Here is a 576,716-nt window from a genome sequence, read left to right as displayed (position 1 = left end):
GAAATGCCCATATTAGCATTTACAGCGGGAGACATGCACCTCCCTTATCGCTTCATTTGTGGTTTACCAGTTATCCTCTTACCTCCTACTGACTCAAAGCTGTACCAGCAGCTAACCCCCACCTCCGAATGTAGTTCCTTCCTCAAGATGAGCCTCTCTAAAAAATGAGAGCCAATGCAAGTGGCAGCTGAGATGTGCAGTTTTCAACTTACACAGTTACTTGGAGCTTTTTAAAAATCTCTTTTCATCTGGGCATACTAATAAGGAAACAACAAATGAATTAGCAGGAAAAAAGTAACATTAAAAAAACTTAAGGGAAAGGGAAAATACTGTATAAATGCAATAAATATACAGATACTACAATAAAATGGCAGTCTTAATAGCGAAGAGGTGATTACCAAGAAGGCAGAGATTATAAATGCATTCATACTTGGCCTGGGAAATTAGAAACACTAATTAACACTAATTAAGATGGATGGAAACAAGTTGAGAAGAGAAAGGCTGGTGTAAGATGATTGCAAGTAGACTGTCACCAAATCAACTTTGATGATTCACACTAAAATTATTGGAAAAAGCATTTCGATGATTAAGACACTTTTTTCTTACATTAGTCCCTGTGAATGTAGAGAATAATGATTGTGAAGCAAGTCCCTCTTTTGTTCTAATATGGATTTTAAAGCATAAACCGACTCGCAGTACCATGGGCACACCCCAAGGGTTTTACTTTTCAGGCGCATTGCCCATAATCCGTTTGGCAGCAGGGGGCGCTCTTCTGTTAAAATCCGAAATTTCTTTTTAAAAAGCTTTTAGGGTAGCACTTGCTCTAGCATCCAACGAACAGCAGTTAAAGTATCGTTTTCAAACAACGAGAGTACGTTAGAGCTTTGAGCTTCATTTAGGGGAGAAGGGTAGCAAAGTGTAACGTTTATGAAATATAATTTAATGAGAGCGTTGGTTTTAGCGCATGCTTACTCTCTTCTGAGTAAATGTATTCATCCCGCCAATATTTACTGAGGTGCAAGATCCCGGCATATGGATCTTCCAGCAGCCATCCCCTGGGGCTTGGATAGTGTTGTTACAGGAAGGCTTGGAACTTCAGAAAATGCTGTGTGCGCTTTCAGGGAAGAACATCTTAAAACAAAGAGAAGGAATTAAGTCATCATCATCACCTTTATCCCACTCAGATGTAAAGAATTCACTGGGTCAAACAGATCCTACCCAAGGTGTTTGGAACAAACAGCAGAAAGTCCCTACCCTCAGTTCACAACCTGCAGAGATAAATGATTTTGAAACATCCGACTATGAATATATGACACTATCTGCATTTTTCTCGCCTGATCTACAGCTCTTTTCTGGACAGAACCTTCTGTGCCCTTCTACACTCCACAACATCGGACTGCTTCCTGGTTTGCAAACCGTGGTCTGTTCCTCCCTCCCTGACCTTCCCCACCACCGGCTCCCAGAGCGAACCAACCCCGGGCAGGGTCAAGTTGCTGCACATTCTCAATTGCTACAAGAGATTCTCTTCTGCAAGAACCGTGGGGAAAGTTTCCGGATCGCCGTTTGGATTAGCTAACTGGCTCATTTAAAAAAAACAAAAAACAAAAAAACTAAAGACTGAAACGAAGAGGCATCCTACATCTTGCATTTTCCGAACCCTCCTTGTTTCATTTTCAAGCTCATGAGGTCTTCTTAGTGATCATGTATGCAAAAGCCATTTTTGAACACCCCAAGTCGCAAGTCATTGGACAGGACTCTAGATGCGAGTCGCACTCCCACGTGGTGCCTCTGCGATCCACCTTGAGCGTTTGCTCGGGTTATACACCCTTAAGACTTGGTGCCTTTTCTTTCAGATAAAAGCAAAAAAAAAAAAAAAAAAAAGTCTAAAAGGGCGGGCCTTCGGCTTCCCCAAAGTGATCCTTCTGGGAAGCAATCGGCATCCCGCAGGACTGCTGCACCGCCCAAGACCTACAGGGCCCCGCAGCGCCGGCGGCGCCGCACGCCGCCCCGCCGCCCCGCAGCCCCTCCGCGTCCCCGCGCGCCGCCGGCGGAGGAGGGGCGCTCGCGGCCGAGGTCGCCGCCCGGTTGAGCAATCCGCCTATGCAAATAAGCAGGATCACGACAGCCAATGGGAGGCCGCCCCTGCCCTGACGCGCGCGCCCCGAGCCCGTAGTATTTATAGATCGTATTTAAAGAGCCCTTGGGAGTCTCCCCGGGCTCGGCTGGGCGGCGGCGGCGGCGGAGGTGCATTTAGCCCGGCGCGTGCGGTGGCGGAGCGGTCGCTGCTGGTCCCATCCCAGCGGGGGTGTCGGGCGTGGGGGGGCATCCGAGCACGCTCCGCGGCGGTTTTTACCCACTTCCCAGCCTCGGTGTCTGGAGAGGGGGAGGAAATGCTGCAGCTTCGGCAATAGTTTGACTTAAAACAAAGGCAGGGATGTGGGATCTCCCAGCCCCCGGGGCGAGGGGGGGTGGCTGAGAAGGGGGCAGAACGTTTGAACCGACCCCGCCCCGGCCCCACACTTGAGCCCCGAGCGGGCGCCGCTTCCTGGTGCTGGGCTGTGCTCCGCAGAGGGCGGCCTTCCTGGGGGGAGGGGAGGGCGATACGGCCCGAAAAGCCCAAAGTCGTGGAATTCGGGGGCGGGGCTAGTGGGCCAGTGCGAGCGTCCTCGCGGAAAATAAATTGCAAGATAGTGGCAAGGATGATCTCGGCGCGCGGTCGGCGGATCTCCAGGCTCCCCCGCCAGCGAGCTGCAGGCTGCAGCGCGAGAGCAGGAAGCTGGCATTACGTCAGAGGAGCGGAGAGACCCGAAGTGCAGCCGTTGCGTTTGCAGGGCTGGCCGGCTTCCTCCCCCACATTTCCCCCTTTGAGTTCTTGGAGAGGCCTGGCCGGCCGCGGCCCGGGGTGCTGGGCGCCCCGCCGTGCGGCGCTGCGGGGCTTCACCGCAAAAGGGGAGGGGGGCGTCCGGGGAGCCCCGCCTGGGAGCCCCGAGCTGCTGCACGTCGCCCTCCCCGGCCGGCTTCTTAGAAGCCACAGCCAGTTCCTTTCGAAGGTAGCCCGGCGCTTGGCTGGGGAGTTCCTAAATTCCGGGGGGGGGGGGCGTGCAGCGCGCAGGGCTGGGCTGCTGCCCTCGGGGCAGCGCCGGCGCACGTCGACCCCAGCGGAGGGGCTGCTGGTGGAGAAGGCCCGGCCACGTGTCGGAAGGGACGAGGGCCCCCCACCTTGTCTGGGCCTGGTCACAGGAAACCATCATCTGGGGCCCGGCCGGCGCTCCGTAGACCCCTCCTGACCGACGTGAAACGGGAGAGTGTTGTGAATTAGCACAGTTTTGCCTTTTGGCGTGTGGAGCGCGCCGCGAGCTTCGCCTGCCCCGCTGCTCCTCCGCTCCCCGGGTCGGGGTCATTACACGGTAACCTTGGCAACCGGTTCCAGGCTCCGGCCCCGCTCCACCCCTGGGCAAAGCTTAACACGCACAAAAAAAGGTGGTGACGATAGCTAATGATTGTTGACTGTTCTGTGCAAATGCAGCTTGCTCAGGGCTTTGTCCGACTTTATCTCCCAGGAGCTGGATGAGGTGCGTGCGTACTATTATCCCCGGTTTACAGATAAGGAAACCGATTCCAAGAACCCGTGCGTCCACCAGGCAGGGGGATGGGGACGCGGGCAGCCGGACTCCAAAGCGCACAGCGTTAGCCTCTCTGGGCCACCTGTAGGGTGGAGGGGAGACGACTGTGCTCTGGGGGAGCTTCCAGGCCCACCGCGCCCCGCACCAAGAAGGCGAGGCCTTCCTTTATTCATCCCTGATATCCTATGCACTATAATAAACCTGCCCTGGTCATGAGGCACCTGGCTGGCTTAGTCAGTGCAGCACGTGACTCTTGATCTCAGGGTGGTGAGTTCTAGCCCCGTGTTGGGGGTGAAGATTACTTAAAAACCAACCCAAACCTAGTTTTGGTTAAACTGGTGGGTGTCATGTGGCAGGCTTAGCAGGTTTAGTCTCTTTAAATAAGAGAGATCTTGGGAAAATCCAAGTTACCTAAGCTAATTTTCTCATTTGCCCTGTTTGCAGCAGTATCTTATAAACTGTTTAATGATTAACTTTATATAGCACCTCATTTTTAGCGCAGGCCATTGGATAATGTGAAATCCTTTTCTCCCCATTAAGCATATAGGGAATTGAAAGGACTGAGTGAGATTATCATGTAAATAAGGATTGAGGCCACGTTCAGAATTAGCACAGAACCTAAATCAAGGTCAGAGGAGTCCGTCTTTGTTTTCCCTGTTGGTTGCCTGATCCCTCTTCTCTAGCATCTGGGCAACGGATCGACCAGGGAAGGGAAACTGCCTGTGCTTTTGGAAGATTGTGATTAGTGTCTGGGAAGGGAAATCCAAATGAGGAAAGCCTTAGAGGGACCAGGTTGTACCTGCTTATACAACCACAACTGTGTACACAGCTATACTTGGGAGATACTGCAAATTCGGTTCCAGATCATTGCAATGAAGCAAATGTCATAATAAAGTGAATCAAATTAATTTTTTGGTTTCCCAGTGTACAGGGAAACAAACAGGTTATGTTTGCACTATACTGTAGTCTGTTAGTGTAGTGTGCAATAGCATGTCTAAAAAAACCCCAATGTTTTCACATTTAAAACTTAAAATATTCTATTGGTGAGGCACCTGGGTGGCTCAGTCAGAGGAATATGCAACTCTTGGTCTCGAGGTTGTGAGTTCGAGTGCCACGTTGGGTGTAGAGATCACCTGAATAAAATAAAATACTTCATTGCTAAAAATGCTAACCATCAAAAAAATAAATAAAAATAAATAAATAAATAAAATAAAAATGCTAACCATCATCTGAGCTTCCAGCAGGTTGTAATCAGTGAACACAGGTAACCACAACAAGTACAATAATTAAAAGGTTGAAATACTGCAAGAATTAACCAAAATGTGACAAAGACATGAGGTGAGCACATGCTGTTGGAAAAACGCTGCCAATAGACTTGCTCGATGCAGGGTTGCCACAAACCTTCAATTTGTATATATATATAAAAAAAAATTGCAGTATCTTCCAAGTGCAATAAAGCCAAGTGTAGTAAAACAAGGTATGCCTATAATAGAAACAAGTAATTTGAAAGCCAGACACCTGATAGAAGCTGAAGCTCATTTCTGCCCCATCCCAGCTGGAAGGCCTTAGACACGCTGTGAAATGTGGAACCCAGTTTCCTTGTCTGTGAAATGGAAGGTAACCTGCTACACTTCTTATAGCTTTGCTCCTCACATTCTCCTCTGCTACCTCCTCTTCCTCCTCTAGTTCTTTAAATGCTGGTATTAAAAGATCAAAATCCCTGCCTCTGCTAGGTCTCTGCTCACTTAACACACTCTTCCCAGATGATTTTATTCAGGCCATAGGCCCTGCTACCATTGGAACCCTTCTCTCTTGCCCAGCTCTTTTCTCTGAGCTCCAGATCTATGTCTCTGACTATAGGTAAAAGTCCCCACTTGGACACCTCAAACTTAAATGCTCCAAGCTACTGGTATCTGCCTCCCAGCCACCTATGGTAAAAACTCTGCCCTGCCTTTGTAGACCACCCCCCCCCCCCCGTTCAACTCAAAACCTACCTAATCCCTCTTTCCCTTAATCAATACATCCAATTAATGGCCAACTCCTACTATGCATCAAGCTGTTAGCTGTGTTCTGTCTACCAGCCCCTAAAACCTTCTTCACTGTGCAGCCATATCCTCTTCCTCAATCCCCTTCAGTGGCTTCCACTGCCCTCAGAATGAAGCAGGGCATGGGTTACAAAGCCCTTCAGATAAGATCCAGACCTAGGTACCAAGCTGTTCCTCTTTCTTACACTCCACCCTTCAGCCATTCTTAAATTGTTTTAATTCTTCGAATAGCACCTGATTCTTTTGTTGTTTTTCCGAGCTTTACCATAAGCTACTCCTAGAATAAATATTGCCATACCATGTTTTCCCATCCTCTTCCCTCCTAACAGCTCCTACTACTCTTTCAGTTCTCATTGTATGTTACTTCCTCCAGAAAGCTCTTTGACCTCCCCCAACTCCACTCTAGATGCTTCTGAGCTTGCTCAGTGAACTGCTTTCGCATCATAGCACTTATACACTGCATACTAAGTGCCTTTAAACTTTGCTGAATCTGTGTCCTTATTCATGTGGAAGGGAGAGACATCAGAATCAGGGTGTTTTGTCAACCTGCACCCCCAAACCCTACCCAACCTTCCTCACTCCCAATCTGCCATGAATGCGTTTTGAAAATCACAACACAGTGAGCCCCTGGCACTTATGACATCATGCTGTGCCCCTCAAGTGGGCTAGGATGGAAGAAAGGTTGAGAACTACTTGGATTGGCAGTTCCACAAGGAGAGGGATGGTATCTACCCTCTCCACCTTTCTTTCCTTCATGCCTGGTGCAGTGTGAGGCAGAGAGTAGAAAGTACTCTGGAAGGAAGTGCTTGTACGATTGATTGGGGATGTGAAGATTAGATAAAATATGTATATTGAATCACCAGAACCTAAAAGACATTGGGTAAATCTGAATTGTCTTTCCTTCCACTTGCTAAAATGAAGCTGAGGGCGCTTGGGTGGCTCAGTCAGTAGAGCATGTGACTCTTGACCTCAGGGTTGTGAGTTTGAGCCCCATGTTGAGTGGAGGCTGCTGAAAAAAAAATAACATAAATAATGAAGCTTAGGAGTTATCATTTGATGCTTTGTGCCTATTACTGTTAGCCTTTATCTTCCCCAAGTAAATGAAAGAGAAAGATATTTACAGTAGGTTCCTAGAATCCTGCTACATCACTAAACTTTTTTCTTATTTTTTAAAAACACCTAGGCTTGATTTTTGACTGAAACTCTGCTGTTAGCAAGCGAAGTGCCTCATATCTACTGTTTCCCTGGTGGTCAGGTATTTTGTTGGTTTTACAAGAGAATATATCTCCCCAAATCCTTTCTAGGGGGAAGCCATCTTCAGAAAAGGAATTTTATTCGGATTGTCTTTGAAGAAGTGGGACTGAAACTCAGAAGGGGTCAGACCAGAGCTAGAAAGCTGTAAATTGAAAGCTAGTGAGAGCCTTAGCACTTCTCTGAATGTGGACAGGGCCTCCATTCTCAGATGCATGGCTGTTAAGCGTTAGTGGCCTCAGGTAGTTCCCTCCAAAAGAAAACTGGGTACAGCTGGCTTTGAGTTGGGGCTGGATGTAAGTTTGGCTGTGTGGCCTTAGTCAATAGTACAGCCTCTCTGAGTCTTCCTTCCTCAGTAAAATAGGATTCCATTTGTCCTACAATATACCGCACTAATTGTCAGAGTCAATGGGTTGCATTTGCAGAACTACTTTGTAAGATGTAACTATAAAGTACTATATAAATATAGGGTGTTATTAATATACAATAATTATAAATATAGAATATTAATTTACAAGTTAGAAGTCAGCACCCATTTATTGAGGATCATGTGGTAGATGATAGGACACAAAGATGAGTGAAAAGGAAAAGGAGGGGCAGTCCCGGTGGCACAGCAGTTTAGTGCTGCCTGCAGCCCAGGGTGTGGTCCTGGCAACCCGGGGTCGAGTCCCACGTCGGGCTCCCTGCACGAAGTCTGCTTCTCCCTCTGCCTGTGCCTCTGCCTCTCTCTCTCTCATTCTCTGTGTGTCTCTCATGAATAAATAAATAAATAAATATTAAAAAAAAAAAAAGGAAAAGGAATTTATTGTGTATTGATCCTGCCAACTTCTATCCCAAATGCTTTACAGTCATTATCTCTTCTAATAGCACAAATATTCCGCTCTCAAGAGGCTCATAACAGAAAGGTGACAATAGGCACATCTTAAGCCTCATAGAAAGCAATAATGATAACGCCAAAGTTGTCAAATGGGAACACAAATGAGGAGGTTGTTACTGCTAGCCTCTGAGAGGTGGGAGGAAGGTGAGTGAGATGTAAAGAAATATTGATGTTGATGCTTAGGCCTTGAAGAATAAAGTAAGATAAACCTGTAAGAAGGGGAAGAGCACGTGAATTAGAGGGAACAGCAGTGGTGAAGAATGGAGCTAGGAATGTGTCTGCAAGAAGAAAGGTAAAAGTTGGGTGGTGTGATAGAGAGGGTGACGGCAGTGGGTAGGCATCAGGGTGAAAGTGAAGCTGTGCTGATCCTGGAGGACTTGATGTGTCCTTGCTAAGGAATAAGGATTTCATTCTACAGGTAGTAGGGAATCAGTCTCTTAGACATTTTTTTATCTAGAAGGAAAGTGACTTGATTAGACTTGTCTTTTTTAGATCGGTAGCTGCATGGAGACCAGCCTGGGGGGACAAGGAGGTGAGTTGGAAGTAATAGCAGTAGTTCAAGCAAGTGATCCTGAAAGCCTACACCAGTGGTTTTCAAACTGTGGCTTACAACCCATAAGTGGATCTTGAAATGATTTTAGTGAGTCACAACCTGCATTTAGAAAAAAAAATAGATTTGAATGGAAAAAAATTGAATCTCATGTAATATAAGGGTCAATGCTTCATAAAATTTCTTTTTGATTTACTTGTGCATAACTTTCTAGGCAATTTGAATTTTTTTAAAGATTTGTACTTTCCTTTATTTTATTTTATTTATTTATTCATGAGAGAGACAGAGAGAAAGGCAGAGATACAGGCAGAGGGAGAAGCAGGCTCCATGCAGGGACCCCGACGTGGGACTCGATCCGGGGACTCCACGATCACACCCCGGGCCGAAGGCAGCACTAAACTGCTGAGTCACCCGGGCGTCCCGCAATTTGAATTTTTAATAAATTCATTTCTACAAGGGATTTAAATAACCTTCAAAATGAACAAAGTTTATTTACTTAAAATTTAGCATGTTTAAGTGTCTATGTATCAACATAAGCACCATCACGTTGGATAGAAAGCATGACAGCTTGAGGCCATTCTATGTAATGTAGAATTTATGACCTGGAAAATAAAAGAAATGAAAAAAAAAAAGAGTGGTTAATTATTAGGTTTAAATCTTGAGTAAGTTTCCTCTTGGTTGCAAATGATATCTTAGAAGTGATTTTCTTAGAAATATGAACTACAGAATGCATATCCCAGGCCAGAATGCAAAATATAATTCTTACCATGGGGTTAGGATTCAAGAAAGCTTAAAAACATTGAGTTGGAAGATGAGGCAGTGGCTATCCGGTGAGATAGAAGGATCAAGATATCAGAGGAATTTTTGAGGTACAGTTAAGGCCAGTTAACCAACTAGATGTAGGAGTAAAGGAGAAGGAAATTAGGGATGATTCACAGGTTCCTAATTTGGGCTCCTGAGGCACATGGGGCTATAGTTCAGCTCAGTTCAACCAATATCTCTTGATAGGAAGTACAGAACAGACAAATGAGGAAGACATGGTTGAGGCCCTTGAGGCACACCATGTGGGTAAAAGAGATGCATAAGCAGGATATGTTAATAAAATGTGGTAACTGCACTCATAAGAGTATTCACAAGATGCTGTTCAAGCTCAGAAGAAGCCCAGGCTGGATCATCACAGAAGTTTTCTGGAGGAGACCTCTTTTGAGCTGAGTTTTGAAGGAGAGTTAGCCAGATATGTAGGAAAGAAACAGTCTGAAAAAGACCAAAGATGTGGAACAGAATGTTTGTGTGTGAGGAGCTATGCGCATACCTATGTGTGAATGTGAGCGTGAGGGAATGTTATAAGCAATTTGGTGTTCTTTTTTTTTTTTTAATCTTTTTATTTTTATTTTTTTTATTTATTTACGATAGTCATACAGAGAGAGAGGCAGAGACACAGGCAGAGGGAGAAGCAGGCTCCATGCACCGGGAGCCCGACGTGGGATTCGATCCCGGGTCTCCAGGATCGCGCCCTGGGCCAAAGGCAGGCGCCAAACCGCTGCGCCACCCAGGGATCCCGCAATTTGGTGTTCTTAAGACAAGGAGAAGCCAGAGATGCAGTTGGCAAAGGTAAAGCGGTGATGAAAAGTTTTGTCTATCATGCCAGGGAGCTCAGAACTCTTGTACGAGATAGAGAGCCACTGAAGGCGTTTTTAAAAAGGTTAGTAACAGAGTCACAATGGGGTGATTGCGTTTTAGAAAGGTTTCTTTGGCAGGATGTGGAAAAGGTCTTTACAGAAAACTAGATTGAAGTTCAAGAGACTAGAAATGAGGACGTTAGATTAGTCCAGGTGAGAGATGATGGCCCTACTTTGAGCCGTGAGAAAGAGATGAAGAGAAATAGAGACAAAAATTGGCAAGGCAAGGTCACTTAATTAGATATAGAGGGCTCTGTCCGGCAGCATCTAATCAGGGAAATGGAACCCATGCCAATAAGTTTCATAGAAGAAATTTAATGTGGGGAACTATTTTGGAAGGTGTTAGAAAAATGAAAAGGCTGATATGAAACAGTTGGAAAACCCAAGATTAGGAAGAGCAGGGCTATTACCCCTAAGACTGGAGGGCCCAAAGAGGAAGGTAGTGGCACCAGAGCCCAGGAGCTATGGCTGCCTAGAGGGAGCTGGACCATGAAAGAGGCAGTCTGCAGCAAGAGGGAAGAAATGCCCTCCCCTGGTCCTGTTATCTCCACTGGCCAAACCCGATGAGGAGCTGGTTGGCAAGGGAGCCTAAGAAAGGTAGCTTGCCTTTTGCAGGAAGAGCAAAGCAGAGGAAGGTAAGAAAATAGATTTGAGCATAAATAACAAATGAGCAAGGCATGAGGATAAAGGAGAAAGAGGAGATTGATTCCTCCTTGCTATCCGGCGTGGATGGAGATGGGGTGGTAGTGTCACAACCTGAGATTAGGAAACCGGGAAGATGGTGGGAGTGAGAGGGATGAGGGAGGGGAGACAGAGGACACAAATAATCTAACTTTTAAAGACTCCCTCATTGGGGCACCTGGGTGGCTTAACCAAGAGGTTAAGATTAAGCATCCAACTCTTGATTTCAGCTCAGGTCATGATCTCAGGGTCATGAGATAGAGCCCCATGTTAGGGTCTGTGCTCAGCAGGGAGTCTGCTTGGGTTTATCTCTCTCCCTCTCCCTCTGGCCCTCCTCCAAGCATGGTCACGCTTTTGTACTCTCTCTCTCTCTCTCTTTAAAATAATAAATCTTTAAAAAATAATAATAATAACTCCCTCATTGTAGTATTGTTATGTATACGCAGCATTGGTAGGTATGATTTATTTTAAAAGAACAGTTCTAATAAATGTTCAGAACAACTTTATAACTGTGTCTTTTAACATAGGGAAAGACCGCTATGCTCTGAAATGCACAATATTTCTGCCCCCTAGTACTTGATCCTTCCCCTAGGTCTCATTTATAATGTTGGTGTGAACTAACATTAGGAGAACAGGAGGAAGTTATTGAATCTTTACCAAATACCACTCACTATATGGCTTATGTAAAGTTTGCACACAACAGATTACATGTACTACCTCATTTAATCCTTACAATTGTTTTATATTCTTCCTTCTTTACATGGAAGAAAAGTGATATATAGGGAGGTTTGGTCCATCTTCTTCCTTCCCACCTAAGCCTCTCCACCAGTGAAGTGTGAGCTGGGACTGGGACTTTGGGCTACCTGACTCAAAACCCATGTCCTCCACCTCTGTACTATAAAACCTCACAAGCTCCAAAGTGTTTAAGTCCACGTAAATAAAATTGTGATAGTGTCATTGTGTCCATTTATATCCACTTGCTGATGGAGTAGTGAACATTTGGATGGGTTTTCCCACATCTTTTTCACTATAGATTTTAACAATTATCGTGCTTTTGTTTCCCAATCTGTAAGACAGGAGTGTAATACCACTCTTTTGGTAGAAGTGACAGAAATGTGAGCACACATAAATTAAAGAAAAAAGAAGCTTATGGCTCACTTCACATAAAAATTCCAGGAACTGGCTTATCTTCATCATCACTGGATAGGCTCAAACATTGCCACAGGATTGTTTTTCACTCTAGATCTCTTGGCTCTAGCTCTACTTTGGACTCATTCTCTTGCAGACTCTCTCCTGGTGGCAAGAAAGGTGGTCTTCCATCATCCTAGGTTTATATGGACTTGCTAGCCGGTTGTCCCAGAAGAAGAGGTGGCCTCTATTCTCCAAGAGCCACACTAATCTCCAAGGCTCAGTTAAGACCCACAGCCACATTGGACTAACCACAGTGCCCAGGGATGGGGTTTCTCTGATGCTCAGGCCTGTGGTCAGTCAGGCAGAGCTATGTGATTCGCTGTCCTATCAAGATCCCATGGAGCTGGAAAGGAAAGTACTTGCCCAGAGTGAGGCCAACAGAGCAGCAAAAAAGCCACAGATTTCCACTACAGGGAACTATGAAACTTTCATTTTGCCTTTTTATCCAAACAGAATAGTGGAACTATATCAAAATCACTGGATAATTGTGCATTCTGTTCTTCATTTGAACTAAGAAAACATTTCCTCATGCTTTTTTCTTTTTTTTCCTTTTTTTTTCTTTTTTTTTTAGCATTTTACTTAGAATTCTAAGCTTCTTTAAGAGGCAAAGTTAAAGCATCAAGGTTATATCTGATTGCAAAAACATCCAGAAGCTCTCTGGCAACACCACTTTTCTACTCCTCACTCTCTCCCTTCCAGATTCCTCCCACATCTTCCCACAAAGATTCTGAATCATGATTCTATAGAGGACCACCAGGTCTGTATCTTGATATATATGGTCATCAGGGTAGTCCAAGATCTATGGCATTGTACTGGCAATCAGTCATGCTTTCTTTTTGGGGGGAGGGGAGCAGAGTGCAGGGGTAGCAGCTGAAGACACTCATTATCAAAATATTTCAAAACGTTTCAAAAGAAGTAATTAGTAGCATTTGAAAACAGCCTTCTTCTGTTTTGCTATCTTTAATCCTAACCTGGTGTATATTAGAAACCAGCCTAATGACCGAGATTATTCTTTAAAACACTGAGTTTAGGGGATCCCTGGGTGGCTCAGTGGTTTAGCACCTGCCTTTGGCCCAGGGCTTGTTCCTGGAGACTCAGGATCGAGTCCCACATCGGGCTCCCTGTGAGGAGCCTGCTTCTCCCTCTGCCTGTGTCTCTGCCTCTCTCTCTCTCTCTCTCTCTCTCCTGGGCCGCTCGGGTGGCTCAGTTCTCTCATGAATGAATAAATAAATAAAATCTTTAAACAAACAAACAAACAAACACTGAGTTTGTGGCAAGGCGGGTACTTTGCAGAAACTAGACAGGGACCCAAGAGCCAGCAGTTTGTTTTTTCCCTGTCGGCATGGAGCCTAGGTTTAAGAATAAGTGTTACTACTGGAGATTCAAATCTGTCAGTACATGTTAAGTATGTCTTGTACAATTATTCATAAAACTTGCTGTAACTTGCTAATGCCAGCTAGCTTGTTGCCTATGTGAATGAGTTATCCTATGGAAAATATCTGCAACCGGTCCATTTGCTGGCCTCCCCATTAATGGTTTTCCCCATGACAATAATAGTTGGAGTATTTCCTCTTGTAATGAAATATTTAGATATTAATCCAGCAATCCCCAGATACCACAGAAGTTCTGTCATTCAGCCAGAGTTCCATTTTCCTGGCATTTTTTACATTGTGGAGGTTCAATTGATCTGGCTAGCTATTTTGGAATCAAAGGGTAGAACCAGTTCTCAATTATGTGATTGTCGTGGCAAACCTTATGTTCCTATTTCTTTAATTCTGTGCCATTACTGTCTGGATGGTTAGGACTTTTATCTGTAAGTTGTCTATATTTTATTTTTCTAGCCAAGAATGCTAAGTTGCATATTAATAGCGTTTAGCCTTCTTTTGGCTAAATAAAGCCAGTTCCCTGCCTTACCTTTTTTATGCCCTATTTTTTCTAGTTCCTTAATCAGTCTTTGTACTATGCTCTGTTCCCTTTCTAGTCTCTGCACATTCTTTTTTTAATTATTATTTTAAAGCCTCAAGGCATCTGGGTGGCTTAGTCAGTTAAGTATCTGCCTTGGGTTAAGCATCTTCTTTGGGCTGGAGTCATGATCCTAGGGATCCTCTGAGGTGGCAGTCTAAGTCCCTTCACCCTGGCCTTCTACCCTTCCCCCTCACTCATGCTTTCTCTCTGTGTGAAATAAATAAATAAAAATCTTAAAAAAAAAAAAAAAGAGCCTCAGACTAGATGTGAGTTTCTAATATGAGTTTGACCAACCCTGTATATATATAGGGAAACATTACTTCATGGTTTTTGTGTGTCATATTTCAGTTAGTATACTGTAGGATCGTGTCAGCACTTTTTAAATAGCAGTTCTACATTGCTAACATATTCACAATGGTATAATGATATGACTTGAACTCCTAGGTGGTACTGTAAGACTTCCTTTTAACTATTTTAAGGTAAAGCATCATGAAAATTGTTATGGTGGCTATAACTACCATTCAAGAGAAATATCCTTCAGAATAAATGATCATCACCATAGTCTACATTTGAAGGCTATTTTCCTCTCCTAAAAGTTCAAAATTCTCAACTGTAGTTGTCTAACACCAATTAATTATATGGTTTCAAAGTAAGATTTTACACATCTCCTGCGTGTAATTTTAGTCCTCCAAGCAAAACTTTTTATGAAGGGCTCCCCTTTGAAGCTAGTACCCTCAAATACTTGGGGGTCCCCTCTTTTGGGGAGGCCATTGACTTCTTACAGGCTTTGCTTAAGACTTTTCCTAACTAAATAAAATCAGTAGATTTTCATAAAATTAGCATATTTTAGAAAAGTTTCCATTCAAAAAATATTTTTCACATGCCTCCCTTCCGCTTCTAACTAATCATGCCTAGTATCAATTTCAAATCATGTTATCAAAATGAAAATATCATAAATCTACAGGTCCTGATCAATACTTTCTTATTTCAGCCGATGTTCAATGTATATGCAATATGTAGCCTTCTCTTTGGAGTTCATTAGATTACGAACAGACAAAGACTTCCCATCTAAACTTACAATGTAAATTCCTTCCTTTTAGCCTGGCTCAGGAGTCATTTTGGTCATTGTATTGATTGACAGAATAGTGCTATCATCCATTTAATTTTTGTCCTTAGATGACTACAATCCATTTCATTTCTCTACTGGTCAGGGTTCATTTGCAGAGAATAAAATCTACTTGAGCTTACTTAAGCAGGAAAGGATTTATTATGAGGTATTAAATGACTTAAACCATTGAAATGGCTGAAGAAATAGCCCTGAAGGTTTAGCTTTTAAAACAATTCACAAAGCCACTGCACAGAACCTACCACTAAAGAAGCGACTCCCTCTTCTGTAGTTGGGAAGTTGCAGCTCCAGAACAGCACTGCTAATGCCTTGATCAGAAAACCAGCACTATGGCTGCTGGCTTGAGCACCACTTCGCACTCATTGCTCTCCAAACCAGCAAAGCCCATGCCCCATGCCCATGAAGCTAGAGACTATACAGAGGGCGTGCTGTGCTAAAGCTGTCACACCAAAGCCAACACCTCCACAACTGTGCTTGCAGCAGAGGCAACAGAAGTGTTTGCTCTTCCAAAAGTGCATCTCAAAAACAAAACAAAACAAAACAACAAAAGTGCATCTCATTCACTGATCCTAAATAAATCCTCGGACCCAGCTGCAAGGAGTCTGGGAGCCTCAGCCGAACAGGCAGGCACATTAGAAGGATGATGGAAAGTATGCCCAACACTCATCTACAAAAGCCATCACAACCACAGTCAAGTGGTATCTTAAATTCATTGGAATGGAACTAAGTTATGCTTCCAAGCCTTGTGTAATAAGTGGAGATATATTTTCAAAAATAAAATGACTTTCAAGGATAAATTATAAATCAGTTTTGTTATTGATGTAGGAAGAAGCCCTTCCCCACAACTCTTTTTTTTAAGCTTTTATTTATTTATTTATTTGAGAGAGGAAAGAGAGAGCAGGGTGGGAGGGCCAGGGGAAGAGGAAGAGGGAGAAGCAGACTCTCTGCTGAGCAGGGTGCCTCCATAATGTGGGGATGATAAGGACGCCAGGAATGATGCAGGGCTCCATCCCAGGACTCTGAGCTGAGTGAGGGCAGATGCTTAACCAACTGAGCCATCCAGGTATCTCCCCCCCATAACTCTTAATATAAATATATCTCCAAAAAGATTTTGAGGTAAGACTAAATATTACAGCAGCATACAACTCTGTGATGACTATTGATGGGTCGGTTTTGTCCTTGTGCAACAACATATGAGTGTGTCTGTGTGCATTAGACTGAGGTCAGTACAGTGATGATCACAAATGAGGACACATACTGCATTGCCCCTTCCATCAAACGATTCACATACTAGTATAAAACAGAAATAGACATGAAAATATACATTTTTCCAATTGAAAAAATCTAGATTCAAATCTCTCCGATTTTATTTATTAAATGTGTAACATTGCCATGTACATATACCCAGAAAATTATAATGTGGATGATCTATTACTTCAACAAACAATAAAGAAGTGTCTGCGTCAAGGGAACGAAGTCAGGTAAGTTCTTTTTAAAAAAAGAGAGAACAGAGAGACAGAGAGGCAAGAGAACGGCTGGCATTTGGTAGGTGTTTAATGAATGATAGCTTATTCAATGGTTGTAATAATGAGAGCAAAAGATGAATTATAGAAGGATACATTAAATGATTAATAGTTGGGTGAATGATGAAAGTATGTACCATGTAAAACATTTGATCGTTTACGTGGTAGGAACTAATTTTAGCTTAAAGAGATTCTATCCAGACTGGTTTTAAAACCTTTTTCTCATCAAGTTTTCTATGATGAAGATTAAAAATTGGGGGCAGTCATAAAACCTCCAGTAACTATAGATTCAATTTTGTTTGATGCCATAGTGTATTTTCAGCATTAGTTAACTCTAATTAGTTAACTCTAACAACATACTCTGGTCAAAATACGTAGTTAAACCTATTATTAATATATTTATGTCAAATTTTGAGTTATAATTTACTTATGTTAAAATTCATCCCTTTTATTTTTTTTTTAAATTTTTTTTTTTTATTTTTATTTATGATAGTCACACAGAGAGAAAGAGAGAGGCAGAGACACAGGCAGAGGGAGAAGCAGGCTCCATGCCCCGGGAGCCTGACATGGGATTCGATCCTGGGTCTCCAGGATCGCGCCCTGGGCCAAAGGCAGGCACTAAACCGCTGTGCCACCCAGGGATCCCATTCATCCCTTTTAATTATAGTTCAATGAGTTTTGACAAATCCACAGTCATGTAACGACAACCACAATCAAAATACAGAACATTTCCATCAGCCCAGAAAGTTCCCTAGTACACCTTTGTAGTCAGTGCCCCTTCTCCTGCAGCTCCTGGGAAGCATTAATCCGTTTTCTGTCTTAAAGTTTTGCTTTTCCAAATATGATATACATGGAATCATGCAGCAGTAGTCTTTTCTTTCTGGCTTTTTTCACTATAAGTATTATATTTTGTTTTAAATATTTTTTCATTATACATTTTATATTTTTTATTAAAATATACAATTTGGCCCCAGGGATATTGAATAAGCTTTTAGTTAATTTGTAAATGTATAGATAAAATTATAGTTACGGTAGTTTTCATTATCTTTGGCCTTTTAATTAAGAACTAAACCTTTTCCCTTCAAAAAGCTTTTATATTATATAAGGCAGTCAACAAAATCTAATTAACAAGATTTTTTTGGTGCTTGTGGCAGTGCCAGAAGTAAAAAACTAAAACAAACAAAAATTGACTTGCCTATTTTAGAGCTCACTACTGTTATTTACATATATATATATATAGTAACCCAGAGGAAAACAATTTCTTTGTAACCCTTTGAAAGAATTAAAATGCAAACTATCTGGCATGCATTGTTGTGGTTACAGTAATGTCTTTGAAAAGCATGCCTTTTTCACCTGTAAGAGTTTCAGTTTTGCACTGTGCCGTTTGCCTTGATAGTAACTGCAAACAACTGCAGCTATCACCTCTTCAGTTCTGAAAGCAAGTTCAAAGTCTATCAAATTCATTGTCAGAGCACAAGGTGAAGCACACCTCCAAGCTTAAATAAAGCCTTTTAAATGGTTTCTTGTTAGAGAGGGTTTTTTTAACGTACCAGGAGAGCATCTTAAAATTTGATTTCAGCGTTGGTTATGCACATCTAACAGCTCAGAAGTAGGAAGAAAACATTTCAGCTAGAAGGCCTTCCTTTGGTGACTTTTTGCACACTGCTAATACCCTAGCTGAATATTTTCAGGCATTGACAATTTTTAAGAACAGTCTTACTGAGATATAATTTGTATTCCTAGTATACAATTCAATGGTTTTTTAGTAAATTTACAGGGCTGTACAACCATCGGCATAATCTAAGTTTAGAACATTTTCATCACTCTCAAAAAGAAACCTTGAGCCCATTAGCTGTCACTCCCCATCCTTTGCACCGCCAGCCCCAGACAACCACTTTCTGAATGACAATGACTTTTAGTTTGGTAGAATTTTTTTTATAGCCCTGCAGCTAAAAAGGAACCATATTTTCGTATTTACTCATGTTAAATTCTATCATTTTAGACGTGAACTTAAGACAATGCATTGTCACCTTTGTTCCAACGCCTAGGTCAATTTGAATTTTTCTAAAAATAGGTCTTTTTTAGAAAAACAGTTTTTTCTCCCTCTTCCTTCTTGCAGTATTTAAAGCTCTTTCTTTGACTCTTTTGAACATGTAGCTAAGGGACAGTTGGTGTTCAGGAAAGCAAATATTAGCATGAGTGTTTCCAGAAACCCCTTCCCTTAGCAATTAACAAGGAGTTTATATAACTAAAAATATTTCAGTAGCGTGCATTTTTCTCAACAAGTTACTTAGCGAAAGTAACAACAAAAAATTCTAAAATATATGAACAGCAGCACTTTTGTTAAACGTGTTGTTTATAAGGCGCAGGTCTGTTTAGCATTTAAAGGAAAACCTGTTGGGTGGGGTGGAGAGGTATTGCCCAACTGCTACTTTGTATTCTTTCTCTAGTGACCTCAGCTCTTGCCTGAATTTTTACTACTGGTAAAGAAAACAGGATTTTGAGTTTTCTCTTCAGCAAACATCTCATTGGCTGAAGACAAATGTTTAATTATTAGTGCCTTAGAGATATGTACTTCTCAGAACAGGAGCTTCAACAGGAAAAAGGAACCAAAAAACATATTTCATTTGCGGTAATGTGGTCTAATTTGACATCTCAAAATTGACTTAGAATTGCAGAAGAAAATATTGCTAAGTATACGGAAATGTATTTGCTAAATTTATTTTTATTAGTTTATATATTAGTTATTTTGTGTTGCGTAAGAACTCCCCCCAAAATTTAATGGCTTAAAACAATGAACGTTTCCTATTTCCCACAATATTCATCCAGAGGCCAGAATCAGGGAATGGCAGGGCTGGGTGATTCAGGCCCAGTCTTCTCAAGAGATTTTCTCAGGTGTCTCCTAAGAGTGACCTCATGTAAAGGCTTCACCAGGGTCAAGGTGGCCCACCCGCATATTGGCAAGTTGGTGTGGCTGTTGGCAGGAGACATTAGTTTCTTTCCACATATACCCCTCCACAGAGCAGTTTGAATATCCATGATGCAGCATCTGACTTCTCCCAGAGTGAATAATACCAGAGGACAAGCCACAGCTGCAGAGTCACCTAGCCTGGGAAACTATTACCTCTGTCTTACTTTATGGGTCACACAAAACGGCCTTGATTCCTCATGGGAGAAGAGTGTGCAAGGGCACGAATGCCAGGGAAGTGGGAGTCCCCTGGGCCCTTCTCGAAAGCTGGCTGCCACAGCTCAGGATAGAAAGGCGGGCAGATAATTTTTAAACATTACCAAACTGCAAAACCATTAACTTCTTTAAATATATATATATATATATATATATATATATATATATATATATATATATAAAGATATATTTATATTTAATATATATTTTATATAAATATATATAATTTTATATATTATTTTATATATTTTTATTTTTTATAAAAATTTAAATTTATATATAAATTTTAAATATATATTTTATATAAATATATATATATTTGCATGTAAAATCATAGATAATGAATGGCAGAGGCCCGATGAAAATACATACCAACTTGGCTTTCTGAACTTATATCCATAAGCCTTGACTAGTATTTCTGGAGATGGGGTTGGGGAGATTATTCCAACTTTGTATATTAATTGTCAGGGCAGGGGGCGGGGCTGCAAAGGATGGAAGCTCTATTTGAGCTAGAATAAACAGAGAAGGAGTTTTTTTGGGTCATGTTCCCAAATGTAGGAAGGGCATGCATGCAGCTGGCCTGAGGAATTTCTAGAATCAAGCATCTAAATGCCATAAACAATTTCTGCTGTTTTTCTTTCTGGATCTCACCTATATTCCTCTTTAACTGCAGGCCCGCTTTTTACACCCAGTGGGAATATGGCCATTGCTGCCAGATTCTAGGCTCACATCTTCCCAGAAAGTTCTTTTTCCCTCATCTTGGATTAGCAAGAATCTCAGGGAAGGATTCTGATTGGCCTGGCTTGGGTCACATGCTCATTCCTGCACCAATGACTGGGGCCAGTAATGTAGGTACTGTCATTGCCCAAATTGGTTCACATACCCTCCTTGTCCTGTAGCCTGGGATGTTCAGTCATGTAAGAACATGGCAGTTCTTATCTAGAAGCAATATCTAGAGTGAAAGAAAAGAAATTATTATTCAAAAGGGAGTGAAACTGGCTAGACAGGGACACTTGGTAAGTCATTACCAGAAGAATGGCAGTAGATTCCTAATTTTTTGTGTTTACCATAATTCCATATTGTTCATCTATTTTATAACACATAAGTAACACTTTGAAAAGATATTAAATCTATACTATATATTTGGTTTTATTTTTTTAAGATTTTATTTATTTATTTGAATGAGAAAGGGAACGAGTGGGGTTCGGCAGAGGCAGAGAGAGAAGCAGACTCCCACTGACCAGGGACAATCCCAGGACCCCTGGGATCATGACCTGGGCTGAAGACAGATGCTTAACTGACTAAGCCACCCAGGTAGCCCATACTTACTTGGTTTTAATATTAAGTGCTTTCTACCTAAAGTAATATCACATTTATAAGAAATCTCAGAAATCATAGGTTTGATTACTGCTAATGCAAAATACTTTTTTAAAAATTTAAACTCAAGTTAATTAACATATAGTGTAGCATTGGTTTCAGGAGTAGAATTTAGTGATTCATCGCTTACGTATAATAGCTAGTGCTCATCACAACAAGTGCCCTCCTTAATGCCCATCTTCCATTTAGCCCATCCTCCCACCCATCTCTCCTCCAGCAACCCTGTTTGTTCCCTATATTTCAGTCTCTTATGGCTTGCCTCCCTCTCTGTTTTTTTTTTTTTTTTTTAATTTTTGATTTATTTAAGATAGGCACACAGTGAGAGAGAGAGAGGCAGAGACACAGGCAGAGGGAGAAGCAGGCTCCATGCACCGGGAGCCCGACGTGGGATTCGATCCCGGGTCTCCAGGATCGCGCCCTGGGCCAAAGGCAGGCGCCAAATCGCTGCGCCACCCAGGGATCCCTCCCTCTCTGTTTTTATCTTATTTTATTTTTTCCTTCCTTTCCCCTATCTTCATCTATTTTATTTCTTAATTTCCATATATGAGTGAAATCACATGGTATTTGTCTTTCTCTGAATGGCTTATTTCGCTTTGCGTAATACACTCTAATTCCATCCACGTTGTTGCAAATGGCAAGACTTCAGTCTTTTTGATTGCAGAGTAATACTCCATTGTATATCTATACACCACATCTTCCTTATCCATTCATCCATCAGTCAATGGACATTTGGACTCTTTCCATAATTTGGCTATTGTTAGTGATGCTATACATATTGTGCCCCTATGAATCAGCATTGCAAAATACTTGCTTATGTTGTCCCGAACATCTTCCTATCTGCAGTGATGTGAAAAATAAGTGAAAATACATTTCTCTTGGAAAACACAAAATTGAAACATAAGAGTTAAAGCATAACCTGACTGAATAAGAAACTATTAATTGACCTGCAGTCATTGTATTATCTTGGAAAAAGGATTATCTCTCTGGTTGCCTTTTCTTACTCAAAAATGAAAGTAACCGGATCCCTGGGTGGGGATCCCTGGGTGGCTCAGCGGTTTAGCGCCTGCCTTTGGTCCAGGGTGTGATCCTGGAGTCCTGGGATCAGTCCTGCATCGGGCTCCCTCCATGGAGCCTGCTTCTCCCTCTGCCTGTGTCTCTGCCTCTCTCTCTCTCTCTTTCTATCATGAATATATAAATTTAAAAATCTTTTAAAAAAATGAAATAACAAACAATACTATTAATACTTTAAATACACCACAGGGATTAGGGAAGGCTCCACCATTTTATAAGCACAATCTGCAAGTAGTAGTTTTAATCATTTTCTTTTTACTGTTAGAAAAATAATACCCATTCTAGTAGGGTATAAAATTAGCCTGAAATGCTGAATGGCAATTTAAATTCAATTGGTATATTATTTTGTATTTATGGAACAGCAGTTTGTTCCAGGTCCTTAGAAGGGTACAAAATGTGGTTGGTCTGTCTTCTCCTGCACATTTGACTCCTTCAGTAAAAATTCGATTTGCTGTTCAGGGACACTACAGTCTTTTGTCAGTGAAGTGCTTTCCCCCGAAGTAAACTAAAATTTTGAGGTGTAAGTCGTATTCACAATTGAGAATATTTGAAAGGATGTGGATTGGGTATCTATCTGTCATGGGTGTTTAGAGAAATATGACCTTAATTATAAAGGCACAAAGAAGGTAAAAATCAATATGAAATAAAAATTAAAAAAGAGTGATTCATGCAACATAATGTTTGTCCTGCTTGAATATTCAGGCAAAATCATGATTAATAATAACAATAATTAATAATAACTACTGATCTCTGTAGGTGGGTATGAAAATCTGTTTCATTTCTGAAATTCCAGAGGAACTTTTTTTACACCTAAAACAAGCTGCTTCGAAAATGGCCTGGGTCCAAGGTAAGATGGATACTAGCTGGCTAGGATTTGCCCAAGTTTGCTCTTGTCTATACAGTGGGAAGGACATGGACAGGCATGAATTTCAATCATATTCCACCTATTGGCAGTGCGAATTTTGAGCTGTTTACTTAACCTTCATAGACTTCAGTTTCCACATCTATGTGTAAATATATACACACATATATATTTAGGTATAAAAATAAATTTAAATATATTAAATATATATATAGTAGGTTATAAAATTAGCCTGTACTATATATATATATACATATAATATATATATTGTATGTATATATATAGGAGTGTATATATATACATATATATACACTCTATAATAGCAGCAAATAATTTGCAGACTTGTGTGGGTTACATGAGATGACTATATGAGGCAGATTGCCTGGTATGTAGTAGGCATTCAATAGATATTAGCTGAATTGTACGTATATTATACGTATATTATTCTGTTGTGAGAATATAGCCTCACCTCCCTAAAGGATAATATGGTTTAAAGAGCAAACTGTAGGGTTGTGAAGATCGTGAGATCGGGAAAATTAATGGTTAGCAGAGCACTGCTGAATGAAGTAAAGGTTTTAGGCAGTGCTAATAGGTCTCCCTTCCCATGGGTGGGGAAAGGGGAGTTCAGACTCTCCTGGGTCTCTTTGTCTTGCTCGCTCTATGCTGCCTGATGGTCTTCTGAATATGTCTCAAGTCCATTGAAGTGCCCCCTATAAACCAGTGCTTCATCTGAATGCAGCCTGTCCCCAACTCAGCACCCCTCATCCAGAACCTTCAGGCTTCCATCTTGCTTTGTCCCATCCATCCAGCTGTGAGAGGGAGACACTACATAGCATGTTGCTGATGTAATGCTGTAGTTGCTGTGCGTTTTTATTTTGAAATGACATCAAAACCAATAGGATGTGGAACTAAGGCTATAAAATTAATTATGGTTAATTAGCAGAATGATACATTTCCCAATGTTTCAGTTTGAGGGTTTAAAGAGAGAACTTTTATTTAGGGAGAGTTTGTGGGGATGCAGCTCCTCTAATCTAGCAGTACCTGGCCATGGTCATTGCTTTGCAAAAGACTGGTCTCCAGCTATGAAGAGTCGCATGGTGACATGAGAACAAGGGGTCTAATACTGCTAACTAAACTGGCAAGAGATTGCCGCATTAAACAGAGCACCCAATTCTTCATTTAAATGAAGAGGAGAGATAAATAAATAAATAAATAAATAAATAAATAAATAAATAAATAAGGAGGAGGAGGAGAGCAAATGGAACAGAGGCTCCAGTTCATTTGCTCAGTGCATTCTCTCCTTTTGAGCAGCCAAATGCAAAAGGTAGGAGAAATGCAAAAGGTGAGGAGAAAAAAAGTGAACACAGGAGTGAGAAAGTCTGGAGAGGGATTGTGTCCAGGTCCAGGTGAGGTGAATGAACCACACCTGTCCCCCACGGAGAGCACCAAGTGTTTACCAACTAAGGTGCCACATTATTGCTTGTTAGAATCCCCTTTTCAAGGCTCCTTCTGTTTTTCTAAACACAGTCTTCCCTCATTTGTTGTGCATATACAGTTGTTTATATTTTGTCTTCCTTAATTATAATCACATCCATTCATACCTTCCTCAAATAATACCTTAAACACCTTGAGTAGGATTTGTTTTGTAAATTTCCCCCAAAAACTCTGTTCGCTATTGCCAGCACTCTCTTGAGTTGCTCTTATGTATCACTACTCTCATTTATCCTTTATATTAGGAAAATAATCTTTTTCTAGCTTCTAAAGCTTTAGAGAAACAACTTACTTTCCTCTATCGACATTAGTAGGAAGCCAAGTTATTACTTTATTTAATCTTCAAGGCTCTGGAAGAAGTAATTAGCTAATTTATGTCTATAAATTATAGTGGAATCAGGTTTTGCTTTATGGATTCTAAGTTGAATCGTACTGCGCTTGGATAGATTAGCCATTCAACAGCTGGATTGCTCATTTAGGTGGCTAGAATCATTGTCGTAAACAAACTTGCAGACAGGCTTCTTAGAATGCAGCTGAGTGACTTGGTACAAGATTCTTTTCCATTTGTGACTTTGTGGGGGGGGGTGGGGGGGTGAGGGGGTGGGCGGGGCAGGGGAAGACTTGAAAACTCTACTTATCAGTAATGATCACCATCACATAAGATTAAGTGGCTATCTTCAAACTGTGATCTATTCAAGATAAAAAGGATTCCAGGGGGGTTCCTGGATACTCAGCTGAAATTACCCCTTTACCAAAACAGCTATTTTTTTTTAAAGAGTTTTATCAAAACTGGGAGTTCTTAAACATTAGTGTAACAGATAAGAAAGGAACAAACTCTTGCTTCCACAGATTGTATAAATGTTAGCCAGCAATGGGTGTGCATTCTAATTCTTCCAAACTCGCTTTTTCTTTATTTCATATGAATATGTAATTTTGGCCAATTACTTACATTATTTTCCTCCATATCTTAATTTGTAAATTAGAGATCTAATAAAGCCTCACAGATCTCTCCAAGGTCTCAACTTATGGTTTGTTAGCCTTTTCCCTGGATCATTCAGTCTCTACCTCACTGCAGGATACTAGCTATTTGAGTAGATTCTGAGCTCTTCCATCAGAGAGAAAATCCTTAAGGCATACAGGACACCATGAGAATATCTCATTGTTTGACAAGTGAGAAATTGAATGCCAATAGTAAGTGGTCACATTTAGTGACAACGTTGTGATTCCTGTGACAGAAGCATGATAACACCCCCCACCAACTCAAACTGTGTTTTAAGAAAGATAGGCTCTTTCTTAAAACACAGTCTATGTAAATCAATTATAACAAATAATAAACTGAATGCCCCTTTGAAGCATTTTTTCCTTTTTTAACTTTATTATTAAGTTTAAATTTAAATTATTATCGGGTGCCTGGGTAGCTCAGTCTGTTAAGCATCTGCCTTCGGCTCAGGTCAAGATCCCAGGGTCCTGGCATCAAGCCCTGCATTGGGCTCTCTGCACAGTGAGGAGACTGCTTCTCTCTCCCTCTGCCTGCCGTTCCCCCTGCTTATGCTCTCCCTTTTTCACTCTCTGCCAAATAAATAAATAAAACCTTTAAAAAAATAACATAAATTTAAATTATTATTAAATTATTATTTTAAACTTTAAATGATCTCTTTTGAAAAATCCAAACTTACCACAAAGTTTCAAGAGTAATACAAATAACTCCCATATACAACTTCTACAGATTCACAAAATTTTAAAAACTTTGCTACATACATTATTATTCTTTACTATTTTTAAATATATATATTTTTTATTTATTTGAGAGAGGGAGCACAAGCAAGGCAGAAGCAGGCTCCCCACGGAGCAGGGAGCCAGATTCAGGGCTCCATCCCAGGACCCTGGGATCAGGAGCCAAGCTAAAGGCAGCTGCTTAACTGACTGAGCCACCCAGGGCCCCATTCTTTATTATTTTTTTAACCAGTTAAGAATAAGTGGCATATATCATGCCCCTTTATCCCTTAACTGTTCAGTGTGTATTTCCAAAGCATAAAGATACTGTTTATCACAGTCCAGTTATCAAATTGAGGAAATTCAATATTGCTACAGTAGTTTGATCTATAACCCTTGTTTGAATTTTGCCAATTTATTCGGTAATGAGCCATATCACATTTTCTCTCTTTGGTCTGGGATTTGCTCTACAATCATGTGTTAGACTTGTCATTTTTCTTCATTCTCCTTTAATCTGAAACATGTTCTCAGCCTTCTTTTGTCTCTCATGGCATTGACATTTCTGTTTTGCAGCTGTTGTTTTATGAAATATTCCTCTGCTTGGGCTTGTTTGATGTTTCCTCATGATTAGATTCAGGTTATGTATCATTATGTAAGTGATGTCATGTCCTCTTCAAGGTATTCCTCCATGGTGGACACATGATGTCCGCCTCCTCCTCACTGGCAATTGAATTCTGGTTATCTAGTCAAGGTGTAGTCTTTTTCTCCCCTGCGTAGTTACTAGCTTTCTGCCTTGTGAATAATATGCTATCTATGGAGTCACAACTACGTTTTAGATCAGTGTTTGCACCAAATGTCAGGACCATCATAGAATTTAAAATTTGTTTTCTCTAAGTATGTAATGATTCCTGTTATGTTTATACAAAAATAAAACCCAACATATTCATGTGTAACACTGATATATAACAGAGAGCCAGTATGATGTAGTAATTGAGACTACAGCTCCCAGCGTGTGATAGCTTGGGTTTGAATCTCCATTCCTCAACCTCCCTGCTGAGCAACTTTAGTAAGTTGCCTTATCTCCCTGGGCTTTAGTTTTAGCATCTATAAAATTTAGAAGGTAAATATACTGCCCTAGCTCATAGTGTTGCTGTGGGATTGAGTCGATAATATGTGTCTGGCACATAGTAAGCACACAATAAATATTGGGCTTTTCTATGTAATATATATTTCTGTTTTATATAAAATATATGCTTTTTCAGAGCACTCTTTAAAGAAATACAGGATAGTAACTACAAACCCAAATAATGAGGTAACATTTTTTTTTTAAGATTTCATTTTTATTTATTTGAGATAGAGAGTGAGAGAGAACGTGAACGGGGTGGAAGAGGGAGGCAGAGAGAGAAGGAGAAGCAGGGAGCCCAATGTGGGACTCGGTCACAGGACCCCAGGATCATGACCTGAGCCGAAGACAGACACTTAACTGACTGAGCCACCCAGGGACCCCAAGGTATCATTTTTATATGTAACTATATTATTCTTCTGCTACCAGATCCAAAACATAAACTTAGCCAGATAAAAATTTTTTTAATCCCTCATGCAAGAATTTTGACTTTCTTTTTTATTTCTTGAACAAATTTTTTTGTGGAGGTTATGTTCTAGTAGAGGGTAAACGTGATACACAACTAATATATAAATTAAGATAAGTTCAGGTAGTACCAAGTGTTCTGAGGAAAACAAGAGAGGCAATGCGATAAAAGCTGGGGTTGTAGTAGAGAAGCCTTTTTATGACATATTTAATGTCTTTTCGTTGTTTATCCAACAAAAATTTGTGTAGACTTATGATTTGATCTGAAAGTGGAACAGAGCTTTCCTAGCACACTAAGCTCTCTATAAATAAGATAATCTCACAGTTAAAGGATCTTTTTCAGTCTTGCAGTTAAGGCAATACATAAGTGCTGTTCTTAATTGAAAATATGCCCCTTTGTCATCATCTCTTATTAATTAAGCTGTTGATGTTGTTGATTACATAGTTATTTAGAATCTAGCTGCAAAAATACCTCTTTCCTTCCCTCAGTGAATTTTCTATCCTAGAAAATGGATGCAAGCTGTCTTTTCAAATATGCCTCAAGGGATGCCGGGGTGGCTTAGCAGTTGAATGTCTACCGTTGGCTCAGGTTGTGATCCTGGATTCCCAGGATCCAGCCCCACATTGGGCTCCTTGCATGGATCCTGTTTCTCCTCCCTCTGCCTGTGTCTCTGCCTCTCTTGTTGTGTCTCTCATGAATAAATAAATACAATCTTTAAAAAAAACCAACAAATACGCTTCAAGTGTCCAAAAGTAAACAAAACATTGATATTTACCTCGTAGCACACATCATCATTTCTTAATTTCTCACAATCTCTCATTTGCCCCTTTTAGAGCTACCTTGGCCTCAGAGATTGTAATATTCCTCAATTCTTTTTTGTGGCTTGCGAGATCTTACTTAGGGTTTCTTATGTGACCCCTTGGACGTGAGGTATTCTGGGCTTGAAAGACAGATTTTCATTTGAAACTGGGACTTAGTACTTACTGGCTGTGTGAGTTTGGGAGGTTGCTTACCCTCTTTGGGCCTGAAGGCTAAAATGTAGGATAATTTGAAGTTGGGATGAAATTAAATGAGATTAGGGATGTGAGAGCCAAATATAGTTTTTTTGCCTAGAGTTCAAGTTGTTCATTAAATATGAAGTCCTCCTACTCTGCTCATATTGTTGGTAACCTGAGTCTCTCCAAGGAGTCCCTGAAACTGGCCCTACTCTGCTCATGATAGTTTCTTATCCTGAGAGGACAGCAAATACCTGGATGATGAGGCAGGTTCCAAAACTACCTCAACAGGCTGGTCCAGGATTTCTTAACTTGGAAACCATAAACCTTAAAGCACAGGAACCCTGGGGTGTGCTGAAAAAGCTCAGAGGTGTGAAGCATGAAAAGCAAGCGTAGCCCATTCTGAGTTTTGTGTGATCTGTGTCCTGGTTGACACCACAGACATTCTTGCCCTTTCTAGCTCTGCTCTAGGAGTTGTGCCCCTGCATCTTCATGAAGCATTTATCCGGCATTGCTATTTAATTGCTAATAAGTTAAAATTTAATGGTTTCATCATAATCCTTAGTTCACAGCACTGATGCATCTATAAGCTGCATGTCTTTTTTTTTTTTTTTTTTTGCTTCTCATGATTGTAGTTGTGCATTAAGAGCCTGGCTCAAATAATTCAGTCTGCCTGGAGATTGGAGGAAGAGACTGAGCACCAACAGAGAATTCTTAATGCCCACTTGCGCATTTTTTAGAGACTAAAATTCAGCAGGAAATCTTGGGATATGTTGGAAGTTTTGCAAAGTATTTATGGTAGCCCAAGGCAGCAGCTGGAATAATTTTCTTTTTGTTAAAACTAGATGTTTGGTTCTGATTACAAAAATAATACAATCTCAAAACTGACAAAGTTAGAAAACAAGCAAAGTGATTATATAGTATTCCAGAACAGTAGTCCAGACAGTATTTCTTAGAAATGTGATCTGCTTCAGAATCTCCTGGTTGCTTAACTATGCTACTTCATGGACCCTCCAGAAGTACTAAGTCCAAATCCCAGAGGGCGGGACCCAGAATCAACACTAAATGAACTTCATACATGACTCTTCAGGTAGATGAAAGTCCTGCAGGTAGGCTCTTACCGTATATATAATATATTTCTTGCCCTTTAAACACTAGTTTTTTTTTTTTCCTCAAGTGTGTAATTGCAGGTAAGATTCTGAAAATGTCTGTTTTGTTTTATAAATGATTTGCAGGGCACCTGGGTGGCTCAGTCCGTTGAGTGGGCTGACTCTTGATTTGGCTCAGGTCCTGATCTCAGGGTGCAAGGATCCAGCCCAGGGTCAGGCTCCACACTCAGTGGGGAGTCTGCTTGAGATTCTTTTTCTCCTTCTGCTCTCCCCCACTAAAATTAACAAATAAATCACTAAAAAATAAATATATAAATAAATAAAAATAAAATGATTGCAAGCTTCTATAAAACAATTTGCATGTTTCTGGTGAATTAAAGCTTTACCAGATTAAAAACTTTTTTTTTTTAAAGACTTTATTTATTTATTCATGAGAGACATAGAGGCAGAGACACAGGCAGAAGGAGAACCAGGCTCCTCACAGGGAGCCTGGTGTGAGACTGGATCCCAAACTGAGATCATGCCCTAAGCCAAAGCTAGACACTCAACAGCTGAGCCTATAGGGAGGTGAGTGCAAAGTGTAAGAAAAACACTGATCAACTAGGCATTTAGGTGCTGGTTTACATAAATTTGCAAACAAACTCCACCCTCACTAATATGCAGCGGTCATAAAAGCCTAAAGGAGTATTCAATGAGATTGCTTGCATTAACTCTTTTGTTTGGGTTTTAGTTCCCATAAACCAGCTGAGAGGCTAATCCTGTATGCACTCTAGGTTTGGGCAACAGAGGCAGGGTCAGTACTCCACCCCAGCCTGAGGCATCTGCATTTTACCATGTTTGTTTTGGGTTCTGTGGCTTTGAAAGAGGTCTGGCAACCAGGATGAAGTTTCTGCAAGTGTGACAGTGGGCAAGCTTATATCTGGGTATGGCTTTGTCTCTGTGGATTTAGGACACCATGTACAAGCCTGCTGTTTTGAGCATCAGCACTCACCACAGAAATGGTTGACTAATTCTGTGGACCATTTTTTTCCCCAGAGTTGCATAAAGGAAGGTACTTAGAAAAAAGAGCTTTGGGGTCAGATAGACCTGACTTCAAGTTCTGAGCCCAACATTCCAAACTATGTGACTTAGGTCTCAGTTTTCTCATATGCAAAACAAGCACAGTTTCTAGCAGGAGATTCAGAGGTTAATGTCATAATGTAGATATAGCGCATGACACATAGCAGTCCTCATAAATGACGCTATAATTATTATCCTTCCGCATAAACTTTGAACACCTACTCAAATACACACCTAAGAAGGGACAAAGGATGGACTGAAGGCACCCACCAGCGATGGGTGGTTTTTCTTTAGGAAGGGAAGGGGAGCCTGCCCAAAGCTGCTGGTCTCCTGATAAAGACTGGGGGCCTGTATTCAGGTCCAGTCTCTGCGCCAGCCAACTGAGGACTTCCCAGCACTTCCAGACATTAGCAAAGGACACCTAATGGCTGAAGAGATGGAAGGAGCGGACATCTGAAGACCTGGGGCAAAGCCCTAACTAAGCAAGTGTGCCAAACAGAAAAGTTTGCTTTCAACTTCACAATATATACATGTTTATTTTTATAGAAAAATGACATTTTTACCCTCCCCAAATCTTCATGTTAAATTGGTACTCTAGGAAGCTGCACTATGTTTATCCTAAAGCCTCAAATGCCACCGGGTGAGTACATACAGGCAGTTTGAGAAGCAGCCATCTAAAGCCTAGAGAACAAAGCCCATATTCCTCCTTAAGGCCTTCAGAATCCAAATGCTATTTACTTCTCCACCCTCTGAGCCTTTCAAATGCCTCCCCACTTGTCAAACATAGGAGGTCCTCCAATGCCTCTTGCCTTTATTTCTGTGGTTCTACCCCACCTGAAATGAAGGGCCTTCTTTCCACCCCTCTGCTTCTCTGCTTCCCCACCCAGCCAACTCCCCCTCCCAGCTCCAGTGAAAAGACACTTGTGGGAAGCCTTCCCTAGTGTTCCCAGGCAGGTCACCTGGCTCCCCGCAGTGTGCTTGTTCAGTGCATTGCTGTTGTTTAGTGCATTGCTGTAACTCTCCCTGACAGGATAGACCTAGTTTTATTCATTTTTGTATCTCCTAGTGCAGGAGAAACTTAGGAAGTGTTCAATAGTTACAGACTTCATTGATTAACAGAAGGAAGATAACTGGAAAGGAAGCTATTTTATTTTATTTTATTTTTTTAAAGAGTTTATTTATTCATGAGAGACACAGAGAGAGAGGCAGAGACACAGGCAGAGGGAGAAGCAGGTTCCCTGCAGGGAACCTGATGCGGGGAGGCCCTGGGATCACGACCTGAGCCAAAGGCAGACACTCAGCCACTGAGCCACCCAGGCACCCAGGAAACTTTTTTAAAAGACGCTTCTCTTCCTCATACCCAGGATTGTCCTTTGTGTAAAGAGGATAGAATAAGCCCAACATTTATTTTATTTAAAGATTTTATTTGTTTATTTGAGAGAGAAAGAGACAGAGAGCACTAGAGACAGAGCAAGCACAAGTGGGGGGCAGAGGGAGAGGGAGAAGCAGGCTTCCTACTGAACAAGAAGCCAGATGCAGGGCTGAATGCCAGGCTGGATGCAGGGCTAGATGGCAGGGCCCTGGGATCATGACCTGAGCCCTGAGCAGAAAGCAGTTGCTTAGCTGACTGAGCCACTCAGGTGCCCTGAGCTCAACATTTTAAAGGGAGACATCCTGAATGATGTTAGCTCATATGCTAACATACGAGGACCCTGGAAACCTGTACAAATCCTGGCTTTGCATTAATTATGTTATTCTTCCCTTTCATATTATATATTTTTAGGGAAAGACAACTTTTAAGTTATAAGTTTGTAATTTTGCAAATGGATCTGGTGTTTGTAAAGTGAGGTAAGAGATGATTTGCCAAAACTGGTTCATTTTTGTTTTCATATTTTTAGTTTGTCAGAACAGACTAAACTCAGTTCTTTGGTGATTTTTCTCAGAACTCTTCCTCTTTAAATAGGTAGGTAATGATATAAAAAAAGCACACACACATGCACACATGGGCACACACACACACACAGCTGTTGAGAAAGGAAAGAAGCAAAGCCATTATAAGAATCCACTGCTCTGGGAATCTTGCTATATTTGGCTTTAAATAGACAATAAGCACTGAAAATTGTTGGATACAGCAGTTCAGTTCCTTTAATTGCAGATACTAGAAATAACAACAACCAAGAAAAAAACAGGGGAAAAAAATCCACTCAGACTACTTGGCTCAAAAAATGTGTCCCTGCTCTGGAGAGCTGCATTACATTCTACCTACTATTACCTCAGCAATTCTATATACAGTGCTAGGGCATCAAATATCTTAAAGAAATCCATGACCAGAATTAAAAGTTTATTTTAAATTTTCATTCCAATTCTTACTTATCCGTAGTCTAATTGCTTTTAGGGCCCATTTGAGAATCTAGTTCAAGAATTATTTATTGAGATTCCATTAGGTGTCGGGTCTGTGCATCCTTAATAATCTCAGTCCCTAATCTCTAGTAACTGACGGTCTAATCAGAGAGAGATGTAAAGAAATTCACACAAAACAACTCATTTATTAAGTCTAAGGACCTAGGGCCTTCACTAACTGACCTAATAACACATGCTTTAACTTTATTAACAAAACTGTAAGGACATATGTAAGCATATGTCCTTCTCAACAAATTTCGAATTTCCTTGAAAATGTCTATCTGTAAGCACTCAGATGCTGAGGTCTACATAGAGGCAACAAGAAGGATGGGGATTTAAATTTGAATTCGAATGTGATATTTTTAACTGAGAAATATATAAGATAAATTGTTACTCACAATCTAAGCCTAACTTTAAAAGAGATGTTCCTTCAGTTTAGACAAAAGTTGTAATAATTCTTTCCCATTAGAAAGCGTACTTCTAATTTTTTTTTTTTAAAAAGGACAAATTTTAAATCATGAATTATTTCCTCAATATTTTGCCCCTGGTTCAATGTCATTGAATTACTTAACATTTTCAAAAAAATTAGAAATTGTCAGCTTTTTTTAAGGGATGTTTTCTGAAGGTTACTTGTTAGCAGATAAGCAGGGAACTTTGAAGAGATTTGTTTCTCCCCTAAGCATGGGTCACTTCTAGGTGGCTCAGGGTGTTGCTGAATTTTATTTTTATTTTTATTTTTATTTTTTTGTTGTTGCTGAATTTTAATCATGATTTTCTTTTGTGTTGATGAGTATCAATTGGTAAACCTCCATGAACAAATATCACAGAGACCTCTGTGGTTGAAAGATCAAAGAGAATTCACAATGACCAGAAAGAAAGGTGTGAGGCTGTGAGGTAAATATTATCAAATTCCTCAACCCTAGAGCCCAAGATACATAAGCACTCAGTAAGTGTTGAGGGAGGCTAATAATCTACCTTGAAACTCAAGAGAAAAAAACCACTGTGAAATGGCTTAAGAGGTTATCACACACAAGAACTATATCCACTTGGAGATTTTACTTCCAGGATCCGCTGAATGTAAATAGTCTAGGAAGAAAACCAAAATACTTTTATGAGAATTGATTTCCCAGCAGGAAAATAGGATTGGTGTTATTTAGCCAAGACATTTATACTCTTGCACCTTTACAAAAAGATCTACAGAGAGATAATTTACTCACTGAAACTGTGGTTCAGGCTTGACTTGCAAAATGACTGTAATATCTATTCTTACTGTGGCTGGCCACGCTTGGGTTAGAGTCAGGCATTCATATTCACACTTCTGGTTGTAGAAATGAAAAGGAAAACTTTAATGATACTAATGAGGTAGTCCATTTCAAAGCTCTTTTTTAAATCATCTGCTTCTCATAAAGGGGAATTGTGACTTTGGAAGCTAGACTTCCAGCAAATGAAATCTCCAATGAGTTATGAAAGATTTGGGGGAAGTTTCTGGTGCTCTTGTCTTCCCCAGTGCATTGAAACTCCTCTTGTAAAATTCCTCATTCTCCACTTCAGTCTTCAATCTCACCATACAATAATCTTTTTGACAGCACAAATGCTATCTTATTCACCAATGGATTTCCAGCTGTTAGTGAACTACCCAGTATATGTTAAGTCCTTAAAAAATACAGTTGTTAAAGAAATACATGGATATCTATTAATTTAATCTATTGACTAATAGATAAGCAGGGCTATGTCAAATGTATGATGAAGCGCCAAGTTCCCTTTCCTCGAAAAGTCTAGATTTTTAGGGCCAGTCTGAAAAATTAACATAAATAGTACAAAATAGAAGAGTAAAGTTGATACAATTTAACCTACATATGAGAGCGGTTTCAATGATGCAAAGCATTACTATAGTTTCTTACACATTAAAAAGGGGAAAAAGATTGTGCATTTAATCTTTTCATATGTTGCCAAGATAAACTTGGAATACCCTCACACATTCAGTTTTTTGTAATTGCAAGTGCCATTGGGTGATTTCCTGGAATATATCTTTACACTCTGGTCCAGTGAACTTTTAAAAAAATAACTTCAAGACCATATCTGGAAAAAGAAATAAAGAAATAAATACCTATGGATTTGACAGTGTGCCCCCTGATGCTATACTAGATGTTTTCTTTATATCATCAAAATGATCTTGTGAAGTAGCTATTATATTCCTATTTTAAGAGTTAAGGAAATTGGGGGATCCCTGGGTGGCGCAGTGGTTTGGCGCCTGCCTTTGGCCCAGGGCGCGATCCTGGAGACCCGGGATCGAATCCCACATCGGGCTCCCAGTGCATGGAGCCTGCTTCTCCCTCTGCCTGTGTCTCTGCCTCTCTCTCTCTCACTGTGTGCCTATCATAAATAAAATAAAAATTAAGGGATCCCTGGGTGGCGCAGCGGTTTGGCGCCTGCCTTTGGCCCAGGGCGCGATCCTGGAGACCCGGGATCGAATCCCACATCGGGCTCCCAGTGCATGGAGCCTGCTTCTCCCTCTGCCTGTGTCTCTGCCTCTCTCTCTCTCTCTCTCTGTGTGACTATCATAAATATATTTAAAAAAAAAAGAGTTAAGGAAATTGGTGTCATTATTTGAAAACTCTCAAGGAACGGGACAAACCTAGATTGGATGATGTCTATGCCACAGCTACGCTCAATTCTGAAATATATTAGAACTGGAAGGTATCTTGAACAGGTAAAACAGATCAAAACACAGCTCCCCAAGGAATAACCACCTATCACATCATCCACTGTGATAAATGCATGCAGTACTGTTAAATATATCCCACAGAGTCTTTTAAATTAATTGGGTTGGAACTAGGAAATTTTAAGCCTTCTGAGTGAGGTTCCTACCTAGTGCAGAATAGGTAAGTCAGTCAACTTTGAGGAAAAGCTTCTCTATTTGGTTCACAGACAAATACTGGGGTACCACTCCTGCCTCCAAATCAATCCTTAGAATTCTTTATCCCAAATTTATAAACAAATTGAATATCTATTTATTTATTCCAAATTTATGGCTCCAACATGGACCTCACTTGAGCCTAGACACAAGGATAAACTGTTGGGTTCTTCATATTTTTTCCACAAATCCTCTTTTCCTGTATCCTCCTTTTCCATCAATGGCAAATCAGTTTATAAAGCCATTCATAACTGGCACTCCATTACCTCTTTTTTCTATTTGAAGATTTTTTTTAAAGATTTTATTTATTTATTCATGAGAGACAGAGAGGAGAGAGAGAGAGAGAGAAGAACAGATACAGGTAGAGGGAGAAGCAGGCTCCATGCAGGGAGCCTGACATGGGACTCAATCCCGGGTGTCCAGGATCACACCTGGGCTGAAGGCAGCACTAAACTGCTGAGCCACCCAGGCTGCCCTTATTTGAAGATTTTACTTATTTATTCATGAAAGACAGAGAGAGAGAGGGAGAGAGAGAGAGAGAGAGAGAGAGAGAGAGAGAGAGAGAGAGAGGTAAAGACAGGCAGAGGGAGAAGCAGGCTCTCTGCCAGGAGCCCGATGCAGGACTCAATCCCAGGACCCCGGGACCATGCCCTGAGCCAAAGGCAGACACTCAACCACTGAGCCACCCACCCAGGGGTCCCTCCATTACCTCTTTGAACTGCTCTCCCCTTTACTCACTCTATTATAGTCACATATCTTTGCTTGCTATTCTTTAAACATTCCTGGCAAGCTCCTACCTCAGGACCTTTGCACTTGCAGTTCTCTATTTGGGATGCTTTTCCCTTAGAGGACCCAATGGCTCACCATCTCTCAGATTCCTCACCATTCTCAAGTCTATACATGAATGTCACATGAATGAGACCTTCCCATCTAACATTGCAATTTCTCCCCTGCATCCTGATATCACCAGCACTTTCTGCCTCTCCCTTCTTGCTTTACTCTCTATTTTGTACTTCACACTAAGTAGGAACTTTTTATTAACTGTACTTCATCAAATCTATGATGCCTTTGATTATAAGATGCAATATTATTTTACGTATCACGAAGAGAGAAAAACGGCTGCCAATTGTAAATGTAAGATAGTGTTGAATAAGCCACATTACAATTTCAGAAATGTTGAAATGTGAGAAATTAATTGTGCATCTTTGGCTTCATGGAATTGGGCATTTTCTTTATTATATCTCTCTTCCACTAGAATGCAAACTCCATATGGATATGGATTTTTATCTATTTGGTTCACTGCTGTATCATTTGGCACATGGTAGATAATAAATATTTATTGAATGAATGTTAAAGAACTAATGAATAAATGAATAATTAGAAGCTTATATGAGTCATGTATGTCTATTCTAATTGCCTAGAAGATTGCAATCTAAGAAGAAAAAGATCATGGAGGATGTCAAATTTTGGTCTGAATTTCCTAGTTTTATGGAACCTCTAGAGACAATGAGAGCCCAGTATTACCAGGATTACTGGTATTCTTTGGATGAATTTATGAAGACCATCCAGCTTCACTGGAAGATTTTCTTGGAAAACTCTCTGCCCCAAAATATTTACCTGGCTAGTTCCGTATTACTCAGATTCTCAGCCCAAGTGTTACCTCCTCAGAGAGAAGTCCTAAAACTGCCCAATCAAGAAAAAGGAGCACATCCCCCACCATTCCCACCCACACTGGCTATCATGCCCAACCTTGCCCAGTCACTGTCTCATCACCATTTTGTTTTCTTCATAGTGCATATCACCATATGAAATTACAGTTGTCTCCCCTAAATCCCACTAGAACGCAATCCTATGAGAAAGAAATGTTGCATAACTTGTTCCTCTCTGATGTCACCATGCCTAGAACAATGTCTGGAACACAGTGTCTGGAAGTGCTTTATAACTATTTATTGAATGCATGAATATGCATGGAGTATTTAGATCCCTTCCGCTCCCAAATTTGCTTTTCCCACCCAGACCTAACAAAGTTCCAGAGAGTTCTATTATTGAAGCGATTTCTTTGAGTGAAGTTTTAAATACTCAGGACAATCTGATTATAAAGTAAATATATTTGGGCAAAGATCACTTTAGCCAAAGGGCATCTATTAGCAACTTATTAAATACTACCTCATCAGATGAGCAAGATTTTTATTTCATCAAAAACAAAGCCCTGAGGGCTGGAGACAGGGTGGTTAGAGAAAGACAAGTGTAGTTCAGAGCAAGGACTGTGACACTGAAGGTTCTGAGGAGCTAGTTTCCTGGGGCATGAACAGGAGGTAGGGAAGTTGGAGTAACTATAGGACTGAATTTGACATCTAAAATTTTGTCTAGGACTTGACTATGCTCAAGGGCTGCTTCTCCCTTCCTTTCCTTTCGCTTCTGCTCTGTGAGGTTTCCTCAACACCTTTTTCTGGCCATCTCTGGTCATCAAAGAATGGTGTTGGTTAAATTCATTCCTAAGTATTTCATTGTTTTTAACATACTGTAAGTAGGATCAATTCCTTTTTTCTTTTTAAGAAAATTCACTGCTAGGGTATAGAAATGCTACTGAGTTTTGTATGTTAAATTTGTATGCTCCAACTTTAATGAATTTGTTGATTAGATCTTTTGGTTGAGTTTTTAGAATTTTGTCAATACTTAGTATGTGAAATATGGTAGACACAACAGTAATATATTTACAGCTATAGACTTGTACTTAAGGGCTTAAAATATATAACAGAAATGTTCATGAAATATGATAATTTGGCACATTTACTATCATATTAGTTGACACTATTCTTTTTTTTTTTTTTTTTTAAGTAAGCTCTGCAGCCAATATAGGGCTTGAACTCCATATCCCAAGATCAAGCGTCACATGCTCTACTGACTGAGCCAGCCAGGCGCCCCCACATTAATTGACATTAAACCATCATAAAAATCAATTGTTTTGGTACATAACAAACAAGCGAACAAAAAGAATATTAATTAACTTATCATAAAGTTTGGTTAATTAAGCATAGAGGCATATGGATAGCCTTTTTGGTTTTTTTGTTTGTTTGTTTTTGTTTAGTTTTTTTTTACCAATAAGGAAAGGAAACAAATTATTTTCCAATACCAGAAAATTATTTAAAATAAGAAGGATTTAGGTAAAAAATATGCTACTGTCTTTATGAAAGGAGAACTCTAACAGCTCATATTTGTTATGCCTTCTAAAATAACAATAAGAACTCTTAATAAAGTGTAACCAACAATTAAAATCTAGGTGCATGCTAATTTAATTTAAGACTCTTTTAAATGGCTTGTAAATTAAGTGGAGAATCCATCCTGAGATTACCTTTTTGGTATTAGAGATATTTTAAGGAGGAAACAGGGCCTTTGAAAGTGTAGGTCATAGCTTCAGGTTATTGAAAAACAGTAATACTGATCATATGTGGGGTAGCATTTAGTGTAGTGGAGCCTTATCATTTCGTAAATCTGTACAGAACATAAACTAAATTTTCAGTTGTTAAAAAAATAATCACACTATTCAAAACAAAACAAAAGATTTCTATTTATTTTAGTTCTTTTTCCAGAAAAAAAAAAAGATGGTACATTATTTGTACAATGCTATCTTGAGATCTAAAGCTTTTTTTCCTAATGTCAACCTATAATCTTTTTGTAGTTGTGTTTTTGTTTATTTTGTTTTGTTTTTTAGATTTTACTTGTTTATTCATGAGAGACACAAAAAGAGAGAGGCAGAGACATAGGCAGAGAGAGAAGCAGGCTCCATGCAGGAAGCCCCGCTAGTGGAACTTGATGCTGGGACTCCAGGATTATCCTCTGGGTCAGAGGCAGGTGCACAACTGCTGAGCCATCGTCCCTTCTTTTTGTAGTTAAAGCAAATTCTGTTCTGGCACTATCTCAAATGGAAAGAAAATGTCTATTTAGCATATGATTCATAAAATGTCTCATCCATACTAAGAAAACTTCAAATTCTATACTTAATAAACCAGCTGATGAATTAAAAAAAAATCTCAGCTTCATTTGCTTTCATGTGTGGAGGAGGAGGGAGGTGTTTATTGGAAGGACTCCAGTTAGTATTTACAAGGCAAATTTAAACCCACTTTGTTGAGACATTTCAGTTTTCTCCAGTTTACAGATTGCAGATCTTTAAACTTTTTCCTGTGGGGCTTATATCACAAACCTTAATTATTTTGTGGTTCTTTCATAAAGTCAATTCTTTTTTTTTCCTACCTAGTAATATGAAAACTTAACAACCAGTAAATTTCTTTAGAATCTCTGAATTCTAAACATGCATTTTTATCCCTAGAACTTCTTCATGCCAGTCAGTTTATAAATCAGAATATGTGCCCTAGACCAAGATTGTTCAAACTTCAGTAGAATAAGAAGAGTAAAGTAAGTGATTAAAAAGAAAGATTAAAAATGTGGGGATAATGCTATGCACATGGTGGGGATAAATTAATCAGGGGTCGAGAATTCAAAACTTCAAACACAGACAACCCAATAGTTGCCAAAAGCCTAGACATTAATTTGTATGCATTTGTATTAATATGCATGCATTTGTACTTAAAATGATTTTGGAAGAAGGATTTTTGTATTCAGAAAAGATCATTCAGAACTTTTTAAATTAAAGTTACAATTTCTAAACAGTAGGACTTTTTATTAACATGTTATATTAAGTTTACTAATAATATTCTAAGTCCAAGAAATACTTCCAAACATATTTAAGGAGCATCAATTAATATTTGATCTCATTTACAGTTAAATGAATACTTTTGAACATCTTAAACTCTATTTACAAATTTAAAACCTTCATTTTCCTTTTTAATACTGAAATTGTCTGATTTAGGGAGACAAAATATTCCTGGTATCAAATAAACCATAAATCTAACAAAATAAATTCACAAGTACAATGAACTTTAACTTAACTATTCTGTTATATCAACTCAATAAGATTTTAGCTTAAACCACAAGCCTAAATCCAACACATACGACATGTTCTAAATTGTAACTAAAAAACCGATTTGTTAACTCTACTAGCCAAATTCCAAACATTGAAAGTACCAAAAATACTATGTACAGATTTCCTAACATCAAATATATTAATACCAAGAAAAATTCTCTGAATCTCTGAGTTGAAAGATGCTTAGCTACTAGTGAAGTAATTATGCTACCCTTCATAGTTTGGGGGACTACCTCCCCATTGCAACTTTTACACTGTTTTCAGCTTGCTGAAGCCTCATAAGGACCAGATGGTACAGACTGAGACAATACTGGGTCCTTGTTTGTGACACTAATGGGGCATACTGAACCCTACTTACAACCTGTAACAGAGAAGTTATCATTTAAAACCAAAGGTGGTCATTTAGCAAAAGATTTTAGATTTGAGTCATTTTATTAGCTAATTTTCAAGACATATTCGAATTTGTGACACCTACTCTTAAAAATGCCTCATTGGGGATGCCTGGCTGGCTCAATAGGTGGAGTGTGTGACTCTTGATCTTGGGGTTGTGAATTTGAGCCCCATGTGGGATGCAGAGATAACTTAAAAATCTAAAAAAAAAAAAAAGAAAAAAAAAAAAAGAAAATGCCTCATTGGATTGGATTTTTGTATTTCATTGGAATTTGAGGTATTTAAATGTCTTTTTAGTCAAATGCTTGCATTCTTTTTATATATTTTTAGTTTTAGAGCCATGCAACTCCCACAGATATCAAAATAATAATCCATTAAGTTCTATGTATGTCTCATGGATTTGTCTGGTTATTTCATCATAAGTTCTAAGATCACCAAATGACACCTTACAAATCCCCTTCTAAAAATGTATCCCAAGGAAATATTTATAGATGTGCAAAGGAATTTAACCACAGGGATTTCATCACAGTATTATTTTTAGTAGAAAATGACCTAAATGTCAAAGTCTTTTTGTTATTTAAAAAATTCCATAAAGGCAGAAACCAAAGTTTGTTTATTTTTTGTTTCTGTTTTCATCTAGAATCTACTTTATGGCATTGCACATAGAAGGTGTTCAATAAATGCTTATTAGCTGAATAAACAACTAGATGGCCCCTTGAACATTCCTCTGCAGCAGTTGTGGCATTAGGAGTATGGCTTGGGAGGATTTTATATTCCAGAACATCTCATGAGCCCATCTTTAAAATGAATAATTGACATATTCCAGGTCTTATGTCCTGGTGCTATGCAAACTCAGCCTCTCTTTTTAATAATAGGACATGGCCCCAAAGCCCCTCTGTGTAAAATTTTAGATATGCCATTCCTCTGTAAGATGCAATTGTGAAAAGAAAAAAAGGGAAAGGAACTTCTTGATACCCTTTTGTCTTTTTTTTTTTTGCCCACATTTGTCTTTTAATGAGAACAGAGGATGTGGAAGGAGTGGCCCCCAAATCAGCTAAGAGATGCTTCTGCTTTGTTGTCATTAATCATATCAAAATGCTTATCTTTTACAGAGTTTGCAAAATAAATATGGATTCCTTTTGTAATAAAGCAAAATAGGCTTTAAAATTGTGCATTATTCCATAATTTGCTTTAAACTTTTAAAAAAAGATTTTATTTATTTATTTGAGAGAGAAAGAGAGCACAAGCACATGAGCTGGGAGAGGGGAAGGGAGAAGCAGGTTCCCCGCTGAGCAGGGAGCTGAGCAGGGAGCTGAGCAGGAAGCTGGGCTGGGAGCTGGGCTGGGAGCTGGGCAGGGAGCTGGGCTGGGAGCTGAGCTGGGAGCTGAGCTGGGAGCTCCATGACATGCAGGGCTCCATGTGGGCTCAGTCCCAGGAACCTGAGATCATGACCCCAGCTGAAGGCAGCTGCTTAACTGACTAAGCCACCCAGGTGTCCCTGCTCTAACCTTTTTTCACCAATTATTGAAAAGCTCTTGTTGCTCCGTGGTAGGAGCACAGACACTATGGTAGTTGCACACCACAAGCTTCAGAGGCTGGGGCTCTTCTAGACACTGTGCTGATTGGTATTCATCGTCTTTGAAAACTCTACCTATGCCATGCTAAGAGTAAACTGGTAAGTCCAAGAGCAAAAGGGGGAATCTAGAAAATATCCTAAAGCTTCAAGACAGGCTGGTCTGGCTCCTGGGAGTTTTACTGCCCTCCTTGAAGTGGAAATGCTCACAGGTTTTCAAATTCAAGATCTTTCCCAAGTCTTCTAGTAAACTGGTCAGGCAGTTCTGCTGTGCAAGGTGAAGCAGACCAATAAGCAGAGTATACTCTGTGGAGTATAAAAGGAATGTAGACAGTGTTATTATCAAAGTTGAGTAAAAGGGTGAGATTTACTGAAAAAATGGAAAGATCAGAAGCCCTGAAGAGGAAGAGTGACAAGTAGGAGGGAATCACAGGAATTTACTATTGCCTATCTTGGGTGGAGTTGCTGGCACTCATGACATCTGTGGCGGTAGTCCTGGAAGGCGTGCTGGAAGAGGTGGGTTTTTAGCAGCCACTTTTTTCAAACAGAGTTATCATAGAAATCCATATATAACAAATTTTGCTGCCCACCCCCTCCCAATTGCAAAATCCTGTAAGTAAATGAGGAAACAAGAAATATATTTCTGGGGTCTCACTGTGAACCTCAAAAAATGTGAATTAATAGTACATTGGATTATTTTAGAAGATGATTGTCTGAGAGTCTCCTGCCTACTCAGTCCCCATTTCAATCCCGTGGCTTGCAATGCCACATCCCCACATCCATCCCAAGAACTCCAAATCTCCCTCCACACTTTGATTTTCCTACCCACTGTGCCCCCATCTCAGTTACTGTTTTGAAATTTAAGAGCAGTGGTGGAAAATCATTGTGATATGGGATAGAGATACAGACATGTATGTGATGTGCAACATGCTGTGGTTAAAGGCAAACAGCAACAACCCATGATCTAATCCTGGCTCTGCTAGGATCTCTGAACTTTTTTTGTCATAGTTAAAGTGAGAATAATGCACACTTGTCAACATTGCTGTCAGGGTGAAATGAGATCATGTCTGTGAAAGCACCAAGCCAATGCTTAACATAATATGTGATGGGAAGATAAACCAGTATATTTTTCAAAATATGAAAACATGGCCAATAACAGATTTCCCTGTTATTTCTTATTTCTGGTCAAAGAAAATTGCAGTCATAATAACCATACCCAACTTAAACATAGTGTTAAGAACAACGTACTATCCTATTGACCAAAAAAACGCAGAGATTTTCGATTTATAATCCTTCCATTGTGGCTTTAGCATGTAGTCCTAAGCAAGATCAAAGAAAGGGCTTCATTCTAAATCAAGTTTCTTCCCTCTCACCCTCATTGGTTGTCCACAACCTGCTCATGCACAGGTCTTACCTCTGCGAGGCCCGGGCCTTTCTTGGCTGCCTTGAGCTATCTCACCCCTTACTGACTATACCCGTTAGCACTTTCTAGCTGGGAAACTCCAATAGACACTTGTCCATAAAAACATTTTCGTCAATGGTCCCCAGTTTTTGAGCACTTTGTATGTGTGTAATGCTCACAACGACCCCGTAGACCCTGCAAAACAATTGCAATTTTTACAAATGTGGGCATTATGGCAAAAAGAGATTAGGTAACCATTCCAGAGCTTGGATTCAAAGCATGAAGTTTTTCACTACAGTGACTTATCTTCCAAATGTGCTTATTATTCACTCATTTGGGTGTTTTAATTTATGGGTTAATTTAATTTGTGCCTCCATCCATAAACCATAGCCCTTCGAATTGGAACCCAAGGACCTAAGTCAATGTGTGTTCATATTGACTCAGAAAGTACAACTCAGTGTCACCAATTTTTCAAATGAAAGATTTGTGTTATTTGTTTTTCATGACGAGGTGACCCAACGCAGGGCTAACTCAAATCTTTGCTTCTCAAGTGTTTTTTAAAAAATAAATTTAGAAGTTGATATTTAGTTATAGCCAAACATACTCAAAAGGTGGCAATGTTTTTTGTCGCCCAATTTTTAAAAATAACTCACCTATGTGTTAGTTGTTTAGACATTCAGATATTACTAAATATATTCTCTTACTAAAATGCTAACTGCCAAGATTCAGCCCACAGGCATATTTTTATAGGCAAGTTACATATCCCTGAAAATTTATCGTAGAAATACACAATAACGCCTACATCCCCAGGGCCAAAATCCACAAGCAGCTTCTACAGACCTGTGTGCCACAGGAGGCAACAGTTTTTCCCAACCGAAAAGAACTCATAAAAATCTCAAAGGAAATGAAAACATCTTTTTAAAAACATGAAACATCAAACCATCCAGTCTCATAAGAAGGGAAAACACAGGCTAAAAATACATCCTGTATTCTTTCCAATCCTGTTTATTGTACTCATAAATAAAAATGTCCTATATATTTTGTTTCTGCATAGATCATAAATATTTATTTATATTTATTCAACAGCAACAGGGCTAGAGGCCCCTGACAGTATCATGGTTTTGACATTTGTGCTCATGTGATTCGGCCCCTATGGACTTAGTTATTATCAACAAAAATTACCCCTGTGAATTATACCTGGGGCTTAGAGAAATTGCATCATCAGCCAAATATCAAACATTTAGCGAGTGTTTACAACACACAAGACTCCGTGGTAGATGATGTGGTCATATTCAGAATAAAAGATGTAATCCTTTAAAATGAGAGTTAAGTTGAATCCAGATATTATTACTATGTGCTTAATGTAGTATAAACAGCTGATTTCTGTAGAACTTTGAAGACTGAACCATGAAAAAAAAACCAAAAAAACTTCAGAAAGTCTGAGCTGAAAACAATTGGTTAGTCAATATTTTGAGAAGATCAGTCTTTGTATTATGGGGTTCTCTGTCAGTGTATTGATTCCAATACCCTGGGTATCATTGTTAGAGTGGCATTCGCCAAAATGCATTCTAGTTTAAACTGAGTGAAACAAAGTTAATGAGATTTCTCAGGTCCTTTAATATGGTAATGAGTTTCCCAAACATATTTGACTATAGAAAAGTGTTTTTTGTTTTGTTTTGTTTTGTTTTTTTTGTTTTTATAGCTCATTTACTAACCTCTACTGGTATCCATGTTCATGTCCTTGTTTTCTTAGCAGTCTGGACATTCAAGGAAATTTTTAAATTTTTTGTGCCTTTTTTTTTTTTTTTTTTTGTTCTCCAAGTGTCTTTTGGATCATCAGGACAATTCCTTTTTATCTGAGTGTTGTCGCGTGCTTTCAGGATCCTCTGTATGTTTATGACTGGGTTCCTAGCAAGCCAAATGAAATCATGTCATGTTGCACGAGCGAAGATTTCCCGGTCATTTGAATATAGGAAAGTGGTAGGAAAATTGAATCATTATCTTGAGCATGGTGTATAGACTTGTTGAACTTAAGAGAAACTGCTGTAGTTGACAATTTGTTATTCTAGAGTCGGTAGTGTATATGTCTGTATGCCTTCTGACTTATGACAGTTTATTAACATTAGCAGAGTTAAAATGATAAAACTTTACAAAATTGTCATAGTGATTATGTTTTGAAGGACATTATTAAAATTCTTAGCAGAACAAAATAGTAAATGATAGTCAAAAATTAAAAAAAAAAAAAGAACTGCAGGTTTAATGGCAATGCACCAGAGGATTAATCATGTGAGAGAGCAATCATGTAGACAAGTAGAGTAAAATCCACAAAACATCTTTCCATTATTTAATTTGACAATTTAGTTTCAACAAAATAACATAAAATTTCATATTAATGCTGTAGGTTTATATTCTATTAGTTTAATTTGGCTTTGATTTGTAAATTTGCTTTGGTTTTATTGTCATATGAGAGCCATAGTAATTAGGAGTTTTACCCTTGTCTTTCATTTTTTAAAACTGGGAAGTAAAAAGGATTGGGTTCAAACTCAACATTTAAATCTTTCTGAGCCAGTTTTCTCACCTGTGAAATTTTCTCACTAAAACCACCTTTCTCACATAGCCATTGGCTGAAGGTACCTAGATCAATGTGTGGCACATAATAGGAGTCCATAAAGAGCAGTTGATTATTCATCAGTAACAATGTCAAAATGTGTCACTATATTGTTTCTTTTTATAGGCCTAGTTTGAAATTATAGTTTCTACTAGACTAGTTAAAATAGCTGGATTGGGCAGCAAAGGTAATGGACCAAAGAACAAAAGAATGACTTAGCAGTATGATCTTTATGATTCTGTTTATAAGATAATAATAATAATAATACATTTCTGCAAGTAGATATATATACACATTTATATCACCAAATATACACAAGTAGCCAAGTGTTAAAATCAGTAGTTGTTGAAGCTGAAGATTAATATCACCATTATAAAATAAACTTCTGGGATTCAATAATAAATTTGGAGTATTGTTTTTTAAAACATTATTATTATTATTATTATTATTTTAAGTAAACACTATGCCTAATGGGCTCAAACTCACAACCCTGAGGTCAAGGGTTACATGCTTGGAGAGCACCTGGGTGGCTCAGCAGTTAAGCATATGCCTTCTGCTGAGGGTGTGATCCCAGAGTCCTGAGATCAAGTCCTGTATGAGGCTCCCCACAGGGATCCTGCTTTTCCCTCTGCCTATGTCTCTGCCTCTCTCTCTGTGTCTCTCATGAATGGATAAATAAAATCTTAAAAAAAAAAAAGTTGCATGCTGAGGGTGTCTGGCTGGCTCAGTCAGTGGAGTATGCAATTCTTAATCTCAGGATTATAAGTTTGAATGCCACAATGGATATAGAGAGACTACCTAAAAACAAACAAACAAACAAAAACACTTGCATGCTCTACTGACTGAGCCAGTCAGGGATCCTTACAGGTTTTTTTTTTTTTCTTTTTCATTTGTTTTTATTGAAGTTCAATTTGCCAACATATAGTATAACAGCCAGTGCTCATCCCATCAAGTGCCCTCCTCAGTGCCTGTCACCCAGTCAGGTTTTTTTGTTTTGTTTTGTTTCGTTTTACGATGAAATCATTGCTATTTTATTTCATTTTTAAATTTAAAAATTTTTTAAATTTAAATTCAATTAACCAATATATATCGTTAGTTTCAGACAGTGTTCAATAATTTATCAGTTGCGTATAATACCCAGCGCTCATCACATACATGCCCTCCTTAATGCCCATCACCCAATTACCCCATCCCTCTCCTCAAGTCCCCTCCAGCAATCCTCTGTTTGTTTCCTAGAGTTAAGAGTCTTTCATGGTTTGTCTCCCTCTCTGATGACTTCCCATTCAGTTTTCTCTCCCTTTCCCTATGATCCTCTGTGCTGTTTCTTATATTCCACATATGAGAGGAACCATATGATTGTCTTTCTCCGATTGACTTAGTTCACTCAGCATAATAACCTCCAGTTCCATCCATGTCAATATACATGGTGAGTATTCATTCTTTCTGATGTCTGTTTATAGTTTTATTATTAAAAATTAGATAAGTTTTCCAAAAAAATTAGATAAGTTTTCAAAGTTTGATATCACAGGAACAATAAGTTCTTAGCATAATCAGCTGTTAGTTCTAGAGACTACATTTATGTCAGTGGAGATATGCCCCCATTTTGAGTGATATCACTTATTTTTTTTGTGCAAAGCAGATGTTTTTCAGTAACATGTTTTCTAGAAGAAAATTTGTACCTAGGACTCACAGGGTAGATAAGTCTGAAAATCCTCTATCTTAACATAGTTGGCAAGCTATAACAATATTTTAAACAGGATTTTTGTTTAAATTTTTTGAATTCATGGACTCAAAACCAAAAGAGAGTTTCTTACTAAAACATTCCTACAAAGTCTATTGTTTTGAAATTTGAGTAGTGAGTACAGGATATGTTTTGAGTACCTTATCTTTTTCTAAGATTATTTTCTTTCCTTCATACATTTTATCTTCATCATGAATGTTATTGTACATTCTTTTAGAGCTTTTTATCCTTGTGGAATTTATAGATGGTAACACTGAATTATTTTAATTCATCCTCACAAGCTACAAAGAAATCCCAAATAGAGACGTTCTTTAAAAATAGCCTAAATGGAACTAAATAGCTAAAAATTAAATACTATTTTAAAAGATTATTGTTGTGACACCTAGGAGGCTCAGTGGTTGAGCATCTGCATTTGGCTCTGGTCACAATCTCAGGGTCCTGGGATCAAGTCCCACATCAGGCTCCCACTAGGGAGCCTCCCTCTGCCTATGTCTCTGCCTCTCTCTGTGTCTCTCATGAATAAGTGAATAAAATCTTTAAAAAAATGATTGTTGTTTAAAGTTATGAATCTCAGTTCATAAAACTATCAATATCAATATCCCCCATCCTCCAGAAGAATGGATAAATATGGTGTATGTAATATATTACCTTCCTGAAATTTGAATATTGCTGAATTCCATAAGATGAAATATGACAAAAGACCTAAATTTATAGTAACTGTGAATCTTTAACTATTTGAAAGTTCTTGGCCACTGAGGGCCACTTCTAGTGCATAAAATTGGTAAGCTTACAATTATGATCAGTTATTGCAGAATTTTATTCTCAGAATAGTCAAAATGAACTATGCTTCAACAGACAAAATCTGAACAAACACACAAGTGAAATTTTACTCTAAGTACTTTGTAGAATGCTTATAAGTATTATGTTTCTATAAATAAATACATGATAAATTTCATCATAAAATCTTTCTAGAAAGCTTATATTACAAATATATAATAATATAATATGTAAGCATATAATCACTTATATTTGAAAGTAAATATTCAGATATTAATATTAATCTGAATGACATACCTTGTTTGTATTACTGATATGTTTTGGCGTAGGCATTTAGCTATTCTGACTTATAGAAGCCAAGTTTAAGTCTGAAACTGAAGTCAAATAGTAAATTTTGACTGCGTACTGAGGTTGAAACCAGACTCCAGGGACACCTGGGTGGCTCAGTGGTTTAGCGCCTGCCTTCGGCTCAGGGTGTGATCTCGGAGTCCTAGAATCAAGTCCCATGTCAGGCTCCCTGCGTGGAGCCTGCTTCTCCCTCTGCCTGTGTCTCTGCCTCTCTTTCTCTGTCTCTCATGAATAAATAAATAAAATCTTAAAAAAAAAAGAAAAAGAAAAAGAAACCAGACTCCTGTGGGCCCTAATTATTTATATATATACATATATACATATATATATGTATGTATTTTTAAATTTTTCTCAAAATACATTATTATATTTTATTTTGAAGTAGTTTAGATCTTTAGTATTTAATACAGAATGAGCATTTGTAACACTGGTAATTACTTTTCAGAAAAGAAATTATGGATCTCTCTTCTTCATTACTTTTAGAGCACAGATTTACTGAAAAGCAAGATTTTTTTTTTTTTTTTAACCAAGGAAAGGATAAGACTATTTGTCAGGGGGAGGATGGTAATATATATATATATATATGCCTCTATAAAAGTAGAGGGTCCATGGAGAAGTGGCTTCCTAGGGTGTAAAGACCATGGGCTTTGTGTACATATAGTTTGTATTCAAATTTCAGTTCTACTTTTTTCTAGCTGAATGACCTTGGGAAAATTTCTTATTTTCCAGATACATGACATCTTCGTTGATAAAATTGAGGCAATAAAAACTACCTTTCAGAGTTGTTAATATTAGGCAAATTAATTTATGTGAATGAATAACACATTCCTAGTAAATAGTCAAAAACTGTGACTTCCTCCTTAGGGGAAAAAGTTTTGAAAAGGTCAAATGTAAGATGTGATTAAACCTCTGCCTTTACTAAGTGAACTAATGGATAACCCAGGTGCCTCCTCTGCCTTAGGCTAGTTACTATACCCATCCATATGTGGGAGTTCTCTGTAGGACAAAGATGTCTGAGCTCCTTAGATGAAAAGCGTGGTAACAGAGAGAAGTGGTGTTCTTTTTAAAATATTTTAATTTATTTATTCATGAGAGACAGAGAGAGAGAAGTACAGACATAGGTAGAGGAAGAAGCAGGCTCCCTACAGGGAGCCTGATGTGGGACTTGATCCCAGAACCCTGGGATCAGGACCTGAACCAAAGGCAGATGTTTAACCACTAAGCCACCCAGGTGCCCCAAAAAGCAGTATTCTGATCACTTCTAGGTGCATTGCAAATGCGCCACACAGAAAGTTTTCGGTTCACCAACCCCCTCACATGTTTTCTCCAGGATTCAGCTCTTCTCTGTGCTCTTCAGAGAGCTGCTGAGCATGGACCCGAGCAGCTACATGCCAACCCTTTCAGAACCACCAGGAAACCCCTGAGACTGCTCATATCTCCAGAAAAATGGAGGAGTGGGGGAATGCTTTGCAGGAGCTGGGCTGGAGTTCATCCCATTCTGACCCTTTAAAGTTCAGTCCCTGACCCACAGCTGGGAAGAACTAGAAATGTTTCTATTTATTGTTATCATCAACAGTGATGTTATTGTTACTTACACTATTCAAGGATGTTTCTTCTTGTCTTGAAATAGGACAAATGAAGTTACGAGGAACAATCATTAAAAGTAAAAATGTGTTTCCCATTTTCCTAGGCTAATGCTTAGAAAATGTAGAGAATGCAGTTGGCCATCAAAGACAAAGCTCAAGTGATTTAACCATCATTTTCAGGAAATTCATGGGAAATCTTATTTTGGGTTCTTCACTTGGGTGTTTTTATGACAAGAGTTGTCATTATATTTATTGTATCTATTTCTTGTTTTGCTACAATTGTGTCTTATAAAATGTTTACTCTTTTTCATAGAATGTTAAATATATTTCATAAGTGCCAGGAAAAACTGAGAACCACCTAAAAATCTGGAAACCTACTGTGTCTTGTGCTCAATGCCAGAAGAGACAACAACAAGAAGTCAATAAAAGGAAATGAGAGATGACATCTGGGATGGGCCATTCAACAATATGGCAGAAAAAGGTAAAAGGTAAGGGTCTGGATTGCTCCCTCCTCTCACAGCCCTGAGATATGCCTCTAGCCATTCAACTTCAGCAGATGATTATTTGTGTCAACTTTTTGAGGAAACAGAGATCTGGCCACATAGGCCCCCTTCACTCTGCTGCCTTCACCATGAGTTTCCTTGGGTCTCCGAAGAGAAGAGGACTTACTTCCTTTAGGAAAGACTCCTTAGCTACAATGTGATCCCATCCTTTCCAAACTTCTTTTTTTTTTTTTTTTAATTTTTATTTATTTATGATAGTCACAGAGAGAGAGAGAGAGAGAGAGAGAGAGAGAGGCGCAGAGACACAGGCAAAGGGAGAAGCAGGCTCCATGCACCGGGACCCTGACGTGGGATTCGATCCCGGGTCTCCAGGATCGCGCCCTGGGTCAAAGGCAGGCGCCAAACCGCTGCGCCACCCAGGGATCCCTCCAAACTTCTTTATGGCCTTGTTCTCCACGGTCATCTTTCCATGGAGTGTCGGTTATCCTTGCTACCTTGACGTCTCCTCAACCTATAAACATGTTCTCTTTCCTCATTCCCATCCAAATGTCCCACCTCTTTTCCTCCTTTTATTACCAAACCCTCACTTTTCAACTCAGGTCTGGTCCTTCCACTCTCCTAAAGGGGTTCTCCCGTAGGTCCCATGGCCTTCCTACACAGTAATCCATGGGCCTTTCTCCTGTTCTTATCTTCTCTGGCCTCAGTAGCATTGGACACTATTGACCATCTAGTGCTGGCTGAACTTCTCTTCCCAGAAGTCTTAGACTTTCCTTCCTGACCTTTGACCTCACTACACTCTGCAGATTTTTTCTCATCTCCCCATTAAATGAAATGTTACAAAGGGTCTTCTTGATCCTCTTCATCCCGCTCTCTTTTTGCACTGTCTGTTGAGAGCTTTTCAACTTTTTGTAAGTGATTCTAAAAGTTATGTTTCCAATCGCTTACCCCCCACCCTGCCCCTGACAATGAATCCTTGTGTTTCCAATCCTGACTTCTCTCCTAAATCAGCACCTGAATTTCCAACTGCCTGCTACATGCCTCTGTCCTAAGACAATTTAAAATTTAAAATCAAAGCAAAAGGAGTCATCTCATCTCTGAAACTTTCTTGCGCGGGTTTAGTGCATTTCTAGCCACTCAGAACATTTGGGAGCACATTCAGCTCCTTCTTTTCATTTCCTTCGTGAACTTAATCAGTGAGAAAAGACCAGACTTTGGAACCAAATTGACTTGGGTTGAATCCCTCTTCTGCTTACTAGAACTGTGACCTCAGGCTAATTGCTTAATCTCCCTGAATTTCTTAATCTGAATTAATCAAGTACCCATATTTACCCAACATAGATGTTGCACCAATTAAATGTTTTACAAACCACCTTGTACAGGCCTGACATATAATAGACATGCAAATAATTTTTCTGTTTTACTTTTTTTTTGGTTTGTTCCCAAATAGTGTCTATTGCCTTAGCATTTTCTCTCTCAATATTGCTGACATTGTCAACATCTTAGTTTCATATTGCATTATCACTTACCTATGTCATTGCAACTTTTTAAAAACTATTTTCTTGACTGCATCATCTCCCAGCATCCTATCCATCCTCCCTACATTTCCAGGATTCTTTCTAGAGCACTGACATAGTGCTGGGATGGCACATGGCACACAGAAGAGATTACAAACACCCCATCTGGGTGTTCAAGTTATTCCATAAGTTGGTCCTTTCAATTTTTTAAAATCACTACTACGTAAGCAGGCAGGCCCCTGGGCCCAGTACTTTAGTCAGACCGGACTCTTTGTTAGACATTCTTTTCTTTCCTACCTCCTTACCTTTGCTCCCTCAGTGCTCTTTGCCAGCCAGTGGTGTCCTAAGACCTAGCTAGGGCATGTGGCCATAGAGCCTATTGTTTTCAATTTAATAAACAGCACTAAGAGACTATCACAAGGAGGTAAGTTTAATTTAATACAGAAAACAGATGTCAGGAACCTTTCTAAGTGCTTTGGAAGTATTAATTCAGTCCCTACAACAACCCTACAAAGTAGACACTATTATAATTCTAGTTCAAAAGATTAGGAAACTGTAACATTAACAAGTTATGTCATGTGCCCAAGATAATAATAAGGAGCTAAGAAACAGCAGAGCCAGTTTTCAAACACAGATGGTCAAAGATAGTTCAGAGTCTGTGCTCTCTAACTCATCACCATGCCCTTCATCCTAAATGTTTGCTGGGGCAGCACCAAGGTAAGCAGTTCTAACTAGGGTTACCAGTCCAAGTGAAGCTTGACACCAACAGGTAGAACCAAGATATAAAGCCAAATGGATCCAGAATGACATAGAGTGAAGTGTGAGAAGGTTCAAAGTTGACAGTTGCAAGATAAGCAGACAGGAATTACATAAGCAACATTCAGGGGCTCGTGATCGCTATGAGTGGTTCAGGGATCCAATACAGGCAAGTCTGTCCTAACAGTCACTGTCCCCCCATGAGAGGTGAGCCTCCAGAGAGGAGGAATGATGTGTTTCTCACTTCGTAGCCTTCTTAGCATCTGGCACAGCACCTTTATTTAGTCGACAAGTGTTTTTCAGGTGCTTATATGTGTTGGGAACACTACAGGGTTTGGGAATATTTCATGGTCACTGCCCACCCCCCCCCCCCAACCTTGGAATTGCTTCTGTGCTTTTGCTCTGATTTGATCTATAAATTGTGTTTGTACAAGACATCTGATTACCAAGGGTTTTCTCCATGGTCTTTGCAGAAGATCTACAAATCACCTTAAAATACTGGGATATCTGGAAGTGAATTAGAGCTGGGGCTTAAAGATGCCACTCTGGGGAGTTTTAATTAGAACTGCAAATGCATCATAGATTCTTCGCCATTTGGTGAATCAAACCTGATCCCAATAAAATTGCCACATGGCTCAGTTACAAGCTTTGTGCCTTAGCCTTCTCTGTATTCCCCCTGGTGTCTTGCAGAGACTCTAAATATGGTAGGTTTGCTAGATCTGTTAGGTGATAAGTCATGCTAGTGAAAACTTTGTATTTGAACACTTTCTCTTTTTGTCTTTTGAGGATTAAAGGTGTTTTCCTTGGGGGAAAATTGGCTGTTACAACACAGAAAAATCTGGGTTGTCACAAGTCTCCAACTCTAGGATTTAACAATAGCAGAAAAAGAGTCCTGCTTTTTTTGAGATAAATGTCTCTATTTTAAAAGCTTACAAAGTAAAGTTCATTCTGTTTATTATTGACTATCAACCTAGACACACAATGTTTTGCTTCCACTTGGGTTAAAAAAGAGGTTTTTATGGGCATTTCCCCCCAAATCGTGTAATTATGGGGATTTTGAAATTACTGGAACTACTCTCTGACCTTCAGACAGAACTATGTTTTAAAATTTCCCTGAGCAGCTGAGAATTTGTCCTGTTTTTAGATATCTTTAGAGCAGATTGCACAACCACCACTAGTAACCTGTTGTGTTTAATGGCTCGAGTCTTATTTCTAATGTAATCTCACCTGTGACATTTCCCTTCCTCTTCAGTGGAGCTTGAGAACAGCTGGGTAACTTTGGGTAATTACATTGTGAAGTCATTTCTCTTAAGAAGAGATGTGAGAAACTTTAGGAAATGGAATTAGTGGAATTATACACCCTTGCATGTGGGAACTTCCTGAATAGTGATGATGCTTATATATAGAGAAGAGTTACTTGGATATATGGTGTGACTGCTCTTAGAGTACAAATACTTGAGATTGAGTCTTGGCTCCAACTCTTACAACTTATGTGACTTTAAAGGAATATAATATAATCTTTATGAGATTCAATTTCTTTATGTGTAAAATAGGATCATAATTACCCAACAGAGTGATGTTTCCAACACTCAAGTACTATGCGTATATGAAGCATGACTGTTGCACCCCAGGTATAAACCCCAAATCCTATCCATTTTGACTTCACCTTTATAGAAAACATTATGCTGTATCTTACATTAAACAGATCTAAACAATATTTCTTTTGGGATGGAAACAGCCATTTAGCTGCAATTCATTATTACTCAATTATCACAGAAGAATAGGAAATTATACTTGTGTGCCTACCTTTTTCATGAGGTTGTAAGTTTTTTAGGGCACGGATTCAGTGTTATTACTCTTTATAGCCTCCACTATATGCACAAAGTACATATTTAGAAATATTTATTGGTTTCAAAAATTGTGTGCTTGGAACATCTGGATGGCTCAGTTTGTTAAGTATCTGCCTTCAGCTCAGGTCATGATCTCGAGGTCCTGGGATCCAGGCCTAAGTCGGGCTCTCTTCTCAGTGGGGAGCCTGCTTCTCCCTCTGCCCTTCTCTCCCTGCTTGTGCTCTCTCTCTTTCTCTATCAAATAAATAAATAAATAAAATCTTTAAAGAAATTGTGTGTTTGAATTACTTCTAATGCTTTAAATATTAGCTGGTCACCTAAAGGGAGACTTGATATGCTATTAAGTACTAGTAACTTCTTCCTATCTTCAAGTATATAAAAGATGTTTTCCTTCACATACTCCACATTTATCCTCATAGAGATCCTTAATATTGAGTAATATAGCATAACCCAAATCCTGGAAATTCTTCTTTGACCTGAAACTGTATGTTTATCCTAAAAGTGAGAAAAATTTGATGATTGCATATTGGGTAAATGAATTATTAGACAAATAAGTAAGATATTAAAAAATAGGCACGGATGAAAGAAGCAATGAACATTTAAATGACAAATATTTTACTTCAGGGATTTGGCTAAATCATTTGAAAATCTTGGGGCCAATTATGTGAACTCTGGAGACTGTTGGGAGGGTAGTTACAGCTATGTGGGTGCTGGAAAAGAATATGTCTTTTCTTTACACAAGCTTCCAGAACTAGTTCTCATGAATGCCTAAAATATTTGGTGTGGTGTTTTGTAAAGTCATGTCAGGAGGGTTTTTTTCCCTCCCCTTTGCTTTAAGAGAAACTATTGTCCTCTTGAGCTTCTTTTCAAACACAATTTGCTTCATGTTGGTGTATGTTGTTGAATATTTGCAGCAACTTCATAAATTCTTTTAAGCTTTTCAGTTTAGCTATATGATTTAAACCTGTTCCATTTAAAATGCAAATTTGCCAAAAGGGGGTGCAAATAAGAATAATTTAGCTTTCTCTCTCTCTCTCTCTCTCTTTTTTTTTTTTTTTTGGTTGACCTTATTAAACAAAAGAACTACTTGAGCTCACCTTCTTCCGACTGGGGGAGGGAGTGAATAAACACTTTCTCTCCTAATTGGAATTGGGCATCTTGTACATTTGGCTTAGTTGGGCTGATGGTCAGAGATCCCACAGCCCACCAACTAGACAATGTTTTTAGGATAGCCACAGCCTTCCAAGGCACTTGGGCTACACAAGACCACCCAAACCCAGCTGCAGAAATTTCTGATCAATTATAGAGACTCATTGCTACTACTCAGGAGTATAACCTTATTATTTCTCCTAGTACAGTACTCCAGGTCCTTGATAGGAAATCCTCTTGCCACCCTAGGTATAGAGAATCCTGACACAGTTAAGTATGTGATTTGAATGACAGGTATCATACAAAGGAGAGATATACCCTGAGGGTTCCTCTTCACAACATGGAGGGGGGGTGCTGTGATTAGAGCTGTCCTCCAGAACTTTCAAAAAAATTTGAAAGTTCTAAATGCCTTTCCTATTATTAGTGTAAACCAGGAAAATAAGCCAGAGTTAAATCATGAGATTGGAAATTAATTTGGAATCTATACTTCACCTCTGAAAGGATGTCATGTTAAATTTAACACCAATCCTAGTAGGACAAATGATAAATGTCTTCTGTCAATATTTGTTGTAGCCATTTTCTGATTTACTCTGGGAATTATCCTCTCAGCATGAATTGATTTGAATTGAAATTACATCAATAATTAAAATAATTGATCATTGTAGTAGTTGTGAGAAAACAACTTCCAGTTTCTGCATTATGTATGCAAATATCAGGTCACCATGCTTGTTGAGAAATGGCAGTCTGGTTAAGGATGATGGAAGCAGAGCTACAGTCTTTCAGGTTCGAAAGCAGTCTTTCCCCTGAAGGGTATGTGATATCTTTCCTGACAGATTCATGAGAAGAGAAAACTCTGGAAGTAGAAAAACTGTAGGGGTGACTTCTCTGTTCACAAAGAGCTCTGTCTTCATCCTGGCTAGACAATAAGGAATGTAAGTGTCTGGGAAGTGGGCCCTGCTGGCTGGAATTAACAAAGGCCTTTTCCAGGTAGATGCAGGGAAGTAGCTAGGAAGGATGGACCAGAACTTGCAGGTTGAATGCAAGATGAGAGTCTCATCTACATTGTTAGCAATATTTTCTAAATGCTTTATTCTCTGTGTTATCTTTCTTTGTGATTGTTCCACCTTCCAGTGAAAACTTACGTGACAGTTACAGATTTGTTAGGCCTTACAGATTATAAAGAGAAGAAATGGGTGAGTTTTGGAGATGATATCACAAAGCTTTAACAGCAGAGCGGTGGCAAGAAATAATAATCAGCAAGACCCTCCCAGGCAGGAGAAGGAGAACTGCAAGACGCATTGCTCTAACTCTCTGCACTGACCCTGGAAGATGCTGAGTTTTACCAGATTGAGAAAAGTGATTCTACCTTGCAGACAGGACTGGGGCACGTAGCTTATTTATGAATGAGATGTTTCCATAAGCCAGTGAGGTTGCACAAACAGAGAAGATTAGGGGACCAGCTTGGGGCATCCATGATCCTTTGCATTTGAGCAAGTCTTACTTTATGACTAAATGCCGACATTTAGGAACAAAGAGTAGAAAAAAATGTATCATAACACTAGAATGTTTATTGTCAACAAGAAAGTATTTGTTGGTGTGGCAAAAGCCATGTAATAGGGAGAAGAGAGATCTCTCAGAAAAAAAGGATGATGAACTGACCAGCACAAAGATCATAAGGGTAGGCCATTTAGGGCAAAGTTTCTAAGAATGCTCTTAGAAACTTAAGAAAAGTATAACTGGCATATGGGAGACAGCCTCTAGATGGCCCTCAATGAATCCCACTTTCTGGTAGTCACACCTTTGTGTAATCCCCTCTTGCACTGTACCAAATTGGGCTATGTGACCCATATCTTATAACAGAAAGTGATGATACGTCGCTTTTGAAGTTAGCCTATGAAAAGATTTTGGCTTCCATTTTGAGATTCTTTCTTTCTTTGTTTGTTTCTTTCTTTTTCTTCTTTCTTTCTCTTCCTTCCTTCTTTCTTTCTTTTTCTTTCCTCTTTCTTTCCTTCTTTCACCTCTATCTCTCTCTCATAGATCAGTTTCTCTGAGGGAAGTCATGCCATAAGCAGCCCATGGAGAGGCCCATGTGGTAAGGAACTGAGGCTACTTGTCAACAGACAGGCATGAGCTTGGAAGCAAATCTTTTAGCCCCAGTCAAGTCTTCAGAAACTCCAGCCCTGACTGATACTGTGAATGCTGCCTCATAAAAGATCCTCCAGAATCATCCAGCTAAGTCAAGTCAGATTCTTGATCCTCAGAACTATGTGAGATAATAACATTTGCTGTTTTAATCTGCTAAATTTTGGGATGATTTGTTACACAATGAGAGATAATGAAGGCATGGCAGAAAAGAGCCAAGAAGTCCAGAAGGAATGTTAAATGGGTGAGGCAGATTTAGATCTTACCAATATAGATCTCATTCTCAGCACATCTTCTGATATGGTGGGCTTTGGGTTGAACACAAGTTAAGGGATAAGATGGTGGATTAGCTTGTCCTCATCAAATCTTCCAACAAAGTGGAGAGGAAAATGCCTACTCTGGTCAATAGAAACTTAACTGGGGAGGACCAAGTAGAGTCAGCATCCAGACAGAGAGAAGCTTCTGGGAATCTGTTCAAGAGTGGAAGGAAGTACTTATAACATGGAGGAGAAATGGGTAAGTGGAGAAACTTGCTTCCCACAAATCTCTCACTTCAAAGGGAAAAGGAGAATGACCATTCAAAACAAGAAGGGCCTCAACTTATTTTTCACCAGCAGAGTCAGAGATCATTTGGGGAGGTGGGGTCTGAGAACCAGGCATTCATGATGATCATTTCCAAGTGATCTTTTTGCTTCCTAGAAAAAAAGGAGAGCACAGAGGTCCATGAACAGCCTCTTATCAGAAGGAAGCATACTCAGGGAAGGTGACTTTAAAATCCCAACTCTGAGTAGTCATTCCCTTATTTTGATTTATCAAATTTCTATGTCAAATTTCCATATGGGTGAGGTGAACAAAACAGCAAATTGGGCTACATGTCTTGCTATAGGAAACCTATCCAGTTAAACAGAAGACTCCATGGAAGCAGTGAGGAAAAAAGTAACTTTGGAAGAAATTACCTGACACAATCAACCCCAGGAGAAGTATGTGGCATGCTCTTGGAAAACTAACACAACCATGGTAAAATAGGAACTTGTTGAGATCAGGGCAGTTAGTGTGTGGGTTCCAAGAGGTCCAATGGATCCCAGGGAAAGAGGAGTCATCATGGTAGTAGACCGTCTCTAAGATCTGTTACAAGACACTAGGTAAAGAAAGTCTCCCACAGGGAGGGAAGAAGAGCAAAATCGTTCTGAACCCTTTGATCTTGGAGAAGCTGATCAAGCAGTGAGAAGTGAATCGGAGGGAAGAGACCAAGACATTAGAGATTGAACTACAGAGCGGATTACTCTGCGAGTTCCCTCTCCAACCGAAGTCTATTCCAGAAAGAGATAAGGGAAATGGAGAAATCAGACACTAAATAATAACCTGTAGCCTCTTCCAAGAGGGAAAGCAAATTATGGGAAAGAGTTGGAGATAAGTATCCTTTTGGCACCAAAATGTGAATTCTTGATTTACTTTTTTGTATTAGAGGAAGTGGCATCACTTACAGGATTCCTCATCTATTTTTCACATTTGCTAGCCAATAATTTACTTAGACTTTAGACAATAGTTGATTGTATTATAGAACAATATGAATGACACATGTTAAGTGGGAAATAAAAAGTAGATTACAAAAAGTATATGTAATATCATTCAACATTTATTTATTTATTCATTTATTTATTTATTTTTAAAGGTTTTATTTATTTATTCATGAGAGACACAGAGTAAGAGAGAGAGAGAGAGAGGCAGAGACACAGGCAGAGGGAGAAGCAGCCTCCATGCAGGGAGCTTGACATGGGACTCGATCCCAGGTTCCCAGGATCGCCCTGGGCTGAAGGCGGTGCTAAACTACTGAGCCACCTGGGATACCCTCAATTTTTGTTTTTTAAAAGCATAGATGTTATATAAAAAGATGCTCAATATCATAGTAACTAAGTTAATGCAAATTTTTTTTTAAGATTTTATTTATTTATTCATTCATGAGAGACACAGAGTGAGAGAGAGGCAGAGGGGAAAGCAGGCTCCATAGAGGAAGCCTGATGTGGGACTCGATCCCGAGTCTCCAGGATCACACCCCAGGCTGCAGGAGGCGCTAAACCGCAATGCCACCGGGGCTGCCTAGTTAATGCAAATTAAAACACAAATGAGATATCACTATGCATCTATTGGAATACCTAAAGTGTTGTTGTTGTTGTTGTTTAATGTTATAATACCATATGTGGGCAAGGATTAGACCAACTAGAACTCTCATTCATTGCTGGTGCAAATGCAACCGAAAAACAATTTGGCAGTTTTACTTTCAGGGTTTTTGTTTTTGCTTTTTTTTTTTTTTTTTTTGGTTTTTTAACTGTATGAAGTTAAGGGCATTTTTATACTTCATTTTTAAATAATTTATAAAGTTTTATTTTATAAAGTTAAACACATCATGTTTTCTAGTAATGTTATTCCTAGGTATTTCCCTAAAAGAAATGGAAAATGTATGTTCACACAAAAATTTATCATATATTTTATAGTGGCTTTCTTTATTCATAATTGCCAAGGCTGAAATATTCTTCAGGCGATGAAAGGATAAACTTAATATATCCAACGGCACATCACGTAGCAATAAAAAAATAAAACCTACACAGTACCAATATAAGCAATAACATGGAAAAAGCTCAATGAGTAATGTTGAGAGAAAGAAGGTTATGTACTGTATGACTCCAATTATAAGGCATTCTGGAAAGGCAAAGGTATAGAGGCAGAAAATACATCAGTGGGTGGAAGGTGAGATTGACTTTAAGGGGGCACAGATAATTTGTGTGGGTTCTGGAAATGTACTATATCTTGATTGATTGATAGAGACTTTACTAATGGCCTGAATTTCACTTTTAAAACTTCTTTTTTAAATTATTTTTTTAAAAGATTGTATTTATTTGAGAGAGAGAGAGGGAGAAAGAACGCAAGCAGTGAGGAGAAGCAGATGGAGAGGGAGAAGCAGATTCCCCATATAGGGCTCCTCAAGTTTCCATATGGATGCAAAGCTACATATGATACCACCTTTGCTGGGTAAAGATCCCACTAGATTTAAGAAGCATCCAGAGTTCCTATAAACAGTCTGGGAACTTCCCTTAAAGACTTCTAAAAACTCTGGTTGCAACCCTGCTCGCTCACTGGGAGCAAAAGACGGTACCGACCAACTCTAGTATGTCCCTAACATTATTTTGTACAACTTATTTTGACATAATTTTAAACTTGCAGAAGTTGCAATAATACATGGATCTCCCATATGCCCTTTATGCAGCTTCACTAATTTTTTGCATATTGCCCTATTTGTTTTATCTTTGATCTATCTATACTGAATATATTTTTTTTGAAGCATGTTAAGCATGAATTGGAGACATCATGTCAACTTTCCTCCTAAATACTTTGATATATTTCCATTATCAACATCAGGACATTTAACATAGATTTAATACTACTATCTAATCCATAGTTCAAATTTTATCAATGATCCTGTGATACTTTAGTTCTATTTTTTCCTAATTAAGGATCCAATCCAAAGGTAGGAATTGCATGTAGTTATCATATCTCTTTGTCGCCTCTAAACTGAAATGGTACCTTGGCCTTGCTATGGTTTCCTTAACCTTGTTGCATGTTTTGCGTACTTTATTATATGTTCATTATATTTCATAATAAAGGGGTTAGCTTTTATTTTAAAGGACTTAATTCTATCAGCCATATCTATATCAAACATCTGTTAGGAGTCAAGTAAGAAATGTAAGGACATTTTTAAAACTATAAGTTATCCTGTGTCTACAGTATCATTATTTTTAGTAATAACAATAGGTAAATACTTATAAAGAACCGAAGAGTAGTGTATCCTCAATTGAAAAATCACATTTCTAAGGGCCTAATGGCTACTAGCCGAAAGTTCTGTTAAAATAAATTCATCCTGTCTAGACCAACTCAGCATCAAAAGTGAAAACAGATGACTTAGCTATTTCCTTTTCTTTTAACATATGACTGGTAATGCTCACCGATAGGGCTTTGGGGCTAAGTATGTGAAGATTAAGTCAAAAGGCTCAGGGTAAGAACTGAAAACCAAGGAAGAAAATTTTAATTGAAAATCTGGAAGCGCTCCTGAAAATGTTATGTTTCTTTTGGCTTCTTGTGTATAGCTGTTTATTTTAAATATTTATTATTTATTATTATTGATAACATTGAAAATCAGATTAATAATAAATACTAACTACACTGAATTTTAGAGAATGTTTGTTTCATTTAATATCATTCACTTTGTGAATTTAGTGAGGATCTTTTCTTCAATTCTCTACACCCTACCATGTCTAAAATCTGTTACCTATTATTATTAATAAATTATTAATGCATTACTTTCATAATGCTTTTCTGTCTTCAGTGATTTAGTGACATACATAAACACAGGAGCTTTTATGGAAGAAATTATTTGTATATCTCCTTGGAGTTTTATACTATAATTCTTGGAATAATCCTCAACATTCCCTTTTCTCCCTCCACAACTAATCAGTCACCTGATCCTCCTGATTGTACTTTTGTTTCATTTCTTAAAAAAAATCTCTGGATTCTGTATTTTCGTTCTTCTCATTGGATATGAGTTTAATTCTCTCCAAGGAGCTATTAAGATAGCTCCTAACTGGTTCTTCTGCTTCTAATCTCTCTCTCCACAAATTCATTCTTCTCATGAAACACTTTCCAAAACACATGATTCGATCATGTCACTCTCTCTCTTTGGGTTTCATCTCTTGCCACCAATGCTCCCCTGACATCCCCCATGGACTCCAGAGCTATAAAGCTATAATTACCCTGAACCTTGTCTCAACCCAGACTTCCTATGCCTGTGTAAGCTTCCCATGTCTCTCTACTGGCACACAGTAGGCATTCAATAAGAGTTCATGAACTCTAAGGCTATTAGACTTACAGGGAAATACATGTGGTTCCCCTATGCATTTAATCGCCTTCTGCTTTAGACTACTAAATCGACTTGTTCCTATCTTGATGATTGTCTTGCAACTCTTTCTGCTTTAAGAAGAGTAGCCCTATTTTATTGACCTTTGTATTGAAATAATACCTAGCATATAGTCAGTGTTCAGTAACATGTAACTCTTTCTTCTTCCTTTTCTAGTCTTTACAGACCATAAAAACAATGGTAGCAAATAAATAAGGAAACTCCTTTGAGGGACCTATCAATGGCTGTTGCTAGAGGAGAATCAACCCCTTCATTTCAGCCTTTCCATTGTATGTATATTCAGCAAATAACAATTAGATGTTTCTTCTGTATCAGTCACTGTGGCAGGTACTGGGACACAATGAATTATAATCCTGTTGTCATGGCACTCTATACGTGATGAATAATGGAGCTATCATGATCTGGTCCAAAAATAATAACTTCTCATCTGCCTTCACTCATAGATGCTTGGAATATCCCATTCAGAAAGGATCAGTTTTTCTTTTTTTATCTTAGCCTTTAAAATAGCTCCTTTCATCATAAATGCTCATAAAAGCATTTCTCAGCTTCTCTGTCACTTGACCTGAGGTTTTCAAAGTATCCCCTGAAGAATCTAATTTGAAAAAAGAAATCTTCAGTTGTGATGATGTGAAATTGATCCTTGGTCACATGTTCTCCTTACTCAGACAGCAATATTAACCACCATCCTATTAAGTGGCGCCAATTATGTTTGAGAGCCCATCATGTGTCCATGGCGTGAGCTAGCCCCATTTGAATGAAATTCTTCAGATGTACAGGCCTTGCAGAAAGTAAATAATCACAGTAAGCTTTATTCTTTGCAGTCAGTTCTAAGCGTGGACTGTACAAGATATGATGTGAAACTATTCCTTTTGTTTAAGAAAGCGATTTTCTTCTTTTCTAAAGTAATTCATTTCATATATTTTAGCCTTAACAAAGAGGAAAGTTATATGTTCATTATTAAATATACACATTAAATTTGCATCCTCCAGACCAAGTTGAGAATAGAAGCCAAACACTCTGGTTAATTATATTTCTATGTATGTCACTCATAGATGATCAACATTCCAAGATTTAGAGTTGAAAAAAATCCACATAACATTAGACACATGTTGATATAATTTAGCCTAGCCTCAAGGAAGAATGAGTTAAGAGCCAACTTCAGATATTTCCTCACGTTGCTTGAAATTCTCTTCATTTTGTCACTTTTCCTAAACTTAAACCAATCCAAGTTTTATTTCAGTGAACAAATTCTGCGTTGGGAATATGGATGCTCTAAGAGGTCCAGTTATTCTCAGCTTAGTATGACTCAGCATCAGATTGGTTGTCTCCTGGAAAAATTTTAGTGAAAATTAGCATCAGATAGATTTTCCTCTAGAATCTAGCTGAAAATAGAGGCAGTCAGCTAATTGCAGTTTTAATGAATAATGAGCTAAAAGAAGTAGTAATGTAGAGCTCTGGAGAAACACTGTGAAGAGTAGATTGGATGGTTTTGGGTACCAAAGGAAAACATGAGAATTCCAGTACTCAGAAGAAAGGTTAAGGTGCTTTTAGCAGCAAGTGACAGAAAACTTCAGATAAGATTGGCTGACACAGAAGTCAGGTAGACCACATAGAGCTCAGATCCATTTCTCCTTAATCTCTTGCCTTTGTCTTTCTCTGCATGTTGGCTTCATCTTCAGCTTCATAGCAAGAAGGCCATAAGAAGTTCAGGTGCCAATGCCAGATATAGCAGAACAATGTCCAGAGGACAATGATGCTATCTGTTCCTGTGTGTTACGAGATGGCTAAATCTTTCCCCAATGTTCCCAGGCAAATTTCCCCATTATGTTGTACTGGTTGAAATTATGTCATAAATGAGTGCCTATATTAGTCTCTGGCCAGGGGAATGAAAATGCCATGGTTGCCTCTGAAGCCAGAGGTGGAGCCAATATCCCTTCAAGCACCTAGCCCTTATAGGCAGATGGATACCTAAATAAAAGCAGAGTTCTATTAGAACAGAAAAACCAATAAAATTGGGTATTGATTATACAGCCAGTGTCTGTTATAAGGGGTGAAGAATACAAGATTCTATAAAGTAGAAGAGAGAGAAGACACAAGAGGGGAAGGCTCCAAATATACAATTCATAACCTTCAAACTGTTCCCTGGAGTTCAACTCTGGTTTTAACTTCTTTAATATCCATTATCATTGTATACCAGTCACAGCAACACCTGTCAATAGCATCTGTTAATAGAAGCAGTCTATTAATGGAATTATTGGGTATACTACCTAGGGCATTATGCTTTCTTTTCCCCACCAGAGCTAGTATACGACAACTATTTTTTGTAATAACAATTTCACAAATTTCAACATGACTCCTATAATTTAATGAAATGTAATTTGGTACATGCATGCATCTCTAGTGTTTTATGATTTAATGTTAAGAGGGGATTATATGTTGTTTAATTTACTATTTAATGCATGGTCATTAGTTGCATTTTCTAGTATTCTGGTATCACGCTTGGTATCATCCACTTATTTATTCAAGTAATATTTATTATATATATATATATATATTTATGCCAAGAATTAGTCAAAACTCCAAGAATATAAAGTTTGGCAAGAACAGAAAGAGTTCACATGAACAAACGGATGTTTCACTAAGTGGGCTCAGATGATTTAATCTCTTCAGAGATACTCATATTTTAAAAGTCATTCAGATGAAAACAGATCTTGTGAGAATAAGCAAAAAAAAAAAGAAAAGAAAAAACAATAAGCCAAATTTTCTTTAAAGGGAGAAATTGCCTGATGCATAAGTAATATTGTGTTTTAAGAATTATTTTCTTAAAAGCCTCTTATGGATGTGAGTTTGTATTTTGGAGGAAGCTATTGGGAAATTTAAGGCTCACTCAGTCTCTGTTACCTTATCTCCGTAGATGGTAAACAATGTGCCCAAACCGATGACATCATCTATCATTACACCTTTGCAACTAGCTATCTCATTATCAAATGCGCATAGAAAAATGAAAGGGGGAGGGACACCTGAGTGGTTCTGTGGTTGAGCGTCTGTCTGGCTCAGAGCATGATACTGGAGTCCCGGGATCAAGTCCCTCATAGGGCTCCCCTGCATGGAGCCTGCTTCTCCCTCTGCCTACGTCTCTGTCTCTCTCACTCCGTGTCTCTCATGAATAAAGAAAATCTTTAAAAAAAAATGAAAGGGAGAAAAACCCACAGAATCTAGCATCAAAGCATGTATTTTAAAAGATTCTATTGGTGTTTCATAAGACGTAGGAATTTTGACTGTCAAGATCATGGAGGCAGGAGCTATTTTTTGATAACTAGATAATTTATTCCACTCCCTAGTGTTTCCTACAATATTTCATATACAAAAATTGCTGGAGTTTTTTTACCAAGATAAATTTAAAAATTCATTTCTTAGGGTGCCTGGGTGGTTCAGTCAGTTAGGCAGCCAACTTTTGATCTGGGCTCAGGTCATGACATTGGGGTCCTGGGCTCCATGCTCAGTGGGGAGTCTGCTTGGAGGATTCTCTCTCTCTGCCCTCTCCCTCTGCCCCTTCCCTCACTTTCTCTCTCTCTCTCTCTCAAATAAATAAATAAATAAATAAATAAATAAATAAATAAATTCTTAAAAAAGAAAAAGCATTCATTTCTCACTGTCCAATTGTAGAACTTTATACAAAGTTTGTTTCTTGCTTATTTGGGGAAAAATTCAAAGTAAGGCCCTAAGGGCTAAAAACAAAAATACAATTTTGAAACTACTCTGAACTGGAAATGTATTCAAATGGCAATTTCTTTTTACATACAAAAATCTTAAAGTTATCTGATATGAAAGCAGGAAAAATCATGTAAACTCTGAAGAAATATAAGTGCATCTTTCATATCTGATTCAGTTCAACCTGATTTGATTAAATAAATATGGCACCAAAGCCCAGATGAAGGTTAATGAGGGTGTGACTAAAGACACTAGCAGTGAGAATAGCAAGAAAATTAAGCAATACTGCTGCACAGGATAAAATATAAGCTCCTCATCATGGCATGAAAGGCCCTTCACAGTCCTCCTTGGGATTGCCTTTCCTGCTTCATCTTTTGCCACACCACTCCATGTTCCAGCCATTGAACACCATCTGGGATTCCCTACATCTTTCACATATCCCTGATGTTTCCCCTAAAATTTTATTTTGAATATTTTCAAGCTAATGTTTCAAGAATTTTACAGTGAGTACCCATACCACAACCTAAAGTTTATCACTAACATTTTATTTTATCATGTATCCACCTATCTCTCTATACCCTGTATCCATCAAAGGAAATTGCAGTGACCAGTACGTTTCCTCCTAAACATCTCAGCATGTTTAGTCATTTACAAGAGATCAGTACTTATTTATGGCCTTTTATTTTCCTGCTGAGGTAAAATTTACATATAATAGTAAAGTGTACAAATCTTAAGTATACCATTCACTGAATTTTTAAAAAAGATTTTATTTACTTATTTATATTTAGAGAGAGACAAAAAGAGAGTAGGGTGAGGGTCAGAGAGAGAGAATCTCAAGCAGACTCCACGCTGAGCACAGAGCCCATGGGCTCCATTTCACAACCCTAAGATCACCACCCCAGCTGAAGTCAAGAGTCTGATGATCAACAGACTGAGCTACCCAGTTCCCCCATCATTCCCTGAACTTTGACCAATGCCTATAATATAAATCTCTATTGAGATGTAGCACTGTATCATTACTCCAGGAATTTCCTTCATACTCTTTTCCAGTCTATTCCAGCCCAGCCTTCCAGAAGCAACCACTACTCAATTTTTTTTCCACCAGAGATGAGATCAATTTTTCCTGTCATAGAACTTCACATAGATTGAACTATACAGCATATACTCTTCTCTTACTGTTTTTGAGTGTAGCTGAATGTATAGTAGTTTATTTCTTTTTCACCGCTGAATAGTATTCTTCTGCACAGATATCTCACAGTTTGATTATCCATTTTCCTGTTGTCAGAAACCTGAAGTGTTTTCAGTGTGTGACTATCACAAAGAAAGCTGCTTTGAACATTCTTGGACAACTCTTTCTTTAGACATGTTTTTCATTTCTTTTGGATAAATATTAGTGGAATTGCTGGGTCATAAGTTAGGTATACATTTAACTTTATAAGGAATAGCCACATTTCTTTCCTGGGTGGATCCTGCGGCCACAGAGACCAGCAGGCAGTGGCTGGTGGGACAGACGGGATGGGGGGTTGGGGTGGGGCTCCAGTTGCTGTTTTCCTTGGTGGATTGTTATGTTTTCTAAGTTCTCTGTTCTGGTAATGTATTGCTTTTACAAGTGGGGAGAAAAATAAATGGCACATTTTATTAAAAAAAAGTAGTTGTATTATGTTACACTTCTCTACCAACATATGTATGAGAGTTCTGTTGCTCCACATACCTATCAACATTTGGTTAATTTTTTAAACCATTTTTAATTTTAGCCATTCTGGTGGGTGTGTAGTATCATCTCGTATTGTTTAATTTGCATTTCTCTGTTGACTGATGATGTCGAGCCCTTTTTCATATGCTCACTGCATCTATGTAACCTTCCTTTTGTAATGTATCCAAATCACTGGCTTTTTAATTATTGAGTTGTAGGAGATTGTTATATATCTTGGTTACCAGTGCTTCCTCAGATGTGAGTTTTTAAAATGTTTTCTTTGCTATGTAGCTTACCTGTTTCTTTTCCTAATGGTATCTTTTGATAATCAGAAGTTTGCCATTTCATGATCAATTGTTTTCTTTTATGGATATTGCTTTCCATATCCTAAGAAACTTTCACCAAGTCACAAAGATATTCTTCTATGTCTTCCTTGAAAGCTTTATGAGTTTAGCTTTTATGTTTAGGTCTATAATCTTTTTTTTTTTTCAGATTTATCTATTTATTCATGAGGGACAGAGAGAGAGAGAAGCAGAGACACAGGCAAAGGGAGAAGCAGACTCCATGCAGGGAGTCCGATGTGGGACTCAATCCCAGGACTCCGGGATCATGCTCTGAGCCAAAGGCAGACGTTCAACAACTGAGGCACCAAGGGATCCCATTTAGCTCTACAATCTAACTGGATTTACTTTTTTGCATACGGTGTGAGATAAAGGTTAAGAATATATATTTTTTCCATATTAATGCATCATTACTGCAGAACTATTTGTTGAAAAGAATTTCTTTTTCCATAGGGTTACTTTGGTATTTTGTCAAAATCAAATGACCTTCTAAGTGTAGATTTTTTTTTTTTTTTTGGTAAGTGTAGATTTTTTGGGGGGTTTTCAATTCTGTTCTATTGATCTTGTTGATATTTATGCCAGTACCATCATTTATTGATTATTATAACCTTATAGTACGTTTTGAAATAATATAGTATAAATGCTCCAAAGCTTTTCAAGTTTGCTTTGTACTCCAAGTCCTTTGTGTTTCCATTTAATTTTAGAATCAGCTTGTTGATTTCTATAAAAAGAAAAAAAAACTGTCCTGAGACTGTCATTTACATGGCAGTAATCTATAGATCGACTTTGTACCATGCCTTTTCAAAAAAAATTTTTGTTTCCATGATTTTTGTATGTTAGTCCATCTGCCCGAAATATACGTTTTCTGTCTTCACTAAAAGGTAACTCCTGCTCATTTTTTAGGACTCAGTTCAAATACTACTTCTGTTAAGTCTTCCCAGGCAGCCTTCTCTGTGGGTAGAATTAATTACTTATTCCTTCTTTTGAGCTCCTTTAACAACTAATCATATATACATCAGTAGAACTTATCATATTGTATTATGATTGTTTTTGCTTACATACCTTTCTTCCAAACTAACCTGAAAGGTCATGAGCAGAGTCCAATATTTTATTCAGTTATTCCCTTTACCTAGTATAGTAACTGGCACATAGTAAAGTATCTTTAAATTTTTATCCATCCAACTCTTTATTGTGTGTCTTACTGTATACCAGAAGTTACATCTTACCTGGGGGACACAGAAAAAAATATGTATACGGATAAGTGAATAAAATTATTGCAAATAATGCTAAATGATATAAAGACAATAAAACCAAGAGAAGGGATAGAGAGAAGTGGGAGCACAGTGCAACTACTTTACCTTAGATGGCCACAGAAAGACTCTGAGGAAGTGACTTGAGCTGAGACATAAATCATAAAAATGGAGCATCCATAGGATTTCTGAGGGTTAGAGCCTTTCAGGCAGAAAGAACAAGAAATACAAAAGCCCTGAGGTGAAATCAAGCTTAGACCAAGGAAGGAACAATTATTGAGCAATTGTATGTCTAGCAGAGAAGCGTGTCTGGGAAAACCTCATAGAGCTGAGGCTTGAGAAAATGAGTAGGTGTTATTCTGTCAGAGAAGTCAGAGAGAAAATATTCTAGGCAGAAGGAACTATATATGGCAAGAAGAAATATACAGTCAGAGTGGTAAGAGGTGACTTTACAAAGGTAGGCAGAGGCCAAATAATGCAAATAATGTACATCTGTGGTAGTTTGGATTTTATTCTGATTGCAAAAGAAAGTCATTAAAGTCAAAAGTCAATCTGGTATATACTGTGTGAGAATAACTATGGGTCTTAAGTAGCAAATAGACATGGGTGGTGAGGCAAAAGCAGATCCCTGAGACTAGCTGGGAGACTATTGCAGTGGAGTAGGTGGGAGATAAGGATCAGAGTTCCCAGTGGAATGGATGGAAAGTTGTCACCTTCAGGCTATACTGAAGGTGTCACAAATAGGACTTGAATATAAGACATTAGAAAAACAGGATCAAGGATGAGTTCCACCTTCTCTGGCTTGGGTGTGTCATGGGACCATTTACAGAGATGAAGGGCACATTTGGGCAGGGGGAGTGGGAAGGCAGAAAAGCCAGGAATCAGAAGTTCCACTGTGAGAATGTTAAGTTTGAGATGACTGGTAGATATCCATGAAGAGATGTGGAGTAGATGATTGGATATATGAGTCGAGAACGCAGAGGAAAGGTCAGAGCGGGTGTACTTCGAGTCATATGCATATGGCAGGTATCCAAGACCATAGACCTGAATGAGGTCACTACAGAGAAAAAAAAAAGGACTGAGGAACAAAGGAGATTGGGAAAGAGGAACTACTGTGAGAGGATAAGATCTGGAGCCTGTGATACCAGGGAAGACTGGAGAAGGAAATGTTTCAACAGAGAATAATTGAGAGATCAAATCAAGTGATGGGTAGAAAGTTGGCCTGTAAGAACCTTGCAAAATGAAATTATTTGGTGACACTCATAAAATCCATTTCGGTAGAGTGATATTCACAAAAACCTGATCACAGTGGTTTGAGGAGTGATCATAATGGAGAAAGAAGGAGGCAGGTTACATGGACAATTTTAAAATTTTGTCCTGAAGGTGATCAAAGACATTTATAGTACCTAGAGATGACTTGAAGTCAAAGAATGTGTTTTCATCATTTATTTTTTAACATAGATGACGTTAAGCCTTGTTTGTCCGTGAATGGAAAGAACCTACCCTTAAGGGAGAGGGTAAAAGAAAAGGAGAGAATTTGGATTCGAGATCCTTGTTAAGTTCTAAATAAATGAACGCATGAATGAATGAGTGAATGAGATGAATATATTCATTAACTAGACGGTGGAATCTTTCATGAAGTATATGTATGTCAAATCATTACCATGCCCATTTAAAAAATATCACAATGTTTTCATTTATATCACAATAAAGCTGAAAAATTTTATTAAATATAGTGACTACTTTCTTTCAAAAAAAAGCTTTCTATAAAAATAAAGCAGAAACTAAAGGATACTTAATTTATATAAGGAAAAAGGGAAATCAGGAAGCCTGTCAAATATGTATCCCCTAAAACAAAATATAGTGATTTTTCTGCTATTTTCCAACTCTTTTGTGTCAGGCATAATTGTAAAGATCACCACAATATTACTGATATTTAAAAATATACAGTCCTGGGGAGTCTGGTTGGCTCAGTTGGTAAAGCATCTAACTCTTGATTTCAGCTCAGGTCATGATCTCAGTGTTGTGAGATGAGCTTGGCCTCCCGCTGCATGGGAGTTTCTCTTCCTTTGCCCCTCCCCCTTTCTTTAAAACACACACACACACACACACACACACGTGTGTGCAATCTCTAATTAGTTTATCTATCATTGCCATCTCAATTTGCTATCAGTATTTCCCTGTTGACATGGACTGAAACACTGTGAATTGCTGGCGTTCACTAAAATGCTAATGGTTCTGAGTGAAAAAGTCCATCTTCATACATGACCCTGGAGAACTGAGAAGGTATTCTAAAAAATTGTATTACCGTAACTCACTTTTATTTTATTATTTAAAACAGTTTTTTAACATCCTAAACATGAATAAATGAACAAATAAATCTTATTTGATTTATCAACATATAAGCCAAAGAAATATCCTTGTTAAAATGAGGAAATGAAATGAGAGCACAAAATGAGGGCTTGGCCTCAGACAGAAGGGACATTTATTGCTTTGTAAGAGGAAGGCAAGCAGAGTACATGGGTACTAAGGTAGGTGATAATTTTGGTGGTGGAAAAACAAAATAAAATAAATGAAGAGGTGAAAAGCTACTAAAAGTCTCCTTAGGATCTGAGGATTGTTTGGATGTTAGTAATGGAATTGGTTTGAAAAGCACTGAAAGGTTTCCAGAATCATAGATAAACGGGGGGGGGGGGGGGGACGGACACACAGGTGCTAACACATTGATCTGTTCATTCATTATTTTATTTTATTTATTTTATTTTATTATTTATTTTATTTTATTATTTTTTATTTTATTTTATTTTATTTTATTTTATTTTATTTTATTTTATTTTATTTTATTTTATTTTATTTTATTTTATTTTATTTTATTTATTCATGAGAGACACACACACAGAGAGAGAGAGAGAGGCAGAGACACAGGCAGAGGCAGAAGCAGGCTCCATGCAGGGAGCCTGACATGGGACTCGATCCTGGGCCTCCAGGATCAGGCCCTAGGCTGAAGGTGGCGCTAGACCCCTGAGCCACCCAGGCTGCCCTGTTCGTTCCTTCATTCCCTCATTCAACACGAGGCAGCATGAACAAAATGGACACCAAAGGAAATTCCAGTTGAGTTTACATACTAGTTCTTGACTCCATTCTCAATGAGATATTATCAGTAAATGTATAACTAAATGTTGTTCTGGGGTCATGAATAAGAACGAATGCTATTTGTTGTTCCTGAGATGTGTTCTTTAGTTAAGATAGCTTGAAATACTCTTTTATATTATAAGAATTGCTTTTTATGGTGACTGCATCATAACATTTGTAGACAGTCTCACATCTTTCTCCTTAGTTACAGGGTGGGCACATTATTCTTTCCATAGGCTTTTTTTTTTTGACCCTATCTCCTGAACTTTACACATATTTTGATTACATTCTTTCTTTAGATATGCTGATATAATCATTCAAGTTACTGCAATATTCTAAATTGAGATACAATAGAGCTTAATGATTAGAAGTATGGACTCTGGTGCCAGATTGCCCGGATTTAAAGAATGGTTTCACCGCATACAAATTGAGTGACCTTGGGAACATTACTTAGCCTTTTAGGCCTCAGTTTCCCTATCTGTAAAATGAGAATAAAACGTAGAACTTGTGCAAGTGGTGAAATCTGAATAAACTCAGTGGATTATACTAATGACAATTTCTTGGTTTTGATATTGCATGTATATGTGTAAGACGTTAACATTGGGGAGTCTGGAGGAAGTGTGGGTGGGACTTCTCTATACATTTCTTTGCAAATTTACATCAGTTTATAATTATTTCAAAATATGTGGATAGTAATAATACCTACTTCATAAAGTTTTAGGAGGGTTAAATTATTTGATATAGTTATATTAAATGCTTAGAATAGTGTCTGTTATACATAAAGCATTACATAAATGTCAACCATCAATCAAAGGTGATTTTCATCTGCTCTGATTCATTTTTATAGTTTAAGTCCCTGAGGGGAACCATATTTTTCTTATTTAATAGCTCCTGGGAGAAGTATGCATAATATGAATATTACATAAGTGATATATGTATTATTTAGTATGTATGTAATACATGTATACATTATATAATACATGTAATCTACTTCAGGATCTAGTCCAGGATAGCACATGTCATTCAGTTGTCATGTCTTCTTAGTCTCCTCCTATCTGCAACAGCTCTTTAGTCTGTCTTTGTGTTTCATGATCTTGATAATTTTGAAGAGTACTAGTCAGGTATTCTGTAGAATGTCCCTCAGTTTAGGTTTGTCTGATGTATCTCCTGATTAAACCAGGAGTATGGATTTGGGAAAGAATTCCACAGGGTGAAGTGCCATCCATATTGCATCGTACCAGAGTGTACATAATACCCACATGTCTTATCGCTGATGATAGTAATCTAGATCGCTCTGTTAAGGCAGTGTCTGCCAGTTTTCTCCACTATTAAGTTACTTTTTTTTTTTTTAAGATTTTTAAAATTTATTCATGAGTGACACAGAGAGAGAGGCAGAGACACAGGCAGAGAGGGAAGCAGGCCCGATGCAGGGAGCCCCATGTGGGACTCAATCCTTGGTCTCGGGGATCAAGCCCTGGGCCAATGGCAGATGCTCAACTGCTGAGCCACCCAGCCATCCCATTAAGTTATTATTTTTTTCTTTCTATATTCCTTTTTCCTTTCCATACTTTGAAAGTATGCCACAAAGTCCCGCTCACACCCAAGGGACAGGGAGTTAAGCACCACCCCCTGGGGTAGCAGTGTTTAAATATATTACTTGCAGTTTCTCATAAGAAAGATTTCTCCCTTATCCCCAATTTATTTACTTATTCAATCATCTGTTAGTATCAGTATGGACTTATAGATATTTATGTTATTCTTTGAATTATAAACCAATACTACGTTATTTATTTTGTTGTTCAAATTGTCCCAGCTTTGGTCATTGGGGGTTCTTATGGGCTAACTCCTGTGTCTTTCTGACATGCTCCCAATCTTTTATGCTTTTAGCCATTCTTTGGAAGCATAATAAATGACAATACACACTAAAATGTGTTATATGCAAATTAAATACATTGGCATCCTCTAGAACATTAATTTGTGTTGGTAGGTACGTTTGTTATGGCATTCTGCAATAACTGCTTCCTGATATCACTGGTTTTAAATAAACTTTTGTTTTAGAAAGTGGGATTCCTTGAAATTTTTCATGTATTGTTCTACTAAAAAAAAAAAAGAACTTGGAAACAACTGAGAATATTTTGTGTTTCTTATGCTTTTTTTACTTTCTACTCATTCTCTTAAAAAGTGAGAAATATAAAAGAATTCTTTCATAATTTTAGTTTTTTAATTAAAAATAATAGTATGGTACAGTAAATAGATCTGCTTAGAGTGAGGAGGGGCCTCATGATCTTGATATCTTGTCGCTTTAGAAATTCTAGAATAGAATTGCCAAGTGCTCTCATATTGCCTTTCTAAATATTTGTCTGAGGGGTTCTTGCAGAGGCTTTTCTGAACTATTAGGCATTCATGAACATGACTATACTGGCAGTAAGGAAATTTTCTGGAGAGAAATGAAAATGTGATGAAGGTCTTTGTATTATCCACAAATTAGTTCAGAAAGAAGCCAGGACACTGAGCTGAAAGAGGAACAAATTAGTTTATTTGGGATCTTACAGAGTTAAGTGGATTTGTAATTTTAATATACTTAAAAAAATAACCAACCTAACAGTATAAAGTACTTACTTGGTACTAGCCATTAGAACAATCATTTTTACCTTTCTTATAACCTCAATGTCTTTTTTTTTTTTTTTTTTTTTTTTTTTTAAGAATCCTTGTTGTAAGTGACAGAAAAGCCAAAGCTGAAGTGGCATATATAAAAGTGTAACTGTCCATGAGCTGGTTTGGTGCTTCAAAGTATGCATGGCCTTGATCTTATGGTCCAAGATGGCAGTATATGTGTTCTAAGTAAGAGAAAGGTAGAAGAGGTCAATGAGGGCTCACAAGAGGGCACACATGCTTGGAAAGATTCCCAGAACCCTCCCCATGAATCTTCTGTTTACCTATTGGTCAGAACTTAAGCATGTAGCTACCTCTAGCTGCAATCAGATTACTCTGGAAATGTAGTAGTTCTTTTCCTGAGTGGTTTTTCTATGTCTACCGCTAAATTTTCTATGTCTACAGAAGGGCAAGACAGGTATTGGGGACAATTAAAAGTCCCTGCAGCAGCCATAAGTGACAAAGATGGGATTTGAACTCAGATATGTCTTGCTCTCATGTTCTTTCTAAATCAGATTTGTTCATTGGAGAAAAATGTAGAGAATGCGCTGAATGTTAGCTATCAATTTACTGAAAGAAAGGAACATGCATATGACAGGGAATGCAAAGAAGCTGAAGAATTGTGCACTGGTTTCACAGCTTCCTTTACATGGGCAAAGAACAATCTTGATAAGTTTTCAGGTCCTCCTGAAAAGGAGGAACAATACTTTGAGAACCAACTGTCCATAATTCTGGACTAGAGCTGTACTGTCCAACACAGCAGCCACTATCTATATGTGGCTACTGAACGCTTGAAATGTGACTAGAGCTGAAATGTACTCTAAGTTTAAAATATATACATACTTAGTACAAACAAAAAATGATGTGTAGCTCAATAATTTGTATATTGATTACATGTTCAGAATATAGCATTTTTGATAAATTGGGATAAATAAAATATGTTATTAATTTCACATTGCTTTTTACTTTTTTCAATGTAGCTATTAAATTTAAAATTATATGTGTGATTCACATTTGTGGATTGCATTATATATCTATTGGGAACCAATCTGTCTAGGAGACAATGAATTGTCTTACAGAAGCCCTATCGTTGGGGCTTCGTTGTTGAAACAGTTTTTCAAAATGCTCATAGTATCTGTGAGAACTTATCTCTAAGTGTTCTGAAAAAAAGGATGTAGCAAATCTGGCTAGAATAAATGACCCCAGATTCTTCCTGGGGTCTTTCTCTCATCTTCAATGAAATGTGAATGATATTGACTATCCTCTGGGTAACTTATATGGATTCATGCCAACCTGTGGATTGTACTGAGCCTCTCCAGTCCACATTTCTGAGGCATATGGCCATTGTTATTATTAGATGAGGTGATTTATTGAGATTACTTTTCGAAAGCATCTCTGGTTTATTCACATCCACGAGGAGAAATACTTTTAGTTTAGACACAGTAATAACAGCTGGTCAACATAGCCTACTTGAAGAACCTTGTGATTTCTTAAAGATTGCTGAAATTGAGTCCTCAAGCACATTTGCAAATTATGTAGTAATTTAGTAAGTCCTTGGCTGGCTCAATATGAATTCATTAAAGCAATTAGTTGCTCTCTTGTTATCTTTTTATCCATCTTTAGCTTGAAGTTTCCCTTAGCAGTGTTTGATCTATACTTCTTGGTTGAAACTTTAGTATTTTCTCTGTAGAAAAAAGAAGGAGAATTTGAGGAGTTCTGCATTTTTTTGGTCCATTAATATTTTATCACATATTGTTAAAAGTGAGTATATCTGTTCCTTGTTCTTCTATTATGGAAATGTTATATAGATCTATATATATAGAATATCTTCTTACTCTAAATATTTATGTATGTAGGTAGACAAAGAGGTAGGACCAATATTTTATGTTCCTAGCATTTTCATCAGATTCATCTCATTCCAGATTACAAATATTCTGTTTGTCCAGTCTACCAATGTAACTATCTTTTATTAACTTCACATTATTCAGCACCTGCATTGTTTATTTGAACTATCTGCAAATTATACTGATATCAAATTAAAATAATGCATAATCTATAGCTTTTAAGATGAGCCTTTAAAAATGATTTTAAAGGGCTTTCTTGGGGCACCTGGGAGGCTCAGCGGTTGAGCATCTGCCTTCTGCTCAGGACCGTGATCCAGGTCCAGGGATCAAGTCCCACATTGGGCTCCCTGTGGGGAGCCTGCTTTTCCCTCTGTCTATATCTCTGCCTCTCTCTGTCTGTCTCATGAATAAATAAATAAAATCTTAAAAAATAATGATAAAGGGGTTTCTTGTTTAATGAATACTGTCCTTGATGGCAAAAAATTGAAAAGTATATTAATGATAAAAGCGAGTAAAAGGAAATAGTGGCAGTGAAAGAAGGTAGCTGTTGCCTACTCAGAGTGGATTAGTTTTTAAAAAGTGCCAAAGTGATTGTTTTTTAGGTTACTTAAGATATTTAATTTTTAAAAAATATTTATTTATGCTATTTGAAAGAGAGCATGTGGGGGCGAGAGAGAGAGGGAGAGAGAATCTTCAAGAGGGGCAGAATGGACAGAGCTATAAGGGGTCTTGATCTTATAGCTCCAAGACCATGACCTGAACCAAAATCAAGAATTGAATGCTTAACTGATGTAACAACCCAGGTGCTTCAAGATATTTAATTTTTGTAGACCCCTATTATTTGATTGTCCCTCAAATCTTCTCTTCTTCTGGGGACAGCACCATTTATTTTGGGAAACTTGTCTGCCTTGCATTCCAACCTAGTGGTTCTGGTATGAACAGCCAACTGTAGTACCCAAATCAATGGCCAATAAAATGACCATATGATGCCAATGAGTTTTTTCACAGGACTTTTCTAACTGAATTAAGGGAAGACAGTCAGCTCTTCTTTGAAGAATGCAAAGGTAAAAGGGGTATACTTCACCATGTGATAGGTTTGAGAGCAAACACACTACTGATATGCAAAAAGGAGCAGATGCCTGGAATAGACAGAGTTCTCAGAGTGCTTGTGTATCTGGTTTCATAAATATTTAAGGGACAGACACATATCACCCTTAAGGACTATTCAGTTATGTGAACCAATAAATTCCCCTTTGCCTAAGTAAATTTGAGTTGTGTTTCTGCCACTTGAGGACCAAAAAAACCCTGGCTAATACATTATCCTTTTGGTAGCCAGTCTACAAGATGACCCCCAATGATTTTAAACTCTAGGAGTCACAGCCTTGTGTAATATCCTCATAGGTTGAGTAGAAGTATGATTGATAAAGTATATAAGGCATGTTGATGTGTGGCTACTCTAGCTAGGTCATAGAAAATATTGAGGCTTCTATCTTGGCCTTTTTGATTGCTTGCAAAGGAGGAAGCCAGCTGTCATAGTTGTAAAGTCATCCAAATAGTCTCAAGAAGAGGCCTATGTGGAGAAGAACTAAGGCCATTTGCCGATAGCCAGCACCAACTTGTCACCGTGTGAGTGAGCCACCATTGAAGCAGATCCTGCAGACCAGAAAAGTCTTCAGATGACTGCAACCTCATGAGAGACCTGATTTAAAACCACCTACCAAGCTATCCCTAAATGCCAGAGACATAGAAACTATAAGAGATAATTGTTTTTCTGAGCCACTTGTTTTCAGGTAGTTTGTTAACTTAAGCAAATATATTATCTATATAACAACCAATAACTCATACAGCATTGTGGGGATATTGTTAAGAAGAGTGAGAAGCCTGGGGCACCTGGGTGGCTCAGTGGTTGAGCATCTGCCTTTGGCTCAGGTTGTGATTCCAGAGTCCTGGGATCGAGTCCCACATCAGGCTCCCCGTGGAGAGCCTGCTTCTCACTCTGCCTGTGTCTCTGCCTCTGTATGTGTGTCTTTCATGAATAATAATAATAAAAAAAAGTGGGAAGCCTAAAACAATGATATGGTTCTTTCCCAGAGACATGGTCACTAAGTTGACAGCCATTAATATCCAGTATTTCTATCTACTATCTGCTTTATATACTTACCTTGGTTATATATATTAGCACAAACCATCAGAAAAAGTAATATCTCAATATAGAAGAAAAATAGCAAATCAACTCATCTGAATTCCATTTCACAATCTGTTAGTTTAAATAAGAATCTATATTGATGCTTACTTAAACATATTAAATCTCAGTTGCTGTTACTCATAGAAAAATAAATATTAACCTGTAGACATTTAAATACATTTTCCCACTGCTTAATATAATAAAGGTAAGACTTTCTTTCAGACAAATGAATAATTGAGCATTTCTGATACTATCATCTAAAGAGAACTCTGATCATTGGATTTTCTCATTGACTTTTCTATTAGAATGCTGGATTTTTAGCTTTAATGGAGAATAATTTACAAATACAATACAACTTTTTGGTTTTGACTTGTTTAAACTTGTTAAATAGCATTAAATTTTTAGTCTTTTTACTACTTTTATTCTCTATATTTTTCTAGTTTTAATCATTATTACATACTTAAAAAATAGACTAGTTCAACTTCCTGTTCAAATGATAACTCAGCAAATGGTTCACTGGTCTCAACGTGAGGCAGAGGGTTGAGAGCCAATAGATCTACATTTGTTTGTGGCCCCAGCATTAACTATGGTATGGCTTTCCATACCTTCTCTACATTTATTTCCCTCGTTTATCAAATAAGTGCCTTGAACACGTACAACCCTAACATTCTATAAAAATGGGAAAGTCATCAAATATTGAGACTTCAGTTATCCAACTTATATATTGGCAAGTCAAAAAAATCAACATTTGTATTGTGTAAGGCAATAGGTCTTTAGTCACATTTGTGTTCTTAACACCTAGAGTTGCATTTTGTACAATTAATATCACTGTTGTAAAGATTGTGAAAAGGAAACATTATCAATAAGATAAAATTAATGTTTTAAAATGCTATTAAGAAAAAGTACATAGAAGTCAGGAATGAGTCATAATTATAAAAATGATAATACTTTATATTTGAAAAACACTATTTTCAAGAAATTATGGCTTATAACTGAATTATATATTAAATAATACGTGTGAATAATCCAATGGGATAATGTTTCTTCCTTATGTTCTCCCTAATTTGTACAATGCAAAGTTTTTGGAACACTTGATTTTTACAATAGTATAGTTTGGTATCTTTTAATACAATTTTGAATATTTCTACATCAGACACTGTAGGTAACACTCGGTCAACATTTTATGGAGCTGCTGAAAAATCCTTCTTGAAACGAGTAATGAAAAATTAAGTCATGACCAGTAGAGTTTCACTGCTCAGTGTTTGATGTGGACAGAACTAATGTTTATCTAGTTAAACAGTGATCCTGGAGCATAGCATGCTGTATTTCAGTAGATCACACATCAAACCTGTGAAAGAGCTACTGTTAATCCCAATTTTCAAAGCAAAGAAAGAAAAGCAAAAGAAGGTAATTAACTTAGCACATTTTGACATAGCAATAAAGAGGAGGAACTGGGACTTGGACATACATCTCCAAAAATAGCTTCCAAAGTTTTTGTCAAGCTGTGGAATCTTTTCTTAAAGCCAAAGCTTCTATGCATGTGGAAAATAGAAAACAGACATACTGGAGGCTCTGGTTGAGGAGCTGATTTCGCTGCTCTACTACTCTTCCTGCCTCTGACCCCCAACTGCCCTGTAATACCCTCAGTTTGAAAACTACTGGGTTATGCCATTGTGTCTTCTTACTTGACTTTTTCTAAAAGTAACAATCCTCAGCGTTCCAAACCGTTCTCTACTAACAAGAATATTTGACAGAGTAGCACACTTATGCAAGGTAATATTTGTCAAGCTTTAGATATTATTATGCAAGATAGATATGATGACGTTGCTAATGGTATGGTGAGGATAGAGTTTATATAAAAGTTGTGCATTTGTTTGGTTTCAAAGTTAATAAATAACATATATGCAGGCCTTTTAAGGCACCTAGTCAGTTCCATTCCTCTTTCTCCTGAAAAGCATCAGAGTAATTCTTTGTGAGAGGTTCCCTAAGGTGCGTGAACCATGTGTTTTTGTCATGTACTCTGCCAATTCAAGAGGGATTGACATGACCTAAAGACTAATGGCCTACAATGAAACCTGGTACAAAAGGAATGCCTTTTCTTCTCTCTTACAGAATTTGAGTATAAAACATCCAGGGAGGGTCAGTACTGGGTAAATGCAGAAGTGGAAAGAAGGGAGACAGGAAACAGAAGCCATGAGTAAGCAAAGCCATGAGGCAGGGAGAAAGTGAGTGGAGTGCAGTCAGTAGCAGTAGCTGGAAAAATAAGCAGGTAGACAGAAACAGAGACAGAAGAGCTGAATCATGTGCATGGCAGGAAGCCAAGAGTTCCTGTGAGGTCACCAAAGGGTAGCTTCTACTACTAGACTATGAGCTATTACTCCGTTATTGCTGATTGACTGTAACAAAAATCTAGTTTGTCACAAGCCTGCCAGTGAGACCTTTACTTATCCTTCCTACTTCTCTAGATCATATCCTTTTTAATAAACCTACAGTAATTAAGCCACATGATCATTTCTCTGTTCTTTGCACCCCCAAATAATCAAATTAACAGAATAGTGAAAGCTTGCACAGCTCTTAGAACATAACAAGAGCTCCATATAGTGTGGCTATTATTTTAAAAGTGGTCATTTAAGCAAAAGTAAGAACTGCACACTAACACTCAAATTCAAGAGTCATAGTTGATTTGGACTTGGAGCTTGGTAGCTTTTTTTCCCTCCTGCTTTAAAGGTTTTTGTTTTGTTTTGTTTTTTGTTTTTAATTCTAGGAGAGGCCCCAAATTGGATAAGTTAGGTGTGGAAGTAAAACATATGTTCTAACAATTTTGGAGAGATGAATGAATCTCTTGGGATATGAGGTTTCACAAAATATTTCAAATTATTTTTCAAATATTGTTGGCTTGGCAAAAACAAAATGATTTTCTAAAAGAATTTCTCTTTTCAACATTCAAATGGTCTCAAGGGAAATGTAATGTACATATCTCTAACTCATTTTACTAAACTCAGTATTGTTTAATAGGATTTGATTGATGTTTAAAAATTCAGTAAGTTTTTTAACTAAGGGGTGTTCTTGGGCGGTGAAACTGCCTTCTCAAGAGAGTTGAATTAGATGTTTTCTTAAAAGGGTCTTGGAGCTTGGACTCAAACCTTAACAAATATTTTCCCTTCCTTTGTACACAGAAAAAAAGTAATCTTTGAAAAATCTCCTTTCTTTCAGTGTGAACAAAAAGACAGTAATTGAATTCCAGCAAATTAACAGACAATAGGAAAAAAACTGAACTTTAAAAAATATATATTTTATTTATTTATTCATGAGAGACACACACAGAGAGGCAGAGACATAGGCAGAGAGAGAAGTAGGCTTCCTATGGGGAGCCTGATGTGGGACTTGATCCCAGGACTCCAGGATCACGCCCTGGGTAGAAGGCAGGTGCTAAACTGCCGAGCCACCCAGGTGTCCCCATTATTTTTTTAAAAAGATTTATTTCTTTACTTGAGAGAGAGAGAGTGGGTGCAGACAGAGAATCCAAGCAGATTCCTGCTGAGCATGGAGCCTTTGGTGAGGTGATCCTATGACTTTGAGATATGGCCCAAGCCAAAATCAAGAGTTGGCTGCTCAACCAACTGAGCCACCAGTAGCCCTGAAACCAAACATATTCTTAACCTAGGTGCTTAAAGGAAAGGAAAAAAAAGGAATAACAGGGACGCCTGAGTCCCACGTCAGGCTCCCTGCATGGAACCTGCTTCTCCGTCTGCCTGTGTCTCTGTCTTCTCTGTCTCTGGGTCTCTCATGAATAAATAAATATTTTTTTTAAGGGAAGAACAGAGACAGAAAGAGGAAAAGAAGGAAAAAGGCCTTCTGAGATGATAAAGAATTATAGGTTTGTGAACTAAATGACGTATCATCAACAACCCACATTTTGCTATGGAATGCAGTAAGTCTCAGAACTATCTGGAGAGCTCAGCTGGTGTAAAATTATACTCGAACTCTGTTCCCTTGGCACCTTGTCTTCTCCCATTATAATAGTCATCAGACTTTACTGAAATCACTTCATAATTGACGGCCTTTCTTCTGCACTGTAAACTGTGTGAGGATAGAATCCATTTCTGTTTGCTCCCATTACTCCCAGAACCTAGCATAATACAGGTGCTCAAACTATTTGTTGAATAAACCATTATAATACAGTATGTCTAAGGGTTAAAATCACAAGCTCTGGAATCAAATTTAGTGTCATTTTTGAGATCTGAAGAGTACATACAATACGAGTGTCCACCCCACTAAGTTGTGAGGATTATGTGAGGAAATATGCATACAGCTCCCAGTAGGATGCTTGGCATATTGTTAGTGCTCAAAAAATGTTTGCTATAAAAATAATCACTAGTATTTCCCATAGCAATGAATCTAAGTATTTTTATTTGAAAAAGGTTTTTGTAAAAGCCACATAAAGATAGATTTTTAAAAACACACATTGTGATTTAGTCACGCACATTTTATCAGCACAGCCTGAAGCATTACTGGTGACACTCTTTTCAAATTTCTTTTTTCTCCAATTGGCTGATTGGGCATTCTTACCATTAGTGAGTCATTTGATCTTACTCATTTCTGGCTGAATTCAGTTGGATGAAGCATTGTAATTCTAGATTCTTCCAGCCTAATAAGTATGTCAATTGTCTAAGAGGATGACCATGATTTAATGGTTACATAATCAAGAATTCCTAGAGTAAGATTTTTCTTTTTCCAACACTGGCATGACTCTGACCCTGAACAGAGCGTACTTGGGTCACTCTGGATATGTGGCCACTGCTCAAGTGTCCTTGGACAGATGACACAGAGATTGAAAGCCCATCAACGACTGGACTGTAAGTCCAGGAATGGCATTAGCCTTTAGCTGAACCCATTCACGTGGCTGGAGGACAATAATAAGAGCTAAAAGTTATTGAACATTCACCAAGTGTGAGATGTTTTATAAATATTATTTCTAATTGTTACAACAGACCTATGAAAGTTACCCTATGTTCCCCATTTCACAGATTAGGGAACAGACTCAGTTAGGTTAAGTCAGTTGCTCAAAAGTTCACAGATTTAAGGGGCACCTGGGTAGTACAGTTGATGAAATATCCAACTCTTGATTTTGGCTCAAGTCATGATCTCAGGGTCCAGACCCAGGCTGCTTTGAGCTCCTTGCTTGCACACGTGTGTGTGTGTGTGTGTGTGTGTGTGTGTTCTCTCTCTCTCTCTCCACCCCCTGCCAAAAGCTGCTGAATTGTACTATCTCCACAATTTTTATGTAAATCTAAAACTGTTATAAAATATAAAGCTTATTTTATTTTTTAAAGATTGATTTGGGGAAGAAGGAGAGAGAGAAAGAATCTCAGACTCCCCGCCAAGCACAGAGCCCAATGGGGATCCCACAATACTGAGATCATGACCTGAGCTGAAATCAAGAGAAATCAAGAGTCTAACACCTAACTGACTAAGACACTGAGGTCCCCCAAAATATCAAGCTTATTTTAAAAATAAAACAGAAGCGTTTCCTTTGTAAATGGAAACCCTCAGAAGAAAAAGTTGATTAAATATTATTTCTAGACATGTAAATAAAAATAATTTCTAAAACATTTCTAAAACATGAAATCTAAGGAGGAAGAAAAAAAAAAAGACAAAACACTGGACCTGAGATTAAACCCAGCTTTGAGCTTTGCCTTGAATTCAATGTAAAAAGCCTGTGCTTTGCTGCCTAGCATTTGCATATGGGATTTATAAGATAGAACCCACTGTGTAGAGAGTATCTTTTGTTTTACACCTGGGTTATATACTTTGTGAGAACAGGAGTGTTGTCTATCTTATTCATTGTTCTATCTTTGCCATTTAATCCAATTCCTGGAATAAAATAGTCCACAATAAATGTGTATTAAATGAGTGAATACACTCCCCCTTCTCTCTGGTGGCCTCTGAGAAAAGCAATGAGTAGCTATCACTAATTAATCAGACATATGTCATCAGGCATTGTTTTCATTAAGGTCTTCAATTAGTAAACTGTACAGGGACTTACTGCATTAGGGACAGGACTGGCTTTTTGATGGGAACGCAATCTAAGGGATGCATCCCCAGTCTCACCACCATAGCTCTTGCACCCACATACACTTTTAAATGCTCTCCATTCAATAGCTATGCTCTCTAACTTGCACCACTTTAAAAATTTCTCCATTAAGTAAATAAATGCTCTTTTGAGGAAGGTGATAAGAAGAAAGTGTCTTACTGCATAGTTACCCTTAATGGAAGAAGAACTCTAATAAAGGGGATTGTGACAGCTAAAAAGAACCTCCTGGGGTACAGGCAAGGAAGGCCAGGGAGCATGCTTCTAGAAGGTGGGGGTGATGATTATGCACCAGTGGATGACATGAGGCCAACAACTCATGACCGAGTGACTGACTGAGTTCTTCACTCAGCTTTCTAGGCAAGACAGCTGAGCCCTCTTCTGCCAGATTCAAGCCAGGCCTCGAGCTACTCCATTATAGAATAGACATTGGCAAACTGTTAGCACAGTTCTGCTCCTCTGTTTGGAATTTGGTGAGATTAGGAACTACATCCGACCTGTTCACTTGTGCACACTGAGCATCTAACTCAGTAGTGCCTGCACAAAGTGGGTGCTCAGAAAATATCTGTAGCCTGAATAAGTAAGCTTGTTTTGTTTTAGGGATTTCACTTCCTAATCATTTTTGGGGAAAAAGGGATATGGGTAAAGAAACCCGCAAATTGGCAGCTATAAGGATTGCAAAGCCTTTATAAGAGCAATTCTTATTCCTAATTCCTTTTACATTTCATTTCTATTTTTAGAAGTCCTGTATGGTTTTATTACTTTATAAGCAACAAACTTAATGCTAAAATTTAAAAATAGTTTAAGACTTTTCATTTCACCACCATTTTTCTCCATTAATATTTCACTGAATAGCCTTCTAAACACATATGTAGATATTTATTTCTTATTATAGAAACAGGATCATACAATTTTATAATCTACTACTTCCATTTAATAATATACTAGCAAAAATATTGCCAGTATATAGTATAGCCACTTAGGAATGCCAGATAGCTGCTAAGAAAGGTGACATCGAAGTGTATTTCTTATAATTTATTCCCAATAAATACACTTATGCTAAATATCTATATTACTTGTTTTTAAACACTGAAAGAAGTTTTACTGAAGGCTCAGGTTAACAGGAGAAAATAACAATACGGGGGCACCTGGGTGGCTCAGTGGTTGAGCATCTGCCCTTGGCTCAGGTCGCAATCCCAGGGTCCTGGGAACAAGTACCGCATCAGGCATCCTGCAGGGAGCTTCTCCCTCTGCCTGTGTCTCTGCCTCTTTCTCTGTGATCATGAATAAATAAATAAAATCTTAAAAACAGAAAAGAAAAGAACAATATAGAAAGCAGTTAGTGCAAAACTGGATACTAGAATTGGTAACTCTCAGAGTCTAGAGGCCCAAGGCCCTTTGCAGGGTTCCCCTAAGGCCTGTAGGCCATCTCTTACCTTAGGCATACCCTGCTACCACACTATAGAATTTCCTCACTTCCATCCATGTCCTTATTTAATTTTGAAATATACCTCTACCTCTAATTTTTTTTGGAAGGCCTTATTACCTGTTGTCCACCTTCACCTCCATTCTCCCTTTATCTTTACTCCCAGTCATTAAATGTAACCCTAGTAGGACAGAAAGTTTTTTCACCAGTTCAAGGAGAAGAGCTTCTCAGGGCAATTTACTCAGTTAAAATAAGCTCATTGACTTCTGCCCAGTTCTTTAAGGCTTACACACTTAGGCGATGAAAGAGAATTTCCTGGTACCTTTTAAATTACTTTCCTATGTCCTTAGCCACCCCCATCACTCTCAGCCAGTATCCTGAGAGCATCTTGCACAGGTGCAGGCCATGCCACAGTGACCTTGTGCCACTCCTTACCTTCTGCATGCTTGAGTCACCACCACAAACCTTTCTCTGCAGGTCCCACGTCACCTGCAGATGGGCCCCACAACAATGTGCTGATGTTTTTTTAACTTTGGGAATGCCATAGGCTATGTCTCCATAGAACACAGAGAAACAATGATTCAGTGCAACAAACATCTCTTGAACGCTAGACACTGAGCAAGACTGAGTCAGATCAGGGACAAGGAGTAAAGACAGGGAGGGGATAAGAGACATCAAAGCACAGAAAACACATAGGCAAGTAGGTCTGAAAAAGGCAACGCAACACCGAACCTCTTAGACTATAAGCTGTAGGAGGGCAGAGAGTTTTGTTTTGTTGGTTGGTTCTGTTTTGTCTTGTTAGTTTGGTGTTATTTGGGTTTTGCACTCCTGTCTTCCCAGCGCCCGAAATAGTGACTGGCACATAGTAGACATTTGATTAATATTTGTTGTATAAATGAATGGACTCACATTCTAGTAAAAGAGACAAAGACTGTGCCATAGCACGTGTTCCTGTAGTGCCATAAAAAGTAAAGGCACCAAATCCGCTCTTGAGGTGATTTAAGACTTTGGTCTTCCCAGTGTGCCCAGGCTACAGAGGAAGACTAAGAGGGTGCTAAAACAAATAGTTCTATCTCTTGGCCAAATGGTTCTGCTCAAGAAGCAAAATATTGAAGAGTCAAACTTTTTATTCTCAGTTTCTTACTAGTGTGTAGCTGTACCTTTAATTTTTCTTCACAGCTGGATGTGTGTTTAGTATACCTATTTATTTCCATTTTATTGGGTATCATTGGAATCCAAATATACATTTCTGTGAATAATTTTATGTTTTTTAAAAGATTTTATTTATTTATTCATGAAAGACACACAGAGAGAGGCAGAGACACAGGCAGAGGGAGGGACAGGCTACCTGCAGGGAGCCCTCTGCAGGACTCGATCCGGATCCCGGGGCTCTCGGACTCCCGGGATCACGCCCTGAGCTGAAGGCAGATGCGCAACTGCAGAGGCACCCTGGCGTCCCATAAATAATTTTAATATAACCTCCCTTTGTATCCCTGGGACAGGTGTTATTATTCCTGATCAAATACTGAAGTGAAGTAGAGAAGAAGAGAAAAGATAGCGGTGGAGTCCCCCAGGAACAGCAAAATCAGAAGGAGGGAGTTTATGGATTACTGAGTTACTAGGGGGCCCTATTTTCTAAAAACTGCTCTTAATACTTAAAGGGAAATTTTCCTATCACAGAACAAAGTAGAAGTTAAAAATAAAGTTACCAAAGCCTTTCACCACATCATTCTAATCTAAATATGCAAGCGAAAAATTTGATGGTCAGGCTCCACTGCTAGCTGTGCATTGACTTTACGCAGTCATAAAATAATTGGTATTCTAGCTTGAAAAACCCCTTGGCTGAGACCTGAAAAGAAGACAGTATTCCTTTAGGAAGGACCATTATCTCCTGAAACGAAAGTATGCTGTTGAACATTACTTTCTGGGTCCTTGTTCCCAAGTAAACACAGAAAAGGATTTTCTAGCCGAGATTTTCAACTCTGAGTGTACCTCTGACTCTAAACATATCGTTGGCTTCCACAGATTCCTACAGGACCAAGGCACAGATGGCTTATTATATTGAGATTCTTGAAGGGCTCTCTGTATGTTGATGATATTAGTTTTATGCACATGAGTGACATTGCTTAATTTGCAAATAATAGACAACAAGAGCACTTAGTGATAAAATAGAATGCCATTTGGACCATTAACATTTTCATCATGGAAAATGCAGAGTGGTGTGTAAAGTTTGGGGTGGATATGTTTATCTCTGTTAATGGTATGGATGCTTTGCAACAAAGACTTGCTGAATATAAATTGAGGCTGGTGGTGGTCATACATTATGTATAATATTGAAGAGCTAATGCCACAAAAGCCTGCATTTCCTGGGTAACAAAACATTTAATATAGAATCTGCACATATTATTTCACAAGTCAACTCAAGAGGTTAAAACTGATAGATAATAAATTGAGGGAGAGTGGTATAAAGAATTCATCCTGTTTTATTTTTCCAGTAGACAAGCAAAATATTTATTTCTTTAACTTGTTAATGCTTTAGACTAGAATTATTTTCTAAACAAGACTGGTGCTGTTTCATAGATCCATAAAGTTTTTTCTCACTACGCATTTAACATTCATTCTTCTCATTTTTTTCAGTTCAAGTAGCAATGCTTCTCATGAAAAATTTTCACAATAGATGTCTAATAAAATAATTTTGTGTTTCTCTTTTTAAGCACTGAGGAAATCATGCAGGAAAAGCACAGAAATCATTCTGTTTTGGGGTGAAAGCATTCATATTTGATAAGTGATTTGAAAGTAAAATGAGATTTTATATGAAAATTTTACGTTTTTTATGGACTTATCTTTATTGGTATTCTTTTCAGGAAAGAGTCATTACTAAAAGAAATATGAACATATCCAAAATATGTGTGACAAAGTACAGTTATTGATAATTTGTGTTAGAGAAATAAAGAAATCTTGCAAAGTGAATATGAGAAAGATCCTAGTGATAAAAAGCTTCCAGGAGAGTAGTATTAAAGACAAAACCCGAAAACGTTTTCCTTTATGTGAACATAGGACTGCTACCTAGAAATACAATCCAAAAGATATAAAGGAGAAACAACAAATTACTTGGGGAAAAAAAAACCCAGAAAATTCCCTAGTAAATCTCTGTTTTCAGAATGTCATCTATATCATAACGTGGCCCTCTGGATGGCTGCCAAATCACTGGACTAGAAATGTGGTTATGGGATCTAAGGCATAATCTTTGTTTCACATTCTTGTTCCACCCCTGAAATTCTTTTTACCACATTTAAACCATCAATTGGCAATTAGTTTAACATTTCTTATGTATATGTGGGGGCCCTGGGCTCTAGTGAAATCTTATAAAACTGTTTTTAACATATTCCACAGTGGAGAAAAAAAGCAAACTAACTAGCCACTCCACCTTTAGCTTTGCACCCTTCTGGTAGAATTATATGCAAAAACCAGCACGACTATGTTGGTCTGACTGCTGCTGAGAACAGGGGCAGTGCATATTCATCTTAGAGAATAAGCAAAGCCAGATTGCACTTTTCAGCATTTTGTAGGGAGGCACAGGATTTACATCCAGGGTATAATCTTGGCATATATTAATGTATATTTATTGAGTATCTACTCTGTGCCAGGTACAGTTCTACTCACTGGAAGATGCAAAGATGAATGGAATACAATTATGATTTTAAGGGGCTTACCATAAGGAGGGGACCTGAAATATTATACAAACAGCTATCATAAAGGTAGGTCTGATATGAAACTTTGATTGTCCGATATACTCATACACACCTTCAAAGAAAAATAGATTGAAACTGTTACTTTTTGTATACTTTCTGCACCCCAAGGCTTTAAGATTCAACCTGAGACCAACACCCAAATCCAGAAAAGGTCTGGAGCAGAAGCTGTGCCCAAGACAGGAGTCCAAAATTGAGTGCCTTGCTGGCCCCTTGATTAAGCGCACCTTCCAGAAGTTTGAATGTGAGACAGGCAGAGAAAATAAGTTTGTTGGTAATGTAGCTGAAGTTGAAGAAGTAGAGATAGATGCTTACCACACCACTGTGATTAGCAGAAAATCAGAATAAGGAGCAAGCAATGAGGTGCTTCTTGAGTGGAAGGAATGGGGATGGCTAACCGAGCAGAACCCTAGAGCTCCTCCTGAGGCCGGAGGGTCCCAAGCACTGCTGTGTCCTGGAATCAGGCTCTGTTCTCCATGGCTTTGCCTGTTGAGACTATGGTTCTATCCTAGGTGCCCTGGGTATGCCTATTCCTCACATACTGAGAAGACCTCCCAACACAACAAAATGTGGGAAGTTTAAAGGGTTATTTATATGCACAGCAGTAGAATTGTTCTTACCTTGAAGTTTTGGCATCACGCACTTAGAAGGTTCACAGATATTGCAATGAGTATTGTTGAATAAGATAAGTGGGCAAAGTACAAAGAAAGGTAAGAAGAATGGAAAATTTCCCTTGCTAGGAGAATCAGAGACCAGCCTTCACAGAGACATGGTCATTAGAACAGAGCCTCCATGTCAGAGGGTGTTTAGTTGGGAGTGAGGGGAGAGACTGCTCCCCAATGTACTCTCTTAAAAGAGAATATTTAAGCTGTTCTTAGGGTATTCCGTGCGTTGCGATAGTTTTTAAAGCTACAATAGAAATACATTGATGAGAATATTATGAAAAGAGCAGTTAAAGGGCTCAGATTTTTTTTTTTTTTTTTTTTTTTTTTTTTTTTAGGGCTCAGATTTAAGGACTCGGTCTTACCTCACACTTGTCTTTGCAAATGCGTGAGAGTTAGGGAGGATTCAGACTTGGAAGTAAGAATTATAGGCAGCAGACAACGTCTTGGAGGTAGGGCAAGGAGGGAAGTAGTTTAGCTTCAAATCAACACCAAAAGAGGAATATTCGTGGGTAATGAGGTTGGAAAAGCAGATCCAGATTTGAACTTTATTCTGGAGGTATTTATGATATCTAAACAAGGCGGCAGGGTGGGGGCATGGGATGTCATTGTTATGCTTCAAGAGCATTCGTCTAAAAATAGTATATGAAGTAGATTTGAAGAGTCAGTGGGGGCAAGTTAGGAACCCAGTGCAAAAGCCCATCTGAGGAGTCATGTGTATTATGGTCAGTGTAAAACTAAATATACTTGACAGTGTTACTATTCAGTATCTGTGTCAGTGTCTTGAATTGATAACATCTTCATTATTTATTTATTACAGATCTTTATGGTAAGTCAGTACCATAGCGATACTACACATCTTTCTTCAATTTATAGCAATAAGATTGCATACAAGATGCAAAATTCCAAAGCAGCTTGTTTCTTCAACAGCACATAAGGAAAAATAACAACCATTCCATACATTATTTACTATTTTGGGTAGAGATGTTACTGAAACCTAATACGTCCCATTTTTTTTTTTTTTTTTTACAAAGTGGATGCTTTTTTTCTTCTTCTTCTCAGATACTTTGTGAATTCTCAGATTTGAGAGAAAACCAAAAGCAATCTACTTTTTGATATTGTTTTGTAGGCTAATGTCTTAGGGCATAACATTGCACTATGTAAGGATTTTTTTAATTTAAAAAATTTTTTTGTTTATTTATTCATGAGACACAGAGAGAAAGGCAGAGACATAGGCAGAGGAAAAGACAGGCTCCCCACAGGGAGCCTGATGCGGAATCTGATCCCAGGACCCCAGGATCATGCCTTGAGCCAAAGGTAGACACTCAACCACTGAGCCACCCAGGCATTCCTATGTCAGGATTTTAAAACTCACATCTCACCATGTGTAATTACACTCATTGCAGCAGCCTACCTCTATCTGAAAGCAAGCTCATGATGAACAGCTTTCAAGTGTTCTATTCCAGAAATATATGAGGAAGATAGCCCAACAGTCTCTTGATAATGGCATCAAAGCTTTTCTTTCTTTTTTTGCTTTTTCTTGGAGAATTTCTGATTTTCCTTAGAAAAAGAACCAGACCAATGGATTCTCAATCTTTTCCATCTGAGATACGAAGGATTGGAGCTAATCACAGTCATCACATACTTCCATGGGAACTAGCTGCAAGTCCTACTCAAGAGAGCATAGGAACATGCACTTCAGTTTGAGAAGCATGTACTAGGGTTAAACCTGACCATAAATTAAAATTTTAAAGTCAATTCAAGTATGAAATGCTTTAACATTAATTAGAAATGACTTATGGATATCCTCACCACTAAATACATCTTAACAACCTTGTCAGTTGAAACCTCTAGCCTTGATGATCCTGTCACCATCAAGGATTATTCAGTGTTGGTAAAGCCCACACATACAACATACTTCCCCACCATCCACACACGTGCGTATTCCCAATCTTAACTAGACATAGACTTTTTCTTTCTTCGTTCTTACCTTTGTTTTCTGAACTTTGATTTTTCAAACTCTCTCAACAATTATATACAATTGCACAGAATTCACTCTTTAATTTTAGATACAAATACATTTAATAATAACAAATTTTCATTTGGAACACTAGATGGGTTATTGAGGGTTTGTTTTGTTTTATTCATTTTCATAAAACTGATTTCAGGCTTGTAAGTATCCTACACCATAAAGAAAAAAGCACAAAATACACAGAATATGTTTGAAGGTACTTAAGTACCTTCCCTCCTATAAAATCATGAGGAGAATTTGTACTCTGTTCACATTTTTTTTTTCTATTAGCAGAACTCCTTTGGGTAATCCTATCATTAACTTTTTTCTTTAATGATTTTATTTATTCATGGGAGACACAGAGAGAGAGGCAGAGACACAGATAGAGGGAGAAGCAGGTTCCCTGCGGGAAGCCTGATGTAGGACTCGATCCCAGGACCCCAGGATCATGCCCTGAGCCAAAGGCAGATGCTCAACCACCCAGGTGTTCCCTACCATTAACTTTTAAAAATACAAGCTGTATAAAATTCTGAAACCAGAAAAAACAATGGAGTAGACTGTCCACTTGTCCTTATTTGTTGATGTAATAGCTTACTTCAGGATGGTTTTTTGGAAGTACATATTAATTATATTTTGGCATATTTTCTTTGTTGGCCACATTCTCATCATTCTGACACATGTCAAAATTTATTTTAGGATTTCTGTATTTTTTACTCAACAAATATTTTTTTGACTGTCTACTATGTATTTTGGTGATGGGGATTCACCAGTGAATAGAACAGATACCAATCTTAGCTCACATATAGCTTAGTTTCTAGTGGGGAGAAGACAGACCGTGAACAAATAAAGAAGTTAAACATATCGTGTGACAGATGGTGATCTGAGGATAAAAGCAAAGCACATAAAGGAAAGAGAGTTCTGGAGTGGAAGGTGCAATTTTAAATAAGGTGGTCAGGGACCTCATTGAGAAAGAGGCATTTCAGCAAAGACCTGAAGGCAGTGAGAGAGTGAATCATGTGGTTACCTGAGAAGAGGAGCCTTCCAGGTAGGAGGAACCCTAAGTGCAGAAGCCCTGAGGTGACTGTATGCCAGTCTGTCCAAGGAACAAGAGGAGGCTGGTGTGACATCAAAAGAGGAGGAGGAGCTGATGTAATTAAGATCCCTAATCACTTGACTGAATTAAAAGGGAAATTACAAAAGAGTGCCTAAAGGTAAGTGTGCCATAAGAAGCAGAAATTGCAGATGTGCTCTCCTGTTAGCCTTCAGGCAAACTGCCCTGATGTGGAGAGGGTCATGGCAGGCTTAGCAGAGCACCTCACTACCACAACCACAAGAACTAAATTCTGCCAACAACCAGTGAGCTTGGAGTAGGACCCCAGCTCCAGATGAGATCACCGCCCTGGCTGACATCTTCACTGCAGTCTCAAGACACTGGGAAAGGGACCCATTATGCTATGCCTAGACTCTTGACCATGGAAACTGAGGTAATAAATGTTTATTGCCTTAAGATGCTCAATCTGTGGTACTTTGTTATGCAGTAATAGAAATTAATATAGCTAGTAGAAAGTGATGAGAACTTTAAAGACAATGGGAATAGGAGATAATAAGGAGAAGCCGCTACCTCTAGGGCTGAGACACAGCACCCAAGGAAGGGACACTCTACAGTCCCCTAAACCCCACAACCCTGGGCTGAGATCCACACCCTGTGCGAGAGGGCAGGTGTGGCTCACTGAAAAGCAGAGGAGTTGCTGTGGTGCAGCACTGGTAGGGCTTGTTGAAAATCCGCTTTAGGGAACTTGCTGGAAATCTGCCCTCTGGGACAGGAGTCATCAAACTACAGCCTGCAGCCTGGCCCACCACTTGTTTTCATACTGTCTAGGAGCTAAGAATGGTTTTGCATTTTTAAGTGGTTGAAAAAAATCAAAAGAATATTTTCTGGTATGTGAAAGTCACATGAAAAAAGGTCAATGTTTATAAATAAAGTTGTATTGGAGCATACACACACACAAAAAAGAAGGAGGATATACAATGAGGAAATTAGGAATGACCTCCTTATAGATCATTTTGAGAGTTCTGCCTTTGAATGAAATGGGAAGTTATTGGAGGTTTTGAACAAAGGAGTGGTGAGGTTTTATTGTGATTGAACTGAACATCAGTGTTTGAGGTCACCTAATGATGACTTCAAGAAAACCAAGGTGTTTTATGGAGCTAAGCTAAGATTTAGTGTCTGAGAAGTTTCTTTTTTTTTTAATTTTTTTTTTAAATTTATTTATTTATGATACTCACACACACAGAGAGAGAGAGAGGCAGAGACACAGGCAGAGGGAGAAGCAGGCTCCATGCACCGGGAGCCCGATATGGGATTCGATCCCGGGTCTCCAGGATCGCGCCCTGAGCCAAAGGCAGGCGCCAAACCGCTGCGCCACCCAGGGATCCCTGTCTGAGAAGTTTCATAGTTTTGGTTTTGTTGTTGTTGTCCTTGTTGTTTTTATTAAAAAAAAAAAAAAAAAAAGGAAGGAAGGAAGGAAGGAAAGAAAGGGGACTCCTGGGTTGCTCAGTGGTTGAGTGTCTGCCTTTGGCTCAGGGCGCCATCCCAGGGTCCTGGGATAGAGTCCAGCATCAGAGGGCCCTGCCTCTCCCTCTGCCTATGTCTCTGCCTCTCTGTGTGTCTCTCATGAATAATAAATAAAGTCTTTTTAAAAAATTTTTTAAGAAAGGGAAGGAAGGAAGGAGGGAGAGAAAGAGATCAAGTATTGTTGAGACATTGAGAGTAGAAACTTTGATTATAACATTATCCATACTTCTGATGAGGCTGATGAGTTAAAATAATCTGGAGAATATATACAGACGTTCCCCAATTTACCATGGTTCAACTTATAATGTTTTACTTTTAGTGGTGAGAAGGCCATGCACATTCAGTAGAAGCCATACTTTGAATTTTGAATTTGGACCTTTTCCCAGGCTAGTGATACTCATTATGATCCTCTCCTGTGGTGCTGGGTAGTGGCAGCCACAGCTCCCAGTCAGCCATGCAGTCAGGAGGGTAAACGACCAGTATACTGACAATCATTCTGTACCTGTACAACCTTTCTAGTTTTTCACTTTCAGTACAGTATTCCATAAATTACATGAGATATTCAACACTCTAATTATAAAATAGGCTTTGTGTTAGATGATTTTGCCCAAGTGTACGCTAACGTAAGGGTTCTGAGCATGTTTAAGCTAAGCTATGGTATGTGGTAGCTTAGGTGTATTCTTTGCATTTTTGACTTTAGATATTTTCAATTTATGATGGGGTTACTAGGAGATGTAACCCCATCATAAGTTAAGGAAGATTTGTAGTGTGTTTATAATCATAATAAATACATGGTAATTCTTTGTCTCTACTTACAGCTTTTCTTCAAGCCAGGACAAGCCCTGCCATTGTGTCAGTTAAACCACCTGCAAAATGCACAAAAATTGTATTTGGAAACATTTCCTTGGCATTCTGGGAAATTCAATTAAGTAATGTCTGTAAAGTACTTCAAAATCCTGAAGAACACAAAACTGACCTAAAAAAAAGATTTTTCAATTATTGTAAGGAAGTACATTATTTGGGGCATCTGTTTTACCTTTTTATATTATCTTAGTGATAACTTCTTCCAAATACTATTATCAATGGATACTCAGCCTATTCTGAGACATAAAACAATAATATTGGAAAAAGCTAATTACTAAATCTGGCCTTGTTTTACTACCAAAAAAATTGAACAAAATTTCTTTTGAACAGTAGTTCTCAAAGTGTGGTCCTGGCACCTCTGAATGTTCTAAGACATTTTTAGGAGGTCTGTAAGGTCAAACATATTTATAATAACACCAAGCTATTATTTTCTTTCTTCATCTTCATTTCTCTTATGAGTGTACGTTGGAATTTTCTAGAGGCTGTTTCATTCTAAATAGATAGAATACAGGAGCAGATAGGAGAACCTATCTTCTTGTATTAAGCCATTAAGACATTACAGAGATTTGCAAACATGTTAAAATAGTGCTATTCTTTTCATTATTTTTCAAGATATAGGCTATTTTCATAAAAATGTTTTTTTATGTTAACATTCAATAAGTTTACTACTGTTATTTGAAATGAATAGACAAGGAACTCCATAATTTTTTTTAAGATTTTTTTTTATTTATTCATGAGAGACACAGAAAGAGAGGCAGAGACACGGGCAGAGGGAGGAGAAACAGGCTCCATGCAAGGAGCCCGATGCGGAACTCGATCCGGAGTCAGGCCCTGAGCCAAAGGCAGACACTCAACTGCTGAGCCACCCAGGTGTCCCAAGAATTCCATAATTTTTAAGTGTGTGAAAGGATTCTGAAATCAACAAGTCTGAGAACCATTGTTTTAGAATGTGATTTACAAGAGAGCAGACGTTTTTTGTGTTGTGCATCAATGCATCAGGTACTCCAAAGAGTACCTGGTTTATTAAGTACTCAGCAAACACTTGCTAAATGAATACATGAATGAATGAATGGTTACTAAGTTGTCAGATAAACTAACACAGACTTCTTAAGGGTCTGAAACAAACCGTAATATTTGAGTTGTTGAGGTTTGTACACACATTAGGATAGACTTATTTTATGCATGCACTAGAATTATTCATGAAAATAATTCAGAATAATGTGAAATAATCATTTATATTTCCATTTACATCCTCTCCACACATTCAAAGACCCCTGATAAGACTAATAATCACCCTTGGGGCACCTGGGTGGCTCAGTGGTTGAGTGTCTGCCTTTGGCTCAGGGCGTGAATCAAGTCCCACATAAGGCTCCCTGTAAGGAGCCTGCTTCTCTCTCTGCCTATGTCTCTGCCCCTCTCTCTGTGTCTCTCATGAATAAATAAGTAAAATCTTAAAAAAAAAAAAAAAAAAAGAAGAAGAATCACCCTTTTAATGAAAACCAAGTTCTTTTGAGTTTTCAGCATCTGTGACTGGTCCTCTTATCTTTTTGGTACATTCACAAACTCCTATATCTTAGCTTTCACTGGACATTTGACAAGGCAAATAATCTTCCATAGAAACTAGAATTGAGCAAAAAAACGTGACTTGCTTCTTTTAGCTGAGGACATGTGGATACTAAATTAGAAGCCTGGTCCCAAAGGGTTAATGCTCCTAGACTCCAGAACTAATGTTACACTATAATAACTGTAATTAGGGAGAAAAGACAGAAACTAGGAAATTCAGGTTTGTAATTAATAGTAGTCCAATGAGCTGAGCTCCTCCTTGGAGAACTAGAAGAGAGCAATTAAAAAATAATAATCTGACTTTTAAAAATTATTTGTTTTTTGTTTGTTTGTTTTTTTAATTATTTGTTTATTTGAAAGAGTATGTGGGCATGCACAAGCAGGAGCAGGGCAGAGGGTGAGGGAGATAGAGGATCTCAAGCAGACTCTGCATCAAGCATGGAGCCGGAAGCGAGGCTCAATATCAAGACCCTGAGATTGTGACCCCAAATCAAGAATTAGACAAGTAACCAATTGAGCCACCCAGGTGCCCCCTGACTCTGAATATCCTTAAAGACAAAACAAGCATTATGTAAAGTACTATTGCATTAGGTAGGTAGAAATAAAAACAAGAGACTTAAATTGATTTGCAAAGACCTTACTTAGAGTGGATTATTTGTCCTATTATTTTCTCTAGAGCAACTTATCAGTAAATCTTTATTAAAGTAACTACTATGTGCTAAGCTCTCCCTGGCTCATAAAATCTGAAAATTCAGTAGTCCTTGGCTCATAAAATGTACATTTCAGCAGAGAAAGAGACAAGCAAACAAATAAACAACAGAGATAATTTCAGGTATGAGCACTAAGGAAAAGAAGGAGACAGGCCATTGTGTTAAAGGGTGATTATTTGAAGGGTCAAAGTGAGGGAACAGGGTGGGGAGCTACGATGTAGAGTGGATGCTGGGGAATCTCTCACTGAAGTGGTGGTTTCAAGCTGACACCTGAAAGGCAGGAAGAGGCTTGCTGGCAGGAGCTTGCAAGGACAAGACCTCAAAGAGTTTGGAAGAAAAAGGTGGCTAGTGTAGCTGGAGCCCAGAGAGGAGAAGGGTCCTCCTATATGGTATGGTCAGAAGCCAGTAAAAACAATGTCATGAAATAGCTTGAAGAAATTTGAATTTTATTTTTGAGTGCAATTAAAAGTCTTTGAAGAGCTTGTTCTAGTCATGTGATTCAGTTTGCATTTTGAAAATCAGTCTGAAAAAAAATTTAAAAAAAAAAGAAAAAAAAAGAAAATCTGTCTGCTTCGTGGAAAATGGATGACAGAGGAACAAGAGTAGAAGCAAGGAGACTTGTTAGAGATGACTGTCCACCTGGGATGGGGACAATGGATGGTGGTTTGGACAGCAGTGGTGGCAGTGAAGAAGGGGACAAGTGGACAGATAAGGGATCAATGTGTTCTTTGTTTAAAATTATGCATAAAAAATAATAAAATTATGCATAAAACTTACCTTGCTTATAAGAGGAGTTTAGCAAATGGTAGCTTTTATGTCACGGCTCTATCCTTAAGCAAGAAGCTTGCAGAGATGAACAAATTTGTGCTAGCTCCCAGGACTAGTAAATTCAGCCAGTGCACTGTCACTAGGTACTGTTACACCATTCACAAAATGCCTTACCTGCAGTCTTTTTCCTTCCAATCTTTTATGCATTTAGCTGCCATCCTGGTCATCCTTAAACATTGCTTTCATCATGTTTATCTTGCTGATAAGCACAGTATATGTATTCATGCAGTTATTGGGTAATTGCAGTGAAGTAGGCTTACATGGCTGGTGGGGGGAGGTTCATACACGTAAGGTAGGGTTTTTGCCTCTGGGATTTTATAGAATTTGCTTGGGGAGACATGATTAACTCAAATGAAATAATAGAGAGATCAAAAGAGATGGCATAATTAGCAAAGCTTTCATAACAGAGGTAGGACTTCTAGATCTTGAAAGGGAAACTCTTAGTAAAGGGAGAGGCAAAAAGATGCTAGGTTAAAAGAAAAGCAAAAATAACATCCTGGTTTTGTGGCATAGAGTAGGGATGTGCTTGAGAGCTGAGTGTCTGCTCTGGGAAAGTGGAAGACAAAGTTGCAGGGCAGGATGGTGCCAGACCGTGAATGTGATCAAAAGCTGGGCATCAAGGATTTGGACCCGATTCAGCCAGATATAAAGTGTTATTAAAGATTTGTAAGTAAGATTCGGTTGAGTGAAGGCTTTACTGGGACCAATGATCATTTCTCCCTCTAATTTCTAAGGTAATTATCATTATCTTTAGGTACTCATTAGGTACTTAGCTTATAACTCTTTGCACTTTAAAACTATATAATCTGTAATGACTGCAGCCTGTATGGAGTAGGTGCAGAGTAAATGTTTGATGATGATGAAAGACATGTGTAAGGAAGATGAATTTGGCAACAGCATATGGCCTGAATTGAAAAGAAGAAAGCCAAGAGGTAGGGAAATCATGAGGACGTTGTTCCAGAAATATAGGCATGAAGGAAGGAATGTGGAAGAGACAGATATGAGAAAATACTTAGGAAGTATAATTAAAGGGAACCGAACCAATTTGAATGTGGAGTGCGTTAAAAATTAATTTAAGTTTTCAAGTCTAAGTGTTTTGAAGGGTCACGACGCCATTCGGGTAAGATGGAAAACTTTCGGGAGAGGGAATTGGTTTGGGGGAATAAAGTGAAGAATTTGGTTTTGGACAGGCATCCAGGATGATGACAGGATATTCATTTAGAAATGGCCTTGGAATTTGGCTAGATGAGAATGAAGTGACTATGTAGATACAAGGCTGGAGTTTTGTTATAATTTTATTCACTTCAGCAAATATTTATAGAGGCCCCACTATGTGCTAAGAGCTATGGGATATAGAGTTAAATGGGGCAGAGACTTTGAGGAATTAACCTAACAGGGAAAACAGATATGCGAAAGAGAATATAAAGCCTAATGAAATAAGTGTCCAGAGGAGATTATATACTGAGGAGGTGAATTAAATAGTGCTTTAGTGGTACAAATTTCTCCAGAGAAAACTGAAGAGTCCATGAAAGTACCCATAGGTAACTCTTTCTGCTTAATTTTTCCTCCCTGTGTCCTGCTATTCTGGCCACCACTGTCTAGTCTCAAGATTGGCCCTCAAATAAAGGCAATCGTCTCTAAGCTGGGCATGAAGAAGACCAACAACCAATCAGGTGGCCCATCAGGAAAATTGTCTTCCATAAAAGCCCTTCTTACTGAATAGTGAATGACAGATACACTTAGATCCTCTCTCTTGGGATGTTTTAAGTGTAAGTCACAGACAGTAGTCACTAGAAGCAGACATAGCAGTAGAAGTTGGGACTGTATATGAGAAAGAAGCGGAGAGATGCTGATTTAGAATGACAAAATTACTAGAGCATGGGCAATAGATGCTTGTCAATGAGGGAATGAGCAAGGCACTAGAGCCTGTTGTGGAATCATAAGAACTGCAGTTGATTTCTGGAATCAACAATAGTTTTGGCTGCTGATATGTTTTTCTAAAGTTTCCTTATTTCCTTAAAATAAACCCTCAGTATTTGTAGTGCTCTGAACACGTCCTGGCAGTTTGTATCTCATAAGAACCCAGCTAGCACAAAGGAATTCCTGTTGTTTTGGCTTTCATTATATCTGCAGAAAAGGGTATCTTGTGAAGGATAGGTCAGTATGATCTTCATAAAGCAAGATCAAAAGGATGTTCACAAGGGCACGTGCGTATGTGGCTGCCTTCCCAGAAGAGTGTAACAGTAGAGGGTAAAAACCTCAGTTATATCTTAGAGCAACTCTGAATCCCCAAATTTATACTTTTTGGTATTCCTTCTCTCTTTTCTCATCATGATCACAGTATAGGTCTTGGTGCTTGACCTTGGGGAGAGCAGAGAAAAGGAGAGCCATGGAGACTATTCAACGCAGCCACCAAGCTTAAGGAAGAAAATCCCAGAAGACAGTAGGCAGTGTAGATGCCAAGAGCAACGTGTCAAGATCAGAGTTTCTGAGTGTGCAGACGGCTAACCACCAGTTTATGATCACATGATTTGTTAAAAATGAAGATTTCTAGATCACCTTGCCCCAACTGAATGGGATCTTTGGGTGGGAGACCGAGGAACTTGCATTTTCATAAGTATGCAAGCTGCTTCCCTTTGAGACTCACTGCTGTGAGCCTGGTATCAAGGAAAGAAAGAGAATGTTGGCTTCTGAGGAAGCACTCAGGACTGAAGGGTGGAAAAGCTTGGCAGAGCATACGCATACATTGCTGTAGGAGTGAAAAGGAAGGAGAGAAAGTGTGTGAGGTAAAACTGGAGTAGAGGGTGTGCAGAAAAGAGAGTGGGATGCAGGTTTGCTCTGGGAATGATAATTGAGACCATGGAGATGGATTAGGTTTCTGCTAATGCCAGAATTTTCACCATCAGCATAAAAGTGCTATATAACGCTTTCCCCTCCTCTTTATTATAGTCCTTTTAAGATTTATGGAGCACCAACTACAGGGAGAACATTGTATTAGCAGCTGTCAAGGAAAACAAGAGCTTATCATGTACTTAGAGTTGGACAAAATAAATCTATAATTTATATTTAAGAGCGACTACAGAGCAACATGCAAGTAAGTGCAAATTCACTCATTTTACCAAAACTCATTGTGTTCATTAAGTGCGGATACTTTCCTTGACTCCGCAGGGTGTGGTTTATCAGAAGGCGACCTGGGTGAGTTTAAAGGCAGATTTTGAAAGAAAGTGAAAACAGATTACAGTCAGTTTAAGGCATTCTAAGTAAGGATTTAGAATCATAGAGTTCAGAAAGAGGGTACATAACTTCATTCATTTAACATTCCATAAATATTTATCAAGTGCCTATTGTGTCATAGACACTGGAAATACAGCGGTAAGTAATAGACAAAAATCCCTGCCCTCCCGGTGCTTAGTATTCTGGTGGGAGAAAGACAATAAAACACAATAAACAAATTGTACAGTATATTTGAAAATGGTAAGTGATTTGGAAAAAAAAATAATAAAGCAGGGAGAGAGGATTTTGGAGGAGGAGGGAGAGCCGCAATATCAAAGATGGTCTTTTGGGAAGAACTCACTGGAAGGAGACGTTTAAATAAAAATTTTTAAGTAAGTGTCAGGAAGATTTGTGGATACGTAGTGGACATGTGTTCTGTTAGAGGCAGCAAGTGCAAATTCCTCCACGAAAAGCCTGCCTGGCATTTTCAAGGAACAGCCAGGAACCAGTGTGTGTGTGTGTGTGTGTGTGTGTGTGTGTGTGTGTGTGTGTACACGCACCCCACCCCGCACGTGCAAGTGAGGAACGGGGTAGTAGGATAGAGGTCAAAGAGGAGAGGGGTGAAGGGTGTTACATAACCTAAGGCAGTAGGACCTGGAGATTTTTGCTTTTCAGTCAAGTGGAATGGGGAGCCACTTGAGCAGGATGGGAGCCTCTAGAGCTGAGACCAGAGAAGTGAAACGTGAACTGACACAGACACTTCATTTCAGCTGAGTGAACTTGGGCCCAATTCTTAGCCTCTCTAAATTTGTTTCCTCTTCTGTAAAATAGTGAAAAATATTCCTCCTTATGAGGTTGTTGCAATGATTAAATAAGATGATTTGTGCAAAACTTTTTAAAGATTTATTTATTTATTCATGAAAGCTATAGACTGAGAGAGAGAGAGAGAGAGAGAGAGAGGCAGAGACATAAGCAGAGGGAGAAGCAGAGTCCTCGAAGCCCAATGCTGGACCCCGGGATCATGACCTGAGCAGGTGCCCAACGGCTGAGCCACCCAGGTGTCCCTGTGCAAAACTTTTAGCAACGACCTGACATAGCGTAGACACATTTTTTTCCCTTCCCTGTCTTCTACTTCCTCATTTCTGTCTTTTCCACCTGGTACTAGGTGCTAGGAGAAAAAGACCAGAGTAAGCCTTGCAGGTAACAGCCCACATAAGGGGGAGGTAGAAAAGGGTGACAGTTGGTGTAAGGCCTATGTTAAGTGAGGTAATAGCTGAGATTGAAGGACAATCGTTATGTCGTGTTTTACGGTGTGGATGAGAGAGAGAGAGAGAGAGAACTGCAAGTAGAGATTCAGATAGGTGGTCCTATTAGGTACAGACGCTGGTCGGCCAGGCCTCGCTCTTTATTTTTTTTAAGATTTTATTTATTTATTCATGAGAGGGAGAGAGAGAGAGAGAGAGAGAGAGAGAGAGAGAGAGAGAGAGAGAGAGAGGCAGAGACACAGGCAGAGGGAGAGCAGGCTCCGTGCAGGGAGCCCGACGCGGGACTCGATCCCGGGACCCCAGGATCACGCCCTGGGCCAAAAGGCAGCTGCTAAACCCCTGAGCTCCCCAGGGATCCCCCGGGCCTCGGTCCTTTAAAACCCACCCCAACAATCTACCTTTCTAGGTAGTTTCTCAGACTCTGGGATACGGCAGCAGTTTTAATGGCTCCGTTGTCGAACGTGTTAACGCCCTGAACGTCAACCGATTAATCTCGGGTCTTCTGCTGAACGTCTGAGTGATTCTCCCCAGGTCTAAACTATCACGGGGGCTCTTCTACTTGAACAGTTTGTCTTGTTGGTGCCGTCACGGGGGTTGGCACCTTCGAGGTCGCTGCCTAGAGCGACCTGTGATGACTTGGAAACATCCATGAAGACAACAACAGAGAAGCAACAGACCTCCTCCCCGGGAAAGCCGGTGTCACTCACGCCCGCTCGGGCTTGGGGCCGGGAAGCTGTAGCCGCCCCCGCCCCCCCCCAGGTGCGGAGGCTGGTGAACCCCCAGGCGAGCGGCGGCGGGGAGCTGCCCCCGGAGGTCAGGGTCCCTGAGTGCCCGGAGTCGCCTCCCACATTTGCTCGCTCCCCGCATGTCTATTTACTCGCGCTGACCCGCGGTCGCTGAACGGGCCCGAGTGCAGCGGGCGCCGGGGGCGGCGGCCTCCTCGCGGCTTCTCCGCGTGCACCCGGAGGGCGCGCGGCGGGGTCGCTCCCCGCGGGCTCCCGGTGCGTGCAGCCCGCCGCCCGCCGCGTGGGTGCCGCCCAGACCCCCGTGGCTCCGCCGGCCCGGCTCCCCCTCCCCCCCCGCCCCCGCCCCCGGCGGCGCTCGCAGGCTCCCTCTCTTCCCTCTTCCCACACCGCCCTCAGCCGCTCCCGCCCCGCACGCCGGTCTGGCGAGGAATCGAGCGCCGCGCGCATCGATGGCTCTGCCCTCTGCGGCCGCCAGGCCCCGAACTCATCGGTGAGCTCGGAGCTCGATTTCCCTAGGCGGCGGCCGCGGCGGCGGAGGCACAGCGGCGGCGGCGGCGGCGGCGGCGGCGGTGGCGGCGGCGGCGGCGGCGGTGGCGGCTGCCCGGCCAGTACTCCCGGCCCCCGCCATTTCGGACTGGGAGCTAGCGCGGCGCGGGCACTGAAGGCGGCGGCGGGGGCCAGAGGCTCGGCGGCTCCCAGGTGCGGGAGAGAGGTACGGCGCGGACCACCCCTCCTGGGCCCCTGCCCCGGTCCCGACCCTCCTCGCCGGCGCCGGGCGGGGCCGGCGGCGAGTGAATGAATTAGGGGTCCCCGGAGGGGCGGGGCGGGGCGGGGAGGGGGCGCGGGCGCGGAGCCCCCGCGGGCGGGCGGGCGGGCGGGGCGGGGGCGTCTGCAGGGGGAGGCGCGGGGACGCGGCGACGCGGGGAATGAGGAATGGGCGGTGCGGGGCTGAGGAGGGTGAGGCTGGAGGCGGCCGCCGCTGGGGCTGCTTCCTGGACGGGGAACCCCTTCCTTCCTCCTCCCCGAGAGCCGCGGCCGGAGGCGGCCGGGCGCGGAGAAACTCGCGGGCTGGGCGGGCTGCCCCTCGGGGCGGCCGGGTGCGGTGGAGGTTACTCCCGATGCTCGCCAGGCTCCCCTCCCCCTCCCCCTCCCCCTCGTCCGCTCCCTCTCTCCCTCTCTCTCCCTCTCTCCCCCCCCCTCCCTTCGCTCCCGCACCTCTTCCTCCCTTCCCAGCCGTCGGCTGCCTCGGTTACTGCCTCCTCCTCTGCTGCATCTAGCATCTCTAGGACGGAGGCATAAACTTCTCCCTCGAGCGCAGACCGGACGGACAGTGGTCCTTTTCAGAGTACAGGGTGGGTATGGGAGTAATAGGAGAAGGTCACGTTTCGGAAGAGCCGAGGAAAGTGCTGAGGAGACCACTGTTGGTGGTTATTGTGTTTGGGAGAAAAAAAAAAAAAATGCATCTGCAGCCGAGTTCCTGACTGCTCCCCTCCCCCATGTATGGGCTGTGACATTGCTGTGGCCACAAAGGAGGAGGTGGAGGTAGAGATGGTGGTGGAAGAACAGGTGGCCAACACCCTGCAACGTAAAGCCCGTGACTTCGTGAAAAGGAAAAAGTTAATCCCAGAAGGTCTGTTTTGCTTTGTCAAGTTAAAACACACACACACACACACACACACACACACACACACACAAAACCCGCAGAGCAGAAACAGGGCTTTTTCCTTGCTAGTTGAGTGTAGGCAGCAATAGCTAAAATCCTAAAGTTTAATTTGCCTGTTCTTGTCCTTTCCCGTATCTCTTGTATATTACCTTTGTCCTCACAAATTTGACCCCCCATCCCAAGAAGTACTACTAAATAGCACTCACACACATTTTTTGTTTTGCTTTTTTTTTTTTTTTTTTAAACTGACTTGCAAAGAGGAGTTAATTGTAGCAGTCTTCCAGCCAACTGCCTGAAATACTCTTAGGCATGTGTATGCTCTAGCAGAAGTCCTAAGCTACCTTCTTAAGTCTTGGCATTTATCAAAATAAGAGTTAAAGCAGAAAGGTACTTTCTGATTTTTATACAATATACATGTTATATTTGTAGTGGGGAAAAAATCATTTACATAGAAATCACAAAGGGAAAAATTCTGTTCCTAATCATCATCTCAGAATCAACCATATGAGTGATGTCACTCTTAGGTGACTAAGGTCCAAAATGCTGACTCGACCATATGATAGACTATAGACATCAAATACGGTTGATATCAATACTGTTTACTTTGAGACTCTAGGCATCCACAGCCATACTTGATTTTAAGAGACTGTAGATGAGAGGATAATTCAGTTTTATGATTCAAGTGACTTTCTTTTTCCTGTAACAAAACACTGGGTTCTAGTCCCACTTTACCCCTCTGTAGCTGTGGGTGAGGGGGGCTCTTTCTGGGCTATGATCTTCAGTAAGACTCCGTGGGAACCCAGTTCTGTCTAGTGGATTTAAATATTATTTGGTTTCTAAAATCCAATACAGGGATTTTTTTTTTTTCTTCCCCAGAAACAACGGCTGCATAAACAGGTAGACACCAGAAGGTGTGAGTGTCTCAGAATTCACACAGTGAAGCTCTAGTCTGGCATCTGTCCACAGTATCTCCTAGGCTATCAAACTTTTTAGTTGAAAGGACACCTTATACTCTTGAAAATTATTGAAGATCCCCCATATGGGGTGTGTCGATACGTACCCTAATACAAATTAAAACTGAGAATTTAAAAAATTGGTTAATTCATTTAAAAATAGAAATAATAAGCCTGTTACTTGGTAACATAATAGCATTTTTATGAAAACGGTTTTTCAAAACAGAATAGTGGCATTGTTTCACATTTTGCTAATTTCTTTAACTATATTGCTTAATAGAAGACATCTGTATATCTGGTTCTGTGTTCACTGTATTGTGATCACGCCTGGAAAACTCTGCACTTGTGCAAAGAGTGGAAAGGGTAAATAACATTGTGGTAGTAATAGTATTGTTACTATTAGTGGTTTTGACCTCTTGGACCCCCAAAAGTTTTAGTAATGCTACTGGATTCTCTTGGATAACAGTTTGATTAACTACTGTTCTAGGCTATCCAAGTTGTTGAGTGGGAAGGATAGGCAGAGAGGTAGCGTACATTTTGGTGTGATTCTTCTCATTGTTCCCCATTTCCTATGGCCTGTATTTGGAATAAAAAGTGGGAGTGAATAGGATAAGATACATGCTTGTACAGGCTCCCATGATGGCCTAGCACATAAGGCTAGGTGGCACAGAATAGGCCACGGAGCTGTAATATAACAGTTGTCTAGCCTGACTGTTCTTTGTGAGAAGACCGAAAAAGCTTAAGGAGGTAACGGTTAATATGTTATCATTTGGAAAATCATACTACCTTTCCTTTGGGGGTGGGGTACTGCCTATTTGGATAATTCTTGGTCTTCAGTGACTAGGATTCTACTTCTATAGTGTTTATATCTGCACATTCGTTAATTGAGAATGACTTATCCTGTAATAAATTATTGTGAATATACTGCCATTCTTTCTGTAATTCGTTCCTTATTTTTAATAATATGTAGTTATAGGGGGAAAGGAGGTAAATTAAATAAATGTACTTTATTTCAAAAAGTTTGAAACAGCTGATTAAGAAATATTTCCTCTCTTGAGTTGTCAATCTTACAAGTTGCCAGTATTTATGACAACTGTTGAGAGACTACGTACAAGAAGCAGAGAGTAAAAGTCACTGAGAAGTAGTCACTTACAGATTTTAAAGTTTGTCTCATTAAAAGCAGTGCTTATTTTTGAATTTTATGTAATTATATTTTTCTGGTGCAAAGTGCTTTTCTCAGCGCTAATGTAGGATTATATATTGTGACACGATGAAATCATACTGAATATGAATAGTTCAAAAATTTTTAAGTTCTCAGTTTTTATACACTGTTACTTTCCCTAGCGGATGTGTTATAGACCGAAATGTTATCAGATCTGCTTTGGTGTCTCAATTTTTATTTCCCCACTATACTGTCCAGCTTTATTTTGACAGTGTTCCCTTCACTCCCTCATCTGACTCTTGCTAATAACTCCAGGAGAACTACCGTGATGATGCTTTTTAAAAAGGTTTCTATAGCTGTTGGCTCCGACAGAGACACTCAGCATATCCACTTGTAACTCTTAGGGGCCAGAGTCGACTAGGAATACTGTAGAGGTAGCTGTCAACAAGTTTTGTGTGGGTGTGTCCACAGGGTATAGACACTTGTACTGAGTGAAGTCATGGCATGTTCCTTTGAGAGCCATTAACTGCTACAGAACAGCAGACTGGCTGTTTAGATAGAACAACCTGAATATAAGATAAAAGAACTTTGTACTCTGAATGCATTTTTCTCAAATGTTGTTGGGGGAGTTTGTTAACAAAATGCAATTCATTATAATACTCATCTGTGGTCAACTGAAGTTTTTGTCACTGAATTTTCTGAAGCATTTTAAAATGATTTTTTATATAAAGGTAAATTTGTGTTAAAAGGTATTGATAGAGTGGGTTATACTAACCTCATGTTCTAATTTATATTAACCACATGTTCTAACCGAGTTACATTTTCATTATTTTTATTATAAGGCCTGCTGAAAATGACTGAATATAAACTTGTGGTAGTTGGAGCTGGTGGCGTAGGCAAGAGTGCCTTGACGATACAGCTAATTCAGAATCACTTTGTGGATGAATATGATCCTACAATAGAGGTAAATTTTGTTTTAATATTATATTGATTTGTGCAGGCCCATTTTTTTGGCACAAAAAATAGATTTCTCTGATCATTTTTTGTGACTACTCATTACAAGGCAATTATACTGCAAATGATTTTACTGAATTTTCTGAAATGTACTTGGGTTCCATTGGCTTTATTCTGAAGTTATATATACAACCAGAGATCTGGAGAGCTCTTCTGCTCTCTAGAGAATATTAAGATATATAACATTCGTTCTATGTTAATATGTGTTTTTTGATTGTCAGTGTATTTCACAGTTTTGTAAGAGGGTATAAATGTGAATTTACAGCTTACCTAACAGTTATTTTTTTAAAAAAGTGACTGTTATTTTTATGGGGTGGTTTTTTGTTTTCTATTTTAATGTCATGTTTAAAAGATATAGTTAAAAAAAGATATAGTTGAATTATACAGGTAGAATGTAATCATTTGGTGGTTGGTTTTTAAAAAACTACTTAATTAGTAGCATTTTCCCGTTTTCTCTTCACACTGAAGTGGTGGAGAACCCACAGCCACCTGATACATTTTAAAATCTCATTATTTGTATATTTTTATTGTATCTATATCTGGTAGTATATAAGGGTACCACTACCAGTCCTTACCTTTGCTTTGCAGCCCTCTCTTAACTTACTAAAAGAAATGTTAGAATTGATTAATGAATAATTTTTAAACTTTTTAAACTTCATGAAAAATTGCCAAAGTAAAGGCCAACAGGAAAATAAAAGAGTAAAGGCCTGCAAGAGACCTTGAGGGGTCACATATTTCCTACTGCCTTCTGGCAGCTCTAAACTCAAATTATCTCAAAGCAGATAAGGATTTATTTAATCCTAAAGACCTGTAAGAGGGGGTGTCACATCACTGTCCTTGTTAACTCACTTCCAGTATGTAATTATAAGCATATTTTCTACATAATCTGAATATTCATGTTAACTATAACATCAGTGGAGATGGAAATAAATATATCACCTCATCTTTGAAAGAGACTTATGTTGTTAGATTATTTCTTAGACTTCTTTACCCCAGGTAAAGATTTTTATTATCCCTTAGCTTTTATTCTGGATCTGCAGATCATAGCAATTTTTAAATCCGCTCTGAAAAATTTTCCAGAACTTTCTCTGAGTTTCTTACCGTGGAATCTAGAACAGGTTAAGGTGCCCTGCCAAGAAACAGACATATAATGTCTTCAAAAACATTTTGACTGCACTGAGGTAGATTCTGAGGGCATTGGTGGCCTTGGCAAGATGTTTGTGCAGCTAGGACTTTGAGGATTGATTAGATGACTTCATAAGGAAGTGTCAAATATTTTTGGTATTGCAGGGAAAAAAAGAGAGAATACTTATTTGCAAAGATTTGATTTAAACCTAGCCTGCTTTTATTTGGCATGAGTAAAGGAGAAGACTAACTGAAGTGGACCACCTGGATAATAGTCTTCTATATTTCCTCTTGACAGATCAGTTCAGTGCTGTATGGTGGTTTTTCTTTTTCTTTTTTTCTTTGAGGAGGATTAAATAGTTTACCCAATTCTAAAACCGAGGTTATATGGCATATACTCCATTTAAATCAGACTTAAAAGGAAATTTTAATAGAATTCAGGCTAAACACGGAAGTTTTCCTGGGATTTTGAAAGGTGATTTTAGCAGAAGTGCTCTCCATCTTCTCTGAAAGGCCTAGGGATACCATTACACTCTATTTCCTATATACTGATAGTGTGATAAAACATGTTAGGAAGCCTTTCTTTTTTTTTTTTTTAAATATTTTTATTTTTTTTTTAATAATTTTTTTTTAAATTTTTATTTATTTATGATAGTCACAGAGAGAGAGAGAGGCAGAGACACAGGCAGAGGGAGAAGCAGGCTCCATGCACCGGAAGCCCGACGTGGGACTCGATCCTGGGTCTCCAGGATCGCGCCCTGGGCCAAAGGCAGGCGCCAAACCGCTGCGCCACCCAGGGATCCCTAGGAAGCCTTTCTTGTTAGAATTGTTAAAGTACAATATAGATCTAAAAGCCAAAAGTTAATCCTTTATTTTGAACAAAAGTGGAACATTTATAAATTCAAACCTGTAACTCTGATTGTAATTTCTGCCAGACTAGAAGACTTGACTCTGGGAAGCATTGATTACCTGTGAACTTTGAAACCTTGACACTCCCTCACTAGTTTAGCCATCTGGGAAAAGCTATCAGAGATTGTTTCTTGTCTCCCAAATTACAGTGAGTCTCAGGGAACTGACACATTAAATTCTTGGTGTAGTCCAACTACAAGAAAGACAAGATAATTTAGTAGCTTATTTTAATAAACAGTAGTTAAGCAAAGATGCTGACTTGATGTTTTTATAAAAAGTTAAAAAGGAGATTTGGGGATATCACTACTGCTCTTAGGTTTTGATTGGTGAGTAATGTAGGTCAGATAAAAATGAGAGGACATAGATTGCACATTTGGAATTCTCATCAGTTTTCCTGCACTAAAACAAATGGAAAGAAATTTTTTAAAAAATTAAGTAATATCTTTTCCTAGTGTTTAGAATTTACAGAGATACCAGGAGAAAGATAAGGAAGGTGGTCATTATTTCTTTCATTTTATAGATAACAGTAGTCTCTGAGAGGTTGTAACTTGCCTGAGAATACTTAGTAAATAGTGGAATTATGAGTTTTCTGAGACCAAGTTAAGTGGGATTTCCACTGTACCCTTGTATATAACTTTAAAAATGAAAAATTGATCTTTAAGCTAGGAAGATATTTAATATTGGAGGCTGATTCAGATTTATTCATATACCAAAATTTGAACTTATGTTACAAAATTAAGTGTGGTGTATAGATAGAGCATGTTTATATTTGAGGCTGTGCACATGATAATCAGCTTCTGAAACATTTTACCTTATCTTTTGTAAAGTTCACCAAAGAGTTCCAGAAATAATGTAGTACATTGTTAGTGGTACAAGAATATTAAAAAGTCAAAGCAATCTCCAGGTGCAATACCAGGCTAGAAATAATATATGCTTTTACAGTTTAGAGATCGCTTGTTATTAAAAGACATTCTCTGAGATGTATTTTCCATGGTAAAATTTAGTAGAAGGAGAAAACTTTGTTTAAAAAAAAATACCAAATAGTTATAGACATGGAGATCAGAATGATCATTTGATCGATGAGCAAATATATTGTGTATCTGTTGGATATAATATACTAGTAAAAATAGATACAGTTATATTTATATATATAGATATCTATAGATATAAAAGTATTTTTTTTTAGGTTCCAATTCATTGACATTTGCATGCTTCTGTTAATGTGACACTTAATTCAGTCTAAGTACTGTGCCCTTCTTCGATGAAAGTTTCCTACTCAGTAAGATGATGGATCCATGATTGGATTGATCTTTATCTCTCTGAGCTATGGAGTATTTATTCAAGATTTATCAGTTCCTCTGTTTTTTTACTTTTTGTCTTAATTACGGAATTTATTTTACTTGCTGAATAAGGTGTTATAGAGAGAACATTTGTAATATTAAACCAGTATTGAAGAGTGGTGTGAGAAAAGAATTGTATAATGTTGTAAGCTGTTATTTTTCTGGTTTTATACATTACATATTGGTAGTTACCAATGGTATCAACTACCATTGGTAGTTATCAATGAGGGGTGGGTGACTTTGCTTGCCAGGGGACATTTGGCAATATATAGAGGTATTTTTGGTTGTCACAACTTGAGAAGGGGGATGCTATTGGCATCTGTGATCTAGAGGGGGAGGCAGGGATGTTGTTAAACTTCCTACAGTGCACAGGACAGCTCCCACAACAAATTAGCTGACCTCAAATGTCAGTAGTGCTGGGATTGAGACCCTCCTATGTGATAAAGCTTTAAACATCTCTGTCAATTTCAAGTCTTTGAATAAGCTTAATGATAGATACTCTAACATAGCACAGATTTAAACCTTACTTTTTCTAAACTAATAATACATTAACTTATTCTAACATTCTATTAAAACATTGTTTTAAAAATAAGGTACACAGTAATTTTGTAAATGGATTTCTCTTCAAGGCTTTGGCCAGCTCTTCCCCCCCCTTTCAAGTGAGTGCCCTCTACTGGTCAATTTATATGGTTTTGTAATAAATAACAATGAAATACCAGGTTTGAGTAAATTTCCTATTTAAACTGTGGATATAATCAGTTTTATAAATATGTAAGTTTTATTTAAAAGTCCTATTTTATATACTTAATTTTTAAAAAATCTAAAGTCAGTTTTATTCTTTGCTAATATTAAGATTACTTTGTGGACTAATTAGACCTAATTAAATATGTAGGTGAATATTTTTAACTAAGAAGGGAAATGTGGCAGGGAAGGAGAAAAGGGGTGGTTCTGGAGTTAACCCTGATTGGGTTACCTTGCCTAGGGGATAAAAAGTGACACTTTGAATTTCTCTATATGCGCAAAGGAGCAAAGCTAGAGTTCAGAGCTAGGGATGTGCTGTGCTACATGGGGTGTGAGGAAAGGGCCTATTGGAAAGTGGCAAATTGTAAAAGTTCACGTTGTGTAGTTTTTTTTATATATATAGTATTGTAGAATAGTTGTGAACACCTGATTCTTAGAATAAAGTAACACAAAATTCAGGCCCTGTATTTGGGTCAATTTATGAATAAGTATTTACTTAATTATAACTGCTTATTTAGACCTGAATATTAAAAATTATCAGACATGTTTTATTCTAACTTGGATTTTTATAAATACAAAGCTTTACAAACATAGAAATGAAAGTTGGCAATGAAAATAAGTGAAAGGAAAAAAATGTTTTCATAATTTGGCATCTCTTAAGATTCCAGTTTTAACAATGCAACTAATTCCTTCATAGTAATTATTCAGTGCTCACTGTGTACCATGCAGGCTTTTTGGGGGCTGGAGATATGTTGAGGAACAAAGGGACCAGATCACACTGCATTCATGAAGTATACTGGCCTCAGCTGTATTTTGAAGAGCAGTCCTTCTAGACAATGATCCTAATTCTATTTAATATAATTTAGAGGCTATATGCTTTAGTAAGGCATTAGATTTCTTGCATCTCCTTTAACCATATTGTCAAAGAGCGTCTAGGTTTATGGAACAGTTATATTTTTGTTTTATGCTTTTTTTAAAATTTTATTTATTTATTCATGAGAGACAGAGAGGCAGAGACACAGACAGAGGGAGAAGCAGGCTCCATGCAGGGAGCCCGATGTGGGACCCGATCCCAGGACTCCGGGACCATGCCCTGGGCCAAAGGCAGGCGCCAAACTGCTGAGCCACCCAGTGATAATCTTAATAAAATTAGTAGAAATGGGTAGTAAAAATAAATATTTGAGAGGATTAAGTAGGGATACAGTGCTTATGTTAGATAATTTTTCATCTCCTTATTTTGAAAATTTCCAGCCAATGGAAAAGTAGTGAAAAGTAGTACTTGTGAATACCTGTTACCCTTAAACAGGTTACGTCTATTATTTGGTTAAGGTGATGTCTGTCAGTTTTCTCTCTTTATGTAAAGGTTTCTTCTTTATCTTTAGTACATATCTTGTGGGGAGATGCTTTGAGACTGTAACTTATCCTATTCTCCAATGTACTTATACTCAATGGGATGTAGCACCAACTGAAAACTCTTGCCATAATAAATTACTACAATAGGGGATCCCTGGGTGGCGCAGCGGTTTAGCACCTGCCTTTGGCCCAGGGCGCGATCCTGGAGACCCGGGATCGAATCCCACGTCGGGCTCCCGGTGCATGGAGCCTGCTTCTCCCTCTGCCTGTGTTTCTGCCTGCCTCTCTCTCTCTCTCTCTCTCTCTCTCTCTCTCTCTCTCTCTGTGACTATCATAAATAAATAAAAAAAATTAAAAAAATTACTACAATAGTGGTTGCAGAATGGTAGGTCATCTTATAACCCCGTCATTACTTCTACATTTGTTAGTTGACAATTACCATAAATAAGGGCTTTTTCTCTTTTCTCTGTCCTTATTTGTTTTTTTCTCTTGGACACATGGATTCTTTTTTTAGTCATTGTATTCAAGCCTATTACTGTAATTTTTGAGTTTTGATCTCAATTTTGTTTTTGATATGGCCAGTGAATCCCTTTCAAGTTGGCCTCTGTATCCTTTTGACATATCTCCACCAGATTCTTTTCTGGCACAGTGTGTTCCAGGTTCATGTTGTGCTTTGCCTTGGATTCAGCCATTTGTCCAAAGAGTCCTAATTCATTTTAGTGGGGAATGATATTTAGAAATTAAGACCCAGATGTTAGAGGGGCATCTGGTTGATTTAGGGGGTGTGGTGAGTGCTTAAAAAAAAAAAAAAAAGAGAGACCTAGGTGTCATATATGTTTCTTGCTGCTGAGCTGTCACTGCTTCTAGACCCTTTTCAACGGACAGACTGAGAAACGTATTTTATTTAAAAATGAGTTCATTCTTCCTCACCCTCCTCCATTATCTTATTCTCCTGTGGGAGACCCCTGGTTCTAGTCTGTATACATTTTATTGTTAAATATCAGACAGCTGTTGAAATAAAATGATTATCAGTCTTCAGTCCTGGTTCTTGCAGTGTTATTTTAAGTAATACAGATTGAGTGAATTAACATTAGGTTAGTTTCTATATTTGTGGAATTGGGATTATTCCTTTTTCCCCACTGATGAAAGAAGGGATCCTTTCCATTTTCAAAATATTCTTAAACCGCTTAGGAAAACATTTAGGAAAAGATTGAGCTGTTTGGGTACATGAAAATTAAGACATCTTTAACAAAAATACAAGGAAACTTGGGAAAAGTATTTGCATCATCTATCAGGAAGCTCATATATAAATTAGAAAAAAGCAAACATTCCGATGAAATAAAAAAGAGGCTAAGGATATAACCAACTTATCCATCAAAAATAAATAACTGAATGACATATATAAAAAGATAGTTCCATAATATAGAAATACAAGTTCAAAACAATAAATAATGTTTTTTTCTTTGATACTGGCTAAGATTATAATCATAGGGGTGTTGGGAAGGGTGTGTAGGCAAGTGTACTCTTTATGAGGTAGTGAGAGTGTTATGTTCTTATAAACTTTCTGGAGGTCAGTTTTGTAATATGTATGCATGTTCTTTGACCAAGTAATATCACTTCTAGGAATTTATCCCAAGAATTCAATTGGGTAAATGTTTAAGATGTATAATATATAGGAATGTTTCTAATAGTGTTGTTAATGATTTTTTTTTTTTTTTGGTTAATGATTTTTAAAAATGGAAATAATTCGCACAGCTACCAATAGGGAATGCGTAAATTATATATCTATACAAGTTATATTATACAATTGTCAAGAAGATGCAGTAGATCTATATGTACTAACTTTGAAAAATACTCATTTTGTAAGTTAAGCTGCATCACAGTACATTGTGTAGAATGTGATTCTATTTATATAAAAACTGTGAATATGTACATAAACTATGGTAGTTTAGTCAGACTCATTCTCTGTAGTAGTTGGTTTTCAAAAATGAGCATATACTTTTTTTGAGAGAGAAATGTATTCATTTTTGAGAGAGAAGAGTCACTGACATTAACTACCGGATTTGTTAATATTTGCTTCTCCCTTTTTAAAGCCTCTACAAATTGGACAAGGCTGAGATATCTTGGATAAAGAAATTGGTATTAGGCCAATTAAAGAAGAGCTGAGAGAGATAATACAAAGCATGAAAATTATATTGGCATCTGTAATTATTAAAATTGGATCCATGCTCAATCCTGCCTCACATTCTGACCTTGGCATCAAGTGATAATTTATGGCAGGATGCCACATGACTTCAATAGGTTACAGATGTATGCTTATTATATCTTTATTTTCAAAATCTGTTATGCAAGTTTTCCTTGAGTTTATTCAGATTTTTAAACCAGTTTTATCTCTTGGAAGCAGTACACATTTTATTCTCTCCAGTCTTAGGCAAAGATTCATCATTCTCATAATTTAAAGTATACTTAATATAGTAAAGAAATTTTTGTTTACTTTTCATGAATGGCTTAATCAAAACTTCTGTCATGAGAACAAGCTCTTTTAACACCCTTTCTGCCTAATCAAAACAGATCCTTTGTAATCTTCAGGGTTTTAGCTCTCCTTCCCTGGAGCTTGCCCAGTGCCATTGTATTTATTTTGATATTTAGTGACCAGTTTTGCAAAAAGTCCAAGTGTAGATGTTCAGTGATCCTATAAAGACAGAATACTACTGTTGTCATATGGTTCATAGTAGCCAGTGGCCTGCCCCCTAACCTTTTTGGCCTATAATAGCATGTGCAGTGTAATATATGACATGATACAGTTAACTTTTTATAGCACTTCTCATTTTATAAAGAATTTTTATAGTCTTTAATACTAGCCTGTATACAGAGTCTTGTATGATACTATTTACCTACTTTTTACTGCTGAAGGAACAGTGGTTTAGAGCTTAGAGTACAGGAGACAAGTAGTTTGCCCGCACTCACACCACAAGTAAGTGAAGTTCTGTGGTGCCCATAGACTGAAGATTTGGGTATATATCTCTAGCCTAGTTTTCTGTCCTAGCATCAGATCTGTATATCAAGCTGCCTCTGGGTCATGGCCACCAGAACAACCTGTAAACATAGGGAATTTGCCCAGATTGAACTCATCTTTTCCTCAACTCTTCCCCTTCTGTTCTTATGCCCAGGCAGTAAGCTGCCATTAAAAAAAATTGAGATATAATTCATACAGCATACAATTCATTCTTTTAAAATACACAGTTCAGTGGTTTTTAGTATATTCATGAAGTTATACAGCCATAACACTTTTGTCACCTCAAAAAGAAGCCCCAAGCCTTAGTCCCTTCTCCTGCCAGCACCGGGCAACGGTTAATTTCCTTTCTGTCTTTGTGGACTTTCCTGTGAATATTTCATATAATTAGTATCATACAATATGTATCTTTTGTGTCTGGGCTTCTGTCATGTAAGAAGTGTTTTCAAGATTCATCCTTATTATCACATGGTTCAACATTTCATTCCTTTTTATGGTTGAATAATATTCTGTTGTATGGATAATACCATACTTGGTCAGTTGATGGGCATTTAGATTGTCTCCTCTTTTTGGCTATCGTGAATAATGTTGCTGTAAACATTTGTGTGTACTTTTTTGTGTGGACATATATTTTCAGTTCTCTTGGGTATATAGCTAGAAGTGGAATTGCTAAGTCATGTGGTATCTTTATGTTTAACTTTTTGAGCAGCTGTCAGACTCTTCCACAGTGGTTGCAATGTTTACATTCCTACCAGCAATGTATGAGGATAGTTCTGCCAATTTTACCCATTAAATATTTCTCAAAACTAATGTTCTCCATCTGCTGCTATTGCTGCCTTCAGGTTCTATCATTTCTTATAATAGCTTGCTCACTCAATTTCCAGCCTCCGACCTGGTCCCTTTCTATAATTTTTCATACTGATGCTAACAGTGAATCTGGTAAATGTGATCTTTCCTTCCTACTTAAAAATCTTCCACTAATTTAAGTGTAAGATGAAGTTCAAAATTCCTTAACGTGGCATACAAGACCCTCCATAAGCTGACTTCTGCTTGATTGTTCAATTTCTCTTCTACTTACCTAGAATCCCTCTCAGTTAAAGTTGTATTGAACGCTTTGGTTCCATGTACTCAATGTAATACTTTATGTTTTTATACATTCCCTTTGCTCCTTGTTGCCTGGAGTGGCTCTATCCTCCCTTGTGTTTCTTGCCTCATATAAGCAAAGTTGATCTCTCCTTTCTGTATTCCACCAGTGTACTTTTTTTTTTTTTTAAAGATTTCATTTGTTTATTTGTGAGAGACACAGAGACACAGGCAGAGGGAGAAGCAGGCTCCATGCACGGAGCTGGATGTGGGACTGGATCCCGGGTCGCCAGGATCACACCCTGGGCCAAAGGCAGCGCCAAACCTTTGAGCCATCCGGGCAGCCCCACCAATGTACTTTGTCCTGCATATGGCGTTTGCATTTATTTCATAGTATTTTAATAATTTATATACCGTATCTCTTCTGCCAGACCTAGCTCTTTGAGTTCAGAAACATTATAATTCCTGGTATAATATATGACACTTAGTAGGTGTTTGGTAAATGTCCCTGTGCTTCAAGGGAGAATAGGGTGAGTGGGAATGAACTAATAAGCCTGTGTTTATAGCTCCCATATTTCTTCCCTACTACAATTCCAATATACCAGGCTATTATACATGATTCTGGCTGTCTTTGAAAGCTAGCTGTCTACAACAGCCTTTGATGGGTATAACCAATAGTGTGGAACACATTATTCAAATAATCTTCTGGAAGAGTAACAAAATACTTGAGTATTAAGAGAGTAAAGTGAGTTTCTCTTTTCTATAGGTGTTATTTAGCAGTATGTGAAGAGTACTTATGACACTTAATGCATTAAGAAAACCTTATAAACATTTCGAAAGTAAATCCTCAAATAATACTTTAGCTGACATTTTCAGCAATCCTCTTCATATTTACAAGAGCATCTGATGGAATCAGCAGCATGAAGATGGAGATTAAATGGCATAATGCTTGTAATATGCTTATCACAGTATCTGGCATATTTTTTTGTTTGTGTGTTTGTTTACTATAGTGCCTTCTTATGTCATGGTTTCACTGCCTGAGTTGGAAAACTAAATTGAGTGTGTTAAAAGGTGAACATACCGAGCAACTTGGTTCCTATTAATTATAATAGAAAATTGACAAAGTGATGTCCTGGTCAATGAGTTTATCTGATCTTGAATGATTTAGTGTTAATTTTCAAATTCCTCTAATGGGTCTACAGATAAGTTTCTGTACATAAAACAACACTTAAATGTGTGGAGTTTTTTAAATTAGCTAATTTTTTTTAGTAATCTCTGTAATCTGATGTGGGCCTCGAACTAATGACCCTGAGATCAAGAGTCACATGCTCTTCCCACTGAACCAGCCAGGTACCCCTTAAAGGAGTTTTAATAAACTGGAAAACACTTAAAAAAATTATACAAGTCAGCAAAAAAAGGTGAAATTCCAAGTGGGCAAAGGACGCAGGTGATGGGAATAAATATGGAAATATGAAAAAACCCTATATGACATTATTAGTCCTCAAATGGATATTAAAACAATAAGAATTTTTAGCTTAATAAACAGAAATTTAAAGGAAAATAAAATTATAAAATTCATAATGAATGGTGATGAAATTCATACATTCTTAATGCCATGGAAAATTAATAAATATAATGAACATCATGTATACACCAGCCAGCTTTTTTGTCTCTTAACATTCTGCCATTTGGTGTAGATACTTTTTGTTTTTCAAGATGTAAAACTTAATACAGTTGAAAGCTGCTTTGTTCTCTGCAATCTTATTCTCTTCCCTCCCAAAAGTCTTTTTAATTTTTCTCTTATATATTACTTTCATATTTTTACATTAAGGTTTCATATTCTATAAAACTTGCTTGAATACATTTATTAAGATACTCTTTATATATTATAATTTTAAAATTTACAACTTCATTGTTTTAATATAATTTACAGTATCTTAAACTCGTGCTTATTTTTATAAGACTGTGTTATAGTGTATGCATATATTTATATTGAATGGATTCATTCATTTATTCATCAGACAGTACTGATTGCCTACTGTATTCAAGATTTTACACATAGAGTGTATAGTGAGCAGAGCAGATGTGAGCCCAACCATCATGGAATTCACAGCATAGGAGGGGGTATGGACAGTTACACAAAAAAACGTAGTTACAAATTATAATACATTCTGTGAAGGAAATACAGAGGTGCTGAAGAAGAAGAGTGGTAAATCCTTTGGATTTTGTTTTTAAAAAGGCAGAGATGTTATGAGAAGGCTTAAAGCAAGCAAGCAACATGGTCCAAACTACATTTAAAAAGGATCACTGGGGATCCCTGGGTGGCGCAGCGGTTTGGCGCCTGCCTTTGGCCCAGGGCGCGATCCTGGAGACCCGGGATCGAATCCCACGTCGGGCTCCCGGTGCATGGAGCCTGCTTCTCCCTCTGCCTGTGTCTCTGCCTCTCTCTCTCTCTCTCTGTTTGACTATCGTAAATAAAAAAAAAAATAAAAAAAATAAAAAAAGGATCACTGGCTGCTCTGTGGAGAAGTTATCTTAAGAGTAACAACAGGGATCCCTGTTGTAAGCAGTTGTAAGAAATTACATGAAAACAGTTGTCAGGGACTAGGGTGATAGTGGTGGTGGTGGATGCTTGGATTTGCATTATATTTTGAAAATAGATAAGTGGCATAAGATTGTGCATCATGATTAAACGCCTATGTAATTTTTCTTTGTAAGACATTTTAGGATGCCATGTTTAGTGTATCTCTATTATAACTATTATTTAAAAACAACAACAACAACATGTTTCTTCAGCATCGTTTACCATAAGTGGCATTACTGTGAACATTTATATGGCTCTTGAAAAATACTGTAATTGCTTTCCGAAAGGATTGTGCCTTCAGCAAATTAAAAAATAGCACTTTGACCAGGAGTGAAGGAAAATATATGGAATAACTTTCTTTCATTTAATGTTATATTGAATTCATTTAAGTAGCTTTATCCTCTTTTGCAAAGGATATTAGTAACCTATGTACCCAACCTAAAAGTTTATTCTGTTTGAAAGGCTGGAAATAATACTAATTAAAAATGTAAGGTCTTGGGACTCCTGGCTGGCTCACTTTGGTAGATCATGTGACTCTTCATCTCAGGGTCCTGAGTTTGAGCCCTACTTGGGCATAGAGCTTACTTTAAAAAAAAAAGGAGGGGGGTGATCCCTGGGTGGCTTAGCGGTTTAGCGCCTGCCTTGAGCCCAGGGCGTGATCCTGGAGTCCGGGATCAAGTCCTCACATCAGGCTCCCTGCGTGGAACCTGCTTCTCCCTCTGCTTCTTCTTCTGCCTGTGTCTCTGCCTCTCTGTGTGTCTCTCATGAATAAATAAAATCTTAAAAAAAAAAAAAGTAAAGTCTTGATCATTTTCTTGCTTCATTCTTAACTAGTTTAATTACAGAATCTGTGTATTTAAATTGGTTGGGTTTTGATAACTCGTACTTTCTCAGAGGTGATTTTTTTTTTTTAATATAAAAAGAATAGGGCAGCTGGGTGGCTCAGTGGTTGAGCATCTGCCTTTGGCTCAGGTCCCAGGGTCCTGGGATTGAGTCCTTCATCAGGCTCCCCAGGGGGAGCCTGCTTCTCCTTCTGCCTATGTCTCTGCCTCTCTCTGTGTGTTTCTCCTGAATAAATAAATAAAATCTTAAAAAGAAAATAAATAAATATTGAGAATACTTCAGATTTGTGAAAAGTTATTTTATTAGCTTAGAGCAGGGGTTGGCAAACTTCTCTGTAAAGGACTGCATTTTCTGTAAAGGTCTTCATCACATAATCTTTGCCATTATTTTTTAAAATTACCATTTAAAAACACAAAAACTATTTTTAGTTTGTTGGCCATGCAAAAACAGGTGGGCAGGATTTGGCCTGTGGGCCAGTAGTTTGCTGAACCCTTATTTAGACTCTAATCCTGGGAAAGAGTCTACATTGATGTAAATTTTTTCTGCTTTCATAAACTTCTTTTCTTATGGCTAACCTGGAGTTAGAATAAAATGTTTAGTATTTGTATGTTATTTTTGTTTTGCTTGCTTTCTGCTTTATCACCATACCTGTCAATTATTTTCAGATTATACTTTGCCATTTAACTCTTTGTTCTTAAGCTTTCACCAAGTTGCACTCCCTTTTTACATAGCTCAGTGCCTGATTGCACTTCTAAGGGGGACTCTAGTTAGAACTAACTTTGGAAATACTGAATTTTTAACCAAAACTATTATTTCTAATAAAGATATTCTGCTCATTGCTCATAAGTAGGTTGTAGATTAATTATTTCAGTAACTGAGTGAGTCAGAACTTTGCTGGCAGTTTTTTTAAGGTTTAGAAGGAAAAAGGTAATGGGAATGAGATTTGTTGGTGAATAGGGACTGTTTTTCCAGTTTCTCAGTCCCTTTGGTGGAGAGTATTCATCATGAAAACATGTTAATGAAATACACATAATATTCCACATTATATACTTTTGAAACACAAAGTGTTTCAAAATTTTGTAAATGAGAATTCATTGAGGTACATCTTGGAGGTATTATATGTGCGTGGATGGTGAATAATCCAGTAGCTACACCTTAGGTATAGACTGTGTGGCTACAGAAACTATGGTCTTTAACTTTATTGTTGGTAGAAAATTTTAGATGTAAAGAGTAAGAAAACTATCACTATAAGGTTAACTTAAGTTAGCATTGATAAGTGAAGATGTGAGGTGACAGCAATAGGTAAGGAAAGTCTTTAGTGTATAGCCACACCTGGATAACGAATGAATGGATTGGCTCTAAGACACTCTCCTTTGCTTTTAATTCCTGTTCTTCAAAAACACTGGTTTTCAATTTATAATATACAAGAGTTCTTTTAAGTGGTTAGTTAAGGGAATAGGTTAAAATAATAAAATGATGACCAGATGTTCTAATCTTTAGTAAAAAACTTCTTGTTTAGAAAATAAATATCCTTTTTTTCTGACTGATGGAGAACTAATTTTTTATTATGGACAACTTGGAAAATATAGTTTACTTTAAAAAATAAACATGAGATCAGAGTCTAATATGATAGTTTTTCACACTTTTAAAAATTAAAAGTCATAGAAGGGAAAATGTTCTAACATAGCATCTAGTACCAAAAATAAAAAGATAAGAGACAAGTTATTTCTTAAATTAACTCCATCAACAACATACACTTTTAACATTTGATGTATATACCACCAGTTTTTTTTTGTTTTTTTTTTTATTTATTTACGATAGTCACACAGAGAGAGAGAGAGGCAGAGACACAGGCAGAGGGAGAAGCAGGCTCCATGCACCGGGAGCCCGACGTGGGACTCGATCCCGGGCCTCCAGGATCGCGCCCCGGGCCAAAGGCAGGCGCCAAACCGCTGCGCCACCCAGGGATCCCCATACCACCAGGTTTTAAATATATATACAGATACATTTAAATAGGTATATACATATATTTGTGGTCATGCTACATATGTATCTTTGTGTTCTATTATAAAGATTTTTCAAATATTTTACCAGAAACATGATTTTTAATGACCATTCTTTTTTTTTAATGATAGCGTGGTCTATGCAGAAATTCATGACCTAAAGGCACGTTAATACTACAGCCCACATGTGGAACAATAAGGAGGATTCCTTGGTTTACACCTTATACCCATTTTCAGCCCAGTCTCTTTTTCTATGACTTCACATTGCACCATCCCTTTTCCTTATTTTTTTGAGTTCTATTTTAGCAGAGAGTACATGAAGCCTTTTAGGCATAATCATTAACAGAAGAGGAAAATAAGATTTTTATCTTAAGATTCATTATAGTTCCCCATTCCCTTTCTTTTTATTCAGTCTTAGAGTTGCACAGCCATATTCTTCTGACTGTAAGTAAAATAGATACATGACAGTTATTTGTAAATTGACTGGTTTTTCTTGCCCTAAATCATCTGAATAATAGAGTTGGTAGAGCTATCCCATTTCTGTAAGAATTCTTTTCTTTCATAGAACATTTGGTCTTTTGTTAATAATATGAACACTTGCATTGTTGAATCTCTGCATAACACTATTTTGTAAATTTTTAAAATTGTGGTAAGATATCTATCTATCTAATAATACATATCTTGCAGCTGTTCTTAAATGTACTGTTCAGTGACATTAAGTAAATTTACAATGTTGAGCAACCATTAGCTCCTTTTCCAGAACTTCATCATCTCAAACTGAAACCCTGTATCCAATAAACAGTAACTCTCAAATCCCCTCTTCCCTTGTCCTAGGTAATGTCTATTTTACTTTTTGTCTCTGTGATTTTACCTATTTTAGGTACTTCATATAAGTGGAATCATAAATATATGCCTTTTTTATGTCTGGCATAATGTTTGCAAGGTTCTTCCATGTTGTAACATGTATCAGAATTTCATTTTTATTTATTTATTTATTTATTTTTAAAGATTTTATTTATTCATGAGAGACACAGAGAGAGGCAGAGTCACAGGCAGAGGAGAAGCAGCTGAAAAATATTCCACTATATATATATATATACATATATATTCTACATTTTGAATATATATATATTCTACATTTTGGCTCTTCGAAATAATGCTGTAATGAACATTGGCATACAAGTATCTGACTTCCTGCTTTCAATTCTTTTGGTTATATATGTAGGAACAGAATTGCTGGGATCATATGGAAAATCTGTATTTAACTTTTTGAGGAACTGCCAAACTTGTCCACAGTGGCTGTACCATTTTACATTCCTGCCAGCAACGTATACCTATCTTTCCACATCGTTGCTAACTCTTGTCTTCCTTTCTTTTTTTTTTTTTTTAATAATAACCATCCTAATGGATGTGAAATTGTAGCTCCTTGTGGTTTTGATTTGCATTTCCCTAATGATGTATTGAGCATCTTTTCATGTGCATAATGGCCATTTGTGTGTCGCCTTTGGAGGAATGTCTGTTCAGGTCCTTTATCCAGTTTTGAATTGGGTTGTCTTTTTGTTGTTGAGTTGCATATAACACCTCCTTAAAAGTAAAAGGTGCACTGTAATAATTCAGACTGTGTTTCTCCCTTCTCAGGATTCCTACAGGAAACAAGTAGTAATTGATGGAGAAACCTGTCTCTTGGATATTCTCGACACAGCAGGTCAAGAGGAGTACAGTGCAATGAGGGACCAGTACATGAGGACTGGGGAGGGCTTTCTTTGTGTATTTGCCATAAATAATACTAAATCATTTGAAGATATTCACCATTATAGGTGGGTTTAAATTGAATATAATAAAATGACATCGAGGGCTAATTATATCTTTTCATTTTATTGAGTCTTTGCTGATTACCATGCATAAATTGTCTAAATTTTAAAATAATAATGAGGTATGTAATGTACCCCTGTTTTACAAATGGAGTTGTTGAGGATTAGAACAGTTGAGTAACTTGTTCCAGATTGTGTAGATAGTGGTACTGGAATTGAAACCTCGGCTTGTTTGACTTCAAAACCTGTGCTCTTAACTGCTGTACACTGTGGTCACAAGGCTTTAAGCTAGAGCCATCATAAAAATGAAAACCATCAACATGAATATGAAAAAGTCATAGAGGTGGTACCACTCAAATAGCCTTAAAGATAATCGAATATAGTGTAGAATTTCTTGGAACTGGATAAACATTGGCTTTAGATAGTTAAGAAAAACTCTGGAGTTGTAAAAGATTGAAATATTAGAACAATTACAATCTGTAAAGAATGACAAATCTGCATAAAATTGACTACTTTAAAATAATTGTTACTGTATTAAATATACTTTATATTCTATTTCTCTGAGGGTTTATGGTTTTCAAAAAAGTGCATATTAAATATCCCATTCATTAACTATGTTCTATAATAGTGAGTTAGCCTATTTGAGAGGTATGACATTTTATTAAATACATTTCTTACAGTGTGTTTTTTCTGTAGTCTAGTGATAGAGAAAAAGAAATTTGAACAGGTGACTTTTTTTAGAATAGTAAATAGATGTCAGTATGTTAAGCTGTAAAGTTAACTTAGCTATTGAGTAGAGGAACTGGGAATTTGAAACAGTTCTGACTCCATTGTTCCTATTTCATGCTGTATCTTTGAAATTCACCTAAAATTGTGAAAGAATATAATTTTACCCCAAATTAAGAGTTTATGCACATCTTATAGAAAAAAAAAACCCAATTTGTAGAAGGATTTGTAACAGAATAAACAGTGTAGTAAGGTCAATTTTAACCATGTAGAAATCAGAGTCTTTCCACTTGGTGCTCTTTTTTGAGAAAGATATGTGAAAATTATGTCATAAAATTCTATATGTATATAATAACATTTAATATAAGTTTCTAAGATTATAATTTTAAAAATTAGGCACAGCACATTTTAGCCGAATTTTTCAATATTTCGTGTTTTATCATTGTGACCTACCTGCATATGGACCTATTAAGTTGTAGTTTTACTATATTTCTGGGTATTTTATCTTTTAAGAGACATAGAAATTCTCTGTTTAAGTTGGAGAAGAAAACAAAAGGAAAATTTGGTGTGGTTGGAAATTAGAAATTACATTAAATCTCTTCTTTCAGCCATGTTTTATAACACAAAATTATGGATAATTTTTGAGAGATTTATTTTGTTACTAATGTCTCTGCTGTAACTTTTTTTTTCCTCCCCAGAGAACAAATTAAAAGAGTTAAAGACTCTGAAGATGTACCTATGGTCCTAGTAGGAAATAAATGTGATTTGCCTTCTAGAACAGTAGACACAAAACAGGCTCAGGACTTAGCAAGAAGTTATGGAATTCCTTTTATTGAAACATCAGCAAAGACAAGACAGGTAAGTAAAATTTTAATAAATATGAGTCGATTCTCCATAAACTATATTAAATAATTTTAATCATCAGTCATAATTTGCTAACATATATTCTGATAACATCATTTTGAGGGCAGGAAGGCAAGAACATTGATAAATGTACATACCTGATTGCATAACTGTTATATCATTTCATGTAACTTAATTTTTCTTCCCATCATGCTAAAATAGAGAATAAAACAATGTTTATTTAGCAAATGTTCTCTTAAGGATAGGAAAGGGCAGCATTTTTTAATCCAGTGTCCATGGTATTGCTTTTGGCTTTGGTTTCTTTCCACATATGAATATTTCTGTTCAACTCAGCACATCTTACATTAAGCATTCAAGAAATGTAGGGATTTGTTTTTCAACTGTTATATTTATAAAGTCAAAGATTGGGAAGAAATACTGAGTTTCCTATTTTAGAAGTGTTTTGAAGAGTATTATGTCATGTGTTTCTAGATTAAATTCTATTGTATTTGAAGAATTTTACTTTGCTAGAATTATATTTAGATACATTTATTTTTGGAGGAAGTTTTCATTAAGCAAAAAATATTTAGAAAGTAAATAGAAATTCTCAGTTATTCATTTACTGTGGTGTTCTGAGAAAAATTAATGCTAGATTGACTCTGAATTTTAAAAATTATCTTCATTTTTAAAAGTAACTTTTTCTCTAGGTAAAATAATTTCAGTTGACATTATTTAACCTGTTTGTATGAAATGAGAGTTTAACGTATAGAAAATTCTAGAAAGGAATACATAAAGATATGGAATATAATTTTCATATATTAAAAATTGATCAGTTATATTCCCTTCAAGACGAACATTTATTTTGGGCTTTGCTAGTTATTTGTACCTGTGAACCCACAAAGCCAATTTTGTGGAATTTAACTTCCTAATGCTAGGAATTAAGAAAATTGATGAATACATGTTTAAATGTATAAAAACAGGTATTCTGTAACTTTTATTGAATTTGTAAAAGGGTAAAAATTTTAAAGTAAGCCATCTTTTAGCTAATATATGTGTCCGTTTTCTTAGTGGAAGATCATATTTACTGCTTCCTGATTGTACAAATTTGATACACATTGAAGAAATAATGAATTCTCTTCTTTAGGGATTAAAAGCTAAATTTCTGTAGCTTGATTATAGTACAAATATCTCATTCTAAAACCTGATTTATAGGTTAAAGAATGATGTTGTATACAGTTTAGTGGAATTAAGATTTCATTCAAATCTATTCCCAGGTCCCAAGGACTGGGAAAAGTTTAGTTTTTTTCTTCTTTTTACTGGTCTTCTCTAACCAGACCTCTTGATTTCTCCTATAGAGGAGGTATTCATAAAACATGACTATAATATCGATAGCTTTTCTCCATTTTCTTATGAAAATATTTCAAATGTAAAATAGGACTATTATTAAAACCATTTATCAACATACTGCCTATTACTAAATCATATCATTAACATTTTATTAACCTGCAATATTGTAACTTTTAATACTTTTTAGACAACATTAGTTAATATTTTAATTTACATTTTATAAAAAAAAACATTTTGCCTTATGTTGGTAAAGGGCTGCAAATATAGCAGGGCTTCTTATGCTTAATATGCATATTCAAATCCAGATTCTAATTAGTGGGTGGGTTCAGGTTGGGACCTGTGACCCTGCATTTCTAACAAACTCTCAGGTGATGATGATTTTGGTACATGGACCACACTTGGGGTAGAAAGACATCAGAAGAGACAGTAAAAGGGTGTTGTCTGTTACTCTGACATTGTTACTCTCTACTTAAGAGCCTAAGATAGCTGTGTTTTTTTCCTTATTGTATAGTTACTACCTAAGAAGTACTAGTTTATTCTAGTGCTTGATGTTAATGCTTTAATATACCACAGCATTCATAATAATCAGAAAATTACCTGGATTCCTTTTAAAGTAGATTTGTTGGTTTTATACAGTTTTTAGGGGGAGAGGGTAGGGAAAGTGACTGTAGTATGTATGATATGGAAGTGGATTAATTTAAATTCGTTTTGTAGACATTTACGTAGATCATCTAATTAAAATACAGAGTAATATAAAGGAATACTTGTACTTTATTTTAACACTCAGCTTTTCTTATATTTGTTAACTGTTTTATTTATATCTTTATATAGTTTTTGTTGCTAAACTGTAACTTAGATATTTTAGTTTCTGATCTTTGATTTCTTTTTATTTCATGGACTTATTGATTTGCCTTTCAAAAGTTTATTCATCTTCCTCTGTTGAAATTAATTTGGTATTTGCATGCTTTTGGAAGACTTTAAAGAGCTATTCCAAGTGATTGTGGAGATTATGATACATGTAAATTTTTATGAATTTTACATTTCCAGTTTTTGTGAAAATTTGAAGCCCTATTTTCTGCAGAGTAGTTACTTATGTGCTATTATTTGTTGTTTGAACAAAATATGCATACTCTTGTTGTATTTTATCAGTAGCTACTTATTTCATACCCTAAGTTTTAGTCTTGAGCATGAATGTAAAACAAACACAAAAAAGAATTATATATTCCAGTTGGCAGGAAAAGGACATTCACGTAGAAGGACTTAGTATTTTAAGCTTTGGGGTCCATAAAGGGTTTCTGTTAGAAATTTTTTTTTCTCATAACTCTTTAAAAATGCAAACATCGTTGTTAGCTTGTGGCCAGTACAAAAAATAGGCTGTGGCTACATTTGGCCTTTGGGCTGTAGTGTGCTGATCCCTGATTCTCTGGGGAACTGTATTGTTTGGTTTGATGCTAGAAGTTAGGTCAGGCTTTAGACTTAAATTTTACAGGCTAACATTAGTAATTTTAAAATAAAACTTATTCTGTGAAAGGGAAATAGGAGTTTTACTCTAGTACTTTTTAAGATAGAGTTGCAGAATGTATATTTTATGAAATTAACTTGTAATTTTAAAAAGCCTATTATATGGGCTAGAATATAAGAAATTATATATTTTTTACAATAGGTTAGTCCACATCTGAAAGGTCAGAGTAATTTTTATTTTCTGCTAGTATGCTTTATGTGGCATGGCTTCTATATTCCCAGGATATAAAGACTGCTGCCTATTTCACATTTATCTGGGTAGTTTAGTAATTGCCAGATTTCTCTGGATTCATTGGGCTGTGCATGCAGTGTTGGCAAAGATTATTGAAACCAAAACATTGACACCATGGTAATCAGCTGTGTGTTTTCCAGTCTGCTAAAATCAGAATTGGGGAGGGTTCAGGAAAGTGGTTGACAAAAGCAGAATTAGCATATCTGCTACTCTTGATTCAGCTTTTTTGCTTTCTGGAGGTCTCAATTTGAGCATAATGTGAAAATTAGTTTTATAAATTTAAAAATGTCATTAATTTTCTAGTTTTGTTGTTAATTTCTCGATACTTAAAATTAGTTGTTAGAAGATCTCCATTAAAAAAAGATTTTGGTCAAATTGTTCTGAAACAAAAATAAACTCTCTTATGTGCCATATTTCTTTTGGTTAGTAGTTGAGTTTTTGTACATCAGATAAATATTTTGAACTTTAGTTTTTTCAGGAGTTAAAAATAAAACAGTAACTGAGCACCTGCTGTGCACCATGCTAACCTCCCAAGTTAGTGGTATTGCTGCATTTCAGTAGTACCTGAGATGGACTACAGTTTGGCAAGGTTTCTTGAGAAATTCAGCAATACAGAATTTTTTTTTAAGAGTACATCTAGTTTCTCTCATTCCTGTCCCCCAAGAAGGCTAGTAGTATCTGTCTATACTGAGGGTATTTGAAGTGTTATTTCCTTGAAAGTGTTTTCAGTAATTTTTGCTGATAATAAGCCACTCAACAGGAACTTGTTTAGAATGAAATCACTTAGTTGAAAGCATTATAGGCACCAGGATATAGGATTATGCTATTTATTGAAATTTCCTTTTCTGGTATGGAATGCTCTTTTTTTAGTCTCACAAGTATGTTTTCAGATAATAGCTGAGCTGAAATTATTGTCACATTTCTTGATTTAAAAACAATTTGCATATATGAACTTTATACTTTTGTTCATACATATTTTCAATTGTTCTGAGTTTTGTAAGTGACATTTGAAAATGAGTATATGTGGCAATAAGCCATATTCTCAAGAATAAATCATTGAGTGACAGGAGCTCAGCACCTCACTAAGTGGGTATTGAAAATCTGTTTCAGCTACACTTTGTCTTCAGAAATTACCCACACATTTAGGAGCATGAAACCAGTGTTCTTCAGTAGTGCCAGTGGTTTAAGGTGCACAAAGTTAAATAATGTTCTCTTGATGTTGTATGACTTTAAAGCATATTATCAAGAAATGAGAAGTAATTTGAGTCTGAGAAAATATGGTAAATAACTGACTTTAAAATTTAATATAATTTCCTCTTAATAAAAGTAGGAAGTGTCCAGAGCCACTCTGGAATAACTATTTCTCAGTATTACCTTAGCCACTCATATCCTAATACTGAATTCTTGGTGGTGGGTAGTAATCTCTTCTTTTAAATTATTGGCCTCCAGTTCTCTCTCTGCATTGCTGGAAACAAAAATCATATATTCTGTACTGGTGATGGGGATGTGCACATTTAAAAAGTAGACACGGTTCAAACTGATTTTAGAATAAATTACAATCAGAATTTGCTTCTGCTAAATTAGTGGAGGACCAAAACCTGTCTCTACCCCCAGCATGTTTTCCTACTTCTTTTATTGAAGTTGTAACTTTTTTAAAAATAGGAATAAGAGTTTACATTCTTAAAAAATATGAGCTTTTACCTGGTTTGTTTAATTTGTGTGTGTATGTGTGTGTGTGTATTTTTAAATTTCTTGCATTGATTTTTGAATTGAAAGATAATTTATGAAAATATCTTCAATGCCAGCTCATACTTTACATTTTACATGTTTTACAGGAGCCATTTTAATGCTTTAAATTACTTATTTAATGAGGATTTCTAATATATATATATTTTAAAGACTTAGTATCAAAGATATGCCTGTATACAGGCATAAGTGGCTATCTAATTTAAAGTACCAGCGTATTTAATAATTTCAGAAAATGGTTAAAAATTTTTATTTTGTAGTTGACTTAGCTAGCTGACTAACTCGTTGAGTAAATTGATTCCATTAAAAGAGAGCTGCAAGTTTTCTTAGGCTGTTAGGATTTTTGTATTAGATAGCTGAATAGAAATATATCACTGGATAGTTATAAATAACTTGATGTACATTTTAATATCTAAACTATATTTAAATACCTATTTCTTAACTGAAACTTAATTTTACGAATTTTAAAGTTTTACTTTAAAGGTAAATTATTGAACTCCACTGAAGCAGTTCTTAGTATATTCTTGAGATTTATAAAAATTGATATACCCTAAAGAATTGAGGTGTCTTTTTTTTTCCCCTTAACTGTTACAGGTCACGAATATGTGATGACTTTTGCATGCATTAAACCTTAGCTTTTGGTTTACCTCAGTTAATATTTAAATGGCCAATTCTCTGTGCCAAATCGTATTTTTGATATGTATTAGCTTTCTAGGTATTGGGTCCATTTTGTCACATTTGTTTCATAGAAAAACTGATGTTAAAAAAAAAAAAAACTGATGTTTTTCTAAATATGCCAATCCGCATAGTAAGTAATTCATTTTAAAAATTAAAAACAGATTAGGCTTAAAATTAAATGTGCAATAAAATATATCAGCCTTTCTAAATATCTATATTTTTAGAAGAATAAACACAATTATTAATCTCTTAATCTGCAGTACATGTAGATTAATACTTATGTGCATTTATCTTTAGATGTAAGCTTCAACTTTTGGTGATTATATTTTTCTAGATAAACTAGGAGTACAGTTAACTGAATACTGTCCCCCTTGGCTACTGCTTACTTTTCTGAACTGGAGAAAACCTTAAATACTTTGTTGATCTCCATATAGCCATATATGATTGTGTTTGCTGTTACAGCATTTTTACTATAGCCTGAAGCAGAAGTCCCTTTAGAGTATTTAAATTAGAATAGAAGGTATGAAGCCAGTATAATTGGATACTGTTCTAAAAATTATTTTTAAGACTTTTTTCTAATAAGGAACCAAATTGAGTATTACTATTTTGTGTATATTCTTTAAACAATTCATGTTGTTTTCATATTATGGCAAACAGCCCTCACATAGCATTTTTATTTAAATAATGTAGCTATCCACCCACAAAAGTCTGTCTCAGCTCCACTTGTGGACTCTAGAAATTGGCTGGATAGTGGTTTTTTTTTTTTTAATTTTTATTTATTTATGATAGTCACAGAGAGAGAGAGAGAGAGGCAGAGACACAGGCAGAGGGAGAAGCAGGCTCCATGCACCGGGAGCCCGACGTGGGATTCGATCCCGGGTCTCCAGGATCGCGCCCTGGGCCAAAGGCAGGCGCCAAACCGCTGCGCCACCCAGGGATCCCCTGGATAGTGTTTTAATTGCACATAGAACTCAAGATTCCAGTCTCTTGACCCAGCTTTATTTTGAGGTACTGTGTGTGTGTGTGTGTGTGTGTGTGTGTGTTTTAACTTTAAACATCCCTTTTGCACCATTTTTCTCCTCATTCCCCACGTAGGGCAGGGTGGGAGAGGTAGGGATGCTTGTTTTTCGTTAAGTCAAATAATTTAAATCTAACTTCAGTTTAAGCTTTGATTAATTCCATGACTCTCAAACTAAAATGATTGCATTAATTGATACACAGATACTAATATACATGCTTTGGCTTTTCATAATCTCTCCTAATTCCTAATTTAAATGTTTTAAAAAAATTCTAATTCCATTACAAAATAAAAATGATTTTAAAGAACAAACCAGGACTCAAGCCCATATTTTAAAACTGCATCCCCAGTTTTATTCAAACAACCTGATGCCTGTTGTAAAAATAAATTCTCAAGGTCATAATTTCAAACTTCTTGCACAAGGCTCTCCCAGTAAATTACTGTTCCCAATGAAACAGACTTTAAAGAAGTTGTGTTTTACAATGCAGAGAGTGGAGGATGCTTTTTATACATTGGTGAGAGAGATCCGACAATACAGATTGAAAAAAATCAACAAAGAAGAAAAGACTCCTGGCTGTGTGAAAATTAAAAAATGCATTGTAATGTAATCTGGTAAGTTCAGCATACTAATTTTGGCAGAAAGCAGATGTCTTTCAAAGGTAACAAAGTAGCCACTACTTTAGAACTACCTAGGTGTGGGATTCTGATTTGAAGTATTAAAAGATAAGAAATTGGTAGTTTGTTTCCATAATTAGAACATTTATTTTTTAATCAAATGTGTATTGATTATAATTGACACAGTTTTGATAGGTGTAGACTACATTTGTCATCAGGTCTAGAAAGAAAGAAGAGAAAGAAACTGTGTAGAGTAGTCAGGTTGAATGCCCAGAAAGTAGGGAAGGGCCCGCTTTTACAATGTATTCTTTCTGTAGTACAGTCTACAAGCAAATACTTGTTCTGCCCGTGTTCTCTAACTCAGTGGCATCATCATTTTTTTTTTTTTACCTAAGTAAGAAACCTGGGAGTCTTGGGATGACTCCCATCCCTCTTTTGCACCCCCATTTGGAGGCAACTGCAGATTCCCTTGATGTTACATTTTGACTTTTGTCACATCATTAGTTCAGGTTCCTGTCATTTCTTGCTGGGCGTGTTATATTCTCTTATGTGGTTTACCTATCGCTGCCTTTATTCACAGTGCAGCCTGAGAGATAGACTTAAAAGAAAGGTCATCCTCTTTTCTTTAAGTCCGGTCACTGACTTCCTGTTTGCTATGGAATAAAATCTCAAACTTCATAGTATGTTATGTATATCTTTTAACATTTTCCTACCCTTCTAGCCTTTGGCCTTATCTCTAAAAACTCCTTGCCTGAAGTTTTTTGTTGTTCTTATGTAGATAAACACCATGTTATTTCATACCTTCCCTTGAGTCTTGGCTGTTGCTCTTGGTTGGAATGCCAGTATCTTTATCCATAGTGTTATTAATAGCTAACATTTCTATCATGATTCTCTATTGTCCAAGAATCTTTCTTTATAGCCTTAGACTGGACATAATGCCCTTCCTGTGTATTCCCAATATACTTTTTTTAACTGTTACATACTTGTCATGTTAAATTGAAATAATCTCTTTTATATTTGATTCCTAGACAGGATTCTAGCCAGAATTCTGTATTTTTAATCTTTGCACGACAATGGGCTAACAAGGTTCCTGGCGCATTGTAGCTGGATTTAATTGAGTGGAATTTTTCAGTTTCCTTTTTGTGTGTGTGAGATTCACTTACTTATTTTAGAGAGAACGTGCATGTGCGTGTGTGCACATGAGGGGAAGGGCAGAGGGAGAGAGAGAATCTCCAGCAGACTCTACACCGAGCAAGGACCTTACACAGAGCTCCATGTCATGACCCTGAGATCATGATCTGAGCCCAAATTAAGAGTTGCACACTTAATCAATTGAGCTACCCACTCATCACAGTTCATTGCTAAACCAACTCATATTAAGTTTGGTTTTGCTCAGGAAATATTTCACTCTGTAGTTTTTATTATATGGCTTTAAAGTCTGAAAAAATTAGTGTATCTCCCAAAAGCAAAATGTACATCTGAATAATAGACTCAGTCTCAAAATATCTATGCTATACTAATCTGCTAAACTCAGAAGAAGAAATAAATATTAATTAATTTTATTGAGTTTATGGACTCAATATTTTTTGAGTATCATTGTATAGAGCAATATCTTAACTTAGAAGTTGTGATAAAATTTAACATTGCAGGGCAGCCCAGGTGGCTCAACGGTTTAGTGCTGCCTTCAGCTCAGGGTGTGATCCTAGAGACCTGAGATCGAGTCCTGTGTCAGGCTCCCTGCATGGAGCCTGCTTCTCCTTCTGCCTGTGTCTCTGCCTCTCTCTCTCTCCCTGTGTCTGTCATGAATAAATAAAATCTTTTTAAAAAAAATTTAACATTGCAATGCAATTCGAAAAGTTAACCTTTTTAAATAACAGTAGCCATGACCAGATTTAAGTGATGGGTTTTTAAATTTTTTCCCTCTTTTGTTTTATCAGTAGGTGATTTTTAAGGTGCAACTATTTAGAATAAAGTAGTTTTACACTTTAACTTTTATTTAAAACTAAGGTGGAAGCACATGCTTTTCTAATATTTCCTATTTATGACTTTGTAGTATGAATGCCAAATAATTAGTGGGCATGATGGATTGCATCCTTGTTTTTTCAGTGGGTGTGGACAGTATTTAAATAAAAAAGTAGTTGGTAATACTTAAAATTTTAAATAAAAATAGTCTTACAAAACTAATTTGACAGTAATCAATATATACAAATGAGGTTTTTTTTTTAGTCCTAAGATGGTTGGATTTAAACAAAATTATTGAATAATATTTTTGTCTTTTGTATGTGTACATGAAAATGACTATTTCCCATATGGAAAAAAAGGAATTCAGTGCCTGGTTTGACTAATTATAACCTTTCCCTAACCATTGAAATTATTTAATTTTAATAAGTTACATTAAAGAGTTCAATATTAAGAAAGAATGTAATATTAAAGTATGTCAGAATCTTAGCAGAAGGTAATGTTAACAATTTTGTTTTCATTGTCTCCTAAATACTTGTGTCTTATTTTCACCTTAGAATGTGTCTTCTCTATATCCATTTCATGGTTTCTCATTTTATCTGCTTCACCATCTTAGTATCATTGACATTTTCTTCATTATAAAAGTAGTTTAAGTGGAGTAATCTACATAAGCTTGTGTGTGTGATCAAAGGGAATTTGTGAAGGGTGGGAAAGTTGGACTAGATCCTCTCTTAAGATTTCATACCATTCTGAGGGTTTATGATTATAAATTAGTCAAGAGTTATGGTCAAGCTATAAAATAATTATTCTTTATTATATCATTAGAAGTTTTTGGTTTTTATGTAAGAGGGTTAGCTTGAAGGTTATGTATATATTAAGCCTTGATTATATTGCTGATAAATTATATTTTATCACTGTTCCTCTCTCCTTTGGGTAAAGGAAAAGCATATATGTGTCAGTAATGAATGCTGTCAGAAAGTGGGGCACATCCGTGAATGCGGTTTCAGTGTTTTATTTGGGGACTTTTTTCACTAGACTTCTTTTCACACAAAAATTCTGGTTTTTATTCTAGAACCATTTATTTACTTATTAAAAGATTTTATTTGTTTATTCATTTTTATTTTTTTAAGACTTTATTCATGAGACAGAGAGAGAGAGAGAGAGGAGAGGGAGGGAGGGAGAGAGGCAGAGACACAGGCAGAGGGAGAAGAGATTCCATGCAGGGAGCCCAGTGTGGGAATCCCCGGGTCCCTGGGATCACACCTTAGGCCAAAGGCAGATGCCCAACTGCTGAGCCACCCAGGAGTCCCAGATTTATTTTTTAAAGATTTATTTATTTAGTGGGGAGGGACAGAGGAAGAGGGAAAGAAATCCTCAAGCAGACTCCCCTCTGAGTGTAGACCTTAATATGGAACTCGATCCCATAACCTGGAGGTCATGGCCTGAGCCAAAATCAAGTCTAACGCTTAACTGGCTGAACAACCCAGGCACCCCTTATTTATTTATTTATCGAGAGAGAGAGAGAGAGAGAGAGAGAGAGAGAGAGAGCAGGGGGAGGGGCAAAAGGTGAGGGTAAGAGAGAATCTCAAGCATACTCTGCTCAGAGTGGAGCCTATAGTGGGGCTCTATCCTATGACTCCAAGATCATGACCTGAGCTGAAGTCAGGAGTTGGATACTTAACCAACTGAGCCACCTAGGCACCCCTACAATTAACTTTATTTAACCCCTACAATTAACTGTTTATTTAAACCTGAGCAGGCCTCTGATTCCAGCTCTGTGCTTCTTTAAAATGTTGATAATATTTTTCTGATTTTTAGATCTGTTGTGAAAATTAGTTAAACGTAATTTGAATAAAAATGCCTTAATATTATTATTTTTAAATACTGATTATAAAAGATCTTAGTATAGTAAAAGGAGAAATCATATCACTGTTAAATTTTTATGTTCTAAATTAGATTCAAGATAATTTAACTTAATGAATGGGTTTATATGAATATTCAACAAATGGTTAAAATGAATAGAAACCCAATTTTCATTGTTCTCAAAGTGGCTTGATTTATACAACTTTATTTCTGGGCATTTGTTCCTAGAACTCCCTCTAGTGTCTCCATTTGAAAGCATCATTAGGTTAACAGGCTTTTAAAAAATAATTATTTTTCTGTTGAACAGATTTTAAAATACATAGAGGATCATACTTTTTAATTATTTTGTTTGTTTGATTCAATATTTTATTTTGCTTTTATATTTAATTTGGTTTTTAGTGTGGTCATGACAGGAATTGACTTCTGTAATCTTGTATAATTTCAATATTGCAGAGTTAAAATCTCCTGTTCTGTTACCACTTGCAGAGTGCCATTTTCCACTTTATGAATTATTAGGCTAAAAATTATTCTGACTTTAAATTACTTTCAGCCATTACTTATTTATATACCTTACTTTAATCAGGAATAGGTGTACCAAAATGACAAATGGAAATTTCTTTGAAGATATAGCATTTGGCTTTATATGGCAAACTTTTTAATACATAATACATTAAACAGAAACTAAAAGAGAATCTACTCTAAATTGGTAACAGTGTCACCATTTAAATGATTTAGCTCATTTCTCTACAAATCTGAGGTATTACATTTTTCAAACTATTGTGTCTTTGGGGTAACTTTATTTATGTTAGGTATATGAATTGAAATTAATGTCTTAATATATGTTATTTGAAAGTTGAAAATATATTTGAATACTGTTTACTTCCAGGGGATTAAATCTAATGGATTTAAATAAGTAAGTATTGACCTCAGAGTTCAAATACTGTTACTTTGAATATTTAAGAAAATAGTATGTACTTGATTGGCTTAGATCTCATTTCTAGAAATTTGGGGATAATTAAGTATAAGTGTATATTCATACCCAGAAAAACACATACAAATGCATTTGGATTTTGTTGACAAAATATGCCAATATGGAAAAAAGTAGCAAAGTTTTGGGAAAAAGTTATTTGTTCAGCTTATGTAAGATTTTGTACATTGGTTTTCTTTGCCTTTTGTGAAAATTAGTGTTCCTATTTATAGTATTGATGAAATATTCATAAAAATGACATTATAAGAATCCTAAAAGTCTGAGAATATATTCAGTTTCCTAAAGACAAATGTAAAGTAAATGTAAAGTGTCTTTATTCTTTCTACGTACTAGTGTTTCCAGTAGTCTGGTATCTTTTCTGTTATCCGTATACTTCAGTCCATCATACATACTCACATTTAAATGCTTATTATGTGTTTCAGGGTGTTGATGATGCCTTCTATACATTAGTTCGAGAAATTCGAAAACATAAAGAAAAGATGAGCAAAGATGGTAAAAAGAAGAAAAAGAAGTCAAAGACAAAGTGTATAATTATGTAAATACAATTTGTACTTTTTTCTTAAGGCATACTTAAGTAAAAGTGGTAATTTTTGTACATTACACTAAATTATTAGCATTTGTTTTAGCATTACCTAATTTTCTGCTCCATCCAAACTGTTAGCTTTTATCTTGAATGCTTATTTTAAAATGACAGTGGAAACTTTTTCCTCTAAGTGCCAGTATTCCCTGAGTTTTGGTTTTGAACTAGCAATGCCTGTGAAAAAGAAACTGAATACCTGAGATTTCTGTCTTGGGGTTTTTGGTGCATGCAGTTGATTACTTCCTATTTTTCTTACCAATTGTGAACTTTGGTGTGAAACAAATTAATGAAGCTTTCGAATCATCCCTATTCCGTGTTTTACCTAGTCACATACATGGATTAATTACTAATTATAACTTCAGTTGATATTTCATGATTGGTTTTACTGAAACATTGAGGGAACATGAATTTATGGGCTGCTTCTTATAGGTATAATGATGTCCTATAGTTTCATTCACCCTTAATGAATGTAAAGCTACACTGTTCACAAAGGTTTTCTCCATCTTTTCACTGCTATTTGTCATAGCCACGCTCCCAAAAATATTATATTTTTTCTATAAAAAAGGGAAAAAAGAAAAAAATACAAGGCAATGGAAAATATTAAAAGGCATTTACTTTCCATATTAGATAAATTCCTATAATACTCTGAATAGCTTTTCCTGTTAAGGCAGACCCAGTATGTAATGAGGATTATAGCAACCATTTTGGGGCTATATTTACATGCTACTAAATTTTTGTATTAATTGAAAAAGTTTTAACATGTATAAAAAATTCCCATAGGAATTAAATATAGTCTCCCTGTGTCAGATTGCTCTTTCTTAGCATAACTTTAAATCTTTTCTTGATCTTCAATCTTAGAAAATAGTTTTAATTCTTGTAGTGATGTTAAAGATTATTTGGGCCAGTTAGTTTTAATAGATGTGAAAGAGACCACAGTTCCAAGGCCAGGCCTTGTGTGAACCTTTAAGCTTCATTAAGAGTTTCATAGTACAGACTGCATCCCTGTGGTCTCCCAGTGTCATCATGCATTGATTGGGTGGTCAAAAGTGGGGACAAAGAGTGTTTAGATAAGATGCATCCTCACTGTGTGGTGGTCCTGCTGACAGATCAGGACCATCACTTTTTTTTAAAAAACCAACAGAGCTTTTTAAAAACATTATTTAAAATGAGATTTTGGGGTAGGGGGTGGCAAGACTTGAATTTTTTTTAAACAATGAAGTAAAAAGGTTTCAAAATCTCTAGTGTTGGCTAGTTCTCAACATTGGCTAAAGTAACATTTCATAAACACTTTACAAGTATTGGTCCATATTTAAGAATATCTAATGCTTAAATAATAGATTAATAACAATTCTTTCAGTGCATTTAAAATGTATTTTTAAATATCTGAAGTGAGATGGTATGTTGAGGTGAAAATATCACTGGACTAGGAGGAAGGTGACTTAGATTCTAGTTACGTGTCTTTTACAACTTCAGTTTTGGGCAAATCACTCACTATCCATTTCTTCATGTTAAAAGAAGTCATCTCAAAGGCTATATCTAGCATCAACTATGTGATTTACATTCAGTTTACATAAGGATATACCTATTTGTCAGTCTCAGCACAATCTGTAACTTTTTACCTATGTTCTCTTCAGCGCCAGTCTTAGGCAAAGTTGTGCAAGAGGTGAGGTTTATTTTTGAGAATCTGATCTCCGGTAGCAGGTACTCCTCTCCCACGTTAGTGTCATCTTGCCTGCCTACCTTCTACATGCCCCATGACTTGATGCTTTCTAATTCCCCGAACCTCAAGATGTAGTGCTGCTTTGGATATCTCCATGAGGTAATCAAGTCACATTAGTCAGGCTCAACATAATCTGACAGATACTGTAGTGGGATTTGACCTAATAGCTAATTTTCAGGTGGTAACTGTATCAATTTAATTTTGATCTTTTGAACATCATCTCTGCTACCTGGTCCATTAGTGACTAAGTAGGAAAAGTAGGAATTTTCATATCTGCGATGTGTAGACAGACCCTATCCAGTAGAAGAATTTAATAAATTTAATTAATAAATACTGAAAGATTTCCTTAGATAATCCAAAACTAGGACTAGCCCTGGTAACGGTGATACATTCCATTATTTTAATAAGTAAAATCTTCTTACAATGAAAAATACTTTAAAATTTAATTCATAAAGCTTACTTTTTAGCAGAATTCATTTATTCAACAAATACTTGAGTGCCTGCTAGATGCCAGGTTCTACACAAGGCACCGGGGATATTATGGTATTCCCAACAAGGGACATAATCCCTATCCTTAAGTAGTACTGTTATTTTAGAGTGGTCTGTAGTATATTAGTGAGGCATTTGGCACATGACCCAGAGATAATATAATGCATATTTTAGTTTTGCACAGAAGGGATATGGTCTCTAAGGTTTCTTCCAGCTCTAAAATAATTGTTCGCTCTGATTCCAATAAACTGTTTAATCAAGCTACTTTATATAAATCACTTTACTTCATTATTTTAAAGAAGTAAACTTGACCATATTGTTTTTTATTTGGGATAATTACGTGATTCTGTTGGGATACTTCTATAGTACACATTAAATTGTATGTCAGATGATAACATTAAAATTCCCAAGTGTGTAATATTCTACTTGGTCTCTGTGTATCATAATTAAAATAGATTTAAATATTGAGTTCAAAAATAGTTTTATTTATCTGGGTGTGAATAAACAGATGCCTGAACTAATTCACAGGAAAGGAAACTTCTGTGTAAAAAGTCCAATTTCTGAAATGCTATGCTAAACTACAGGTTTATGGAACATTAGATAGGGTGTTAAGACTTTATATAGTACTTCCTCTTGTTTCTATACAAGAGAAAGAAATGGCCATACTTCAGGAATTGCAGTGCATAACTGAGGGATTTTTAGGACTCTTGAATTTTTTGATGTAGCCGGGCAACTTTTTTTAGGCAGTGGTAATTATCCTTTATTATGTGAATTTTAAATGGTTTGACAAAACGTTTGTTTTTGTAGAGATTTTAAAAGGGGAGCGATAATCCTAGAAATAAATATTATGTAATTATTACGGCCTTAAAGATAAAAATCCTTGTTGAAAGTTGAAAAAAATTGCTAAATTACATAGTCTTAGACATTAACATGTTTGTGGAAGAATGTAGCAGAGGTATGTAGTAGAATTTGAGTGAATATTCCCAATTAGGAATTCTAGGCTCTATTTTAACTGAGTCACACTGCATAGGAATTTAGAACCTAACTTATAGGTTATCAAAATCTTTGCCACCATTGCACAATTTTGTCCTAATATATAGAGAAACTTTGTGAGGCATGTTCAGTTGCGGTTTGCACAAGTTCATCTCATTTGTATTCCAGTGATTTTTTTTCTTCTAACCATTTTTTAAAACAATATGTACACATTGTTTTTTTTGGTAGGCAATGAAAACTGTCATTTCCATTGTCAAACAGTAATTCCTTGATAACTGTATTAATGGTTTTTAAAAAACCATCAGTTACTTTAAAACTGAATTTATATTTAATAACTTCTGTATTAGTATTGGGTAGCATGAAATCTCTATTGAGAAATTGAACAGCATACAACTGGTAGCTGTAAATTCCTTCAGAAAGTGAAAATTATTTCTTCCTAAAGATATCTTGACATCAGTTCTTGAAGAATAGTCATAACTAGATTAATAATTGTTTTAGTTAAACAGTTTTAAGTGCCTGTTTCAGATGATGATAGGCAATTTAGATGAATTTAGGAAAAATCAAAGTTTTTACTTGCAGAAATGTCCATTATAGGGGGCCCCCCTCCTCATAGAGCTGAATGGGTTATGTAGTGTTTTATCCAAAAGTTTCCAATTCCACTGTCTTGTGTTTTCATGTTGAAAATACTTTTGCATTTTTCCTTTGAGTGCCAATTTCTTACTAGTACTATTTCTTAATGTAACATGTTTACCTGGAATGTATTTTAACTATTTTTGTATAGTGTAAACTGAAACATGCACATTTTGTACATTGTGCTTTTTTTTGTGGGACATATGCAGTGTGATCCAGTTGTTTTCCATCATTTGGTTGCGCTGACCTAGGAATGTTGGTCATATCAAACATTAAATTTAAAAATGACCACTCTTTTAATTAAAATTAACTTTTAAATGTTTATAGGAGTATGTGCTGTGAAGTGATCTGAAATTTGTAATATTTTTGTCATGAACTGTACTGCTCCTAATTATTGTAATGTAATAAAAATAGTTATGGTGACTATGATAGTGTGTGCTTCTTGACAGAAATTCGAAACATTTGCCCCATAGTTGATACGGAATACTTTATAAGCTACAGACACTATAGTTTATTAGTGAATCTTTTGCAGCTTATATGTTAGATATAGTCTTTATTTGTGAAAGGTGCTGTGAACATTATGTAAAGGTTTAAGTGTTTGCTTAAAATCATGTTAGATTTAGGTCCATTACTATGTTAACTCATTTAGAAGTAGATGCAAAACAGATCTGCCTTTATGATGAAAGAACAGAACATTATTTATTACTTTTGATCAGTAAAGGTAATTAATACACAAAGGTAACTGATACAGGTGATTTAAGACCCAAAGGGAGCCAGCAGCAAAATAATGGAAGGTACTACATAGGTATGTATGTAATGCCAATCACTGGCAGCCTACTTCAAGATCAGAAATAATCTTACTCCATACATGTTATTTCTGTAACTGCACTTAAATCATTACCATGTGCTATTTGTTTTGTAGTGAACCTTGAATGTGTGCTACTAATGTACCAAATAGGATCAAAAATAAGGTGGTACTCCTTCAAAAGTTAAGGGAAATCAATGTGCAGGAAATTATTTTGCTTTAACTAAATGCATTAAGTAGTATTCTCTACTCAGTGAAATGGAGAAATGGGCTAAGAATAATTGGTAAAAACTTACTGAGTTAAAATTATAATAAGTACACTGTATTTTCATTCAAAATTGAGTATCCATTAATTTTTAATTGGTATAGTTGGCTATATTGCTGATTTTGTATAAAAATTAAACATAAAGGGTTGTTGATAAAATAAAGCTTTCTGTGAACAGAAGCTGAAACCCATTAATTCAATAAGGCAGCTCAGGTATTTTTTACATAACTATATCTTGCCATTTTAAGTTACAGTTACTTTTATCATAACTGTTATACATAATCAGCTGGCACTGAATTCCAGTCAAATTATAGTAAGAGTGATCAGTTAGTTTTGTTGGTATCTGAATAATAGCGTTGTTTCATTGCTCTGTATTTCCTAAGGAAGTATAAGGCTTCTAGCTCTTTCATTACAAATTCACCCCGTCCAATAAGTTCTTTGATCTTCTCTGGGTCCTTCACATCTTTGTTTTTAAGGAAAACATTCTTCAGACGCCTTTTAAAATAGTCTGCTCCTTTTGGATAGTCTCGTCCAAGATACAGCAGCTTAAAAAACAAAGGTTATATGTTTCTAAATGATCTCTATCTCAATAACATGTATAAAACTGGCAACATAATTACTTACATTTTTATAAAGATTCAGTACTTCTCCTCTTAAAGAGTTGGCCATTTTCATTTATTATGGAAAGTATCCACTTCTATACATAACATACCTAAAGAAAAATAAAAAAAAAATTGTAAATATCTGCATTGTAATCTCAAAAAAGAATCCGTTGTAACTTTTTTCACTCAGTAAATACTTATTGAGCACTTTTATGTTCCAGGCACTGGGATATAGCTATGAAATGTCAGGTAAGATACCTGCTCTCACAGAACTAACTTCTCCTGGGGGAGACATAATAAACCAACAAGAGAATTAGGAATTGTGTAAGTCTTATGAAGGAAAAAGGGTAATGAGAGAGAAAATGAGTTGTCAAAGATAGTTATATAGATGAACCTTCTTTTATAGAGTGGAATGAATTAGAATCCCAGCTACATAATGTTATAGAAATTACTTATGAGCTTCAGTTTCTTTACTGTTCAAAGGAAGACTGTCTACATTGCTCTCAAGGCAAGGCCAGATTCATTTGGAGAACACTGGAAAGAGGCCCGATCATACCTAGAAGGGTGCTATCCTAAGGAAGATATGAGAGTCAAGCAGGTTCATGGCTAATGGTAGATGGGCAGTAAGAGTGGTGGTTAAGGAGGACAGTCAACAACTCCTAAGTGGGTACATAGGTGAGAAGCAGGCAATATCCAGTGGAGTAGATTATACTTTACATATAACTTGTTAGTGCTAGTAGGGAAAAGTGGCTCCTTAAAGGTACCAGGAGAGCCTAAATATAGAAAATAATTCTCATTATGTGTTATAGTCATGGGGATTAAATCATAAAATTCCTAACACCATAAGCATTTAGTTCATGATAGGCCCAAAGCAAATGTCCATGTCATTTATAACCTACCTTAAATTTCTGTTATTTCTATTTTCCCAGTGACCTAAGAAAACTTTTATACTTTATGTCTCCCATTAACATAATTATTTTGAAATAATTTCAATCTTGCAAAAAAGTTGCAACATTTTTCCTTAGGAATTTGAGAGTAAGTTTGTAACATGATAAACAGTGGGAATACTTTGCAGTGCCATCCAACAGAATGTAATTCAAGATGCCTATGTAATTTTATATTTTCTAGTATTAAAAAAACAAGTGAAATTATTTTAATATATTTTGTTCATACTCAAAATATTATTTCAATGTGTCATGTTAGCTACATTTCAAGTGCTTATAGGTATCAGGGGCTTAATTGGCACCATACTGGACAACACAGCTTTAGAGTATATTTTCCTGTGAACATAGACTTTTTCCTACAGAACAGTACAAACTCAGAATCAGGAAACTGAACACTGTTACATGACTACATCAAATCCACAACTACATGTTTTGGCAGTCATCCCAAAGATGCCTTTTATAGCAGAAGCTTCCAATCCAAGATTACACATGGCATTTAGTTTTCATGTTTCTTTAGCCTTCAGTCTGAAACAGTTCCTCAGTTTTCCTTGACTTTTATGAACTTCATAGTTGTGAAGGTCACAGGCCACTTATTTTGTAGAATAGCTGGAGACTACTACAGATATTTTAAATGCTCAGAAATAACAGAGTAGCCTGGGAATGGAAGCAAGGGACTGGAGAACAGGAAGGGAGCAAAAGGCAGGAGGAAGTCCTTGGGCATAATGGAGATGTTTATTATTGTGATAGTTTTATAACTATGCATATGCCAAATTTGTCAGATCGATTCACACTTTAAATAAGTATAGCTTACTGTATGTCAATTGTACCTCAGTAAACTTTTTAATGGTGTAAATATGCTGGGAAAATGTTAAGAGTAGGGCTGGGAGATAGTGAGGTAGGTACACATGGAAATAGAGATCTATCTAAACCACAAGGCTGCCAATTAGTGGTCAGGGTATGTGGTTAAACCAGCCACCAGTCAAGCTGCATAAAACCAGGTATGCCTTGCTGGAGTGGGAGCTCTGGGTGTAAATACATATCTTAAATTTTTAAAAAATATACTTGGAAGACTTCCCCTGCCAGGATGGCAGCTTAATGAAGACCTTTTAATTTCTTGCTAAAAAGTTTAATAAATCTGATTCTTTGGCTTCACTTTGTTAAGGGAGAAATAATCACATAGGAACATTGTTTCCATTTTAATTCTTATATAATTCCCCTCTTTACTAGTAGCTTTTGAGCTAATTCACATAGCAAACATACACATTTGCTATTAACATAGCAGAACAATTATTTTTTAGCTTTTTTGCAATTTTTTCTCCAAATTGCTTTCTCTTCTTTATCTGGGTTGCTTTCTTCCCAAGTCTTTCCCCCTGCCCCCCTTTTTATGAGGACAAAAAAAAAAGTTTTAGAAGATCTGTATACATAGTTGCAATTTACAGACTCTGAGCTTCACTTATGATAATCTGAATGAGCCCTTTGTTGGGGAACCTCTAGAAATCAAAGTGTCAGATCATTCCTCCTGGGCTGGTCATTCCCCAGGGAAGAAACTTCGAATTTGCTGAGGATTTGCCTATTCAATCTTAAGAAGTGGAAGAATGGGAGCCTTGCATTCAGCATTCTATATACCAAATTTACTTAATTTGTTTCCAGTGTGGTTCTTACATACTTAGTATAAGTGAGGACACTCCAGTGCAGAGAATAGTATTATTTGGTCAGAAATAAATCTCCATGCTTCTATGGGAGTGAGAAGTGCAGTCCCTCTAGAGGTGTTTTTCAAATAGTTTTCACTTAATCTCTGATTTACTTCATTTTTCATTTCCAATCCCATTGTCTTTGTTCCAATGCCTTTGGAGAATTATGCAGTATAAATTGGGCTTTTCTGGTGTGTTGAGTCACATTCATTCATCTGGTTTGCAGCTCCCAAAATTTTACTGATGTCATCTTCTCTCTCATTTTTCCAGTTTATTTTTATATCCCTTCACTGAAGATCAGTGGAGTTTTGAAAGGGAATGAAATTAGAAGGGTGCATTTTTAAACTACTATATTAATAGCTAATTTCAATTCAAAAAAAATTTTTTTTTCCTGAGAGCCAGTTGCCAGTGGTTTAATCTTATTGAAGAATGGCTCTTAAGAATTACATGCTTTAAAAATGATTCTAAATCTACACAGACATACTGTCAAATTGCAAATTATAGCCTGTTTAATTTTCTGGCAAGGAACACAGCTTTATTTAACTCCAAATTTGTAATTTGTTAAAGCTTAAACTGTCCTTTTAAGCTATTGCCTTTTTAAAAAATCATACATAGCAAAAAAGTGTAGCTGGTTTGACTAGTGAAAAATTGTCTTGTTCTTTGATATGCTGATTTACAGAAATTAAGGCAGTTTATCATTATTATTTTATGTTGTCCTTCAGGCATTTAAGTTTATTAGCCATTCGGAGAAAGTTCACTCCGGGTTCACAATTGGTGAAATTAAAATGCAGCAGGGACCTGGGGCTGCTCCTTAACCCTACATGAAGTTATGGAGGTTACTTGTAAAGAGCCCAACTATTAGGGACTGAGAGAAGCCCCCTATCATTCGGAGACAGTGTGTGGTGCGCAAGGGGAAGAAGCAACAATCACCACTGATAGCTTTTTTCCAATGACTGTGAGCTGAGGAGTTCAGACTTCACTAACTCCAGTCCTGGGTTAACTAAGAATTGTCATTTAACTGGTGGCCAAAGCTGTTGTTAATTATTCCTCATGAAGTTCGGATGGCAATAAAAGCTGAAGGAAAACGGGCAGAGAAAAGCAGTGCAATGTTACTGTTTATTGGTTTCTGGTAGATTTTGACTTCAAACAGGAAAGTGTGTTTTCCCGAATTAGTTAAGCCTAAAAAAGCTTCATGTAAAAAACTCTAACACCAGATCCAAAGGATAGGTCATCAGAAGTAGGTGTCAAAAAATTTTTACGCCTTAAGACTGGCATTTGGCTTGGTCAAGGCATCCTAGGAAGCCAGATTATAGGAGTTGAAAGGAGCATAGTATCCAGAATGGGTGGATACCCATTCTGAAGTCAGAACAGGAAACCGCCCTTTCACTTAGCAGCTTGCAAGAGAAGTCCTAGAGGAGAACCAAAGTCACGGGGATAGTTTTTACAGCATAGTGTCCCTACAACAGTCTAGTATGTTCTTTTTTACACATCGCTAGCAATCCCTCCTCCCTAGGAGGGAGGTGGCTTAGAGTGAGAGCGTGACTAAGTCCTCTTCCCTAGAGGTAATTTCACCCATCAATCCAAATTGAGTTGACTGAGGTTTTATAAACACTAGAACAAAAACTTACTTCCATAGCAAATGGCTTCAAAACTTTATATGAAGTGGACATTAAGATGTTTTTTATTTTGCAGGGGTTTGGGGATGGGGTGTCATATTTTACAACCTGGATTTCTGTTACAATGGGGGTAACAACACCTCAGCCCACAAGACTGGCTCAATAATACTTATTTACTAATACATGTAGTCAATAAAGTTGAAAGGGAGAGAACATTATAAAACTACAATTCAGAGATAAGAAACGGGTGCCAGTGATTTTAAAGTATTCCATGTTGGAACGCCCGGTGGCTCAGCGGTTGAGCGTCGGCCTTTGGCTCCAGGGCGTGATCCTGGAGTCCTGGGATCGAGTCCCACATCGGGCTCCGGGCATGGAGCCTGCCTCTCTCTCTCTCTCTCTGTGTCTCTCATGAATAAATAAATTAAAAAAAAAAAAAGGTATTCGATGTTTTGTCTTGCTAAAACATGGCCCTAAAGTCAAAGAATAGAGATTTTGGAGGAGCTTAATTTCTTAATTTCTTCTAGTTTTCCTGCTGGTCTAAGTTGCCAGTGGTTTACTCATGTGGGGAGGAGACTGAAATTCTGAAGGTTATGCTCCTGGCTGGTACAATCAGCCTGTGACCTTGGGCTTTAGGAGTCTTGCTAGGCCTCAGTGACCTCCAACTGTAGGAAATCCTTTACCCAGGAATTGCTTCAGGTAATTTCCAGTTCTTGCCGAAGAGCCGCCCTGAGGAAAAACGGCATTACATAGCTTTGCACAGAAAGTAAACTGAACCCTGTGCAGAGAGAAGAATCCAAAGGTCATTAATTCCAAAGTAACCAACCCTCTCAGAACCAACTGGTTTGCCTCCCTCCCTAAACTGCCAGTCGGGCCCATCCCCCTCCTCGGGCGTAAGCTGTGGTGGAACACGCAGCCCACTCGAGTGGGTGTCAGTCACATCACGCAGTCGCGTAGCCGCCGGCTCCCTTCCTTCTGGAATCCCTCACACCTGTCCAGATGCGTCCCAACACACTCCTAGTGAGAAAGAGACCATCAGCGTCGGAGGACGTTCAGAACCCCCCATGCCACACCTGCTAGGCCCTGCCCAGACCATACTTCACCGCCTCCAGACCCCAGGATCTGGGAAAAGAAAACGCCCCGGCGGCCGCACTCACGCACTTTCCGGCAGGCCACAGCCTTTACGGCCTCCGACCGCTTCGACTCCAGGATCCGTCAACCGCAAAGCAGGGTGGGTGTGGGTGTCGGGGAGCCAGTCAGGGAAGGGGGCGGGGCGCCTCCCGGAAGAACCCCAGCGCGATTGCGCGGACCCGTACGTGAGGATTTGCGACCTTTTCCCTGGGCGCGAGTGGGCGGGGCTTGTCGTCCTGACAACGCGGGAGCGTTCGTCCACACGACTCTGAGCTCGGATTTGGCCGCCTGCAGAGGTTGTGCTCGCTGCAGAATGGTGAGCCAGGGAAAGAGTGTGTGTGTGTGTGGGGGGGGGGGGGAGGTGAAGGGGCGAGCAGTGGTTCACCCGTGTTAAATGGCGTAATAAGAGCCTGACATATTTTAGAGGGGAGCGGGTGGGTTTAAGAAAGAACCCTGACCCCTGTGGGGAATCAGCCTCCTGATGTGCGGTCTTCCCGTCCGGGATGAGTCGCAAACCGGCGCTTGCACACGGGATGGTCAGTGCGGTCCAGTAGTGTCCTAACCTCGCACTGCTGCTACGTTTCAGAATTGGCCTCACCTTGCTAATTTCTGAGAATGCTCGACGTTTCCATTAAATTGCCTTTTCCACTGGCAGCTTGGCGAAAATGTGTTTTTGCGCCTCCTCGGTAGTTCATCAACAACCGTTGGAATTAATGCTTCTTTGAAAAGTTATTCTGTGTGGTCTTTTGTGGGAATTTGAATTGCTTTGTGATTCGAGTTACTCCGCTTGCCTTGGATTTATTTATTTTATTTTTATTTTTTTTTGCCTTGAATTTATTAAATATAATAAAGCTGCTTGTCTTAATGAACTCCTCAGCTCTCATGTTTTTTTCCAAGAGCACAGACCAACCTGCCCGTATGAAATTATCTCTGTTCCCATTTTCTTAAACGTGACTTCCGTTTTCTATGATTAAAACCAAAGGAAGTAGGAAATGTATTTAATTCGTTAACTGAGGGGAAATACGGGGTACATTCTTTGCATTTGACACTAGGCTAGAAGTACGGATCTAAAAATGAATATTACAAACCCTCCCTACTGTTGGAGACAGGCTAAACAAGTAAGAATACAGTATTTTAACTGTAATACTGAAATGTCTACAATGGAGTAGGATTAAATTGGAAATGATGAAATTGGGGTGGGAAAGGGCACAGAAAGGGAAGAACAATGCTTTTCAAACTGTGTTTTAAAGTATGAATATGAGTTTACCAGAATTGATGGAGAATGGTCATGTGAGAAGAACCAGAAGTATATGGACATTAAGCTGACTTAAAGCTGCTGATAAATTGAGGGAACAATAAGCCTCTAGTTTCCAATGGAACACAAATTTCATCTTATCATTCTAGCAATGTTTTTCAAAATGTTCCTGGAACATTTGCTTCTACCACATGTGGAATACTTGTTAAGATTCAGATTCCAGCAACATCCTGGACTCCAAACAAATCTACTGTATTAGTTTCCAGGGCTGCCAAGTAACAAAGTGAAACAAAACGGCTTAAGCAGTAGAAACTTACTGTTGGCTGAAAACTCTGGTGGCTGATAAATCCAAGATCAAGGTATTTCCAGGCCTCTGCTCCTTTTGCAAGTGGAGGCATCTGTTCAGACCTCTTTCCTTGCTTCTGGTAGTTCTTGGCTTGTGACAACATACCCCCACTCGTTATATGGTGTTCTTTATGTGTGCATGTCTGAGTCCATATTTCTCCTTTTTATAGGGATACCGGTCATAGTGGATTAAAGGCTATCCTATTCCATTTTGATCTCATCTTAACTAATTACATCAACAACAACCCCAGTTCCAAATAAGATAAAATTTGGAGATACCGTGGAATAGGATTTCAATGTACAAATTTTGCGGGGATGCAGTTCAATCCATAATATCTACTGAACCACATTGGGGAGGGAGAAGTGTGTACACTTTTACTGCAGAAATATGCATTTTTTTTAACAAGCTCTCTGAACTTTGAGAGCTACCGTTGACTCTTGAATAACACTGATTCACTCTGAACCGCAGGAATCCACTTATAGGCAGATATTTTTGGATAAATACAGTCTAATACTGTTAATGTATTTTTAATCATTTTGTTAATAATTCTTTTCTTAAGCTTATTTTGTCATAATATAGTATATAATACATACAACATACAAAATATGTGTTAACTGTTTATGTTATGAGTAAGTCTTCTAGTCAACAATAGGGCATTTAAGTTAAGTTAAGTTTTGGGGGAGTTAAAAGTTATATGTGGATTTTTGACTGCATGGGGGTCAGCACTCCAACCCCTGTGTTGGGGGAGTTAAAAGTTATATGTGGATTTTTGACTGCATGGGGGTCAGCACTCCAACCCCTGTGTTGTCCAAGGGCCAACTGTACTCTACTACATGATGCTTTTATGATTTGCAGGAGGGGTTAGGATAAGGACATTAAAAGCACTAGTGAGAGACAATAATTTGCCCATCTTAAAATATGGCTACTTGAGAACAGGAACAGCATATTCTGCTATATAGTACTTTTTTCAAGATGTAAGTCTATTAACTATTAATTGATAGTAAATATGATAATAAAAATAGAACCCAATTGTAAAAATTTTATGAGAGCAAAGTCTCTACTATTCCTCTTTATATCATCTCCAGTGTCCCAGAGCACCCTGTGTGCAAATCACTAATAAATACTTGCTAAATGAATTAATGAAATAAATGTACTTTCAAGAAGATAAAATCTACTGGTTCATGTCAGTTTCAACAATTATATTTAATACAGTGATAATCTTATAGCTTGAACCAGTAATTTCTGCTGGATAGGTCTTCAGATATGGAATGCATATAATCTCATAGTCACATGATTTCCTACATCTTTTCTCCCTATTAGAAATCTTACGAACTCATGAGCCTAATCAGGAAATTACAAGTAGTATTAATTGAAAAACACATGTAATGATAATCCTAATAAATATTTATTGCAATCCTGGGCTTTCCAAAATAATTTCCAAAGAGGAATAGATCTGCTTTAAAACACGTTGCTGAACAGAATCATTTTATCATAGCTTTGCCTGATTTAAATAACTGACTCTTTGTCCGTACAACCAACAATCTAATTTTACAGAAAGATTATTTATTTATAATTTCCACACTTTCAAATTTGACATCAGTGCCAATATTTAGTCAATCACTTATTGTTCCTTGGAGCCTTTTGAATCAGTACCTCCCTGATTGCTACTCTGGTAGCAGGTAGTGGTAGGTCATTTCATTATACATAAGACACTGAGTGACTGTCAAAAAAGAGTGTAAGATTTAAAAAGTGTATAATTCAAAAAGGTGCTTTAGTAGGTGAACTATTTTAGTTTCACCTAGACATGCTTATAGTTTTGTGTAAATTCTTTTTAAAAAGACTTTGTTTTGAGGTAATTTTAGATTTAGACGAAAGTTGCAAAGATGATGCAGAGAGTTTCCTTATGCGTTTTTTACCCGGCTTCTCGTAATTTCACATTTAATATAATCTTGGTACTTTTGTTAAATATCTGAGGTTTTAAAAATTTATCAATCCTTTTGTCTTTTCCAACCTTTAGGGTCCCAAAGCAAAAAAGGTAGGTAGAAATTATTTTCTCAAAATAGATAGTTTTATAAGCACTGACATTGTATGAACAGAGTTTTTAAATTTTTTAAGTTATTTTTACTATAATTTAAATAGGATTTACTAAGCTTACTTTTTAAGATGTTAATGCTGTTTAAATCATGGTTAATCCTTTAAAAACAGGACGTACTTCAAATTTGACGTAAAAAGATACTTCTAGTTTCACAGTCTTTAATTTTTACTTGTACCTAGAGTTTGAGGCTTTATTAGTTGTGCTCTAGGAAGTGTTAGATTAGGAATCCCTTTTCTTTATTCCAGATAAACACAAAAATTTAGCTACAAAACCTTAAAAGTGGACCCTAAGGTAATATATCTTTAAATGGATTGTACAGTAATGCATACTTGATTTTCTTTTGTACTTTGTAGAAATTTGAATTTAATAAAGGATGTCTAGGATGCCTGATTCTCTCCTTTTCATTTAGTAGCTTTATGCTTCAAAGCAGAGATGATAGTATCCTGACTGGCAAGCCATATTCAGTTTCTAAACATATTTTCTTTGACCTGAAACTTTTTTTTATTAGTTGCCAAATTATTTTCATAGAAAAATATGATTTCCATCTATTCTTGAAAAATCGGAAACCTGATAACATTGAGTCTATAGTACCCTGAGGCAGCAGTTGGCTAGACTGAGTAGCAGCCACCCCTTTTTAGAAATGCATAAACTCTTCAGATTGCCATAATCTTGACTATAACCAAATTCCTTACTTTATTTACCTGCCTGATCCCAATAGGAGTTTGAATTTGAAATGCTGACTTTGAGGCATATTTCATAAGGTCATGTCTCTGTAAAATTTTCTACTATTCTTTCTTCCACAATCAGTTATCCTGTGTGTTCTCATAGCACCTTCATTTGCACATACATCAGTTATAACCTTTATATCATTTTATTGTAATAATTTATAATTGTGAGATGTCCAAGGTCAGGAGCATTGTCATATTAATTTTTATGTTCATAGCATTTAGTGCAGTGCCTGGCACATAGTAGAAATTCAATCAATATTTGTGTATCGAATATGTGAAGCCCATTTACCCTGCCATTTAAAAACATCTATTTAAATGAATTGCTTTTTTTTAAATGTGTATTCAGTATTTATACAATTAAACATTTCTTCAAGAGACACTTTTGAGTGCCTCCTCTGTTTGCTTCTCTCAGTAATTTGGACCCACTACTAACCTGATACTGTTTTAAAGGCCATTTGTGAATATGACTGAACAAAATTTATGAAGGCTCTGGGCACATTTTCATGGAAGTATTCTGGAGGACTACAATTATTTGTATGTGGGTCTGTAGTTATTGGTTTGTGTGGATTTTCAATTTTGGCTTTAGATTGTGAAATCTTAGAGGCATTTGTTCTCAATGTGAAAACTCATTGTTCTAATTGTGTATGCATGGGTGCTAAATAAATACTTCTGGATTATTTTGTTTAAGAGTGTTGTATCCCTTAGAGAATGGTGATAGGAAGCCGATGAAATTTGAAACCAAACATAAGGACCAAATCACTCACTTTTTACTTATTCCATTCTTAAAGATTGTGGTTGGGGGATAAATTGAGTCTGTAAGGGAAATTACAGTATAGTTAGGAAAACATTGAAAGGTATATTTTATTCTTTCTGATTGGTCATAAATTTTTAAGGGGAAACTAATAAATGCACATGGTACAAAATTAAAATAGCATAAAAATGAAAAATTTCTGTTTCTTCAAGAGTGGAAGAACTATTGTGTATCTTTTCATAAATTGTCTAAGTGTTAAAGAGTACACACACATCCCTTTTCTCCCCACAGACAGGAGCATTCTGCATCTTCTATTTATCATTTAATGATACTGTTTTTCATTAGTTCTAGGATACTCATATTTTTACATTTAAAATTTAAATGTAGGGATCCCTGGGTGGCTCAGTGGTTTGGTGCCTGCCTTTGGCCCAGGGCGCGGTCCTGGAGTCCCGGGATTGAGTCCCACGTCGGGCTCCCGGCATGGAGTCTGCTTCTCCCTCCTCCTGTGTCTCTGCCTCTCTCTCTCTCTCTCTCTCTCTCTCTCTCTCTCTCTCTCTATCATATATAAATAAATAAATCTTTTAAAAAAATTAAAAAATAAAATTTAAATGTAAAAGTTAAAACATTACTAAAATTGGAATGTGTCTTATAGTCAGTATCATCTTATAATCATTGTAGTCCTGGATTGACATCCATTTCTTCCAGAGAGGATGTTTGCTTCTGCCAGTCACATGGGCTTACTCATATCTGATATTACTTTCAGTTCTCTGCCTGAGAGTTTTGGGACCATCCTAATGGTATCAGTCAGACTGTAAATCCACATGAACTGGCTTGTGATTTAAATTTTCAGGATTTTCTTCTTCTATCTATTCCTTTTCAGGATTATGTATCTTTCTGTGCTGTGGGCTCATTTCCCATTACTCAGGTTCCAGCTTCATACAGCCATCTCCTATTAGACCCCCATCTTGGGCATTCCCTTTTTTGGTAGTATAATTTAAAGGTACATCTTACATTTGATGGCATCATAGGTTGGATAGAATAGGTATGTCTTTGGACTTTCATGTTTCAGCACTTTGAGATTGTGTCACTTCACAGCTGCATCATATTTCACTGAAAGTATATACTATGATTTTTATGTTGTCCCTCTTTTTTGCTACCACAAGCAAGGTAAGGATGAAGATCTTTGTTTATAATGTCTTGCAGTTATATAGAAGAATGCTTATTTTACTGATTTAGCAGTGTCCTAGACATTAAGAAAACAGTAGCAAGACAGTCCCGGATCTCATGAAGCTTACATTCTTTTTAAATTTAGCTTTAAGGAGATATGATTGACATATTGTATAAGCTTAAGGTATACAATGTAACAATTTTATGTATGTATGTATGTATTATGAAGTGATTACTAAATTCAAGTTAATTACACATCTTTCACCTCACATAATTGTCATTACTTATGTGTGTGTGGTGAAAATATTTAAGATTGATAAGAGTTTATGCCCTCTTCCCCAATGTCTCCCAGCCCCTGACAATCACCAATTTATTCTGCTTCTATGAGTTCAACTTTGATTCCCCATGCTAGACCATACAGTGTTTATCTCTGACTTACTTCATTTAGCATAATGCTCTCAGGGTTCATCCATATTGTCACAAATAGCAAGATTTTCTTCTTTTTTATGGCAGAATAATATTTCATTTTTATGTATTTATCTATTAATCTATGGATGGACACTTTGTTTCCATGTCTTACAGTGCACACAGGGGTGCAGATATCTCTTAAAGATAGTGGTTTCATTTTATAAGACTTACATTTTATCAGCGGGCAGGGTGGGGAGGAATATAATTTCAGATAGTTTTGGAAATGCAGAAGATCAAGAAAGGGGTCAGTGAGAAATGTGTGGTAGGCAATAGTGGCGATGCTGTTTCATATAGGGTGATTAAGTTGGTCCGAGGGCTGTGGGTTATTGTTAAGCTGTTTATCATATAGGGTGATTAAAGAAGTAAAGTTTGAGAAGAGACTTAGATGAAGCAAATTAGTCAATAATTACCTGGGGGATAAGATTCTAGAAAGAAAAAATAGTTATTGCAGTAATGGCTAAGTAGGCCATGGTGAAATGTTTGGGTTTTATTCTGACTGCGGTGGGTAGCCTGAGAAAGTTGTAAGCAGAAGAGTGGTATTTACGTTTTTATTTTTATTTTTTCTCACATTTTATTATTATTTTTTACCCCATCCCCATACCCCTCTCCCCTCCAGCAAGCATCAGTTTGTTTCCTATGATTAAGAGTCTCTTATGGCTTATCTTCCTCTCTGATTTCATCTTGTTTTATTTTTTTCTCTGTTTCCTTATAATCCTCTGTTTTGTTTCTTAAATCCCACATATGAGTAAGATCGTATGATAATTTTCTTTCTCTAATTGACTTATTTTGCTTAGCATAATATCCTCTAGTTCCTTCTACATTGTTGCAAATGGCAAGATTTCATTTTTTTGGTGGCTGAGTAATATTCCATTGTATATACACCACACCTTCTTTATCCATTTATCTGTTGATGGACATCTGGGCTCTTTCCATAGTTTGGCTATTGTGAACATTGCTGCTATAAACATTAGGGTGCAGGTGCTCCTTCAGATCGCTATATTTATATCTTTGAGGTAGATACCTAGTAGTGCAATTGCTGGGTTGTAGCAATTTAACTTCTTGAGGAACCTCCATACTGTTTTCCAGAGTGGCTATACCAGCTTGCATTCCTACCAACAGCATAAGAGGGTTCTCCTTTCTCTACATCCTTGCTTTTCCTATATGGCTTTTATGATATCGAGATATATTCCCTGTATCCCTATACTGTGAAGAGTTTTATCCATTCATGGATGCTGTACTTTGTCAAATGCTTTTTCTACATCTATTGAGAGGAACATATGGTTCTTATTCTTTCTTTTATTAATGTAGTGTATCACATTGATCAAGTTGCAGATGTTAAACCACCCTTACAGCCCAGGAATAAATCTCACTTGAATAATTCTTTTAATGTACTCTTGGATCCTATTGTCTAGTATTTTGGTGAGAATTTTTGCATCCATGTTCATCAGGGATATTGATCTGTAATTCTCCTTTCAGGTAGGGTCTTTGTCTGGTATTGGGATCAAGGTAATGCTGGCCTCATAGAAAAATCTTGGGAGTTTTTCTTCCATTTCTATTTTTTGAAACAGCTTCAGAAAACTATTAAATCTTCTTTAAATGTTTGGTAGAATTCCCCTGGGAAGCCATCCAGCCCTGGACTCTTATTTGTTAGGAGATTTTTGATGACTGCTTCAATTTCCTTGCTGGTTATGGGTCTGTGCACGTTTTCTGTTTCTTCCTGTTTCAGTTTTGGTAGTTTATATGTCTCTAGGAATGCATCCATTTCTTCCAGATTGCCTAGTTTGTTGGCATATAGTTGCTAATAACATGTGCTTACTAAGTGTTTATATTTCTTTGGTGTTGGTTGTGATCTCTTTCATTCATGATTTTATTTATTTGGGTCCTTGCCCTTTTTGATAAGCCTGGCCAGGAGTTTATCAATCTTACTGTTTTCATTTTTTAAAAGGTGAGTGGAAAATTTATTGTAGGTCAGCAAGAGTAGAAGCAGGAGGACCAGTTATGAATCTTTTGCAGCAGTTGGGATCAGAAGTCTTTCCAGCAAAATAAACCTACAAGTAAAAAGATACACAAAGAATGCCAGGACACAGATTTTTTTTTAATATTTTATTTTTAAAATTTTTATTTATTTATGATAGTCACACAGAGAGAGAGAGGCAGAGACACAGGCAGAGGGAGAAGCAGGCTCCATGCACCGGGAGCCCGACGTGGGATTCGATCCCGGGTCTCCAGGATCGCGCCCTGGGCCAAAGGCAGGCGCCAAACCGCTGCGCCACCCAGGGATCCCTAGGACACAGATTTGACACAGTTTTATGGAAATCAATTTCCAGTTCATCAACTTCCATATTTCCCCTTTTCTGGGAAAAATCTACTGTCTTCCCTTTTCAGAATTACTCTCCTTGCTTTACGAAACCAAAGCAGATCTAAATTTTAGTGCTTCATTGCCCCAGGGCCTGGGCTATAAAACTAAGGGACAGTTCAAATACTGATTTTTGGCAAAGCTTTCTCTAATCAAGGTACCAAGGGACTTTTCGTCTTTTGTTCTTTGTGGTGAAATGTGACATTAGTAGGAATGAGATAGTCTGAATTTCTTATATATTGTGGTCTGGAGTTGTGGAACTGGTAATACTTTGTCTTGACATTACCTGTGAGATTATTGTGAAACGGTGATGCAGAAAATCCTCTCACAATGTAATTTATTGATAAAACATCGACTTCAAAAATAATATTAATTTTTTAATGAAGAAAGGTTAAATGTATCAGAAAAATGTAAATAGGCTTAATGTTTTCACTAAAGATGCTTGTGAAAATTTACTTAAATCAGTATTAGTCATTGGAAAAGCTAGGAAAATTGTACAAGACTACAGAAAAGGTACAATATTAGAAGGTCTATCACTGCATTTATAGCATATTTTTTTCCCAGAAAGTACTGTACTTCATAGAATATATGTAATATCAGAAGACATTGGTTAGATTGTAGGGGAAAATTGCCTCTTAAGTTGATGAATACATAGATAATTCCAGTTGTTCTAGCTAATAATTATGACTGTTCTTCCAGTAAAGAAAATGATATTGTTAATAAAATTTTGATATTTGAATTCTTTTAGTAACACATCAATGAAGAGATTTTACAGGACTTAGAATACTTTTCTTTGAATTGACTTTATTTGAATGGATTAAGAGTGATGTCCAAGTACCAGCCAGCATAGATAGAACTGTAAAGAATGGACAAAGGGGGGGGGGGGGGATCCTATTGTTCAGATCTCTACTTTAAATCCTATTTTAATTTTAGAACACTGTATGTATGGTCCCCAAATTATAATGGTTCTACTTGAGATTTTTTCAAATTTATGATGGTGTAAAAGTGATACATATTCAGTAGAAACCATTCTTCAGATTTTGAACTTTGATCTTTTCCTGTGCTAGTGATATGTGGTATGGTACTCTCTCCTGATGCTGGGTGGTGGCAGTGAGCCACAGCTCCCAGATAGCCATCTGATCAGAAGGCTAGCCAACCAAAACACTTATAACCATTCTGTACCCATACAACCATTCTGTTACTCACTTTCAGTACAATATTCAATACATGACATGAGATATTCAGTACTTTATTATAAAAGAGACGTGTTAGATGATTTTGTCTAATTGTAGGCCAATATAAGTATTCTAAACACTTTTAAGGTAATGTAGGCTAAACTATGATGTTTGATAGGCTAAGTGTATTAAATGCATTTTTGGCTTACCGTAGTTTCATCTTAAAATGCGTTGACTGACATGTAACCCCCTCTCAAGAAAGCTCTATATTCACGAACAGGCTTTGGTTGCCTAAAATTTGAGTCCTGATGTCTATGGGACATTCAGTGTTGACCCTAAAATGTACGTGGTGTTAGGATCAGAACATTAAAAATGCATCTTTTTAAAACAATGCAGGATTAGTTTATACCTAACTCATTATGAAACATAAAGTAGCTTGAAGATTTGTATGAGCACATTTATTTGTACTGAAATCGTTTGTATTTCTGTGGTATTGGTTGTGATCTCCCCTCTTTCATTCCTGATATTATTAATTTGAGTCTTTTTTCTTTTCTTTTTAATAAGGTTGCCTAGGGGTTTATCTATCTTATTAATTCTTTCAAAGAACCAGCTCCTAGTTTCGTTGATCTTTCTACAGTTCTTCTGGTCTCTGTTTCATTGAGTTCTGCTCTAATCTTTATTATCTCTCTTCTCTGCTTGGCTTAGGCTTTATTTGCTCTTCTTTCTCATATTCCTTTAGGTGGAAGTTTAGCTTGTGTATTTGAGTTTTTTCCATATTTTGAGGGAGGCTTGCATTGTGCTGTATTTCTCTCTTAGGACTGCTTTTGCTGTATCCCAAGATTTTGAACAATTGCATTTTCATTTTCATTAGTTTCCATGAATCTTTTTTAATTCTTCTCTAATTTCCTGGTTCACCCATTCATCCTTTATTAGGATGCTCTTTAACCTCTATGTGTTTGAGTTTCTTCCAGATTTCTTCATTGTGTGATTGAGTTCTAGTTCAAAGCATTGTGGTCTGAAAATACACAGGGGACAAACTCAATCTTTTGGTATCAGTTGAGACCCGATTTGTGACCCAGTATGTGGTATATTCTGGAGAAAGTTCCATGTGCACATGAGAAGAATGTGTATTCAGTTGTATTGGGATGAAATGTTCTGTGTATATCTGTCAAATCCTTTTGGTTCAGTGTATCATTCAAGGCCCTTGTTTCTTTGGTGATGTTCTGATTAGAAAATATGTCTTTTGCTGAGAGTGCTGTGTTGAAGTCTCCTACTATTAATGTATTATTATCTATGAGTTTCTTTACTTTGGTTATTGATTGATTGATATACTTGGCTGCTCCCACATTAGGGGCATAAATATTCATAAATATTAGATCTTGTTGGATAGAGCCTTTAAGTATGATATAGTGTCCCTCTTCATCTCTTATTACAGTCTTTGGTATAAACTCTAATTTATCTGATATGATATGATATATCTGATTGCTACCCCAGTTTTCTTTTGAGGACCATTTGAATGGTAAATGGTTCTCCTCCCCTTCATTTTCAGTCTGGAGGTGTCCTTAGGTCTAAAATGAGTCTCAGCATATAGATGGATCTTGCTTTTTTTATCCAGTCTGATACCCTCCATCTTTTGATGGGATCATTTAGTCCATTTATGTTCAGAGTAACTATTGAAAGATCTGAATTTAGTATCATAGTATTACCTATACAGTCCCTGTTCTTACGGATTGTTTCTTTGGGCTCCTTTTTTCTTTTACAGGGTCCCCCTTAATATTTCTTGCAGAGCCAGTTTGGTGGTCACATATTCTTTCAGTTTCTGTCTATCCTGGAAGCTCTTTATCTCTCCTTCTATTCTGATGACAGCCTCGCTGGATAAAGTATTCTTGGCTGCATGTTTTTCTTGTTTAGTACCCTGTATACATCCTGCCAGCCCTTTCTGGCCTGCCAGGTCTCTGTGGATAGGATAGGTCTGTTGTTAATCTGATATTTCTCCCCTTATAAGTTAAGAATCTCTTGTCTCAAGCTGCCTTTAGAATTCTCTCTATCTCTGAAATTTGCAAGTTTCACTATTAAATGTCAAGGTGTTGAATGGTTTTTGTTGATTGGAGGGGGGGATCCTCTCTATCTCTTGTATCTGAATGCCTGTTTCCTTCCCCAGATTAGGAAAGTTGTCAGTTAGGATTTGTTCAAATATACTTTGTGGTTCTGTCTCTCTCTCTCTCTCTCTGCCTCTCCCTCTCCCTCTTCTAGAATCCCAATAAGATGAATATTATTCCTTCTCAAGCCATCATTTTTTCCCCCTAAGCCTTTCCTCATGGGCTCTTGTTTTCTCTTTTTTTCCTCAGCTTCCTCCCTTTCCAGCAACTTGTCTTCTATGAGACTCTCTCTTTTCCACCTCATTAACCCTGGCAGTTAGAGCATCCAGTTTAGAATGCATCTCAGTTAAAGTATTTTTAATTTTGGCCTGGTAGGTCTCAATTCTGTAACAAGAGAATCTCTAGGGTTCTTTATGCTTTTTTCCAGAGACACTAGTAATTTTATAATTGTACTTCTGAATTATATCTTTTACATGGTATTTAAATCTACATCCAGCAAGTCTGTGGCAGAGTATTACTTCTGGTTCTTTCTTTTGTGGTGAATTTTTCCTTCTAGTCATTTTGTGCCATGTAGAGTGGCTGTATGAGTGAGCAGAGTACAAAATATCAACCATGACCTAAGTAAAATACATCCTAGACAATTCTGAAGAGGTCAGAGACCAGAAAATAAAAGAAAAGGAACAGAACAAAATAAAAGAACCGCTAAAGTGAAAAAATTTTTTTTTTAAAAAAGTAAGAATAAAAAAACAAAAAACAAAGAAAAAAGAAGAAAAAAGGGGTGATGAGGAAGTTATGGTGGAGAGAGAATATAGTTTCACTGAGGGGACCTAGAGGGTGATCCTCTTGGTTCCGAGTGTATTTTGTTCTGTATGTTAGAAGATGCTCAATTCCAATTTATATAAACCAGGAAAACTTATATAGAGACCCAACATCAACCACAAAAATAGAAACAAGATAAAAGAGAGAGGCAGAATGGGAAGGAGGAGAGAATATAGTCTCACAGAATGAACCAACATGGTGTTCCACTTGGTTCTAGGTGTATTTTGGTCTGTGCATTAGAAGGTACTAACTTCCACCATTATAAAACAAAACAAGACAGAAAAAGCAAAAACCAAAAAAACAAAAACTCATAACTCATATATCTACCAAAATTAAAATGAATACGTTGAAGGGAATCCAAAAATGAAGAATATATCTAAGACATGTAATTGTAGAAATAGGAAAGTCAAAAAGGAAAAGGCTTAAGAATGAAGAGTTGGTAAAATATTGTAGTTAAGGCAAGAAAAGAGAAAAAAATACTGGAAATTTTTAACCTGAGAAATGAATTATAAGGAAAAAACCCTCTAGTTCTGTATACTATATTCCCTCATTCCTGGAGCTTTCCAGGCTGTTTGGTCAGTAAACTGGCTCTTCCCCTGTTCTTCCAGCTAGTCTTCTGGGGAAGGGGCCTGCTGCATTGATTCTCAGGTGTCTGTGCCTGGGTAGAGATGCCTCACCCATTGCCGGGTGGCCCTGCTCAGTGTGAGCTGTTTATCCTGTGACGTGTTTGTTCCCTAGAGGCCCTGCCTCTCCCAGGTGAAAGGCAAAAGGAAGAAAAAAATAAATGGTGGCAGCCAGATCTCCAGCTCTGGAGCAAGAGCTCCCCACGAGTACCAAACCGCAGTTTCCCAGTGCACTGGCCTAGATGCTCCTGGGGGCAAGCGCAGGGGCAGTGATCTGTAGGAACCGAAGGGCGCCTAGCATCAGGAGAGGTCCCTCCCAGGGTCTGTGTCTCCCAAAGGGAACAGAGGACAGCCATCTCCATCCATTGCTGGGTTCTAGGGTAAAGGGAGCTCCTGTGCTGGCCTGAGTAACTGGCTGGCTTCTCCCAAGTGCCTCAGAGGGTTGCGCATTCCAGCCCTTTACCGCGATCCTACAGTGGTTTGTGGAGCTTTCTCCTGGGTGCCCCCATAGTGAGGCTTCACTGCCCCTCCTGCAATTCTGCCCTATTACCCTACTGAGCACTTTTCAGTCAGGGAAGACTCTTCCAGGCACAGATTTCTAAAGTTCCCACTTGTCCGGGGCTTGGCTTTCATGCCCCAGTTTGCCCCTCCCCCATCTTTTATCTTCTCCATCTTCTTGTCAGAAGCAATCACTTTTCTCTCCGTAGCATTTCAGCTGTTCTCTCTTTATAGCTCAGGTTGAACTCAGGTGTGTAGGATGTTTTGCAAGTTATCTAGGTAAGTTTGTGGGACCAGATGAATTGAGAACCCCTATCTTCCTCCATCTTGCCTCCTCCACATTTATTAGTACTGAAAAATGAAGTCAGACTGGCCATCTTAAGATTCCTTGGCGGGAGAGGTTTTAATGGAGCAATAGAAATGAAGTGAAAGCCTGATTAGAGTGAGCCATGCAGAAAACAGGAAAGTAGGCAAGCCTTTTAGGTGGTCTGATATAAAGGATATCAGATATATAAAGGATAACAAAATTAGAGCAAAAATGGAGAGGGATGTGAAATCTGGGAAGGGAAAAATTTATGAAAAACTGGAGGTATTAATTACAGGGGCCAAGGCTTGTCAAATAGGCCATAAAGGATAGGATCTAGTGTAAAGGTGGCAGAAGGTACATATAGACCATACCATAAAGGGAGGAAAGGCAGACCAGGTACATATAGACCATACCATAAAGGGAGGAAAAGCAGACAAAGATTTATAGGTAGGTTCAAAGACTTAGGTATCTAACTGAGATTATTCTTTCCAGTGTTATGAGAGATAAAGTCAATAGCTGAACATAGGAAATAGGAGAGGATTTTGTAGGCTTGAAGAGTGAGGAGAATGAAACAGTAGTAGGAACACTGGATGGTACAAAGTCTATTTAAAATATGTGCTCCAGGGGATCCCTGGGTAGCGCAGCGGTTTGGCGCCTGCCTTTGGCCCAGGGCACGATCCTGGAGACCCGGGATCGAATCCCACGTCGGGCTCCCAGTGCATGGAGCCTGCTTCTCCCTCTGCCTGTGTCTCTGCCTCTCTCTCTCATTCTATGTGACTATCATAAATAAATAAAAATTAAAAAAAATTAAAATATGTGCTCCATAAATTTGAGCTCATGTATTTTTCTCTGACAAGGTTCAGCTGCTCATATTGCCAGCGCAGAATAAATGGAGACTTGAGTTGAACTAGATAGAACTAACCGTTTGCCAGCTAAGCTTCTCAGAGGGACAGGAACATAAGGGAAGTGAAAATATATAAATTAGTGATTATGGTGATGAGCTGTGAAACCTAACCTGGGTAAGGAAGTGAAAGAATGAAGGGCTTAATGATCAATGAAGAAACGGTAGGGCTAATGGATTGGAGATTCCAGTGGAGCATTCTGCAGTAAGTGGGTGAGCCAAAAGGAGAAGATGGTCATCCAAAAGTCTGTATATTCTGGGGATTAGCCACTCTATTGAGTAGTAACTTTAGATAGTGTTCTTTTCTTTATATACTTTCTTTCCCTTAGGGAAATGAGGAGGCAGTGGTTATCATCAAGACAGTTCTCATTTGTATTCTGTAGCCCTGACCTCTTTGCTAAACCTCAGTTCTCCAGGTTCAGTGCCTGCAAATATTGCCTGGATGGATGCTCTACCAGCACCTCATACTAATTATATTTAAACTCCTTTCAACACTATTTCATCCAAATTTACTTGTTCTGGACTGTAGTTTTGTTTTGTTTTGTTTTTACTCTTATTGCTGTCCTTGCCTCCAGTTTCAATCATTATCAAATAAGTTAGCTTAAATAATACTTATTGGATTGATTCTGCTGTGTTTATTACATTGTCATGACTTTAGTTTTAGTAACTACTCTTAATAGTCACCCAAATGATATCCTCTTCATAATCATTTTTTTTCTAATACAAGATTCATTTTCAAAATTATGTTCTTAATAGCCTCAGCCTATCTCAATAGCTTTTTGGGTTACCATTTCTTTTAGAATAATGTCATTTATAGCGTGGGCTCCAGTCTTCTTATCTATTCTCATGTCTATCACCTTTTCTTGGAATCTCCCAGGATCCATGAATTTGTTGGCCTTTCCAGTGCAATCCCATTTCCATATCTTGTTGCCTGAATTTCCCTCTTCCTGAGATACCTTCCCCTTATATCTGAATGTTAAAATCTTTTGGGCACAAACTTAAATATGACCTGCTCTATAAATTTTTTTGCTTCATTCTAGGTGTTGAAAATAATTTTTCATTTCTCTAAACTTGTTAAATAACTCTCTGTATATTTGTCAGTCATAAAAGTCAGTCATTAATCTTTCTAGGCATCTAGTAGTATTAAAACTTTTTACATATATTTTATTTTGATCCTTACAATAACAAAATGAGGCCTTTTTTTAAAGATTTTATTTATTTAGTTGAGAGACAGAGACAGAAAAAATGTGTATGTGAGTGGGAAGATAGGCAGGGGGAGAGAGAGAATTTTAAGCAGACCCTACGCTGAACACAGAACCTGTCTTGGGGCTTGACACACAGTCCTGAGATCATGACCTCTTCTGAAATCGAGAGTTGGACACTCAACCGAGTGACCCAGGCACTCCAACATGAGGTCTTATTTGCCACCATTTTAAAGATGTGGAAACTGAGAATGAGAAAATTATTTAAATTGCATATTAGTTGCATAGTATTAATTGTATAGTAATTAAATTGTCACTGTCACTCTTGCCTTTGAATGACTTATATACCTTTTTTTTTTTTTTCTTTTTACTTGTTTCCATACTTTGTCCTTAATGCATTGGGTCATGACTTTGTACATAATGGATAGTCTTACTTGAATGAATGAAAGACTGGATTCATGGAAGCAAAAGTGTTTTTCATAATTACTATTTGAGGAATATGTGTTTTAAAGTAATTTGGGTGCATATTAATAGCCTTTTGTTATGTTGTGACATTTAAGTCTGACAGGAAGAAGAAGAAAGTCACCAAAGCTGAACGATTAAAGCAGCTACAGGAGGAGGAGGAAAGACGGCAAAAAGAGGAAGGTACAAAATATTTTCATATGCAGGGAATATAACAATAGGTTGATGTTTCTACATCCCAGGCAATATTTTTAAAAAGAATTTTCAAAACTCTTCCAATTTTTCAAATTTAATTTGTTTTATAATAGATATCTGCTGTTTAAAGGACACCCAGAAAGTTGTTAGTACATACCAATCATTTTCAGGTATATCTTGAAATGGAGTTGATAAAATACAGAATGCCCAGTTAAATTTGAATTTCAGATAAACAGTGAATATTTGGGATAATTTGTCTCATGCAATGTGGAACCTACTTAAAAAAAAAAAAAAAAGAGGCAATTCATTTATCTGAAATTCAAGTCAACTGAGCATCCTGTATTTTTATTTGCTAACTCTGGCAACCCTATCTTGAAGCATTTGTATTTACTGATGAACTTAGGGGAAGTAGGGCTAATTGTACAGTAAGAATTCTGAAATTCAAATGCATTAAATATGGGAAATAGATACTAGCAAGAATTGTACACAGTAGCCTAAGTTCTTATAGTTTAATAATATTTATTTGCCAAATTTAAAGACGATTTTCATTTGTAAAAAAAAAAGTCAATTAAAAATTTATAAAAACATCAGTATTGGGATCCCTGGGTGGCGCAGCGGTTTAGCGCCTGCCTTTGGCCCAGGGCGCGATCCTGGAGACCCAGGATCGAATCCCACGTCGGGCTCCCGGTGCATGGAGCCTGCTTCTCCCTCTGCCTGTGTTTCTGCCTCTCTCTCTCTCTCTCTGTGACTATCATAAATAAATAAAAATTAAAAAAAAAAAAAAAAACAAAACATCAGTATTTAAAATACTAAAAGGCAATTTAAAAAATCTGAATATTTCGAGTGGTTGTAACTTTTAGCATTAAGAATATTTATGGATTCAAATTCAGGTTTTAAAAGTCTGTCCTCAGGTTCCATGTTGATTTTTTATGTATAATCATTATAAACCCTTGTTAGGTGACTTGTGATAAGAATACAATCTCGGGATCTAGATCTTGGGGAAAGTTTTATTGAATTAAACTCATATTTTTCCACATGTATTCGTATTTTGTTTTTAATAGTGAAAGCAAGAAAAGATTAAGGTAATTGCTTCTGATGATGTCGACGTCATAAACTTACAGAAATCTGAAGATTTTACACATAAGAGATCTTAATTACTCATGATAGATCTGTCCTCTTTTATTGGTTATAATTATTATTGGATTTCTATAAACTTTTTGGGGAAGATAAATATCATTATACGGCTATTTTCTTGGCTGGAAAGTTTGAGTCATGTTACTTTTCTTTCTTTTTTTTTTTTAAAGACTTTATTTATTTATTCATGAGAAACACAGAGAGAGAGGGGCAGAGACACAGGCAGAGGGAGAAGCAGGCTCCTTTTGAATAGAGAGAGCCCAATGCGGGACTCGATCCCAGGCCTCCAGGATCATGGCCTGGACTGAAGGCGGCGCTAAACCACTGAGCCACCTGGGCTGCCCTCATGTTACTTTTCTAAAGAAATCCAGTATTTGTCTTATTTCTACTCCATGACATGGGTTGTGACTTCTATAAAATATTCCACTATCCTTAAATCTTGAAAATATTTTAAGTAACCTTAATGGCTTAAAAATAGATTGATTTAATCACTAAGAAAAAACTTTTTTTGGTTCTTTAGAGGAAGCCCGTGTGAAATATGAAAAAGAAGAAATGGAAAGGCTTGAACTAGAACGGATTGAGAAAGAAAAATGGAATCAACTCGAATCAAAGGTATATAAACATTAGTATTGTTATTAATGAAGACAAAACTATATGGCTATCAGATCTGTAATGTCACTCCCCCATATCTATCACTAATGTTTAGGCCTATATAACCTGATTTAACTCATTTAATCCTACCAGAAAGTTAGTGAAATTATTACCCACATTTCACAGATAAGGAAATTGAGGAATAGAGAAAGTAAGCGGCTAATAAGTTGCAGAGCCAGGATTTAGGCATAAATAGTCTTGCTTCAGAGCCCTTGCTTGTAAGCATTAAGTTACTTTTCTCAGTCTGTTTTGTAGATAATTAAACAGGAAACCCCCTCCCCTAAAATTCAAATTCTACCTCTCTTTTTCTAGTTTTACTTCTCTTTTTCACCAGAATTTTTCAGCTCTGTAGTTCTGAAATATTTTGATCAGAGGGCAACCTCATAAGTATTAAAAATTGAAGACCCCCAAGGAGATTTGTTTATATGGGTTATATCTATCAATGTTTACCATTTTAGAAACTCAAACTGAGAAATTTTAAAACATATTAACAGACAGTAAATATTGTTAAAGATAAACAATAAAAATAAGTAAATATATTATGTATTTATGTTATAAAAAACAACTATATATATTATATAAATGTTTATTGAATTATAATTGATATGTAACATTAGGTTCAGGTGTACAACATGGTGATCAATACTTGTATATATTGTGAAATGATTATTACAATAAGTCTAGCTAACATCCATCACGACACTTTATATATTTTTTAAATTTGGGAAATAAGTGGCATTGTTTATATTTTTAAAATCTCTTTGATGTCAGACTTAACAAAACACAGCTGGATTCTCATAACTACTTCAGGATTCTGTCTGTTTCAGTGTTTTTTTTTTTTTTTTTTTTAAAGAATTTATTTATTCATGAGAGACACACACAGAGAGGAGAGAGGCAGAGACACAGGCAGAGGGAGAAGCAGGCTCCATGCAGGGAACCCAATGTGGGACTGGATCTTGGGTCTCCAGAATCACCCCCTGGGCTAAAGGCAAGCACTAAACTGCTGAGCCACCCAGGGGTCCCTCAATGTGTTGTTTTGATTGAAGTATATGAAGAAAATCTGGCCTCGTAGATTCATAGTTGGAAAAAGGAATATTTAATAGCCTTTCAGATAATTGTGAATATTCTTTTTGATACTATACTAAAACTCAGTAAGTCATTGTTTCTCAATAAGGAATCTGAAGTCATATCAATGATGTTTTCATGCTCTGTTACACTAAAACATTGGTTTATTTTACCCTTTAAATAGATTTATTTTACCATTTCTTTATCATGTATGATTTTGTAATATGTATTCATTGCTTGGAAAAATTTGGTTTACTGAATTATTTCGTTTTAAATGTTGATACAGGGCAGCCTGGGTGGCTCAGTGATTTAGTGTTGCCTTCAGCCCAGGGCCTGATCCTGGAGACCCAGGATCGAGTCCCACGTCGGGCTCCCTGTATGGAGCCTGCTTCTCCCTCTGCCTGTGTCTCTGCCTCTCTCTCTCTCTCTCTCTCTCTCTCTCTCTCTCTCTGTGTCTCATGAATAAATAAATAAAATCTTAAAAAAAATAAAAATAAATGTTGACACATTTATTATTATAAACAATCACATGCATTAATGTCATCTCTAATCAAATCAGAAAGGAGAAAATGTTAAGCTCACCATGGTAGATACAACTTTCTTAAGATGTGAAATTTTTTTAAAGATTCATTCATTTATTTGAGAGAGAGTACAGAAGACAGCAGAGAGGTAGGGAGAGAATCTCAAGCAGGTTCCCTGCTGAGGGTGGAGCCCCACAATGTGGGGCCTGGGGCCTGATCCCATTACCCTGAGATCATGACCTGAGCCAAAACCAAGAGGTGGACGCTCAACCGACTGAGCCACCCATGCGCCCCTTTAAAATTTGAATTAAAAAAAAAAAAACAAATAAATAAATAAATTTTTAAAAATTTGAATTTATTTGAAAACTTGAATTTTATCATTGGTAGTAAATACTTTTACTTGTTTCCTGAAAGTTACATGTTTATTTCATTCATTTTTGAGAGTGTCTGCCAAAATACAAAATAATTGCACAAGTATTTATTTCTCAAGACAGCCTTGTCCTTTGATATGCTGCAGAAGTGCTTTATACATACTTCCCATTTTATCACACAGAATAACCAAAAGACATATACTGATGAGTTGACATTTAATAAAATTTATAATTTTTCATTTCATCAGGTCACTCTTATGTGAAACTGGCTGTTTACCACCCCTCTCCTCCAAAGAATGTGATTCCCTAATACAGCTTGTGCCTTGATTTGTGCTGAGGCAACAGCAATTTTATACCATTTTGCACCATTAGTACAAATGTATATGCTGCAAAAAAGGTGAATAGTGTTTTAGTGTTACTATGAAGACAGATTTGACCTCTCATATCCCTAAAGAGTCTTTCTTGGGGACCCACCAGGAGTCGCAAACCACTGTTGCAGGTGAAACTTTTTGGAAATACCAGGTACATACAAGCTAACTTTAGTGTTCATTTTGAAACTAAGTATTTTACCAGTAAAGTTTAGATACTACCTGTGAAACATAAAGCTAAAATTGAAGAACTGGCCAATGTATCTATCCCCATGCAACAGGATCTAGAAAGGAGAAATGAAGAACTTGAAGAACTTTCTTTATTAGAGAGGTGTTTTCCTGAAGCAGAGAAATTGAAACAAGATACTAGATTGCTTTCTCAGGTAAGACTGATTTTTTTTTTTAAAAGTGAGTTAATACTTTTGTGCCACAAGAGGGAGTTATAATCTGATATCCTTTGCAGTCCTTCCCAAACTAAATTTGTGTGTAAAACATGTGTAATCTGACAAAGTTCTCATATTGCATGTAGCAAAGTAAATTCACCTAGCTTTGTAGAAAACTATTTGTCAATAATAAGACCCTTGAAATTTTTACATATTTTGACTCTGATTTAATTTTGTGGAATCTATACTGAGGAAATTATTCTAAATTAAAATAGATAACTGAATTTAGGGCAATCTAGTGTTGCTCAGAATAGCATAATTTTGGAAATAATAAAGATTATCAGGAGTAAAAGGAAAAACTAATAATATGGCAAAAGATTGTGGTATAATTTTAAGCAAAAAAGTGTAAGTACAAATGTAGAATTTACATAGACTACAAAATGAATGGAAGAACTCACACTAAAATGCCAGTGGCATTTATAATTAGTAACAATTTGAGAAGTAGAAATTAGCCCATGTTGGCTGTTGTAAATATAGAAGTTATATGATTAGAGAAGAAAGCAAGACAAAACTGACTTATAAATACTGTTTTAAAAATATGACAGCTACTAGAATTGCTATTTATTTGAATTATGGAAGCTTTTAAATTATTTTGATGAAGAGAATTTTGTTATTTTAGAGATATTTAAAGTCAATGTTTTTTGCCTAAATTGGGAAAACTAGATTATGAAACTGATACTTTGAAAAAAGTTACTTAATCTTTGAATTTTCATCAGTGTGAACTTTCAGACATTTTTATTCCACAGTGGAAACACTACATTCAATGTGATGGGAGTCCTGATCCTTCAATAGCCCCAGAAATTAATACTTTCATTAGTCTATGGAAAGAAGAAACAAATGAGACCTTTGAGGAAGTGATTGCAAAGAGTAAACTAGTGCTAAATGTAGGTACTGGAATATTATTCTATTATTTTAAATTATTTAAATTACAAATTGTCTAATATTGACTTCAAAATAGAAATAAATTGAATTATGATACTTGCCAATTAATAACACTACTACTTGCTTGGCTATGGAGAAAAAATATTTGCTAATCTTTTCCTTTTCTTTTTTATTTTTACAACTTCTATTTTTATTTTTTATCTTTGCCACCTTAGATAAGGTCAGCATAACATAAATGTGAAACATTATGTGTGTTAATCCAAGCAGGAAAAAAAAGTCAAGTTGTATCCATTTATTTAGATAACTTTGGGGAAAAATGCATGATTTTATCCTGAGTTGAAATTTTTTACTATTCTATGATTCATTACAGATGTTTTTCAATGATAACTATGTGCCAGGCACCTACTTTTTTAAGCATGAAAGTACAGAGTAAGAATATTGTACCTTGTACTTCTGTAAATAGGATGAATAGGCTACCCTGAGGAACTACCATTTTATGATGCACTTAAAAATGCTAAAAAAAAAAAACCTTTTAAAAATGATACTTAAATTAATTGCCTAGGGTTGTCTAGGTGGCTCAGTTGGTTAAGTGTCTGACTCTTGGTTTCAGCTCAGGTTCTGATCTTAAGGATCATGAGATCAAGTCCTACATTGGGCTCTGTACTCAGCAGGGAGTCTACTTGAAGATTCTTTCCCTCTGTCCCTTCCACTACTTTCATGCTCTCTCTCACATGTTGTCTCTCTCTCTCTAAATTAGATAAATAAATCTTAAATAAATTGATTTCCTAGTTCAAAACCAAGTAAGGGAAAATCTTTGAGTCTATAAAACAATTAAGAAAAGTGGGCAAGTCTCAGGACGCCTGGGTGGCTCAGTGGTTGAGCATCTGTTTTGGGCTCAGGGCATGATCTTGCAGTCCTAGGATCAAGTCCCACATTGGACTCCTTGCAGGGAGCCTGCTTCTCCCTCTGCCTATGTCTCTCTCTCTCTCTCTGTGTCTCTCTCATGAATAAATACTCTGTGTGTGTCTCATGAATAAATAAACAAAATCTTAAAAAAAAAGAAAAGTGAGCATGTCTCAAAGTCAGTGGCTTCCCAGAGAAGCCATATCCCCAGAGGCTCTTCTCTCTAGTAAGTCTTAGGTTAGCATTAGTTTCAAGGACCATCAGGAGGCAAAGTCTAGAGCACATAAAAGGTGGCAACTTGAATCAGAGATTCCTTATATGGCTGGGAGCCTCGAAAAGTTACTGTGGATAATAGGGGAAATGCCTAATCTGCAAAAAAAAAAAAAAATGATATGAACTTGTTTGGCTCATCTTTAGCTTAGAGAAGGGAAACAAAAAAAAATAATTCTTAATCACAAGTGAATCAGAAGTTGGATTGGAAGAATGTACCAGAATATAGCACAGATATAAAGAGATGGAAAATATGAATGAGCAGTTAATGGACATGTATGATAGAGGAAAAGAGGCTAAAATACACTGAAAAGGAGTACCAGGAGGAGATGCAAAAGACTGAGGGAATGACAATATTCAAAGAGAAAATGGCTGACATTTTCCAGAATTGAGGAAGGATACAAACTCTCAGATTCAGGAAACCCAACAAATCCTAACTTAGATTGAATAGAAGAATCTACACTAGACTCACCTGTATCATTGTTGAAACTGGAAGGAATTCACTGCTCTTGGTCCTGTTGTCCTCTAATGCTTTTTGTTACAATTCATCACCACGTTTTGTGTTTCTTGTCACTGTGATTTACTCCACATTTACGTGTTGTAAGATTGAGTAACTCCAGACTCTACCTAACATGCATTTGATCTGAACATGCTTATGAGACCCATTTTACATATGAAGAGAGAGAAACTGTGACTTGAGTCAGAGATTTTTGATGGATCTTACTCTGACTTTCCAAAGGCTCCACGGAGCCTCCCATACACTGTGAGGCAGTCTTGCCATTGCACATCCTCTCTGCCAGGCTGCCATGGCATGATGCTGGTCTAGGGATCCAGTGCTCTGCAAAAGCCAAGAGAGAGGGGAAGTAGAAGAAGTAGTAGAGTTTATCAGTGATGAGCTGGAAATGACATCTTCCTATTATGAGAATGGGTTACAGAAGTAGAAAAAAATAGTAGGGGAAAATGAGAAAAAGATAAGTAAAACAAAACAGGAGACAGAAGTGGGGGATGATTATAGCAATAGGAAACTAAAGCAGGCAGCACACGAGGAACAAATAATTGGATAGCAGTGATGCCATCCATGGCAAACACAGAGTTCCAAATGATCAAATTTATTCATTTGGCAAGTTCTTAACTAATACTATGCCAGGCTTTAGAAATAGTAACTTGCTGAATTCTTATAATAACCCTATGAGGTAGGCACCATTATTCCTATTTTACAAATGAAGAAGGCACAGTGATGCATAGAGGCACAAAGACATTACATACCTTGCCCAAGATCACACTACTAATAAGAAGTGGTTAGGATTGAAGCCTTGCATTTCTGACTTGAGTCCACACTGGCCTAGACCACTATGCTGCCTTTCTTAATTTAGAAATTGTTTAGGTATTATCTGTGTCAGTGTTCAAAACTAAATCTTGCCACTTACTTGTTGTTCCTTGATCATGCTATGCCTCTGTTTCTCCCAACACTTTAAATATCTTCACTCTCTTCTTGCTTGTATGGTTTCTGAGATGTTAAATTCAATTCTTAATTTTGTTCCTCTAAAGGTAGGGTATTTTTTTACTCTGGCTCCTGTAGGGATTTTTTTCCTTATCTTTGATTTTCTGTAGTTTGAAAATGATATGCCTAAGTGTAGTTTTTTAGGGCACTTATCCTTGCTTGGTGTTCTTTGAGCTTCCTGAACCTGTGGTTTGGCATCTGATATTAACTTAGGGAAATTCTGTTATTATTATTTCAAATATTTATTCTGTTCCTTTCTCTCTTTTTTTTCCTCCTTCTAGTATTCCCTCCTTCAAGTTCCAACCCTTTGTAGTTGTCCCACAGGCCTTGGATATTTTTGTCTGTTTTTTAAGTTGTTTTTTTCAGGTTTTTGTTGTCTTTGCCATTTGGTTTTCAAGGATTCTATTGCTATGTCCTCTGGCTCAGAGATTCTTTCCTCAGCTGAGTCCAGTCTACTAATAAGCCACCAAAGGCATGCTCCATTCCTATTACAGTATCCGATGATCTAACATTTCTATGTGGTTATTTCTTAGGATTTCCATCTCTCTCCTTTACATTGCCCATCCATGTATGCTATCTATTTTATCCAGTAGAGCTCCTAGCATATTAATCATAGTTGTTTTAAATTCATGGTCTGGTAATTCCAACATCTCAGCCATGTGTGGTTCTTATGTTTGCTTTGTCTTTTCAAATTGTGGTTTTTGCCTTTTGGTATGGCTTATAATTTTCTCCTGATAGCTGGACATGATGTACCAGGTAAAAGGAGGTACTATAAATACTGTAATAATGTGATTGTGAGGTAAAGTAAGGGGAGGGGAAGAATCCTATAGTCCTGCAATTAGGCCTCAATCTTTTAGTAATCCTATGCCTGTGTCTCTGTATAGAGAACTTCACAAGTGTTTTTAATTTTTTTATTCCCTCTTAGGTGGAAGGGAATGGCTAGAGACAGCTGGAGTTATGTATTTTCTTTCCCCCAGGTGAGTTAGACTCAGATAAAATTCCTGCAGATTAGGCTCTAATTAGTCCCCCCCAAGATTAGGCCTTGTTAAGAACAGAGTACTCTGGCATATTTCAAAATCATTCCTTTCCCCTTTCCTCTGCTAGAAGTAGGAGGGGATTTTACTCCTGTAGTTATTGTAAGAATCTGGTAGAGTTTTTGGAGGTAAATCTAACAATATTGTGGGCTCTTTTCCTTCCAGGACTGTGCTCTCCTGGAGTTTTTAACTCTCAAGAGTTGTCTACACTGAGCCTCCAATAATTTGTCATTTACAATTCAGTTTTTAACTCTCACTGGTTTCTGCAGTGGCTTTTGCTCCTAAGTATAGGTCCCTCCAATCTTGAGGGCAGGTGTTTGCCCTTTCTCCTCCCCTCTGTGGATCAAAGAAGACTTGCTGATTTTTCAGTCTGTTGAGCTTTTTACTTGTTAGGATGGGTGGGATCTCCCAAACTCCTTACAGTTGAAACCTTGTTTTCCTTATCTATAAAAATAGACACAGTAACAGTATCTAGCTGATAGAGTTATGATGAAGACAGAATGAATTAAAACATAAGCATTTAGAACAATTCTTGGCATATAGTAAGTGTAGGAGAGAAAATTCTCCTACCCTTCAAGGTCTTTCAGCTGGACTGAAAATTCAGTTCGCATGAGACAGGTTAATGGGAGAAAAAAGACAATTTTATTCCATGCATATGGATATCCAATAATGAAATTGTGACCCAAAGAAATGACCAAGGCAGGCACATTTTAAACAAAGAAACAATAGATTTGTGAGGAATTTACAGGATAAGGAAAAGAGGTGTTAGTGAACTTGAGTTAGTAAGGAATTCTAAGTGCAATTTGGGCTGAGATTAGTAAAAATTCAATTAAAAATGTTAAATATTGTGTCTTTTTGGTGCATTTGAGGGTAGCCTGCCCTGGGCTCCTACATAAACATTCAATATATATTAGTAACTCTCTTCTTAACTTCTTGTTGTTATATACTGTTGTTGTTATACTATTATTTCTACTGTTCCATAGTCATAGGTATCCAGGCTGTCCCTGTTGTATTAACTTGCTAATGAAAATACTGTTACACATAGTCGGGAATTCTTACAATGGAGTTCCTGGAGGAAATATTTTATTTTTCCATGATCTTAAATAATACAATAAATAAATAAAAGGTTTTTATCATCATGTTTTACTGATGATGTGTTTTTCAATTCAAAAGATAGAATATCCCCTTTTCACTCTTTCTTTGAGTAGTTTTCAAAAGATTATTTTTTAATAAAGTTTTTACTTTGTTTTTATTTTATAGTTAATTGAGAAATTGAAATTAATTTTATTGGAAACGCCACCATATTATTTGGAAGATAAAAATATCATACAATACCAAGGATCAGTTCTAGAAATGCAGGAGCTCCTTCATCTTAAGTTTAATATAGCCACGGAAATACTTCTCAGAGTAAGTGTTATTATTTTGCCTCTAAGTTATGATTAACTTTTTTGACTGTTAAAATTTTATACTATATGATAAAAATCAAGTATATTTTTAATTAAAAGGCTAGGAAAAAGTCATAGGTATATATTTATCCAGATTTAACAATCATAAATATTTCTAAAGAAAAAAAAAACATTGTTAGTATAGTTAAAGTCCAGTTTTTTTCTTATTCTTGCTAAGGTTTACTAGGATCACTATGAAAATAAATTCACGAAACATTATATGTTAGACATTCACTACTCTAGAAAGTCAATTGATAAAGATCATAATTATTGGTAGTCAGTCACTCTATTTTTCCCAAATATCTTGTCAATAATAATAATATCTATATAACTGTAAAATCATTATTATACCTTAGAAAGTACTAATTCCATAATCTAATGTCCAGTTCATATTTAAATTTTGGCTAATATCCTATCCCATGAATGTCTTCTATGGCTATTTTTGTTTTATTTTGTTCTTTAAATCAGAAAACAACAAAGTTACACTTTTTTTGGGTGGGGGGCATATTTTATCTTTTGATTTATTTTGGTCTCTGTATAGCCTTAGTAGAATATGTTCTAAATACTGCAAAGAAGGATTGAACTTCACTAAATTTATTTTTAGTAGTAATATTCATAATGTAATTTTGGAACTATTTTGTTTATATTGTAAGAAAAGCAAGGAAATGTATTATAATTATTAGTAATTGAGATTATTTTAAGATAAAAAAGGATACAGTATGTAAAAGGAAAGGAGATTAGAATAAAATACTGTAATATTAAATTCGAAATGGAAAAATCAGTATGAACCAGGTTTCTTTTTAATTCATAAAATGGAATCAGTTGTAATTGGGGTAGACAGCCAATTCCAGGCTGGGAGTAGGGAAAATGAAAGATGAAGTGGAGTTATCTTGTGCTAAAAAGCAAATAAATGCTCAGAGACTACATGGAGTCATATCCAAAGGGACCGAACTAGCTTAAAGGGGCTCCCACTGGTCAAATTTGGAATAATTTGAATATCAGAAAGAATAATTGTAATTGATTATAGTACATTGAATAAAAATCCATAGATCTAAAGTGTACTTCAAAAAAGGAAGGGGGAAAAGAGGGTTGGGGGAAAGAATAGTTCTTTATTGAAGAATGCCGTCTGATAAATGTAGAAGGAATTGTCAGAAAATCACCATTTTTTAATCCTCAGTGTAATGAATGATAAGAATCACTTTCACTTAAGTAATTAGGTGAAAAGTTGTTGAGGAACAATTACTTTTTAAAAACTACTAAACTGAAAATCAATGACTTTTTAAAACTTGGCAATAAATTCAATCTCCAGTACTTCTCTAAGTTTTTTTTTTAATTTTTATTTATTTATGATAGTCACAGAGAGAGAGAGAGGGAGAGAGAGGCAGAGACACAGGCAGAGGGAGAAGCAGGCTCCATGCACCGGGAGCCCGACGTGGGATTCGATCCCGGGTCTCCAGGATCGCGCCCTGGGCCAAAGGCAGGCGCCAAACCGCTGTGCCACCCAGGGATCCCTACTTCTAAGTTTTTATATTATGGCAACTAAATACATATAATATTGACTTAGTTAAGCCATTTTAGAGAGTTAATATGCATCAAGCTATATTAGTCTTTACTAAAACATTTTTAAGAACATCCATAAATTGTACTTGGTGTTGGACATCAAGTATTACTAATAATGACTCATTTGGATTTCATAAACTGGATATTTTGTTTTCTAAATTTGATAATATTCAGAAATAGACTAACATTTGCAGTAGTGTGATCTACATTTTAAGGTACAGATAAAGGGGATGCCTGGGTGGCTCAGTGGCTGAGCATCTGCCTTTGGTTCAGGGCATGATCTTAGGGTCCTGATACCAAGTCCCGCATCAGGCTTCCTGCATAGAGCCTGCTTCTCCACCACATCAGGCTTCCTGCATGGAGCCTGCTTCTCCCTCTACCTGTGTCTCTGCCTCTCTCTCTCTGTATCTCTCATGAATAAATAAATAAAAACCTTTAAAAAAAATAAGGTACAGATAAAGAAGCATGTGTATAGTTAAAGTCATGATAATGTTAAAATTGGAAAGGGTAATATAATAGTAATCCTAGGAATATAGGAACAACGTTAATCCTTAGACACAGTTGTGGAGCACATTTAGTTAAGTAATGAAATATCATTAAGATAATTTTTTAAACAATTTTTTTGTTATTTTGATACTTTTACCCAAATTACTCTCTTAAGTAATGAATCTAACACCTAAGTGATGAAATAATTCATCTAAGTTGCATAATTTATGAGGCCTCTCATCTTTTATAATGTTTTCTTTTTCTTCTTATAGCAAGCTAGTACATTAGCAGATCTGGACAGTGGAAATATGGAAAAAGTCATTCAAGATGAAAATGTTACTCTATATGTGTGGGCAAACCTCAAGAAGAATCCAAGGTATTCCCATGGGTGATACTGTAGGTTAAAATATATTGGGAGTCGCCTCATGATGACTAAACAGATGGCTGTTGCATACTAGTATGGTATACTTGGAAAAAACCTATGTTAGGAAGTCAACCAACTGGAGTTTGTATCACAGACCTGCCATTTGTTTACCTTAAGCATGTTATTTTTAGCTAATAACATCTTTCTGAGAAATGATAGTGATAATGATAAATTCATGATCATTTCTGTTGCTTAATCTTCAATATTTCAAATTAATTGAGTTAGTATGGCAGTGTGTTTTAGGGAAAAAAAAAAAGAAAACAAAGTAAATGCTAGGAGGCCTAGGTTCTAGGGTGCCAGCTCTGAAAAGACTAGTCATATGAGAATGGAAAGAATTGGACTTTAATTTGGTATTGAGTAACAGGAAGAAACAAAATATTTTCCAAGTTACATTTGCTTTAAAATATTCTGTCTTCAAATCTAATGAGACAATATAGCAATATATCCTTTTTAATCGTAAAATGTGTTACATACAGAAGAGTAAAAAATTAATCTGTATAATTTTAAAAGAAGTAAAATGGATAGCCCTGTATTAGCTACCAGGTTTAAGAAGAGAATTAGATGGTGTCCTTTTACTAAGATAATGAATAGTGGAGGCAGAAACAAATTTTGTTTTATTTGATAGTGATAGTGATAGTGAGAGGGGTTGCAGGGATGGTGTGTTCAATGTTGGACCTGTTGAGTTTACATACTTATAAAATAGCAAAGTTCAACTGTCTGAAAGCATTGAAAAAAATCTGAGTTGTAGATCTGTTTTGAGGAGACCTATAGATCAGGACTTTTTAACTTTTGGGGAGTCATACATTCTTACGAACTTTATCACACATACTTATCATAGGTAAGGGCATGTTTGGACCTCTTAAAACCCATTGAAGGATGCCTCTTCCCCTGCACCCCCCCCCTCAGGAAACATAGAACTCATGTTAAAAATTCCTGTTAACCTAAGTTATGATTGAGGCCATCAAAATAATAATATCTAAGGAGAGTATGTGGAGGGGAGGGCCTGGGTAGAAAGCAGAGTAATGTCAACTTTTAAGGGACAGTTAGGAAGAAGACCATCCAGAGGAAGCAGAGAAGGACTTGCCAGAAATGGAAGAGAAGAGTATGGGGTCATAGACACCAAGAGAGTGTTTTGAGAAGTACAACATTAACAACTGGGTCCAAATGCCACAAAGCAAGCAAGCATGGATTGGGATTCCAAAGTTTGGCAAAATTCAAATGAAGAGAAATATTGCTTAGGTATACATTCTCAACAGACTTAGTTTCATAGGGTCTCCTCCTTTTTGTTGAAATTATCAACAGGTACAAAAGTGTCAGATTCTCTGAAACACAAACTGGATTTGAAATTCCAAGGATTTTGGCAACAAGTGACATTGCTTTGCGACTCCTACATACACACTATGACCATGTCACACCACTGCGCCCCATCTCAACATCATTCCAAGGACATACTACCAGAATACCACAGTTTGTCAAAGATGAAGTCAAGAGTGTAGAAGCAGCAATCAGCAAAGAGCTCCCAGAAGAGAGTAAACAACTAGAAAATGAGTCTAAATCTGTTCACGAAGAAGAAGAAACAAAATGTGAGGAACAAGGTGATATTGAAGTACAAACGGTAGGACACATTTTTTAAAATTTTATTTTTTATTGGTGTTCAATTTGCCAGCATATAGAATAACACCCAGTGCTCATCCCATCAAGTGCCCCCCTCAGTGCCTGTCACCCAGTCACCCCCACCCCTGCCCACCTCCCTTTCTACCACCTCTAGTTCTTTTCCCAGAGTTAGGAGTCTCTCATGTTCTGTCTCCCTTTCTGATATTTCCCACTCATTTTTTCTCCTTTCCCCTTTATTCCCTTTCACTATTTTTTATATTCCCCAAATGAATGAGACCATATAATGTTTGTCCTTCTCCAACTGACTTATTTCACTCAGCATAATACCCTCCAGTTCCATCCACGTGGAAGCAAATGGTGGGTATTTGTCATTTCTAATTGGCTGAGTAATTTTCCATTGTATACATAAACCACATCTTCTTTATCCATTCATCTTTCGATGGACACTGAGGCTCCTTCCACAGTTTGGCTATTGTGGACATGGCTGCTAGAAACATCGGGGTGCAGGTGTCCCAGCGTTTCACTGCATCAGTATCTTTGGGGTAAATCCCCAGCAGTGCAATTGCTGGGTCGTAGGGCAGATCTATTTTTAAGTCTTTGAGGAACCTCCACACAGTTTTCCAGAGTGGCTGCACCAGTTCACATTCCCACCAACAGTGCAAGAGGGTTCCCCTTTCTCCACATCCTCTCCCAACATTTGTGGTTTCGTGCCTTATTAATTTTCCCCATTCTCAATGGTGTGAGGTGGTATCTCATTGTGGTTTTAATTTGTATTTCCCTAATGGCAAGTGATGTGGAGCATTTTCTCATGTGCTTGTTGGCCAGGACACATTTTTTAAATACACATTTTTTAAGTATACATTTTTTCTTTGTGTAGTCAATGTTACTAGATTCCCCTGGAGCATTCTTAAGATGTTTTCCTAAACAACTAGAACTTGTCTGATAGTCACTTTCTTGCCAATTGCTCAACTTTGAATGTATCAATTTCCTTCTTGCCTTCTATCAATAGTCACTATTCAGAGTTAGTTCAGCCTGTTGCTTCAGTATTCTAAAGTTCAACACAGGAATTGCTCAGTTTTATTTTAGGGTCATACCTGAACAGCTTTGAAGCAAATTTATATTTGTTTATTGTATTTCAAACTCAAGGAAACATGCCATTACATGGAATCTTGAAGTAAATACCTTTACAAACTAAGGGATCATCTTACATTACTTTCTTACAAAAGTAAGAAAGAATTTTATAAAGTAAAATTGATTTTCTTTTTTTTTTTTAAGTAAAATTGATTTTCTTAAAATATTATACTGCTCTCTTAAAACTTGACATCTTTAGATATAGTAACATATTTGGGCAACTTAATAATCACATTCCCGTAATTGGTTCCTGTTCTTTTCTATTTCTGGGATTTTCAAGCTACTTACTTAATACGTTAGCACTGTCTCTGTAGAATTTTTCAGAACTAAGTACCCGTTTTGTTTGGCCATAAACAATCTGCATTTTAGGAAGGACCAGAAATAGCAGGTTTTTCTACAAGTGCCTAAGATGTGTATTGTTTTATTGGTTTATTTTCTTTGAACACAAGGATGGGTTAAGAATTAGATTGAATACAAATTTGAAATCAGAATAGGAATTATTAGATAATCTAAGAATATATGGAATTGCAAAATTCCATTTCAACTATTACATCATAATAAAAAATTATGAAGGTTCTTTAGCAAAATAGAAAATGGCTATGACATAATGTTCAATACAAAGAATAGTATTTAGAGTATGATTACAACCATGTAAAAATTAAAAGGAATAGAGAAGAAGAACCCAGAAACCTGCATGTAACTGGTATTTTAGAGAGATGGGAAGCAATTTGCTCTTTAAAAACATGTCACTTGGGATCCCTGGGTGGCTCAGCGGTTAAGTGTTTGCCTTCGGCTCTGGGCGTGATCCTGGGGTCCGGGGATCGAGTCCCACATCGGGCTCCCTGCATGGAGCCTGCTTCTGCCTCTGCCTGTGTCTCTGCTTCTCTCTGTGTCTCTCGTGAATAAATAAATAAAATATTTAAAAAAAACTTGTCACTTAAAATAAATGTTCTGTGAGCAATACAATAGCTTTTAAAATAATAATAATAAAAAAGATTTTACCTCTCAGGTGACGTGGTAGCTCCCCTAGATAGAGTTCAACAATATTTCTAGTTCTGCCTTTTGTGAACATATGGGATGATTACTCTCCTCACCCCCCTGAAGTTAGGCATGACTAGGACTTGCTTTAGCTAATAAAATGTGGTGGATGGAAATACAGATTTCTGAGGGGACAAAAATAAAGAATGAATAAATGGACCCTGACTTCACAACAGCAAATATATAGTAAAAAATAAAACAAAAACCTATCAACTCAAAATTTGACAGGATTTGTGGTTGAACATTCATGAAAACAGGACAAATTAAAAAACAAGGCAACAAAATTGTATGAAACAAGTATTTAAAAATGTTTGGTCTTGATCTGATTCAAAATATTGGACAAGTTCTCCCCATAGTCAAGACCTTTGATTATAATTAATATTTAATGAAAACTTATCAACATTTTAAGAATTTCACATTATTTAAAAATTGTGAAATAATAATTAGAAAACATTATTTGATGGATTATTTGAATTTACAGGACTAACCATTCTTTCTTATGCAGTAAGGATTATAGTTCTGTTAATGTTGAAAATAATTTTATATTAAAAATATAAGCATATAAATTCACTATCATGCCAGACAGTACAATTATAGATTTTTCTCAAGGTCTGTTCTTTGTTACAGTAAGGACTTATTTCCTTTACTCTCAGCTAGTGAGCTCAGAGGTACCAAACTAAGCTTTCCACAGTTCAAATAGCTCTTACTATGTGATCACATCTGGTTTTGCTGTTATTATTTAATGTTTTCTAGAATAGTTTCAACCTGTAACTAAATGTATGCCAATGGCTGATGTTGATAATGCCACAATAGTATGTCCAGAAAAAGCATTCTACCTAGTGGTAAAATTCCTGTGTCATGGAATGTTGAAGCTATCCTCAAATAAGTAGTCTAGGAAATCCAGAGTAAAGATCAGCAGGATTAGCAGAAGTAGTTTTATTTTATGGAACTTTACCACAGCCTGGGGAAGCTTGACCAACAGTTGTGTGAATGGTACACAAGGAAACCTGGCTGGAAGTGATAAGAGAGAGCTAACTAGGTTCTTGTCTCATGGAGTCGAAGAAAATCTCGCGGGCAATGGAGAGTGAGCAAAGCAATAGAAATTTATTAAGCAAAGATACAGAGAAATCTCTCAGCAGTGAGAGGGGTCCCAGCAGGGTTGCCACTGAGGGCTTTTAGTGGCAGTCTTTAATTGAGAACCTAGCCAGGGAGCCTGGACCTTGAGATTCTTGTGCAGTCTTGGGGACTATTGATAACACCTTAATGAGTTATTTCTTTGTGGTCTGGTGAGTTTTTGTGATTTCTTTAGTAACCATCAAAGGGAGATACTCCCTGACATTTTGGAGCTAGGGATATATATATATATATATATATATATCTGGCTTTATCTCTGTTTTTGCTGCTTTATTTCTGTTTCCTTGGAATGGGTAGAAGCCTGACTCTTGGGCCTCTTGGTGTCCTTGGGGTTTATGGGAGCCCACAGATTCCTGGGAACCTGACTTTGGGCCCTTATCTTTCCCCGCCTGGCCCCATCTACCCCTAATTTGTTCCTACATCAGAGGAAACACGGTTATTAAGGGAGTTGAAAAGAGAAAATTGTCCAAAAGATGAGTAATATTAATTCACTTAGCACCCCTAATTCCAGGAACCACTCCTTTTATCACACCGAACTGGCATGTCTATAGATATTTATGCACATGTGCTCTATCATCCTTCCAAAACCTCCACAGCATTCTGAGAATGTTAATATGAATAATGCTAAAGCATGTATGATTTCCACAGAAGCAGATGAATCCCATAATAATGTTAAGTGTGCCAAGGCAGGAGGGAAAGGCCATCTCCTGTGCTGAGGGAAGATTGATGGGGCAAGGGCAGGTCTGGGGAGCAGTAACTGCTTACAACGAAGAATCCCCCAGGCGCTTGCTGTGGTAAGCTGGGTAGGAAAGGAGAGAGAGCAGATTTTAACAATGGTTAGCTGGGCCTATACTTGTCACTAATTCTGAACAGTGTAAACCACCTTTTGTAAGTGCGAGTAATCTGCAGGGGGCAAAAATCATTGGATATATAAAGAGAATCAGCAGCTTGAAAGAGGAGGACAAAGAAAATTTGATGGAATTTATGGGGGTGGGGAGTAAAAGAAAGGATGGGAAGAAGTAAGAGGTTCAAAATCTGTATAAAAGAAGTTCCAGAAATTGAGAAGGGAAAGGAGTTTGATATAATAATTGGCGTAGAATCTGAAATCAATTTTTATTTGTATTTCATTCTACAGATTAAAAAATAACATTAAAGTTTTATTTTTATTTATTTATTTTTTTTTAAAAAAGATTTTATTTGAGAGAAAGCACATGAGCAGGGGGAGGAGCAGAGAGAGGGAGACATGCTGACTCCCCGTCAAGACCTGAGCCAAAGGCAGACATTTATTACTGAACCAACCTACTGGTATAGAGGCATAGTAACAGAGAAAATCATTCCCTTGATAAGACATGTCTATTGGCCAGGTAGGAAGGATGTTTCCATATTGATAGGATAGGAACATGTGATCTCCATGTGGCTTAAATATGTGTACCAATTATGTTTGCTATTTCATGATGTGCGATGCTTCCTCACAGACCCAGCTTGGTTCTTCTCCAGTGTCTCCTCTTGGAGTTGTACCTGATTTTATTACCAGTTTTCATCCGAATCCACTGGGGAATAGGACGATTCTGCTTTTGTTTCTTGGCCAGGAATCGCTTGATTCTCAAAGTCTTGTGAGAAGACATGGCGATCACAGTCAACGACACGCAACCAGGATGGCGGCGGAAAGGAGAGAGAACATTAAAGTTTTAAATAGAAAAACAAATTAATCAAAACTCAACATGATAAAAATATATGAGGAGAACATAGGAAAGTTATTACCTTTACAGGAAGATCTTTCTTATCAGTGCATCAAAATCAAGACCATAAAAGGAGATTCACTGGATTCAACCATTTGTATAGTCAAATAAACCTCACTATGAACAAAGTTGGAAGATAACAAAATGAAAAAACTAAATATATAAAACAAGGGGTTAATATTTTAATATAGAGAGCTCTTACAAATTGGTAAGATAATTTCCTAATAATTAAGCAAAGGACTTGAGTAGGCAGATGAGAGGAGATATGCAACTAGCTAATGAAAAAATTAAAAGATACTGAATCAAATAAGTGATAAAATTGGAAGCATCATAATAACCTGTCTTCTCAAATTGAACATGAGGGGGAGGAGGCATTTTCACATACTGTTAGAAATGTAAACTATTACAGTCTTTCTGAAGGGCAGCTTGCTACTATGTGAATGTACATATCAGTGATTTTAATTTTAGTAATTTATTACGAAATAATAGGACAGGTAAAAATGTGTTACAGTGTTTTTTGAGATTTAAAAAAATTTTATTTAATTTTTTAAAAAGATTTTTATTTTTTATTCATGAGAGAAAGAGAGAGAGGGGCAGAGATACAGGCAGAGGGAGAAGCAGGCTCCATGGCGGGAGCCTGACACGGGACACGATCCTGGGTCTCTAGGATCAGGCCCTGGGATGAAGGCAGGTGCTGAACCGCTGGGCCAACCAGGGACCCCCGAGATATTTTTATAGTAGCAAGTATAGTCCATAAAGTAATTACCAAATAGTCAACAGTCAAATATTAGTAGCCATTCAAAATAATGATACAGATTTTCTATATTTTTTTAAATTTGAAATTTTTTATTGAGATAAAATTGACATATTAGTTTCAGGTATACAACATAATCATTTGATATCTTTACTAATTAACATCCATCATCACACATAGTTACAAATATTTTTTTTCTTGTGATGAGAACTTTTAAGATCTCTCTTAGCAACACTCAAATATACAATACAGTATTGTTAAGTACGGTCACCATGCTGCTCATTACAACCCCAGGACTTATTCTATAACTGGAGTTTTGTATTCCTTAGCCATCTTCACCCATTTTACTCACCACCACCCCCTCCACCTCTGGTAATTACCAGCCTCTTCTCTGTGTCTAAGTTTGATTTTTTTTTAAGATTTTATTTATTTATTCATGAGAGACAGAGAGAGAGAGAGAGAGAGAGAGAGAGAGAGGGGCAGATACACAGGCAGAGGGAGAAGCAGGCCCCGTGCAGGGAGCCTGATGTGGGACTCAATCCCGGGTCTCCAGGATTGCCCTGTGCTGAAGGCAGGTGCTAAACCGCTGAGCCACCTGGGCTGCCCTCTAAGTTTGTTTTTGTTGAACTTCCACATATTAGTGAGATTATCCATATTTACCTTTCTCTGACTCATTTCATATGATACCTTCAAGCTCCATCCATGTTGTCACAAATGGCAAGATTTCCTTTTTTATTGCTTAATAATATTCCATTGTCTATATGTACCATAATTTTCTTTATCCATTCATCCATCAGTAAACACTTACGTTATGTCTATGTCTTGACTACTGTAAATAATGCTGTGGTGAACATAACAGTGCATATATCTTTTCAAGTTAGTGTTTTTATTTCCTTTCTACCCAAGAGCAGAATTACTGGATCATATGGTAATTCTATTTTTAATTATTTTGAGGAAGCTCCAGACTGTTTTCTATAGCAGCTGCACCAATTTACATTCCCACCAACAGTGCACAAGTGTTCTTTTCTCTCTACTTCATTGCCAACCCTTATTATCTTTTTGAAAATAGCTATTCTAAGCTAAGAGGTGATATCCTTTGTTTCTTCATTTTACTTGACTCTCTGTGTTGGTTTCTGTGCGTTAAACAGCCATCTCCCCCAGTCTTGGAATGGCTTCATGTAGCAGATAAAATGTATCATTCAACCCTTCCCTAGCTCTTCGATGTCTCTTGATCTTTTGTGATTGTCCAAAGCAGCCTACAGTCTTTTTAGTGGCTCTCAGTAGTTGAGGATGCACCAAGATCTATCAGTTTCCCAAACAAGAGGGTCTCAGTCAGCACCTAGGTTCAGGCTAATTGGAAACCAGGCTTCAGGCAGCAGCTTTTAAAGTATGCAAATATACATTTTTCAGGGGAATATTGAGAGAAGGATATTTTTGTCTGCTCCCTCTGAGCTAAGCCCTGGGGTGATAGCCAGTTAAGAACTCTTTCATTCTTTGCAACTGTTTTATTGAACTCCTGAATACAAGCCCTGTTGGCCACCAGACCCCGGCAATCAAAGCGGCATCCTGTGAGCAGCAGCCACAAAAACCAGGGAACTAGATGCAAAACTCTGGCACCAGGCATATATGCAAGGGCTCCTCTGCTAAATACTGGTGCTCTAGAGTGTAGCAAAGAGAGACCAACCACCTTCTGCAGTCTCTAGGGAGGATTACAGTTAGCCCTTAGATGTGTGTTTAATTGGAAGCCTGCCCCTCAGGCCACAACTATGAAGATAAGCTAATAGGCCTCTTTCACAAGTGACTTAGCTCCTGGGTCTGTTGCCTCTCTGCTGTGCCCTGGGGATGGTAGCCAGTTAAGAACTGGCTATTTGTTATAGTCCTGTGGGAGTCGTGAGTGAGTCCTATTGGTCAGAGAGCCAGGCAATCTAAAGTGTTCCCTGGGTGGTGGCTGCAAAAATCACACACAGAAAAAGGTTACAGGCTCCTCTCTGGGAAATAGTGGAACCTGGAGCTAGACGGAGGGAGAACGGAGATGGTACCCACTGGCCTCTGTTTTTTAAGAGTAAGTTAGTAGACCCCTAGATGTGTATTAAATTAGATGCCTGGCCCTTAGGTCTATACTTGAAGATAAGCAAATAAACCTCTTTCACAGAAAGTCTGGGTGATTTTCAGTCAGCTGCTTCTGCCTGGGCCCTGGGGCTGGTAAGTCCTACACCAGGAACCTTTTAACCCTTTCTCAGCTTGCTATAGCCTTGTGGGTTTTGTGGATGCAAGCCCCATCAGCTGTCAAAGCTAAGTGTTTAGGGGCTGGTCTCTCAATTGCAGGTTTTAAAAGTTAGGATGCTAGATGTGGGATTCAGATACTTAAGTCCTAGAGAAGATAGTGTTTATGCTTTCCCTCCTGATTGTGGGTCATTGCATGGAGGTGGGATTCATAGCAAGATTGTGTCTCAGCCTTTCTTACCTCATTCACCCAATGTGTAGGAGTCACTCAGCTAGTTTTGGGCTCCCCACCGCTTAGCCCCAGAGGAAACTGTTCCAAGTAGCTGTAGTTTTGATGTGCCTGTCTAGGGGTTGGTTCAAGATCCTCCTACATCTTGAACTGGAACCTGTGTGCTGTTATATAGAAAGATACCAAAAAATGTATTAAGATATTTGTTCAAGTTACTAAATCGTATTAGCCATAGGATTCTGTTTTGTGAGTGAATTTCTGTTACTTGTTAATGCATAGAAAAAAGTCTGGAAGCCTAGTCACCAAACAGTGGTTATCTTGGTGATCAGGTTGTGGGGAGTTTGAGAAAGGTGAGATGATTCTATAGCATCAGTAATTTTTAAATTTTCTTTATACTCTGTATTATTTGAATTTTCAATAAGCAAGTACTAAATACACATTACTTTTATTTTTTTATTTTTTCACATTACTTTTCTAATAGAAAATGAAACTAACTTTCTTTCTTTCTTTCTTTCTTTCTTTCTTTCTTTCTTTCTTTCTTCTTTCATTCTTTCAAAGGGAGAAATTTCATAAGCCTCTGTGGTGCCCCATTTGCATTTTTGTCATTGTGAAATTCTCTTCCACCCATCATCCTCATCCACTGTACCTAACTTCTTGTCTTTAAATGCTTACCTTAAATTTTGCTACCATAAAGTTTTCCCCTTCAGGCCAAATTAGATGTCTCTACTCCATTTTTATTATGCTTTATTATCTTAATCTTAAACAATAATTATGATCTTAAGGACAAGAATATCTTTTTTTTTAAAACAAATAAATCTTTATTTTTTTAAATTTTTTTTATTTATTTATGATAGTCACAGAGAGAGAGAGAGAGGCAGAGACACAGGCAGAGGGAGAAGCAGGCTCCATGCACCGGGAGCCCGATGTGGGATTTGATCCCGGGTCTCCAGGATCGCGCCCTGGGCCAAAGGCAGGTGCCAAACCGCTGCGCCACCCAGGGATCCCAAGGACAAGAATATCTTGATGGAGTTTGAATTTACTGTAAGCACAGGGCCTGGTATATGATAGGGACTCAATGAACATTTCTTATTGAATGAATGAGATAAGTGAATGAATGTATGGTTAAGTGATTAAAAGTAGGCCCTGACTTGAGTCTAATTTGTTGTAAACAACCTCCATAAGAACAGCCACCCATATCAAGGAATCAACCACTATTCCCATTTAAGTTATTCTGTATTGGATATGCTTAACTTAAGACTCTTTCAATTACAGTTGAGTATGTTGGGAACCACTTATGCTATCTTTAGGGAATCTTCAAGCTTGTCACTAGAGATTCTTGGGACCCTCTCCTCAGCAGTTCTGATCCCAGTAGTGATCTGACATAGTACAAGTGGTGTGATAAGGAGGCCTTGCTTTGGGATCCCTGGGTGGCGCAGCGATTTAGCGCCTGCCTTTGGCCCAGGGCGCCATCCTGGAGACCCGGGATCAAATCCCACGTCGGGCTCCCGGTGCATGGAGCCTGCTTCTCCCTCTGCCTATGTCTCTGCCTCTGTCTCTCTCTCCCTGTGTGACTATCATAAATAAATAAAAATTAAAAAAAAAAGGAGGCCTTGCTTCTACTCCAAAACCTCAGGAAGTGTGCCCCTTGCAGTCCAGTTGGAACTCAAGAGTGAAATTGAAGTAATACATACGGAGGGCAGTTAGGTTTGTATTCCTTTATAATCACAGCAGTACAGGGACTACCATAACCCTCATTGTCATTCACAACACTCATTTGTTTGGCAAGTATATTCTAAATTTTTTAAACTGGCAGGTAAATTCATGAAATTTAACTTATATGTATCTGTGTACATGTATTTATGTAAGCATATGGGTAAATGAGAGGCTACCTGTAGTATCAGTAGGAAAACGTACTATATTTTGGCTTCACAGGAAGAAATTTCTGTATTTTTACAACTTTTTTCATTTAGGGTAAACTGCTTATCTTTAAATTTTTTGGTTGGTATATTTTAATATAGATTTCCCGTATCTTTTTAATGTTTTAGAGGCTGATTGCAAGACAGATTATTAATATAATAATGCAGGAATTACCCAGAGTACCTGAGTTGTGCATGATATGTGATATGATTACAAATAACAAGTATTTAGCACCTTGTCAAAAGAATTAAATCTTAGATTTAGAAGATGATCCAAATTTTTTTTTATAGATCTATTAAGAACTTTGCCACTAGAGGGCTCTTAATACCATATTTTAATTAATTTAAATATAATAATACAATAAAATTGTAGGTATTGAGTAATATTGTCTTCCCAATTTATATATTTTACAAAATTTTTAGAAAAGCCTAATTTAAATATCACACATTTTAGAGAAATGTTTTTTTTAAAAAAGATAACCACCTTCAGAAATATTTTAGTGATCTTGGGGATCCCTGGGTGGCTCAGTGGTTTAGTGCCTGCCTTCAGCTGAGGGCATGATCCTGGAGTCCCGAGATCGAGTCCCACATTGGGCTCCCTGTGTGGAGCCTGCTTCTCCTTCTGCCTGTGTCTCTGCCTCTCTCTCTCTCTCTCTCTCTCTCTCTCTCTCTCTCTCTCTCTCTGTCTCTCATGAATAAATAAATAAAATCTTTAAAAAATATATTTTAGTGATCTAAGGGACATGCATATGTGGGCTTTTAAACTTTTGAAAGTTCAGATTAAAAATAGTCTTTTTTTTAAAGATTTTATTTACTTAATAAATATTTGGGAGAGATAGAGAGCATTACCGAGGTAAGGGGCAGAGGGAGAAGCAGACTCCCCACTGAGCAAGGAGCCCATTATGGGGCTTGATCCCATGACTCCAGGATCATGACCTGAACTGAAGGCAGATGTTAACCAACCGAGCCATCCAGGTGCCCAGAAATAGTCTTTATCTTTAAGATACTTTAAACAGATATAAAATTTAACATAAATATGAGTACATATAGTATATATGAAACATTATGAAGTAACTATAAGAAATTCAACATGATCATTATTTTCAATGAGCTAACCATCTTGTAACAGTTGTTACCATATATTCAGATATGTGTAATGAGAGAGATTACAGGTGGGAGTTAAGAGATTACATTTAATCCAAAAGAAAAATAGAATGAATAGAAATGGAAGTCTTCTCTGATGAGGTAGCATTTGGACTAAATCTTTTGATAGACATGGAGAAGTTTAGATGAGAAGGAAAGGAAATTATTCTAGTTATGGGGAAAAGTGTGAGGATGTGAAATATTCTTAGAGATTCGGGTACTTCTTGGTATCATTGTGGAAAAATTTTAAATCCATGAGAATAACTCATGTAAAAAATATAGGATTAACATTCAACAACCTTCAACTTCCCACAAATTTACTTCAGCAACCCATTTTCATGATCACATCATGGACCTTGTACTTATTTCTTTACTCAGTAAATATCTATTGAATGCCTACCTATGTATGCTGGTACTGTTCTGCCCTCAAAAGATACTTATGAAAGGACAAATGAGATTCCTGCTCTGATGATTTATACCCAAGTCACGAGAAACCAACAATAAATTTTAAAAAATGGAAAACAGATAGTAATAAATGTCATGCACCGAATTAAACAGGATTATGGGAGTGACTGGTATAGAGACTAGATTGGGTGGTAAGGATACAAAAGAGCTAGGTTCTTGTCTCACGGAGTCAAAGAATGAATCTCACAGACAATGGAGAGTGAGTAAAGTGATAGAAGTTTATTAAGCAAAGAAAGAGAGAAATCTCTCAGAAATGAGAGGGGTCCTGACAGGGTTTCCACTGAGGGCTTTTAGTGGCAGTCTTTTATTGAGAACTGACTGGCTTATGACCTTGAGAGTCTTGTGCTGTCTTGGTTTGAATTAGGACTGGTGATAATATCTTTAATGGTTTACTGCTTCTTTGGGGTCCAGTTATTCTTTGTTGGTCACAGATGACTGCCATAAAAAGACACCCTCCTTGCCCATACCTAGGGCAGGGTGGCCTGGCTTGCTCCCTTATCTCTGGTTTCCTTACACCTCAGCATTTTGGGGATTTCTGTGAGCCTGACTCTATGTCCCCCTACCTAGCCCTTCCTAGCCCTGTTTGTCCCTAACTCAGTTAGGGAGAGCTTGTATGATGAGTTATTATTTAAGCTGAGAATGACTAGAAGGAATCAGATATGTAATAGGGTAAATATATTCTAGTCTGAGACTACCAGTACTGCAAAGGTCATGAACTGAGTGCCAGGTAAGAAGGCCAGTGGACTGACATATGGTGGCAAGGAGGAAAGTGGTATGTGATGACATTGGAGAGGAAAGCAGAAGCCAGAGCAGGGTCTTGCAGACCAGAGAAAGAAGTTAAGATTTTATTGTAAATGTAATGGAAAGCCATTAGAGGATTTTAAGTGGGAGGGTGGCACGATCTGATTTATAGCTTTGGAAGGTTTTCTCGTTACTATGCAGAGAATGGATTGTGTAGGGCCAGAGTGGAAGCCCAGCATCTGATTAAAATAGCACTGGGGAGGCATGAGAGGCAGTGGTGCTTGGTTGAAAGTGGTAGTAAGAGACATGGAAAGGTGAATATGGCTGGGATATGTTTTGCAGGTAAAATAATCCTGCGGAGTTTTTATTTTGGGAAACTAAACAGATGGTAGTGCAATTTACTGAGATGCACAGAACTGGGCTGAACTGGTTGACAGTGACAGTAAAACAAAAGTTTTATTGTGGTCATAGCACTTTTGGGACACACAAATGGAAATGTCAAGTGGGCAGATGTGAACCTGGAGTTCTGAGCCAAGTCAGGCACAGCTACATGTCCGTGTGCAGATTGTGCTCTGCACTTGAAGAGAAGTACAGATTGTGTGTGTCCTAAAGAACATCGTTAGCATAGATTTGGAAACCCCTGGCCTACAGATGGTATTAAAGCCACAGGAATAAGTGAGATTTCAGCAAACTCAGGATAATCATTCTTAGCTTTTAAACAAAATGAAGCAAATGATGCTGTATTTTCAAAATTCACTTTAATTCTGTATGAAGAGCCAATTCAAACAATTTATTCTGAAGCGCTAAATTTAAATCACCTTTTGATGAAAAAAAATGGATTTCAGATCAGTGAACTTCCTTTATATAGATGTTCTTCTTTTGATGGACGGCAGAATTCTAGATGAAGTTGTATCAGTGCTGATGTTTGGCAGATGTGCAATATATGTGTAAGATCGCCTGCTGCACTAATAATTGTTGGTATCAGTCTTTTGTGTTCTTGTTAAATACTTTCATGATTTTTGTGGCTTTTGATTGGTTATGTTTTTTACATTTAAATTTTTTATCCATCTGGAATTTATTTTGGTGTAAAGTAGGAAGAATCTAAATTTATTTTATTTCAAATCTTAGCCAACTGTCTCAGAACACTTACCATATGAACCTAGGCTTTTCCTATTGATCTGAAATGCCAAATGCTAAATTCCCAAGTGGATCATGAGATCTGTTTCTGGAATCTCTATTCTGTTTCCATGGATCTTATTCATGATCCAGGTCATTTTATATCAAATTCAAATCACATATGTATTAAAAATTTTCCATGTTACAATATCTGCTCATTTATCAAGTCACAACAAAAAATACTTTGCTAGTGTTCTATGAAGTTCTTCCCATATTATAAGCCAATTGCAGTATCTACTGAGCCAAGGTGTCATTGAAAAGTTATACTTTAGCTACCTTCTCTATCAGATTCTGTCAATGTTTCCAGGCAAACTGGAATTCTTTTTAGAAAGTATTATTTTTATAGATTTATTATACATATAAATTTAGTACAATTCAATAAAAATTCCAGTTGGTAATTTTTGAAACTTAATAAAAACACCCTAAAAATTTATTTGGAGAAGAAAAAAAAATCCATGGAAAATAGCTGATTTTATAAAACAATTATGATGAAACAGGATTTTTTATTATCAGATATAAACATGATGATAATAACATGAAGAAAGAAGCATTTTTTTCTTTTCTTTTAAAATGTTATTTATTTATTCATGAGAGACACAGAAAGAGAGACAGAGACACAGGCAGAGAGAGGAGAAGCAGGCTCCATGCAGGGAGCCCGATGTGGGACTTGATCCCAGGAATCCGGGATCACACCCTAACCCAAAGGCAGACGCTCTACCCCTGAGCCACCCAGGCATCCCAAAAAGCAATTTTTTTCAACTTCATTGCCAACTAACACAAGGAGCTTTATAATGTATAAAACTATGATTATATTGTCAACAGATGCAGTTTGGAGCTTATGTTTTGTGCAGGGGTTATATTCTGATGGTGCAGCTGCAATGGCAGGAAAACGTTCTGGAGTGGTTAGCAAGATTAAGGAGGTTGCACCAGAAGGTAACCTGACATATTGCTTCTTGAATAAAGAAGTCTAGCTTTAAAAAAGAGTCAGTTGAGCTAAAGAGTACCATAAAATAATAAAAATTCTGAAATAGGTAAAGTCAATGTGTTAAATACAAGATTATTCTACTATGTGATAACATAGAAGCTGATAAATTCCTGTTGTTTCATGCTGCAGTACTATGGCTATCAAGGTAAAAATTCCTTTCAGAAATCTAAATTCTTAGTTTTCCTGCAAGGTAAGAAATCAGTTTGGTCTAAACTCTGAAGAATCCTTAACTTTTTGAAGATGTGAATTGGAAAACCTGCCTCGCTTATTGGCCTGGTATCTTTGGTATTTTTAATGATCACAATCCTTCCTGTAAGAAAGAACTGCAACTGGCTTGTTAATGATAGTGCTAAAGGCCATCTGGATGTCCATGGGCACCTGAAATTCAACATATCCACAGCTGAATTCATTACTTTTCCCCCAAACCTGTCCTTCCTCCTTGTCTTTTCCTGATAATTGTATCACCCACCATCCACCTTATTACCTAAGCCAGACACCTGAAAATTGGCTTTCACCTATGTCTTGTCTTCTTTATCAACTTGCCTTCCAAGTTATGTTGATCCTACCTCCGTGTCATCTATGTGTCATCTCTGTGTCATATATGCTCCTTCCAGTGAATCTAATTACTTCTACCTTGAGGTAGTCCCTGGTCCTCTTACCTTGGGCTTCTTACTCTCCACCAATGAATCCATTCTTCAGCTGGCCACCAGAATACACTTTCCAAATACAAACATCTTTTTTTTTTAAAGATTTATTTATTCATGAGACACACACACACACAGAGAGAGAGAGAGAAAGAGAGAGAGAGAGAGAGAGAGGGAGAGGCAGAGACACAAGCAGAGGGAGAAGCAGGCTCCATGCAGGGAGCCTGACATGAGACTTGATCCTGGATCTCCAGGATCACACCCTGGGCTGCAGGCAGCGCTAAACCACTGCGCAACTGGGGCTGCCCCAAATACAAACATCTTCATGTCACTTTCCTATTAAGTCTTTTCTGAGCTTTCTTTTACCCACAGGAGAAACTGTACTCTTTAGAGTGTCATCTTAACCCTAAACTCTGGCCCCTGCCTCTCTCCAGCTTCAAATTTTTACATTCTCTTAGTATTTCTCACCCCAGCCATACCTGAGTACTTGAGGTGCTTGGAACTCTGTTTTGCTTCATGCCTTTCTGCCTTTACGCACACTTGGAATTCTATCCCATTATTTTTCCTAGTTATCTTTCAAGATTTAGTTCAAGCTTTACCACCTTTGGGTAGCATTTCCTATCTTCATCCTCTCATGTAATATTTTTTTTGCCACAGAATCAATGGTTTCTCCTTTATATTCCTCTTCTGGAGGACTTTTTAACTATAGTACCCACAATACTGTATTATAATTATTTGTTTACCGTTTTCCTTAATAAATTGGGAGCACCTTGAATCAGGGACCTTATCTTTTTGTTGTTGTTGTTTATTCCTAGTATTTGTCAATACCTGTACAATTTAGGCAGTCTGTTAAAATTCTTTGAATGAATGAGTTAGTAAATGAGAAGTTTCAGAGGTGCAATGAAAAGGGTTGGCAGAGAATGCAGTAGTGTTAAAACTGGTCAAGAGGAAGACACAGGGAAATGCAGCAACAGTAATAAGGGAAAGGATAATTTATTAAGGGAGACTTGGCTTTGTATGGTGGTTGAGGATAAGAGACGTGGTGGGGTTAACTAGCTTTAAGCTTCTCACTAAAAATTCTGGTACAAGGTTTTTCTATTGCTCTAGAAGTATAGATGGTATCTGGGGTCAAATGAAGTTTGGTGGATATCATTCAGTTTGCAAATATTAGCACATACAAACTAAATCTTTACAGTAACAACACTGCATTTATATAGTGCTTTACTGTGTACAAAATCCTTTACTTCTATTATTTTGAATCTTAGAACAGTTATTTCCCTAAGCTTCAGTTTTCTTTTTTTTTTTTCTTTTTTTTTTTTTTTTTGTAAAATGAAGATAATAGCCATCTCCTAGGATTGTTTACAAGATGTGTTGTTATGTCTGGCACACAGTTTAGTACCAAATATGTTGTTAGAGCAGGAATTTGAGGCCCAAAATGGGTCAATGACTTGCTTGAGGTTACAAAAGTAAGTTAGTGGCAGATTTAGATATACATTCCATATCTTATGGCTTCCTGTTAAAATATTCACTTTACTACACTACACTATAGTATTTTTTACATTACTTGGTGCATGACATCTTTAATTTCCTTGAGAGGCTCACCCAAAAGCAGGCTTTGGAATTACTCTATCAGAGAGCTGATTGCCAAAATCAAGCAAAGTCTAAAAGATGGCTAAAATCAAAATGCAAATATAAATAATTTTTATAGCTTGCATTGTTTCCTAGTCTATTTTATACTTGAAGGTTGTCATCAGAGAATCTTAGCAGACTCGCTCCTGCCCTCGTGAAGTTCTGTGAAGATTTGCTCTCATTTTAACTGATTTTTAAAATACTGTTTTTGAGTCCAGTTTTTCTGCCAGAACAAGTGTCAGTTTGGGGCCCTAGAATTAAGGTAGCAGGCATCTGAAGTGGGAACTGGAGCAGAAAGAGAGTGAAGAGTGAATCTGGGCTACAGCAGACACTGACAATCATACCCATCTGTCCTTGTGTTTTCTGTAGAGTTTTGTCCAGGAAGAATCTGACGCCACAAAATGTGAACTGGAGATGAAATTATTAAGTGAAACAGTTTTATCAGGTATTCTTCTAAATTACATTTGTAGAACTTAACTTTATTGGGATTTTTCTGCTTAAACAGAAATGCAGGGTCATTATTTAAAAAGTTCGGATATTGCAGAAATATATTTAAAGTGAAAATTCTTCATAATCTCTCTTCTGAAATAGTAAATATTAACAAAAATTTCTCCTATTTGTATTTCTTCTCTTTGTAGCTCTCTTTTCATTTTTAATGAAACCATGATATATCATTACAAATGTTTGAAAATTACTTTTTTATCAGTAATATTTGTTATTTTATGTAACATATTCTGCATACATACATAGAACATACTACATATTCTACTTAAATGAATTATAGTCAACACTATCCTAAATCAGAGCACATTATAACCTTGCTTTTTAGTAGCTGTATATTCCATCCTGTAGTGGAACATTATTTAAATCTTTATTAATATACAATAAAGTTCTTTTTAATTTTTTTATTACAAACAATGTTGTAATGAATATTCACAAACACATATACAATCATAAATTTCTCAACACTTTTGTATTCAGTCCTGGAAAATCGCAATTGGAGAGAGTTTTAAAATGTCAAAATGATAGTGATGTCTAATTTGCAAATCTTTATTTTATTTTTTTCAATGCCTTAAAATAGCAACTCTCATTTATTTTATTTTTTAATATTTTCTTTCAATTCAATTTGCCAAAAATAGTGTAACACCCAGTGCTCATCTCATCATGTGGCCTCCCTTAATGCCCATCACTCAGTTACCCCATTCCCCACCCACCTCTCCTTTTGCAACTCTTTGTTTGTTTCCCAGAGTTAGGAGGCTCTCATGGTTTGTCTTCCTCTCCCATTTTTCCCGACTCAGTTTCCCTTCTTTCCCTTATGTTCCCTATCACTATTTCTTATATTCCACAGATAAGTGAAACCATATGATAATTGTCTTTCTCTGATTGACTTATTTCACTCACATAATACCCTCCAGTTCATCCATGTCAAAGTAAATGGTAGGTATTCATCCTTTTTGATGGCTGAGTAATATTCCATCATTTACATATCTTCCACAGTTTGGCTATTGTGGACATTGCTGCTATGAACATTGGGGTTGTTTCATTACATCTATATCTACATCTGTATCTTTGGGGTAAATACCCAGTGCTGTAATTGCAGAGTCATAGGGTAGCTCTATTTTTAACCTCTTGAGGAACCTCCACACTGTTTTCCAGAGTGGTTGTACCAGTTTGTATTCCCACCAACAGTGTAAGAGGGTTCCCCTTTCTTCACATACTCCCCAACATTTGTTTCCCATCTTCTTAATTTTAACCATTCTCAGTGGTGTAAAGTAGTAATATCTCATTGTGGTTTTGATTTGTATTTCTCTGATGGCAAGTGATGTGGAACAATTTTTCATGTGTTTGTTGGCCATCTGTAGGTCATCTTTGGAGAACTGCCTGTTCATGTCTTCTGCCCATTTCATAACTGGATTGTTTGTTTCTTGGGAGTTGAGTTTGATAAGTTCTTTTTTTTTATTTTTTTTTGAGTTTGATAAGTTCTTAATAGATCTTGGATATTAGCCCTTTATCTGATATGTCATTTGCAAATTATCTTCTCCCATTCTAAATGTTGCCTTTTAGTTTTGTTGGCTGTTTCCTTTGCTGTGCAGAAGCTTTTTACCTTGATGAAGTCCTAATAGTTCATTTTTGGTTTTGTTTCCCTTGCCTTCATAGATGTGTCTTGCAAGAAATTGCTGTGGCCAAGTTCAAAAAGGTTGTTGCCTGTGTTCTCCTCTAGGATTTTGATGGATTCTTGTCTCACATTTAGATCTTTTAGCCATTTTGAATTTAGCTTTCTGTATGATGTAAGAAAATGGTCTAGTTTCATTCTTCTGCATGTGGCTGTCCAATTTTCCCAAAACTATTTATTGAAGAAACTTTTTTTTTTTTCCATTGGATATTCTTCATTGCTTTGTCAAAGATGAGTTGACCATAGAGTTGAGGGTCCATTTCAGGATTCTCTATTCTGTTCCAATGATCTATGTGTCCGTTTTTGTGCCAGTACCATACTGTCTTGATGATCACAGCTTTGTAATACAGCTTCAAGTCAGGCATTGTGATGCCCCCAGCTTTGGTTTTCTTTTTCAACATTCCTCTGGCTATTTGGGGTCTTTTCTGGTTCCATACAAATCTTAGGAATATTTGTTCCAACTCGGTGAAGAAAATCCATTGTATATTGTTAGGAATTGCATTGAATATGTAAATTGCTCTGGGTAGCACAGACATTTTCACAATATTTGTTCTACCAATCCAGGGGCATGGAATGTTTTTCCATCTCTTTGTGTCTTCCTCGGTTTCTCTAATAAGTGTTCTGTAGTTTTTAGAGCAAAGATCCTATACCTCTTTGGTTAGATTTATTCCTAGGTATCTTACAGTTTTGGGTGCAATTGTAAATGGGATTGATTCCTTAATTTGTCTTTCTTCAGTCTCATTGTTACTGTATAGAAATACAGCTAATTTCTGTGCATTGATGTTGTATCCTGCCATGTTGCTAAATTGTTGTATGAGTTCTAGCAATTTTGGGGTGGAATCTTTTGGGTTTTCTACATACAGTATCATGTCGTCTGTGAAGAGGGAGAGTTTGACTTCCTCTTTGCCAACTTGAATGCCTTTATTTCTTTTTGTTGTCTGATTGCTGAGGCTAGAACTTCTAGGACTCTGTTGAATAACAGTGGTGAGAGTGGATATCTCTGCCATGTTCCTGACCTTAGGGGAAAAAACCATTTTTCCCCGTTGAAAACGATATTCACTATGGGCTTTTCATAGATGGCTTTTATGATATTGAGATATGTTCCCATTATCCCTACACTTTGAAGAATTTTAATAAGGAATGGATGCTATATTTTGTCAAATGCTTTCTCTGCATCTATTGAGAGGATCATATGGTTTTCTTGTCTTTTATTGATGTGATCTATCATATCCACTGTTTTACGAATGTTGAGCCACCCTTGCATCCCAGGGATAAATCTCGCTTGGTCATGGTGAATAATCCTCTTAATGTACTGTTGGATCCTATTGGCTAATATCTTGGTGAGAATTTTTGCATCCATGTTCATCAGGGATATTGCTCTGTAATAATTCTTTTTGGTGGGATCTTTGTCTGATTTTGGAATCAACGTAATGCTGGCCCCATAGAACGAGTTTGGAGGTATTCCTTCCATTTCTATCCTTTGAAACAGCTTTAGTAGAATAGGTATTATTTCTCCTTTAAGGGCAGCCCAGGTGGCTCAGCAGTTTAGTGCCACCTTCAGCCCAGGGCCTGATCCTGGAGACCCGGGATCGAGTCCCACGCCGGGCTCCCTGCATGGAGCCTGCTTCTCCCTCTGCCTGCATCTCTGCCTCTCTCTCTCTCTCTCTCTCTCTCTCTCTCTCTCTTTCTCTCATGAATAAATAAATAAAATCTTAAAAAAAAATCATTTTTCCATTAAATGTTTTGTGGAACTCCCCTGGGAAGCCATCTGGTCCTGGACTTTTGTTTCTTTGGAGGTTTTTGATGACTGCTTCAATTTCCTCGCTCGTTATTTGTCTGTTCAGGTTTTCTATTTCTTCCTTTTTCAGTTTTGGTAATTTGTAGGTTTCCAGGAATGCATCCATTTCTTGCATATTGCCTATTTTTTTGGCATATAGTTGCTCATAATATGTTTTTAAATTCATTTATATTTCCTTGGTATTGTTTGTGATCTCTCCTCTTTCATTCATGATTTTGTTAATTTGAATCTTTTTTCTTTTTAATAAGTCTGGCCAGGGGTTTATTTATCTTCTTAATTCTTTCAAAGAACCAGCTCTTGGTTTCGTTGATCTCTGAGTTCTGCTCTAATCTTTATTTCTCTCCTTCTGCTTGGTTTGGGATTTATTTGCTGTTCTTTCTCATATTCCCTTAAGTGGAAGGTTAACCTGTGTATTTGAGATTTTTCCAATTTTTTGAGGGAGGCTTGTGTTGAAATGTATTTCCTTCTTAGGACTACCTTTGCTGTATCCCAAAGATTTTGAACAGTTGTGCTTTCATTTTTGTTAGCTAATTCTTCTCTAATTTCCTGGTTGACCCATTCATCTTTTAGTAGGATGCTCTTTAACCTCCAAGTGTGAGTTTCTTCCAAATTTCTTCTTGTGGATTGAATTCTAGTTTCAAACCATTGTGGTCTGAAAATATGCAGGGGACAATCCCAATCTTTTGGTATTGGTTGAGGCCTGATATGTGACCCAGTATGTGGTCTATTCTGGAGAAAGTTCCACGTGCACTTGAGAAGAATATGTATTCTGGTTGCATTAGGATGAAATGTTCTGCATATATATGTCAAATCCATTTGGTTCAGTGTGTCATTCAAAGCCCTTGTTTCTTTGGTGATGTTCTGCTTAGAGTATCTGTCTTTTGCTGAGAGTGCTGTGTTGAAGTCTCCTACTATTAGGGTATTATTACGTATGAGTCTCTTTACTTTGGTTATTAATTGATTGATATACTTGGCTGCTCCCACATTAGGGGCATAAATATTCATAATTCTTAGGTCTTCTTGTTGGATAGCGCCTTTAAGTATGACATAGTGTCCCTCTTCATCTCTTATTACGGTCTTTGGTATAAACTCTAATTTATCTGATAATGAAGATTGCTACCCCAGCTTTCTTTTAGGGACCATTTGAATGGTAAATGGTTCTCCTCCCCTTCATTTTCAGTCTGGAGGTGTCCTTAGGTCTAAAATGAGTCTCAGCATATAGATGGATCTTGCTTTTTTTATCCAGTCTGATACCCTACGTCTTTGGTGGGATCATTTAGCCCATTCACGTTCAGATACTATTGAAAGATCTGAATTTAGTATCATAGTATTACCTATACAGTCCCTGTTCTTACGGATTGTTTCTTTGGGCTCCTTTTTTCTTTTACAGGGTCCCCCTTAATATTTCTTGCAGAGCCAGTTTGGTGGTCACAAATTCTTTCAGTTTCTGGCTATCCTGGAAGTCCTTTATCTCTCCTATTTTGAATGACAGCCTTGATGGATAAAGTATTCTTGGCTGCATGTTTTTCTCATTTAGTACCCTGTATACATCCTGCCAGCCCTTTCTGGCCTGCCAGGTCTCTGGGGATAGGTCTGCTGTTAATCTGATGTTTCTCCCCATATAAGTTAAGAATCTCTTGTCTCAAGCTGCTTTTAGGATTTTCTCTTTATCTCTGAAATTTGCAAGCTTCACTACTATAAGTCTGGGTGTTGATTGGTTTCTATTGATTCTGGGGCGATCCTCTCTATCTCTTGGATATGTATGCCTGATTCCTTCCTCAGGTTAGGGAAGTCTCAACTATGATTTGTTCAAACATATTTTCTGGTCCTTGCTCTCTCTCTCCACGTCCTCTGGAATCCCAGTAAGACAAATATTATTCTTTCACAAGCTATCACTTAATTTTCAGAGTCTCATGGACTCTCATGGACTCTTAGTTGTTTTCTCTCTTTTCCTTAGCTTCCTTTCCATCAACTCATCTTCTATGTCACTCACTCACTCTCTCTTCTGCCTCATTAACCCTAGCTGTTAGAGCATCCAGTTCAGACTGCATCTTGGTTAAAGTATTTTTAATTTAGGCCTGATTAGTTTTCAATTCTGCGGTAAGAGAATCTCTAGAGTCTTTTATGCTTTTTTAAAGAGCCACCAGGAATTTTATAATTATAATGTTGAATTTTGTCTCTGACATCTTACTTAAATCGATATCCATTCAAACTGTGCCAGAGAGTATTACTTCCAGTTGTTTCTTTTGTGGTGTATCCTTCCTTCCATTGTTATTTTGTCCAGTGCAGAATGGCTGTATGAGTGAGTAGAGTAAAAAAATATCAACCACGACCTAAGTAAAATACACCCTATCTGACTGTGATTTGCAGTTTATAGCACAAGTTGAGCTTTCTCCTGGGCACTCCTGTTTTTTATGCATCTCCAGGAATATTGAGACTTTGCTGCTCCTTCTGGAATTTTGTCCTATTTCACCACTGAGCACTTTTCAGGCAGGCAAGACTCTCTCAGGAGCAGATTTTAAAGGATCCAATTGCATGCCCTAGTGCTGCACCACTTTCCTGCAGTGTCTTACAAAGCCTCCCTCCCCTACACTGTTTATCTTCCAATATATCCCCTCTGTTTCTCTTCTTCACACTCCTACTTGTAAGACATGATCACTTTTCTCCAGCTGTAGTGTTCCAGCTGTTCTTTCTTTACATCTCAGGTTGAATTCATAAGTGTTCAGGGTGGTTTGAAAGTTATCTAGCTAAATTTGGGGGACCAGATGAAACAAGGATCCCTACTCTTCTACCATCCTGCCTCCTCTCCACTGTCATTTATTTCGCATATAAATGCCAATTTTTGACAAAGTTCAGCAAAGATAGCTCATCTCTGCTTCATATAGCATCAGCTGAGGTGGCGATACAGGGGCCTGGAGAATCTACATTCCAGGCAGCTCACTCACCTGGATGGCAAGATGGTCTAATTTGCAAATCTTTTAGTTTGGGATTTATGTACACCACTTCCCACTAACTCCAGGGGAATCCATTTTCTATAGATTTCTTAGCATTTTTTCATAACATTTCTTGTCTACTTCACTTTTTTCCAACACACTTTTATGTCAGCAGCCAACTAGGTTTATACCTTTATAACTTTTCTATAATCCTAAGGAGGTAATTTTCCTGTTTAGAGTTAAGATAATATAGTCAGTTCATGAACCTCTGTCAATAATACCTAGGTTTTCTGCATGGTGATCCCTGAATAGTATATATTATAAATGTCTGAATTTGGATACAATACTCTTTTTCCTTTTTAGGTTAAATGGATTCTTAATTAGATACATTTGAAAATTAAAGTCTGCTTTTTATTGAAGATATACAAGGGAAAAGGGGCAATTGCTTAACAGGAACTTTCTTTGCATGTCATCATTAATTCTCAGTGTCTGATCTCCATGGGTTAAACTCAGTGGTTTCTCAGTGTTTCCTTTTATGGGAGAGGGAAATTGTAATGATAAATAATAAGAGTAACAGTTTCTAAGATTTACTATGTGTTTGGCACCTGTTTTAAGCTTTTTACATGTATTAACTTACAACTTCCCCAAATTCAATAAGGTAGATACTAATATCTCTTTTTTAGAGGAAGGGAAGAAAAGACATGTTAATTAGCATATACTGCATAAGGTCACACAGCTAGTAAAGAGTGAAACGTATATGAGGTCTGATTTCCCTTTCTTATCCATCACACTACATTGAAAGCGTTTTGGTGACAGTTGGGAATGGTCTTAGTGATATGTAACTTAAAATATTCCCTTGATTATGCACTGACAATCATGGAATTATGGAATTTCCCCATAAAATTTCTAAACAGAAGGGATTATACAATACAGTTCTTCACTTTTAAGCCTCAATCCCCACCCCAACCCCCCTTTTTGTAGTGAGCTGGCCCTGTTTTTGCTGAAAAAAAAAATTAGCCTTAATTTAATGTATGGACCAAAATTTATTTTTTTCATGATTTTACTTTCTTCTTTCAGATTTTTAGCCCCATAAGGTCCAATTAAAAAACATTATGTCATCAAATTTTGTGTTAAGCCACTTTTTTGTTATTTTATAATGAGAGGTAGTGGAATATGCCACCCCAAAATATGCTACTTTGGCATAAGGATATTTTAAGTTAAGAGCAATTGAAAAGATAAAGATGTAAGAAAAGCTGCCTACCCTCCCCCTATTTGTCTAAAAGTAGGACATAAAATTTCAAAGGTGTCCCTCCTCCCCTCTTTACCAGGAGAGACAGTGGTTAATGACCAGAGACAGCTTCAAACCCTGTCAGCCTGGAGAGGGGACAAGGGGAATCTGCATAACAAACTTTACTAACTAGTCCTTTTCTCTACCCTCAGAAACTGCTTTCCTTTGTCTTGTCAGTTCTCCATAAATTTGTTGTTCTTGGTTGAAGATGCTGTATAGGCCAGGATTCTGAGCCATCTCTTCAGGTTTACTCATTTTTCTCTGGGTATCTCTCATGCATGAGGAATACATATTAATAAGTGAATGGGTTTTTTTCTCTTGTTAATCTGTCTTTTGTTATAGGAGTTTCAGCCAAGAACTCAGAAGGGTAGAGGGAAAATTATTTTCCTCTTCTATAATGCAACATATTTTTATACTTATTTTATTAGTAGCATGCTTATTATATGAAAATTCCTAAAATGTTGGTATATAAAATATAAATGGAACCTTCCCCATTATCCTACCACTATACATCCCTATTACTATTTTGAAGGTTAGCTTTGTGAATAGTTTTGAATTAACTACTTTTTGAAGATTTAGTAGCTAAATAAAAACTTTGTTTTTCAGTATCAGATTTTTTTCCTTTCCCTCCTAATACCAAAATGTTACAATTTATTTAGAAACTGAATTAATCTGATTAATTTTAGCACAGTTGTTGCTGATAGAGAATGCTACTGAAAAACCGACTTTCTTTGAAGACAATGAGGTCGACTTATGCCAATTTACAACCCTGGGTGGAGTGTACCATTTGGATATTTTGGAGCTTCCCCCACAGTATAAACCAATGAAAAGCTGGATGATTGTGGAAGTAGGTTGGTTTTTGAGTCAGATTTATGAGTAAAATAATTTCTCACACTTTTATCTTAAATAATCTAACATCTAGTGAACTTTAACCTTTAACCCTATTAACCATAAAGGAAAAAACTAATTTTAAACTGTCTTGAATTTATATGTTTAGATTGTGCCAATTTGGTCTTAATGATAGTCTATTTAAAAGGCTTTCAAACTTTTTCTGTAAAGGGTCAGATGGTAAATATTTTCATATTTGTGGGCATGCCAGCTCCGTTGCAACACTACCATTGTAACAATACAACAGCCATATGTAAATAAAAACCTTATTGTCATTTACATATGGACCAGATTTTCCAGGGACCATAGTTTGTATACTCTGGTCTAGATCAGTGGTTCTCAACATGTGGTCCCTTGGCCAAAAGTATTGGCATCATCTGGGGATTTTCTAGAAATGCAAATTCATGGGCCCCATTCTAGTTTTACTGAATCAGAAAGTCTGGAGATGAGGCTTGGCAGTCTGTATTAGCAAAACACACCTTAAAGTTTGAGAACCTCTGGTCTGGATCCTTGATGTGTAAAGTATGTCCATGAACCAGCAACATCAGCATCACCCAAAAACCTGTTAGAAATGCCTAATTTGGTAACCTCAGTTCAACTGAGTCTGAATTTTAAAAAGACCCTCAGGTGTTTCATATGCACATTTAAGTTTGAGAAGCACAGATCCAGGTTATGGCAATGTTGCTGATGCATGTTCCATGCTTTTAGTAAGGATGCTGATGACAGCAGTTGTTAGATCATTTTTGAAGGAGTTCCTCACTCCTGTTTCGATAAATAGTAGCATTTTCCCTAGCTAGTCACTTTGTTTACTTTAACTTTGCTTCATGGTGGCTTATGTACCAATTATATCCTGTTATGTTGTCACAGCTCTTTCCTCCTTCCTTCCCTCCTCTCCAGGCTTTCTGTTTTCTCCCCCTCCCTCCCATTCTCCCTGTTTCTCCACCTCTTTCACTTTCTCCTCCAGCACATCATGTACATAGACTGACAGGCACTTCTCACCCACAGTTCTACCCATTAAAGACCTTGGTACATTTTTGTATTAGAGTGGTATTTCTCAGCATTCCCCCCCCCCATTATTACCCCTCTAAGGAGACTTTGTAGATATTTTCTTTCCTAACCCCCCACCCCATGAAATTTTAATACCACAGTTATATAGTATTTTTGTGTATGTAATATATCTATATCTATCTGTGCTTTATACCTAAACAGTATGATTTATGCCCCCTAAACATTTTCACCCCTTTGGGATGATATTGCAGTTCTTTTCCCATTCTCCCCACAAATGAGAATGCACTTACTAGAGCATGCCTGGGGAGATAATCTGGACTGTAACCACTTTAAACAATCTTTTTAAAAAATTTTTTTAAATATTTATTTATTTATTTATTTATTTATTTATTTATTTATTTATTTATTTTATTAGGGTTGAATTTGCCAACATAGAGCTCATCCCATCAAGTGCCCCCCTCAGTGCCTGTCACCCAGTCACCCCCACCCCCTGCTCACCTCCCTTTCTACCACCCCTTGTTCGTTTCCCAGAGTTAGGAGTCTCTCATGTTCTGTCTCCCTTTCTGATATTTCCCACTCATTTTTTTCTCCTTTCCCCTTTATTCCCTTTCACTATTTTTTATATTCCCCAAATGAATGGGACCATATAATGTTTGTCCTTCTCCAATTGACTTATTTCACTTAGCATAATACCCTCCAGTTCCATCCACGTGGAAGCAAATGGTGGGTATTTGTCATTTCTAATGGCTGAGTAATATTCCATGGTATACATATACCACATCTTCTTTATCCATTTATCTTTCGATGGACTGAGGCTCCTTCCACAGTTTGGCTATTGTGGACATTGCTGCTATAAACATCAGGGTGCAGGTGTCCCGGCGTTTCACTGCATCTGTATCTTTAAACAATCTGTTTGAATCAGCTTTTCCTATCCCACGGTTACTTGAAGGACAATGGGGAGTCCAAGAAAGGCATCCCTTTGGTGAAGGTAGGCTTTCAAAAGTCTTTATCCATAGAAAGGGCCCAGCCAGAGCTGGGGTTTCCAAGAATTCATTCAAAGATCTGTTCTTGAATTTTGTTGGTGTCCTGATATCACCATTTCATATTCTCCACTTGAGCCCAAAGTATCCTCCTTTACACTTGTTTTTCTCTTCTGCAACAGAAGTCTTCTTCCTTTTATTCAAGTCTCTTTTCAATAATCTCCCACCTCCTCTAGAGTTTCTACCAATTCTCTGTTTTTCCTGTTTTGTACTATTCTTAATCTTCCCTACTTCTCCCTCCCTAGATCCTTTCCTGCTATGTTCAGATAATAGACAAATCTCCCTGATCCCAGAGATAGCTGCTGTTGGCTTAATTTACTTTCTCTTCCCAGCTTTATTGAGATATAATTGACATAAAGCATTGTATAAGTTTAAGGTGTACCAACGTGATGATTTTTAATTTACTTTCATCCATTCATTTCTACACTTCTCAGAAGTTTGCTAATACTACTCCTTTCTCTCTTTACCTACACACCCTAACCAAGGTATTAGAAAATGGTATTTGGGGTCCTATAGCTCTGTTTTTGAGTTGTGATGCCTCCTTGAAGTCATTTGTAATCTTTGGCAAATTATTTGATTTCTCTAAGTTCTAGCTATCTCTGTTAAATATATGTCTTGTAGTATTCCTTGGAGGAATAAGATAATGAGTAAGTCCCAGCATAGAACCTGGACCATAAGAAAATTCTGTAATTCAGATTTAGTGATTTTACCCCTTAATCAGTATGTCTTAAGTTTGTTGTGACATTTTGTTAATCTGTAGTTAAATGAGGCCAATCTTCAGTGCTTATAAAGAATAATTATATATAGCTTACTCACCATTGTTTACATCTTTAATTGTTGCCAGTCAGCTTCTAACTAGATGTTATTTTGGTCATTTTTGAAAAGATACTCAAAGAAGGATTGCAGAAATACATATATCCTCCAGAAACTACTGAAGATGTAGAAACAGAAAATGCTTTCCCACCCATAAAGGTCACGCTTGAGGTTCAAGAGAATGTAATCTTTTTTGAGGATCCTATGGTTGCAAGGTGGGATGCTGAAGGTACAGCAAATCGTTATTCAGCTTTGATAATTATGTAATGAAAAGAGCTATAACACAAATCCTTAAAACAGAAAATACAGTGTGTAAACTCTGAATTTCTAATCTTCACATTCCTGTGGCAATTCTGGAGTCTTTGTTTGCTCTTGATGGAAATGAATAGAGATTAGAGTTTATTTATAGTTTTGTAACTGTTAATTCCTGAAGTGTTATATCTCCCATCATCTCTGAACAATTACTTATATCATGCTTTAAAAAAATAACAGAAATATCAAAATAACACATGAAAAACAAATAAATGAAAAACCTACTCTCTCCTGAAATGACTACACAATTCAGATTTGGGTAATTGAAATTTACTTTAATAATTTAGAAATTGCAAATCTTATTACAAACAAGTACTGGAGATCGGGAGTGGGCCATTGGCAGACCTGAGATAGAGGAACACTAGCTGCTTTCTGCCTCTTTATAACTTGATTGTTGAACCATGGGAAATTATTGCTTATCCAAAATGTGAAATAAGTAAATAACAAAATCTGAAGTACCAGCAGAATTACAAGCTAATGATTTACTAATTACTAACAAATACTTCATTTGGGGTTGACTGGCTCAACTTTGAAAAGTCTTGTTCTAAAAAAAAAAAAGTAAAAAAAAGTCTTGTTCTTGTGAATTAATGTACATAGGCTTGAGGCTGCTATAGTTTTAAAAGTTAAGGCCTAACATACCATGCAGAGGAGTTTGGACTTGATCCTGTGGACAGGAAGAAACTCCCAGCAAAATTGGCTTTTTGTAGAGATTCTCTTCCAAACATAAAAGATCAATTTATACATATTTTCAGTTGAGTGGTTTCATTCATCTTATTTTTATATAGAAAAAGTGAAACTGTTACTTTCTTCCTTATTATGAAGGTAAACATTGGCAAACTGATGGCATCAGCAATGTCTCTTATAAATCAGAAGAAAGACTTATAACATTCAGCCTAGAAACGTTTGGCCCTGTTACCTTGATTCAAGATACTCATGTTAATATGCCCTTCCAGTCATGGGAACTAAGACCACTTGGTGTGAATAAAGTACTTTTGACCGTGACTACAGTATTTACTGAAGTTCAAATACAAATTAAGGTAAATCCCGGTTATAGTAAGTCATATGAAAGAGGTAAACTGCTTTGATGACAGTAAAAGTATGTCAAAGCAGTCACTGGTGGTTTACATATTGAAATGTCTTTTATAAATATATTTAAAATATACTTTGAGCCATAATTTCTAAATGAAATAGTATTTGGATAGGTAGTATCATGTAATAAGTAAGGTGCAAATTTGTACCCTAAAGCTACAATCCTGGTTGCAGTGTGACTTCCAGAGAATTTTTGATCCACTCTAAAGAGGCTTTTTCTTCAAAACCAGATGAGAGATTTGGACTCTGTACACCTTCAAATTGCCATTTTGCAAACTTTAAAACTGGATAATTTTGCAATATTATGTTAGATCTTATATATGTAAAAAATTATCCTTAAAAGTTGCAACATGAATAGCTATTAAATAGCTACTGTAATTCAATGTGACAATATTCAGTGTTCTTAGATCATACTTCACAATGAGAGGAGACCTAGGAGATCTTTTAGTCCCATGACTGTTCAGATAAAGCCCAAAAAGACTTGACCCACTGGGTGAGATAACAGGGAGACTTTGTGGCAGAGTTCTCAGAGCTAGCCTAAAATATACCTGTCTTGCATTCTTTTTTTTTTTTTAATTTTTTATTTATTTATGATAGTCACACAGAGAGAGAGAGAGAGGCAGAGACACAGGCAGAGGGAGAAGCAGGCTCCATGCACCGGGAGCCTGATGTGGGATTCGATCCCGGGTCTCCAGGATCGCACCCTGGGCCAAAGGCAGGCGCCAAACCGCTGCACCACCCAGGGATCCCCTTGCATTCTTTTTAATACAGAAGGACATAAGGCTAAAAATACATACATAATATACATATATGTATATTATGTGGAACCTAAAGGCTGGAAATGGAATAATAAGGTAATAATTTACTTATACAAGTAAAAAGCTGCTTTCTTCTTCTTGAAACTAGGAAAACCTCTGCATGTTAACATCAATCAAACTAAGTGACAAAAAGCATTCATCTACTTTGGAAGGAAAATGGATGACTCCGATTTCTTTCATTTTTGCTTTGAAAGAAACTGGATTAAATATCTTCCCTAGTGGACACTCTCATTTTTATGTTATTATAAATTATAAGGTAAGAACAAATCTTTCCAAATTTAATGTTATAGATATTTAGAATGTTAGCAAGTATTAAATGTTCCATAACTCTTCAGATGTGTTTTATTTAGGTTTTCTATATTCACTTATACAGAATTATAGTTAGGAAGGAATAAACAACAAGACCAGAAATCCAGGGTTCTTTCAAGTTTAATAATCCTCCCCAAGAAAGTAAGTCTATAGAATGATCTTCATATTGACAAATGGAGCATTATCCACAGCTGGTCAGTTTAGTGCAAAGGTAGGTAGAGCAACTCTGCATTTTGTGTATTTTCTTTCTTCTTCCAGGCTGGATATATAGATTTCTTAAAAGAGTAAATGACTCAGCAGTTTCCCAAATATGACAAATTAGGCAAAATTAAATACATAAAAGGACCACCAATATACAGAACCCACTTCCTTCTTTCTTGGGAGAGGATCCTTGTCTGCATACTGCTTCATGTTACTCATAAGGTTTTAGTTAAATAACATCCTTCCATATTAAACTGTGTGTCCCTTGAGGAGGGGGATTATTCTTTCATCACCTATGATCCTTCTGGCACCTAGAATATTCCTTGAATCAGATGTTTTGTAGATATTTGATATGTAAATTAAGCCAAAGTAGGTTCTAATCATGAAAGATGTATTGGGCAGAAAAGTTCTATACCCCAAAACAAGTTTACAATATACCAGAAAATGATAATCTAGGTAGACATGTAACACATGAAAATAGTATCACTGAGATACTGTACATATGTGTAGAGAAAAAAAATACTTTGGTTTTTACTAAAAACCAAGCTGGCTCAATTGCCAGCTTCTCTACAAAGGCTGAATGTAGTGTACTTTTCATCTCAGAATATTCAAGAATTTTTTTTTCTGAACATATATTCTAGGCATTGTTTTAGATGCTTAGGATCCATTAATGAATAAAAAAAGTTTCCTGCCCTTGTGGAGCTTACATTCTAGCAGAAGAAGGCAAAAATATACTAGATAATCTTATATTTTATGAAAAAGAAAAAAGGGCAGACCAGGACTCATGGGGTTAAGGCAACATACAAATAGGGTATTGGAGGAGGGGTGTTCATTGAGAAGGTATTAGATCTAAGCAAAACTCAAAAGTGGGGAATTTAGCCAAGTGGAGCTGAGAGAGCAAAGGAAACGCAAAGGCGATGATAATGGTGTGTGTGTGGGTGGGTGGGTGGATATCTGATCAGAGAGGCCGTTGTGGGTTAGGACTTTGGTTTCTCTTCTGAGAGAAAGGCAACACTATTGCCCAGTCTTAGCAGTCATGTAATATGACTTACATTTAAAATGGATTTTTCTAAAAAATAAAAAATAAAAAGTATTTTTCTGTGTTGAGAAGTGACCGTAGGAGGCCAAAGATGGGAGACTAGTTGAGAGGCTCTATGATTAATTCTATTTTATATTGACAGGATCCTTTGGTGGAATTGAAAGCTTATCGACAACTGGCCCTGCTAAGTTCTGCTTTTGCATTTGGTTGGAGCAAGTGGAATGTAGTATGTACTTCAAAAAAAGTTATAGTTAAGGTATAGTATGTAAAATCTGTAACAATGCTTTGTCCTCCAAAAGTAAGTACTCCAAAGTTAAATGAATGTAGGCCATGGCTTCTCCTCTTGAAAAGGTGAAAAAAATTAACATTCAAAATAGTTTTAAAACTTCACTTTTATTTTGTCAAAAATATAAAACCAAACTATATAAAGGTTATGCCTTCATTGTCCATTATGGTATCAAACACTCTTGACTTCAGGCTAGCGTCCTTTAGCTCTTTACATCAATAGGAGAACAAATGGAAGCTTTTTATGTGAATCAGATTTTTTCCTCAGAGATGGTTAGGCCTCCTAGTTAACTTTCTGGCACTGCTAAGAAAGAGATAACATTCTTAAAGCTGACTGATGAATTGTTTTAGTATAAGCGAGCCACCATATGTACTAGTGTATTGTGTGTTTCTCCCACTTGAAATAAGCTCTTTGAGGATGGGATTTTATTGTTGCAATTGTTAGTATGTTTTTGCCCTTCGTTGTTATATCCCCAGCACCTAGAATGTTCCCTGGCACATGGTAGCTACTAAATAAACCTCTGTTGAGTGAGTTAATACATTTTAATAAGCTCCATAAAAACATGGTTTAAGAAATGGAACACTAAGAATGTTTCTTTTACATTAGAAATTTTGGGGACCAAATTCAAATTATACTCTGCCAAAATACCCAATAGAAGAACTATTAACGAATTTCTCTAATTTTCTTTTTCATTAGCTGAGTGAATACCTTACTGAAGAACCTATTCAGAATCCTAATTGGACCCTTTTAATGTTTAGTGGTAACAGAGCACAAAGGCTCAAGATCAACGAAAACAGTGAGACATTCTCTGAAGCCCTTAAAGAAGAAACTGAGTTTCATTCTACTTTATATCACATGGTTAAGGATTTTGCTTCCAAAGAAGCCATGGAGAAAATCAAGAGCTCCAACTGCCAGTTTATTGACTCTGTGTGTTATATGCTACTCTCCACTAGATTACTCAGCTATTCTTAATCCCCACTATTAAAATTGATAAATTTTATGCAATATGAAGAATCAAGCAACTTGGAGCAAAATCAGGTATTTCTTCAATAAAATGTAATGAGTGACTATATTTCAGGACGTTATTAAAATCTAATAAGCATTTTATTCTCAAATTTTATTTTTTAAAAAGTAGGTTTTTTTCCCTATGGATATTTAGCCTACTGAAACTTTCACTTTTCACTCTATGAAGATTTGAGTGGTTCTTTATTTCAATACATTTTAACAAACAATATATATCTCCTCCTCAAAAAAGCTCATTAAAAGATCATAGGCAGGCTTCCTCACCATTGTGTTTTAGAGAGGAAATCACAGAAAGAGGGAGTATAAAATATCTTACGGTCCTTCTGAGACCCTCTGGTTCTAAGCTATAATTTCCCAACTAAAAATGACTTAATTTACGAAGTTCAGATACTGAAACTTTAAAAATCAAGACACACACACACAGTAAGATATGCTGTAGTCACACTGGTGGTGGTCCATTGTGTTGGAGTCTGGTGAATGGCCACAAGATTTGTTCTAGAGACATCCAGGAGTCCCCATCTGGTGTGGGAGCAGCATCCACAGACTTTTGGAAAAATCGTCCTGTGAGGAAGCTCATCAAAGCTGCAAACAGTACGATGAATGCAACAGAAAACCAGAGTGCCTTATTTGCTTTTGTGATGGAAGTCGTGAGATTTGTTGCCCAGGAAGCTATTGTGTCATAACTATAAGGAAAATACAAATTCAGAATTTGTTAATAGCAATATTAAAGAATATTGCCAGCAATATCAGTCAAGTCATCGATCTGCCCTACATACCACAAACATTGCCTTGTGATAAGCTATGTAATGATCTGCTCTCTTGGTTTGGGCCACAATTTGCGCCGCCCCCCCCCCCCAATAATTTTTAGAATTAGAGAAATGATTTAGACTTAAATGCAATGGTGATGATCTGAAAATTGGGTGACTCAGGTATTATATTTGAGTATTTATCTCATTGTTTCAATCAGGTAAGGCAACTTAAATCCCTACAGTAGAAACAAAAATGTTATTTAATGGGTAGAGTATGGTGTGTGTGTGTGTGTGTGTGTGTGTGTGTGTGTGTGTCACTTATTTCTCACCATAACCTGAATTTTTGCTCTATTGAAATATTTAAACTATTTTTAGAAACACCCACAAGAAAAACTTATAAGTCTTAGCATTTTACACATGCTACTACTATCATCCCTATCTTCTAGATGAAGAAATTGATGCTCAAAAGTGGATGAACTATGCCATCTGGCTCTAGAACCTAAACTGTGACCTGTCACAGGTTCAGGGATAACTCCTGTAGACTATGTGAAGTTTGTTTTTTATCTTAAACTTAACCCTGCCTCATCTTTTCCATTCCATAAAAATGGTATCATTAGCAAGCAGACAACTTACATTGAAGAGCCATCCCATTTTGATGGATTATTTCTCTTTTCAGAAAGACTTGGCTTTCTTGTCCTTTCTACTATTTCTTCTCCAGGGAGTTCTGAGTCATCTTTAGTTCTGTAAATAAGTATTATTTTTAAATATTTGAAACTATGGATAATATACTATTTATAAAATATTGCTAAATTTTATTGTATTACTAAAGAGGCTTACAACTATTTGTTTTGCTTTAGAAAGATTTGCTATATATCTAATTCTAAAATTCAAATCACTCATCTTTTATTTATGGAAATTTAATTTTAAAAACTTGCTATATAGAAAAATGTTTGTTGTAGGAAGTTGAGATACTAGCCAAAGGATAAATAAAAAGGAAAAATTTACAAAGACCATGTAGAAGTTAGTCAGTTATCACCACTCCATAATTAACCAGTGTTATTAACCTGTGATTTCTTTCTCTGCTTGTGTATAGTTACTATGCTTTAAAAAACAAAGGTGAATATTTCTTGCTCTGTATTTTCTTATTAAACATGTGGTAAAATTTTTTTCCTTCTACCACAAAATTATTAACAGTGGATTTTATGCTAAACTGGAGTAATATCAAAGTGTCATTTCTTCTTTAAAAATCTTAATTTTAAAAGTGTTTATAACAATACATTCAGTACAATGCTAGCTAAAATTAATATTTAATGAGCTGGGAAATAGAAATTGGAGCAAATATATTTTAAATAAAATCATCTTGTCTTTAACCTGAACAAAACTTGTTTCATTATCATGTTCATTGATAAGTTCCTAGTTGGATTTGAATTTTGAAATTCCAGGCTCATAATGCCGTCACTATTACCAAAGGCAGCTGTTTCTCAAAGTTGTTTTTTTCTTTTCTTCTTGGACATCTAAAGGGAATGTGTTTGTCTGGTTTTAGTTTTTAAGGGAAACATGGGTCCCTTGGTGGTATGTATGGTCGGTTGAATGACTGACTCTTGATTTTAGTTCAGGTCATGATCTTAGGGTCCTAGGATCCAGCCTGGTGGCCAGCTCCATGCGAAGTGGGTGTCTGCTTGTCCCTCTCCCTCTGCTCTTTCCCCAGCTTGCTTGTATCGCTCTCTAAAATAAATAAAATCTAAAAAAATAAATAAATATAAACAAGGCCTTACAAAAATTCTTGTAAGATTCTCAAGATTTCAATCTTTGGTTCACTAAGACTTCTCAATAGAAATCTTACCATACTAACAAAAAGCAAAAAATAGATTTTAATCTTTTGAAGAAAAATTGATTTTTTTTTAACCCAGATCAGAAAAATCCATTATGTTAACTGAAAAGAGTTTTGACACATGCAGTGGGCTCCCAGGATTATTTTAAAAACAAAAACCTGAGAGTAGGCACTATGTCTCATTCATCTTTATACCCCTTAGGATTGAGTTTAGTACCTACCACATAGTAGGCAGGTAATGAACATGTATAAAATGAACATAAAATCGTTTCATTAAAATCTCTCTAGATGAGGAAACTGAGACCAAATAAACAATTTTTCCAATGTCATTCAAGGACTTAGAGGCCACATTTCTTCATGTCCCTCCTCCGCTGCCCTCTACCTGTTGCTATGAAGTATAGCAATATAGAGTTTTGTTTCCCCTACTGTTCATTTACATAAAGAGTAGATAGATGCATATACAATACACATATATTACATATATACCTATATAATTCATGTTTTGCTTTTTAATCTAAGTGGATGGACGTTTCTTCTATGGCTCTTTACTGACCTTTCTCCTTGATGACCAGATACTTATAGAGGAAAAAAATAATATTCACAATTCTGGCACACTTCAGGGTCTTCTAACTTAAGACCTCAAACCCTGCAGTTTTGAGTGCTACAGGAGTGCATATGTTTTGCAATAACATTTATATAATGCTTTACAGTTTATAAAAGTTTTAATTATCTTTTTAATAATGTAGCAATGTCTCATTTCCATAGAGTAAAAGTGATCCCCACTATTTCCCAGCTCACATCAAGTTAACACACACACACACACACACACACACACACACACACACACACACCAAACTTCACCTACTTTAGTTCACATTTTTCTTCTTCAGCATCTGCCCAGGAATAGGTGCTAATAAATCGGTGTAATGAGGGACGGTGTTCACTCTGCTTTGACCCCAAAATACGCCTAAGTAAAGATGATTATAGCCACTTGTCAAATTAATACATCTGTAGCCATTATCAATTTATTTTCTACTACCCAAATTAATACAAAAATTGTATGTTCTATTTTTTTGGCACATTCACATTATACTTCCAGGAAATTTCATGGTTATATACCTATTTTATAATTATTGTACATACACTATGTGCAAATCAAAAGTTACTTTCTTACTTATTGCAAACATTTACTTCAGTAAGTTACAAAGCAGTAGGTTTCCCAAAGAGCAACCATAAAATTAAACTTACCAGCTGCTTGACCTCCTACTGAATCGGTCATTTTCCATCCCAGCCACCTTTAAATTTCAGATGTTAAAGAAATAATGAAATATGAATTTAGTGAAGTTTATGTTTTTGTTACATGAAAATTAATTTGCTTTTGACTAAGAAAGAACACTTAAGAATTTGCTCACCATTCCTGCATTTCCAATATTTCTGGGCAAAGAGGCAATGGTCACCCTTCGGAGAGAAGATGGCTATCCAAAGAGGCCAAAGGTACATTTAGAAAACTACTAGTATTTTATTATTGTATACAACACTAATATATACCCTTGTACATACATATCCCTGCATCTGACCACTGCTGAGTAACCAGCAGACATATTTTGTTATGGCCATAGTGTCTTCCAGAAATATTGTACCAGTTTATATTCTACCTTCTCCAAAACCTGGATGAGGGCAGCCCCGGTGGCCCAGCTGTTTAGCACCACCTTTAGCCCGGGGTGTGATCCTGGAGACCCAGGATGGAGTCCCATGTCAGGCTCCCTGCATGGAGCCTGCTTCTCCCTCTGCCTGTGTCTCTGCCCCCCTCTCTCTCTCTCTGTGTCTGTCACAAATAAATAAATAAATTTTTTAAAAAAACAACAACAACACTGGATGAGTATAATTTTTGCCAGTCAAATAAGGTTTCTTGTTTAGTTTTTCTGGTAACATTGAACACTTTTTTAATGCTGAATAATCACGTATATATCTGCTCTGGAAACTATGACCTTTGCCCATATCAATTTTATTAATGATAATTCTGGAAGAAATTTTTTCTCATTGTTAATGCAGCCAAATATATCCTTCTTTTGCTGTCATTTCTTTTATGCTGAGCTTTTCTCAACTCAAGAGGAGATAAATGTGCACCTATATGTAGCTTTTGTTTTCATGGTTTCATTTTTTCCCATTTAACACATTTAAAGATGGATATGATATTTTGATAAACTGATGTGTTTATCAGCCTTGAGATTTGCACAGGAAAATGTTGTATACTATTAGGTGATTCTTTTATTAAAAAAAGATTTATCTAAAAAAAAAAAAAGACTTTATCTATTTCTTTGGGAGAGAGAGAGCATGAGTGGGGTAAGCCCCCCACCCCCAACCCAGTGATGGGGGCTTGATTCCAGGACTCTGGGATCATGACCTGAGCTGAAGGCAGACACAAAGAGCTGAGCCACCCAGGGGGCCCTACTATATGATTCTTAAACACAACTTTAGGAAGTAAAAATATATTAAATGTAGGAAATTAAAGAAGCTTAAGATTAATTCTTTTATTAAACCAACATTCCTAATTTAATTTCATAGGTTAGCTGAATATCAAGAATTTCAAATTGCAATCCGAGAAATTTGGCTTCTCACCATGGTTCTGCCCACTACATGATCATAACTAGTCACTTAACTTCTGTGAAAGTGATTTTCCTCATCTATGAAAGACAGAGATTTGGATAGAATGATTTTAAAGTCTCTTGCTTAAAAATTCTGTGAAATCCTGATTTTCAAACTGGCAAAAACTGCTGGTTGACTTTCAATATCCCATTTTCCTCCTTTTTATTTGGTAAAGAACTCCTTGATTTTTATTTATGCCGCAAAACTCTAGAATTAAAAATGGATTTTCTAGTCTCATTTTCAACCAAGAATGAAAAGGAAATGTTAATTGGGAATTCTAGGAATTCTCATTAGAGGGAGAGGGAACACTTGTTTTTACATCTTCCTTTTTCTTAGAATGTGACTTGATGTAATGACCAGGACTTAGCCTTCAGCACTGAGGAAGCCACCCTAGGCCATGAAGTGGAAGCAAAGGGCTGAGGGTGATGAAACAGTGAGAGAATACTGGACCCTGTGGATTCTGTGAAGCCTCTCTACCATTTTTGTACTGCATATTTCCAACTCCAGTGTTACATGAAAGAGAAACTATCTGGCTTTCCTCTTGCTTTCAGAAAAACTTAAAAGATATACAAAGAAGTACAAAAGCATACATACATAAACTTAAACACATACATGCATATCTACATAAACATATATGATTTACATTTAAAACTGTTGTTTCAAATAGCATTTTAAAACCATCTCTTCTATAACATTTGATAGACTGTTAAGTCCATTAGTAATTACCTTGGAGTTTAGAGAAGATGAACGCTTTTTAATTTGGCAATCATCTGAAAGGAAAAACATATTTGCACATTTTAGGAATTACATAACCAATTTATTGCAATGGTCTCAAATCTTTTCAAAGAAAAGCAATAGTCAGAACATATTTAAGACCCTAGAGACTACTGAGCAGCAAAAATATCCAGTTATTATTGGTTGATTCATAACAATTACCATCTTAACTGATGAAATACCGTCCTCTACATCACTGTATATGTCCGCAATGCTTCCCCAGCACATGGGAGACACTAAATGAATATATGCTGAATAAATAAATCCAAAACTACACATCAGAAGGTTATTAAATATGATTACTTTTTCTAGAAAAGGGAACAGGTCATTGAAATATTCTTTTCAGAAAAGTTAATATTTTTTTAAGTTAATATTATTTAAAATAAAACTATTACAGGATTTATATAAAGTTTATATTTTAAGGGATTTTTTTTATGATCTCAGATGTGTTGGGCTCACTTCGGCAGCACATATAACTAAAATCAGATGTCTTCTTATTTTCTAATCCATCTGCCTGCTTACTAAGCCAGAGTCACTCCTCCTTCAAGAAATAGAAAATCATTGTTGATGAGAATGGCTCATTTAACTTAATTTACTATGCTTTATGTGTGGAGAAAGAGCCAATTCTAACATACCCTAAGTTGGAGAACATTAGAGTCAACTCAATAGGTTGGATGAATATATTCTCTCATCTCAGCAATCTAATGAATTTTTGGTGTCATTACCAAAGAATCCTTCTTGTCTCGCAATCTGTTTTCTAGCTAACATTTTCCTTTGGGCTATATAAATAACAGGAATGAGTTATTATTTGTAACATAATCTTAACCTAAGGGTTTTATACTAAAGACATAGTAAGAATTAGTAAGAGAGTGAGAGAAGAGAATGTTAGAAAAACTGACCCTATTCAACTTTTATTACCTTCATCTTCAAGAGGGTTAAAAGACCTTTCATTTTGCAGAAGAACTTGTTTCAGTTCTTCTAATTCAGCATGCTCTTTGGCATACATTCTCTTCAGGTTTTCTACATGCTGAATCATCACTTCAACTGCTTTACTAACCCGGCTTTCCTAGTAGGAAAGAAAAAGAATTAATTTACACTGAAAATACTATTCTTCATATCCAGTTTAAAAATGATGATTAGACACGTGCATCTATCTTCACTTCATCCCCAAATCTCACCAAAATGACAATAAAGGTTTTTTTAAAAAAAAAGAAGACACAGAAGAGAACAGAAGCAGATATAACAAAAGTTTGAAAGCTTGCTAAGTAGAAGAACTAGCAGAACTAGTGGTGAATGACAAAGACCTGAAAAAGCTGAACCCTTAAAAAAAAAAAAGTAAGAAAGCCTACAAGCAACCTGGACTGCACCACAGAAAGCCACACAGGCTCAGGAATTAGTGGTGCCTCTAGAATTAAATGTGAAAAAAAAATAAAAAAAAAGAATTAAATGTGAAGGTAAATATATGAACAAAAGAAATGGTAAAAAAAAAAAATCTGCATAAAAAGTGATTAGATCCACAGATGATCTCCCTTACTCAAACCAGCTGAGCAACTTCCCTTCATCACTTTGCTGAAAGACCACCAACGTTGGATATCTAGAGAGAGAGAGAAACAGCCTGTGGATTGGGCAGTAAGAGATCATTGATAGTGAATGGATTGTAGAGAAAAGAATAGATTTAAGCAAAAGTCTGTATACATAATTGAATGCTGAGATACATAGCCTGATTTCTCCTTCCAGCTTGCAAACACTGATAGCCAGGCTTATCCTTGCAAACGAGGTAGTTGGAAGATTTTCCTCTGAGGAATCTAACATAGCAAGATAAAAGTCAAAACTACTGACATTAAGAGTATCCCAGTGAAACATCCCAGTTTGTGTGAAGCTCAGAGCCAACAAGAAATTTCTCCACCCAACATACAGCTCCCATTCAGCTATATAGTGGATCATCACTAGTCAGAGGAAAGTTTCGACCATGAAAGAGGAAAATCACAGAAAAAGAGCAAGCTGGAAGAGGTCAACTACAGGAAAGCTTCAAGGAAACTAGTAATATCCTCAGAGAGTTAAGAATAAATGTTGCATCCATGAAATAAGAACAAGATAAAAAGCTACATGCTGAGAATAAAGAGTCTAGGAATTAAAAATATGACAAAACATAAATCAATAAAAAAGTTTCAAGGTAATGTTGAGAAAATCTCCCTGAAACTAGAGCAAAAAAAACCTCAAAGGTAGAAAATAGATGAAAAAGGATCTGTTCAGGAGATCCAAAAGGCAAAGAACAGGAACTCGAAGCATAGAAAAATTCCACAAAATGTGGAAAAGGAAATAATTCAAAAATGATCTCTAAGAATTCAAGAACATAACTTGCCAACTTATATCCATTAGGAGCTTACCGCAGTGAATGAAAATAAATCCACACCAAGAGAGGACAGTAGGGATAAGAGGATGTCTTAAAATATGGAAAGTAAGAAAAGGTATAAACGAAAGCTCATGGGTCAGAATGGCATCAAACTTTGACAGCAACACCAGAAGGTAAGAAGGAAATGAAAAAAGTGAAAGAAAGATTCTAAAGAAAATAATCTCTAAACTAGAATCTTTCACCTAGCTAGACTATCTATATTAAGCATAAAAATGAAAACATTTTTAGTTCTATAACATCTCAAAAAGTTTCTCAGGATTTTTAAAAAAAATTATAGTTGACATACACTTTATTAGTTTCAAGTGTACAATACAATGATTTGACAATTCTATACATTATGCTATGCTCACCATCATAATAAATGTAGTTACCATCTGTCACTATACAACATTATAATAATATTATTGACTGCATTCCTATGCTGTACTTTTCATCCCTTGACTACAGGGCATTTTATAACTGGAAATTTTTACCCTTTTATATATTCTTGACTCCTTTGTTGTAGATTATTTGACTATATATACATGTGGGTTTATTCCTGGGTTTTCTGTCCTATTCCATTGATGTATGTGTCTATCTTTGTGCCAGTACCATGCTCTTTTAATTACTACAGCTTTGTAGTATATCTTGAAATCTGGGAGTATGATATCTCCAACTTTGTTCTTCTTTCTCAAGATTGCTTTGTCCATTCAGGGTCTTTTGTGGCTCCATATCAATCTCAGGATAATTTATTCTAGTTCTGTGAAAAATGTTGGCGGTATTTTAAGCGAAATTGCATTAATTCTGTAGATTGTTTTGGGGAGTGTGGATATTTTATTATTTATTTATTTTTTGAGTGTGGATATTTTAATACCAATTCTTTCAGTCCATGAATATGGACTGTCTTTCTATTAGTGTCATCTTCAATTTCTTTCATCAGTGTTTTGTAGTCTTTAGAGTAGAGGTCTATCACCTCCTTGGTTAAATTTATTCCTAGGTATTTTATTACTTTTGGTGCAATTATAAATGGGACTGTTTTCTCAATTTCTCTTTCTGCTACTTCATTAGTAGTGTATAGAAACACAAGCAATTTCTGTATCTTGATTATGTATACTACAGCTTTACTGAATTCATTTTTTAGCTCCAAAAGTTTTTTTTTGGTGGAGTCTTTATTTTAGGGTTTTCTATATATAGTATCATGTTATCTGCAAATAGTGACACTTCTTCCTCATTACCAATCTGGATGCCTTTTAGGTCTTTTTCTTGTCTGATTGGTGTGGCTAGGACTTTCAGTTCTATGTCGAATAAAAATAGTGACAGTAGAGATCCTCATTCCTGATCTTAGAGGAAAATCTTTTAGCTTTTCACCATACTCAATGTTAGCTTTTTCATATATTGCCTTTATTATGTTGAGGTATATCTAAATCCACTTTGCTGAGAGCTTTTAATCATGACTGGATATTGAATTTTGTCAGATGCTTTTCCTGCCGCTGAAATGATCATGTGGTTTTTAACCTTCATTTTGTTAATGTGACATATCACGTTGAATGATTTGCAAATATTGAACCATTCTTGCACACCTGGAGAAAATCCCACTTGATCGTGAGGAATGATCCTTTTAATATACTATGGGATTTGGTTTGTTAATATTTTGTTGAGGATTTCTGCAGTTATAGTCATCAGGGATATTGGTCTATAGATTTCCTTTTGTGCAGTGTCTTTGGTTTTGGTATTAGGGTAATGCTGGCCTCATAGAATGAATTTGGAAACTTTCCTTCTTCTATTTTTTTGAATAATTTGAGGAAAATAGGTACTACTTCTTCTTTAAATATCTGGTAAGGATTTACCTGTGGAGCCATCTACTCCTAAACTTTCAAGTTTTTATTTAAATTTTAGTTCAACATATAGTGTAATATTTTACACTATATGTTATAGTTTCAGTAGAATTTAGTGACTCATCACTTATACACAACACCCAGTGCTTATCACAAGTGCCCTCTTTAATACTCATCACTCATTTACTCTGTCCTCCACCCCTGCCCCTCCAGCAACCCTCAGTTTTTTCTCCATAGTTAAGAGTCTCCTTTATGGTTTGCCGTCCTCTTTTTTTTTTCTTTCCCCTGTGTTTATCTGTTTTGTCTCTTAAATTCCATATATGAGTGAAATTATATGGTATTTTTTTCTGACTTATTTTGCTAGCATAATAACACTCTAGTTCCATCCACTCCATTGTAAATGGCAAGATCTGATTTTTTTGCTGGCTGAGTAATATTCTATTGTGTATGTATACCACATCTTCTTTACCCATTCATCAGTCCATGGACACTTAGGCTTTTCCACAATTTGGCTATTGTTGATAATGCTGCTATAAACATCAAGTTGCACATAACACTTTGAATCTGTATTTTTGTATCCTTTGGGTAAATACCTAGTAGTGCAGTTGCTGGGGCATAGAGTAGTTCTGTTTTTAACTTTTTGAGGTAGCTCCACACTGTTTTCCAGAGTGGCTGCATCAGTTTGCATTACCACCAACACTATAAAAGGTTCCCCTTTCTCCACATCCTCCCTTACATTTGTTGTTTCCTGTGTTATTATTAATTTTAGCCATTTTGAGAGGTGTGAGGTGGTATCTCATTGTAGTTTTGATTTTTATTTCCCTGATGATGAGTGATGTTGAGCATCTTTTGTCTGTTAACCATCTGGATGTCTTCTTTGGAAAAATGCCTATTTATGTCTTCTGTCCATTTCTTACCTGGATTATTTGTTTTGGGGGTATTGAGTTTGATAGGTTCTTTATAAATTTTTGATACTAACCCTTTGTCAGATACGTCATTTGCAAATATATTTTTCTGTTCAAAAGGTTACCTTTTACATTTGTTGTTTCCTTTGCTGATTCAATTTCATTACTTCGCTGATTCAATTTCATTACTTCGCTGATTCAATTTCATTACATCTTTCTGTTCAGATTTTCTAGGTCTTCCTGATTCAGTTTTGGAAGATTGCATGTTTCGAAGAATTTATCTATTTCTCCTATGTGGTCCAATTTGTTGGTATATAATATTTTATATAGTCTCTTATCCTTTGTATTCTTGTGATGTCAGTTGTCATTTCTTCTGTTCCTGGATTTTGAGCCTCTTTTTTTTCTTAATGAGTCTGGCTGAAACTTATCAATTCTCCTTATCTTTAAAAGAAACATCTCTTGGTCTCATTGATTTTTTTTTTTTTGGTCTCTATTTCATTTATTTCTGTTTTGATCTTTATTGTTTTCTCCCTTCTACTAACCTTGGACTTTGTTCTTTTCCTAGGTCCTTTAGGTATAAGATTAGATTGAGATTTTTCTTGGTTCTTGAGGTAGGCCTGTATAAACTCTAAAATTCCCTCTTAGACCTGCTTTTTCTACATCCCAAAGATTTTACATCATTGTATTTTCATTTTTACATGTCTTTATAAAGTCCTCTTTGATTTCTTTGTTGGCCTGTTGATTAGTTAGTAGCATGTTGGTTAGCCTTCAAGTGTATTTTTTTTTAAGATTTACTTATTTATTCATGAGAAACACAGAAAGAGAGGCAGAGACATAGGCAGAGGGAGAAGCAGAGCCTGATGTGGCACTCGATCCCAGAACTCCAGGATCATGCCCTGAGCCAAAGGCAGACACTCCACCACTGAGCATGTCGCTGTTTGTATTTTTTCAACTTTTTTCCTGTAATTGATTTTTGGTTTCACACTGTTGTGATCAGAAAACATGCTTGATACAATTTCAGTCTTATTAAATTTATTGAGATTTGTTTTTTGGCCTAACGTGATACAATGTGGAGAATGATCCATGTGCACTTGAAAATAATGTGCATTCTTCCAGTTTTGGATGGAATGTTCTAATATATGTCTGTTAAGTCCATCTGTCTAATGTCTCATTCAAAGCCATGGTTTTCTTTTTTTTTTTAATTTTTATTTTTATTTATGATAGTCACAGAGAGAGAGAGAGGCAGAGACACAGGCAGAGGGAGAAGCAGGCTCCATGCACCGGGAGCCTGACATGGGATTCGATCCCGGGTCTCCAGGATCACGCCCTGGGCCAAAGGCAGGAGCTAAACTGCTGCGCCACCCAGGGATCCCAAAGCCATGGTTTTCTTATTGATTTTCTGACTGGATGATCTATCTGTTGATGTAAGTGGGGTATTAAAGTGCCTTACTAAAATAAATAAATAAATAAATAAAAAATAAAGTGCCTTACTATTATTATATTATTGTTAATTTCTCCCTTTATGTCTGTTAATTTTTGCTTTAAGTATTTGGGTGCTTCTATGTTGGGTACATAGATATTTACAATTTCATATCCTCTTGTTGGATTGATCCCATTATCATTATGTAATACCTTTCTTTGTCTCTTGTTACAGTCTCTATTTAAAAGTCTATTTTGTCTGAAAAAAAGTCTGATTTAATAATAATATTGCTATTCCAGCTTTTTTCATTTCCATTTTCATGAAATATTCCTTTCCATCCCTTCACTTTCAGTCTGTACATGTCTTTAGCTCTGAAATGAGTCTTTTGTAGGTGACATGTAGATGGGTATTATTTTTTTATTCAGTCAGTCATCCCATGTCTTTTGCTAAGCATTTAGACCATTTGCATTTAAAGCAATTATTGCTACATATGTACTTATTGCCATTTTGTTAACTGTTTTCTGGTTGTTTGGTAGTTCTCTCTTCCTTTCTTCTCTTGCTCTCTTCCCTTGTGATTGATGACTTTCCTTAGTGTTATGCTTGGATTCCTTTATTTTTTGTGTATCTATTATAGGTTTTTGGTTTGTGGTTACCATGAAATTTATACATAACATCCTAAGTACATAGAAGTCTATGTTAAGTTGATGGTCATTTAAATTTAAACACATTCTGAACTAACTACACGTTTACTCCTATGTTTCATGAACAGAACAGAGATCAGTATGGCTGGAATGCAATAATTCAGGAAGATAATAATAAGAAATAAATTTCAAAAGGTGAGAGGGTAGGAGAATCATGTAGATCTTTTTAAGCCATCATAAGGACTTTGGGTTTTATTCTGAAAAAAAGTGAGGAGCTACTGGAGGACTTTGAACCCAAAAGAAATATGATCGCCTTAAATTTTAGAAGGATTATTCTGGCTGTTTTATGGAGAATGGACTATGTTGCAGAGAGTAGAGGGTTTGAATGGAAACAAGGCAACCATTTAGGAAGACATTGTATTAATTTGCAAAAATAGAATGGTAGCTTCGATCAAGGTGATAGCAGAGGAGAAGAAAATAAGCAGCTGAATTCTCATGGTGGAGTAAACAGGATTTATTCTGATGGTAGAGTAATTATGATCTTCTGTAGGATTAGAGGTGAATTGTGAGAGAAAAATTTTGAGAATTATTCCTAATGATTTCCAATCTGATCAACTTTGACTAAGATAAGATTATGTGTGGAAAAGGTTTTGGAGATACTTTAAGCAGTTCATTTTTGTATGTATTGTTTGAGTTTGTCAAACATCCAAGTGAAATGCTGCATCCATAGTAGTATATCCTAGTTTGAAACTCAAAGCAAAGGTTTAGGATAAGCATGTGAATTTGGGAGTCATCAGCTGACAACACTGGGTGATATGGGGATTGAAGGAAGATGAACATCACATGTACAAGGGTAGTGCCGTACAGCCCATGGATATTATGAAGCTAGGGAGAACAGTGGGACCCATCCATATAGGAGCCTGGACAGGCATGACCCATAATGTTGAGAAAAAAAAAAAACAGGAGAATGTGGTACTTGGATGTCAAGGGAGGAAAGTATTTCCAGGAGGAGGAAGAGCTCAACCATGATTAACATAGCAGATCAACTAAGGAAAATGAGTATGTTAAGGCCAATTAGAGTAGATTTCAGAGTGAATGAGAGGAGAGAAATTGGAGACAGTGAGTACAATTATGCTGAGGAAATTTGCTATAAATGGGAGCAGAGAAAAAGGGTGGTAGAGGAGAAAGGGTCAAAGATGATTTTGCTTGTGTTTATGTTATTTTTCCAATCTCAAAAACATCATATTTGTGTACTCATGGGAATGGTTCGATGTAATGGGGAAAATTGAAGATGGAGGAAAGTAAGGAGAATATGAGCCCCAGATTCTGAGTAAATTAGGAGGAATGGGTTCTGGTATATTGGTGAGATGGTTAGCCTTAGATAGAATTAGAGACAACTTATAACTTGTACTTCAAATTTGTAATTTGAAGAAGGAAAAAGCATGAGGGTTCAGATGTTACTAGGTTTGGAATTTGTGGCAGTTCCCTTCTGAATGACTCAATGTTCTCACTGAGGCAGGAAGCAGTCATTATTTGACAGAGAAGATGGGAAAGGACATGATGATGATTTGAAGAGAAAGGAGAAAGTATGAAACTGATATATGGAAAAGATTATTTGGATGATTGTCACTGACTAATGCTATTATGAGAGGTTTTTTTTTTTACATTTTTATTTACAGATTCCATTTTCTCTATATTAAACACATAGTGTCCTATACAATACAGAAATCGTTTTTAAAACTTTTTCTTAGTAATCCATAGAAAAAAAAGAAATATAATCCATAATCTCAGGGAAAATAAAATCTTTTTAATAATTCCAGTTAGCTAAAGAAATAGAAACAGATTACCTGATTAATGGCTCCCAGCATCTCAGCCCTACTGGCCACTCGTGCAGTGCACTGACTAAGGAATGTTATACTCTTCTCCAGCTTCTTAACAATTTCCTGGGCATGGTTGTCATCTTCACAAAGTGGTGTTAAAGACTGTACAGAAAGCAAAGTATTAAAATATATCCAATACAAGTATTCAGCAAGTGATTCTAACAATGACTATATTGTTAATGTAGATGACATCTCATTTATCTTTGTATAAAGTGAAAAGGATCAGCAAATACCGATAATGAATAATGATATTGAAATATTAATTTCTTTGTTGGCTATTAAGCAGACCTATGCAGATGTTCACAAAACCTTTTATATCTAGTATCAATCTCTTCCTTCCTTCCTGAATTTGCCATTTCCTCTTGAACTTTTACATCACTTTCCACAATTAACAGATTGGGATATACTTAATTGGTAATGATAAAGAAATTATGCTTATGAATGAGTCGAATGTATTATATGAGGAGCATGGTTTGAACTTTTAATTAAAGTGGTGAAAACATACTAGATTTAGATATGGCTCTGACTACTCGCTCTTCCATTGATGGCAAAGCATTATTGAGCTAGCTAGATGGGTATGTCTTCACTGCCTTTGAATATTTCTTTTAAATTGGTGCCCTTGATCCAAGATGATGGCTGTCCTAATGGAGAACCATCCATCTCACTAGGGTGGAGACAGAATTAAGGGGACAGCAGTTTGGGAAGCAAACAAGCCACTGCTTATCAGCTATGTGACCATGAGCAATTTTCTAAGACTTGCCCAAATCTAAAATACTATAAATTTTGTATATTATTTTAAAAAGGAAAAGTAGGGGCACCTGTGTGGCACAGTCAGTTAAATGTCCGACTCTTGGTTTTAGCTCAGATCATGATCTCAGGGTCATGAGATTGAACCCCATGTTGGGCTCCACACTCAGAGCAGAGTCTACTTAAGACTCTCCCTCTTCCTCTGTCCCCCCCTCCCCTGCCCCCATGGTTTCTCTTTCTCTCAAATAAATAACTAAATATTTTTTAAAAAAGGAAAAGTTGTGTAAATAAAATTATAAAGCATCATTGACTCTATGTTGAATTCTAAATCTAAAAATACTAAGTCATTTCTGATTTGTTCTTCCCTCATCTGCCAGATGGAGACAATTACAGGAATTCCTTTCCCGGAATACTGGACATGAATGATAGTAGATGCAAATTATTTGTCACACTCTAGATGCTCAATAAATGTCAGCCACTTCTGAAACAGACAGATATATATGAGTTGCAGCTGAAGAGTTACTAACCAACTAGAGTGATCACTGTCAGACACACAGTTTCCTATTGGAGTTAAGTAACCATATTCAGTTGGGAAAGGAAGAAAATATGTTAGTTGTTAGCCAAATAAAATATGGTTTATCAAAACTGGATCATGAAGAAATAGAAATTTTGAATAGGCCAATAACTAGTAAGGAGAGGAAAGCAGATATCAAAAATTTCCCTACAAAGAAAAGTCCAAAACCATATGGAACCATATGAATGGTTCACCTGGAGAATTCTACCAAACATCTGAAGAAGAATTAAAACCAATCTTTCTAAAATAACAAGTGTTGGCAAGGTTGTGGAGAAAAAGGAACCTTTGTGTACTGTTAGTGATGCAGCCACTGTGCAAAATGTGTGGAGGTTCCTCAAATAATTAAAAATAGAACTACCTTACAGTCTAATAATTGCACTACTGGGTATTTACCCTAAAAATACAAAAACACTAATTCAAAGGGATATATGCACCCTTATGTTTATTGTAGCATTATTTACAGTAGCCAAACTATGGAGGCAGCCCAAGTGTCCAATGATTGACAAATGGATAAAGAAGATGTGGTATAAAGAATATTATTTGGCCATAAAAAGGGTGAAATCTTGCCAGTTAAACAACATCAATAGAACTAGAAAGTGTAAGCAAAATACGCCATTCAGATAAGACAAATATCAAATGATTTCACACATACGTGATATTTAAGAAACAAAACAGATGAACATGTGAAAAGGGAAAAAAAGAAAAGGAAAGACATGGAGGCAAATCATAAGACTATTTATTTTAAGATTTAATTTATTCATGAGAGACACAGAGAGAGAGGCAGAGATGTAGGCAGAGGGAGAAGCAGGCTCCCTGATGTGGGACTCGATCCTGCGACCCCAGATCACGCCCTGAGTCAAAGGCTCAACCGCTGAGCCACCCAAGCATCCCAAATCATAAGAATATTTTTTTTTAAGACTCTTAATGATAAAGAACAAACTGAGGGTTTTGGAGATAAGTGGGGGGATGGGCTAAATGAGTAATGGGTATTAAAGAGGGCACTTGCTATAAAAGCACTAAGTGTAATATATCACTTAGTAATAAATCACAAAATTCTACTCTTGAAACCAACATTATACTATATGTTAAGTAACTAGAATTTAAATGAAAATTTGGAAGAAAAAATTTTTCTGGGTAAATAAATGAACAACAATAAAAAAAATTCCACTTATAATACAATCAAAAAGAATAAAATACTCAGGAATAATCCTAACAAAGGAACTGAAAGACCTGTATTCTAAAATCTATAAACAGTGCTGAAGGAAATTAAAGACATAAAAGGAAAGAAAGGCACCCTGTGTTCATGGATTAGAAGACTTGATTTTTCTTAAGATGTCCATTCTACTCAAATCTATCTACAGATTCAATGCAATCCCTATCAAAATCTCAGTGGCATGTTTTGTTTCATAAATAGAAAAATTCATCCTGAAATTCACCATGGGGTTTCAAAGGACCCCAAATAGCTAAAACAATTTGAAAAAGAACAAAGTTGGAGAACTGACACTTCTTGATTTCAAAACTTATTACAAAGCTGTAATACAGCCTTGAGATAATGATGTGGTTGGTGTTGAGATGACTTGGATGATATACATAACTCAGTTAAGACCTCTATATAAACTTCATAGTTTTGGTGGGTGGGTACAAAGATCTACTCATCTTGCAGCCAACCAAGACAAGCCTCATATGTAAATTCCTTTGCTTATTAAATCTGCCATCTACCAACCTGAAGTGACCTGCCTCTTTCTTCAGTTTCTCCCTGCCTTTGAAGATGAGGGCCAATTTCAGATTACATCTGGGAAACTCCTGAGGATCTTGCAAACCAACAATATCCATATCCATATCCATGTCCATATCTAATATCCATATACAAAAAAGTGAAAGTAGACTCTTATCTTACACTACATTCAAAAATCAACTCAAACTGGATTAAAGATCTAAGTGTAAGATCCAAACTATGTAATTTCAGAAGAAAACATAGGAAGAAATATTCATGACATTAGATTTGGCAATAATTTCTTGGATATGACACCAAAAGCACAGGCAACAAAACCAAAAATAGACAAATACCACTACATCAAGCTTAAACACTTTTGTGAATCAAAGAACATAATCAACAAAATGGAAAGGCAACCTATGGAATAAGAGAAAAGATAAATATCTTATTACAAAATTGGCAAAGGGCTTGAATAAACATTTTTCCAGAGATGATATACGGAGGTGGTATACATGATGATAAACATGAAAAGATGCTCAACAATACAAATCATCAGAGAAATGCAAAGCAAACCACAATGAGATACTACCTTATACCCATTAGTATCACTAATATCAAAAAAGCAGGAAAAAAATGTACATATTGGACAAGATGTGGAGAAATTCGCACCCTGGTGCACTGTTAGTAGGATTGTAAAATGGTACAATTGCCACACAAAACAATGTGACAGTTCCTCAGAAACTTAAAAAAAACTTTCTAAAAGAATTAAAGGCAGGGTCTCAAAGAGACACACACTCATGTTCATAGCAGCAATCACTCACAATAGCCAAGAGATGGAAGCAATCCAAACATCCACTGATAAATGGATAAATGAAATGCAGGATATATTACAATGAAATATTTTATTCAGCTTTAAAACGGAATCCTGCCACATGCTACAACATGGATGAAGCTTGAAAATATTACGCTAAGTGAAATGAGCCAGTCACAAGAAGACAAACACTGTACGATTTTACTTATATGAGGTATCAGAAGTAGTCAAATTCATAGAAATAGAAAGTAAACTGGTTAGCAGGAGCTGAGAGGTGGGGAAGAGGGGAGTTGTTTAATGGGCATAGAGCTTCAGAATGCAAGATGGAAAAGTTCTGGAGATCTGTTTTACAACAATGTGAACATACTTAACACTAGTGAACTAACTTACACTTAAGATGGTTAATATGGTAACTTTGGTGTTACGTGTTTTTTATTACAATAAAAAAGAATATGGTTCCTCAGTTTTTATTTTCTTTATCCAAAAATAACCCTCTTAATTTTCCAGCCAATCTCTATATTTATGGTGATTTCACAAAATGGAAAAATCATAGTTGTTACTTATGTACCTAGAGAGGGCTTGGCTTGCCCATCATCTGACAAGACTAAAATTAATCACCATTTTCTTTTTTCAGTTAATTAAACGGAACTAGAATTTTGATTCTTTTCTTTGAAACTTAGAATTAGATATTATCTCCTATTGCTCAGTTTCCTGTATGATGACTCTTCTGCCTGAAACCTATGCAAACGTCTAGAGGGAAGGCAGGTGACTCACAATGACTTTAAAAGGCATTTGTTTTATTAGTAAATCTTTTAGTTTAGCCTGATCCTGAATATTTGTTTCCTATTAATTTACATTTGAGTCAGGCAGGGCTTGGTACCTGGTGTTGGTTTAGTCATAAAAGTAAACTTGTATCTAATTTTGAAAACATTATTAACAGTATGATCTTCAAATGTGTAGTTCCCAAATGTTAAGATTCTCACCTCTAACAGCTTTAAACAGTTAGTTATTTCTTTTTTCAGATTTTCTTCAGCCAAGTCTCGTGATCTTTCTTCAAGCCTCACTCTTTTCTCCAAGGTGAACCAGTCACACTTAAATCCCAAAGATAATCTGAGAAATTCGGCCTGTTGTCAAAATAATGTGAGGGTGAAGGGAAAAAATTGGACATAGTGAAATATTTCAGTTTAATACCAGATTATGCTGATCTGTTTCTTTTCCCTCCCAGCAAACATAATGCTAGCATGCATTGGCTTTACCTGCACTTAATCACTGCCAAGCCAGCCAGACACCAAACACCAAACGTATGACAGCTTATGTAAAAGTATGAAGTGATTATAGACAAGGGAATCAGAAAAACTTTTTTTTCTAACTTAAAGGGAAAAAACTCACCTCCACCTCCTTCTCATTAGCAGAAGTGCTGTAGGGTAAGACAAAGAATTTATTCAAACACAATTCAATAGAAAAGCAAAAGCTGTGAGCATGCCATGTGAAGAACAACTTACTTGTCACTTTGTCTAAAGTTAACTGATTTCACAGTGGTTACAGGAACAGAGGAAACAGCAGTGTCTATTAAAAGGTAATAAAATAGTAGTAGGTACAAAGGTTCCCAGCTGAAGGCACATTCAATCAAATCTCTACTACACAAAGGCATTTCACTGAAGAATGTCTGAAATAATAGCCAGTTAATAATGCATTTGCTTCAATATAAGATGATGTTATGCTATGCTATTGGGACCACAATGTCATTAAAATCATTGGCTCCTGGCAACAGCATTAAGGAGGGCACACGATGTGATAATGAGCACTGTGTGTTATACTCTAAGTTGGTAAAATGAATTTAAATGAAAAAAAAAATCATTGGCTCACACATCAGTATGTGAATAGTCTGAAGCCTGAAGATATCTCAGACTCCAGGAACAGTCCAATTATTCTCTTTGCATTTGAATGTTTATTTGACTTGATTCCATGGTTAAATGCATACCTTCCTAGTACCCTAATCCTTCAGATCAATGGTTTAAGATCATCATCAGCAGCAGACATTGTAGTAGTGGTAGTAGTAGTAAGAGGAGGAAGAGTATAGAATAATAATAATAATAATAATCAGCAACAATAAGCATTGTATCAACCACTTGTCACAAGTTTACTATATGCCAGCCCCAAAACAGGGCTCTTTACACATCTTAATGATACTCTTCGTGGTAACTTCATAAAGAAGACAATATATTAGTTTATTAAGGGTATTAGATTTGAAAAAAACCTGGTTTAAGTCTCATCTTTGATCCTTATAGCTTTGTGACCTTGAACAAGTCAAAACATCATCAAACCATCTACAAAATAAGGATGATACTATTCTTCTATAGTAGCTTTTAGAGAACTTTGCCAAGCAATTTTCTAACTGCTTTATACCTAATTTATTCAATCCTCAGAGCAAACCTGTGGTAGGTACTGTACAGGCTAGGAAATTGAGCTGCAACTTACCTATCCCACATAGATATTTGGGTGAACTAAATGAAACTATATATTTAAGGAATTTAGTCTAGAACTTAGCATATGATATATTCTTGTAAAGGTTAATTTTTTTGACTCATCATTTCCATTTTGCAGATGAAGTTGACACTCAGGTTTAATAACCTTCTGAAGTCATAGCTAGTCAGAGAGTAACCCAATAGTCTGTGTGACCTCAAGGCCTCAACTCTACCCATTATTCCATCCTAATGGAGGTGAAATTGGGAGGGAAGCATATTAGCATATATTCTTTAAATACTGTCTTATTTACTTTGGGATGGGATAATAAAAAAGATCTCAAAGCAGAGCTTAGAATTGACTACCAATATTGGCATGGTTCTTTGATCACAATAGTGTAGTAGTTATCACAAGTCCTTTGGGGCTTAATGGTTAATGCAACATAAATGTGGCTTTTCATAAATGACACAAATTGAATCAAGAAATCAGTTTTATTGGCTGGATTTTACCTAGAGATGAAAAATTATAGACACCATATTTTTACTCAGAAAGATTTCACCCATAAAAATATTAGCAGGAATAAAAGTTTGCATGGGGGTTGGGAGAGAACATTCCTTACCTCCTGCAGCACATTCTTTTCTATGCTCATCTATTGTTCCTGGTTCCTCTTTGGCTTCCTAAAATCATAAAGAGATTTTTTTTTTTTGCTGTAAATAGAATGGAAATCCTTCATAACCAATCATTTCCCAACTTCCCAACTTCCTGTCCTCTCTAAACCTACTCTATCAAAAACATTGTGGTATTCAAAGATCTAAGCTAGGGGTTAAGAAGAAAACAGGACTGGCTCTAAGGGAGTTTCCAATCTAGATGAGCTACAAAAGACAGAAGCATATGAACAGCTGCAAATGTGACACAGGTTACCATGAGGCAAACTAGCATTGACTGCCAAATAAATGAGATATGAATAAATAAGTGCTCTACAAAGGGAGGGGAGAGACATCATGGCTAGAGAAGCATAAGAAGTCTCTACAGACAAGAAACATGCTGGCGCTTCATAAAATGGTAGGATTAGATGGATAAAGAGGTAGGCATCATCTAGGACTATCACACGTAGCCTTCTAGATGGACTCTTGGAGAACTTGTAGCAAAAACTGCAGCTAGGACTGTATTATGTTAGGCTTTTACTCCATATAAATACATTTAAAGGTCACTGACCAAATATCCTACAGATATATCGATACTTTGAGAAAGACCATACGAGGGTTGTACTATACTACCTGGGGAAAGCTAATGAGAAAGCTATAGGTATAAAATAATTTTTATGGTGATAATTATTCAACATTCTTAGAAGCTTTCCATGAAAAAAAGTCTAAGACAAAATTCCTTGGTAGAGCCAGTGATAACATGTCATGTAACTTTTAGAAAATTGAAGCTAAGATTTTGATAAAAAATAACAAATGCAATAATAGAGGTAAAGCATTGGATCATTCTTATCAACACCCAAATATTCTTAAGTTTTCTGAATCCTCCCTCAACACCCTGACCTCTTCCAGATACACCATCTTCTTCCAATCCTATCCTTTATGATCATGCTTCTTCTGGGAAGAATTGTCCATGGGTTGCTATTTCCAGTTTTTCAGCTTTTATCTGTCCCTATAGGCAACACTCCAAGAAAACCTCCCTCCCCAGTTATCAGGGAACTCTCTATCACCAAATTCAATGGAAAATATTCACTCTTTATCTTACTTGACTTCACTGTAGCATCTAAAATAATCTATAATCCTCTCCTCCTTTAAGATTTTTCTTTCCTTGATCTTCATTTCCTGATGTCCTCCTATTGCTACAGTAGCTCCTTCTGAATTTCCTCTACCATTGCCTTCTTTTGTCAGATGATGGAATCATCTAGAGTCCATTATTGTTAGTACTCTCTTCCTGCCTGCCAGAGTCCTTTGCACCCACGTACTTGTTTTTATTCGCTGGTAACTCAAAAATGTGTGTCTGCTCCTAAAAGTCCTAGGAATGAGTTTATGAATATAGGTATATAGCTATCTATATAATCTTTCAGAATACTGGGGTCTCACATCAAACTGAAATTTGACTTAAACTAATCTTATTTTACCCACCCATCCCCCAAATTCTACTCTTCTTACTTCCTCCCTATTCTCGTGATATTCTATTCAGTCTGTAGGATAAGCCATAAGCCTAAATATTTATATTTTCCCATGCATCCCCAGCCCCTACCCTGGTAATTGGTCACCATGTACTATAAATTCTGTCCCTTAAATCTCTCCCAAATTACTCTTTTCTTCTCCATCCACACTAAATTCCTACTATCTTCATCTCTTGTCCAAATTGTTACAATAGCATCCTAACCAGTACTCCATCTGCATCTCTCCATTTTCTAATCCATTATTTTAAAGTTTATTTCTATCTTGTTTTATGATGAGAAAAAATTCTTTTTCTCAGAAGACTACCATGAAAGATTAGAGGACTCAAATATTTCTCTATTTTTTAGAAGGGGTAACCACTTTTGGCATGCTTGCTAGTCAACATTATACTCTATATATACTTTACACTACAAAGGATGATCCCAAATCACATACCCAATCATTCACTCCCTTCAGACTACAATATTATAACATTTTTATCTACCCTATTGCCACAAATGTATCTATGCCACAACCATCTATTAACTTGAGTTAGCTTTCATGAGTTTCTGTTTCTTCAAACCATATGGGTCTAATTAAAGCAATGTTTATATACTGAGGGGAAAACAACAATACACACACACACACACACACCTCTATACATATAATAGAAAGAGACATTAATACATAAATAAGACCCTTGAAGAAACTTGTAGACTATGGATCCATGGAATTGGATCCATAGTCTACAAGTTTCTCCTCAATAATTATAAATTCATATTAGTAACAATGAACCTTCTCTTTAAGGAAAGGAACTTAACTTTTTCTATAAACATTTTATTAAAAAAGATTTTATTTATTTACTCATGAGAGACACAGAGAGAAAGGCAGAGACATAGGTAGAGGGAGAAGTAGGCTCCCTGTGGTGAAGCCTGATGTGGGACTCTATCCTGGGATCACGACCTGAGCTGAAGGCAGACGCTCAACCACTGAGCCACCCAGGTGTCCCTATAAAAATTTAAATAATGTTTTAGGGGATCCCTGGGTGGCACAGCGGTTTGGCGCCTGCCTTTGGCCCAGGGCGCGATCCTGGAGACCCGGGATCGAATCCCACGTCAGGCTCGCGGTGCATGGAGCCTGCTTCTCCCTCTGCCTGTGTCTCTGCCTCTCCTTCTCTCTCTGTGTGACTATCATAAATAAAAATTAAAAAAAAAATAATGTTTTATAGCAGTTTTCCAGGTGCCTGGATAGCATTTGATACCATTCACAAAGTACTTCCTTTATGACACCTGGCCTCTTATCCTAAACATTTTTCTTTTATATCACTAACCACACTGAGTAGCTATATATTCCTAAGTAATTGTATGTTTCTTTCTTTAAAGCTTTATTTTTTTTCTTATTTATTTATTTATGATAGTCACACACAGAGAGAGAGAGAGGCAGAGACACAGGCAGAGGGAGAAGCAGGCTCCATGCACCGGGAGCCCGACGTGGGATTCGATCCCGGGTCTCCAGGATCGCGCCCTGGGCCAAAGGCAGGCACCAAACCGCTGTGCCACCCAGGGATCCCTGTTTCTTTCTTTAATTACAACATGTTCTCTTAATTAGAACATATCTTTAAGGTAAATATTACTGTCTTATTTAATCTTATTTATTAATGCATTTATTTACTTAGAAGTCCTCTATTGATAGATATTTCCAGTAGACCTTTGATAAATAAATGAATGAAGGGATAAATGAAAAAACAATGTGGAGAGACATCTGGGTGGCTTAGTGGTTGAGCATCTGCCTTCGGCTCAGGTCATGATCCTGGGGTCCTGGGATTGAGTCCCATATCGGGCTCCCCACAGAGAGACTGCTTCTCCCTCTGCCTGTGTCTCTGTCTCTCTCTCTGTGTCTCTCATAGATAAATAAATAAAATATTTTAAAAAAAGAAAAAGAAAAAACAATGTGAGTCAGGAGGTTTTAGCTTTGACTCTATTGTGTGACCTTGGACAAGTCACAAGGACTCTTTGGCACCAACTTTCTCATCTATAAAACACTGGGACAATTAAATTCTATTAACTTCATAATATTTTGACAGGATGAGATAGTGCTTTTAAGAGTATTTTGCAAACTTAAAGGGTCAGTTCTACCATTGTAATATATCATTATTCTTACTGTTAAAATATGCATATTTCCTTACCAGGTTTAACATGGTTTTGTCCTCACTCACAGAGCCTTGGAATGCAATATTCTCAGGAACTGGACTTTTGCCTATGAGAAAATGGGAACACACTAAATAGTTGCCTGAACAGTAACAAGTAAAAGAGGAAGAAATAGTGAGGGTGCAATATGAGCAGACTAGTAAGTGGCAAAGACCTTAACATGTGAGACAAATTATATATTAAAAAACTTTAAATGTGTCCACTGATTAAAAATAGGATTAGAACAGTTAAGGTTCCCAAGGAAGCTAGCCATATAAGATTTTTTAATAGAAATGAATAACCGTGTAAATGGCCTTCAAATAATTATTTTAAAAATCTTTTTAAAGGCTGTTACTGCTTTTTAAAAATCAAACATATTACTAGTATACTTATAGAAACTGAATGAAGGAAGGATGAACAATCAGCTTGACAAACAGGTTTTTTTTAAAATTACAGATGTAAGACTAATAACCAAGTGTGATATCCTCATAAAACATGGTATCTTTCTAAAAAAAAAAAAAGGTCATCAAACTAAGAAACAAAGCACTTTTAATTTATGCCATTCCTCTTTGTAATTTCCCTTTATTTTTGTGTATTTGTACTGTAATGTACTTGATAATGATTTTCCTCTTTACATGATCCATTGTCTTGAATTTAGTTCAGTGCAAGCACAAAGGTCAGCAACTATAAATAGGTTTTGTTTCTTTTTAGGAAAACAAAATAAAGAGTGTATTATACTTTCAAAATTTATATGGAAATAATAACAAAATGGTAACCATTTCCTTCAGAAATAAAGTGTCTTTTCCTGATGAATATTTTAATTTTTCATTAACTTTTAAGACAGATAATAGATTCATAAGGTCCATAAATTTTAAAGTGTAAGACGTTTTACAATAAGAATTTTCCCTCCCATCCATGCCTACAAGAAACCTACTTCCCCTCTCCATAGACGATGTTACTTAATTTTTGGTTAGCCTTTCAGAGATACTTTATGCATACCTAAAACTTCTTTCTATCATTTTTATTTTCCCACAAAATTTTACATGCAATACATGTTCTATATTTGGGTTTTTTAAAAGATTTTATTTATTTATTTGAGAGAGAAGGAGAGAATAAGAGAGAACAAGCCAGGGAAGAGGCAGAGGAAGAGGGAGAAGCAGATTCCCTAGTGAGCAGGGAGCCTGATGCTGGACTTGATCCCAGGACCTTGGGATCATGACCTGAGCTGAAGGCAGACATTTAACTGACTAAGCCACCTAGGTGCCCCTTGGGGTTTTTTTTTTGTTTGTTTGTTTTTAAGAGACAGTAATTCTTCGATATCTTTTTTGTAAAAGATTTTATTTATTTATTCATGTGAGATACAGAAAGAGAGGCAGAGACACAGGCAGAGGGAGCAGAAGCAGGCTCCATGCAAGGAGCCCAATGTGGGACTCAATCCTGGGGAATCTGGGATCACACCCTGAGCCAAAGGCAGACACCTCACCGCTGAACCATCCAGGCATCACTCTTCGATATCTTTCTAAGAAAGTTTCCTTATATACATTTTATGGATGGATGTTAGCATTCTATTATGTGGAGATGCCAATATATACTAACTAGGTTTCTTTTGATAATTAACTTATCTCCAGTATTTTGTTCTTATAGACAAAACTGAAATATAGAAACTTCTACAAGTCATTTGAGTATTTAGATCTATAGGATAAATTCCAGAAAACAGATTTTTTTTTATCACAGGATATGTACACTTAACATTTTGGTAGATATTAGCAAATTCCCCTTCCTATTAATTCCAATAATTTACATTCCCTACAGAAATGTATGAGATTTGCTTTTTCCTCTATAATCTATCCAACAGAGTGTAATCAAATTTTTGCATCTTTGTCTACATGACTGGTTAAAAATGGTATCTTGGTGTAGTTCTAATTAAAATTTCTTTTTCAGCTTAAGCTGAAATATGAAGATATTCTTCCATTCATAAAGAATGGATTCCTTTTCTACAATTTTACAACTCCCTTTAGTTTAGCATCTATATCTCAACTGAACTGTCAAGATCAAACAATAGAATTATTTTTTGGGGGGGTGGGGGTGGGAATGGGAACCTATGTGCTTCCCATAAGTGTCAACTGTAGTGATGTCTCAATGTGAATGGTTGAGAATAACTACTTTGTTTTCAGACTCAAGTAGTTAAAAAAAGGATGCAACGTATTATCTAGTTAATTTTCCCGCCTCCTTAGTGGACCATCACAAATTTGCCCAACCTTTCAGCCAGATTCTAATTAGGATTCTGAGAATTTTTTTTTTTTAAGAGAAAGTGTGCACACGGATGTGAGTGTAGAGTGGCAGAAAGGCAAGGGAGAGGGAGAAAGGAGAGAGAGAATTTTAAACAGGCTCAATGCTCAGAGTGGAGCCCAGTGCAGGGCTTGATTTTATGACCCTGAGATCACCACCTGAGCAAAATCAGGAGTCAGACACTTAAACAACTGAGGCACCCCAAGATTCTGAGAATTTCCTAAGCAGGTGATTCTACATCTGTGCCACAGTTAAGACCCAGTTGTCTCCAGTCAATCTTTGCCGTGAGGAAATACTTAAGTCCTATCAAAATATATTATAATTTTTGTTCTATCAATAGAACTGGGGGAAAATGGCAACATTATAGTATATGAAGACTACAATTACCTCTTGGACTTCTTTTCCCCAGAGTGTATCTTCAATTTTTAAAATAAAATAATATTACTTAACTATGAGGATAGTTGCTCCAGTAGCTTGCAGGTTTGCTTGCTGCTTTGGAATGGAAACTATATTTGAATACTTCAATAGCTTACCTGTGATCTCTATCATAGCAGAAGCTGATCTTGTATCTTCCTCTTTCTCACAGAGTGATTTACAGTCAAGGTCACCAGAAGCCATATTCAAAATTTCTGACCCAGAATCTATCAGCAGGAAGAAACTAACAGCATGAACACTATGCAAAAAATTATTTGCCTATGTTCTTTTCATTTGCACTTACCTCAACAGTTCACAGAAACCAAACTTGTAGTTATAATAATAATACTCTATTTTTATATCTTTTCCAAGTCACTCACCACTTGAAGTCACAGCACTCTCTGTGGATGAAGCATGTCCAGGAGATGACAGTGTAGAACATTCTCTATCAAAAGAGTGGAGGAAATATTTTAGAGTGTCAGGTCCAAAGAATTCCTTAAAAATTAACCAAATATGCATTCAAATTCACATTTACAGACAAACAAGCAAACCTGGACTGTGGCACACTCTCAGAATACAAGCATTCAACACCATTATCCTAAGGGGGGGGGAGAGGAAAAACAAGTTCAACAATTTGACATTTTCCATTCCAGAGAGGTTGTTTTAAGCAAACATTTTCATACAGTTTTAAATGAATCTATATTTACCTTTGCTCTTTTAAAGAGGATATGGGAATGGATGGGATAGGGCAGATTGATATACATACTTTCTCAAAGCTGTACTTGCAAAATAAAATCCAATTTTAAATATATTTACAAGTCCAATATTTAAAGAATACCTGATAAATTCTTGGGCAAAACAAATTCTAAACGTAAAGGGCAGATAGAGTTTATTTCATGAACTTAAGTCAAGTTGTCTTTAAACAGAACATTTTATGTGGGCATAACACAACATTTCTATTTATGGAAATATTATTCAACCTAAAACTTTTGACCTGGTGATTTAAAAATGGTTTTCAATTTTCTAGCTAGACAAATAATACCTTTTAAACTTAATCCCATTCTCAAAGATCTGAGGGATTATCTCAACGTCAGCACCAATTATTTGGTGCTCAAAAGGAGCTTAACAGAATTGTGGTCCTAGCCTGCCAGGGCAAGCGTTTGTAAGTCTTATTAGAACTTCTTAATCTTGATTAGAAGTTCCTAATTTAGGGGGAACTTTAGGACATTAGGACTGATTAGTTCCTTACTCTCAAATAATATAGTGGGAACATGGTTTACCCTTTAATAATATGTTTCTAATAAGTATATTTTCATTATTATTTGGTTTATGTAGGAATTTAATATTGAAAACTGAAACCATTTGAACATATCAAAAATCTACACAAGCAATGAAAAGATGAAGACATTCAATATTCTATAATCAAGCAGAGAACGCATTAACAGTCACAAACCAGCAACAGGTTTTAATGGAAGGATGCTGTGTATCACACACAGTATTTAGAATCTACCCCAGAAAATATTGACTATCATCAAAAAAAACATAGGTTCAGTAAGAGTTTGCAGAATATGTAGTTATGCAATATAAGGACAGAATTTAAAATGTACAGAAGCCCTTTTATAAATCATCTTATTTAATTCTCCCAACAACCATTGGAAGTGGCTTTTGGCAAGAAAATATTTGCTTATTTCAGGTAAAGAAAGTAAAGCCAGTGAATAATTTCCCGGGAGTATTCTGAATATGGTGTCACGTCAGTTCAACTAACTACAGTGTCCTCTCCACCATAAACAGAACTGTCTCTGAGATACCCTAACCCAGGCTGTTGGTGAGACTTCCCAATTATTGTCTTACACTAGTAGATGATTTAAACATAAGCATTTAAAATGTTCAACTCTAATGTTTAGAAAAATCCACAAACTTGCAAAGCAAGAATTTATACCTAATCTTCCTACATATCAATGTTAAACCATCTCTATTCTATTTCTTTTTCTCTCTGCTTTAAATATCTTTGAGTCAGACCCTGTGTGCTTGAAGCCCCTCATGACATCAGCCTGATTTAATTCAACAACTTTCATCAAAGGCCCACTTTGTCCCAGGCGCAGTGACAGAGGCTGGAGACTCACAGAAGTATAGTCCTTGTCCCAGAAGAGTTTGTGGCCCAGTCAGGAAGACAAATATATAAAATAAATCGTAAATTATAGGCAGCATTCCACAGAGGAAAGTAGTATGCACAAAACAGAGTGGGGTAATATTTGAATTACATTTTGAAGAGAAATTGTGCTTTAGAACCTACAGGTAAATGATGATAGCCTTATCATTAAAATATTTAATAGATTGCATTAGTAATTAATATAGTCTTATTTAACTATATTCCAATACATAGGTAATAAATAAAGCTATAGGGATGACTGGGTGGCTCAATGGTTGAGCACCTGCCTTTGGCTCAGGGCATGATCCCAGGGTCCTAGGATGGAGTTCTGCCTCAGGTTCCCCAGAGGGAGCCTGCTTTTCCCTCTGCCTATGTCTCTCTCATGAGTAAATAAATAAAATCTCTTAAAAAAAAAAAGAAAAAAAAAAGAAATGAAGCTATAAAAATCAGAAAATATTAATCTCCTTCAGTTTCATCAAGTATTATACTTCATAAAAGTCAATAAGGATTTATTCCTTAATAAGAATTTAACAATCAGGCCCACTTAACACCCCATAACATATAAAAATTTGATTATATATGTCTTGAAATGACACTACTGTACTATCATTAATACATATATAATAATTATATTGCACTAAAAAGCTAATTTCGTCAGAAAAATACTTCTTTCACCTATGAGGGTTACAGATATCCATATCTGAACTTAAGAGGTATAAAAGAGAATGCAGTCATTTTCTATTTAATTAAACTGGCTTCTAATATGGGGGGAAAGGAAACACATTATTTCTACAAACTTAAAAAAAACAAAGTAAAAATAATAAATACATCAGAAATAAAGTTTACCTCCATTATATTAAAAATGAAGTCTCATTTACTATAATGCTCTGTGTAAGCCCTTCTATTTAGTACTTTATATGTGAAATATTTTAATGAGAAGCTTTTTGATAAATATAAAATATTTATGGATTAAGTAATAATTCTGTAATTTTAGAGAAATGTCATATATTTACTAGTCACACATTACTATATTGTTCTGGAACAGTTGCAAGGTAAGCAATTGGATATTCCAATTCATTAGTCTTTATAAATCTCACTATCAGAAGACACCCCAATATACAACATATGTCAATCCTACGTTTTCACATTTGATCTAACAGCATTTTCCCCCTTCTTACAAATATAACTAGACAAAAGAAGTTTTCTTTTTTCAAATTTAGAAAAAAAAAACAAATTTAGAACTATAATTAATGAAATTGGAAATATAACTCTTCAGGGTGTCCGTGCATATGGCGTGGGGGTGGGAGATAACTCATCAAAAATTTTCCACAAATGCGCTCTTTTTTTTCCAGCATCAAAAGTCACTGCTATTCAAACCAGTATCCCAGACCCACAGGAAAGCCTAACCCCCACATAACAACCATTAAGACCTGGACAGGTCATGAAAAGATAACCTGCTGGATATATTTTAAAAACCAAGGAAAGTTAAGAAATTGACTAAAAGCAAGAAAAAGAGAGTTCAGATGACAGACCTACTTACATGAAGAAGATTGGTTCAAGTCAATGAGACTAACACATGTCGATAGCACAGGGCAGGAAAAGGGTTCTTCCTGTCTGAGCCATTCAAATATCAACCTGAATAACATTTACATGAAAATCTGTGGTCCAGCCCATTGGCTTTTGACAATAAGCATCTACTGTAGGGTGGGGTAGGCAAGGTACTCATGGAAAAAAGTGAGACATATTCTCCCATGGGCTGGGTCAGCAAACACAGGCCGCACATGCACATGCCCATGCACACACGCGCACACACACCGCACACACAAACACACCAGTATTTTTCAATATTTAAGTAGAAAAATATGAAGAATAATAAGAAATAGCTTTTAAGATATTAATGGGGGTAATTAATAGGCATAGATAATTTTCCAGGGTTACTTTATCTTTTTCTTTTTTTAGATGAAATGTTTATCTATACATTTTATGATCAGAAACCCTTCCAGTAAGCTACATTCACGTTACCAATGTAATTTTTGCTATTGGATCTATTTTAGAGGATTGGTGTGACTCAAGCAAGGATTTTCTGAGAAAAAAACTGCAGAAAAGTCTATATAGACCAATTTCATTCTAACTTAAAAATAATGCCCTTGACTCAACGTCAGTTTCAATGTTCTAAAAAGAGAAAGAATATAAAATTGAATGCCAAAAAAATCACAGCTTACTGTAACCTAAACAAAACTGAATTTCCTCATAAGTTTGTAACTAAAAAGACACCACACCCTCAGATCTACAGGACACACCCACCACTCTGAGGTTCATTTATAGTACAGTTATCAGTCAACTTCTACATGTCCCAATTTTGCAACTGGCAATGTTATTTATTCTCCAAGGTTATTAATGCCGCAGCACACACAGCCCGAGAGAACAGAACAGACAATGGCCAGAAAATCTTCTGAGATATTTCAAAACTGATTCTGTCCTTTGTCTCATAATTCACCTCCTCCTAGTGATAGCACTTCTCAGACAAAAACACGTAATAACATGAAGAACACCTCAAAGGGATGGCAAGACATTTTTTTTTGAACAGCCCAAGTAAAAACAGAGAAATTCATCTTCATATCCCGACTGTAACAAGGTATCTTCTGCTGCTTTTTTTCTTTTTAAGTAGGCACCATGCTCAGTGTGGAGCCCAACAAGGGGCTTGAATTCACCATCCTGAGACCAAGACCTGAGCTGAGATGAAGAGTCAGATGCCCAACTGACTGAACTACCCAGGTGCCTTTTTTTTTAATTGATGTGTAGTTGACACACAATGTTACATTAGTTTCAGGTGTACAAGATAGTGATTTGACAAGTCTACACACTACATAATGCTCATGACAAGGTATATTCTGAGCTTTATACTGCTGATCATTCTGATTCTGGGTAATAGTTACAGCTGCTATTTTCTGAGTTTACTAGGAACCATGTACTTTGCATACATTCTAAAGTGTCTTGGTGGGGTCAGATCTAAGACTGAAGTAGTTAGAATAATCATTTTCATAGTCAGAATTTTCATGAAGCTCCTTAATTCTTGGAGTAACTGGGGACATGCCCAGCTATCTAAGCACATGTCCAGTTTGGCATTTGGGCTGCTGTTCAGACTCCATGGTTGGAGCAGTGCCTAAGGAAAAGAAGACAGACTATAAGGAGAGACAGTTTGGTCCTGGAGAGAAACTGCCAAGAGTGCAGAAGAGGTGAGGAAGTCGGGCTAAATGGACTGCTAGGCCTAGCTACTGGAGGAAGCTGCAGTACTTGAAGTAGTGGGAGGCAACCACTGACCATTATTCCTCCCAGCCCACTGGATTGTCTATGTGCCTTGAAGCTGAGAGGGTAATTTTAAATCCCATCACAAGCAGTCCACCTAACACCGCAGTAGGACCTCACTCTGAAGTACTGAGACAAAAAGGGAGAATCATCTCTCCACCAGCCAGGGAGAACGTCACTGAGTCATCAGACACAGAGCTTCAAGGTCAGCATGGAGGGCCTGTGGATGGTAGGGATAACAAACAAAGAGGACTGCAGAGATTTGAGCGGTGAAACTAGCTTCCTTTCCCCACAATCTCTCAGGAGGTCACATGACCTTCCCTGGACCCCCTAGTTGGTGGGAACCTGAAGGACATTAGGAGATATTGGTATATGCCCCTAGAGATTCTTGAACATGTTGAAAAGGGACCGCATGGAGGAGAAAGACCTTACTATTAAGCAGCAAGTAGACAAACAGAATTAAGACCTGTCTTTTCTCTAAATACAACCGACTTGGTTTTAATGGACTGGTTAGGCTAGAACCGAGCCATTGCAGATATATGTATGCATACATGTAACATATGTATGTATTTGAAACATCAAAAGAACCCTGAAAAGTAGTATCTCTCTTTCATGGGGGGTCACAGGCAAATTCAGAGAGGTTAGGCTTGTCCCGGTTCACAAGGCTAATGAGTAACAGAGCCAGCCTTAAATCCAGGCCTGCCTGATTCCAAAGCCAATGCTATGTAGCTAAAAATTCGAAGTCGTTACTGGAAGATTTTTTAAATACAAAAGTAACAGAATAGAATAAGTCACCTTTGTGTACCTATTCTGCAGCTATTAGCTATTACCAACCTGTGGCCAATCTATTCTCTCACCCACTAAAACCACGCCTGCATTATTTTGATGCAATTCCCCGATATCATAAACATTTCTTCCATAAATATTTCAGTCTGAATCTTTAAAGGACTGAAAATAATTCATCTTCTTCTTTTCTCTCTACACTATGATATTCCAAACAAATGAATTTTCTGGGAAAAAATGAATTTTCTGGGTCAATAAAGGAACTCTGCTTTCCCCAAGAATGTCCAAAACTGGATCCCAAATTATTTTATTATGAGATATTCTTTTTGAGACGATAATCTTATTAGAGTCCTTTGCTCACTCAAAAAGATCCTTTTAAGAATACAGATGTTCACTTTTACCTCCCATTGTACTTTCTGACAAGGATACTAGAATGCAGCTGCTTCTGTGAATATGGGAGATGAATAAAAAACAAATCCCAAATTCTCAGGAATACCAATCCAAAGAAGGAGGCAGAAAATAAAGGGGCAAGGACTCAATGATTTCATTGAGTCCTCAGCTTCGATGTTTTAAATAGGCCCTTTAGGGACTAGAAGAATAAACAAATAGGCATTCAACAGGTATTAATAGGCAGCAACCATATACCAAATTTATGCAGGGTGCTAGATGCACATCAGTTAACAGCCAGCCAAAGGTACTCTCCACCAAGTTTCCGATCTACTACAGAAATAAATAGAATAAAACAAAGAATTATAATGCAGCCAAAGTACAGGTGACAACAAGGAGGACTAGAGTTGCTGGAGTCCAAAAGAAGGGAGCAAACTCATTTTTTCCTGAGTGGGATAGTTGAGAAATGAGGAAATAGGGCTGAAAGACATGACTTTTCCATACTTAGGCAGAGGGAGAAACAGGGAACAACCTGATTTCTCAACTTCTAATTATCCTGATTTCCACCTCTAGTCTGGAACAACTGGAGATACTTGACTGTAAACACTTCTTGCTACCAAAAGAAAGGTTTTATGGAAGAGCTGGTTTTCAAATAGACCTCAATAGTCAAATAGAATTTGAGAAATGGAGAAGTGCATGTGTTCTGGGCAGAGAGAAGTGTACAGGCAGGTTTTTGTGATATATCCCAACAATAAATATTACTTGATTTCACTGATGTTCAGGGATAAACATAGGCAACAGGGAAGGATAGAAAGGTAGGTTGTGACCAGATTACAAAAGGGCTTGAAAACTAAATCAAGTTGCTTGTCATGAAGGCTCTCTAGGGTGACAAAAATCCTAAAGTTCAATCCAAAGACTTAAGAAAACACCATAATTTATGGGTCACTGGGGTAAACACAGATTATGTTTTTTATAATTTTTATCTCATATTTCATTCCAATTCCCTGCACTTATTAATGAGAATGCTTAGATAATTGTTTTCTAAGGAGAATTTTCTATTTGTTTAAGATATGAGTTTGGGGAGTTTGAGAGGTAGGAAGTGAAGGTCTATTCAAGAAACAGGCATGAGAGAGTGAATCATGAAGTGAACAGGCTGCAGAGATTCTTCAGTGGAACAGAAACCTGAAAAGAGAATGGTGAGAAGTGGTGATATCAGCTACCAAGTACAGCTGACAGACTAGTTTCTGGGGACTCTAGAAGAAATGGCACAGAAGACAGTATGAAAACCTTCAGGGAACGTGTACATTTGCCCAGGGACATTTGATAGGAGTTTCTATTATGGTCTATTAGCTCCTGTTTCTTAATGGTGTCAAGACAATAGACAAAAAACTGTCACATATCCTAATGATGGTGGATTAGGAGATCCTTTTGGATGGCACATTTCTTAGCCAAAAAACTACTTTCAAGGTAATTATGAGTAATTATGATCGAAAGGTCTAAATTCAGTGTTCTATGAGGGGCTGTGAGAAAGGCTTATCCTTTGAAACTAGACAAATCTGAATTTGAATCCCAGGTTTGCTAGTCACCAACTGAGTGATTTTAGACAAGTTATTCAACCTCTGTGAACTTCAGTTGTCTCATCTGTAAAAGCAAAGAATACCTACCACTCAGAGTTGTGGAGAAAATTAATAACATGGCCTATGGAAGTGCTTTCCCACAAAGTACCTGGTACACAACTGATATGTGTATCTTCCCTCTTGTTGGTGAAATCAGTGTCAGATAAAAGGGAAATTACTAGTAACCAAACATCCTGTAAGCTTCCAAGTCCAACTTCCTTTATTAAACTTTACAAGAACTGCTAAGTAATAGCAAAATAGATTCATTTCCTTTTTCTTTCCTTTTCTTAGCTACTCAATAGGATGGGTATTAAGGAACAGAAAAATGTCAGATACACACACTTTAAAGGAATAATGAGAGCAATTCATATAGCTCAGTAGTAAAAAGAACCCCATTTTAAAATGATTAAAGATCTGGGTTGATATAGCTCCAAAAAAGATGTATAAATGGCCAAGAAGTGCACAAAAAGATGTTCAATATCATTTGTCATTAGGGAAATACAAACCCAAACCATCAAAACTACTTCATACCTGCTAAGATGGCTATAATTTAAAAAACAGACAAATGTTAACAAGGATGTAGAGAAATTGGAAGCCTCATACATTACTCGTGGGAATGGAAAATGGGATAGCCGCTTTGGAAACCTGTTTTGCAGGTCTTCAAAATGTTAGAATTACCATATGATGTAGCAATTCCACTCCTAGGTATGTATCCAAAAGAATACCCATATGTGTACACAAAAACTTATACACTAACATTCATAGTAGCATAATTTACAAAGCCAAAATATGGAAATAACCCAAGTGAATCAGCTGATGAGTGGATACACAAAATGTGATATATCCATACACTGGAATATTATTCAGTCATAAAAAGGAATGAAATACTGATAACATGCTACAACTTGGGTGAAACTTGAGGACATTGCACTAAGTGAAAGAAGCCAGTCACAAGAGGTTACATATTGTTATTCCATTTATATGAGATATCCAGGTGAGGCAAATGTATAGAGACAGGAAGTGGATTAGTGATTACCTCGGGGTGAGGGTTTGCGGGTAGGGAGAATAGGGATAGACTGTCAATGGGCATGAGGTTTCTTTTTAGGATTGTCGAAATATTCTAAAATTGATTTTGGTGATGGTTGTGAAATTTTGTGAATTTATTTAAAATCATACAATTGAATAAACTGTTCAATATGTAAATTACATATCAATTAAGCACTAAAAGAAAAAGGAAGAATGATGGATTGTTATACCCTGAAACAGAACTGTCTGTACCATTTGAGAAAATTATGGAGCTCAAGCTGTAGACTGAGGGAGGCACTCCATACACACCTCCAGAACCTGAGGAATTTGCCTAAATGATAGGTTATTTAGTTGTTTTGCTTTGTTTTTTGGGGGAGAGAAGTACCACTAGCACCCAACTGCAGCAATGAGTATTCTCTGGGCATTGCTCTTTGTGCGTTTTTACAAAGTACCAGCACATCAAAGAATATCTAGGCTTGATTTCAATTCTTAGACAGACAATGATACCTGAGACTTCTTGGGGTCATTAGTGAATTTTAAGTCCCAAGTCAGCCTGCGTCTTAAGCAAAATGTTCAGTGTACTTCACCAAAGTCTCCTTTCGGCATTATATCCTTGGGCTTACACTACAGAAGGGGCTGAAAGCCCCCAAGTGACTGAATTTTAATTTCATGCCATCAATGGTTAACATTTTCATGCATTTATGTATGTCTTATGGTATAAGATTCATTACTTTCTATAAGAGTGCCCATAATACTTCTAAAAATATATATACCCATAGAAGAAGACATAGTTAAAGCAGTACTAAAAATAAAGTTAAAATATAGTCAAATGCTCACTTCCATCCTTAGGTCATCATTCATCCTGATGCAACCTAAAGGATCCGTTCCTGGGTGGGGGCCAACTTTAGGGCCTGGGGACCTGGCAATAGAAAACAAAGTTCCTTACTACAGGTGGAAAGACTGAGAATTCCAGCAGATACCAAATATTTCCCTTCCCTGCCTCAGCTTAACCAAATTTCTAATTAAGTTCATGGTTTTAGTAAGGCATAAGGAAAGAGAGCTCCAACCTTCAGCAGAGACAGGACAGAAACCAGAGAGAATCTAGCCAAAAATGAAAATAAAGAATTTGCAATTCAAAGCCTTGCTTCCTCACCCTAGATACAGAAAGGAAATTTCACCAAGGTGGATAGGGTTCATGAACTCCACTGACACTTTGAAACTTTTCCTAAGGAAGGTCAGTCTGTGGACTCAGAAAGGTGAGTACGGACGAGCTTTGAGCTTCGGGAGAGGGTAGGTGTGGGGACATGGATTTGCAGAGGCTCATTAACCTTGAGGAAGAAGGAACAGAATATGATCAAAGCCTATCTGAATGAGTTAACTTAGCATGTACAGAGTATATTCCTAAAACCTGGGAAACATTTCAGGCAGCCTAATCTGTCTTTTACATCTTAGAATGGACATTAGGGAATTCAAAGAACAAGAAAAGTCACTTCAAAAAACTATAGAGGTACCCTTGTTTTAAAATTTTCAATTTTCAGAAAGTCAGAGGAGTTCTATCACAAAAATTCCATTAATAAACATGTTACGGCCTCAGGATACCAAAGTCTAAGTGATTAAAAGTTTAGGCAATAGGAATAGGCCACCCATGAAGAATACGGTAAATATATTTGCTCTTTTAACTTACTTGTGTCTTCTAGTCACATCCAAAGCACCATCCTCTATTTCTCCATAGTTGGGGCTTTCACATGAAACCTGGATTTGTTTGGCTACACCTGAGAAGAGTGTCAATTCCAGCCGTGGAATTGCTGTGAGACTCTCTAGATGCAAGGCATCTGCAGAACAGAAGAGAATAGAACCAAATTTATTTCTGGTTTAAACTATATTTATAGATACATTTACATAAATACTATAGATATATAAATATTATTTATATTTACAAATATATATATTTATAAGCATATATTTATAAACTTATAAATTATATATATATAATTTATAATATATAAATTCTTTTCCTCTTTAGAGATTGGACCACTGCTGAAAAAGCAGAGGTCAATTCAATTCTATTAACCCTTCCCCTCCTTGATGCCTAGTTATATGAAGTGAAAATGCTTCTTTTTTTTTTTTTTTTAAGCAGAGTGGAAAGGGGGCAGAAAATCTTTGCCCACTAAGCAACTAGAAGGGTCAACAATCTGCAGTCAGAGGGTAAAATTCAGCCAGCTGCCTGTTTTTGTCAATAAGGCTTTACTGTGACACAGACACACCCATTCATTCAATACTGCCCATGGCTGTTTGTGTGATACAACAGCAAAACTGAGTAGTTGCTGCAGAAACCATAGACTCTACAGAGCTTGAAGTATTCACTGCCTGGCACTTGCCAGAAACAGCTTTTCCAACTCCTGAAGAGAAATGGTTAGACATTGTGATGGGGACCTGAGAAAAGACAAGGGAAATAGGGTAACAGACGATGTTTTCTGGAGGAAACCATCTTGAGTCTAGGAAGCAGCAGAGTTTAATAGAAAAAACACAGGCTTTGGCATCAATCAGAAATTTCTAGTTCAAATCCTGGTTCTGCCACATACTAGTTGTGTAATTTTGGATAATAAATAAGTAAACCACTCAGAGCCTCAGCTTACTTACATTTGAGGTGACACAGGACATTAGGCAAATTACTCAGTGTTCCTCTGTTTCGTTTTTTTTAAAATGGAGATTACATTAGCACCTACCTGGCAGGGATGTAGTGAGGATTAAATGAGGTAATAGTGATGTTAAGAGCAGAGAACTCTGCCTGGCATATAGCAGGCACCCACAGACACTGTCAGCGTTGTGGTTGTGTTATCACTCGTGTGGTGTGAGTAAAATCATTGCTATAAAGCACCCAACTGTTGCTTGATACAAAATGGCCATTCCCATTAGTCGTGGTAATAGTTTGCCCTTCTCCAGTTGAAATGATCTGTAGATCAGTATACTTGTTATTTATTTCTTCTTAACTTTATTTATAAGGATACTTTTTTATTTTATTTATTTATTATTAAAGATTTTATTTATTTATTATTAAAGATTTTATTTATTTATTCATGAGAAACAGAGAGAGAGAGAGAGGGAGAGAGAGAGAGAGGCAGAGACACAGGCAGAGGGAGAAGCAGGCCCCATGCAGGGAGCCCGACATGGGACTCGATCCCGGGTCTCCAGGATCACACCCTGAACCTAAACCTAAACCGCTGAGCCACCTGGGCTGCCCCTTAACTTTATTTTGATAATCATTCCATTTCTTTTGTTGTTTCAGAACCAGCCATTCACTTTTGCTTTCAACCACATCTAGGTTGTGATGAAAGATGTCACAACCCTGAGCATTTCCTAAGACAAAGCTCATTCTCCTTAGCCTGGCACTGAGTTATAGCCCATAATTTCACCTACAACCTGTTCCAAACATATTCTACTGTATCACAACCAAACTCCTCTTGCTTCCAAAATGACTTGTCTGACTTTGATCCTTCTTCAAACACTTGAGATTTTTGCATTTTTCTGTTTTATTTTTGTCTTCCCCAGTAAGAATACGTTTTCCGTGCTCTTTGTTTTTCCAAATACAACCCGTCTTTCAAAGTCTGGTTCAACTCTCATTTCTTCTGTGGAGCCTTCTCTGAGTCCACTCTAATCTCCCTGATAAGCTGTGAGCTATTTTAGGATTTATTCTCTGTTATACATAATATGGTGCCTTGCACACAGTAGGTGCTCAAACGTAAGTTGATTGATTGCATTCAGGGATAAATATCCAAATATTTAACAACTTTTCCTGTACAAATATAATTGTGATTAATTATTTTCCCTTTCGAAAGAACCCTACTCCCAAGCCATGCACAATAGGATGGATGTAAGGGGTGGGGGGGATTCTCCATGCTTACCTAACAGAGGCGTGTACCAGCATGTATGTTTGAAGGTCAGGAGTGTCTGATGTATTCGTGCCTCTTGACCACTATATTGTTTATGGCTACACTGCTTCTGAACAGAAAATTAAATAGTATTAGATATCTAAAGGGGTGTAATATAACATTTCATTATCTATTCTCATCTCCAAAGGTATAAAGAATATCACTGGTCTCAACCCTGTGAGAGAGGTCAAGAAGAAAATAAATGATTCCAAGTAATAAAGCTTTCAACATTTTGGTCAAAAGCTATACCCTATAAAGTATAATTCTCAATAAAAATCACAGTTCAATAATTTAACAGTATTTTATCAATTACCAATAGTCAACATTCTCATATAAACAAAAGCCTTGAGGAGAAAGGTATATATGAGAGGGAAGCTTAGTTAGTTATACAATACTTCTTCATGATACCACAATTAAGTAATTTAACATATTACTATATTGTAGGGTCTACCAGAATCGTATGCATGTGTGTGACTAAGAAAAAATAGGGGCTCCTAGGTAGCTCAGTCAGTTAAGCATATAACTCTCAATTTGGACTCAGGTAATGATCTCAGTCTTGAAATCGAGCTCTGTAGTGGGCTCTATTGGGCATGAAGTCTCCTTAGGATTATCTCTCTCTTTCTCTCCCTCTGTCCACCCTCCCCATTTGTACGCTCTCTCTCTAGAAAAGAAAAAAGGTAAAAAAAGAAAAAAGTACGTATCCATTGCTTCATCTAATAATCTCTCAAAAATGATCTGGCTTAGAGTTCTAAGACTACTAACACATACTGGACATAACTTTCTCTTTTGCAATAGTAGTGATTCACAACTGACACTCAAATCATTTCAAAAAGCTTAAAACTTACCAGTTGTTCTTGAAATGGTTGTTGAATTCCATCTGTGCAGGACAAGGGATCAGAGTGAGGAGATTTCTCATCTAAACAGCTCTGTCATGAGAAAATGGTGGAGCATATTCAAAAGCAGAATGATGACAAAGATACAAATCATACTACACTTATGAGAAGATATGATACTACCTGAGGAGGGTCGTACTGGCCAGTTTGGTCAAGTGTTCAACTTTAAGGGAAGGTTTATGACTGTAAAGTTTTATTGCATTTCCCTCCTTGCTTCTTCTAGGAATGAAATTTAAAGATCAGGGACAGGAAATGCAATGGTTTTGTCATTGAAATCTTTAGGCAGAGGCCAAGGAAGCTTGTTGGAGACATGTCATGTAGTGAAGATGGTGCCTGTGAAAACCTCACAGCAATCGAATTGTGACCTTAATCCAGGAGGCAGAAACACACCTATCATAGTTATATTGTAATAGAAAATTGTATTGGTGTTGCTAATAGGATTAAAGCATATTTAGATGTGGAGGTTTTCCCACTTCAATTTATTGTAGGGGGCTTTTTAGGCACTCTGCCTAGCTTAATCTCCCACATGAATAATTTTTTTTCTACTTAAACAGATGTGCCTGCATTATGCCCTGGAAACAGATAGATACAGACATCACCCTTCTATCTTCCCTTCCCCAGTCCCTTCCCCCAGTGCCAACCTTACTGTTCCTTATGTTCCTCATTTATGAACAAAAAAGGAGAAATTTGGCAAGCATCATAAGGGAAAGAAATACACTGAACTCTACCATGGATATATTGAGATAAACAGAAAGAAGCTGAAAGTTTAATTCAAGTAGGAGGCAAAAGAGACAGTAACCACCCCAGCCCATCTAACAGTGCAGAAAGGAGGTGCTGAAGATTAAAACATTGGCCCTTTGCTAATAGATGCAGTAAATTCTAAAATGCTTCTTCCCTGAAAGATGTTATTAGGAGCCACTGACTGAATGTGAGTTCTCCCCTCTTATTTTGCTAAATGCTTTCAGTGCAAAAGAGACAAAGTCCACCAGAGCATTTTCTTCTAAGTTGGTTATTTAATTTTATGGTCAAAATCATTGTCTATTATAAATTAGCTTCCAATCCTTATACAAATTGGACCTCTTCCCCACAGTAAACACACATCACAGGTGGTTTTTTTTTTTTTTTTTACCTGAAACAGCAAGCCATGGAGGCGTCCTTTAATTAATTTCTTTCTCAGTGATTCAGTTGTTGCTATAAAGAGAATTCATAATCAGCTTAATATGACAATTTGTAACCCCCTTTCCCTTCATTCCTTTTATAAACTTTTAACAGTTTTAAATTTGGGGTCTGAGGAAAAGAGAAGGTAATGTCTTCTGAGAATGGCGTTCTCAACTCACATCTTGCAGAAATGGGAGAGCAGAATAAAGGCTAGAGCAGCCAAACCACGACCACCTCTGGGCATTTAAAATTAACCTTGACAGGTGCATGTGAACTGTCCACTAGACATGAGTCACAGAATTATTTCACCTTAACATAGAAATATACCTTAGAGGTCATTCAGTACAACTGCCTAGAATGCAGAAATCCTCTCTCCAAGAAGCCTCTGCTTGAGCTGGTTGTGATGGCAGCCTTAGAAGTGGAACCCAGAATCCTATGGGTAGGTCTCAGATGATGAGAACACTATTGTCCAGAGGATTGATTGATTTCTTTCTTTCTTTTTAAAATTGTATTTATTCATGAGAAATACAGAGAGAGAGAGATATAGGCAGAGAGAGAAGTAGGGTCCCCATGGGAGCCCGATGCAGGACTCAATCTCAGGACCCTGGGATCACACACTGAACTGAAGGCAGATGTTTAACCACTGAGCCACCCAGGTGTCCCTTCTGTAGCATTTCTATGTCTTAACAGGGATAGAGGATTTCAATGATAACTGTTTTTTTGTGGAGTTAGAATCAGACTCTTAGGAGAATGCTCAATTCAGTATACTTTTTCATGAAATTAAAAATGTCTTTCTACTTAACTGAAATCTGCCTCCCAATAACTTCAAATTCTCATCTCTGGAGTAACAGAATGAGGGGGGAAAATACCTTTTTAACTCTCTGAGTTACACACTGACATATTACTTACCTGATAATCCATACTCTTTGAAATATAGCCAAGGACCAGAAAATAGGCCCAAGTCTTTTGAACTAAAATACATGTTGACATTCATGCCCTTTATTCCTGTGGCAATTCCTCACATTTCCACTCATACAGTAAGCTCTGAATTTATACATAATTCTCACAAGCTGGGACTGTTTTCTCAGCCCACAGATGATTAAAAACAAAAATTACAGGAGGGTAGGAAGCTCTGCTAGATGGAGACATATTAATAGCTACCACTTTTTTTTTTTAAATCACTAACAGCAAGGAAAATTAATAGCAAATACTCTGGTGTCCAAAACAAACGAATCTGGTACAACAGTTTTATATCTCAATAGCCTGAAAAACTCTGAGCCACAATACTAATATATGTGAAAGTACATAATCTAATTTTCTATTATATTGAATTTTATTTATTTTTTTTAGTTTTATTTAATTATGATAGTCACACAGAGAGAGAGGGAAGCAGAGACATAGGCAGAGGGAGAAGCAGGCTGCATGCATGAGCCCGACGTGGGACTCGATCCCGGATCTCCAGGATCGTGCCCTGGGCTAAAGGCAGGCGCTAAACCGCTGCTCCACCCAGGGATCCCTATTATATTGAATTTTAGATAAGATAGAATATATCTACTCTATTTAATCTTTCAGTTATATTGAAAATTACCCCTGTAAAATTCTATTTTTTAAGAATTTTTTTTCTAAAAATAACTTATTTCACAATTAAACTTGACACAGTGCTACCAGGTCCACTAGGAGGGAAAATATTTTAAAAATTTTTTTCTAACATATTTAAGTAATAACATTATTTAATTTTTAATACTTAAAACTCCAGTAAAGATTCTATTTTAGAAAATTCTGTTAATTCTACTAAATAAGGCATTATCCTTCTCCTGACCTACACTTAAGCAACCAAACTTTTCAGAAGTGGCGAATATTATGTTTCTGAAGGTCATGTGTCTCCAAAACACTGCCTTTGGATTTCCAAATTAAGCTTGTGTTTCAGAAGAAATAATGAGTTAGTATAAGACTGTCTAAATTGCCCATCTGCTTTCCCACCAGGCAATCTTGGATTTTAGGAATAGTCCATCTCATAACATTTAAATCGTAAACCTTATTTCAACAGATGTTTTGTGCAATGTGTAGCAACTATTTCCATATGTTCCATAAGGCAAAACGTTGCCTTATGACCCTAGTTTGCATTCACCTTTGCATTCTTTGTTATGTGTTTGGAGTTGGACCTGCTATGTCTCTAGGACATTTAGATTTCACATGGAAGCAAATAAAACAATGGCCACTGTATTCCCTGCTGTTGCCATCTGTGATATAGAATGAGACCAAGTATCTTGGATACATTGCCTTTGAAGGAAGCTGAGGTAAAACAACTTTCCAAATGACTATACAATGAGCTTTTCAGGCAAAGGCCCTGCAATTAATTAGCTGTTGATAATGAAAACTATAGTATTAGAGCTATAATAATGCTAACTATCAATGATAGCTGACACTTATGGAGTATGGACTTTTATAACACAATATATATGTTACCTCAGGTACTATAAAACTGTATATTAAAAAAAACATCAATTTCATTGAAAACAACAGACCAGAAAAAATAATTTGCAAAACAAATACATATGTCTGTCAAAGGACTTATATCCAAAATATGTAAAGAAATCCTACAACTCAGGAACAGAAAGACAAACGTCTAATTTGAAAATGAGCAAATGACTTAGATATTTCACAAAGAAGATATACAATAGCCAAACAGCACAACAAACGAAAATTGCAAGATACCCAGAAGAATGGCAAAAATGAAAAAAATTGACAACCCAAGCACTGATGCCGTAGAAAACCTGGAACTCCCACACACTGCTTGTGGGAGTGTAAAATGTTACTGACCCTATGGAAAACTGGCAGTTTCTTAGTTACAGCTATACTATGACCTAACAACTCTGCTCGTAGATCTTTATCCTAGGTTAAAAAAAAACATATGTCCACACAAAGACCCATACACAGATGTTCAAGTAGTTTGCTCCATAACAACCCAAACTGCAAACAATTTAGATGTCCAATAATAGAGAAAAGATAACCAAATTTTGGAAAAATTTCATTCAAAGAAATAGGATTCAATCATGAAAAAGGCATACCACTAATAAACACAACATATTAAGATAAATATTATGTTTAGGGAAAGAAGACAGACACATACAAAAGCACATATTTTATATCTCAATTCTAGAAACTAAACTAACCCATCAGTGATAAAAATCAGATCAGAGGCTGATCCTCATAGTGGTGAAAGTGGGGGAAGGGCAGTGACTGGAAAGTAGCACAAGGGAACTTTCAGGGGTTATAGGAGTGTTTCATGCTTGCTCCGGCAGCACATATACTAAAATTGGAATGATATGGAGAAGATTAGCATGACCCCTGTGCAAGGATGACATGCAAATTCTTGAAGCATTCCATATTTTTGCCATGATGTCCTTTGACAGATAAAAAGATAAAGAGGATGTAGGGGCAGCCCGGTGGCTCAGTGGTTTAGCACCTGCCTTTGGCCCAGGGCGTGATCCTGGAGACCCGGGATAGAGTCCCATGTCAGGCTCCCTGCATGGAGCCTGCTTCCCCTTCTGCCTGTGTCTTTGCCGATCTCTCTGTCTGTGTCTTTCATGAATAAATAAATAAAATCTTAAAAAAAAGAGGATGTGGTATATATCTATGGTGGAATATTACTCAGACATCAGAAAGGATGAATACCTAACATTTAAATTGACATGGATGGAACTGGAGTGAAATAAGTCAATAGGAGAAAGACAATTGGCATATGGCTTCACTCATATGTGAAATATAAGAAATAGTGAAAGGGGCCATAAGGGAAGGGGGAAACTGAGTGGGGTAAAATTAGAGAGGATGACAAACCCTGAGAGACTCCTAACTCTGAGATGCAGAAGGGGAGGTGAGTGGGGGGATTGGGTAACTGGGTGACCAGCATTAAGGAAGGCACAGAATGAGATGAGCTCTGGGGGTTATACTATATGTTGACAAATTAAATTTAAATAAAAATTTTTTTAAAAAGATATTAATCACAGGTATACCATTAATATGTTGAACATAGGCTGTCTGGGTGGCTGGGTTTGAATTCTAGTTCTGTAACTTGCTAACTCTGTGACCTTTGGTTCATTATTTACTTATTCTGAGCATTAAGGTCTTCATCTAAAAAAAGTGTCAAAAAAAAGTTCTGTGTTTGGATGTGCATTTGGCAAACTGGAGAAACAATCCACTTAAGATCTGAACATTTCGTGATGTTAATTATGCATCAATAAAAGAAGGAATGTAAAAATCACAATGAGAACAAAAATATCAGAGTTTGAGATAAACACAGTTAGGGAGAGACCATTAAAAATGTATACACAACACTGTAAGCAGAGTACTACCAAACACACTTATACACTATTAGTGCCCAGGAAGATAACTTGGATCACAGAGACGTGCATCATGAAATGACCAAACGCTGCCTCACAGAATAATAGAAATGCACAATAACAAAAGCGTAGAGATGCTGGTGACATTTAAATGGCACAGTGCTCGTGGGATGCTAAGAAAATGCAGATGGAGGTGGAACTCAGGCAGTGGGACTGCTGAATTGAACGCAAGAGGGAGTACGGTCTGCCACAAGCCAGAGCTCTGCAAGGCTGGGAGGCAGTTCGCTTGGGGGTGGGGGAATGGCCCAGGTGCAGACACTTGTTTTTAATTTTCTTAAAAGAAAGCTAAAAGGGCTTCTGCTGCCTGTCAGCAGCCAAGCTGAACACTTTCTCCTTCCCTGCTGAAGGTCACAGTTCTCTTCCTACCGTCCCAGATCTTATTCCCAGGAAAATCATGAATGAAACGATAAAACTTCCATATTACACTCACGTCATTATCCATTGGCTAGTGGTAAATGAGGTAATGCATGTGGCAGAAACGTGCTCTAGCAGAATAGACTCTGCCGAGTGTGACCAAGCACTAGCTTATTGCTTTGCATTTGTTATTTATAAATTAGCTACTGCATTTTCTGGAAGGGGATACTGAGACCAGAAAGATAAAGTGATTTGCCCAACTTTATCCAGTTTCGCTTTTTTTTCTTTCTTTCCAGTTTTGCTTTTGACCTAGAATCAGAAGGTAGGTTTAACTTCAAACACCATGCCCTTAATCATTACGCTATACTGCCTCTGGATTATTTTATCCATTTCTGCATCTTACATTTGGGAAAACTTAGACCCCCATCCCATCAGAGCTGTTGAGCAAAGCTCTATCTGATTTTGGGTTTTTCCCTTGGTCCTCAACCCAACACCTATCTTTAAGGGTCTCAATCACCTGAACCCCCGTTTCTAATCTCATTTCCCTCTTGTGTACTGACTGTTTAAGACATGTGGCTCTCATCTTGCATCCATCCTCAAAGCCATAAGGTTCTTATCTGTCCCATACCACATGCCCTCCGTGCTAACTAAGGACAGCAAGTTAGAAGACAGTCTCCAGTGAGATCATCTAGGTGAAGCCCTTCTCTAAACTACAAGATTTATACAGAACTATGTTTAAGGAATTACGATATACAGGAGTGTTTCAGGCTCTTTTGCAGGGAAATATTCATAGTTTCTAAAGGTAATAAATTTCCTCATTGTTGATTAAATCAGGGACTCAATGAAGATTTCATGTTAGGGGCAATAAGAAGATGAACAGCAAAGAGGTGATGTATTAGATCAAGTGGTCTATGTTTCATTAGATTCACTCTAATATGTTGAGTGAACGCCCTAGATCTAAAGCCTTTTTTTTTTAAAGATTTATTTATTCATGAGAGACACAGAGAGAGAGAGGCAGAGGGAGAAGCAGGATCCTGGGATCAGACCCTGAGACAAAGGTAGATGCTTAACCACTGAGCCACCCAGGTGCCCCTAAGAAGCCTTTTTATTTCCTTTCCAAAACAAATATCCATTTATACACCTAATACTGCCTTTCTTAACAAGATACTTAGATACATACATAGATAAGCAGAAGAAAGGAAATATGTACGTAACCATTCAAGAAATTTAGCAGTACTAATGGGACATTTCATGGAGGCTAGCATGTACACTGACAGCCTCATAAATCAGTCCAGTCCTGGTGGCAACTGAAAACTTGAACAATAGTACTTATACAGTATTAAGTTCAGGATTTCTAATCAAATGTCATAAAAAATCTTCTGAGGTCCAGTTTATGAACAGTGTCATTGACCTGAGCATTTGGACAAAATAACAGAATCCCCACCCAATTTGCTAATGAACCATTCTCAGATGCAACAAAAAGCAATTGCCTTAAACACTTAATAGTTTATTAAGCTAACCAGAAAGTTTCAGAAGAACTAAATGGATTTGAATATTTTTGTTTTCTGACTCAGAATTCAAACGTCTGACTCAGAATTCAAACAGCATGTGGTGGCAGTGGTAATGGTAGAATGTGCCAGGATGTGTTTATGTGATAACTGTCCTACCTCACTGACATTTATTCACAGTCTATCTGGAAAATCTGCTCTACAGAACGTTTCAAAAATATGTGCTACCTAAATTTCCCTCTTGTTGCAAAGGTTGATTTTTAAGGGCATTGTTAGAGAAATCCTCATAAGCAAATGGGCTTCAGAGCAAAATCTTGATATGCATGCTGCTTCTGGGCAGCAAAAGATACAAACAAGTAACAGAGTTCAAAAAGGCAGGCAGGTTGTGAGCAACTCAAGACAGAAAGGAGGCATCCATTCTACTCCAAAAACAGGGGAAAAAAAAAAAACACATGCATGCAACCCAAGAAGCTTTCACCTTCTGTTTTTAATATATTTGGACCAATGAACTGGGAAGATAATAGCAAGTTCATATGAAAAAAGTGTATTTGGGGATAAGTTACAAAAGCTGACTCTTCCAAGAAGGTATGGGGGGTGGGGCAGAACTACAGAAGGAGCTAAATTCTTAGTTTTATAAAACTATGGGGTATAATGTTGATTGAATCAAAGACAAATATAACTGAACCAAAAGATTAGTCCTCTAAGCACAGTATCTAAAGCAAACATACCATAAACCAAATCTGGAGTGCTTTATTATTCGTGTCTCAACAGGAACACTTCTAATCACAAGGGAACCTTTCCCAATACCCACTGAGCAATCAAAAAATAACATATAGATTATGTAATTTAAAGCTTTACACTGTTTGAGGGAGTCAACGGATATTTAGGATTATTGAAACCTAGCAAGTTCTGCAAGGTTTCAAAATAATAATAAAATATGGAATAATTACTATTACGTTAGAATCAGCCAAGCCTTTTTAGACTGCATTCTCAGTTAGCAGGAGAAAGGATATAATAAATCCAAAACAAACCCAAGTCTGAAAATCTCCACCTCTAGCTTAGCTTAAACTGGTAATTCATTTGTTTGTTACCCAAATCAGTAGCTTTCTCTAAAAATGCATGTAGGACAGCCAGGGCAAGAAGCTGGCAAAACAAAAGCAATTGTCTGATAAATGGCCAAATAAGCAAGTTTTATTTTTACCAAATTATGTTTCCAGAATAAAGTATGCTTACGAATAATCTGACATCTGTCATCTGACAATTGACTTTACACCTAAACACTCTCAGATAATACAGAAAAATGACAAATACTCTAATTTTTTAAAGCAAAATATATATGTAGAGAGCACATTAATATTTTAAAAAGATTTTATATATTTAATATTTTGATATACTGAATTCATAAGTATTTTGCACAACCCTAAAATTACTACTTAAAACAAAATAGAGAGGCAGGTCCTTTTCTACCATATAATGGTTACAAGCTAGCTAATAAAATCAGGATGGAATATGTAAGCCATTTGCAAGTTCAAATACCCCATGCATATAAGATTTTTTTGTTTACTTTTACAGATATTGAGAACTTTTAATATTTAAAGAAATAACAGCCATGAACAAATCCAGCTTGTAATAATTAAAAAAAATAATAAACTGAAAGGGAAAGTTAGTCGTTTGAAATCAGTCTACTTGGCCACTAGGCAAACCTCTCTGGAAGCCCCACATTACTGCCTTCTGGAACCATCTTATTGTCATAAATGTGGGCAATAATGCAGCAGCTGTCATCTACAAAAATGGCTGTAGTCCTTTCGCCACACCTCAGAGAGGACTGAATTGGGACATAACACATATTTGCTACTCACTTTTCAATTTTCTCGTCTTCTGCTCAAGTGTCTGGCAAGTGTTCACTAACTCAGTATTTATAGTCCAGAGATTCCGTTGTTCCGAGATTGCTTCCTCTAATTTATGCAGCAAAGACTTAGCTTTTTCACGGGCTGAGTGGGCTGCTGGATCTCGATCCTCAACCTGAAAACGTACAGTTAATACTGGATTTTAGCAGGGTGGCCAGGAAAGAAAGCAATTGAGCGCTCACTGTTATTATGCATACGAAACTGAAAATGTGCTTTTCTTCTCAGGGAAGTGATAAGCCTCTACTGAACTTCTGCAATTCTGTGTTTGCATGGGCTTTGTATGCCTGAGCTATTTCTACAGTGGTAAGAGTCCTGATATGTCAAGTTGCCTCTTTCTGCAAAGATGCCTCTTTCATCAGCAGGCTGTTGACACCGCCTCTTTTACAACTCCCCCTTTACTTCCTCCGCTCACTGCTGGTCGCCAGGGACTGAACTTCGCAGTTCCTCTTTGGTTTTTTTTTTTTTTTTTTTCTTCTTCTTCTTCTCTGTTCCTCCTCCGTTTTTTACTTCATGGTTTCAAGTACATCTGAGGAAACTTCCCCTTGAATACAAAGCAGTCAAAGGCTGCCCTACCTGCTTCTCTCTGTCCCCCAGCCATTGGCTGGTTCCTTGGACCATCTTCCTAAGGACAGATTCCTGGTTGACAGCATCTTCTTGCAGTTGTTCAAGGGCTTCTAGTCGTTTCTGTCTGGCATTAAAAAAAAAAAAAGTTCAAACCACAAGCTGTCAGTGACATTTCAACTAAGAGCCACCCCTGGGAAGTTGTGACAAGTTCAAACTTAATGCACTGCCTCAGATATCAGAGGAAAAAGTGAAAGTGTTTACTACAAATAAATGCTTACCCAATACCGAATTTTAATCAAAGCAATCATATTGATCAGTTGGCCTGATACTCTCACTTTGCAAAAAAGGGCATTTGGTCTCCTATTTTACACTGGAATATTCAGTTTCCCAAGCTACCTTCATAGTAACTAGCATCAGTCAGCAATTGCCTAGAAGATGGCACTGTAATGAGGTCACCATGATAGGTGCAGTATTTACACATCACAGCTAACTGTTTCAGAAAAAGAAAGGAAAGGGAATGACAAGGAAAAAAAAAAGAGCCTTGTGTCATGACCTTGACCTTTTCTCTTTATGAGTTGTCAATCAGCACACGAAAGGCTGTGCTACACCCCAAGCACAGATGAACACTCCATGTTAGTATTTCTACTGCAGTCTTATCTTTCCTGAAAAACTCGACACCTCCTCCCTTTCTTCCTTACTCCAAATCTTAGTGTTATTGTGTTACCCCTCTTTTGGATCTGAACCTAATCTTCCAAAATACATTAAACTGAGAGCACCTGCTTTCAGTTAGCTGATGAGATTATTTAAACCATGCTATAGATCAATATGTCAATGACTATCTGGAAAACAGCTTGACCCGAATAAGGATGATATCTTTAGCTCAAAGGGATGATAAACTTTGGGAGCTTCAAAGCAGTGAGGAAGACATTGTCAGGTTTAGGCCTTTTGCATGCCTCTCAATCATTAGCACAGAATCACATTGTAAATTGGATAAATCTAGACCTAACTACAAGAAGAAAAACTGCATGAGAGACAAGAGTGGTCACACAGAATGCTTACCATCATGGGAAACTGGCACACAAAACTCTATAAACAAAAATAAAAACTACCTAAACAATCTATTGAGCCTTGTTCAATGCCTTATAGTCAGTCTCCTTTTTTTAAATTGTAGTTAAGAACATTTGAGATCTACACCCTTAACACATTTTTAAGTATATAAAATTTAACTATAGGCACAAGGTGGTATAGCAGATCTCTAGAACTTACTCATCTTGCATAACTGAAGCTTTATACCTGTTAAGTTGCAACTCTCCATTTCTTCTTCCTCTAGTCCCTAGAAATCACCATTCTACCCTCTGCTTCTATGAGTTTGACTATTCTAGATACCTCATAGAAGTGCTATCATGCCATATTTGTCCTTCTGTACCTGGCTAATTTTACTTAGCATAATATCCTCAAGATTTATCCATGCTATCACATGTGGCAAAATTTCTTTTTTAAGGCTGAATAATATTCCATTGTGTGTGCACACTATATATATACATATATATATACGCACACACATATACATACACCATATTTTGTCCATTTACCATTGATAAACATTTGGACTGTGTCTACATCTTGGCTATTGTGAATAGTGCTGTAATAAACATGGGTGTATAAATAAATATCTCTTCAAGATTTTGCTTTGAATTCTTTTGGACACATATCCAGAAGCAGAATTGCTAGGTCATATAGATCTATTTTTAATTTTTTGAGGAAATTCCATACTGTTTTCCATAGCAGTTGCACTGTATTAAATTCCCACCAACAGTGTACAGAGTTTTAATTATTTCTCTATTTCTTTGCCAACACTTAGTATCTTTGGTGGTTATTTTTTTCCTTTGGCTTTCAATAATAGCCTTCCCTAACAGGTGTGATTCATTCATCATTGTGAATGACTCATTGTGGGTTTTATTTGCATTTCCCTGATGATGAGTGAGGTTGAGTATCTTTTCATATACCTGTTGGTCAATGGTATGTCTTCTTTGGAAAAACATCTATTCTATTCAAGTTCTTTGCTATTTTTAAATTGGGTTATTTGGGGTTTTTTGTTATTGAGTTGTTGTAGTTCTTCAAGTATTTTGAATATTAACTCATTGGATATGTGGTTTGCAAATATTTTCTTTCATTGTATAATGTACATTTTCTCTCTGCCAATTCCTTTGCTGTTCAGAAACTTTGAAATACAACATAGACTCACTTATCTAACTCTTCTTTTTTTCTTTGTTCTTTCGGTGTCATAGCCAAGTCCAAAGTCATGAAGACTTTCCCCATAAGTTTTCTTCTTATAAGACCAACTTTAGGTCTTATATTTAAGTCCTTAATTCATTTTGAGGTGATTTTTGTATATGGTATATAACAAGAGTTCAACTTCATTCTTTTGCATATGACTATCCAACTTTCTCAACACCATTTGTTGAAGACTATCCTTTCTCCATTGTATATTCTTGGCACCCTAGTCAAAGATCAGTTGGCAATTTATGTATGAGCTTATTTGTGGGCACTCTATTTTGTTCCACTGTCTTTAGGCCAGTGACTATAGTTTTAATTACTATAGCTTTGTAATATATTTTGAGATAAGGATGTGTGCTACCTCCAGCTCTATGTTTCTTTCTCATGATTGTTTTGGCTGTTCAGGATCCCTTCTGGTTCCACATAAATATTAGAATTATTTTGGGTTGCCTGGGTGGCTCAGTTGGTTAAGAATTTGTCTTCAGCTCAGATAGTGATCTCCAGGTCCTGAAATTGAGCCCTGCGTCAGGCTCCTTGCTCAGTGAGAAGTCTGCTTCTCCCTCTGACCCTGCTGCTGTGTTCTCTCCTCTCTCTCCTCCTTCTCAAGTAAAATCTTTAAAAAATATATTAGAATTTTTTCTATTACTGTAAAAAATGTCATTAGGATTTTTATCAGTATTACACTGAATCTGTAGATGACTTTGGGGTAGCTTGAACATTTTTTTTAACAATATTAAGTCTTCTAGTCTACAAAAACAATATGTCTTCAGTTTGTATCTTTTTAATTTCTTTCAGCAATGTTTTACAGTTTTCAATGATTAAGTCTTCAACTCCTTAAGGTTCATTCCTATTTCATTCTTTTGGGTGCTATTTTAAATGAGATTGCTTTTCCAATTTCCTTTTTGGATAGTTCATTGTTAGTGTACAGAAATGTATCTGATTTTTGTATGTTAATTTTGTATGCTGCAATTTTGCTGAATTTATTGATTATAACAACTTTTTGTGGAGTCTTTATAGAGTTTTCTATATAGAAGATCATGTCATCTGCAAATACAGGTGATTTTACTTCTTCTTTTCTGATGTGGATGCCCTTTATCTCTTTTTTTCTTTCTTGATTACTCTGGCTAGGACTCCTGGTACTATGTCTTTTAGAAGTGGTGAGAGTGGGCATGCTTGCCTTGGTTCTGATTTTAGAGAAAACATATTCAGTCTTTCATCATTAAGTACATTAGCTGTGTGTTTTTCATATATGGCCTTTATTATGTTGAGTTAGTTTCTTCCTATCTTGAATTGTATTTTGAATATGTTTATCATGAAAAAGTGTTAAATCTTGTCAAATGCTTTTCTTCGTCAATTCAGTTGATCATGTGATATTTATCTTCAATTCTGCTAATGTGGTATAACAAATTAATTTTGTATGCTGAACCATCCTTGCACTGCAGGGATAAATCTCACATGTCATTGTGTATAATCTTTTCAATGCATTATTAAAGTTGGCTACTAGAATTTTGTTGAGGATTTTGCATCTATACTCATCAGGGATATTAACTTATAGTTTCTTTGCTTGCAGTGTCTTTGGTTTTGGTTTCAGGAGAGTACTGACCTCATAAAATGAATTGGGAAGTGGTCTCTCCTTTATAATTTTTTGAAAGTTTCAGAAGTTTTCAATAATCTCCTTCTATTAATCTTCAATTTGGAAGAATTCATCAGTGAAGCCACCCAGTCTTGATCTTTTCTTTGTTGTGTTTTTGAATACTGATTCAATCTCCTTACTATTTTTGTTCCATTAAGATTTTCTTTTTCTCACTGATTCAGTCTTGGTAAGTTGTTTCTTCCTACATATTTATCCATTTCTTCAAAGTTATCCAATTGTTGGTATATGACTGCTCACAGTGGTCTTTTATGACCCTCCTCCCCTACCCCTTCACTGTAGCATCAGTTGTAATATTTAATATTTCCTCTTTTGTTTTTTATTTCATTTGAATCTACTTTTTTCTTAGTCTAGATAAATGTTTGTCAATTATATCTTTAAAAAAATTCAGACTTTCAGGGAAGATGTCGGAAGAGGAGGGTCCTAGGCTTACCCTATCCCACAGATACACCTAGATAACACACACATCACTGTATATAACCCAGGTCATTTCCTGGGAGCATAGACTCACCACAGATTAGTTGCTAATCTCAGAGCAAGTGCTGGAGGGGCAAAGATCTTTGTAAGACTTCTTCAAGAACAAAAGAGATGGAAGGCACCATTTCCCTCCCCTCCCCTTCCTTCCCAGTCTAGATACATTGACACCAGCGGGAACCAGCACAGAGCAAACACTCTGCCTAGTTTGATAACAGTGCATCCCAGCCTGCATTCTCCTTTAGGTGCTCCTCCTCCACCCTGGACTAGGCAGGAGTTTTCATGCACCCTCCCACAGTAGAGCAGCACAGACTTTGCTGGCAGTGCACCCCACCCCTTCATTCTCCCTCAGACCTGTCTCCCAAAAAGTGGCCTTGGCAGGAATCCATTCAAAGCAGTGCCACAAGCTTGAAAGTGTACAAGCAGACCTAGCAGGGGCCAACACTCCTCCAAACTGGCTAGAGGGAGAGGGGAGAGGAAAAGATAACCACACACACTAGTTTGATTGTGTCCCTTGCAGTGTGCTAGGGGTAGATATCCAGTCTGATTGCAGTCCCTGCCTGTCAATGAAGGCTTCTCATGGAACAACACAGGAGAACATTCTGAAGTTTGATGCTACTGCAGCTCTGAGAAAAGCCTGGTCTGACACAAATCAAGCCCAGGATGGCCCAGACTGGCCCATTAACAATGCAGGGATCAAACTGTGTCCACAACAGGTGAGGAGAGCCACTGCAGATGACTGTACTGAAGGCCCAGTCACAATAGCAGTATACACATAACACACATAGGAGACACCTCTAAAAGACCAGGTCTGGTGAATAGGGGACATGGCACAGCAGGGCTCCACTGGACCTCTTTTCTCATAAGGCCACTAATTTTAACATCGGAAACCTACCTGACTTTCCTCACATATAAACAGGCACAGAGAGTTAGACAAAATGAGGAAATAGAGGAATATGTCCCAAATGAACAAGTCAAAAATCACATCAAGCCAGGTAAACAAAACAGAGGTAAGTAATATGCCTTTTAGAAAATTTAAAGTAATGGTAAGAAAGATATTCAATGGATTGAAGAAAAGATAATAGGATCTCAGACCCTCAACAAAAGGATAGAGAACATAGAAAAGAACCAGTCAGAGATGTAACTCAATAACTGAAATTTAAAATACTGTAGGGGAAGGAGAATGGATCAGTGACCTGGAGGACAGGGTAGTGGCAATCTAGGTGAACAGGAAAAAGAAAAAAATGATAATAAATTAAAATAAACTAAGTGAAATCAATGATTGGTCAAGCCTAATAACATTCATATTACAGGGATCCCAGAAGGAAAAGAGAGAGCAAAGGGGGAAGAAATATAAATATATAAGAAATATATATATGTAAATATAAATTTATATATGTATGTATATATATGTGTGTGTATATATATATATATATACACACATATTTTTTGAAGAAATAATAGCTGAAAACTTTCTGAATCTGGAAGATGAAACACAAATCTAGATCTGCAAGTCACAGGAAGTCCCCAAAAAAGTCAACCAAGCAGATCCACACCAAGGCACATAGTAATTAACAATACAAAAAGGAGTAATAAAGAGAGAATTTTAAAAACAGCAAAAGAAAAGAGTTGCATACAAGGAAAACCCCATAAGGCAATAAGCTGATGTTTGAGCAGAAACTCTGTAGCCCAGAGGATGTGGAATGATATATTCAAAGTGCTGAAAGAAAAAACAGGCAACCGGAAGTTCTACCCAGCAAGCCTGTTGTATAGAATAGAAGGAGAGACAGTTTCCTAGGGGAAAAAAAAAAGTTAAAAGAATTTATCCCCACTAAAGCAGCCTTACAAGAAATGTTAAAGGGGACTCTGAGTGGAAAAGAATGGCCGTAAGCAGGAGTAAGAAAAGTAGGATGAACAAATCCTCAATAAAATACTATTAAACAAAATCTAGTAATACATTAAGTCATTCATCGTGATTGAGATTTAATCCTAGGATGCAAGAGGGATTCAGTAGTTCACAAATCAATCAACATGATACATAACATCGACAAGAGAAAGGATAATAACTATATGATTATTTCAATAGATGCAGGAAAAGCATTTGGCAAGCACAACATCCATTCATGACCAAACCCTCAACACAGTAGGTTGAGGGAACATATCTCAACATAACAAAGGTTTCATATGAAAAACCCACAGCCAAATTATGGAAGCAACCCAAGTGTCCATTGATTGAAGAATGGGTAAAGAAGATGTTGTGTGGTGTGGTGTGGTGTGGTGTGGTGTGAGTGTGTGAAATGGAATAATACTCGGGCATAAATAAGAATAAAATCATGCCATTTGCAACAACATAGATGGATCTAGAGGGTGTAATGCTATGTGATATAAGTTCACCAGAGAAAGAAAAATACCATATGATTTCACTCATACGTGGAATTTATGAAACAAATGAACAAAGGACAAAGAGATACCAAAAAAAAAAAATGGCTCTTAAGTATGGAGAACTGGTGGTCACCAGAGGTGGATGGGAGATGGGTGAAATGGGATAAGAATATAAGTATCATGGTGAGTACTGAGTAGTGGATAGAATTATTGAATCACTATACTGTACACCTGTAACTAAAATAACAATGATATTAATATACTGGAATTAAAATTACAAATAAATTGAAGATATTTAAAAATTTAACTAAAAAACCCAGCTCTATTTTACCAATTTTATTTTATTTTATTTTTTTTAATTTTTTTTTGTTTTTATTTATTTATGATAGGCACACAGTGAGAGAGAGAGAGGCAGAGACACGGGCAGAGGGAGAAGCAGGCTCCATGCACCGGGAGCCCGACGTGGGACTCGATCCCGGGTCTCCAGGATCGCGCCCTGGGCCAAAGGCAGGCGCCAAACCGCTGCGCCACCCAGGGATCCCCCAATTTTATTTTTTAATGAGTTTTTCTATTCTCTATTTCATTTGTTTCTCCTCTAATTTTTATTATTTCTTTCCTTGTACTAATTTTGAACTTAGTTTGTTCTTATTTTTTCTGGTTTCTTGAGCTATAAAGTTGTTAATTTGAAATCTTCCTTCTTTTTAATGTAGGCATTTGTCACTCTTAATTTCTCTTTTAATACTGCTTTTGCTGCGTAGGTTTTGATATGTTCTTCCCACTTTTGTCTCAAGATATTTTCTAATTACCCTTTTAATTTCTTCTTTGTGGTTTTTTTAGCAGTGTATTGTTTAATTTCTAAATATTTGTGAATTTTCTAGCTTTGATATGTTTTGATATGTTCTTCCCACTTTTGTCTCAAGATATTTTCTAATTACCCTTTTAATTTCTTCTTTGTGGTTTTTTTAGCAGTGTATTGTTTAATTTCTAAATATTTGTGAATTTTCTAGCTTTGATATGTTTTGATATGTTCTTCCCACTTTTGTCTCAAGATATTTTCTAATTACCCTTTTAATTTCTTCTTTGTGGTTTTTTAGCAGTGTATTGTTTAATTTCTAAATATTTGTGAATTTTCTAGCTTTCCTTCTGGCATTGATTTCTATCTGTTTCTATTCCATTGTAGTTAGAAAAGATACTTAGTATAATTTCCATCTTCTAAAAATTTTTTAAGACTTGTTTTGTGACCTAACATGTGATCTATCCTGGAAAATGTTTCATATGCACATGAGAAGAATGTATATCTGTAGCTATAGGGTAGAATGTTCTGTATGTGTCTGTGAGGTCCATTTGGTCTATAGTGGTGTTCCAGGGTATTGCTTTCTTATTTCCTATTTCAGTGTTCTATCCATTATTGAAAGTGGTACAATGAAGTCTCTTACTATTATATTGCTTTCTACTTGTTCCTTCTATTCTGTCAATATAGGCTTTATATATTTAGGTGCTCTGACATTGAGTGCATGTATAATTGTGATATCTTTCTAGTGAACAGATTTTTTTTTATCACTGCATAATGTCCTTCCTTTGTTTTATGACTTGAAGTCTATTTTCTCTGATATAAGTATCACTACCCTGTCCCTCTTCTGGTTAGTATTTGCCTGAAATATCTTTTTTCATCACTTCACTTTCAGCCTATGTGTGTCTCTAAATCTGAAGTGAGTCTCTTGTAGACAGCATACAGTTGGATCTTATTTTTTAATCCATTGAGCCACACTCTATGTATTTTGATTGGAAAGTTTACTCTATTTACACTTAACATAATCAATAGAGTAGGATTTTATCATGGGCATTTTTTTTCATTGTTTTCTGTCTCAGAGTACTTTAGTTCCTCTTTCCTCCCTTCTTGTCTTCGTGTTTTCCTTTTTTTTTTAATTAATATTTTGACTCTTTTTTTTTTTTTTTAAATTTTTATTTATTTATGATAGTCACACAGAGAGAGAGAGAGGTAGAGACATAGGCAGAGAGAGAAGCAGGCTCCATGCACCGGGAGCCTGACGTGGGATTCGATCCCGGGTCTCCAGGATCGCGCCCTGGGCCAAAGGCAGGCGCCAAACCGCTGCGCCACCCAGGGATCCCTTGACTCATTTTTCTTTTGTGCATCTTCTATAGGTATTTTCTTCATGGTTACCATGGGGCTTACATAAAACCTAATAGTCTATTTTAAGCTGATAACAATTTAACTTCAATTACATACAGTAACTACAATTTTACTTCTCTCCTCCCCCCACTTTGTTATTGATACCACAATTTACAACTTTGAATATAGTGTACCTTACTATGTTTTTACCATTTTATATACTTATAATTTTTAAACTTTTATCCTAGAATTAAAAGCTATTTACCCATCACTGCTATAGTTTTACAGTATTCTGTATTTGTCTATATATTTACCTTTACTAACAAATTTTATACTTTGATATGTTTTTGTATTAAGATCCTTTTGTTTCATCTTGAACTCCTTTAGCAATTCTACTAAGGCAGGTCTAGTGGTAATGAACTCTTTTAGCCTTTGTTTATATGGGAAAGTCTTTATAGCACCTGGATTTTAGAGGGACAGTTTGCAGGGAATAGTGCTCTTGGTTGGTAGTCTTTTACTTTTAGTACTTTGAATATATCTTCCCACATACTCCTGGGCTGCAAGGTTTCTATGAGAAATCCACTGATGGTCTCACGGTGCTTCCCCTGTATATCACAAAACTTTTCTCTTTGCTGTTTTCAAAATTCTCTATTTTTGGCTTTTGACAATTATTATGTGTCTCAATGTGAATTTCTTGGGTTCATCTTATTTGAAATCCATTGGATTTCCTGGATCTAGATGTCCTTCCCCAGCTTTTGGAAGTTTTGGGCCATATTTTTCTTTGTTTCTGTTTTTTAAAATTTTTATTTATTTGAGAGAGAAGGAGAACAAGCATAAGTCTGGGGGAGAGGCAGAGAGAAGCAGACTCTCCAATGAGTAGGGAGCCTGATGCAGGGCTTGATCCTGGGATTCTAAAATCATGACCTGAGCCGAAGGCAGATGCTTAACTGACTGAGCCACCCAGGCACCCCCATATTTTTCTTTGAATAACTTCTTTCTCTCTTCTCCCTCTGAGACTGTAATAATACATACAGTGATCTACTTTATGGTATCCCATAAGTCCCTTAAGATTGCTTCACTTTAATTTTTCTTTTCATTTCTTTGACTAATTTCCAGAGACCCATCTTAAATTCACTGATCTTTTCTTCTCTTTAATCTAGTCCATTGTTGAACTCTTGTAGTAAATTTTTCAGTCTATTTATTATGTTCTTCTGCTCTAAGATTTCTGTTGGGTATTCTTTTAATACTTTTATTTTTTATTGATATTCTCATTTTGGTTTGTTTTTAAAAATATTTTATTGATTTGAGAGAGAGCAAGCATGAGCAGGGAGGGGCAGAGGGAGAGGGAGAATGAATCTGAAGCATACTACTCACTGAGCACAGAGCCTGACATGGGGTTCAATCCTACATACATGAAATCATGACCAAAACCAAGAATCAGATGCCTAACTAAGCTACCCAGGCACTCTGATATTCTCACTTTATGGATTGTTCTCCTGATATCATTGATCATCTTTATGACAGTTATTTTGGATCCTTAGTGAGGTGAATCATTTATCTATGGTTCATTGGGGTCAGTTTTTGGAGATTTTGTTCCTTTGGATGGAACATATTTCCCTATTTTTTATCCTGACTCCTTTTGTTGGTATCTGCACATTAGAAAAAACAACCACTTCTAGTCTCCACTGCCCGGACTTACATAGGAGAAAACCTGTATCAATCAGTTTGGTCAGAGGTTCTGAGGGCTCTCAAATCTTCATTCTAGTTCAAATCACCATTTTTGTCCTTACTGGGCCCTAAGTGTCTAGAGTATGATAGTAACATCATTGCTCTAAGATGGTGTAACAGAAGGGAGTCTTTTAGACAACTCCCAGAAAATGTGTAGTCCTATTCTTTTCTTCCAGGAAAAAGCAAAGATCTGGGGTTCCACCTGCCATTATTGTTCTCAGTCTCCCTTAGGCATCTACAGTACACCCAGTTCCATCTGCACTCTGAGACAGATGAGACAAAAGCCAGTATTTTGTTAAGTCCTCAGAAAAGTTGAAACACGGACACACAGTCTAATTCTTTCTCCCCAGGGAAAAACTGGGAGCTGGGGGATTCCTTCTGACCACACAGTCCTATGTTGGGAGCAGAAATTACACTGACAGGGCATCTAGAATTTTCCAACCAGTATTGATGTGGCTGGTTTCACAACTACCCAGGGTACAGGAGCCTTTCAACTAGTTTCTGGATTTCTCACAAAGTGAAGGCGTCCATATATTACTGTTGAATCAGTATATCCCTTGGGGGAAGGAAAGCCAATTTCTTGCTGACATCACCTCTTTTTTTTTTTAAGACATTAGTTTTATCAACTTTTCTCTTTTTTAAATATTTTATTTATTTATTCATGAGAGACACACACACACAGAGAGAGAGAGAGAGAGACAGAGACAGAGACAGAGGCACAGGCAGAGGGAGAAGCAGGCTCCATGCAGGGGGCCCGACGTGGGACTCCATCCTGGGTCTCCAGGATCATGCCCTGGGCCGAAGGCAGGTGTTAAACCGCTGAGCCACCTGGGCTGCCCAACTTTTCCCTTTTGTAGGAATAGTCTAAGCTATCAATACTGTACATTATGTTCCAAGGGAAAGCAAAAGGACTGTAAGAACCAACAGAAATCCACATTTAATAATATTACAACTTTTAATCCTGTATATTACATATGTATATGTATTTGTACCTTTAAGATAATTTTATGCACTTTTTGAATCATAACAGTCTTAAGGAGAGCTTTCTAAGAATTATATAGTACCATCTATTAAATATATTCAACAGATTTTAAACTTTTGAAGATTTTTCTTCCATAGAGACTTACATTATCATATTAATATAGTATTATCTTTGAAGGTGTTTTTAAATTCAGTAAGTCTCCTTGTTAACATGTCCTAATGCTAAATCTTGGTTTCTACACCTGCCAAGTCTGATTCTGAAACTTTGCCATTTAAATAGAATCCCATTTACCTAGTTTTCAGACCAAAAAGCTGTAAGTCAAAGATGACTCCTTCTTGCATTCCCACAACTAATTCACTACCATGTAAGATCTGACCCATCCTCAATGTTTGAATCCAACCGTTTCTTACCAACTGGCTCACTCTGACTCTTGTTAACACTCCTTCTCCTAGACTATGGAAATAGTTTCTAACTCAGTGGCTTTTTTTGACCACAACTTAGCAAATATTTTATATTTCAACCAAGTACATACGTATACACACACACATACACGGCTGAATTAAAATTTTTATGAAATATTACTCTTACTATATGAAATGTACTCTGATATATTTGTTTTTTAAAATGACTCATAATCTGGTAAATTGATTTCAAGAGCTCTAATTGGTGACCTGTTATTGAAAAAACTATTCTAACTGGTGTCACTGCTTTCACCTTCCCCCTCTATAGACAGTCCTCTACCAACAGCTAGAATAATTTTTCAAAATATGTCATATTACCTTCCTGTTTATGATCCTCTGATTTCTTCCAATCTATTCAGAATAAAATACCAATCCCTAAGCATGGACTGTAAGATCATGAATCTAACTCCTGCCTATCTCTCTAACTTCATCTCCTACCATTTGCCTAGCATTCACTCTGCCCCAGCCATGCTGGCCTCTTGCTGCTGCTCAGACATACTAAGTTCATTAAAACCTCAGGGCCTTTGCACTAGCTAATTCTTCCAGCTAGAATCCTTCCTAGATCATCTTTTACCTCACTCTCTCACTCCACTAAGCTCTCCATTAAATTTGTCAATCACAGGTCTTTCCAGGCCATTTTCCTAAAATTAGGTTTTCCTGCCCCATCATTCTTATTCTTATCCTCCTTTTATTTTATTTTTTATCACTTACCACTCTCTGGCATTATGTTATATAGTTATGTGTTTATTTGTTCACTATCTGTGTCCCTTAATAGATAATTAGTTTCATGGATGTAGAGATTTTGATCTTATTTAATTTTCTAGCACCAAAAAGAAAAAAAAAGAACCCGGCAAGGAACTCATATTTGGGTGTTGCACAAATAACATGCTTTTCTCACTGAGACCGTCAAGAGCGATTTTTTCTTTCAATATTTCTCCTTGACTCACTCAATTCTTTCCATTCCTCAGCACTGAAGACTATTTATCTTGCAACAGAATGAAAGCCTTCTCCTCAGCAAACAGCCCCTGAAAGTTACCTTTAATAAATATTGTCTATGGGCAGCCCGGGTGGCTCAGCGGTTTAGTGCTGCCTTGGGCCCAGGGCGTGATCCTGGAGACCCGGGATCGAGTCCCATGTTGGGCTCCCTGCATGGAGCCTGCTCCTCCCTCTGCCTGTGTCTCTGCCTCTTTCTCTCTGTCTCATGAGTAAATAAATAAAATCTTTAAAATAAATAAATAAATAAATAAATAAATAAATAAATAAATAAATAAATAAATAAATAAATATTGTCTATCTTACCTAAATTCTTATACTCATCTCTACAAAATAATACACACACACACACATTTTTAAGTAGGCTCCACACCCAGTGTGGAGCCCAACACAGGGCTTGAACTCTGAGATCAAGAACTTAGCTGAGACAAGAGTCAGACACTGAACTGACTGAGCCACCCAGGTGCCCAACTCCACTTATATTCTTATTCATTGCTAAAACTGATAGTTAAATCATTTTGTGTGTAGCCAATAAATGACTTTGTCTGTTTTAAATTATATCTAGAAGGCACAGGCTTTAACTATCCTTACAGTGATGAGTAGTATTTTGCCTGGTGCCAGGTTCCCAGAATATTTTTAATGAATATTTTATTTGATTTTAACAAGCAGATGGTGGGGGATTAATAGTTGAAAGAACACAAGTTTTGAAGTTACACACATCTAGGCCTGCTCCCAGCTGTCACTTAATCCCTCTTGAGTAACCTTGAGTGAGTCACTGAACCTCTCTAGAGATAAAAGTATGTCAAATTCTTAGCACTACCTCCAACACAGTAAGCTCTCAACAAATTGCACCTACTGTTACTTAACTTGGTTGCTTGTGTGTCTTGTAGAATAATACAGAAGATTCACTTATTCAGAAATGACTCTAGTGCAGGATCCTCTCCAAATAGTTCTTTGTGGCTAACTAGAAGATTTCAATGCTCCCTTTTGTGGAGATGGTATCCATGTAAGGAAGCTGCATATCCACTTAACCCACACCTTTACCCCTATGGGGAAGTCTGGGCTCCCTACTTCCTAGGGAAAGCAGAAGATCATTTTCTTGAGTGTTTCTTCTGGTATTAACCTCTCTCTGGTATCTGGGTTTCTTATTTAGGGGGAATAAAATAGTTTCTTTTGGCTATTTTCTTTAAGCAACTTCAATCTCTAACTATATATATATATATATTTACTTTATATATATTTACTGTATATATATATATATTTACTTTACTCAGATTCAATATGAATTTGAATCCATGTTCATTCACTCACCAAAAAAAAAGCATTTCTTAATGGAATGCTTACTATGGTACTAGCGGCTATATAAATAGTGGTCAATAAAAGACAAAATAGCTCTCCTTGTTTATTATGTGGTTTACAGAGTATACAAATTTTAAGAATCTCTCCATAATTATAAGAATTAAGGTTAAAGGAACAGTAAGATAGTAAATTATTTTACATTTAGAGTCCTCTAATCCCCTGACTTCTTTACTTGAAATTTAATTGACTAGTGCCTAATACAATACACTGTATACTGAGACAGAAAATGAAGCCCAATGGTAAAAGAGTCAATAAACTCAGCAAATTCTTCTGTTAATAGATCACTTCATAGATTTTCCATTAATAACTCTCAGGTCTTGATCAATTCACTTTATAGCCTTAATGCCTCAGTCCTCTGTAAAATTATGAGGTTTTACTAAATGATCTCTAAAGACATTTCTGGTTAAGAGAATTCTATATTCTGTAATTCCAACTTTCTTCTTTAGGGAAAATAACTCATTTTATGGGTTTCCAAAATTGCTAAAGTTCACGATTTGGAATTTTTTAAAGATTTTATTTATTTATCAATGAGAGACCCAGAGAGAGAGAGGCAGAGACACAGGCAGAGGGAGAAGCAGGCTCTATGCAGGGAGCCCGACATGGGGCTTGATCCCAGGGCTCCAGGATCACGCCCTGGGCTGAAGGCAGCGCTAAACTGCTGAGCCACCCAGGCTGCCCTTGAGCCATTCAGGCTGCCCACGATTTGGAATTTTGAATACATAGGTCTATTTCATAACTTTTGAGAATTCAAAATTATCAGACAAAATGCCTTCTTTGAAAAAGTGTCATTTGAAATCAATGTTTACAACATGAAAAAAGTAAACTGAATGCCAAAGTACAATCTCAAATGTATTATGAATTTAAAGCATGGGTTTCTTACATATAAATGACCATCACCTGGAAAGAAATTCTTTTCTGAAATAAAAATATTCCAGTCTGAATCTCTTCAAAATCTCTATTAATTTGACAAATTCTTTATCAAGAGACTCTTTGTGGTTTCCCAAGCTGTTCAGCATTAATATGCAAAGATTTAGTTTCTCTTCCATTATATATTTAAATTCCTACAAGAAAAGTCACAAAAAACTTCCACTATTCAAGTGTTAAATATAAAATAAATGCAATACAAAATACTGTGGTCATCCTATCTCAATAGTATTCATGGTTATGAAACCCAAAAATTTTAATTGAATAGATACCAATTCTCAACTGCCCAAAGATTGATTATTCTTTGAACTGATTATCTCAATTTAACAAGCGCATATTGGGTACCTGTTATGTGCCTAAAATTGAGTTTTTTCTAATATAAGTGGTCCATGACCATTTATTTCATCAGTCAGAATTGCTTTAGAATGGGATGAGACAAGGAAATCCAATAAAATCAGTATTTGTTGGTTAGCATATTAAAAAAAAAACTTTAAAAAAGAGTTTGTTAAAGGTGTTGAAATTAATATTCCAGAGTCTTCAGAGTTTGTTCCTTGTTGTAACTTTACTTAGGAAAGCTGATGGATTTTAGAAAGTTGTCTGGCAGTCAAGAAGTAGAGGATGTTAGAAAGTTGTCTGGCAGTCAAGAAGTAGAGGATGTTAGAAAGTTGTCTGGCAGTCAAGAAGTAGAGATAAGTAATAGATAAATTAATTTCTTTTTATATGCTTCCTTTATAACAAAACTGGAAATAGCTGCTTAAAGTTCTCATGTTCTGCTAATTTCTGGGATAATAAAAATGTCAGAATTTCAGGAATAACCATTTACACAATCATTCCATTGAATTTAGAGAATTTTAATAGGTCAAGGAAAAATTCAGGCTTACTAGCAATTCTCAAAGGATGCAAATAATATACTTTTTCATTAAATCATTTTATCTATTGTCTCTTTAACATATATCACATGTCCTCACTCTCACTTTCTTCCTCACATTCACACACTTATCCTTACCCTCACACACAGCTGCCCTCATCCTCAAGTTCACACTTATTCTCACCCTTACACACACTTGTCCTAACCCTCACACACACTCACCTTCACCCTTACCCACACTTATACTCACCCTCATAGTCACACATACTTATCCTCACCCTCACATTCTTACTCTCACCCACATACACACACTCACAAACATCTCCAGACATACAATCCATATATACCAACAGACCAAGATAGCAGAAGGCTACAATAAAATCTTAGAAGTGGTACTGCATATATAATGAGTATTACCTGGGTTAAGAAGGCAGAAGAAAAACCAGGAAAATCAAAAATATAAAACACTTACAGCAAGCTTGTTCTCCCACTTCTTTTTCACAGTAATTTCTGGATCAGTTACCCACTGCAGAGAGCTATCCATGAGAGTTTCAACTTTAGAAACTTCTTCATGCTGCAAAAGTTCCACATGTTCAACTAGGAATTCAGGTGAAAGGCATAGGCTCTTATATAAGAAGTAGTTTAGACCAAAGTTCTACTATATAATTAAGACACCGTACAAAATGTGGCCCCCATGACTTTCCTTTATCCCAGGATGTTTCCATGTGTAAATGCTCTTATCAGGTGTTCTATATATGCTGAATATATAGAAATAGAACCATTTTTCAAAACAAAATGTATTCATCTTTATTCCCCTCTCAAATAGTAGGAAACAAACATTTTCATGGATTTTTTTTCCACTCATTAAACTAAATGCTACCTACTATATGCTAAGCACTGTGAAAGGCACTAGAAATAGCGTCATGAATGTGTTCTGTTTTCTCTGGTCATCTTGCTTCCAGTCAAAAATCAAAATGGAGTAAGAGACTAGCTATTAGCCAGAAGGAAACTGTTTAATAGATATGTCTTCAGTCCTCTGAAACTACAGGGTAGCCTGTAGGAAAAATAAGCCCAAACAATTCCTATCTAATGATCAACCTGATTGAGGTTGAACTGACTTGAGCCAGAACTAGATCAACCTCAGGGAAGTTTTAGGAAAATCTTCTCTTTTCATATTATGATTAATTTAGGTCTCAACAAAACTCAGATATGCCTGTATTCAGCAAATAGGCTGTAGATCAGTTATCTACAGATATTCCTAGTCAGTGAATCACCACAGTACACATGTTATACGATTCCAGCTTTTTGAAGCATAGCTGCGAATTCCACTCCCTTTTGTTCAAGTTTTCTTAGTAATAGCAGCATTTCTTGGTCCATCATGATATCCAGAAATGACAAGATAAATAAAGTGCACTGCCACTCAGTTTCATTGTTATGAGACAATTATCAAATTTTCCACAACTCTGTCATTTTAATAAAGAACAGTGTTTTTATTTTATGAAAATAATGCTCATGGGTCAATATAACTGTCCCCATCAAAGAGTTCTAAGTAGTCTTACAAAATCTTCCTATGCTACCAAACAATGGTTTACATTTTCTCCCTAGGATGGCTTCAACTTAACATTTATTCATTCTTAAGGAAAAGCATTTACCCAATAGATAACATTTACATGTGGGTAATATAAACTGCTATGGCTCTAATTTTATGAAAAAGGGGAAGGTGAAGAAATTCACAGGAAAAAAAAACTGTTGGGAGGGTGTTCAATAAATCTTACTGAAAATAGATTATTTTCTTTTGTCTTCCCCTTTCTTTCATAAAAGAAATTCTCAGATGATGTTTACCAAAGAATATTTCTTATAGTTCTCTCAAAGCATCCATGTCCTGTATATTTTAGATATATGACAACACCACATTTAACTTTCTTTTTGTTGTCTACTGGAAAACATTTACAGATTTCTTATTTCTAGACTCCAATTAGAAGACAAAATTCCTAATCCAATATTGGGTAAACCTCAGAGTTAGAACTTTGCTAGCTGCTTAACCCCTGTTTAGAAGTATAGAACTTTACAGGCTGGCATCTTGACATCATTATTATCTCAGAGGACTGCTGTGGCAGATTTGCCACCATTTCATTCAGTCTGGCAGATTGGCTTGGTTTCAAAAACACAGTAAGATGATGAGTATTTGAAACAGAATGTCAGGAAAGCACAGCCCTCAGCAGAATGTCCAAGGCTGCCTGAGACAGCTTTAGATGAAGGCAGCATATGTTGCCCCTGAATCTTTGGCAAGAGAGATTCAAACAGCATTTGCCCCAAAGACATTTTTCCTCTCCTTTCAAGGTCATATCACAGCTGTCAGGAGGAGGACATTCTAACATATCCATCGTCCACAGATATGGAGAGACCATCAAAGTGGTAAAAAGAAAGCTAATTTTGCTAATAAGCCTTTCCTAACATAACAAGCACAAACTGGAAAGCACAAAGAAGTGAAAATAGAGTATTGAGAGGGATACCCAACATTTCATCCCCAGAAATGCTTTTGATTATTTCCTCATATGCTGTAAAAAACTGGTTTTACCTAAAAAACTGAGAGTTAAATAATAATTCACTTGCATCTTAAAATTAACCAAAAACATGAAAATGCTAATTTCTGTTTAGAATGTAACAATCAATGCCATATATATTGGGCTGCTACAATTATATTTTAGAGCAGCGCAATTTTGTGTTGTTTCTAAGCATTTTTATTTTTGGCAGATACATTTACTTTGGGGGTTTAGGAAAATACTGAAAAATAGTTCATGGATCTCTATTGTTACCTTTAGGACCCCAGGCTGGGGATCAACACAGGTACTTTCTCCTAAAAAGTATCGAGAATATAAAGATTTCTAAAGTCTGGATTCACTGAACACATGCTTCTTCAAATTTAGCCTTGAGCCTCACTATGGTTTTCAGCCAGAATTTGAAAAAGATCCTTCTTTTTTTTCAGGTTAAGAGATTTTAGACTTAGATTCTAAAAACAATCAACAGATTCCTCAAAATGTCACAGGTACTCTTCAGCAAGTTTGGACCTTCACCTAATAGTAAGCTATTGCATATGGTATTATTGTTTCAAGCTTTCCATTTGATAATTACCTACCTCTGCAGACTGAGCAAGAACGAGTTCACAATGTAAAGATTTTTCTTCTTCAGAGATGATACTATTACACTCTCCACTAACATTCAACTGGATCCCATTTCTTGAAAAAACAAAAGCAATAGTCTAGTCTGGTTAGATGTGATTATGTTAAAAGTCACCAAAGTGGGATTTATCACTAAACACAGTAAGCCCTTGTGTGCCAAAGACTGTATACAGTATTCAGGAATAGAGAAATAAAAAGAGAGTCTCTGGACCCTCCAGGAGCTGCACCGACTAGTGACTCTAGGTGGTTGAAAACAACTAGGTCATGCTTGCTTGCTTGCTTATTTATTTATTTATTTGAGAACTGGATCCAATAGTTAAAAATTAGAAACTTTCAATGAAAATCTAGATTTATGGCTTTTCTTTAAAAAAGCATGATACAGCTACACTGGGCCCATATATTCTTTTTTAAAAAAGATTTATTTGAGAGAAAGAAAAAGAGAGAGAGAGAACGAGTAAGCATGCATAAGCAGGTGAAAGAGTAGAGGGAGAGGGAAAGAATCTCAAGTAGACTCCCTGATGAGCCTCAGCCCAAGATCATGATCTGAACTGAAATCAAGAGTCAGATGCCCAACCAACTAAGCCATCCAGGTGCCCCAGGCCCATATACTCCTGATTAGCTGGACTTCATCTGGGTAATGCATTTTTTTCATTTGTCATTCTCATAAGTATGTGCTCTTACCCCCAACGATTTTACTTACTTTTGTTATCTGTGTGGCTCCTGTAGACTCCTGGATTATCATGTTTTGCATATTAGAAAACAATTATAAGATGATGTGTGTTAAAAGGTAAGAATAGCATGTCATGTGTGTACTCAAAGGGATTGCTCAATTTCAAGGTAAAAGAAAAGCAAGACAGGGTCATAGAAAACTTGAGAAGGAGTTCTATTGGAGAAAAGCAGAGAAAACATCACTTATAAAAATACAGAAGAAACAAATGTGGCATGTTCAAAGAATTGTATATAGCTCAGCAAGTCAAGAATGCAAGCTGGAGGCACATAAGAAAATGCTGGTGAGAAGTTGCTTTACTCACATGATAAGTTCCTGTTGCAAGTGCTGTAATTCATGAGTCAGTTTGTTTTTATCCCCTCGTAAATTCTAGAATCACATACAACATTAGGCTCTTTGTGTTACTTTAGTGGGGGATTTACATTAAAAAATTCTACTTCACGAACTGTGAGATTATTATGGTATACCTCTATAAAGTTTCCATATTCTATGATGGTTGACTTAAGTTCTTCTATACTTAAATCCTTCTGAAAAGTAGAAGAAAGAATAGCAAATAAATGTGTGAGTCTACCAAATCTTATTTAGTAGACTACCAATCAAAGCCACAGAACTGTAAATCCCCAAAGATGATAAAACCTTCTACCAATATTTTTTGAAAACTGAGCCAGTCTGTGTTTATGATTAAAAACACAAAAAGTATGGGACAGCAAGGCAGTTATACCTAATTGGTGCCATTATATTCGTATTTGCCTGGTTCAATGGAATCAAAGTCTGACAGGTAATTCTCAAGTTCAAGTCAAAATTATATTATCATGACATACTTAAGGAAAAAAAAAGTAGTCTACCTGCAAATGACTAATGAATTATTAAAGCATCCAATTTTATCCAGTTCAAATGATATGTTTTTTTAAAAAATATTTTATTTATTTGAGAGATATTGAGAGAGAGAAAGAACATGAGTGGAGTGAGGGGCAGAGGGAGAGGCCAACTCCCTGCCAAGCAGGGAGCCCAACATAGGACTCAATCCCAGGACCCTGGTGGCATCATGACCCAAGTCAAAGGCAGATGCTCAACCAACTGAGCTATCCAGGTGCCACTCAAATGATATCTATTAAAATCATAATTTTATACTGTATTACCAGAGGGTATAGTCAGTGTCTAACCTGTAATTTTATCTCATGACTAGCATGGCGCTTGGCAAATGGGAAGTGCTCAATGAATACCTTATGAATTTGGGGCATAAATAAAAAGTGGTGGAAGGACCAGAGTTATGGAGGAGGTGAGCAGCTACCACTACCATAATGTCACTATATGGAGAAAAAGAACACCCACGATGCATAAAGAAAGTTGGTATGATATTCAGTAATATGGTCGATGTTCACAACTCATAAATGACTCCTTTGAAACTTTATAACATTCAGAGAAAGGAAAAGAGAAACACTGCTTTTTATTTACTTTCATGTCTTAGGATATGGAAGTTTATTAACTTAACTCTATGTCCTTCCTATGTCTCTTAAAGCCACCATAAGGGCATTTCTGCAGCCAGAATCTTTTCTTATCACATAGGCAATGATCACAGGATATAAAGATAAAGAGAATGGTTATCTATCTACCTACCTACCAATCAAATCAATCCAAATAGATAGAAAATAGCTGAGGTAAGTATTCTTCTTATTCCCTAAAATAAATGAATGTACACTCATTTGTGTTATTATGACTTAAAACTACATCATCATGCCTAGCCAGTACTGGCAAATTGGCACACTAATATTTATTACATAAATGGATAAATACCACCAAAAGTTAGAGAGGATATGTTAAAACTTATCCCAGATAAAGAAGTCAGTATTCTTTACTCAGAAGAACATTTTTGTGAAGTATTATAAAGGAAAGTCTTGTGACAGAATAGTAGAATCAGGTATCTTAAGGGAAGTGAAGTTATATAAATGGCCATATTCATTATGATTTAGGGAGAGCTAGCATTCCCATGGGCCTTCATAGAAAGGAACAGTACCAACCTTCTGCAAACTTGCATCTTTATTAAGCAAGGTGTTCTCATATGTACATAACTGCATCTGAAAAGAGACAAATTTAGGGATGGCCATTGGGACATTGCTTTGGTAAAAAATGCCACAAAATCATTACAATAGGGGGACATGTTTCTCAAGCACCTTTAATGTGCAGGTGTTTCTTACTTTATAAACAACTTTCACATTAGCCTCACAACAACTTGAGAGGCCAGGTTTGTTGCTCTCACTTTACCATTGAGGAAATCAAAGCTCAGCACACTATTGGGAGACTTGCCCAATGTCACATACAGTAAGGCTCAGAACTGAGCCCACAATATGAATCTTCGCCTCTAGCCAAGTGTTGTTCCCACTATTTTAGCCTTCCTATAATAAGATGACCAATTGAGTCTTTGTTTTTTTGGTGAAAATCTAGATAGGACATGAACATAGAGTCCATGTGGACATATAAAAGGCTCTTCTTCTTGGACAACAAGTACTATAGAAACCCACAGATTATCTGGCAATATAACCTACACTTGCCAAAATCTGATTAGCTAGATTGCAAGGGGAAAATAAAAAAGACTCTTCCTCTTCTAAGAACATAGTTTAAAGTGTTTAGATATCTTTTAGCAAAGTGAATATATCAGCTTATTCAAATCAAAAGCAAGTTTGTTGGCAAAAACTTCTAATATGATTGATAAATATGTAATAATTGAATTGAAAACTGAGAAAAATAATCAACATAGACAGAAGTAGAATTATCATATATATTTGATATCCCTTCATAGTTATAAAGATATTTTCACATAATCATTTCATTTGAGTTTCCACCAAGCTTTGGGATTAGGTAGAAAAAATTATATCCATTTAGTAGATGAGAAAATTGAAATAGAGGTTAATTGCTTATTTAAGGTCATAAAACTTTTAAGTAGACAAGACAGGATTTGAACCCATGTCTTCTCTTTCTACTACTAGTTTATAATAAGTGTGTTTTCCAAAAACAGTCATTCCTAGAATAAAATTAATTTGAATGTCTAAACTATGATTGATATATATATGTAATAATATATGTATATGTATACATACATATGGAATTTAGGTATCTGTTAGGAAACTTGAAAATTCCACATACAAACATGAAATTTAAGTACATTATTACATACATATACTACATCAAAAAATATTGCTTAGAGAAACTATTAGAGATGACATTAAGTGTGATACAAATTCCTAAGTGTATTAATATTCTTTCTTTAGTTTCCTGATAAGAATGTATGGAATGTATAACAAAAATATGCACTAGATATAGACTTTTTAGATATAATATAATTTAAAAAATCATTTGTGTAGGCTCTCATCCCTTAATTCAATCAAGGATAGATTTTTCCCAGCTCTCATTTCTTGCATTAGAAAGTATAACAGCTGAAATCTTTACTGATTAAGGGATTTACAAAACTAGATACTCTTAAATTAGAAATTGCTGCTGTAATAAAAAAATATAAATAGTAACAAGTGTTGGCAAGAATGTGGAGAAATCTGAGCCCTCCTGCATAGCTGGTAGAAATGTAAAATGGTACCGGAAGAGAGTCTGGGAGTTCCTAAAAAGGTCAAACTTAGGGGCACCTGTGTGCCTCAGTCAGTTAAGCATCTAACTCTCGATTTCAGCTCAGATCATGATCTCAGGTTCATAGGATTGAACCCTGTATCAGGCTCCATGTTGAGTGTAGAGCCTGCTTAAGATTCTCTCTCTCTCCCTTTTTCTCTGCCCACCCCACTCACATGTGCACACTCTCACTCTCTAAAAAAATAAAAAGTCAAACACAGAGTTATCATATGACTCAGTAGATCCACTCCTAAATGCATACTTATGAGAAAATAAAGATTGACACAAAATATATATAAACAAATGTTCATAGAAGCATTATTCATGACCGTCAAAAAGTAGAAACAGGCCTTTTTTTTTTTTTTTTTTTAGTAGTAGTAGAAACAGTCCTAATACTCATCAACCAATGAATGGATACACAAATTTTGGTGTATCCATAAAATGGAATCTTTTTCAATAATAAAAGGAAATAAGGTATTAATATAAGCTCTAACATAAATGAACCTTGGAAAACATTATGCTCAATGAAAGGAATCAATCACAAAAGACCCCACAGTGTATATGATTCCATTTATATGAAATGTCCAGAATAGGTAAATGTCTATTATAGAGACAAAAAGTCTCTATAGTGGTTGTCTAGGGTTGCTGGGGAGTGGGGAATGACTGCTAAAGTTATTTCTTTTGGGATGACAGAAATGTTTTAAAGTTGGTTTTGGTGATAGTTACCCAATTCTGTGAACATACACTAAAACCATTGACTTACATACTTTAAGTGGATGAATTTAATGGCATGTGTGTTATATATCAGATATCAGTAAAGCCATTACATTTTGAAAAATAGAAACTGTGTTTCATACACTGTCATTCAGACATTTTGAGGAATACAAATTAAAAAATGTATAATCAAACATTATTTTGTCAATAAGTCATATGCACTTTCATAAAGTAATATTATTTTGACAAAAGAAAATATTTTACCAGTATTTGGGAAGTGCTTACTTGGTACTCTATCTCAGTTTTAGACAATTCCTCAATCTTCTTTTCCAATTTATATATATCCATAATGTTCTTAGTATTCTGATGTAAAAGAAGATAATATTCTTAGATTTAGACAAAAAAAGAATAAAAGAACATCACAAAGTTTTTTTTAGGAAGTGGTATTTTCATCATTAACATCACAATCTATTTTAAACTAAGGGACAAAACTGTAGACTTTATCCAAAAATAACATGGTCCTTTTAACAAAACCATCCAGGAATACTCTTGAGAGATCCTTCTTATCTTCCATGGTCACTCAGCCATTCACTGACCAGTCACATCTTTAAACTTGTCATTCCCAGCAAGTATGACCCCACCATGATTTTAATTACAAATATTTTACTCTTGAACCACCACTTTCTCTTTCCAGATTACTTTTTTGAGAGCCACCTAAACTTCAGTCCCTACTGAAGCCTGCAATCCGTTGTTTCTACCACATTCTCATTATCCTTCCATCTCCCTATGAACTCAGTCCCCTCTTTATTCAGCTTAAATTCATCCATGGTCAATCATTACAATAACCTCTCTTCCACCTCCCCTCAATTCCCTTGCCTCTCCCCTACCTACTTCTTAGTATTTGCTTAATTTCAGCTTGCTACCCACTCCATGACAGCACCCTTCCAGATAAACATTGTTAAAGAAAAATACAAATGAACCACCAGGTCACACATTCAATCCATAATTTTTAACTTCAATGTTTACTGGTGATCATATCATACAATTCTAGTCCATTCACGTGGCCACTGGCTTAAATCAGGGAAATTACACCAACTTCCCCACCTCCACCCCCACAACTGCGGTTGACCACCTGCTTTGTAAACAAAGCTTTTTCAAAACACAATGGCCTATTTTTTTCATATTGTTTATGGCTGTTTTCATATGACAATGGCAGAAGTAAGTGGTTACAGAAAAGGCCTTTTAGCCAGGGAAGCCTAAAAAAATATTTACTATCAGATCCTTTACAAAATGTTTACCAATTCCTGACCTATTTCATCCCTTCTCTCTCCTTGAGCTTCCCATACTTCCTCCAACTTTCTCAGCATCAGCCAATGACTTTGCTTTTATCTCACTGAGACATTAGCAACAATCAGAAGAGAACATCCATATCACCAGAACATATAATAAATACCCTTGGATAGGTTATAAAGCATTTGCTGATCTAACACTTCTCTCCACCTCCGCTCACCTCTGCATCAGCCTCTGTAAATTCATGCCTGCATGTTACAAAGCCTTGTAATTGGTCTCCCACTTTTTTCCTTGTTCCACTACCATTTTTAAACCCAGAAGCCAGAGTTATCTTGTTAAAATAGAAATTAGATCACATTTCTGTTCTGCTCAAAACTGTCCAATGGCTCCCATCTCAATCAGCAGAAGCAGCCAGAGTCCATACAAGGCCTCTATGAGACACTGTGGGTCTGGCTCCCTGCAACCCTCGTCTGTAATTCTTGTGCTTGTTATCTCTGCACTGACCACACTGGTCTTGGTGTCCTTCAAAAAGAGCATGCAGGCTGAGCCCAAGGACTTAGAGCTTATGGCTTCCTCTGCCTGGAATGTTCCTTCACTGATAAACATCCTTTCATTTTTATCAAATGATTAACTTCATAAGGCTACTTTTCCTAACCACTCTACTTTAAATTGCACTGTCCCACAATTCTGTTTTCTGCTTTTCCTTCCTCCATAGCACTAATCACCACCTAATATGCTAGTTCCACATGGGCTTTTGTGCATAAGCTCGTATCCTCAACACCTAGAATAGTGCTCACAAAGGTCTCCCAATGAGTATGTTTGAATGAATGAATGAAGTGAGTGAAAGTAACTACCAAGCTATTGTGCTGTTACTTTTCACAGTGCATCAGATTTTTACCACCTAAAGATATATGCCAATCTCAGCTAGTCATGACATTGATATGCTTTTTATAATGCACATCAATAATTGCAATGCTCTCGTGATTAAGGGCTCCACATCTTCGTCCTAATACCTCAGGACGTCCTAATATCTAATACCTCTAAATTCAGTTCTGTACAATTCTTTGATGCTAGTCAATCATCTTAAATATGAGGAGAAAAATGTCTTACACTGAGAGCTTAACCATAAAGTACTAGTTTCATGAAAACCTGGCCTTGTTGCTATACCACGTCTAAATCTAAGGTAGGGTTTCTTGACAGTCTTTTAATTGTTCCTTTCCAACCCACTATAAAATTTCTTTAATGTCCAGTTGGCCCATATTTGAGATAATGCTCCATCAAACTGTTCATTACAGCTTAATGAATACCCCTGATAAACCCAAATAAAAAACTGTACATAAATTTAACATTTAAAAGATAATTATAGAGAATTTTCTTCCAAAATCATAACTTATGAGTAGCTCTGTTACCTGTTGCTTCAGTGCTTTAACTCTGTTGATTAAAAAATTTAAGGCATAGGCTAATTTTTTTTAGAGATTTAACTATTATTTCCTAACATATATGAAGTACATTACAATTCATCAAATAGCTTCACATGTATTATCTTAATCCCTAAAGTAGCTGTAGGGAATAGATATTATTAATTCCAGAAAGCTAAATGTTTTTTCTAAAGTCAGACTTTCAGACAGTGACTGGGTCTTAGATTCAAGACTTTTTCCATCTATTTCAGTGGAATAATGGAAAATTATTAGATAATGTCTACCTTTTCTTTCTTGATTTGTATACTTTTTTATATAAGTTAATTTCATTTCATTTTAAATCTGAATTTCTTAAACCCCATTCCTTCCATGGATAATTACAAGGTAATAATGTATTTCTGTTCAGACATGAAAGCCCTATCCACTCTTCCTCATTTGACAAAGCAATATGGTCTTTGGTTCATAGGATCCTGAATATTCACATGATTTCTATTTAATCCAGGGTCCGAACGCATGCCTATATGATTTCCATATGTTTATCTGTACCTGTTTTTAGTAATTTCAACATACCTCTTCTTGGAGAATCCGAATCTTAAGAATCAGAGCCCGGTTTTCTGTCTCCTGATTCATTGAGAGAAAGGAATCAAAATCACTTAGAAATTTATTAAAATACTTCATATTTATCTCTAAGACTGACATTCTTTCTCTTTCTCAGCTTTAAACATGGTATTGACAGATCACAAATGAGCCTAGTCTGAAAATATTCTCAATATGAAGCTAAACCTTTGACTTCTAGTTTCTTGGAATTTGTAAGAAATCACTCTTCTCCTTGGCTCAATCTGACAGGGAGGGAAAGAGAGAAAAACAAAAAAGGAATAGCCTGGCTTCTTTCCCACCCTCCACTTACGATAGGTAGTATGAATTCATCTATTTAAATGGCACCTTGAAATCACAAAAAGTTCTAGCTTTCTACTTGAAGCTATGGATATTCTCAAATTCAATATTACCAGAACATATGAATTGCAAAAACCATTTTATAATTAAGAGCATCAAATTCAGAACCACAAGAAGAAAAAATATTCTAGGACAAGATATATGCCAAATGTTAGCAGTAAATCTCATGGATAGGGTAAGTTAAGGATTTTTTTTTAAGATTTTATTTATGTATTCATGAGAGACATAGGGGGAGAGAGAGAGAGAGAGAGAGAGAGAAAGAGAGAGGCAGAGACAGAGGCAGAGGGAGGACCAGGCACCATGCAGGGAGCCTGACACGGGACTTGATCCTAGGTCTCCAGGATCAGGCTCTAGGCCGAAGGCGGCGCTGAACCGCTGAGCCACCTGGGCTGCCTGTAAGTTAAGGATTTTGTGGGATTTTATTTTTTCTTTGTTAATATGTACTTCCTCATTTTTTTGAGGGTGGGGTACGATGAGGGGTGGTGCAGAGGAGCAGAGGGAGAGGCAGGGACAGTATCCTATGCAGGCTTCATGGTCAGTGCAGAGCCCACAACCCTGAGATCATGACCTGAGCTGAAATCAAGAGTTGGAGCCACAGCTGGCCAAGCCACCCAGGCACCCATGCATTTCCTCATTTTACAGAGCAGACAGGTATTATTACTCCTATAACATAAAAATAAAAGGGGAAGCAGCACAGGTTAAGATGTCATTGGTACAAGAATGAAAGGACACACACACCACGTAATTGGAATCTGAAGACCTGAGTTCAGTTGTAGCTCTACATTTATTAGATAATTGACTTTGAATAATCAAAACATCTCTGGTCTTTACCTATAACTATTAACTTTTTAAATTGAAGTACATTAACTTCTATTTTTACCTCATAGAAGTTCTATGACCAATGAGATAAAGTAGTAAAAATTCCTTTGAAATTGTAAAACACTATAAAATGCAAAAAGTTAGGGTTGTATATCTAGGACTCTGCACTTTTAACAATAGCAGCTAACAATATTGAGCCCTGGGAGGAAAAAAGACATTGTTTGCTTTACATGTATTAACTTATTTAACCCTTCCAGCCCTCGGGTAAGTAGTACAGTTATCTTCATTTTATATGTGAGGACACTAAAGATTAAGAGGTTATGTGGTTTGCCTAAAGTTACGCAGGCATTGGAGTCAAGACTTGGATGCCAGCAGTCTGACTCCCAAGAGTGGCTACTTGATCATTTCTCAATATTTCCTCTACATACAAGTTCCTCTGTGGTACCAAATTGAGCCTTTCCTGTACCACATTCATAGAGACTTGCAGAGTCACCTGACACTCAATGAGTCTAATCACCACATTTTGCTACTGAGGCAAGAGCTAAGCTAATCTGTGTTGGTTGTAGGAATGACATAGATCTGGAACCCAAGTCTCCTGATGGCTTATAGATCTAAAAATGAATTAGTCTGAATGACTTTAATCTGACTTCACCATTGTTAGCAATGCTAAAATACTGCTGGAATTTATCAGGATTTTGAAGATTATTACCAAAGCTCTAAATAATAGTTTAACATTCTTAATTTAAAAAGACTACTTTTTTGGCAGTTGAGGTAAAGCTAAATCTAAATGTTTTGCTCTAAAAATTTCAAGCCTGTGTTTATTTAGTGTAAGAACTTAATTATGGGGTTTCTTAGTAACCTGTAAGTACTATGATAATGAATTTTTCTTTAACCTGAGGAAAAGGTGAAAATTTGAGAACTTTTTTTAGGAAATTAAAGTGGTTTTTAGTATCAGGTATTCATGAATTCACCTATCAACTTCAGGAGGCCTTACAGAGATCTTCTAGATCTTCACAAACCATTGTGAATATGACTAATTTGTAAAGAATTGATTGAAAAGAAAAAGTTTATCCTATTTGTGTTTACTTTCCTAAGGTATTACAAATTCATTCATCAGCCTACTGACTTCTGATTTCTGCTTCCAAATCAGCCCTCTTGGATTTCAGTTATGTAAACTATATGCCAATTTCCAAGTACTTGGATGACTTACTAATTGTTTGTTCTGGGCTACAGTAATGGTCTTCTGCTCTTCAGAAGCATTCATACTAACTTTCAGTTCCTCCAGTTCTTCTTCTAACAGATTTGTTCTCTTAATAGCCTGGTGGGCACTGTGGGGGTGGGGGGAAAAGGCAATGAGCAAAACCTCAAATATAACTGTCAAAGACACAAAGTAAAGTCAAGGACTATTTTTGGACCCAAGCTTAAAACCACTAAAGGCTTAAACCAGATGCCAACAATATTTATAATATACCCGTGATCTTTCACAGTATAGAAAGGAACTTAGAAAAGGAAGAGATTTAGGGGGGTATGGTGGAAAAAGAGAGATGGAAAGAAACATTTTCTTGAAGATAAAGATTTGGAGTCTCCCTTTAAAATTAATCATTGGCTGAATCACATGGTTCTTCCTTCCACTAAGATATAGTATTTAGTTAATGCAATTCTACAAGTATTTATTGAATAATACCATGTTCCAAGTGCTGTACCCTATAAGGAGGCCTGTGATGGTGAGCAAGAGACACAGTCCTTCTTGTCATTGTAGACGTTACATACTAGTGAAGGAGAGGACAACTAAACAATTAAAAATAGTGTCTATTTATTTTACTTTAGAAATTTATTATTTAGCATTGTTTACAATACCAAAGCATTGGAGACAACCTAAATATCCAACGAAAACTATTAAATGAATTATGATAATCTATATCATGGAATTGCTTATTTGTATTCCCACTGGATTATGAACTACTTTCTGAGCAGAGTCTCAAAGATGATACATTTTTTTCCTTATTAAGGAATTACATTGATCATTCAACAAATGTTCATGGAACTCCAAATTTATGCCAGGCCCTGAAGAAGACAAAAGTGAATCCAATCATGAGAACTCTATACTCCCGGATCTTATAGAAGAGTAAATAGACAATTATAGTTTTAATACGGTCATAATTATAATACAATCATAATTATAATACAAGATTGGAGTGAACCCAAGTTCTGTAGACACTGTATAAAAGGCAGACAGGTCAGATAATGGAGGGGTAGGGAGGGTGGGTTGGAGGTGGAGAACAACCTGAAGCCCATTGAGGGGCTACAAGCAGATATTGTTGGAGCCTAGAGTGGAAAATAAGAGTAGAGATAAGCAACAGAAACCCCATTAGGAAGGACTCTGCAAATTGAATGTCATCCTGATGTGATAGGGATCCATCGGAGTGTGTAAAGCAGGGGCATGATCTGATCAGACTGGCATTTAGGGAAAGCATTCCTGCCCATTTTGGAAACGCGGGGAGACTAGTCAGGAGGTTGCTGTAGTAATCCAGGTGAAAGATGATACTTAGTTGAAGTAGTAGATATAGAAATAGAAAGTAAATCTTCTTGAGGGATAATAAAGGCGGTAAAATTAACAGGGCTTGCTATCTGATTTAGAAGTGAAGGTAGAGGAAGACAAAGAAGATACGGATTTCTGGCTGGCAAACCACTGAAAGGATGAGGGAGCTATTCTATGGCAGACATTCTACTGAGCACTAGGGTAATCAGGATGAGTAACATCCACACAGTGGATGGTTCCACCCATCCACACAGTCATATACACATTTTAAAACTGACTTATCAATGAATCTCTCATAATATATTTGGCCCTTGAACAACATGGGTGTTATGTGCACCAACCTTCCTAAAATATCTATGTATAATTTTTGACTCCCCCAAAACTTAACTACTAATAGCCTATTGTTGACCAGAAGCCTTACCAATAAGATAAATAACACATTTTTTCTATTACATGTATTACATGTTATAATACATGTTACATGTTACATGTATTATACACTGTATTCCTGCAATAAAGTAAGCTAGAGAAAATGTTATTAAGAAAATCATAAGGAGGGACACCTGGGTGACTCAGCAGTTGAGCGTCTACCTTTGCCTAGGATGTGATTCCAGAGTCCCACGTCAGGCTCCCCACAAGGAGCCTGCATCTCCCTCTGCCTATGTCTCTGCCTCTCTGTGTCTCTCATGAATAAATAAAATCTTTTTAAAAAATCATAAGGAAGAAAAATACATTTACAGTACTATACTGTATTTATTGAAGGAAATCCATGTATCAATGGACCCATGAAGATCAAATCTGTGTTATTCAGGAATCAACTGTACTTAGCATGGGAATTTGCATAGAGTAGGAGTTCAACTGAACCACAGAATGCTTTGGATACCCTTCAGGTCCATCCATGCAAAGCAAACGGTGGGTATTCATAATTTCTGGTGCCTGAGTAATATTCCATTGTGTGTATATACCACATCTCCTTTATCCATTCATCTTTTGGTGGACACTAAGGCTCCTTCCACAGTTTAGCTATTGTGGACATTGCTGCTATAAACATTGGAGTGCAGGTGTCTTGGTATTATGCTGGGTGAAGTAAGTCAATTGGAGAAGAACAATCATTATATGGTTTCACTTATATGGGGAATATAAAAAATAGTGAAAGGGATTATAGAGAGAAGGAGAGAAAATGAGTGGGAAAAATCAGAGGGTGACAAAACATGAGAGACTCTTAACTCTGGGAAAAGAACAAGGGGTAGTGGAAGGGGAAGTGGGCAGGGGTGTGGGGTGACTGGGTGAGAGGCACCAAGCACTTGATGGGATGAGCACTGGGTGTTATACTATATGTTGGCAAATTGAACTCTAATAAAAAAATACATATAAAAAAAGAAAGAAAGAAATAATTTAGATACACACAAAAAAAGAAGACTTTGGATAGATCCACACTTCATCAGTAGGCTTGTTGGTCTTCAATCAACAACTCTACCTTGATTGACATAAAGAATATCATTGCTAGAAAAGAACTGACAAACATTGGTGGCAAAAGTCTAAAATAGTGCAGCTACTTTGGAAACAGTTTAATAGTTCTTCAAAATTCTAACTATAAGTCAGTGAAGGGCAATTTCACTTCTAGGTATATATCGAGGAGAACTAAAAGCCTATGTTCACACAAAAACTTGTATAGAAATGTTCATAGCAGTGGTATTTGTAATAGCCAAAAAGTAAAAATAACCCAAAACAATGGATACCATTGATTACCATTGTAATTCATTCTCTGAACAATGGATAAGTAAAATGTATATGCCCATACAATGGAATATGATTTAGCCACAAAAAGAGAAGAAGCAGTGATATATGCTACACCAAACTCTGACAACATGCTAAGTGAAGAAGCCAGGCACAAAGGTCACATATTGTATGATTCCATTTATGTGAAATGTCCAGAACAGGTAAATCCATAGAGACAGAAAGTAGACTAATGGTTGCCAGAGCTGAGGGGAAGGGAAATGGGGAGTACCTGCTAACAAGTATGGGGTTCCTTTTTGGAGTAATGAATTAGATCATAGTAATCGGCTGCACAACCTTCCAAACATACAAAAAAAATCCCAATGAATTGTACATCTCAAAGGGTAAATTTTTACCCTTTTGTGAATTATAACCCAATTTAAAAAATAATTATAATAAAATAAAATAATATATATTATATAATATAAATATAATATAAATATATAATATAAATAATATAAATATGTAATATATAATAAAACTAATTATAACCCAATTTAAAAAAATGAAAAAAGAACAGAAAGCTCCCAGCACCCTGGACCATTCTCTATGGTTCACCTTTTTATCTGATGGCACAATTCAGTATAATCCTCTGATAACTGGCAATTAGCTTCTTCCAAGGTTTCTAATGCCAATTTAAACTTATTATTTTCTTCTTCCAATTTCTGCTTGTTAAAATGCAGGTCTGCTACATAGGTAATCAAATCAGACATCTCTCTGTAGGTGAAAGAATGAATGAGAATAATCTTCAACATCTCCAATTCCTTCCAATCAAAATAAGGCATATATTCACTGTCAGATTTTCTGCTTTATCCCCTTCCATCCTCATAAGTGTAGTCCATTTATACAATAAATATTTATTCAAGCATTGCTACAGTAGCAGATTTTTCCAAAATTGCCCAGTGTTCAGCATCTGCCAGTTGTGAAGTCAGCTGGCACAGCTTTTGTTAAATCTTTTCCACTTCACTCCTTACATTTGCCTCTGCCTACAATGAAGAGTTCCCATTTTGCCTGGGTTATGAGAGTTTCTGAAATAAGTTGACACATTGTTACTCTTTCAGCCAAGGGATCTTGGCGGGTTTTAATAGGCCCTTAACTAGGAAAGAATTCCTAGAGACTTACGTTTGTAGCCTGTAGCTCACGGTGTAGTATTCATCTTTTGTAATATTTTCTACAGCATGTTAGTGTTTGTGTCACCCTGGACCCTGATATTACATCACAGACCCTTTGAGAGTCTAGACTGCATGTTTCATGGAGTCCCAGGCCTTCCCTCCTCTTTGCTATATTATCCCAGTGTTTAACACAGCTTGGGTACATGGTTCCTACCACAACTTTTTGCATGAGCAAACCTAAAGAGACAGAATTGCCCCTTCTTGCTTAATGACCCCATCAAAAGGCGCAGGGTTTCAGACTGGATAAAAAAGCAGGACCCATCTATTTGCTGTCTACAAGAGACTCATTTTAGACAGAAGGACACCTACAACCTGAAAATAAAAGGTTGGAGAACCATTTACCATTCAAATGGTTCTCAAAATATACCCTAAAAACTATAGAACACTTCTGAAAGAAATTGAGGAAGACACAAAGAGATGGACAAATATTCCATGCTCATGAATTGGCAGAATTAATATTGTGAAAATGTCAATGTTACCCAGGGCAATTTACACGTATAATGCAATCCCTATCAAAATACCATGGACTTTCTTCAGAGACTTAGAACAAATTATTTTAAGATTTGTGTGGAATCAGAAAAGACCCCAAACAGCCAGGGGAATTTTAAAAAAGAAAACCATATCTGGGGGCATCACAATGCCAGATTTCAGGTTGTACTACAAAGCTGTGTTCATCAAGACAGTGTGGTACTGGCACAAAAACAGACATATAGATCAATGGAACAGAATAGAGAACCCGGAAGTGGACCCTGAACTTTATGGTCAACTAATATTCGATAAAGGAGGAAAGACTATCCATTGGAAGAAAGACAGTCTCTTCAATAAATGGTGCTGGGAAAATTGGACATCCACATGCAGAAGAATGAAACTGGACCACTCTCTTGCACCATACACAAAGATAAACTCAAAATAGATGAAAGATCTAAATGTGAGACAAGATTCCATCAAAATCCCAGAGGAGAACTCAGGCAACACCCTTTTTGAACTTGGCCACAGTAACCGGAGAAGGACAAACAGTGTATGTTCTCATTCATTTGGGGAATATGAATAATAGTGAAAGGGAATATAAGGGAAGGGAGAAGAAATGTGTGAGAAATATCAGAAAGGGAGACAGAACATAAAGACTTCTAACTCTGGGAAATGAGCTAGGGGTGGTGGAGGGGGAGGAGGGCGGGGGGTGGGGGTGAATGGGTGACGGGCACTGAGGGGTACACTTGACGGGATGAGCACTGGGTGTTATTCTGTATGTTGGTAAATTGAACACCAATAAAAATTAATTTATAAAAAAAAAAGAATTGCCCCTCCTTGATATATAAAACTCACATTTAGCAGAAAACAGCTTTTCTCATTCATATCTAAAAGTATCTATTAAAGAGGTGCTTTAAAAGCAATCCCCAAAGAGCTTAAAGTCAATGTCATAACTCTACCTCAAATGAATTTGTTTTCCGTGGAAAACACATAAAAAGTTAATGTAGGAGAAGGGTTTTATTAGTGTGAAAATGTTGATTTATATAAAACTAGTCTTATATAAATCATGTTTCTAGTGAAATTTCTTCTGATGCAATTGGGACAGAGTAGTCAAGAGTTAAATGAAACATTGATTGGCTCCATCACACATACACACACACACACACACACACACATACACACACACAAACCAAGTGGTTTTATCATAAGTAAAACATGTAGCCCTATGAAATAAATGAGAAAAATAAACAAGAGAAAGCATTAGAAGTAAGAATGCTTACAAGACTCCTTTAGACATATCTCCACCCAAAGCCTCGAAGCTCCATGACGTAGATTCTGTTTTATCTGTGGTCATCTTAACTGAAACACATACAAGAGTGTTTTATGAAAAATCCATTTCTCCAAACCACAAGAAAGTGGCAAAACAAAGCGCAAGAAACACATACTTACTTGCCCTACTTGATTTTATGATGTCCTGTTCAAAAACAGAATCATCGATCCTGTCACTCGATTCACTACTCATTCTTTCCCTGCAACCAAAACAACAAAACCAATCAGTTAGGATTCTTTGTCAGCCCAAAGTTTAGCTTATTTTTCATATGTGCTCTGTAGCTTTTCTATTCAGGTATTTCTTTCTGAATTTTAAAACTATCTATTCCTCAGCAACTCTTTGGAGCTCGACATTGTGCTTAGGGTAATAGAAAAGAAACATAAGGCTGTACCACTATCTTCCATAAACTTTTAATCTAACATGAAAAAGAAAATGTGCATGAAGAAGTAGACAGATGATGATGCGCAGCAGCTATGATTGGGGATGTGAAGTCTCAAAGGATTAGGAAGTCAACATAGTTTGGAGTAATAAGTGAACATTTGCTGAGATAACAAGATTGTGGGATTAAAAATTGGGAAGGATGGGACACCTGGGTGGCTCAGTGGTTGAGCGTCTGCCTTCAGCTCAGGGTATGATCCTGGAGTCCTGGGATCAAGTCCCACATCTGGCTCCCTGCATGGATCCTGCTTCTTTCTCCCTCTGCCTATATCTCTGCCTCTCTCTTTCTGTGTCTCTCATGAATAAATAAATTAAATTAAATTAAAAATTAAAATTGGGAAGGAAGAGGAATGAACAATTATTACTTCAGGACACATTTACGGTGCTATCATTTTTCCTTTCTCATGGAAAACCAAATTGAGCTTAGACAAATTGTACTTTGAGCATTTACTCCCCAAATTTGGGGAGTACGCAAACTCTAGCTCTAACCCTAAAAATAAATATATCAAAGTTTTCAACCATTTCCTTTTTAAGAGCCTCTATACAATAATTTAAGTTTTACTTAATCTTCCTAAATTACAAATACCTAGACTATCTCTCTGAAACAGCCACAAAATTCTCTATATTTATACTTACATCTCATTGTGTTTCAATGTGAGATGTCTATCAGAATAATTCATGTACCATTTCACTATTGAAAACTACATACCCATTGCCATTTGAGTCTCTGTTCTTATATTTTGTGTTTATATCTTTCATTTTTTTTGTTATAAAAATTGGAGTTTTTTTCTTTTGCTGTCACACCATTTTATAAAGGATTATTAGTACTTTTATTATACAAAGTTAAGTATTTTAGAAAAATGAGAAAACGCATAAGAAAAAAACAAAAAGTTGAAACCATTATGGAAAGATGATCATTCTGGAATATATTCCTCCTGACTTTTTTATGCATATTTTTTCTTGAAAAAAAAAGGGTTTGTAATTTTAGTCTGACCCTCCATTTAAAAATATTTAAGTTGCTTATATTTATCACTATCATAAACACAACATATTAGGGTATAAGATTTGTTATTTTTCTTAAAGCTACATGACTAGTCCAAATATATCACATATTTTTAAGGGTTTGATACATATTCCTAAATCATTCTTGAAAAAACTATGCCAACTTGCACCACCACCACCAATGAATGAGAGGAGGCTTATTTTCTCTACCTGCCCTGACAACATGGAGTAGAGTTATTCTTTTAAAACTTTGCTAAATTGATGGGCAAAACTGATATGCTGTCTTTATTTGTATTTTTTTGATTACTAGTAAAATTAGATATTTTTATATATGTATCTTGCTTTCATGATTAATTCAATTTTGGCAAATATTTTAGTCATCTTAGTCATCTAGACATCCTAACACTATGTGAAATCTAGCAAGTTTTGTCACTTTTTGGACTTGCAGTGTTCTTTAAGAAAATTCCTAGTACATATAAACTAAAAACTGGAGATTGGTGGTTGATTAAAAGCCATAGAAATTAAGCTTCCTGTGAAAGAAGGTAAAATTTCTCTAGGTTCCACCAGGGGCACCTAATATCATGCATAAATATTCTCCTTATCCATCTTTTCCCCCTCAACTCCACTAATTTTTTTCCTTTTCCCTTTAGCTTCCCTTTATCCTAGGTTTCCAAATTATATTCACTGCCTAATTATCCCCACTGACCTCTAAAGGGCACTCACTCTGTGTGTAAATGCATTTGGACATTTGCCGGTCATTATCAATAATTTGCTTGACTCCTATGTCAGCTCACTTTTTTGTGAGAATATAATAATATGTTCTGCCCCTAATCACAATAAGTGGATGTTATTAGAATTAACATAATTAATATGATACATTCTCAAAGTATACTTATCACCCCCATGTGCACATATAAACTCATCAGCATCATTATCACTTGGAAATATGTTAGAAATGCAAATTATCAGGTTTCACTCCAGACCTCTCGAATCATGGTTAGGAGGCAACAATCAGGTATAATAAATAGTTCAGGTGATTCCAGTATGTGCTAACGTGTGAGGAGCACTGGATTATAGTACTTCCATCAACATGAAAAACAGTGATTAGTTTTAACTGTAATCAGTTGTTAAAACAGAACCTGGACATGCACCCTGCTAGGACTATGATTACCATTTGTTTCTACAGCAAGCCATCCATTCTTCCATGGTGGCAAGAAAAGTTTCCAGGCCCACATGCAGGTCTCTTTTTTCAGGATCAAGCATGTCCCACAGCTCCTCAAGTCCAGTAGCTTCAGAATTCAGACTAGTTGCTTGTCTCAAGTAATCTATTATTTTGGCAACTTCAACTGAACCTTAGAAAGAAAGGCAAATTAATTTTGAAATACATGTCAAGATTATGTTTTCAAAGTGAAGAGTGAAGTACTCAACTCTTTCAGGATCCTTGGGTCTTAGAAACATACCATATAACCTTCAGAGTCCTGCTGAATTGGCATGGTAGAGTGATAAGAGGACTGGCCTTGGGCTGAAGTCTAATGGGCCTAGTGTCAAATCTTGGCTCTTATATCAGCTGTGTAGATTTGGGAAAATTTCTTAATCTATTTAAGCCTCAGCTTCCTTATCTCTGGGATGGGAATGATAAAACCTGCCACAGACAGTTGTTAGGTTTAAATATGCATGACATATATAATCAATAATCATGTGTGAGAGTAATCAAAAGGCTACCTTATTTTTGTCTCCCATTCTTTCCTTAAAAAGCATTCAGTGAATACTAACAGCATCTTTCACAGAACTAGAACAATCCTGAAACATGTATGGGACCACAAATGATCCGAAATAGCCAAAGTAATCTTGAAAAAGAGGAACAAAGCTGAAGGCATTACAATCTCAGATTTCACATTATAATACAAAGCTATAGTAATCAAAACAGTATGGTACTGGCACAAAAACACACACATGGGTCAATAGAACAGACTGCAGAGCCCAGAGACAAATCCATGCTTATATGGTCGATTAACTTATGACAGAGGAGACAAGCATATGCAATGGGAAAAACACAGTCTCTTCAGCAAATGGAAAAAAGACAGTCACTTCAATAAATGCTGCTGGGAAAACTGGACAGCTACATGAAAGAGAATGAAACTAGACTATTTTCTTACACCACAAACAAAAATAAGCTCAAAATGGATTAAGGACCAAATTGGTGAGAGACAAAACCCTAAAACTCATAGGACATCTGGGGGAAGATGGCAGAGTAGAAGAATCCTAAACTCACTTCATCTCATGGATGCACCTAGATAACTCTCACAACAGTATAAATAAACCAGAGAACAACCTGAACACTGGCAGAACAGAATCTCCACAGCCAAATGTAGAAAAGAGGCCACATCAAAAAAGATAGGAAGGGTAGAGACATGATTGGGAACCAAACTGATCCATGAGACTGTCAGTGGGACAGGTGGACACCACAGACACAGAGAAGAGAAATGAGCACACCCCACACCAGGCATCCCAGGCATGGTGGATCCACATTGGGAAGACAAATCCCCATAACATTTGGGTTTGAAAACCAGAGGAGCTTAACTTTTCAAGTTCTTAAAAATCAATGGGGCTTAGCACTTAGAACCCTAAAAAGCCACACATGGCTCTGGAAGAGCAGGAGAGTGATAGGAAATGAAGTTCTGCTCTTAAAAGACAGCATAACAAACAACCCTGCTGAGATATAACCAAGAAGCAACAATTTGAAAAACACCTGGGATATACAGGAGGATTTACTTACTAGTTTTATAACATGTGCAGAAGGGACAGGGACCATTGGGAAACTCCTCAAAGAAGGCAAGCATGGTAAGTACCATCCTTTCCCTCTCCCCAACCTAGGTATGTGGACACCTTCAGGAACCTGCACAGTAGATTAGAGGAAAAAAAAGAATGGATCAGTGACATGGAGGGCAGAGTTGTAGAAAGCAATCTAATTGAACAGGAGAAAGAAAAAAGAATAATAATGAGAAGAGATTAAGGGAATTCAATGACACCATCAAATGTAATAATGTTGACATTAAAGGATCCCAGAAGAAGAGAAAAAAAGGGAAGAAAATTTATTTGAAGAAATATTAGCTGAAAACCTTCCAACTCTGGGGAAGGAAACACAAATCCAGACCCATGGGGGCACAGAGGGGGCACAACACAACCAAACCAAGCAGGTCCACATCAAGACACATAGTAATTAAAATGGCAAAAAGTAGTGATAAAGAGAGAATTTTAAAAGCAGCAAGAGATGGGCACCTTGGTGCCTCAGTCAGTTAAGCACCAGACTCTTGATTTCAGCTCAGATCATGATCTTAGGGCCAGGGGTGGGGTGGGGTGAGGTGGGGAAGGTTGGATAATGACATGTTCTGCGATTGAGTCTTGTGTTGGCCTCCATGCTCAGCTAGGAGTCTGCTTGAGGATTCTCTCTCCCTTTGCCCCCTCCTCCTGTGCATGTTTTCTCTCTTTCAAATAAATAGATAGATAGATGATAGATAGATAGATCTATCAATTTTTTTAAAGGGCAGCAAGAGAAAGAAAACAGTTACATACAAGGAAACCCCATAAGGCTCTCAGCCAACATTTGAGCAGAAACCATGCAGGCCAGAGGGAATGGCATGATATATTTCCAAGCACTAGGAAAAAATTCCAGCCAAGAATACTCTATCCAACAATTCAGAATAGGAGAGATAATGAGTTTCCCAAACAAAGTTAAAAGAATTCATGACCAATAACCAGCCTTGTAAGAAATGATAAAGGGAATTCTATAATTGGAGAGAAAAGCAGGAGCAGGAGTAAGAAAAGTGGAATGAACAAAAGCACTGAAATTAAGTATATCTATAAAAATCAGTCAATAAAAGTATGAAACTATATAGCAAAAATGTGGGTGACAGAGGAGTAAAAATGTATTGCTTTAAGACTGGGTTCAAACTTAAATGACCATCAGCTTAATATAGAGTGCTATATGTATAAGATGTTACATATAAACTTAATGGTAATCACAAATCAAAACATAAAGAGAAAGGAATCCAAATATATAACTAATGAAAACCAGCATGGAAAGAGCCCAAACATCCATTGACTGATGAATGGATAAAGAAGATACAGTGTGTGTGTGGGTATTATTTATATATGTATATAATATATATAATAGAATATTAGTCATCAAAAAGAATGAAATCTTGCTATTTGTGATGACATGGATGGAGCTGTCAGAGAAAGACAAATACTGTATGATTACATTTGTATGTAGAATATAAGAAACGAAAAGATTAACAGAGGGGAAGGGAAAAAAATAAGAGAAGGAAGCAAACCATAAGAGACTACTAAATATAGAGAACTGAGGGTTGATGGAAGGGAGGTGGCAAATGGGTGATAGGTATTAAGGAAGGCACTTGTTGTGTTGAGCACTGAGTGTTGTATATAAGTGATGAATCACTAAATTGTACTCCTGAAATTAATATTACACTATCTGTCAACTAACTAGAATTTAAATAAAATTTTGAAAAAAATATCACACACAAAAAGATTAAAAACAAAACAAAGCCCAAAATAAAATGAACAAACAAATAAAAATGTTAATTTCTTCCAGAGACACCCTTATAGACACATCCATAAATAAAGTTTGACCACCATCTGGGCATCCCTTAGTCCAATCAAGTTGATACATAAAATTAACCAGAACACTCTGTTGTATCATTAAGAAAACATTAAAAGTAGCCAATATTTGGGAGAGTCATGTGCTTTCTATATCTGAGAAGAAATGCCCCTTCTTGGAATTCTTAAGCACATGTAGTAGGTAAGCTATGAGAGTGACCTTAAAAAGATGACCAAATACTTCTTATCAGAAGGGTATAGATTTGTATAGATTAAGATAATGGGCAAATACTTCTGGGATGTCACTATAACCAAATATAGAATGCATATTCTAAGCTTACTTGGATGAATTTTTGTCATTTCTGTCCCAATGTAACATTTATTTGAAGCACAAATTTTGATTCCTAAGATTTTTTTTTTTTGCTGGAAATCATAATCCATGTCCTTATGGGAAAATAAAAGATTGTATATATGGGGAAAAAAGAAAATCAGCAAACCATGAAAGAAGAGAGCAAGAGAAGGACCAGAAAAGAACTATAAAAACAACCATAAAACAAATAACAAAAGGACATTAAGTACATACTTAACAATTACTCTGAATGTAAATGGACTAAATGCTCCAATAAAAAAAAAAAACTAGGGTGACAGAATGGATAAACAAGAACCATTGATATGCTGCCTGCAAGAGACTCATTTCAAACCTATAGACACATGCAGATTGAAAGTGAAGGGATGGAAAAGCACTCATCATGCATATGGAAGTGAAAAGAAAGCTAGGGTAGCAATACTTATATCAAACAAAATAGGTGTTAAACCAAAGACTGTAACAAGAGAAGAAGGATACTACTAACGATAAAGGGAGCAATACAAAAATATATACCCCACTTACATCAATGGATAGATCATCTAGACAGAACATCAACAATGAAACAGTGGCTTTGAATGACACATTGGACCAGACAGATCTAACAGATATATTCAGAGCATTCCATCCTAAGACAGAAGTCATATTTTTCTCAAGTGCACAGGAAGCATCTTCCAGAATAGATCACATAAAACCACAAAATAATTCTCAACAAATTCAAAAGGACTGAAGTCATACCATGCATCTTTCCAGACCACACAGCACTATGGAACTAGAAATCAAGCACAAGAAAAAAAAATCTGAAAAGGACACAAATTAAGGAAGCTAAAGAACATGCTACTAAAAGATGAGTGGGTCAACCAAGAAATCAAAGATAAAATTTAAAAATACATGGAGACAAATTAAAATAGATCCACAATGACCCCAAATCTTTAGAATGTAGCAAAAGCATTCTAATAGGGAAGATTATAGCAGTACGGGCCTAATTCAAGCAGCAAGAAAAATCTCAAATAAAAACTTAGCCATACACCTAAAAGACTTAGAAAAAAAAAAAAAAAAGAACAAAGCCCCCAAACCAATAGAAGAAGGAAATAAGAAAGATTAAAGTAGAAATAAACAAAATAGAAACCAAAATAACAATAGAACAGATCAATGAAACCAAGACCTGGTTCTTTAAAAAGATCAACAAAATTGATAAATCTTTAGCCCAGCTCATGCAAGAGAGTGGTGGGGGGAGAGAAGGGAGGGAGTGAGGGAGGGAGAGAAGGAAGGAAGAAAGAAAGAGGGGAGGGAAGAAAAGAGAAAAGAACACAACAAAAATACAAAGGATAAGGATTATAAAAAATATTGTGAAAACTTATATACCAACAAATTGGACAAATTAAAAGAAATGAATAAATTCCTAGAAACATAATACCTCCCAAAACTGACTCAGAAAGACCATTTGAACATATCAGTTACCAGCAATGCAACTGCATCTGTAATTTAAAAAAAACAAAATTCCCAACAAACAAAATTTCAGAATCAGATCACTTCACAGGTGAATTCTACCAAACATTTAAAGAAGAGTTAATATCTATTCTTCTCAAACTATCCCCCCGTCCCCCAAAAAAAAGTAGGAGAGAAAAGAAAGCTCCCAAATTCATTCTATGTGGCCAGGATTACCCTGATACCAAAAACGGATAAAGATACTATAAAAAAAGAGAACTTTCAGGCCAATGTCTCTGATGACCACAGATGTAAAAATCCTCAACAAAATACAATCAAACTAAAAAAAAAAAAAAAAAAAAAAAAAATACAATCAAACTGAATCCAACAATACACTTAAAAAATTCTTCTTCATAATTAACTGGGATTTATTCTTAGGATGCAAGAGTGGTTCAATATTTGCAAATCAACCAATGTGATACATCACACCAACATGAGAAAGTATAAAAACCACATGATTATTTCAGTAGATTTGGAAAAAGCATTTAACAAAGTACATCATCATTTATGATAAGAAAAATAAAACCTTTAGCAAAGCTGGTTTAAAGACAGCATACTCAACATAATAAAGGTCATATATGAAAAACCCACAACTAACATCTTACTTAATGGGGAAAAACAGAGCTTTTCCCCTAAGAGCAGGAACAAGGCAAGAATGTCCACTCTCACCACTTTTATTCCACATAGTATTAAAAGCCCTAGCTACAGCAATTAGAAAGGCAGACAGACAGAAAGAAAGAGCACCCACATTAGTAAGGAAATAAAACTTTCACTATTTGCTGATGACATGAGACTATAGATAGAAAACCCAAAGACTCAACCAAAAAACTACTAGAATTGAAAAATTCAATAAAGTCACAGGATACAAAATCAATATACAGAAATCCATCACATATCTATACACTAGTAATGAAGTAACAAAGAGAAATTAAGAAAACAATCCCATTTACAATTGCACCAAAACCTAGGAATAAATGCGACCAAGTGCATGAAAGACCTATACTCTAAAAACTATAAAACACTGATGAAAAAAATTTAAGATGATACAAATGAATGGAAAGATATTCCATGCTCATGGATTGGGAGAACAAATATTGTTAAAGTGTCCGTATTACCCAAAGCAATTGATAGATTTAATGCAATCCTTATCAAAATGCCAACAGCATTCTTTTACAGAATTAGAATAAATAATCTGAAAATGTATATGGAACCACAAAAGACTTCAAATTGCCAAAGCTATCTTGAAAAAGAAGAACAAAACTAGAAATATCACAATCCCAGATTTCAAAAAATACTACAAAACTGTAGTAATCAGAACAGTATGGCACTGGCACAAAAACAGACAAATAGATCAACAGAACAGAAGAGAAAGCCCAGGGCTCCTGGGTGGCTCAGTTGGTTAAGAGTCTCCCTTTGGAGTGGCTGCACCAGTTCACATTCCCACCAATAGTGTAAGAGGGTTCCCTTTTCTCCGCATCCTCTCCAACATTTGTGGTTTCCTGCCTTGTTAATTTTCCCCATTCTCACTGGTGTGAGGTGGGATCTCATTGTGGTTTTGATTTGTATTTCCCTGATGGCAAGTGATGGGGAGCATTTTCTCATGTGCATGTTGGCCATGTCTATGTCTTCCTCTGTGAGATTTCTCTTCATGTCTTTTGCCCATTTCATGATTGGATTGTTTGTTTCTTTGGTGTTGAGTTTAATAAGTTCTTTATAGATCTTGGAAACTAGCCCTTTATCTGATACGTCATTTGCAAATATCTTCTCCCATTCTGTAGGTTGTCTTTGAGTTTTGTCAACTGTATCCTTTGCTGTGCAAAAGCTTCTTATCTTGATGAAGTCCCAATAGTTCATTTTTGCTTTTGTTTCTTTTGCCTTCGTGGATGTATCTTGCAAGAAGTTACTGGGGCTGAGTTCAAAAAGGGTGTTGCCTGTGTTTTCCTCTAGCATTTGGATGGAATCTTGTCTCACATTTAGATCTTTCATCCATTTTGAGTTTATCCTTGTGTATGGTGAAAGAGAGTGTGGAGGTTCCTCAAAGAGTTAAAAATAGACCTGCCCTACCACCCAGCAATTGCACTGTTGGGGATTTACCCCAAAGATACAGATGCAATGAAACGCTGGGACACCTGCACCCCAATGTTTATAGCAGCAATGTCCACAATAGCCAAACTGTGGAAGGAGCCTCGGTGCCCATCGAAAGATGAATGGATAAAGAAGATGTGGTTTATGTGTACAATGGAATATTACTCAGCCATTAGAAACGACAAATACCCACCATTTGCTTCGACGTGGATGGAACTGCAGGGTATTATGCTGAGTGAAGTAAGTCAGTCGGAGAAGGACAAACATTATATGTTCTCATTCATTTGGCGAATATAAATGATACTGAAAGGGAATAGAAGGGAAGGGAGAAGAAATGTGTGGGAAATATCAGAAAGTGAGACAGAACATAAAGACTCCTAACTCTGAGAAACGAACTAGGGGTGGTGGAAGGGGAGGAGGGCGGGGGGGGGGGTGAGGGTGAATGGGTGACGGGTACTGAGGGGGGCACTTGACGGGATGAGCACTGGGTGTTATTCTGTATGTTGGTAAATTGAACACCAATAAAAAATAAATTTATTAAAAAAAAGAGTCTGACTTTAGTTTCATATTGTGATTCTGGGGTGCTGGGATTGAGCCCTTCATCAGGCTCCTTGCTCAGTAGGAAGTCTTTTCTTCCTCACCTTCTTCCTCTCTCCTCACTAATTCTCTCTTTTTTTAAAGATTTTATTTATTTATTCATGAGAGACAGAGAGAGAGAGAGGCAGAGACACAGGCAGAGGGAGAAGCAGGCTCCATGCAGGGAGCCTGATGTGGGACTCGATCCTGGTACTCCAGGATAACGTCCTGGGGTGAAGGCTGGCGCTAAACTGCTGAGCCACCCAGGGATCCCCTCAAATAAACAAAATCTTTTAAAAAAGGAAGAAGAAAAAAGAAAAGAAAGCTCCAAAATAAACCCACACTTAAATGCCAATTTATCCTCGACAAAGGAGGCAAGAATATGCAATTGAAAAAAAAAGTCTTCCACAAATGGTATTAGGAAAGTCTGATGAATGAAACTGGACCACTTCTTTATACCATATACAAAAATAGATTAAAGACCTAAATCTGACCTCTCAAACTATTACAAAAAAATAGAAATGGAAGGAAAACATCCAAACTCATTCTACAAGGTCAGCATTACCCTGATTCCAAAAGCAAAGACTCCACTAAAAAAAAAAAAAAAAAAAAAAAAAAAAAGGAATACAGCCCAATATCCCTGATGAACATGAACACAGAAATTCTCAACACAATACTAGCAAATTAAATCTAATAGTACATTAAAAGAGTCACTCACCACAATCAAGTGGGATTTATACCTGGGTTGGAAGGGTGGCTCAATATTTGCAAATCAAGCAATGTGATACACTACATTAATAAAAGAAAGGATAAGAACCATGTAATCCTCTCAATAGATACAGAAAAGCATTTGACAAAAGTACAGCATCCGGTCTTGAGAAAAAGTCTCTACAAAGTAGGGATAAAGGGAACATACCTCACCATCATAAAGGCCATATACAAAAAACCCACAGCTAACATCATCCTTAGGATAAAATTGAGAGCTTTTCCTTATGGTCAGGAAAATTACAGGGATGCCTACTCTCACAACTATTACTTCACATAGTACTGGAAATTCTAGACTCAGCAACCAGACAACAAAAAGAAATAAAAGGTATCCAAATCAGCAAGGAAAAAGCCAAACTTTCATTATTTGCAGACAACATGATACTCTACGTAGAAAAGACTCTACCAAAAAATTGGTAGAACTGATACACAAATTCAGTAGTCACAGGACACAAAATCAACCTACAGATACCTGTTGCATTTCTATACACCAATAATGAAGCAGCAGAAAAAGAAAACAAGGAATCGATCCCATTTACAATTGCACCAAAAACCATAAGAAACTAAGAATAAACTTAATCGAAGAGGTAAAAGATCTATGCACTGAAAACTATAAAACACTTATGAAAGAAATAGAAGATGACACAAAGAAATAAAAAAATATACCATGCTCATGGATTGGAAGAACAAACATTGTTAAAATGTCTATACTACCCAAAGTAATCCACATATTTAATGGAATCTCTATCAAAATATCATTAACATTTTTCATAGAGCTAGAACAAACAATCCTAAAATTTATATGGAACTGCAAAAGACCCTGAATAGCCAAAGCAATCTTGAAAAAGAAAAGCAAAGCTGGAGGTATCACAATTCCAGACTTCAAATTATATTATAAAACTGTAGTGATCAAGATAGTATGATACTGGCACAAAACCAGACACATAGGTCAATGGAATAGAAAACCCAGAAATGGATCCACAACTATGTACGGTCAACTAATCTTTGACAAAGCAGGAAAGAATATCCAATGGGAAAAAGACAATCTATTCAACAAATGGTGTTGAAAAAACTGGACAGAAACATGCGAAAGAATGAAACTGGACCACTTTCTTATACCATACACAAAAATAAATTCAAAATGGATAAAAGACCTAACTGTGAGATAGGAAACCATTAAAATCCTGGGCAGTAACCTCTTTGACATTGGCCATAGCAACTTTTTTTTTTAGGCTTTATTTTTTTAATTTTCTTTATTTATGATAGTCACACACAGAGAGAGAGAGAGGCAGAGACAGGCAGAGGGAGAGGCAGGCTCCATGCACCGGGAGCCCGACGTGGGATTTGATCCCAGGTCTCCAGGATCGCGCCCTGGGCCAAAGGCAGGCGCTAAACCGCCGCGCCACCCAGGGATCCCCGCCATAGCAACTTCTTACTAGACATGTCTTCTGAGGCAAGGGAAACAAAAGCAAAAATAAACTATTGGGACTATATCAAGATGAAAAGATTTTGTATAGTGAAGGAAACAACAAAATGAAAGGCAACCTTAGTAATGCAAGAAGATATGTAAAAATGACATATCTGATAAAGGGTTAGCATCCAAAATCTATAAAGGGGATCCCTGGGTGGCGCAGCGGTTTGGCGCCTGCCTTTGGCCCAGGGCACGATCCTGGAGACCCGGGATCGAATCCCACATCGGGCTCCCGGTGCATGGAGCCTGCTTCTCCTTCTGCCTCTCTCTCTCTCTGTGTGTGTGTGTGACTATCAAATAAATAAATAAATAAATATTCTAAAAAAATGGGCAGAAGACATGAAAAGACATTTTTATAAAGGAGACATCCAGATGGCTAACAGATACATGAAAAGATGCTCAACATCACTCATCATCAGGGAAATACAAATCAAAACTACAATGAGATATCATCTCACATTTTTCAGAATGGCTAAAATTAATGACAGAGGAAACAAGAAATGTTGGTAAGGATGTAAAGAAGAGGAACCCTTTAGCAGTGTTGGTGGAAATGCAGACTGGTACAGCCACTCTAGAAAACAATATGGATGTTCTTCAAAAAATTAAAAATAAAACTACTCTACAACCCAGCTTACCCAAAGGTCACAAAAATATGGATTCAAAGGAATACATGTCACCCTAATGTTTGTATAGCAGCATTACCATCAAAAGCCAAAATATAGAAAGAACCCAAATGTCCATCAGTTGATGAGTGGACTACTACACAGGCATCAAAAAGAATGAAATCTTGCCATTTGCAAGACATGGGTAAAGCTAGACTATTACACTTAGTGGAATAAGCCAGTCAGAAAGACAAATAGCATAGGATTTCAATCATATGTGGAATTTAAGAAACAAAACAGATGAACGTTGCAGGAGTGATAAAAAGAGAAAAGCAAACCATAAATAGACTCTTACTATAGAGAACAAACTAAGGGTTTCTGGAGGGGAGGTGGGGGGGGATGGGTTAAATGGGTGATGGGTATTAAGGAGGGCACTTGTTGTGATGAGCACTGGAAATCGTATATAAGTGATGAATCAATACATTCTCTACCTGAAAGGAAACAAAAAACTGACCACAGAGAAATCCTCAATAAATCTCCAAAAGGAAGCAGTACAGATGAAATTGATTTTGAAAGAAACTAGAAATTAAAGACAAAATGGGAAAAGAAAGAAAAAAAGATCTGTATAATGGAATTCAGGGTACAAGGGAGAGAAGATACAGGACCTTTTCTGAAAAGAAAATGTTCTTTTACTATGGGAATCATAGATCGTAAGAATATTTTAAGTCATGCCCCTTGCCTGACATTTGTAGAAAAGACAGGGAAAAAAGAATTATGTTGATCTACATTATTTGCTTGCATCATTATATTTCATAAAATATGCTTGATTTGCCATGTGTTTAGGATTCAAAAATATAATTTAGGCTTCTATTGTATAAAAAGCTGCATTATTGTAGGATCCTACAAATACTGACAAGTATAATTTCTTTGTACAGCAGTCAATATTAAGAGTTCACATGAATGTGAAAACTAAAGAATCAACAGCAGATACTGTAAATTACAACAGAAAATGAAAATAAACATAGGAATGAATTTGCATTTTTTTAAAAAAAGACCTAAATATGAGACCTGAAACCATAAAAATTCTAGAAGAGAGCACAGGCAGTAATTTCTCTGACACAAACTGTAGCGACATTTTTCTAGGTATGATTCCTGAGGCAAAGGAAACAAAAGCTAAGATAAATTATTGGGATTACATCGAAATAAACAGTTCCTGCACAATGAAGGAAAAAAATCAACAAAACTTAAAGGCAAACTTCAAAATGGGAGAAGACATTTGCAAGTAACATATCTGATAAGGGGTTCATGTCCAAATTACATAAAAAATTTATACAATTAAACACACACAATACAAATAATCAATTAAAAAAGAGGCAGAAGACATACACAGATATTTCTTCAGAGAAGACATCCAAGAATGGCCAACAGACATACGAAAAGATGTTCAACATCACACATTTTCAGGGAAATGTAAATCAAAACTACAATGAGATATCACCTTACACTTGAGAGAATAGCTAAAATAAAAAACACAAGAAACAAGTGTTGACAAGGATGTAGAGAAAAAGGAAAAAGGAATCTTCATGTTCCTCATGTTGGTGGGAATGCTAACTGTGCAGCCATTCTGGAAAACAGTATGAAGTTTCCACAAAAAGTTAAAAATAGAATTAACATATGATCTAGTAATTCCACTACTGAGGATTTACTCAAAGAATACAAAAACACTAATTTGAAAAGATATATGCACCCCTATGTTTATTGCTACCTTATTTACAATAACCAAGATACAGTATTCACTGATTGAGGAATGAATAAAGATGTGTGTATACACACACACACAGGAATGAGTTTGCATTTTAAAATGCTTTTTAAATTTTTTTTTTAATTTTTATTTATTTATGATAGTCACAGAGAGAGAGAGAGAGAGAGAGAGGCAGAGCCACAGGCAGAGGGAGAAGCAGGCTCCATGCACCGGGAGCCCGATGTGGGATTCGATCCCGGGTCTCCAGGATCGTGCCCTGGGCCAAAGGCAGGCGCCAAACCACTGCGCCACCCAGGGATCCCCTAAAATGCATTATCTATACTTAAAAATTAAAAATGCATTTTATATACATGGAATATTACTCAGCCTTAAAAAAGGATGAGATCTCACCATTTGTGACAACATGGAGGGTGTTGCGTCAAGTGAAATTAAATCAGAGACAAATACCATATGATTTCACTTATATGTAGAATTTTAAACAAAAAAATAAGTAAACCAACAAAAAAGCACAAACAGACCTATAAATATAGAGAACATACTGATTGCTGCCAGAGAGGAAGAGGTGGGGGGGATGGCTAAAAGAAGTGAAAAGGAGTGGCAGATTTGGGTTAACAGTTGCAGAAAAAGTCATGGGGAGGGGTGTCTGGGTGGCTCAGTCGGCTAAGCATCTAATTCTTGATCTTGGCTCAGGTCATGATCTCAGGGGAATGAGATCAAGCCCCACATCAGGCTCCATGCTCAGTGTGGAGTCTGCTTGAGATTATCTCTCTCCCTCTGCCTCACCCCTCCCCCTACTCACTAAGTAAGCAAATAAATATTTTTTTAAAAAGAAAAAAAATCTATGGGGACAAGATGCACAATATAGTGAATACCATCAGTAGTATTGTAATAGTGTGGTATGGTGACAGTAGCTACACTTGGGGTGAGCATAGCATTATGTAGATTTGTTGAACCACTATGTTGCACACCTGAAACTAATGTAACATTGTGTGTCAACTGTACATCAAAAATAAAGTTAAAAAAATAATAATACGGCATAGATATTTTTCTCCATGCACAAAAAAAGTATTATTAGTCAAATATAAAAATGGAGGGGAAAAAACAAAGGCATTTAATGAAAGTAGTTTCCCCTCTACCCCAGATAAAATTTCAGTTTCAAGTAAGTACTTTTTAAAATCTGTTTTGGATAAACTGGTGTGTGTGTGTGTGTGGGGGGGGTCATTCTTAGATATAGTCAGTTCTACTATCATATTCAGAAAATAAATTAGTAATCCACACACCCATCTTATTTAAGCAAAAGACATCTCTTTTATTCTAACTGAAGTCTGCCTTGAGATAATTTGCTCTGGGGACAAGGTGGATGCAGGGATGAAGATTCTTCCCTCAAGAAGGTAAATATAGACTATAAGAAAAGAAGTCTATGGGACACCTGGGTGGCTCAGGGGTTGAGCATCTGCCTTTGGCTCAGGGTGTGATCCCAGATTCCGGGGATCAAGTCCCACATCGGGCTTCCTGCATGGAGCCTGCTTCTCCCTCTGGCTGTGTTTCTGCTTCTCTCTCTGTGTCTCTCATGAATAAGTAAATCTTTTTTTTTTTTTTTAAAGAAGTTTAGGGGAATGAGCAGTCATAAAGGAGAATGAAAACTATAGAGAGAGTATAGCAAGTCCCCCACTTAAAATGGTTTGATTTCTGATTTTACAATGGTTGTAAAGTGATACATATTCAGTGAAATTGTACTTCAAATTTTGAATTTTGATCTTTTCCCTAGCTATGATACTTTCTTGATCCTAGACAGTAGCAGTGAGCCACAGCTCCCAATCAGCTATGCAATCACAAAGGTAAACAACCAATACACTTACAATCATTTTGTACCCATACAACTCTTCTGTTTTTCACCTTTGGTACAATATTCATTACATGAGATATTCAATACTTTATTATAGAATGGGCTTTGTGTGAGATGATTTTGCCCAATTTTAGGCTAATATAAGTGTTCTGTGCACTTAAAGTAGGTTAGACTAAGCCATGATGTTTGGTAGGTTAAGTGTATTAAATGCATTTTTAATTTAGAGTATTTTCAATTTACAATGGATTTGTTAGGATGTAACTCCATCATAAGTCAAAGAAGATCTGTATTAATTCAATGGCAAATGTCATTTGGCAGTGTTAGGAGGTATTGAGAAGAGAAAAACTTAAGACATTTAGAAAGATGATTTTTATTTCTTTTATTTGTAGTAGAATTGAAAAGAGAGTTGTAAAGCCAAAAAGAATATCTTTATCGTATTTTCCTCCACTAAAACTCTAAGCCCTCTATCACATATCTCAAACTAAAAAGGCTTCCTGTCATGGATTTTTCTGTGTCAACTTGGCTGGGCCATGGGATGTCCAAATATTTGGTCAAGTGTTATTCTGGATGTTTCCATGAAGGTAGTTTTAGATGAGATGAACATTTAAATTGGTAGACTAACTAATGCAGATTGTCCTTCCTAATAAAGATAAGCCTGTGTAGAACAAAAAGGTGGGCTTTCTCTAAATAAGAGAATTCTTCCCGCCTGGCTGCATTTGAACTGGGACATCAGCTTTCTTCCTGCCTTTGGGCTCAAACAGAACCATCAGCTCTTCTTTGGTCTTGAATCAGCCTTTGGACAGGAACTCTATCATCAGCTTTCCTGGTTCTCCTTGGAGAAGCTTTGGACTCAGACTGGAACTAAATGGTTATTAGCTCCTTAGGTCTCTAGCTTGCTGACTACCAAGCAGATCTTGGGACTTGCCTGCCTCCATAATCATGTCAGCTGATTCCTTATAATTAATCCATCTATCTAAAAACATATACACACACAGAGAGAGTATTGGTTCAGTTTCTCTGAAGCACCCTGATTAATATCTTCCTTTAGTGAAGCTTCCTTATTTTCTTCAGGGAAATAGTTCCTTAAATCTGGTCCAAGCAGAGAAGTTTTTGGGAATAAATTAGCACCATTCATCCTACAATGTAATTAAAGGTGCATGGAAATGTTTTGCTGCAAGAATATTCATTATGATGCTATTTATAATAGAGAAAAATAATAGCCAATTGAGACAGATTGGTTAAGTAAAATATGATACATCCTCCAAAAGGTATATGAAAAAAAATTTGTGGACACAGATGAACACTCAAAATTACTAAATGAGAAAAAGCAGATTATAAAAACAAGTCTGGAAACTTTCCTATAGTTCCCTTAGGGAACATGTTATATATATCTTAAGAAAAAAGAATGACCCAAAAAAATCTTAAGCCATTTTTAGCAATCATACTGTGGTAGTGAGGTACACAGAATCCAGGGTGTCCCTTATGATCCCTGCCTCCTGTTGTTTATATCCTTGTATAGTTCCCTCCCCTTGGATGTGGGCATGACCTGTGTCTTGCTTCTAACCAGTAGAACATTGCAAAGGTGATGGGATATACATGTATGTGATTATATGATTAAGGTACATAAGATCATATGGTATCTGGCTTTAAAGAAGCAAGATACCATATTATGGGCTTCCTATGCTAAGAGGCACAACTGATAAGAAGCTGAAGGATACCTCCAGCTGACAGCAAGAATCTGAAACTGGGTCCTATAACCACAAGCAACTGAACTCTGTTGCCAAAAGCAGGTCAGTTCCCTGTTAAGCCACAGATGACACAGCTGCTCTGGCCAACTTTGACTGCAGCTTTGTGACTTCCTTAGCAGAGGACCCAGTTACGCTGTACATGGACTCCTGGTCCATAGAAGATATGGGGTAATAAATGCATATTGTTGTAAGCCACCAAGCTGGTGGTAATTTAGCAAAGAGAAATAATACAAGTAGTTTGGGTATTATTATTCTAAAAGTATTGTATATATATTGAAGAATAAAACAAATGAGCATTTATATTGGTGTCATTGAGGACCAGGATTTTCTATGGATAAGAGAGGAAATACAGATACAGAAGAGATAAGTAAAACCCCTATAGTACTAAATTTGCATTGGAAGAAATTTGCTGAACTCATAATGTATTTTATCTTCAAACAATTTAAGTACTTCCAAAATCTGACTATTGAAAAGGCCCATAAAATAACAGCAATCCCTTGCCTCCAGATTATGGTCTCTATTATTTCCCATGAAAAAGAACCATGTATATTTGAAGAAATAGATGATTCCAAGGTTGGAGTAGGAAATGTACAAGACAAGCCTAGAGACTTTTACCATACCAGGCAAAATAAGGAAGCTATTAAAAATAATGAGGACAGGTTAAAAGTATTAGTACCTGGGACATCTGACTGTTACCAGGACGTAATGAAATGCTCAAGTAGATTGACAAGAAATATAGAAAGAATAAATGGCGATAAAAAATACTTCTATTTGGTAACAATTATAGTAATTGATTTAGCATCAATGGATGCTATGTTTCTAATCACAAATTCTAATGTGTAGATTTTTTTCCCCTAGGCACATCCAAGCAATTCTTAAACACCAGCTGGGTGTGTTACAATTCAACTCAGTTCAGACACTGTCTTGTGATAGTGTCAGATCACATAGGACCCAGCCCTACAACATTCAGGTGCCAATCCCAAGTCTAGGATATTCTGACTGAACTGCTAATTGATTGGATGTTCCCATGATCCCTTCCTTGAGTTTGCTAGAATGGCTCACGAAACTCAGAGAAACATTGTGCTTACTAGATCCTCAATTATAACAGGATATAACTCAGAAACTCCCAGATGGAACAAGGCAAGATATGGGGAAAAGGCACAGAGCTTCCAGCCTCTCCTTGGTATACCACTCTCTCCAAATCTTACATGTTCACCAACTTGGATGCTCTCCAAACCCTCTCCTTTTGGGTTTTTATGGAGGTTTTATTAAAGTTTTAATCAAGACTGATTAAATCATTGGCCATTGATGACTAAATTCAATATACAGCCTCTCTCTCTCATCATCAGGTCAAGAAAGAATGGCTTGAAGTTCCAAACTTCTAATCCTATGGTTGTCTCCTCTAGCAACCAGCCCCCTCCCCTTAGGTGGGGCCCAAAAGTCACCTCATTAACATAACAAGACATGTTTATTGCTATCATTTAGGAAATTCCTAAGGTTGTAGGAACTCAGAGACAGAAATGGGACAAAAACCAAATATTTTATTATAAAGCACAATATCATAGATGCTAAAACTAGTGAATGAAAGTCTGATGAGAAATGGAATATTTATATAGACTCAAAGTGTCTTCCCCTAAGTTATTTATTAATTACAAAGGAACAATAGTAACTTTGCAATGGGAAATTTGGCAGACACTACACTAATCAAGTGATCAAGTTTTAAAATCCTGATATATTGTACTAAGTACATCATTTCTGTAGTATGTCTGTGAAAATGTAGAATTTGAAAAATCAAGGAAAATATCAGACATTCTACAAAGTAACTGGCCTATATTCTTCAAAAATCTCAAGGTCACAAAAGACAAGTGAGCAACTTTCCAGATGGAAGGAAACTGAAGAGCTATGACTGCTAAATAGAAGGTATGGATCCTGGATCGGGAAACAAAACAAAACAAAAAAAGGCTGTAAGGTATGATTGGGACAAATGAGAATATTTGAACATAGAACTTTGAAAAAAATCACAGTATTGCAGTAATGTTGAATATCCTGATTTTGATCATTGCTCTGTAGTCAGGCAAGCAAATGTCTTTATTTATAAGAAATACATGGGGGTAAGGAGGCACAATATCCACACCCTACTCTTGAGTGATCAGGAGAAGCTTTTATCCTGCTTCTCCTTCAGAAAAGACCTAGACAACCAGATAGTTGATGAAGCAAGGTAGAGTTTCTTTTTATCAATTATTCCAGCTGATAAATTAGGAAGGGATGATAGAATATCACCATTTGCACCACCTTATAAAGGATAGGAGCTCAGAGACAGAAATGGGACAAAAACCAAATATTTTATTATAAAGCACTATATCATAGATGCTAAAACTAGTGAATGAAAGTCTGAATAATAGGCCTTATTAAAAAGAAAACCAGAGGCCCAAATTGGTGTCACTTAGGCCAAATCCCAAACCAGAGTTCAATACCTTATCTAACTGTGGTTTCAATCTCCCCAGAAATGTAGTCTCAACTGGGCAGTGGGGAGTTTTCTGGTGGGTACCAGTGAATCTGCTTCATGGGCCCTCTCTATGCCCTAAAGGAAGACAAGGTATAGTCTGCATGGTAAGACATCACCATCCTCCACCCCATTCCCTTCCAAATCCTCCCCATTATTCCCTCTAAGTGAAAGCCATCTTGCCTAGAACAAGCCTTTCCCACTCTCCTTATAAAAACTTTCTATTTTATACATCTCTGAATTCCTTCCTACCTGCTAGATGAGAAGCCGCCTGATTCACAAATCATTTTAAAAAGCCAATTAGACCTTCAAATTTACTCAGTTGAATTTTGTTTCTTAATAGATTTGGTGGCAGTAAAGGACCCAAAGTGAACTACCAGCAGCATTTGGGGATGATGAAACACAACCATGGTACCCGTGAACCCTGTGAGTTCAGTGTTTTTCTTGTCATTTCCGAGAGCTGTGGGCAAATTCCTCTCAATTCTGACCTCTTATCTGTTGTGTTTGAGCTCTCTATCTAATTAGCTTTCCTTTCTATGGTAGGTCAGCTTATGCTGGCAGACAATAATGCCCCAAGTACAGCTAGCAGATGTGCCCAGAGCCCCATGGAGCTGGTGGTTCTGCCCAGAGCTTCGTTGAGCCGGCAGGAGGGCCTACCTGGAGCCAAGCCCCTAGCCTCTCAGACAATTCCCATAGTGGAAAACTTCAAGTTTCCACAGGAACTATTGGTGGTACACATAGGGCCTTCTTGTGGCCAGGACACAATAACATCTCTTGGTTACTTCTGATATATGAAATCGCATGTGTTTATTTGCCTTATTTTGTGTAAAGGAGCAGGGATCTCAGAGGCCAAAAAGCTGCAAAAAATGGTAGGCATAGGCTGAGCATTTAAAGGCTGTTAGAGTACTAGCCACCTCAAGAAGAATCCCGACAGGATAAGTTGGTCACAGAATGGGTTAGATTGACATTAGGTCACCCACCAACCGCAAGAAAATTTCCATGCAACAAGGTATGCTATAAAACACACACAGACCCTAACTCTGTGGCTCATCCCTTTAGGTATTAGTCTGGCTGAGAAACCCAGTCTTAGGTAAGCAGATTCTTTTTTTTTTTTTTTTCCCAATATCCTTGCAGTTAGCTAACAAATTCTAAAGAGTCACACATATTACCTTTCTGCACACCTGCTTATTTTGTGTCTAAGAACTATAGTTCCAGAAATTCAGATATCTAGAAAAAAACAACAAAATCTCACTAAGCTGGTTTCGTCTCCTGTGGAACCTGGCTTGGTAACTGTCAGGTTAAGGCCAGGTCAAAATAAGGCCAGACCGAAATGTAAATTGCACTTCCTCTGCAGGTAGATATGGCTGAATAGAAATGTGGGTTAACTCCCTTTTCAGCTAGGGTCCTACCAAACTGCTCCCAGCCCTCAAGGGTATTACAACCTGGAAATACAATGGCCATATGGGGAACGTTCCAATTAGGTAAGATCATTTAAGAAGTGCACTTGAAAGCAAAGGCTCTGAAATGAAACAGAATGGGGTACCTGTTTCAACTGGCATGCAGAAGCCTCCAAAAGGTTTTGAAATTCCAAAGTAATTCCACTGAAAGATTCATCACAAAAAAAGCTAATGAAAAAGAGACAATGTACCTACAATAAGACTATAAGACTGATGTAACTCCTACTGCTCACCTCTATCCTTTGAGCATTCATCCTAGTTATCCTCTGTCTGAATTTTCTTTCCACTCTAAAGAGACTATTAAACAGTTATATTTTAAAATAAGACCATTCAGGGCAGCCCTGGTGGCGAAGTGGTTTACCACCCCCTGCAGCCCCGGGTGTGATCCTGGAGACCCGGGATCAAGTCCCACATCAGGCTCCCTGCATGGAGCCTGCTTCTCCCTCTGCCTGTGTCTCTGCCTCTCTCTCTCTGTCTCTATGAATGGATAAATAAAATCTTTAAAAAAAATAAAATAAAATAAGAGTATTCAGAGCTACCAGAGATCCTCATCAGGCATCTTTCACTCCTTGGTCAAAGTCTGAACTAAGGGTCTTAGTTAAAGATTTTCCTAAATCCAGGGAGGATCCTCGAGAGTTTTTGTAAATAGATTATTTCCTCAGTACAATCAAAAGATGGAAATAAAAATTCAGTGTTCCTTCTTTCCCAAATCCAGACCCATTGGTTATTGATCCCTTATCTCTTAGAACTATTTCTTTCTTGTTTGTTTCCTTTTATGTCCCAATGAAGTAGGAAAGCTTGAAGCAACTTCATTTTAGAAAGGCTCCATCTCTGCTATTTTTCTGCTACACCCTATTCACTCATGTTCCATATTCTGCCTCTGAACAAGCCAAAGAAGCTATGTTTCCATTTCAAGGGATGATGAAGGATAGAAGCAGAAAAATGTTTGCCTTTAGCCCAGAAGGCTGACTATAGCCTGCATAGTTTTGATAAGGATCAAATACATGGTGGTTGCTACATTCTTAAAGGGTCTCATGACTGCCTTCACTTCTCACCAATAGTTAATATCAAGCTGAATGATAAGCATGAGAGAAATCTTGCAAAAGTAGTTTTATGAACAGAAATTAAAAAAAACATTTATGAGTTAATACCCCTTGCATATTCCTTCCCCTTTGAGCACTAAGCATAACCAATCACCAGCTTCATACAGCAAAAATGCAGCTCTTTCTGCCCACGGGTCCTGTCCTCATGTTACTTAAATAAACTAAGTTGTACCATTAACCATCTCCAGAATTCTTTCTGGATTGTTGGCCTGATGATTCTGCAACAGGTGGACGCAAGAAAGTTAATCACTGAGTTTTGTCCAAGACCCCAAACACCAGATAACACTGAAGAAGAGCCAGATCCTAAACATCTTCCAGAACATTAGTTTCAAACAAACCTCAGCTGATGCTGGCCCCAATAACCTTATTTTCAGTAATTTATGGAGTAACACCTATTGTTCACCTGCCATTTGCCTTGACTGGATCCTACCTACCCTAGATTCCTGGAGGAACAAGTACCTTAGACTCTCCTAATATAAACCTCTAGCAATGATGAGACTCATTTTTCCCCCCTTTCTGAGCGCCCCAGATACTCTGCTATTATCTATCACTTACTCTATTCAAAAAACTCTATTTTCACTTTCTCTGGCTCATACTTGATTCCTGTTCTGCACGAAGCCAAGGACCCTGTTGGCTGGTCTTGTGGGACCCTCCGCTGGGTTCTGGGACTTGGCCTGCTTGCATCACTTAAGAATGTGGCTTGGCTTTCTGCCTGCCTGGGATATGCAGGTTGTCATTTCTCTCATTGGCTATGTTTGGGAGTGACTTTAAATCTTGTAAGAATAGTAACTATTACATACTCTAAAATTAACAAATTTTTAAACAATTTTATTCATGTATTCATGAGAGACACAGAGAGAGGCAGAGACATAGGCAGAGGAAGAACTCAATCCCAGGACCCTGGGATCACAACCTGGGCCTAAGGCAGATGCTCAACCACTGAGACACCCAGGTGCCCTAAAATTAACAATTTTGAGCTAATTTTTAAAGTGGTTTTATAAATTTGAGATGTATATTTCTTGTGAGGAATCACTGATGATATGTAAGTAGTTTCAATGATTGGAGCTGGAAAATCAGTTGATAAGCTCAAAAAATTATTCAAAACATTGGTAAAATAGGCAAAACAGGTATAAAGAAATTATAAAGAAATAACTAATGCCTAAACAGCCATTCTTACTCCCAAATTAGGTTGCATCCATCAGGTATGTAAACACAACCACATAGAGCACTGCGCATAAACTACTTCCCTTCTGCTCACAATAGAAAGTACACATGACTTGATGAGAACGTTTCAGCAGATAATTTTCAACTTACCTCTACATTCTGTGTCACATGCATGAAAAATACTTGTGAGTAACTCCTCACAGGTCCTGCTAGTGCTGTAGGTTACATCTTCTTTGACATTATAGTTTCCTAGTTTCCATCCTATTAGAAGAAATTTTGTAAATCTAGGTGCTTTCTGTGCTACAATTGCTAATTTATTTTGTTTTAATTTTAACAAAAGAGACATATTTCAATAGCAGCCCATAATACCTATTACTTGACATGAAAAGACCAAGCAAAAATTTTGTCTTGAAAATCTATTATTCATTTTTCCTTTTAATTTATGTTTTGTTAAAGTAGAATAAAAGAGAGATGAAAGAGAAGTTTTTGCCTTATTAAATTAAACGCATTCTATGAAAAAGTAACTAGTACAACACAACAAAAATATTTTTTAAAAAGTAGAGGAAACAGAATAATTTGCTATACAGAAGAAATATCTTACATTGTTTTGCTTTTCAGTGCCCATCATGTATAGGACTCTATGAGTAATCCTCTAAACAGAGTTCACAAAATTTGAATTGAAATTGGCCTGTGAAATCAATATTCTCCTCTGGCCTATCTATTGGCATTACAATGGAGCCTACACTGTCCTACATGTTTTACTTCTACACACACACACACACACACACACACACACACACACACACACACACACGGAGTTAAAATGGTAGTTTTTGCTCTAGAGAAAATTTGTTGCCAGGTGAGTAAACAAATACCAATGATAATGATTATAAATACAGTCTGGAATTTCTATCATGTTTTTAATTAAAAACATAGAGAATACTTACATTTCACATGTAAGATTTTCTTTTAAGAGAAAAAAAGGGTGAGCCTTGCTGAAAGGTGGCAGAGCAGGATCCTGAGCTCACTTCCTCCCACAGACACACCAAGGCAACAATTACAGCTGACCCTTGAACAATGTGGGTTTGAACTGCATGGGTCTATTTATACATAGTTTTTAAAAAACAGACATGGTACATCACTATAAATGTATTTTCTCTTCCTTATGATATCCTTAATAACATTTTCTTTTCTCTAGATTATTTTATTGGAAAAATATAGTATATGATACCTATAATATAGAAAATATGCATTAATCCAGTATTTATGTTATTGTTAATAACCTAATACTGGCAGAGATCTTCCACAGCTAAAAGGATAAAGAGAAGGCCCACTGAGAAGGGTAAGAGAGGAGAGACACAGTAGACAACCAAAGCCTCAGTGTGATAGCAACCCACAATGAGGAACTATATCACAGATGTGGAGGTTCTCCCTGAGAAGCCAGGAGATCAAGCTCCAAATCAGGCATCCTGGGCCCTGGGGACCTGTGTGGTGAAAACAAGCCCCTATCACATCTGGCTTTGAAATTCAGCAGGTCTTAACTCTGACATAGAGGACTACAAGAAATGGAATCTCTGCTCTTGAAGGGCCAGTGCACTGCATCAGTTGGCCCAAGACTCAGCAGTTTGAAAAGTTCTTGGGATATACATGAAAGAGACTACTAATTTTAGGACTTGTGTCAGTGGGGCAGGGATCTACAGGAGCTTTCTCTGGAATGAGGTACACTCCTTCAGCTTACCTCATCTGACACTTGCAGATATGGATTCTGACACTCTCCATCTACGTCGATAGCACCACTTGGCACATGCAGGTATTCTCCTGCAGAACTGCCCCAGTAGGTGCCTCTCTAGTTGGCTCCTGACCCACCACTCTGGGGTGTGGGGTGCAGAGGGTGGGCAGTCTCATTTGGAACCTGTGTCTCTCCAGAGCAACTACTTCTGCCCTGACCAGGACTAGGGCCTCTCCAGAACTACTTCTGCTCCCCAGGGAGTGGTGGAGCTGGCTGCATCTACCAGCTTACTGACAGTAGTTATAGTCAGGCCAACCACTCAGCCTTTCCAGGAGCTAGCCCAATCCATCACAACAATCTCAATAGCCTCCCATTTAGCTGCACCAGGGACTTAGCCACATCTACCAGTTTCCCTACAGATACTGAAGCTAGGCCTCTCACTCAGCTGCACTACATGCAAACAATGCTCCTCAGTGTACATGCAGCAGTCAAGGTTAGAAATTATAGACAGCCAGCCTGAGAGCTAACTCTGCCCACCAGCAGTGGCAGAAGCCAGGCCTTCCATTCAGCTGTGCTGGGGGCAAGCTCTGTAGTCAATCATTGTAAATAGCTGGACTAAGGGCTGGCCCTGCCCCAGAGGACCAGTAGCAGTCATGACCCAGTCACAAGGGGAGTGCACACATAGTTCACACAAGGGACATATCTGGAGCACTTGGTTTTGCTGACTGGGAAGGGATTGCTACCAGGCCCACAGGGCATGTTCTATATAAGACCACTACCTTCAAGACAAGAAGATAACTGACCTACCTAATATATAGTAAGGAATAGAGTCAGACAAAAATGAAGGGACAGAGGAATATGAACTGCATGAAAAAGACAAAACCCCAGAAAAAAAAAGAGCTAAACAAAATGGAATTAAGCAATCTACCTGATAAAGAGTTCAAAGAAACAGTCATTAGATGTTCACCAGCCTTGATAGATTCAGAGATAACCTCAACAAAGATAGAAAATATAAAAAAAAGGACCATCCAGAACTGAATACAATAACTGATATGAAAAAATACATTTGAGGGAATCAATAGCAGATTTGATGATGTAGGAGAATAGATTAAGTGATCTGGAAGACAAGATAGTGAAAAGAAACTAAATTGAACAGAAAAAAAAAAGAAAGAAAAGAACTTTAAAAAATGAGGACAGGTTAAGTAAGTTCTTGGAAAACATCAAGCATAATAATATTCACATTATAGGGGTCCCAGAAGAAAAGGAGCCATTGGGGCTCCTTCTCCTAATAGAAAACATATTAGAGGAAATAATAGCTGAATACTTCCTTATCCTAAGGAAGGAAACATATATCCAACTTCAGGAAGTACAGAGAGCCCCAAATAAGATGAACCCAAGAAGCCTGACAAGACACATAATTAAAATAGCAAAAATTAAAGATAAAAACTTAAAAGCTACAAGAGAAAAGCTAAGAGTTTGGCAGAAGGAAAATCCCAGAGGGCTCTCAGCTGATTTTTCAGCAGAAACATTGCAAGCCAAAGGGAGTGGCACACTATAATCAAAGTGGTGAAAGGGGGGAAGATACATCCAAGTATACTCTACATGGCAAGGTCATCATTCAGAATTGAAAAAGTTTCCAGACAAACAAAAGTTAAAGGAGTTCATCACTACAAGCCAGCCCTACAAGAAATGTTAAAGGGATTTCTTTAAGTGAAAAAAGAAAAGGTCATAACTAGATATAAGAAAATTATAAAAGGAAAAACTTTCACTGGTAAAAGCAAACATACAGTAAAAATACTAGATCAATCACTTATAAGGCTAGTATAAAGGTTAAAAGACAAAAGTGGTAAAAATCAATTATACCTATAAAAATTAGTGAAGGGATACACAAAATAATAAGATATAAAATATGACATCATATACATAAAATGTAGAAGTGGGGAGTAAAACTCTAGTTCTTTCAGAATGTGTTTGAACTTCAGTGACCATCAGCTTAACAGATGACTATATACATAGATGTTATATATGAACTTCACAGTAACCACAAACCAAAAACCTGTAATAGATACAGAAAAAATAAAAAGTCCAACACTAGAGAATAAGACTTACAAACATTTAACATGAGAGTAAGAGTAGGAGAAAGGAAAGAGAATAACTACAAAAACAGAAAATGATTAACACAATGGCAATAAGTACATACCTATCAATAATCACTTTAAATGTAAATGGATTAAATGCTCCAATCAAAAGACACAGGGTGACTGGATAAAAAAAAACAAGACTCATCTATATGCTGTTTACAAGAGACCCACTTCACATCTAAAATCATAAAGACTGAAAGTGAAAGGATGGAAATGGAAAAAGATATTTCATGCAAATGGGAAAAAAAGCCTGGGGTAGCAATACTTAGACAAAACACACTTTGAAACAAAGACTGAAACAAAAAACAATGAAGGACATTTATATAATTATAAAGGGATAAATCTAACAAGGGGATATCTATGCACCCAACATAGGGCACCTAAATACAAAAAGCAACTGTTAACATTCATAAAGGAAGAAACTGACAGTAACATAATACTAGGGGACTTTAGCACCTCATGTACAGAAAGAAAATAAAGAAAGAATGGCTTTAAATGACACATTATATCAGATGAACTTAACAGATATATACAGAATATTCATTCAAAAAGAAAATATACATTCAAGCGCACATGGAATATTTTCCAAAATAGATCTCATTAGGCCACAAAATAAATACCAGTAAATTTTAAAAAGACTGTATATAATATCAAGCATCCTTTTCAACCACAGTGCTATGAAACTAGAAAACTACAAGGAAAAAAAAAAACAGAAGAAACACAAACACCTGGAGGCTAAACAACATGCTACTACACAACTATGGGTCAATGAGGAAGTCAAAGAGGAAATCAGGGAGTATCTGGAGACAAATGAAATCAGAAACATAAAATGTTTGTTGGTTCAGAATCTTTGGGACTTAGTAAAAACAGTTCTCAGATGGAAGTGTTTAGCAATACAGGCCTACTTCAAGAAACAAAACTATCAAACAATCTAACTATACATCTAAAGGAATTAGAAAAAGAAAAGGCAAAGTCCAAAGTTAGTAGAAGAAAGGAAATAGAAGAAGGAAAATAAATGAAATAGAAACAAACAAAAAAACCCACAATAGAAAAGATCAATGAAGCTAAGAGCTGGATTCTTTGAGAATATAAACAAAATCGACAAACTTTTAGTCAGACTTATAAAAAAAAGAGAGAGAGAGGACTAGATAAGATCAGAAATGAAACAGAAGGGACACCTGGGTGGCTCAGTAGTTGAGCATCTGCCTTTGGCTCAGGGCGTGATGCTGAAGTCCAGGGATGGAGTCCCACTTCCGGCTCCCCTCAGGGAGCCTGCTTCTCCCTCTGCCTATGTCTCTGCCTCTCTTTGTGTATCTCTCGTGAATAAATAAATAAAATCTTAAAAAAAAAGAGAAATGAAACAGAAGTTAAAACCAACATCACAGAAATACAAAGGATTATAAGAAACTACTACAAAGTGTTGTATACCAACAAATTGGACAACCTAGAAAAAAATAGATCAATTCATAGAAACATACAATCTCCCAAAACTGAATCAGTAAGAAAGAAAAATCTGAACAGACCACTTACTAGTAATGAAATTGAACCAGTAATCAAAAACTCCCAACAAACGGGGGAGGGGCAAGATGGCGGAAGAGCAGGGTCCCCAAATCGCCTGTCTCCACCAAATTACCTAGATAACCTTCAAACCATCCTGAAAATTTACGAATTCGGCCTGAGATGTAAAGAGAGACCAGCTGGAATGCTACAGTGAGAGGAGTTCGCGCTTCTATCCAGGTAGGAAGACGGGGAAAAAGAAATAAAGGAACAAAAGGCCTCCGAGGGGGAGGGGCCCCGCGAGGAGCCGGGCTGAGGCCGGGGCGAGTGTCCCCAGGACAGGAGAGCCCCGTCCCGTCCCGGAGGAGCAGGAGCTGCACCAACCTTCCCGGGCGGGCGGAAAGGGGCTCGCAGGGAGTTGGAGCAGGACCCAGGAGGGCGGGGATGCCCTCGGGCTCCCGGGGACACTAACAGACACCTGCGCCCCGGGAGAGTGCGCCGAGCTCCCTAAGGGCTGCAGCGCGCACGGCGGGGCCGGAGCAGCTCGGAGGGGCTCGGGCGGCGGCTCCAGGGAGGGGGCTGCGGGGCGGGAGCGCGAATCCAACAGCGCAGGCCCCGGGGCACAGGGCGCCGGGACACAGCCCAGGATCCGGCCTCCCCCGGGACAGGCAGAGGCCGGGAGGGCCCAGGACAGCGAGGACGCTCCTGCCCGAGCTGAGCAGATCAGAGGCCCCGCCCCGGAGCCTCCAGCCCCTGCAGACGGGGAGAGCGCCCCGAGCCCCGTAGTTCCTGCAGAGGCTGAATCCAGGCTTCCAGAGTTGCCATAGCAACTGCGGCTGTTCCTCCTGGGGCCCCACGGGGTGAACAACCCCCGCTGAGCCCTGCAGCAGGCAGGGGCAGAGCAGCTCCCCCAAGTGCTAACACCTGAAAATCAGCACAGCAGGCCCCTCCCCCAGAAGACCAGCTAGACGGACCAGTGATACTCCCCCGTGTTCCAATACAACTTGTTTTTGGCCACTCTGCACTGAGCAAAATGACTAGAAGGAAAACCTCACCTCAAAAGAAAGAATCAGAAACAGCCCTCTCTCCCACAGAGTTACAAAATCTGGATTACACTTCAATGTCAGAAAGCCAATTCAGAAGCACTATTCTACAGCTACTGGTGGCTCTAGAAAAAAGCATTAAGGCCTCACGAGACTTCATGACTGCAGAATTTAGATCCAATCAGGCAGAAATTAAAAATCAATTGAATGAGATGCAATCCAAACTAGAAGTCCTAACGACGAGGGTTAACGAGGTGGAAGAACGAGTGAGTGACATAGAAGACAAGTTAATGGCAAAGAGGGAAACTGAGGAAAAAAGAGACAATCAATTAAGGGACCATGAAGACAGATTAAGGGAAATAAATGACAACCTAAGGAAGAAAAACCTACGTTTAATTGGGGTTCCCGAGGGCGCCGAAAGGGACAGAGGGCCAGAATATGTATTTGAACAAATCCTAGCTGAAAACTTTCCCAATCTGGGAAGGGAAACAGGCATTCAGATCCAGGAAATAGAGAGATCCCCCCCTAAAATCAATAAAAACCGTTCAACACCTCGACGTCTAATAGTGAAGCTTGCAAATTCCAAAGATAAAGAGAAGATCCTTAAAGCAGCAAGAGACAAGAAGTCCCTGACTTTCATGGGGAGGAATATTAGGGTAACAGCAGACCTCTCCACAGAGACCTGGCAGGCCAGAAAGGGCTGGCAGGATATATTCAGGGTCCTAAATGAGAAGAACATGCAACCAAGAATACTTTATCCAGCAAGGCTCTCATTCAAAATGGAAGGAGAGATAAAGAGCTTCCAAGACAGGCAGGAACTGAAAGAATATGTGACCTCCAAACCAGCTCTGCAAGAAATTTTAAGGATGACTCTTAAAACTCCCCTTTAAGAAGAAGTTCAGTGGAACAATCCACAAAAACAAGGACTAAATAGATATCATGATGACACTAAACTCATATCTGTCAATAGTAACTCTGAACGTGAATGGGCTTAATGACCCCATCAAAAGGCGCAGGGTTTCAGACTGGATAAAAAAGCAGGACCCATCTATTTGCTGTCTACAAGAGACTCATTTTAGACAGAAGGACACCTACAACCTGAAAATAAAAGGTTGGAGAACCATTTACCATTCAAATGGTTCTCAAAATATACCCTAAAAACTATAGAACACTTCTGAAAGAAATTGAGGAAGACACAAAGAGATGGAAAAATATTCCATGCTCATGGATTGGCAGAATATTGTGAAAATGTCAATGTTACCCAGGGCAATTTACACGTATAATGCAATCCCTATCAAAATACCATGGACTTTCTTCAGAGACTTAGAACAAATTATTTTAAGATTTGTGTGGAAGCAGAAAAGACCCGAACAGCCAGGGGAATTTTAAAAAAAGAAAACCATATCTGGGGGCATCACAATGCCAGATTTCAGGTTATACTACAAAGCTGTGTTCATCAAGACAGTGTGGTACTGGCACAAAAACAGACATATAGATCAATGGAACAGAATAGAGAACCCAGAAGTGGACCCTGAACTTTATGGTCAACTAATATTCGATAAAGGAGGAAAGACTATCCATTGGAAGAAAGACAGTCTCTTCAATAAATGGTGCTGGGAAAATTGGACATCCACATGCAGAAGAATGAAACTGGACCACTCTCTTGCACCATACACAAAGATAAACTCAAAATAGATGAAAGATCTAAATGTGAGACAAGATTCCATCAAAATCCCAGAGGAGAACTCAGGCAACACCCTTTTTGAACTTGGCCACAGTAACCGGAGAAGGACAAACAGTGTATGTTCTCATTCATTTGGGGAATATGAATAATAGTGAAAGGGAATATAAGGGAAGGGAGAAGAAATGTGTGAGAAATATCAGAAAGGGAAACAGAACATAAAGACTTCTAACTCTGGGAAATGAACTAGGGGTGGTGGAGGGGGAGGAGGGCGGGGGGTGGGGGTGAATGGGTGACGGGCACTGAGGGGTACACTTGACGGGATGAGCACTGGGTGTTATTCTGTATGTTGGTAAATTGAACACCAATAAAAATTAATTTATAAAAAAAAAAAAGAATTCCCTGAATTCAAGAGTAGCTATACTCTCCTTAACAATTATAAAAAAAAAAAAAAAAAAAAAAAAAAAAAACTCCCAACAAACAAAAGTCTAGGAGCAGATGGCTTCACAGTTGAATTCTACCAAACATTTAAAGAAGAGCTAATATCTATTATTAAACTATTCCAAAGATTAGAAGAGAAGGGAAAGCTTCCAGTTCATTCTACAAGCCCTGCATTACCCTAACACTAAAATCAGACAAATAGTTCTGATGAACATAGATACAAAAATCCTCAACAAAATATTAGCAAATTGAACTTAATAGTACATTAAAAGGATCATTCATCACAATCCAAGTGGGATTTATTTCATGGATGCAAGGATTATTCTATATGCATCAATCAATCTATGTGACATACCACATTAACAAAAAGAAAGATAAAAACCATATGATTATCTCAATAGATGCAGGAAAAGCATGTGACAAAGTACAACATCCATTCATGATAATAAAAAAAAAACCTCAACAAAGTAGGCTTAGAGGGAACATATCGCAAAATAAAGACCTTATATGAAAAACCTGTAACTATCATAGTCAACAATGAACAACTGAGAGCTTTTCCTCTAAGATGAGGAACAAGACAATGATATTCACTCTTACTTTTATTCAACATAGTACAGGAAGTCCTAGCCACAGCCATCAGATAAAAAAAGAAATTAAAGTCATCCAGATTGGTAAAGAAGTAAAACTGTCACTATTTCCAGATGACATCATACTATATATAGAAAATCCTAAAGACTACAGCAAAAACTCTTAGACGTATAAATGAATTCAGTAAAGTGTCAGGATACAAAAATCAACATACAGAAATCTGTTGCATTTCTTTTTTTTTTTTTGGTAGGATTCTATTTTATTTATTTGACAAAGAGAGAGAGCACATACAGGGGGAGTGCAGGCAGAGAGAGAGGGAGAAGCAGGCTCCCCACCAAGCAGAGAGCCCTATGTGGGGCTTGATCTCAGGATCGTGATTGACCTGAGCTGAAGGTAGATAGATGTTAACCAACTGAGATGTTACCAGGCACCCATCTGTTGCATTTCTATACACCAATAGCAAAATAGCAGAGATATTAACAATCCAATTTACAATTGTATCAGGAAAAATAAAATCACTAGGAATAAATTTAACCAAAGAGGTGACATACCTGTAGTCTGAAAACTATAAGACTTGATGAAAGAAATTAAAAATACCACCAATAAATGGGAAGATATACCATCCTCATGGATTATGAGTTAATATTGTAAAAATATCCATACTACCCAATGCAATCTACAAATTTAGTGTAATCTCTACCAAAATACTACTTGTCAGGATAGCTAAAATTAACAACACAAGAAACAACAGGTGTGGGCAAGGATACAGAGAAAATAGAACCCTCTTGCTCTGTTTTTTTTTTTATTTTTTTTTATTTACGATAGTCACAGAGAGACAGAGAGAGAGGCAGAGACACAGGCAGATGGAGAAGCAGGCTCCATGCACCGGGAGCCCGACGTGGGATTCGATCCCGGGTCTCCAGGATCGCGCCCTGGGCCAAAGGCAGGCGCTAAACCGCTCCGCCACCCAGGGATCCCCCCTCTTGCTCTGTTGATGGGAATGCAAATTGGTGCAGCCACTCTGGAGAATGGTATGGAGGTTCCTCAAAATGTTAAAAATAGAACTACTCTGCAACCCAGCAATTGCACTGCTAGGTATTTACCCAAAGGATACAAAAATACAGATTCGTAAGGGATACATGCACCTGGTGTTTATAGCCAAACTATAGAGAGTGCCCAAATTTCCATCAACTAATGAATGGATAAAGAAGATGTGGTATATGCATACAATGGAATATACTCAACCATCAAAAAGAATGAAATCTTGCCATTTGCAATGACATGGATGGAGCTAGAGTGTATTATGCTAAGTAAAATAAGTCAGTCAGAGAAAGACAAATGCCATAGATCTCACTCAGATGTGACATTAAAGAGAGAAAACAGATGAAGATATGGGAAGGGGGAACAGGAAAAAAGGAGATAGGAAAACAAGCCATAAGAGGCTCTTAACTGAAGGTTGATGGAGGGAGCTGAGTAGGGTATAGGCTAGCTGGGTGACGGATATTAAGGAGGACACCTGTTATGATGACCATTGGGTGTTGTATATAAGTAATAAATCACTGAATTCTACTCTACAACCCAATATTGCTGTGTATGTTAACTACCTAAAGTATAAAAATACATATTTTTCAAAGAACTAGAACAAATACTACAATTTGTATGGAACCACAAAAGACCCCAAATAGCCAATGCAATCTCAAAAAAGAAAAACAAAGCTGGAGGTATCACAATCCCAGATTTCAAACTATACTACAAAGCCAAAGTAATCAAAACAGTATGGTGTTAGGATAAAAAGAGACTCATAGATCAATAGAACAGAATAGAAAGCCCAGAAATAAACCCATACTTAACATTGTCAATCTATGATAAGGGAGATAAGAATGTATAATGGGGAAAAGATAGTCTCTTCAGTAAGTAATACTGGGGAAACTGGACAACTATATGGAAAAGAGTGGAACTAAACCACTTCCTTATATCATACACAAAAGTAAACTTAAAATGGAATAAATATCAAAATATAAAGGCTGAGGCTATAAAACTCCTAAAAGAAAACACTGAGAGTAAACTCTTGGACATTGACCTTAACAATATTTTTCTGAATCTTTCCCCTTAGGATATGGAAACAAAAGGAAAAATAAAACACTGGGACCATATCAAACCAAAAAGGTTTTGCACAGCTTAGAAAACTATCAATAAAATGAAAAGGCAGGGCAGCCCCAGTGGCCTAGTGGTTTAGCGCCACCTCCAGCCAGAGGTGTGATCCTAGAGACTGGGGATCAAGTCCCACATCAGGCTCCCTGCATGGAGCCTGCTTCTCCCTCTGCCTGTGTCTCTGCCTCTCTCTCTCTCTCTCTCTCTCTCTCTCTCTGTCATGAATAAATAAATAAAAAATCTTTAAAAAAATGAAAAGGCAATGTACTAAATGGAAGAAGATATTTGCAAATGATATCCAATAAGTAGTTAATATCCAAAATACATAAATAAGAAACAACGCCAAAAAGCAACCCAATTAAAAAGTTGGGAGACAAAAAAAAAAAATTGGGAGAGGAAATGAATAGCCTTTTTCCCAAAGATGACATACAGATGGCCACTGTTGGCCACACATGAAAAGATGTTTGACGTCACTAATCATCAGGGATACACAAATCAAAATCACGATGAGATATGACCTCATACCAGTCAGAATGACTAGTATCAAAAATTCAAGAATAACAACTGTTGGTAAGGATATGGAGAAAAGGGAGACCTTATGAACTACTGGTGGAATTGTAAACTGGTGCAGCCACTATGAAAAACAGTATGGAGTTTCCTCAAAAAATTAAAAATGAAAATACTAGTAATTTCACTTCTGGGTACTTAACCAAAGAAAACAAAAACATTTATTTGAAAGGATATATGCACTCCCATGTTTATGCAGCATTATTTTTACAACAGCCAGAAATGGAAATGATCTAAATGGCTACTGATAAATGGATAAAAGTGGTATATATACCCAATGGAACATTACTCAGCCATAAAAAAGAATAAAATCTTGCCATTCAGGATGACATGGGTAGACTTAGAGCGTATTATGCTAAGTAAAATAAGTCAGAGAAGGACACCATATACTTTCACTTGTGTGGAATCTAAAAAACAAAACAGACAAAAAGGAAATAGACTAAAAAAATACAGAGAACAAACTGGTGATTGCCAGAGGAGAGGGAGGTGACAGGATAGGTGAAGTGGATTAAGAGGTACAAATTTTCAGTTATAAAATAAAGAAGTCATGGGGATGAAAAGTACAGCATAGGGAAGATGGTCAATAATGTAATAATTCTGCATGGTGACAGATGTTAACTGCCCTTATCATGGTGAGCATTTAATAAAGTATGTAATTGTTGAATCACTACATTGTATACCCAAATCGGTCAATTATATATCAATTGAAATTTAAAAATAATTTTTATTTAAAGGTGAATAAAATTTTCTTAAAAGAGAGAAAGAAACATACCTAAAAAGGGTACGATGGATGCTTCCATCCAAGTTTTAATCATGTGGATTAGGTTTAACTCAGGTATTAGAAAATGATAGGCTTATTCCTCTATTAGAAGAATAAACATTAGAAAATTAATATTTACCAGCTTCATTTAGAGATAAGTTTTTCACCACTGATTCCTGAGGAGTGTAACATTCAGAGTTTTTATCAGAGGTTGAATCAAAGTCAGGTGTTGAGGCAGTAAAATTATTTTCACTATAATAGTTATTCAAATTCTTGTTAGAGAAGCACTCCCCTTTCCTGGTCTGTGATGTGAGATTCTGAGAGTTCTGTGATCTTAGCCTTGAGGGGTTTTCAGAACTTGTGAGGGAAACAGGGTACGTTGCATTCTTGGGAGAGCTGAGATGAGAAATGGATGGGGCTCTTGGAGACATCATTTGAGGAGATGTAACGATGGCATAGTCTTTCTCGGTCCTTGAGAAATAAGTGTTGGGCAAGGGAATAGGAGTGATACCCATGTTCTTCAGTACCTCTTCAAAATCTTTCTTGGTATTAATCTGTGGACTATCAAAATTGCTAGATTGGTATTTGAGAATCTGTCGAACTGGATCTGAAATCTCTTCTCTCTTTTGGATGGCTCTGATTTTTCTACAAATGCTTTCCACTGGGTTATGCCGCTTGTCAGTGACCTTCCTCACAGAAGCCATCGTTCACCTTCCTCCGATCATGGAAATGAAGTGGCTAAAGTGCAGGCAAAAGTTTTTTAAAGTTAGCATTGTCCTAACAGTAATCTAGCAATGCTACTTATTAAGTCCTAAATTAGCTGTGGAGGGATTAAGAGGTCTTTAAACAATTGGTTTAAATAACTTTCCATGTGTTTAATTTTGGCACTCAAATTTCCTGAAAATAACACCAGCTAACACATACAAAGTATTTGCCACGAGCTAGGCCTGGTACTACATTCTTTATATGTATCAATTAATCTCATTCTCAAAGCAACTCTATGAAGTAAATATTACTATTATCTTCATTTCTAGCAAAGAGAGAATAAGAGACACACCCAAAGTCACCCCAGAGAAGTGCTGGAGCCAGAAGTGATCCCAGGTAGTCCTGCTCCAGAGGCTGGACTCTTAACCGTATTTTCACTTACAATAATGTGTCACATATGATGGTGATGATGGGGATGCTAATAGCTCCTATTTGAGTACCTGTTTTGTTTCTCATATAATAAGAGCTTATTATATAGGCCCTCTGTTAGGCACTTCACATATATTATACCTAAACTTCACAGAAACCCTGTTAGATACAGAAATATCCCCCTTTTTTATGTGTGAAAAACCTAGTCTCAAAGAGGTCAAGTACCTTGCTCATGGTCACATCTCTAAGATTTGAGCCAAAGCGGTGTCTGACTCCAGCATAATTTTATTTAATGGTAGACCGTATGAAAAACAAAAAAAGCATGATCTCACTTCTTTAAGATAGTAATTGGGGAATTTGGAAATAAATCCAAAATTTTGCCTAAACTGGCAAGTCTAAATTAATCTAGGCAAAGAGTTACAATACTTTGAATAGTTACAAATAGCTGGAGAGTTACCAAGAGTTTGAAAGTGATGATTTTTAGGATCTTAAAAAGATTTCCAGGACAGCCCAGGTGGCTCAGCCGTTTAGCGCCACCTTCAGCCCAGGGCCTGATCCTGGAGACCCGGGATGGAATCCCATGTTGTGCTCCCTGCATGGAGCCTGCTTCTCCCTCTGCCTGTCTGTCTGTCTGTCTGTCTGTCTCTCTCTCTCTCTCTCTCTCTGTGTGTCTCTCATGAATAAATAAATAAAATCTTATTTAAAAAAAGATTTCCATTCATAGTTCTTTAAAAATCCCCTCATAGAAAATGAACAAAAAAAAATGAAAAGGTAGAGAAATTTTAAAAGAACTGTAATTGGAAGGGGTATCTAGAAAGACTGGTATTTAGAAGATACTCAAAAAACTTCACAATCTGGCTTCATTTTACTTCAAGATGACAGCCACCATCTCCAGCCAATGAAGCTCCAACCAGCAGAATCCTATTTAGAGTAATGATCATCTTTGAAACTTTATATTGTCACTTGACACTACCCTCCTTTCCATATATTCAAGGGTTACCTTTCAATGCCAAGCCTAAAACACATTTCTCCATGAAAATTCTGGAATCAGTGTATGCTCACTGGACTCTATTTTTCTGATCTCACGTAGGCTTTATTATTGTACTGTATGTCATTTAAATTTTGTCTTCTATCCTTGGATTGTTTAAACTGTGTATGAATGTTGTTTCCTCAAAAACAATTTTAATTCTTGTATTAAAAAAACAAGATGTGATTTTTTTTTCTAGATATACATTATTGTTGGTATCATTGATAATCCACAGTCATATATAATACACATGATTACCAGGTTTGTAGACATGTCCCTCATCTCCCGTGAATGTTGACTCTCAACTACCCACAGCTACCACCTTTTCTGGAGAATTTCCCCTGACCAAATGGGAGCTGCCCATCACTCAGCTGGGAGGTTGGAAGTGATGTAGAGGCAATGACAGAAGAGAATTCACTTGTGAACACACATGCTTTAAATCTCTGGTTGAGGGACACCTGGGTGGCTAAGTGGTTGAGTGTCTGCCTTCGGCTCAGGGAGTGATCCCAGGATCCGGGATCGAGTCCCACATTGGGCTCCCTACCAGGAGCCTACCTCTCTCTCTGTCTCTCATGAATAAATAAATTAAATCTTTGAAAATAAATAAATAAATCTATGGTTGACTGTGGAGAGGACACAGCAGGAGCCATTGGACTTCCTCGTGTTAAGTAAAGAGTCTTTTAAGACTGATTATGTATCTGTCAAAGTTCTCAAAATGAAAGGACTGTTTTTCCCTTCAAGAGCCAGAGAATAGAAGCACAGGTTGGGCACAGGACTAATAGAAGCCCTAAAACTGGAACCTCAAATTCTCAGATCTTGTCTTATCCCCCTTGTTGAACGCTGAGGTGGGAAGTTCTTCAAGCCACAGCAAAAGGCCCTGCCTTGTGGGCATTTGTGACTGATCCAGAGGAATGTTCCTAGCTTGGAAGACACTCACTTCTATTTGTAGTATATAAGACTTGTGAACAAATTTCTATTTGCTTCCCGAAGGCATTTTTCTCCTTTTACCGTCTGTTTGCTAAACTTCCATGACTCATTGAAGTGACCCCCACTCCATGGTTTATGAACTAAACCTTATTAAGAGCACACTTAAGGGGTGCCTGAGTGACTCAGTTGGTTGGGCATTTGCCTTTGCCTCAGGTCGTGATCCCAGGATCCTGGGATCAAGCCCCATGTCAGGTTCCCTGCTCAGCAGAGAGCCTGCTTCTCCCTCTCCCTCTGCTGCTCCTCCTGCTTGTGCACTCACTCACTCGCTGTCAAATAAATAAATAAAATATTTTTTAAAAAATAAAGAGCGCACTTAAGACCCCAGCTCTTCATGAGCTAGTGAACATTCAAAAGATTAACTTGTTTTGCTTTTTCTACTATAAAGCAGAACATCTGAGTTCAATAAGATGTAATAAGGATTTCAAAATTCGGACCACCTCCTCCATATATGGCCTGGAAACATCTCCTGTCTGTCCTGTCCAAACCCGTTTTTTAGCTTTAGATCTTGATAGAAAAGATTAGCTGCAATCTGCCCTACCACTTAAAAATACGAGTCTACCTTGTACAATAACTATCTTTGAAAAAGTACTAACTGCAAATTAAAAACTGAAAGTTAATTATATTTACAGGATCAGTTGCTTGGAGTCTCTTTTAAATGGAATATCCTCTTTATCTGTTTTAGTTGATTGAATATTTACAGTGTAAAGATGGTACACTTGTAGAAATCCCAATGGCAAGAAGTGCTTTTTAAAGTTCATTATTTTTAGTAATCTCTACACCCAAAGTGGAGCTCTAACTCACAACCGTGACATCCAGAGTCCCATGCTCTTCTGACTCAGCCAGTCAGGAGCCGCAAGAAGGGCTGCTTTTGTTTTTAAATTGTCTGAACTTCAGGTGTACTCAACATCACTCATCCCTTTCAGCATTCAACAATATTAATCAAGTTCCTAGAAGGTTACCTCTGCTCCAGAAAATATCTGCTCCGCGAGACTTGTAGTCTACAGGAGGTGTAGATACGAATAAGCTACTGGGAATGTCACATTAAAACGCCCAAGAAAATCTGAATTTCAGATAAGGAATTGCAAAATTTTTAGTAGAAGTAGGTCATCAAAGTTGCACAGGAAAAAACTTATACTGAAAAATTATTTAACTGAAATTCAAATTTCACTGAGCATCTTGTAATTTTCTTAGATAAATCTAGCAACCCTAAAGCCCAGAAATAAGTATGTCATTACACATTGGGGGAAAAAAAGTGCCAGGGACTGTGGGAGCACATAATAGGGAGTTATCCTAGTCTGGGAGTGAGGATGGAAACACTAAGGGGTCTCTCTTAAGTATCATGCACTGTGCATAATGCTATATTGTTTGCTAAATCCATGGTTATAAACAGAAAACTGGCACCATAAATCTGCTATAGAAATTTTCACTTGGATTCACATTAGCTGAATGTAAAATAATGTTAGAGATTATCCAAACCAATTATTTCACTCCTTTTATTCTATGTCTCATTGTTCTTATTCCTAGAATCTGAGTCTCATTATTATTGCCTGAATTGCTTTATTATATATAGTAAAAGCTCTTGAGTCAACACTTTTCAATCATCTCCCTGATCCAAAGCAAGAATTAAAAGCCTCTGAGGCATGGCAACATCTCTAAAACAAGTGTGATTTGTTTCTTCCTAAATTTACTCGTTGTATATCTAATTTTCATCAGTGATGTTAACTTCGGAGTTCAGCATTAATCTCTAGACATTTATACTCTTTGAGACTTACAGAAATCTTCTGCATTTGTTCTGACTTCCTAAAGGAGTTAGAATAAATTAACCATGTACAGTATAGAGAATATTTCATATTCCTTAGGAATTGACAAACATAAGGGCATAATTTGTACTTTTTAATATCCATAATCTTCAATAGCTAAGAAATCATTGAATTTCTTTGCAAAGATTTATAGAGATACAAAAGTAGCATCCTTGAAAAAAGATTTGTGTGATTCAAAAGCTCTTTAGAAGGCCTTCTGAATCAAATTCTAACTCAAAAGACTATGTTGACAATGTAATTATCTTTCCTTTACCAGCCATTTAGCTATTTTCTCCCTCTACTAACATTTCTTGAACATTTAGCTTCCAAACTCAAATCGGGTAGGCATATTTTAATAATCATTCAATACCTAAGAAATTCAGACACGTATTTCACCTGAGTCCCAGTTGGTGATTTAATTAAGGCAAAACTCTTTAGGTAACTAAAAATTTTAAAATATCTGTGTGTATATATAGATGAACAAGAAATTCCTTTTGCCAAAAGAGACCTTTACTAACAGATGCCAGTAAACTCTTCATGGAAACAGAAGAAACATCTGTTCACTAAGATGTTCCCAGGAAAGTCATCTTTAACGAGCCTAGTGCGAGGGCGGAGCATGGTTTTCGACTTAACCAATAAATTTTACATTTGCCAAATTATACTGTTTCACTGTTTTTAGCCTCTTTGTGACTAATATTTAGTGTAATAAAATAATAGCACTTTTTCCTGTCCTAAGATAGGTGACAGCAGCTGTTAATCAAAATGATTTGCAAACCACAAGTCCCAGATTTAGTAAACGCTCAGCAAGTCTCATCTGCAAACCTGTTTGATTACTAATAAATGCAAGCTGGCATAGAACGGGACTCTCCCCTCCCACCATTCACCTAATGCTGTTATATTAAGCTCCTTAGCTGGGTCACACCAAACTTATTATTAACATCTCATACTGGAACAATTCCTGAAATAGCATAGTCACAATATGCTTCTGAAAACTCACTGTGCTCTTCTGTTTCAGTTCTTAGTATATGAAGTCTTGTTTTCTTCTCAGAGACTAGGAGAAGACCTAAAATCTATCCACAAGAATTCAGGCGCTCCCATGCTCTTGGGGTCTATAAAACCACACTTTCCACTAACATGCATGTCAAATGACTAAGGCTGGAAATGACAATTCAGGACCCTAGGTATCCAAAAGCCCCTTTGAAAACAATTCTAGGATTTGCCTGTGCTGAAAGCAACATCTCTGGGGAATCCTAGCTTTATCACCACAAGCATATAGAGTTGGGGGCTGGGACTGAGGAGAAGATTAAAGCTACCCCGTGGATGGTTTTTCCCTGTTTAAAATAGGACTTTATTGACCTTAGATGACTACAGGCCAGCATCCACCAAAGTTTAGCTACTTAGTTTGGGGAAAACTCACCACTTTATTTTCAGTTTACCAGCACTCCAAGGACCATCTTCTGAAAACAGACCCAAGAGCTGAGGCTCACAGGATCAGGTGATTGGGTGGAGCTAACTTCCACAGGGGCCCTAAGGAGCAAGCAGAGAGACTACCGCTAGAGAAGAGGAAGCCAGTGATCAGCTGCACCTGCCTCTTTGGTCTGTGCCAAGATCTTAAGAGGGAGAGGGGGAGGAAAGATGGAGGAGGAAGGAGGACCACTACTTTGGCCATATCTATGCCATTTTGGTGTGCTCCCCACCATGGTAATAGCAACAAAATAAACATCATCCACAATATAATCGGGATGAAGGAAGTGTCACATTTTAACTTAAGTGTAATAGGTTTCTGTTGGACCAAGTGCTGTATGGTTTCTAAAAACACTGATGATATTAATCATTCCCTCTCTTATGGGACCATATCTGGTTTGGGAGACACAGGGTATCGACTACACAAAGTGCACTAATTAAGCCAAGAAGTACACGAGCAGTACAACAAACTCCGTGGGAGGTCAGGACAGGGAGAGGTCAGTGTGAGTTGACAAGTGTTTTTGAAGTGAGACATAAACGGAGCTTTAAATTATACACTATTTGGGGAAGATAGGGGCTTGGTCTAATCTGTGAGGTGGGGAGATTAAGCCTATTGCTTGGCAGCACTGGATAAACGGAACCTCGAGGTAGGTAAGAAGATGCAGAATAGTGAAAAAAAAAATGTTAAGTCTACAGAGGTGATATACAGGCAGATTCAGACCTGAATGACATTTTTGTGTGTGTGTGTGATGCCATTTCCCATCCGAGAAAATAATATTGGGGGGATACAGACTTTTTTTTAATGTGTTTTTTTTTTTAGATTTTATTTATTTATTCATGATAGAGAGAGACAGAGAGAGAGACCCAGGCAGAGGGAGAAGCAGGCTCTACGCCAGGAGCCCAATGTGGGACTCGATCCTGGGACCCCAGGATCACTCCCTGGGCCAAAGGCAGGTGCTGAACCACTGAGCCACCCAGGGATCCCCAATACAGACTTTCTGAAAGATTTTATTTCACAGAGAGACAGAGCTGGGAGGGGCAGGAGGAGAGGGAGAAGCAGACTCTCTGCTAAGCAGGGAGCCCCAGGAGGGGCTGGATTCCAGGACTGAGAGATCATGACCTGAGCTGAAGGCAGAAGCTTAACCGACTGAACTGCCCAGGTATGGGGACACACACACACACATCTTAAAAAAAACAAAACAAAACAAAAAAAACAGCATCAGGATTCCAAACATACAACATGAAACATGTAAGTGGAACATTTTGTTCTCAAACTAGCAGTTTTGCTTACTGCCCCCTGGGCTTCTCTAGTCAGACCACTTCATCCCTAATCACATGCTTCACAGACTTCAGCACTGGTGATTTCCTACTTCTCTTCTATTTTCTCTCTTCCTCACTCAGCCTTGGGTGCTCTGAAAATCTATTTTTGGAATATCTAGGTTTCTATAGATGCTCCTATTCCTGTGGGTCATTTCTGTCCCCAAATGAGAGGGAGGAGAAGTATGGTAGTTGAGAGTTGGAGCTCTGGATTCAAATAGACTGAAGTCAGATCCCAGCTCTGCCCAATTAGTTTTGTGACCTCCGACAAATTACTTAACTCTGTGTTTCAGTTTCTTTATCGGCAAAACCAATATTATGAATGACCTCTCGGGTTTGCTGCCAGGATTAAATGAGATAACACACGTATGAAGCGTTTTCTGAAACTCTCATTTATTCACTTTTACAGTACAAAATAGTGCCCAGAAAGAAATAACCAATTAATCCATTCCTCTCACTGACTTGCTCTGTTTAATTTACCATGAAGTGAACTATTATAACATCTGCGCTTATGATCTTCTTATCAATTCACAGATACCGAAACCAGCAACACCCAGAGAGATTTCCCTCCTAGTCATAAAGGAAGCCAGCGGTGGAGCCAAATTTAATATTAAAATTCTGAATCCACTAGACCATATCACCTGTCTGGCAAATTGTACTCTTACTTCCTGCTCTACATGAGTGTATTACACTTGATGTTTCACAAAGTAGTGAAAGAAATAGCCTGAACAATAAATTCCAATGGATGTGTAAGGAATTAAATAAACATATTATTCCATTATTTATTTATTGTTTGCCTCATATGATTCTGACAGAATGTGCTCATGCGGTGCTCTGCCCCTGGACAGCACAAGTTGATGATCCCTGTACCTGCCCCAAGGCAGCCAGAAATGTGCAGTCACCACCAAAACAGCTTCTCCCACCCCAAACACATGCTTTAACACAAAAGAGGATATTAAGGGTTATAATATGGACTAGGCAAACAACAACAACAAAAAACCAAGATGGGGCTTTGAGTTTTTGGATATACTATAGATAGAGTTGATAACAGCGTGGTGGTAGACTTGCCAAGTCATTTCCCCTTAAAGGCATGTTGACCAAGCAGGGCCCCTGACATTGCCAGACCTGAAAGTAACCGTCTGTTTTGTATCAGAGAACCACTGAGGAATACTGCAAGGAAATAAAATCTTAGTAGGTGAGAAAGGGAAAAAAAAAATATATATATATATATATTCACATAACTCATATCCCTTTCTAACTCAATCTTTAATGTTGCTAGACGTTAGCCAGTAGCTAGGTCTCTGAGATTAACTCACATTGACCCAAGGGACTTACTTTGTCAAACCAAGAGTAGATTGGAGGGGATAGGAGGAAGAAGGAAGGAAAGAAAACCAGATAGTGGAATCATCCTTCAGCGGAGTCAAACATAACATGCATTTCATTTTTCAAAGCCTGCTCTATGTAAAATGCATGATTTCTTATGATGTACTCTACTGTGCCCTTGTATTCTAGGTGTCATCATCTTTACATTTCTTTTAATAGAACTTTAAATAAAATCTGTGTCCTCAGGAAGCCAATTTTCTTTTTTTTAATTTAGGAAACCAATTTTCATAGAGATACTATCCCAGAAAAAAAAAGGATTGGAAAGTAAGTGATCTATGGATTCCATTATGAAGTGAACATTTTGTTTTGTTTTGTTTAAATTTTATATATTCATGAGAGACACAGAGAGAGACAGTGGAAGAAGAAGGCTCCCTTCAGGGAGCCCGATGTGGGACTTGATCCCAGGACCCCAGGATCGCACCCTGAGCTAAAGGCAAATGCTCAACCACTGAACTACACAAGCGCCTCTGAAGCGAACATTTTAAAAGGAAATTTGGCAATTCCTTTTCAGAGGACAGTGGAAGTAAAGCAAGGCCCTGAAGATAGTACCAAGATATATATTAGCTGAGTGAAAATCATCTGTTGCCCTTCCTTCCAGATCTACCCAGAAGTAAAGCAGGAGTGACAGTCCTCACTGCGCTCTATACCTCTGCCTTCCCTTGGCACTGGCTGGGGATGGTAATGGCTTCCTAAAGCCATCATGCCAACAGCAGGGGGTGCTCTCTTCTTCTTACTGTTTCTCTTCACCCTGCACACACCTTCATGAATGAGATTCTTTCCAGCCTCCCCTTTAAAAAAAAAAAAAAAAAAAAAAAGTGTCATCTGTTTCCTAAGGGACCCTGGCAGATATACACTAAGAGATCATTTTAGCTGTCATGTAAATGTCCATAGCCCAAAGTGGTTGTCATCCTAATTACACAAAGGGCATAATACCTTCCTCTTTTTTCCTTAAGATTTTTATCGATTTATTTGAGTGTGCAAGAGCTCAGGGGAGGGGCAGACTCTCTGCTTGCAAGGGGAGCCAGACACAGGGCGATCCCAGGACCCTGAGATCACGACCTGAGCTAAAGGCAGACACTTAATTGACTGAACCACCCAGGTGCCCTTATAATACCTCTCTTAAAATTTTTTGGTTTTGTTTTTAAACTCTATGTAGCTTCTTCTTTTGGTTGCATACATACTGCTAATTCAAAGAAGGAGATTTGACTAAAAGGAAAAAAAAAAACAACTTCACAAAACTTTTGAAAATTGTAATAGCTTTTGCCAAATCAGTTTCCATAGAGATTATATCAATTTATGGTCTCACCAACAATCTGTGAGCCTGCTTTGTTCCCCACACCCTCATCACACACAATGTGTTGATCTTTGCCAATCTGATAGGTGAAATATGGCATCATGCCATTTTAATTTGCATTTCTCTCCTTATGAATACCGTTTCATGTGTTAAAAGCCATTTGTATTTCTATGTTCTATTTGTTTGTATTCTTTGGCCATTTTTCAATAAGGGCTTGATTTTATCAACTTACAAAAGCTCTTTATACATTAAGAAATTTATTTTTAAATATGCATTAGCAATTCATTTGTAAATTGTCATTTCTATTTTTTGTTTGTGCTATTTTTTGCCATGCAGAATTATTTAAAAAATTACAGTCAAATTTCAACCTTCTCTGTGTGAATTCTGAGTTTGTGCTAGCCTTAGGAAGGTCTTCCTGACTTCAAAATCACACACACACAAAAAAATTCCCATTTTTTTCTAGTACTTTTATCATTGAATACATTTAGAATTTATTTTGGTATATAGAGAAATAGGACTTTACCTTCATTCCTTTTCAAATGGCTACCCAGTTTTTCTAGGAATTTAACCTACAGATATATTGGCACATATTTACAAATGTAAATATAAAAATATACTTATTATAGTGTTGTTTGGAATGGCAAAATATTGAAAATAATCTTTTTATCCTTCAAAAGGATACTGGCTACATAAATCACCATTTGTTCACACATTGGAATAAAATACAGATGTTTAAAAGAAAGAGCTTTTATAAGTACTAATATGGAATCCCAAAATTATGTGGTCAAGTTATAAATCGATCCTAATATAATGAACAGTACTTATATCATTTCTGATTAAAAATATATAGTACAAACACAAAGCGAAACACACATACACATAAATACAGAATAAACTAGAGACAATGATAACCTTGGGAAGAAAACTGGCAGTTTAAGAAGTAGGGTAGAAGAGAGATTTAATTATTTCTGTATATTTTTGTACCGTATCTATGGGCAATATCATCATTTTAAATAAATACAAAAAGAAAAAGAAATAGATTTTTAAAATTTAAGTCATTATTTTTGGGTAGCTGACCCATTACCATATAATGTAGATTTGTAAGGTATTGTCATTTACCGTGTTGAAATCTGACGGTTTTAAAATCAGCAACTCTTTTTAAACATGTATGGGAAAATGTAGATCCGTAGCACCCTCTGCTGGTAGTGAGTTGAAATTCACGATCCAGAAATCATTAATAAACCTACCTAAAATTTCTCTTGAGTTCTATTTTGTGATTATTATCGAGTGCTCAAATAGTATATCATAAGAATGATAATATTTTATATAAAAATCTTTAAGAGTCACTGTGAGAATTTGATAAAGTTAAAAAATCACACATTTCTGTAGTAGTCCATAATTCTAATGTTTTAAGTGTTGCCTAAGTACAGAACTCCACTTTGTATGTGGGGATATTGAGAATAAAATTATAACTATTTTTAACAATAGTTATCACCAATTTGTATAAAAATGAGCACGATTGTGTATGTTTGTCTTGTCAGTCTGTATATTCCTCATGTTCTCAGCATTATAGTTAATTCATTTGACAAATATTGAGGACTTTGTGTGTGTCAGGTATGTCCTAGTGCTGGGGACACACAGTGAACAAAACAGACAAACTTCTTGCTCTTATAGAGGCTACTTCCTACCAAAGGAGACATGAAATTAACTGACAAAAATATACAGTATGTCACAGTCTGACAAATTCTGAAGGAAGAAAAAAAAGGGAATGTGAAGAATAAGTTTGGAGAAAGGCTTGCGATTTTTGATAGTGAGCCAAAGAAAAGCTCCCCAGAAGGTTAATCTGAATAAAGACCTGAAGGAAGTGAAGGAGCTAGTCAGAGGAAATGCATCCAGGCAGAAAAGCAAGTGCAAAAGTCCTGAGGTATAAATTTGCCTGGCATGTTTGAGAAATAGCAAGGAGGCCAGTGTGGCTAGAGTGAAAAGAATGGGAAAAAATAATAGGAAATGTGTCAGAGCACTAATAAAAGAGACAGATTACGTAGAGACTTAGGGTTATAGAAGGAATTTACTCTGAGATGGGAAGCCATTAGAAGGACTTAAGGAGATGAGATATGTCCTCTGAACAAATGTGTTACACTGTTTGGGTCAAGGGTAAAAGAGCAAAATTAATTAGATGTTTGTAGCAAGAATCTGGGAGAAGAAATGACAGTAAGAAATCATAGGTAGGCTCAACTTTCCAAGACGGCATAGGAGTAGGAGACTTTAGTTTTATCTGGTCCCAGGAATTCAGCTAGCTATCAATTCATTCTGAACACCTGTGAACTCAACCAGAGATTGAGGAAAAGAACTGCTACAATTCTACAAATAGAAAAGTGACCACTTTCTGCAAGGTAGGAGGTACATAGCTGTGAATCTGAGGTAATACATGGGAAGATAAAGCATGGGAGGAGGGAGCCTCTGGCAGCTGGCATCAGAAAAGTGATACAGCAGCAGAGCTCAAAATTGGAACTTTTAGAAGTCTGCTGCAGGGAGGGACATCCTCGCCTGAAAGGTGCTCAGGCAGCGAAGTGAGGGAGGAATCCCCAGTAGGACAGTGTGATCTCAGGATCCCCGGGGTCACAGGAAGACCAGGGGTGCCTGAATGCAGCAGAGTTCCTAGGCATCAGAGCAGGAAACCGGCTGGAATCAGTGAACCCAGGAGTGGGCTCCCAGCTCAAGGTTGCCACAAACTGTGAACCAGGGCATGATCGGGCAACCTGTCTTCAAGCGCAAGCCCAGCAAGTGGCAGAACAGAGTGAGGCCCCCATCCCCTGGGAGGAGCGGTGTGGGAGTGTGCCACAAGAGTCTACAGGGTTTAGAGATCTGCAATGAGGTCATGTGTCTAAAACAGAAACAGTCACAGGCTGGGTGAGCACCTAAGTGCAGACAGAAACCAGGGAGACAGGAGTGATTGATGCTTTTCCCTGAGGGCACACTGAGGAGTGGGGACCCAAGCTTTCAGTTCTGGGGCTGGAGATTGGGAAGCTGCCATTTTCACTCTCATCTTCTAAAGTGACATGGAAAGCCTTCAGGGAACAAAAGCCACATAGAACAATCCCAAGTAACTTACATCGAGCCTGGCCTCCTGGCAAGGGCAGTCCAGTTCTGTCCAGGCACAGACACCTGAAAATTAGCACAACTGGGCCCCTTCCCCAAATCAGCAAGAATATCTGGCTAAGACTGAATTTACCAAACATACAGAACTGCAAAATGCCAGCGTTAGGGAAATAGTAGATAGAATTCATGTTTTTTTCTCATGATCCTCTAGTCTTTTAGAAATTTTTTCTCTTTCCTTTTCAACCAATTTCTTATTTATCAACTCTTTTTTAAGGTATTTGTTAAGTCTTCATACTTACAGTTATATTCCATCCCTTCATTGTATTTAATTTTATTTTTGTGTGTATGTATATGTAAGTTTTTCTTTCTTTACAATTTTGGGATGTAGTTTCTTCTAACAAACAGACAAAAATATACCCAGGATATAGTATATTGCTCTGTTCTGTTCACCAGTCTGTTTATATTCTTTTTTTTGTTTTGTCTTTTAATTTTCATTTTTACAGTTACAGTCTATGCTTTCATTGTATTTAATTTCATTTTTTGTACATATATAAGCTTTTTTCAACTTTGGGATCTAGTTTTCTAACAATAGACTAAAATACAAACAGAATCCAGTGTATTGCTCTGCTGTGTTCACCTGTCTGATTATATTCTCCTTTTTAAAAAAAAATGTTTTGTTTTGTTTTATTTTTTTGGTTTCTGGTTTTTTTAGTGTATATTTCTCTGGAGCCCTTATAGCATTTTAGTATTTTGTTCTCTCATTCATCTATTCTTCTCTGGACAGGATGACAAGATGGAAAAACTCATCTCAAAAAAGAGAACAAGAGGCAGTACTGACTGCCAGGGACATAATCAGCATGGACATAAGTAAGATGTCAGAACTGGAGTTCAGAATAACAATTATAAAAATACTAGCTGGGCTCAAGAAAAGCATAGAAGACACTAGATAATCCCTTTCTGGAGAAATAAAAGAACTAAAATCAAATCAAGTTGAAATCAAAAAGGCTATTAATGAGATGCAGTAAAAAATAGAAGCTCTAACTGCTAGGATAAAGGAGGCAGAAGAAAGAATTCGTGATATAGAAGACAAAATGATGAAGAATAAAGAAGCTGAGCAAAAGAGAGAGAAACAGCTACTGGATCATGAGGGGAAAATTTGAGAGATAAGTGATACCATAAAGTGAAACAATATTAGAATAATTAGGATCTCAGAAGAGGAAAGAGAGAAAGGGGGAGGCAGAAAGCATACTTGGACAAATTATAGAAGAGAACTTCCCTAATCTAAGGAAGGAAACAAGCATCCAAGCCCAGGAGGCACAGAGAACCCCCTTCAAAATTGATAAAAATAGATCAACACCCTAACATATAATAGTGAGGCTTGCAAATTTCAGAGACAAAGAGAAATTTCTGAAAGCACCTCAGGAAAAGAGATCTGTAACCTATAAGGGTAGAAACATTAGACTGGCAGCATACCTATCCACATTATATACTCAGGGTACTAAATGAGAAAAATATGCAGCCAAAAATACTTTATCCAGCAAGGCTGTCATTCAAAATAGAAGAAGAGATAAAGAGTTTCCAGAACAAACAGAAACTAAAAGAATTTGTGATCACCAAACCAGCCCTACAAAAAATATCACAGGGGTTCCTTTAAGTGAAGAGAGAGCCCAAAAGTAACATAAACCAGAAAGGAAGAGAGACAATATACAGGAACAGTAACTTCACAGGTAATACAATGGCACTAAATTCATATCTTTCAGTAGTTACTCTGAATATAAATGAGCTATATGTCTCAACCAAAAGACACAGGGTTATCAGATTGGATAAAAAAGCAGGACCCATTGATATGCTGTCTGCAAGAGACTCGTTTTAGACCCAAAGACACCTCCATATTGAAGTGAGGGGGTGGAGAACCGTTTATCATCCTAATGAACATCAAAAGAAAGGCTGGGGTAGCAATCCTTATATCAGACAAATTAGATTTTAAACCAAAGATTGTAATAAGAGACGAGAAAGGATACTATGTCATAATTAAAGGGTCTCTCCAATATGGATCTTCTTATGTATATGTATGCCCTTAACACGGGAACAGTCAATTAAGTAAAAACCAATTAAGGGGCAGCCCCAGTGGCTCAGCGGTTTAGCGCCACCTTCAGCCCAGGCACGATCCTGGAGACCCCGGGATCAAGTCCCACATCTTGATCCTCTGCCTGTGTCTCTGCCTTTCTCTCTCTCTCCTGATCTCTCATGAATAAATAAATAAAATCTTAAAAAAATAAAAATAAAAACAATTTAATAACAAAATTAAAGAAACACATTGATAATAATACAATAATAGTGGGGGCTTTACTACCCCACTCACTGCAATGGACAGATCATCTAAGCAGAAGATCAACAAGGAAACAAGGTTTTTTGAATAACACACTCAGCCATATGGACTTCATAGATATATTCAGAGTGTTCCATCCTACAGCAACAGAATACACATTCTTCCCTAGAGCATATGGAACATTCTCCAGAATAGATCACATACTGGGTCATAAATAAGGTCTGAACTGGAACCAAAAGACTGAGATCATTCCTTGCATATTTTCAGACCACAATGCTTTAAAGCTTGAACTCGATCACAAGAAGAAATTTGGAAAGAACTCAAATACACAGAGGTTAAAGAGTATCCTACTAAAGAATAAATGGGTCAACCAGGAAATTAAAGAAAAAATTTTAAAAGTCATGGAAACAAATGAAAATGAAAACACAACTGTTCAAAACCTTTGGGATGCAGCAAAGGCAGTCCTAAAAGGAAAGTACATAGCAATACAAGCCTTTCTCAAGAAACAAGAAAGATCTCAAATACACAACCTAATGTTACACCTAAAGGAGCTAGAGAAAGAATAATAAATAATGCCTAAATCTGGCAGGACAAAAAAATTAATATAAAGTAGAAATCAATGAAATAGAAACCAAGAGAACAGTAGAACAGATCAATGAAACCAGGTACTGGTTCTTTGAAAGAATTAATAAGATTGATAAACCCCTGGCCAGACTTATCAAAAAGAAAAGAGAAATAAATAAATAAACACATAAACCATGAATGAAAGAGGAAAGATCACAACTAACACCAAAGAAATACAAACAATTATAAGAACATATTATGAGCAACTATATGCCAACAAATTAGACAATCTAGAAGGAATGCATGCATTCCTAGAGATGTATGAACTACCAAAACTGAAACAGGAAGAAACAGAAAACCTGAACAGACCCATAACCAGCAAGGAAATTGAAGCAGTAATAAAAAATCTCCCAACAAATTAGAGTCCAGGGCCAGATGGCTTCCCAGGGGAATTCTAAACATTTAAAGAAGAATAAATACCTATTCTCCTGAAGCTATTTCAAAAAATAGAAATGGAAAGAAAATTTCTAAACTCTTTCTATGAGACCAGCATGACCTTGATTCAAAGGACCCCACCAAAAAGGAAAATTACAAACCAATATCCCAATGAACATGGATGCAAAAATTCTCACCAAGATACTAGCCAATGGAATCCAATAGTACATTAAAAAGATGATTCACCATGATCAAGTGGGATTTATTCCTGGGCTGCATAGTAGTTCAACATCCACAAATCACTCAATATGATACACTGCATTAATAAAAGACAGGACAAGAACCCTGTGATCCTCTCAATAGATGCAGAAAAAGCACTTGACAAAGTACAGCATCCTTTCTTGATTAAAATTCATCACAGTGTAGGGATAGAGGGAACATACCTCAATATCATAAAAGCCATCTATGAAAAGCCCACAGTGAATATCATTCTCAACGGGGAAAAACTAAGAGCTTTTCCCTAAGGTCAGAAACACAGCAGGGATGTCCACTCTCACCACTGTTGTTCAACATAGTACTAGACGTCCTAGCCTCAGCAATCAGACAATAAAAAGAAATAAAAAGCATCTGAATCAGCAAAGAAAAAGTCAAATTATCACTCTTTGCAGATGACATGATGCTCCATGTAAAACCCCAAAAGACTCTACCCCAAGATTGTTAGAACTCATACAGGAATTCAGGAAGGAGGCAGGATATAAAATCAATACACAGATATCAGTTGATTTCAATACACTAACAGTGAGGCTGAAGGAAGAAATTAAAGAGTTGATGCCATTTACAATTGCACCAAAACCCATTAGATACCTAGGAATAAAGCTAACCATAGAGGTAAAGGATCTATACTAAGAAAGTATAGAACACTCATGAAAGAAATTGAGGAAGACACAAAGAAATGGAAAAACATTCCATGCTCATGGATTGGAAGAACAAATATTGTTAAAATATCTTTGCTACCTGGAGCAATCTATACATTCAACACAATCTCTTTCAAAATATCATCAACTTTTTTCAGAGTTGGAACAAATAATCCTATAATTTGTACAGAACTGGAAAAAGATCCTGAATAGCCAAAGGAATGTTGAAAAAGAAAACCAAAGCTAGTGGCATCACAATTCCAGGCTCCAAGTTCTATTACACAGTTGTAATCATCAAGACCGCACGTTAGTGGCACAAAAATAGACACACAGATCAATGAGACAAAGTAGACAAACCAGAAATGGACCCTCAGCTCTATAGTCAACTAATCTTTGACATAGCAGGAAAGAATATCCAATGGAGAAAAGACAGTCTCTAACAAATGTTGTTGGGAAAATTGGACAGCCACATACAGAAAAATGAAACTGACCATTTTCTTACACCATCACAAAAATAGACACAAAATGGATGAAAAGCCTAAGTGTGAGACAGGAATCCATCAAAATCCTGGAGGAGAACACAAGCAGCAACCTCTGTGATCTCATCCCCAGCAACTTCTAGCTGGACATATCCCCAAAGGCAAGGGAAACAAAGGCAAAAATGAATTCTTTGGATTTCATCAAGATAAAAAGCTTTCACACAGCAAAGGAAACGGTCGACAAAACCGAAAGACAACTGACAGGATGGGAGAAGATATTTGCAAATGTCTAATCAGAAAAGGGGTTAATATCCAAAATCTATAAAGAACTTATCAAATTCAACACCTAAAGAACAAACAACCCAATCAAGAAACAGGCAAAAGATATAAACAGACATTTCTCCAAGGAAGACATACAAATGGCCAACAGACACATTAAAAGATGTTCAACATCACTCCGCATCAGGGAAATACAAATCAAAACCACAATGAGATACCACCTCACACTGGTCAGAATGGCGAAAATTAACAAGTCAGGAAATGTCAGATGTTGCCAAGGATGTGTAGAAAGGGGAACCCTCTTACACTGTTGGTGAGAATGCAAGCTGGTGCAAGCACTCTGGAAAACAGTATGGCGTTTCCTCGAAAAGTTGAAAATAGAGCTACTTTACAACCCAGCAATTGCACTATTAAGGATTTATCCCAAAGATACAAATGTAGTGATCCGAAGGGGCACCTGCACCCCAGTGTTTATAGCAGCAATGGCGACAATAGCCAAACTATGGAAAGAGCCCAGATATCCATTGACAGATGAATCGATAAAGAAGATGTGGTATACATACAATGGAATACTATTTAGCCGTTAAAAAAATGAAATCTTGCCATTTGCAAAGATGTAGATGGAACTAGATGGAATTATGCTAAGCAAAATAAGTCAATCAGAGAAAGATAATCATACTATAATCTCACTAATCGGTGGCATTTAAGAAACAAAACCGAGGATCATGGGGAAAGAAGGGAAAAATAAAACAAGATGAAAACAGAGAGGGGGATGAACCATAAGAGACTCTTAATCATAGGAAATAAAATGAGGGTTGCTGGAGGGGAGGGGGCTAAGGGATGGGGTAACTGTGTGGTAGACTTTAAGGAGGGCACATGATGCAATGAGCTTTGGGTGTTATACAAGATCAATGAATTACTGAACTCTACCTCTGAAACTAATAATACACTATAAGTTATTTAATTGAATTTAAATTTAAAAAACAAAAATAAAAAACCCAAATTGTTGAATAAGTAATCTGTGGGGAAAAAAAGTAGATGGATATATATAGAGAGAGACAAAGAGAGAGTTATGCACTGCTAAAAGAGATAGGATATGCTGGCAGACCCAGACCTACTGTGGGGTACAAGAGTATCAGAAGAGTCAAGAATGACCTCAAGATTTTAGACTAAGCAACTGGAGGACTGTAGCTGTCATTAACTGAGATGGTTAAGAGGGAAGAAGGAACCTTAGAAGCTCAGTTTCAGAATGTGGAGTTGGAGATGTTACTAAACATTCAAGTGGGGGTTGTGAGATAAGCGGTGGACGTATGGTCCTGATTCTGGGGAGAGGTTCAGCTTGGAGGTATAAATCTGGGAGTCCTCAGCATAAGCGTGGCATGCATGGAAAGCTGCAGGACCTGTCGAGAGCAGCCAGGCAGTGAAGGTAAGTAGAAAAGAGAAGCCCAAGGCCTGAGCCTCACCGCATGTCAACTTTTAATAGCCTGGGTAATGAGCTTAGGTGGAACCAACAAAAGTAAAAAGGAGCACCAGCAAGGTAGAAGGCAGAGGATGGAAAATCCAGTGAGTGTGGTGTTCTGGAAGCCAAGTAGGGAATGGACTTCAGGGAAGAGAAATGACTAGGAAATGATCTTGGATTAGCACTAAGGGAGAAAGATTTTGATGACTCGAGAGAAATGTTATTATAATGTGTTCCAAAGTAAATGACAGGAGAGAAATTAGAACATCTGAGTATGGACACTGCTTCTTAAGCATTCGCTGTGATGTCTATGCAATCTCATACCTAGAGTTAATGAGATGGTACTGTGCACTTAAAAATACAGGGACTCCCCTTGCCTGCGCCTGCCCCAGCCAGCATTCTGGTAAGATGCACAGTGCACAGAGGCCGAAAGCGGGGCTAGGGTCAAAGCACTGGTGGCCAGGCTGAGATTGGGGCTGCTGCTTCTGGCACTGTTCCCACCCATGCAGATTTATTCAAACCAAACAACTGTTGTAACACTTTCATGGAACCCTTCTTCCAGAATACCTCAACTTCCCGAAATCCAGCTAATGCCTCCACCAGGGCGACTAGAGGTGCTCTGCAGTCAACAGCCAGTCTCTCCATGATCTCTTTCTCCCTTCTACATCTCTACTGTTAAGAGACAAATAATGTCTGTGCTTCCCCATCCTCAAAACCCAATCCAAATGGCATCTAGACATTCATTGTGATGAGGAAAAAAACAAGTCTTCATTGAATCTGCTAATTCCAAAACTTATTTTGTTGACACAGGAAATATTGAAGGTCCAAAATTTGATTGGTTTGAAGACCATGTGAAGGGCCTATTGTCTATGATGATGAATGTCTGTTAAACCTAATGGAGTTTCAAGGTGAAGAAACAACATCCAAGATTGGTTAAGAGATGATTTCTTTAAATGTGGCTTAAGAAGTATGGACATGTTTGGGGATCTCTGGGTAGCTCAGTGGTTTGGTGCCTGCCTTCGGCTCAGGGCATGATCCTTGAGTCCCGCGATCGAGTCCCACGTCAGGCTCCCTGCATAGAGCCTGCTTCTCCCTCTGCCTGTGTCTCTGCCTCTCTCTGTGTGTCTCTCATGAATAAATAAAATCTTAAAAAAAAAAAAGTATGGACATGTAAAATTCTACCTCAAAAATGAGAATAGGTTTTTATCTTACTGAGATACAAAGGTTGGGATGTGAACAGATTCAGTTTTCATTTGGTTCATTAAATCTTTAAGGCCATGAAACGGGTTAACAAAAAGCTTCCATGATTCTACTTATACATACATTAGAAGGAACTTCCAGGTGTTACTATAAATCCTCAATGCATTGTTTCAGCATTGTTTCAGTCCTAACTTAATACATACGTATTCCAGATAAAGTTTCACACTGTTAAGCTATCACTGCTTTTTGGGAACTGAACTCTTTCCTCTGAGACTTTGGATTTGACACTGCATTTGATTTTTTATATAGTAACTGACATGTGCCAGGGCAATGATGGATTGGAATCTACCCCAGACTAAAGTATAATGAGTACATTTTGCTTATATACTTATCACTTATTCCTATTCAACAAGAGTGCCAGATTCATTTAGCTGAACTGATTCCAAAAAGTTGAAGTACATTGACCTCAAGTAATTTCAAAATGCTTTTTATTTCTGCATGTGCTGAATACTTTTTACAATTTAAAAAATGATCTGTTGTGAAGGTAAATTTGACAAATCTTGAAATTAAAAATGCAAAATATATGCAAGAGCCAAAATTGTAAATCAAGTATTCGGGAAGTAAAGACTGGAAGCTTACTTACATTAAATTCAGAAAAACTTTTATGCTCTTTCTGTAAATACTTTTTTTTTTAAAAACTCTGAATCAGAATAGGCACATTTGGAATGCTTTCTGCTAGTCAATATTTTTAGAGAACCAGGTCCTAAGTCTAAAGGGGGTTTAATTCTGGAAAGTAAATCTTTTCACAACTGCCTTGATGCACAGAAAGCTTTTAAAAATAGGCAGTCTAAGAACTTTTGTTTGCATAGTCACACAGTGATGCTTAGATGTTCCAATATCTAATATAGCCACAGTAGTCTTGATAACCAAAGTTATTTTTTCCATCTTTAGGAATCTATACTGAAATAACCATATCTAACAGATGTCAAGCTACTGTGTGTATGAATGAACATTCTGTTTTGTTTCACACCTGAATGCTGTATATCTATTTTGGATCCTATATTATGTTTGTGTATTTATATTTTGATTCATAGTAACTCTTCACATTATAGAATTGATTTGCATTGAACAAAAACTGTAAATAAAAAGAAATGTCTGATCACACACACACACACACACAAAAAAAAAAAAAGCCAGAAAAGAAAAAAGAAAGAAAAAGAAAGGAAGAAAAGGGACATAAAGAAACTTTTGGAAGTAAAATATATGTTTATTATCTGATTATGGTGATGGTATCATAGTTATTTTCATATGTCCAAGCTCATCAAATTGTATACATTAAATATGTGAAGTGTTTGCATATTCACTATACATCATAAAATGGCAAAAAAAAAAAGGAAAAGAAAAAGAAAAAGAAAAAAGAGAGTTTGATGTGAGAGGAAGAAAAGAAATAACACCAGCAAGAGAAGTGGAGTCAAGGGAGTTTAGGGTTTTGCTGTTTGTTTGTTTGTTTGTTTGTTTGTTTTTACAAGGGAGAGATTTAACAGCATATTTGCAGATTTATGGGAATGATCCAATCCAGAGGGGGAAAAATGAGGCTGCAGAAGAGGGAGATGGGAATGGTAGACCCATCTCTGAGCATGTATCCGGAGGTGAGACCTAGGTCCTGTGGGCTCAGGCTTAGCTAGCCTCAGAGGCACCCCATCCACAGGCCAAGGGAAGGCATCACGAATGGATATAGAACAAATAGAGAGGTGTGGGGAAAGGTGGTCAATGTTCTCTCCTGATTGCTTCCATTATCCCAGCAAAGTCAAAAAAGGAGGGAGTGTTGGAAGTTTGAGGAGAAAGGAGAAAATATAAAATAACCTAGGAGAGAACTCGAAAATGTGCATTAGGGAAGCACAGTGTGATTGCTGGACAGCATGAGACTGCATGAAGATCTGTGGTCCCCAATTTCATGTGAGACGGGCTAGCATGGTTGTGTGCTGTTTAGTTGCATGAATGCTGGCATAGAAAAAGTGGAGTAAAAATCAAAAAACCAAAAGAAAGCAAGCAAGCAAGCAAGCAAGCAGGAAGGAAGAGAGGTCTGGGTGGCTCAGTGGTTGAGCGTCTGCCTTCGGCTCAGGGCATGATCCCAGGGTCCAGGGACTGAGTCCTGCATTGGGCTCCCCATGAGGAGCCTGCTTCTCCTATGTCTCTGCCTCTCTCTGTGTGTCTTTCATGAATAAATAAATAAAATCTTAAGAAAAAAAATAGGTGGAGCTTTGGAGTTAACTAGGGTTGTGATTTATCTAACAAATACCACTTGAGGTGTGAGAAAGAGCAGAGTTGCAAGTGTATATAAACCAGTGACTCAACAGTGGACATGGGATTTATCCACATAAGGAGAAAACACAGGACCTAAGAATGGGCACGAGGGACAGTGCAGCAGGAGTAGGATCCTGGGTAGAAGATCCAGGTTGGGTCACAGAATGGAGAAGCCGGAATACTGGAAAGAGTGAGCTAGAAAGTTAGAAGTTGACACTCAAAGAGTACAGAATTCAAATCTGAGATACGACAGGGCCGCAGTGATTGATAATGACAAGGTCACAGGCAAGGCCATGGCTGTGAGAGGCTGCGGTAGAGAGCTCTAGTAACTAGGTAAGCCCAAAGTGTATTTTCATTTTCCAAGAGGAGGACTCAGCTGGCATCTAGTGACTGAGCTATTTGACTTAGGTGCTCTGTGTATATATCTGCCTTGAGTATACTTCCAAAAAAAAAAAAAAAAAAGCTCCTTGAGTGGTTCATGTTTCCAAATTATACACTAAAAAAACAAAGAGAACACACATAAGTACTTTTTAAATGAAAGAAGTATTTCATTTCTCCCAAATGTGCAGTCATAAATACTTTTACTAGAGGCCTATTTAGTTTGCAAGGTGAACATGTTTTTATTTTTCCTGCCTGCCAGGTAAGAATTAGTGTTGGGGTTGTGTTACATAAATATTGCATTCACTTTCTCGTTTTTATGTTACACAAAATGGAGTCACTTATTCACCATGACTTTCCCCCCATAAAACTGCTCACAAAGTAATCAGCTCACAGAGTCGAATAATAAATCAAATACTCGATGTAAAGCCTTCACATTCTCCACATACCTAAATCAACAGACTTGGCTTTGATATGTTATGGAAAAATAAAGTTTCTCAGACAAGACCTTCTTCTGAAAATCAGTAAGCAGGTGTGAAACTGCTACAAAGATACAATGATCCCAAATATCAGCACCAAATAGATCTTAAGAGGGAGACATCAGTACCTATATCTTGATTAAATGTCTTTCTTCTGTTTGTTTACCCATGGTCTACAATATCTTGCTGGGACAAAACTGGGCTAAATTTCCTGACACTCAATATGGCTTTTTTTTTCTGCAGCAATAACCACCGGGTCTGAGGATTTATTCTTTTCACCAATTGTGTCAGAAAGTGCTCACAGAACAACCACAGGATTTCTCGGCATTCTCTACAGGGACGAGATGTACCTGAAGCGTGTCTGAGGCTCTGCAGAGACCCCCAGGTGCCTGCTCCTTGACCTTATCCCAAATGCCAAATACAGGTGCACAGAGGGCACTGTGTAAAGAGAAGGGGGAAAAAGCAAAATAACCTGTGACTTTCACTGTGAAAAATCACAGTAAGAGGGGATGGGATCCCTGGGTAGCTCAGTGGTTTAGTGCCACCTTCATTCAGCCCAGGGCGTGATCCTGGAGACCCGGGATGGAGTCCCACATTGGGCTCCCTGCATGGAGCCTGCTTCTCCCTCTGCCTGTGTCTCTGCCTCTCTCTCTCTCTCTGTGTGTGTGTGTGTCTCATGAATAAATAAATAAAATCTTTAAAAAAAATCACAGTAAGATATTTTGTTTTTATCTTGGAGGAAGCCTCTTTGGGTCAATCTGTTGATGAATTTATTTCTTCTGAATTAATCAATTAGGATGGAAATGTTAATTTATTTAAACAAACAGCACCATAAGAAATACTGGTGACCAGATCTATCATATCTGTTACTTAGGGTTTCTTTTCTTGAAACATGTCCTTCTGCCAAAATAGGCTGATTTCCTCAGTCTGCTAGTTGCTTATAGTGGGAATGGGGTGGGTAATTTCATTCCTGTAGATTATACTTAAGAAAGTCAAATTTAGCCTTTCATGGGCATTTTCAACTTCTCAGCCTTCTCATGTTCCCTCCACCCTGCCCATCAGGGCCTTCTGACTGAACCTAGCCCATTCTTCCTGCTATCATTCACCACAAGACCAGCAGTGCAGCCCAGCAGTGAAGAGTATGGACCCAATACTTAGATTGCCTGGGGGCTTCTCGAAACTCTGCCTCTTGAACAAGTGGTTTAACCTCTCTCTGGCAGTTTCCTTATCTATAAAAGGTCAATAACAACCATATCAAAGTGAGGAGTATAGGAATTGCTATATGCAAATTCATAGAACACTGCCTAGCACTAGCAGGCATTCTGAGTCTTAGCTATCTTATTACCAAAAATATATCAGACATGGAGTAGTTTTCCTTAACTTTTTTTTTTTAAGATTTTATTTATTTATTCGTGAGAGACAAAAAGAAAAAGGCAGAGACACCTTTTTCCCTGGTGGGGAGCCCGATGCGGGACTCCATCCCAGGACCCCAGGATCAGGACCTGAGCCGAAGGCAGATGCTCAACCACTGAGCCACCCAGATGTCCCTTTCTTAGCTTTTCTATGTCTTAAACATTATTATCAATTATCTATAACTAGGAAGCAAATCACTCAGGATTTAGACGCCCAGATCAATAAGCATTTATTACCTCACAGTTTCCATGAGTCAAGAATCTGGGACTGTTTAGACAGTTAGTTCTACTTCCAAGACCACTAGCATGATTATTGGCAGGCCTCAATCCCTCTCCACATGGGCCTCTCAAAGGGGTTGCCTCACAGCTTGGCAGTTGGCGTCCCCCACGGTGAGCAATCCAAGGGAAAAAGCAGAATCTCTCACACACACACATATACTGAGAGGAAGAGAGAGAGAGAGAGAGAGGCCAAAAATAGCATCAGCCTTTTAAACCTGATTTTAGAAGTGATATTCCAACACTGCCATGTTCTATTCATTAGAATGAAGTCACTAAATTGAGCCCGCACTTAGGGTAAGAGATCACATGAAGATAGGAACCCCTGGGGATGTCATACCACCCCACCGATTGTGAACTCATTCAGAAAGTGTCCCTAGTATTTGGCCTATCCATACAGATAGAGAATATGATTTTTACCACTGAGAACCATTTCCTAACATCTACCATCTTGACAAACACATAAACATTAGTTTTGCCAATGAAAGCCCATATTTAACATCCAATAAGCTTATTTGCCAAGACCTGGTTGATGGAGGAGATATGATAGCAGAGAAGCTGGCTTTTTCCAGAGAGTGCTGACAACCACCCTAAAATACCTGCTAAGCAGCATGTCAACCCCTGGAAATACAACTTAAATAAATTGACATGTATATAATATTATGCCAACTACACTGAAGTTTTATTTTGTTTTGCTTTGTGGGGGGAAGAGGCAGAGAGAGAAGGAGAGAGAGAATCCCAAGCAGACTCCATACTCAGCATGGAGCCCAACATGGGGCTCAGTCTCACACCGTGAGATCATAACCTGAGCCAACATCAAGAGTTGGACCCTTAACTGAATGAGCCATGCAGGCACCCATACCCTGAAGTTTTTTTTAAGTAAATTATAGACCTTCCTGTAAAATTTTCTGTAAGTCCTACCGAAGTCCTACATCTACAAGAAACCCAAAGTTTGAAAAACACGGCTATAAATAAAAGCATAAAGGAAAAAATAAAAAGTAGGTGGTAGAACTTACATATTTTTCTAACTTACATGAGTCTCAAAATGGAAAATCCAGACAAGTGGAATGTCTGTGTTGAATCTCACTGCACAGCAGCTCAAAGCTGAGAAAGTATTTTGTTGATTTAATAAAGCTCCCTTTGGCAACCCAAAAAGCTGTGATGGCATTTCTGTTTCAGAGAGTTCTGAGGAGTTGGTCTTCCATCAACTCTCAAATACATCTGAGGAAAATGGAGGCCTCCAGAGCTGATAAAATGGGAGTTGCATGAAAATAATCTTTAAGTTTATTTTTTATTTCTATTTTTTTTACATATTCAATATTTTATTTAATAAAAAGTACCGCTCCTCGAAAAAAGAAAAATTTGAAAGCCACCATAAGAACATTTGTATCTGGGATCCCTGGGTGGCGCAGCGGTTTAGTGCCTGCCTTTGGCCCAGGGCGCGATCCTGGAGACCCAGGATCGAGTCCCACATCGGGCTCCCGGTGCATGGAGCCTGCTTCTCCCTCTGCCTGTGTCTCTGCCTCTCTCTCACTGTGTGACTATCATAAATAAATAAAATTAAAATTAAAAAAAAAAGAACATTTGTATCATTACTCATTACAAACTGTCATCTCTTTTCTGGAATGAACATTATGGGATTATTTGCACTTAATTTTTGAGAGACTCCAGAGATAGCTTAGGTTTACCATTAATTTTTCAGATTAAAAGTTATACTCTAGAAATGTTGCTCTGCAACATGTATTACTGCTCTTTCTCTCAACGGTCCAGAATAGGTAGGTATGAAGTGACAGGGGTTGGCCCAGCTGGCTACGGGCCACTTCACTACATTTAAAACTACCTTAGGTCTTTGAGAGATAGTTACTTGACTGTAAACATGCTACAAAAGGACTAGAATATGACATATTCAGTCATAACATTTATCATCTCCTACCTAAAACAATTAAACTTCATGAATATTTATTTTTTTATCTTGGATTACCATGAAAAATCATATTACTTCCATGAGGAACAAAGCAAAAATATAATTCTCTATTTCCTTCATTGAATTATGAGTAAGAAATGATCCAGCACAATGAGTGAATTATTACATCACCTTCTCTATCTAAAAGGTTTTATTTAACAAACATATCCACGTTGAATAAGATCATTTGGGGGAAATTGGTTGCTTGCTAATTAGCAGAAAATAACAATACATGTTTGGACAATACATCCAACAGAATGTTGTAGAGTTCAATGCAAACTTCAGCTCGATGTCCCTTGGATTATGCTTTCTCATAAATTCTGGTAGAAGTGACGCCTTTCATGATACATTCCACCACCAGTTTGTCATCCACTCGTTTTCTCTTTATGGTAGTTGATTTTCCGTCCCACTTCTACACCTGTACCAGGACACCTCCATCTAAGGTTATGATGCTCTTGACTTTTCTGTCATCCGCAGTAACTTCATCGAATTCCTGCCCCAGTTTGAAGGAAATCTCGGTATTTTTAAAGGTGCTTTCCGATTTAATGGTGATCACATCCCCGTTTACACTGATGATCATGTTGGGTTTGGCCATGCCAGCCACTTTCCTGGTGGCGAAGCCCACTCCCACTTCTTTCATGTAATCATCAAAGTTTTCACTGGAGCTAAGTTTCCAGGTACCCACAAAAGCATCACACATTTTATGAGCTTTTAGGATTATCTTCAAGACGAGAAAAAAGCTGTCGTGGTCTGTAAGGTGTTATGACCTTCTGGAGCCCAGATAACTTCCTTTTTAATCTTTAAGTTTAAAAACAAAGGCTTTAAGTAAATGAAAGCATATTATGCATGATATAATATCTCAAATATATGGAAAGAAAAGCTTGAATAATACAAATTTTACTTTCCTTCAATTTCTACTTCTGAAACAAAACTAAAACTAGAACAGCAATATCAATGATAATACGGAGGCACAAAGAGGTTAAGCAACTTACGCAGGGTCACATGGCTAGTAAATAGCATAGCTGAGATTTGAAACCAGGCATTCTAGCTCCAGTGTCAGCCCTTTTAGCCTTCATGCTCTGCTGCCAGTGAAGTGAATAACAGAAGGAAGTGAAATCAGGGAATTCTACATGGAAGAGGTGGCCTTTAAACTAAATATTTCCACCAGAACAGAATACTGTGTAAGAGAACATTTTTTTTTTTCCCAAAAGGGTGAGGAAATGTCTGCATCAACAGAAGGCCCACATCATTAGTGTTTTCCACTAGTGTCATAACGGATGGGATTTATGGGAAATTTGGAAAGTCAGTGAAGAGCAAGATAACAGACAACAGCAATTTACCATCACAGTTCTAAACATGATCTTCGGGGATCCCTGGGTGGCGCAGCGGTTTGGCGCCTGCCTTTGGCCCAGGGCATGATCCTGGAGACCCGGGATGGAGTCCCACCTTGGGCTCCCTGCATGGAGCCTGCTTCTCCCTCTGCCTGTGTCTCTGCCTCTCTCTCTCTGTGACTATCATAAATAAAAAAAAAAAAATTAAACATGATCTTCTTCTGGAAGGCAGTCCCAAGGTCTTAATCGATACAAATTCCTATTTGTATTTTCAGTTTCAGGAGATAAGAACAACTTTCATATTATGTACACATCTGTGTCAGATATGTACTTATTGTAACCAGATTTGTCTGATTCCACTGGTCTGGAATTTTCCATCTTGAGACTCATGTTAAGTTAGAAAAATATGTAAGTTCTGCCACCTACATTTTTTCCCTTTATGCTTTTATTTACAGCCATATTTTTAAAAATTTGGTTTTTTTGTAGATGTAGGACTTTGGTAGGACTTACAGAAAATCTTACAGGAAGGTATTGTAAAGTCTATAATTTACTTTTAAAAAACTTCAGGGTAGGGGTGCCTGCATGGCTCATTCAGTTAAGGGTCCGACTCTTGATACTGGCTCATGTCATGATCTCACACGGTGAGATCAAGCTTTGTGTTGAGCTCCAAAGGTTTTTTTTTTTTTTAAGGTTTTTGATTATAGAACCTTTTTATAATCAAATGCAACACTGTCAAATAGAGCTTTCTGTGACAGTGAAAATGTTCTACATTTTGCTGTGTTCAATACAGTTGCGGCAGCCACATGTGGTTATGGGACACTTGAAATGTGGGTACTATGATTGAAGAACTGAATTTTTTTATCTTATTTTGTTTTAATTAACTTGAAATTTAAATAGCCACTCATGGGGATGCCTGGGTGGCTCAGTGGTTGAGTGTCTGCCTTCAGCTCAGGGTGTGATCTCGGGGTCCTGGGATTGAGTCCCACATCAGGCTCCTCGCAGGGAGTCTGCCTCTCTCTCTATGTCTCTCATGGATGAATGAATGAATAAATCTTAAATAACTATACATGGGCCATATAGATAGTATGTCAAATTCTTCCAAAACCTCTGGGGGTGGATCCAGAAAACGAGTAGTGTATAGACTGGTCAGTTGAGTTCTCAAGAATTGCAGCTTTGTGGACTAATATAACAGGCAGGATCTGCTTTGAGACTTGAAGTGGCTTACCATAGCAATTTCCTTAAGTTCAGGAAATGTAAAGTTGGAATGATGTACTTGTGATCATACTTAACTCATTTAATTTTTCCCACTTGGGGAAACATTTTTTAAAGTAAGTAGCATTTCAGACATTATGATTCCACAGAGAAGTTAGATACCAATCCCAAACCTGGAAAAGACATAGATTCTTAGGGAACTTAGTTGGACTGTGGGTTTTGAGAGAGATTAGATTTCTATAGTGTTTGTTCTGGAATTTAAAATGCTGTGAAGGAAGTTTCTAAATTTGGATGTTAATCTCTTAGATTATTCACAGATAACTGAATTCCAATTTCTGGATCTTTCTAGAGTGAACTTTAACTGCCCATTGACACTGAAAGTACAATACAGAAAAGCTCTATTTAGGGATGCCTGGGTGGTTCAGTCTGTTAAACATCCGACTCTTGATTTTGGCTCAGGTCATGATCTCAGGGTTGTAAAATACAGCCCCGGGTTGGGCTCCAGGCTCAATGGGGAATCTGCTTGAGAATCTCCCTCTCCCTCTGCCCACCCCCCAATAATAAACAAATATTTTTTAAAGCTCTATTTAAAGTGTGTGTGTGCGCATGCATGTATGCTCACACATAGTTTAATAAACAATTTTTTGAAATGCAATAGCCATGTAAATAAAGGACAAGTTGTACCTTAATCTTGAACTTCGGAGTTTGGAAGAAGTTTTCACTATTCAGAAAAAGGTATCATTTAAAGGCAACACACTTGGTTCTGATTCATCAGTCCACACCCCAGGATCAATCTGCATTTGAGGCTGTCCTACTCATGCTTATACCACATACAGATATAAGCATTTGACTCCACTGTGCCTTTCTGAAGAGTCCTGTCTGTGCACTTACATATGGAAACACTGATTATTTTATTTTTTTATATTTCATTTTATTTTATTTTAGAGAGAGAGCATGAGCAGGGGAAGGAGAGAGGCAGAAGTTGAAAGAGAGAGAAGCAGACTTCCCACTGAGTGCAAAGCCGGATGTGGGGCTCAATCTCATGACCTTGTGATCATAACCTGAGCCAAAATTGAGTTAGAAGCTTAACCAACTGAGCCACCCAGGCTCCCCAACACTGGTTTTTTTATTTTAAACTACTTTTCCTTTGGCTTTCCTTTAGTATGTGTGTGTATTTAAATTATGAGTGTAAGTAGATCATGTTGTCTATGGATTTCATTTTAGGATAGTAAAGGGAGAATTATCAAATATTTGCAATAAAAAGGATACTTCAGGTTTCAAGTCTTGAGAGCCTTTGTTCTAGCATGTCCTGGCCTGCTGCTGGCTTTGCTGGTTCTCATGTCAATACTCCAAGCATGTTGTCATTCTTGGAAACCCTCGCTTACAAGCAGCACTACCTCCTTAGGAGATTTCATCCACACAGGGCTGTTGGTTAGTTCATATTCTCTGTTTCTGCTCAGGGTACAGACTCCTGGGGTGTGTGGACATTTTCTAAAAATATATATATTCCCCACTACCCACTGAATTTTCTGAAGATCATCTTGTAGCCAAAAGCAATCATAAATTTCATTGCCCACATCTGAGTGTGTATTTATAATCAAATTAGTCAAGGATTCACCTGAGGTGACAATATTTTATGTTTTAACAACCTATTCCTAAAACTCATGTATTCTATGAGCTAAAAGTTTGATAAACACTGGTCTATCCATATTTGACTATAATCTTGGTCACTGTTCATAAGAGAGACTTACATAACCGAGACCAGATAAATCTATGAGAAAAAACATGACTTGATTTTTGTTGATTATATCCCAATCAATATCCACATATATTTTTAAAGATTTTATTTATTTGTTTGAGAAAGAGCATGTGCGATAGAGAGAGAGTGAGCATTAGCAGGGGGAAAGGCCAGAGGGAGAGGGAGAAGCAGACTCTCCACTGAGCAGGGAGCCTGATATGGGGTTCTATCCCAGGACCCTGGGATCATGACCTGAGCCAAAGGCAGATGCTTAACTGACTGAGCCACCCAAGCCCCCAGTATTCACATCATTTTTAACTATTTTTCTTTCATTTTCTCTTTCTTTCTTTCTTTCTTTCTTTCTTTCTTTCTTTCTTTCTTTTTCTTCTTCTTCTTCTTCTTCTTCTTCTTCTTCTTCTTCTTCTTCTTCTTCTTCTTTCTTTTGATGTCAGAACAGATATTTTCCTTCTTTCCTTTCCCAAAGTCCAGTTTTTATTGAACTTTGCCATTGTGGTTTCACATTCCATCTTTCACTGATGACAAAATACTCCAGTCTCTCCTATACTTCTTTGAATCAGCTTTATTCTGTTAGCTCCCTCATTCATAAATTAAATGTTTTTGATTTATGTTTATTCTGTATTTGTGGAGGAATCATGTTATTAGCTTTTGCAATTTATACTTTGAAAGTTTGGGAGGTCGCTGAAATGTCCAAGTGGAGTCACTTTCTGTGACTAATTAAACTGCAGTACAATTGCATCACATATGCTGCTTAAGCCTAGTCATCTGTCCCTGGAATTTCCCTTTGCTGACTCTTTTCCTCTGTTTCCTTTTCTTTTCATTCTGTGTATTTGTTTTTGTTTCTTTTCTTGGCCAAGTCTGTTGATCTGTCTACATCTCATCTAACTTGCATTTGGGGGCATTTTTCTTTTCTTTACTGGATCCAGGAACTAGTGGGTAAAGACAATTGTATACTGGAAAATATTTAACAATTGGTTCTTGGAGGTGGCACAGGGACTTGATTTTTCAGTGTCTACTGATTTCTGTGATATAACTATTTCCAGTATGGTCAATGATAAGTTACCAATGTGATGTCATTGAATGCAAAGTTAGGAAGAGCTAAGCACTATCCACTCTTGTAAGTCAGTGCAGCCAGCTGTAGCACAAAGCTGGTCATATTCCTGAGTATGTTCCTGAGTCCTTAGAAAATGTGGTTGGGAGATGTCTGCGTGGTGCAGTTGGTTAAGTACCCAGCTCTTAGTTTGGGCTCAGGTTGTGATTTCATGGGTATTGAAATCAAACTCCATGTCAGGCCCTATGCTAAGCACAGAGTCTGCCGTGAGTTTTACTTTCCCTCTCCCTCTGCTTCTTCCTCCAGCTCATTCTTTTTCTGAAATAAATAAATATATCTTAAAAAAAAAAACAGTGGTTGCACCACATTCTTTTCTACAATATGGTACAGGAAGTAGTACGTAATGGACTTTGAGGCTGGTCAAGAGAACATCCTGTGTATATGTGAGTCTGTGACACACATGACTGATGATTTACTCCTCACTGTTGGCAGTAATTTTGTAAAAACCAATAGTCTGGTTTTATTACCTGTTCCCTTGGTAATCTCTCTCATGAAGATGAGGATCAATTTTCTTTGGGGTGAAACATGACAGGGAATATGGTCTGTTAGCCTGTTTTATTTCTCTGTTCATCTATTTGTGAGCACAAATAAATTAAGAAAGTATTTTATGCCCACTGGGAAGGAGAACAGCTTTTTAAGGTCTTACCAAAGAGTTTTGTGTTTCTCTGTTGGCTTTTGACCCATACCTGTGAATGAGAACTGAAAATAGAAATTCTCTGATGCTTGTGTGTCTATCATTGAGAAAAATCTTTACCCCTTTTTTGATGAAATATTAAATAAATTAGATCATAAAGAAGTAATAAATTAGGCTATAATGTCTTTAAAAACGGGATCTGGACCAATTCCTTAAAAGATTCAATTTGCCAAAACTCAAGTAGAAGAAATAATGATATGAATAAGCCTGTATCTATTTTTTAAATGAATGAATAATTAATAATCTTCCAAAATAGAAAACTACAGGTACATATGTGTTCACTGGTAAATTGTAACAAATATTACCTAATTATACTAATTCTCTGCAATCTCTTTTGGAAGATAGAAACAGAGGGATTACCTCCTAAGTCATTCTATAAGACCAGAATCACCCTACTACCAAAACCAGGCAAAGATATTACAAGGAAACTCTAGACTAATATCTCTTATGAAACAGATGCAAAAATCTTCAACAAAATATTAGCAAATCAAATGCAAAAAAAGTGTAAAAAGAATTATATATCACACCAAGTGGTATTTATCCCTGGTACAGGGATACCTGTAGCATTTGAAAATCAATTCATATAGTCCATCATATTAATAGACTAAATAACAAAAACCACATAATCGTGTCAATAGATGCATGAAAAATATTTGACAAAATCCTATACCCAGAAGCCTACTTCTCCCTCTGCCTATATCTCTGCCTCTCTCTCTCTCTATGTCTCTCATGAATAAATAAATAAAATCTTTTTTTAAAAAAAATCCAATACCCATTCATAATAATAACAATAATAATAATAATCTCTCAGGAAACTATGAGTAGAGGGGAACTTTCTCACCTTGATAAAAACCATTCTACAGATAATACTGTAGCTGATGGTGAGAAACTTAGTCTTCTCACCAAAATCAGGTACAAAGCAAGGATGCTGTCTCTCACTATTCCATTTCAACATTATACTGGAAGACCTTGGTAATACAGTAAGAAAAGCAAATAAAAGGTATGCAGATTGAGAAAGAAGACATAAAATTCTCTTTTTTCACAGAAGACACGATCATCTATGGAGAAAATTTAACAACACTATAAAAAATCCTGAAACTAAAAAGTGATTATAGTAAGATTTTAGGATAGAAGGTTAATATTAAAAAGTCAGTTGTTTTGAACCAACATATGCCAGCAATGAGCAAGTGGAATTTGAAATTTAAAAACATAATGCCATTTATATTAGTAACCCCAAATTAAGTACTAAAGTTTAAAATTAACAAAATATATACAAGATCTATATAAGGAAAAACTCCGATGAATAAAATCAAAGAAGAACTAAAAACAGCAGTCCCCTCTTATCCACAAGGAATACATTCCAAGACCCCCCAGCCCAGTGGATGTCTGAGACCACAGATAGAACAAAACCCCACATATGTTTTTTTTTAAAGATTTTATTCATTTATTCATGAGAGAGAAAGAGAGAGAGAGAGAGAGAGAGAGAGAGACAGGCAGAGGGAGAAGCAGGCTCATGCAGGGAGCCCGTGGTGGGACTTGATCCTGGGTCTCCAGGATCACGCCCTGGGCCGAAGGCAGTGCTATCCACTGAGCCACCCAGGCTGCCCTATGTTTTGTTTTGTTTTGTTTTGTTTTTAACTATATATGCATATGGATAATAAAGCTGAATTTATAAATTAGGAAATGTAAAAGAATAACAATAACTAAAAATAAAATAGAATAATTATAATATGCTGTAATAAGTTATGTCAGTGTGCACTCTCTCAAAATATCTTATTGTGCTGTACTCATTCTTCTTGTGATGTCAGATGATAACATGCCTATATGATGAGGTAAGTGAGGTGACTACATGGCATCATGATGTAGCATTAGGCCACTATTAACCTTGTTTGTTCTTTTTTTAAATTTTTGTTTGAGAGAGAGAGAGAGAGAGCAGAGCACAAGCCAGGGGGGAGGGGCCTAGGGAGAGGGAGGAGTAGACTTCCTGCTGAGCAACCCAGGTGTCCCTAAGAGAAGAAACTTGTAAACCATATAAGGAGATCTTCAGGTATTTTGAAATGGAGGGTCTGAGCACACAGTAAATGATCCTGTTGAGAAGCCATATAAGAGAGTGACTTGAATCTAACTTGATGTGCTCTAAGCAAGATCTTCAGAACTACCAGGAAATTTGGCTAAAGTAGAGAGTATTTGGGCAGTCGTGATTTAGTGAAAGTGCTTTAGGTTATAGAAAAATATCCTACAGAATAAAAAAACAAAACAAAACAAAAAACAAAACAAAATAAACATCAGATGGGAAAAATTGAAGGCAATAACAAGAGCTAATGTTTGCTGAACATTTACTCTATGCTAGGTACATTCTAATTACTTTACATGTACTAGCTCTTTTGGTCCTCATGAAAACGGTAGGGTTTTTAATCCTTACTTTGTAGGTAAAGCAAATAAGGTCAAGACAGGTTAATACATCCAGGTGTCACACAGACCCAGCAAAGATGTCCAGCCAGGAGATGATGAGGGTTTGAAGTAAGGCATTCTAATTAGTGCTAAGAGAAAAAAAAAAAAAAATATATATATATATATATATATATATATATATATGAGAAATAGTAAAGGGAAAAAATTATAGAAATTATAAAGATGAAATTGGTGGAGAGTGAAGGAAGACAGGATCTGATGTTGACTGGCTATTGTTTGGGCAACTAGTTAAAGCATCTTACTACTAAGAAAAATAGGAAATGCAACAGGAGCCTACCAAGCATGCAACATATGCAGGCCTCTGTGTATATTTGTTGAGAAAAGGCTTTGAGAATAAATATAAGTTAATTATACATAAGATAAAAAATTCATACTGAATTGGAGATGCCTCTGGATCGAACACATGGGAATGTACGTGGGAATGTACATGGGAAATATGAGTAAAGAGTTCTTGAGGCAACTGGCACTGGAGTCTGAGTGTTGTTAAAGCCTAGGAATGCTTTCAATGGTAGTAATAAAATACCTGACCCATAGTGGCAAGGCAATAAAGACATTGAATTATATCATTAAAAAAAATGTTCTGAAGTTGAGCAATTCCAGGCTTGACAAGGTGACTCAACAGTCTAGGCTCTCTCTCTCTCTCTCTCTCTCTCTCTCTCTCTGCTTTGCCATTTTCAATATATTGGGTTGGTTTTGTGGTTTTTTTTTTTTAAGATTTTATTTATTTATTCATGAGAAACACATAAAGAGGCAGAGACATAGGCAGAGGGAGAAGTAGGCTCCCTGCGGGAAGCGTGATGCAGGACTCAATCCTAGAACCCCCGCCAAAGGCAGACACTCAATTGCTGAGCCACCCAGGTGCCCAATATTATTGGTTCTTGATCTTGGGCTTGTCACTCATGGTTGCAGGATGGCTGTTGGTAGATCCTTGAAACATACATCTATAAAAATCATTTAAAACTGGAGAAGGGAAAGGTACCAGCAAGGTCCTCTTACCTGACTTTTTTCTTGTTTTCTGATCAGAAGGTACAATCTTTCTTAGAAGCACTTAGATACTTCCCCTTAGGTCTCATTGATTAGAACTTGATTCCTAGGTCCTCTCTGGCTCAAGAGAGTGTGGGAAAACAGGTATGTTGAAAAGTGAAATGAGATTGTCATTTCTACTTTAGATTAATAATCATCAACCCCAGGAGGAAGTATATTCTGTGCCCCTACCCTGGAAAAAAATCAGGGTTTTGTTAGAAAAAGAAAAGGGTGGTGGTCTTTTGGTAATTAAGTAACAGTATCAGCCAAAGAATAGATAAACTCACCCAGGGAGAGCATTTAAGATCAATGAGAAAAAGTTGAGGACAGAGGATGAAATCCTGACAACACTATGTAAAGAATTATTATGGGATAGAAGAGGACACGATGGGATTGAAAAGGCATAGTCTGAAAATGCTCACTCTCATTTGGGAACCAAGGGTCTCCACTGCAAGTCTTCAGGAAAGCCTGTAAGAGGACAACAGTAGTTGAAATGGATCTGGAAGATTGCATATCATTTAGGCAAACAAGCTAGGGGAAAAGAAATTCCAAGTAGTGTTATGTAAATGTAACCATAGAAGATTTCTGATGTGCTTAGGTGCACAGCATGCTCTCTAGTCTAGCTTGTGTGAAAGCATTTGAGTGCAAGTTACATTCTTTTGAGTAGTAGGGAAAATTTAATCAGAACTGGGGGGTAGGGGCTGCCCTGGTGGCTCACTGGCTTAGCACCGCCTTCGACCCGGGGTTGTGATCCTGGAGACCTGGGATGTAGTCCCACGTCGGGCTCCCTGCATGGAGCCTGCTTCTCCCTCTGCCTGTGTCTCTGCCTCTCTCTCTCTCTGTGTCTCTCATGAATAAATAAATAAAATATATATAAAAAAAAAGAAGAAATCACTTAGGTACAGAGTATAAAGCAAGGAGATTTAAGGTCAGATACAGGTGGGATCCCTATCTTGTCTACATCTAGACAGCATGAGAAAAAAAGAGTTGTGATTATGACAAAGGAAAGAGAACCTGCTGGAGAGACTGGAGAATGTTCAGAATAGCACAGTATCACAAAAGGAAAGAGTTACAGGGAGAGAGTGGCCAACTTTATGAGTCAGTTTGGGAGGTGCCCTGAGAGACCATAGAGAAATTGTGGAAAGATTTACATCTTTCAAGACAGATGGAAATTAACTTATTTTTAAAGAATCTGAAAGAGGTATGCCTGCTGGCTCAGTTGGTAGAGCAGGCAACTCAAAATCTTGGTTGTGGTTGTAAGTTTGAGCCCTACATTGTGCGTAGACATTATTTAAAAATAAAAACAAAAAAATCTAGAAGAAAGATTCCATAAATTCTCAGATTTTTTTCTTTTTTTTTATTTTTAAAATTTTAAGTAAACTCGAAGCCACATGTGGGGTTTGAACTCATGACGCCAAGATCAAGAGTCATATACTCCAGCAACTAAGCCAGCTAGACATCCCAGATTTTTTTTCTTGGTTAATAAGTGATATGATTTTAATATTCTAGAATTTCTTTTGTTGTACTTTCATTTTATATCCATTACTTACCACAGAAAATGAACAATTGGTACTTGTTCTAAAGTGACCGGGATTGAATGATTTGTAGATGTGTGAGGCATACATAGGAAGCCTCTAAGGCTGAGCACTATACATGTATTAACTTGTATCTCTTATACTTCCAAACTAGCTACTCCTTTCCTTATATTAGTGACTTAAAAAAAAAAAAACATAATCTGAGTTTCAGAGAGATTAAATAATTTGCTAAAGTTTGTACATTACAAATCTGTGCAACTGAAGATACAAATTCAGACCTCTATCTAAAGCCAGTGCTTTTCCCTAATCTATGTCATTTGTTTGAAGATCATTTATTAAATAGCTTCTTGGTTTTCTCTTAACTTACTTTGGAGATTGCTCTAGGATTAGGCTTGAGTCTGACTTGTTCTTTGAGGGGCCTAAACAGGAATCAAACTAAAAAGAAAGTATGAAAGAGTTGTAAAAATATTAATCTTTTTTTCCTCTTTATTATTTTTTTTATTTTTGTGTATTTATTCATGAGACACACACACACACACACACACACAGAGGTGGAGACACAGGCAGAGGGAGAAGCAGGCTCCCTGCTAGGAGCCAGACGTGGGACTCGATCCCAGATCCCGGAATCACGCTCTGAGCCGAAGGCAGATGCTCAACCGCTGAGTCATCCAGGCATCCCATCTTTTTTTCCTCTTTAGCCAGAAATAGTTTACCAAAAGATTATTAAGTTACTCAGAGGTAGTTACATAGTGGAAATTATTACTTCTTCCATGTTCAATGGGAAATCTTTGGGTAATTACCCTTTCCCTCCTTGGCTACCACACTCTGGAAATAAGGGATCATCCATCTTGATTTTTCCCTATTTTTGATGGGGTAGCCAACTTTCTCTGATAGTAAATCTAATTTTACATGGAGATTAGGTTCTAGAAGATATACAATAGGCTAAAAATAAGTCCAATGGGTCAAAAAAACATCTCAGAAAACCTTGTATACATTTTCCATAAAATACAGTGGAAGAGATTTTTGAATATTGAACTTAGAGTGTGTGTGTGTGTACATATATATAATGGGTGCATGCATTATAGGAAATATAAAAAGGATAAAACTATAGTATTTTTCATTTTGAGAAACAAAGAGAGGAATGATTTTGTCCCCTGAAATTTGTAGAGTGAATTTTTAGAGTAGACCTCCCTCTACTCTTTATGACAGAAAGCATCATTGCCTTTTGCTAATTCTTTTTCCCAAGTCCCAGGAACTGAGAAAATTTGTGAGTTTCCTTTCCTCTAGATAATATTTGGTAAGATTCAGAAGAGAAATTCTGCAAGTTAGTTATGTAATTATTCATAATGATTACAGCAATAGACTTTGTTCATAATAGTGATGCCAAAATGGAGCTGAGCTCTCTGGGGCTCTGAAGTCAATCTCAAAGTTAGCGTCTCTGGGGACAGTTAGAAATTCTGTCTTCCTCAAGCACAGTCATAGGCACTACCTATTGGTAGAGATACGGAATACGTAAGTTTTGAGAACTCAGCTGCCTTTAATATATTCTATGACTTTCTTTTTTATTTTATTTTTTTAAGATTTTATTTATTTTTTTGACAGAGAGAAAGAGAGAGAACAAGCATGGGGAATGGCAGGCAGAGGGAAAGGGAGAATCAGGATCCTTGCTGAGCAGAGAGCCCGACATGGGGCTCTATCTCAGGACCCTGGGATCATGACCCAAGCTGAAGGCAGATGCTTAACAGACTGAGCCACTCAGGTGCCCTGTGACTTTCTTGAAGTGTAGTGCTGCTGGCAGGGTAACAATCTTGGTTGACGATGACCTTCTTCATTTGGAAACAGCATTTTTGGTGTGTAGGAGGGACACTTTGGGAGAGTTTACATATAACAGTGAGGGAGAACTGTGGGAGCCTCCTCTCAACATTGGAGGGGAAAAAAGAAGGCAGCCATAGCCAGATCATTCTCATACTCTTCTGGGGATGTTAATTCCCTAATTCCTTTTTCACTTTTATCTTCTCTTAAAGTGCTTCATACCCCCTTCTTTCTTCCTCTGTTGCTAACATTGAGTAAGGGCTAGGTAGGGCTAGGTAGGGAGAAATAGATGGGGGCTACATAATCAGCTCACGGAAATCTCAGAAATGCTGAGGCCTAATGAAATTAGAGATAAGGGAACATAACCAGACCACCCCGTTTGTCTTAAACATCAGAGACCAGATATTCAAAGAGGAATAATCATGGTACAATCAGTGGTAACATAAAAAAGATTTAACTTCCCTGGTCAGTTTTTCTTTTCTTTTCTTTTCTTTTCTTTTCTTTTCTTTTCTTTTCTTTTCTTTTCTTTTCTTTTCTTTCTTTTCTTTCTTTTCTTTTCTTTTTTTTTCTTTTTTTTCTTTTCTTTTCTTTTTTTCCTGGTCAGTTTTCTATAAAAGACCATAAAAGCCCTCAGTGGTAACCCACTCAGGACCCCCCTTACTCTATACAGCTTTATTTCTGTTCTCACCTTCACTTAATAAACTATCATTTCACCTTTTTGTGTCTGTAAGATTCATATTCATTCTTGACTCCATGAGACAAGAACTCTGCAACCCTACAACATTTTTGGCGTATTGGACAGGAAAATCACCACTTCATTTATCAGAAGATGAGCAATGTGGACTCTGTCTTTATGTTCTGAGAGACTTATCTCCCCTGCTTAGCCCTCTTCTCTTGTAAACACTGGGTACCTGTTGGTCCTGTAAGACTGACTAGCGTGGCCACTGGTCTTGAAGACTCAAGTGACAGGCTTCAGGGAATGACTCTGGCAATCCTTTTTCCTTTTTTTTTTTTTTTTAAGATTTATTTATTTATTCATGAGAGAGAGAGGCAGAGACATAGGCAGGAAGATAAGAAGGCTCCCTCCAGGGACCCTGATATGGGACTCCATCCCTGGACCCGAGATCATGCCCTGAGCCAAAGGCAGGGCATTTGGCTCATTTCGTCAACCAGGCGTCACTTAATCCCTCTTCCTTGTAGGAAGGGAATGTTGGTCTAGTCCTAACCAGCTCACTCAACCTCTGATTTCATACTTTTGTTTTCAAATGGCTTCTCTTTTTCTCTGGGAACTCTATGTTTGTACCAGGGCCTCGTCTACTGATAGGTCATCAACTATATATGAGAGAGGATGCTTGCGCACTTTACTGCCAAAAATAAGCCAAACATTTAATTAGGCTTCTTACCAGAGCCTTGGGTATAAACAAAATGAATGAGGGTTCCATATAAGATCTCTGAAGATATACATGACAAAATATTCCTTGACTAATTTCAGGCCTTATCCAGTGAGCACACCTAAGGACTGGTCACCCAGCGCTCTGAGCCTGCCCCTGGATACCATAAATGACCATGGGCTTTCTGAGACACATAAAAGGATAGAGTCTGGCCCTGCAGGTCACAGCCCAGGGAAGCCTTCTCCACAAGCAGCACATACCTGCCCATATGTAGTCTCAAGAGGCTACTAAAAGTTCAATCTAGATTCCTTATAAAAGTCCCAGCAAAGCAGATTTTAAAAGATCTATATGGCTAATTGCTATTCTTGCTGAGCTTATGTAAGTAATTAGCCAAGTTTGTTAAAATTGGACTTGTCTTGCAAACAAATTAGTCCTGATTTGGCTCTCTGTGGTTAAAAATGAGGCTTATAGAGAAAAATTATGTTTCAATAACCCACTTTTGTAGATGTTAAATTCCAGTTCTCGTTGTCTTTAAATATTTATTGTTTGCCTAAACTAGACAACTTGAGATCAGCTTCCAAAAATTGCCCCCAAAATTCATGTATAGACAGTCTTTGTGCCTGTTGCTCTATGGGCCATTCAAAAGGATCTCTCAACCTCTTCTGAAGATAATTCCACTTGTTTCTATGAACCAATTGAAGATCTCCAATTCTTAATAAGGGCAAGTAATCCACTATGAAGGTAATCCATACATAAACCTTAACCATTACATGGACTGTAATCCAGGCCACCTGGACCTTGAAATGTACTATCTTAACATATGAAGTTATTAATGTCACTCCAAGGATGCCCTGAGTCTTACTTATTGGTCTGATTGTTCCATACCAGTAGGTCCAACAGTATGGAAAAAAGGAAGACATATTTTCCAACAAAGGGCTATGAGTTTTCCTCATTTCACTAATTTAACTGCCCAATTAAAGAGGCAAAATAAACTTTTTCATACAATTAACTTTTGGTACTTTACTAGACACTGGCAAATAGAGACTTGTCCTCCCTGCCTCCCGATTGTGACGACAATGTCATCCTCATGTCTGAAGGAGAAACCATAGCTTTTGTCTCTATCATCCTAGGAATTCCAGGCATGACAACAGGTTTACAACAGGAAATAAGTGAAAACAGTCTGTCTTCTTAGCCAAACCTCAAATGACATGTCACCGGCATTAGATGCACTCAACCAAGAATTAAGTGAAGCCAGCGTGGGACTTTTCCAGAACCAGGCCACTATTGACTATCTACTATTGCTACATCATTTGGGGTATAAGCAGTTTCCTCACAAGTGTTTTCACATTGGAGGAGATAACTCCTGCAAGGTGTCTCATAAAATAGAGAACATCCATGATCAACTAAGTAAGGTCAGGACGTCTGCTGGTCTATTTAACAAAATTGGTGACTGGGGATCTTATCTAAGGGATGTGATCATAATTTGGGGCCTAATACTTGTTTTATGCTTATTTTTTTTCATGTGCTCATGCGTGTACCCTTTGCTGTTCCATCATAACCCCCCTGAAGCCATACTGCAGGACCAGACCAACCCCTGAATAGATTCTAACTGCCACATAGCCCGCAGCCAGGAAGCAGCCAGACCCTTTCCTTAAAGGCAGTTAGGGTTACTGATTGCAGGGAGGCAGAATGTGTAAGGGACAGGCAGGGGGTGGGTAGGTAGGGAAAGATAGGTAGGGGGCTATGTGATCAGGCTCACAGAAATCCCAGAAATGCTGAAGCCCAATGAAACCAGAGATAAGGGAGCATAACCAGACCATCTGGTTTGTCTTAAACATCAGAGACCAGATATTTAAAGGAGAAATAATCATGGTGCTCTCAGTGGTGACATCAAGAAGATTTAAGTTCCCGGGCAGCCCCGGTGGCGCAGTGGTTTAGCGCCTCCTGCAGCCCGGGGTTTGATCCTGGGGACCCTGGATAGAGTCCCACCACGGGCTCCCTGCATGGAGCCTGCTTCTCCTTCTGCCTGTGCCTCTGTCCCCCCCCCCCCGTGTCTCTATGAATAAATAAATAAAATCTTAAAAAAAAAAAAAAAGCTTTAAGTTCCCTAATCAGTTTTCTACAAAGACTGACTATAAAAACTCTCAGTGGCAACCCACTCTGGACACCTCTCACTCTAGAGAGCCTTCTTTCTGTTCTCACCCTCACTTAATAAACTATCATTCATCCTTGTGTGTCCCTGAGATTCATTCTTGACTCCATGAGACAAGAACTCTGCAACCCTATAACAACATCATCAAGAATCCTTATGAAATTGTTGACAGGCATGCTCTAGGACTTACACATTAATTCATTCAGGTCTATTGCCCTATTATGTTCTTTTCTCTTTCTCATGAAACTTAGCACTTGCTACTTGATTAAAAAAAAAATAACATTTTTAGTGGCACCTGGGTGGCTCAGTGGTTGCGTGTCTGCCTCTGGCTCAGGTTGTGAGTGATCCCAGGGTCCTGGAATCAATAAAGTCCCACATCAGGCTCCAGGCAGGGAGCCTGTTTCTTCCTCTGCCAATGTCTCTGCCTCTCTCTGTGTCTCTCATGAATAAATAAATAAAATCTTTAAAAAAATAACATTTTTATGGAGATATAATTCATGTATTATACAAATAATCTATTTAAAGGGTATAATGCATTGGTTTTTATATGTTCAGAGTTGTGCAACCATTACCACAATCAATTTTAGAACATTTTAATCACCCCAAAAAGAACTCCTGTACCCATTAGCAATCACTCCCCACTCCCCCATCTCCCTAGATTGGCAATTTTACCATCCATTTTCTGTCTCTATGAATCTTTGTATTCTAGACATTTCAGAAAAATGGAATCACACAGCATGTGGTCATTTGTAACTTTCTTATTTCCTGTAATGTTTTCAAGGTTAATTCAAGTACCTAAGCAGCTACCAGTAATTCTTTTGTTGCCAAATAATATTTCGTTGTATAAATACACTCATCATTGCATGGGCATTTGGCTACCTGAATTAGTGTTTATTTTCTGTTTCCCACACTAAAATAAGAACATTTTTGTTGTTTACCACTTTATGCCTAGAATCTTGCCTGTGATAATCTGATATGTAATAAGAGATCAATAACTTTGTTGAATGATTTAATCATTCATTCAGCTAGCCAACATTTGTTAAGCACCCCCCTACACACATTTCACACTGGGATCTGTCTTCAAGAATCTCATAATCTGGGGCATCTGGGGGGCTCAGTGGTTGAGCATCTGCCTTTGGTTCAGGTAGTGATCCTGATGTCCTGGAATCCGGTTGGTCCCACATCGGGCTCCCCAGGGGGAGCCTGCTTCTCCCCTTCCCTATGTCTCTGCCTCTATTTCTCATGAATAAATAAATAAAATCTTTTTTTTTTTTTTTTTAAAGAATCTCATGGGGATCCCTGGGTGGCTCAGCGTTTAGTGCCTGCCTTTGGCCCAGGGCGCGATCCTGGAGTCCCGGGATCGAGTCCCGTGTCGGGCTCCCGGCATGGAGCCTGCTTCTCCCTCGGCCCGTGTCTCTACCTCTCGATCTCTCTATGTATATCATGAATAAATAAATAAAATCTTTAAAAAAATAAAAAAAAGAATCTCATAATCTCATGAAGTGCCATCTGTGCAAATAATGCAAAGAGAATGGATTTTTAAACAGCGTAAGGACAAAGCACACCCATACACAAAAGGCTCAGGTTGGCTTGACAGACTCAGTGAGACCTTCCTAGAAAAGACTTCATCTGAGATGAACAAAAACAGGAGGGTCCCAGAGGGGGTGATCAACCAGGAGGGCATTTAAGCAAAAGTTCAGGTGCCTGACCTGATCATCTGGTCTGGAAAAGTAACAGCGCTGGAGCTCTTGTGAAACGGGGAGGCATCCCACAGAGCATGAACCGGGCCAGCAAGCAATGTTCAAATCAGAATTCTATATGCTCAAGGCAAAGGATTAAGGATTTTTTTTTTTTCCAGATTCAGAAGAAACTGGCAAAAAACGGAGGTATCTGAGGGTGGGCTGTGGCACTGAAACAAAGGGTGGGAGAAACAGATTGGCAAACGCAAACACCAGACACACGTCCTCTACGTTTAAACTTTTCTGCTTTTGATGATGGGAATCCACTGTATGATTTTGAACAGGACGTGCGGGAAAGTTCCTCCGGGGGAGTGGGAAGTGAGGCGGGCTGGCGGCCGGCGGGGGAGGGAGCGGCGACGGTGATGGGTTCCCTCCTTCTCCTTGGCATCGCCACGCTCGCCGTCCGGAACTAGGGCGGAACACGTGGAAACGCGTTGGAAACAGCGGCACCCCCCGGAGCGCGGCGCGGGGCCAGACTCGACCCTGCGGGGCGCGCTGGGGAAACCCCGCCGCGGGGCTCTTCCTGCTGATGCAACCTGCCCGCGGGCCCGCGACCTCCGCCGCCGCCGCCGCCCAGGCTGCAGGCCCGCCCGCCCGCCCGTTCGCCCGCCACGTGGAGCAGCAGCCGCGGACGCCCCCCGCCGCCCCCCCCCGCCGCCCCCCCCCCGCCGCCGCCGCCGCCCGCGCTCCGGGCCCCGCACCACCGCCGGGGACGCACCGCGCTGCCCGCCGCGCGCCCCCCGCCACCATGAAGGTAACAAAGACGCGCCTGCGATTCCGCGGAGACACGGGGGCACTGGTGTGTGTTATCCAGACCTTCCATTCCTTCCTTCCTTCCTTCCTTTTTTTTTTTTTTTTTTTAAAGATTTTATGTATTTATTCATGAGAAAGAGAGACACAGAGGGAGAAGCCAGGCTCCATGCTGGGACTCGATCCGGGGTCCCCAGGATCCCGCCCTGGGCCGAAGGGAGGCGCTAAACCGCTGAGCCACCCGGGCTGCCCTTGCAATCATCATCATCATCATCATCTTCTTTTTTTTAAGATTGATTGATTGATTCACGATAGAGAGAGAGAGAGAGAGAGAGAGAGAGAGAGAGAGAGAGAGACTCCATGCGGGGAGCCCGACGTGGGACTCGATCCCCGGACTCCGGGATCACGCCCTGGGCCGAGGGCAGGCGCTAAACCGCTGAGCCACTTGGGCTGCCCATTGACATTCTTTTTTATTTAAGATTATATTTATTTATTCATAAGAGACAGAGACACAGGCAGAGGGAGAAGCAGGCTCCATGCAGGGAGCCCGACGTGGGACTCGATCCCGGGACTCCAGGATCACGCCCTGGGCCGAGGGCAGGCGCTCAACCGCTGAGCCACCCAGGGATTCCCCTCATCTTCTAATTGGTCTTCCTACTTATTTTCTTGTCTTTTTTTCCCCCTGAAGATTTTTATTTATTCGTAAGAGACACAGAAAGAGAGGCAGAGACGCAGGCAGAGGGAGAAGCAGGCTCCATGCAGGGAGCCCGACGCGGGACTCGATCCCGGGTCTCCAGGATCCCGCCCTGGGCCGAAGGCGGCGCTAAACCGCCGGGCCACCCGGGCTGCCCTCCTTTGCAAACTTGCTCACAGGATGTGCCCTCCTCGGGCTTTTTCACAGCTGCGTTTGTAAACGGGACATGAAAGGCTGCTCGCAGCCCCCCTCCCTCCCCCCTACCTGTTTTGAAGTTTGGAAAGGAAGAGGAAGGTTTTTTTTTTTTTTTTCTTTTTCCAATTGCTACGATGCACGGGAGGTGGGGGGTTGGGGGGGGGACCAGGTCTTGGGGGGGGCGTTCCTGGCTGTAAACAGGGCTTTCCTGGCGGGTGTGCGAAACGAGGGAGGGATGTCGGTAATGCAGAACCGGGGTGACGGTGGGAGAGGGAGGGGAGACTGCCTCAGCGCTCTTAAAAGCAGAAGGCTGATCTTTGGCTTGTGGAAATTCAAAGCTTCTATGAGTTACAAATCATATTAGCCCAAGGGCATTCTCTTATTAAACTGTATGAGCCGCCTTAATGGTTTTCATTCTTATGCTAATCAATGATAATTAGCCTAGCTGCCTATTACTTCTGATGATTTAGGTGTAGGGAAAAAACAGTCTTCCTGCTCTTACTCATTGGAAGACTTCAATTACGTTAAAAACTGAAGAGCAGCTTTTTTTTTTTTTTTTTTTAAAGGAAAGTAAAGGATGGGCAGGTAGGCCTGCCACCTAAATATCTTGGGAGGAAGAGCTATGCAAACTGAACTTTTAGGAGACATAAACCCACGTTTCAGCATTCTGAAGGAGGAAGATTGAAGGTTCCAACCTCACTTACCCGCAACCCATCCCAATCCACGATTTCACTTACCAGAAATAATATGTAAACGGTGCCAAACAAAAATTTCTACTAAGATTAGTCAGGAATTGAGTGGAAACCCTCTTTTGTGTTAAAACGAGATCACGCTGCTGCAGTGAAAAATTTAGCACCCTGTATTTCCATAGTCAGATATTCTATTTCTGCCCTGCTCATTGCTAATTTCAACTGAAATATACACTTCCATCGAGTATAGGGTTAGTGAGTACAAAGAGAATTATGAGATTAAACACTTTTGCCTTTCCAGCTTTTCCCTATACTATGTGGAGTTATTGATTATGCATTTTTGTTAATTCATGGATGCTTTAACGTAAGTCCAAATACCCCAATCCCTTTTGCAAAGTACTTTTATAACCCGGGAAACTAGAAGATATCTTCAGGTAGTCTCATATCTCTTTTCTGATGTTTTGCTGAGATTAGGAAAGAAAAGGTTGATTTCTAGGCATGAACTAAGAAGTACACGGAGTTCCTTTAAGTTTGTTGTTTTTATTTCAAAAAGATCTGTACCTTCCTTTCACCTAGGTATTGCTGCTCTGATTATTATTATTTTTTGAATGTTCTTTGCACATGGCATCATGAGAGGCTCTGTCCTTGGCATGTTTTCCAGGCATGGCTCTTTTCCCCAGGACCTTATATTTTTAGATGGACACATACAGCATAGGCAACCGAATAAGAAAACTAGCATATACATTGAATAGAATGTGTATGAGAATTGTAAGTACATATTATGATTTACTAAATTAAGGTGGAGATTTAAAAGAGCTGCATATCTAAAGGGGTAGAGACAGGAGAAGTCATTGTCAGTGATGTGAAGGAAGTGAGAGGGTTTGACTGGCAGCAGGGGTGGAAAGGGCCATTTGTCTGTGTGCAGGGGGTAGGACCTGGGGCCTAGCAGGGAGAAGAGGTTTGTTTTTCAGACACAGAATGGGGCCCCTCAGGCAAGGCTCAGGGATGCATAGCTAGTGCAGCAGGCCTAACAAAAGGATACGGGTAGAAACTGGTGGTGAGAAAAAAAGGACAAAGGGAGGAAAAAAAGACAAGAATTTAATTTGGGCTTATATTTCATTTAGTGAGTTTCCATAATAAATCATTTCATTTGATTTTAGAACTACAGAGAGAGCGGCGCCTGGGTGGCTCAGTTGGTTAAGCTCTGCCTTTGGCTCAAGTCATGATCCCAGGATTCTGGGATCCAGCCCTGCATCAGGCTCTGCTGAGTGGGGAATCTTGCTTCCCCCTCTCCCCACCTCTTACTCTCTCTTGAATAAATAAATAGAAATCTTAAAAAGAAAAAAAAAAAACTACAGAGAGAAAGGAAGGAAAATTTTCCATTTGTATGCAAGAATTTCTCTTGCCCAATCAGCTCATTGAACCCTGAGAAGGTCTAATGATTTGAAACGGTTTAAAATCTTATAAAAGAAAGTTGAAAACAGTCATTTGATCATTATAGAGATTTACACTAAGAATGAAAAAGAAGCTGTGATTTCCTTCAGTAGCTGTGTATTTCTCCATTGTTTTCATAATTTTGTTTTTTCAGAGATTGTCCTGTGTCTGACACCTCTCAACAATAACCAGTCCAAATAATTATTATGCCAAAGAGCCATAATTTTGGCATGGCATATTCAACTTCCCTCAGGGTCCTTATTTCAAATGTCAAGATATAAACCAGCAAAGTGAACAGCTTAGTAGTACTGTTATTAACATGAGAGGTCTGGGCTTATGAGTAAACTATTTCTGTCCGTCAATGAAAACTTGTTTCTAAACTGGCTGTCTTGAGTGTTTGGGTTGGTTATATCTTTTGGGATTTTGTTTTGTCTGCTTCTTTGAAGGACCTCCTCTCAGTGGGTGGAGGAAGATGGAAGTTAAGAGCTTTCTCTTTTTCCCTTTAGGCTTGGCAACCACAATTCCTATAAATAACAGATCCCCTTATGCCGAAGGGGATTTGGTTACCATATAATGGAGAGAATCTAGGACCTTGCATGATACTTTATCCCAGGCATCCTCTACTTTCAGTATGATACTGTCATTCTTTCTGAGTACAAGGGGAAACTGGTCTGCTCACTTTACAGTTGTAAATGTGGGCAGTCTTCGTGTTGCAACTTCATTCCCTCAACAGCTGTACAAATGCTCCAAACATTTAACATGACATATGGTAGACATTCCTACTGATTGGTTTCCTGAACCTCTGTAGCCCATTTGTAATACATGTCAGTGCCCATTCTAACACCTCTGTCATTAGATTCTGCATAAATCAACTGAGATATAAATGTGAGGTGCAACTCAGGTTTTGAAAATATTTCAAAAGTAAGCATTTGGGGGGGTGGGGAGGAATCCCTGGGTGGCTCAGCGGTTTAGCACCTGCCTTTGGCCCGGGGCGCGATCCTGGAGTCTTGGGATCAAGTCCCGCATCGGGCTCCTGGCATGGAGCCTGCTTCTCCCTCTGCCTGTGTCTCTGCTTCTCTCGCTTTCTCTGTGTCTATCATGAATAAAAAAAAAAAAAAAATCTTAAAAAGAAAGTAAGCATTCGGGATGCTCTGATTTACAAATATTACTTTGCAAATATTTGTGGACATTTTAATCATAAGATCTGGTCTGATTCACAATGGCAGTGGTGAATGCAAAGTCAAAAGCAGAGTGCTAATTGCACCAATGCTTCTAATTAGTCCTCTCAAATCCACAAGCTAAATAATATTACATCTATAAATTGAGGGTTTTTATTTCAAAAAAGAAGTTAGAAATTACATCACCATATTAATGCAGCACAGCCCATCACATAAACATTTTCCCTTGTCATATTGGCTGTGCCTTTTTTATGAGAAAAGTTACTTTGCAAAAACATTTCTCTTGTGTTCAGTGATTAATGGGTGAGAGAAAAAGATACTCATGTTTCAAAAATAAGATAAAAAATCAAGAGAGGGAAAAGGGAAGACAAGTTAAAAAAATAGAGGAAATTATATTGCTACAAGCAATAATCCAGAGAGGTTGTACTGAAAAACACATGATTCTTTGTAATTGCAAAACTGTCGAATACTTATAAAATCCAGCTAGTTCCCTTCATACTTGTCATATAGTTCATCTAAAAAGAACCAATTTATTAATTATTTTGATATGTAGATCTGAATATTTGATCAATTGTATTTATAGTCTATCCTAGTCTGAGAAATGTTTTTACTATTTTAATTATAGGTGGTTAGTGGCCTTAGGAAATGGTAAGAAGCCTAGGATGTAATTAGAACGTTCAAATTCTATCTGACTCCTTATAAGTCTAGATAGAAGGAGCACCTGTTGGGATGTTCAAGGCCAAACATGCCACAGATATCTCTTACATGACCTACAAAGATCTCAACACAGTTTGGGCATGAGGCCAAGGATGGATTTGCACAGGGTGATCACTCAGCAGTTGTTAGCATTCCACCAATACATTAAAGGGTGATTTTGTCCAGTATATTTTATTTTAGCTGATTCAGGTTCAAAGATACATTGTTTTGATCTTAGTGCTAGATGGTAGCTCAGGAATCTGAAATTACAATAAATGTTAACTTGAATTTTGAAGATAAAAAGTAGAGTTAAAATGGAGCTATAAAGTTTATGGTGGAAACAATGCATTCCTTAGGGATTCCATGGTTTTCTTTTTCTTTTTCTCTCTTTTTTAAAGATTTTATTTATTTACTTGAGAGAGAGAGTGAAGTGCAGGCAGGGAGAGCGGCAGAGGGAGAGGGAGAAGCAGGCTCTCCACTGGTCAGGGAGGCTGACATGGGTCTGGATCCTAGACCCTGGAATCACGACCTGAGCTGAAAGCAGACGTTTAACCGACCGAGCCACCCAGGTGCCCTAATTGTATGGTTTTCAATGTTGTGAATGTTTTATATACTTGCAGGGTTAGTGCTGGTGTTTATAGAAGAAATACATTGAAGTTTGAAGAAGGTCTTCTTTGCTTACCTAAGATAATGATGCTTTATATTTCTAAATGCCATATAAATTACATATTGAATTGTAACCTCAAAACATTTGTATGAGGAAAGCATTAGAGCTATTATTAACCCCATTTTACAGATAAGGAAAATAAAGATCAGAATACTAGAATTGTTTAAGATCACAAATAACAGAGCATAATAGAAACTAGATATTTTGAGTCCTAGTCCAACATGGTATCCCCTTTACCAGGGTTCTGGAATCACTTGTGTCCAATATCATGTTGTAAATATTATGAAAAGTATAAACAAGGGCACCTGGGTGGTTCAGTGGTTGAGCATCTGCCTTTGGCTCAAGTCATGGTGCCGGGGTCGTGGGATTGAGTCCCGTATCGGGATCTCGGAGGGAGCCTGCTTCTCCCTCTGCCTATGTCTCTGCCTCTGTGTGTGTCTCTCATGAATAAATAAATAAAATCTTTAAAAAAATTAAGTATAAACAATCTCCAGCAAAATGTTCAAGCATACATAGGTATAACATTTTGCATCTCAGTTATTTGTTATTAAAACCTGGACAGTAGAGTTCGTATAGCATGGGAGACTAATGGAAGATACAGAAATGATCTACTTATTTAGAGCAGTAGAGAGCTATTGGCTCTTACCTCTGTAATCAACTGAAGTATAAAAATATATAAAGGATCCACCCTGTCCTTTGAATATTGAAAAACTCCAAATAATCTCCTGGCTTTAGCTCAAACAGAAAGGCAGTTTCCTTGTTGTTGTTGTTTTTTTTAAGCAGCATGTGAATTATCCTTTTTTTCTTTATGTTTTATCTCATAAAGATTTAAGGTATACAGTGTAGGAGAGGAATAAAAACTTATCCCCCATATCCTCTTATGTTCTGTGCCTGGAGTCATGCAAATTAGACTGATACAAGATAGATTAATGAGAGAAGAACCAGTTTATTACCTCATGCAGTGTACATGCACATGAGAAATATGGTGAGGAGTCACTCAAAGGGTGATCAGGACTTGTGCTGATCAGATTTAGTAACTGAACAGAGAATGATAACCTGGTAGAAAAGTAACAAGGATAAGGGCACAGGTTTTAGGCTTCCGAGTGAATCAGACCGTGTGCAGAGAACGGAAGCGTCAGGAAGGTTTCTTTCCACATCTCTTGTCTCCATTCTTGTTAGTTCAAAGTAATCCTTATGCCAAAGTGGCATAGTTTGGGGTGGCATATTTTGATCCTATACTATTCACAGAATAGAACTGGATTTACAGAATCTTCACCCTGATAATCTTTGATCTCAGTCTAGTTTTGAAGTGTGTGCATGGTTGTTTGGGGTTAATACATAATTTTTAAATAAGATTTTATTTATTTATGAGAGAGAGAGAGAGAGGCAGAGACACAGGCAGAGGGAGAAGCAGGCTCCATGCAGGGAGCCCGACATGGGACTCGATTCCGGGTCTCCAGGATCACGCCCCGGGCCGAAGGTGGTGCTAAACTGCTGGGCCACCTGGGCTGCCCGATACACAATTTTTTAGTGGAATTTAATAGTTTTGGATGCCTCATTTTCCCATTTCTTAGATTTAATTCTCTACGTGTAGTGCCTGTCAAAGAGGCAGGCCTACAAGGCCATGTTCCTACCAGGTGACCCTACCTTAGCCACAGCTGATTGTAGCAAAGGTGGATATTTAATCCAATGTCAACCATCTTTTACTTCTTTCTTATTCTCTTGTCCCCCATATTCGATGAGATATCATATCCTGTGGATTCTATTTTCTCCATATCTATATGTTTTCTCTTTCCCATTGCTAATGGACTGATTTATGCTCTCATTGCTTCTTGCTTGAATTATTTCAGGTTTCTCAGCTGGTCTCAAGCTCAATTTCCTAAGGTACTATTTTAATAATATCATTCCCTCCCTCAAAATATGTCTATGCCTTCCCTATTGTCTACTGAATGCAGCTGTAGTGCATGAGGTCTTTTTCTAATCTCCCATAACCTTTCCGTCTGTGCATTCCTCTAGTCATAAGCTGTACCTTGGAATGAGCTCTTACATTTCCACATATTTGTTCCTAACCTCCTTTGCCCCATTTATACCTCTCCCCATGTGGTTCACTCCCTAAGCACGTTTTGAGAACAGTGACTATTTTCACAGTGAAATGAATTTAGGTACAAGGTGGAAAGGTACGAATAGAGTTATATTTTGAAGTTAGGATATAAGATACTGATTATGTCCTGCAATCTCTCTGCACTCACCTTTCCTTTCCTCTGGCCTGAACCTTGTACCATCATTGGTGCTTTAGAGATATTAGCTGAGTTAAATCATCTACTATTTCTAGGCTTCATAGGTCAGATTGGTTTAATACCTCTTCCTTTTCAAACAGCAGCTACATCTTTCCATATCTGGATTTATTTAGGGTCAATGCTTTGGCTGACCTCCAAAAGATAAAGGTTTATAAAAACATAGAAAACAGTAAGTATTTTCATGTTTTAATGCCTATTGCCAAAGTCATTTTATATAGAGCTATTTACTGATTGATTTTTTACAGAATGTAAAAAAGACTATAAGCATAAACATATAATAAATATTTCTGAGAAAATTCATCGCATTATGAACTGAAAACCACAAAGTTCCTAACAAATAAACCCAGCAGTGCCACTCTGCTAAATCACTACTGTTTTCATATTTAGGCAGTTTATAATGGGAAACTCCGGTCATATCTCAAGGAACTGACTTAGAATATAGAACAGTCATGTGTCTGGGAATGTTAACCAATTCCAATACTGTTTAACATGTTTTTTTTTTTTCTGTTGTTGCAAACAATGCAGTTTTTAAGCAATCTAATTAATGCATAAACTGACAAACAAATCCAACAAAAGAGGCACTTAGAGGCAGTGTTCATTGAATACTGGAATTTTGAAAGAAAAAATCTATTAGGTCATTTTCGGCATTTACTTCTGCTAAAGGATTGTTCTTTCGAGTTTATTTTTCTAGCATTCAATTCTGTTTCACTTAAATACCTCAACAACCAAGACTTTTCAAATCTTCTGTGGAAGGTCTGCCACTTAGTATATTTGCTGTTTAAAGTTTCCTGATCATCAACTTATTTCGTTTTCCTTTCAGTTATATACATCAACCATTTATGCTTGGCTGTGCTGACTCATTAGTCACAAGTCTTTATGCTTTCTAAAAAAATATAACATTATGAGCATTTTCATTACTTGGTCTTAAAGTACAATGTTATTTTTAAAAAATATCTATGTATTTGAGAGAGAGAGCGAAAGAGAGCGAGAGAGTACGTGAACGCCTGTGCATACACCAACGTAGAAGGGGTGGGCTGAGCCCAGCATGGGGCTCCATTCACAAGACCCTGAGATCATGACCTGAGCAGAATAGGACACTCAACTGACTAAGCAGCCCAGGTGCTCCATAATGTACAATGTTATTAACTAAACTGACATTTTGTTTTTCAGTAACATTTGAGCAAATTTTCTATCAGTAATGTCAGTAATTCCATGAATATGTAGCTAGAGGACGTCAATGACATCCTTTCATGCGTGCCTTTCCTGCATGCCTCTTAACATTAACGTCATTCCTGCTGTCAACCAGGCACCTTATTTCCTCTTGACCAATGTTCTGAGAACATTATTTACAGTAGCCCATCGGTCTACCACTTACTGTAAAGGACAGTACTTCGAAGCTGGGAATGAGGGGTCTTTTGCAACCATATGAACTTAATTACACGAGATAGGTGTGTTTTTTTTTAGGGTGATATTATCAGTTATTATGACTAACCCATTTATTTTTAATATCAGTTTAAAATATTATTTCTAATATTTAGTATTTGAAATAATACAGCTCAGAGATCAATAATTCTTTTTTAAAGATTTTATTTATTTATTCATGAGAGACACACACACAGCAGTAGAGACATAGGCAGAGAGACAAGCAGGCTCCATGCAAGGAGCCCAACATGGGACTTGATCCTGGGACTCCAGGATCATGCCCTGGGCCAAAGGCAGGCACTAAACTGCTGAGCCACCCAGGGATCCCTGAGATCAATCATTCTTTGTTTATAAGATCACACTATTGGTATCTTAAATTCAAGTTAAATTTATTACACACCATAACTGATATATGTTACATTTATTTCTTATTTACTTATTTAGTTGACAACAAATATGAACAATGACAACAAAATAAAAAAAAAACCAATATCCTTTTCAACCCTAAGTCAGTTTAATTTAGCTTAAGTTATCTATTTAAGCTAATTATAGAAATTAAATATTTAATTTAGCTTAAATTACTTATTTAAATTACTTATTTAAGCTAAATTAAATAGTATAATTAAGTTGTTTAGGATTGAAATATTTGGTTAATATGTTAATATATTTATATGATATGTTTTAGGACTTACGTGATTCACTAGCCTAATTGAGAGTCTTAAGTAATTTTGGTATAACAAGGAAAATAAGAACTCCATCCTTTCTATTAAGGAAAAATTTTTCAGCAAATACAGAGGAAAAATATGTTCTTACTTTTAAAATAATGTAATGACCCATCCTTTGGAGTAAGTATAATCAAAATATTTTACTAAAGGAGAGATCATTAAATTAAAAGTAAGATCAGGAGTGCTGGGTGGCTCAGTCAATAGGTGTCTGACTCTTGATTTCAGCTCGGGCCATGATCTCAGTGTTGTGGGATTGAACCCTGCATCAGGCTTCATGCTTAGTGCAGTTTGCCCAAGATTTTCTCCCTTTCCTTCCCCGCCTCCCCTCCCCACTGCATATATGCTTCCTCCCTCCCCCTCTCTCTCTCAGAAAAAAAAAAAAAGGAAAAGAAAAGTAAGATCATATTTTCCTCTATATTTTCTGGAAAACTTATTTTATTCTATTTACATTCAATTAGTTAACATATAGTGTATTATTAGTTTCAGAGGTAGAGTTCAGTAATTCAGCAGTTGTATATAACACCCAGTGCTCATTACATCATGTACCCACATGAGATAGATTTAATAGTTTGACATCATTGTTGTTAATACTTAGTTTAATTGGAAGTGCCTTGTATTTACTTATAAATGTGTGAAATGATGTATAAACAAGAGTATTTATTGCAGGACTGTTTGTAACAACGAAAGATTAGAACTCACCCACATACTCATCAGGTGTGAAAAAGAAGGAGGTAAAAAAACAGTGGAGAGAATAATCAGTAGGCTCTCTAAATATACTAGGAAAATCTCCATCAGACTTTTTGCTGTACATTTTTATGTATTGTTTGATTTTTGACACATAGGTTTATTATATTCAAAATTTAAAGAAAAAAAAAGAAATGGAAATGCCTTATAGTGAGTGAACTTAGCTTGACTCTAAAGCCATTGTCTAGAAAACCTGAAATTTTGGGAAATTCAGAAATACCCATTGGGTAATTCAGCACAATTTGTATAAGACCAAGGATATATATCATGACAAAATTTCTAAACTATTGTATTTAATTTTAACTAACTGAAAATGATCTATTGAGAAGGCAGGTTAAACATAATGTGTAAACCAAACTGCAGTAATTATTATATTAAGAGTATACAAACCCTTCTTCAAATCTAAAATTTTATATTATAATAGTGACTAGCAAACAATGATTGATTTGAGTTTCATTTGAGTTTCATTTGATTAGCTCTTACTAAGACCATCAGGCTTTGTACTAGGCAAATGGAAATAATTCAAGCATTATTTTTACTCTTGAGAAGTAACTATTCAGGGACAGAAATGTATAAAGAGCAAATGCAATAAAGTATAATAGTTGCCACAGTAGGAGTCTGCACAAGTTACGGTGGTGCATAACAAAGATTAGAGAAATCAGGAAAGACTTTATAGTGGAGGTGAAGTTTGAGCAGAATCATGGAAGAAGGCCAGATGAATATAGATAAGAGCATCGTAGGCACCAGTTTTATCCAACCTCAGACTTTTGAACATAGATTCAACCGCCCATGGCCTTACCATAGAAGACCATGAGGAAGCATATGTCTGGCCTCCCTTCCAGACCACTGGTAAACACAGACAGCCCTGAATATCCAACATCCTCTAGGGAATGAATTGTTGGACTCACAACATTGGCAACCTCACAACCAGTTAAATGCATCTGGTTACACCTTTTTCACAGGGCCTTCATGCACCTTCCCTCTCGATGCTCTGTGGTTTCTGTCTTGACTCAACACACACTGGAACTTCCCACCCAAATTTGTCCACAATACCTTTTGCAACTCAATATTAGCACATTTCTCGTCACCTTCCCTAAATATGTCCTGCTCCTCCTGGCCTTAGATGAGGTCACTTCCTTACCTTCCTCTACTGGATATTGCTCCTTTTCTCCACCTTCCTTTCTCAGAATTAGAGGTATGTTGATCTCCTTTTCTGTGCCCAATGCTGTTTCCATATCAGGCTCCTTCTGTAAAACCCCTCTCCGCTACTAATACCATCACTCTATGATACCCCATCTCTTCGTAACTATCATTGAAAGACAGCCTGGTCACTTTGCCCCCATTATCCATTGAAGATTTTAGCACCTGGTTCCTGCTTCTCTCTTCCAACCAAGTCTTATTTTCCTTTATTATTTCAAGGTGCATGGATGGCTCATTTTCCTTTCTGGTATCTCAGTCCCTTTAATTTTTCATCTCCCTTAACTGGCTACATTTTCCAGATGCTACCCCACACCTATGGCCATACCCTGGACTTTTGAGTCACACTAAATTATAAGTCCTGTAGGTTATTTTTTGGTTCAAGATATATCTGACATTTGTACGATTCTCTCCATCTTAGCTGCTGTGTGCCCAGTTCAAGTGACTGTCTTCTCTTCACTGAGTATAAATGTTTCTTGCTCATCTCCATCTCCCACTCTTAATCTGTTCTCCATGGAACAAAGTAATGACATCATTCATCTGCTTAAAAGAATTTCTAAACCCCTAACTGTTATGCTTCGGATAAAACCCAAAGTCTCTACTGTGCTCTAGAAGTCCCAGACAGATCTAGCTCCTTCCTTTTTGCAGCCTTACCTTGTTACTACTGTGTCCACCTCCCTTTATCCCACAAACTTTTTCTTCAGGGCCTTTGCACTTGCTGATCCCTCTACTCAGATAGTCTTCTTCTTAATCCTCACCTACCTAGCATCTTATCACCCTACCAGCCTCAGATTGAATGTTGCTACCTCAAAGAGACCCTCACTAACCCCCCTGTGATTCCCAGTCTTTCAGAGCACTAACTGCAATCTACAGTTATTCACTGGTGTGATTATCATTGTGGTTTTGGGATTTATGTTGGACTATCCCACTAGATCATACATTTCTTTTTTTTAAGGTTTTTTTTTTTTTAAGATTTTATTATTTATTCATGAGATACATACCGAGAGAGAGAGAGGCAGAGGGAGAAGCAGGCTCCATGCAGAGAGCCCGATGTGGGACAGGATCTTGGGTCTCCAGGATCATGCTCTGGGCTGAAGACGGCGCTAAACCACTGAGCCACCCAGGCTGCCCTGATCATATATTTCTTTTTTTTTTTTTTTTTTTTAATTTTTATTTATTCATGATAGTCACAGAGAGAGAGAGAGAGGCAGAGACACAGGCAGAGGGAGAAGCAGGCTCCATGCACTGGGAGCCCGACGTGGGATTTGATCCCGGGTCTCCAGGATCGCGCCCTGGGCCAAAGGCAGGCGCCAAACCGCTGCGCCACCCAGGGATCCCTGAGCATATATTTCTTGAGGGCAGGGAACATATTGCTTTTTACTACAATGCAGCTGTCTTCCAATGCCTGGCCCATTATATATGAGTGTGATAGGCTGCATACTGGCCCCTCAAAGTTGTTCATGTCCTAATCCCCAGAAACAACTTATTATGAAAGAGATTTTGCAGATATGATTAAATTATGGATCTTGAGCTGGGGAGATTATCCTTGATCATCTGGGTGGGCCCAGTGTGATCACAAGGGTCTCTATAAGAGGAAGCAGGATGGTCATGGTCAGGAGATGTGATGATGAGCCCGGGTGACTCAGAGGTTTAGCGCCGCCTTCAGTCCAAGCTGTGATCCTGGTGACCCAGGATCAAGTCCCACGTTGGGTTCCGTGCATGGAGCCTGCTTCTCCCTCTGCCTGTGTCTCTGCCTCTCTCTCTCTTTCTGTATCTCTCATGAATAAATAAATAAAATCTTAAAAAAAAATAAAAAAGCAGAAGAGTGTGTGTGTAAGAGAGACAGAGAGAGAGTGAATAAGATTTGCATATTCTTCACTGCTTGCTTTGAAGATGGTGGAGGAAGGAATATAAGTGGCTTCTGTGGCTTCTAGAAGCTGGAAAAGCCCAGGAAATAAGTTCTCACCCTACAGCTTTCAGAATGAATGCAGCCCTGCTAACACCTTGACTTAGCACTTGTGACCTTTGAAGCCATAATAAATTTCTGTTCTTTGAAGCCACAGAATTTGCAGTAATTTGTTATAGCAGCAATAGGACATGAATACAGATTTTCGTACTTGGAAATGGGGTGCTGCTGTAACAAATACCTAAAAATGTAGAAGAGGTTTTGAATTGAGCATTGGGCAGAGACCTAAAGAACTCTGAGGAGCAGGATAGAAAAAGCCTCGCTTGCCTTGAAATGGACTGCTGGTAAAAATGTGTAAATTAAAGGTGCTGCTGGTGAGGACTTAGAAGGAGGTGAGGGATGTAGCAGAGAAAAGGTATAGGCCTGAGAGAATATCTAAAAAGTCACAGACTGTTGGTAGAAACATGGATGTTAAAAGCACTGCTGATAAGAGCTCAGAAAACATGGAAGAACATGTTCTTGGAAACCAGAGGAAAGGGGATGCTTGTTATACAGTGGAGAAAAGCTTAGTGGAACTGTGTATTACAGTTACGTGGAAAGCAGAACTTGTACGTGATAGACATTGGATATGTAGTTGAGATTTTGCAAGCAAAATACTGGCTTTCAAGCAAAATATTTACCTCCTTCTTTCCGTTTCCCTCATACTGATGACCTCAATAGTATAATGCAGTTATTGAACAGATATATGAAGAGTGCGCATTTATGTAAACATCAGGCATGGCTGAAGATCGTGAAGCCATGAAGATGAAGAGCTGGCAAAGTCATGGCCCTCATGGCCCTTGAAGAGAAAGGTCGTGTAGAGTGGTAGGTACAAGCACAGACTGGGGCCACACTGCAGGTGTGTGAGTCCTGGCTCTGCTCTTGAGTGACCTCTAGCAAATTATTTGTACCTCAGTTTCCCCATTTAAAAAATGGTGGTGGTAATAGTTTCTACCTCATAGAGATGCTGTGAGGATTACGTAAGATAGCGGTTATAAAGCACTTATAACAGTGCCTGATCCAAAGTAAGTTCTACATAAATAGTAACTAATATCATGATTTACTCTCATATAGTACCACATATTTTAATTAGTGGTGTAATAGGAAGAAAATGAAATGAAATGATATTAAAGTGACAGAGTTGAAGCTTGGACTAATTCATACTGGCTGGTCAGGGAAATTGTCACAGAGAAGATGAGCTCTGAGCCACGACCTGAGGACTACATACACATAAAAAACTATAGGGTGATCTGGAGGTAGAGTGTCCCATGTATAGTAGGTAACAACTAAGACTTACTGGCGTCTTAGACTTCTATTAGTTTTATATTAGACCTCTATGACCAATACTCTAATTTTAAATTTTTTTCTCTTGTGTTCAGTTTTTTGGGTCAGGGGATGATTTCATCAATGTTATATTACAATCCTTATTTCTAAAATTTTAGCCTTCATATTTCAAAAAGCTTTTAAGATTCTCTAATTATTCCTTTTTAAATTTTTAAAAAAGATTTATTAATTTTAGGGACTCAGTTGGTTAAGCGTTTGCTTTCAGCTCAGGTCATGATCCCAAGCTCATGGGATCCAGCCCCACATCGGACTCCCTGCTCAGCCAGGAGTCTGCTTCTCCCTCTCCCTCTGCATCTCCCTCCAGCTTGTGCTTTCTCTCTCTCAATCTCTATGAATAAAAATCTTTAAAAAAGAAAAGATTTACTTATTTTAGAGAGAGAGTGTGTGTGTGTGTGTGCACACACAGGGAAGAGGGGCAGAGGGAGAGTCTTAAGCAGACTCTGAGCTGACTGTGAAGTCTGATGTGGGGCTTGATCTCATGACTCTGAAATCATGACCTGAGCTGAAACCAAGACTCAGATTCTCTCTTTTTTTTTTTTAAGACTCAGATTCTTAACTGACTGTGCCACCCTGCCCTTTTAACTATTCCTTTTTAGTTTTTAAAAAATATTTTATTTATTTATTCATGAGAGACACAGAGAGAGGCAGAGGCATAGGCAGAGAGAGGAGCAGGCTCCATGCAGGGAGCCCAATGTGGGACTTGATCCTGGGACTCCAGGATCATGCCCTGGGCTGAAGGCAGGCACTCAACCACTGAGCCACCAGGCGACCCTTAATTATTCCTTTTAAAAACTAACATCATATTCTTGTTTAATGGTTGAAGTATCTTTCTTATATTTCTGAGAAAATTAATTAAGATATTTTCTTCTGTTCTCTACATTGCCTGTCCCCCACACCCACTTCTGTTTTTGTTTTTGTTTTGTTTTGTTTTTGGTGGAGGTTGGTGGGAAGGTTGCCTTTCATGTTAGTAGAATTTCCTCAAAAACCTGGTGACTTGTAGCCATCTATATTTAAGAATGAGGCATTAAAAGTCCTATAGGAAGCTCTGTGGCACACTTGGTGTCTTCTCTGGCACCAACAACATGGAAGTGATTAGGCCATTTCACTCGAGCACTCCCAAATAATCTTAAATCTAGGTATTTTCTCAGGGCGTTATGTAGTATTTGCAAGACGAATCATCCAATCTCTTAGGACTTCCTGCCAGTGTTCTACAGGCCCACCAGGGGTAGGGGACTAGAGGTTTCATTGTTTTCATCATGAAGTGGGTTTTTCACTTAATCCCCTGACAACAGTGTTTAGATTCCCTCAGATCTGGCTCTTCTGTGCTTATGTCTCCAGTGAATATACTTGACATTTCTTGCTGGAATCTGGAAGAGGTATTTACCCTGTGGTGCTGGGTGTAGAGACTGAGAGCTAGGTGTGTGTGAACCTCCTGTGAGTCGCACAGGATGTCAAAGGAGACAGTGACCTCCACTGAAGCTTCAGTGTTGAGCACAGAGCAACAAATACCTCCACATTCCAAACTGACGTGTTTGATATACCCAAAGAATTTTCTGAACAATAGCAAAATCAATTCAGCAACCCTTAACTCCTTACTTACCTCTAATTTATATTTAAGAGAAGGCTGCAGATTGAGCAGGCAAAGGGAGAAGAAGATTATTTGGGAAAAAAAAAATGTTGTTGGCCAAACAAGTGTGCTTGCCATTTCCCCTTCTTGACTCCAGAGGAAGGAAGGAGTGATTTTTCCATGTCTCTAACACAATACTCACCACACACTTTGTGAGGAAATTTGTGGGTTCCTTTGCCTTAAGGCTCTGAAGTGGAGCCTGGAGACTCTTGAGAGAACTGGGCTTGTGTTCCCTTGCCTATTGGTGTGGGGGAAAATACTAGGATCTGACTGTCCCCTAGGACAGTAGAAGCTGGTTGATGCTGCCTATGATGGGTGAGACAAGAGTTTGTCAGCCCCATGAGGGTTGTGCACTTTGAGGAAATGAGCAATATTGGAATCACCTAGGCAGGACCCTATCCAAGAAGACTGCTTGTGGGGGCAAGGGGAGCCCAGCTATCAGACGCTGTGCAGGGCATAATGCCAGAGCTGGAGCTGAAGTGGCATCATGAGAGGTGAGGCAGAGAGTGCGTCTTTGCAGTAGGGAACTAACTGTAGGGATGATGGAAGAAGGGTGTGTGAAGAATTTATAAATGTTCCATGATGCTTAAAAAAAAAAAAAAGGCAGCATTTGAGCATTTGCCTCCAGGGGGTGGGGGAGGGGAGGGAAATACCAGATTATAATGATCCTGGGTAAATAAGGCCTTTCCCATTTCCTCTCCTTCATGGTCCAAACATGATCCTGGGGGGACCCAGTATCGGCAGTTGGGGAGTGGAGAGGAAGTAGAACCGGGAAGGTGTGGGGGGAAAACAGACAGCCCCATTCCAGCTGGACCTATCCATCCCAAGCTTGCTGGGGGGTGGGGTGGGGCCACTGAGAGAGAAATAACTTTCAGTTGTAATATGACATGACTGTTTTCTTTCATATCCAGTTGGTCTTTGAAAACTTGAAAACAAGTCTGTGATGCTAATACTTACGATATCTAAAAGTGACTGGAAACACAATTGGGTCAGTCTGATCCTCTCGTTGGGGAGGTAGATTCAAAAGTAGTTTGAAGGGCAGGGGTGAGAGAAAAATAAGACTCTTCTGATTGGGATAACTCTCCCAAGTCAATGCTGTTCAATAAACGGTTGTACAGATTCTCATCAATCCTCCCTGCTTCCGCCACACCTTTTAAAATCCCTGGTGCCTCTCTTCTGAATATTTCCAAGATTCTGTGAGAGAAATTGGCTTTTCATTCATTTCTCCTTCTTTGGGTAGTGTGGTTCCAGTTCCTATGGAGTTAGTTATTTGTCCACAATCAACTTTTTGCCTTCCAGAACGTCAGTCATTGCCGTGGCCTTGTCTCTATTCTCTTTTCCCTGTGGATTCAGCTTTTAAAAAATATTGCTGTTTCAGTGAGTTTCTGGAAAGATGTGGAGAAGGCTCATATGTTTAGATTACCATGTTTAGCTGGAATCCCTGGCAAATATTTTAAGGAGAAATAATAACATTTTCCATGTTTCCAAGTACTGCTACTTAGCTTGTCTGTATAGATCATCTTGAACTCTTCTTTTTTTCCCCACAGCTGGATTTTTGGTTATTTTGTCATTATCAAAAAGATGAAGTTTAACTCAACTGAATGACTGTTGTTTCAGATAAAAATTTTGGGGATCCCTGGGTGGCTCAGCAGTTTGGCACTTGCCTTTGGCCCAGTATGGCTCCTGGCATGAGTCTGCTTCTCCCTCTGCCTGTCTTTCTCTCTCTGTGTGTCTCTCATGAATAAATAAATAAAATCTTAAAAAAAATTTTTTAGGAAGGGAATGAAGATTATAACAATTGAAATGCATTTGGAGATTTATATGGTTATTATATGGTTATTATTTTGTCTCACATTTTACCGATGAGCAAGTTTTTGTATATGTAACTATATTTTTTATATTTTATACATTGTATTTATATATTTTTATAAATTTTATATATAAATATTTATACAGAAACATACTATACCTTTGAATATAAATTATCTTGGTATGTGCTAGGTAGAAGAGGCCTACATGACCAGCCCTTAGGAGAACATAAAGCCCTTAGGCAGCTCAGTCTCAAATGTGCTTCCCCGGTAGGCAACACCTCCGATGTGTTGGCTCCACTTGTTGCTGGAGGAATGAAGTGCATCCTGTGTGACTCTGCTAGGAGAGGACTCTTGGATACTTGTGCCTCGCTTTCTCTGAACTTTGTCCCCTGTGCCTTTTCCCTTTGCTGATTTTGCTTCTCTTCTTTCTTAGCCTATAATAATTCATCACAGTAAACACTGAGTTGTGTGAGTCAGCAAATCATCAAACCTCCTCCAATTTTCTCATTTATAAAGTAGGGTTTATAGTAATAATATCTACCTTACAGTGTTATGAGAATAAAATGTGTGTGGAACTAAAGGCTTGATGGAGGATGCATCTGATAGTGGGTGGCTGTTATTATGGAGTATGTTAACTGTTCATATAAAGAACATCTTGTGTTTGTTGGTGTATGCACCTACCTGTCTTTTTGCAGGTAACACCTGACATATCTATTCCAATAGATTAGCTCTTAAATCATTGATGACTCATTTGATGTGAACAACAGGTTCACAAGCCAGTTTATAAGGACTCCTGGTTCTTTCACTACAATGTGCATACGTATGTGTTCGCTACCTAACAAGTATTAAATACTTTGGGACTTGTTTCCTGGTCCGAATGTGTCCCCACCTAAAAATCACATGCTGAATCCTCACCCACAGAGGGGATGGTATTGGGAAGTGATTAATCCTTCATGACTGGGATTAATGCCTTATCAGAGAATCTGTAGACAGATCCCTTGCCCTTTCCATCATGTGAGGACACTGAGAAGTCTGTAATGCAAAAAAGGGCCATCATCAGCCATGTTGGCTGTGATCCTGGATTTCCAAACTCTAGAACTGTAAGAAAGAAATTTCTGTTGTTTATAAGCTTCTGCTCTATATATTCTGTTATAGCAGCCTAGATGGACTAAGACGGTTTTCCTTTTTTTCCCTTCTCTTCATGCTTTCCCTGGATACGTACCTGGCAATCTGGAAACACATACCACGTTAATGGCAGAAGGTTACAGAAGTGAGGAAGGGGCATGGAGTGGATTTAGAGAGGAACTTCGCAGTGTCTCGGGTTGTGACTAATAGGAGCTATTAAAACAAAATGTACCAAAGATCCAGCATAAATCCATTCCCTCTACAACTATATTTCTTACAAAGTTTGTCCGTTGGCTGTCTTGAGGTGGAAGGAATGTTGCTGAATGTCTCATTAAATAATAGAAAGATCCCTAAGGTATGTGATATCTCTTAGGATCAAGAAAGCAAAGCACTGAGGATTCTCCCCAGCTGGTATGTAACATGCCTCAACACTACAAGCCCCAGACTGCATGAAAGCTGACTTTGACGAAAAGTACAAATCATACTCACCAAAGGCGAAATCCCAGGCAATATTGGTTTTGGGCTCTGTGGCTCCAAATTTAGAACAGTCTCCTATTGAAAGAGTCCTCCATCCTTGAGAACTGTCCATTCATGCTTACATATATAAAACATGACAGGGAGAGGGGGAGAAGGAGGGGGAGAGGGAGAGGGAGGGGAGACTGCAGGCTTTAGAGTGAAAATTGGCCTGCCCTCCCTTATCTGCCATCTGCCAACTGGGCAGTATGCAAAATTGCCCCATTCACTGTCTGCTCCTTTTTTTCTGTGTCAGGCCCCAGAGGGCTGGAATATGCTCCCCAAAGGGCATCCTTCTTCCAGTTCCTCCTGCTCCAACCGATTCTGTACATTCTCAGGAGCATGATATCACCTGTAACTTCTTGAATAAGGTCCAAAGTTTCCCCATTGCCCATAGAATAAACTATTGGCATATATGTTCTTTTCTTTTCTTTTTTATTTTTTGGCATATATGTTCTTTAATAATCCTCACAGTACCTCCCCAATTATTTCTCATTAATATCCTTTATTTCACCCAACTTCCTGGGACTAATCCATATTTACTTTTTTTTAAAAAGCTTTTATTTATTTATTCATGAGAGATACAGGGAGAAAGAGGCAGAGACACAGGCAGAGGGAGAAGCAGGCTCCATGCAGGGAGCCTGACGTGGGACTCTATCCTGGGTCTCTAGGATCATGTTCTGAGTCAAAGGCAGACACTCAAATATTGAGCCACCCAGGTGCCCTCCATACTTACTTTGTACTGCTCTCTGCTTTAAAGAGTTGTATGGTGATGCTGAATTGCAATTTAGACCTGCCCTACAATATTTTATATGGTCAGAAAAAAATTTATGACCAATAGGTCATTATTCTGATGAGTTGAAGTAGCTGTAATCACCACAGCAAAAAAACACCATGTAAACAGAAGACACATGTATGCTAACACTTTTAAAACTGTCCTTTTAAATGGCAGACGATACACTGGCAGAAGGAAGTGCAGTTCTTTACTGTTGAGACTATTTTTATATAATAGGTGATTACATTATTTTAAAGTAATAATATCTGCTTTTATTTTGTAAGCTAATCACATTCAAATACCCAAAGTGAATTGCTACTTAAAAGCCAGGCAGCCCGGATGGCTCAGTGGTTCAGTGCCTGCCTTCGGCCCAGGGCCTGATCCTGGAGACCTGGGATCGAGTCCCATGTCAGGCTCCCTGCATGGAGCCTGCTTCTCCCTCTGCCTGTGTCTCTGCCTCTCTCTCTGTCTCTGTATCTCATGAATAAATAAAATCTTTTTTTAAAAAAGCCATCTATGGCAAAACTTTTGCATATTAGAAACCCTATGATATATCTATTTTGTGAATTGAGACTGTTGTCTATTGGGCTTACTTAGAGTGGGAAAAAATGTCTGCCATCATCATTAGTGAGAGCTTCCATATCAATTTTTTTCAACTTTTATTTTAATATTTTAATGTATTTTTTAATTTAAATTCAATTTGCCAACACCATATCAAGTTAATCAGACTTTTTGAGGAAGCAAGTTTTAACTCACTTGAGGACTATACCAAATCCAAACAGTAAAAGAGCTCCTTTAGAAAATTGCTTCAGTAATCTGAAGAAAGGCTAAAAAAACAGTGAACCTCCTAATACAATGGTAGAAGTTCTAGCCACATGGAATGGTCAACTTGCCAAGAGGATTTATGGAGCATCTAAGGTCAAACCACCACTTCTCAGCCAGGCAGCAGGATTCTAAGGAAGCCATGCCACAGGGTTTGGTTTATAGAGAAGTGAAGTATCTATGGATCCTTTCTTCTAAAGCTATAAATAATTTCAGTGTCACAGACACTGCATTTTCTCTAAATACCTTCAGATTCATACTGATGAATCTTCACTGTAATAATTATAACTAGCATAAACTGAGAATTCACTGGGTGCTGGCATGGGCTTTATGTGAATTTCTCATTTAGTCCTCAATGAAACCTCTATTATTAATAGCATTTCACAAATGGAAAAATTGAGGTACAGAGAGGTGTAGAGAGAGCTTGCAAAACTATGAAATCTGGCAATGTCACTCCAGATGTATATGCTTCACTGCTGTATTAGAGGGTCTCGATAAGCTTGATAACCTTATATTAAAGAAACATGGATGCCTGGGTGGCTCAGTGGTTGAGCATCTACTTTCAGCCCAGGGTGTGATCCTGGAGTCTTAGGATCGAGCCTCACATCGGGCTCCCTGCATGGAGCCTGCCTCTCTCTCTGTGTCTTTCATGAATAAATAAATAAAATCTTAAAAAAAAAAAAAAAACAAGTACAAAGATACAACTGTGCCATATTCTAGTCAATGGTTTGCAAAATGCTCTCGTTTACATATTTCATTTTTACCTCAATAGGGAAGGTAGCTGAGGTTCAGAGATATTAATGTGAGGTTTAGAGACATTAGGTGATTTGCCCAAAGTCATGTATCTACTAGATAATGGAGCTGTAATGAACTCAGAACTCATGGCTTGAAAAGATCCAGAAAAAAGTTCCAATGGGACTACTCAGAAATTAGAGGAGATAGGCAAAATGTCTTATTAATAGGTAAAAGCAGTTTCAGTAAGTTGAGTTCAATAAATCTATGACACAGGGCCTGAACAAATGACCTTACTGAAAACCCATTTTTTTATTCTTTTATGGCTAACACAATAGAGTTTATATAGGCTTCAGTCTTCTGCTCTTTTTTTCTCTCCTGGTGGGTGTGGGTATGGCTGTGTGTGTGTGTGCACGAGAGAGAGAGTTGGAGAGAGAGAAACATATCAGCTTGTCTATCATTTTTTTTTCAAAAATTTTTTGATTGCTACAATAAGTTTAGCTAACATCTATCATATCAATTTTTACTTTAAACAAAAACATGGTGGATATATACGTTCAAACACTGTAATCAGAAAATATTTTTTGAGGCTTGCACATTTGCCTGGTTGTGTACTATGTACTGGAAATCCAAAAGAAAATGAAGTCACTGCCCAGACTGGGGGATACTGGTGTACAAACAAGCAGGTCAGTAATCCAGTGTCATCACTGCTCTAGCAAATGGAAGGCTCAACTGGCATCTCCAGCCTGCAGAACCTGTACCCCTGGGGATGCAGGACGACTTTCTAAAGCAGTACACTGGGCTATGTGAGTGTTGGGAAGCCAATCAATTTCCAGGTTCCTAACCTTCCTTTAAGTCTTTCCCAAGCCCTGCCTGCCAGAAAATGTACGAGGAGGAAACATCTTGCCAGTTCTCTTTGCCACCTCCTGTTACACAATGGGCCTTCTCTCAGTCTACAAAGGAAAAGCTTTTCTTTCATTCACTCCAAATTGTCCAGCAAGCCACCAGAGCATAAAGAAATGGATGGTTCAGATTATTGTGTCAGCAAAACCTTCTCTAAGTAAGTCACCATAAACCCACTGCCAGGCTTCATGTCTGTCTCACTACTGGGCTGGAGAATGGCATTAGAAACCAGAAATTTTGGTTTGTGTTGCCATAGTCTACATTCAGATTATGTTAAAGATGGAAGCAACAGGAGCAATGACATTTTTTTTTGTTTTGTTTTTTGTTTTTTTCAGGAACTGGTATTTATTATCAAAGTCATATTTGATGAGCAATGACATTTTGTTGAAAGGTCTTGCCTCTTCTATTCCCTGATTCTAGTCTGAATCATCAGGGCTGGAGAGGAACACTGAAGGGGACAGGACCTTATCTCTTCCAGGTGACCGACACATGGCATACTTCTGTGCCTTATCTTTTTGTATTAAAATTAGAGCATTTGAGGTTTATAAAAAGCAGACCAGGAATGACAAATCTATGAGGTGTACCCTTGCATTGTCACCAGGAGGAAAGCTTAATAGACTCTCTTCCCATCTGTTTCTATTGCATACTTAGAATGTTCTCAAAGAGGAGGTGTTAAGTGCCCTGTTTACTTCTGATGGAGAATGGCATATCTAAGAGCAAAAGGGGTGTATCTAAGAGAAGTTCGTATTTTATATTTTCTTGAACATGTATTACACTCACAGGAAAAACATTTTTTTAAAGATTTATTTATTTGATATATAGAGAGAGCACAAGCAGGGGAACAGCAGGCAGAGCAAGAGGGAGAGGCAGACTTCCTGCTGAACAGGCTCAGATATGGATCTCAGTCCCAGGACCCTGGGAGCATGACCTGAGTGCAAGACAGATACTTAACCGACAGCTACCAGGCCAGGAAAAGTATTTTCATTAACTTTTTCCAAAAAATTACTATGTTCCAAAATACCAAATTTCCCTTTGTCCTTATCTTTTGCTGAGTTTCAATCATCAACTACTTCTCATTTTTTCCCCCTATTTACCACATAATTAAAACTAGCTTATCTTAGTGGCAGCATATTGTGGATTCCGCTGTAAATAACACACTTAGCAAACGTGAATAAAACTTAATACATCTGGGTTGTGGCCTACTACCTTTTCTTTCTGCTGTTAATTTCCCCCAAATAGATTAATCTGGCCTCTTACCAGCACAGCAGCTAACTTCAGCTACCAGCAGGTACTGGTGTAAGACAAAATGTTCTCTAAAGCAATCCAGGATATAATACTCTAGATTTTAAAAAAACAAGCCTCATTTAATTAGGATTAATTTCTCCCTCTCAGAGTTGATATGTGATTCTATTTTGGTAAAAAGCAAAATTTTAAGCTTACTTATTTCCAGACATGAAATGCAATTTCTAGTCTAAAGTCTATCTGGAATCTTCAGGTATCTGTTCCTCTGTCCGTCTTTTTAGGTTGCTGCAGGAAGACCTAGAGATTTGCCATGCTGAGGTTTCTTCTGTGTACAGAGGAGAATGGGAAGTGCAAATGAGGGTGAGGGGAAAGTGAGGAGGGAGAGATCAAGAATCCTGATGGGTAGCTCTAGCAGGTGCAGAAGCCCCCGCCCCCGCCCCCCCACACATACTGAGTTCAGGAGTCTGCACTTTGAGCTCAGGGGTTTCAAAGTGAAGGATGTGCCCTAGGATGTGCAACAGAGACCACTGGGGTGTCAGAAATTTTTGATTATATGTGTGTTTTCTTTAATAGGTAGGAAAAATTACTTGTATTGAACACACATGGGTTGACATGGGCACCCTCTGCTCTGTATCAGATGATCATACTGTCATAAACCTTCCTTGGGGAGGGGGAGGGGAGCTTCGCGGCTCTAAGGGGCCACTTGTGTGGCCTTCTGCATTTGCCCCTTTCAGCAGGTTGTGATTGTGGCAATTTATGTGAGCTCGATTAAGGAGATTTACAGATTATGCCAGCCAGTGTTAATTGATAATCCTTGAAAAAGGGACAACAACTGGCCTTCAAAGACTTCTGCAAACCAAACAAACACAAATAAGAAATCAAAAGCATAAAATCAGAATAAATAATATATTGGTAATATAAAAACAAGGATCTAACAAAAATAAGACAGCTGACTTTTTTACACAAGTTCTCCATTATTCACGTTCCTAGATAAAAATGTTAATAATGGTTTAATCAGAGCTGACAGGCAATGGGCCACAAAATTTTGGTTATCATCAAGGAGACTGTTTAAAAGGGATTTATATCTACTGTCATTAATGATTACTTGGGTCTTGAGTATATTGGGCTTTTAGCCAAGGATGGTATAAGAAAACAACCATAATTTGGAAGATATCTTAAAATATTAATAATTCCATGATTATGACATCTTTTTTACTCCTACTTGTGTATGACTTATTACTTATTAGGTTATTTTCATAAATAACTAAACAAACATATTAGGCTTGTATGCTGCTTTGCTTAACATTGCTGTATAACCAACTCAAAACTTTGTGGCTTAAAATAGCAATGTACTATTATCTCTCATGGTCTGTAGGTTGTCGGGCTCAGCAGCATGAATTTTAACTTGGGGTTTCTTATGTGGTGTCAGTCAGTCTTCTGGAAGCTCTACAGGGCTGGATGTTCAAGATAGACACTCAAATGGCCAGCAGTTGATGCTGGATGTTGGCTAGGAGCTCATCTGGGTTGTTGACTAGTGAGTCTGCACTATGGCCTCTCTATGGGGTTTGAGCTTTTTACATGGTGTCTGGGTTCCAAATGGGGGAGACCCAAATGCCTTCCAAGAGGAAAGAAGCAAAAGCTGCCAGACTAAAGTATGCCCCTAAAAATGGAACAGCGTTACTTCTACATTTGTGCCATATTATATTGATCAAAACAGCCACAGGGCCCAGATTCAAAATGGTGGGGAAAATAAGCCACCTCGTGATGGGGTTGGCAGAAGAGCATATATAATGGAAGATAATATTGTGGCCATCTTTGAAAAATACCTTCTGCCAGAAATGCTAAATTTTTTCCTTTTGGGATGTACAATCATAAAGTTTGGAGCTGTTGAAATAACTCAGAATTGTAGGTAGGGTCATATACCTTGTGGTCAAACTGACTTGACCTGGAGCTGTTTGATCTTGTGAAATTTAGCTGACCTCTCTGAAAATTGAGATAATAGAATCTATAGGGTGGAATGGGGATAGGGATGCTTTTAGTATTAGATAAAATGTGTACCCAAAACTCCCAGAATACCATAACTGGCTGGATCAGTAGCAGATATTATTATGGTTTTGAGTTGGGGAGTGACTGGTTTAGAAAAAGGTTTTCAGAGCAAGCACTCTGATGACAGCATGGAGGATGTATCAGATAGAGGAGAAGGTGGAAGATCAAGAATGGGGCCAAGGGGATCACCAGGGAGATGGTCATCACGTGACGACCATTAAGGAAGGAGAGAAACAGGTGGAGAAATGTGTAGGCAGAAGTCTCAGTGTGAATTGGTGACTTACTGAACGGGGTAAGAAAGGGAAGGGAAATATCTAGAGCTATGTTTTTATGCTTTTGTGATTGATCTTTTGTAGGCAGTAAATTTTTTAAAAAAATCTGGTCTCATAAAAATCATGGAGGCCTAGGAGCACTGTGTCAGAGTCACTTATTTATTTATTTATTTATTTATTTATTTATTTATTTATTTATTTTGTAAATCAATTCATTTTATTGCTAAAAAATTATTGTTCAAAGTAGAAAACATAACATTAAACATGTCATGATCATTAAATTTAAAATAAAGGCAGTTAACTGTTATGGGTTGACTTGAGTCCCCCAAAAAGATATGTTGAAATTGTAAACTCCAGTACCTGTGAATGTGATCTTATTTGAAAATAGGGTCTTTGCAGGTGTAATCAAGTTAGAATGAGGTGAAACTGCATTGCGGGGGTGGGGGTCGGGCCTTAATCCAGTATGACTTGTGTCCTTATGTGAAGAGGGAAATAGAGATAGACATACATACATACATTTATTTATTTATGAGAGAGGGAGAGAGAGGGGGAGAGAAACATAAGCACACTCCGTACTCTGTACAGAGCCTGATGCAGAGCTCCATCTCATGACCCTGAGATCACAACCTAAGCTAAAGCCAAGAGTCGGGTCAGTGCTCAACTGAGCACCGAGCATAGACTGTCTTGGGGCTCGATCTCACAGCCCATGAGATCATAACCTGAGCCGAAATCAGGAGTCTGATGCTTAACGAGCCTAGCCACCCAGGCACCACGCTGCATCCTTGGTGTCTGTAGTTTTAAGCCAGCTGTTGTTATAGCAGTCCTAGAAAACAAGTACAGTAACTATACACATACTACAACGAATTACTCATTTTACTTGGTTAAAGGGGCTTGGCATTAAAGTAAGCCCAACTAATTTTTTTTTTAAGATTTTATTTATCTATTCATGAGAGATACAGAGAGGCAGAGTCACAGGCAGAGGGAGAAGAAGGCTCCACGCAGGGAGCTGATGTGGGACTGGATCCCAGGTCTCCAGGATCAGGCCCTGGGCTGAAGGCAGCACTAAACCGCTGAGCCACCCGGGCTGCCCAAGCCCAACTAATTCTTTTGTCAAGATTTCCTTCTGGTTTACCTTTCCAGAGACATGAGATGGGGCTTTCTCAGGGCAGATAAAAGCTGTGCCTCATCTATGTGTGCCTTCCCAGTGGCAAGCAGAAATGCGTAAATAATAGGTATGCAGTTTGATGAACCAAACTGAGCCTTTTAAAATTTTTTTATTAAAACAACAAAACAAAAACAACAACAACAACAAAAAAACACTTGGGGCACCTGGGTGGCTCAGTCAGTTGAGCGCTGACCTGACTCTTGGCTTTAGCTTAGGTTGTGATCTTAGGGTCATGAGATTGAGCCCTGCATCAGTTTCTGTGTGAAGTGTGCTTGAATTTCTCTCTACCGTGCCATGGTCACTGTCACTGTCACTCTCTCTCAAATAAATAAATAAATAAATAAATAAATAAATCTTCGAAAAAAAGAAACTACTTGAAAGACTAGATATTTTTTTTTAAGACTAGATATTTTTAAGATTTTCCTCCATATAATATTGTCCTGATGATTAATATACCTAATCTCAGGGCTACCTATAAGTGTAAAAAAAAATATTTTTTTTAAATATTTTTTTCTTTATTTATTTATGATAGTCACAGGGAGAGAGAGAGAGAGAGAGAGAGAGAGAGAGAGAGAGAGAGAGGCAGAGACACAGAGGGAGAAGCAGGCTCCATGCACCGGGAGCCCGACGTGGGATTCGATCCCGGGTTTCCAGGATCGCGCCCTGGGCCACAGGCAGGCGCCAAACCACTGTGCCACCCAGGGATCCCCCCAAAAAATATTTTTTAAATTAAAAAATAGAAATATAACAATAGCTAGTATTTATTGAGCAATACCAAGATGCTAAGTACTGCTGAGTCCTTATCTTCATGCTGAATCTCATCATTGCCTTATTACCTACTCTGATTTTAAATGTGAGACTCAAAACAGGTTGGTAATTTGCCAAAGGTCATATAGCTGATAAGTGATAGAATCAGGGTAACAACCATCCACTATAACCAAATAGATGACAATGCTCAAGTGTGCACTGAGACCAGAGCCACATGTGGCTATTAAAACATAAATGAAAATTAATTAAAATTAAGCAAAATTAAAAATTCAGTTCCTTAGGCACACTAACCACATTTCAATGCTCAGTAGCCACATGTGGCTTGGTGCAGGCAGAGAACATTTTTAATATTGCAGGAAGTTTTATTAGAAAGCACTGCTCCAATCCCTTAACAGAATACATTGAAAGCCCATGTTATGGCCAGTTAAGGGGAAAAAAGGCATAGCAGAAGGAAGAGAACAGAGGGAAAAAAAAGGGAGATTTAGGGTGAGGGAGTGCCTTTAAGTGAAGAAGCCTACATCTAGAGGTAGAGTGGCCTCTGAGGACATTTTTAGTCTGCTGTATTGTAAATTTTGGCAGCGGAAATTCCAAAACATATTAAATACATGTATTTTAAAAATTAGGGAGCTACAATTTAACAGATAAATCTCAACTGTGTGCCTGGCATTGAGTGAGGCGGCTGTTGCTAGGTGGACATATAGGCATAACTTATAAAAATTAGGGCAACATTAATCAAATAATTAGAATAAAGTATGACAGGTATTTTGAAGTGGGAAAAAATTCTATGGAGAGAAATAGCAGAGGGGCCCATGGTAGCCTTGATACGGTTCGAGGTGCCTCACTGAAGACAAAGTGCCACATAACCGAGAAAGGAAGGATAAGACAACCATCCAGCGGCTTGGGGGTGTCTGAGCTGGTTGGCCAGCCTTGAGAAGGCCTGAAGCCAAGAAGAAGGACTGAACTAGTTAAATATGTGGCTGGAGAAAGGGAGAGTAGCAAAAGGTGAGCCAGGGAGTTGGGGCAGAAATCAGATTTTGGGATGAGTGGGAGAGCTTTCTATTTTGTCATAAGGGTGATGTAAAGCTTTGAGGATTTTCTAGCCAAGAAAGGGATATGTGCAGATTTGCATTTTGAGATGATTTCTCTGGTTGCCATGCTAAGGATGGTTTAAGGGGAAGTAAGGCTGAAGATGGAGAGGCTGCTTAGAAGCTGTTGGTACTAGGATGGCAGTAATATGTCTGGAGAAATGGCAACTGTCAGGATATTTGGAGCTAGAATGTACAGACATTGATCACTTAGTTGTCTCTGAAGGACAATCTTTAGGTTTCTGGTTAGGGCAACTGCGTAGAGTAGAGGTCTGCAGCCTGTAGCTGACCAGCCAAATCTGCTCTGTCCTGTTTTTGTAAATACAGAGTTGTGTTTTTTTTATAAAGATTTTATTTATTTATTCATGAGAGACATAGAGAGGCAGAAACATAGGCAGAGGGAGAAGCAGGCACCCTATGGGGAGCTTGATGTAGGACTCCACCCTAGGACCCTGGGATCATGACCTGAGCCACCTAGGTGCCCCTATGAATATAGTTTTATGGGATCCCAGTCATGCCCATTTTTTTATGTACTGTCCATGGCTGCTTTTGAAATACATTGATGGATCTGAGCAATTGCCTCAAAGACCGTGTATACTGCCTTCAAAGCCTAAAATATTTGCTATCTGGCCCTTCCAGAAAATGTTTGCCAACTGGGATAAATGATCATTACTTTTATTTATTGAAATATTAACACTTCCCAGGCAATGTTCTAAATAATTTACATATGGTACAATACTCCACCCCAATTGGCAAACATGAAGTGTTGCTATGGACCCATTTTACAGAAGCACAGGATGTGACATTCACACTCATAGCGTTGGTTACCACCTCCATGCCAGGGACTCATCAAATGTTGACGTCTAAGCCAGACCTTCATTGGAGCTTCAGACAGGCATATCTCTAACATCTAGTCTGAGAGATGGCCCAAAATTCAATATTCCCCAAATCAGACTCCTGTGTGTGCCCTCAAACCGCATCATCTTTCAGTTTTCCATTTTTCTTAGCAAATTTCACCAACCAGAAGAGCAAGCCAGGATAGAAGGAGCCCTTGTTAGCACTTGTCTCTCCTTGTCCCTTCTCTTGTCCATTCTATCTAAAGATTGATGAAATCTGGCTGCTTCTCTTCACCTGGATCATCTACCACCTGCCAAGTGCATCTTATTAATAAGGTCATCATTTGTGTAGGTTCTGTAAAAGTTTTCTCATAAATCCATTTCTCTTCACCCAGGCCGTCCTGCAATTTTCAAACTGCAGCCAGAGTGCACCTTCAATCCTATCAACCTCTACCCTCATTCCCCACCTAACCTACCCTTTCAAAGCCTTTTCTTATTCTTAGGATTCTCATCAATTTTATTGTTTTTATGTTGTTTCATTGTTTTTGAATTATTCTGCAGAACTGATGGGAATGTATGATAATTCTTGTCAGTACACAGGAAATAAATTCTGAAGGTCAGGGTTCAATTAATTTAGTTCTCCAGCTGTGGAAGAAGCCAGTTTTATGTCCATTGCAAATTCATGTCAGAGAAATTGTCCTTAACTCCCTTTATAAGGCACTAACTAGGTAGTTGGCTCTCTGCCAACCGTCCCAAGTCTCACCTGGACCAAGTACCCTCTGCTTGTCTCCACTCCAGTCCTGCCTCTCTCCTATCTCCGGGAAGCACCATGTTCCTTCCCTTCTCAGAGATGTCCTTCCCTGGAATTCATTTTCATCTCAGATGTTTTTCATCCCTTCTTGTAGTAAATATTTTTTATCCTCCAGGTCTCTAGTTAAGGATCCCTTGATGGAAAGCCTTTCCAGACCTTTCTGAGTGGGATACATTCCATTATTAGAGGCTAGTAAAACACAGGCAGCACTGATTACTTTCGCAATTTTACATTTCTATGATTAATTGATCCTTTTTAACACAAGTGACATTTTTCTATGTGGCTAAAGGCAATGCATGATAATGGGATGGAGGTATGCTCACACTGCATCCTCAGCACCTAGCCCAGTGCCTTCCCCAAAGTTACATACACAATAAATTTTTTAGACAGATTTTTGGCTGTAAGTACTCACTGCTCAGGAGAGAGGTGGATTGAAAAAAATATATATTTGGGAGCCATCACCATATAGGTTCAGCCATGAGAATGCACAGGAAGCAAAATCATTGGGTTGAGCAAAATGAAGGCTATTAGCGACCTTGTTCAGGTGGAATAATTGGACAGAGGTCAATATGTAGCCACCTGAAGTGGGAAGAACTAGAAGCAGTTAATACAGATGGCACTTGCACAAAGTTTGGCTCTGAAGAGATGAAAGGTATAGGTGGCACTGTGGGAATTCTTTAATAACCTCATTCTTGTATTATATATACATTCTTGACTGAAAAGTGAGGATTTACAAGTGACACTTAAAATAGCAATAAAATTTAGGGCACCTGGGTGGCTCAGTCAGTTAAGGATCCAACTCCTAGTTTTGGCTCAGGTGGTGATCTGGGGGTTGTGAGATACAGCCCCGCATCTGATGCTGTGCTCAGCGGGGAGTGTGCTTCTCTCTAAAATAAATAAAATCTTTAAAAATGAAACAGCAAGAAAGTTGGAGCTGTGTAATGTCTACCTTTAAAACAATAACAGGCTTTTAATACAAGTCTGGTGTAGTCAGTTAAAGCATCTGAGTGCAAATAAATTGTTAATAACTCAACTAAGGATTTCTTATTTTTAGGCCTGGGGACAAGATTGGAGAATGGCAGCCCTAGAGTTTACTTAGTTTGTACTTTTTTTTTTTCTTTTTTAAATTTGATTTTAAATTTCTTCAAAGGGTCTCTGGTTTCTAGGTTTCCTGTGACCTGCCTGGGCCATGTGGTCTTCAGAGCTTCCGACTCCACCCAAGCATAAGAGGCTTTGAAGGGAAGAGAGGAAAGGAGAAATGAATGTTGTTCTCTGAGTTGATAAGATTAGAGCTATATTGTCTTTAAGGCTGCATGAAATCAATTCTAAAACCAGACCAGATTTAACTGCTCTTACCCAGAAAAAACGGCCCTCCCCCTTTCCAAGAACAAATCAGCCCGTCACCACTTCCTATTAATTTAAAAGCCCAGAAGAGCTCATAACTTAGGCTGACGTTACGCTGGGAGAACACAGCAGAAGAGGCAGTAGCTTCGTTTTCCCTTTCAAAGGTCTTTTTATCAGCTCTCTAAATAATTGCTTTCATCAGAAAACTAAGTTCGATTGGGTGCTCTTTATAGTCTATTTTGCCCGAAAACACTTAATGGGTGGGTTGGGTATAAGTAGCATCGAGGTGTTTGGGCGGAAAGAAATCTTAAGAGATGTGAGCCTGGTAGCCCTGCAACACTCTGCCACAAATCCGGCTTGAGTAAGTAGCACAAAGAAATCTAAAACCCGGGGCAGCGGTTTAGCGCCGCCTTCAGCCCAGGGCCTGATCCTGGAGCCCCGGGATCGAGTCCCACGTCGGGCTCCCTGCATGGAGCCTGCTTCTCCCTCTGCCTGTGTGTCTCTCATGAATAAATGAATAAAATCTTAAATCTAAAACCCAGATCCACGTTCTTCCTCAGCAGTCTGCACGTGGGGGGGGGGGTGGGGGGTGCGATGAGAGCCAGGGCACAGCTAACCATCCTGGGCTGCAAACGCGGTTTTGTCCAAAGGCAGCTCTGCCCTAGCGTAAATCCATTTCCCCAAGATTGCCTTCGCTCGGCCCAGCCCAGTGGCGTTTCCAGGCCATTCACCCAGCGGTTGTTTGGCAAACAAGGATGCTCCCGAAGTGCCTGCATCTGGAAAGGCGCTCGCGGGGGGCGCGCGCTCTCGTGCCCCAGCCCGGGCCCGGGTGGCAGGGACGAGGGCTTGGGTTCCCGCCACTCACGAGCCAGAAGGACCCGGCGGTGGGAGGCTCCTCCCCCAGGAATGCTGGAGGGGCTGAGCGGCTCCCTGCGCTCGGCCCTGGCGCGGGGCCCCCGGCGGTGGCAGTGCGCACCGTGCAGCGCGCGCGCCGGGGCCTGGCCGCGCCACCTGCCCTCGCGGACCCCCGCGCGCCGCGTGCCGCCGCCGCCGCTCCCCGCAGCCCCGCGCTCCGGGACCCTGCCCATGGCCAGCCCGACGCGCGCCGCCGCGGCCCTCGCTCGCCAGGTACCCGGGCCGGGCGCTTGCGGAAGGGGGGTGGCGGGTTGCACCTGGGGCCTCCCGAAGCCCGCCGCCTCCTGCCGCGTCTCGCCGCGCATCGCCGAGCCGCCTCCGCCCAGGCGTCTCCTTTCTCCCCAGCCCTGACCCAAATCTGCGCCTCCAGCCGGCGAACTCCGCTTTGGGGAGGCCCTTGCCGGGCAGGCCGCCGGCGGGAACGCGAGGGTCGCCATGGAAGCCGCTTTGGGGGAGGAGGGGGAGGCCGAGTTTCTGGGCTGCGCGACCTGACAGCCACCTCCTGCGTGCCTTCGCCATCCCCAAATATTAGCACCGCAACCTTCTGCCTCCTTGGATTCCCCCCCCCCGCACCTCCTTTTTCCCTCCCACACGTAGCTATTTAGCAGATTAGGTTTCTTTCTTTTCTTTTTTTTTTTTTTAAGGTCTGCAGCTTTTTCCAATTCGCCCCACTTCCACTGTGTCCTTAAGTATCTTGTAAATTACTCCCTAATCCCCTGAGGTTTGGTCCTTAACCTGCGAGGTTTGGTGTGGGTGCGCCCGCATTGCAGGACCCTGCCCTTGGGGGGGAAAAATGGTTCATTCTCGTCCTCATCCCTTCTCCAGTCTTCCTATTGTGCGCCGCTGATTGACAGGACCACGAGGCCGAGCGCGCCCAGGAGATTTTTCTATAAATGACTTAAAACCCCAGTCTAGACTATTTACTCGGATGGAAGGGGGACAATCACCGTCTTGTTCCTTGCTGGTGAGCCCTGGCTCTGTAGGGCGACCCTGGAATTTAACCAGGCTGCCCTAAGCCAGCGGTGGAGGATGAAAACAGCTGCGTCCTCCGGAAGGGTGGAAAGTGAAGGACAGCGCTCCCCCGGCGCCCTCCTTGGGGGCTGGTGCTTGGTTGGTTGATCCTCCTTTTCCTGTTTGCTTGGGTACCTGAGCGGAGGACGCAGTGTGATGGTGAGTGTTGACTGATTACCCCAGGCCTCAGTTCCCCACCTGGTTTTACTCAATGAGCTTAATTCTTTTTAAGGACTGCAATAACGGATGCTCCCCAGAATGTACTGGAGAAGCCGGATCCAAAGAGATGGTGGGGACTTTCAAGGTAAGTGATTTGCCAGAGGTTAAGTGAAGCAACAGTCAACTGAATGAATCTGTTTCTTGTTGGCATTTGGGCAATTTTCACTGCGTCGGTTATACAGTAATTTAGATATGCTGACATGCATTTTTAAATTCCACCCTTGTGGGGGTCGTTTGGGGAGCAGTAATATCTTCACATCTAAAATTACCTGGCAGTTAATTGCTTATTTCATGAATTATAACTTTTTCTTGGAAAACGATTAATTTGTGAATATTCACCTGGAGGTTTATCTGATTGTATAAATAAGTATAGCCATTCACTAGTGGAAAAAGTTATGCTTGTAATGTTTCTCCTTAAAGCAACACCTAACATTTTACAGTAGTGTTGTGTTTCCTTATTTTCTCTCTGAATAATGTTAGATAATCTCCTATGTTTGTATGTTACATAATCTCATAACTTACCAGGCTAATAATGAAGAGCAAATGAGAATCTTGTAAAAAGCACTTTGAAAATCCTACAAGTACAAATATAAGGTGTATTATTATTTTCTCTATGAAGCATCATCTCCACTCCACCCCATGGTACCCCCCACCCCCAACCGTGGAGGGTTTTGCTTCTCTGTATGTCTCCCTCTCCTCTCCTGCCTATTTCAGTCACTGTCAATTGTCATCCATAGCACAGAGTGTCCTAATGATCTCACATCCTGGCAGGGTTCAGAGAGGGAGTGCAAACTTGACTCATCAATTTCCCACACTCCTACTGTGCTAGGCATTGGAAATAGGATAAATTCAAGATATAGTCTCCGATCTCAGGTTCAAATAAAATAAAAAAAAAGATTAGAATATAGTAATTTCCTTCCTAGAATAAGTTTGTGAGTTTTATTTGTCTATAATATTCCTGGTCCTTTAAAGATAATATCCCCTATAGCCTTATAGCTGATCTAATCTACTCTGCTAGCCTGTGAAGACTAAGTTCTAATACATTCTGTGGACTTAGATATTGAGAGACAGATTCTAAAAAGAATGAGATACAATGGACTATTTGATAATCTCTCAGGGTTATTTTATATAGTAGGTATATTCCTCAAAGGGTATATAGACAAATCTATTTTTTTCCCAAAAGATCTTTATATTTTTATACATAGAAAACTTATAAAGTTAAAATTAATTTATAATGTAGGGTTGCCTGGGCATCTCGGTTGGTTGAGTGGCTGATGACTCTTGGTTTTAGTTCAGGTCATGATCTCAGGATCATGGGATCGAGCCTTGCGTTGGGCTAGAGCTCAGCGAGGAGTCTGCTGGAGTTTCTCCTTCTGCCCCTTGTGTGCTCTCTCCCCTCTCTCAAATAAATAAATATTTATATCATGAATTAATTATTTTAATCTGTTGAATTTAGATTCCTGTGTATTAGATTTTAGTTAAAGGGGAAGTGTACTGACATTGTATGCTTATATTTACATATTGAAACATGAGTTGTCATGGTGGTTGTATTCACCATGTATATGTAATGAGGCAAATGAAAAATGAAATTGATATTTTTGGAGGGATATGGTGGATTTTATGGGACTATATTTGCTTTTGACAAAGTTATTTTTTTTTATTTACTCCTTTTGTATTTTTAAGCTGCTTTTTTGGGTTTCTCATGGGTATTTTTCATATTGCATCCCCTCCATTTTAATGCAGTTATCTTAAATGAGGATGCAGTTTCCCCACAAAACCCAGAAATGAGATGACTTACTACTTGGGAATCCTATAGAATCTTTCTGTGGACTCCAGAGCTGCCTTTGTTTCAAAGAGATCAGTTGTCTGTTTCTTCCACTTTCTCCTGCTTTATAGATCTCCGCAGAATGTGCCACTCCAAATCTCTAATTCTCCTCTTCCTACCTTTCTATTTTATTTAAGATAGATTACTTTATTTGAGAGACAAGCTAGGCAAAGGGCAGAGGGAGAGAATCCACAAATAGGTGTCTGTCCCTGCCAATCCCCCCGTTGAACACAGAGTCCCTCACAGGGCTCTATCCCAGGACCTTGAGATCACAACTTGAGCTGAAACCAAGAATCCTTAGGTGCTCAACTGAGCCACCCAGGCACCTCTTTATTAAGATTCTAAATGAGTGTCTCTAAAGATAATGAACTTAGAACCTAACTTTCCAAGTAGAATAAGAAAAATACTTATTATAGAACAAAGTTATGTGTTTTCTGATAGCCTTGTAATGCAGAGATAGCTTTTAAATGTTTAAGTGTTGTGTCCAAAGCAGAGAAGTACAGATACTATATTGAAGGGTGAGCAAGAGACAGGGCCTGAATGCTGGCTAATAGGGCCCTCAGGTGCAGCCAGGTTGCATTAGCGGGCTCTGGGCTTCCCCATTTCAGAGCAGATGGTTACCCAAGCATGGATTTTGAGTTAGGAAGTTGTTTTTTAAAGATTTTATTTATTTATTCATGAGAGACAGAGAGAGAGAGAGAGAGAGAGAGAGAGAGAGAGAGGCAGGCAGAGACACAGGCAGAGGGAGAAGCCGGCTCCATGCAGGGAGCCTGATGTGGGACTCGATCCCGGGTCTCCAGGATCACACCCTGGGCTGAACGTAGCGCTAAACCGCAGGGCCACTCCGGCTGCCCGAAGTTGTTGTTTTTAATATGCATTGTTCTTGTCAATGTTTCTTGTCATTTCACAATCCAGTCATACGGCCTTCCAAATTCTTCCATGAACATATGGCCTGAAACATCCTGACTTTGAAGTCATCAGAGAACATGAAGTATCGGAAAGAGACAGATTAATTATGCAGGAGAAAGTATCATTTTACAAATATTGTTATTTTTATCCATCTTTGGAAAGGAAATGTGGAAAAAGGTTTCTAAACACTGATAAAAATTGTTTGCAAAATTTCTTTTATGCCAAATATTTTTTTCCCCTTAGAACTAGATTTCACATCTACTTAAAGTCAGTCACAAACCTGTAGCTAATATTGCTTTTAAAGAATTTTTATTCAGTGTACTAATTGTTTTAATATTCTTTGTTTCTCTTGGAGCTCAGGTCAAAGCTGTTTTAGTTTCTAGAATTACAGAATTTTTTTTTTGAGAGAGAGGAAATTAGACTTCTTGATGAAATTCTGAAGGCACTCAGTTGTGTATTACTTTGAAAAATCTGCATGTAAGGCAATCCTTAATTACAAATTAAAAAGTTAGAGGGTTGCTATTCATATCATTAATAAATCACATCTTACAAAGGGATGTAGTAGCTTACTAAAATAGAACTAATACCTGGTAATTTAATCATTTGTATTCAATTTCTAGAAACTTAACTAGTAGTACCAAGTTATAATTACAAGAGCACCAAGTCCAGCATAAAAACACCGTATTCTGTGTCTTTGCCATTAACTATCTTGATTTCATTGGGTCAGTGGATCACTGTGGGTGGTCCTAGAGATATTTTAAGGAGAAAGTTTAGAAAAGTAAAAATTACATACTGGTCCATGATCATTCTTAAAGTTGGTTCTTTAAAGATTTGTAATAACAAAAGGGTCTTTTATGAAACACAGCAAGTACAAATGATTTTTATAAGAAGTATATAGTAGTCTCTTATTTTGACATATCCAAACCCACGAGGTCAATCCATGTTTAATGAAATTTAGAAAAGAATTACTAGCACATACTTGATGTGTATAATAGTTACTGTGCTAAGTGGGAGTCCAAAATAACCCAAAGAAATGACTCATTTTTCCAACAGTTCAAATTCATTATAAGATTTTCTAGAGCCAAACCAAACACTTCGGTGGTTAGGATGTCTATATAGGGGGTTGCATGAGCAACTGCTAGGCCGTTTGAAAAGCTGAGGATACCACCAGACTGCTGGGCCAGATGGGGTGCTACAGTTTCTACACTTCCTGCTGGAGGAAAAAAGGAAGTTTGGATAAGCTGGCTGCACCACATGTCCAGTGTTATAGGTGGAGGAAATGATGGGGGGGAAAGGAGGTGAGGATGGGTAGGCATCTGTGGCCAAGTTTTAGTCCTTCCATGTTAAACAGAGGCATGTAGACAAGAATGCTTAAAGGCTGGTCAGTGTTTAGGTACCAGGTCAGCATGGACCCCAAATACAGCCCCACCCATGTCCTTGTTATCAGGTTCTGTCCTGCCAGCCTCCCTTGCAGCTGGACAGATCACTGTGACACATTTCTGACCCAATAAGGCATACAGAAATTCCTGGGAAAATTTTGCTTTTCTGATTAGAGGGAATAGATTTGTCTGCTGTTATCCCTTTCCTCCCGTATCTTTGGACCTTGATGAAATCATTAAAGCCAAAAGCTATAGCTATAATGAGCCTTCTTTTGACCCTAAGGAGAAGGCTGAGAAAAATCACAGGGCCTTGAGATTATAGGGGTATGGCCAGGCCTGGCTCCTCTAGATGTATGTGAGAAACTCCACTCCTATTTGAGTTTGACTTACTTGCAGCTGAATACATTAAGTGATAAAGGCTAATGCAGCTCATTAGTGAGAGAAAGACTTGAAAAGACAAGTTAGTGCCATACTTGGGATACTTGATTTTGCATCTGAAGTATTTGGACTTATGTATAGCCATTTAGCTTCTCATGGACTTTGAAGATTATGATCCAGGAGGGACGCCTGGGTGGCTCAGCTCTAGCACTGCCTGCAGCCCTGGATGTGATCCGGGGTCCCAGGATCAACTCCCACATCAGGCTCCCTGTATGGAGCCTGCTTCTCCCTCTGCCTGTGTCTCTGCTTCTCTGTCTGTGTCTCTCATGAATAAATAAATAAAATCTTAAAAAAAAGATCCAGAAGCATGTGATTATGTTCAGAGAGTATAAGTAACAGATATAGGATATTTGCTATTGAACGGGTAGTAGAAATTGAGAAATCAGAATTCTTAAAAGAGATTTTTGAAAGTACGCATGTCTTGATTATGATAGGGAAGCAGGGCTTGGAGAATGCTGTTGAGAATGATAAATTATCTTTTTTTAGAAAATATTTCTTTGAGAGAAAAATACAGCAGGAGAAAGCACGAGCCAGTGGGGGAAGGGAGGTATGCAGGGGAGAGGGAGAAGCAGGTTCCCCACAGGACTTGATCCCAGGACCCTGGGAGAACAACCTGAGCTGAATTAACCCACTGAGCCACCCAGGCACCCCAAGAATGATCAATTATCTTGAAAGTAACGAAGATGTAAAGAAAATATAGGAAAAAACCACAATGAGTTTGTTAACGGAAGTCATGTCTGGGAAGTGGGTGGCCAGGGTGCTAGTTAGGAATGTTATTTATTTACTTATTTTTTGAAAGTTGGGAATTTTCTACTTTTCATTTTTCTTCCTTTACAGTAGAATTTTAAGATAATAAACACACATTCTTCTTATTAGATGAGTTAAAGATTAAATAGAGAAGTAGAACATAATATATCAGAAATAGGGACCTGGCAGCCTGGGTGGCTCAACGGTTTAGCACCGCCTTCAGCCCAGGGCCTGATCCTGGAGACCCGGGATCGAGTCCCACATCGGGCTCCCTGCATGGAGCCTGCTTCTCCCTCTGCCTGTGTATCTGTCTCAGTCTGTCTGTCTCTGTCTCTCATGAATAAATAAATCTTAAAAAAAAAAAAAGGGACCAAGTTTTGAAGGAAATATATGCTCCATTTTAGATACATTAAGTTTGCAGTAACCAAGGTCTTGTGATTATGAAAAATTGTATGGCTTTGTAGAGAATTCACAAATGAGACTTGAATTTCTTAAGTGGTTCTCAGCCCTTCCAGTACTTTGGAGTCTCCTGGAGAGCCTTCTCTGAAAATTGATGTGAGGTCCCACTCCTGAATTTCTTTCTTTTTTTCCTGAGTTTTTGTGCATTGTGGTTATGGCTTGGGAAGTGGTTATTTTCTAAAAACACCCCAACCTAACAACAACAACAACAACAACAAAAAAAAAAAAAACCCACCAAAACTTCCCAGGTGAACCAATTCAGCAGCCAATGTTAAGAACCATTGCTCTTCAGGTTGCTGAGATCTTTAAGGGAGATAGCATGGTATGGTTCTGAGCCTGAGTGCATAGTAAAATCACTTGGGTACGTTTGAACAACCAACCAACCTCTCCCCTGCCCTATCCTTCTGAGATTCTGGTTCAGTTCTGGAATGGAATGTGATTTAGTGTTTTTAAAAAGCCTTATAGTGAATCCAATGCATAGCCAGGGCTGAAGATCCCTGATGAGAGGAGGAAATGTAAAGGCTCAAGGAAAAAGCTCAGTGTTACCCAGATTCTTATATTTTACCACCATCAAACTATCATTTTCTCCCTTTCTGCTTTGCTCCTTAATACTTCTTAAAAATTAGGAAATTACAGCATGGTAGCCATGTATCTAGTATTATCCCAGATGGCTACTTCTAATTGCCCAGAGTAAAGAGGTCAACTGAGTTATTTTAATTGCTAAGAACTTCCATGGTAAGGATTCCTGGAGAAATAAGGAAGATGAGGTATAGTCTTTCTTTTTTTCTTCAAAGATTCACTTATTTATGAAACAGAGTGGGTCCAAGAGTGGGGAGGGGCAGAGGGAGAGGGAGAGAAAGCATCCTCAAGCAAGACTCCCCTTGGAACCCAATGTGGGGCTTGATCCCAGGACCCCGAGATCAGGACCTGAGCCAAAATCCAAAGTCAGACATTCAACCGACTGAATCACCCAGGTGCAGATGGTAAACTCTTAATTGCACTGAGCCAGAACCCCTGGAGAATTGGAATGTTGATATACATTGGAATGTATACCATGAAGTACCTAGTTCTCCTGGCCCATCCCTTTCCCCTATTCCAGCAGCCACAGTGCCTCTGTGACCTTTTTTGCCACTCCATTTCCCCCACATTTCCTGAATTCCTGCCACACTGAACCTTTCCTGTTCCTTGAACATGCCAAGTCTCTTCTCTTCACAGGACCTGTGCTCTTGCTTCTTCTGCTTCAAATACTTTGCCTCTAGATAGCTCCATGGCCTACCTTCTTTCTTCATTCAAGTCTTGGCTCAAAGGACACCTCATCAGGAAGGTCATTCCCAACCCTTCCACTAAAAATAAGCTTTTTCCCCTCACTCCATCCTTTTAAGCAGCTTAGATTTTCTTCATAGCACTAAGCATTTCCTGACCTCTATTTATCGACTTATTTCTTTATATTGTTTTCCCTGTCCCGAGAGAACAGGACTTCACTTGTTTTATTCCCTGAGAGTCCTTTGGGCCTATAGCAGTAAGCACATAGTAGCTCAACAGGTATGAGGTTGAATGATAATACTTGCTCACAGTGCCTCCTGCCTGTCCATGGCTGACGGTGAGCTTGCCTGAGAAGGATGGGGGCTGAGCCATAGGCATCTTGGTGTCTCTTGTGCTCGCTAAGTGCAGTGCCTGAGCCATTGTGCTGGTGCAATTAGTGTTTATTCAGTGAACAAAAAGGCAAAATACTGAGAATAATAAAGCAGATGAGGGAGAAAGAGGAGCAGGGGAAGGAAAAATAAAGAATCACCCTACAGTTATTTAATATGAGGCTATGGTCTCCTTTTTTGTTCTTGTTAGTTTTTAAAGATTTTATTTATTTTGAGATAGAACATGAACACAAGCAGGGGCAGAGGTGGAGGGAGAAGCAGACTCTCTACCGAGCGGGGAGCCTGATGCAGGAGTGCATCCCAGGACCCTGAGATCATGACCTGAGACAAAGGCAGACGCTTAACCAATTGAGCCACCCAGGCACCCCCAGTCTCGTTTTAAAATATTATGTAGATTGTTACTGATATAAAGTATATATTCCATTGCCTATTGGTTTCATGGCAGGTGCAGCTATTGATTGGAGAGTTTCAAAATCCTGAATGGTATAAGGATCATGCGTAGTTGATTTCTTGTGGATTAGCTCATAGGAGAATTGGTTAGCTAATGATAGAAATATCTGGGAAGGTGATCTTTATTTTACTTTTGAAGAACCAAGTATTGGTTCTGTCACTGGGGGGGAAAGGCTAAGGTCTGTTGCCCTTGCAGTATTGAAGATGTATCCTGAATTCAGGTAGAGAAAAACATCTGCTCACGCTCTCACTTCTCCACTTTTATGTACATTTTTTTTTTTTTTACGTACTCTTATCTTTGTTTTGGGTCTTACTGTCCTTCCCTGTTTTGAGAAACTTTTATTAGTAGTCTTAATAGGTGAAGATTTGCATTATTTGTGTTACAGGTTTTTTTTGTTTTAGCCCAGGACTAAGAAAAGCTGCTAAAAAAAAACGACTTAAAGCAAAATCACAAGTGCTTTATTGTGCACCAACACTGTGAAACCATTCATGTAATGAAAAATTTATGTTGCAATTTTACTCACTTTAAATTCGGGCCATCTTCTGTGGATAAATCTGTCAGGGATGGGGACGTACATCTGAGATCAGCCAAATATTTTTGGTATTTTAGATAACTTGTACTGTATTGCATGTGTGAGGCACTTGCTAGGGTCAGAGACTTAACTGGAATATCTACTCAGAGTTCTTGTCTAAATAGTCTAGAGGGACTGGCAAACTTTTTAATGGGTCAGATAATAGTTTAGGCGTGAGGGCCGTAAGGTTTCTGTTGTTATTGGTGGACTATGCCATCATTAATGGAAAAAGAACAGTGTGACTGTGTTCCAATTAAACTTTTATTTTATAAAAACACGCCAGAAGCCTGCAGGTGAAATTTGCCCAACATCATATCCTCTAACCTGGTCTAGAGGATAAAGGGAGAGAAATGGATTCAAGGAACAAAGTAACTGAGCAGGAGTGTATCCCTTTAAATTCATTTTCTTGCAGTTAGTAAAGGGTTTTAAGTTAATTTACTTACTTGGGTTACATACTAGTAAAAGAAAGTCCATCCCCCCCTCCCAAATTTGGCATTTTATTGGCATATTCCAAAGTAGCATTACTAAACCTGAAAATTACAGTAATATGTTGTCTTTAGTGCCTTAGGCTTCCCTGTAATGTGAGCTTTCTAGGTGTTTTAGAATACATTCAGCATGAATATTATTCTAAAAATAAAACTGATTGTCATTCATAATATATCAAATGACTAAGGCATGTGTAAGGTGGTGAATTAATCAGAAGCAATTGTTTTTTTCTTTTTTTGAGAGCATGTGTGCACAATGATGAGGTGGGGCAGAGAGAGACTCTTAAGCAAGCTCCATGCCCAGTGTGGAGTGAAGCGTGGAGCCCAGCATGGAGCTGACACAAGGCTTGATCTCATGACCTTGAGATCATGACGCAGGCCCAAATCAAGAGTCAGATGCTTAACCAACTGAGACATCCAGTTGCCCCTGCATCATTTCAAATATAAGGATAAGAACTGATGATCTAAAGGGAACTTCTGTCCTTGATTTGGGGGGTGGGGGATGGGATGAGTACTCTTGTATATCGAGTGGGGTTTTTCCTTACAAAAAGTCAAGGTTAATAAGTCAAACCTGTCCCTGGTTAATACTGTCTTTAACCGATCAAAGAGCGTCCCCTGTGGTTTTGTCAGCAGTCTACAGCTGTTGTGAAGTTAGTGATGGTACTGCGGTTCGGGTGTATGTGTTTGGCCATTTGTAATGGGCAAGCTGGCTATGTGGAGAGTTGGTATAATGCTGCTGTGTGAAGTTGTTTCCTATTCTTATTTATCTTTCTTTCAATAAGAGGTCCTTTGTTCACTGTTTCTTCAACACAGAATAGAGGATTTATGTCTTGGTGTTCATTCTCTACTTCTCTGTTTTCAAAGAGGAAAACATTTGTTTCATTCTGCTCCTTCTGTAATGCACCCAGGGGGTTTTGAAGGCTTATGCCAAAAATTATTTGAGGGAGTTGGAGTACAACCATCACCAAGAGATTCAGTTCTTTTTTTTTTTTTTTAAGATTTTATTTATTCATGAGAGACAGAGAGAGAGAGAGAGGCAGGCTCCATACAGGGAGCCTGATGTGGGACTTGATCCCAGGACTCCAGGACACACCCTGGGCAGAAGGCAGGCACTAAACCGCTGAGCCATCCAGGGATCCCCAAGAGATTCAGTTCTTTGACTTTTAGTTTTAGTTTTATCATTTAAGTGTTGCTGTCTTTGTTCTAGAAGACATCCTTTACCTCTTGCCTGAGTGCTCAAAATGAGTCCTGTGGTGAGAGTGAAGAAGGCATGCTCTTTTTTCCATCATTTTACTCCATCTGCTATTTTGTCCCTCTTTCTAAATATCACTGAATTTGGTTCTGATATTTATTAGGCAGTGTACAGTCAACAAGCCAAATTTTGAATGCCGACATGATCGTTTGGCTCACAGATGTTAAATTTCTGAGTTAGTGCCACCATTTAAAAATCAAGTGATTTCACTTTTCTGTGGCTGGTGACCTAAATTTTGTATTTTCACCCTCTATCATCCAGCCGGTAGATGTTCAGTAACTTTCCTTTAATGGTGCTGATTTCTCTTTCCCAGGCTAAAGATCTAATAATCACACCAGCCACCGTTTTAAAGGAAAAACCAGACCCCAATGCTCTGGTTTTTGGAACTGTTTTCACGGATCACATGCTAACAGTGGAGTGGTCCTCAGAGTTTGGATGGGATAAACCACGTATCAAGCCTCTTCAAAACCTGTCATTGCACCCTGGCTCATCAGCTCTCCACTATGCTGTGGAAGTAAGTACATGAGAATCAATGATGGTGATGTACTAGATCTTCACTGTGAGTATGAAGTAGCTCTTCCCACTAAAATAGCTTTGGAGTAGTATGGGCTTTATCACATTTACTTGAGGAAATCATAAATGTCTTTAAAACTTTCTCCACAGACCGTTGGATTGAAGGTAAGTCTTGCAAACTAATCTTTCAGATAATCTTGAACTTTCCATAATGTCAATAAAATAATCATTTACAGCAAATGTGAGGACAGTACGTAAGAACATTAGCAATCAAAAATTCAGTACTGTTAATATTTTACTAAGTCACTTCTCAGATCTTCTAATGACTGAGAAGGTGCCATTGAGTACAGTATTATAGTTAAATGTTAATGCTTACTTCATATTTTTATGACCAGCATTAACTTGTAGGTATACGTGTTGAGATGTGTAATTAAATGTCATCCTTCAGGCATGAATGGAATAATCATAAGCATAAAATACTAAATATGTAGAGAATGCTTTCTCTAGTCCTTGTCAGGATACACAGTTAGATCCTCTATATACTCCTCATTCCCTTGACCCACATTCTATTTTACTCATTTTTAATGTGTTGGACATTTTCCCCAGGATATTGGAAATTGGAAATAAGCAGTGGCCTGCCTATTAAGCGAGTAAAAATAAAAATAGTAGATATTCATAACAATAACAATAAAATTACCTGTGTTCATTAAATTCTGGCAATGTACCCTGCACCTTATATGGGTCATTTCATTTAAGTGAGAAAACCTCTTTAACTTGTCAGGTTCTATAGTCAGACTTTCTGGCTCAGATTCAGTCTCTGTTACTCCATAAGGTGCTCTCTGACTTGGGAAGCTTATTTAAAATCACTTTATGCTTCCAATTTCTTTACCTATAAAATTGAGGTAGTGGTAATACTTACCTCATAGTGCTATTATAAGGATAAGGTAATCTGTGTAAGCATATATGGCCATGCCGGGTGCATAATGAGAACCCAGTTGTTAACTATGACTGTTAACCCTTAAAGCAGCCTTATCTGTAAAAGCAGGTTCAGAAGAGTGAAGTTTCTCTGCCAAGATTACGCAGTATTAAGGGAGGTCCTCCCATCCCTGTGACATCACTCAAACATATACACTAAAATTATGAGGAGTCCTGTCCAATTAATTTGTTTAAAATTATAAATTTGAAAAATTTGGAAACCTATTCAGTGCCCACCTGTATTCACTGGATGTTGAGTCTTTAGTTTCCATTCCCAGTTCTATCTACTTGGATGAGTTCTTTGATTATTTGCTTCAAGCCTCAGTAGTAGCCATCCTTGCCTGTGTCATAGGGTACACTAAAAAACAAATGAAATAAAGGAAGCACTTAAAATTTTGAGAGGGCAGCCCAGGTGGCTCAGCAGTTTAGTGCCGCTGCCTTCAGCCCAGGGCCTGATCCTGGAGTCTCGGGATCGAGTCCCACATTGGGCTTCCTGCATGGAGCCTGCTTCTCTCTCTGCCTGTGTCTCTTCCTTTCTCTCTCTGTGTGTGTGTCTCATGAATAAATAAATAAAATCTTTAAAAAAAATTTGAGAAAGGAAATATGGTAAATTTTAGGGCAGTGGTCTCAAGCTTAGCACATGTCCTATCCTCAGAGCTTCTGATTTCCACTGAATTTCCAGGCCATGTTAATGCTGCTGTTCCAGGGACCACACTTTGAGAACTGGTAGCTTATGGCAAGTACATGAAAAAGGATTAATGTGATCTTTGAAGCTAAAAATGATTTTTTAAAAGATTTTATTTATTCATTAGAGACACAGAGAGGCAGAGATATAGGCAGAGGGAGAAGCAGGCCCATCGATGCACGACTCAGTCCCAGGATTCCAGGATGACAACCTGAGCCAAAGGCAGAAACTCAACCACTGAGCTACCCGGGTGTCCCAAAGCTAAAAATGATTTTGATGACCTTGGTTTTTGAAAAACTTGTTGGAAATCTATTTAGATGAGTTGAGAATGCTAATTTGCCTAGTTTTGTCAATTTAGATTTTTGTGCCCAGGATAGTTTAGAAAAATTTTAAATTACTATTAGCCTTTGTTAAATAAAAATTGAAAGCTTTTCTATATTAGTCTCCACTTACAATATAGATACAAAACGTGTTTTGCATGAAGAAGTGGATTGTGTATGACATTAGTTGTCAATTGCAATATAACAGATTATAGCTTAAAACAATCACCATCTTTTTTTTTTTTTTTTTTTTTTATCTTTCATGATTCTGAGGGTTGACTCGGATGGCATAAGCGGTTCATGCTTGGGGTCTCTCCGGCAGTTTCTGTCAGACAGTGACTGGGGTTGGAGTTAGCTCAAAGACTTCCTGACTCTTGTCTGGTGCCTGGGTGGGAAGACTCAAAAGGGTGGGTGCTGAAAAGCCAAGGCTCTGCCAGAGGCTGTCTTTCTCCATGTGGTCTCTCAAGTATGATGGCTTCAGCGTAGTCAGACTTGGTAATTGGTGCCTCAGCTTCTAAGCTTTGTATCTCAAGAGACTGAACCCTGTTGGAAGCTCTACTTCTTTTAACATCCTAACCCCCAAATCACACAGCATGACTCCTATCATAACTATTATCATGGCCATCACAAAGCCCCACTCAAGTTCAAAGAAAGGAGATACCCCTTCTTGACAAGGAATGTCAAGGTTATAGATAAGCATGAAGGACTAAAAATATTGTGTGACTATTGTTGGAAATATAGTCTTGTGATATGTATCAGTGATAAATGGGAAGGTAGAGGAAAGCATTTAATTTGCTTTTTTATCAGATGGGCTCTTAGGTTTAGCAGGCAAAATATCAGGATATTGACATAGGAATTTAGGAAGTGTGATTGCCTTATGCAGAGAAAATGAATCCTGGAATTTTCTGAGGCATATTCTTTCAATTTTCTATTTACTTAACTTGTTCAAGGGATGTTGAGTGCCTGCTTGGTTCCTTGGAACTGTGCAGTGTGCTCAGGATTGGATGACAAGCAAACTAGCCATGAGCTCACCCTTAATTTTTTTTTTTTTAAGTTTTATTTATTTATATGACAGCACAAGCAGGGGGAGCTGCAGAGGCAGAGGGAGAAGCAGGCTCTCTGCTGAGTTGGGGGCCTGATGTGGGACTCGATCCCGGACCCTGGGATCACAACCTGAGCCAAAGGCAGATGTTTAACCGATTGAGGCCCCCAGGTGCCCCTCAGTAATTTTTAAAAAATCTTTTAGCCCCCCACTAATAGGCAGATACTTTATTACAAAAATTTTCTTCCCAAATGTATTCAAAACGCTCATGTTTCAGGCTTTTTCAAACCTATGACTGTTTCTCTTCTACTGACCCACTTATGGATGCTACTTTATTGGATGCCAACCTGAGTTTAAGTTCAGTAACAGTTGTAACTGTATTTTTTAAATCCCAAAGTGAGTATATGAGCAATCTTTTTAAAAAAATATTTATTTATTCATGAGAGACACAGAGAGGCAGAGACACAGGCAGAGGGAGAACCAGGCTCCATGCAGGGAGCCTGACATGGGAATTAATCCCGGGACTCCAGGATCACACCCTGGGTTGAAGGCGGTGCTAAACCGCTGAGCCACCTGGGCTGCCCCATGAGCAGTCTTCTTAAAATCTGTTCTCCTCCAGGGATCCCTGGGTGGCGCAGCGGTTTGGTGCCTGCCTTTGGCCCAGGGTGCGATCCTGGAGACCTGGGATCGAATCCCACGTCGGGCTCCCGGTGCATGGAGCCTGCTTCTCCCTCTGCCTGTGTCTCTGCCTCTCTCTCTCTCTGTGTGACTATCATAAATAAATAAAAATTTAAAAAAAATTTTAAAAAAAATCTGTTCTCCTCCACTCATCAGCTGTATTGATTTTAGAATGCTTTATTTCGAAATCTGCAACTACATGTTGTTTTTATTAATTATGAAAATATTTTTTAATAGATGTGAAGATTTCAAATAGTGAAAAATGAACCATGAGTAGGGAACTTGGATAAAATATGAAACTTGATAATAGTTAATTTTCCAGTTGAAATACTCAAATAAAACATAATTTGATAAAAATGGCTAACATATATACTATTATTTAATAAATACTTACAAATGAGTGCTCGTAGAGCTACCATCTAGATATAGAAATAATACACTTGAGCATCCCAGAAGGTTTCATGTGTTCCTTCCACATCCTAAATCCTGTATCTACTGGCAACCATTGCCTTTACTTTTGTGATAATCTTTCTTTGGTTTTCTTTTTCAATTTTTTAAAAAAGATGTTATTTATTTGACAGCAGAAGCAGGGGGAATGGCAGAGGGAGAAGCAGGTTCCCTGCTGAGCAGGAAGGCTGATACAGGGCTTGATCCCAGGACCCTGGGATCATGACCCAAGCTGAAGACAGATGCTTAACTGACTGAGCCACCAGGCACCCCATGCTTTTCTTTTTAGGTTATAAATATCTCTAACACTATAGCTTTGCTTCTTTTTGAAACTTTTTGTAAATGGAACTGTATCATGTGTGTGTGCACCTATTGTTTGAGCTCAATATTGTGTAAGATCTATTCATCCAGAACGAGCACAAACATCTGTAGGGCCTGGGACAAAAGTGTAAACAGAGACGCCGTGGTCTACCCACTGTCTCTCTTCCTGCCCTGGCTCCGTCCTGTACCACAAGGAGCCTCACACACATGTGGATGCTCACACCATCTGTAAACAGATAACCCTTGGCCATCTGCTGGTCAGGCACACCAGTGATACTACCTGTTTTCAGTGGGATGAACCTAAGGAGAGTCATTCAGGCTCTGAAAATGGGATCAGGGCCATTTGGGCAGGAATTCTATGGAAGTAGATACTTGGAGCCTGGTCTAAAAAAGGAACCTAGGTCCAGATGACTACTTGCCCCAAGGAAAGTTCACAGCTGGAGGAAGGCACAGGTGAGAGGCCCTCTAAAGTGTGGAGCTCAGGGAAGAGGCCCCAGTTGCCTAGTTCTAAGAGTGATAGGGACCGCATTGATGTATTCCTTGTACGCTGTTATGTGAATATATTCAGTTTATTGTTGATGGACATTTGGGCAGTTTTTTTCTGTGAACATTCTTGTACATAGTATGCTGGTGAACTTGTTTATAAGTTTCTTTAAGCAGTTCTCAAAGTTTGGTTCACGTGCCCCTAGGCCTCCTTTCGAGAGGTTGGCAAGACTAAAATGCTTCACGTTAATACCAAGACCTTGTTTTTCTTTTTCACTATGTGTTGACGTTTGCAGTAAGGCTCTGACAGCAGCTTCTGCTAGTTAGCTATCATATTCTTTAGTGCCAAGTGTTATAGTATAAGGAGTGTCAGCTTTACTTCAGAATGTTCTTGGTGAAATGGCAATAATTATTAATTTTATTAAATTTTGACTCGAGTAAATGTCATTTTAATCTGTGTAATGAGATAGCAACTTTGCCTAAAGCACTTCTTTACTCTTAAGTACTACTACAGTTGTCTCAGGGAAAAGTAATTGTGTGTTGTGGACTGAATCGGCTGCTTTTTTCACCTAGAACCATTTTACTAGAAAGAATGAACTATAGTTATTCAGACTTGGGCATTTTCAGGTGTTTTTCTTGAAAGCAAATGAAGTGAGCCTGCCACTTCAAGCAACACAATGGACTATATTTGTTGCCACTGATAAAACTCTAGCTTTCAAGTAAAAATTAGAATTTTGGAAAATTTGTATCTGCCACCACAAGCTTGAGCCTTTGCACTATTAAGGAGTTTTTTGATGATGTTAGTGGTAATATTAACAGAGTTGTATAAAAAAAGTATTAACCTTTGGAAGATCTGCATAACTTGAACCAGTGTCTTCCAAATAATCATTGTGTGGCATTACAAATTTATTCATGAGTTAAGACCCATTCAAAATGCAAGACAGGGATGCCTGGGTGGCTCAGAGGTTGAGCCCCTGTCTTCGGCTTCAGTCATGATCCCAGTGTCCTGAGATCGAGTCCTGCATTGGGCTCCCTGTGAGAAGCCTGCTTCTCTCTCTCTGTCTCTGCCTCTCTGTGTTTCTCATGAATAAATAAAATTTAAAAAAAAATGCAAGACAGACTGTGATGGCTTCTGCTGTGTCAAGTTGGCTGTCTGAACTGCAGTCCCCAGAATTGAATTTTTAGTCTCCTTCTAGTTAGAACACCTACAAGACACTCTCTTGTGACTGATGGAGGACAGAGGGAGGCATGACCATTTTACTGAATACACATAATGTTCTTCTAGGTATTCAATCAAATGCCAATCTTGGTGCTGTGTAGAATTTTGTAGATATGATTGAAGTCTGCTGACTTAAACTTAAAAGGATAATTTTTCTGGGTGAACCTGACCTTAGGATTTCTGTGAGGTAAGAGATTCCACACATAGTTAGACTTAGCTTTCTTTCACTTTGTGTCTCCCTTTCTGACTGCCCCTTGTGAATGAGGTGCAGCTCATGCCTGCGGGTCCCAGCCTGCTTGTCATCTTCTCTCCCTGTTGGCCTGTCTTCCAGATTTCAGACTTGCTCAGCCAGTTCCTTATAATAAATCACATTGGCCAATTTCTTATAATCTGGTAATAATATCTGGTAATAATATATGTATCTCCTGTTCTGCTTCTCCAGTTGAACTCTGATACACTATTGGATTTTACTAAATTAACACTATGAAACTTCATTGATAGTGTTTCAAATTCCACATTGCATCTAACCTTCAGGTGACCACTTGTCAATTTTTGAAGTGGTAGCAGAGAAGAAACCACAGTTATCTGAAAAGGCTGTCAGAAATACTTCTCCCTCTCTCAACTGCATATCTCCGTGAGATTGGAGTTTTCTTTTTGGACTTCAAAACAATATACCACAAGAGATTGAATGCAAAAGCAGATATAAGAATCCAGTGTCTTTCATTAAGCCACACGTTAAAGATTTGCAGTAGTAAAAACTGCTGCACTTAACAATAATCCTTTTGGAAAATACAGATATTTTTCATTAAAATATGTTAACACATCATGGTTCATTATTGTTAAATTTAAATGGCTCCCTTCTAATTTCTAATATGGTAATTATTGATTGAATAACTGCACATATAAAAGCTTTTTGGGGCCTTCATAATTTTTAAAAATTTAAAAACCTCCCGATACCAAAGGATTTGAGAAATAGTGTATAAGGATATACCAAGGAATAGTGCTGCTTGTCATCATACGTATCTTCAATTTTACAAGTAAAGGAAACTATTTTCCATAGTGGTTTTACCAATTTTTATACCCAACAGCCATGAATAAATATTTTTATGGTTCCAAAACTTTGTCAATTCCTAATATAGTCATTATTTTAAGATTTTAGCTACTTTTGTATAATGGCATCTGATTATTGTGATATTAATTTCCACTTACTCTGAGAGGTTGAACACCTTTTCATATATTTATTGGGCAATTGGATATCTTATTTAAATCTTTTTTATTTCTAGAAGTGCTTTATATATTTTGAGTATTTTAAGTATCTTACTCTGTTCTTTTACTCTTTGTAATTTTTTGATGACAAGAAATGCATTTAAATTTTAAGTTGAATTTATCAGTCTTTGCTTTTTATTTGGTAGTTTTGCATCTTAAACACGATCTTTGAACAAAGATTCTTTTCATACCCTGAGATCATAAAGGTGTCTTTCTATATTTATTGATTTTTGTCTTTCACAGTGAGGTCTTTACTCCTAGAAGCTGATTTTTATATGAAGTAGAAATCCAATTTGATTTTTTTTCTCCCAGTGGATACCCTGTTGTTCCAGTACCATTTAAAAGGACTGTTCTTTGGTGGGGGCTGGGTGTTGTAGACGGTTAAGTGACTGACTCTTGGTTTCAGCTCAGGTGGGTAATCTCAGGGTCATGAGATTGGGGCCTGCATCAGGCTCTGAGCTCAGTGCAGAGTCTGTTTGGGATTTTTTTTTCTCCCTCTCCCTTTACCCCTGCTCCCACACAAGCGTGTGTGTGTGCGCGCGCACGCGTGTGTGCAGGTGCACACAGGCACTGTTTCTCTCTCAAATCTTTTTTCTTTTCTTTTCTTTTCTTTTCTTTTCTTTTCTTTTCTTTTCCTTTCTTTTCCTTTCTCTTTCTTTCTTTCTTTCTTTCTTTCTTTCTTTCTTTCTTTCTTTCTTTCTTTTCTTTCTTTTCTTTCTTTTCTTTCTTTCTTCTTTTGTTTTGACTGTTCTTTTTCCTCTCATATGCCATGCCACTTCTATTACGTATATATGGATCTGCTTCTGGATCTCCATTTCCCATTGCATGGTCTATCTGGATCTCTGTTCTGTTGTTTTACTTGTCTATTTGCACAAATACCACACTGTCTTAATTTCCAAATCATTAAGTCGTGATGTCTGTCTGGAACAAGTCCTATTTTATCTTTCTTAAAGATTTTATTTATTCATGAGAGACACAGAGGCAGAGACACAGGCAGAGGGAGAAGCAGGCTCCATGCAGGGTGACCGATGTGGGACTTGATCCTGGGACTCTGGGATCATGCCATGAGCCGAAGGCAAATGCTTAACCATTGAGCTACCCAGGCATCCATTATTTTGCCTTTCAACAGTGCTTTGCATGTTCTCAGCCATTTGCTTTTCCTTATAACTCTTAAACTCGGTTTATCATGCCAATTAACTTTTGTAATTTAGTTTATTAAAGGAAAATAGAATCCCTGATGTGATTTCCATTTGGATTACGTTGAATATATACATCAATTTGGGAGAATAAACACCTTTATGATATTGAGTCTTTGGATCCATGGGTATGTGATTCCTTTCTGCATTTAGTTAGGTCTCTTATGACTTGATAAAGTTTTATATTGTCCTTATGGGTCTTCTTTTAGGCCCTCACTGCCCCCAAATGTTCCTCTCTCAATTCTATCATAAATAGTGTCTTTACTTTCTATTGCTGTTACATCGGAATACAATTTTGCATTTGGTTACCTTGCCTAAACAAATAATTTCAAAACAGTATGTTGGTTTTTCTGGGTTTTCTACATATTTAGTCTTATCTATGTTTCATCATCTATGACAGTTTTATTCTTTTCAACCTTTTATCTGATGATTTGATATATTTGCCTTATTATACTTGTATAGTATTGAATTACAGTAGTCATAGGCAATTTATTATATCCCCACTCTGAAAAGGAAAGCTTTAAATTTCATCACTAAGCGTAATGTTTGCTGCAAGTTCATTGTAGATATTTATCACTTACCAAAGTTTCCTTCTTATCTGGGAAACTTAAAAAAAAAAATCTCAAATGAATGTTTAGTTTCCTCAGTTGCATTTATTATATATCTAATGAGATGATCATATAGTTTTTTATTATCTAAGCTGTTAACATAATGAATCTCATTAATTGATTTTTCTAATGTTAACTTCTGCTCCTGAGATAAATCCAACTTTGTCAGGCTGTGTTATCCTTTTGTATAATTTTGCATCTGTTACTTAATGAGATAATCATATAATTTTTACATACATTTGAACCTACATGAGGTGCATACAATTTTAAAATTAAAGTGAAGTAAATGGAACCCAATGAATTACTTTCTTTAATCTCCAGTAATGCTTCTTGAATTAAAATTTAGTTTTGTATTAATAATATAGCCTCACAGCTTTACATTAGAAAGAATTTGTGTGACATTTTGCTTTTTATGTCTTTTTGTTTCAGGTGTGTTTCACATGTTCTCTACTGGGTCCAATCTGACAACCTTCTCTTTTAACTGAGGCTTTACTCTGGATACATTTAATAAGTTAGATTTTTGCACTTAAATCTAATGTAGTGCTTTGAAATTGTGCTACATGATTGATTTCTTTTCTCATGTGAGCTGAGTTTTAAGGCTATAAGCTTCTAAAGGCCTATTATTCAGTTCAAAAATTTTCTAATTTCTATTATTTTTCTTGACTCATACTCTATTTAATGATGAATTTCCTCTTTTCCAAAATGTTGACACTTTGTAGTTCTGTTACTGATACTGATTTCTTATTTATGGTTAGAAAATATGTGAAAAGAGCATACATTCTGCAGGTGTTATGTGCAGGGTTCTGTATGTCCACTAGGTTAGTTTGTTGTTCCTGTTGTTTAAATCTTCCATATCTTTACTGAGTTTCAGCCTGTTTGTTCTGGGAGATATATAGAGAGCCAGCGTTAAAATTTCCCACTAAAATTGATTTTTCTCTTTTCTCTGTGTATATCAGTATGTGGCTACTTCAGAATCTTTTAACCTCCATGCCCATGGTTTGTGTCATGGGGGTAGGGGGCATTTTGAGAAAAGTGGCATGCCTCTAACATAGGAAGGTCTTGAGCTGCTTAGTTTCTGTGATTTGGGGGCTAAACCAGCCCTGGTCACATCTAGATTATCTACTATCCAGAGTTTGAATGAGCCAGATTAAATGAAAGAATGCATGGGCATTTAGGGCAGGATGCCGTGGATTCTTTGCTTCCATTTTCACTCTCGGGGCAGTTAGCCCATATTGTGTGATTGGAGAGGTTTTCTTCCCACCTCCATTGAGGTGTCATTTGGCAATATGGCTCCTGCTAAGTCAAGGATAACTTTAAATTCCTATCAGATTTTGGTACTAAAAGAACTTATTTTTAGCCAGCTATAAGACCCAGGCTGTCAACTGTTGGCTTTTCTAGATTTAGCGATCTTTGGTTTATGCAGCAGCTTGACATGATGAAGGTAATGGGTGCCCATAAAAGTCAATCTTTTAAACACAGAGATTGTTTTCATTTAGTTATCCCCTGAGATTTATTTCTCTTTTTCTTTAGTTATTTGAAGGATTGAAGGCATTTCGAGGAGTAGATAATAAAATTCGCCTGTTTCGTCCAGACCTCAACATGGATAGAATGCACCGATCTGCTCTGAGAGCCACTTTGCCGGTATGTAAGTTTAGGAGTTTCTTTTGTGTTTCTCTTGATGTAATGGGTCACTGAATTTACCTCAAAACAGATCATTGCTGAATACAGTTGAACAATGCAGGATTTAGGAGCGCTGACCTCCAGGGAATTGAAAATCTGTTTGTAACAACTTCTGATTCCCTAAAAACTAAGCTAAGAGCCTACTGTTGGCTGGAAGCCTTACCAAAACACAAACAGTTGATTAACACATATTTTGTATTATAGAGACTTGGTTCTTAGAGTAAGCTAGAGTAAAGGAAGTGTTAATAAGAGAATCACAAAGAGAAAATACAGTATACTACTGCCCTATATTAAAAAAAAAATCCACATGCAAATGGACCCATGTGGTACAAACTCACGTAATTCAAGGGTCAACTGTAGTTAGATCAATACTCAGTACAAACCATATGAACATTTAAGTTACTTCTTATCTACTTTGTAATCAGTGAGGTAAAAATACAAGGAAATAACCAATACCACTTGGCAATTCCACAGTCTTTCTTCATGAATGTCTAGGTGTGGGGAGGGGGGAAGGGGAGGATTAATGTGTATATAGGACATAATAGGATAAGGAAGAAAACTATACCTCAAACTAAAGTAAGTAAAATCTGAAGACCCTATGAAATTTATATGTGAAGTGGAAAATATGGTGTGCCACGCAGATATTTTGGGAGTATTTTGCCTAATTGCTTTGGACACTAGCAAGTTTGCAGTAATTTAATTATTTTGATACTTTGCCCCCAGCTTATTTAATAAAAAGACATCAAAATGGTTTTTCATGCTATTGGTTACTGTCTATAACATTGTTAAAGAGCAGAATTCATTATACGGTGGGTTAGATTTAGATCCTAAGGCTCACGTCTAGGTAGGAGGTGTCTTAGATTATTTCCCTTCCCTGAGATATGACCAGTCTGCCTTTGTGAACCAAAGGAGTCTTTTTCTTCTTTTATAAATCCTGTGTGCCTAACTTTCAGGAACGTAGCCCAAGCTGTGCTTTGAAGAAGCCCAAGTAACTATTCCTTTTTAGCCAGGTTTTTCCTTTTCCTCCCTATTTTTGTAACCCATGTTTCACCCACTTCCTTCCAAGGCCATAATAGACTACCAGAAGGAAAACGAAGGTAAGTTCTTTGGACTAGTTTCACTCTTGTGCCATTACAGACAAATTACCAGGAAGTACTTTAAAGTGGGGACAGAAGGAAAGGGAAGTAACATCTTTTGGACATCAGCTCTGCCATAAACTGTGTGATGTGGTTTTACATTCCTTCCCTGTTTAGTCATAACTAACTAATGTAAGCCTCAGGAAGGTATGTCTAAAAAAAAAAAAGTATGTGTTAAACATCTTAGTAGCACCTTTGTACCTAGAAGAAAACTCAAGCCCTGAGAATTTAAAGGACTTCTTCCACAGAGTAAAGGAACAGGGCAAGAAATTGGGTGCAAGTCTTCTTAATTCCTAGTCAAGTTCTATTTCCACTAAATCTTCAATGACTTAGGGTGATGATGTGTCCTATATGATTGGTGATCTCAATTTCTATATGTGCTGCGATTGCTGTTGTAAGTTCTCATTTAAGTAGCCAATTCTTGATGTCATGAGTTGTACTCGGATGTGTGTTTCTGACTCATTTCAACTTTGGATGACCCATGACATACATCTCTGAAAGTACATTTCTTTGCCCTGTTAAGTGAGTAGAAGCGACTTATTTTACAAACTGTCACTAGTATCTAGTATATGAAAACCTTTTTCTCCTTCGAAATAAACTGCTCTTTGCCTTTGCCCTTGCCCATTTTCCTGTTGAATCATCTGTGTCTTTCTCACTATCTTAACATATTCCAGTTAATGATCCTTGGTTAGTTATGTGTTGGAAGTAACTTCACCCAATTTGTTGCTTCTTAGTGCAGAGTCTGCTTAAGGACCCTCTCTCCCTCTCACACTTCCCCTTCCCAATGCTCTCGCACAAGTTCCCCTCTCTCAAGTAAATAAATCTTAAAACAAACAAACAAACAAACAAAAAAAACTCTTTTCTACTTTAAGGTGACCAAAGTTTTTTTTTTTTAATTTTTACTTTATAAAAGTCTTAATGTTTTATCTCATTTAAATGTATAATCCAGCTATAGTTGATATTTGTGGTAAGAGGTAGGGATCCAATATTTTCTTTCTTCTATGGAGATAATCCATCATCCCACCATAATTTTAGAGAAAAAAAAAATCACAGAAAAAAATTTGTTTTTTATTATTACTGCTTTTTTAACAGTCTAAAGCTTTCATGAGGATCATTTCTTATTGCTACAGTGAAGGAAAAACACTATTCATTATGATTTCCGTTCTTTCAGGTATTTGACAAAGAAGAGCTTTTAGAGTGTATTAAACAGCTTGTGAAATTGGATCAAGAATGGGTCCCATATTCAACATCTGCTAGTCTGTATATTCGTCCTACGTTCATCGGAACTGAGGTACAAATTGACTCCCTGTTTCAGGCTGGGCAAGTTATCATCGTTTATTCATATGTGAAACTTCTAGTACATAGTTTGAAATAGCCCCCAGTAACCCCATAAGTGACTCTTTTCTCCTGATTATCAAGACCAGGTGTCAGCAAACATTTTCTTTAAAGGGCCAGAGGGTAAATATTTCAGACTTTGTGGGCTGTATGTTTGTTTGTTGTTTTTATGGGCTATATGGTTTCTGTCACAACTACTCATTTCCACCATTGTGGTACAGAAGCACCACAGTTACCAATGTCAATAAGTCAAAAAATGAGCAAGGCTGCTTAATTAAGATTAACCAGTATTTCCTCATATTTTCCTGAGTTTCCTCAGAGACATTCCTCAATGTAATGTCTCTTTTCTTGACAGCAGTTCTCCAAGGCAGAAGTGGTGATGGTTTTGAAATTTGGAGGAGGGAGAGCTTCTGCTTTTTATTTTCAGTTTTCTGAAGTCTTGGGATTACTAAGGAGTGGCAGTGGAAGGCCCTATTCCTTCATAGGAAGTGTTGAAAATGAAGTTCACAATGGGAGTTAGGGAAGGATCTTGAGAGCTAGAGTCATAGCTTTAAACAACATGGCCATAAGATCTGCTGGTAGGTCACAGCATACTGATGAGTGCCCTTGAGAAAGGACATGCGTGGAGAAGCTAAGGCTATTTGTGTGGGTTGAGTATGTTCTATAAACACCCTATCACTTGTCTCCTTCCTCTTTTAGGCAGCTGTGGTCTTATATGGAGGGATAATTGAGGTGGGGAGGCTGCGTGTGGGTGGCAAGTGGAGGGACTGTGGCATATGGAGATCTTTAGGAATAGGGAGAATGAGATGGCAGTCTTTACTATAATCTCATCATTCTGCTCTCTACTAGGTAATTGTATGCCTACCAGATTCTCTACTCTGCCATCTGAATGGCAAGAAATAGGGAAATATGTAAGGCCATAGAATAAATACCTCAATGGTCCTTTGGAATCCTTTTGATGCCTTTTGAAAGACTATTAAGAATCTAGATAATGAATTTTGTGAATTGAGGTCTCCCTAACAAACTTGAAAGAACTGGGACAATTAAAAAAGTTATCTACTCCTTATGTCTCTGACATTTTAATATTAATGAACTTTTATTTTTAAATTTTATATATTTTTTCAGTTTTTATATTAATTTTAGGATAGGAAGAAACAATTTTTAAAGGTTGAAACATTGTTAGTAATCTGGGAGCACTGTCTTGCATTTATTCTGAAGTACTTTCTCACTCTAAGATCTGATTCTTCTATTCTGAGTTTGTTGAGAGTTTTTGTCATGAATAAATATTGAATTTTGCTGATACTTTTTCTGAATGTCTTGGCATGATTATGTGGCTTTGTCCTGTAGCCTGTGATTATATTTATTCATTTTTTTTTTTAGTATTAAAACAACCTGGCATTCCTGGACTAAATCCTGTTTGGTTACAGTGAATAACTCAAATTAAATCTTGTATTCAGCAAGTATTTTGTTAAGAATTTATGTCAGTGCTCCTAAAAGGTATTGGTCTGTGGTTTCCTAGTGTATTTAGTTCTGTGATTTAGTAAGTTGTTAGGGTTCCAGAATTCTATTATCTAGATAGAGTCAGATAAGCTTTTAAACCTGATTTTGTAGTCCAGCCTGCTGTCACAATAATCCTCCTTATTGGTGGTCTTCAACTTTTTGCATTTGAATCACCCAGGTATGTATGTATATATGTATTTTTAGAGAGGGGTAGGGTCAGCGGGAGAGGGAGAAAGAGAATCTTAAGCAGACACCACACCCAGCATAAAGCCTGACATGGAGCTCAGTCTCACAATGCTGAGGTCATGATCTGAGCCGAAATCAAGAGCTGGATGTTTAACTGACTAAGCCACCCAGGTGCCCTCACCCAGGAATTTTTTAAAATACATATTGACTCCAATCCCCAGAGATTCTCATTGAGTAGATCAGAATGGTGTTTCTGATGCCTGCCCAAATTCAAGAATCTCAGAGACAAAAGCTGTGTCAAGTAGTTCATTCCCACTATATCAACTTACCTATTTGATTATGCTTTGGACCTCAGAATCAAGAATTTTTTAAAATCTGCTTTGTAACTAGTAAGTTAAGAATCAAAGGAAATAACTGATATCATTTGGTAAGTCAGCATTATTTATGTTTGGTTGGTATATTTATATCAACTAGAATTTTTCTAAGTAAAGGTACAGGCAGAAAAAACAATTACTTATAATTTGGAAATGAGCCTAATACAGATAATGCTCATTAAAGCATATGGATTTAAACATTCGTACACCACTCAGATGTTATACAATCTAGTCTGGTAATTTTTATGCACTGTCTTTTCATGGTGGCTGCATTTGGTAAGTGAGGTACTGGCTGGAGGATTAGTCCCAGTGGCTCAGAGTTCACTGGGATTCTTTCATCAGGGATGACTAACTTTTGCTGGCTTTTTCTTTCCTTTTTTTTTTTTTTTTTTTAAAGATTTTATTTGGGGTGCTTGAGTGGCTCAGTTGGTCAACTGTCTGCCTTTGGCTCAGGGCATGATCTCAGTGTCCTGGGATCGAGGCCCACATGGGGCTCCTTGCTCAACAGGGTGTCTGCTTTTCTCTCTGCTCCTCCCCACCCCATCCCCACCCCACCCCCTGCTTGTGCATGCACGCTCTGTCTCTCAAATTTTTAAAAAAGATTTTTTATTTATTTCAGAGAGAGCACAAATGGGGGGGAGTAGGAGACAGAAGGAGAAGAGAAGCAGGCTCCCCACTGAGCAGGGAGTCTGACGGGGTGAGGGGGATCCTCTCAGACCCTGAGATCATGACCTGAGCTGAAGGCAGGTGCTTAACAGACTGAGCACCCAGGTACCCTTTTCCCAGCATTTTTAGGTTACTTGAGTTTCTTGATGGCTCTGTATTGTCACTGGCTTCACAGAATAATTAAAAGCTCACCTCTGTATCAGTTACCTGATATTTTGGTCTTATCTGCTGCTGGCTAACATCCACATTTTTCTCTCATGTTCTTTTCATGGTTAGATTAACTGATTAAGTGGATCTTTGATCCAAGAAGTATTTTTGATTTCTCTGAATGAGTGCATATATGTTGGGGTAATTTACTAAGTGATATTACCCCCTCCTTGAGCTCATGTTCTCCATCTCTATTCCTGGGTGTGGTATTCCCCTGTGTGTATAGAATATTCAGTATTCTACAACAAGCGTATTTGTACTGAGCTCCAGCTCAGATCCAAATAATCTAAATTTATGGAGCCAGGATCAGAGACTCTGCATTAAAACAAACTCTCCAGGGATTTCTTAACTACTTTCAAGAGTATCACCATCTCAAGCCTTGTGAGAGAATTAACTATACGTCTAGCAGTTTTTACTGCTTTATTTGTTCCAGGGATTGCAAACTGGTACCAGGTAGAGATATCTCTTTCTCTGAAAGCTCAGCTTCATCCCAGGGGTAGGGTGTTGTTTTCACTTTCAGGGACCATGATATAATAGTCTAATAATTATTCCTTCTCATGCCCAGTACAATTTGGTAGCTGCCATGTAATAGAGTGGTTCTAATGCCAACTTTTGAGTTTCATTGTATTTGCAAAGTGTTCTTTTTTTTTTTTTTAAGATTTATTTATTTGACAGAGAATAAACAGGGGAAGCAGCAGAGAGCAAGGGAGAAGTAGGCTCTCCACTGAGCAGGGAGCCAGACATGGGGCTCAATCCCAGGACCCTGGGATCATAATCTGAGCTGAAGGCAGACACTTAACCCACTGAGCTACCCAGGTGCACTGAGTTCTGTTTCTTGACATGTTTTATAATTAACTGACCTTACATTTTTACAGATTTACATAGGTAATACCTATGTATGAATGTTTTTGTGCAATTCTTCATGTCTTTCAGGCTTCTTTGATAATGATTGGATCCATTACTAAAATCCTTTTAGATTTAGGATTATAATAAACACAATAGTATTTTATTGGAACACTTATAATTAGCCTATTAATATGTAACCAGTGGGTAGAGATTGCCAATAAAAAATACCAGGCTGCCAGTGGGTAGAAATTTAAAAAACATTTTTTTTCTATAAGGTCATATTATTAAAATACTAAACAGCACATAAACCTCTTGTAATAAATTTTAAATTAGAGGATAAAATCATTCACATTACCAAGGGATTTCTCTTTAAAAAAGAATTTTAGCATCCCTTTAATATCTTCTGAAATATTTATAGGTAGGTAGAAACAAAGAGAAACTGAAAGCTGGAGTGCTTCAGGCTACTGCTGGTTGTGTCAACTGGAGATTAAGATAAAATCTGAAAGCCTAATATTTAAATAAAGAACATTTACATGAATAGTCTCTAAATTTTCACTTTATCAGACAAGAAGCTAAAATTACATGGCTGTCAGGCTCAATACTGGGTACCGAACAACCTTATATCTTTGGAAGCTGGGTTTTGCTGATTTTAACATGTTTTATGCAACTTCATTCTATTTAGTAACTCCAAGCAAGTACAATTATATAGACATACAAACAGACACAGGCTTTATTTCCTCAGTGATTCTAATAAGTGTACAGATGCTTTGACCATAGTCTATAGCAAAATAAGCACAACCACGGAGACTCTGAAATCCCCTTGTGTGATCATGGCTCTCGGCCTTTCACTCTTCCAGTTTTGCTCAGGGTCCTCTCATCCCACTGGAGATAATTAAAACACTGAATAATAGCAGAGCTGAGAATCAGTGTCACGGAGAAAGGTTGCATCTGATGGTCTCCAAGTCAGCCCACCCTGCCCCTTTGATACGTCCCTGGCTGACTGCCACAGATCTGCAAGCTACCAGCAGATTTGACTTTTTCTGTATTCCTAGACAAACTAACCTTGGCTTATATGGAAGGTGATAAATCTGTCCTATTCAGTTAACTCGGACTTCTACATTCAGACCGCCCCAAATAAACTTCTGGAGTTGAGCTCAACTAGAGAAGCAGTCTGCTTTTGGTTAATTCCAACCTCAGATGCACAGAATACAATCTTAACAGTGCAGAACATTTTCAATCACTTCACATAAACAGTTTCCCCATTCACAACTTCTGGAAATCTTTCAGGATGACGTTTTCATTAGAGCTCGCATTTATAAAACTCCTGCTGCCAAATGGTCCACTCCTTGGTTTCTGGTTCACTGCAGAGGGAGCTTAAGGACATAAATTTCATAGACATGTCTTTCTTTTCCTTTTATCACCTTGTAAAATCTTTATATTACACATATAATGTAACGTATAATAATAACAGTTCCCATGAAAAGAATTCCCTTTATTCACTGTCTTTATTTAAGCTCATACATCTTATATCTTCTTTTCTCTCCACAATTAGCCTCTATAAATGAAAGAATCTGAACAGATTTGAAAACTAGGTATAGCAGCAATTTGTGATCATATAACTGTTTTGTCCACACTTTATTTACTTATTAAAAATATTTTATTTATTTGACAGAGAAAGAGTGAGCACAAGCAGGGGGAGCAGCAGGCAGAGGGAGAGAGAAGCAGGCTCCCTGGCAAGCAGGGACCCAGACACAAAGCTCAATCCTAGAACCCCAGGATCATGACCTGAACCAGTGGTAGACGTTTAACCAACTGAGCCATCTAGGTGCCCCTTGCTCACACTTTTTATGTATTCTTTTGCAATCCTATTTGAGATAGATATAGATCTATATAGATACAGATTCCTTCATTCATTTGGCTGCTTATAAACAACATTAAACTCTCATTTGTATAACTCTGTTAACATGATTCAGTTGTTTTCAGCCCCATCTAAGTATCTTCAGACCTTGAGTTTGTTTTTAGAGATCCAGCTTATTTGCATTGATGGTAGCCTGTGATAATCAACTTGTTATTATCAGCTACCATCCACTGCCAATGGGCAGCCTCTCAAGGGTATTGTCCATTTCATTCTTATCATACGGGATGATTGTTGTTGTCTTCAGTTTTACTCCTGGAGTTGTGGTGCAGCTGGTTACTACCTCTCAGTTCACAGCACTTCCCATCATGGGCGCTGATGTTCTGCTCTGTGTTTCCTTATTCCCTTCCATCTTCATTCCCTACTCTGTTCTCATCTCCTCCTCCCCTCCCTGGAAATCATCTCATGTATTAAATGAATATTCTTTCAGTTTGTGTTTTTAAGTGTATGTCTTATTATATGCCTGGCATTTTAATTTCTACACATGGTTTTGTTCTATAATTCTTACATATCCTGGGGATCCCTGGGTGGTGCAGCAGTTTGGCGCCTGCCTTTGGCCCAGGGCGCGATCCTGGAGACCCGGGATCGAATCCCACGTCAGGCTCCCGGTGCATGGAGCCTGCTTCTCCCTCTGCCTGTGTCTCTGCCTCTCTCTCTCTCTCTCTCTCTGTGACTATCATAAATAAATAAAATAAATAAATAAATAAATAAATTCTTACATATCCTAATGTGTCCCCAAGGCACATTGTTTTTCATTTCTGTGTAGGTTACTATGTGTATATCCAGTCCATAACATCTGGCTGCTGGAAAGTTCTCCAAGCTGGACACCTGCCACACTTGCCCCAGTTCCCTTCCTGGGATTCCATTTCCCTACTACCTTATATAATACTGCAGGGAGCATTGACAATATACAACTCAGAGAATTCTTGAAAGAGTTAGTGTTTCCCAGCAAGATGTGCTTGGCCTGTCTTACTTTCACAATCCAGGAAAGTTCTGCTGCTTTTCAGGGAAGTCCTGGTTCTTTTTGATGAAATATAGTCACTTGTCTGATGCTGTTGCCAGCCCTTAGCATTATGAAGCTCTCCTAAATATCAGGCATGGTGTGTGTGAGTAGGAGCTGCTGATATCATTTTTGAAATTAGGATACAGCCCCAAAGAAATGCAATAAGAACCCCTGTACTCTTAGCCTGTGGGGCGGGGTCTAGGGATACAGTGCTGTGCAAAAGCCCCATTTCTGCTCTCAGGGAACTCAGTATCTGGTGCAGTAGTCCCTTTTCATAAGAGAAACCCACAAAGTGAATGTATGTGTACTGACAGTCCTGACAGAGGGGGGTCCATGCTGCAGAGATGTGGAGTGTGGCTCAGTAACAGTGGTCAGTGTGGAAAGGCAGTAGACCAGACTCCTAAGATCTTTCCCATCTTGTCTAATATCGGTCCACCTTTGTGTCGATTTCCTTTCCTTCTCTAACAGCTTTCCTGCTCTCCATTGTATTTGATCCAGCCACTCCAGATATTATAATATATATTTTGTATTACATAAATACACACTATCATTCAATACATACACATGTTGTAGAACACACACCAACATCTTATGTTCAGTTATAATACTTCCAAGTTTAGGAATATCAGTTTTCACATGCAAACTTGTCATTCTATTTCTGGGATTTTATTTTTATTACAAATTTTTTAAAATTCAGGTATAACTGTCAGGTATAGAACATAATAATCTAATACTTGCATATATTGCAAATTGACCACCACAATAAGTCTAGTTACATATGTAGTTACAAAAAAATTTTTTTTATGACAACTTAAAAGATTTACTCTTCTTAGCAACTTTCAAATGTACAATATGGTATTATTATCTATAGTCAACATGCTGTATGTTACCTCCCCAGGACTTATTTTGTACCTAGATGTTTGTACATTTTGATCCCCTTCACCTATTTCTCTCATCCCTTACCACCTGCCTCTGGCAACCACCAATCTGTTCTCTATATAAATGTATAAATGAGCTTGTTTTGTGTGTGTTTTCATTTTTGTTTTAGATTCTAAATAGAAGTGAGATCATTCAGTGTTTGTCTTTCTCAGTCTGACTTATTTCACTTAGCATAATACCCTCAAGGTCTATCCATGTTGCAAGGCTGGATTCCTTCTTTTTTCATGACCAAGTAGTATGCCATTGTATGTGTATACTACATTTTCTTTATTCATTCATCCATCAGTGGACATTTAGGTTGTTTCTGTGTCTTGGCTATTGTAAATAATGTGCATTAAGCATGGAGTTGCAGATATCTTTTTGAGTTAGTGTTTTTGTTTTCTTTGGATAAGTACCCAGAAGTGGAATTGCTGGATCATATGGTAGTTGTATTTTTAATTTGTCCGAGAGTCTCCATACTTGTTTTCCATAGTGGCTGCACTAATTTACATTCCTGCTAATAGTGCACAAGAGTAGTTTTCTGGAATTTTAGAGGAGCGATTTAGGGGAGGGAAAACTATCTGGTAACAAGCTCAAATATTACCAAAGGTATTTGAGTTGGAAAGCTTCCTTTCCACTCTCATTCTCATCCAGAGTTCCACAATTGGCCTACTTCCAAACAATTCCTGTTGCCAGCTTTTCTTACATCCTTCCAGAGGTATATATTCATACTTTTACCTGCATACTTGTGTTTGTACATTAAATGTTATCCTTCTTTTATGAAACTGGCAATAGTTCTTTGCTCAGGTTCCCAGACTCAAAGATTTTTATACCACATTCACATATACACACAGAATTTAAAGAAAATAATTAAATACAAAAATCTGTGCACCCAACACCCAGTTAACATTAGAATATGACTAATACAGTTGGGATTAGAAAATAACTAATCCCATTAAAATATTTTTGAAATATTACCCTTTCTGAAATATTTCTTTCTTGATTCCTCTTCTCTCCCCAGAATCAACTGGGAGTAGTACTCCATAGTTCATTCTTTATTCTCTCTTCCTTTTATCTCCTACCCCCAAATATGGGATGATTTTATTATGGATGGACAATCGATATATTTCTGAGTTTTGGCTATTATAAATCTGTGCACATGTCTTCTGATGGACATATGTACTTCTCTTTGGTACTCAGGAGTTAAATTGAATAGAAGGATATATGTGTGTTTTGCTTTACTAGATACTGCAAAACCGAATTCTAAAATGCTTATACTAGTTTATTCTTCCATCAGCAATGTATGAAAATTCTATTTGCTTCATATCCTTGCTAACACTGGTAATATCTTGTTAATTTTACCCATAATTATTGTTTTAATTTTTATTTCCTGAGGACAAATTATGTTGAGTACCTTTTCATATGTTTGTTGCCTATTAAAAATCCTTTTTGGGAAGCCTGGGTGGCTCAGAGGTTTGAGCATCTGCCTTTGGCTCAGGGTGTGATCCTGGATTCCTGGGATCGAGTTCCATATCGGGCTCCTTTGCATGGAGCCTGTTTCTCCTCCTTCTGCCTGTGTCTCTGCCTCTCTTTGTGTCTCTCAGAAATAAAAAAAAATCTTAAAAAAAAGAAAGAAAGAAAAGAAATGAAAGAAAGAAAGAAAGAAAGAAAGAAAGAAAGAAAGAAAGAAAGAAAGAAAGAAAAATCCTTTTGGGAAGTATTTTTGCAAGTCTTTTGCCATTAAAAAATGATTTGTCTTTTTAATTTTTTTTCTTATTCTAGATATAAATCTTTTGTCAGAGATACATTTCACAAAGTAACTTTCCATTCTGTGACACATCCTTTGTCAGATAAATGTATTGCAAATAGTGTTCCAGTCTGTGGCTTGCTTTTGTGTCTAGTCTTTTTCAGTCTTACTGGTATCTTTTAGAGAATGGCAGTATTGGGGCACCTGGGTAGCTCAGTCAGTTGAACATCCAACTATTGGTTATTGGTTTCTGCTCAGGTCATGATCTCAGGGTCATGGGATCAAGTACCACAGTGGGTTCCATGCTCAGTACAGAGTCTGTTTGAGTTCTATCTCTGCCTTTACCCCCTCCCCTCTTTCCAAAATAAATAAATCTTTAACAAAAAAGAAGTATTTATTTTTAATGTAACTGAACTTATTTTTTTCTATATATTTTGTGGGTTCTATGTGTTTTAAAGAAATTCTTCCTTACTCTGAGGTTATACTTCTGTTTTGGAGTTTTGCTTTGTCATTTAAGTGAAATTCATTTGGGGATGCCTGGGTGGCTCAGTGGTTGAGCGTCTACCTTTGGCTCAGATCATGAACCCAGAATCTGGGGATTGAGTCCCGTGTTGGGCTCCCCCTAAGGGGCTGCTTCTCCCTCTGCCTATGTCTCTGCTTCTCTCTCTGTGTGTCTTTCATGAATAAATAAATAAAATCTTAAAAAAAAAAATCCTTTTGGAAGCGAACTTTGTATGAGGAATTCAGTTTTCCTTTTCTCCATATGGATACCACATTATTACTATTTATTGAGTGGACTAGCCTTTCTTCCCTGATTTATAGTGCCAGCTGTTGATATGTTAAGTTTCCATAGATGAAACCTGTTTTTGGCTCCCCAAATTTACCTTTTCTCTCTTTCTCTCTACATTTGTGTTTGTCTTTTTTTTTTTTTACATAAATGGCAGCCATACTGTGAACAATTTTTTTGTATTACTGTTTTTGCATTCGAATTTGTCTTAGAGATCCTTCCACATCAGTGCATACAGATCTACCTCGATTGTACCCATTTTCTTAGCTGTAAGGTACTAATTCATTCACATTTACCACTTAGTTGAATATAGGGTACCATAAAATATAAGTAACAAATTGTTTTATGCACCAAAATGGAAAAGCATCGCTAAACTATGATGCATTACTTTCCTAACAATCCTGATTGATGAATTACTCATACTAGCTTTTTTTTTTTTAATGGGTGTTTTCAGAGGACATCTGCAATTCTTCCTGCTATCATTTATACTGCTCAGCTTGTGATAGGCATTTTTAGTTTTGCATGTATCTTAATAAAAGCAAACACAGCTTTATATTCATATGGATTTCTTCTGCCAGAGGTCTCATGAGAAGACTGGTTGATGCTTTGCAGGAAAATATTCAGTTGCATTTGTTCAAGGTTACTACAAACATTTATTTGACTGATACCAAATACATGTCCTGCTCCTGTTTTTGTACCTTTCTATGCAGTAATTTTTCTTTTCTTTTCAGTGCCAAATCTTACTATAACTTTTTAAAGAGATTTTAAATGGCAAACTCAACATGTATGGCATCACCAATGGCCATAAGCCATTGGAAGTACTATCAGTATGAACAGCTAATTCCAAGTCTGGTAATGCCAGCTCTGCCATGAAGACTACTTAGCCAATAGTAATTATAAAATGCTAAGTCTGGATTTCAGACATGTTAAATGTGAGAAAAAACAGACATCTTAGAATTAATGAAATAAGGTTGCAGAATTTATGCAACCATTATGTTGATATAACAAACATAATAATAATTATTAGTAAATTGAATAAAATGAGACAGTTACATTTGGGAATCTTGAAAATGCAGGCTTTCTTCAAGGAATTCATGTTGTAGATGTATTCCCCCTAGTTCACATGAAGACGTATATTCAAAGATACTTATTGCAACTCACAAAATTTTCTGACAGTTTGGATATGAATATGAAAGGAGAAAGGTCAAGTTTTCCTTTGGTTCAGAGTACCTGGATAAGTGACCATTTGTTGGATGGGGAAGAGTGAGGGAAAAGGTTTTTCTTGCATATTTGTTGGAGCAGTAATGGGTAGAAGCTAGAGTTCAGTTTTGGGCATGGTAACTTAAGCTTGAGTTATCAGCTTAAGTTGATAAATTCTAGATTAAATTCTAGATCTACAAGTCTGGAATTCAGAGGAGGGTTTGGAATTTAACACATTCTAGTGTTTAACGTATAATACCTTTTAGAGTCAAAGGTCTGAGCGAAGTTACTAAGTGAAGAATTCTAGGTACTGATGAAAAGAAGGTGAGGACTAAGCCCTGGGGCAGGCCAGCATTTAGAAAGAAGGGAGATCAAAAGGAATCCACTAAGAAGTCTGAGAAGTAGCAACCTATAAGGTAGAAAGAAAAATAAAGAGGGCTTGGTGTATCAGATGCCAAATAAAGGATGTGGAAGCAGTGATCAGTTGTGGCATATCCTGCCCACAGGACCAGAGAGGTGAGGCCCAAGAACTGACCATTAGATTTGGCAACGTGAAGGTCCTTGGTAAAATGGTTGTTCTGGAGTGGGACATGTGGTAAAGGGAATGTGTTTGTTTTAGATGGGAGATACTATGGCATATTTCTAAGCTGGTGAAATGATCCAGAGGAAAGGGAAAATTAATAAAATATTTAAAAGATTTTCCAAGCTCTACTTCTGACATGGTTCTACTTCTGAGGGTGACTATATAGGCAGGCAGTAATGTGTGACTAGATGAAGTTGACAGAAGTAGAGTGCATCTGTTTCAAACAGTTAGTTCTTAGGGCTTCCTTGAGTGTAACATCCGCTCCCTTGCACCAAGGATCCCAACTTGGTCAGCTGGGTTGGGACTTGCCTATTTGGGGAGCATCTTCATTGCAGTTGTCAGCTCCCTCTGTTGGTCTAAGTTGTCTCTCTATTCCAGGCCCATTTTGTGCTTGGCCCAGTCAATTGAACAAAACTAGATGGAATCACAAAGTCAAATCTGAGTCCTGAGGCTAGGTCAGTGAGGAGATCTTGGTTTTGAGACCATTCTTGATATAAGGAAAATGCTACAGGAGCACTTTCCTATCCTTTAGAGAACGGGTCAGCAAACTTTTTCTGTGTAGCCAAGCAGCTACTCATCTCTGCTTTGTAGCACAAAAACCTCAATAGGCAACACATAAATGCATGAATGCACGTATTCCAATAAGACTTAAAAAAAAAAAACAGGAAGCAGGCTAAAGTTTGCTGAACCTTGATCTAGTCATTTCAGAAAGGGAAATGAAGCATGCTTTTTCTAAGAGTGACTCATTCCGGCTCTTCTGGGTACTTCCCTATCAAGTTTTTTTAACCACTTGTTTAATAATCCATGCTAAAATTTCTATTTAGGGTTGATTTCAGATATACCAAGCTGTATTTCCCAGGGTATTGGTATAATAATCTTTTTCCCAAGCTCTCTCATTTCCCACAATTTCAACATTGAGTGTTGAATGTAAGTTCCATGGTCCCATCTATAGTCATCCTAATGTCACCTTCATGTTTTGCATGTTGTTTCATACTAAATTTATTTACCACTGTTACTATTATAAGTGAGTATTTATAAAAACAATAATAATTGCTATTTGTTGGATGCTTGAAAAAGAGGTACTGGGTGCTTTCCACAGTTTAACTTAATTCTTGCATCGATGCTGTAAGCAGCTACTATCACTGCATTTATATAACTTTAGACAAGACAGGTAGGTGTTCTTTTCTCCTTATCTTTAGTTTTCTTTAACTATGTGTTTTCTAAATTTTATGGTCATTCTTATTAAAAGCTAAAAAAAGTACTAGCCTTTCTTTTGTCGAGTGTTAAATATATACTGTCTTTCTCTTTGAAAGGCCTGAGATCCCCTACCCATTTTACAGCCTCAGAAAATTCTGGACATTAGCTTCTCTCATGATATTCTTTGAATATCTCCATACGATTTCTGTTAGCTTAGAGGTCAGCACTAAAGAAAATAAGGCAGGGGACAAAGGAACATTTTCTCTGTAGTGTCAGTGTGATATAAGATTAGCATCTTTTTTTTTTTTAAAATCAAAGTAGCTCAAATATGGCAAATAAGTCATCTAGATTGTTTTCACAGCTCCTTTCTATAAACAACTTCTTACTAAGATGAAGAGTCATTCAACAAATATATAGCAAACCTGGTATAACCAACACACAATGTTCTGTGTAGGGGACAAAGATGGCCTTGCACTTCATGGAGTGTAGAGATTAGCAAGAGGTAAAGAATTAATATTTGTTAAGAAAGAGTGATAGACATCTAAATGCACAGAAGTGCAGGATGCTGTAATAGCCTATAACACAAGCACCGAACTTTGTGAAGAGGGCTCATTTTTTGGAATGACATTTAAATTGAGATTGAAGTATATTACTTAGAAAGGGGGGGGGGGTGTCTTAGTCAGCTCTGGCTGCCATAACAGAATACCACAGATTGAATGTCCTAAACACTAGCATTTATTTTCTCACAATGCTGGAGGCTGGAAGCCCAAGATCAAAGTGCCAGCAGGATTAGTTTCTGGCAAGGTTTCCCTGTAGATGTCCACCTTGCTGTGTCCTCAAAGAGCCTTCTCTGTGTGTGGAGAGACTGAATTGGAGAGCAAGTTCAGAGCTCTTGCTCTGATGTCTCTTCCTCTTATAAGGACACCAGTCCTGTTGGATTAGGGCCTCACCCTTTTGACCTCATTTGACCTTAATGACCTCCTTAAAAACTTTAGCTACAAATGTAGTCACATGAGGGGTTGAGGCTTCAGCATGTAAATGTTGTGGGTAGACACATTTCAGTCCATAACAGGGGACAAGGATAGTGTTTCAGGCAGGGGGAGTAGTTCAGGAAAAGATGAAGAGGCAGGAAAATGATGAGGTTTGAGCTTGGGGTACGTAGAGTGTGAAGGCTGTGCTTAAGGCTGTGGTAGAAGGAAGTGATGCCCCAGCTTGAACTCTTTCCAGAGTAAGAAATGTTGAGTACTTCTCTTACTGTTTTAAACTTTGATATTAAAAAAGGCCTGGATTAAGAGAAGATCTAGAGCTCAATAACTGAAACTTTGGACAAATCATTTGTTTGGAGCTTCAGTTTCTTCAACATAAAAATAGGAATGATAACCCTTAGCTTCCTGGCTTGTTGGATTTGGTAAGGTAACAACTGTGAAAGGTCTTCAAAGTCAAAAACTATAATTATTGAGGGTTTTTAAATATTTCACCAAACCAACTAGTTTTTCCTACAAAAATTGCATGAATTTATTATCCCTCCCTTTTGTGGCTCACACACTCAAGGCCTTGCATGGACCCCTGGCCCTCTCCATATATGGCGCCTCTCAGTACAGTATTCTTTCTTGTTTTCTCCTCTAAAACAAATTAGCCTCTTTTTGAAATAAAAAAAAAGTCATGTCACTCTTTCTGAAAAACGTTCCTGTCATTCCCAATTATCTTATTTCTTCTGTGCCATATTTGTCTTGCTTAATTAAACAGAATTTTTCTCAGGCCTCCACACCACCACTGTGCTTCTCTGCTTCCCATGCCACAACAAGGACTAATAGTACCTTTCTCAGCTCCTGCAACATTTTGTGTGATCTTTCATATCATCTCCAAAATTCTGCCTTTTTATACATTAATTTTCTGACTGACTCAGAAGTGGTGATTTTCACTGGACCACATCACTTTATTTTCCATCGCACCCAACTGTCTTGTTATTTTGTGCAAAATATACATGTACTTAATACCTTTATATATGTATTTGTGAGGTACAATATAAGTAAGATTAGTATTTTTTTGTACACATCATAATTTCAACTTAAGTCAGTGTGCTCTCTTAAGAAGTTGTATACTTTGCATCTGTGCGATTTTATATTCCTCGTTTTCCATGGTTTTTTTAAAACCCTCTTCAATTCCTTTTATATTGAAATAATCCAGGAAACTAGAAAAAGGAATAAAAAAATGTTCATAAGGAAATGAGACTTGTTGAAACTGATTTACACAACTTTTATCAGATGTTCATATTTTCTCTTTATGTAGAACAGAAGCCTGTGTCATCATAGCAGTATGTTTCCTGCCATGTAATTAATGTTGTAGAAGAAATTACTCTTAATTGTAGCAGTAGCACAGAATTTAAATTGCTTTCCAGGATGGAAAGGAGAATTAAGACAAAACAGATAATGGTTCCTGAGGCTAGAAACAGACCCAATGCCCAAGCTCCCTTCCTGATGCAGTTACCTTTTATATATTTTCACTCCTGAAGCAGTGTGACAATTTGCAGAAAAGTCACAGCGTTCTTTTCATGAGAAGATGATCAATATAAGTAATCATTTAAAGATGAAGGTGACCAAACTATGATCCACAATAGTCTTTGAACTACTTGAAAAACACAGACAAACCATGCGTTAGCTTTGCTTAAATTTTGGAAAATAAAGTGTTAGTACACATAAACATGTTTTTTCTTTGCATCGAAAAATTCTCGTCTATTATTTATCTGCTTGCTAAGAATAAAAGTGTTACATAAGAGTTTGATTCCTCCCCCCCCCCCCCCTCCCCGCCCGGGAGATATAATGCAAAGATTATTCAGTTTTCCATCTGTGCTCTCTATACCACCACCTAGTGGAATAAATGCCAGTTTACTTGTCAATTAAAGTTGGGGAAGGAAATGAGTAAGAGGAAATTTATCCCACAACAAAATTTCCATGATGACGAGTTCTTGATTTTAGTATAATGCAGGTTGTGAAAAATACATGAGTTCAGAGTGCATAAAAATCCAGACATTTGTATGGTATCTAATTAGATACTTATAAGTTTGTCCACAAATAAGCAATTTTACTCAGAAACTTAGAAGCTAGATAAATTACTGAGGCTTTGTCCTGCAGATTGTATTTCTAAGTTATCTTGGGAAGCTTCTCTTTATTACTCCCTATAAGAGTCCATAAACATTTTCTTTTTAAGTGTTATGCTTCAAAGCTCCTCTGATATGAAAATATCGTTGTATTTACTTAACTGATAGGTACATAAAGTGTGGAGATGAGTTGGTCAGTTTTTATCAAAGCTGGGAAGAAAGACAGGAATGTATTTTTCTGACGTTCTCTCTCCCAAACAATAAAATCAAAAATAGGCAAATGAAGCTTTATGACTTTTCATTCTTTACTGGTAGGGAAGTCCTGTCCAACCCTAACTAAGAACAAATCCAAACAAGTAAAAAACCAAAACCCGTCGTTGCTTGCTGACTCTGGCTATCCAAGCCTTTCTTGGTCTCATGGTCCCATGGAATGCAAATGGAATCATCTTTCCATTTTCTGAGAGTTGCATGCCTTTCAGATGGTATCAATGTGCACATATACAAACACATTTTTTATGCCCATGAATATTTTACCTACCTGATTTTTGATGATCTGGGGATAAGTAGTGAGTGAGGGACCTTGGGCCAATGGTAGTAGAGGGGAGATATAATGAAATTCAGGGGAAAAAAATGTTCCTAGACTCACTATTAGCCAGTTCATCAAACAAAGCCACAAAATCAGCTGGAGTTGAGTCTCTTCTTATTCTTTTTTTTTTTTTAAAGATTTTATTTATTTATCCATGAGAGACACACAGAGAAGGGTAGAGACACAGGCAAAGTGAGAAGCAGGCTCCATGCAGGGAGCCAGATGTGGGACTCAATCCTGGGACCCCAGGATCATGCCCTGAGCTGAAGTCAGAGGCTTAACCGCTAAGCCACACAGGCGTTCCTCTTCTTATTCTTACCATGACTGACTCTTACCTCCATCTACTCAGAAAGGACTCTGGTGAAGACTGGATATAAGCATTTTATATCCTGAGACTCTCATTGTAATAGTCCTATTTTCTTATTCCTGATGGTCTTGAATAGCATAGAATAGCCCAGTGACCTTTTTTGCCTTTATAATATATAGCCCTCAAAACTTTCAGACTTTTAAGTTTTCCCCCTCAGTAAGCAACTGACTAATTACTTGTAACTCTTTCTGTGCAGGAGACAAAAATAAGTTTTGCATTGTTGGCTTATGATTTCCCAGTGTTTGTGGGAAAGACCATTTTCTTTTCCCTTTTTTTTTTTTTTAAGATTTTCTTTATTTATTCATGAGAGACACAAAGAGAGGCAGAAACCTAGGCAGAGGGAGAAGCAGGTTTCTTGTGCGGAGCCTGATGTGGGACTCCATCCCAGGACCCCAGGATCACACCCTGATGCAAAGGCAAATGCTCAAACACTGAGCCACCCAAGTACCCTGGAAAGACCATTTTCTGTCTTTGTCATCATGATATAAGTTCCTGAGTCCTTCATGCTCTGGCTTTTTAGGGAATATTTATCTCATCTGGTATCTTTGCCTCTAGTGAAGCCACACTCTTGTTGTCTGCTTTGTGTGACAGCCAGGTGTGGTAATGGCACACTCACCTCTACCCACCACCTCCTGGGGGCCCCAGGCAAGTCTTAGAGTGGTTAGTAATCTGTGAACACAGAAGGGGAAGTTAGAAAAGCAAATATTACATTTCCTCTCCAAAGACTAAAATCCTGTCTGCGTTCTTTCCCTTCTCAATTCCCAATCAATGCAACATTGCAGAGTGTTATATAGCTAGTTGTCAAAAATATATTTCTCCTCTCAAAGCCCTACTAACAACAAATTTTGACAAATTTGCCTTTCCCCTAAAATCATAACTAAGAAGGCAAAGCAAAATGAAACCTCAGCACTCCATTCTTTGTGTTTTCTTAAAAGACCATCTGGCTTTGTGTAACTTAGCTTTAGAAGTAACAGCTCCTGTGCTTTAGACGGCCCCTCTGGGAGACAGTTACAGATCTATTCTAGACTTTGACTGGTGTCTGCATTTAAATTAACAGTTGTGTGTACTTTTCTCTATCGCAGCCTTCTCTTGGAGTCAAGAAGCCTACCAAAGCCCTGCTCTTTGTAATCCTGAGCCCAGTGGGACCTTATTTTTCAAGTGGAACCTTTAAGCCAGTGTCCTTGTGGGCCAATCCGAAGTATGTGAGAGCCTGGAAAGGTGGGACTGGAGACTGCAAGATGGGAGGGTAAGTGAGTCTGTGTTTCTGTCTAAAGAAAAGAGTCCTTCACAGCCACTGAGTTATTGCCATCTCAAATCAGTCTGAGTATGTATGATAATATTCAAGTTGAAGTGCCTTTTTTTTTGTTTTGTGTTTACTTTTCAGTGTCAAATTGTGCTAGTTCCGGGGCACCTGGTGGCTCAGTAGGTTAAGCGTCTGCCTTTGGCTCAGGTCATGATCCCGGGGTCCTGAGATCACACCCCATGTTGGGCTGCTGCTCAGCGGAGAGTCTGCTTCTCCTGCTCCTCCTCCCTGCTGTGCACATGTGCACGCTCTCTCTTTCTCTCTCTCTCTTCTCTTAATAAGTAAAATTTTTTTAAAAAATTGTGCTAGTTCAAGGGATAACCCATGGCCCTTTATAAGGGAGAACCATCAAATGCTCTACAGAGGCAAGAACTAATAACTAAAGCAAGAATAACAGTGCTTTGAATGCACTGCCCCTGGAGGCTGGTGCTCTGGCTGCAGGCAGGCAGGTGCCCGTAAAGAGCATCTGGTGCTGGGATGGAGGCTCTCAGTTGGCTCCGAGGAGTCCTGTCTGGGGAAGGTGCCCGCTTCACTCAAGTGCTGTCTTCATTGCCACAGATTGTAGCCATACCTGCTGCCAGCTGGCTGAGGGACAACCCTGCTTTGGCTCTGTCAGGCCGGTTTCATTGGCCATATGTAGCTGGCTGGAAATAAAAGAGCATTTGAAAAGTGTTAGACAATTTCAGGGGTGGACTTGGCCGTGATATGAGAATGCCCCTATGGGTGAACAAGAATAGCTGGATTAACCGGTGTGAGCTCTTCCTTTGTATACGTTAAGTGCTGATGTGTATCACATACTCAGGCAGCAGCAGTCCTGGGAGGTGATATGATGGCAACTTTTGGGCTTGGGGAAAACTTGTGGATTCAGGGAGCTCTGGGAGTGTCCAGCGATGTGCTGCTAGGATGTGAGAGAGATGTTGACAGCTGTCTTTGAACCCTCTGTATCCTTCTGTATTTTCTTTTTCTTTAAAAAAAAAAAAAAAGGTTAGAAAGTTCTGTGTCCTGTACTCCCTACACGTTTAGCAGCTGCATTCTCTCAATGGCTAGAGAAATCCTAATAAAATCCATTAAACCAAGAAGTCCTTTTTTTTTTTTTTTTTCCCTTTTGGTGTAGACCATTCCTTCCTGACTACATTTGATGCTAAGTCAGGTTGAAACAACTACTTTTGTTTATTCTCTTGGTATCTTTTTCACTTGTTCAGACTTCTTCACAGAGCATATGCAGCCCTGCCCACCATGTGTATCACTTTGTTAGAACTTCCCCTAGAGTTCATGTTACACTAAGTCAGTCTTGAAGAGGTAATAATAAGCTAGTTTTTCCTCTTTAAATCTTGCTTTCTAGCTCCCCCTACCTGCCCAGGGTAAAGATAACATGGGGACATTGAAAAATTGCAAGGAAATCTTTTTAGGGGACATTGAAAAATTGCAAGGAAATCTTTTTAGTATTGGGGATAGATTGTTACTTACTAGAAAGATGACATAATGCAGTATCACAGAATACATGATCACTGAAGGCCAATTAAAAACTGATATTTTCTGGGATCCCTGGGTGGCGCAGCGGTTTAGCACCTGCCTTTGGCCCAGGGCGCGATCCTGGAGACCCGAGATCGAATCCCATGTTGGGCTCCCTGTGCATGGAGCCTGCTTCTCCCTCTGCCTATGTCTCTGCCTCTCTCTCTCTCTCACTGTGTGCCTATCATAAACAAATAAAAAAATAAAGTTGTTTAAAAAAAAACTGATATTTTCTATACAATACGAAGAGTGAACCCTAAAGTTACTATGGACTTCCATTAGTATTAGTGTATCAATGTTGGCTCATCAGTCAACAACAGTTCTCATCAGAACAAGTGTACTTATTCAATACAGGAAGTTAATAGGGGAAACTGAAGTGGGTGACAGGGCATATGGGAACTCTTTTTGCTCACTTCTTCTGTAAACCTAAAATTGCTTTAAAAAATAAAGTCTAGGGACGCCTGGTAGCTCAGCGGTTAGCCATCTGACTTTGGCTCAGGGCATGATCCCGGGTCTGGGGATCGAGTCCCACACATCGGGCTCCCTGTGAGGAGCTGGCTTCTTCCTCTGTCTATGTCTCTGCCTCTCTGTCTCTCATGAATAAATAAATTAAATCTTTAAAAAAGTCTATTATAAAAAAATTAATACTTTGACTCATTAGGCTGAAGTGGACCATGATCAATGGAAGTTGGCTTGAAATCTCTTAGAGAAGAGAATATTGGATCTTACAAATAAAAGCATAAATGACAAATTGGAAGGCAGTAACCCAAAGGGTGGACTTTTAATCCATCTATCTGTTGTTTCCAAGAGGTTCTAAAACTGTCTATCCCTGTACTTTCAACCTGAATAAGTGCAAGGGAAACACAGGATTCTGCATTTAATATCAACCTATTTAGTTGGCAAAGACGTTTGGCAGCCCGCTTAAATTTCATTATTGCTTCTTCTCTAAACCAATTAATAGTCGCCTTCTAAGTTTTTTAGGACCTCTGTAATCAACTGGCATTTATTAAATAGCTATTGATTCTCCTAAGCTCAAGAACTTTCTGCTTTCTCAGTAAATCTGAGGAAGAGAGAGAAGATTTTCTTTATTCTAAGATGATTTCACTTTTTTGAAGGCATCAGAGATAATATTATTCTTTTATATCTGTTGAGAAAAGTAACAGAAAGGCACACAGCTGAAGGGAGAGTTCTAGCACAGTGGTTCTCACCTGTGGTCACAAATTGAATTAAGCTTTACCAACTACTACTCTCTGGGTCTCACAGCTAGAGACTGGTTTTTTTGGTCTGCTGTATAGCCAGAGTGTCAGAATTTTTTAAATTAATTGATTAATTTTATTTAATTCAAGTTGGTTAACGTATAGTGCAATATTGGTTTCAGGGGTAGAATTTAATGATTGATCAGTTGCATACAGACACTCAGTGCTCATTACGTCACATGTGCTCCTTAATGCCCATCACTCGGTTACCCCATCCTCCCTCATCTCCCCTCCAGCAATCCTCTGTTTGTTCTCTATAGTTAAGTCTCTTATGTTTTTCCTCCCTTTCTATTTTTATCTGATTTTATTTTTCCTTTCCTTCCCCAATGTTCATTTGTTTTGTTTCTTAAACTCTACATATGACTGAAATCATATGATATTTGTCTTTCTCTGATTGACTTATTTCACTTAGTGTAATACTATCTAGTACCAACTGTGTCATTTTAAGATTTCATTATTTTCATTATTTTTGATGGCTGAGTAATATTCCTGTGTGTGTGTGTGTGTGTGTGTGTGTGTGTGTACGTACACATGTATATACACCATATCTTCTTTATCCATTCATCAGTCGATGAACATCTGGGCGCTCTCCATATTTTGGCTATTTTGGACATTGCTGCTATAAACATTGGAGTGCATGTGCCCCTTGGCACTATTTTTGTATCCTTTGGGTAAATACCTTGGACACTCAGCTAACCGAGTCACCTAGGTGTCCCATTTTGAATGTCTTTTTATGGATCTTAGAATACCTTGATGTGAGTAGACGTTATGACCCAGGTTGCTATAGCCATAGTATAATGCCTATTTCCCATAGTTTTTCTAGAATGTTTTAGTTATTAGTCAGTATTCTTTTCAGTTGCAAGTCAGAAAACCAATTCAAGGGGTGCCTGGCTGGTTTAGTCTGTGGAACATGCAACTCTGGTTCTTGGGTTTGTGGGGTCAAGCCCCACATTGGGTGTAGCAATTACTTAAAAATTATAAATATATATATTTAAGATTTATTTATTTATTCATGAGAGACACAGACTAAGAGAGAGGCAGAGACATAGACAGAGGGAGAAGCAGGCTCCTTGCAGGGAGCCCAATATGGGACTTGATCCCGGATCCCGGGATCACGACCTGAGCCCAAGGCAGGTGCCCAACCACTGAGCCACCCAGGCGTCCCTATAAAAATATATTTATTTATTTATTATTATTTTTTAAAGGTTTATTCATTCATGATAGACATAGAGAGAGAGAGAGAGGCAGAGATACAGACAGAGGAAGAAGCAGGCTCCATGCCGGGAGCCTGATGCTGGACTCGATCCTGGGACTCCAGGATCACTCCCTGGGCCAAAGGCAGGCGCCAAACCACTGAGCCACCCAGGGATCCCCTATAAAAATATATTTAAAAAAAGAAACCAACTCAAACTATCTTAAAACAGAGAAGGGATTGAGTGGCTCATGTAAGTGGGATAGTAGCAGTGGACTGCTAGGTAGGGGCTCAAATCACCATTGCCAAGTTTCTTTGGCCCTTGTGCATGTCCTGCTCACCCACCATCCTTCTCTTCAACCTGTTTCTCTCTCTGTCTCTTGCTCTTTCCTTTCTGCTTCCCTCTTCCTCCTCTCTCTTGTCAGAGTTTCTGCCTGTGCATTAGCCTACAGCTCTCCTACTTCAGATGTTTTCTCCTCTTAAGGGTAGTGATCATGAACACAGTAGACTCCAGGTTTATGTCCTAGCAAACAGGCTGCCACTACCCTCAGAGCGTAAAACAACATCTTTCTTCAGGTTCCCTACATTAAAATGAATGAGTGAGCAACTCAAGGAAGGGCTTATATGAGCGGCTTAGGTTACATGCTCACCCTTCAATTCAGTTGTGCAGGGCAAGGTATCATGACTGTCAACCCAAGCAGAATGTCTCAGCTCCAAAGGAAAGGCAAAGTGAATATAGTGGGAAGCAGAGCTGTGCAGATGAAAATGGCAGACAGCCACTGTGAATGTGGCTCTTGAGCTTAACTTATACTTTTAATTAGACAGTTTGGTCTGGACCAAATGTAAAATAGATACTTTAAAAGGCCTAAGGTGAGTATTTTGTGGAAGGTGACATTAATGCTTTGTAGTAGCTATTGTATGTTTGGTTGTTTCTGCATGTTTGTTTGGGGCTAACATAATTCAAGGGTGGGGTTAGGGTTTCTTTCCAAGTCCTCGATTGTCATATGGTAGTGTTCGGACTTGTTTGCTAATGTCCCATGCAAGATGCCACCCAGGTGTCCCAAAGACCTGAGGATTTTGGTACAAGAAGATAGTGGGGGGATCCCTGGGTGGCGCAGCAGTTTGGCGCCTGCCTTTGGCCCAGGGCGCAATCCTGGAGACCCGGGATCGAGTCCCATGTCCGGCTCCTGGTCATGGAGCCTGCTTCTCACTCTGCCTATGTCTCTGCCTCTCTCTCTCTCTCTGTGTGACTATCATAAATAAATAAAAATTTAAAAAAAAAAAACAAATGCTTTCTGTATTAAAGTCTACTTAATGTTAAACTTTAAAAAAAAAAGAAGATAGGGGGACTAGTATATTCATAATCAATGTTTCCTCTTTCTTAAAAGGAATTATGGCTCATCACTTTTTGCCCAATGTGAAGCAATGGATAGCGGCTGTCAGCAGGTCCTGTGGCTCTATGGAGAGGATAATCAGATAACTGAAGTTGGAACTATGAATCTTTTTCTTTACTGGATCAATGAAGATGGAGGTAATTCACTCAAATTTCAACTCTTTGCAATTTGTCAGTCATTTTCAATAGGGCTGGAAAGAAAAGAACTGGGACCATAGAATAAGGAGTAAGTAGCACTAGCCCAGAGGCTAAGAACTACTATGCTTTTGTTTAAGTAGAAATGAGTTTAAATTCACAGAATTTATAAAGATTTTGTTTTGGGGTTTGGGCTCTAGGTGTGCTTATAATTGAGATATCAACTTAAGGAATTTAAATCTCCATGATTTGAATATTTGCTGCCTTATCCCCTCTGCCATCTTCTAACCTGTTTTCCTATCTGAAATCCCTTGCGTTTTTCAGTGGTCATTCACCATGTGCTATATGTGGAAAATGCTGTAGTGATAAGCGTAGTCTACTGATACTACTGATATGAAATTTAGTGTATCCTCTTGCTAAAAGTCTTTTCACAACTATTGCCCTTTGTACATATTTTGATAATACATTAGAAATCTTCAGATTTACTTGGGAGCTCAATTTGATTAAAACACAGTATTTTTAAGGGAAGGTTTGTCCATTTTGGGATTATACATAGATCCGGATTCATTCAAGGCTATTAATATGTCTCTTCTATAAAAATTAGTATTTCTTCATTGCCTTAAGTATCCTGAATACTCATTATCTTTCTTTTCTAATTAGATAACAGAGACCATAGGGATTTAGCAAAGTGTTGACAATGGCTGTGGTATTGGATGAAATGACCAATAATGGGGAAAAATAGAGCAACCCGGGTGGCTCAGCGGTTTAGCGCTGACTTCAGCCCAGGGCGTGATCCTGGAGACCCGGGATCGAGTCCCACATCGGGCTCCCTGCATGGAGCCTCCTTCTCCCTCTGCCTGTGTCTCTGCCTCTCTCTGTGTGTCTCTCATGAATAAATAAATAAAATCTTAAAAAAAAAAAAAAAGCAATGGGGGAAAAATAGAGGTATATGCATTTATTTCCATTAGACTTTTAATAGTCATAAAAATTTAAAGACATCTTTTTTAGGCTTGTTTATGTTCTTAGGCTATTAATTATTACAGTACTGAGTATAGAGACTAGACATATAAGTTTCCAAATACTTATGTAGTCTGAGTATTCATTTCAATTAAAATTCTAAATGAAATTTTTATTTTAAAGTCGCTACAGTGACTTCTATTGCTCTTTTATTTTTTGGCTACTAATAAAGGAAAATGGTGATTCAGATGTGGCTGACTTCAGAGCTATGAGCATTAGTTGTAGATTAATAAAATGAGCCTTATATTCCAGTCAGAGGTAGAATAAACAGAAGGTGTGGTGAGTACACCTTGTCCTAGGGTTGACCATTGGTAATCCTTGGCATTTGAAAAGCCAGATGCAGAGCATGCTGATCCTTCCATTCCTGTTGTTTGTACTTGGCACTGTTTAAAAACAAAATTTATATTGGAATATTCGTGATTTCTAAATTTGAGTCATTGCATATGACATATATCAAAAGCTAAGCTTGAAAGTTGACAGCCAGGGTTGCACTCTGTATTTAGGAGATAATAGATTAATTCAACTTATTCTTTCCACCTGCCCACTTCCACCTCTCTCCCCCACAAAAAAATCCACACAATTCTAAACAAAAACAATTACATCATACAGAAGTGGTACCATCATTATTTATGGATAGGAGATGTCAGGATTTAAGTACAGTCTGAATCAGAGCTACACAATTTAAACAGCAACACTAGAACCTTGTCCTGGTGAAAAATTATTGCTTATCCAAACAATCATCATGAACCATTTCTGCCATGACTTTTTTAAAGGTCAGAATAGAAATGAGTGAATTTGGTTTTTGACTCTTACAAAATATACCAGACCTTAAGAGTTCTATTCAGATTATGGTTGCCTGAGAGCTTTAGTTTTCATGCTCTTTCAACTTGAGGGTGTTCACCGAACAGAACAAATAAAATTTGAAGAAAGCGGGAAAAGAAGTGGGATAAATGTTTGGACAGTACTATAAGAGAAGTCAGGAGAATGTCAGGAATAACCTTTGGGCTAAAAACAAATGAAGGCATTGAAGGGAGCTCCACAGTGACTTTGATTTATACCATGTGGCTTTTGGAAAATACAAAGAATAATGAGTTGAAAATCAACAAAATATTGATTTTTCACAAACTTTACCCCCTGGAGGTATGAGTAGAGTTCTTTCAGTAAAAACCTGCCATCTTTCTATGAGCACACTCACTACCACTTTTGGACAAGATGGTTGCTCCACAAAGGTATATAAAGTAGATAATCTGTGTTTGCAGCACATGCACAGTAACTATCTGTGGCACTTGGCCTGTAACTCATGAGGTTTTGATTCTAGTAACAGTGACCCTGGGAGTAAGATCACACAGCACTGCTTCTCTGCTTGCTGTGTTGATGAGTGATTTACCGTACATGTTTGCCATTCACTGTTGGAACAATTTTACCTTGCACTGGATTCTGGAGATGCCCTGAGAATAAGACCCAGTTATGAGGTTGAGGTTTGTTTTTTTTTTTTTTTTTAAGATTTTATTTATTCATAAGAGACATAGGGAGAGGCAGAGACACAAAGAAGTAGGCTCCTCTCAGCGAGCATGATGCGGGACTCGATCCCGGGACCAGGATCACGCCGAGTCAAAGGCAGATGCTCAGTCACTGAGCCATCCAGGTGTTCCTGCGGTTGAGTGTAGAGTGAGTTTGGGAGGATGATCGTGGCAATGAATGTTGGTGTTACTCAGGCTGCTCAGGCCCCATGATCCTTTTTTCAGACATCAGGCATTTACAGACTTTGGAGCACTCTTCCCTCAGATGTGTGTGTGGCTTGCTCCCTGCTTGTGAGTCTTTGCCCACAAATCCCCTTCCCAGTAAGACTTTCTTCAAGCATCTTAATAAATTACAAACTCCCTCCCCTATCACTCCTAGCATTTTCCTTTGCCTTTCCTGTTTTTTTCTTTTATTTTCTCCATAGTCTAACATGCTATTTAACATAATAATTGTTTACCTCTACCTGTTAGAAAGTAAACAGGAGTTATATCAGTTTTGTTTAGTGCTATATTCATAATGCGTAGATAATCCAACTGCACTTGGTATAGGCACTCAATATATATTTGTTGAAAAAAATAATAATTGTGCTGATGGTATTTGGGCACTTCCACAAACCCACATTCCTAGTTTTTGTTAGAAATTGACTTTGGGATGTCACAGATGACTTCTGCTGTTATTGCTTCGAAATTCTTCATCTCCTACAAATGATTTCTTTGTCAAAAACAAGTTGTATATGTAGGCTCTGTTTTCCTCATGTTGGGCAATCTGGAGCTAGTTCTGGCTCTTGTAAGTATGTTTGTGGTTGCAGAGGAAAATGAATATTTCTCACCCAAATGTTGTCATGTCATCATCTCTGTCTGGCAACCAGAGAAACAGATGTTCTGTGCCTTGACCTTAGGCTAGTGGTTACAGTTTTGGGTGTTAAGTATATTTCACAAAACTGCACTTGCACATGCGAGGCCTCTATTTTTATTTAACTTCATGTAGTCTTAGAGCTCAGCAAGCTTTAAGAAAGGTCCAGTTTGGAGGCACTGGAAGTATGTTTGTCTATATGTGTGGGGTCTGTGCACATATACAACACATAGATCCTACATTTATGTATCCAGCTAGCTAGCTATTGCAAAACACAGGTTTATTTTGAGATCAACACTTCTAAACATGACAAAAAGTAGCCCTAAGAACATTGCCAAGAACAAATTTTCTTCCTTCCAGAAAGTGGTTTTGAGCAGATGATTTTTAGAAACAAACTTCAAAAAAATCATACTGCTGTCTCCTAGCAAAGAGGATTATTCATTTATTTTATTTTTTTTTATTCAGAAACACTTATTACATACTACACTAGGCCAGGCAAAGTGCCAAGTTTGGGGACACAGGACTGAATATAGAGTTTTGGTCTTTCGGATAGCTTGGGTGTTGGGGACGTCTAATGTAACCACGGTGGAGTAGGTGAGCCTGGACCACAGTATCTAGAAGAAAGGACAGTGGCCCTAGTGTTGGGACACAAGTTCTGATCCTGACTGTCCTCCAGTGTCACCAGTCTTGCAAGTCATTTAAGTTTATGGAGCCTCTCTTTTTGTATAAAATATAAGGATTGCATGAGGTGATTTCTGAAGTCCTTTTTAGCTGCTTAAAATCGCTTAGGGGAGCTTAAAGATACCAATGTGATTTCTACAGTTCTTGCTAGCTGGTGATCCTTTCAAGCATAACCATTGTTTATTGTTCTGCAAACACATGATAAGCAACACATCTGTTACAAGGTTCAACATCTTTATAAAGTGATGATTTAAGTTTTAAATTTCTCACTAGATTTAGACTCCTGGGTGCCAGATGTGGGGAAGAGAAGGGGTTGTTGAATACTAGAAACTTTTTCTAGTATTGTGAGAAGAGCTTGTGTGGTTGTCAGATCATGTTGACTTTTGTAGACAGATCATCATACCAGCTCTCGTGTTGGTTAGGAAAGCACGTAATCATTCTCATAGTAGACTAGTGTCTCAGCTTTGCTCTCTATAAATCACCCACGGAGTTTTATTCTGATCTTTGGATTTCTTTTTTTCTTTCTTTTTTTTTTTTTTTGGTAGCCACATATATATGCTTGAGCCTATCCTGAACCCATGAACATTTGACTCTCAGAGGGTGAAGTCGGTATCTCCATATTTGATGTGGATACTCCTCCAGGTTTGAAAATCATTATAGATAGATAGACCTTAAAGGGCAATGTGGAAGCAGTGACCAACCTGAACAGGCATACGTGCTTCTTGAGGCTGGGTTCCTCCACAGTATTCTTAGATGGTTTGGTATTGACCAGTGTTCCCGAGTAAGATCTATCTACATGATTCTAATTACTAACCAGTGTTAATCCACTGAGGTAAATTTTGACTTCAGAATGTTCCTCTTACTGTTTGTTAGTAGAAAATCATTTCAGTTGTTACTAGGTTAGGGTAAATCAAAAATAATTAGATGAGTGCCTTTTTTCTTTCTTTTCTTTCTTTCTTTCTATCTTTTTTATTTTTTATTTTTTTATTTTTTTTATTTACTTAGGATAGTCACAGAGAGATAGAGAGAGGCAGAGACACAGGCAGAGGGAGAAGCAGGCTCCATGCACTGGGAGCCCGATGTGGGATTCGATCCCGGGTCTCCAGGATCGCGCCCTGGGCCAAAGGCAGGCGCCAAACCGCTGCGCCACCCAGGGATCCCTTTTCTTTTTTCTTTTTTTTTTTTTTTTACCCTCTATCTTTTTTAAAATAAAGATCTACTTGAAGTGTGAATTGATTTGGGAAGTCAGATAATGCAGAATGGTAGCATCATCTTCAATGTTTTTTACTAGCAAAATTGAGAGAAACAGTTCTTAAAAATGGCTGTTGATGTGTAAGGCATGGTGAATGTAGATAAAGATTGAAAATACTCCAATTTCTAATTGACAGAAGAAGAGCTGGCAACTCCTCCGCTAGATGGCATCATTCTTCCAGGAGTCACGAGGCAGAGCATTCTGGACCTGGCACACAAGTGGGTGGGTGCCCCTGACATGAATAACTTTATAAGCATGAAACAAAAAGTAATCGAAATAAGCCCAGCCTAGTGTTGAAATAATCTTCTGTGGTTCCATCCAGTGTTTTCTAATCTTTAAATCTTCACACAAGTGGAAATAACTCTTCCAGGAGGACTGTCTTGGCAAGACTGTTAAGTAAGTATTGTTTGTAGGAAGGGCAGAAAGAAAAGAGTTTGGCAGGTTACCCTAGTGAAGAAGTATTCAGTACTAATCTTAAGCTCTATCCCAGGTGTCTCCTATGAACTCACCTGGGTTATACTTCGTGTGCTTCCATTTAGCCAGTCCTGAACTTTTCCAGTCTACGAGTGTTGTTTCCAGTTGGCAGTGATTTGTAGTTCTTCCCTTCCTCTATTTATTCCAGTGTAACCACGCTAGTCAGAGAAATTAAAGAATTTTACTGGCATATAAATGTTTACTAACATAACATTATTAGTTTGGCTGCCTTTTTTTTCCCCTCCTTCCTGCCCCCTGTCCTCCCCGATTCACATACATGCTTATTTCAAAGTCAAAACACTCAAGCAAATGTAGCTGTTTTCAGTAGAGTTTCTGATCCATGTGACACGGGCAAGCATGTGAAACCATTTGGTATTGAAATGACATTTATAACATACTCAAGATGAATGTTGGATGAGTTGGTTATCTGGCAAAGATTCTTGGATGGAACTTTTGACCTATGTGTTAAAATGGTCTCCAAGGGACATGAAAAGACTTTGAGCACAGTGTGGTCAAACAGTATTAATAGGACAAATGTTTAGAAATGCACATATTATCTAGGAGAGTACTAGCATAGTTTCTCTGGAAAAGGCTTTGGAAATAAAGGAAATGTGCTATAAATAATTCTACAAAACCCTGAAGTAGACAAGACCCAACTGCCACATGCTGGCTGGCACATTGGGCATGACATTTACAAACTGTTGGTATAATTTCAAACAGCTTGCCCTGTCCTAAATATGTTTGCAGTTGGAAAGATGTATTTTCGAAGCTCAGTAATTTTTGTTTTATTAAAGAAAAAAATCAACCAAGTACAGAAGGTTTGATGACAAGTTGCAAGTGGAAATGGTTTCCCACACTAATGATTTGCTAGCTTGAAAAATAGGTTATTATGGAGGAAGTTTTTCCTTGACTCCTTAGCTGTAATTTATTTTAAAAGCTATTTTAAAACAGTGAGACATAAATGCCAAGAGGCATGTGGGGGGTTACCATTACTTGCCAGACAGGGGAAATTGTCCAAAGATAAGTAAGGGTGAGCAGAGTAAAAACAATTCTGTTTATTTACAAGAGATTTTTTTTTTCTTTACCAGAACACAGAGCTCATCTTGTTTTCAGTTAACTTGGCTGATTTTCTGGAATTTATTTATTTATTTATTTACCTTTGAACAACATAATTGCAATTGCAGACTGAGATAAATTGAAACTTGCAAAAAGCCATATTTCTATTGCAGGCATATTTTCCTACACTTCCAAATCATACAGCATGATGCCTTCTTTTTCTAATGTTTTAAATCTTGCCAAGGACTGTGATTTTCATTTTTATCTATTGTGGATCTGTAAGTTAAAAACAATACTCTTATTTAAAAAAACAACAAAGAATGGATAGATTTTTTTTTAATAAGATGAGACAAACTTTGAACTTTAACCACTAACATAAAAGAATGAGAATAAAACAGATTGAAGAATGAGTATTAAACAGATCGTTTAAGCAGATAGCTTAAAAACATATTCTTTTTTTTCATTTCCTCTCTTTGAGCATGCTCAAATGGTTCAGAAGTCAATGAGGTTATACTAATAATTCTTTGATGAAATTTGACCAAATGAGATACTAAAGAGAAGGAAGAGGATTTCTGCTATCAAGTCAGCCGAATCAGTGAATTTAGTAAGAAAAGAAATACACAGTGTAATTCCTCAAAGTCCAAATATACTTTCTATGTTTTAAAATAATGAAATATTTCAGACAGTGAAATTCAGTCGATGGTTTCACTCCATGAAAGACCAGTTGAGAGACAAGGAAATTTGGAGCCAGTCAGATGAGACCTGAGTTTGAGTTCAGTGTCTGCCATTTAAGTAGCTGTGTGGATTTAGGGACGTTACTTAGCCTCCCTTTGAACCTTAATTTCCTCCATCTGTAAAATGAGCATGATAATACCCACCTTAAAAGTGAGAGAACTTGGCATGCCATGGAGCTGAATAAATGATAGCTAATTTATAATTATTATTATTTATTTTATTATACAGTTCGAGACACTGTTAATATAGGGCACGCATTAAGTAGCACTTGAGGTGCCTTATCTTATGAGACTTCAGGCATGGCAACAGATAAAAGGCCAAAAAAGCTGGCAGTGTATGAAAAGGTAGCATGTATTTTATAGTGATAGTCTTATATTCTCTAATCATCTCACTTAGAGATGCCATGACCTTGAGTAGGTAGCTTAACACCGCAGTGTGTTTACCCATATGGTGGTGGTGGTCTCTTTAGCTTTCCCTTAGAGGATGGTTCTCACATTATTTGAGTTCAGTCAGAATGTAAAGTAGGAAGCTAAGTACCTCAGGGTTTTTTTTTATGCCCTTTCCTTGAAAATATTCATATTTTTATTTTTTATATTGCCAACAGGGTGAATTTAAGGTGTCCGAGAGGTATCTCACTATGGATGACTTGACAACAGCCCTGGAGGGGAACCGGGTGAGGGAGATGTTTGGCTCCGGTACAGCCTGTGTTGTTTGCCCAGTTTCTGATATACTGTACAAGGGTGAGGTAAGACTCTTTGTTTCTTCACCGTCTGTCATTTCCAAGCATTTGCCTATAATTTAATTCTTTAAATGTGTAAATGAAATGCTAGTTGGACCCAAGATGAAAGGGATTTTTTTTTTTTAATAACTTGGCAGTTTGTCACAACGAACCTGTATTACCAAATTACTTACCCTCATCTTTTCAGTGATTTTTTGTAAGCTTCAGTCTTGGGCGGGGAGTCAGCTTTGTCCTTGGACAAGTATCACCTCTGCCTTATCTCAGTTTAGGGATTGGAAATGTGCTACTACGCTTCCACTCTCATTTCTTTCTACTAGCTTACTAAGAAGGTCCTACAGGTGGTTAGATTTCCATTTCCGGTTTCCAAAAGTACTCCCAAACTACTGGAGCAGCATTGGTAAACAGCAATGGGAAATTCATTTGAATAATCAACTCCTACATTTATTGTTATTATTGTTGCTGCCGTTATTACTATTTAGACCATTTTATGAAAAGTTTTCATTTGGCAAAGTTAACACTTACTAAAATCCTCCAAAAGGGATTTAGTCATTTGGTGGAAGATATTATCTCCTCCAGTAAATTAGTCTGATTATATATGTGCTGTATTTCCATTCTGGAGGGGGGGTGGGTTGGGAGTTTTTACTTTGTTCCCCCTTTATGACAGAGCTCTGATATTTAACATCATCGTCTAACTTTATAGCCTAGAGGCACATGGGTATTATTCTTACAATGTGAATTGGCTTAAATTAATCATGTCAAATACAAATTTGGTTTTAAAATTTAACATAATTATTTATCTTCAGTGATTTTCCTTTTATGATTTTAATGGTGACTGCTTCATTGCTTGAGATTTTCAAACTTGTAAGCAATGGCTTTTGACATGATTCCATCTAAAGATGGATTGTTTTAAGGGAGAAGGATTATTCCATTATGTATCAATATGTGTCCTGATTATAAAGCTACTGTTTCACATTTTATTAGGGTAGTATCTTGGTAAATGCATTATTGGTCCCCTTTTTTAATAAACTAAGTTGTCATTAAGTCAGATTTCTTTCTTAAGTCCAGTTATTTCACCTCTAGACACAGGAAGTTGATAAAGTTCAATGCATTTTTCTAATAGTTTTGTTTCATAGGGCATTCAGAGCTAAAAGGTACATCTAGTTATCCTGTTATCCTTTTATTTAAGATTTCATTTATTCATGAGAGACAGAGAGAGGCAGAGATACAGGCAGAGGGAGAAGCAGGCTCCCCAAGGTGAGCCTGATACAGGACTCGATCCCAGGACCTCAGGATCACGACCTGAGCCAAAGGCATATGCTCAACCACTAAGCCACCCAGGTGCCCCTTATCCTGTTATCCTGAAGAGTATAAGAAGAAAAGTGATAGCATGGGCTGTATTTACTGAAATCAGACTGTCAAAAGCCTGCAAGCCAGTGAGGCAGGAATGGGCATGACTCAAATGTAAATAATGGGCATGAAATCTCGTAGCCCCCGATGTAACCATGCTATCCAGCCTTGTGGAGGCCGTGGCCCCTAGAGGTTTGACTTTGAACAGGCATGGGTTTAGTAGCCCCTTTTGTGAAGGCATAGACTTGCTTTAATTTATGTTCCTGTAATGACTTGCTTTAATTTGTGGCAAAATGTTTCTGAGTTCCCATTTCCTGCCAGAAGGGTTAGGTAAGGAGGCCAATCATTCCCCCTATAGATTCTCAGAATCTGGAAGAGTTAGGATTCTTTACATTTTTGCCACTATTTTAGGCACCCCTAACTTCTCTTTGGTTCCTCAACTCAGCCTGAAGACTGGCATATATGCCAGTTGGGCCCTAAAATAAGTTGGCAGGCAAGAAACAACCTATCGTTGGCTCGTTCATTTTTATTTGAATTCAGAATAGAAAAGAGTCTTTGGCATAAGGAGCCAGCATACATGATCAGGTTATCATAGTGCCACTCCTTATCTCAGTGGAATTGCCTTGACAGAGTAGAATTGCTGAGTGTCTTACTGTTACTGTATACATGGATATCCTCAAATTATGCTGCATGTGGTTTTCTTTTGTAGACTATACACATTCCAACTATGGAGAATGGTCCTAAGCTTGCAGGTCGGATCTTGGACAAATTGACTGATATTCAGGTAAGGGCTTCTTTCTTTGAAAATGTTATCTTATTTCACTCAGAGCTCAAAGCCAAATCATATTTCAGTGGAGAGAAGAAAGTAAGTAGTAAACTCTGCCATTTTAACAAATTAAAATTTAACAAGTTTAACAAATTAATTTGTAGAATAAAGCACAGAAGAAAACTTACCTGTGGTTCCAACACTGAAACATAATCATTGCTAATTTTTGATGTCTCAACTTTCATTATTTTGTGTATAGATACTTCTGGATTGTTTTTCTAATGAAATAGGGTCATACATGATTTTGTTACCTGCTTTTTTTTTTTTTAACCTAGTAAATCATTTGCTTTTTCATATCATTGCTAGTCATTGAACATACCAAAGGGAAGCTGAGTTTCATACTGAAATGTGAAATAAAGTTTGATAGTTTGGGTGATAGCTGACAGTGCCAGGTCATTAAGCAAAAAAAGTTGGTCAGCAAAGCAGCAGGCCCCTCCAGAGTGACTGAAGTCCAAGGATGGTGGTAAAAATGGAATTTCTGGAAGATTTGCTCAGCAACATTTATGCAAAATTAATGATATTAAAAGGTAAGAATGATTGTGGTTTTTGAATCAATCAATCTTCAGTAAAGGCTTTCTGTGAAGGAATCTTCCATTAACAAAATAAAGGAGTTTCTTAATATTAGAAGACATAATTTACTATTTTTTACTTCTGTACACTGAAACAATTTGGAAGAAATTAAATAAAAATTTAATTTGATTAAATGAAAAATATTTGGATGTTTTAATTTTTTATAACTGAGTAAATCTGATGAAAGTAATAAATTATAAGTGTTTTGCTCAAATAAAAAAACATACATAGAATAAAAATATATAACTGGCTAGATAATGAAAGCCTTTCTCCAAAACAGAGGTTGAAAGATTTTTAAGAGGGGAGGTAGTTGGCGTTATGGTGATAAGAAAAAAAATCACTTTGGAAAATTTTCCTGAACAAGTTGTACAGAGAGACTATTTTCATTCTATTGAAGTTAATACAGGAAACAAGAGATTTCAGAGTTACCTCTCAGAGATTATATGAAATAGGAAAATTTACACTTAATTTGATTTGGTTGTAAAGGATTAAAGAAAAGAGAAAGAAGTCAACTAGGCTTCAGGGGACATCAAGCTGTATTAAATTTGAATTGGAAGAAAGATCTAAGAAGAGGTATTTGATAGACATAATCATGAAGCTTTTTGCTAAGGCAGGCAAAAGCAGAAATAAATGTGTGTCATCCCCATTGAGATGGTGACGAAATATTTACAAAACCCTGAAATATAAGTAAAAGATATATTTTTGGGGCAAAATGACAAGCCATTACAGAGATTGTCAGAGCATTTTGAAAGTAAGATTAGGACTGAAGTGAACGTTTTTGATTAATTCATTCAATAAATATATGTATTAAGCACAAATAGTATGCAGGAGGCTGTTCCAGGTGCTGGTGATGTAATTGTGACAAAAGGAAAAAAAAAATTAGAGAAGTCAAAGCCATAGAAAGACAAATATTCAACTTCAATGTGAGACCACATGAATATGTTTAAAAATAAAAGATATATATGAAGCAAAGAATGAGAAGAAATATTTTCTTCTTATTTGTGTATATTCCCTATAGGGCCTGCCTATGGCTAACAAGAAACTAATAATTACTCTTTTTACCCTAAGTAGTAGAGTAATAATGGTAGTAACACTGAAAATTAATGATATGTTCAGAGCTCCCCAGGAAGAAAGTAACAAAGGGATAGAGTCACAAGGTACATGAAGTAATACAATGATTCTGAATTAAACCACAAGCCAAAAGGATCAACTGGCCTCCAAATTGTTAAGTAGCACAGGACCATCTGTTCAGAATCTAAGACCACATCCTTCGTTTTCAATTATTTTACACATGGATCCTAAAGTTTCAAAATTAGTCCCTTACAAGATGGCAAATTGGTGCTGTCGATGAAGCTACGAGTGTGTTTCTTTCCATGAAAAATAAGTGATGATTGAGGAAAAAAAGCATAGAATTACATCATGTTTTACATTTGACCTCTTTGACGTTATATGGAAACATGGATATTTCCTACAAAGTTCTCTGGTAAATTGAAGAAGAAAGTGACAACAACCAAAAAACCCTCAAGATTCTTGCCACAGTGACCTAGGGGGGAAATTCCTTCTTAACCACAGATTTGCTTTTCATTTAGCTTGTATATTTCCTTATATGAGTAAGAACCTCTGAGGTTAAGTATTCACTCCATTTGGCTAATTTTCCATATAATTCCATGGGTTTTAGATTGCCCTACAAATACCTCTTAGGAAGGGGGCATTTCAAATGAAGTTTCTTTTTCTTTCTTTCTTTTTTTTTTTTTTTTAAGCAACAAATAAAAACACTTTTGTGTTACTTAACCAAACTTAAACTTGGAGAACATTAGCCATATTGCCAATGTTTCTTTTCTCTCCCATTCCTCTTTGCTAATCTGATTACTCACCATCGTATTCACCTATGTGCCTGCCATTTAGGGTCTTCTTCTTTCTCCATTAAGCTCTGCTCTCTGCTGCTTCTTCCTGCCTTTCTGTACCTTCCACAGTTTGCCCACTTGAGAAGTTACTGGTTGTCCTCCAAGGCACATCTCCTTGTAGAACCTTAAAAATCTCTTTTAAACAATGTCCCTTTCCCCCCAGTACAAACACATATTCATCCATTCAAATGCTAGTTCTTCCTCCAGGTTGCACAGCACCTGGAATGATCACATGTGGCCTTTATGTTTAACAAGTCACACATTTGTCTTTGTTCCAGGGTTATTTGAATGTAAGATTGTTTTATTCCTTTCTGGTAACCCCAATATTCAGTGCAAGGAGGGCCTGGGACTGCGTACATACTCAGTCATGCTTCTTGCATAAATGAATTAAAAGATTGAATAGTGAATGATATACCCGCCAAATACTGAAAAATAGAAACGTGTTGCACATGTTATATTAACACGTAGGAGAGGTGGGAGGGGGAGATCTTGAGTAACATAAAATTACTTTTCAGGAAAACTTTCAGAGGACCTGGTTTTATTCTAAAGGGAAATACACATGCCAAGACTACAGTCAGGATCAGATAAAAGCTAGAATCCAGGTCTTAAATATCAGGACAGTATGTTTGTGGAGAACTAGCAGTGCTGCTATTGAGGTTGTAGAAAGTGGAAAGTAATGATTGTAAAACTTGAGAGGTGGAAGTCTTAAGTAGTTTAGGAAAAGGAAAGCCCAGTGAGATAGGAGTGAGATCTATATTGACTGCAGGCCACCAGATGGAATTTCTTTTAAAAATCTGTTCTCCCCACTAGTGGCTACAGCTTTGCGAGAATAAATGACCATTAGTGGTTATTGCATTTTTCTTGTTTTCAGTGGAACAGCTTGATGGTTTTTAGTTACATAAGTTAAAGAGCCCCACCACTTTTCCCCGCTGATGCCCTGAATTATCCTTCTCTTTGTGCGCACACTAAATGAACACTTCCAGATTGCCTTGATGACTCAGTCTCTTGACCAGCTTCCCAGCCCCTCCTTCTCCATGTTACAGGATTATAGAGCTTTGCAGGCCATTGAATAGGATTTAGAACAAGAATAGCAAATTGTTACCTGGTGGGCAGCCCTGATTATGTTTTTGTTGGCATCACAGAGAGTAAGTGCATGACACATCGATTGTCCTTTTATGTTGCTAAGAACTTTCTGCTGGATGTAAAAGGCATATTTTAGCAAAGGCCATGTAAGAGTTTTGCCATTTGTATGATGAATGTGAAGTAACGAAACTTGTCATTAGTCATGTTTTAGTGTAGTGTTCTTCCTGGAATTCATGAAAAATGAAATTTCTGCACATCACACTGTTAGTCTTCCACATGGCCCAGAGTACCACCCCATAGGTTCAATCTGATTTGCTGTGTTGCTTCAACTTCATCTTTGATTCCAATGAACAAAGTCAAGTCAATGGGATAATGATAGTCTCGCCCATGCAGACATTCTTTCCCCCCCCTTCTCTGGACACCTACTCCCGAGGAAAGAAGATAATTTCTCTCTCTGCTGAAATCTGTCATCTCCACTTTTGAATTATTCTGCCTTGAAAAATTAAATCGAATTATCTATCATCCAAATGAAAAGTTTGATTGCTAACTGTCTAGGTCTAGATATTATGAATTACCCATATTATTCACATCTCTTAGATGTATCTCAGAAAGCTATATTTTACATAAAAGCATAAATTACAGAATGAGAGGAATAAATCTTAATATATAATATGTGGGTTCTTAGATTGATATGGCCTGTGACTTGTCATTATAACCAAAATTGATATTTGACCATTTATAAAACTAAAACAGCTAATTGAAAGCAAATTTACTTTAACTGATGAGATTCAAGATGAAATTATGGTGGTCATTAATCACAATAATGTAGATCTGCTAAAATATCAATATGATGACACACAGTTGTTATTAATTGCATAAGTGTCTAATGTATTAACGGGAATCCAAGTAAGAGAAATAAAACACATATTTTGACCTTAGCTTAAGTCATGTTGGCATCATACGTAAATCAAGTAGCATTTGGGGATCACGAATCAACAGTTAATAGTGGGAAGCCACCCTCTTCAGGCAACTCTTTCTGATATGGATTCAGCAAGTCACTTACAGTCACTGTGCTTCCTTCATTCTTTTTCTGTAAACCAGAAGGTTGTTAAATAGACCTGTTCTTGGCTTCCAGTATTTTTTACCAATTTGATTCTGTTTTCCGAGGTCTTTAAAGGTCTTTTCAGAGGAATGCAGAACATGGATGGTGTAACATAGGAGAAATAACATCAAATAGGCAGGAGCCCTGGGCTTGTGATTAAGAGTTATCTAGAGCCTTAATGTCCTCATATGTAAAATGAGAAGGTTGGCTTAAAAACATCATTGCTTTTCATGCTTGATTTTTAAAAAAGGTTTTATTTTTTTTTTATTTGAGAGAGAGCAAGAGAGGGGAGCATGAGCAGGGGAGGAGCAGAGGGAGAGGGACAAGCAGACTCCCCCACTGAGCATGGAGCCTGACACAGGGTATGATTCTACGACCCTGAACTCATGACCTAAGCCAAAATCAAGAGTTGGATGCTCAGTCAACTGGATTCTGAGCCACCTGGGCACCCTCACACTTGATTTTTAAGCAGCAGAATTTTCTACAAAATGAATCTTTCCTTGGAGTCCCAATACACAAAACCAATCAAAGTGGAATTGTTCTGAAGTAAAAATGCAGAGCCTCATCCCCTGCATTTCATTTATTTATTTTGAATGCTTTAAGTTATCTCTACAACCAGCATGGGGCTTAAACTTACAACCCTGAGATCAAGAGTCATATGCTCTACTGACTGAGCCAGATGCCCCAGATCTTCTACATTTTAGATGATCATTAAAGTTCTTTCCAATTCAGAAATTCTAATGTTTTGTGTGAATTTCAACTTGAAGTTATATTAGGACTAAAAAGCCAGTCCATGTGAAAAGGGAACATCATCTGAGTGATTTAGGCAAGCACACGGTGACAGACTTAATGGCATGCTACTCTGGGTGGTAGGGAAGATGTGATCCAAGCCTATCTCCACACACATGACTATGTGAACATGTGGAGGGAAGTCCAGATGGTAGTCAAGAACATGTAATTTGGTGAGAGAGATCTTTGGCTAGAGTCTGAGCTCTACCATTTACTAATTGTCTGAGTAAGTGTTTTAATCTCCCTAATACAGTTTTCTCATCCATAAAATGAGATTGATAACGGCACCTACTATCTGAGGTTACTGCAAAGATAAATTTAGTCATAAGTCTGTAAAGCTCTTGGCACCATGGCATTAGCAGGTAGTACTTTGTTAAAGAGTGAGAGCTCACTTCACACAGATGTGTGCTGAATGAATGAATGAATGAATGAATGAACAAATGAATCAAAACTAGCTTTTTACTTCTGACATCTGGAATATCTTTATTTCATTTAATTCAGTTTTAAATACGAAAATTCAGATATGTGAAAGCGAATTACTTGCTGATGCAAATAATCAAATTCTGATTATGATGTAGTTCCATAACTTTTGAAGGAATAAGAAAAATTGTGATGCTAACATAACACAACGCTAATTTAGAGAACAGAGTTGCTGTTCAGAGCCTCATGGCTTGTCAGTTTAATTTTTTTCCATAAACCCAACACACTCTCAAGAAGGGGGCTTTTAGAGCAGTGACTCTCAAACTTAGTGTCAGAATCACCTGGAAATGCCTCCTGAAGCATGGTTGCCAGGACTATCCCCAGAGTTTTCTGATTCAGTGAAGTCTGAGCTAGGGCTTGAGAATTTGCATTTCAAACAAGTTGCCTGGTAATGCTGATGCTCCTGGTCCAGGGGATAAACTTTAAACATCACTTCTGTAGAGTACAGATGACAATAACTAAATATAACTTACTTTATTTGGAAAGCAGAAGCTAAATACAGAATAGTAATAAAAAGACATTACTTAGGGATCCCTGGGTGGCGCAGCAGTTTAGCTCCTGCCTTTGGCCCAGGGCGCGATCCTGGAGACCCAGGATCGAGTCCCACATCAGGCTCCCGGTGCATGGAGCCTGCTTCTCCCTCTGCCTGTGTCTCTGCCTCTTTCTCTCTCTCTGTGACTATCATAAATAAAAAAAAAATAAAAATAAATTTAAAAAAAATTAAAAAAAAAGACATTACTTAGAGACTATACCAGCTATAAATTTGAACACAATTATAAAATGTGTGATTCTTTCCAGGTATTTGATTGTTTCTCTCTAAATTTTTAATGTGAATATGCTTTTAATGTTCAAAACAGGAACATATCTTTTGTATAATATTAGTTGTGTTACCAAGTTTCTAAGTGATTTCTGCACTGTCAGCTTTTACACTTAAACATGTTTTCTTGCTTTTGTTGTAGTATGGAAGAGAAGAGAGCGACTGGACAATCATAGTGTCCTGAATGGAAAATACGGGATATCATCTGTGTGCGATTGAGACACTTGCAGCTGAATTACGATAGATTTATTTAGCTCTCTATTTTTAGTTGTGTGTGATGTAGTTTGTATTATCAGTGTTTCCAGGGTGATTTTTTTCCTCCTGCCAGAGAAAATGAATTGCAATCAAGTGGTATTTTGTAAACCTAGTAGTAGAAACTTACTTTACCTTCTCTTGGAAAGATGATCATGTAAGCCATACAGCATAGAATATTCCTCAATAATCATAGTGCCTCCCTCAATACTTTACTCAGATACAAAAATGTTTGTTCCTTAGCGTAAGTTATGTTCTGCTCCTCAACCAAATGAGTTTCTTTGTGTTTGAAAACTGATCTCAGTAAATTTAGTAGGTGACATTTCCTGTTATGTATCTTCATCTTCAGAAAATGGTTGGTTTTGTTTTGGATTTTTATAATCAAGACTTTGAAAAGCTGATTTTCCTCCCATCACATTTGTTTTGCAACCCACACCCTAACTCCCACCCCCTACCCCTGCCATGTCCATCTTAAGGTAAATCTCTCTCTTCTTCCTGATGTCACAGTCTGTGATGGGCTCTCCTTGTACATCAGCAAGACCTGTGCATGTTTCTACCATTGTCCTTTCTGCATTGTATTGTAATTGGCTATTTGTCAGTCTCCAATACAAGACTGAGGATCTCGTGCCTTAGAGATCTTTGTATCCCCCTACCTTGCACATAATAGATACTTATTAAATAATGAATTGGACATTTAGCTTCTATAGAAGTGTACCACCTTTGTTTCTATATTATGAAACTTCTTAATTAGAATTTGTGGTTGATTCTGATATTGTGTACATTTACCTCATATTGTCTTTATTTTCCAGGGACTGTTAAGTCATTAGAGATACTCGAAGTCATAGCTTGTTGGAGGGATTATTTTGTTTTTGAAGACTGTCTTGGAATTGAAATAACAGCTCTAGAGAGGTCATGATATCATACCAACCAAATGGAAATGACATTTGTTAAGTATTAAATACAAAATAAATCCTCCTATCTAGCTTTTTTGGTAGAAAGCAAAGAGGTATTTCTTTGCTTGTGAGGTGTTCATTTCTGTTGAATGGAGATTGGATGATCACATTGTTAGGGTACAGGGAGAGCAATTCTAGATGTTATTTTCCTCATTTAGGAGCTGTGAGTTAAAATTGAATCCTGGTTTATCTAGGGTAAAGTCAGATCTTGCTAGAAAACATTTACCCTTGGAAGGTCAACATTCAGACATTATATTTTGGTTTCCCTCAGTTCTAGTAACTTTCATCTTGCTGATCATATTTCATTCTCTTTTCAGAGCAAGGAGAGAAAAAAAAAACACTCTAAAAGTTTGATGTGTTAGAAAAATTTCCTTAAGGCATTTAGCAGCACATAGCAAATGGGGCTTTGATTCTTTTCCAAGACTTTTGGCCATAGGGTCCTTTTAGGTAGGAATGGTAAGATGGAAATTAGGGAAGTACAAGATGAAAGGGAATTGTAAAAATATCTTTTAGGGGGCTTTTAATTGGTGATCTGAAGTCTTGGAAGAGTATTCTTTTCAAGCCTCAGGTGCTTTAACTGTCCTCTACATATGTTCACCTAGTAGTATTCTAAGGATATGCATTTGCCCTGGCTAAATCCTGTGACCTCGTTTTTAATATAGTGGCCTAGAAAAGACTTAAAGGTAATTCTAACTTGTCAAGTAGCACTTAATAACTAGACTCACATTTCTATGAGAAACGGAAATCATTTGTTTGCCATAAATACATTTTATACTTTGCATCTCTAAATTTAGTATGGCAACACATGTCCGTTGTAAAAGTTAGAGAACAATATGTCTTGACATTATGTCTCTATGATTTCTTTCATCAAACCTTAAGAGCATTTTAAGCCCTTTCTACCAGATGGAGTGAAAACTAAGGATATACATTTTAAAAAACTGGAGGTCTCCTAAAACAGAGAACACAATCTGCCATTCTCTTTTAAGTAATAAGACAGAAAATTGACCTTGACACTAACTTGTTAAATAGATTTAAAAGGAACATCTGCACATCTTTTTTCCTTGTGCACTATTTGTTTAATTGCAGTGGATTAATACAGCAAGAGTGACACATTATAACTAGGCAATTATCCATTCTTCAAGACTTAGTTATCCTAACACTAATTGATCATTTATGGCGCAAGATAGTCTAGCATTAGGAACATGTGAGGCTAATCTGCTCAAAAAGATCAACAAATTAATATTGTTGCTGATATTTGCATAATTGGCTGCAATTATTTAATGTTTAATTGGGTTGATCAAATGAGATTCAACAATTCACATGTGCATGAATATAAACAGAACTGGTGGCACTTAGAATGATAATGATTAACTTATTTTGCATGTTCCCTTCCTCCCACTTTTTTTCAGTTTTTACATTTCAGACCAAGTTTGTCAGCTTTTTTCTAAACACATGGGCAGAAACCAGGATTTTAAAATGAAGTGTTCAGATATAAACAAAACTTGGGTGTTTCCTAAAGATATTTGCTATTAGAAGTTGTCTTTGTTACAGTCATTTATTAAGGATTTGCATCATGATACTCCCAAAGAAGCCTCAAGTGCAGGAGTGTGCACCCTGCTGTCTAGGACTTGGCATCTGGCAGGATGAATGCACTAATACTTGTTTTCACCTTTGCTTTCAAAAGTACAAAAGAGAAGTAAAAGGGAAAGAGAAATAAAACTTGTAAGGGAATCACGTTTTTTTCTACTTTTTCCTACCCTCTATTCTTTTCTCAAAATATTAAAATCAGTAAATAAAAAGGTCACAGATGGTAGCAGCAAGAAAGCCCAGCATAGCACCACCTATGTGACATGCAGTGTCCACGCTCCTGAAGTTAAGGGAGGCCTACGTTAGACCCCACAGGTTAAAACTCTTCATTGTATTGGTTTTATTGCTCGATGTAATTGTACCTAAACAAGGGATCTTGCTTTCCTCCCGTCAGCACTCTTGAACACTGGAGTCAATGAGCCTATCTTGATCAAAAGAGTTGTAGGAGGCTTTTCATTAGGAAGGTAGCATCAGCTCCACTTTAGGGAGTTTGTGTTAACAGCATCAGCTGCCAGAATAAAATTCCCACTCAGGGCTCAGTCACTGGATTCTTTCTCCTTAAAAGGTTCCTTTTTAAAAGTATATTTTCAGTTTACCGGTATGATTGGGAAAATGTATTTTAAGCAGAAAATGACAACACTTGTTCACTTTATATTTTCTAAAATATTTAGGGCAATCAGTATTCATGAGATGGACCAAAGCAAAGGGCTTAGAGGTTAGAGAGACATTGTAAGGATCCCCTATTTAATGTTCTGATGCTAAATGTGATCCAAGAATTTTGTCATGTGGATTTCTTCTCATGTGAATATGCAGAAACTTATGTTATAAATAGTAATGCTCACAAATGATTTTAGTGGACACTTCATAACACCTGTCACTTTGCCTTACCAAAACAATTAGGGTTTGCTCACATCTTTTCCAGATATCTTCCCCAAAAGGAGACACAGAGTAGCAGCTTTTCAGTAAGCAGTAGCTATGACAAAGATCATAGAGATTATAGTTCATTTGGTCAATTAATTTGATGAATATTGAGTACCCACAAATTTATATCTAATGTAACTAGCAGTAGGGATTAGGAAGTTAGTTTTAGAAAAGACATACTGATGGAGTTTTTACCCTACTAAAATTTTTGGGTAAAACTATTCAATGCAGTTAGCTAGTAAGGAGATGACAGGCTGAACACATCTCTTATCAAGAAATCACAATGAGCATTTTCATCTCATTTTTTAAAGGAAATTTGTCCCCTCTTCTATTCCTTCCTTCTGGGGCAAAACTACTCCGTGAGGGTTAGTATTTAGAGGTTATTCAGCTGATATGTGGTGTGAATTCCCTCCATTCTTTTCTCAAAATATTACCATAAAAAAAAAGGTCACAGATGGTAGCAGCAAGAAAGCCCAGCATAGCACCACCTACGTGACATGCAGTGTCTGAGCTCCTGAAGTTAAGGGAAGCCTGCATTAGACACCACAGGTTAAAATTCTTCATCTTATCAGTTTTATTGCTCGATGTAATTGTACCTAAACAAGGGATCTTGCTTTCCTCACATCAGCACTCTTGGTTTATCACTTATTGCCAACCTACCTAGTATATTTATTAACTGCATTCTTTGGAGCAGTGTTAACTTGTCATGGTTCATCTAATGAAAGATCCACATTAGATTACAGCATCTTTGCTGCTGATCTTAATCTCAAAGTCAGATATTGAAATAAAATGTTCCTAGGATGCATTTTTTCTGGAAAATATCTATCATGAATCAAAGCGTTGGGAGTGTTTGCTTGAAAGTGATGGATCCACCTACTCAAACTTACAGGTGGAAGACTAATAAATCAATGATTTTTCATGGTTTGAGGTTTTGCAAGGCCATTTAAAGCACTGCAAAGACATTAAGGAGGGCACATGATGTAATGACCACTGGGTACTATATAAGACTGGTGAATCACTGACCTCCACCTCTGAAACTAATACATTATGTGAAACTAATACATTATGTGTTAATTAACTGAATTTAAATTTAAAAGTATTGCAAAGAGAGTCCTATTCACCATTGCCAAAACATACTTCAAAAATTCAAAGGTAGGACAAGGTGATTTTTCTCTTCAGCATACACAGTGTATGAAAAGACTTCTCATATTAATTTGGGGGACATAATTTTTAAAAAGTTAACAAGATATAATAGCATTTGTGGATTAATAATTCCCTGGGGTCAGATATAAGTAAACATATTTGCTTTAGTGAATGATAAAAGCATGAAATTCAGTATTAGAAAATGAAGCTGTTTTTAAAATCTTCTGGACACAATTACTGAAGTCAAGCAAGTGACTTCTGTCTGGAGCTGTATTTTTCATGCCACTGTAGACCCTGTTAATAAGGCCTGAATCTTGGGTTGTATGATGTTCAACTTACTCCACTGCTGGGATGATAAGAGCTGACAATAGGCTGTGGTATGAGAATGAATTGAAATGTAGTTTCATTGACAGATTTCGCTGCACATCCACTTCACAGTGGCTGGGTTCCTTGTTACCCATTATTCTTATGGGGGGAAGAAACTTTTAATTAGAGATGTCAGAAAAAAACAAGGTAGGGGAAGGAATAGAACAAATCAGACTTGGTTCTGTGTTGCCCAGAGGAGCCTTTTCCTTATTTTGTCAGGTCGTGGCATCTTCAGCTTCCACACAGGTACCAAATACAAACAGTGCCAATTAGGAAGGGGCTAAGTGTAGTGGCCAGTTAATCAGATATTAAGATTATGCGTTGATCTTGAGATAATAATCTGATGGTCTTGTTATGTGGAAACCACTACAAATCTAGGTAAGACTTCTGTAATTGTGTAGTCTGTAAGATCTATTGTGTCATCAACCATTCAAGATTTGTGAAGCTTCTTAAGGCTGAAAAAATAAGTGACAAGGAGTAGATTGTGACTTTTGCCCTGCCCCCACCCCCACCGCAACTCGCCTTAGAAATACAATTGACCACTGTCTCCTTTTCTTTGGTGAAGGTCAACTGACTTGGAAATTCATTGAATGTGGACAGTTAGTTTTTAACTAAAATCATGCTGCAGTTTCCCCAAGTTGATTTCACAGTGGTTATTAAAGTCTTTCTCAGGGCTAACAAAGGAATGCAAATAATCTGCCTCAATTTTTACTTCATTGATAACTTTTTGAAGACTGCAAGAATTCTCTCCAGTGGATGGCTGTAAGTGGATTTTGAGGTCTTAAAAATAAGATAGCTAATCTATACATATCTATAAATTCTGCAGATGTTTCCCTGGTGACTTCTGAGAATGAATGAGGATTCTGTAGTGGACTTGAGAAGCTAATAAACAGAGCCTAACCCACTGTGATGAAGAATTTGCACTTACTTGGTCATGGTGGCTGAGAGAAAATAAGTAGTTTGAGGAAGTAGTTTTTAAATCAGAGTTTATAGATAAAAACAGGAGAATATCAGCTTAACTATGGAGTTTTAGAATGTGTTCTCTTTCACCTAAATCTATTTCAATGAAAAAGCCCAGCCCATTGATTGTCTCAAATTTTTCTAGTTGTGTAGTAATTCTTGAAATTCTCTTTAAGAAAAATCAGATCGAGAGAAAGACTTTGTAAATAAGACTTGGCTTTCAGGAAAAATTATTTAAAGGTTACGTTAAAGGATTTAAGCTTATTGAAAATGTAATGGAAATGTGGAGAAGAACGTGGGTAAAGGAAACTACCTCACTCTTTGAAGGTTTTGTAGAAGCACAATTAAACATCCTAAAATGGCTTTGTCACATATGAACCATCTGGTGTGAAAGAACTCTATAATTGTAGCATCTAAAGGACCTGGAATAATTGTATTTTGCTGGCAGTGGACACATTCTTTATTGTTTGCGGATTCCTCATCAAATCTTTATGCACTTGTTTCGGTCATCAATAAAACAACTTAAATGAATCCTGTTTGTGTAGTCTCTTGAAATCGGCATTTGTTGGATGCATGAAATAGAATGCTTCATTACCACTTTTGTGATGTTCCAAGGCTTTTGGTCATAGGATGTAAATGTACTGTATTTTTAAACCAAAATGACATTGAGAGTGGGAAAAGAATTGAACACACCAGAAAGACCTGAAACCATACACCTGTGTAGAATCTAAATCTATTTTAAGACATTGGGATAGAAATAAGTGGGCTTTTAAGAATTGTCCTTTCCTCTGAGTACGGATCTGTCTTTAGTAAAACTTAGCTTTGTCTATTTTTTTTTTTAAGATTGTATTTATTTACTAGAGAGAATGACTTGTGGGGAGGGGCAAAGGGAGAAGGAAAAGTAGACTTCCTGCATGATCTCAAGGACTCTGAGATCATGAACTGAGCCAAAGGCTTAACTGACTGAGCCACCTAGATACCTCAAATTCAGTTTTGTTTTAAATTTTGCACAGAATAAGGGGAATAGATTGCTTCTTCCTAGTAACTGTCATAGTGGATCTATATCACATATACTGCACACCCGTATGTAGCTAACTAGCTTTAGAATTAAAACACAGTATAAAGTGAAAGGCATTCCATAGAAACTCACATCAATGATGTGTCCTTTTAGTCAAACCAGACCTTGTATAAACTGCCCTCATGTGCACATATCTGAGAAGATGAAGCCGAATGCATTGAGGGTCACATATACTCATTTTCTTGTGATTTGTCCCAATGATTGCCAAGTACAGCAAAACCTAAGGTTTTTCAAGTTACTATAAACTGACTTAAAAGTGTCAAAGTGCTCAGTGACCCTCTTCTCCCAACCCTGTCAACCTGTGAAAATATTAGCCTTTATCAAGATCTTTATTGAGGAGTTATGTGCAGAGTTTGGAAGGTCCAGGTGAAGGTTATTAGTCAAGTTCTCTTACAACATCAATGATCAAATCCCACAAGAGTGACAAAGATAGACCTGTCATTCTTGAGGGTGATGACATACATTCACTGAAGCTTATATGATTTATCAGTTGAGACAGCAGTCTCCTTCAGGGGAGAAAGTGTCTCTTCTACATCAGTCTACTAGCAAGCAAAAAAAAAAAGGGCTGGGAGGAATGAGGAATTTTCCATCTTTATTTTTTTTGCTAAGCTGATTGAATTTGATCGTAAGCATATTTTTAAAACCAAGAATCTGATTCCACAACATGGCCTTCCACCATGATAACTTATCTTTAGATGAAATGTTCTTTTGTAGCCTGACTTTATTTATAATGATAATGACTTGCAGGATCACATTCTTGTAACCAAAAAACCCACAACCAAGATGTAGACGCTTCTTATGTGCATGGAGAACAATCACTGGGCTTATTCTCTAGCAATGTCTGTATGCCGCAGGGACAATGTTGACTGAAATCCATGGTCATTTTCTCCAAAGTCACTTAGTCTCCATAGTCACTGTTAATAGGATTTTTGAAAAATCTATGAGAGTAACTAATGAAAAAAATTTTAGGGTTCCAAAATTCAAGCAGAAAATATCTTAAGTGCAGTGTAGCTATTTTTAAGCTCTATTGATTAAATTGAAAAGAGGCAATTAAACTGCATTTGTTTTTTATTTTTAAAGATTTATTTATTTGAGAGAGAAAGAGAGCAAGAGAAAACTTGAGTGGGGGCAGGGGAAAGGGAGAGAATCTCAAGTAGACTCCCCACTGAGCACAGAGCCTGACAGGGTTCAATCCCAGCACCTTGGGATCATCTGAGCTGAAGCCCAGAGTTGGATGCTCAAGGGACAGAGCCACCCAGATTCCCCTAAACTGCATTTGTTTTGAAGATAGCTACAATAATCTAGCAAACATTTCTCAATATTCATGATAGTGATAAATAGGTGGTAGATACTTTTAAATTTTTTTTTTATGATAGTCACAGAGAGAGAGAGAGAGAGAGAGAGAGGCAGAGACACAGGCAGAGGGAGAAGCAGGCTCCATGCACCGGGAGCCCGACGTGGGATTCGATCCCGGATCTCCAGGATCGCGCCCTGGGCCAAAGGCAGGAGCCAAACCGCTGCGCCACCCAGGGATCCCAGTAGATACTTTTAATCTTTGGTTTCTTTCAAGCCAAGGCTGGATGTAACAAAACCTCTTAATATGCACGTTGCCAAATAATTAAGACAGTGGTTAAGGGGCATCAATTGATCCTGTGATTTTAAGTAAACCAGTTACTTAAATTCATGAAAAGAGTGGAAATCATAGCAGTATCTGCCTCATGGATTATAAGGATTAATGAATTACTATTGTAAAGAGTTTATAATAATTCATGTGTAAAGTGTGAGCTAATGGAATTTCATTAAAAAATAAATGAATGAATCCAAAGACAGGAGCTAATAGATACTTCACAAAAATGTACAAAGAAGCTGCAGTGCTCAGTTGCTCCTTCCATGCCTGGTAGATGTGGTGAAAGTTCCTAGATCTGGACCAGTGGCACAGGACAAGAGGCATAATCTAAGTTCCCCAGGCTGCTTAGGGGAAGAAATGTGTGATCCAGTCAATCCTGGAGGTAAAATACAGTGCTAGACTAAGCAATGATTGATTAAAACCATTGAGAAGTATTTAGGTGGCTTGAGTTTTTAGAAATATAAGCTTAGTTCCATGTTCTACATGAATATGACCATGATGGTTAATTGTATGTGTCAACTTGACTAGGCGATCGTATCTGGTTATTTGGCCAAACACCAGCCCAGATGTTGCTGTGCAGAAGCTATTTTTTAGATGTGATTAACATTTAAATTGGTAACATTTGAGTAAAGTAGATTGCTCTCCACAGTGTGGGTGGGCCTGATCCAGTTGAAGGTCTTACAAGCAAACACATAGGTTTCCCAAAGAAAAAGGAATCCAGTCTTAAGAGACTGCAACATAGAAACCATGCCTGAGTCACCAGGCTGACTGGCCTGCCATGCTGATTTAAGACTCAGGATTCAAACTTTGACTGCTTACCTGAGTTTTCTGCCTGTCAGCTTGTCCTACAGATTTTGGACTTGCTAGACCTTACAATTTCTTTAAAAAAAAAATAATATATATATATGCATATTATACATCTATATTATATAAGTTATACATATATATTATATAGGTTCTATATATATTGGTTCTGATTCTCTACAGAATCCTGAGTAATGCAAAAACAAGTAAGATTCTTAACATTCCAAACATAGTTTCCTCTTTTTTTTTCTTTCATTCATTTATTTGAGGGAGGAAGAGCAAAAGAGAGTATGAGTGGGCAGAGGGGTAGAGAGACAGTAGACTCTCCCCTCAAGGAGGAGTCCCACTGGGGGCTCGATCCCAGGAACCCCGAGATCATGACCTAAGCCAAAGCCTGATGCTTAACTGAGTGAGCCACCCAGGCACCCCTAGAAGTTTCCTCTTTTAAGAGAGCAAATCATGTATTGTATAACTCCCTTTGACTCTGGTTTTTAAGGCATGCCTAGCATTCAGAAAATTAATTGTGTAAGGCATCAACAGTAGCCCGCTCGAATTGCAAATAGTACTTAGTAGAAAGTAAGAATTTTTGGACAAGAAATGTTGCACAACCCCAACCAACTAAATGAAGGCAGATACCAGAAGTGAAGTTTCAGATACCAGTGAGGGAAGTATTTGAGTGCTGGGCCACCAATCCTGCATAAAATATTGTTAGTGTTTCTGGCCTCAACCTATGCCCTGAAAATGCAGTGTGGCCAGTAGATGGAAAGAACTCCCTCTCTGGTATAACTGAGGGATGTGACTATTCTGACAGGTAAATAGCCTAATGATGACAAAAATTAGCTTCATAGATTTACTAGATGTGTGGCTACAGCGATCATCACAAGAGTCATCTATCTGGACCCTGCTGACTTCACACAGCAGGCAACCAGGTTCAACCTCCTACTCACTGATACTTTCACTACCACACTTAAGAATCATCTTTTATAGTCGCTCAGACTTTTATTTACCTATCTTCCCAATATATTAAAGTTCTATTTTGCAAGACAGTTTCTGTAAATTCCTGAATAAAGAGAATAAATCGATCTGCTTCTCCAATGAGATTTGACAAGGCAATTTAAAAGGCAGTAGGAAGCCAAATGAGGTTAAGTAATGGGGACAGAGATCATCCTGAATAGGTCCCCACCAGTTTGGTTGTTCTCACAGAGGAGAAGACGATTTCATGTTTTGTATGAGAAGGGACAATATTTTTCTTGGGCTTGCTTGTGTCATAATCATGAGGTTAATGTTTGTTTATTTATTTTTTATTTATTTATTTATTTTGAAAAGATTTTTATTTATTTATTCATGAAAGACACACACAGAGAGGCAGAGACCCAGGCGGAGGGAGAAGCAGACTCCATGCAGGGAGCCCAACTTGGGACTCGATCCCGGGTCTCCAGGATCAGGCCCTGGGCTGAAGGCAGTGTTAAACTGCTGAGCCACCTGGGCTGCCCTGTTTGTATTTTTTAAAGATTTTATTTATTTATTCATAAAAGACACACAGAGAGAGAGGCAGAGACATAGGCAGAGGGAGAAGCAATCTCCCTGTGTAAAGCCTGATGTGGGACTCAATCCCTGGACCCCTGGATCATGCCCTGAGCCAAAGGCAGATGCCCAACCACTGAGCCACCCAGGTGTCCCAATGTTTGCATTTTTTGCAAAGAGTATCCCCAACCCCCAAGTCTAATGCAAACTTTCTTTAATGGCAATAATCCTCCTCCTCCTAATACTATTTGACAATTATTTTTGCTAATCACTGAAATGGTTAGTCTTTAGTCAAGTGTGTGAAGGCCACAGATAGTTCTGCACTTAAGCCTCCCCTTTCATCTAGGTGGCTATGAGAACTTGTAATTATTTATGCCAATGTTTGCCTCTCCCACTTGACTAGTAACTCTTCAAAGGATTACAACTCACTCAATTCTACATTCCCAGAGAAAAAAATCTTTAATCATATATAAGTAGTATGTACTAAGCACCTTGCCTAGTGCCTAGCATCCAGTAGGCAGCTTCACACCTTCCTTTCTCAAAGTACCACTTTGCTCCAAATATCGAAGACTTCTTGGCTGAAGGCTAAATCTCACACAATTCCTGAGTTCATTAGGAATAGGTCTAATAGGGATCCCTGGGTGGCGCAGCGGTTTAGCGCCTGCCTTTGGCCCAGGGCACGATCCTGGAGACCCGGGATCGAATCCCACGTCGGGCTCCCGGTGCATGGAGCCTGTTTCTCCATCTGCCTGTGTCTCTGCCTCTCTCTCTCTCTCTCTCTGTCTCTCTGTGACTATCGTAAATAAATAAAAATTAAAAAAAAAAAAAGGAATAGGTCTAATAGTGCATTAACAGCTGAGGTTCAGAGGCATGAAATTAGCTTTGCTACTCTAGTTCCAGCGTCTGGTGCCTCTTGGAGGAGTCCCCTGATGCCATCCAACTTTCTTCCTAACTCTCAACCTGCACGTCCATTAATCCTGTTTAACTGGATAGTTCTCTGTGGTGGTCACCCTGCTCACAGTCTCAGCCTTTTTTGACCAGGCCAGACACCTTCTCAAGCCTCGACTTTGTCTCTTCCCATCCTATAGCCGACGAATCCAGTTTAGATAGAGATTGACACTTTTGGAACAAAATCATTGCTGCCTGGCTCAATACTGGTTATTGGTGGACCCCATCAACCAGATTCTTTGTTATTAAAAATGGCCTTGATTAGACCTGAGCTTGCCATACCCCCTTGGGCATGGTGATTTGGACTGTTCCCTACTTCCTCCACAGAGTAGAGGCTTGCCTGGCACTGCTTTGTCTGTCAGCTTGCTCTTGAGGTCTCAACTTGCAAAAGTTCCCTTCTTGCCCTGAAGAGACATAACCATTTAGCATTGAAAATCATCCTAGCTTCCTGTAGCCTGGGCTTAATTTAATCTAATTTAATTTAATTTTTTCAGACAGTGTCTTGTAAAATCTAAAATAGCAGCTGCCAGATGAGTTTAGAAGTTATCTAAAGCCTTGCTACCCAAAGTGTCATTACTAGACCAGCAGCATTGGCATTTCCTAGGCTCTTGTTAGCAATGCAGCATCTCAGGCCCCTGAACAAGACCTACTGAAGCAGAATCTGTGTTTTAACAAAATGGTTCATCTGCACGTTCAAAGTTGAAAGCCCCGATCTAAACACTTCTCAATGAACAGAGCCACATCAAACGGAGCTACTACCAAGAAATCATTGCGGGTTTAGAAACAAGATTCATTTAAAAGGCAGAATCAATTTTATAAAGAAAGACATTCATTCTGACAAAGTGATTTTACATCACCATGCTCAAGGTAGCCCTGAATTTGCTCAAAACCCAGCATATGCAGGTCTGATTATGAAATGTGCCTCCTAAATTGCTAATTCCTTCTAACTTTTCTCCTGGCACTTCCTTTCTGTCTCAGCCTCAAGTGAGTAAATTATCATGGTGGTCTCTGTGAAAATTACCACACAGGAAACAACAGGAGACTCTTAATTACTGAATTCCTGCACACTATTTATTCTTTATATTTAGAGCCATTGGAGAGCCTCTGGGCATATACACAATTAAAAAGATAAACAAGATTCCCAGCCAAGTTGCAGCTGTTCTTAAGTTTCTTGGAATATTAAACTAGATAAGTGCTTCCTTTTATATTAAAGTAAGTTCTCTGTCAATGATGGTTGGGTTGATAACCCGAGGGACTCAAGTGTTCTTGGAAGGTACTACAGGTACAGCACTTGGCCCAAGTGATCCCAAGTGAGTTATCCTTCCCCAATTCTGGGTGGAGGTTTCCTAGAATCTGAAATTACGATGTTGAGAATCAAGTCAGTTAGGTTTAGCTCTCACCAAAAACGTGGTTCCTTGTTATATTTGCAGACCAGAAGCAATTCTTAGATTGGGCTGGACTGCCTCTAAATAGCAAAGATATGAAGAATGTATTCCTTTTTAACTATCACCAGAACAGGAAAAGCAGCTGGCCCTTTTTGGAGATCATTCTAATGTCTAAAGTGTTAAGATTTTTTTCTCTAAAGTCTAAATCCTTTTTGATGCCAAAGACATTTCTGTGTTCTATCTACAGACAGACATTTACAAACTGAAGAAAAACTAACTTTCCCTATATAGCATATGATATAATATTCAGCTATCAATTCTTGCTTCTCTAGGTGAAGGAATTTTCTTTTTGCATCTCATTTTTTTCTCTTGAACTTTTGTGCCTGTTCTTTTAAGCCTCTGAAAACTCTCTGTTTCTTTCACCCTTAGACTCTGCACCTGGACAATGAGCGTTAGTAACAATATGGTCAATGGAGAGGACATGGCCCTTTTAAGTGGTGTTCCTTTTGTACTTCCTGATATGATGCTCATCTTACTACATTGCTTTCCTCCTTCGAGGTAACCAATTGCAGTTGTTTCTTAAGTGTCTTTTTATTTTTGACCATAGTGGTTATCCTAATCATTGCCCATTATCATTCTTGTTTAAGATACTTCCTCCAGTCTTCCAATCAATATCATTTTGAGGTGTACTTCCAACTCATAGATGTTCTTTTGTCACAAAAAGGAAATTTGGCACCACCAGTGACTAAACAAAAAGGAAACTCAAGGAAGTTGTGTAATGCTGAGCACAGATTATGTTTGGGAGTTCTGGATTTGAGATTCTTAGTCCCATGTCTTCCACCAGCTCCAGTGACTACATGATTTCAAACAGATCAACTCTTCTTCTCTTTAAAAACTATTTTATTTATTTGCAAGGTAGAGTGATAGAGCATAAGCAGGGAGAGTGGCAGAGGAAGGGGGAGAAGCAGGCTCCCCACTGCTGAGCAGGGACCCCAACATTGGGCTCATCCCAAGACCCTGGGATTATGATCCAAGCTGAAGTCAGACATTCAACCGACTGAGCCACCTGGGCAGCCCGGATGGTTCAGGGGTTTAGCGCCTGGATCCTGGAGACCCGGGATAGAGTCCCCACATTGGGCTCCCTGCGTGAAGCCTGCTTCTCCCTCTGCCTGTATCCCTGCCTCTCTCTGTGTGTCTCTCATGAATAAATAAATAAAATCTTTAAAAAATAAAAATAAAATAAAATAAAAAAGAAGGGCTTCTACTAGTGGATCCTAAAGTTCCTTCTTGCTCTAAGCCTCCTCAATTCTGAGAAATCTGTCATTAAAGGACTCAGTCTTTTCCATCCCTTCCCTCCTCCTTAATTTCCCTGTTTTAAGAGCTTATTTGTTTAAAAATGACTGTTAAGAGAGACGCTGAAGGTAATCATCTACTTAAAAAAAAAACAATTAACAAATAGACCAATTCCAAAACATTATAGACATGAATCCTTTATCAATTCATGCACACACTTCAGAACTTCAATAAATAAAATATTACCATGAAAGTTTAATTTTCTGGATGTCCTCTCGTCTATAGCAATTATTTCTCTATCCCTAGGAGGTCCCCTCTCTTCAAGATCACCACATAGTGTTTAATGTAAGTTTAACTCATAGTGTTATTCCTACAAGAAATATTATATTCAAGCCTAATCTCTATTAATAAAATAAATAGGTTGTATATACGCGTAGCAGAATTTTTGGCAGATGGAAAACAGGCGGGGAGCAAGGTGTCCTTCCCACTAGTAAGAGCTAGCTCTGAGAATCATAATATATTTTGTTCTCCGTATAGCAACAAACGGATTTCCCCTGTTGTTGGTACTTTATTCACATATGTAGGGCTCTACCAACAGGACTAATTCCAGGAAAAGTATTATTTCTAGCAAAGTGATGGGGTTTGGTTTGGTTTGGATTTCAAAAAATTTCATTCTCCATCTCTTTCACAAAAAAACCTGGGGTTTATAAAAAGGACAAATATGTCATTATTTCAAAAGTTGATTACAAAGGAGAAAATGAGTTTAAAGGCAAATATGAAAATATATTAGCTCTTGGGTTGTGACCTGATTCTGTGCAAAATCAACAGATCCTAACTAATTTGCAGCTGGAAACATACCAGTGCTTGACAGGAAGACAAAGACTTTTTTAGTTCCTAAAACAAAAGTTCTTATAAATGACAACCAGGTATGCTTATATGAGATTCAGTTTTAATCACCTTCCTTGAGTTACAGAGATTGTAACAATAAGTGGAGAACCACAAAGCTAACTCATTAGCTACATTGCTACTCCATATGATGCTAGAGCTTATCATAGACCTTCAGGGTCATTCACATGTAGCTGAAACACTCACTGCTAAATTCTCAAGCTACATTGTATTATTAAACTCCTATGTGTCAGTCACGGGGAATAAGCAGTATGGTAATAATTAGAACTATTCACAAATATTCTGGTTTTCCTCCTTCTGGGCCCCTGTTAAGTTTGCAATTTCCTGCCCCACTAAAGTTAGACTTGGTCAGTGATTTGCTTCAGCCAATAAAATCTGAGTGGAAGTGACATGCGTCACTTCCAAGTGGAAGCATTTAATTGGTGGTGCTCAACTGCAAACTTTCTTTTTCTTGCTTCGGTGATTATGGGATCAAGGGTTAGCATGCAGCCTCTGTCATCCTGGGTCCCTGGGAGAACAAAGCAAGCAAGACCCCTGCTGACCCACCCTGGACACGTTGCATGAATGAGAAATCAACCTAGATGGAGTCATTGAGATTTGAGGGTTGTATATTATCATAGTTTCAGATAGTCTCTCTTGGTTATTATAGAACAAAGAAATCCCTTAAAATATATTTATTTGATTATTCTGTCAAATCAGGTTTTATTTCTTGAGACTAGGTATGCCCACTTCCTCCCTTGACGAGTGCAAAAAAGGTTGGTTACAGGGTCTATGAAGGGATATTGCCACCTGTTTAGCCATAAATATGATTTACCCATTTCCTGTGAAAATAATCCATGCATGAGCTCTACATGGAAATGGCTCTAGCCACACATGACACTTTGGGAAGATCTCATGACTAGTTCCAGAGGGACTAGTTGACTAGTTAAAGAAGGATAGCAGATCATTACATTCCAAATCTAGGGGCTCAAGTGACAAAGCAAGATAGAAGGAAATTGGCCATGTTTGCCTCTGAGACGCCTGGCACCTGCCATTGATGTGGACCGCTTCCTTCTCTTCATCCTTATGGGCACTCTTTGGTGATAAAAGAAAGGAGGGGAAAAGGTACTCACATGAAGCATTTTTAATTATCTGTTAATTGGATGAAATGGCAATTAAAGTGCCTAAAGGCCATATGCATATTCATAGATTGTCTTCAAAGGGTACAATTACCAAAGACGATGAAACAGATTATGAGTTAATATTGGATTGTGATTTGGGGCGGAGGAGGGCCGGGCATGTTCAGGTATCTTCCTCCAAATAGCTGCTAAGATTAATTTGTCTCTCCAGTTTTATATGATAATGTGTGGTGGTACAATTTGCCTAAGAGCATAACACTTTTGTCAAAAGAACAAGTTCCAGAGTGGGCAGTCATTGACAATTTTCCTGATTGCTCGATGTGTACAATACTCTTGAGGTGCAGGATAAATTTCTTACTTAGTATAAAAGTTTAGGTAATATTTTCCATGGTACTCATGTCTAATATCATTTCCACCAGAAATAAGTATTTCTGCTTGTGGTAAAGATTAAATCTAATATTCCCTTTGTGAATTTCCACAGGAACATAAAAACAATATTTTTGAAAGCAGTAGCAAAATTTTCTTTCAGAGCTCCCAAAAAGAGTATGGAAAAGAGATCTGGGGATATCTTGGTAAGTCCTCCCTCTGCCCTGAGGAATATTCTGACATTTAAGATTTAATGTTCAAGTGACAATGCAGGAAGCATAAGTTCAAATTCCACAGGGCGAGGAATGGATGGGAATTGCAGACACTATATTCTATCTGCCCTTGTTCTGCTCAGCTGCTGAGGTTGGTGCAGGAGACGATGTGGAAGGGAAAAAAAGCCACACGCATCCCCAGGGTACCCTCTAAGTGCCTGAGTTTTTGTCACTATTTTCCTGCCACTTCAGATAATGTAAGGCAGCTGGTGAAATATAAATGCTCAGTGACCACAGTTTGGAGATTTCCAACAATAAAGTATTTTTACTTACTTTGTTGAGTCCATCTGAAAGAGCCATGAACTTTATAACACCTGTATTTTAAATTAATAGACTTTCTCTTTTAAAACTGTTGAGTTTACAGAAAAATTAAGCAAAGGTCCAAAGATTTCCCAGGTACTTTTTCCTCCCCATCCTTCTATTATTAGCATAGTGCAATAGTGTGGTACATTTGTTACAACTGATGAACCAACGTTAACACATTATTATGAGCTAAAGTCTATACTTGGTGTTCCCTTTCTATGTTGCATGGTTTTATGGGTTTGAGGAGTGCTTAATGTCATGTATCCACCATGCAGTATTATACAGAATACTTTCACAGTCCTAAAAATCCCCCGTGAGAGACAGTGACTGTGTGGCTATTTTAGAAGCGTGTTCCCAGCCTTGTTCCCCTTGGAACACAGTCTAGTTCCATAAGGTGTATGTTGTGTGCTCTGAAATAATGAGACATGAAGCAAGACAGTCAAGTAAATTGGCCCTGCTCTACCACTGCTGAGTCTTTCAGCCATTCTCATCTGTAAATGGGGATAAGGACTATACTTAATGATGGGACGCCTGGGTGGCTCAGTCGTTGAGCGTCTGCCTTTGCCTTGGGTCATGATCCTGGGGTTCTGGGTTCAAGTCCTGCATCTTGCTCACCATGGGGACCCTGCTTCTCCCTCTGCCTATGTCTCTAACTCTCTCTGTGTCTCTCATAAATAAATAAATAAAATCTTTTAAAAAAGAGAACTATGCTTAATGAGTATTGAATGAGATTATACATGCAAAGAACTTTGGACAGTGCCAGGCAGATAGCAGGCCCTCCATACATTTTTTAGCTGCAATTACTATTTAAAAATGAATGTGGGTACACAGCTAACACACACACACACACAAGTACAAGTTAAACTAGGAAAATCTGAGTAAGATTAGTGGATTGTATCAATGTCAATATCACCTGGTTGTGATAGAATCCTCCAGTAGTTTAATATAGTATTTACGAACGAGGAAACTGGGTAAAGTATATCCCCTATCTCTCCGTATTATATTATTTCTTACATGTAGTATGTGACTCTAGATCATCTCAATAATAATACAAATAATTTCAGTTTAGAATAATTAAAGCAAGGAAAGGGGGTGGTGTTGGAGTTGTTGCTTAAGATTTATAAGGGCATTAGAGATAAAGCAACAGCAGTGTGGGATGATTGATCACACTCTGGCTGGGAACCAAAACCTGCTGTCAAGACCTTTGGGAAAAGTTGGGAGAAATTTGAATATGGAATGGAAATTAAATGCTCTTAGGGAACTTTCTTCTTTAGTTTTGTTAGGAGTGGTCCAGGTATTCTGGTGATAGAAAGGGGAAAAAAGTGAATTTAGCTCCCTGCTCTCCATGTCCTTAAGCTGTAGTCTGTGACAAACTGATTATTAGGAAACCTCCTAACACAAGTCTGCACTTTGGAGTTTTAACCACTGCCATACTCGCGGTGTCTGCTCGAATTTTCTAGGAGAGATACTCAATAAGCCACAGCAGGCCATTATTTCACCCAGGACCTAAGCCTATAGATACAGCAAACAAAAAGTCTTTCTCTAAGAGGGTCACCGGCTCTCCAGGACATATTCTCAACAAGGGATTATTAATCATACATCATGTGCAGGCTTTCTCCCAAAATGAACTACCCAGATATGAAACAGAACAACAGGCTCTACTGAGCATTCGGCTTCCTTGAATTTAAATGTCACCCATGTATTGCCAACAAGAGAAATGAATGAGTAATTATTGCTCAGCACAGCAATGGCTTGTGAATTTTAGACAGCTTCCTTTCGACTTGACTTTAGCAGAGGCGTTTAATGTCCCTGTTTATAAAACACTTTGTTCGCATCCACAGCTGTATCTTGGGAGTCCTTATTGTCTACTTTCTAGTTCTTGCAATTCATGCAAGCGGTACCAAGTATAAAGTTTGGGGAATGCCTTTTCACCTACTGAAGATACACTGCTTAGAAGTTTCAGATAACGAACTGCTCTATGGCAGCTTCAGAGAACTGTAAAAACATATGCTTTTTTTTTTTTTTTTTTTTTTTTTTTTGCTAAAGAGCTTTTGTCAATCAGGCTCCTCTCTCCTTGATCATTTTTGACAGAAAGTTACCAGCATGAACATGCTTGTGGTATTTTTGAACTGTTACATTAAACCAAAGTTTTAAAGGTCTTTTAAAGTCAAATATAAGAATAAGCTCCTGTGAGGTTTTTTTTTATTAATATAAATATAGACATTTCTATTCCCATTTTAAAAATTATGCTATATGTTTTTAAATGTATGCTTTACAGATCAGATATTTATGATAGGTACCATCCCCACTGCCACCCCAGTAGCAGCTCTGAACACTCATGGAGTCATGGAGTAAATAGAAGAGATAAATCACAGACAAGTAACCTGAGCCACTGAATTTAGTTTTTCTCTTGGTTAGTATTGTTTCTTTCATCAGCCTTAGCTATATATTATGGGTTTTTACGACTTTGTTCTCAATGATAATATTATCTGATGCATTAGTTGTTCTTTTCTTTTTCTTTTCTTTTCTCTTTCTTTCTCCCTTTCTCTCTTTCTACATCCTGAGAATGGGGAGGTATTTTTTTAGGTGATAGTTTAGCCATCACAATTTTCCTTCTTGCAAAAAAAGTGGGGAGAGTGGGGAATTATAAACAAGTACTCTCTAAATCCTCTTCAGATTCTATGTTCTATGAATCAGCTCAGTGTTAGTCCAGAAGAATACCCAGAAAACTATAGCATCTAATATCTCTTCAAAAAGTATAATTTCAGTCTTCCAAACTACCTTTCTCAACTTAAAATGTCCCAGTTGGTTTAGCTTTCCCCTGATTTAAATTTTTCCTGGCACAAAGTTAAAGCCATTTTGATAAATTTTAGCTTGCTTTACCTTGAAACCCATTGGAGCTTGAAGGCAAATATTTTCAGATAAATAAAATTATCCTTTTTCCTATGAGTAAGTGGACATGAAACATTACTTTGAGAGAGGGAAAAGGTAAAACTTACAACTATATTAAGTCAAAAAAGATTTTAATAAATTGCTAAATGAGAGCAGCAGCACTAGTTATGCTAAGAAAAATATGGCTCTTTAAGGTAAATCTATCTTTGGAAGATGAAAGTAAGGAAAATAGCTCTATAGCTTTCTCTTAGATCCTTTCATTGAGGGCGTTTGAGTGCTTTCCCTACACATATGCGTGCTTGCGCACACACACCCACACACACACACCCACCCACCCACACACACACACACTGTATTGTGTATTGTTACTTAGAAACTAAATACCTTGATTAAAGTGTGTGAATAGACAGATAGATACATAGATAGATAGATCGATGATAGATATAAACTACTAGAGTGTCATTTATAGTTTTAAAATTATGGACCATGTCAGTTATACCTCCATATAAAAAAATAAAGAAATATTTTAAAAATATATAAACTACATTGTTTTTCTGTTTTATATTGACTCTATGGCTTTAGTTGAAGTGCTTTCTCTCATTTATTCTTTGTTATAGGTGTGTGACAGTTGGTCATATGTGTTATTAGGTGGTTCCCCCCTCTCCGTTAAGTGTCAATTAACACTGCCCCCCTTCCCACCTCAAGTGACACTAGATTTGTTTAGCTTGATTTTGGATGTAAGCTCCTAAAAACTTGTTTTTTCAGCATGGTCCTAAAAAGTATCACGTTTAGTACTGCTGTACCTTATCTCACAGCTCAATATTTTGGGCTTTTTAAAAGTAAAAGGGTAATTTTGTTCTCTTCAAAGAACGAAATCTGTCCTCCTACAAAATTGCTCCTTTAGTAGAGAAATCTGCATTCTTCAATGTGAAGAAGATGCTGAACAATTTCATGGAGTATAGTTTCTGTACCTTCCTCCAATAAGAGTCTAAATTAATATTTTATTTTGAGGCCTTCCCAGGGAACCTCTGTTATTTTCACTTTAACTTGTTCTTATTTTGGCTTTTCTAAAATAATCTAATTTTCATTGCTTGAGTAGCTTGAGCATACATTTCCTGATAAAATGCACTTTCCAACTCCTACCCATTTCACTTAACATTTAAAACTTGTCTTATATCCAGCTATTAGAGCAGTCCTCATTGATTTTGGCTGCCAGAATCACTCAGGGTTATTCTTTACATCAGACTTTGCATAGGGTTTTTTTGTTGTTGTTGACATAGACACAAATTACTTCTTTACGTTCAAAAAGCCATGTAGGCCTTTTCTTCCTCTCTTAAATTAGCTTTGAGGTCTGACTTGTTTCTACTCAATTCATAGAAATATTGCTCCTGCTGTATATTTTCACGCCTCCTAATCAGTGACTTCTCTCAACATCCTTTTCCTATCTTTAAAGCCCTAGTCCTTAACAGTAAGTCCCTGAGAATTCTTACAGTCTAGTAAACAGAAAATGATGTCTTTTCCCCAAGAAACTAATAATTTTATACGAGGAAGAAGGCTAGGGAAAGAGAAACATTACCTGAACTTGTTAAGAATGGGTAGAATTAATTTGGGAATGCTTCTTTGATTATGTGGACTTGCTATTGTAGTTCAGGAGTATAGTTGGACAAATAACTTCCAGAGCTTTCTCACTTCCTTGTAATATTAGAATATTTCTTTAGCCAATTTCTTATATTTATCAATTTTGACTTTACAGCCCTACTATGGCCCTGGGGTTGAAACCTATTTGATTGTTCCTGTGGACTGCATATGGGGACCTTTAGTTTAATGGATGTGAATATTTTTTCCTCCTTTGGGAAAAGCAGAGAAGTTCAGAAGATACAGTTTTATCAATGTGATTTTATAAGTTCATGTTAGTTGAGATCAACTCTCTTCTTTCTAGGTTTGAATGAGAGGTGATTAAGACAGAAAGGAACTGAACATCTGAGCAACAGATGTTCCACATGAAATTCTCAGCAGTAAACCAGGGAACACAGAAGGTGTCACATGCAACACACGCAAGTGGTGAGAATGAACAAATGGATGCCAGGGTAGGCAGAGGAGTAACGAAGTAATAGGTAACAAAGAGGCAGGGCCAAGTGGGTGAAAAGAATGCTTCCATAAAGTGGTTGATGAATTGTGAAGAGGAGGTACTGTTTATTTTTACTTAATTTAGGCTATGTTTAGGTGTTAACCTAATTACTGTTTACTTCCAGGCAAAATGAAAGAGTATGTCCTTGCACAGAATGTTTGCCTAATGCCCATAAGTCACAAGTTTTGTGGGTAAATATTTCAAAAACAAAGTATTTTCTATAATAGGTTTTCATTAAGATACTGTTTGAGGTATTTAGGGTTTCTCTTGTAAAAATGAAAATATTCTCTCCTTGGCATTCCTCTCTCCTTGCATCTCCTAAGTCCCATACTGTTTTCTTTCTTTTTCTTTTTTTTTAAAGAAGTTCTTTTTTTTTTAATTTTTATTTATTTATGATAGTCACAGAGAGAGAGAGAGAGAGAGAGAGAGGCAGAGACATAGGCAGAGGGAGAAGCAGGCTCCATGCACCGGGAGCCCGATGTGGGATTCGATCCCAGGTCTCCTGGATCGCGCCCTGGGCCAAAGGCAGGCACCAAACCACTGCGCCACCCAGGGATCCCCTCCATACTGTTTTCTTGACTTGCTTTTGAGTACCTATTGCATGCTACGTAGGAAACAAGTCCAGGACTTATCAATGTACTATCTCTGTCTTCATGGCCTTAATTCTGCCTTAATTTTTTTTTATGGGTAATTGGTTTATGCCGGTGTTTTAGAAATATTTCAACTAAACATTGATTAATTTTTGGATGCAGAAAAATGGAACCCATTTGACTATTGTCGAGGAAAGATGAGGGATTCCTCTTTGGTTACCAAGAAGTGTTAATTGTGATCATTGAAATGTAATAGCCATTGTCCTACTACATAGAAATAAATGAGAATTCATTTAACTTGAAATATAGTGTTACATAAATAATTTTTTATTTGGATTTAGTAGTTGATTATTTTAAAACTAAATTTGGTGAAAAATATACAAACTTGCATAATATTGCTCTGCTTATAGAAAAAGAAAAAGACCAAATTCTAAAAGAATGTGATCATACCTCTCAAGTGAGTTGATAACACTTAAGCTTTGGGATGGAAACAAGGACAACTTGACCAAAGAAAATGCAATCACCAATTGCCTTTGAAGCAACCAATGATTAAACGCAAAAAAAAAAAAAAAAAAAAGCATTATTCCTTGCATTTGACTGAAGAATGAGCTGCAGTGGTCCTCACTTTAAGAAATTAAACATCTAAAAAATAACATGCAGTGTTTCTCGCAAATAAGAATTACATCCTCTGAATTCTCTTTAGCTAATTTTCAAGATAGGTGTGTTTTCCTTTACTATTTCCTTATCAGCATTTAACTCATCTTAAAGTTACTATTAAATCTTTTCTTTTATTAATTAATTTTTTTTTTGAGAGAGAGAGCATGTGCTTGTGGGCACCAAGGAGCAGTGATGGGCAGGAAGAGAAGGAGAGGCTCAAGCAGGCTCCATGCCCAGAGCCCAACATGGGACTCAATCTCAGGACTCTGAGATCATGACCTGAACCAAAATCAAGAGTTGGATGCTTAACATATTGAACCACCCAGGTGCCCCACTATTAAATCTTTTACATTAGCTGTAGTGATTTGAAACACTTCATATGACATTAAAATTATTTTTGATAGTTTTAGTATCCAGGCTTTGTGTGTACATGTCTCTAGAAGTGCTTCTATTTTTTTTTAACTATTCAGTGAAAAATTTTAGAGAAAAACAGATTTGGAAATTTTTATATGGAAATTTTGTGTGTTTAGGTCTAAGTATATTTGAAACTCTTCCTAATGCTGACATGGTTTGGCTTATAATTTTGTATGGTTTTATTTTTGTCTATACTTTACAATATACACAGGGAATTTGTCATTTCTCAAGAGGATTGAATTGCCAACTAGCTTAATTACCAATTTAACATGGCTTTGTGAGTTCTGGATATATTTCTAAAATGTACACAATACTCTATGTATCAGTCCTCTTCCAAAGAGGATGGGATGTCAGTTTAATTCTAATTTGATTTTATTTAGAATATGGACCAGAGACAGATAAGGATTTGGACTTACTTTAAAAAATCATGGCATAATGTCTCTATCCTTTCCAAACATGACTGTTTTGTTGGGTATTTGTGTAATGATGAGTCAGTGTGGGTAGGGCATAGAGGAGTGAGTTAAGTTGGTACCAATATCACATGGTCAAGAACCATTGACTCATATCTCAAGTGGCCCTGAAAATGTTGCTCTGAAATTTTCTCAAAATGGACTTCTCTTTGCCTGAGAAGAGTAAAATAATATAGTGTAAGCTGAGTGAGGAAATTATTATGTGCTCATGAGCCCTGAGAGAAATCAGGTCATCTCACTACAGAAATCAGGTAGTAAGCCGTAATGAAACTTAATATGGTATTTCTTGCTTTTTGGTTATTTTCTCTCCAGACTTTTGTGGCTTTCATATTTGTGGTAGGCAATGTGTAAATATTTGGCTGTGGCAAATTCTGGACTCTTAATAGCCTGGTAAGAACCAGCAGGAAGAGAGAACACAGTGGGTGACTGAGCAGAGTCAGAGGACATTGAAATGTGGGGAAAAGACATGAGTACCTGGATTGTCTGTTTGCAACTCAGCCTCACCACTGTCTGCTTTTACATTCTTCTCTTGCAGGGGAGAACTCTGAAAATTCAATTCTCAGAACCCCTTTCCAATATGTTTCTAGGTTAGATTCTGCTAAGTGACAGATACGTACATGAGGTTTGGAAGGTGCAGAAAGGGAGAACCATTATTCTGTGGCAGCTGAGATCAACTTTGATGGCTTCTGGGGTCCCCCGGGAGTTACCCACTGTGGTGTTATAGGTAGATTAAGATCATCAGTGAAAGATTTCCTGTGATCCCTGTACTTCCTTGTGTACTGATTAAAAGACTTAGCCAAGGTCAAACAGCTAAATGAATGAGCATGAATTCATGCTCAGGAATGGAACCTGGGGCCCTTGTTTTTAGCCAGTCTCTGTAGTGACCACTGCACTGGGGAGATGGGATGCTACTCTACTCTCTTCGAGTGCACTTGTGTTTTCTTTTCATTTTACCAAATCCTCACGCCAAGTTTTGGTCATCCGTTAACTGTAAACCTTTAACCTTTTTTGGTTGCCTCCATTTATCACATCAACCTATAGCACGATCTACTTTATTAAACACCTGAATAGGTACATTATTGGTAGAATTTATCCAACAGTGTGAGCTTATGGAGCTTGTACTGAGTAACTTTATTAGCACTTCCCAAACCTCGTCGTGCATCACAATCCCTGGAATGGCATTTCAATAATAAATATTCCCACATCCTGTCTCAAATCTACTGATTGAGAGTTTCTGGGATTGGGACCTGGACATCTGCATTTTCAACAAGCATCTGTAGGTGATAATCATGCATTCAGGTAGATATGATCTCCAAACTGTAGTCTGAAGAAATTCAGGTTTCAAAAGAGAAGAAAGTTATTAGATGAAGTTCTACATGCTTACTTCAACACAGCAACTCATTTTTAGCTTGTTTATACATTGAAGTTCCACGGATTTTATTTGCCAGAAGAGTTCCCCTGCTTTTTTTTCTTTTTTCTTTCAAATAGCTCTTCTCAATTGCATATATTTTCCTGTCTAATTTCTCAGCAGCCACATGAAGTTCCAAATGCTTTTCTTTTGCAGCTCACCAGGATACTTTTTTCCATTTTGCATTCCATCTCTTCCTGATTCTCATAGACAAGTAGAATTGAGCTGTAAATACTCTCAATTAAACATACGCTCCTTTACTTTTCCCTCAGCACTGAAATCATTGCATGCATATAATTACAAAATGGAAACACTGAAAAAAAAACTCCCTCATTTTTCTTTGAACAGATTTCCATATATCTATGTGACCTTGTTTGTTTGTCATTTATATTAATTTATTCTGAAAGCAAAAGGAGTATTTAATTTGCTTGACATAATATTCATGATCTGAGCCAGGTGTACTTAAAAGCTGCGATCACTATGTTAAAGTAATGGTTTCTGTCATTTAATGAAACGATTGGGTTTTATCCTCCCTTGCTTAATGATTATGGACCAAACCCCGAAGATTCTATGTTGTTACTCTAAGGAATTAAGGAGGAGAGGAGACTGAAGAATACCAAATACAAATGCCTGATGATGGCTACTGGTGTATTTCAAAGCACACACCACTAACATCATGTTCACATACAATGCACAGGATCTTTCAGAATTTTTGCCTAATGAAAATTCTACTAACTTGAAATAAAATATATACTCTTTTGAAACTATAATATGTATTTGTATCACTTTCATCTCTATACATCTCTGAGAAGACTGGAGACACTCTGAAGTGTTTTAACTTCTCAAATGTTGCACCTACAGTCACCCTCCCTTCCTCTATGCACCAAACCTATAGCTTTTATCTACTCTCTGTGAAGTATCACGCAAAGCACTTGATATGCATTGTCTCAAACTATCCTTAATACGATGACAGGATTTAGCTATTATTTATTTTCCTATCATACAGATAAGGAAGCTAAGGCCTAAATACGTTAAGAAACTTTCTCAAGGGCATACTGCTAGGAAACAAAGGAAGTTGGATGTCAATATCAGCTTCTAATTCTAGAAGCCACATGTCTACCAGGATGCTCTTTTGCCCAGCCCTCTAGGGAAAGGTATGTCAAATGTCAGCTCTGCAATCCGTAGCTGAATCTCTTTTATCCTGTCTTTTCCATTTTTCCTCCTTTCCAAGTTCAGGAGGGGGCACGCTCTGGTGGCATAAGCACTGCCTCTATCACTTTGGCAGATGTATGAATTTGGCAGATACATTAGTTATTTTAACTCTATGAGCATCAGGTCTTCTGTAAAAAAAAAAAACAAAAAACGGGCATACTAACTCTACAGGGTCACAGTGAGGAATAATGAAATAGTATGTATGGATGTGCTATGCCCAGGGCCCCATCAATGGATGTGCAATGATTACGAGCTTGTCTTCTTGCCTACCTTCCTCTTTTTATCTTTGTATTAGTTCTGCAAGACAAACAGATACAAAAACTCTAAGCTGCTTTTTATTCTATGTTCATTGACTCTCCAAAATTGGAGATTTGTCCAAGTTAGAAAGGAATGACTCTTTGACTGAATGTTGTGGCTAGAATTTGAGCCATCTGGACAACTGGCTTAACCGAGATTTCACTCATCTCAACTCTCCAATTTTATGATTCCATGGCAAATAACTGAGCACAATATATCTTTTTTTTTAATTGAAGTATAGTTGACACAAAATATTGCATTAGTCTCAGGTACAGGGCATATTGATTATATGCTTGATTATATAACATATCAACAATAATTCTATAGCTCATGCCTCACTCACCACAAGTGTAGCTACCATCCATCACCATACAACACTATCACAATCCCATTGACTATATTCCCTATGTTGTACCTTTCATCCTCCTGACTTACTTACTCCATAACTGGAAGCCTGTACCCTCTGCTCCCTTTCACCCATTTTGCCCACTGCCCCCCCCCCCCACCATCCTCCTCCCCTCTGACATCCATCAGTTGGTTCTGGGTCTGTTTCTGCTTTTTGTTTGTTCGTTTGCCTTATCTTTTTACATTCCACAGATGTGTGAAATCATCTGGTATTTATCTTTGACTTATTTCGCATACTATAGTACACGCTCAGCCCATCCATGTTGTCACAAATGGCATTTTATATTTCACTTTTCATTTTTAAAACTTAACTTTTTTGGGGGGGGAGTTAAAACTTACTTTAAAAATATAACTATATTTTGATATGGGGAGGGGGGAGTGGAAAAGAAACATCTTCTGTGCTGGGCCCTATTCAGCTGCAGCTTCTTGTTCCGTAGGGTCAGGAGAGACTGAGGAAATACAAGTCATTTGGAAAAACCCAGGTGTGGCTGCTTTGTAGGTTATGATGGGTAGAGGGATGAAGTGAAGCGCCAAGGTCCTCCACACCCTTCCTCTTGCCTCAGACCACCGCCTGGGACCTGGGGCGGGGAAAGCGCCGTTTTTTGCGGCGGCTTCTGGGGATTGCGGGATGCTCTCCCACGCAGGCGCAGAGCAGGAGAGGCGGGAAGAGCTGCCTCGGAGGTGGCCCGCAGCCCCCTGTGGTGGTCCGGCCCGCCGGCCCCAGCTCGGACGCGACGCGCTCTGAGGGCAACGTCCAGGTAGGAGACTTCAAATAGAATTTGATTCTTTTTTTTGTTTTTTTTTTAAAGATTTGTTTATGAGAGCGAGAGGAGGAGCAAGCGCATGCACGCAGGGGTGGGGTGGGGAGGGGGCTGGGTTGCAGAGGGCGAGGGAGCCCTGAGTCTCCTGCAGGGCTGGAGCCCAGCACCCTGAGATCATGACCTGGGCGGGGAGTCCAGAGTTTTCGCTTCACCAGCTGTGCCACCCAGGCGTCCCTCCTCTGCTATTTTTATCATCATTTACAGCTTTGGCTTACTTCCCTAGATTCTTTGTATGTCACCAAGATACAGGACAAGAGAGCATGGAGGATCACTCAGGAAATGTTTAAAAGGACTAGAACTTGAGGGACTCGTGGGTGGCTCGGCGGTTAAGGGTCTGCCTTCGGCTCAGGGGTCCTGGGATCGAGTCCTATATCGGGCTCCCTGCATGGAGCCTGCTTCTCCCTCTGCCTGTGTCTCTGCTTCTAAAGAGGTTGGGCAAGGTAATCCAGCTGTGTGTCCAGGGGGCAGGGGAAACAGATTTTGCTGAATATCCAATGGTTTTTTGCCATTGATGATTTCTCACTTTTTGCTGTCATAAACAACTGTGAGATGAACACTTTATTTCAATCTTCATTTACATTCTTTTTTAAAAAAGATTTTATTTATTTATTCATGAGAGACACAGAGAGAGAGAGAGACAGAGACACAGAGGGAGAAGCAGCTCCTCACAGGGAGCCGAATGTGAGACTCCATTCAGGGATCCAGGATCACGCCCTGAGCAGAAGGCAGACTGTCAACCACTGAGCCACCCGGGCATCCCCTTCATTCACATTCTTAAACTTTTCCTTAGAATACATTATTTACAGTGGAAATTTGGGGTTGATGATATGTTTAAGACCTATTTTAGCATTATATAGTCAACCGCCCTTCTGAAAAGCTGGATCAATTTGATAGACATTAGAATTACTTAGGGAGCTTAGGGGGCTTTTTAAAAAATCCCAATGCCCAGGTTGCACTGCAGTGCAATCAGATAAAAATTTCTGGGGGTGGGAGCTGGCCACGAGTGTTTTCAAAAATCTCCAAATGATTCCAGTGTGTGGCAAAGTTTGGGAACCACTGCCTTAGAGACATCAGAGAAGAACATTGACGTTGCCTATATTGCTGAAAGAATGCCAGTCCAGGACTACATACAACAGGGCCATCACATGTCAGAGAAATAGACTTTTAGCTTTCATAAGCCTGTTTTGGGGAGTGTCAGTTATATCCACTAAATCTATATATTAACTAATAAAAGTAGGTCATTGTCATTAAAACTGACTATATTTAACAGAAAAAAATGATAATTTTTCCCCCACTAGTGTTATATGACTGTGATCATTTATCCATATCCTTGTCAGCAAGTATACTGTTTAGAATCTTAGTCAATTAGACACAAGTATTAGTTTCTTCCACTGTAAAATGATATCTGTCCTACAGGGTTGATGTTGTGATCAAGTTAGATGGTTGTGAACATTGTTTATAAGCTATCATTTCTGTATACATTCTCATTATTTTGCAGATAATGATCTGATAGACATTGAAGTTATGTTAGTTTTCAAGTCCTTTTTATATATTTTTTTAATTTATTTATGATAGTCACAGAGAGAGAGAGAGAGAGAGAGAGAGAGAGAGAGAGAGAGAGGCAGAGACACAGGCAGAGGGAGAAGCAGGCTCCATGCACCGGGAGCCCGACGTGGGATTCGATCCCGGGTCTCCAGGATTGCGCCCTGGGCCAAAGGCAGGCGCTAAACCGCTGCGCCACTCAGGGATCCCTCAAGTCCTTTTTAAAAAACTCAACGCCTATTTGAGAAATTATAAAAAGAGACTGCTCTATTCCAAAACGTCCATTCTTCCTATCCCAAAGTGAGGAGCATCAAACATCCCAGAGTGAATGTGGCCAAAAACAATTTTCTAGGTATTTCTTACCTGCCAGAGATCTTAAACTGGTCAGTAGTAGTAGTTATAAATCAGTGAGGACTGTGAACAGTGTTGTCAGCCAAAAACTGTCTTCTATTTCCAACTGCCACCAATGTCTCTGGTCAGAAAGAGAATGGATTTAAGATGGAGCATTTCTGCTGAGCATTCCTCTAGCACCTGATCTTTGTTTTTTCCAGATTAGTCATGAATATCAGCAGCATCCCGAGTATCCACCAGCTCGTGTGTCTCTATTACTCCTATAAATACAGTGAAGCTGGATGCTCTGTGCTCATCATCAAAGTTGCCTATCACTAACCTATAAATAGCATTACTATATGAAGGAAATAATAATCACAAATGGTAGTGCAATATTGTAAGGTAGATGGGAAAGTCATCTATACATTCTAAAGGAGCTTAAAAGCAGAACTCTTTAATAGAACAGAAGTCAGTCATTGGAAATTAGTGATATTTATTGAATGTGTTAATATTCGTAGATGTGTGTATGCCTCTGTGTACACACATGCACTGGTGACCAGATCAAAGGGTGGGATGGAGTGAAGGGCAACGCTTGGGTGTTGGAAGCATAGGGAAAAGAAGGAATGACCCTTCTCCTATGGAATATTAAACTTAGTTGGAATGTTCTTAAAAGATGATCATTTTAAGAATGTCTACCTAATAGGCATTAGTAAGAGAAAATGAGCAATTATAGCCTAAACTAAAATAATAACAATGACAAATGTTGCAAACATTAGAATGCAGCCTTCCTCCTCTCTGCCCCCAACATAAGTAGTAATATATCACTGCTAACATATGACTCCACTGAAAGTCAAAAGACTTACATTTTGGACATTTGTAAAAGGTTTTAAATTAATGCTCTATCAAAGCATTTATTGTGGTAAGCAAAAAAAAAGGGGGGGGGGTTTCCCCAACAGTCTGGGTCCTAATACCTGGAACCTGGGCATATGTTATTTTGCATAAAAAGTGGAGATTTGCAGGTGCCATTAATGTTAAAGACCCGTGAGGTATGGAGATTATTGCAGATAGATTGGGTTGGGTGTCTCCAATTTAATCACATGAAGAGTCCTTTAGAGAACATTTCCCAGCTGAGGTCAGAATCAGAGGACGATGTGATTATGAAAGAATGGTCAGAAAGAATGGAAGAATGCAGGAAGGCTGGCTTTGATGATGAAGGAAGGGGGCTATGAGCCAAGGAATGTTGGTGGCTCTAAAAGCTCTATCGCCTGCAAGCTAGAAAAGGCCAGGTAATGGGGAGATTCTCCCTTAGAAAGAAAAAATGTTATTCTGCCCCATGAGGCCTGATGTAGACTCCTAACCTACAAAATTCAAAGACTAAATTTGTGTTGTTTTGAACCAATACATTTATGATAATTTGTTACAGCAGTAATAGTAATCTAAAGCAAACCCTCTCTTTAAGAGCCCATCCTCAAGAATGATTTTCCCCTTTATTTATCATACAGTTGTTTTGTTCTTGAGCAATAGATGGTGCTAAGTATCCATGTTTCTAGTATTGTCAGCCAGCTCTTCCAATTTAAAATAATTAGGACCGTATCATAACAGTTGAAACAGTTACTTCTGAAAGTCTACAAATCACGTTTCACATTCAGAAAACCTTCAACAAAGTAGTGATGAACACCAGGATGTTGGAGACTTGGTTGCTATAATTCAAAAGTAACCACTTATTAAAAACCAAAAGAACAATGAGACATATATTCTCTTTGCTATAACCAATTACTTATATCCTCTTAAAAATATTAAAACCTGAACTCCACCTCCCCACCCTCCTCCAAAAAGAACGAACACCCTGAGGCCACAGAGTATATGAAAGTGAATTGGAGGTTACAAATTAAACAGACAAGAGGTCTGCAAAAGGAGTTGCGCAGCTGTTTGTTTTTTCATATGTGGTGTGGTGCAACAGGTAAGGAAAGACGACAGTGAGAGATGGCATTCACATTTTTTCTTGCAAATTATTCCACTAAAATGTTCTATTAGTGCTTACTCTGAACAAATGCAACATTATTGATATTTAGCTCCTAGTGGACAAGATTATATCAGTCTGACTATTTTTAATAGTCTAAAGTATGTGTATGTGTAGATTTTTGATATTTGATTATTACAATTTTTAAAAGCATGATCAGTGCTATGATAATATTTTGGACCATAGTTCTGTACTGAATTCTCTTCAGTCTTATTGGATGTAGTGGATGGTTAACATATTGGATTTGATGACGAGTGTTGTATAATCTATCTTTTCAGCACTCAAGGAAACCCATTATAGGAGAGAAAGAGGGCACATTCTGAGGTGTTTAGGGAACCATGTGTTTGGAAAGATTTAGGAGCACTCAATGATCTCAGTATCAATACAATCACTACTTTCATCCCTTTCCTTTTCTCAGCAGTAAATTAAATATACTCATTTTCTGAAGATAAACAAACACATCCCTGATGGATGAATATCTTTCAATTGAGAGTGAAAGCAGGAAATACATACCCTCTCAGAAAAACCACAAACTCCTGGGAACTGAATGTTGGATGCTCTGAAATTCTGAGACCATAGACCAGAAACATAGATAATGACAGAAATGTCAAGGGGACAACATATAATGTCAAGGAGACATCTCATTTCTGTTTAGGTAAATAACTTCTTAATCTTCTCTAAGCACAGTTCAAGACTTTATCTATTTGAAAGCCTCTTCCATCACTCAAGAGCCAGTCCCAGGAAGGCTTCTCTCCTATTTTAGGTAAAACGAGGAGCCAAGGGAAAGACAGTACATTTGCACAGTGACTACCCCAAGCCACTGTTTATTCTGAGTACAATTGTTTTCTGCTTAGGCTCTTGAATTAGCAAAATTAAAGAAATGTTTAAAGGGACTAAATAAGGTAATTGGAAAGAAACACAAGTCTTCAAGGGAAATGCAAATAAAAATATTCTTTAAAACTTTAAGTTAATTTAAAAAATCTAAGTAATGAAGAAAAAGAGAAGAAAAAAAAAAATGAGGGAAGAAGCCAGAGTTGTGAATTCCAGTTGGGGAACCAGGGAATTGGCAATAGTTTTAACTTTCAGCAGTGTCATAAAACATAAGAGCATTTTGTTGTAAATCTGATGTCATGGGCAAAAGATTCTCACTACCTAATATTAGGAATTTCTAGAAATTATTCATATATATATATATATATATATGCTTCTTAGGAATGAGATGAGTAATTGAGTGTGGCAAAGAGTAGGAGTGGCCTGGGGGGCTAGGGTGGGGGTGGGGGTTCAGAGATAAGAAGGTGGATGGTGAGGCTGGGGGCTAAGAGAGGTTTTAAGAAATCAGTTTCATTTAAGACTGACATAAATGACCACCAGAGGGACTCCAAAGTTCACTCATTGACACTGTACTTCAGGCAAGAACTGCTTTAGAAGATTTGGATTTATGAATACATCATGTTAAATAGTTAAAATATAGCACTAGGTATCAGCCATTAATTCAGTGGAAGAAACTCAAATGCTTAAAGTTGAGAGTTTTCAAAGACCATCAGGAAGGATAAAAAAGACCCTAGTAATTGATATGAAAGATATGTTAAATAGCTAAATTTAGTCCACATTCCCTGCTAACAATTTAAGACATTGGTAGGCAGGCACTGTTTTATTTCACTACATTTCCAGTGTCTCTGTTCTGCCAGAAGGTGTTGCTATAATATAGCTGGGCTTGGAGGACAAAGTAATATGGAATGAAATGTGGTCAGACTGGATAAAAATGTAAACCATATAAGTATATAGAATTCGGGCACAAAGATATCCATTATATGGGGGAAAAGAGGGCCTTACTGTAGTATGTGTCCCTGCTATAAATAGTTCAGCAAAATGTAAACATGAAATATTTCCCTAGTGATATTTGTAACCGTATAAACAGTAACCCTACTTTTCTTTTCATTAACTTTCATTTCTTAATAAAGGGACTTCTGTAGGGTGAAATTTGGGCAAAAATAGCAATGATCTGTAACTTTTTTATAACAAAGTATAGCATACATGGAATAAAAACAGGAATTTAAAACCAGCAGATTTTTTTTTTTTTTTTTTACAAACACAGCTTTGCTTTAATGTATAAAGTCCCATATGTTACAGAAACAAGCACAGTGGGTGCATGAAGGAAGACAAATTAACAAAGGATTGAAGAAACTGGAATACAGTCCTCTTTTTTTTTTTAAAGTTAGGATTTCTTCCAATATTGGTAAACAAAACTCAAACTGAAATTCCTTCTAAAAATCTCACACAGTCAAAACTGAGTTTTAAAACTGATTATTAAAATGAATGTCTTTTAACCGAGTTAAAATGTATTTTTACTCAGACTTAATCCAGAATATATTAATTTTACTCTCAAAATTCAGACCAGCACAACTAATTTCTCTTTATGAAGATGTTTATGCCATGCAAGGCAAAATAAATCAAGCATTTTAAATATGGGACTGCAGTTAACCCCAAGTTAACTCAGCAAAGGTGAACACACCAAAAATAAACTAAGACACACAGATAATCCAGCCTCTTTTAAAAGACTAGGTATCAATTTTCTGCCTCTCTGATTTTTTAAAAAGATTTTATTTATTTATTCATGAGAGACACAGAGAGAGGCAGAGACATAGGCAGAGGGAGAAGCAGGCTCCCTGTGGGGAGCCTGATGTGGGACTCAATCCCAGGACCTAGGATCACACCCTGAGCTGAAGGCAGACGCTCAACCACTGAGACACACAGGTGTCCCTCTTTTTTTTTTTTTTTTTAACCAAATTGGTAAAAATGGATCAATGGAATTGTTATGAATACCCTTTCTGCCTTGTTTTGCCTAGCTTATACTCCAGTTGTATTGAAATTTGGCCCCTGTATGATTCAGTTCAGAAAGTTTCCTTGAATTCTAGAGCCAGACAAGTATACTTCATTTGTATTACAGAGTACCCTGTACCTAATTCCACTATTGCACTTACTGTGTTAAAAGCAAGGTCAGGCCTTATTATTGGTCTAATGCTTACTTAGCACTGGGCCTGCAGGTTGGATAAATGGACTGAAATGTATTAAGACTAGATAATCCAAAAATAGTTCTTTGGCAGTCAGTTTTGGGTTTCCTTCAATCCCCAATTATAGTGGCCTCTCTAGAGCTTTGTGGGAAATTGAGAACCCCGTTCCTTAAAGAAGCAGGATAGGCCTGGTTTAGGAGATCTGCATCCCGATGTGTTTGAATATCATACTGTGAATCAAGTGGCTGCCGAAGAGTTCAGCAGGATTGTGTCTAGAGTTTGGGATTGCCTTACTGATTTCTTTCTTTAAGGGATAATGGAAAGAGAGAAAATATCAGGACCAATAACCAAATTCCAAGTTCAGAGAGTTCTGTGGAAGAACTTTGGAAGTGCAAAATATGTTCTGAGACTAAATTTATTATTAGGTATGTAAGTGACAAGAGATTTAGGAAAGTTCACATTATGAACACAACTCAAAAATGTTAAGCAAAACATGCATGAAATTGCCGTAACAGTTTTTGGTAGAGTTAAATGAAGTGATTATGAGACTTCAGTATAATATCTTTTTCAAAATCAGAGATGTCATTTATTATTTTAAATGCTTTACTTTTTCCATCTTTTTATTTGTCTAAGGTACATTAGTTTTTCCCTCTGTTATGACTATATTTGAGCACCCTTTTTTTAAACTGAGATATAATTGACACATATCATTATATTAGTTTCAGGTGTACAAATAATGGTTCAGTATATGCATATATTGCAAAATATTCAATACAATAAATTGAGCTCCTTGCTTTTATCATTACCTCTGATGCATATTGGAAAGACTCTTGATTAATACAGAGAAAGTTTTAGTCCAATTACTAAGTCCTAAAGTATTTTAAAAGGTAATATTTGTTTCTTTTTCATAAGTAACCATTTTCTGTTTTATATGAATCAGTTAAAAATTATTGAATTATTGTATGTTCTTATGGCAGCCTTCATTGATCTAAAAAGAAACTTGATTGTAGATTTGATTCTATTTGGGAAGAAATAAACTGCTTATTACAAGTTTATTTCCTGACTATTTCTAGGCACTTAAGTAGTGGTGAACCAATAATCTGAACAATAAGCAAACAATATTTCCCTCCATGTTGAGATTGGATCCTTAAACTGAGGCATTGGCCAATGGAGCAGCTTTTTTTTATACATGAAAGATATTATTATCTGGCTAAGTCTATGTAGTACATAGTGAGATGGAGTTTTATTGTATCTTTATTTATTTAAGTGAGACCTATATTTGGTAATTAAGATTTTGATATGATCTGGTGGAAAGCTATGTATTAGTTGGATTAAGTAAAAAAAAAAAGATTAAGGCAAATTGGCACCTAACTTTATATTATGTAGTCATGGATTATTCTTTCATCAATTACATGTTGAATGCCTATTATGTGCCAGGCACTGTTCCAGGCCTTTGTGATACATGTGTGAATCAAAGAAACCTGACTTCTAGCAGAAGAGTCAGGAGGTAGAAGCCCATGTGGTAAGAGCTGGGTGAGCTAGGGAAAGGGAAATAAGAAGTAAGGTCAAAAAAATTTGTGGGGGCCTGATTTAGTGGGCCTCACAGGCCATTGTAAGTACTTTGATTTGATTTTGAGTAGAATGAGAGCCACTGGAGAGTTTGAGCAGAGGGGTGCTATTATCTGGCTGTGTATTAAGCATGGACTGTAAACAGCAGCAGGCCTGTTAGGAGGCTATTAGTAATCCGGGTGAGAGGTCATGATGGCTTGGACCAGTGTGATAGCTGTGGAGGTGGTTAGAAGTGTTTGGATTCTGGGGGCACCTGGGTGGGTCAGTTGGTTAAGCGTCCAAGTCTTGATTTCAGCTCGGGTCATAATCTCAGGGTGGTAAGACTAAGCCCCATGTTGGGCTCTGCAATGAGTGTGGAGCCTGCTTAAAATTCTCTCTCTCCCTTTCCCTCTACTACTCCCCGCCCCCCACCCCCACTCCTACATGCTCTCTCTCTCTCTTAAAAAAAAAAAAAACAAAGTGTTTGGATTCTGGGTATGTTTTGAAGGTAGAGCTAATAGGATTTCCTACCAAGTTGAATGGTCTGATAGAGAGTTAGGGTAATGCTAATGTTTTCATCTTGATCAGCTGGAATGTAAGGGATATGTTGAATAGGGAAAAAGTTGACAATAAGTATAAACAACTCTTTTGAGTAGTGTTAATAAAGAGAGGAGCAAATAAATGACATGCTAATCACCGGTGATATAGAGTCAGGAGAACATTATTTTAGATGGATGAAATAATAGCATGTTGATAGGCTCATGGGGATGGTACCTTAGGAAGGGAAATTTTAATGGTACAGGAGAGAGGGGAGAATTTCTGCAGTAATGTCCTTTAGTTGGCAGGAGGGACTGGGATCCATGGCTTTAATAGGGAAGGTGCAGTGCATCTGTGGTGACTGGCAAGAAGGTAGCCTGTGGCGGGACTGGACCTCAAATAAAAGTCGGTCAGACTCAGAGCTCAGGCTTTATCCACTATGTTATAAGAAAGGAAGAAAAAAGTTGAGCTAATCATGGCATAAACCACCTACTCAGATGATTTATGTACCTTTCATAATCAGAGAAACACAGTCATGATATGGTGGAAAGCATAGGTGTCGTAAGACCACATCTGACCTCCTTTGGGTCTCTGATTTATCATTTAGAAGGTGAGGATAATATTACCTGCAGTACCCTTATGCCAGGGTTATTGTGATGATCAAAAGAAACTAGATACCGGGAAGTGCTCCAAACTATAAAGATCTGTACAAAACATGCTCTAATATTTAGAGTATTAACTGTCCCACATCCTTTGCATTTACTGTTCCCTCTGCCTGGAATACCCTTTCCCTAATTTTTTTTGCATATCTCCTTTCATTTTATCCTTCTTCTCTCAGATATGCCTTCTTTGACTATACTTAGATCTTCTCCCAGACCCCATGTTGACTCGGTCATTCTGTATCCCGTTGCTATATTTTAGTATCTTCTAGCACTTATACATATTTTAAATGATCTTATATAATTATTTGTTTATATGTATCAATGTATATTGATTGTCTGTCTCTCCCTGCTGAAATATAGACTCCATATTGGAGGGCAGTCTTGTTTGCCACTTTTCCCCCAGAGCCCAGGATGGTACCTTGCACTTAGTGAGTCCTCAAGGCATATCTATTTGAATGAATGATTGAATGGTGTCATTCCAATTAGATATAACTTTGCAAAATAAAAATCTCAATTTAAAGAAAACACTGAAAAGTTGTTACTGTTTTAAATTTCTTATTTAGCTATACAGCAACAATGAATGACTTCAATTTAGTGTAAGCTTCCAAAATAGTTTCCTGACAATTCTATACTGTGATTTCCCTCCAGGAGAAGAATCTTATCTGATGTGCTTAACAACTGTATTAATTCCTCACTGTGACGAACATGAGAGAGTTGTAGAAAATTGTATGTTTTAAGAAACATCCAATAAATACTAAGCAAAGAAAGGAAGAAAGGAGAGCTGTCTCTTATTTTAATAGTGTTTGAATCTCCTTTCTTAGAACATGTTAATGCCTTTTAGTTGTTTTACATGATTATATAAAGAAATACTAAGATGCAAGAGAATGTCTAAGAAGGGAAGTGTACTCAGAGTCTGAGTCCAAGACACAGTAGGTTGCCTTCCTTCCTTCCTTCCTTCCTTCCTTCCTTCCTTCCTTCCTTCCTTCCTTCCTTCCTTCCTTCCTTCTATTCCTTTCTTCCCTCCCTCCCTCCCTCCCTTCCTTTTTCTTTTTCTTTTTTTTTTTAAAGATTTTATTTATTTGAGGGAGAGAGAGCACGTGAGAGACAGCATGAGCAGAGGGGAGGAGAAGCAGAGGAAAAGCAGACTTCCCACTGAGCAGGGAGTCCAATGTGGGGCTTGATCCCAGGATCTTAGATCACGACCTCAGCCAAAGGCAGGGGCTTAACTGATTGAGCCACCCAGGTGCCCATGGGCTGTCCCCTTTCTGAAAGGGCTTTCAGAGAGTCTTTAGACTTCTTACTTCTTACCAAGAGTTCATGTGATTGTGTATGACTTTTACAGTCTATGTGAATTGTACTTTCTAGAATGGGAGAATTCTATGTTGTGGTCATTAGGCTTTTCTTTCTGAGATCCAGTTATTTTCCAGTCAGACTAGTATACTTCACACATCAGAAAAATGTGGCTGCAGAAAAATGAACACACAACTCTTGCTAATGGGTAGACAGATAGGCAAGGTAGAAATTGACCCAGCATATTTAATAATAGATGACTATCCAATGATAAATTTGAATTATGGAAGGACTGTGGGCTAGCTTTTATTCCCCAACATTTCTTTACTTTTTATGTTAATTGATGTTGTGTGACTTGTGGTTATTTTTTGCAGCAGAAAAAAAAATTCTCTATGCCAAATACTATAGTTATCTTGCATGCCTTTATTTCTTCTTCTCTTCCACCCTTCTTCTTTCCTTTCCTTCCTTTCTCCCTTCTTTTTTCCCTTCTAGTCTTTCTCAAATGCTCTTTCTGCATAATGAGGCACTTCAGGGAGCCTATAGTCCATCCTTCCTAGAGCTTGCCAAAAAGAGAGAATAAATCTAAAGTAATAGAAAGCTCACTTTGCCTACATTTCTATTAGAAAGAGATTTCCATCATCTGTTTGCTTTTCTGTGTGAGCATTCAGAGTCCTGTGTGCAGCTGCAGAGCTAAGCACTGAGTTATGCTGCAGAGTAGACTCTGTCCATGATGATGGCCCATCAAGCATACATGTGAGCAAAAATTGATCAGTTTTCTTTTCTTTCCTACCTAGGGCATCAGTCTAAAAAGGTAGAAATTCTCATTGAATTATCTTAATTTACCAAGAAGTTATTTGCAGGGAAGTCCATGTAGACTTGAAGCAATGAAAATCAAGTTCATTTTCTCTAGGAACCGTAAAATACTGCCTCATTGTCCATCACCCATATTTCTAGCCTTTTGTACACCCTATATGAACCCTATTCTCTGGGGTTATAACTGCCTGTCTTCCTCACAAGACTGAGTTCTTAAGGTATCTTAGTTGCTTTTGAATTCCAAGGGCATACATCGTGTGGATTACATAATAGGCGGTGAGTAAGTGTTTGAGCAATGAATGAATCAGTGAATCAATGAATGAGTTACATTAGAATATATTTGTTATTGAGTTGTGCTAAATTCTATTTTTTTTTAAACCCCACAGTCTATCACTATGCCATAAGATTGCATACCCTTGCTGCTCCATCAGTGGCTTGACCTGGAAAACTCTGTACTGCCCTTTAGCAGAGGGTGGTATATGAAGGGGACAAGCTACAGACTAATTCACATCAAGAAGACTTCCAAGAAACTTAGGTGTATAACCACCAACAGTCAGTGAAAAATTCTAGAAACTTACAAGTACATTTACATAGAATTTTACTATTTTCAAACTGCTCTTACAAAGGAAAGGATTTACATTCAGGTATATATCAATATGAGTGACATATTCTTGTGTAAACATTGAACTGCCAATGACTTCTATTTCATTTTAAAGAAGAAAAAGTAAAGTCAAAATAATATATGTAATTCTTCCTGAACCAATCAGTTGTAGTTGATGCCAAGGACGCATGGTTTCTGGTCATGGAGTCAAACATTTAGAACATAGACTAGGTATGAATCAGTAGTTTACCATGTCACCACTTCTATTTCATCCTCCGGGTTTGAGAAGGGTCACTACTTGGACGCTGCATGAATCCAGGGCATGCCGGAAGAAACTGATGGATGAATGGCGATAGTATAGCTATGCTTTTTTGGTTCATCAAATAGCAGTTTGGGTCCAGACTGTGTCTTTTAAGAGAGAAGGGGGTGGGTGAAACCAATCTAGGGCTAATTTACAACAAAGTCACAGAACACACACAAGAAATTCATAACTGGACCATGAATGTATTTCCTGATTTTGGCAACAGGAGGCCAATCTGTTTCACCACTAGCTCTTTCACATTCAGAGAATGTAGGGGTGGACATATCACTGGCCGTATAAGGAATAAAAGTAATGATGGTAAATTTTAAAAGAGAATATATTGTAAACTGTGACTTCCTCATTGCTTTTGATAAAGGGTTTTGTTTATTTATCACCCCTGTCCAAACAAAACAAAATCCAAGCCAATGAGGATGAGGATGGAAGGTTTGCACAAACAGCACAGCTTTTCTTGAACATCAATACGGCAAAGCAATTTAGATTTCCCCACCAAAGTTCGTATTTATGTCTTTCTCATAAAACGTAGAGAAGACTCTGATTTATGCAATGCAGATTGTAAGATTAATTGAAAGATGATGAACCAGAGAATCTGGCACAGTGCATCCTGGGGAATAGCTTAATGAGTATAAATTGAAATTCTATCACATGACTAAGAGTTAAAAATCAGCTACTAATTTGTTTATTCTCCTCCTTTCTTCAGTTTTACCTTGAAATAGCAGAAACAATGTTTATATCCACTTCTTCTGAGGACTGCTGATCAGTAAGGGAAAAAGTGTTCAAATATATATATTTACCTAATTTGAATACAAATACTTTTTATCTTTAGGAGGAGCCTTAATTATGATGGTAGGTTTTTAAGCAATGGTTTCTGAAGTCCTCTACGGCAACATACCCTGTGTACATAGAGTCTTGATTAGATTTGCAGGGAAGGTAATTTTATGTTAATCACAGTTATCCAGGTTTCTGAATGAACTTTCCATTTTTTTTCACCTGAGAAGTAGGGCAGAGGGTCTTTCTTGCATGGCTCCCCTTGAGTCTCATGGTGAGTGGAGTAACTAAGTGAACTAAACACTTAAACATCCCCTAAGTTCCATCTGTTGAAATATAGTTTTGTAGGCCTTGGCATTCACTTATAATCAGCTCCTGATTGGTCATGTGAATGGGGGAATATTGATAATTAATATAAGAATTATTATTTTTCTTCTCCCACTTGAGATCCTTAATCAGAATGAAAAATAGATTGAAGTCCAGAGTATAGTCCAAAATAGCTACCATAAGAGAGTATTTTTTTGATATCTTTTTTTGCTTAGTACATGAGAATTGTGCTTTTTTAGTCTATCATATACTTATTAGCAGTTCAATGTCTGCACAGGTAATTGGGTTCTTTAGTTTATTGTAAAGTGCTATGCAAATACAACTCAAGTCCATTCCAACCAGATAGCTCTCCTTCAGTCCAAAAGCAGAGCCCGAGGCAAGGATTTGGACACAGGTAGTTTATTTGATAGGCAAGAGAATAGGGAAAGTGAGACAGGAAGGAGGAAAACTGCTTACTCCTCAGAATTGTTCCTCTGAAGGACAGGGAGTGGGGACATTTAACCCTTGTTAGTTGCAGATTCTTCCCAGGGGCATTAAATTCCTTGCACTTCTGGGTCTGCCTTGCTTGGCAGTTTGATCAAACTCCTGAGACTCAGGACAGGGCTTGAGACATAAAACTGGCAGATGTGGTGGGCTCTTAGGCCAGGATGCTTTTAGTTTGCATGAGGGCTGTCCTTCATTGTTGCAGGTGAAATCCAAGGTGAGTTCAGAGGATATACTGTGAAATTGCAAAAGCATATACTTCATCCTCCTAGGTAGAATTTTTGAGCCACAGTTCAAAAATAAAATAAATTTTAATTTGTATTTTTCAGTGAACATTCTAGTAAAATAAATGCTCCACGGAGCATGTTTATCCTATGGTGTTGAGTAGTAGTGGCTTACCTAGTTAGATGCCCAGAAATAAATGCTAATTTGGGGAACTTATAGCAGGAGATGTACAATTTGTCTAGGTGGGTATGGACAACGCTCCGTGGCTTCAAAAGAAGAGAAGGTAGCTTCACACTTGTTTTTCATGTGTTCCCTTAGCTTCTCCAGATTTCATTATTCTCTATTTTAGCTTCTACTATAGAATGGAGTCATTATATTTTCTTTCTTTAGTTATCACTAAGAACTCCGAGGTGCTTGAGATGTAACTGTGCATGACACAGCTCATAGAATGGCAGGAAATTGGCCCACACTTTCTAATTCCAACCCCAGTGCATTTTCTGTTAACTACAGCAACCCCAGAGAGACAAAAATTGGTTGAAAGTTTTGTCCAGATGAAGATCTGTTTGATCAAATGATGTGTTACACACATTACAATTTACTCACATGCTTCAGAACTATGCTAAGAATCAAGAACCAAGGAAATGAATCCAAAGAAAGGAGTCTGGGTCAGATCTCTTACTTAAGGGCAGAAGAGAAACATTTGCTGAGAACTTGCTCTACAGAAAGCATTAGCTTAAGTCTTTTATATACAATTGATCCTTGTTATCTGCAGCAGTTTAGTTTCATAAAGTTGCTGTGGACACTGAATTTGTGAATATTGAATAATTGCTCCTAGGGGAAATACAAGGTTAGGTTCCTATAAGCCTCTGGTCACAACATTTTTGTCACTTGGTAAATATATAACCTTGTTTTATGTGTGTTTCTGTTTAAAGATGTCTTATTTAATATATATTGTTGATTCACTTACATGGACCTCATGGTCAACAATGTTATAATTCATGCCTGAATAAAGCTTATCTAACACATATATTTTCTCTGTAAGGCACATCAGAGCCTTCTTGTGTTTAGAACACTAGACAGCACTTTAGCACTACACTTGGGTGGGAGGGAGTTATAAATGATGAAATCACCAACAAAAACCACACAAATGCAAAAATCATGGCATTAAATAGACCATGAAAAGGACAGTTGTTCATAGTAAGAGATCTAAAAAGAAGAAAATAGAACATTGCCATTTTAAACCTCAGCTTGGAACACATGCTTCAGGTGACTTAAATTTTGTGCTGCTCTATGCATGTCTGTAAATGATCACCATGAGTATTGATTTTGGTGTTATGAATGCATTTTAATGAGTAGGGAAATCCACAAATAATGAAGATTCCCAAATAGTGAATCCAGAAATAATGAAGATTGATTATACATATCTCATTTAATCTTCACAAAAACTCTGGGAAATATATTGCCTTCCGCCAGGTTTATTGAAGAATAAAGTCCATTAACTGGCCCCCAAACACAAGGCCACTATATGGCCAATAGGAATCTTATATCTATTGTATGTTTTCTTTCAGCTCAAACTATTCAATAAGTATCTTAGAGATAGTGTCTCTTTCAAAAGCATAAACACAATAACTACTATTATACCTAAAATACTTAGCAGTTCCTTAATACACAAAAAAAGTGACTGTTAAATTTTCTTCAATTGTTTTATAAATAATTTTTTACAGTTGGTTTGTTCAAGTCAGGATCCAGTAGGGACCACATGTTGCATTTGGATGACATGTCTCTTGTCTTTTATCTTAAAAGTTCTACCTCTTTCTTTTTTTTTTCCTCCCTTGCAATTTAGTAATTGAAAAGTTATTTTTCTGTTTCCACTTTTTCACAATAGCCACAAGGCTTGTAAGAGATTGGAGGCTCAACTTTAGTAATTATGAAAGATCTTGTTAACATAGTTAACATGCATGTACCTCTTTTCTGATTTGCTGTTTCTTTTCAGCTCTCCATTCTATACCTATTGCCCCATTATTAAGCTTCCTTCAATCCATTTAGATTTTTCACCTTATTATATTGCATGCATTATTATAAAACAATTTAAAAATTGTTTTCATGTGTGAGGATATTCCTATCAGTATATACATATATGGAAACAAACCTGAGTTTGCTTGGCTCTGAAGCCTATTTTTCTATTCTACTAGTTCTGTGTATTGCTGAGCTTTATTTTCTCCCCAAACTCATCTGGTAAACAGGTATGCTAATAATATTTGCTTTCCTGTCAGAGTTGCATTGGAGAAAAAGGAGATGATATATAGGCCTGACATACATAATTAAATAATAAATGCTTATTGAATGAATGAGTAAATGAATGATTAAATAGAAATGCTTCTGAAACCGTAAAAATGCTATATAAATGTTGTTAAAAATTATAAATGACTGGATGAAACAGCCTGAATAGAGGAAAGAAAATTCTTCTCAGGCTAAGATTTTTATTGCTCACTTAGAAAGCTAACTGTATTAATGAAGTGGATTATTTAAGGCTTTGGATTCTTTCCTCTCTCTTTCTACATCTCTAGCCATTTCCCTGCCCATTAGTTCCAACAGGAGAGGATGAGCAGAGAAAGGAGGTGAAAAGTCAACTTGCTTTAACTTTTTTTTTTGAGGTCTGGAAATTTTATCAGGGAAAGCATAAATTTATTGAGATTGTTTTGTTGTTGTTCTCACTGAATTTCAATTATTTTTTCTATCTTTTACACTAAAATGTAAACTCCATGAAGGCAGGAGTTTTGTCATTTTGTTTACTGCTCTATTCCCTTATCTAAAATAGGACCTAATTAATGGTGCATAATAATATTTGTTAAATACCTACATATCTCTTATACATTGACTAGAAATGCTGGCTAAGTGGGGTGTTAGCCAGTAGAGGCTGCTATGACAAATTATCATAGACTGGGCAGCTTAAACAAAATACATTTATTTCTCACAGTTCTGGAGTCTGGGAAGTCCAAGATGAAGATTTGGCAGATTCAGTGTCTAGGGAGGATCTCTTTTTCCTAATTTGCATATGACAATCTTCTCGTTGTATCCTCATTTGGTAGAGAGCAGAGAGAGAAACAAGCTCTTGTGTCTCTTCTTATCAGGGTGCTAATCCCATTCATGAAGGCTCCACCCTCATGACCTAATTACCCCCAAAGGTCTTATCTTCAAATACCATCACTTCCTCCAATGTTCAGGTTAGGATTTTGATATATGAATTTGGGGGAGACACACATATTCAGTCTATAATAAATGCAATGGGCAGGCTAGTCACAGTGTTAGTCAAATCTACCTTCCCTGCTAAAAGAAATGGTCACATCCATGGTTCTCTCTACTGAGAAAAATGCTTTTAACTTTTTCTTAAGTAGGAGTGCCATATTTTGTACCTTAGATGATCTCCATCTTTCATCTAGACAAACCAAAGATAGGTACCTGAACCAAAATTAGCCAAATCCACAGTATTGCCAGTGAGACATGAGATGATGGTCTGGCACAGAATCTCTACCTAAAGAAGACTGATGGTAGACAAACCTTGAAGGGCTAAGAGAAAACTAAATCTGTGTGTAAATCAGTTATGTGTATGCAAAAGCCATCAAAAATTGGAGCCATGGTATGGGGGAAAAAGCAGTATTTGTTCAAGGGTGATGATTTAGATTTGTAATGACAAGGGAGGAAGCAAAGGCAGAGAAGGGTAGAGTGAATTACAGCAAGACTTTGATAAACCTCTGTGCTTTAGAGGGGGCCTTAGGTCAGATTTCCTGGAAACATGATTTGTGTACAGGCGGTTTAATGAGGACAGTTCTCTGGGAAATCAGCTATAAGGGGGGAAAGAAAGCAGTGTTAGGTAGAGGGAGAGACTGAACTCAGATGCAGTGGCACCAGGGCCCTTCTAATCCAATGGAAGCTCTAGAACTGGGACAGCCCATCCAAGTTGTGCCTAAGTGATAGGATCGAATAGCCTTTGAACCCTCCCATAGACCAGTCCTTCCATGGGGGCTGCTTCCTAGGAGGGTGTGTAACTTTGAACAAGAGTGGCTCCTTTTTGCCAAGGTTGATTCTAGGAGAGGGACTCAGTTATCAGCTATTAGCAACCAATGCAGAAGGGATATGGGAATGAGAATCTCAGTCCTAAAAGTGGGATCTGGGCAGTGAATGCTGGAATCTACAATAAGAAGTGATAAAATAATTAGATTTTTAGAGCTAAGACCCTTTCTTTTTGTTTTTAAATTATGCTTTCACTTCTATGAAACCCAGGTACAAGGTTATTTTTGGATCCCCCAAAGATTCAGTTTTTGGATATATATATATATCCATATAGCATCATCTCTCCTATTTCTTTTCTTTTTTTTTTTTTTTTAATCTCTCCTATTTCTTAAGGTAACTTGTCTCTTACCTAACATAAGGAGAGAATCCAATCTATTAAGTACTAAGGGGAAGAGCATGGACATTAAAGGCTTAAAGATGGAAGAATACAATTAATCAGTTTTAATATTAATAGACTCACTAATGTTAAATCGATATTGAGCTTCTCTATTTATGAATGAATTCACTGAAATCTATGAATCCAGTACCTACATAATGCATATTGATTCTTCCTTTATGAGAACTTCAGAGTGTGGAATATCCATGAGGGCAAGGTTTGGATTAATTTTTATGAGTAAAAGAGATCATTCTAAGACAGTTGCCAAGTCCCTGAAGGTTCACAGACTGAAGCAACAAGATAATTTTAGGAGAAGACTGTCAGCATGGTTTCTTGGCACAGGGATGACCTTTGGATCTGGAAAGGCCCAGATGTGATTTCTGGCTCTAGTACTATGTTACCTTGGGTAAGCCTGTGAGCCCCTGCAAATCCCCATTCTTCATTTCTAAAATCAAGATTGCAGTATGTTACTCCAAGTACTGTTTTGAGAGCTAAATGAAATCATATGTAAGTCTTCTAAGATAGTGGTCCCCCTATAGTAGCCAGTCTGTACACGGCAGCCATCCTATTGTGTTTATTGCTGTTCATAATAACTGACTGCCTGGAATCCTAGTTCATCTTGTTAGCAGTTAAATGCAGTTAATACTCATGGAATTGATTCTTTCTTATCCTGCAGCCAGATTCCAGGGGCTCTAGGGTTGCTTTGGAAATAGATAGTGAGAGGAGACTAGGACTGAACTAGAGTCTTGACTTAAGGCATAGCCTTCCTGTAAATTAAACCCAGCCCAGGAATTTCCTTGTCTGGAGCAATCTCTTACAAGTGGATCAGATTGAGGACCTCTGCCAATGGCTAAACTGTAGGAGGATTTGGCTAATTTAGTAACATGTATGCCACATGGTAGGTGTTCAATACGTACTGGATCTCCTTTCCCTCTTTTAGCACAGGTACGTTTTTTGAACTCTTCAGAATCCCAGGAAGATTCCTTGAAATATTACTGAACTCACAGAGAGTTCTTCAAAGCAGGATACCAGTGATGGAAATTCCATAAATTGTTGGCTTCTAAGTTTTCCCTGCTGGGCCCTCCAGGTGCTAAATTATTACAGTACCATAGTTAGAGTTGGATCCCAAGGAGTGGGAACCTCTGTCACAAGTTCAGCTCCAGGGAATAATATTTCTGGTTTTAGGTCAGTCCTATAACAAAAACTGTAAAACCCCCAGCAGAATGTGGTGGCAAACACCGACACCCTGGGGGCCATTCCAACTGCCTGCATTCAGGTCTGTAGTCTCCAAGCACAAAAAATAATCCTGAATTAGATGTGTTCTTATAATCTAGGGAAGGCCTTTAAAAAATGTTGGAACAAATAGTGTCCCAAATTGGTTCCGTAATTAAGGTATGCAGAGCTCGGCTTCAAAGATCCCTTACGTCTGTTTTAAGGGATGCTGTTAGTGAGCAGATAATTGTATATAGTAGCTGTAGAGCCATTAGACGGGCTTAATCTACACAGAAAGCTTTGGATATTAGGTGCTTCTGGGACATCGCTTCTACAGTAATGTCTCATCTGCAGATATTACCCCAAATGTGCACTTTTCTCCATTATATTTTATTTTTTAAAGCCAGAGAGTTTGCATTTGGGTACAGTTTTGTAACAGGATGAATAGGTACCCAAAAGATACTTTGATTGCTACGAAAGGTAAAAACATAATGAGAAAACTAATAAAGATTGCAAGGATACAATTCTCCTGACCTGTTAAACTTGTGTGTGGGGTGGAGAAGCAGTCCCAGGATGGCCCCAGAGAGGGAATGTTGTATCTGGTCTAGTCAAACATGTGTCAGCCTCTGTTTTAGGGCTCATATCTTATCCTCTAGAAGTCAGGGCAGTAGGAGGTGCAAAATTCAAAATGGGTCTAAGGGTTTTGTTTTTGCTGTGAGGGTTTTGGTGGAGAACAGATCAAACAAACATGGGATTATGGCTCAGAGAAAAAGATTGAGGACAAGTATTCCTTCTGGACAGTCAGCTTCCTGTTTGTGTCAACCAAAAATCTTTTTCCCCAATTTGTAATAAATATGCTCTGATAAGTGATAATTCTCAAACAACTGAGGAGTAAAACCAAACCACCTCATACAGTGATAGGTTTAATGAGAAAAAGAATCCAAATTCCTTGCTCAGCCATTTTAAGCAGTACAGGAATGATTATTATTATTGTTAATTATTATTTTTAGTTTCTGCTTATGCTCAAGTTCCCCTCACCCTCAATGCACATACACACTTTTAACTTTTATAGTCTAATCTCTTGCATAACGGGCCACATACAAAGACTTGGTTAAAAAACCCCCTACCAGCCTGTTGCAATATTTATAAAGCCCTTGCTTTTTAACACACTGTGAGAAGGGCTTAGTAAAACAAAGGGCATCATAATTTATTGTTTTAAGATTATTGATTCAATAAATTAACAATAATTTCCATGAAGGGTAGGAACCCCGGTGCCATAAAAGTTTATTTATTCCTACTTTAACTAGCATTGATTAGAGTATTCAAATCATGCCAGTGCTCTATAATCACTCTTTATAGGTGAAATGCCCTCCGCTGTGCAGGAGACAGTAAAATAAACATTCAACCAGAAGTGACAATGGCTCCTTTAAAAACCAGAAACACTAGTTTTTTTTTTCAAGAGGGAAGGAATAGTTCAGATAGTGCTTTTAATATGTGCCGTGTGCGTGTTGGGCCCTGCTCCCTGATAAATTGCAAGGACATAGTTTTAAGAAGCTATTGCAATTGTTGGCAAACAGGTAGGATCTAAATAATGATATTCATATCCCATACTTCAAACAAAGAGATCTTTTTGTTGTTGTCATTTGGCGTTAAGTATCATTATATACTGCATTTAAGAACTAGGTGGATTTTTTTCCCCCCTGTGCAAGTATTGTTTCAGTACTTTTGTTTCTCAAACAGCGACTAAACATCCAAGGTGACTTGGTGAGGGCATTCTAAAACTGTTAATAACTTGAACAAACAGGTACTGCCTTTTATTCCACAGCCACAGGGCAGATTAGTTTGAAATAACTATCTGAAGAGATGAGAACAATGGGCTAGCTTAGCTCATCAGGCACCATAGACCTGCACTTGGGTTTCTCCTGGCCTCAGGATCAATTCTTCTTTACAGCACATTGATAGGATAGGGTCATGATTCCCTTTCACATATTCACCTGTGCTGTTTTCTTTCCTCTCTTTGACATCTGCTTAACATGTTTCATTTTTGAACTTTCACACTATATTTTCCTCTGCAATTTCTCTTCTTTTCCACCAACAAGAAATCTCTAACTGAAATATTTTTTAGAACCAGGCATTTGTGGTAATTAATGAAATGAAATGAAATAAAATACAATAAAGCTCTTAGTAACCAAAGGCTTATGATTTACATAGGCTTTAAATGATTGTTGGTGTTAAATTGTTTCTCAGAATGCAACTCAGGAATTTGAAGTTGTCAGATTAACTGCTGTATTTACTGGTCTGTTTGATTAGGTGAGCATAGTTTATATTCCCTCTTGGAAACCTAAATAGCAACCATTTCCTACCAAAACAACACTGAGAACAAAGGCCCTATTCACAGGGCAGTGGGCATTGCTGTATAGGCCTTTGTATCTGAAACAACATGGTTACTAAGCACTTCGAAAGGAAAAGGTGCAACTAATTTTTTAAACGTACACGTAATAGGCAGAAAAAGAATCACATAGCACACTGGAACAAATATATTCTATAAAAAATGAATGGAGTGTTTTTTCTACTTCTGGCCTTCTTTTCAAGGCTATTTTTTTTTTTTTTAATGTACTGTGGTCATTTTTTAAGGACAACAGAAAAGCAACATTGTCAGGGTAATCTGGTCTCATCATTTTAAACATTCTCAGGATTGGCATTCAGAACCATCTCTTCGAGAACCTTCCATAGGCCAGGCTCTATACTGGGCATTGGAGGCATAAAAGCCAGTAAGTTCCCTCTCTTCCCTTCTCCTTAGTCCTGTAGCTCACGTTCTGGAATTTGGACAATATCATGATATTTATGATTTTGATGACAAGGATGGAGGAAAGAAGAGGGATGGCTTCTTGGAGATGATGACTCCTGAGTCCTAAAATCAGGGCAGCAATTCCAGATAGAAATGACTACACCAGCAAAGGCTGGGGAATATAGGATTTTCTACAGGAAGGTTTCTACAGAAAGCAACAAGAAGTTCCTGATACTGAATCATCAATAGTAGGTTAGGACTGAAAGAAGATGAAAAGGGAGGAGAAAGCTGGTTCCACATGTATGCTAGCTTGGAATTGATCCTGTAAGAGAATGGGTTTTTGAAGGGTAGGAAGATAAAGCTTGCCTGTCTGTACAATTTCAACTGCAAATTGATTAACGAGCCAGTTGTGCATTGAGGGTCCCAACGTGAATCTCATCATACTGATAATATATATTTTCTTGACCCTCCTTTCCTTCCCTCATTGTCTGCAGTGCTTGAATTCACCAGATAACCCCCCAATATTTTACTTGTCTTGAAAAGTTAATGTATCATTCATTGAAATAAGTCATTTGTCACCCTCAAAGACACACATCAATCATTTTATTAAAAGATTTTCAAATGGATAAATACGTGGTAACTCCAAGGCCTTAGCCTCTGGAGAATGTAGCTGTGTGGAGCTTAAAGGAAACTCAGGAGTATCACTCAGGGTCAAGAGGGTAGTGCAAGTTTGCATAATAAAAGCATTCAAAAACTAGGTAAACACAGCCTAGCCTTCTCCATTTCTGCTGCCATATTCTGGCTATTATTTTCCCTTTCAACTGCATTGAGATGAAGGAGATATTTGACGGAAGCAAATAGTCTTACAGCTACATCTATTGGAAAAACACATTTCCTTTACATATCTGCTATGTCATTCAGATGTAAAGTCTTTAACTTTTGATCCCAAACTGATCACACCAGCTAGTCTAGTGGCTTGGCAGGACAGCTGTGTGCATTTGCCAAGACTCCCAAGTTGTTAACCTCTTGAGTTGAATTGCCCCTCAATAGGAGAACTACATTAAGGGTGGAATGGGGAATTGGCATATTAATTGGGATGGACCTCTATCTCATGGTAGTCGCCACTTCCATGAGGATAAGAATCATCCCAGAGGCAGGTTAGGTATGCAGATTTTTAGACATGCCCTCTGTACATTTTGGTTTAGTAGATCTGGTTTTGGGTCCAGGAATCTGTTTATGTCAAGCACTCCAGGTGTTCTTGATCTTTAGGGGACTTTGGGAAGCATTTCAAAAATGATTAAGTAAATTGAATAAAACAGCATTCCTTAACTCACCATATATTATTTAAGCTTTAAGAGGAACACTGTAATATAGGGCCTTACTGAGCATCAAAATAATGAGGAAATAGTTGGGGTTGCACATTCTATAATTTTGCAAGCCACTTTAGTAGGAGGAATGATGACAATATAAAAAGCAACTGTGCCAAATTTTTTATTGGGTCTCCAGATTGCTTTACTAAAGCAAGTACTGCCAATTAGGTTGGGATAAAAAAGCTGTGGGTCAGGCTATATTTTCCTTTCATTACCAAGTGATATAAGTTTGTTATTGGTACTATATTTAAGAAAAATAAAACCCATGTTTCTTCCAAATACACTTTTTTACATGCTTATAGCAATGAAGGTCCTCTTTTGGGTCTGTGGTACCCGTCATGTAATCTTCCTCATCTATGCCATCTCTCCAAACAATCCTATAAAAATCAAACTCATTTAAAGCAAAAAAAAAAAAAATGCTTTCCAGGAATGGCTTCAAACTGTTATTCTAGCCACTAGACATTTTGCCCAAACCCCATATATAAATGAGTAGAAGCAGCTATGTTTCTAGCAGGAGCTGGAGGAGTGGAGGACTGGGAGAAGTCTACAGAGCCTTCCCATCTATCCATCAGTACTTTACAAATGCACCAGCCTCTTATGGTAGGAGAGGAGAGTTCAAGGCCTTAGGATAACAAAGAGTTGATGTTACATGAAAAACGACGTTTTGGTAGCTTCTGACACCTCCAAAGACAGGCAGAACAGAGTTTGAAAAACTCTGCTAGAGTTTTTCCTCAAGGGTGGTAGCCTTGGTTTCACTCAGTCAACACAGTGCCTACCCTGTGCCAGATGCTAACAAGAGGTCTTTCGTACTGCATTGTCATCAGATGCTATCAGAGAAATGTTCAAAGTTCAACCTTTCACAAAGAATGACTATGATTTTAATAGAACACATAGGATCTGTGGATGGGAATGGAAGAGAATGTTTCTGCCCAATTAATAAAATGTGCATTCACTTGCAGAATAATGTCCCACCAGTAACAGTGATAGCCTAACTTTGTGTGTGGGCAGCCTCTGGTGTGCAGCAAGATGAACTGGGATTAGAAGGCATGACTGTTTCTGTTTAACTTGCTTTGCACAGGGCTGTCTGCAGGTGGGCACTCAACAAAAGCTGCCAGTCTTAGCATCCAGAGATGTGGTTGTGATCAGTCATCATATTATTAAATTATTCATCTCATATTAAGTGACCACAATTTCAACATTGGCTTCTCTTGATAGATGTACAATTCGTATAGACCATTGGAACTGTATTTGGGGCGTGCTGTGATTTCATTTGCAATGCCACTCATAGTGGAAAAAATATGTCACACTTTTTTAAGCAAACAGGCTTCTTTTCACAGTGGACAGAGAATACTGTTAAACAGAGGAAACACAATATCCCTTTTCATAGCAAGAGATCAAATGTCTGCAGAAGAGTTTAATTTATACTTCTCCATGTGCCAGAGCCCAGCCTGAGACATAGCAGCATTTCAGTACTTTCAATCAGGTCATAGTTTCCACCCTGAATGACTTCATCCCTTTTAAAATAGAATAAATGGAATTCCACATTATACTATGGGTAGGGATTATAGGAAATTAAAAGACGTATAGTGCTCAGCACACTAAATAATTGTGACATTGAGCTGGGAAAATAACACTTATGCAGCAAGTTCTTCTTGGGTGTTATTTGTCAGATTTTGCTCCAGCTTTCCAGGAGAACAGAAAAGAAGTATTGCGGTGTGGGCCAGGAAGTAAATTCTATGCTGTGCTTGCTCAAAGGTTTTCCTTTTGAAAACATATGAGCATTTAGTTAGATAGGAGGTGTGACTTGATTTCATTGTTCACCAGCCCTGCTGTCTGACTCTCTCTGGGTTTAGTTTCTCGATTTTAGTGTGTTGGCAATGGGGACTGTGCTGAATGAAGTTCAGCAGCCTGCATCTTGGTTTGGATGGAGTTAAGGAGGGTGGGAGGAGTCTTGTTCAGCCAAAGAAGGCTCTGAAGTTAAAATATGATAGTGTACTCTGCGAACGCCCTAAAATGTAATTATCCTAGATGAGCTGAGTTGTTATTATAAAAACTAGAATTTGTTGGTTTACATAGACCCTCCCTAGAAGAGAGAGCTATGATGGTCAAAAGTAAGAGGGAGGCAGATTCTGCTCTGGAGGACTTTTTCTTCATAATCTACTTTTTGTTTGACTTTTGACCTTATTTAATATGGTTTTGTAAGTGAAATAATTTGATGTGTTTTCTGAACAAATGAATATACACACTAGACCCGCCTGCAACGGGTATATTACACATAAGCCTTCTGTTGATGAGTGATGAAAATACAATATTTTCATTCTGTTGTGCTCTCTTTACAATCACGTTTGTGGCATTAAATGGTTGCTGTGTTGAGATTTGCACGCCTTTTAAAAAGAGCCCAGTGAGCAGGCCTTCCCTTTGGGAAGATTACTGCTAGAAAAATGGGGGTTCTGAGAGAGAGTGAGTACAAATCCATTGCAGGTGAGCCAGCACAATTTAATCACATAATATATTTATAATATATCCCTAGGAATTCATGTTTGTTTTGAATCTGCCTACCAGATAGGCCACAAGGAGATAGAAATGACTTACAGTGATTTCTAGTGCCTAGAGCTGAGTGTATGCTATGTTTCTGTTCACACATAATCAACAAACAAAGGAGGAGGTGCAGCTGCTCAAAAGAGTTTAAGGGAGGGCGATGTACAGGTGGGAGTTTTTAAATCTTGACATACTGATAAGATTTCAGCCTGGCTTCAAAGCTCGTTGAAAAAAATGACCTACATTGCCAGTATTTCTTTGAAAATCCTAATCTGTTGCTAAAACAGAGCAAACCAAGTTCTCTTTTGTGAATTTGAGTAAACACATTCTTCATCACCATCAAAGATGTGGCAAGAAGAGGGAAGGACCTGCCTTTGGGATTCAAGAGTCCTCAACAAGTATTCTGTGCATATTTGTGGGTACAGTCATATCTTTCAGAAAACAACCCAAACCAAATACTTCTGGTAATCTCCAGGCTTTTAATAGGTGACAAAGTAGAGCAATGGATCCAGATGTGTTATTTGGAGCCTTTCTGTGAGTGTAGTACTGGATCAATAGCTACACTTGCTCTTCTGGGGCACCTGCTTATGGAAAGAGTTCCGAATATTGGAGAAATAAGCATTACACAAACAGATGGGGAAACTAAAGCAATGAAAAGCTCTTGACCTGGCCAAAGTCAATATGAATGGTCAATAGAGGAGCGGAGAGCAGAGAGCTTGCATTATGGAACTCTTTGTTAGGATATTATTTACAGAATCTGATGCCTTTGAGTTGGTGAGAAGGGTGATCAGGGTGGGTTTTAAGGCCATAGAGACTAATGTGTTCCACCTCAGAGAACGGAGTCTCTCCCTTTACCCGTATTACAGTTATTCTTACTCTGTGCAAGTTGAAAACAGGAAAAATGAGCCTCCCTCTTGTTAGTAGTATCTATGGTACTCCTAAAAAATTGGGAAGCAAATTGAAAATGATTTGGTGATGGAAACAAGGTTAGTCAGAGCTCCCCAGAGAAAGAAAATGAATAAAATGAGTGTGTGTATATGTGTGTGTGTTGGTGTGTAGTAAAAGAGATTTGTTTCCAGAAATTTGTTCATGCAATCATGGAAGCTAGCAAGTCCAAAATCTGCAAGGTAGGTTAGCATGCTGGAGACCCAGAAAAGAAGTGATACTGCACTTTGAGTGAGTCCAAAGATAGTCTGCTGTCAGAATTCCCTTTTCTTTGGAGGTTTGTCTTTTTCTATGAAAGCCTTTAACTGATTGAATGAGGCCCATCCTTATCCTTAGAGTCTAGTAATTTAAATGTTACTCTCAACTTAAAAAACCTCCATGGAAACATTTAGAATAACGTTTGACCACATATCTGAGCACAGTGGCCCAGCCATGTTGGCACATAAAATTAACAATCATAAAAACAGGGTAATTATTGAGATGGGAGATGTCATAGGAATGTGGGGTGCCAGAGACAAGACTGCAGCACCCTGATCTGATCACATAGGACATAGGCAAATACATTCTCTGATGGCAACAGATACTTTTCCTCTTCATCGATGATGGTGGGAAGTTTTCTGAAAGTCATTTAGAGTAAATTTCATACCCAAAAGGAAGTAATATCATGGAGAAAAGGAATGCCATAAAATTATCATCAGAGAATGATGACATACTTTCATATAGCACACAAACATATAAATCCACAAAGCACTGACCCAAAATTTGTAGTAAGTAAGCCATATCCAAATGAAACCAGACAAGTGAGAAAATAAAATTCAAATAAATATTCAAAACATATAAAAATCCATTAACAAATATATAATTGAGCTTCTACTGTAATATGACACATTATCTGGTCCTGATTAATCATTCTCTTTGATAAGGTTGGCAAAGTTTTAAACATTTTTTTTTTTACTGTTGTAGATTGAAAGATGAATTTTGGAGATTATTATTTCAACAAACCCCATAGCTAAGTAACTAACCCTAACTAAGTAAGGGTACCACTCTATGCATGTTATCTCTGTATCACCTTTACACCAAAAGATGTATGTGCCACAGCCACTGTCTCATTGCATCTGTTGTAAATGCTTACATTCAAATGTACTTTTCTTTTTTCCTGTACACATATACATTCATATACACATACACACAAGGATATGCACTTGATTTTTACTGTAATAAAACCAGCTGATCAGCAGATTTCTTTTGTAGTGCCCACTATGTGTGAGACCCTGTGCTAATCTCAATATAATAAGGAACATGACGACCATGATTTATTTTGTGTACAAATTGGAGTTTATATTCTGATGAGGGAGATAGACACAAAAAATAGGCAAGTAAAATGGTTTCAATCAGTGTTTGTTATGAAGATAAGGGAAAGAAGCTTAAGATAGGAAATAAGGGACATACTTTGAATACAGAGTTCAAGAAGAAAATCTCAGAGGTGATATTTAACTTAGAGCTCAGAGGATGAGGATATTCCAGACAGAGAAAACAGTCATTTGAAGCATTTGCAGAAGAAAAGACCTGGTACATTAAAAAAAAGTAGGATACTAGACTGGTCAATTCATACTAAGAGCAGGGGCAGTATGAATTGAGACTGGGGAAGTCAGCAGGAACTCCAGCCAAGATAAGGGCTTTGGATTTTATTCTAAGAGTCATGGGAAGATACCAAAGCAGTGGACTGACATGAGACCAAATTTACATTTTAATAAGATGACCTATTGCTGCTGTATTGAGCATGGCTTTGTGAAGGGTGAGTATGGAAGAGGTGAGATCAATTGAACTTCAAATAGTCCATTTAATGAGATGACAGTGTACAACTCTAAAGTGAGGCCAGAAGAGATGTAGAGAAACAACCTGATTAATACATGTTTTGGAGATAGATTTGACAATACTTGCTGTTTTATGGATGTGAGGTATGAGGAAAAGGAAAAATGAAAGATGACACCTATTTTTCTCACTCAAGCAGCTGAGTGATTAATTGGTAGTACTATTTCCTGAGAAGGAGAAGATTGGAACTTATGATGAGGCAACAGGTTTAAGAGGGAAATCAAAAGTTCTATTTTGGATTTATTAAGTTTGAAAAGTCTACAAGAGATCTTATTAAAGTAAGCAATGTTAGAGTGTGAGTATGGAGTTCAGAAGTGAGGTATCATTTTAAAGTCATCAGAATTAAAATGGTATTTAAACCCATGAAAATTATGAGGTATTTGAGTAGATTAGAGAGGTAAAAGGCTTCCCATTTCAGCCTTGAGTTTTATTTAGAGATTAATTGTGGGAGACAAATCCAGCAAAAGAGAATAAGAAGGAATAGCCATAGGAAAAAAGGCATATCAAAACAATATGATGTTTCAAAAACTAAGAGCAGAGATCATTTCAAGACAATGGCAGTATTTACCTGTAATAAACACTGCTGCAAAATTGCAGGTATTGAAGATAGCTAAGAGTCCATTGAATTGGGAATGGACATTGATGATGATGACAAGTGGTTATGCCCCTCCTTCTTTTTTTTTTTAATTTTTATTTTATTTATTTATGATAGGCACACAGTGAGAGAGAGAGGCAGAGACATAGGCAGAGGGAGAAGCAGGCTCCATGCACCGGGAGCCCGACGTGGGATTCGATCCTGGGTCTCCAGTATCGTGCCCTGGGCCAAAGGCAGGCCCTGAACCACTGCGCCTCCCAGGGATCCCTATGCCCCTCCTTCAAAAGTACTTGGAGCAGGAATCAGATTGCAGAGAATTAACATATAAATGGGAGGTGAGAAAATGGAGAGCAGTGTATGTAGGTCATTCTTTTGAGAGATTCAGATATAAAGAAGGAGAGCAGAAAAATGGGGAATAATTGCAGTGAAGAGTTGATTTCATTAATGGTAGATACCAAGCATTTATCTTTCCCAATAGCATTGTTTTCTGATGCATAAAGAAGTATAGCTGAAAGAACCAAGAGGTAACACTTGAGATTAAAGAAGAGAAAGAAGCAAGAGTGCACATAAAGTGAATGGCAATATGTAATCTGGAAAAAACCTAGAGTAGACATTCTAATATACTTTTCCCTTTCTAACTCAAAGACATTCTTATCAGATTGTTTAGGGTTTAATAAAATAACTCAACCCATGAAACAATTTAATGTCATTGTACGACAACCTTTCAAGGAAAGAGAGACCATTATTGAGAAAGTAACTCAACTATAGCATTTCTTTTTTTAAAAAAATGTAATTAAAAAAAATTTAATTTAAATTAAATTTTAATTTTAAATTTTTTAATTTCCTGATTCTTTCCTTCTGAGTCTGAAATGCCCAGTTGATCTGCCTCAAGAGGTATACATGGCAGAAAAGTCTCTCTCCATCATTTGTAAAAACCAACCCACTGTAGTTTATAGCATTCTGGACCTAAGGCTTTCATGATTTCATATGCTGATTTTAAAATAACTCTGTATTAGGCACAATTTCAATCTCCAAATTCAGTCCAATCAAGGTAACTTATTTCTCTGTTTAAAACTGAACTTGGCTGAGTAATGGGCATTAAGGAAGGCACATGATGTGATGAGCACTGGATGTTACACAAAACTGATGAATTATTGAAAACTACATCTGAAACTAACGATGTACTACTATATGCTGGCTAACCGAATTTAAATTTTTAAAAACTGAACTTGATCCTTCATTGGGATAAAAGGCAAAAAACATAATCAAGTCAATTCAGGGTCTCCTTCAGTTGCTTTGGGATTGTCTTTAAGATCAGGAAGCATAATGTAGTACCAAAATATGGGTATGGAAATGTACACATGTTCTCTTGTTTCCAATTTATTAATGTGGTCTTCTCCTGATGCACCCTCACTGCTCTCTGGCCTACGGTCATTAGTCCACACAGATTACTGCTATAAACCCCTTGACCCTTTTAGGCCCTGGGCGTCTGGTGCAATATCTGAGCTTCTCTTGGATACCAGGAAACATTCCTCTAATACCATATAACTGAGCTACAGCAAACTCAATGAGACTGTCTCATTGCTAAGTGCCTGGACACCTGGACACCTGTATAGGCCTTTCTGCACTGGAGTCTTAGACCATAGGAAACAGAAAACAGATTAGTCTCTGTTCTTACAGCCCTCAAATCTAGCTGGGGATTTCTACCCACTTCCTCCTAAGAGCTGACCTGTGTTTAGGGAGGTAGAAAAACAAGTAGGTTCATTTATCTAATACTCCACATTGTAAGTCCTATATTTCAGATTCTTATTTTTTCCAAGTCAAAAAAAAATTAATTTAGTTTCAGTGCATTGTAGCCTGGTTCATTCTCTTCCAGCTCTGTGGTTTATGGCCTAATCTGAAGTTTGTAACTATTTAAAAACAACTTTATTGAGATGTAATGCTGAGACCATACAACTCATCCATTTTCTGTGGACAATTCAGTGGTTTTTAGTGTATTTATAGAGTTACGCAAGTACCACCACAATTTATAACCTACACATTTGAAACTTTCCAAAGCCAAGGGTTTGATTCCTTTTTTAAGTCTTTGCATTACCTTTTCTGAGGCATTGGAAAGGTGCCTGAATGAGGAAAAGAGTAAGCAGTAAAAGAAAATGTGAGTGGGGAAACCTTGATTAATATATGAAAATATTAATCTGCCACAGTATGCGTGGGTATTGAAGGTCCACAGGTTGACTTGGTGGTGTTCTTCAGTGTGGTAGGGCTCTCTGTGTAACATGCATATAAAATGCTGCCTACAACATGGGTTAGCTTGCTTGCAGAACATACTCATCTTTCTCTTTGCTCATTCCATCTTTAAGTTTGTAGATTTTTTTTATATGAATGATCTAAATTCAGAAAATGAAGCTATCATTAGGATGTTGTTTCCATCTGCGTATTTCTGTAACATTAGACCCAATTGTATCTCATATGGCATTTATTCCAAATTCAAATTTAGCTGTTGTTGTTGTTGTTTTTTTTTTTCCCTACATCCAGGTGTTGCCACCATGTTAGAAGAGTGTTTTGGCTTGGGGCAAGTTTTGCCTCTGTGATAAAGATTTGTGAGGGTACACTGATTTGAGGCACAGTAAGATTTCAGGAGCCCATGAGTCATGAACCCACACATGTGTTGAAAGATATGTCTGAAAATGGAATACAGTGTTTTTCAGCTAAGCAATTTCATGCCATGGCTCAATCATGAAGAGTGGTAGCAGGAAATATTGGCCCTACCTCTATGATTTGTTAATTTTCATAAATATAGGCAAATCTGAGTATACAGTATATCTAGGTTTCCTGATGATATAAAACTGAAAAACTGAAATCTGGTCACAAAATCTTGCTTACCTGGTCTCTCAATATGTGGCTAACAAAAAGGAAGGAAAAAGCAACTCTCTTTTCATGGAATTTTGATCCTCACATTTCTTGTTTTACTTGAGAAAGAAAGATGGAGAAAGAAGTAAAAATCAATCTTGAAAAAACTGCCAGCCTATCGATTAGCATTTTCTTGGATCCTAAAGAAACTTCTGGCCATGTTCAGTTTTTTGTTTTTGTTTTGCTTTTGTCAAAGGTGGAGGCCAATATTGCAGGTAAAATATTTTGCTCTTTGTTTTGCCAATATTTATTCCTTCTGCCTGTTGTGCCTCTCTGTCATCTCTCAGGATGGAAATTCCCTTATGAGTAACATGATTAGAAATGCAATGAGCACTATTAAATATATTTGAATACAGGCAGTAAAATTGTCATGCAGCCCATCTCAGGAGACTGTCCAAAATATTATGTGTGCTCACGAATGAATCCTGCCTTCATTCGGGCTCCGATTTTGTCCTGCCTTTCACAGCTTGCTCCTTCAATGGAAGTTTAGCCTCCTGGTCCCCTAGCACCCTGACTCCTAAACTTATGCCAACAGCAGGAAGCAAGCCCAGATGGGAAGGGTGAGGGGTAAAAGCGAAGAAAAAGAGAGTCCAAGAAGAATGGAATGAGAAACAAAAGGAAAGCTGAGGTTTAAAACACTTCTTTCCTATGGTCTGTTTGGAGACAGGTGTCCACTCTGTCACAGTGGCTCTGACATTGCAGGTTCAGCTTTCACCGATGAAAGCAACTGCCAGGGTACCTGTGGTGATCTGAAGATTATGTGTGATATTTGATGGCCTTCTAATATGGGCAGCCAGGATTCCATTTTTTATAAGCCCCACGTAATGGAAAAATCTAGATATTCAGTTGAATACTTCTCAAGAGCAGCAATCTAATAGTAACAATATCTAACGTTTACTGATTACTGTGCTTTGTGCCAAAATAGAATGACCTGCTAACTACTATTATCACATTTAATCCCTATACCAATTATATACTGACTGCTCTACTATCATCCCCACTTCACAGCTCAGAAGCTAAGGCTCCCAGAGATGAAGTATTATGCCCAAGGTTACACAGTGACTCAGAGGCTCTAGCACCTATACTCTTTTACCTCTGCCCCCTCACCACTTTGTAGCTTGCTGCTTCTTATCTTGAGGAATTAAAAGGGGAAAAAAAGGGAATATTCCTTTTCAGTCAGAAGTGTTACAGAATGAGCAGCATAAACCTTGGAACAGAGTATTTTTTTAAAGTCCCCAATTATTTTTTCCTTTTATCCAACACTTGAGTCCACGTAGAAACCTACGAGCATGACAAACCGAAGTCTTCTGTTGGGAGAACCAGCAGAGCCATTGTCCCACTTCCACCTGCCAATCCCTCCGAGTGCAGCACGGTCCCACTAGAGCCTGTGGGCAGCCAGGGATAACCCTTTTGAAATCAAAGCACACTTTCCTGCCTATATTTCCCTACCCTTGTGAGGTAGCACAAGATAGCTTCATTATTTATTTAAAAATTGCTCCTCACCCACAACCAGCAAAATCCCAGACTTCAGTAGCTTTTGGGCAGCAGAAAACTGGGTATATATCTCCAAAGATATCATAAAAATGTGGGTAACTGGGTTTGGAAGTGTGTACACATGCACACACATACTTTGCCTTATGAAAGTAATCTCTTATGAGTGTCTAATGGTTGCTGGCCAAGAGAAACAGAAATGAGGAGGTATCTAGTACAGATAAAACTGAGCTGATTACAATGGAAACATTTTTATGTATTTACTGAAAAATGCTCAGACTACTTCAGAGTTGTGTTTTTTCCTTTTCATTAAAGTATGCTATCCATGCAAAAAAGTATGTAAATCATGAATTTACAGCTTGACAAATTTTCACAAAGTGAACATACCAATGTAACTGGTGCCCAGATTAAGAAAACAAACATTACCAGGACTCCAGAACCCTCCATCTTCCCCCTCCCAGTCACTGTCTACCCCAAGGTAATCACTCTCTTGACTTTTAACCCATAGATTAGTTCTGTTTATTTTTTAACTCTACCTAAGTGGATCATACAGTATATACTTTTTGTGTGTGCTTACCTTCTTTGGCTCAAAACTATGTCTATGAATTTGTATGTAGAAATAGTTTATTCTCATTTTTATAGTATTTCAGTTTGTAAATACACCTCAACTTTTTTGTCCAGTCTATTGTTGGTAGACCCTTGGAGAGTTTTCAGTTTGAGGCTATTGTGAATAGGGCTGCTATGACATTCTTGTGCATGTCTTTTGGTAAACATATGTTTCCACTTCTGCAGGGGAAGCCATAAATGTTAAAAACAGATTTCTTACCTGTTATAAACTATATTCTAGGTGATATTTATCCCATGCATTTCTGACTGTATTATTAAACCAATACAGTTGTATTCTACTCTCTTTTATCTTGCCTCCTTCTGAACTTTGTTTTCCCTCTTCCTGAACTTTCTTTCTTCCTAAAACAAAACTGACCTCAGACACTGGAAAAATCTAAAATGCATAGCTCCAAGCTCATCATCTGAGGATGTAATAATGAGCGTGTTGTTTCAAATTACTTTTCATCATGGTCCATGCTGTCTTCAAAGGTCAGGCCTTCATCCCTTGTGTGTTCTGTGGGAGTACACAGTGCATGTGACTACAAGTGGAGTTGTTTCCAACCAAATCCAAAAACATTTCTGGTCTTCTCTCAAAAGTTTTTTTCTAAGGTAAAAGAATCTACATTCGACTCTCTGAATCTAGCTCATTTTAATATGAGCCATTTTTGTATGCAAAGGACTGCTGACACCAGCAAGTTTTATAGTACTGATTACTATGGAAACATTTATCTATAAATATAAAATCCTTTAAAGCTTAGCCTTTTATCTTTATAGAAAAAGGCCTGTTTATGTCACTTCTAAGATTCCAGCTTTAATGTAGACATGAGCTAGTCTAATGCCAAACAAGATAACCTCAGTGTTGGAGCCGTGTGAGCTTTAAAAAGTGGAATTTGTGCTAAAACTATTATTTTTTAATAAAATATTAATAATAAAAATATTTAAAGAAACTCACTTATACTTATAGTTCTGGTTTATTAAATTCTTTTATTGAATTTAATATTATAAATATGTCTCCTATTTTTTTCTCTTCTAATGTATTGTTCTCCTTTCTTTTTTTGGCGTGTGAATGTGGGTTTATGTGTATGTGTGTTTGTTGTAACGATGGCAAACATGGAAGTAATTCATTCATTAGTCTTTTCTTGACACATTTATGAATTTTTCTTCCTCAAAGTTCATATACAATCAGACATGATGATGCGTTATCTTTGTGTTATTACCACTTCCTTTCTTTTCCCTCTTTTACTAAAAAAATATCACTTTAAATAACTAGAGGTTTACAAGAGGAAAATGCTGCAAAATGAAGAAACAATTGCTATATAACCCAAGACAGGGCATTCTGTGTTTCCTGCTTAAGGAAGGTAAGTGTAGGTAAGTGAATTGAGATGGATGTAGAGAATCCTTGGGTCTGTCTCCTTCTAGGTACATCTTCACCTGAGCAAGGTAATTACTGTCTTCACATTTCTTTCCATACATAATTGGAAAACCAGGAATTACGAGTCTTGCCAAAAAAAAACATCTCTCTCTACCTCCACACAAATATCTAAATTTGCCATCATCATTTCTCAGATGTCTTTATGCCCCAAATCTGCCTCTAATCCAACAATTTCAAGTTCTGCCTAAATAATAGCAGTCTGATTAGTTAAAACCTTCTGAGGCACTTCTAAATCTCCATTCTCTAACTGAAATCCTTATTCTTAAAAAGTTGTAATTCAACAAAATATATAACCATCAAGCTTCCAAGGAGTGCATTATCAATGCTATTGTGCAGAACCCTAGAAATGATAGAAATAAAGATGGGGAGAGAGATGCTGAGGTGCAGGAGAAAGGCATGTTCTGCAATCTTGCATGCCTACCAGCTGTCACTGAGGAGTTAAAGTGCTACATGACAGACTCCAGAGAAGCTGCTTCTCATCATAGCTCCCAGGATGGGAATGAGACGCCAAAAAAGTGTGGCCATTACAACTGACCCAATTAACTTTTTAATGGCCAAATTCCTACTTCTTTATCTTGGTGACATATAAATATGAGTTTAAAAAATTTCTTTGAGACACCATCAGTTGAGGCATTTTAGGTGTTGTCAGGATCGACTTCATTGCTAGATAAATCTTCAGTCTGAAGGAAGTAGGAGCCCACTGACAGACCCTAGCGGAAATTAAGATGGCAACATGGAATTGTAGAATCACAGGGCTGGAAGAGGGCCAGAGACTTATCTATTCTGACCACCCATGTCTTAGCTGTAATGTTTTAGACACAAGGGGAAAGAACATATTTAATAGATACTAAACAATGAGGGCCACAGAGTCGAATCTCTTTTCATCATTTTCCTTTGATCTATTTTCTAGTTCCTTTGAGCTCCAAGAAAAAGGATTCCACTATGGAATATCTGTCTCATGCTGCAGATAACAACACACATGGGCTATGTGTTGCTATTAAGTGGCACAGGAGGGGCTGACTCTGAAGGGATTATGACGTAAAGGGATTATGCCAATGCTCCTTGGCACCCTCTTACCCTCCCTGTACCTCTCTGGCCTTTTCCCTCACACTTCTCCACTCCCCCTTTCCCTACTCCATACCAAGATTTGCATTGCCTCAGGCTTAATCCAGCTTGAGACGCTCACCTATTACATAGAAATAATACTTTTATGTACTTCCCCGTGTTGAGATTACATGAAATAATGGCTATGTTTTTATTTATTTTATTTTATTTTTAAAAGATTTTATTTATTCATGAAAGACACACAGAGAGAGACACACAGGCAGAGACACAGGCAGAGGGAGAAGCAGGCTCCATGCAAGGAGCCCGATGTGGAACTGGATCCCGGGTCTCCAGGATCACACCTCGGGCTGCAGGCAGCGCTAAACCGCTGTGCCACCGGGGCTGCCCAATGGCTATGTTTTTAGTCCCACATCCAGCATTTATTCAGGCCTCAAAAAGTGATAGTTTCTATTATTTTTGCTAACTACTAAGGAGGTAACTCCCTTTAGGGTGTGTAGAATGTTAACTAGGACTTGGGGATAGGAAAAGCCAGTAATGAATGGGATGAAAACTTGTAAGCAGTGAGATGCTTATTCAATAGTTATTCATGGGGCATCTGCTGGGTACCCAAGCCCCCTGCTTCAAGAGCAGGGAATAGAGGATTAAAAAGCATTTACTTTTCTTAACTTCACGGAGCAAATGGTGAAGGAACCAGCCATGAGTGATAACAACACAAGTATTAATCACAATTGTAATAAGGGCAATAAAGAAAAATAAAGTGGGACAGAACTAGATCTCACAGGGAGCTCTGTTTTCAAAAGTGAAGATCAGAGAAGCCTTCCTGAGGAGTGCCATTTAAGTTGACTTGGGCAAAAAAGGCATGGTGGGATGGGAGAAGACTTCCTGGCAACAGAAATGGGTGTGCTTCTTGGGTGACCAGCCTTGGATAAAGTGGGAAGAGTCTCAAAGAGAAGAAATTGGCCTGTGTGGGGACGCTGACCAGTTCCCTCCTCTGCCCCCCCTCTACTGCCTATCCTTCCATGGCCAGGAGCTCCAGTTTCATGCTACTTTGACTCTCAGGTTGAATTGCAGAGAACTAGGGCACTTCTTTTCCTCCTCACACAGCAGACAACTGGTCCCTTTGTCTTCTTATTTTTTAAGATTTTTTTAATTCATGAGAGACACACACAGAGAGAGAGAGAGAAAGAGAGCGAGAGAGAGAGAAAGAGAGAGAGAGAGAGAGGCAGAGACATAGGCAGATGAGAAGCAGGCTCCTTGTGAGGAGCCTGACATGGGACTCGATTCCAGAATCCCAGGATCACAACCTGAGCCAAAAGCAGATGCTCAACCACTGAGCCATGTAGGTGCCCCACTGGTCCCCTTTTCGTTCCCTCACTTAAGAGACACAGAATGAAACTCAGCTTGCTCTCTCCTAATATGTGCCTACCCCAGTGCCTCCTGGGCTTCTGAGCCAAGCTTTGACCTTAAAACACCTTTCAATCCCAAACCATAACAAACTGTAAGGTTTTCTTTTTTTTTTTTTAACTGTAAGGTTTTCTAAACCTAATATGAACCTGACTTTATTGTTATTTTTTAACTGAACTGTGAACTGAAATTAAGCCATTTCAAAGAAAATGTAGGGAACTTGTTTGAGCCAGACCTAAGCTCATGTGTGTTTTTTTTTTTTAAAAAAAGACTAATAAACCAGAACTAAATCAGAACAATGAAATATTTTATAACCTGAACCTGAACAATTATTTCATTTACTTTGAGCACCGTCCTGAAGAAATATCAATTATGGGGCAATTGAAAGACTTTTTATGGTTGGAGTCATTGGAATCAGAATCATGGTACTAGTTGTTTGGGAAGTATGGGAATTAACTTTCATTTTTCTGAAGGAATTTTTGGCAAGGAATATGTATTTTGTGTTGTCAGTCTAGGATTTCTACTGTTCCTTCTGTAATTTTCAAGAGCCTCTAGTTCCTGTAAGGACCCAAACATCAAGATTTATGTAAAAGTTAAAAAAAAATAAAAAATTAAGGTTTGATTCCTTTTCAGTAGCACCTTCTTGCTTCCCATAATTGTTGGGTTTTGTTTTAGATCTGGTAAAGGAAAAATGATTTGCAAGTATTTTATTTTTAGTCAAAAGGGTCTTTTCTGTGAGGAAACATGAAAAACCAGATAGGTGGCAGCGTAGCGATATGCAGAAAAATTTTGACTGAAAACATGAAGTCCATTTGAGAAAGCAGTGACTGACAGAGACAACCCTCTGGGTCTCGATACTACAGCAAGTAGCATCTTCTCCCTTCAGTGCCAGAAAAGCTAGTTCTACAGGGTCAGTGATTTTCATTTAATGCTTCATCATTTGTGAGACATTTCATAACTTGCCTTCAGGTTTTACACACTGAGTCCTGGGTAAAAGCATGCAATTTCCCCTTCATTTGAGCTTCAGTTGACTGAGCCATAGGGCTTAATGATAACCTCTCAATTAGTAATGCTAACAAAGAAATTTCAAGTTGAGTTATTCTGCATTTCTAATGATCTAAATGAATTTTTGACTTTTGAATCAAATAAAGTTCTGTGTGGGACCTTTCACAGATTAATTTGGATTCAGTTGCAAACAATGAAACCAGTTACACAAACACAACTTTGCCAACTTTCCTCCCCTTCCTCCCCTCCCCTGAAAAGTCTCTTACGTTGAAAAGAAAATAACATTTTTTAGTCCATTAAGTTCTAGAATTTTAAAATATTTTACCATTTAATCTTCATAATAATGCTGTGACATGAATTTTATTATCCCAATTTTTCAGTTAAGGAAACTGAATTTGCTTTGGGTACAGTAACTCTTTCCATATCATACAGCTTGTAGGAGGAAGAGCCAAGATTTGGCCTGTTTTTCTGATTCTGTAGTTTATATTTTATGATGCCATATACACAAATAACACCATCACAAAGTAAATAACAAAGAATGCCTTTTATCAAAAGTTTACTACCATCACAGTTGGGGTCTCCATCTGTAGAATGTGATGCCCCACAGCACATTGTGTCAGCTTGATTCCGAGTGCTGGTAAGGTTGGACTTAGATTTCCTCTGTCATTATCTTCTGTGCTAGAGAGGACCAGACTGATAAGGACTTATTCCAAAAAAGTGTCTTCCTTACTCCCTCACTCCAGTTTGAACTGTTAAACTTGTGGCAGGGACACAGGGGTGGATACTTAGATGGAGACATCTGTGTCCTGGGGCAGGGAACTCTGAGGCTTCTCCCCTTTGTTCCTATGCATCTCTCAACTATGCCACCTGCTCATTATCAGAACTGATGAGCCATCACTTTCTGGTTCTCTTTTTCTCCATCCCTTAAATGAGGGCCATACTTCCTAGGTCTTGTTGCATCTCAGTGATGTGGTGAGCTTTAATTAGCTAACCTCTGAAGTCTGTGAACGTCTCAGATGAGAATAAAGTGCTAGATAAATCTAACATTTTATTTAAAATTTCTCTGGAAAGTTAGTTAAATGCTTAAGTCTAACAATAATCTCATGGCAGTCTTTGTTCATGTACTTAATTAATTGAAAATTTTTATAGATGATTTTATTTGTTTAGTTGAGAGAGAGAGCACAAGAGAGAGAGCACAAGCAGAGTGGAAGGACAGAGGGAGAAGGATAAGGAGACTCCCCACCGAGTAGGACCTGGGATCATGACCTGAGCTGAAGGCAGATGCCCAATCAACTGAGCCACCCAGGCATCCCAATATAGATGATTAACACCAATTTCACAAACTCAAAACTAAAAGAAATCTAAAATGTTCATTTCTAGCCTTTGTTGTTTATATTTGTTAAGTCCAAAGTTATAGTGACTGCAATGCAGAGTTCCCAGCCTTAGTTGTGTTTGGGTAAAATCTTTCTTCAAAGACTTTAAAGTTACTACCTGTCTGAGATGAGTAAACTGGGAGAACCATGTATGCTCCTGCTAGTATAAAAGTGGTGACATTTATGTTAAACTATCTTGAAGGATTTTCTGTGTACCCAAAGTGATTATCATTTATCTCCTTAAGTATTTTGTTAACATTTTTAAAAGATTTTATTTTTTCAAATAATCTCTACAGTCAACATGGGGCTTGAACTCATGACCCCCAAATCAAGAGTCACATGCTTGTTACCAAACAAGCCAGCCAGGTACCCCTTTCTTTAACTACTTTAGAGGTAGTTTTGAACTATAGCTCTGAGACAACCAATAAATGGGCCACCCGCCACACCACTGCTCACATGCATACATGTTAATCCCACTGGAACATTGAAGAAGCAAGGTCTCATTAAGTCAGTGAAATGTAGTAATGTATTATAAGTAATAGCATTGCCTCTCATCTGAGGTTGCCAGATACTTTTCCAACACCCCAGCTCCATAAAGAATGAGCCAGTTAAGAAAGTACAAAGAGTTGAGTTGTTAAGTGACAAATACAGTCATGAAGTCCAGTTTACACACCCTGTCCCTTTCCATTCAACTGACTTCAAAAGTTCAGAGATACATGGTATTGAGAAGGAAAATTTAAAAAAGATAGTGACTTGCACAGATCACATAATCAAAAGTTTTTTGACTTAAATTGAATTAAACAGTGACCAAACTAATCCAGATTAAGACATTCCATCCTTTAGCAGTTTCATTTTTGTTGTTGTTGATTTTGGATTTACTTCAGAGAAAAAGAACAAAGTATCCTTTTAGGAACTTATTTTTTAAAGTTTATTTTTTTTTAAATCAAATTTGGAGGTTGGAGAAGACTTTGAAATTATGCTTCTATTGCCTTCAGCTCAACAAATGACAAATCACCTGATGAGAAATTGATCAAAACCACCAAAAAAAAAAAAAAAATCCCTCTCTTTAGCACGTTTCCTCTTTCCACGTCTTTCTCTTCACTGCAACATACCACTTCTAGTCTTTATGGAAAAGACCTCTTTCTTTTGAAATAAGCTTGGTGGTTTGGGCTCCTATCTTAAATAGGAGAAATATAAAACACTTCACATTTTCCAAGAAAGTTATCTTCATGAGATGAAAATTTAGTGGCCAACTTTACTGGAATTGGTGGTGGTACAGAATAGATAATGAATCCTTGAACCTCAATTTCCTCATCTTTAAAAATAAAGGATTTAGAATAAAGTCTGTTCATGCCTTAGCATTCAATGAAGTTAGTTCAAGGTTGTGAAACTCCTAAAGGCTGAAGTTCAAAGGCCTTCCCAGGGAGAAAAATATGCAGAGGAAATGCCAGTTGGTATCCATAGACTCTGCACTCCTAAAAGGAAATTTGTTGGGGTATTGTTTATCATTGGAAAGAAGATTGTGAGACTTGAGAAATCTCAGAGAGATCTTAGGTCATGTCTACACACATCCGGTGTATTTTAAAGAGCAGGATAGGATGGTGTTTTTTGTTCGTATGTTTTTTTGTAGTGCCATTGGTCTACTATGTAACAGCAAATCTACTATTTGACTGATGTGATCATTTTTCAACTGATTAGATGACATTGTGTGGACATAACCTTAGACCTGCCTAATTAAGATTTGCTTTATACAAAAACTGCACTTTTAGTTTATCCTTCTTTCTTTATCACGTAAGAATCTTAGACTGTGGGAACTGAAATGTACCCTAGAGATTTGGTCCAATCCCATCATTTCCTAGTTGAGGAACCTGTCAAGAAAGAGAAATAGAACTTAGATTTCCTTTTGTCCCAGTTTTGTATTTGATTTTTTAAAATATGTATTTATCTATTTTAGAAAGCAAGAGCAAGTAAGCGGAGGTGAGGGGGGAAAGGGCAGAGGAAGAGGGAGAATCCTGAAGCAAACTCCCTGCTGAGTGAAGAGCCCAACTCAAGGCTCCATTCCAGAACCCTGAGATCATGACCTGAGCTGAAATCAAGAGTCAGATGCTTAACTGATGGAGCCACCCAGAATGCCCTTAGTTTTGTATTTGATTTTGTAGGTGATTCTGGCAACATGTTTTATGTTTATGTGACTATAATATGGGAGATTTTTATACTCACAAAACTGTCAGATTGAAAACAAACACCCTTGCTGTAGAAAAATTAAATTCTCCATAGTAAGAAGTTTCAGTTGAAGCTTTTTGATATTTGATTCTAATAGTTATCTGTATATCCTCTATCATTCATCATCTATTGCACTTTGAAGATGAAATATCACATTTTTTAGAAACACTCAACACATGTAAGCACCCAACACATGTAAATTCCCTCTTTCCTGAAGCCTACCCATGCCTAACATCTACGAATGAGTGTGTTTTGCCCTTGCCTTCAGTTGAAACCACAAAGAGACCTGGTTCTTAGCACCATCAAAGACAGCAGCAAATGTTTAGAAAATGCTTCAATGGTGGTAGGCAGAGAAATATATTGTGAATTTATCATATTTCTCAGATATCTTAGGGCTTCATTTTGCCTTGTGTGTACAGTGATTGTGGCTTGCACAAAATGTAGCATATGTTTCTTGATTATGTAAAGTCTATAACGGTTAGTTGAAGACTTGGGGTGTACATAGAAAACTGATTTTGCCAAACTTTGCCTTTCACTGTACTATAGCAATTTCCCCTTTTCCATTCTTAATAGTGGCCTGGACATCTTGTATACTTTACCAATCAATTGTAGGTGCTAAATTTTGTCCAGACCTATTTAAGATTTCAAATCCTATTCAATCCAAAGTTCTTTCCCTCCTTGTTACACCTAGATTCTAAGGTAAGGAGTTTGAAGTTGAGAGGAATGCACAGTGTGGTACTGGTTAGCTCCCCTCTTCCTCTTCCTGAGGAAGATTTGTGTGCAGTAAGGAGGAAGCAAGCAGGGGAAGAAGTAACTTCACCACAGTGTTCTCTCCTTGAGATTTACTGTCCACACCCTCCCTTTATTTATCCTCATTTTCCTGTATTGACTGTGTGAGGAGGGGTTGTAATGATGATTGTTGGTGAGAGGGCCAGAGCTGTCTCTCATAACACACCTGACTCCAATTGTTGGAAATTGAATAGCAGTTGTGTTTGGACTGAAGTGTATTTTACACTCCATGTTTGTGTGTGTTTGCAGTGGATTATCTGTAGGATAAAAGGATATAACTGAAATGATTGATGAGAATCCGTTACTGAGAACTTTACTGCATATGAGGGAAAGTACAAGATCTGCACATTTATTGGGTTTCCTCAGCAGAGTATTTCCTATTGTACTTAACCTTTGATCTTCAATCTCTCTCTCTCTCTCTCACACACACACACACTCCAAACTGTTTCTTCCTTAGTTTTTCTCTGTCAGAAATTGATGCCACCATGCATTGTAAATGACCATAGCCACAGGTTTTTAGAGGTGTAGCAGTAACATCAAGTTCATTGAACTTAGAGAGCATTCCAGGGCCATATTTGATGCCCACCCCATTGGCTACTTAGATTTGTTTTACCATAATGGATAAGAGAGGCATATATATGCAAATGTATGTATATGTGTATATATATATATATATATATATATATATATATAAAATACATGTATCTTACCATTTGTCTTTGAATAGATATTCACATTTTATATTAAAAAAATAGAGACTGGGGCGCTTAGGTGGCTCAGAGGTTGAGCATCTGCCTTTGGTTCAGGTCCTGATCCCAGGTCCTGGGATTGAGTCGCACATTGGGCTCCTAATAAGGAGCATCTTCTCCTTCTGCCTGTGTCTCTGCCCCTTTCTGTCTGTGTCTGTCATGAATAAATAAATAAAATCTAAAAAAAAATATAGAGAGACTTTCTGAAAATCAAGAGAAGAGCTATATTCTTTGTTTGTTTGTTTGTTTTTTAAAGATTTTATTTATTTATTCATGAGAGACACACAGAGAGAGGCAAAGACAGGCAGAGGGAGAAGTAGGCTCCCCACAGGGACCCTGATGTGGGACTCGATCCCCTGAGCTGAAGGCAGACACTCAACTGCTAAGCCACTCAGGCATCCCATGAAGAGCCAGTTTTAATTCCAGTGTTATGTTAGTTTTAAGTGTATAATATAGTGATTCAACAATTCTATATATTACTCACTGCTTATCATGATAAGTGAACTCACCCTCTCACCCATCCCCCCACCCACCTTCCCTATGGTAACCATCTGTTTGTTCTTTATAGTTAAAATTCTGTTTCTTGGTACATCTCTCCTTCTCTCTCTCTCTCTTTTTTTCCATTTGTTCATTTGCTTTGTTTGAGAATTACATTTTCAGTTATTGATATGGCAGGCATCAAAATCACAAGAAAGCTAAAGGATCCTGGGTGACAAAAATATTACACATAAGCTCAATGAAACCATTGATTAAAGAAATTTTTTTGTGTTTTTTTTTTATTTTAGAACAAAACATTAAAAAAAGTATGTTTAAGAGACAGTTTGAACATAGAACTCAATTTAATGTATCCTCTCTTAACATGTTGAATTCAATTTGAATCAACAGATATTTACTAAATTCTATTATGGGCAAAGTTCTATTCCTTTAATCTCTGGGAGCAATAGGTTACTAGGCTTAAAAGATAATTTTGCAGACTGTCTTTTTTGATTATCTGAAAGAAATATAGTTTTGTTTTAACTCAGTTATAGAAAAATGATAAGATTTGTATGACGGATCTGTAAACTTATTTCTTCTCCAATATTTTTCAAAATCTCTAAGCAAGACTATGTTTTATTTCTACTCTGCTAAAAAAAGTGACTCAATTGGCAATTGTACTAATGGACTTAATATCATGAAGTTTCAGCTATCTTAACTTTGTCAGAGTATGCTTAAGATTGGTCTTTCAAATAAAAACAAATGTTTATTGAAACTTTCCGCTAGATTATGTCAGTACTTTAACAGTGCATTTGAAGGTGATAAAAAAATGTTTAAACTGTCCAAATTTTCTACATAACTCATCTTCAAAACCTGGTCAAGAGTGGTTTTTGGAGTACAGCTGAGAATTCAGCAGATTGGTCTCAGTGATTCTTCCAGCCATTCTCTGCCTATAGTTTCTATATCCGTAAGGATATAGAAGCAATTTGTCTTTAGTGACTATCCACTATCATCTTTGTTGTGCTTTTTCTGAGCATCTCCCTCTAACTATGTCTTACAGCCATGCTGCATTCTGGCTGCCAAAACCAGATGGGACAATGCAGGCTAAACATTATTTTATTATTACTCTTTCTTTTCCTTTTTTTTCTGCCTCACTTTACTTATCCCTTTATCAGCACAGCAAATTATCATAATTTCTTGGTAATGATTCTAATTAGATGGAGAGAAGGAATTATTTTGATTACCTTGAAGTATGAATGACCACTAGTTGCTTAGTGTATTCCACTCCCTGGAGCACTTCTGTTTACAAGTAAATCCTTTAAACCTAAAATGAGGAAGCTCAAATGGTGAAATCTCAGGCAATAGGACAAGAAAAGCTTTAAATCTAATTCCAAGAGAAAAGCTGTATTTCACTGGCATTTTTTTTCCCTTGCCATTTTACTTACCTTAATGAAATGCTTCTTTCTATCTTCAAAGTTTTTCTAGCCATCAACAGAAAACACACATTAAATGTGCATCTATTCAAATTCTTTCTTACAGAAAGTCTTAAATATGTCTGGTGTCAAGAACTGTGAATAATCTGAGTTTCCCTTACTTGCAAGCTAACAAATTAGCCTGTCACAGTTCCATGGATGCTAGCAGAAGACCCAAGACTCTTGGGTTAGAGACAAAGGACAGTTAATACTCACAGCAACAACAAAAGCCAGAGCATCAACATTTTTACCTTAGTTTCCTGTGCCCCCATTTCCGTAGTGATGCAAAGAGGGCCACAGGACGCCTTCAGGTCACTGGGTTGTGTTAAAGAAGAGGAGCCTGCACGTAGAGAACTTAGATCTTTTAAAATGAGTGGTAAGTATTTATGCTCTTTGTTCTGGATGGAGACATTAGCTTTCTTATATAGAGCTCATGGCTCCAGTAAACAACTTTCTCATGTTTTTTGCTATACCAAAAGCCCTGTGTCAAATGGCAAGGCCACTTACATCATTACTAGTATCTTCTATTTCAACTTTAGGCACCCCTTGACTATGCAACCACAGACCCATTGCTCTCCAGCTGGAGCTGCAAGGCTTACATTCTCTGGGTGGTTCAGGCTAGACTTGCACATCATCAGCCTTCTTTGAAGATTTACCTTACTCTGGGGAAATGGCTAGCTGTTATTAAGAAAGCATATTAAATACTTGCTCAGACTCATTCTGAGGGCAAGGGGAATTTTCCAAAACAACAACATTGACCACAAGCATTTATGTAGATTTCACCTTCTCCAGTGGGTCATCTTCAACAGCAATGTAAAGGCAACCAGGACAAAGAGAACTCAATTCTCCTGGGAGTCTGCCTCAGGGAAAATCTCCCTGAAAGGCCAAAGGTCCCTTTTATCAGTCAGAATCTATCACAAAAAACTGGGACATTTACTGTCATTTCTTTCTTTCTTTCTTTCTTTTTTTTTTTTTTAAGATTTTATTTATTCATGATAGACAGAGGTGGGCGGGGGGGGGGGGGACAGAGACACAGGCAGAAGGAGAAGCAGGCTCCATGCCGGGAGCCTGACGTGAGGCTCAATCCCTGGACTCCAGGACCGTGCCCTGGGCCAAAGGCAGGTGCTAAACCACTGAGCTACCCAGGGATCCCCTACTGTCATTTCTAAATTGTTTTAATATTGTCATGATAGGAGAGTGTGGACCATCTGATGGCCAACTGTTGCCATTCTTCCTTAACAGATTTTAGGCAACCTGCCCCCCTAGATCCTGAGCATATTTGCCAGGTTTTAATGATGTGCCTGGCATCTATTTATCATCAAAATTTTCCCTCCTTTTATGCTCAGTGTAGGTGTTATGTCTCTGCCATGTTTGTTTGAAAGGGGGCACACTGGGATGAGTCTTACTACTGTTTGTTACAATATGGGGGATCTGAGGCTGACTGCTAAATAAGAAAAGAAGTCCACCCCATCTCTAATCTAAAGGAGAGTCAACAATAAGCAGAGTAGCATTTGGGAAGCTCTTTTTTTCAACTACTTCCTGCATGCAGCCTTCAACCATTTTCCAAATGCTTCCTCATTTATAGACAATAAAGAAAATAAACATTTATTGCCCTATACACTATACAGTTTGGTAGTATATTCACTACTGAGCATATCGACTCAGTTGGGTCCCTTTGCTTGGCCTGTGACCCCCCCACCCTCCTTATTCAGTGAAGCCAGCTCTCTTTCAGCATCCCACCTTCATCTCTGAAACTGCCAAATATTGTGAAGAGTCTGAGATTTTACCCCACTTGCAAGTGAACAAATTAACCTGCCACTGTATCATAGATGCTGATAGAAAACACAAGACTCCTGGGTCAGAAACAAAGAACAATTGGTTACTCATCATCTTAATAGAAGTAGAGTATTGGCTTTTTTATGCCAGTTCCTCTTGCTCTAATTTGCACAGGTTGATGTGAAGATGAGGTGATACCCATATACACAGTAAGTTATGTCACTGGAGAGAAATTCTGGGTTTAGGGAACAAAAATATTTTATAATAGTCAATAAGCAAACCTACTCTTTGCTCTGAAGGGAAACACTATTTCTTTTTTTTTTTTTTTAAGATTTATTTATTTATTTGACAGTGCGAGAGTGTGGGCGCAGCAGGGGAGGGGCAGAGAAAGAATCTCAAGAAGACTCCCTGCCAAGTGGGGAGCCTAATCTCACAACCCTGAGATTATGACCTGAGCCAAAATCAAGAGTCTGCCGCGAAAAACGACTGCGGTATCCAGGCGCCCTGAGAAATGCTATTTCTATATTCAAAGCCTGTTTGGGCTGCAAACTTCCTTGGAAAGATAGTTTGGAACAAAAGTCAGTCAATGCTTCTCTTCCAAGATATGCAGAAATACAATAGACCTGTAGAGATTGTTTCCCTCTACTTGGAAGGAAGGGAAATAAGTGCAACCACAAGTAGCCCTTGTTTCATGATTATAAAGACTCAACTGAAAACAATAGCACAGGAAAACAAGCCTTAGAAACATTAATGATTGAGGGTTTTTTTTTTTTTTTGGATAGTTGGAAAGTGCATTTTGCTAAACAATATATTTAGCAGTTTATCAATTATTTATGTTACAATTACAGGTACAAAAGATATGCACTGAGATCTCTTCTGACAGTTTTCACACGACACATTCTCACAAACTGTCAGTCTTCCTAATGAGGGAGACAAGATCATAACATTTTAGTGAATGAACCTGGACTCAACCCATTTTAGTGTATTACTTAGATTGCAAAGATCTATTGAACTTCACAACAAAAGTGCAATCAGTTAGATGTGCATTGAAGTATTGAATTGAGTCTGTAGGGCAGTGGTGGCAATCTGACTCTTTTATTTTCCTCTTAAGAAACATGATAGGTTACAATTTTATTTGTCAATTATACCTTACTAAAATTGAAAAAAAGAAACATGATAGAATTTTGCCTTACTAATAAAAAGGAGCAACACCTTTTTCTTCACCCTGAGACCTCAAAAATGTGTTTCCATTCAGAAGGGACTTCTCAATAGCTGGATAAGTTGTGCAAGATTTGGATAATTGATATATGTACAACAATCATTTATTTGCTGGATAGGTAGATTTCATGCACACTCTAGCCATGTTGATTATAGGGAATTTTCCATTCTGGGGTAAATTGAGTCTTATGGTACTAATTGGCTTTGGGTCTTTCAAATTTGGACACTCCTAGTTACAGTGTAAACTTGGGTAAGTGATGTAAGCTCTGAGCCCTTGGATTTTTTTCTTTTAAAACAGAGGGTAGAAAACTCACTATGAGCAAACTTATAGATCTCCCAGGATAAAATTAAATAAAGTATTTTTTAAAATCCTTGTACAGTGCAGAATATATAATAAGCTCTCAATTACAGGTCTGTCCCCTTCTTTCCTATGGGATTTGACTACATATGGATAGAAGGTCCTCGTTCTTCATTGTCATGTTTCTCATTGGTTCACAGATTTCTCATTGATCCAGGAACAGAAATTAATTCTCCCTGAAGGACCTTGCCTTTTACCAGAGAACAGACTTCTCTACTCACTTGCTTAATATCCTGTTGTTTATCATGACCCCCAGGATTGTAACCATGTTAAATAATGAAGACTCACTGTGTAGACACCAGACAAGTCCTGGGATCGATTCCATGTGAGAGCTCCTAACAGAGGGGAGTATGTCAAAAAGCTAAAGAACAGATTTGAAAAGCCTAAAATCCTTAGAATCTCAGCTTCAGATCCTGGCAGGATTGAATTAGCTTTTTTCCTCTGGAGTAGTTAAACTTAGTTTCATGTGTTTTGTCTGAGTACTGCGTGTGGGAGTGGGAATCTATATCATTCAGATGGAAGCTTTCATCTGTTTCAAGCCTGTATGTATATTAAAACAGCCATGAAATTTTATATGTGCTCAAAGCCTAAAAATATCAGCACAGACCTTAAGAGAATCAGACAGTGGGCTGAAGAAAGATTTAATATTCAGTACTTCTCCTTTCTATTTCTTTTTGCATCGTTTTTATAAAAAGTTAGGTTGACAGGAGCTCTAAAAATGTACTTTGAAAACTGGCAATTGTTCACTTAATGCATTGCATTAAGATGAGAATTGCAAACACTAAATTAAAACAAAATCAGAACCTTTTCTTCAATAGCAAGGTTTTAGGGCCCAATTTGTCCAAACAAGAGTCTTAAATCTCCTTTTCATTTAGCTTCTTTAAAAACAAAAACAAAAACAAAACCTGTTCCAGTAGTATTGTCAACATAATCTTGAGTTCCTTTAGTCTAAACACACAGAGAGCAGAAGGAAGTAAGGATGTTTCAGAGTGACAAATGTCCTCTGTGGATGAGAGTTTATCCTGAAAATGGGTATATTGACATCTTAACATTGAGATCATGTCCTAGTTCCCAGGATTCTGTATTACTGGTACTTGGAGTAATTTAGCAAATTGAGGCTGCTTTGTTTGCTACAGAGCAATGTAAGTGTCTGTTAATTTTCTAAAGCAATAGATATTGCTTTATTAAGTAGAGCTGTATGCATGTTTTCATCAGAACAGGATTTCAATATGCTGGAGAGCTACTTTTTCTATCCAAGACATCTTAAAGCCATCTCTACATGAATATTCTGCTCTCAGGCCAGTGCCTCATGCAGAAGGAGCTATAGATACATCACTGAACGGATCCACCTCTTTGCTCCATGATCTTGGGAAAAACATGCCTTTGCTGAACTCAACCCTGTGACCTCCACATCTTCCCCTTCTATCTACTCCTCCCCATGCAAGTAAGAGATAGAGCATATGAATACCTATTTTTGGTAAATGTCATGGTTTTTCACATCACTAAGCATGAAAATTTCTCTCTAAATATTTGAATTACTTCATTTATAGTCAAGGACACTTTCTCAAAATGAACATTTTAAAGCCAACCAATTTGACTGTACATCTGGGTTTGAACCCAGGAGAGGCAGAAACATTATAGTTAATCGAACTAATTTGTATTACTATTCTTATCTGGTGGTCTCACTTTGAGGAAACCACAAGGATGGCATTTTGGGAAGTCACAGCTTTAGGGGAGGGGCCACATTAGAAGTGTTGGATCTTTTGGTGGTCAGTGATTGTATAAAACAACATAAAGTTGTGATTAAAGATATTTACTGCACTTTTTAAAAAGTTTTTTTACATCTTAACACATTTACTTTTTCAGAGCAGTAATTTTGAATCATGACAATTTGGAAGGAATAAATTTAGTGTAACATCATCTCCCCTCCCTCCCCTCCCAAAAAACCCCACTAAATTTAGGAATTAGGAAAAACTGGGACCTAGGCCTGTCTATGCAATTTTTAGTTTTGTTGTGTTGAGCAAACTAAATACCAATATGGTATCAATTTCTCCTCTATAAAATAAGGAGTTGGCCTAAATCAGAGTTCTCAAAATTTGTACTTTAGACTTGTGAAATTGTCTGCAAAACTAAAATTATAAAATAAAATAAATTGAAAATGCTGCATACTGTACCCTCCAAATTTATATTAGTATATTAAAGGGTATGAAAGGTTCTTCAGTTAAAGACCCCAGCTTAATTTTGCTTCAGTATTTTCCAAAAATTTTTTTCTAGTGGCACATCATAATATCTTTTTGGGGGATCCCTGGGTGGCACATCGGTTTGGCGCCTGCCTTTGGCCCAGGGCGCGATCCTGGAGACCCGGGATCGAATCCTACGTCGGGCTCCTGGTGCATGGAGCCTGCTTCTCCCTCCTCCTGTGTCTCTGCCTCTCTCTCTCTCTCTCTCTCTCTCTCTCTGTGACTATCATAAATAAATAAAAATTAAAAAAAAAATAATATCTTTTTGGAATGTAATGAAACAAATATCTTTTGGCATTTCTGGATTTAGTAATTTCTAAATCCTTTTCCACCTAGCATTCAATTATACTACTCTGCTTTTGTTATTTTTTATATTTTACCAGTAAGAGTTTTTTCTTTGTTGATTTTTGGTAATACTCAGATAAAGAATAACAAGAGATGAAATAATTTGGTTGCCTAAGGATTCATTAGAATGAGTCATTGGTCCCTCTGCTTCTTTTAAGATACTTTCCAGTATTAAAGTTAATGATTTTAAGTTTCTAATTTGAGACCAGGGACAATTCTTCCTATAAGAAAAATTAATTTTATTTTTTACCTTCTCGATAGCCTTACATTACTCCCTTACACATTAGCCTGTATAAATGTTTATTTTCCCCACAAATTATTATTTCAACACAATGATAGATTTATCTATGAGCATTGGAGACATTTTTTAGTCTCACAACTAGTACTTTTAACATTTCTGAAAAATTATGTTTCTCATATAATATCTTTAGTCTAACTGAATTTTAAGCTACGTTCACACAGGCATTAAAATTTCTTAGGACATCAGAGTCTGTGTGCTATTGATTTTATGTATTTATTGTTTGAATGCTTTTTTTTTGTCTAAACAACCTATACCTTGTGTTCAGACAAATAAAAAGCAAAGAGTGCATGTCTGCATCTTTAAAAAGATGCTTGAGGGATGCCTGGGTGGCTCAGCAGTTGAGCGTCTGCCTTCAGCTCAGGGCGTGATTCCGGGATCCAGGATCGAGTTCTGCATTGGGCTCCCTGCAGGGAGCCTGCTTCTCCCTATGCCTATGTCTCTGCCTCTTTCTGTGTCTCTCATGAATAAATAAATAAATCTTTTTTTAAAAAAGATGCTCGAGTTCATTTATAAAGAAGATGATCTTTGTTTTAAAACATATCCTCATCACCTACAGTTTATTTCTTTCTTCAAAGTGGTTCAAGATGCATTGCATTTTGTTATCAAAAACTTCCAACCATTCCAGCATCAAACAGTAAGTACCATGTGTTTTATTTACTGTTAAAAAAATCACTGAAAATCTAATT

General features: G+C 37.7%; 7 protein-coding genes and 1 non-coding gene across 26 annotated transcripts; 4 read left to right on the top strand and 4 right to left on the bottom strand.

The window, feature by feature from the left end:
* Window positions 1-96,668: 96,668 nt before the first annotated feature.
* On the top strand, window positions 96,669-147,046 carry KRAS (KRAS proto-oncogene, GTPase). 5 transcript variants are annotated; one of them, XM_055318609.1, is made up of 7 exons: window positions 107,651-107,784; window positions 111,693-111,814; window positions 128,497-128,675; window positions 130,094-130,253; window positions 137,269-137,384; window position 139,089; window positions 142,628-147,046. In XM_055318609.1, exons 2-7 carry the CDS (start codon window positions 111,704-111,706, stop codon window positions 142,742-142,744), a joined length of 684 nt encoding a protein of 227 aa, XP_055174584.1. In that variant the 5' UTR covers window positions 107,651-107,784; window positions 111,693-111,703; the 3' UTR covers window positions 142,745-147,046. The 5 variants fall into 5 exon arrangements, with proteins under 5 accessions (XP_055174582.1, XP_055174584.1, XP_055174580.1 ...); XM_055318607.1 differs by lacking the exons at window positions 107,651-107,784; window position 139,089 and adding an exon at window positions 96,669-96,792 and having other exon boundaries at window positions 137,269-137,392; window positions 142,628-142,752; XM_055318605.1 differs by lacking the exon at window position 139,089 and having other exon boundaries at window positions 137,269-137,392; window positions 142,628-142,752.
* A 244-nt stretch (window positions 147,047-147,290) lies between these two features.
* Window positions 147,291-153,802, bottom strand: ETFRF1 (electron transfer flavoprotein regulatory factor 1). Of its 10 annotated transcripts, none has more exons than XM_055318617.1 (5): window positions 153,699-153,802; window positions 153,459-153,554; window positions 153,221-153,315; window positions 148,312-148,399; window positions 147,291-148,232 (listed from the first exon to the last, which is right to left on the bottom strand). In XM_055318617.1, exons 4-5 carry the CDS (start codon window positions 148,360-148,362, stop codon window positions 148,011-148,013), a joined length of 273 nt encoding a protein of 90 aa, XP_055174592.1. In that variant the 5' UTR covers window positions 148,363-148,399; window positions 153,221-153,315; window positions 153,459-153,554; window positions 153,699-153,802; the 3' UTR covers window positions 147,291-148,010. The 10 variants fall into 10 exon arrangements, with proteins under 10 accessions (XP_055174592.1, XP_055174589.1, XP_055174591.1 ...); XM_055318614.1 differs by having other exon boundaries at window positions 153,221-153,266; window positions 153,364-153,554; window positions 153,695-153,784; XM_055318616.1 differs by having other exon boundaries at window positions 153,695-153,784.
* Window positions 153,803-153,926: 124 nt separating this feature from the next.
* On the top strand, window positions 153,927-219,726 carry DNAI7 (dynein axonemal intermediate chain 7). 4 transcript variants are annotated; one of them, XM_055318837.1, is made up of 15 exons: window positions 153,927-153,984; window positions 171,019-171,103; window positions 172,770-172,861; window positions 175,507-175,608; window positions 176,415-176,552; window positions 181,519-181,665; window positions 184,022-184,125; window positions 185,476-185,788; window positions 203,104-203,179; window positions 211,613-211,773; window positions 214,748-214,904; window positions 215,810-216,024; window positions 216,983-217,150; window positions 218,586-218,699; window positions 219,426-219,726. In XM_055318837.1, the coding sequence occupies exons 1-15, from the start codon at window positions 153,982-153,984 to the stop codon at window positions 219,699-219,701; spliced, it is 2,151 nt and encodes a 716-aa protein (XP_055174812.1). In that variant the 5' UTR covers window positions 153,927-153,981; the 3' UTR covers window positions 219,702-219,726. The 4 variants fall into 4 exon arrangements, with proteins under 4 accessions (XP_055174812.1, XP_055174814.1, XP_055174813.1 ...); XM_055318839.1 differs by lacking the exon at window positions 176,415-176,552; XM_055318838.1 differs by lacking the exon at window positions 203,104-203,179 and having other exon boundaries at window positions 211,618-211,773.
* On the bottom strand, window positions 190,387-190,760 carry LOC129505648 (60S ribosomal protein L39-like). The gene has a single exon (XM_055318841.1). The coding sequence runs from the start codon at window positions 190,713-190,715 to the stop codon at window positions 190,560-190,562; it is 156 nt and encodes a 51-aa protein (XP_055174816.1). The 5' UTR covers window positions 190,716-190,760; the 3' UTR covers window positions 190,387-190,559.
* Window positions 219,727-220,178: 452 nt separating the features above from the next.
* Window positions 220,179-346,671, bottom strand: IRAG2 (inositol 1,4,5-triphosphate receptor associated 2). The gene is given in 39 exon segments (XM_055318836.1): window positions 220,179-220,435; window positions 221,135-221,242; window positions 223,198-223,299; window positions 223,581-223,627; window positions 223,745-223,807; window positions 225,705-225,748; window positions 226,671-226,818; window positions 234,793-234,927; window positions 239,655-239,795; window positions 240,061-240,088; window positions 240,174-240,237; window positions 241,754-241,811; window positions 245,467-245,537; window positions 248,290-248,397; window positions 248,551-248,615; window positions 248,722-248,768; window positions 258,275-258,356; window positions 259,122-259,269; window positions 261,340-261,436; window positions 262,212-262,292; window positions 263,389-263,450; window positions 271,539-271,701; window positions 272,160-272,274; window positions 287,486-287,649; window positions 288,853-288,954; window positions 289,674-289,841; window positions 291,517-291,616; window positions 292,591-292,655; window positions 292,754-292,813; window positions 294,305-294,361; window positions 296,898-296,975; window positions 299,891-299,941; window positions 302,304-302,421; window positions 305,967-306,125; window positions 308,329-308,407; window positions 308,498-308,577; window positions 310,990-311,170; window positions 333,520-333,630; window positions 346,107-346,671. Coding segments are annotated over 39 exon segments (4,359 nt in total). The 3' UTR covers window positions 220,179-220,191.
* On the top strand, window positions 266,704-266,810 carry LOC129505720 (U6 spliceosomal RNA). Its single transcript, XR_008663579.1, has one exon. It is a non-coding gene; the product is annotated as a U6 spliceosomal RNA (small nuclear RNA).
* A 27,404-nt stretch (window positions 346,672-374,075) lies between the features above and the next one.
* Window positions 374,076-374,693, bottom strand: LOC129505624 (fatty acid-binding protein, adipocyte-like). The gene has a single exon (XM_055318760.1). It carries the CDS (start codon window positions 374,640-374,642, stop codon window positions 374,355-374,357), a length of 288 nt encoding a protein of 95 aa, XP_055174735.1. The 5' UTR covers window positions 374,643-374,693; the 3' UTR covers window positions 374,076-374,354.
* An 18,158-nt stretch (window positions 374,694-392,851) lies between these two features.
* BCAT1 (branched chain amino acid transaminase 1) lies at window positions 392,852-500,169 on the top strand. Of its 3 annotated transcripts, none has more exons than XM_055318915.1 (11): window positions 392,852-392,924; window positions 428,183-428,254; window positions 438,651-438,851; window positions 449,621-449,731; window positions 452,078-452,197; window positions 470,503-470,666; window positions 476,072-476,214; window positions 481,671-481,756; window positions 484,404-484,544; window positions 486,595-486,669; window positions 493,599-500,169. In XM_055318915.1, exons 1-11 carry the CDS (start codon window positions 392,919-392,921, stop codon window positions 493,638-493,640), a joined length of 1,161 nt encoding a protein of 386 aa, XP_055174890.1. In that variant the 5' UTR covers window positions 392,852-392,918; the 3' UTR covers window positions 493,641-500,169. The 3 variants fall into 3 exon arrangements, with proteins under 3 accessions (XP_055174890.1, XP_055174889.1, XP_055174891.1); XM_055318914.1 differs by lacking the exon at window positions 392,852-392,924 and adding an exon at window positions 427,090-427,152; XM_055318916.1 differs by lacking the exon at window positions 392,852-392,924 and adding an exon at window positions 428,102-428,109.
* Window positions 500,170-576,716: the final 76,547 nt, after the last annotated feature.

The sequence above is a fragment of the Nyctereutes procyonoides genome, unplaced genomic scaffold (assembly GCF_905146905.1).
Source record: "Nyctereutes procyonoides isolate TBG_1078 unplaced genomic scaffold, NYPRO_anot_genome, whole genome shotgun sequence".
NCBI lineage: Eukaryota > Metazoa > Chordata > Mammalia > Carnivora > Canidae > Nyctereutes > Nyctereutes procyonoides.
Note: the sequence above shows the minus strand (reverse complement) of the source record. Positions and strands in the feature narration are given on the sequence as shown.

Coding starts and splice junctions, on each gene's coding strand:
- LOC129505648 (XM_055318841.1), bottom strand. CDS start 190,715: ATGTCTTCTCACAAGACTTTGAGAATCAAGCGATTCCTGGCCAAGAAA.
- ETFRF1 (XM_055318617.1), bottom strand. CDS start 148,362: ATGAAAATGGCCAACTCTTTAAGAGGAGAAGTACTGAATCTTTATAAA. Junction 148,233..148,311: donor TACTGAATCTTTATAAAAAT/GTAAGTAATTAT, acceptor TTGTTTTTTAAG/CTGCTGTATCTTGGACGAGA.
- BCAT1 (XM_055318914.1), top strand. CDS start 427,111: ATGGCCAGCCCGACGCGCGCCGCCGCGGCCCTCGCTCGCCAG. Junction 470,667..476,071: donor GGAGACTGCAAGATGGGAGG/GTAAGTGAGTCT, acceptor CTTTCTTAAAAG/GAATTATGGCTCATCACTTT. Junction 481,757..484,403: donor TGGACCTGGCACACAAGTGG/GTGGGTGCCCCT, acceptor TATTGCCAACAG/GGTGAATTTAAGGTGTCCGA.
- KRAS (XM_055318609.1), top strand. CDS start 111,704: ATGACTGAATATAAACTTGTGGTAGTTGGAGCTGGTGGCGTAGGCAAG. Junction 128,676..130,093: donor GAAGATATTCACCATTATAG/GTGGGTTTAAAT, acceptor TTTCCTCCCCAG/AGAACAAATTAAAAGAGTTA. Junction 130,254..137,268: donor CATCAGCAAAGACAAGACAG/GTAAGTAAAATT, acceptor TTTACAATGCAG/AGAGTGGAGGATGCTTTTTA.
- DNAI7 (XM_055318837.1), top strand. Junction 185,789..203,103: donor GTGATATTGAAGTACAAACG/GTAGGACACATT, acceptor TGTTTTCTGTAG/AGTTTTGTCCAGGAAGAATC. Junction 217,151..218,585: donor ATGTTATTATAAATTATAAG/GTAAGAACAAAT, acceptor TTATATTGACAG/GATCCTTTGGTGGAATTGAA.
- LOC129505624 (XM_055318760.1), bottom strand. CDS start 374,642: ATGTGTGATGCTTTTGTGGGTACCTGGAAACTTAGCTCCAGTGAAAAC.